General features: G+C 41.0%; 9 protein-coding genes and 4 long non-coding RNA genes across 69 annotated transcripts; 6 read left to right on the plus strand and 7 right to left on the minus strand.

Moving 5' to 3' along the window:
* Window positions 1-4270: 4270 nt before the first annotated feature.
* SQLE (squalene epoxidase) lies at window positions 4271-21704 on the minus strand. The gene is made up of 12 exons (XM_086875444.1): window positions 21404-21704; window positions 20645-20979; window positions 18357-18609; window positions 17887-18067; window positions 15208-15304; window positions 12056-12169; window positions 10276-10447; window positions 9401-9496; window positions 8720-8862; window positions 7490-7586; window positions 6886-6973; window positions 4271-6125 (listed from the first exon to the last, which is right to left on the minus strand). The coding sequence occupies exons 2-12, from the start codon at window positions 20930-20932 to the stop codon at window positions 5933-5935; spliced, it is 1722 nt and encodes a 573-aa protein (XP_086731570.1). The 5' UTR covers window positions 20933-20979; window positions 21404-21704; the 3' UTR covers window positions 4271-5932.
* A 20-nt stretch (window positions 21705-21724) lies between these two features.
* On the plus strand, window positions 21725-42860 carry LOC111925119 (uncharacterized). The gene is made up of 8 exons (XR_015282678.1): window positions 21725-23803; window positions 23929-24026; window positions 31598-31777; window positions 36050-36157; window positions 37232-37428; window positions 39120-39248; window positions 42051-42152; window positions 42565-42860. It is a non-coding gene; the product is annotated as an uncharacterized LOC111925119 (long non-coding RNA).
* A 41052-nt stretch (window positions 42861-83912) lies between these two features.
* Window positions 83913-95638, minus strand: LOC147655305 (uncharacterized). Its single transcript, XR_015282656.1, has 3 exons — window positions 94233-95638; window positions 84994-86343; window positions 83913-84103 (listed from the first exon to the last, which is right to left on the minus strand). It is a non-coding gene; the product is annotated as an uncharacterized LOC147655305 (long non-coding RNA).
* Window positions 95639-95695: 57 nt separating this feature from the next.
* On the plus strand, window positions 95696-221510 carry MTSS1 (MTSS I-BAR domain containing 1). 33 transcript variants are annotated; one of them, XM_086876071.1, is made up of 17 exons: window positions 95708-96155; window positions 96307-96443; window positions 112468-112529; window positions 115230-115303; window positions 186798-186882; window positions 188316-188407; window positions 190118-190192; window positions 195978-195989; window positions 201112-201269; window positions 202513-202620; window positions 203585-203682; window positions 205668-205878; window positions 213425-213544; window positions 214536-214730; window positions 216750-216914; window positions 217265-217427; window positions 218569-221510. In XM_086876071.1, exons 2-17 carry the CDS (start codon window positions 96372-96374, stop codon window positions 219258-219260), a joined length of 2382 nt encoding a protein of 793 aa, XP_086732197.1. In that variant the 5' UTR covers window positions 95708-96155; window positions 96307-96371; the 3' UTR covers window positions 219261-221510. The 33 variants fall into 33 exon arrangements, with proteins under 33 accessions (XP_086732320.1, XP_086733303.1, XP_086732844.1 ...); XM_086876144.1 differs by having other exon boundaries at window positions 205671-205878; XM_086876317.1 differs by having other exon boundaries at window positions 205752-205878.
* A 2480-nt stretch (window positions 221511-223990) lies between these two features.
* Window positions 223991-227638, minus strand: NDUFB9 (NADH:ubiquinone oxidoreductase subunit B9). 2 transcript variants are annotated; one of them, XM_086879958.1, is made up of 4 exons: window positions 227480-227637; window positions 227159-227351; window positions 225173-225286; window positions 223991-224238 (listed from the first exon to the last, which is right to left on the minus strand). In XM_086879958.1, the coding sequence occupies exons 1-4, from the start codon at window positions 227563-227565 to the stop codon at window positions 224107-224109; spliced, it is 525 nt and encodes a 174-aa protein (XP_086736084.1). In that variant the 5' UTR covers window positions 227566-227637; the 3' UTR covers window positions 223991-224106. The 2 variants fall into 2 exon arrangements, with proteins under 2 accessions (XP_086736084.1, XP_086736146.1); XM_086880020.1 differs by lacking the exon at window positions 223991-224238 and having other exon boundaries at window positions 225173-226834; window positions 226910-227351; window positions 227480-227638.
* TATDN1 (TatD DNase domain containing 1) lies at window positions 227604-243696 on the plus strand. 6 transcript variants are annotated; one of them, XM_023948802.2, is made up of 12 exons: window positions 227604-227687; window positions 228932-228997; window positions 229598-229647; window positions 231974-232037; window positions 233216-233359; window positions 233464-233506; window positions 237255-237340; window positions 237446-237486; window positions 238866-238942; window positions 239621-239691; window positions 240560-240686; window positions 243440-243696. In XM_023948802.2, exons 1-12 carry the CDS (start codon window positions 227666-227668, stop codon window positions 243540-243542), a joined length of 894 nt encoding a protein of 297 aa, XP_023804570.2. In that variant the 5' UTR covers window positions 227604-227665; the 3' UTR covers window positions 243543-243696. The 6 variants fall into 6 exon arrangements, with proteins under 6 accessions (XP_023804570.2, XP_086735782.1, XP_086735864.1 ...); XM_086879656.1 differs by having other exon boundaries at window positions 227637-227793; XM_086879738.1 differs by having other exon boundaries at window positions 227645-227679.
* Window positions 243162-284105, minus strand: RNF139 (ring finger protein 139). Of its 5 annotated transcripts, XM_086878338.1 has the most exons (6): window positions 283924-284094; window positions 280216-280313; window positions 274526-274636; window positions 271862-272062; window positions 264935-265078; window positions 243162-246271 (listed from the first exon to the last, which is right to left on the minus strand). In XM_086878338.1, the coding sequence occupies exon 6, from the start codon at window positions 246210-246212 to the stop codon at window positions 244461-244463; it is 1752 nt and encodes a 583-aa protein (XP_086734464.1). In that variant the 5' UTR covers window positions 246213-246271; window positions 264935-265078; window positions 271862-272062; window positions 274526-274636; window positions 280216-280313; window positions 283924-284094; the 3' UTR covers window positions 243162-244460. The 5 variants fall into 5 exon arrangements, with proteins under 5 accessions (XP_086734464.1, XP_086734576.1, XP_086734396.1 ...); XM_086878450.1 differs by lacking the exon at window positions 271862-272062 and having other exon boundaries at window positions 264935-265059; window positions 283924-284105; XM_086878270.1 differs by lacking the exon at window positions 271862-272062 and having other exon boundaries at window positions 283924-284095.
* LOC147655306 (uncharacterized) lies at window positions 249184-250427 on the plus strand. The gene is made up of 2 exons (XR_015284211.1): window positions 249184-249365; window positions 249906-250427. It is a non-coding gene; the product is annotated as an uncharacterized LOC147655306 (long non-coding RNA).
* A 136-nt stretch (window positions 284106-284241) lies between the features above and the next one.
* Window positions 284242-388754, plus strand: TMEM65 (transmembrane protein 65). Of its 11 annotated transcripts, none has more exons than XM_086878984.1 (10): window positions 284242-284674; window positions 287366-287605; window positions 291664-291744; window positions 305277-305321; window positions 307399-307466; window positions 308224-308278; window positions 309458-309500; window positions 310156-310261; window positions 336213-336332; window positions 347430-347618. In XM_086878984.1, exons 1-10 carry the CDS (start codon window positions 284356-284358, stop codon window positions 347493-347495), a joined length of 1143 nt encoding a protein of 380 aa, XP_086735110.1. In that variant the 5' UTR covers window positions 284242-284355; the 3' UTR covers window positions 347496-347618. The 11 variants fall into 11 exon arrangements, with proteins under 11 accessions (XP_086735110.1, XP_086734756.1, XP_086734839.1 ...); XM_086878630.1 differs by lacking the exons at window positions 336213-336332; window positions 347430-347618 and adding exons at window positions 387691-387771; window positions 388624-388754 and having other exon boundaries at window positions 284254-284674; XM_086878713.1 differs by lacking the exons at window positions 336213-336332; window positions 347430-347618 and adding exons at window positions 387691-387771; window positions 388627-388754 and having other exon boundaries at window positions 284254-284674.
* Window positions 388755-412671: 23917 nt separating this feature from the next.
* FER1L6 (fer-1 like family member 6) lies at window positions 412672-487960 on the minus strand. Of its 2 annotated transcripts, none has more exons than XM_023921482.2 (41): window positions 487826-487960; window positions 469750-469832; window positions 468935-469061; window positions 468274-468328; window positions 468049-468180; window positions 467267-467329; window positions 464331-464409; window positions 462685-462841; window positions 461448-461634; window positions 459661-459853; window positions 458356-458696; window positions 455545-455653; window positions 453627-453807; window positions 450552-450672; window positions 449185-449285; window positions 448422-448512; window positions 447494-447613; window positions 446277-446429; window positions 444771-444957; window positions 444101-444225; window positions 442015-442149; window positions 441326-441475; window positions 437861-437971; window positions 437083-437244; window positions 435808-435991; window positions 435437-435621; window positions 434752-434874; window positions 434581-434620; window positions 432734-432849; window positions 431486-431617; window positions 430417-430542; window positions 429254-429381; window positions 427799-427969; window positions 426846-427006; window positions 423888-424030; window positions 423224-423312; window positions 421272-421370; window positions 419333-419574; window positions 418848-419011; window positions 417520-417620; window positions 412672-413395 (listed from the first exon to the last, which is right to left on the minus strand). In XM_023921482.2, exons 1-41 carry the CDS (start codon window positions 487843-487845, stop codon window positions 413209-413211), a joined length of 5574 nt encoding a protein of 1857 aa, XP_023777250.2. In that variant the 5' UTR covers window positions 487846-487960; the 3' UTR covers window positions 412672-413208. The 2 variants fall into 2 exon arrangements, with proteins under 2 accessions (XP_023777250.2, XP_086731787.1); XM_086875661.1 differs by lacking the exon at window positions 487826-487960 and adding an exon at window positions 477393-477495.
* A 4410-nt stretch (window positions 487961-492370) lies between these two features.
* LOC111925218 (uncharacterized) lies at window positions 492371-510920 on the minus strand. The gene is made up of 3 exons (XR_002862116.2): window positions 510847-510920; window positions 494492-494580; window positions 492371-492527 (listed from the first exon to the last, which is right to left on the minus strand). It is a non-coding gene; the product is annotated as an uncharacterized LOC111925218 (long non-coding RNA).
* Window positions 510921-517302: 6382 nt separating this feature from the next.
* Window positions 517303-545144, minus strand: FAM91A1 (family with sequence similarity 91 member A1). 3 transcript variants are annotated; one of them, XM_086875891.1, is made up of 24 exons: window positions 544660-545144; window positions 542524-542608; window positions 541706-541857; window positions 540830-540887; window positions 539186-539253; window positions 537863-537976; window positions 536727-536817; window positions 534382-534444; window positions 533209-533315; window positions 532433-532471; window positions 532217-532329; window positions 531201-531319; window positions 530663-530775; window positions 530372-530458; window positions 529817-529949; window positions 529016-529164; window positions 528466-528600; window positions 526213-526326; window positions 525229-525301; window positions 523851-524000; window positions 523230-523337; window positions 522844-522967; window positions 521766-521835; window positions 517303-520396 (listed from the first exon to the last, which is right to left on the minus strand). In XM_086875891.1, exons 3-24 carry the CDS (start codon window positions 541787-541789, stop codon window positions 520220-520222), a joined length of 2289 nt encoding a protein of 762 aa, XP_086732017.1. In that variant the 5' UTR covers window positions 541790-541857; window positions 542524-542608; window positions 544660-545144; the 3' UTR covers window positions 517303-520219. The 3 variants fall into 3 exon arrangements, 2 of the variants coding, with proteins under 2 accessions (XP_086732017.1, XP_023777249.1); XM_023921481.2 differs by lacking the exon at window positions 544660-545144 and adding an exon at window positions 544365-544565; XR_015282796.1 differs by lacking the exon at window positions 517303-520396 and adding an exon at window positions 520747-520826 and having other exon boundaries at window positions 520929-521835; window positions 544660-544754.
* A 6165-nt stretch (window positions 545145-551309) lies between these two features.
* On the plus strand, window positions 551310-574743 carry ANXA13 (annexin A13). Of its 2 annotated transcripts, XM_086879434.1 has the most exons (12): window positions 551325-551389; window positions 553051-553125; window positions 563852-563930; window positions 566102-566196; window positions 567816-567986; window positions 568545-568578; window positions 568660-568739; window positions 569962-570030; window positions 570248-570349; window positions 572264-572339; window positions 573138-573250; window positions 574401-574743. In XM_086879434.1, the coding sequence occupies exons 1-12, from the start codon at window positions 551375-551377 to the stop codon at window positions 574518-574520; spliced, it is 1029 nt and encodes a 342-aa protein (XP_086735560.1). In that variant the 5' UTR covers window positions 551325-551374; the 3' UTR covers window positions 574521-574743. The 2 variants fall into 2 exon arrangements, with proteins under 2 accessions (XP_086735571.1, XP_086735560.1); XM_086879445.1 differs by lacking the exon at window positions 553051-553125 and having other exon boundaries at window positions 551310-551389.
* Window positions 574744-576716: the final 1973 nt, after the last annotated feature.

Below are 576716 nucleotides of genomic sequence, written 5' to 3' on the forward strand. Positions count from 1 at the left end.
CAATCCAAGGGTCATCCAGAGAGACTTCAGCACCTTGGCTTGGTTGGTAAGGGAATGGGGAGCACATAATTTTTTCCTCTATCCTTCCAGTTGCTGGCAAAAACAAGAGGTAAGAAACAGATGGATCCAGTCTAATTCATGGCTCTGTGGCTACTGTCACTGTCAGAATTTTGGTTTCTTTGACAATGGGATGATCTACACAGCACCAGGTTTGCTGCCATCAGATGAGATTCACCTTTCTCAAAAGGTGAAAGGGTTCTTTGTCTCAGGACCCAGGTGGGCTCATTGATAGAGCTTTAAACTAGACGTGCCAGGGAAGAGGGATAATACCAGGCTTGCCCATGACAAGCTGTGGAGGATGCACCAAGGTTAAAGGGACAGAGTGGTAGTGAGGGCCCTCAGACAGGTGGCCCTAGAGAAACAAGGTTTGGTTGTGTAGGCATGGGGTGAGGAAGGCCAAGGCACAGCTGGAAGTGAACCTGGCAAGACTCAAAGAATAACAAGGACTTTTACAGGTTTGTTGATCAGAAAAGGAAGGTCAAAGAAAGAAGCAAGGTCATGAAGCTGGTAACAAGGGACGAGGAGAATGCTGAGGTACTCAACATTTTGCCTCAGTCGTCAATTAAAATCTCTCTTCCATGCTTTTCAAGTGGATGAGCAGCAGTGGATGAGCGGATGAAACTGAGGGAACAAAGTGATTCCCACTATAAGAAAAGATCAGATTTGTGATGAACATGAGGAGCCTGAACATACATAAGTCTATGGGACCCAACAAGATGCCTGCCAGAGTGCTGAGGGAATTAGCTGATGTAGTTTCCAAGCTACTCTCCATGATACCAAAAAAGTCATGGCAGGTCCGTACATTAGGAAAAGGGGGAAAATACCCATATTTAGAAAGGGTAGGAGGACCTGTCAGCCTGGGAACACATTGAGCAGATCCTCCTGGAAGCTGTGCTAAAGCACACAGAGAACAGGGAGGTGATTCAGGACAGCCAGAATGGCTTCCCCAAGGACAATCCTGATGGACCAAGCCAGTGGCCTTCTGTGATGGGGTGCGTTCATCTGTGGACAAGGGAAGGGCTACAGATGTCAGCTCTCTGTAAGGCCTTTGAAAAGATACCCCACTACATCCTTTCTAAATTGGAGACATATGGATTTGGTGGGTGGACTGTTCTGTGAATAGGGAATTAGCTCAGTGATCACATCCAGGGGGGTAGTGGTCAATGGCTCAATGTCCAGAGATAGTGATGAGTGGTTTCTCTCAGGGGTCTGTATTGGCACCAATACCGTTTAATATCTGTATCAGTGACACAGACACTGGAATCGAGTGCACCCTCAACAAGTTTGCAGATGAGCCAAGTTGAGTTTTGCAGTTGACATACCTGAGGGACAGGATCCCATCCAGAGGGACCTTGACAGACTTGAGGACTGGGCCCATGGAAACCTTATGAGGTTCAACAAGGCCAAATGCAAGGTCCTGCATATGTATTGAGGAAATTCCCAATATGTATAAAGGCTGGGGAACAAATGGCTCAAGAGCAGCCCTGCCAAGGACTTGGGGTGCTGGTACATGGGAGTCTGGCCATGACCCAGCAGTGTGCACTCACAGCCAGAAAGCCAGTTGTATCCTGGGTTGCATCAAAAGCAGGCAGGGCCAGCAGGGCAAGGGAGGTGATTGCCCTGCTTTGCTCTGCTCTTGTGAGACCCTCCCTGGAGAACTGCATCCAGCTCTGGGATGCCCAGAGCAGGAAGGACAACACAGACCCGTTAAAGCAGGGCCAGAGGAGGGCCTGGAACATGATTAGAGGATGAAGTCAGTCTGATGAAAACAGGCTAAGAAAGTTGTTCAGCCTGGAAAAGAGAAGGCTCCAGGGAGACCTTATTGAGGCCTTCCAGTACTTGATGGTATTCTATAAGAAGGATGGGGACAAATTTCAGCAGGACCTGTTGCAATAGGACAAGGGAATATGGTTTTAAACTGAAAAAGGATTGATTTATACTAGCAATAGGAAGTGTTTACAATGAGGGTGTTGAAACACTCCACAGAGAGAGCAGATACCCAACCCTGCACACATTCAGGTATGGACAGGGTTCTGGTTAACCTCATCTAGCTGAAAATGTCCTTGCTCATTGCAGTGGCCTTGGAGTGATATTTAAACATCCCTTCCAAAATAAATTATTCTATGATCAGGATTATTTTTCTTATTTATGTTACTTTGCATATATTAACAGTGGATTTCAGTTATCATTTAAAGTACCTTGTCAGCTTTTAGTGTCAGTACCTTGAACAATTTTGTCTCAGCAAACTGTGTCATGCCTCTGTTCAGTCTGCACAGCACAGGAGCTTGTGCAGCTCTTTGGAGTTTCACAGGGAACAATTCAGGAACTGCTGACACTATTTTCCATGTAGTACATGCTGAGCAAGCCAGAATTTCAGGATGAATAATTTATTAACTGCCCATATTTATTCTGGATTGGATGGATTTCACTTTTGTCCAGAATACACAAGCTGGTTTCAGAGAGCAGTTTGTACAAGGACTATGACCCAGCAGTAAATTAATCCCCTACTGACACAAATCAACCCATGAGCATCAACAGTATTACAGCAAACACCAACACATAGGTTTTAGGGGATGTAAGCAGCCTTTGAAGTAGCAAAGGTCACAGTTTATACATGGAAAGCCAGTACAGGTAGCATGCTCCACACACCTTTCCCATCTACCCCTTCTGCAGTGCAGCAGCTGAATCCTGTGTCCAGTCTCTGGCCCCTCAATACAAGGACATCGAGGTGCTGGAGCAGGCCCAGAGAAAGGCAATGGAGCAGGGTAAAGGTCTGGAGCACAGAGGGTGCAGCTGAGGGAGCTGGGGATGTTCAGCCTGGAGAAAAGGAGGCTCAGGAGGATCCTTATCATTCTCTACAACTGCCTGAAAGGAGGTTGTAGCCAGGTCAGGGTCTGTCTCCTCTCCCAGGCAATCAGCGATAGGACAAGAGGAAATGGATTCAGGCTGTGCCAGGTGCAGTTCATGCTGTGTATGAGGAAGAGTTTCTTCACTGGAAGGGTGGTTACACATTGGAATGGGCTGCTCAGGCAAGTGTGGACTAACCACCCCTGGAAGTGCTCAAGAAACAAGTGGACATGGCAGTTAGTGCTATGGTTTAGATGACATGGGGGTGTTCAGTCAAAGCTTGGGCTTGATGTTGGCAGTCTTTTCCAGAGTTATGTTCTCTGGATTCTATGATTCCATGATACTGTCTCCTCTCTCCACTACAAGCACGTTTTCATACTCCTGCACCATGTGAACATCACAAACTCACCACTATGTAGCTACTTCTTTTCCTCCCTCTACTCTCTCCAGCAGCAGCAGCTGCACCAGTCCTGAAACAGAGGGATAACCACACAACCTTGTGCCCAAACACTCATTTAACAGCACATTATTGCCATTAAATGTTGCAGTGTAGAAATCCTTTGAATCAACCTCTTCAGAATTAGAAAATAAATAGACAACTCGGAAGTTGCATAAAATATGCCTGCATTCTGCTCCCCTCAGATTCTGAACCATGCCTGTAACAAAACCATCCTCACATGTTGATTTATTTGTGGCATATAGGTGTAGAGAATGAAAATCAGGATTCTTACAGACCACTTCTGCATACTTAACACTAGGTGCTGTTGGATTCCATTTTTGGCCATTTTACCTATGGACATTACTGCCAGCTTTACTCTTCTTAGTCTCAGCTGACTCAAGAACTGCTTTTTTCATGACTTATCCTTCACCCCTCTGCATCCATGAGAAAATAACTGTAGACAGGGACTACAGAAAGCAGCTGGAAATTCTGCCCTGCAGCTCTTTTCTGGGGCAGAGCTGGTGGGCCACCACCAGTTGCAGTAGGCACCCAGCCAACACTACTAAAGACCAGCTCATCAGTAACCGCAGCCAGAAGCCCAATCCTGTTTTGCCCTGTGTCCCAACAATCCCACTCTGTTTGATATTTCAAAGCAAGCCCTCCTCTTGTCCTGAGGACAAGGCACGTAGCCATTTCATGGTCATATTTTTAGGCTGACCCCTCTTACACACATGTACATACAACATTTGTCTCTTCCCCAGCAATTTCCAGTAAGTGATTGCTACCCTGGTCATCAAGACACTTAACCAGGTACTGAATTCAGGACAAGAAAGGAAAAAACTCCTTACATATATATATAAATTTAAGCATATAAATCAGAATTTAACAAAACTCTTTAACCAGAAACACACAACAAAAATAATCTACAGATATAACTTTTTATTTACGTAAGCTGAGGATGCGCATTTGGCTCAGGACTCTTTATCCACGATTTTAAAGAGACTGACTGCAAATAATATAAAAAAATAAAAAATGTAAAATTAATCAATATTTTCAAAATTGTCACAAATTTTGAAAACACTTGTATAAATTCTGCAAACTTTGTGTACCCTTAAAGGGGCATAATTTAGTTACCATATATAATGATAATTGAAAATATTAGTACTTTACCCTAAAGTTTCAACATAGACATATTCATGATGGTGTAATTTCAAGAGGGTATCAAAAGTGATCATGGTTAGAAAAATATACATACTTTTGCTTCTGGAAAAGAAAAGGTCATTTGAAATATCCATCAAATAAACACTAAATAAAGTCTCTCCACAGATTTTTTTTCACAGTCCAAGATAAAATTAATGTTTATACACAGCTTATGCAATCTGTCATTTTCAAGGTAGAGTCACAGTTTCACCAGTACAGAAGAACAAAACCTGTTACTACTCTCCAGACTGTTGGTTACACCCACATGTGATTGTTTAGGCAAGCCAAAAGAGCAGAGCCATACAGTGATACCCAAACCAATCATAGGAAAGGTAGAGAAAATGCAGATGCACAAGAGCAAAGGAAATCACACTGATACCAAGAACACTGAGAGGAATAGTGACCAACAGGAATAGATATGAACTCCTTAGTAGCATGCAGTAATTCCTACAGGAAAAATAATCCCACCACACTCCAAGTATTAAAAGGACACTTTCATGGTGCTTTTCATTAATTTTTGAAGGAATATTAAAGATTGCTGTCTACTGGGAATAGCCTGGACTTAATTTGTTTCAGTGGATACAGTTTGTTGCTGTGCTTCAGTTCATGGCAGTGCTAAACCTCAGTTGCACACACACCAAGCAAAACAACCCCATATTTTCAAAGTTTTAAAAGAAAATGAGACAGGAAGGAATTTTCAAAAACATGTGCTTTCACTACCTGAGTGCATTGCAGTAGCCAACAAAGAAAAGATGTGGTCATTACTTGTTAAAATGAATTCTGGTGTAAGGAAGGAATTCAGAAGAGCAACATGGCACTTGCAACAGTTACTGAAATTAAAGATATAGTGACACATCAAGATCTGACATCGTTTACAGTGTCCTTTTAAGAGTCAACAGACCTGTATCTTAGATGCAACTGAAACAGAAATGATGCAAATTCTAATGAAATAAGCAAATCAAGAATGTTATAGTATTTCACAGTAATAAAGTCTATGGAACTATTGAACAGAAAAAAGCATGAAGGATAATAGCAGCATATGGTTTACAGTTTTCACTTCTCAGTTTATTAATATTAGTGGTGCACTCAGCAATGCATAAAGCAAGGAAAGAAATTCTGTCAAAACTGGCAATTATCTACCACATCAACACTTAATTATGGTCCTTGTAAACAGCTAACTCCTTTTTGAACTTAAATTGCAAAGAAAAAAAATATTTACATATAATATATATGTATATAACCACAAAACCAAAATTAAGTTAAAACCTTATCAAGGAAATTGCATTTTGAGGAGAACATAATACAATATTAAATAGTACACGTCCAAAGATTTTGAAGGCATTGTGATTTTCATGCTTTCTTCCTCCAGTCATTTTCCCCTGGGTTTTAGTAGACTAAATACTTCATTTCAGAGTAAATAAGTGGAAATATTATAGAGCAGCTCCGGTAAAGAACAGCTCCACTACTGAAAACTGCTCGAGGCGTGGTGATCCAGGACTCTGATTTAAAGCAAAAATAAACAGCATACAAGGCCACAGCAAAGAAGTGGCCAATAAGTACCATTGGTTTAGGAGATAACCTGCATTAAAAATAAACAGATAAAACTAGTAAATAAACAGAATCAGAAAGAACTGAAAATTTTCCATTTTACAAATACAGAGCTCCACTCAGGAACACACACCCTCAACTGATTTAGGCAATCTGGCCATGCCAACTCAACTCAAAAATACAAACTTGGTTCTCTTGAGCTGCTCCACACTCTGCATTCCCTTCTGCAGCACAGCCAACATATACTGCTGCTTTCTCCTCCTTTGTCTACCTTATCTACCCCCAGAGGAATATTTTAAATACCCTTTGAGTTTTAGCTCTCTGTCCAAAAGGAGAGAAATATAAAAGCATGCATTCTCCTATGTTCAGAGTAGTAGGATTTACTGTGCATTCACAAGTTTCTGAGGGGTAATTCAAATACCTTCATTGCTAGAGATTTTCCTGCTCCTTACAGCTTTTCATGGGAGGCCTCACCCAATACTACTCTCAGCTTCTCAAGGAGGAAACACCTCCACCAGCTGCTCTGCTGGTCTGGACTCCTCTACCTTATTCAAATTCCTCTGCCACCTACACTATGAGCCACCAGCTTTAAGTGGCCTTTGTTACACAGAAAAAACCCCAATGAGTCAGGACTTAAAGAGACACAGTTTCTAATAAACCCCCAACCTTTAGTATAATCTTAAAATCTAGGCTGATGTGTGGACCATCCTCCCTGTGTTGAGCCTCCTGATGGGGAGCAAACAAGATCCCTCAGGGGCACACAATAACCACTGCCAGCACAGTGAACTTACACTGAGAGCAATCCAACGGGACCTGAGACACATTCTCCTCCAAGTCTGAAGTAATGGAAACAGGCTTTCTTTAGCTGATGCAAGGAATCTAAAAAAATTAATTAAAATTAATAAAACAAATATAATCAACACATACTGAAACATTTTTCTGCATGCACAATAATGACATTAAATACAGGACTTTGGTAGCTGTCATTCTGTTCAATTCAGCTGGATTTTAAGCTTTTTTTTTATACAAAGGATAGTCTTACATAATATCTACATATTTTTGCATTAATTGACTATTGTTTTCTTTGTTTTGGAGTTTTTCTTTGGTTAGTTATTTAGTCCTAACTCCAGAGTTGCCTTCACACATTGCTAAAATTCTGTCTAAAAAACTAAGCAGAGAACACATGAAAACTTACTAAAATTCTTTGATTGATGTATTTTTAATATGTAACAATATCCATACATATATATATATATATATATACATATATATATATATATATATATATATATATATATATATGTACACACATACAGGGACATGGACATCCCCTTCCCAGTCATATTTATTTACCAAGTTATAATTAATCAGAGGTTATCTTTAAGATATATTTACCATCTGTGGCAGCAAAGAGTTCATAAAGTGCCTGGGCAAGAACATTCACTACAAAAGAATGAGATTTTTTTCTTGACCAATAAAATGTTCTTTTTGCCTGAAAAAAATAAAATATAAAAAAATATAAAATAAAAATATAAATTAAAAAAAAAAATAAATACAAAGGAACATTCAGAAGATTCCCAACAAGGTGACATGGCAAGAGTCATGCTCATGGGACATGTAGAAGGGATTTAGTAATATGCTAGATTGATTCCAAGCTAGGTTATTAAGGGATTTTAGAAACTTGCTGAACCAGTTATGCAAGCTCCCCTTACCTTAAATATAAGGGGAAAAGGGTAGTTCTAGAGCATGTTTCATCTCATCCTACAGTAGATGTCTGGGATACAGCTGAAACTTGAAGGATAATGCTCAGCTAGTTCCCTCAACTGACTGGTAATAAATAGGAAATGACTGGAGTCTGAGGCGGCTAGCTGCCCTAAAAGTATCTGCATGTGGTCAGGTAAGTCTTGAACTACTCTGACATTCAGGGTTCTTCCTAGTGCTTCTCAATTTTCAAATACACTTTTTGAATCATCTACTTGTAGTCTACAATTATACTACCTGTAATTTAGCCAAGACAATATGCCTAACCCCATTAAAAGCAGTAAAGAAATAAATAAGAAATCTTACTATCTACTCATCAGAATTTTTGGACTATCACTGAAAAAATAAAGCTTGCATGAACACTGATGGAGCAGATCCTGGGAAAGAAGGATCCCTTCTAACTTACTACTCAGATTAACGCAGCAGGCAAGAGGCAAGTGGAGGCCGAGATGTCTCTTGAAAGACTGAGTACACAAGCTCATTATTGTCCAAGTTCCACTCACATAAGAGTAATGGTTCAAACCCACCACATTTAGGATCACTCTGGTTAAAAATACCCTATTAAAATGGGAATATCAGGTTATCCTAGCAAAACATCCCGGCTAGACACAGCACATCAATCTCCTTAAGTAAAACACAGCAGGTCAGTGTGAAAAGTTTTGAAACTGCCTCTTGCCAACAGCACAGCAGTTACAGACCACAGCTCCACTGGTCAATGCCTGATATCTGATTATTCTAGCCAAAACTTTGAAAACTGCTATGCCTCACCAATAACTTACTTGTCCCTGAGTTGCATAAAACTTAGAAGTGTGTCACCAAATTGCAGCAGAAGCTGTCTAAAGTAAGTCCAAAATAAAGAATCACCTTAAGAACCTCAGAATCTTCATAAAGGTCTGGAATATCCTGGAGCAAACTTCTCCATATTTTAACATCATTTAAAATAACACTCATTCCTCCACCAGTAAGAGGGTGTCTTATATTATATGCATCTCCTAAAAGAAGAACACCTAGGCAGAAGAGAAAAAACAATAGGATACTGCACAACCGTTAAGAAATCTTAAAATTCAAATCCTCTAAAAAACCATGGAAATTACTTAGAATTCATTCCCACCAGAAAATAAGATGTATAATAACTAGAAATTAAAAACAAAAAACTGCAAAGTATGTCTTTAAGTTAAAAGGCTAAAAACAGCCTTAAGATAATCAAGGTCAAACTATTTTTTCTGGATAGGTATGCATGTTAATGTGCCAAAGTTAATTTCTTTCATTTTTAATGTTTTTTTCTTTGAAAGGCCACACTTGTATAAGCTGGAGCAACTGAGTAAATTAAACTTACAGATAAAGCAGGCATTGATATAACATCTGGTAATGTAAACATTCCAGTTATATTTTGCCCAAGGTACACATTTTCAAAATAATATTTTTTATAGAAGATTTATGAGACAGCTGTATTGAACAACAAATATACATCTAAGACAATAAAATCCTATGCCCCAGAAGATGCTTATAATACTTTTTTTCTTCCTTTTATTTCATAATACCCACCTTTCTTGTTTACAGCTGAAGGAGGCAAGAAGCTGGCTGGCATAGTCCTTAAACGATCATTCTGAACTGCTATTAAGAATGGTTCCTTTAAGTGATCTGCAACAAATATTTTAGTTAGAGTATTTAGACAAAGACACAATTTGTGCACAATCCATTTTAATCTCTTTTTAGAGATATTACAGAGTCATAAAATGGTGGGGGTTGGAATGGGACCTTGAAGATCATGTAGTGCCAACCTCCCTGCTATGGGGAGAGACATTTCCCCTAGACCAGACTGCTCAGAGCCCTATCCAACCTGGCTTTGGACATCTCCAGGGATGTGACACCTCAGGTTCCCTAAACAATCTGTTTTAGTGCCTCATCACCCTCCCAGAAAATAATTTGTTCCTAATATCTAATCTAAACCTCATCTCTATTTGAATCCATTTCTCCTTGTCCGGTCACCGATGCTCTTGTCAATAGTCCTGCCCAAAAGCCTTATTTTTTTCCAGACTGAACAAAGCCAACTCTCTCAACTTCTCCTCACAGAAGAGCCGTCCATCCCTCTGGTCAACTTGGTGGCCTCCTCTGGACTCATTCCAACAAGTCAAGGTCCTTCCTGTGCTGGGTGCCCCAGAGCTTTATACAATCCTTCTGAATTGCTGACCCCACAGATGTGAGCAGAACAAACTTGTGTGTGTTGTGTGGCATGGAACCAAAGAAGGGTGGAATGGCTCCTGAAACAGTGCCCATGCACTGTATATTATGCAAGTATGTATATTATATATGGAAAAAGCCACACATTTCACTGAATTTTATGAATTCAGTGAAATGTGTCTTTTTTTTTTTTGACATATTTAAATGTGACAATTCTCTACAAGTCTTTCCAGACTTACCAGGTAGTTGTGGATGAATGGTCTCAATCATGTACTCTTTTAAATTTTTTGGCATTTCCCCTCGAATATCAACAAGGACCCGTGTTTCAGTTGAAGAAATCTTATAGATTAGCACTGGACTCGTTTTAGCTAAAACAAGTTCGGCATAATTAGGTTTAAACTGTGATGCATCCTTAAAAAAGAAGGAAGGGGAAGAAAGATTGAGACCGATTAATGAAAGGATATTAAACATCAGACAGACAAAGTAATTTTCTAAAACACTTTTAAATAAAATCCTATATCATATTAAGCTTGTGTTATTCTTCTCTTAAATGGAGAAGTTCTTTCAAAAAGAAAGTTCTGAATTTAGTGTAGCAACAATTCTTTTGCCAATACATTTTAGTATTTATTAGAATCACTAACTTATCCATTTCATTTGAATACCTCACCAATATTTAATATATACCATTGAAAACCAATAACATAATCAATGTAGTAGTTTTCAGTAAGATCATTTTGTTTTGTTTTCATAAAGAAAGAGGTGGGAGGGAAAGAAATCAACTAATCTAAATATAATTACTTGGAGACATCAACAGAAGTAGAATCATAGGGTCTTGTGAGGTCTTAAAGGAGATTCCAAAAGTAGACAAACTTGGGCAGCGCTAACTGGATTAGAGACTCAAAAAGAAGTACTTAAGTTGCTACCAGTCAGTGTTCCCAGTCTAGTGAAAATTCTGTTAGCTTTGGTTCATTCTCCCTTAATTATTTTTGCTGTTAATGCATCAGTTAATGCAGCAGACATAGAGTGAAAGATCCAGACAGGATTTCTACTTGGATTCTCCACCCAGCTACCAACCCAGATTCCCAGTCCAAAACCAGGACACCGCCTTCTCTCTTGAAGTTCATAGGTCCTGAAGGCAAATATGTACCTGGTTACAAGGTACCCCACCTTCAGGCAGGAGCACAGTTTTGGAACCCTTCTGGAGTAAAAAACATAGGTGGTTTGGCTCACAGCTTCTAGGATGATCTAAAATCTAAGATTTTTTACTCCCTGAACAAATACTGTAACTATTGGGGAAAAAAAAAAGTCACCATCATAGGTATCACTATCTCAACATCAGGCTTTCAAAACATCTATGTCCAGGGAGACAATTTTACCAATTGGGTTCCAGGTTTACAATGGTGCCTACTTCTGATCCAGAATGTAGTGCTAAATAAGATATAGCACTAATATAAAGCAGTGGTATGTGTGCTGTAAGATCCTGAAACACTTTTTCTTACCAAAAAAATATAAATTATTCTATGAACTGGTTTAGTGAGTCCAGAGCTCAGTTTAACTTAGCTAAGCAGCCATTTTCTTAAACACTCCCTTGTTCAACTATATGCTTAAGGTTAACCCTGTACTCTTAAAATCAGAAATCTAACTTTTAACAACAATATCCACTTTAAAAAACAAAAAAACAAAGCCAAATCAGGCTCAGAGATACATGAAAGTGTTTAAAAATTGAAAATCTGATCTGTAACTGTACCTAATATGTTGTCTGACACAGTAAGAAGTTCAACTATCCTAAAGCTGGGACCAAATATACATCCACACTTTAAGAGTTAAAAACAGAACAAAATTTCCAAGCACTTCAAAGGGACACAGAAACTGACAGAACAGCTGGATAAATACCTAAAAGAACAATTCTAATTGATTCTGTTGGAAAAGGAAATGAACAGCAACATATTTAGTGGAATTCAGACCCACATTACAAAGCAGAAACATAGTGGTTTATATAGTATCATACATAAAAGTTACCTTCAAAATGCAACCAACAAAATGGGATGAAACAGTAACTTTGTTGGATACCAAGTTTTTCCTGAATTTGGAGAAAAGTCCATCAGCTACAACTGTAAGTGGAGCATGAAGTTCCTGTAGTGTAAATTAAAAATAAAGATGTGACACTTAATTTTGCTTCAGAACAATGAGAAGCAATTCCCAAGATCTCCTTTCCAATTGTAAATTAGATGCTTTAGAACACAATAAACATCTAAGAGGATCACAGGCCATATTAACAATATATGTATTAAGAAACACTGTGGGGCTTACCTTCCCTGTATTCACACTTATCTGTTTGCTACACAAGCTGATCTAACAATACACTCCATCTTTTTTAGATGTGCATTCAGAAAACACAGCTATGGGAACTGTGTAGAAACTTGGATTAAAAAAAATACAATAAAGAAGAATATTTGCTCCCTTCAGGCTGTAATGCTCTTCAGAAGAAAAAAAGAAAATAAAGAATTTCAAATTAAAGAACTATGCATAAGCAGCTAAAGAAAACCAAACCAAAGTATGACAAACTGACAAGCTGTAAGCACATAGGCTCTTCTTTAAAAGACCAAGCAGGAAACTCTGAGCAGCTTCAAGTTTGCTTAGGAACTATTAACTAATAGTATATATATGGACAAAATACAAATCTGAGTAAACTGTTCAGGTTCAGCCTGAAGGCCTGTATAAATTCTTAATGTTTAACACATACATCGTTCTCAAACATAAGCAAATAATTCCAATTACTAAAATATATTTTTATGCCTTTACTTTTATTGTCATATAACAACATTATTATACTAGGAAGCATTTAAAGGCAGGTGTTTCCTTCTTCCTACAGCTTTCTCAGTGTCAATATATTCAGTGATTGAACTTCAAACGGCAATAGATTTACAACAAGCATTAGTCCTTAGTTTTCAGTGATTTCATGTGCTTGCATAAGCAGTAAAAAGTATTTCTCCTTTTAAGATTTCAGTTTGTAAGTAAGGCAAAAAAAACACACTATGTTTCATTGGTACTCCTAGGAAATATTTTACTACTGTATGGGTGAGTCACTCTGTGAGCTCCTCTGTGAGCAGTTGCCACCAACACTGTGGCAACTCATAAAATACTCATAAAATCATAGAATATTCTGAATTGGGGGGGAATAACAAGAATCATCAGGTCTGACTCAACTTGGTCACACCAACTTTAACATCTTTTGATGTGTGAAGGGAAGCTGGACAAAATCAGATGAGAGTAGATTAAGTAAGGTAAAGTATGTTTTATGGTGTCTGTGCTTATAGAAGTGAGTTCCTGAGTAGAGTTAACAAAACCCCTTTCCTATGGATTCCTAGCTTGGATGATTGCAAGCTCTAATTATTCCTGCAATTAGACCAAAGTCACCTGTCCATATCAGTTTCCGGCTGTCTAATGAGTGGAATATTCATGCTACAACTTTTCCACAGTCAACACAATAAATTTTGAGTCTACTCAGTTGCCTAGTTTCAAAAAATGTTATAAGTTGACCTTTAGCATACTGGCTAATTTGAACCTCATTTAAAAGAATAAAAATCTCAGAGGTAATGTGGTGGAGAATGTAGGATGGAAAGAACAGAAAACACACAACACAGACCAGTGTCCTTTCTTTATAAATGCAGGCCAAGGGATGTAAACAGGCTTGAGTTTGGGGTTTTTATTCAGCTAAGAGCTTCCTAGCTGTAAAAACTAACATGTAAGGGAGACATAGTAAATAGAAATGTTTAAAGGAAATTTCTTATATACTAGATTTCTAAAATCAAAGGAGATCTAAGCCAGCAAATGAAACAGCTCTTTCCAGCCACAGAACTCCAGCATCCAGAGCAAAACATGACTTTGATTATATTTAAGTATACAGACAGGAAACTTAAGGCCTTAAGAACAATATCCAGACTTTCAGGAAAGATGCAGGCTATAACATCCTGCTGGTCAAGTAAGTCACACTTAAAATTAGGACAACATCCATAGATGTGTGTGAAGCTTAGAGTGTGAAGGTTAAAAACAGAACTCAAGACAAAATATGCATGTTCCCCTTCTACCCCTCAAACAAAATAAAACAAAACCACCCTTCTACGTTGCTGGATGATAAAGCAAATTGAATTTGGGAAATAAACCCCAACAAACACCCTTCACCCTGCAAAAAATCCTCCTCCTCCTCTCCAAACTCCCTGTCCTTCCCATACCTGTGATTCAGTGGCTTATTCTCCTAGAGTGGATTTCCTAATAGTTTAATTCATATTACAGGAGAGGCAAGACAGACCAAGGAACAGGACTTGGAATTCACTCCTCCTCCAGCTAACCTCAAGAGGGGTCAAGAATGTTGTTACTTCTCTGCTCTCTTGCAGCACTTAGTTGTCAAGTGGGCTGAAATGACACTTGCCTGAGGACAGTTTAAAACCAGGTTGCTCCCCTACAGCTTTGGCAAGTACTTTTAAAAGGCTCTCTCCTATATGGTTTTATGCCACCAGTCCCATTTCTAAATGACTTAGAGATGGAAAGATGTTAATAATCCTCAGAGCAGGATGTTCCAGCTACTCAGGAACTTTCTCCATCTAGAGGGGAGCAGGGCATAGGCAGGAGATTCCCGTCCGAGTACATCTACATAACTTTAGGCAACAAAGGAACTTCAAAGTCCAAAAAGATTACAAATTTGGTTTTCCTGGAGAATATGCAGCATATCCAGAACTTCAATACAGGGGTTCTACCCAGACTGGCCTTTCCTAAACTTTTTAAGTTTTTCAGTTTTTCACTAGATGTGGAATATGTGGAAATGCAGACCACTACACACAGCTGAAGCACAAATCTTAATATGGTGTTTTTTTCACCAGGAACTCTTGAAAGATTTTAAACTCCAGACATATGAATAATGAAATAAATAATGAACTGAATTCTCCAGAGAAACTGGAAGCAAAAGCTTTGTAAGAAATTATAACAAGTATTCCCATATTCCCAGATTGTATGCCCTAGAAAATAACCTCCCTTTGTTAAATCTTTTGCTTTCTTGATAACTACATTATTTCTGTACTAGTGCTCTGAAATATAAGCTTTTAAAAAATTACAAATATAAAGCAATACTTAATTTTCTCAACAGTTTAGCAAAGATTGTAACAGAAAACTCTTACCTTAGTGTCTCCAGTTTCTTTGTCCTTGTACTGAACACCCACAACACAGTCATCTTCCTCAAGTAACTGTAACACAGTCCCTTCAATGAATTTTGCACTGAAATGAAACAGAAGGGTTAAAATAAAAGAGAATTAATGATACCACCATTTCAAGGCACTAGACACAGAAAAAACCCAAAATTTTCAACAATGTTATCTCTGTCAACACAGTTTAAATTTTGAAAAAAAAAAAGCGTTCTGGAATACTTTCTGAAGCCACATTAACTGTCAAAAAGTGTTGGTCATAAATTTCACTTTGACACTACCTTTGGTTTGATAACTGAATATTCTAAAAACTGTACTATTTATCATAAACACCCTGCCACTTAGTAGAGTCCCCAACTGTGTCCCATGGCTCTGTAAAAGATGCTGAGAGGAGTTTCACACCTAGCATCGGTCAGAAATCAGGGAGCTGACTGAGTCATCCCTGCTAAAAGTTAGGAATCGCTGACAGTGCAGGTGAGACCTAACTCCAAGGAAAATTAAAGAACAGGATCAGCAGCACTTAAACCCTTAACATGAACACTAGATAAAAGTCAGGCACATAATTCTCAGAGCAGTCCAAATTAACCTAAACTGTTTAGGACACACATACCTAGCTTGTTACCTCAGAAATTCAGGGTAGAGTTTTGGTTTTTTTCTGTTTATGCTTTTAAAGTTCTGCTAACACTTATGTTCAGGTGGAGCATCCCTTGCTTCTATCTCCCAACCAGAGCCATTTTGAGTTCAGAAATGAAATCTCTGTAAACCTATATTCTTTGTTGGGTCTGAGCTGTTAGACCTGATCACAACACTTCAGCTGCTCAAAATGGGACACTCTGTCTGTCTCAGAAAAATTCATATCCAGATGGAATTCCACAGCTTTAAGAACTGAGCTAAAGGTGCATGTGGGAATACAACAGCTTGTTATTTTAGGCTCTTAGAAGGAATACAAGCAGTTCAATTAATGTTTTTTTCCCTTGGGATCCAGCACAGACATTTCAGAGCAGATCATGACTGCCTTAATTTGCCAGGCAACAGGCACATTGGCTGTATCAAAATATGAATGGTTATGAGCGAGCACACAACAAAAACCTCAACAGCAAGGGACTGCAGCAGCATGCCAGGGAATCAGAGTCCTGCAAATCCTACCAGTTCTAAGTTTCTGTTATAGTTGTCATTTCAGTTACCTGCCTGAATGCTCACTTTTTCTTCTTATTCTCATCCACTGTGAGTTTATAATTCTATATAATTAGTTTATTATTATAAACCAATGATGCCCTACCTCTTTCTGCTGCAAAAATAACTTACCTGAAATACATTCATATTGCCTAGGGCTTATGAAGAAGATACACTAATCAGTAATAACTATCCTCTATATCTTCAAAAGCTTTGTGATAAAACCCAAAATCTCCTGGCACTACCACTTTCACTACACATAAACATGCCTTTTACTATGCCACAAATTAAATGGCAAGCAAGCATACGCAAAACAAACATTCAAAAATGTGCGGAAAATGGGAAAGAATTTAATTGGTTACAAACATGATTTTTGCTTCAAAGACTGTACAGCTACTGGAGTTTTTCCCACAAGTGGTGCACTTAGATACCCAAATTTAATTCAACTTAAACAAGGCTTTAGCTTTGAGAGCTAGTGAACACTGTCACCACTAATTTTAACCGTACTACACAGCTGCTATCTTTAGTGACACTTTTAGTAATTTCATATGATATAACAAATACGAAAGGAGAAAGCTCAGAATAAAGTTGTTAGGTAAAAGTATGGTAATGCCATATGTCTCTTGGGATATATGGCATTATGGTATTTTTAGGGGAAAAAATTATTTAGGGAGGGGAAAAAGACAATACAAAAAAAAATATCACACAGAAAGCAGCACCTAGAATCTATTCCATTTCAATAAAAGTTCACTTCTCATCTCTTTTATAGAAGAAAACAGTTAAGAGAAAACACCCATTTTTTCTTTTCATTATGAAAAGAAGTTGTATTCAAGATTCTGAAACATACGAATTATTAACTGGAAAGAACTATTTCCATCTAAAGCTCCTTTTTAGTTACTTTGGCTCACTTCTTGTCCAAAAAGAAAGCAAAACAACATACAAATGTAAATGCTTTATTTCTATCATCACTGATAACATCAGTGGAAAAGCTACATGCTACTGCCCAGTGCAGGAGGGTTGGACTACATGACCTTTAAAGGTAATCCCTTCTAACCCAAACCATTCTGTGATCTAAGAAATCGTGCCAGATTTGCCACTTATGCCTTGTCCAAAGAAGTTCTGTGTACTGCTCACCAAGATCACTACTTCTGGTAAAATGGCAAACCCAAGAATCGGCAGAAGAGAATCAATGCTTCACCTGTGAACTGTTCTCTCACACAGATGGGCAAATACCTTGCCTAATATTTAAAGCCCATAGTCTCTTAAAGATTAAGTTGTCACAAATGTTGATATATATGATGTGTATGTAACATATGAACTTATCTACAGAGAGCAGAATGAGTAATTACAGCTGCTAGTTTCTCTCACTCTTGTTCAACACAGCCCTCCATGTTGGGAATGGTTAAGGAATCTCATGGAAATGATGGGAACAATACTTCTGAATCTCTGGATCCCAACTGTGCTGTCCACAACATGACTCACTTGGGCTCTGCCATAGCTGCCCTTCGGAGACCCATGATAAACTGGCCATGATGAAAAGATCTTCCACTGGCCACACGTCCATCTTCAGATGTTGGATAAGGAATCTCAACCTCCAACTTGGTCTCTAGGTCATGAATTATGTAACCATTTACTATTTGTGAATCAATACCTTCTACCGAATCTGCAAGACATAAGCAAAGAAATGAGTCAAAACAAGTCTTTAAAAAGCTTAATTATTTATTACAGGCATTTCTTTATATAGGGTCCAATTTTCATAAGTAAAATATACATGTTGAAAGAAGAGTATTTTCAAAATAGCAAACTGGAAATACACAAGCAATTTTAACTCAAATGTTAAATGCAGATAATATATTTCTGAATTTTTCCTGTAGGCATGCTTTTACTAAATACATTGCTTAGTGTAGTAACTCTTGTGTTACAGATCTATTTACATCTTGAAATGCACCCACCTTCAAGACCCAAGTCTCGAAGAGCATTAAATCCTCCAGGCTGCAGCAGTTCTCCAACTATCCTGTCAGGTTCTTTCAGATCCCTCTCTATTACAGTCACCTTCCTTCCATCTCTTGAAAGCACCGTGGCCAAGGAAGAACCAAGGACACCTGATCCCACAATGATAATTTCTGGATCATATTGGGGTGACAATGTAGAATTTGGAGTGGTCTCTGTCAGATACACATCTGAGAAGTTCACTTCTCTTTTACCCTTTAGAAAACAAAGGCAACAAAGTTACACATGCCAATGGATCTGTACCATAACTTTGTCAAGAAGGCTGACTTTGGAGTAGCTCTACTCTGAGCCAGGGTACTGAGGGTGCATTGGTAGTTGGAAGGCATCTTGCAGTTTAGTTTTGTCCAAAATTGAATCTGTCATACTCTAAAAGGCAACAAAAGCACAACAAGCAGAGAAAAGAACCAACACCACTGCAAACAACATCACAACCCTGGCTTAAACCTGCCCTACTGCCTGAAGACAAACCACAAACAAAACTGCCAGAGGGACTGAAAGCTGCTATAAAAGGAAGTAAAAAAAGGCTGTCCCATAAAGTAAGACTAGTATCTTCATGCCAGTAAACCACTCCAGCATGGAGGCCTTAGCACTTTACAATGGAAAAAGTATTAGATATTCTGGAAAATTTATTTCTCTTGTAAACATACTCCTTTTCAATTATACTCTAAGTGAACCTACCTAACTAACAAAACAGCAACTTATGGTAATATTCAGAATGGAAAAGTGTCAGCAGAAGCAGCTGCCTGGGAAATGCTTCTTAGAAGTGGACCTGAAATGAAAACTCATCTAACATCTAAAAGTGTAAGCAAAATCACCATTCATCTACATTTAAAGCTGTTAAGAATCTACATATATTGGACTGGACATCAATTAATACAGAAACTGGTATCTTAAACCAGCTCTGTTATAGAACCTTCCCAACAGCACTTAATCACATACACTTTGAAGTGAAAAATAATTTTAAGGGCAAATCCAGTGCAAAGCTGCAAATCATTTCTCCAGCTGGTAGATCAGAGTTCAATTCAGTCTTTCACAAATGCCTCAGCACTACATTGCTGACATTGGTAAAAACACGACTGCATCAGTGAAACACACTGACACCATAGTTTCTAGTGGCCTAGTGTCATGTTTTTATCTACAATACAGCAAAAGAATGCTAAACTAACTGTCTGAATTCAGGTAACAAAAGAAATTGGTAAGTGCAGGCTTTAAGAGGAAAACAAAAATAAAAAACCTTTGACTTGCAGCCAAAACCAGTTTCATGTTATTCTGTGCATGGAGTCAGTGCTCATGTGAAAACGCCCAGAAGTACACAGGAAAGTAGCCAAATAGTACTGACCACAGATGTTCCAGATATCTATGTCCAGTTCATAGTCTTGGATGGCAGGACTCCAGCTAAGCTCCAGACACTTCCTACACCACCTACAGCTCTCCACTTGTCCCATAGCAAGGGTCATGCAGGGCTCAAGGGAACAACCTGACTATCTCAGCAAGTCCTGTACCTATTGTACAAGCAATAGGTCAGCAACCATTTCCCAGTAACTCCAGGAGTATACAATATCTGCAGTTGTATAAAAAAAGTGTTTTATCCATAAATATTAGTAAGCTCATCAGAGAGTTAGAGAATGGCAGTGGCTGGAAAGTTTCTGGACATCATGGGATCCAAAGCCCCTGTTCAAGCAGGCTCAGAGCAGACTGGGCCCTCTTTTGGACACCTTCAAGGATGGAGACTCTTCCAACTCTCTGGTAAATGTTGCATTGCTCAGTCACCCTGACAGTAAACAGTGCTTCCTGTGCTCAGAGCAAACGTCCTCTGTTTCATTCTGTGCTCACCACTTCTCCTTCTGTCACCAGGCATTGACAGAAAACACCTTGGCGCAGCCTTCTTTGAACCCTCCCTTCAGGTATTTACATACAGCCTTCTCTCTTTCCTCACAGTCCTTCATCTCTACAACAGACTGGCAACTGAAGATATTTTTCTGCTACTATAATAACCCTTTACTCCAAATCTTTCTTAAAACACACTTGTTTTGATGCTAGAAAGCCCCTGGTCTACCACTTTTCCTTTGCCAACCAAAAATAACACAAAATATGACAAATCAAACATCCAGCACCTAAAGACAAACCCTGTCCAACCCTTTCTTAGCTCTTTTCCCTCACCAGGGCAGACGGCCTAGCCATAGGGAAAAGCAGCAGAATCTTGCATTCCACGTGCCACGTCTCAACTTACCTTTCTGGATTTGGGCTGTTCAACTTGTTGAGAGCCCGGGGTGGGTTTGGCCCAGAAGAAGCCAACCAGGGGCAAAGCTGAGAGCACATCAGAGAGCATCCCCAGGTGTGACTTCTGCTTCTGCCGCTGCCTGGGCCCCCTGAAGTGGTACCTGTACGACAGCACCAAGCCGAGCGAGAAAAACACCAGCACGGAGAGCAGCACCTCCTTATTAGCGTAAGTCATGAGGTCTCCACACTTTTTATACACGTAAATGAAGGAGGCGATACCCAGAAAGGTCCACATCATGAGGGTCACTGATCCCTGTTGCTCCAAAGCTTCACCGCAGATGGATGCTGCCGCAAATCGGGTTTCGTGAAAAGGATGAAAAAATGTATTTACAGAAAAGGAACGATTTCCGCTCCAATGGAAGGTGGGGAGATTTCAGTGGAAAAACAAGAAGCCCCAGAAGAGGACCAAGCCCCACCTCGCCAGGCTGCCACAGGAGCCTGGACAGAGGTTCAGAAACCGGAAAAAAAGAATATATAAAATGTCTTCTCCAGAACCCCCTCCCGGACACGCGATGCTGGAGGAGCTCGTCCCACCGCCCCCCGGGTCACCCCTCCGCCGCACCCAGCCCCGCTCGGTGCCGGGACTCTCCTCCGCTGGCGGCGGCGATGCAGCCGGAGCCCTCACGCCCGCGGATGAGGCGGCGGCGCCGCGCAGGGCGGGGGGCGGACGGTGCACGCCCAGGGGGGCGCGGCTGATGCTCTGCTCTACCTGCCCGCGCCAGGGCACGCCGCAGCTGCCTCACGGAGAGAAGATGCGGTGCCGCTGCCTCCCTCCTTGACCCAGTCCCGGCGCCCCGCGGCGCCTCGCGGCAGGAATGGAGAGTGTGGGGAGAACGAGGGGCAATAGGCGCGAATGGAGAGGGCGGCCCGCGGGAGGGGCGGCCCCGCGGCCATGCTAATGAGTAACGGCCGCCACCGCCCCGCGGGCACCGCGCGCCCGTGCCTCAGCGGCGCCGGCCAATCGGCGGCGCTATGCCGAGATGGCGCTATGACCGCTGACCAATCGGAGCGCGGGGAGGGCGGGGCTTGCGCTCGCCGGGCGATGTGACGCGAAGAGCGGGGCGGGATTGCCGTGGTGACGAGTGAAGGGCGGTGCAGCTGAGGGGCGCTGGTAGGCCCAGGGCACCGGGCGGCGACACCCTCGGGTCCCTCGCTCGGGGAATACGAAAGAAAACAACGCCCATCGGAAAAATCAGAGAATCATGGAAGGGTTTGGGTTGGGAGCGACGTTGGAAGATTGGGCAGCGACACCTTTCACTAGACCAGGTCGCTCAAAGCCCCATCCTGCCCAGCCTTGAGCAGTCTCAGGAATCGGGCATCCACAGCTTCTCTGGGCAGCATGTCCCGGTGCCTCACCACTCTCACAGTAAAGAATTTCTTACTCATATCTAATCTACATCTACTTCCCTTCAGTTTGAAGCCATCCCTCCTTGTCCTGTCACTCCATGCCCTTGTGAAAGGTCACTCTCTGGCTCTCTTGTGCCCCTTTACATAGTGGGAGCTGCTGTAAGGTCTCCACGGAGTCTTCTCCGGGTTGAACAACCTCATCACTCTTCGCTTGTCTTCATAAGAGAGGTGCTGCATCTCCTCTGATCAACTTTGTGCCCCTCGTCTGGACTCGTTTGAATAGATCTATGTGTTTCCTGTGTTGGGGTCCCCACAGCACTCCGGGTGAGGTCTCACCAGAGCAGAGCAGAAGAGCAGAATCCCTTCCCTCATCCTGCTGGCCCCACTACCTTTGATGCAGCCCAAGATTAACCTGAGCTGTCTCTTTTAGCGTTGAACTCCTCAAGGGCACTAACGTGTTTCTCCCAGAGGGACTTTTCTTGCACTGTGTTCTTGTTGCGATGCAACAATATGAGTATGTCTGTCTAGCACAGCATAACAATATTTAAAAGTGAGGAATGTATGAAACATGACAGGACTTCAGCATGGTGAAAGAATAACCAAAACAAATCACATCCACATGGAGCTAAAGGAGATGAGATCTTTGCAGTGGTAAAATGGAGTAGATTTTAAAGAGGGGAGAAACATCTGATAGCTTCTCAGTAATATGAAATTAAACCAGTTTGACACTTTTGAATAAATGCAGGTGAAATTGGAAGCTATTAAAAGATGGGGCTTTGGTTCATCATCAGTCAGTTCAGGCTAAAAATAAAGACCCTGTGAGCTAAAGAGATGAAACAGGTTTTTCTACTTGGTAATAACATGGGTCTCATCCAACAATGATGGTTGTTCCCTCAAAAATGAAATTAGTTCTGGTGCAACAGTAGCATCCAAAAATCATAGACATCTATCTATAAAAACCTGTTCACAGCAGGAGCTTCTTTTCCCCAGTATGAACAAGGGCTGTCAACAAGTTTTAAACCACTGGAGACTGAACTTCTTAAGTACATCTGCACTCGATTTCCTACGTTCAGTTTATAAATATTCCTTGTTTCTGCTAAAAATGCCTTTTCCTTATGGTCCAATCTCCACAGATCAAGTGTGTTTAACTCTTCTGGGTATTTCATGCTAGAGACCAAACACAAAAAGAGTCTTCAAGTTACTGGAACCAACACCAACCTTCTGAAGAGTAATTAATGTAAATTGATATACATGAACCAACAATTGCTGAAAATTAATACCAGATTAATGCAAGTGCATAGTCAGAACTATACCAAGGAGAAGAACAAGCTGAAATGGTTAATAGAAAGAAGGTAGATAAGGAAACAGATGAAAGCAGAATCTTGTGAATGAAGATACTGGTATGATGATTTTAAGACTAGAGTAGAATTTCTTTTTCCCCTTTAGTGTGAACTACACAAAACCCTTCACCTTTTGAGGATTCTGCTTGGTGCAGCTTTAAGGTTATTTTGGTCACAACAGATGACTGCAGACCATAAATGTTTTGTCTTGTCCAACTTGCCCTGTAGCCACTGTGCCTGAGCCAGAGTAGAGAGCAGCTATCCATGGAAGATATGAGAAACAGTGTGTGTTTCTCTGGCTGCAGGCTATAATTAGTTCTTAGTAGGTAATCAACAAAACTGCATGCTTATTCTCCTTCCACCCCATGAGATTGTCTTCTCTACATGAAATATTCACGCAAAATTTCAAGATTATATCATTTGTGAGTCATTTTTCCTGATACTTCTATTTGGAGTGGTTAGAGCTGGGAATTGAAGCAATTACAGAATTCTGACAGATGCATCTGTTCAAGGTTCAGATGCTATCAGAACATTTCTGTATTTCCAGCCAAGACGTTGACAATGGGTGGCTCCCTGCTCCTTCTTCATTTACCCTCACTCTCCTGGTTGTGGTGAAGAGCTTGGCATATTTGCATTTCTTGAAATGTAAGTTCACTGTAAGAACTACATTTTTTTGCTTGTGTTATTGTAAATTAGGTAGACAGCTGGATAGAGTTACTGATTTTATTGTTGTTAAATGCCATAACTGCATTTTCCAACTTTGCAATTTTTGTGCATTCCTGAATATTTTAAATTTTCTTTTTCTAGAATGAGTGACTTCTTGTTTCATTTGCATTGCCCTTGTCAAAATGACTACTGTGAAACATCTTTTAATGATTTAAATCTCACAGTGGCAAATATGAAAAGGCTGAAGCAGGAATTTCTAAAATTTTATGACAACTTTTTTTACAACCAGGAAATAAAGGCTCCAAAGAAGAGGTTGGAATTGAGTAGTCTTTTCTTTTAACCCTTCTCAAGATGCAGCTTCCTTCAGCAAAATGCTGTTTTCAGACTTGGATAATCAACAATTGGAAGGGACGGGCTGTGGTGATGGAATAACCAGAATTGGTTGGCTGTACTCCAGGGTATAAAAAATAAATCACTTGATGAAGCCTGTCTTTTACGCAGAAGCAGGCATCATTCTGAGCCATCTTAAGCTGCAGAGCCATAAAACACATATCCCTGGTTCCTGATCACAACTGCCCCAGGAGCACAGGTATCAGGACCAATGTCTGCAGTGTCAGTGACAGCGTGTGCAGCGTGAGACTGACTCTTGCTGTCCATAAATGGGCTACATGTGACAAAGAGCCTGGTCTCACTCTGCATCCTTGGCATTAATTAATTAGTAACTGTCTTCTGCCTGCACAGGTAGATAGATGGAGCAAGTCTGGTGTGTAGACTGAAAGATTAAAAAAAAGATCTGTTCTTGTGTATCACTCATCATCATGAGAAGTGGCAGAGCCTGGTAAATGTTTGGATGAGGTGTGGTAGGGATCCTGAAGAACTTGAAGGATAGTTATGTGAAACTGCAGTTACTCAGAATCAGAGGTGCTTCAAGCTCTGAAGCAAGAGGCCACTTAAATAAAAACCCTTAATAATTGTGTTTATATCAGTGGGTGTGTGATGGAATAAAAAACCTGCTGTCCTTTATGTGGGCATTTTATTGAGAAGCTGGGTGGCTAAATTAATTTTTTTAAAATTAATTTAATCCAGTAGTGCAGCTACTAGGATGTTTTCAAGACTGATCACAATGAACTCTGCAAGTGTTTTCAGAATTATTTTAATGAATGTCAAAAAAAAAGCTTGGTGTCTGAACAATAATAAAAACATTATCAAATATATATGTAAAGTATGAACTGGAATTATATTAAGAAGTTTAAAATATTATGCAACACATCACAAAAGTTCATCCTGATGATATATTGTATTTTTAAAGTGTACCAAGGGATGTTTAGCAATATTTGCTCTCTGTTCCAGCAGGACTATTGTGAAACAATTTGTCTCTTATTAATGCATAGTTAGGGAATTAAAGCCACTAGCTATTATGTTCTTTGCAGTTAGAAAGTACAGGATTTAAAAAATATTTATATATTATAAATATATTTATAAAAATATTATATAAATATATAATATTTTAAATGGTACCTATTTGGGGGAAAAGCTGTAATTCCTGGGGAATCCAGGCAGTAATTTAAAGTTATTTGGGTTTGAGGGACACAGGCAACACGCAGGCTGTGGTGTAGCCAGTGGCTACATATGCTGTGGCAGCCCCAACAGCTACACTGGTGCAAATACATAAGCATTTGTCACCTTCTCGGTTCTGTTTTGGGATTATGCTGTCCATTTTTCTATAATTTTATCTCAGATTTCACATGGTGATCAACATGTTGCTTACTCTATAGAATCAGTGGGTGCTAAGCCAATGATACCCATAATCGTAAGTCAGATGACTAGAATGGAAGGATGGAAAGGGAGAGGCTAACTCATTATTTTAAAAATTACAATCCTCACACCAGTTTGTGACAGTGTTTTGTGTTTTTCTCTGATTTTGATGATATGTTTCACAGATATTTCCTAGTTGTTCCTTGCTGAAGACAGCAAAATGTTTTCACAAGGCACTACAATCTTCTTATGGTGAGAAGATGGTGTTTGTAGGAGTAGGGTTAATAGATATCAGATAGGCTACAGATCATGAGAAAGGAAAAAAGGGTTGAAGAACCAGAAGACAGAGTAAGGGTGGAGAATCATTTCAGCATTGCAGCAGCATTTTTAAAAACATTTTCCTTTTGAGCAGTTCCGCAGCACTGAACAGAAATGCAGCCTCTGTACTGCTTTATCTCCACATGCAATCCAAACACATTCTCTTTATGGATCCCAGAGGCTGCTTCACTCCACCATTTGCTTGGTAAGGAGTTTATTTCTACATAGCTGGAGCTCAGGTTCACCCAGAAGACAATCTCATCTACAAGTTCAATATGCACCAGTGCTGAAGAAAGGGGTGCACTAGCTCTGTGAACAGAAGAGCTGGGCGTATTTGTGAATTCCTATGAGGTGGAATTGCAAATTACACACCTACAGTAATCCGTCCATGCTCTAGAAATTCAGAACAGGTGAGCTCTGGAAGGCAGATAGAAAGGACAAGCCAGAAAACTAGAAAGGAACAGGAGAGAGGACTTAGAAAATACTAAAAAAAAAAATCCCAAATCAATCAAACAAACTTGTGGGAATTAATCCACATCAGTAATTTTGAGTAACTTTATTCTGCTGCTGAGCAAACTTAGTGGAGCACAAGTCTGATAAGGGAGCTGAGGGAGTTTAGCCTAAAAAAAAGGAGGCTCAGGGGAGACCTTATGGCTCTCTACAACTCCCTGAAAGGAGGTTTTAACTAGATGGGGGTTGGTCTCTTCTCCCAGGTAACAAGGGACAGGATGAAAGGAAATGATCTCAAGTTTACTAGAGGGGGTTTGGATTGATTATTATGAAAAAATTTCTTCATGGAAAGGGTTGTCAGGCTGGAACAGGCTGCCCAGGGAAGTGGTGGAGTCACCAAACGTGGAAGTAGGTAAAAGAAGAGTAGATGTGGTGCCAAGAGACATGGTTTAGTGGTGGACTTTGCAGTGTTGTGTTAATGGTTGGATTTGATGATCTTAAAGGTATTTTTCAATCTCAATTATTCTATTCCATGAATTCCAAGAGGGTTAATTGCCACACACCAAATTTCACGACTTCATAACAAAAAATACTTCTTGCCAATAAAAGCCAAAATCATTTGGCATCTAAGATAGCTGAAATTTATGACTGAATATTATATGTTGAAAATGTCAGTAAGAATGAGGACAGCCTGTAATTATAGACTGTAGAGGAGCACATTACAGCAAGATGTCTGACCTACAAAACAGGGAGAGGATCCACACAACTAGCAAATTCCATTTAGCAGGGTTTTTGGTTGATTCGTTGCTTGCTTTGTAAACTAAAGATTGTCTCTTTAGACTGTAGGGGCATGTGATAAAGCCTTCTGAAAATACATAATTTCAAGATGCAGATAAGTTCTTCTACTCAGTTATGTATATTTTCTCTGTCATCTATCTTCCCCCTTTCTTTTCAGTCTCTTCTGCATCTACTCTAATTTCTAATTAGGGGCTGCAATTGCTTCTTAATCTTCAAAAACTGGAAAAAGTACTCCTAAACAAAATGCACTTTTGGATTTACCTCAAAAGTCCAAGCCTAATTTAGTGGAACCTAGCATCCTTTCTTTCATCTCCTTGAAGATACTGATCTCTACAATGATTCACCCTGACCAGATGAGGTGGTGAAGCAAAGAAGCCGCTTTGTTCAGGTAACTTTTATTTTCTAAGCAAAAACTCTTAAGGCAGGATAAACACTGTTGAAGAGCCAACTGCCAAACCCAAAGATTTTTTTAATGAAAATACATAACAAATGCAGAGCTAGAACTAATAAGCTACTGGGCTTACTTGCCATGGTAAGATGTCCTAAGGCTCTTTGCTTGTCAGAAGAGAGCATGAGTCAGATGGGGAGGGGCTGATGTCCATGGCTCTGTGGAGCAGAGACATCCTCAGTACTGCTGAATTGCTCTCTTCTGATCTTCTGATTTGTTTTTTGTCTTTCATATCAGAATTCTCCTAAGTGTTAGAATTTCAACTGCCTCATGCTACTTATTTGTCTTACCTGGCGAGGCTTTCATGTATTTTTTCACACCTTAATAATTCTCTCAATAAAAGTGACTGAAATTCACTCACCTATATCAAACTTGGCTTTGAATTAGAGGCAGTGGAGCCCCTGGGTGAAAGGCTGCTCTGCCTTCTCACATGCTGTTCTTTCCCCAAAGGAATATAACCTGTAGCTCAAATGAAGTTCACTTAATCTCTTTACTCAGGTTGCCAGAACTGTGTCTCAAGCCCACTTCATTCCTGCAATTACTCAGCTTCCCAAACTGCTGCCTGTCTCCACCCTTCATCTCTAGATGGTGACTGCTGAATGTCCTTCTCTAATTCTGCCCCAGCTCAAGCATCTTCAACATGATTTTGTTAATTCCAAGTCCATGTCCCATTAATTCTGCTTTCCCTTGCTTACAGCAGATCCCTGGCTCCCAATTTTGTCCTTTTGCATATAAAATTGGGCTGTTTTCAAGAATGCTGATAAGAAGACTCAGGTTTGCTGATGGTCATTCCTGGCTTCCTTTCTTCCTCTGGGGAGCAGCTGGGTTCCTCACAAGTGATGTCCAGGACAGGTGATGGACATCATCCATACAGCCATTGAAGAAGTCAGGCTTTGTAGAGCTGCTGCCTACTATGACCAGCCACAAGTGCTTCCTGGTGGAAGGCCAAGAGGACTCACACTTAGCTTGGGTAATTTCCCTTCCCCGACTTAGTCACTGAGAGTGAGGGAAAAACATGGACGTTGGCAGGTACACAGCAAGGACTGGTGGGATAAGTGCTGTCTTCAAGAGTGCTCTACCCATGGTAGAGTGTGGTCACTCTTTAGATGCTCTGGAGCCTTGCTGTCAAAATGTAGATGAATATTCCTACATGAAACCCTTGTAGGAAGTGCTTTAATAGTAGTTACAGCCTCCTACAGGACTCTGTACTTGTGTGTAATGAGCTAATAGTCACCTACTGGGTGAGGCCACATCCCTTTCCTCCAGACCTGGAGTTTCAGGAGCTACAATTACATTGCATTTCCATTGCACCCTCTTGTAATAGATCTAAGTTGCAAGAGCTGTCAGGTGCTCAAATCTCCAGAGTGACAGCAGATGTTACCAGCAATCCTCTACCTTTCAAAAGAAGAAAGCAGTGCATAATGAGTACAAATGCATTTCAGAGAAAGGTAAAGGTCAGGAAACATAAAGACTGGATTTACCTGAAATTACACACATTTACCTAAAGTTACCTACATTTTCTTAGCTAAAACTGATTTTCAAGAACACTTATTGTCTTCAGCTTTCTTCAAGGCTGGAGAAATTCATGCTGTATGGTTTGGAAATGTCAGGATCCTCAGGCTGAGTTTTTGATTCTTCAGGCAAACAGCTATCACAGTGTCCTATTTGCAGAAGTACTTCTCTACCTAACATTCAGCATTGAGGAAAAGAGAATGCAGCTGCATTGAAAATCAATATCTAAAACAAATTTTATTAAACTTGCGCTTTAGACTTTCATGTTTCAAGCTTTCAAGATTGGGGAAAAAAAACACACAAAGTATCTAGGGCCAAAATATAAGAAAAAGGGTTAAATGGGGATTTAGGTACTGCTTTGTATGGTGCAGTCATGTATGAGCAGTGCTGGCCTGCAGTTTTGACTCAGTAACCTCCCCTGTAAAAAAGGGATATCTTGGGTTTTTACCTTTCCTATCAAGGCATGGGAACAAATTCTATTGTTAGGTGCTCCTGTATTTCTTTCTAGAACAAGATGTTTCCTATTATCTCAAAAGTTGAAGTAACTGATAGGATATTTTTAATTGTTTACTTCAAAACACGTTATGATCAACTATTTTATTTAGAAACTATTTCAGTTAGCTTAGAAAACCGAGGTCGGGCTGTCTAAGTAAAAACCATACTGGGGCTGAGTGCCCATCTCCAAAGGGTCTGCAGAAGCTCTGCCATGTAAGCGAAACATTACTGCAAAACCCTCTGCAGACCTACCCAGGCAGATCCCATTTCCAGAGCAGGCTTTGCTTGTGGCTGGTACCCCCCTCTTGTGGACTTTTGCTAAATTGCACACCAGGACTCCTGTATTTTATCTCCGAATCTGTCTCTCAGTCGCGCTTCTGCCATGTCCGCTAGTTTGCAATAGAAACGGACCAAAGCTAGATGGGAGGATTTCGGTAGAGAAGTTTAACTTATTTTAAACTTAATCACTAATTTCGGTTTATTTGGACTTCTCAATCTGTGCCTTCAGCTTTTTCTGCTTTCCAGTTTTATTTTGTCAGGCGGTTGATGCAGCATTTTTTGATAAACTTACAGATACTTGAGGCTCAACTCAAGTTGAGCATATATACACTTTATATAATACACTTTATATATTTATATATATATATATATATATATATGAGCCTATATACACTTTATGTATTTTTAGCATCACAGATCTTCAAAGCTCTCTTGTAACTCCAGTCAATAGAAAATCAGGGACTGGTATGGAAAACAGCAACTGTGAAATTCACTAAACACGTATATCCTTGAAAGTGTTGTAGCAAGAGGTATTAAAGCAGTAATTTTGGGATGTATAAATGAGCACAGCAAATAGAAGTAAAATTATTTCACTGTGGTATATGGTATTGCTGATGATGATGCCAGAATGGCCTGTGGGAATTTGTGTTCTCAAGTCCAAAAATCAACCTTTATAATTGGAAAAAAAAAAAAAAAAAAAGGAAAAGAAGTCTATACCTGATTTCTTAGACTTGAGAAAATTCATTTCACTGCAATATTTAAGATATTAATTGTGTTGAATTTGTCAAATAAACAACTGAGAAGTGACTGGATTGTAGCAAAGAAACACCTCTGGAAAAAAAAGTTCTGTGTGCCAATGAGTTTCTTAACTCAAACAGCAGTTGTTCAAAAGCAGTGGCTGCCAAAAGATCCAGAGTCATTCAAATGAAGAATAAGGCCCAAATATTTAGTGCTGAGTGTGATTAATGCCTGGAACCGACCTCTGGTGAGATGATAGAGACATGATTTTACGTCTGTAAATCAGATGTCATGTACATATTTTAGTCAACCACAAGCTATGCTTTTGTTCAACACAAGTAATTGGGTTAAATACAGAGGTAACTGGTTGACATAAAATGGTTTGTATTACGTGTGACAGTTTAAATTACTGTGTCCCCTCCTGGCACTCAGTTCTATGAATTTGTATTCTCTCGTGGCTTCAAAACCAGCTGTTTATCAGCTGGAAAACTGTGCAAGGAAAGTAGAGCTAATGAATGAAGTAGTTTTCTTGCACTCCTGAGATACCCTGTGAGCATCTATAAAATGCCAACGGAAGCTATTGAATGAAACATTAGGAAAAATCCCAAACACAAAACCAAAGTACTTGACTGTAGCAGAGTCAACTGTAGATGTCTGATTTGATGGTAAAAGCAGATTAGCACGAGTGTTACAACAGCCTATTGGAAAATGAAATATAGCTGGAAACCTTTAAGCAGTTTGCATCTCTGTCTTGCAGAGGGAAAAAATAAGCCTGTTACTTCTTGATAGCTGACATAATGCAATGAAGATGAATATGACTCTACCAGTGGAATGACTGGGAAAGGGGAGAGACTGCTTCCTCCATGAACAAGTAGCTGAGCTGAGCTTGTAAAGAGAATTCCCAAAAGTACAGTGACTATAAGAAGATGAAAAAAAGGCAAGTCTGAAGTGTCTGAAGGAAATGCATGATGAGTATGATGGTGCATCCCAGTTTCTCTCTCACAATCTCAGTATCATCTGAGAAACATTCCTTAGGCCTTGACCTTGGTGGAGCAGCATCTGGGCTGAGCTTGTCAGAAACACTGTCTGCTCCCAGGAACTAGTGCTGTCTAATGAGCTCCTGCTTTTTTATCAAACAGCATTGAGAATTTATTTTCCTTGCCTGGAAAACAACCCAACGGAAATAATATTTTCATTATCAAATTTTCAAAGAAAGTTACTGACCCAAATGGCAGTCAGGATGGAAAATTACTCTGACTGAAGTCAACTCTCTTGCAACCCTATATACAGCAGTCCAAAGTGAGACCCTTGGAGCCCTCCTGAACTGCAGCAGCTGCAAACAGCAAAATCCCTCTGAGTGGGGCCTCTAAGAGCCAGCAAACTCTGAAGTTTGCTAAACCTGAAGTTTGCTAAACTCAGAGGATAGCTGAAGGATGTGGCTGATATCCCCACATGTGAAGGCTCAACCCTTCACCCATTGAGAAGATGCAAAGGCAGACATGAGTAATTCACTGAATTCAAGGGGAATTTTTCACAGCTATACATTGTTCTTCATGTCTGTGTACATGCAAGTGTGAATATGCTATAGCAAATGTACTAGGAATGTTGCTCTCTTAGATTCTTAAGTACTTCAGATTTGTAAGCAAGTGAGGCCTATAAGTTACTGTTGTGGTATCATAAATTTTATATGAATCCTTTGTCAAGTTGTTTAACTTAAAGTTATCGATTAAGTGATGTTAGGTGCTGTTAAGGGCTGTTAAGGTTAAGTGCTAAATGCTGTTAAGTGCTCTTAAGATTAAGTGCTGCTGGGCCCTTAGGCAATACCTGTTGGTCAAGTTCAGGCTCAGTTGAGCTCTGGAATAGGAAGGTCTTCCGTATTCCTTTTTATCCTTACCCTTCCTCATCCTTTTCTCACCACCCTCACCCCTCCCTCAGCCTGTACATAGATCATTTTGGGTTTATTTCAGTTTGGATTGATTGATTTTGTATTTTTGTTTGCTGTTTCTCTGTGTGCTTTAACCACCTGGTAAATAATAGAGTGAAAACTTGCCAACAAACTTTGTCATTGTTTTGCTTTTATATTAGACCTGGTTTTGCCAATATTTCTCTTTTGAAGGTGATTCTTTCAGTAATTTTAAAACAGTTATTTGCAACACAGAGGGACAACGAAGAGCCAGGAAAAGGAGGCCTCTTCTGTTTTATCATCTACAGCAACCTTTCCATCTGTTCTCTATTTCAACAGTCTGAGTTTTGATGTGAAGAATCGTAAAATCATTAAATGGTTTGTGTTGTAAGGGACTTTGAAAGATCACCTAGGTTCAGCATCTCATCTTGCACTGGGTCAGCTTGATCAAAGCCCCATCCAACCTGACTTTAAACACTTCCAGTGATGGAGCATTCACAGCTTCTCTGGATAACTTGTTCCAGCATCTCACCATCACTGTAAAATAATTTCTTCTTTATGTCTAATTTAAATTTACCCTTTTTTAGTTTCAAACCCTTGCCTTTTGTCCTGTCACTAAACTCCTAGTAAAAAGCCCATCTCTGTTTTTCAAATAAACCCCCTTTAAGTATGGAAATGCAGTGAGGTCTCCCCAAAATCTTCTTTAGGCTGAATAATCTCAACTTTCTCAGCCTTTCTTTACAGTAGAGGTGGTCCAGCCCCCTGATCACCCTTGCTGCCCTCCTCCTGACCTGTTCCAGCAGTTTCATGTCTTTCTTGTATGTTCTTGTACATCCAAAGCTGGATGCAGCTGGAGGTGGGACCTCACCAGAGCAGAGGTAGAAAAAACCCTCCTCTATCACAACCTGCAGGACACACTTCCTTTGATACAGACCAGGATACTGTTGGCTTTCTGGGCTGCAAGTGTGCTGATTCATTCAGAATTTTTTGTCTACCAGTATCCCCAAGTGCTTCTCCATAGGGCTGCTCTCAATCCTTTTACCTCCAGCCTGTGTTGATGTTGGGGATTGCCCCAACCCAGGTGAGGGACCTTGCTCTTGGCCTTGTTGAACTTCATGGCTGCCAAAGTCAAGAAGATCTTCAGACTCAGCTGGACCAGATGATATATTCTATTTTTTGTTTTCATTATTTTGTTATGCACGCTACCTCTATTCTTATTGGCTGGTGGCTGGGATGGTTCAAGAGTGAAAGCAAGCAATGTGTTGCTGGATAACAGTTTCTGTGCCAAAGCTGAAGTGCTTCTGCTAAAATTGATTGTCACTGACATGAGCCTAATTCTTCACTATTTACCAGAGAGCCAGACACAGACATCAGGAGGGACTGAGAGATGAGCTTAGTGTGCTCTGACAGAAGAGCCAGTGGTAGCAGAACTGGACAAATACCCTGCTCCTCAGAGAGCTGGACACAGAATGATCCCTGCTGCCCAAGAAGCCCTCCCTTTTCAGCCTACTGTACTGCTGACTGAGCTTTCCCCATCGTCTTGGTTGTTCCTTGGTCTTGCCAGACCTAGATAAGCCTGAACACAAACTATGTTCTGGTATTTGAGGAATCCTGATCTGTAACTACCTAATGGGCTGTAGCAATTCAAATATTCCTGGGAGATCTGGTCTGAGAAAACAGTGCCGGGACTTCACTGAGAGTAACAAAGACAAAACATATTCATTAGAATCGTGTCAAGTGAGGTCTGTCTACTAACTTTCTCTGGGTGGGATGCCAGAAGGCATTCTTATTATTTGGAGCCAGATCCAAAGTGTAGATCCCAGAGAAGTCCTAATTTCACGTTCAAAACCATGCAAGAATTGTTATGATAAGTAGACCGTGCAAGGAGCATTTGAATTAGTGGGCAGTTCTGCTGTGAAAGAAGTCATTAGCTAAGGTTGAAGTAGTTTGGGGCATACTCATGCTACTGTGCTATAAAGAAAAAGAGTTGACTACATGAATAAGGCTATTTTTTGTCTCTTCTACATCCTGTTCCCAAATACAGTTGATGAGCTAAATATTTAAAGATCAGCTAATAACTTTAATAGAACTGATCTCACCCACAAAACTTCAGTTTCTCTTGCTTTCAGTATGTTTTTTTCTCACAGATCAGACTGAACAATTTTGCTCAAGTTTGTCTTGTCCAATGACATTTCTTGGCTAAAGTTTCCTCTTCTCTGGCAGCAGCAGAACTGTATTTAATGCTTAAACACAGTGTGATGGCAGATTAAAATTGATGGCAGATTCCACCCAACCCATATATGTGCCTCACCCTTACACGGAATAAGTACTGTGATAACGCAAGTTGTGTTTAGGGTCAGTCCATTTTTGGATTTTTGACTTAAAACACTCTGGCATTAGCTCTGCCTTAAAGGTTTGGTGAATAGCCAGAGTCAGAACAGTTTCAACCAACCAGATTTAATCTGTCACTGCATATGCATCAAGGACCTAAAGGTAAATCTGCAGCTTCAGGAAAGTTCTGTTTTAATCTGATTTATTGTCATCTATGAAAACTTGGTATCACTCCCGTTTTTCCTGAAGTAAATTGATGTTCTGTTTTGTTAGCTTCTCACTGTTTGAATTTTTCCATCTAAAATAAACCATACAAATATATATTTTCCTCAAAAAAAAAAAAACCAACAAAAAAACTCTCATCTCACAAATGTCAAGTATTCCTGTTTGTCAAGAATTCTGAATATTTTTTTTTCTAACATTTTCTTTTGCATTTCCAAATAGCTCTGTAAAAGTTTCCATTATGTGAAATTTCCTGCCTTTGCTGTAGCAGTACCAAACATGTTTGAGATTTCTGGTCCATTTCAGACCTTTTACTGATTTGCATTTATTTCTTTTCTGAACCTGAACCTGTTCAGTTTCCTTACATGTCTGTTATGTCCAGATTTGCCTGCTCTGAAGATCAGTTTGATCAGTTCTCCTTTTAATTTTGTTTTATACAGCAGAATCACACACACTGTTCTTCAGTACTTAAGAAAAACCAGAAATACAATGTGATGTGTTAGTTTATTTTGTAACCTACCCCAGAGTCAAATGCTAACGAAAAGTAAACTCTTCAAAGGCTTTCAAGGTTCATTGAAGAGCTTCGTATTTGAAATTCTATTGACTAGTGTTACCCTTCCCACTGAAGTAGATCATCAAACTGCAAGGCCTTGCCAGGATTCTTTTTCTACTGGAATAAAAATTGCTGATACAAATTGGATATGCTCTTAGTATAGTCTTGTTTATTTGTAAACAATGTACATTTCTACATAGGCAGAAGCAGCAGACTCTGGTGAGATGTTTCATTGTCTGTAAAAGAGGGTGACTCCAAGGCCTGATCACAGGAAGACCAGCTCTCAGCTTCTCCTCAAGGTCACATCTGTAAGTCTTTCCTCTGCCTTTCTGTTGTTCACATTCACAGCTTGCAGGCTATACCACGTGTCACCGTCAGACACAAAATGATTCACACAGATGCAGCTCAAGTGAGATGAAAGAAGCACATTTATTTGTTCTTTCAGTATTTATAGGTTTTTGACAACGACCAGGGATTGGATAGTGAGGTTACCACCTTCCCAACCACACTGGCCGTGAGAGATGTCCATCAAAATGGATATCTTTAATGGAATGTATAAACACCTATGTTTATAGTTACTTTCCTGGGAAAGTGGCTAGAAATTATGAAAACAATATCAAAAGGCCTGATTCTCAGGGCAACAACCACAGCCTGCCTTTTTCAACCACTTAAACCTTTCTGAATTTATCTTCCTTAGCTCTGTGTATGCATTCCTGTGAAATGCAGGTCTTAACTGACAGTCTGTTGCCCTGATCTTCTCAGGGAGATAGTCAGGAATTTCTGATGCTTTAAATTCAAAACAGCATGGCAAAAACACTGTTTGAACTTATCTTAGGAATTTTATAATCACAAATTAATATTATTCAGAATTTTTCCTTTGTACCCACTGTCTTTTGATAAAACTTAAGTTGGAGATGTCAAACTACCAAAATAATCATTGTACACTTTGGTAAACATCTCAGAAAGGTCAGAAAAATTCAGTCTCTGGCTCTTACATAAATCCAAAAGCTACCAAAAGCTACCACTGGAAAGACAATCTTTTATTCTGATTTTCACTTGCTTTTCTGACTAGCAGTCTTTGATCCTTAGATGAAAAATTAAAGCTTTATAACCCTTCATGAGACAATAGAATAGCTGTCAGAACCTAGAAATTTAATCACCAGTGCATCACACCCAAGTAATGAAACATGCACAGTCAGTAAGGCTGTGGTTCAAAACAGAAAACAAACATTAGGAAGAAAAATAACAAGAAAATGTAAGAAGAAATCAGGTATCCACAAAGTTTCACATCATTAAGTAACAGTCATGATTTTTTTAAATTTTACAAGTTATAGGGAAAAATACAAATTGTTCCATAGAAATCTTTATAATTTTTTCCCCAGCTGTCAAGCTATCCCAATCTCAGCTGCAAAAATAGCAACATTCTCAGCATGGAAACAGTAGAAGCAAATTCCAATTTTAAAAGTTCCTGGAAATATTGAGTGCCCTTTTTTCCATCATAACATCTGAGGTAGCCTTTTCTTGCTGTATAGAGGCAACCTGAAAATTGTCTGAAGATGGCAAAGCTCTGCTGAACAAGGTCAGCTCCCACAAGAACTTCACTTGCCCTTGATTCTCACCCTCAACATGAGTCATGAACAGCAGTGGGCAGAGCTGTAACAACGTTGAATGCTTCCTGGATAAAATCCCTAGGTAATGACCCTTCCTAGGAGTGGGAATAAATTAATACTGCCTGGCTTTAATAAATGTGATGGAGAGCAGTGTAAGTATGGGCCAGGAGGCAAGCAGGAAGTGCTGCACTTCACTACCATGGGGTGTTTGTGCCTGTAGTGCTGCTGCTCAGCCCAGCCAGCTCTCAGGACCACACTGGCACAGCTTGGCTGCTCTTCCTACACCTTTGTGCCTACCCCCAGCAGCCTGCAGCAGGTGTCTCCTGTGAGCCACTTCTGCAGTGGTCCGTAAGTGGAGAGGGGAGAAGATACATCAGAAACCAATTGTTAGATGAGAAGACCTAGCTGCTACTTAGTACATTCATGGCTGTCCGGAATCACTGTCTATTTATTTAATTTTTTGTTTGTTTGTTTATTTTTAGTTTTTAAGAAGTCTGAGGTTTATTTTAGCAACACTTAAGAGACCTTCCCTTGTGATCAGAATGAAACCTCTCATTTTAAATATGGTTTCAGCATTTTATCTTGCTTACTTTTAACTCTGCTTGACCAAAGAGGACAGCTTGATGACTTCAAAAACCATTTTTCTCTGGATGAAACTGCAAAGAACCACCCTTAACTTTTTCTTTTATACCTAATTACATCTACCTCCCTTTCTCTAGCATTTCCTGCTTTGTGTTTTGTAAACACTGCAGTGTCCCCTGCAGGCACTGTGGAAGGTAACTTTGAATTTGGCCCAGGTTTGTTGGGGTAGTTGGACCAACCTACCTCCAGAGGTCCTTCCAAACTGAATTATCATATGACTTTAGATTTCTTACCTGCTGAAAAATCACTGTTGCATCAGTTTTGCTTCAGCAGTTATTATCTCACCAGGATGATTATCCTCTTGTTCTTAACCTTGCACTTGCTCATTGACACAAATTTTAGTCAACAAGGTTAACTTAGGAAAAATATGTCAGTGTTTTCTCTGCTAATCAGCAAATAAGATCACTATGACTTTCCCAGCTAATTAGGATCCTTATGAATATTAATATGCATTCAATAATTAATGTCAAGCAGTTGTGTCACACTGAAACTTTCCTGCTTGTATTTTTGCAGAGCTTTTTAAAGACCATGAGAAGGACTCTCCAGCTGAGTGACAGAGACAACAACACAGTTCCCACTATTTAATAGGCTTTTTATTATATTGTGAACAAAAACTGTGTAAGAAAAATATTAAATACAGAACAGGCCATAGGTAATTTCACAGATACATACTACACTCAGGCTGATGCTGGCAGAACCAATGAATTTTTATATCTGCCAGATTTACTACTAAAATTAGTATAATTTGCATGTTTAAGTATCCCCCCCTAAAGTCGTTGCTGGATAGTTCTAAGGAGCTAAAAGGAGCAGATCTTCTCTGCAGCTTAATATAAGGGTTTCATGAATAAAAAGGCTAAGGAGCAAAACAGAACGGGAGGGTTTTGAAGTTATCTATGAAGGATGATTATCTATTTACAAGATTTTATTAATCTTGTATCAATTTTGTAATCAAAAAAATGACAGCTTTACAGTATTAGCTGCTTTCAAACCATTTGCATTTGGGGTTCTGATTCTGCAGTTGCTGAGTTGTAATTGTCCTCTTAAGAAGAAAAATAGGATGATGGTCAACAGCCCCTTCAAAGGATAGCCAGGGTTTCACCTTTTATCTAAATGTCCAAGGCAATTGTTTGGATGCCCAGGTAAGGAGGTAAGGCACCCAGAATGTGGGAAAATAAAATTCAAGTGCCATTACGCTGGAAACGGTGTTAGTCCAGAGCTCCTTCCTCTTTGCTATCACTCTATCCATCTGCTGCAGGATATTCTGGGAAGTTCTGCTTTGTATGGCACACTCAAATATTCAGTAGGACAAGGACATATGTCATACAATATGGTCATTAAAGCATTCAAGTAGTGGGTGCTTTACACAGCTCTTCCAGGTATTTAATCATTCTATGGAATACACAGTTTAGAACTTCTCCCCTGAACAGCTGGATGACTATAGCACTTACCTAGACAATTCCAATGTTCTGAGATAAAAACTGGAGGTGTTTTAGATCCAGGTGAATGCCTCTCTTCTGAGCTATTATGGATAAAAAAAGCAGACACCTCCATCCATGACTGTATAGAAATACATATCAACATATACATTGTATCAAATCCTGCAGATGAAATAGGAGGGGCAAAAAAAAATTATCCCCTGAATCTGGGATTTCTGTCTAAATTCAAAGTATCTGGGTCCTGTAAAGATATAGATGTTAGTATCATCAGGTTATGGCAAAATCTAAGTAACTCTCGCTTATTTCTTCTTTAAAAAATGTATTTACTGATTTATTGCAACAAATACCACCTATATTTTGGTCAAAACCACCTAAAATGTCATAGAATCATTTGAATCCTTGTTTTGTAACTTCATTCTGTAATGCTTTAAAATTGTACAGATTTTAATACTAATAAGCCCAGAATACTCAGCAGTCCCTCTCAAAAGAGAAACTAGGAACCTCAAGGAAGAAGAATTCATGAATTAGGAAATACACGAAGGTAATTCTTGCACAACTCGGAAGTGCTGAAGTTTTCTTAAAAAACCTATGAACTAATATAGTTGAAGGATCCTTCTGAGTCTAGCTTCCAGGCAACTTAATTCCTTTCTCTTGTTAAACCAAGACATTCAAGGTGTGAAAAGCCCTAGTCTGAGTACTACCTTGCACAACTATGTCAAATCTGGGATCTAGAAGTACAACACTGAGTCAGATAATACATTTGCCTCTGATATCACATATCAGCATTGCAGCTCTGTAGTCATACTGTACCATTACTAAACTATTGTTTACTGCCTTGCAATTCTGTAAAAAAAAAAACCCAAACTTGTAAAAACACATATTAATTTTCCAAGAAACCTTAAGGTATGTCACAAACAATTAAAGACATTTCTTGGCTAGAGGATTTGGTACAGTATACAAACATACAGAGAGCAGAAAGAAGAGAGTGAAAACAAGAAACTCATCCCGTTAGCCAATTAGTATAGCATTGATAATTTACTCATTCCTACATTTTTCCTACTCATTTCCTACAATTTGAATTCCTGGGAAGTTTTGAGTGTAGCACAGTGATGTCTGGTGAATAGCTTTGGGAATAATATCGTAAGCACACCTTCTGCCAAATGGTATCAGCAGCAAGCGGGAGCTAAATTTAAATATCAAAGACATTTAAATTGACACACACATTGGCTGCTGGCCAGAGACCCAAGGAAAGCTGTGTTGTTGGGTTGGTTTTTTAATGAGTTCCTTTTTTGGATCTCAGGGAGCTTGGTAGCAAGCTGTCTGTCAGGATGTAGCACTATGGAGGCAGTGAGATGCGAAACCGATTTGTGGAAGATCAACAGTAGATAAGTATTTTAAAGGTAGTTGGATAGAGGTAATAATTACATACACATCAGCAGGAGAGGTCACCCAAGGACAGAAGGACTGAGGATGGGGGGGGAAGCAATACCTTTTGAGAAGGCTACACCTTGAGGTGGGAGAAAAAGCTTTCGGGAAAGATGCTTGAGGGAAAGTCTAGACTGAAACAAAAAGAGCATAGAGAAGTCCTTATGCCCAATGCTACAAGGTATCAAAGGACAGATATTTAATAGTGGTGTCAAGGGCAACAAATACATCGGAGAGGATGAGAATCATCCAAGATGTGCAGGCTTGCACCTTGGTTAGGAAGTAGGCTTTCAGTGATGGTACAAGGAGGATGTCTGCGAAGAGGAGCCATCAGGAACAGACTGAAAGTGGTCTAAGACTCAGATCACAGCTATTTATTTCCTTATTGCCACCACTGTCACTTTGTTCATCTACTTTGCCTTTTGTAACAGTTGTAAACATCAAGAGCTGTAGAAACAAGTGTTCTGTTTCTATTAATTTGGACAGCACCAAAGTCAGATGTGCAGAGATGCACAATGGGCCAGGAAGATTTGATTTCCCAGGAAACAATAAATCAACAGGGTAACTGAAGGATTAATGCACTGAACAGAGGAATATGGAAGAAATGGCAGAGGCAGCAAAACAAGAATGGAAATAACAAAAGCTTTATTAATTATCGTATTACATTGTGGTTAGTGGATCCAATTAACATTTGTTACCTTTGCTGTGTGTGTTTACGAAACCTGCAACTAGTACAGAAAGTTGCACATTAATTTAAAATAAATCAAGAAACACAGATAATATTGTCTATTGCTAAAGTCAAAGTTGTCACTTAGTAGCTTATCTTGATAAGGCCTTGCTGAAATGGAGTGGCATCTTCTCCACAGACATCAAGCTGAAGAAACCTCTCAGGAGCCACTTCCTTAAGCAGACCTTCTGCTGCCTTATTTTATTTAGTTTGCATATAATTTTCTAAGCACTTCTTAATTTATTAACATATTTTTAAGTACATTAGGGTATAGCTAATACTGGCTATGCAAATTTGGTAAATCAAAGTACAACCCACAGCTCATCTGCAATACATTTTGAATTTGCATTGTGTTTTTCAGGCCATCCTTTCCCTGCTTGCATTCTGCAAAGCAAAATTCACCTGTAGGGAAGGACAGAGGGTGAAAAGATTTCCAGGGACTCCTTCTGTACCTTTCAACAAGGTGCAGTAGATCTTATTTCCAAGTCTCTCCTTCCTTGGGACCAGCATTTCAAGAAACCCCAGCAAGTATCAAACTGTGCAGACAGGAATGGTCAGACAAGGGTCCCTACCAAGGTCTCAGAGACCTTGAGCTTCACCTGGCTTAATTCTCAGTACTCTCTGCTGCAAAATGGGTATAATTATACCCATCTTCCATGCAAAACTGTTATGTTTCCATTAGCTAAGATGTGCTAAATGTGTGGAAGAAACTTGGCTCATGTAAAATGATTAAAAGAGAGCACAAAGGCAGTAGAAGTTCTCAACAGGAGTGTTCAGAACGAGGAGCTATGCTCAGATTAAATAGGTGATATTTGTTTAAAAGGATATCGGTGCTATGAAATACTGACACCCCATCTTCTCCTTATGCCTTACAGGAGCTTGTGCAGAACATTCAGGATGCAGGGATGAGCCAGCAGGTGGCTGTAGATGGCAGCGGCTGCCTGGAATGGGGCAGGTCCCAGGATGCCAGAGGAAACCCGGGGTGGGCTCACCAGGTACCTTTACAAGCAGTTTTTCGGCAGTGTCCGGTCCTTAGTTATTCATGCCCCAAATAGGCTCAGCCAAAATCAATTTCCCCCGTGTTTTGAAGTCAAACCATTCACACTAGGGAATTTCTGCTTCAGAAGTTCCTAGTACTGAATAAATGGTTGCTTTGTACTACATAAAAAAAGTAGTGGAAAATCATAAATATATTTATCAAAGCATTTCCCAAATCAACAAGCCAGTATACCTCAATTCTGAACTCACCCGAACACGTTCACTTACACCACTCCTTGATACTTTAATTTTGTCAGGCTCTTTATCAGAAATTTGGATCCTGCAGCCTATCAACTACACTCATCTCATTCATTATGGCAAGTGGGACTTCAAGGAGAAGGGAAGTGGCTTGCAAAATATTCTCTCTAGTCTCAGCAAGAGGGTATAAAAAGGCAGGAATATTTCAGATTTTTATTGGAAAGAGATTGGGAAAGATTTTGTATTTGTCTTCCTGCTGGACTCCCATATTATGCAATTTCAAAACACAGTGCTTTTGGGGGGATCTGTCTGTCAGAACGTTCCCATGTCAAAGGATGAAGAAATCACCAGGGCCGGTGGAGGCATTCGAGAAGGGAACAGTCTGGAGCCTATGGTAGCTTCACAAACCAGCTCTAAACCAAGAGAATTACACAAGCATTGCACAAGGGAGGCTTCACTGGAAGTGTTGCCTCTGGCTCGCATTCCTTTTAAGCTGTTATAAAATTTTAAATATAATTAATAAATAACCAGGCCTCTCAAGCAGAGATGAGTCCAAAGCTCTGCCCCCTGCGTGAACCGAGGTTGTTATTTCAGCTCTGGATACGCGAGTCCAGCGCTGCTCCCGGCTGCGGGGCCGCCTGCTGAGGTCAGCCAGACTGGCCCGGCTGCATCGCCGCTGCCAAGGAAACAAACCCGGCGGCTTCAAAAGGTGGGGCAGGCTAAATCACAGCCCTCCTTTCAGGGCAGGATGGAGGCAGGTCCTTCAAGCCGCCGTTCGGATGGAAGGCGAGGAAGGTTATCGGGGGGTTTCCTGCTCCTCCTCCCCTTCCCGTGCAGTATCAGCAGTGGCCTGAGCATCTCCGCTCACAGGGCTGGGAGCTCAGGACTGCGTCTGCTGCCTTCATTGCGGTGCTCCTTCAGGCAGGAGGGGCAGGGTGCAGGAGAGGGCAAGGAGTCGCTGGATTGAAGAAAGAAATCTCTGCCTTTTAGCTGCCTGACGGGAAGGAATCTTCACCTCTCCCACCGTGTCCTCACCGCAATTTTCTAAGGGAAAACTCTGACAGTAGTCCTGTCCCTCTTTCTTTTGTTTATCAGCCTTTGCAGAGCTATTGATTAGATCTGGAATTAAAACATTCTCAAATTCTTGAAGTATGTAAAGACAAGTTTTTAGACCTTGATGTTACACTTCATTATTTTTATCCACTCACAGTAATTTCTAAACCATTACAAATCTGTTCTCTGAGACACCAGTTGCAATTAATGTATTGGTATCACCTGTGTTATGGGAAGGGCCTTTGTGCCACAGCCACTGCTGGGAAACATTAATATCAAATTTAGGAACTACTTTTCTAATATAACAGCTGTTTAATGGGAGTGTCTGGGCTAAAGAAGTAAAAGAGGTATGACTAGACAAACACATGAGAGTCAATGTAGACTATTGCTAATCAGAAATACTAATAATTACACTTCATTGATTTCAGCTGGGGTTTCAATGGAGTTTTTATGTTTCTAAAAATCTGATCACTTTTATCTAAGGGTATAAAAAAATTAGTGCAGCTTCTGACAGCTTTGAAAATGTTAGCTGTTGTTGCTGGTCTTGATTTCTAGAGCTGAGAAAATCTCTATGCATGTCAAATTCCACACAGAAGTTTAAAAATTGAATACCATCATCTCATGCTTTATACTGTAGTATTTTTCCTAGTAGGTGCAAATTCAATGCATGAAACAAAATAAGCACTGAGTACCAAATACTCAGCAGCCAGATGCTTGTAGGTAGAGATTAAGAACAGGAATATTACTGCAGCTTTATAAAATGTTCAGCTACTGTGAAGCAGTAATTAATATCAGCTCTTGTTTAGACTTTTAAATTAATGATGCATGACAAATTGCAGCTCAAAATTGACCTAAAGAGGGCATTAAAATTCACCATAAAATATTTTCCAGGGTTGTCACAGAAGATAAAGCCCAGAGTACATTAGATGGCTAATTTGTCCTCTGGTTGATGATCCACGATTTCAAGACTAACTCTTGTAGCAATATATTATTACAATAAATCAATTTAATATTTTACCATGTGTAAAATGGTGAAAAACACCTTATAATCTGCTAAGGACTTACTCACAAACTCTGGCTTTGAGTTTGGACACATGAGTATACTAAAAGAATCCATGCATTTTCAGATTTTTTCTAAGAATAAAATACAGTAAAAGTAAAGAGTATTACATAAAGAGGAGTCGGGATCAACAAGCAGGTTTATGCCAAGGATGATGGTATATTCAGGTAATGCATTTACATATAAGACAATAGGCTGGTTGGTTGCTGCAGATTTCCCTTCTCTTCAAGTGTCATTTGTGACTCATATCCTGGGACATACAAGGAGAACTGAGACAGAGGCTGGAAAAGGGACAAAGACAGAAAGCTGGTTTAGGAGCTTCATGTACTTCTTGCAATTTTAAAAGTATTGTTTTATCAAAAATAGAGCACTTAAAAAAAATTTGCTGTGTATCTATGTCCTATGGATGATATGCAATTGCCTTCTCTGTTATTCTCTCTATTTAATAAGCAGCTCTGTGAAGTTTGGATGACTCCAGGTTTTGTAACATGGTTGATAATCCCTATTGCATTATTGTGCCCAGGAAAAATGAAAAGATTCAGGAAGGAAGGAAGGAAGGACACAATGTACTTTAGGGGAGACAGGAAATGGTTGACCCTTTCTCCATGTGTGTTAGCAAGTCCTTGCTGTATTACCCTGAGAACACTTAAGCTACAAGACAAGCTGTATGATCTCTGGGAGATTTCTCCTAGCCATATTTCCAAAAGTGGTAGTTGTCATAGGAGGAAAAGGATGTTATAGGTGTTCACTGAGCACAACGGGATGAGGCCCTTCAGGCAATTTGGGTAGGGGATGACCTGGCTGTGGAGCTTGACTGGTGCTTCTGAGCAGGCCTAAAAGCAGACTTGTAGGTTGCTGGAAAAATTTATGCGGGAAAGTTTAGATCTCTACAGACATCATGTAATGCTATGTGAAATTTTTGAGATTTGCATATTTTAAAGTGAATACCTAAACACCACCGAAGCTTAACCTCAGTCATTCATGGCCCTTCACAGATCCAACCCAGTGGGCTCAGAGAGTTATAGAGGAAAGATCATAAACCAAGTAAATTTCAACATTTGTAATAAAAAGATACTGTGTATGTCAAAGTATGTCAAGAAACTCAATCTTTCCAATTCTGGATCAGTTCCCTCACATTATCACAACTGATTTTATTTGGGCTTACAAAAGGCAGGAGACTAAAGTGGACTTTTATACATTTTCATCTACCAAACTATCAGCTTCTGTTTAAAATATCCATTATAGAGAAAGGAGGAAGAGATTTTCTTAGAGAGATGGAAAATAAATAAAACTAATTCTTCCAATACTTCCTAAAAATTATTTGTATAGAAGAAGACAAGATATATATTTTGTGCTTCTAAAAAACAGCAAAACATAATCCTGATAATTATTTTTAAGGGGTTATACGCTGAAAAGTGACTGTAAAAAATTTAAGGTATAGTTCTTTTTTTTTTTCCACGTATTATTTGAACATCATAAAACACTGTTCTCCCATGTGTTCTGGATGTCTGACCTGGTGATATGGAGGGTGTTGCATTTCAGTGCACAAATTCCCATTACAGTATTGTAATAATTTGAAAGAGCACTTAAGGTGGTTTTGGCTGGGATAGAGTTAATCTTCTTCATAGTAGCTGCATGGGGCTGTGTTTTGGATTTGTGCTGGAAACAGTGTGGTTTCATTACTCCTGAGCAGGGCTTACACAGAGCCAAGGCCTTTTCTGCTCCTCACCCCACCAGCAAGGAGCTGGGGGTGCACAAGGAACTGGGAGGGGACACAGCCAGGACAGCTGACCCCAGCTGACCCAAGGGACATCCCACACCATATGGTGTCATGCTCAGCTCATCAAGCTGGGAAAGAAGGAGGAAGGGAGTACATTCCAAGTGATGGCATTTGTTTTCCAAAGTCTCTGTTATGTGTGATGGAGCCCTGCTTTCCTGGGGGTGGCTGAACACCTGCTTGCCCATGGGAAGTGGTGAATGAATTCCTTGTTTTGCTTTGCTTGTGTACACAGCTTTTGCTTTTCCTATTAAACTGTCTCTATCTCAGCCTACAAGTTTTCTCACTTTTACCATTTCAATTCTCTCCCCCGTCCCACCAGAGGGGTGTGAGTGGCTGTGTAGGGTTGAGTTGCCAGCTGGGGTTAAATTACAATAATGGTTCACAAAGACTGTTTTTCTCTTGGTCTTTTTGCATACATCTTTATAACGTGTATCTTAAAATAACACAACAGCAGTCTGCAGGGAAACGAGCCTGAGCATGGAATAGACAGGCAAGGACTTTCTTCCCACTGCTCCTACTGTCCTCTTGGCTGGCAGAATTTGTCCCTCATTCACTCTGCCAGCCTCCCAGTATGTTTTCCAGTAGTATTGATTTCTCTTTAAGTATGCTTTACACCCTGAACCTACCAGCTAAAAACACTTCATAAGAGTAAGATCTTATCACTTGATGACTTGTGATATCATTCATGTGTTTTAACTTTGGTGTCTATCCAAGCAGGTGTTTTATCTTTCTTATGAACAGCTTTCATGATTAGAATTCATGCCCTGTTTTCATGTCAGTAATAATAAAAAAAAGCCCCTTCTTCTACTTAATAGCTGAATACTCTTCACTGGAGAGTGAATATTATAGATACCATTACCAAACCAAAGAATTTTTTTTCCTTTTAAATCATCACAGGCATCAACACTGAGTTGTACTACAAGTATTCTATCTGCTCAGACATAGAAATGTATTGAATGACAAAATCTTTATCACAACCATAAAAAAATCAAAATAATTAAATAGGACACGAAGCAATTTGTCCACCTTATGTTATACCTGGTGTCAGGAAAGCAGATGATGTAACCTCAGGCATTTTCACTCACACCTTCATTGTTCATCACTACTAAACACAGAAGACTGGCTTTAATAAACCAAGAAGCTGATCTAACACTGCAGCACCTAATGTCACTGGCTAATTAGAAACACTTGAAATTGACTCTTTCTGAGGTCCAGCAACAGCTGGTACATTCAAATTGGCAGAAGCAGATCTGGTGTATTAACTGCTATAACTGAGAACTGTCAACCCCCCCATAGAAAAATGAGTCTTTAGGTGTTAGTTCTTTCTGAACTGGTGCAGTATGGTGCTGTTTTAGGGGAGCCTCTAAGTGTTACTGGGAATAGTGAAAAAAAGCAATTTATGCAGAAAACAACCATAGCTGCCCTAATGAGGCTTCACTGCTTAGAAGGGTATGTTTTGCTTGGCTAATCAGTTTTCCTTCTGCCTTGTACTTAGGTTGGGGCAAATTGTCAGCCTGCCCTTTGTACAAGAGTGCCTTTAACAAAAACTAAGAAAAAAATATTTTTTCATTCCTTCCACCCTCCTTCAGTGTTTGTTCTGCCTGTGCTGTGTTACTGTGTAATCTTGCCTACTGCTGGTTATTTGGGTAATGTAGACATTTACAGTTTGCCATTACAGAAATATAAGATTAGATATTGTAAAGACTTAGCTTTTCTTATATTATCCAATACTGATTTGTATTTGATAGCCTTATTGCTCTCCATTCCTGTTAGTCTTTGATGAGGTCTGGTAGCAGTGCTGGCTTACATAACCTACCTGAAACTTCTTGCCTTTGCATTGAGAATTGCCTGTTTGTTGACAGAAGAATTAGGCCTGTGTAGCTTCTCTTCTCTTAGAACTGAAAGAAACAGCACAAGAAGATGTGAGATTTCTAAATCATTAGAATTCACTCAAAGGCCAATTTTAATTTTATTTTGGCCTGAGTTTGGCTTGGGTTATTACTTCTGTTGTTTGTACTAGCCCAAAACACTGACTACTCCTGTGGTACCCTGTCTCTGTCAATGAAAAGGCAAAAAAAATTACTAGCATAACTGTGCTTTAACATATTAAGTAATTTACCTCAAAACATATTTTAAAAAAATTTACATCTATCTTAAAATGCAGCTGGTTTAACTATTAAGATATATTTGATTCACAGTGAAAAACTGTGTGAAGAGTATAATTATGTGTTCATCCTTAACCCAGATCTTAACTCTAAGGGAAAAAAGATTCTTATATAAGAAATAGAGGAACAAAAAAGACTATTGGGTCTATTCTATTAAAGCTCACTACATTCAGAAAACATTTCCCTGCGGCCAGAATCTAATTGCTTTCTGAATAACCATTATGTATTTGCCTTTGCCCACTGGGCCATTCCAAACGTGACATTCCTTAGAGGGGAAAAATGACATCCAGCTGTTGTGTTTGAATTTCTTTTGTGCTAGCAAATACCAATATTTCATCCAAGAAGCTGTATTAGGAAAAAATTAGTTACAAATGCAGTAATTCTGATGATAAGTGCTAAAATCAGTATTTATCACGCTCCTTTGTTTATTACCTGTCTTGTGTTATGATACAGGTTCTCATGGCATCACTCTGTGCCATGTGTTCCATATGATGCTTGCTTTGCTTAGTGCTAAGGAGGGGTGATGTCTGCTGAATGATTTGCTTCAACAGTTTCACTGTGTGGCTTCAGTTCTATTTAATACTACACCCAAGTCACAAATGTTAATTTCCTCACAGGCTCCTCTGTGGTTCTTGGAACTACCATCAATATTGAATTCATTTTCATACCTTTCTGGAGATGAATGTAATTCCTTGTTTTACTAAGGCAGAGCTGAAGCCCGGTTAAGCAAATATCAAAGATACCCTGTTGTTTTGGATTTCCATTTTTGAGGTCATGAGAATACTAAGTGCATTTGGAATATTTTACATGTGCTCTAGATACGAACATATTATTACCACAGAGAGAAAACACAGATGAGCTGAAAAGCAGTAAATTGTCCATCCAGTACAGCCCCATCACAACTGCTTTTCTTTACGTAGTCCCATTCTTTTGGAACCCTTCCATCCACTGTACTAGTCACCTAAATACTATTTTCCTTGACTGTCAAGGTCAAGTCATACCACTGGTGTTCTGCTCTTCTTTCTGCTCAGTCTCCTCTAATTCAACATCACAGGATATGTCTGAAGTAATTGCCAGGAAAAACTACGCTACTAACAGCGTGGGAAAGGAAAGTATCCCAGTATTAAGGCTGTAGTTGTGGCAGTCTTTGAAGATCCTGACTTTTTCATGGTTGCTAGTGTCATTTGTATGGGAGGCATGAGAGGGACATATAGTTCCAGCAGAAATAGCAAATAAAAAGTGAAGAGGTGACTGGTGGATGAGTCCAACCAGGAGTGGGACTGGAAGAAAGCAATGTTTGGTTTTATTTGGGTTTATACTAATGAAACAGCAATGGAGGAGCACAAACAGGCAGGCAATAGCAGCAGTCCCAAATGTAAGCAGATATGGCTAAGCCATCAGTAACTGTGATGACACCTGGGAGCCACACATGGATTTTCAGCAGTTCCTGTGTAACTCCTGTTCCACAGCACCTCGGGCCAGCATAGCCTTGCTGTGGGATCAAGCAAGTCTTCAGCTGCCAAGGTTGATGTCAGCAGATCATCCTGAGGCCAGCTGGATACCTAAGACAGGTTTTACTGGAAAGGAAGGAATGACATCCTTTGAATCACCGATTTCTTTTCCTGGCAAAATCTGTTGGGAGTTCGCCATCCGTCATCTCTCTGTAGGATCCTCATACTCTTGATGGAGACAATTCCCCAGGAGATACCTGAACTGGAAGAGAGGCTGTGGGATAGCTGGAGATTTCTTAAAGGAAAGTTGATCTGTATGTTAAGCTTGATTGGTATTTTCCATGAATCTTGTGGTCTGGGACCTGTGAGATGAGGGGTTGTCTTAGCATTTCTAGTCCTGAATATCTGAGCACTGTATGCACTGACAGCTGCTGAGATCAGTTGGTTTTCATCTCCATGTACCTCCTAAGGCTGTGGTTCCCCACTTGAAAGCAGAACCTGTGTCCTATTGGATGAAATTAGTGTGTGAGCTGCAAGTGTGCTTTTGTTCAGCTCACAAAGACTCCTGAGAAGAGGTTTGTATTGGTTCTGGCCAGCTACAGGAGAACAGACAGCACACAACGCAGCTACAATTCAGCAATACAATTCTGGTTACCCTGCCTAACCTACAAAAATGGCTTTAGTAAAAAAGAGCTAGCAAATGTAATGAAGGTATTAATTGAACCAGTCCTTGTGTGCATGATGTGTGAGATGCAGTACAAGAACTTCGAACACAGACTTTAGCATCTCATTAAATTGTTGTCTGGGTTGGACTAGAGCAGTCCCACTGATCTAATCTGAGAAGTAAAGGTAAATAAAGGCCTACATTTTATGACAGAAGTTAGTGACCTCTTTTTCTTTCTCTTTAAACATATATTTCTTTATAATGTAGAGGATTTTTTCATCTGAAATATAGTCAGCTACAAAAATAATGTATGTAAAAATGTCAGCAGGAGATTGACCTTTTTGAAACTTCTAAATAGCCATTCTAACTTGTAATCTATTTTTTTTCTGAAAATACAGGTCTAAGTTTAAATGCTGGCTGCAGGCAAAATGTTTGAATTGTTCAACTGTCTAAAAATATACTTAAAAGCTGCATATGAGGAGACAAGATGCTGATGTAGAAGCAAAGGAAAAGACAGTAAGTCAGAGCCTTCAGGAAGCTGTAGCACAAAGACTCCACAGAAGTTCCTTTCAAATCATCCCTCATCTGCCTGCTCATAGTGCAGATATTCATGTGGAAGGAGCATGCTGAAATCTTCCATGGAAGTTACATGAAAAGAAGTAATACAAAAATAATTTTTTTGACCAGGAGGCCTAGAGGCAAGGAAGAACAGAAAGATACAAAATATTAGAATTAAAGAAGGTAATTTGCTTCAGACAATTTTTCTAGTAAGCAACCAGGCACAAAAAAAAGTAATGCTGTTTGACATAGCCTCTAAACACAGAAGACCTTGCAAGCTCCTTATATTTTTTCCTTGCTAACATGACATAGCAAGGCTTTTTTCTTGGGCACAGGGTCTACCAGATCAGGAACTGAGGAGTATAAAAGCAGAAGATTTCAACAGTGACCAAAGGAGCAAGGCTGATGAAATGGGCTCTTGGATTTTATTCTCTGAGGCAAAGAAAATTTTGCAAGGCAGATCACCTGATTCCTTGCTCCATGTAATCTCTTTTCATTCAGTCACCGGAGGTTGGAGATAGTATGTTTCTTTACAAACAGCTTTGAAAGATTTCTGATCTGCCTTTAATTGGGTTACCATCCTGTCTTTCCCTGCTGTTCTCTGTGAAATGCTGCTTTGTGACATACATTTCCTCTTCCTTTTTGTACAAAAGCAAAAGATGAAGATCAAGTTATTTCTGAATAACAATGTCTAGACACTATTGCTGGACTCCATCCAAAAATGTTTAAACAGGTCATAGCTTAAGCTGGTGTAAACTGGCACAGCTGCACTGGCTTTGTTCTAGTTATCCTGACTAAGGCAGGTGGGGATGCAGCAGATGTTAACCATGCCCTTCTTGTTCCCCGTGCTCTGACAAAGATTTTTCTGAGCTTTACTCAGGCTTATTCATTTTTGGGTACTCTGAGTGATGGTTTAATGTTAGAAATTATGAATGGGATTTAAGTGCATGACCCAGTGTCTAGACTATTGCTGGCACTTAATCTTCTGCCTTCCACGTAGGCATTGCTTTTGTACATTGTTTAATGTTTTACTGCTGTTCCTGCCTGTTTGTTGGACTGTGTGCCCATTTGTGTGTGCAGCTTAAGGAATGCACAGAGGGGTGGCTGAGGATTGCAGAGCAATTGCTCTAAGTGCATATATTACTTCTTTGTGTCTTTCTTCCTTCCCTCACCATCCTCAACCTTTGGTTGACAACAGCTTCAACAAGTAATTATGAATCATCCAATCTGGGAAGAAATACTTCAATTGCTTTTCATAATCACCTCCCTGTCATCACTAACTACAGAAAAACAAAATACTGTCAACACTGACCTCCACACTCTTGTAAACAATTTGGTCTTGCTATTTGCCTGCTGTTGAAACAATGAGGTAGACAATGGCCTGTAGAGAGATGGGCCCAACCCCTCTGCCCAGAGTTTTACAATGACTCATCTCAATACATGTTCATTGCTGGCATCATTCAGGTCTCAGCACGCTATGCTTCATGACAATCGTACTAACTCAACTTCAATCAGAGGAAGAAATCCTTTCCTTGTTAGCTTTGGAAAGATCTGGGTTCTGTTTCAATGCACTTCATATTAAAACAAAAAAAATATAGAGAAGCGAGACAAAATTGTTGCTGACACAGAGCGGGAAATGAGTGTGTTATCTCACCTAGAGGCACTTTGTTCAGAAAGACTCAAAATGCAAATTTCGTAATCTTGATTGTGTTCCAGGGGATGGCCCTGGTTAAGCAAATGAGTATGTTTTAACTTTGCAAACTGCTGAAAATGCAGGAAATAGAGAAAACAGCGTGAGCCAGCAGTTGCCTTGTTGCATGGGGTACGAAGGAGGAAAGGCCCCCCGTGGCCTCACTGCTTGGGAGCTGGAAGCGGAACGCAGCACGTTGGCAGGTGCAGACTGCAGGGGTCACAGAAGTGGCTGTGCTGTCCTGGTGGCAGGGGGTTGCTGCTGCTGGTCAGCACAGGTGTGAGGCACAGAAGGAGACAGCCATGTTACCATTGTCTGGGCAGTTTTAGTTTTGCAGGTTTCTCTTTCATATTAATGTCTAATTTAGCAAAACAGCTGAGGGCCAAGGCACCCCCTGAAAGGCTTGCTTCTATATTAATGGATTTCAGGGGTTTGCCACTTGATTACATAACTTTTAATGGAGGGAGAAATATTCTTTAGAGACGCAAGGATCATTAGACAGGTTGAGTTCTGCTCACAGGCAAGCCTTGTGTAGGCAGGGAAATGATAGATCCCTCTCTGTGCTTCCTTATAGTCTAATAGATAATGTAATGGAACTTAAGGGTATTTTTTTTTAATTGTCTATAAATGATAATGCCTGGGAAGAGGCATCTGAGACATGGTCTGTAGTTAAACTGCTGATACTTTTATAGCAAGATATAAAAAAAGATGTCTAGTCTACTCTGCTCCACATCAACCACCTCAACTGCCAGATCACCCTCCTCTTGTCAAAGCACAAACTTTTACAATGTATTTGCTCTCATTCGATTTGTCTTTTCTCCCTCTGCTGTATCTCAGGAGGCCTCACTCTTCACTGGTGCCACCACAGTGTGTATAGGAGACCAGAACCTGCACCTCTCTGTTCATCACCATACTTGAACTTCACACCCCTACTGCAGTGGGGCCTGTCCTGTCTTGCTGCTGCCAGACTCCTCACCCGGCCTTTGTTCCAGTCCTCCCCTTCCCTGTCTCAGAGCTTCCTTCTCCTGTCACACATACCCCCACTCAGGTGTGCTGAATGCCTCAGTCCCCATTTTATAGTCAGGAGGTTGAGGCATGGGTTTCTTCAGGCCTTTCCTGCCTCACAAAGGGGACAGGAAAAAATGATTGCACGGGACTTCCTGGTGACATGGGAGGTGGAGGAAGAAATGCCTGGACCTTCTCCAGCAGGCAGAAGCCCTCTGCATCCTGGCTTTCAGGGGAGGGCAACTTGTGGGGCTCCAGTTCAGTGGCTGCTGCATTTCCCTTTGAGCCCAGCAGCTTGCAGATGGACAGGGAGGAAATGAACCAAAACTTTGAATTCTCTGCTTCTGTTGCAGTCTCTAATTTTTTTTTCATGGTACAGGTCACTTCTACCTACAGAGCACCCCCATATCTCTTTGCATGAAAGGACCAGGGAGGGCTTTGCTGTAGCTGAGATAAAAAAATCAAGAATTTGAGGGCATGTTTGGCATAATTCAAGCAATGGCTCTGGCTAAAAATTTTACAGAGCAACTTCACTTCTTGTAAGTTGTTCATGAGTAGACTACATTTTTATGCACTTGGTTTCTTGGTTGTTTTTGGGCAGTTGGGGTTGTTTTGGTTTTTTTACATTTTGGTTTGTGTATTTTCTGCCAAATGTCTCCTTGATGTTTGTGAAAGATTGATTACAAACATTTAGCAGCTAACATTTGAGCTGCTTCTACTGAATATATAGAGATACATGAGATTTAAATTTCACCTAGTCATGGTTTGAGACACTTAATTTGACTCTTTATTAAGGCTGATCATATGGCCTAAGCAGTTTAAGAAAACCTTAAAATCAATTGATGGTTGAAAATAGAGGCATTAAGTTGCCTGGGAGCCTAGGTCAATGCTCCTGTTTAATTCCCAGAGGTATTGATCAAAAGCCAAATACATTCAAATCTATGAACCTGGGCAGCAATGAGATCTAGAGAGAGGAGGAAGATTCTCCCCTTTAGCCTAATGGCAACCTGAGAGGGTATGAGACCATTGTTTCCACTTCCTCAAAGAGTATCTTAATTATCCCCGTGTATATTCAGAGAACAATGTTTTTTGGTGTCTGCTTTGGCAGGATGTTGTCTTTTGGTTTTGTAGTGCCCTGCAATATATGCAGGAAACTTTTTGTGCATGTTCCTGACAAACAAATCCATGACCAAGAATATTCTTAGCAAGTAAGTTGCAGTTATTTGTACTCTTCGTGCAGCCTGGCATGATGGGGTGCGGGGCTGTAATCAATACTTCAAGTCAATATACCACTGGGTGTGTACCAGTGATCTATCTTCTCATCATCCTGCAACAGGAATTGCTGGTACTGCGCTGACGTGCTGTGTCTGTTGAAGAAAGAGAGAGCTGGGTCAGGGAAATATTTCTGTTGGATGTTAAATGAAATTATATAAGAATTTTATAGCCAGGTCTTTAAAGTATAGCCAAAAAAAAAATAAAGCTGATAATTTGAACTATAGTCACAGTATTACCATAAGTTTTATATAGAATTTTATATGATAGGTTCAAAGTGTAATTGTTTTTGCTTCAGTTTCTTAAGTTTCATTTCTCCCTGTACTGTCTCAGCAAATTAATTGCCTCAACACTCTTCTCCCAGTGACAGGAAACATGGTTTTATAGGCACTCTCCTTCAGTTACTAAGAGCCAAGGGTATGAGGCAGTGGTATTTAGTAGGTTTTTAGAAAGGTGACTAACAAGGCATTGCCATGGAAATCAGTGGGATTTAACCAACTGGAAAGTCTCTCCCCAAGACCCATCTACCTCTGCAGTGATCTCAATGCTTTGTAAAACTTGGCCAGTCACCTCTGCTCAGGGCTGTCATATCGTTCTGTAAGGGTATTTCAGTTTGGGCACAGGGCAAGTTTCTGGCCACATCAGAAAAGCACTGCAGTGAGAGGGAGCTGCACTGGATTATGTTATTTCCAAGCTTCCAGTTAGGAAGCACAGGCAGGATGAAAGGCACTGAAGCCTCTCCCTGGTGCTGGCTCTCTGATTGTAATGATAAGGTTTCAGATTGCAAGGGAAGTGGGATGGTTTCACAGGGGGAAACTGCCGTGCTTAAGGTGCCTCCAAGCCCTCTGCTCTCTGCAAGTTTGGGACCTCCTACAGTAGGAAGACAATGATCACATTCCCTCCAACGTTAGCCATCGCAGTGAGCAGCACATGGGAGTAGAAGGTGTAGTTTTGGCTGGTGTCCTTCAGCTAGTCCCTCTAGGAGACCTCCCACTGCAGCAGGCAAAGGCTGGAAACAACCCATTAGCCTCTTGCTAATGCTGGAGTGCAAATTCCTTTTGCCCTGACCCAGGATAAACACACCTGCATTCCCTTACTGCCTTAGCATTTTATTTTGCCCTAGTGAATAACAGCAAAACAGAAGAGAGAGCTTTGTAGTTCAGGAAGCTGACAGTTATTAAAAGTAAATTTTACAAGATGGAAAGATGGAGGAAGGGGAATTCTGACAAATCCCTGATATGTGTGGAATGTTTGCTTTTTTTTACATGGGAATAAAGCAGAGTTCAGAGTTTCTTCAATTACATTTTGGGAGTTTTGTTATTTGAAAATAATTGTTTGTAGTTGCTTTATTTTTCCTGAGCCAGGGCAACTTTGATTGATGTAACTGGAACAAACAGGATTGCATAAGTCTGCAGAGGTTTCCTGGTATGCTGGCCAGGCTTTGTAGTGATTTTTATCATAGCTGTGAAGTTCTCACCTGACATCTGTACTAGCACATCATGTCATTTGCAGTAATGCTAACATAAGGCATTCCCACAGAACGGTCTCCAGCATGTCACTGTGGAGGGACGGGATGCAGATGCTGCAGGTTTCTGCTGGACATGGACACAGCAGCAATAAAAACAACATCCCTGTTTTGGCAAAAGAAACCACAAAGGCCAGGTCAGCTTTGCATCTACTAAAAATGGTCCAATGTGCTGACAGTTTTTTATATCACTTTTGTATTTAATTCTACAAGTCATGTAATCTGGAAGAGCATGGGCAGGTGCAAGTGAATGAAATGACAGCTCTGGGGGATTTTCCTAATTTATATTTATTAATATTACCTACCATTTGTATATATAACTAATTCAAGAATTTCTGGTTTTATAGTCAATGCCTTTTGGATGGTTCTGGGATTTCATATCTAAAGAGCTCTTTGAAGGACAAAATGCAGTATTCTACTGGATAAGATAAGGTTATTACCAGAAATGTAATAATAAATGCATGTGATAATAAATGTAATAAATGCATGTGAGAGAAAAACAGGTTTATAGAAACACAAAATAAACTAACACCTTGAATGCTGACAGTAAGAAGAGAAAGGACATTTGTGCTTCAGATATCCTGAGACTGTGGTGGCATTAATTCATTACAAACAATTGAGAGCTGCAGAAAATCACCTGAGGACAGTCTGTGATGACCAAAATCTCCTGACATTGATGCTGGAGTGATTCCCCTGCAGGTAATATAAAAGTCCTTTGGAACACCAGCTTATAAATCTACAAGACAGATTTACAAAACCTAGAAGGCTGTTTTTCATCATCCATCTGACATACTCTTATTTCTGACTGCACTGATATTTAGTACTGGTCACACAGTAATGGAGAGGGGTGAGCCCACATGGTTATGCAGGACTGCCCCTATGCAACCTCACTTCATCCCATGCCCTACTGGCCTGAGGGAGGCATCCAGCCACCACAGTGATGTCCAGGTCATCTGCAGGGTAGAACTGACAGCAGATATTTCTCAAGAACGGTTGAGCTTTTAGACAGGTGGGAAAGTAGCTTTGGGGTTTAGGTAAACTTTTCAAAAGCAGCAAAAGCCAGACAAAAAAGGGTTCTTAAATGTTCTTTGGTCCTGCTGATGTGTCTCATAAGGCCATATTAGGACAGCTAAGGACTCCAAAAACCCAGCACTTTGGAGTCTTTGTTCCATTTCTTGTTTGTGAAACTCAAGCTCCTGGCGCAGAGTCCCAAAAGTATTTGGGCATGTTGAATCCTACAGATTCCTGTGATCAGGTAACTCGGCTGCAGCTGCCTCGGGGACTTGAGCTCAAGGGCTTCCTATCACTTCTGAGAAGAAGATTTGCACTTTTAAGAATTTTATCCATTATTTATGGAAACAAAGAACCCTTTCAAAAGAGGAGCTTCTAACTCCACAGCATGAGGCCAGCTGTGCCATCATTCCCTGGGGTGAGGGCTGTTCTTGCTTCGCTGGGAGCAGCACCAAGCTCCATTCAACAGGGTGCTGAATTAAAGTTGGACTTTGGCACTAGAGTAGCCCTGTTGAGGGATATACCTGCCTGAGGTAACAACTGATGTTTTTGTTCCTCATTCCTGCTTATTTAGAAAGCAAGCAAATAGCAATAAGCTTTAAAACAATTCCAAAAAGCTTGTAATCACAAACATACTGTGGGAACTCTGATTTAAATACAATTTATTTTTTTTTACACAGAAGATATATCTTTTTACATCAGGAAACTAATAAACATAATGTCAACAAGAGGCATCAGATTAATTCTTTAGGATTTGAAGGGCAGTTTGTTCATTGAGTGACTGTCTTCATTCCCTCCCCCTTCTGTGTAAATCTGAGAAACAAAGGGCTCTGAAACAGCTAGTGGGACCTGTGTCTGCATTTGGAGTCGTAGGGATTTTAATTTCATTCTTCTTTATGAGCTTTGTATAAGCCTGTCACTGGCCTTCAGTAAAGAACAAATAAGCAGCAATAGCTTGTGTGGTGCCAAATCTATAAAACAACTGTCATTAGTGGGAGCTTCTAGTGCTTATGAGATACTTAGGAATGTGAGCTCCAATGTGAAGGACCCAAGGAATGATATTTCGTATTTTCCCTGGTAGTACAAAATCATTAAGTTCATACATTATTTTTGAGAGGCTGTAGCTAAGTTAAAATTCTTGAGGAAAGTACAGGCAATGATAGGACTGAATAATGACTTTGTGATCTGGATTCCTGCTGTGTAAGAATGATCTCACATAGAATGTCCTATGATGTACCTGTTCTTTTCTTCTGAGAATAACATCAAGATTTTTTTCTATTTTAGAAGGTCCAAAGCCTTGCAATAAAAATACTTGCCTCTATAAAAAATACAGAATTTCTTGTATACAGTAGAAATAATGTAGTTTGACTTTCCCCTTTATTTGAGTCCTATAACTGAATTTCCATTGTCTAAGAAGGGTTGAGTAGTTCCTGCATGCCATTCTCCTGTCATGTCACTCTGCTCCCCTCATGGAGACATTTTTCCATGAAAAATATAGTAGGAACTTTGCATGCTCGAGATAGATATTTATCTGAAATCAACCAGAAGATTCAGAAGAGAGCTTCATGTGAAAGAGCAGTGGCATTGCCTGTAGCTTTGCGTAGGGGTGATGAGCAAGCTGGGGCTCATGGGTGGGGATTAAATGGCAGACCAGTGTGAGTAACTGTGGTGAGTGCTGGCTACAAATCATCTGATTGGGAAGAAGCAGCAGGAAACTGGGAGAAGTGTCATGTTTGCAGGTCTGGTTCTTGAACCACCCTGGTAGCTGCTGGGAGAACAACACAGCAGGGCACAAGAAACCAAGGCTGTTTCTGGAGTGCATTGGGGATAACTCCTTTCCAGAAGCAGGTGACGGAGAAGTCTGCAAAAAAAATCTGCTCTGCTTGATACTTAACAGTGTGGAAAAACTGGTCAGCAGTAGGGAAGTCAGGGGCAGCCTTGGTTGCAATGTTGATGAGATGAGAATGGAGCAGGGAAATTGGTGACAAAGGACATGGAAAAGATCAAATTCAGTGTCTTCTTTCCCTTGTTTTTTAGGTAAGATTTGCCTATGGGAATCCCAGGTGCCTGAAACCAGTAGGAAAGTTTGAAACAAGGAAGACTTGCTCTTGATGTATAAGGATTAATTTAAGGAACATTTAGCCAGACTAGACATGTAATACAAGTCCCTGGAAACTGATGGGATGTGCCCATTAGTACTGAGGGATCTGGTCAATGTCATTTTGAGACCACTCTCAGTTATTTTTGAAAGATTGTGGTAACTTGAGGAAGTTCCTGAGGCCTGGTAGAAAGTAAATGTTGGTTCTGTCTTCAACACAGGCAAGGAAAATTTCAGGAACTACAGGCTGATTAGCCTCACCACGATCCCTTGAAAATGGAGGAAATAATCCCAATTGCACAAATTTACAAAAGTCAAATCATACTCCAGTAACCCAACAGCTTTTCACAGTGAATGGAGAACAGTGGACGCTGTTTATTTTGCAAGGCTCTTGACATTGTCTCCTGTAACACCCTCAAGACAAAATGTTGAAGTACAGATTAGATAAGTGGACAGTGAGATGGACTGAAAACTAGCTAAACTGCTGAGCTTAGAGGATGAAGATCAGCAGCTCGAAGTCCAGCTGGAGGCCAGTTGCCACTGGGGTTGATACTGGGCCAGTACTGTTAATTCTCTTCATCAGTCATCTGGAAAATGGGGCCAAATGCACCCTCAGCATGTTTGCAGATGATAAAGAACTGGGAGGAGTGATGCAAGAGCTATGATGTCCTTGTGGCAGAGGTGGCCAGCAGCCTCCTGGGCTGCATCAGGCTGAGTGTTGCCAGCAGGTCAGGGCAGGTGACTCTGTCCCTCTGTTCAACCCTGGCAAGAGACCTCTGGAGTGCCGTACTCAGCTCTGGGCTCCCCAGTGCAAGACAGACATGGACCTGCTGAAAGAAGTCCTAGAAAAAGGTCACAAAGATGGTTCAGGGCTATATAAGCAGAGGCTGAGTTGTGATTATTCAGCCTGTGGAAGAAAAGGCTGCAGGGGACTTTATCAATGTTTTTAAATATCTGACAGGAGGGGAGAGGGGAGTGAGGAAATTGGGCCAGAAGTTTCCCATGGTGGTGCCCAGTGACACCACCAGACAGGCAATATGCATAGAGAAATACAGGAAATTCTGTGTGCACCAGAGAAATAACTTTTTTACTGTTCAGTGGTCAAACACTGGAGTTTTTTTCCCAAAGAGGCTGTGGAGACTCCATCCTTGGAGATATTAAAAGCCTGACTGGATGCAGCTGTGAGCAAGCTGATCTAACTGCCCTTGCTTTGACCAGGGATCAGACCAAATGAACTGTTTTGTGATTCTGTGGGATGGGCACATCTATACATTTACACATGTGTGAATGCACAGTATGACTGAAAAAACTCATCAGAAAATGAAGTTTACAAAGATAACAGAAATTCTGTGAGGTTTGTTTCAGGAGAAGTTAAGAAGTTTGGTGCTCATATGCAGAGCATCATTTTAATCAGTCTGTGTTTAGTTTTGGCTCTTTTGTGCAATACAGGCCTTTTTAACATATAATATCCAGAAGTGTATTTACTGTATTTTGATGAAAATCCTTCAAAACTAATAGAAGATGCATATTAAATGCAGTACCTTGTGTGTCAGCTGGGCATGTTGGACCAAGTTTTTGTTGCCTTACAATGTCCCTCACCAAGTCATGGTGTTCTAGCTCAGTGGGGTCTTGGGCTGCCCAGTCTGCCTCTCATGTTTATTCAGTATAGGGAACCACACATCTGGGACCACCCAAAACTGCCACAGAAGCACTGGGAAGGACCTTCCTTCTTAATATCTATCCAGTGCTATAATTAAAAACACACAATAAACTTCCACATTTTGTTCCTTCCTCAGGTGACCAGGCACCAGCATCTTGCTTCCATCACTTCTCGCTGACAGTGTTTAAGCCCTACTGAACAGCAGCCCATGGAAGGCAATGAGTGGGCAGATTATCTACTAATAATAGGTATTATTACACAGGTAAGCTATTTATTGTGCAATAAATAATTCAGCAAAAATCATAAAGTCTAGCTAGTCTGTTACTTCAAATGTCTTTAAATCAACACATTCTATATTTTATTTTCCAATCAGCTGCAAAGATGATGCAGAACACAAACAAAGCAAGATCAAAGTCTGCATATTATTACACTGTGTAAGTCTATAATGGAGGTACAAAGGAAAACAATTTCTCCTCTTCAGTCTATCACGTCATTGTATGTCAAGGATAGTAAATCAAGGCTCTTCTCTGATGCTGAGTAAAGGATTTAACAGGAAATCCTTAAGCTGAGGACAAGGCAGAACAGTTCTGGGGAAGTGCTCTTACTCTCCATCATCTGCTAGAGTCTGCTGTCAATCTCCAGGAGGAGCTTGGATCTTGAATCCAGTCTTGTTTTGAACCAGGTAGTGCAGCTAAGCCAGATAAGCCTAGTCAGTCAGGGGAAACATGGATGTTATAATTGCTCTCTTGAGGAGTTCCTGTTATGTGTAGTATGTTAGTTAGGGTCTGAGTCAAGAAAACATATGACCTTGAGCTTTGTTCACTCAAATTCAGATAGGCATTTTGGAGCTTTGTGCACCTAAATATTCTTCTGGAGTGAGATAGTTTTCTAAGGTAATGTCTATAGCCATCTCAGTGGAGCTAATGGAGAAAGATACTATTGACTCTTGGAATCAACTTTCTCTTTAGTAATGTTGACAATGCTGAAAAAAACAGGGATCATCCATATTATGTAGCCCTGGAAGGGGATAGGTTGAGTTAAGCCACTGCTATTGTTTTAACTTGGATTGTCCTGGAGCTGCAGGGACAATCCTGAGGACAGACAGTGAAGATTCAACAAATTCAGACACTTGTGGAGACTCTCTTTTTCTCTGCCCTCTAGCTGAGAGGGAGCGAATATTACAGTGCTCTGGGTGACTTTATGTGACTGTGGAGATTAAACCAATGAGACTGGAAGAGATGAGACCCCCAGAACAAACTCTCATTTCTTCACCCCTGTTTCCCTCTAGCTGGTAGCTACCAGAGTGTAACAGAGCAAGGTCTTTGCTGAGGAAATGGAATATCCTGGCTAGAGGTCTAGAACCTACCCAAGGGGTGGCAGTGCCAGGCACAGGCTCTTTGCAGAAACACCATCCCTGCTACCACATGCCCTGCTTCTCAGAAAGCAGCTGTAAAGATGGTCCACAGGAGTCCTGCCCTACCTAGGAACAAAGCTTTCAATCCCCCCTGACACCACTCTGGCCTTTCTGTGCTCTATGAAGTGCTGTGACTTCACATCTCTCCTGTGTGTGTATTGCTGCTCAAACCAAGAAACCCCGTTAGCAACACGCAGCCAGGCCCAGCCGTGGTAACAGCGGATGTACAGTGACCTACTTTTAACACAGCTTATGTAGCCTTTCTTGCTGCTTTATGCTTGAATGGCAGAATTTGCAACAAAAGGTCAATTTATGGCAGCCTTTTATTGCAAGGTTCTTTTTCTGTAGTCCAAACTTATAATGACAAAATGCTCTGTTGAGTACAATGAGGACTGCAAAAATCAGCCCCACTTTTTATGTAAGGCTTTAAACTTTACCTGTTTTAAACAGCTTTTGATGCTAAGCTTTTTGTTTGTTTGTTTGCTTTCTTATTAAGAGAGCTTTATTACTTGCATGGAGAGAATACAGAAACATGTCTGAATATTAATAGAGAGGTCAGAAATGGTGAGTTTAAGTAAAATCATAAAATGCTTCTGAAGCTCAGCAGCCCACCCCTCTGCACAGAAGGAAAAGAGCCTAAACCACAGCAGCCCAGAAAAGGGAACACTGCATGGCAAAAATTAAATGGGAACCTGTCCCCTGCCAAGGGAAGGCACGAAGTAAATGTGTTGTGACCCAACCACACAGGGTCATAAACCAGCCAGGATAAATATAGGAGGAAGGACACTGTGACAATAGTTAGCCCAGAGGGCTGAGACACATGGCTGAGTTCCTACATGTCAACTCTGCTGCAAGAGCTGACTGATTCATACACTTGGCCTACGGCAGCCAGGAGGTGAAACACATTATGTTAAGCCTCAGTGGAAGAGGGTGAACGTGCTCTCCTTGATTCTTGTAAAGGAGTGAGAGTGTGACCATGAGCTGTTTCTGCAGTTCAGCTAATGTGGGCACCCAACACTGCACTGAGCATCCATGAATCCCATTTGGAAATTACACCAACCCCTTTCTAACGAGGCTTAGCCAGCAGCAAATAGGGGCTGTGGAACATGTTAGCATAAACCTTTTCTGCTGCCTGATCAGGGTAAGCATATGATGGAGAAATAGTCCCTGATACCATGTGGGGTCTCCTTAGAAACTCCCTTCCATGACTGAGCCTTTAGCAGGGCCATGCTCCTGTCAAATGTCGCTCTTGGGGAGATGTCCTAAGGCTGTACTGTCCTTGCTGAGCTGACAGGATGATGGCAGCCTGGGTTACACTCTCCTAGCAGGTATGCCAAGGACTGTGCCCCAGTACAGGCAGAGCCTTGTTTTCTTCTCTACTCAGCTTTCTTCCAGATAGCAAAAGCAGCTTTGCCAAGGTTGCTCTGCAGCTTCTACTGCTGCCAGTAATCTGGGTAATCTCTTATCTCTTCTTACTTTGCTGTTTATAGCCATGACAGCTGAACCCTAGACAATGTGTAATGGGTGAGTTATGTTAGACATTGTTGAGCCAACAATGATCTGGAGCCAGAGCATTGGAAGCTGTGTACTAAAGCTCAAAGCACCAGGGGTGGAAATCAGCAGTGGCAAGTGATTTGAGAAATTGCTATGTCCTGGCTTCAGTTTACTCATTCGGCGCACAGTCTACTCCTTGAGACTGATGGAGAGTTTTGCCTAGAGGCAGTTGAGTGTTACTAGTTTTGAGAGACTCAGCCACAACTTCAAGTGAAAGGCTTGTTAGTCATCTTTCCTTCTATCTCATGTATCATTACGGTAATAAACCTCTCACAGCTGCCGTTCAGGATGCTGGGAAGTTAGGTTCTCTCAGTTTGAGCCTTCACTATCTCTGTGTTCCCCATGCTTTGTTTGTATTTGTGCTGGTTAGGACTCTGACTGAAGTGAATCTCCTACAGCACTTGGAAAAGATACAAAGAAATCGTATCTTTCTTAGCTAGAGTGACTCCTGAGTTTTGGCAGGACTAAAGAACTCTTCCATCAGTACTGAAGCTGCTAATATAATGAGTTACTCCACACAGAGCACCATCTTTTGCATGTAAACATATGTGTACAGTCCTTTTCTGAGTCTTAATGACTAGGTGGATCTAAAGATGAAGGTGATTAAAAAAATTCATCAGTCATGAACTGACATCCTTCTTTGCATCAAAGAATTAGGTCCATATTTCTGTAACATCATGAAACCTTAGCACAAGCCATTACTGTAGAATTGGTGATGCTGATGGTTTTTCTTATAATAAACAGGGAACAAGAATTCTTATAAAGACCTGATCTTAAGATGACCTGAACATCTCATGAATCCTTTCCTGGAAAGAGCTCAGTACATTTCTGAATAAGCTGGTTGAAAGAACAGTGTACCATGAAGACAAAGGTCTGGATGAATTTTCTCAGATACAGCCATAACCACATCCTGAGTTAGGGCACCATGTTTGCAGTCATCTTATCAAGCAGCCCGTGCTATTATCACCCTATCAGTAACAGCAAGGCATGAGTGTTGAAGTAGAGATAAGGAGAAAGGAAAATTCTCTGAGCAGCCATCTGGGAAGACAAATATTCAGTCCCCATAGTTGGGTGTTCTCTCTGTGTAGGAGGGTTTCCCCATCCTAATGTCCCATAATAACCAAACAATTTTAATCAAGAGCTGTTTTGGGGGAATTTGTGCTTTATTCCTGCTCACCATGCTGTTGGGAGAACAGTTTGACCAGGGTGGGTATTGCAGGCCTGCTGGTTGTTAATGCGATTATTTTTGGGTATCTCATTGCAAGATACCCCCAAGAAGAAGAGAAGGGGTGGGCATGAGTCTCACCCCAGTGGGAACACACCTAAAGAGAAGTATAAGGCTGGCAGGTTCAAGGCCATGAGAGTAGCAGCATGGGAACAACAGTACTGGGAACAACTGACAACAGAGGAAACAACCATCCCAGAAGTGGGAAACATTTCTGTGGAATCTTAGAAGAAAGGATACAAAGCTGTAAGTGAAAGGCAGGCTGTGGAATGGCAGCCAGAAGGCCCTGAGGATGACATGGGCTAAAGCACCTCCAGCACTGCCACAGTAAGGGGGCTGGCAGTCCAGAATGAGGCCCACAGTATCAAGGGTTCTGAGCAGGACATAGCTAAAAGAGACTGAAATGTGAAGAAGTCAATCCTGAAAATGCTGTCTTTGACTTAGGTATTTCTCTGAAAGCTCAGATCAGGTGTCAGCTTGGGACATGCAGCTGTGTGGCTGCAGAACTCTGATGATCCACAGTTCACCCCATAGACCTCCATACAGACAAGCCAGGACCTGGCTGGGGCAGGCCATGACTTCCTACCCACACATCCATGTCTTCTTCCCATGAAATCCAAAGAGTGGAAGAGAATGGAAAGTTACAACGCACCTTGGTGTCCCCATGGCACAGTCAGAATATGGCAAGGGCAATCATCCAGGCTGGGGATTTGTAGAGCACTCCCATATATCACCATAATCCTCCCCTTGGCTGGAGATTACTAGGTAGCTTGTTTTTGTAATTTTTTTTTCTTCCTGAGTATACCTGAAACAGGTAATTCCCTCTTTTTGTATTAAAAAACCTGTTAATTCAAGCACTTCCCTAGAAATGGCAAGACCTCTGTTTCAGCCTCAGAGATTTCAGTGCCTCTGTTTCCCTTTCCACTTGAGCATCTTCACAGGTTTCCTGAAAGTGAATGAGATAAGGAAATGTTCTGTATATCCACATCCCTAATTGTAGCTGGTCTATTGTCTATCTTGGTCTTTCTTTGTGCAGGGTTCTGCTCCAACAGAAAGGGTAAGAAAGATTCTGCCTTGTTGTTGGGTTGCTCCCAAAGTTGGCAGCTTTGGACTTTCCATTATAGCCTTCACTCTTCAGCTGTAAATTTTTCTAGACAAAACTCAGATTTTTTGTGATGTGTCTATAAATAAGCTAGATACCACTGGCCAACCACCTTGTTTTTATCTTGTTACTGTCATTAATTGTCTAATTCAAGCCAGTTATGATATGTTAATGATAAACCTCAGCCTGATTTCTGAGGAAAACAGAAAATTGGCTTAGTTTTGCTTGCTCTGGTCTCATTTAATCCTCATGTCATTCTCATTATAATGGGATTTTCATGACTTAATCCATTATTTACTGCAAGGAGAATCTGAAATTTACAGAACATACTTACAATATGAAAAGGCTACTTGAGTGCTGGTCTTTGAACCAGTGGTTTTGTACAAGGAATTGCTTTACAAGTCTGTCTTGTGTCTACTTTTAAAAATAATACTATTTAAAATAGATATTTAAAGGATGAGTAACAAGTCTTGGCTTTGCAAATGCAGACATTAGATCACAGTGACCCTCTGCCTCCTGGGAACAACTTCCCTCTCACTTCTGAGCCATCAGATAATGTGCGTTGAGTAAAGCAAAGTTAGGTCAGAGAGCTACTCACATAGACTGCTAATTGGTGAACTCCTCATTTAGTGTTTTAAGAGATCTGACACCATGTAATGTTTCAGCCTTACTCCCCAGAGGACTCCTTGATCCTGTTGAGCTTGCTTTTTATTATTTTTCATTTCAAATAGCAATGTTTTCTCCACAGAAGTCTTAGTAGCCATAAGCCAAGGTGTTTTTTCTGTTTCATTCAGAACATGGTACCTTGACAAGCACTGTGTTTTCCCCATCTCTGTGATGGGTTCAGTGGTGACTCAGACTGACACGCAAGGAACAGTCAGCGCCGCTCCCTGCAGTGTCTGGCCATTCAGAGAACTCCCTCACCACCCATATGTCTTTGTGGTTTGAGAGGTCTGACAAGTCTGCCATCAAAAGTGGAAAGTTCGGGGAAGCCCAACTCTGTTTTGACATCAGCCGTTGGTTTAAAATGCCAAAGCACAGAGATAGCAAACCCACAAAGACAGAGGAACTGCAACGCAACTGTTGTCAAGGTAAATCAAAAGCACAGAGTTTGCAGGCTTGGTTTGTCCTTACAGTCTGTCACAATGTATTTTCATGAGGATGCCAGAGGGGAAATGGCACAAGAGTTCCCTTCCTTGTGTGTACCCAGTGAATGGGCCACCAAGAGCCATATCTCTTGCTCTCAGGAGGAGACGAGTCTATGGTGCCCAAGAGAGATGGAAGGTGCAGGAACAATGTCAAGCTCTCTGTCAAGCGGGTCCTCCGGGGACAGATGAGCAGGCTTGAAGTCTTTTAACAGTCTTAATGAACTTCCTCACAGCTACTGTGCCCTCCTGCCACCTGGCATCCATGGTTAAATCTGTGGATGTTTGATATGCCCAGAACTGATCAGCAAGAGTTATACAGTCTCATTTCTCCAAAGAAAACAAAAAGTCCCTTATCTTCTAGGCATCACATAGTTTCCAGTGCCTCACTACTTGAATATCAACTCAGAAGTTTTTTTGGTCAGGTGCTTAGTGCCCCTGAACTTCACAGCCATAAAAAGTGTTATGAAGCACCTTGGCTGTTCATGTTTGGGAAGAAGCAGATGCCTGGAGTTGAAACACACCATTTGGGGCAGTCCTTTGAAACACAGTTGAAAGGCAGTCAGCTGTTGTCTTTATATAAAAGGAATAGGAGAGAACAGACTAAATTATATCTGGTCTTTGCCTTCAAATCCAGCCATTCATGATGCCTTCTTTTTATTCAAAATGCAGCATGCCTTTAGCTCTTGCTATCTGCTCTGTTTCTTCAAGGAAAATCTGCTTAATTTTACCTCCCTTAAAAATTAACATTAAAGAGGAATGCACTTTGCTGTACTGGGTTGCAGTACACCAGAAGACAAAATGACCCCCAAGTCTATATCCTTGACCAAATTTGCAGTATCTTGGTATGGATGTATTTATAACCTCGAGAAGGTATCCACACTGAGTGATAAGTGGGCTGGAGCAGCAGTGCCAGAAAGCCACCTCTCTGTGCTGAAGGGTTATCTCTCTTCAGGGAGCTGGTACTGTGCAGCTTGTCATGTGAGAACATTGATAACTGCACAGTGTTATATCTCAAGCCATTGCCTGTACTTGTATTTGGTATCCTAAAGCTGCTTCCCCTTCCTAAAGAGGAAGAAGGCATGACTTCTCTCCAGCCATGGAAATCCCACCAGGTACAGTCCCAGGTGTGCTGAATGCCTGGATGTCCCCATCCGGCCCACAGGTCTGTTGAAGGTTTTAAAGGGGCTGGAGCTTAGTGGTATTTGGGACAGGACCCACAGTATGGTGTAGACTGGCAAATTATAACCACACCTGTTTGGCTGAGGATGACATGAAGTGAAGCATGGAAGCAGGAGAAAGAGGAAAGCAAATGCCAATGTGGAAATAGCCCTTCACCACCTCCTTCCTCACCCAAATTACAGCACCAAGGGGATTTCTGGTAGAAAACAAACCACCTTCAGTGAAGAGGCTAAAAATATAAATTGAAGCAGGGAGGAATGGGGAAAACCAGGATGACACAGTCATAGTGAGATGTAGGCCAGCATATAGAGGTGTTTCTCAAGCTGCTGCCCAGGCAGGACACAGTGGTCAGGAACAAGAGAACCAGGCTAAGATTTCAAGCTGGATTTGAATCTCCGCCAAGTTTTTGTGGCAGAGATGATGGAGACATCATTCTCCAAGTGAACTAGAGAGAACTGAGTTACTTGTATGTGATCATGCCAATTCTCCTGGACGGGACAAGAACACCCCCACTGCCTGCTTTACTGCAGGATGATGAAACCCAGCAGTAAAGAGATGCTAAATGCTCCACACCAGCCTCTGTGGAAGTGAACTGGTTTTTGGTGCAGTAAAATGCAATCAGATGTTAATCCAAATGGAACTTGGGTTTCTTTTTGTAGAGCCTGATCTCATACTGCTTAATATAAAAAAGGGAGATAAAGAAAGAAAAAAGAAAAAGAAATACCGTTTGATTTTCTGATTAAACTGAGCTCAATTTGTTTTGAAAGAAAATTTTGTCTCTACAACAATGACTCATAAGCTGAAAGTCAAGGAGAAAAGAAAAATTAATCACAAGGGAAGGGAAACACGGAAACAAAACAAAAAAACCCCAGAAGTTCTTCAGCTCTATGGGGCTGAAGGAATGAGTGTGTATCTTGTGATACACTTGGCTTTATGCAAGTGGTTTTCCTCCTGCATTTTCATCTCAGTAAAATTAGAGGTTGGAGTGTGGGGGATGTGATCTCAGCTTTTGATCCTCCACAACTCCCTCTGAAGCATTTTCTGAATTTTCAAATCTCTCTGGGTCTCACCTGTAAAACAGTAATAACATTCTTTGTCTATTTAAATTATTTGTTCTTCCTATGAGTTTCTACTAGGCTTAGAGTAACAGGGCCCCAATGTATCATTAGAATCTCCAGCTGCCACTGTGCTATGAATAATAATGTTTATTAATCATAATGAACATGTCAGTGCTGTCAGAGCATGTGCATGGAGCAAATAGAGCAGTGTCTGACAATCACATCCTGCCATGTAAGACTTGGGGTGGAAAATAAGACTTATTTTGCAGGCAATATAAAACCCATGGATGGCCAAATTCTTCCTGCAGGCGATGCTGTAGGAAAAGAGAAAAGATCATGTTTGTTCTTAAAAATAATGCAAGAATATCATGGTGTCCATCTCTAAAGTGCCAAGAGAGCTCCCCACATTTCCAGACTGCAGTAGTGAGAGATCCAAGTAGGATGTCTCCAATCCAAAATATATATAACAGAAAACTCTAACTTATATATTGAAATTACCTAAATCTATTCCTTAAGTCTTCCCCCCGCTTGCTATTCTTCTCTTCCTTCTTTATCCATATCTCTTTTGGTGGAAAGGCAGTGAAGGGCAGAATTCGAGTCATTCTATCCAGTGATCTCAGTTACTGGTCCCTCCACCTGTGTGCCAGCAAGGGACAGACCAGGTCATATTTCTGACTCACCATACTGAGAGAAAGGTGGGATGGCAGCCTACCTAGGAAAACCTCATATTTTGCATGCTCAAGAAGCTGATCTTATGGTAAGGCACAACTCAAAGTGGGTCAGGTTATCCCAAATTAGACCTCACTTGCCAGAGTGGCGTAAAAACCAGAGATCATTCCAAAACCAGCTGGGGTAGGATCCACCCTTGCCCAGATGAAATCACTGCTGCTGCTTGCAGCAGGGAGGTCAGCTCAGATTTTGGATTATTTATATTAAAACAAGATATGTAAAGCCTTTGATGCTCCTGGAGTTCCTTGAGAATCCAGCTGGTGTAAAGAAGGTTAGAACCTGCTTCTAGGTCCTTCGGTTGCATCTTACTGCTTGATCTATGCTGGAGATACTTGCTGCAGGGTTAGTCATCCTTGTGTCCTGAAGAGACCTCACAGCACTTTCTATTACTCAGATATACCTGCTGGGAGGAATTGTCTGGTGAGCTACAGGACTGGAACAAAAAAGAAGGAAATTCTGTATATTGAGAAAGAATCCAGCCAACACAAACTCTGTAAAAATGGTGTGCTGCGCAATGGGGAAACAGTCTCTGTCCTTGCTAGGTTGCCTGTGGGTAATAACAGTGGCTGATTTATTCTCCCCCTGGAGCACTCCTGGTCCCTTGCTCTGGTGTAATCCATCCCTGGCCACTCCTGCCAGCCCCACCATCTGGGAGCCAGACAGGCCACTGCCACCCTGCATCTACCAACATCAACCTTTGACTTTCAGTGACAGCATCTTCTCAACACTGCAGCCCAAGGCAGGAATCACTGGTCTGAACTGAAGAAAGAGCATAATTTCCCATTTTCATATTAAATTTAAATATGAATTGTCTGTTATTTTAAATGCTGAAAGGTGCTGGGCACTCAAAACCCACTGAAAAACTGTAGGATCTGAAGACCCATCTCTCTTCTGTTCTTTCACAAAGAACTTCAGAGGTGTCCCAGTATGTGAACTCAGTCAACACGTCACACGTGACTGCCTTTGTAATTTTCTCATTGTGGCACTGCCAATACCTTTGTGCTTTTCAATCACTTTCTGTTTGTTTTGAAACGAAACAAACATTATTTGCAAAGTGTGTCTGCTTAAAGCAATTCTCTGAACTGTTCACACTGTGGGTCTCACCCATGCCAGAAAAATGTGTGTCTCCATGTAAAAACCAACTATGCACTCTACCTTTGTAAACTTCTCCCATGCTCAGTCTGTGGCCCAACTCCTCTGTTACGCCAGAGGACAGTGATGATTCATTCCTAGTGCTGACAGACAGCAACAACCACAATGAAACAAGAATAGCACTTTTACTTAACCCATGTGCTTGCTGAGAACAGTCCCTGGAATTTCTAGCTGTGGCCACATCATGCCAGGCTCTTGGTACACCTCGCTAATTTTCTAGCACCAGCATTTATGCAAGGCAGGAAATACTGTTTGGTGCAGGCAGGAAAAACAAAGCCTTGCTCTAAACCACCATTCCCAGTCAGTGGTGGAAACTAACAAATGACAGGAGATTCCCAGTCCCTTGTTTCAGCCACGAGGCAAATCCTGTTTTTGCAGAGCCATCAGCAGCTCACTAACACCTATTGACTGTACCATCCAATTTGTTTTTACAACCTTTGTGGCACAATGGTTAGCCAAGGAATCCAGAGTGAACAATCATTTTCATTTGAACCATTTTTCAGCTGTGGATATTAAAGACACAGGTGAATAGAAATAACTCCACATGGAGCATCTGTCATTTTTCCACCTTTTTCATAGTCTTTGGTGTGGGAGCTGCACCACTGTGCCCTCCATGTCACTACATCATCTAATAGATTGTTTAAAGGGTTACTGAAATGTGCATACTAAAGAATGAAAACATGTCAGCTTATGTTTTATTTAGACTGAGAGCATCAATGTTTACCCTGCACTGCCTTTGGGAGAAGTGGCCATGCCCAGGACCAAAGCCATGGTGCCACCCAAACCCCCACTGATCCTGAGATGTCACCCCTGATGTGACATACAGGTTTGGGGATGCTATTTCCCAAATGCATATGTCAAAAGGGTGGCACTTGTTCAAAAATCAGCCCCCTGCTTTTGTTGACTGTATGAAATAGGTGTGAATGCGTTTAGAAGCTGGCCAGATCCTTCACAGCAGGCTGTAAAACAGAAAATCTGGGGTATGGAGGAAACAATTTAGAAAGAGTTGAAGAGGACTGAGATGGGGAGAAGGGCCCTGCCAGCTGTGCCAATATGGTACCATCATGAGATGAACTCTCTTCTTACAGCAGCCTTATGAGTATTAGCTCTGGAACAGCATCATCTGTGCTCAATCCTTTCCAACCTGGCTTAGCTGCCATTTGGCTCCTGCTGCCTCCATGCAAAGGGCACCTGGGAGCCAGGCAGATGGAGTGGGAGCACTAACACTGGCACCTCCTTATAGACCATGCTATAGGGGCAGTCAAGGCCTGACAGCACATAGCAGCAGCCTTGCAGCAACACGGGCCTCTTCCTCTCAGTTCTTCACCACCATGTACCAAGAAAACACCAGACATTCCTGACACCTTTCTAAATAGCATGGAGGGAGGGTCTGTTCCTAAAGCATTTCCAGATCCCAGCTTTCCAACCAAATGAATAATAAGCATGAAGCACTGAGTTAGCCCCCCTCCTCTTGGAAGCATCACCCACTTGGCCAGCAGAATGGGAGGACACAATAAGATATATTATGGATGATCTGTGTGACAATATCAAGTGTTTCTTTTTTCTTTTTCTTTTTCTTTTCAGTTTGGTGCTGGATGAGATTGCTTCTGGGATGCTTCTGTAGCTTTTGGCTCTGGCTAAATAGCAAGAGAGCTCCCAATAGCAGGAGTCATATGACATGCTCTTGTGCACTTGTGAATGGAAAATCATGTGTCTTCACAAGTCACAGGAATATAAAGACCAGATGTGATGTTCTGAGCTCCCACATATTCACATGAGAATGGGCCAACGCTAGCAAAGAAATATGAAAGGAGAATTATCTGCACTATGTGTTTTACTTTGCTTTAATACTGAATGTAAGTGGAGAAGGGAAAAAATATAAATAAAAGAGAATGTCAAGAATAATGAAAAAAATGTGTGTTCCAGGCTCAGAAAATTTTTTTTGACACCAGCTTTCACATTTTTTTATTATCACCCCTTTGGGCAAAGTCATTCAAAAGAACAAACAGAAAATCATACCTCAGACTAAGATATAGAACCTACCTCTCTTAGCAGACTGGATGTGACAGCAGAAATAAGACCCCAGGATCCAAGTATGGTGGAAAATAAAAATGTTATTTTAAAATATAAAGAAGATCCCAGAATCCAAGCATGGTAGAAAATAAAAATGTTATTTTAAATTATTTTAGTAAGTGGGGAAGTGAGGGGTGAACCCTCTGTTATTACAAAGGTGATTGCCTTACCATTACCTTATCCTAATTTTTCCCCAGTTTTAATACAGGCAGACTGAACCACCACCTCCTGAGTGTGATAAGCATCTACAGGATTTGCTCCAGGACTTACTAGGGCTGTCCCTAAAGACCTGATTTGCCCTTGAGTGTGTCTGTCCTCTGTGGATGCTGGAGAGCCACCCACAGTTGGTGCAGAGGGTGCTCCTGTGTCTGGAGCTACGTGTGCTACTTCTCACCTTCGCATGGAGAACCCACCTACCAACCACACCACACTACAGTTAGCAAGGATTAGTTGGACTTCCCTTTGTAGCAGCTCTTTGCAGACGACAGGGTGCATAGCTGGCCTTCCTTGCTCTTGTCCATTCATTCTTTCTGTTTTATAGGGTTTTTATTTTTTTAGCCTTCTCCAGTATATCACTGTCATGGAAGTTGTTTTACTCACCTTTGATTTGTAATATATGAACACACATACAACCAAGACCTTTGGACCATTGAATTAGCATTCCTCTGGCCTATGGGGCTCCTTCTTCTCCCTCGGGATTTGCTTTCTGAATACTTTTGGAGCTATGACTCTGGCCTATATGAATTAAGGTTGCTCCCATGTATTTTACAGAGGGAAAAAATTAAGAGACATAAACATGGAATAGTTTGGGTTGGAAGGGACCTCAAAGATCATCTAGTTCCAACTCACCTAAACATGGGCAGAGACACCTTCCACTAGACCAGGTTGCTCAAAGCCCCATCCAAACTGACCTTGAACACTGCCAAGGATGAAGTATCAACAGCTTCTCTGCACAACCTGGACCAGTGCCTCACCACTCTCACAGAAAAGAATTTCTTACTAATATCTAATCTGGATCTACCCTCTTGCAGTTTAAAGCTATTCCCTCTTGTCCCATGCCTTTATTAAAAGGTCCCTCCCCAGCCCTTTTGTAGCTCCTTTACAGACTGGAAGATGCTCTAAGTTGTCCCTGGAGCCTTCACTTGTCCAGGCCGTGCAACCCCAACTCTCTCAGCCTGTCTTCATACAAGAGGAGCTCAAGCCCACTGATCATCTTCATGACCCTCATCTGAAGTCATTGCAACTGGTCCATGTCCTTCTGGTGCTGAGAGACCCAGAGCTGGATGCAGATACCATGTCACGAGGCCATCACCTCATGAGGTCCCATCACCTATTAAATTTGAGAAAAACGTGCTCCAGTGGCTGCTGAGCTGGCTTGTCTCTTGGAATAGCTGTTTCCCCATCCTGCTCAAACTTTCCTCATGACCTTTAGTGAGCTATTTAGGACCTGATCCTCCAGGCTTTTAAAACTTTGGAAGGCCTGGGACATAGGATGTGTCTATCTTGCAGAAATACCAGCTGGATATGCAGCCTAGTATTCAGCAGGGATTGGTTTATCTTGCTGCAAATAAATAAGGGAAATTGTGGACTATAGTTTATGATTACTTTAAACCAGAGATTTCTGTTGTATCTCTACAATACTGCTGCCACTTTTTAATTGTAGTGAAGATACACACATAGTGCTGCTGCAGATATGCCAAGGGACACATGCACTGAAAACTGAGATACAATAAGGGAAACAGAAATAAGCACCAACCAAACAGGAAAAAAATCCTCCCTGTCTGAAAATATGATATTGCTATACCACAAAGCAAATTGGCACTCATTTGGCATAAAGAGTACTGGGGTGCAGGGTCAAATACTAAACATCAACACTGCAAAAGCTCTGGAGTGGTCTTGGCCAGGACTATGGCCCAGCGTAACCAGCAACGGCTCAGGAGCTAGCCTGGACCAGGGACTAATAGTAACAGGAAGTAAGGAAGTTTGCAAACGTTTTTGGGAAGCAAAATGAAAAGTAGGGAGATGGCCAGATGATGCCAGCTGGCCCCAGGACCCAAGGGTGGGCACTGGCACCAGTTCCTCAGCACAGGTGTAGCCAGGAGAGGCAACAGACCCCACAGCCATCAGTGACTTGGCGCTCCTCACTGCTATTCATCAGTGACTTGGCCCTGCTCTGGGCTGTAATTTTTTTATGCCCTAAAGAGCGGCTGGTAATTCCACAGAGCCAACAGTTTCTGCTCCACCGAATATCTGTTAAGGTGTAAAGGAGATGTATCTGGGCCAAGGATGGAGGGTGAGATACAGAAGGATATCACAAAGCTCTGAATGCTCAGTCTAAGTGTAGGCATATTTCAGGTGAATAAAAAGTGGTGGGTAAAAGCATGTAAACACAGCCCAGTCAACATAACAAGGAAGAATATTAAAGAATCTCAGTAAGTCTTTTTGCCAGGTCCATCATGGTTTCAAAGCGACTGTGTCCTGCACAGACTTAAAGAGTGAAAGATAAGAGGGTTTTTAATCCATCTCATTACATGAACTGTGAGAAGACCAGCCAGGTCAAGCTAACTGCACACGAGTAGAAGAAAACCTCTGTGGAATCTGACAAGGTTTAGACCTGGTTTAAAGAGGCATTTCTGGTCTCACCCCAAGTCACACCTCACCTGCAATAAAAAATTGTGGTTCTAGGTCCTCTCCCCACCCTTTACGTCACTCCCTGCATCCCCCCTATGTCACTATGTTACATTCCTCACCAAAAGGTACTTAAAACAGCAATACACTTGAATTCTCATAGATGAGACCTAATATTTTGACTTAGATTAAAATTTCCTTCATAAAGAGAGCTAATTTTTGCCTTATTTTCCAGCAGACAATTCGCTGAGGTGTATCTTTTAGGCACACCTCTGGGTACAAGGGAGATATGTAATAATCTATGTAATAGAGGAGTTCTGAACTCTCAGCTCTGCCTGAGCATCACCAGAAGTCTTCAGAATGATGTCTCTGATCTGCATGTTGATGATTGCCCAGAGAAAATTGAATGGACTTTGAAACATTTGTCAAGGCCCACAGAAAAGGTTCAACAGAAAGGATGATTCACAGAAAGAATAAATTTTCCCAACCAAATTAACCCTTCCACTAAAAGAGAGTTTTTGGGAACATGAGCTTGAAGTTTAAACAAAATACCTTGTTAAAAACAGTTATGAAAGAACTCACCTAGTGCTTGAAATGTCTGGTCTTGTTGTACTTTCACCAACTGTTGGGCTGTATCGGGTGCAGGTGGATGGTTTTACTTGGTTAAATCAATGTGATTGTCTTTGTAATGGTGGCCTCCATGGAAAGATGCTGCCAACAAACCCACAACAGAGCCGAGCTTTTGTGAGCTGCAGCAAAGTGGCACTTAGGTCTGAAGGGGGACAGGAAAATGGAAAAATAGGAGAAAATGTCATGATAAGCTCGTGTGGCTGTATTCTTAGTTTCAGTCCTGTTTGGGGTTTGTCATTGTTAACTTGAGTCCTGATTTCCCTGTGTAGAAATATGATCCAGAAGAGGAATTCTGGTTTTGAAGTTCAGTCCCATGAGTAATGCATGAACTTTTCAACTTAGCACTAGTTTTCAAACACTAACTGCAAGTTTGCAGCTTTTCATCAGAACCAAGGGAAAAAAGCAGAACATAATTTGCACAAGAAGTGTATTAAGGCTACCACAGTAGAGCACACTAGGATGGAGCCCCTTAGCCCCACACTTGCAATGTGAATGATATTCACATTACTTTAATAGTGAAGGGAAATGAAGAAATAGGGGGAAAAAGAATCTCTGAATCAGTGTGTAACTGTGCTTTACTTTATAGATGAATGATGATGCTTAATGGCTTAGAATGAAGCAAGGAGCTCAGAGTCTCCATTGAATGTCACCATTTAGGGTTGTAGTGCAGTATTTTTGATATAATTCGAATCTGTGAAGGTCTAATTCACCCATGCTTCAGCCCCTGAAGTGAGGAGGAGCATGAGTAGGGTCACAGACAGAGTAAAAGCAAGTCAGTGAATTTAAAAGAAAAATCACATCAGTAGATCAGGACATGGGGTTAGTCCAAGATCCTCATGAACGGTTCTGCTCTCTGCAGCACTCAGGCTCAATGGATTCATAGATGTAAACTGCTTTGAGATTTCAATGGGAGAGGAAAGCAGGTGTCAAACATTGTTATTTACACTAAGTAATTGCATAAAGAAAATCCCAGAATCAGATCTTTGTTCTACATTCACAAATGTATTCCCTTAATGATTTCTTTTCAAGCGTTTCAAGCTATAAATAGGTTTGCAAATTTAAGAGCTGGAAATAAGCCACCAGCAATTGTGACTGGGTATTGTGAGAAGGGTTTATTAATTTTGTTTTGTGGGAAGGGGCCAGGCTAAATCAGAGTGGAGCAGACATGCTGAAACCAGCCTATGCCTGTTGGGAAGGAGACCATGGGCTAGGGTCCACCGAGGAGAGAGGGCAAGGAATAAAGGGAATAGGGAACAAAAGCAACACAAAACAACTGGGACTAATATGATACTAAATGTTAAGGTAGTAAAACCATGTTAAAGTTTTTGAAAATAAGCAGAGATAACAAAGAAAGTCCTTGCTTGCTAAAAATAGTTATAGGTTATGTAAACAGAGGAAAAGCACAAGCACATAGACTTATGCTGTAGGGATTTCTTGATGCAAGTGGCAAGGGATTCTATTTCTCACAGCTAAAAAAATGTTTCACCACCAGACACTGTCTTTGCAACAATGGGTCAGTGTGGCCAAGCAGGAACAGCATGTGAGAAGTGAGTGGCTGTGATGGAAATCAGGGGAAAAGGATCTGCTGATGGATCTCTTCCCTCTCCAAAAATTTGCAAGTGTACTGCCTACTAAGCCAACTCCTCAGACACCAGAAACTAAATTCAGGATATCATCTGCTGGAGATAAGCTGGAGCAAGCCAGCACCCAGAAGGAACACAGCAGAATGCTGTGTTAAATTGAGCAAACAGCACACTACTGGTGCTTCTCCCAGGAGTGGATGCTGGGCTTCAGGCTTTGGACCATTTTTACCCCTATTTGACAAAGCTTTGTAGCTCCTCAAGGTCAAAATTTTGGTCCTACTCATTGTGAATTTAGTAGAGACTAATCAGCCTTTCCCTATGGAGGGAAATGTTTATTCTCATGTTGTAACTCACAGAACAAAGAACTAAGTAACTGTATCACCAAGGACATTTTTTAATGAACTGTGCTAGCAAAAATAACTCAAATAATCTCTAGCATCTTGTATGCATACATTTCTCTGGCCAAAAACTGTCTGAAAGGGACTTCAAAACCATCCCACTCCAGCATTGCTCACAATAGTGGAGGGCTGAGGTCTGCAAAATGTCCCAGGCTCCACACCCAGTGTGACTCCTGTTGAAGACACCAACATAAGTTTAGTGATGTCAGCAGGAGCCCCTCTCTTCTAGCCTTTGGTTCATCATCCACATCCTCTGTCTTTCAGAAGTATTTAACTATCAGCTACATGATAGGATTCCCTGTGCATTGCACCAAGATTTTGTCTATCAGTGGGACAAACAAGTTTGTTGCTTGTGCTAAGAGATATACAAGAGCCCAGGGAGGCAGGCAGAGGCTGTGGGAATTAGACAGCAGTGGGATGAAACAAATGAAAGAGTTTTTTCCCAGTTTATTTTTTTCTCTTCCCCTCTGGCAATGATCAGTTAATAAGATACAGACCAGGCTCTTGAGTTACTTTAAATTCAGTAGGTCAGAGCTGCTTTTATAGCCTTTCAATCCGGAGAATAGAGAAGATACCTGCTCTTATCACCTCATGCAGTGTGAGTCCACAGTAGAGGTGGGGACGTCTCTGAGCATCCTGCTCCTGCACAGCCAGTCTGTTCCCAGTCCCACTGGGGTCTTGTCCTACTGCACACAGCCAAACCAACCTGAGGCTAGGTTTGGGGGTGACATAGCAGTGCAGAGGGCAACCTCACTTCATCACATCATCCTTTTGTATAAAATGTATAAAAGCTACAGTCCCATCTTCTCTCAGGGGCTTCCCAAAGTGCTGCTGTCCCCTACTAGAGCTGAGATCTGCAGAGAGACACAGGTGCCAGGCAAGCTGTGAGATGGGAAAGAGGTAAGCGAGGGATCCTCTGCTGCAGGCTAGGAAAGGATTGCAAGGGGAGATCTGCTCTGGATGCTTGGCTGCTGAGGATGGTGCTGTGTGGGCACACAGGAGAGACTGGCAGCGGAGGCAGATGTTGTGAGAGGAGCGGCTGCCGTCCCCTCTTGCCAAGCCGACGTGTTTGCACACACGGGCTGGTTACTCCCTCTCAGAGTCGCCGTGGGAGGCAGGTTTGGCTGGAAACCACTTCTCACTGCTGAGTCACCCCTTGCTGCTGATACACTTCCTGATCCCAGGCCCCTTGGAGGATGGTGAAACAAACGTTCCAGAAGTGCTTTTGAAAGGTAGTGCAGATGTGAAGAAATCAGTCTGAGTTCTTCTCGGAATGGGAAAGGCAAATATTGGGGTGAGGAAAAAGATAAAACCTTTGGACTTCACAAATTTGGGTGGTTCCTTCTTTGGATCTAGCTTTTGAACTACGAGTGTCTGGTCTCATTTGCTGAAAAGTTGAAGACTACCAGCTTCAGATCCTCAGATATTCAAGTACCTTGGAAAATCAGGCAAATCGCATCAAAATCACAAACACGTGGGCTCTGCACATTACTTTAGAAGCCTGTTGTCAATAGACCCAGACTTGACACTTACCAAAAAGAAAATGCTTGTGCTTTTTCAATCATCAGAATTATATTATAGATTCAGAGCTATATGGCTGTTGGAAAGAGCACAGAAAGTGAAATATAGCATAGATCCCACTGTGTAACACATTCCTTAATGGCATTTTTTAAGCATTTCACACTGGCAATAAAATACAGAGGGAGGGAGAAAAGAGTACAGTCTTCACTGAACATGAAAGACAAAAGAAAAATAATAATCACAGGAGCTTTTCACTGATGTGGGCTGTGGCATCATGCTATCTGCTGCTCAGACAGTGTTTCCAAAATACACACAGCACAAATCCAGCAGAGCAAAACTTGAATAACTAGTCATGATCCCCTGGATTTAAATAGGTTGCCAACTCCCTATGGAAAGGGACACCAAAAATAACTAAATCTGGATCACTGGAATATTCCAGTTGTCTCTTAAATAAACAACTTCTGTAGTAACATGTGATTTTCAACCATTTCCCACTGAAGCTACAAAGGTCTGTTCATGGTATCCAGTGATTTATGAGACTGTTGATCCCATTTTCAGGATGAGTAGGGGGTATTTATTTGTTGTTACCCCTTGAGACAAGAATGTGATTTATCACAAAAGAATGGTGAATTTCACAAGAGGGTACCAGGCTCTGTTCAGCTGTGATAGAGAGGTCAGCATTGAGCAGGCAGTGTTTTTAGTACAACCCTGGAAATGTTTTAGGACAGGATAACAGCAAGGTGAAATTCAGACACCACTGAAGATGATTCCAAAAGTCCTGTTGACTTCACCAGAGCCAAGATTTCCTCAAAAGAATCCCTATGAATATTTTAAGTCCCTGGAGCTTTATTTTAATAGTAATGCTTTCCCAATGGAACTAGAAATAGAGAGGGAAAAAAGGGAAGTGAAGATGTGGGAGAAAGAGGAATCAAAGCTTCCTTCCCCCATCTCTTTCATGGGAAGATGCTCCTTATTACCCTCAGAAATCCACATCTCTCTTCTCTCCTCTTCCTTTTGCTGCTACAGGTCTCATCTCTTCAAAGCAAACGAGCCCATGGGCAGCTTGAGCCTGGTAATGCTCCACTGCTGGCACTTCTTGCTCCATGGGACCAGCCAACAGCTTAACAGCATCCTGATTTCTTGTTCACCTTTATCATAAAAGGTTGACATGACAGAAATGTGATGGCTTCACTGCACCCGTAAGTGCAGTGACAATGACTTCTTTCAAGTGAGTCCTGCTGAAGCTTACAAATGGGCTGAAATGGGGCTTTAGCTGAGGTACCTAAGACTCTTCACCAAATCCCTCAGTGTGTTGTAGGCAGTCAGTGCTGAAGAGGGAAGAAACATGACCAGCTATATATATGACAGTCTGTTTCTCATGAATGCCTTACCTTTAATTACGAATAATCAGAACCTTGCTTAATCCCCAAACAGGAAACTTCTTTCTCTTTTTCAAAATGTTACTGATTACAAACTATGATTAGATGGCCTTGATACCTATAGAATTGTTAAGGTCTCTGATTTGATTCCAGAGTCAACCTACAGCTAAGCTGTCCACAGCAAAACTATATGTGAAATAAAAGCAAATTTTCTTATTTTGGTGAAAGCTATTTGCTATTTCAGTCATCTGAGTGATAGTGCTTTGAGAGAATCTGGTGGCTGGAGTTTCAGAGGATGTTTTGCCAAGAAATCACTCACTGGAGAAAGCTGCTTGCAGCAGTACACCTTGCCTCTCCTCCCTTTTTATCTTTTTTTAATCTATTTTTTTCCCCAGAAAATTATCATTCACCCAGCCTGGGGAAGGAGGGAGTGCTGCATTTGTAAGACCAGCAAAGAGAGCCACTGCTCCCAGTGAGCTCCTGCAAACACATTGCAGCAGGTGAGCAGCAGCACTGTCTGTCACTGTGAGCAGATCCCACCAGCCAGCTGAGAGTGATTTCCTGCTTCTGGGACAGGCTGGAGCAATTGGTTTGTAATCCAATTGAATTTTGGCCAGAACGCAGCCTGGGAGACTCACTGCTGAACCACTTCACTTTGACAGCTGGCAACGATTTGTGGAGCACAGGAACGCCTGCTGAGCTCTGTGCTCAGAGGTGGATGCAGGCTCTCACAGAGCTTGCCAATGTGAGAGACACCTGCTCCTGCCTCCCAGCTCCCACCTGGAGATAAAACCCTCAGTGCCTCTTGAGACAGAAATTCTCCTATCACTTGTGAAATGCAGGAGTCCCTGGCATATAAAGCATCCCTTTTTCTTTTTTCTTTCTCTATTTTGGCCATTGCAGAATATAATTTTGTAAAAGCCTGCTTCAGTTTCAAGAACTACATTAAGTTCTGAGTCTTAATACAGATCAAGGCATGGACATTAAATCGATTAAACAATGCAATGCCACATCTACAAAATCCTCATTATCAGATTTCACATACAATATGCTGTTATCACAATAGACAGTTCCTCCTCCCACCATTTGTAGGTGGGAGACTTGCCTTTAGCACCAATAGAAAGTGCATTGAATACTAAAGAAATAAAATAGCAACCTGGCAAAATAAGGCTCAGGCATTACATAGACTGCAATGGTATAAATAAACCCACAGCTTGAAAAATTAATGCTCCAAAAGTTCTGTTTTATTGGGATATCAGAAAGACAAGCTGACACAGTGTTTCAAAGAGCTTATGCTGCAGCAGCTGTGCACCTACTGTGCCCTCTGTGTTTGGTCCACGTGGGAGCAGAAGGACCAGGTTTCACAACACAGACACAAGCCATTGTTCCTCCTTGGCACATTCAGCTTCTTACCTGGGATGAAGAAGGAAAGCAAGCCCAATGAGTGATCATAGTGGGAGAGAAATAACAAAACCTGGAAGCATATTTCCTGTTTGGTACCACTATCTCAGATTGCATTGGCAATCAATGAGTGATTATTGCAAGGGAATATTATTGTGCTCCTTTTAAAACTACTTCATCTAGCTGCATTAAAGTAAATTCATAAATAAAAATGGGGGAATGGAATATATCTATTGTGCTAGCCCTGATAAATATTTTAAATGCAATGCTTGCCATCTTTGCATTTACTTTATTACTTGGAAAGCCCAGTACCTTTAAGAGTAAAGTTGCTGAATTCAACTGAAAGTTAAACTTGTGGCAGGTGACAGACAAATCAGCTCTCTGACTTCTCATATTACCTTATTTTTAATCCACTGGTGTCTCTGCAATGCTATGTAGTGTATTTTGTATGCAAAAGTAAATCATCTACATTTTTCAATAAGGTACTCAATTCCACAATTTGAATAGAACACCTTCTAGTAACATCCTGTCCCTCAAAAAATAAAAAAAAATAAATTAAAAAAAAATCCTAAATATAGTCTCTACTGTCAAATCATATATGTCTGCTTAAAACAGCCTCCAGACCTACATCTCTGATCACATAACACTGTCTGCCTTTGCAGCCTGGGAAAGATGGGCCTTGCAATGTGCACTGAGAGGTGGGAAAGGCAAGTCAATTCCCAGCTTCAGGAGCCCTTTGTGGGAAAGATGGAAACAAAAGATTCAACTTGTTTGTCCTGGGGCAAGCTTCACCTCAGTTTGGTTCTGCTCAGCTGAAATAAAGTTGGTGGCACTGGTCAACATTAAGCCTTTCCTCAGAGTAGTGGGGTGCCAAACTTTTAGGGTGTTGTGTTCTCTGTCACCTGAGAATCTCCACAGAAGTCAGATGGGCACTGGCTTCCAAGGCTGTCAGTCTTCCTTTGATGAAGTCCAGCCTCTGTCCCTAACAACACGAGTGCTCAGAAGTCCTCAGGGAGTGAGAAAACATCCTGTAAACATTTGTTCCTTGGGGATCTATTCTCAAAACCCAATCCTATTGCCACACAGCTTCTCCATCACTCTCTCCTGCCACCCAGATTTGTTACTCTGACTTCATTCTACATTTGAGGATTTGGCCCTGGCAAGACTGTGAATGTAGAAGAAAGATCAGAGGTTAATCAGAAGTTAGTGAGGTAGGAAAAAGAAGTGGCTTGAGGCAAAAATGAGGCTGACATTTCCCCAGACCAGTCCTTGTCACAGTCCCTCCACTGGCAAGAGTTCTTCAGGAAATATTGCTATTTTCATTGTCTCAAGAAGACAAGCAGCAGACAGTAGGCCAGGGTTCTCAGAACTCATCTCCTTTTGACTTCCTCCTTCTTTAGGAAAATATGTATCCTGAAGTCAGGGAATCCCTCACTTCTCTTGAGATGCTCATCTTTACAGCATGAGGTTTTTTAAATTCTAGGAAATGGTCAGGTTCCAAAGTTGTATTTTTATATAACCTGGAATAAGGCCGCATTGTTTCCCCTGGCTTCTGCATTATTCACCTTGCCCTGCAAATCCTGCTGAGTGGATTACGGTGTTTATTGCTCTGCCTTGCAGAATTTTCTTGCCACTTATCTAAACAACCTAGTCTGCAAGAAAACCTGCCAGTAGTGGTCTCTTCTGTCATATGTGTCGGAACAATGAGCCCATCACTTCATACCACCAAACATGAAGCCAAAACCACATTGTCCATCCCACTGGAAAAACACCACCACATCTCTGGTGCAGCACACAGGGGCAGCTGGAACCTCTGAGGCTGCAGCAGCATTCTAATGAAGATAGAAGACCAAGGGATGGAGCTTGAGTAGTCTGATCTGAATGATTCATTTCAGGACACATGGAAGTGGCAGGAGGAGCAGGGAACAAAGCCTGTGGCCCCACATGGTTCAGAGCAGAAAGGAATGCAGGGATTTTATTCAGAGCACTCAGTAGTGCACCAGGTTCAACCAAGGAATCTGCAGGCCCAGCTCTTCTTGTACTACCAAGGTAGCAAGGGAGTACAACACCGTGCTTCATCCTGCTTCAGGATTCTGTGTCTTCTCAAGATCTTGTGCTGTCACACGAAGCAAACCAGGAGGAGGAAGTTTTCCTTCTGAGATCTTCTACTTTTGTTGCCCTGTAGTCCTCTACAGGAAGACTACAATGATGAACATTCCCCTTTTCTGGTGCTCCCAGATATATCTTTATACCTGTTAAATTTGTTAGAGAAAAAAAATTAGATTCGACAATGTAATTTGATTGTAGTGAAATTTCTGAGGCAATTAAAGGTTTGGTTTTTGGCTTTTTTTCAATTCCTCTCTAGTAGAGACACTTTATATTTATAAAGACACTTTAATATTATCCACTATATTTCTTAAAATTTCAGAAGCACTAAGGTTGGAAAAGACCTCCAAGGTCATCAAGTCCAACCTTTGACCAATCACCACCTTGTCAAATGAATCATAGCACTAAGTGCCATGTCCAGTCATTTCTTGAACACTTCCAGCAATAGTGCCTCCACCACTTCCCTTGGCAGCCCATTCCAATACTTAACAACCCTTTCCATGAAGCTCTTCTTGCTGTCCAACCTGAATGTCCCATGGCACAGCTTGAGACTATGTCCTCATCCTCACTCACTGCCTAGGAGAAGAGCCTAGCCCTCACCTGGCCACTCCTACAGGTAGTTGTAGCAATAAGGTTTCCCCTGAGCCTCCTTTGATCCAGGCTAAACATCCCCAGCTCCCTCAGCTGCTTCTGGTGTGACTTGCTCTCCAAACCCTCAACCAGCTCTGTTGCCCTTCTGTGGACACACTCCAGCACCTCAGTATCTTGAAGCGAGGGGCCCAGAACTGGACACAGGACTCAAGGTGCATCCTCGCATGCTGGACTGAGTGCCCTGTTAACACCACAGCCCTGGAGTGCAATGTCACCATCTCAGGTGGCTGCTGTCAGGGGCCCAGGCTTGTCCTCACTCCAGGCTCCCTTCTTTAGCTCATAAATTGCTCTCCCTACTCTCTGTTGACATACTGTGGCACACATAGAAAAGCAGAGAATGGAGATGGCACATTTCTCTTAAGGACAGTGTATGTTAGAAATGTGTCAGGATTCCTGAGTTAAAGCAGCATAATGAGATGCCAGGGAAGACGAACAGAAGGGGAAAACTAAGGCAACAGATTTCCCTGGGAAACTCTGTTTTGCAGAAAAATCATTGGAGGAAAATGTTATTCTGATTAACATTAATTTGTCCCTTTTTTTTTTTTTTTTAATTTAATCTCCAAGGCAGGATATAGGGCAGAACAGAGATCAGGGAAATGGCAGCCCCGTTGCTGAGCCAGTGCTGCAGCAGAGCTGATGGATATCTGGGTCAGTGTGCAGCAATTCTTCGCAGATGACTGAGATCTACAGAGCCGAAGGCTGGCCTTGGCAGTAGAGCCAAGGGCTCCTTTTTTAACTGAAGGGATGTAAAATCTGCTCCTCCTTTCAAGCAGCATTTGCAGGAGGGAACCCCATACTGCAGCCTCCGTCAGCTGGAACTAACACCCGTCGGCTCTGCTCACCCATCCCTGCTCAGCAGAGCACAGGCTGGGAAACTCAGCGTTGCCATGGGATTCAGCTACAAAAGGCCAAAAGATGTGGATGTCAACCAAGTACCCAGATATACAGGGAGGGTATTTTCTACTCTAAAACTAAACCTGATGTGGAAGCTCTTCTCTAAGAAACAACACTTCACTTTTTCAGTCACGAGAGCAATGTCAAAGGTTACCCGGAGACAAGATTTTCATTTCAAATGTCCTCACTTAGCTTTGAAGTTCTTTGTGTTTCAGGCAGGTTTTTCGGAAAAGCTCATTCATGCATTCAAACATTTGGCTACTTTTTCCAAATATTCTGCTTGGCCTAATGAGAGACATTACCTTTGCTGACAACCGCAGAGCCCTCAGAAGAGATACAGCTTTGGAGACCAGCACACTGCCCACTGGGCATACACAGATCATGTATCATGCGATCTTGCTTCTTTCTGCTTCTATGCCTCAACCCACTGGGACAGGAGCATGAAAGGATCAGTGCTTTCCTTATATATCATCCCTGAGCATCAGTAAGACTGGCAGCTGTCTCTCAAGATTTGTGCTCAGCCCTTTGTTAGAGGTTGATTCATACAGCCACAGCCTTCAAAGTCAAATGGCACTGCTAGATCATCCTGTCGGGTAGCACAGGCCATCAGGATTTGTGCTGATTTGTGTTTTGTTGAAACTTGTCCTTCAGAAAAGGGTAGTCCATTCTTATTTTGACAGCCACAGAAGAGGGAAGATCTGTTATTTCCCTGTACTAACCAAAGTTTAGAAAGTAATTCAGGAGGTTTTTTTCTCAGATGTTGAAAGCACCAGGAGAATTTTTCATATCAATGATCTTGATTCCTGGCAGAATACATCAAGTTTTGTGCTCAGGACCTAAAATTGTAAAATGTGATGCCAACCAGCTAACTAACCTGCCTTGCCACACATTGTTTAAAGACAAAATATGGAAGAAGTGCCTGATTTTTCAGCAGTAATATTGAGGAAAGGTCAAGGCCATAAGAAATGTTTGTGTTTCTAAAACAAATGCAACCACTTCTGCGTATGCTTGAAAGAAGGGTGGATATTAACACAAGGATTTTGAGGAAGTGGCTGTTTACTACTGGAATTTTGGATGACAGCTGCCACAGTATACGTATTTATCTAATAATATTCACACTAATACTGGTATGCATTGTCTGAACTAGTCAGCCTAATGCAGATCACTCCTTTGTTTCTGCCATAGCAGAATTTGCTGGAACAGCATTTTTTATTATAAACATTTCTGCTTAAATCCTTCATGTTCTGGTGCTGGATAATATCCTCTTCAAATTGACAATATAGGACAAAAGACAAAAAGATTTGGAGCAGAAAACACTTAATTTAGTGAGTAAATAGTATTGCACTCTTTTTATGTGGACACATAGAGGTACAGCATTTGACAAGACATAAGGATTCACACCAGTTTCAGATCTGTCCATGCACTTTTGCCTTGGTCCATAGAGATGACCTCATAAATTAAGTGCAGAGATGGTTGTTCACAGTCTGAGTGATAGAGGCACACATTCTGAATAGCACATAATGCACATTTAATTGTATTTATTTAGTGGCCATGGTTACAGAGATGTGACTTTTGTACTTTTTTCACATTGTAGATGTGTGACATTGAAAAACTGTCTGTCCATCACTAGCTCCTGCACAGGTATATACCTGTGAGGGGTTAGCAAAAGTAGGAAGGCAGGAAAGACCTCCTGTAATCTCTGCATTCTGCTGAGGCTTCACACATCTGCTTACTAAGAAAATAAAGGCTATTATGTTCCCAGACATGTTCACTCAGAGTCTTGTGGAGTCAGGAGCTTTGCAATCCACATGGTAAAACTGGTACAAAATGTTGCTAATCAAAGGATTGGAAAAAAGATGAAGGGAAGAGGGAATGAAGCTGTGATTACCCACTATTTTGACTGTTGAATCTGGACTATTCATAGTAACACACTAACTGTATCTATCCAACTGCAGTAACGAGTGATAGCTCACTATTCAACAATTAGGTTTTCCTTCCTCACCTCTGCAATTAAGGTCATAACCTTTTCTATTTACTTTTGGGATGTGGTAAATTAGAGCTTTGGCTTCATTACAAAAATTAATTAAAACTGTCACACAATGGCACCATTCATGGCTGTGCTTGTCCTTCCCTGCAGTATGTCCTCATGTCAGCTCTCATTGGTTTTAGTCCCAAATTCCAGTATGTGCTAGTCTGCCTGTATTATCTGGATCAGTAGACTAGATTTTTCTTTTTGTCCATCTTCTTTGGCTCATTGGAAGGCCTCCTCTTGTTTCTAATTGCTCTGTTTCTTTCTTTTTTCTTTTAAGAAAGTGTACACTAGCAGGCTCTCATCATGATCTGATGTCCCCAAAATGCTTTCTGGCCACAGAGTTTGCAGTAGAATTTTAACTTGGTCTCACAGAAGAGACCTCTGCCTGACAATTTATTCTTATTGACATACCAGGTATCTAGGTCTGGAAAAGAGGATTAGTGCTCTTTTCCTCAGAATTTCAGAAACTATACAGAACTTCAGAGATAGGAGGAAAAAAGCCTAACTATTCCCCAGTTACACAGAGTTGGGAGTCTGCCCATTGAAATAAGGCTGGGTTGTTTTTTTTTTTTTCTAAGCCATTTCTTTATGAATGTAGTGCTTGTTTTAAAAGCTGGATTTATGAACTGGCAAAAAATAATATTTTCTTTTGTAGGAGAAAGTGTTGCATTATGTTTCACATGACCATGTCCTGAGGTGGTTCAACATACCAAGTTCTGTGCATACCAATAAATACAGATCTCAGAGATTTCAGGAGTAGTGATTTACTAAAAATTATTGCTCTATGGGAAGTACAGAAGATCTCAGATTAATTTATATAACACCTAAAAGGAGAAATGGCCAACAAAGGCTTGAACTAATATAGGTGCTGGTGATAGAGCCCAACTGGCAACTTTGATATATATGTGTAATTATACTGAAGTCAAAGTTGATGTTGCTCTGAAGATGAGCACATGAGATATTTGCAAGTGACATCTATTATAGGCTTTATTTCTTCAGAACACTTAAGCATGTGTGTAGCTGCAAGTACAACCAGATTTTTTTAACTTACTGCTTAACTACACAGGTGCACTCAGGAAATTTTATCCAAGTTAATTTAGGGCATGACTTCAAGATGCGTTAGCTTTAAAATGTAAAAGGGAAGCCTGATTTTGTAGGGTGAGTATGTCCATGCCAGAACCTGATATAAGGTAATAAGGCCAGTTTGAAAAAGGCTTCAGATCAACAGTTCCATTTCTAAACCTGTGTTGGCTGCAGATGAGAAACAAGAAGGTAACTACTGCGGAATGAGCATGGTGAAGGGTTATACAAGCTGTCCCTTCTTTGTGAAACACAAAGAGGCAGGGTTCTCCTCTGGCCCAAAATGATCTTTCCTTGTAGGCTTAGTTTTCAGACAAATCATGTCCCTGTGTGTCCCATCCCATGGGTGCCTGAGCTGGTGCTGGTGGCACAGGATGGTGCAGGAAGAAAGCCATGGATAGGAAGGGACTGTGGAAATACAGTCAGTGCTACTGTGGACTTGCATGGGATGAAAGCACTGACATAATCTTGGCCATGGGACCCCCTTGGCCTTTTACTGAGGTTGATGATGGAGAAGATTCAAATGCAATGACAGGCCCACTGCTTGGAAGGAGGTGATGGACCTGAGCTCCTTTTCTGAACCTACCAGCCTCAGATGGCACGTGTGAGCAAGGACATCCCACCTTCCCACTACTCCAAAATGTGGCCTCCCTGTAAAGCCCTTGATATAATACACAAACAATTTTCAAATTTTGTGCCTTGCACAGAGATACCTGGGGGCAGAACTTTTTCCCCCTATTTGTTAGTAAGGGGGAAATGGAAGACAAGCTTAGTCCCTTAAAAATAAGCATCATGTCCTCTATGTGCCCTGAATAAATGGCATCCCGTGTAGAACTTTGCTGAAAATGCTTTTTTTTTTCCCTTCTGAGAAAAGCCGAAAATGAGACTGCATTGATATTTTGCTGCAGAGCTGTTGCCTGTAGGTAGGCTTTAGATGGAGCTGTTCTGTGGAAATCAATCCTGGTAAAGCAATAACAGCTGTTATTTTGCCAGCACGCAGCAAGCAGAAACAATTGCAGAGGTACCCCCACTACAGCAATGCTACTTGGTAATTTAAAAACAATGCATGACATAAAATAGCCCAGATAAGACTGGGGAACCACAGCATTGTGATTTCTCCTGTTCTGAAGCTGCAGACTGTAAACACACACTCATGAAAAAAAGGGAATTATCCTTCACCTCTATGTCTGGCCAGTGAATCATATAATATTTATAATGCTGTTGGGACAGCTGTGTGAAATGGATTCTGTTTGGTTTGCTCTATTTTTTCATCAATTCTTTTTGTCATCCTGCTGGCTGTGTTGCCTGCTATTCTACCTCTCCATCCAATAAGGCACTGCAAAGTGAGCTCATCTGCTTCCACGGACAGAACACGATTGTACCCTTTGAGCACCCTGAGGACTGGAGGGATGTGAGAGACTATTTCTTGGAAGCTCTTGGGCTTCTTTTTTCTTAATCTATAAATAGGAAAACACCATCATCCTTCAAAATATAAATCATTATTAGAAAGCCTCAAAGGGGGACAGAATACACTGGTTTCAGAAAAAACTAAAGTATTCATTTTCTTCTCAAGTTTATTGATATATTTTATGAAGGCTCAAGGATAAAAGATTCTGAGGCAATATAATAAAGTATTATAATATTAATTTGCATCAATTTCTTAAAGAGATAATTCAATTAAATAGTTCAGCCTTTAGCAACCTATTCTTTTAAAATCGTATCTCTTTTTGAACTGTCAACCACTTGAAGGAACAGCCCTTGATTCTTTCTTGATTGTAAACTAGATGAGGCAATTTTTCCTTGGGGAATAACATTAGCTAAATTAGGAACACTGTAATTTAAAGGTGATTAAGTACCTTTTGTGATTATTGTTCTACGACTTCAATCTGATAACACTTAAGTGCATGTGTAATCTAGTCTTCCACAGGGCTACTCTCATTCATAAATGGGTTTAAATCCTCATAGGATCAGGACCTAAATAAGTACCACAGTTAAACCTTTTATGGCACATTGACAGAGCATGTATTTGTTCTGATTGCAATGACATTTCACACTTGTGCTTGGTGCATAAACAGTAGGAATGCTTTTTAAATCTGGGATTTTCATTTTACAGAAGGAGAAAGCAAGGAACAGGATCCATATGAATGGATTCATTATGGTCATAAGACAAGTCTGATGGAACACCTGGGAGCACATTGTGGACTCCTGACCCTCATGCATTTGTGTCCAGCTTCACTCCAGCTGTACTTTGTGCCTTGGTGCTCAGCATGGGAGGAGCAGCAGAAACCATCCAGGCCAGGCAAAGTGACCAAGTCATTGCTCAACCTGCCCACTTATGTCTTCTTGAGGTTTCAGTGGAATTTTTGTCAGCAGAGCACCCAACATGTTGAAGGATGTCAGAACATGGACTACTATTGCACCATTGACAAATTTAGGGTTGACATCTGTTGGGGGCTGCTGAGAAAGATGCACTCAGCTGACCCATTGTCAAAAAGTGGTGCTGGCATTTGTCCATGCACCAGGATATTTTACAGAATGTCATCACTTGGTAATGAAATGCTCCCTGGTAACGATGGCTCACGAACACAAATAGCCTCTGCCCATAATAAAGTTTTGCAAATAATGCTTGCAGGAAGTGATTTGCTACGAATCAATCAAGCAGATCCCAGAAATAATGTGGCAGATGGTAACCCGACATTACTGCAACATCACCAAACTACTTCTTACTCACATTTTAAATAACCATTTGGACTCAGGTCTTTAAAGAAAAATGTTCACTCTCACTCTACAGCTGGTTGAAGCTGAATTGTCCCCCCCCAAAAAATTCTATCCTTAGAAGTCAGTAAAAGGCAGAATAAAATTAAAAGTCTGAAATGCCCTCCAATGCAAAAGAAAAAAAATTAGTTATCAAGACTCTATTTTGATGCCTTCAGGCTATATGCCCTTTCTTTATTTTTAGCTATGTTAGGCTACAAACAAATAAAAATTCTAAATATAAAATGAACACAATCTTTGTTCTAAGTGACATATAAGCAAATAGATTTGAAAAGGAATATGCTGGAAAGAACAAATACATTCCTGTTTGCATTCTGATTCTTTGTCCTATAAATATTAAAGTTTGTTGAAATCATCATGTCTCCATTTTTTACGCCCTAGCACCTTCTGACAGAAAATATATTCCACCTGAACAGTTTTGATTAGGTCTCTCTAGGTTGTGACCAGGTACACTCGAGTTACAGTGGTTTAAAAAGTTAATCATCATAACCAGTGAGATGTACTTTCTCATTTGCAAGGTAAAACCCATTACCCTACATTGTACACCTAACTTACATGTTACAACTGGTTGAGATTGAAAATTATTATTTTTTTTCTCTTTACCTGCATATTCTTTCATCACTGTATGAAGACTTGTTGCATGTCACAGAGCTGGCACCCCTGATTTATTTACTGAAGGATCAATGCATTCCTTAATCAGCTGCTTTACTTTCAGAAGGAGATGTTTCCCCCTCCTCTCGCATGTGCATCGCCGCACTCTGAAACCTTTCCAGAAACGAGGTTAGCCAAGCCACTATTTGCACTAAAACAAGGATTATCCCAGAAATGGGGTGGCTGAAGAAAGCAAAGTAGGCCACAACTTTCCCTGCCGGATTGCTGGCTGTGGCTCTGTCCCACAGGAACGCTGTCATGCTGGTTATGCGACGGCACCCGGAGCTCGGCATGCCATGAGCAGGTGTCATTATCACAAGACACTGGGGACATTTGCTGGGCTCGTCTTTGGGAGTGAGGGGCATGCAGAGCTCCAAATGAATCGCCTGCTCAGACCCATGCGGCTCAAAGCAGAGGGAAATTGCTGCCACAGCTTGTGCTGCCATGGCCCTGCTGGAGACAGGGCACCTGTCCAGCCTTTTCCCTCAGATAAATCAACACAGAGGATGCAATTCCTCATGTGCACCTGTCTAGGTACTAGCTGAAATGAAGCAAAACGCACTGGCACAGACACTGGCTCTTCTCGGGCAGAGTTTGTAGGATAAATTTTAATTACTCGAATTCCTTTATTTCCGCCTCAGCCATGGTTATTCATGCACCACTGTGTGTGTGAACGGAAAGACAGACCCCTTGCACCTCTTTCCAAGTCTAAGGCTTATTCTTCCGTACATCCACGTTCCTGGTTCTACAGCAGTTTATTACTAAAACACGTAGCAGCACAGCCCGTGTCCCTCGGGGAGCAGCAGCTGGCCCTTTGGAGCTCTGCACGCCGAGCCATCCGGGCCGGGCTCCATCGCCCAACGGAGGCTCGCGGCCCCCCGGCGTGCTCGGCCTGCGCTGCCGAGCCGGCCTCACACACGAGCAGGGAGTGAGCCACGGCCGCTCTGCGAGAGGAAACAGAGGGTTTTGACCACGATGTTTCGTTAAATTTGGCAGAGTTAACGTGCAAACTGAATTACTTTAAACCCCCACGTTTCATACAACCCACTCTCACAGTCTTGCCTATCGTCTGGCATTTGTGGGAGAGGATGAATGAGCAGCCTCACAGCTGCTGCCGGCTGCACTCCCCAGGCTGCAGCTTTGCTGAGAGCTCTCAGCTCGGTATCGGGTGCCTCAGGCTGTCGCTTGTCACCAGAAACAGCCGAACTTCGGCCATTTCGGCCAATGTCACCAGAATAAAACAGTTTCTTCGCCGAATGCTAAACATGCAGTCAGCTTCTGCCCAGAAGAACGGGACCGGGACCAGCGGGGTCCTCGGGGCGACCCCGTCGGCAGCGGGGCGCGAACCCGGGGTCCCCGATCCCCGGCCGCGCGGGGCCAATGGGCGGCCGCGCTGGTGACGCGGCGGGGCGGGCGGGGCGCTCTGCGCGGGGCCGGGCCGGGGCGGGCGCTGCCGCCGCGGGAGCAGCACGGGCGGGTGCAGCGGGCTGTTCCCGGAGAGGGCAGGCAGCGGCTCGACTGCTTTGGCTGTAGTCTGCTCCGCTGGGGTTGCTGGAGTCCCTTCCAGGCTGCTCCGCGAGGACCGGCTTGACGCTCGATCCCTTTTTATAGAGACCGATCTTTTCCCCCTTGTTTTTTCGGGGTGCGCTTCGCGCAGCGCCGCGGGCGCCCGCTGCCCTGAGCGCTGCCGTGCCGGGAGGCGCGGGGGGCCGGGGCTGCGATGCGCAGAGATGGGGCCTGTGGCTGCTCCCGCATGGGCTCGTAGTGCCCGCTCGGCGCTGAGTGCCCGGGTGCCGGGGAGGTGCGTGTAGGAGAGAAGCGCCAATAGCGCTGGATTTTATCCCGTTCTAGAGGTGCAGGCAGACAGGGATTCAGGTGTGTTGGGGTGTGGTTTTTCTTTTTGTTAGGGGTTTTTATTTTTTTTTTCCCTCTCATTGCCTATATCAGTTTGTTTGCCCCTTCCCCCCCCCCCCCCCCTTTTTTTTTTTGGGCGAGGTGGGAGCCCGGGGTGTCTGATTTTCTCCAGCTGAGCAGTGCAGTTGCAGCGGTAGCGGTGAAATCCTGCTCCTCCTGTGAGCTCGAGCCAGGAAAATGGAGGCTGTGATAGAGAAGGAATGTAGTGCGCTCGGAGGGCTCTTCCAGACCATCATAAGCGACATGAAGGTAAGAGGCTCAGGAGTGTGGGGGAGCACAGGGGAGGGCCAGCGTCTTCCCTCCTGGCCCGGCGAAACTTCGCCCCGGGCGGTGCAGCCGCATCGGGGGCTGGGGTAGCGCGACCTCCCCGCGGCGCTGGGGGGACCCTGCCCCGGGGCTGGGTCCGTGTCCCCGCCGGCGGGACCAGCCTGGCAGAGGGGCTCCCTGGTTTCACACCCAGGATTTGGGGCTTGCGAGTTGGTTGCAGGACACCACCTCTCCCTTCCTCCACCTTCCCTCTTTTCTGTATTTGTCCTGCTCAAACATGCAAGCTGTTACCTTGCACCAGGGTCAGCGATTTCCAAGCCTGCCTCTTTATTTTGCAAATATTTTTATTCTCCTTTTTTCTCCCCTGGTGTGGGCTGTCAGATCGGTAGCAGAATGAATGCAGCGGGTGCGGAGAGCCGGGCGCGGAGCGTGTCAGCCTGGGGTGGGGCTGGGAAGGGCAGTGCGAGCCTTTCGGTGCCAAGCTGATGGGCGCGACGGAAAAAAAATCTCTGCCTGGAGATGCTCAAAAGTTGATGTGTTCGTGAATTAAAATTGCGGCTCAGTCGGTTATGTGGTATTATTTTCACGCTGTGTATGCTCGTGGAGGTGGCGTTTCCTTCTTTCTGTGAATGGACGCAAAGGTTTCAAGTCGCCGGGTCCACCAGCCACCAAAAACCTGACTGTGCTGATCCCGTCTCTGCCAAAGGGTCCCTTTGAGAGAAGCGCTCCCACTGTATCCTTGGCAGCCAAGGGCGCTTCTGCAGGGTTTTCTTTGGGTGAGCGGGTGCCTCCCACCCTTCTCTCGTGGAGATAAATAGCGTAAAAGCGTTGCTGTGTTCTGCCCGTCATGTCTCCCCCAAAGCCCAGGGCTGGAGGCGCCCAGCCCCCGGCACACGGCCGTACTGCAGAATACTGCAGTGTTCCCCTGGACAAGGGCAGCTTGTCTTCCTGCCAGGGCCGACTGGGAAGGATGCAGTTGTCGGGGGATGTTGAGGGACGTGTCAGATAATGGGGGACTGCCGTAATTTAAAGGCGGCAGCCGTGCACGCTGTGCTTTTCCCAGCCAGGGCGCGGGATTTCTCTGGGTGTTTTAATCCGTGCAGGGCTGGTGAGCAGCGAGGGCTGCGGGGAAAGAGCTGCCAGGTAGTATTGGAGGACAGGGTCTGCTCTGAGAGGGAGCCTGGCAGAGGTGAATGGCTTCTAGTGTATTTTTTTGGGAGGGTGGAGAAGCTGTTTGCACTAGAAGTTATTTTTTGGCAAGTATTCCTACGCACCTTCCTCTCAACAGATCTTGGGAGACATTTAATTAAAAGCGTGGTTTGTCAAGAGCAGGCAGATTGCAGAGAGGAGGGGGGGGAGTCTGTGTCTATCTGTCAAGACAATGCTGCAGACCTGGCAATGCTGGTCCTCAAGCTCTCAACCCCCTGAGATTTTTAATAATGACTGCACTTCAAAATAAACCCTCCCAAAACAGGATGCAATCACAAATCCTGGAATCATTTTAGTGGCCAGTAAAGGGAACAGGCAGGAGATGTTCTGTTCCACGTGAAGTGTGGTTTTGGGTTTCATCACAGAGGGACACTGAGGATGTTTATTCTTTCCTTCTTTTCATAAGTGATACATTTGGTTTTTCTTGCTCTCAAGCCAGTGGCCCTCTGTGTGGATTCATTTTTTTTTTCTTCTACACATTGCTACTTGCATGGGAATGCTGCTCATCAAAAAATATGTTGACATGAGCGTATGGAGATGGGCACAGGTGTGAATATTTTTTTCTTAATGCTCCATAGTAGTGGAACCTGTTTTGTGAACTGGCAATTACTGAAGGGGGAGGTTTGGAAGGAATCGTTGCAGATCTTTACCAGCATGGTAGTTGTTATGGTTAAAAAATCTGCTCATTATTTAGCATGAGTAGAACAAAGAATTTTTACCTGTAGATCAATTTGATGCAGCTGATGCTGTACTACTGATGAGATGCACTAGGATTCTTTGTGAATTGTGCACAAAGGAGCACAATGATTTTTAAGGAAAAGTAGCTATTTTTCTGATAGTTAACCAGAACCTCTCAACTAATCATACCTTTAGTAGTAAAGTGAAAATTACCATTTTAAGTGCTCTTTCACGTAGTCAGATCTGTGTGGGCAGGCTTCTGGCAGGATCGTGGAGATGTTGCGTAGGGGTCTGCCCACGCATACCCAAGTGCACTATCCGTGCCTATTTCTCATTGCAGGCTGTGATCAAGGCCCCACATGCCCTGCAGTGCTGAGGGATTTGATGCAGCATGCGCCTTTTTTTTAACTAAATGGCTCACAGGTTCTTTTATCATATGTATTGCTCTACCTTAAACTTTGTTATAAAGATGGTAGGGTTAATCAACAGCTTAAATTACTCTGAAGTCTTGCCAGTGGATGCAGATGGGTGCTGCAGCTGAGGTGATGAAGATATAGTACACGTGGACTGATTTTTCTCTTTGTTCACAGTAACACAGAACTGGCTCAGGTATACCTGTTGTTAATTTTGAGCTCTGCCTGATCTTGACAAGGTTACAGAAACTGGAATTACAATTCTGAGCAATATGATTGTTGCCATTTGTCTCTGTATACTGTGTTAGGTTTGAAACTTCATATGGGCAATATATGTCAGTGTGACTGACATCACATTTTTTGACAGCAAGATTGTGTCTTGCTGGCTGAGGTCTTCTGAATGGCATTTAATGTTTTTTCCATATACCCCAAATTTTTCTCTGCCCTCTACCAAAAATATTTTTGTGGCTAACAAAACCTGCTCCAAAGCAACTCAGCATAAAGCTAAGTGATTTGGAGAAATGATGTAATGACTAAATGTAAGAACAGTTAATAAACATCCCATTTGTACTGCATGTGTGCAATGCAGAGTCACAGAATATTCTGAGTTGGAAGGAACTCGCAAGGATCATTGAATCCAGCTCTTAGCGCTGCACAGGACACCCCAACAATCCCACCATGTGTCTGAGTGCTTTATCCAAACAGTTCTTAAAATCTGTAAGGTTTGGTGTTGTGGCCACTTCCTGGGGAACCTGTTCTAGTACCCAAACACCCTCTGGGTGAAGAAACTTTTCATCATAGCCAGCCTAAACCTCCCCTGACACAGCTTCATGCTGCTCCCTCGGGTCCTGTCACTGGTCACCAGAGAGATCAGTGCCTGCCCCTCCACTTCCCCTCGTGAGGAAGCTGTAGACTGCAATTAGGTCACCACTCAGTCTCCTCCAGGATGAACAGAACATCTGGAACTTCAACCCCCTAACAAGGGAAGTCCATTTTTTCCATTCCAAACAAGGGTCAGATTTGTTGAGTAATATGGTGGTGTACATGATGACAGGGTTGTTTGTGTAAAGTCCACAGTGGGAACTGTACTTGGCAGTTGTGCTCTAGAATTGGATTTCTGTGCTTTGAGATTACAGGATCTGATTAAAGAATCATAAAGGTGGGAGCATGTGTGCCCATCCCGTCTTTATTTTGATCCATTGTCACAGCCCTGATGTTTCCTACAATACATCACTGAGCATGTGGCACTTATGATTTGTTACGCCTTTATGCAAAATCTTTTTCAAAGCAATCAAAGTTTATAAAAACAAAAATAAAATGTGCATGTCCCCTCAGAGGAGTAGTCCTGTGTGCTACGTGCAGACACTGTGCAACTTGTTTTTGAATGTGGTGAATTTTCCGTAGCTCCTATGGGAAGGGAGTATTTGATCTGAATGGTTTGTAACTCATTTCTTGCAGCTGAAAAATGAGGTACTGCAGTGTGCTGTTAATTTCAATATCTCTTTTAGTGCAAAGCAAATCATTGCAGTTAATTTTTGGGAGGGCTTGTTGTGGATGGGTTTCAAAAGAACTTGTCTTCTCATGCAGAGCAGATTTTCTTTAATGCTTCTTTTCATTTTGAGTTGATTTTACATTCCTTTTAATCACATTGTTCTCCGCTATCCTGAAGAAAAAAAAAACAACTCTGAAAACATTGAAATTGGCTGTGTTTGTAGTTCATCACTTGTATGATGGTGTGTCTTTGGCTTTTAGTATTCTCTTTATTTGTCTTGCCTCTTTCGCCAGCATGTGTTTTGACAGAGCAGGGGCTTGCTGCTGTGTATGTACAGCACCTGACACCTGTGGGGTGGGCATGGGGGGAACACAAGTAATGAGCAGTTGGATGAGCACAGGTTGTCTGTGGCTTAATTTATACCAAGTCAGAGGATTTACTAAATTTTTATGGGTCAGGTGTGTATTACCAGTTAGTCTCATTCATCTCCCTGCATGTGAGGGATGAGCAGGTATTGTCCTGAAACAAGGTTCCCCAATGAGAATGTGAGTTTTTGGAAAAATTTAGAAACTCTTTTATTATGTGTATGTGCCTAATTTATATTTGTTTAGCTGAAAGCTCAATAAAATCAACTTTTTCCTTCTGGCAGTAACCTCTACTTTAATATTCTAGAGGAGATGCTGGGACTCCTGGACCAGGCAGTGGTGCACCTTTTCTTTCAGCCATGCAAAGCTCTTGGTTGAAGCAGAAGAGAGAGACGTGAACATAGGGCATGAGAAACATTTATGTTTTTGCAGCCTTTTATCTGCTTTTAGAAGGTGATCCTTGAGAGGCAGCATTTTAATCTTGCTTTTGTAGAAGTTGGGACCAAGGGTGGCCACATGAAGGGTTGAGAGTTTTTTGTTAAGTAGCCCTGTTTGCTCACAAGCGATGTCCTCATGATATTTGCACAAATAATATAAACTGAGGAAAAAATATTTGGTGGAACAAATAGAACTGCTGAGATAGTTACTACAGCAAGTACAGCTGCAAGTCCTCAGTGTTTATGTTAACCCAAGGAATGGCACACGTACCAGAAAACCTGGGCAGATTTATTTTACTGTGACATGTAGTGCAACAGCTCTTCCCCAACTGTGCTTTATTTGAAGCTCAAGATCTCTGTGGAGATTAGGAATGTTCAGTTGGATGATTTTAAGGGCTAGTTTCAATACAATTGTTAAGGATGATAACTACTGCAAGGAAAAGCAAATGTGTCATGTATTGGGACCGACACTGTTTAACACCTTTTTTGGTGACATTGACAGTGGGATCGAGTGTTCCCTCTGTGGGTTTGGTGATGTCACCCAGCTGGGTGGTGCAGTCACCATGCTGAAGGGGAGCAATACCATCCAGAGGGACTTGGACAGATTTGAGATGTGGGACTGTGTGAACCTTACTGCACCTTGAGTACCTAAAGGGGTCTGCATGAGAATTGGAGAAGGACTTTAGACAAGGTCATGTAGTGACAGGACGAGGGAGAATGGCTTCAATAAAGAAGGCAGGGTTAGATTAGATACAAGTAAGGATTTTTTTTTAATGTATGTTGAGAACATATTTTCCAGAGAAGTTGTGGATGCCCCTCCCTGGAAGAGTTCAAGGGTAGGTTAGATGGAGCCCTGAGCAACATGTTCTAGTGGAAGGTGTCCCTGCCTCTGGCAGGGGGGTTGGAACAGATGATCTATAAGGTCCCTTCCAACCCAAAGCATTCTGTGATTTTCTGTGCAGCAGGCAGGTAGGTACAGGCTTGGAGAGGAAGTACACCTGCCATGTTGCACTGCCATGTCCCTTACACAACAGTCTTTAGGACAGCTATCTATTTCAAACCTAGCAAATTGGTATTTCTTCCCCTTCACAAAAAGTCTGAAATGAGTTAATTTGGAGCTTTTCTTCCCACTTACTTTGTTCCTCAAGGGTTTTACCACCAAGGCATTTGGAGCATAGCTGGCTGCTCTGATTTCTTACCCCTCTACTTCCCAACCACCTGCTTGCTTAGGCAGTTGCTTTGTGTACACTGAAATTCTTGCCTTTTCCAAGCAGCTGCAGTATCTTTCTGTAAACATCTTTGAGGGGGAGGGCTTGACATGTAGCAAAGGCTGAAAGATGGTGCAGGAAGAGAGCCACTGCATGCCTGCCTAGATACTGGGGTTCAAGCACCAGGGCATAGCTGGGAACATACTTAGTCAAGTAATTTATTTTTTAGTGACACATGTTTTCTTGATCCAGATACTTTTGTCTGAGCGTGAACAATTTATAACTGCTGAACATTTGCTACGTAAGTATGTAGGGGGGCGGCTTATCCTATGACGTACCCAGAGCAAGGATTTTTAATATCTCTTAAGAGTACTCCTTTTGGACCTGGCAGGATGCCATGAACTGCACAATAAGGTTTGTGAGGTTCTGAGTGTGGAAGGAGTTGTGCAGTGCTGCATGAAACACAATTGACTGAACAAATGTTGGAGAACAAGAAGTCTGTGTAATTATGGGCTTAGTGCTGGTTAATACCTAACAGGAGGTGATATTCAGTGGAGGTTGCTGCTTCCTTCCTGAGTTCTGAGTGAACTGAACTCAAATATTTGTTACAAAATACCTGAAAAGCTCCAAAAAAGTTTTTTTTTTCTCATTTTGTTTTTTGAAGTACAGAAGTTGCAAGAGTTGGCGGAGTATTCTTGTGAATCTGTGAACAGCATCTTCTGCATAGCAGTCTATATGTTTTCAACTTTTGAAGAACATTTTTGGGGTTCATGGTCTACCTAAAGACGGTGTGGTCCTGAAGATAAGCAGAGAGTAAAGTAGGAACTATATCTAAAAAGGCTTTTTGGTCTGCTTCAAAGCATGCAAAGATGAGAATAGAGAAGTTTGAGTTAGTATCATAAAAAAGACTACTCTTCAGAATAAACTAGTCTCTAGGCTACATATATAGAAATGCATTTTCCTCTTCAATGGTACATTTTCAATTTGAAGATTATGTCTACCTTGATACTTTAAGGTGCCAAGCAGTGCTTTGTTTGCTGGGATCTATGCTGACCTTTAAGAACATTGATTGACTTTTTCCTGCTGGGCTGAGATTGCTTGAATGCCAAGATGTTTGGAAGAATTGGAGACAAAACGTCTCGTAGCTTTGTGGCTAAGACCATAGCAGCTTTCATCTTCAAAGTGCTCTCTGTGTGACTTGGCTCCAAGGAATGGCTCCCATTTCAGAGAAAGGCAAGCTATGGCTGCAGGTTTAGTGAGTTCTACTCCCTCCCCCTAGGACAAGAAGAAATTGGGTGTATCTACAGCATGGAGTTAATGAGGGGATGCTGTTTACCCTCCCGGTATAATAGGTTTCTATCTTCACATGAACACTACTTTGTTTTTACTGATTAAGATGTGGTGCTGTTCACCCCTGCGATAACCCAGTGTTTGCAGGCAGAAGAGATGACATCTAAAAATGATTGATAAATTCTCAACAGAAGTGTCCTGAACTCCTCTCCTGTAACTGAAACTGTAGGACCTCTCTTAGTTTTTAGCAGAGAAGCCTGACTGGAACATCTTAACCATAAGCTGGTTTATCATGAGGAATTTATGGGGTTTTGTTTGAGCTCTGTACTTTTCACTCTTCTGGTCAACAATCATATGTAGTTGATTTGAATTTTAGGATGTTAGCTGGAATACAGTCATTCTTTAACAAAACATTATTGGAGGAATGAGCTTGTGTTGGTGTGTACAATGCTACTGATGAGTGTGTAACTAGAGACACTTGGTTCATGGTACAGAAAGGTTCTCATTTTGTCTTCCACATAAACTCCCACAATGCTTCTCACCTGAGCATGAGACGTTTGGGGTTTTTTTGCCACGGAAGTCACATTTGTGCTTTTTCATGTTTCCGAAGCCCTCTGTGTAGAGTCATAATAAGGATTTTTTTGTTCATCAAGCTGTATTTGTGATGTCTCCTAACAATACCATTCATGAGCAAACCACGTGGATGCTAATTGCCCATAGGCAAACCAAGGGTCTACTTTGGAGCTTGAAAGGGATTATTTATCATCTCATAAGTAAAATGGAAAGAAATTAGCCTGTGATAAGCATTCTTATACTTCACTGTCTGTGAGGCAAAGTTCAATAAGTGTTAAAAATTTGGGTACCTGGCTGCTGCCTTTCCCCGGTAGATACTTTTCTGATTAACTTAAGTGCTTGTTAGTAGTTTGGGTCCTGGAGATGACTGCTCGTGGGATGGAGATTGTTGGGTGGATGGTCAAAAATTAGGGTTTCTGCTTGTTTGGAAAGAAGTGATGAGACCCCAGTCATGTTGGTGACATTACCAGCACAGGGCTGTTGGCTTGAGGCTGTTCTGTGTAGGTATTAACTTGACTGACTGCTTCCTGATATTTTAATTATCTTCTTTTTGATCCAGCTAAAATATTGTGGGTTTAGAAAATAGCTGCTGAGTATGTGCAGTGGCCACTTAATGACTGAGTGGATGAAAGGCCGTATTGATGAGTCTCTGAGGAGAAATCTGCTATTCGGGCTGGCAAACTTGTTCAGACCTGCAGTGAAGAATGTGGAACTAAATGCTTCCTCTGGAAGACTACTTAATGTCCAGCTTTTCATGTGGCATGGGATAAAAGGTCTCTAGAAGCTGTGGCTAGTTGTTTCCCACCGCCCTCCATGTCTTGTGAATAGCTTCCTATGTTTAGAGAAGGAGAGACTATGTTTATGCATGATGTATTTTCTCACAGTATGAGTCTAACTTTTGTTTGCTAATTACTCAATCTTGGATTTAAACCATGAAGTGGCTGCTTTGGAGCTGAGTTTCTTCATCTTATAAACCATGAAACTGAGCTGTGGACAGTACAGATTTGACATGGTCCCTGTTGACATAGAAGGAGGCTCATGAGTTGGATTTGTAAGCCAGGATGAGTTTTCATGGGTCCTTGCTGTGTTACAAATTGTAGTCACAACCATAATGCAACTGGTATCCTCCACTGGGGATGTTTAAGCATGGGCTAAAGCAGTGCAGGTGTTATTATAATACAAATTAAAGACTCCAGAGCTCTGACAGCGGAATGGTACCAGGCTTGGCTTCCCTCCTCCTTTAAATGGTTAGTGAAATCTAATAAATATGTGTGTTCTTGCAAAGTAGTGCTGCATTTCAGTACTGCTGCTAAGGGAACTGGGCATTCTTTAGAGTTCTTCAGGTGGTTTAAGAATGTAAAAAAAAATATTTATTTGTGTGGTTGTTCTTTGGGTTTTTTACCCCAATGGTGTGAATATCCTTTTCTGGACTTTCTTGACTGGATTTTAGTCTTGATTTCTTCCATGTCATTATCTGTTTATCCTTCTAACGCACTACTGAAACTAAAAACTAAACATTTTTGAAAATATTAAACACCTGGTTCTGTGATACACAGAAGAAATACTTGGTTAATAGTTTTTTTAATAGCATCTGAGATGTCTTCAGTTGTGTTCTGTTGCGTAATTTTCAATGTTGTGATAATGTATCACGTTGAAAAGCAAAGCTTGGCATACCTGTTTATACTGTGCATGCTGAGGGAAACTAGTTTTTAATCCTGCCATTCCCTAAACAAGAGGCAGAAATAATGGAAGTAAATATCTGGATACAAGACTGTGGTTTTAATTACCCCTACTTTATTTCCAGGAGGGTAGTTACTGGTTAAATGACATCTTATGCTGATCTTGGATGTGCTTTTACTTTCACCTGCATGCACTATAATTTCTCAGACCCTGAGCCTGTACCTGTCTGCTCCTCTGTTCAGTAATGTGTGTGTTCAGCTCTTGTTGTGAAATCCCCTGAAGTTCATATTATTTGCTGTTGATGCCTTTTCACTCCTGGCCCAGCACAAATTGAGAATCCCTTTTGCTGATGGAGCTAAGCTCAAACTTCCCCTATGCTTGACAATTCTTTTAGCTTAGAAAGACAGATGGGACTTCAAAGCCAGGTGGTCCCTTTCCTTTTCTTGTGGGAATATTTCTGCAGGACCTCTATATGAATGTATTTCTCTTCCTGAAAGAGTTCTAGTGAAAGGAAGCTGCCTGATCTTTCAGAGTTGCCTGTTACCTGGTCTCAGAATTGAATGTGTTGTGCAATCTGAAACTTCCCTGCTGAAGCCAAACTGATTGTTTCTTGTCCCGTACCACTGGAAAATAGATGATGGGCAGCATCAGGCTATAGGATGCTCTTGAAATCAGTATTGGGACCTGGCTGAGTTCTCATTCTGAGTACAAGAAATAGTAGATAGGGTGGATTTAGATTGGACACAAATTGAGTCACACTGGTGAGACAGTAAAAAAGGTCACCCAGAAAAGTTGTGGATTCTCTGTCATAGGAAGTGTTCATATTCAGTTTTGATGGGTCTGAGAACAGCCTGATTTAGAAGATATTCCTGCTCATGACAGGGGGCTTGGACTAGATGGTTGTTAAATGTCCCTTCTAACTTAAGCTGTTCTGTGATTCTGTGCATTTGAAGTGAGGTGGGTAAAACCAAAGGAGTAATGGAATATGTTTTGTGTACAACTGTCATTATAAAGACTGAAGTCTCTCTTGGCAGTAAAATTCCTGTTTCAGTGTGTAGAAGGATTTGAGACTTTAGATGCAGCTTGGAAACATTCATGAGACAGGCTCTTGATGCTTTTCAGAATAGAAAGAGGCAAAGCCAACAAGCAGAGTTTTTTAGATGAAGAAGATCAGTTGTGAACTCCAAGGGAAGATGATGCTGATTCTTTGCAAGAAGACCTTTTGTGACTTGTTAAGGGTCTAGGCAGTCCTATCCATGAGTCATGGACTTGGTTAAATTATTGGATTGTACAGAGGATGTATTAGTGTTTGGTAGCACTTTTTAACTCTTGCAGTTATAGCTGGCCAAGTGCTCTTTTACCCAGTTGGCTATTGGTTCTTCTAGAAAAGAAGAACTTCCAGTGCCAAATGTTACCTGAGAAGAAACTGACTATCAACCATTGTGTCTTCCAATATGTTGAGACATCTATGGCTGGAGCCCTCTCTTTCTTCTTCCCCCTTGCCACCTTTCTTTTTCTTTTAGACTGTTACTATTTTCCTGTCCTCTTCCACTCCACTCCTTACTGGTTTTGGCTGTTAAAGGACTCTGGAAAAGTGGTAGTCTCTATGTGCAAACCATACTTGCTAATTGCCATTTCTTGTAGCATCTGTGTCCTTGTCTGGTGTTTAGCACAATAAATTCTCTTTGCAACTTGGAGGTAGTGTAGTGAATGCCACAGAAATGAGACATTCATAATAATCCTTGTGATTCTGTTATCTGGTAAAAAAAGAAAAAGAAATCTTTTGTTTCCAGCATAATTTACTTTGGAGTGGTAGGAGGACACATGCACAAGCCAAGTTACAATTTTTGTTCCAAAAATAGATTTATGGCATTTGGATGTGTTATTCGGGCGTGGAGCTCTGTAACACTGTTGTGTGTTTGGGACTCAGTTTTTAGCTTATCATAGCTGAACAACAACACTGAGGTGGAGAAGTTCTAACTCCTGTAGCCTGTGTAGTTGTTTTTTTTTTTCCATTTCATTGAAGTCTTGCAGTTAGTCATTGTTAGTTCTTTCCTGGAAGGCATACAGCTCTTGGTTTGATAGCCCTTGAGATAAAACCAAGGCGCTGCTCTCGCCTGGTTCCTCTCTCTGTTACCCCTCTAGCTGAAGCAGCCAAATTTAGATTCTGGATTTGCTTTACTGAAGAGCACCTCCCTGTTTCTTTCCCCCTGCCCCAGAAGTTCAAATGGGTTGTTGCTGTGAACAAGATTCCAGATTGTTACTGCTGCCTTTGTGCTTGATGTCACAGCAAGAGCTGGTAATAGGGCTACAAAGCCTTTCTGATAAGTGAGAGCCCTTAAAACAACACCATCAAGGGTTTTTTGAAGATGGAATGAGTCTTGTCTGTGGGAATTGGGGCTCATGGAAATAAATTAATAAAGTAAGCATATTTTTGCTTAATGGGAAAAGAAGAATCAACTTCTTGGCAGAAAGAGTGACGGAACATTTTAAAACTGTCAAGGCTGCTGATACTCAAGTTGTAATCTTAGATACAACAATCTGGGTTCCTGTTCTTGCCATTAGATGTCACCAATAACAATTTCAGAAGGATATGATCCTTTGCTGTGAGTCTACCCTTCCTTTTTTGAGGAGTCACTGAGTTTCTCATGTCTCTTCTCACTCCTGGTACAGGATCACTGGCCTGAAAGGAAGGGAGAAATGTCTTCCATAAATATTCAATAAATATTCTGTAGAGTTGTGTTTATGTAGGTTGGTTGCACTGGTTCACCAACAAAGTAAAAATCAACACAAGACTTAAATTCTTATTCCAAAGCTGCATCTTGGTGATAATTTCCTGCTCTTCCCTAGTGTGGAGGTCTGACCTTGGCCAGCTGCTTTTCTATCTACTCTTCCTTAATGGGATGGGGGAGAAAATAGTAAGAAAAAGCTCAGTGATTGAGACAATGACACAGAAATCTTGCTAGCTATTGTCACGAGCAAACCAGACCTGAATGGAGAAGATGAAATTTATTGCCAATTAAAATAGATGTGAACGGTAATGAAGGTGTACAAAATTAAGACAGCTGCCCACGTCCATGGGTGTAGGATGGGATTTCACAGGATGATGATGGTCCTCCCTTTTCCCGGTGGCAGTCCAGAAGCTGTGGCTTCGAAGGCCTCCGCCCAGGTCTGGGTGTTGGTGTCTGGCACTCCAGACACACTCGCTGTCCCTGAGGGGAAGCTGTTTCATGTCCCTAATTGCGCACTGGCTACCTGAGTGACAGGCACGAGGCACTGGTTTGTTTCTCAGCCCTGAGGCAGAAAGGTGTTTTCCGTGTTTTCCCTGCCTGTGTTTGGCACAGATTCGCTGGAGCTGGGCTGTGGGATCAGGTGACTAATCACCTATAAGCCCACTAATTAAGCAATGGGGTAGGCTAATGGCATGCTACAGCTGACTGTGACATGCTGGGCGGGCAGCTGAGCCCTGCTCAGGAGCTCCAGCGGCCCTGATGCCGTGGAGTGTCGTGGTAGTGGGAAACACCCATTCCGTGGAGGACAGGTCAAATTTATTCCTTCGATGATGAAGTAGTAATTGGGCACAAAGTTATTTTGGGGAAAATAGTCTTTGGATTAGTCCTTTAACAATTTTTAAGAAATTTTTAAAACAAACTCTCACTGTAATTGATCCCTGGCTTAAACCATGAGGAGCTAAATAGGAATTTGTGACCCAGAATCCTGCCATGGCTCTTCCCTAAGCGTGCTGGACCAGGGGGAGGCCTCCTGCTTTCACAGATAACACCAGGCCTGAGTAACCCTGACATTTGATAGGGGAAAAATAATTTTCTTTATCAGACAGCTGAAATTGGAAATTGCAGGGGGAGCAGAGGAAGTTCTGGGAGAGGTAGCATTAAAAATACTGTGTTATTATTCTTCAGAAGAGGCTTTATGTTGCAAGAGCATGTCTTGGACAAAGACATCGAATTCCACCTGCTGTTTCTTTGTGTTTAAACTGAGAAAGTAATACATGTTGAATCAAGGGTGTATGTGTTTTTCACCATTGCTAGCATTTCTCTTGATGCTGCTTTTGACAACAGCAAGAGCAGTTGCTGGAGGTGAGGCACAGCGGGGCTGCCGTGCTCCAGGTGGCACAGGAAGAGGTCTTGGAGAAGGAGCTGCTGCCCAGGGCACTGGTGCTGTGCAGATTTACAGTACCAGTTTGATTCCTGCGTAGTGGCAATGTTCTTTGGAAAAGCTGAATTGAATGATGCAATTTAGTGCGTGACTTCGGGGACTCTGAGGGAGAGATGAGCTTGTGGATGTGGCTTCTGCAGGGAGAAGCAAGAGCAAATTATTCTGGAACCCAGATGAAGTACATGCCTCTTATTTTCAGCTGAGTTTTAGTGAGATCAAGGTATGGCAAGCTGAGCAGATAATGCAGGATTTCGTATCACTAATGTAAAACTGTTGGAAGGTTTTCTTTAAAAATGTAAAAACAACCAAGAAAAAAAGAACTCCCAACAAAACCCACTAGCAAAGGTATTAATTCAGTGACATTAAAAAATCCCAAAAGTTCAATTTTTCTACTGTCGGAAATGAGATCACATGCTCTTGGCTACTATATAGAGAGCCCAGGTAAACCAAGTGCATTGATTTCAACCAAACAAATGCAAGAAACTGTTAAATAATGTGAGCTGTTACAGCTTACTTGAGCAGGCCTGGTTTGAAGAAAACAGCATTTTTATAGGCAAGAACTAAACATCTAAGGAAATGTTAGACTTTTCCAATTTTGCTTTCCAGGATGACCACAAAATTGAAAAAAAATGGGGGTGGTTTTTCCCTGAGCTGTATTTTGATAGGAGCGTCTTAAGCTTCCCTGGGAGAAGCAGCTAAATGCAGGGCTGGTGTCAATCTCCTGCATGCCATCAGGTGTGTTTATCTGGATAATACACCAGCGAGATGGAAACATAATCAGGCTGCTTTGGTATCCTCTGCTTGCCGGCTTGCATTTTACTGGAGAATCCCGTAAAGCCTTGGGCCCTGCTGGTGATTGTCAGGGCTTTCAGGGCTCCTGGCACCCACATGCATAATGCATGCACGGCGTGCAGGTGACAGAGACGGGGCTCAGAGAAGGGATTGCAGTAAGACTAATAGGTTTAAGGAAATAGCATTTTTTGCTTCTTTTAAATAATTGGGTTTCTTTCGTTTCTAAAATGTCTGACAGTTTTTTGCTTAGCACAAAGCGCTTTATATTCTAGGTCTTGCCTCCCAGATAACTGCTATTCTCTCTTTCCCCTTCTGTATTTACCACTGGCTCTGTCATGTGTAGGGTATAACAAGGTTTTATGAACACCTGCTTTGCATTGTTCAGGGTCTTTTCCCTTTTTTTTTTTTTTTTTTTTCCTTTTAGCAAAAACCCCACAAGCCTTGCTGAAAAATACAGGGAGAGTACCAATAGGCTTTTGAGCAGGTGTCTGGGAGCTGCCTTGCCAGGGTGTACTGAGGAGCTGAAATTTGTCTGACAGTTTTTGGCCAAGGGCCTGTCTTTGCCCTGAAAACTGTCTCTCATGGCATTGTGGACTGTGGATTTTGGTTTACTTACAAAAAGCAGTCCAGTTTATAAGGGTGGATTGAGTTTGCTACAAGCAACTGCACTTGCTTGCAACCTCTTCCAGTCAGAGGTGGAGTAATGTTAGCCTTGAGGATCTGCCTTATCTGGGTTTTATTGTGTTGTTGCTCTGGTAACAGCAAGTCTTATACCTTTATTAAAGGAAGCAGGGATATTTTATTTTACTCTCTAGACTCCAATCAAAGGGAAGTTTTGAGGTTTCCTTCTACCACATTTTTGCTGTTAGTGGAAAATTTGTACTTGCTCTGCAGAGAGCAATTTCAGTCTAAAGAAATAATCTTTTTTGTTTTAACTTTGGCAAATAAAGATCAGGACTTGCAGGAATACTTCATGTCTGTATTCTAAGTAAAACCTTGTTTTTTAATCCAGTTTTTAAAAATGGGGAAAATTCTACAGGAAACTTGAGGTCAGGAAGAATTAAACCTTCTTAAGCACTTTGTATGCACTCAGTGCCATACTGTTTTATCAGCTTCAATTCATAAATCATCTCCAAGGCTTTTGACTGTTTTGGAAACAGGTCTTGCAGTGACAAGGCAGCTGTCAGGAAAGTTTGCTGTCTCGAGCTGTCACTGTGGTTTTCTGTGTCCTGTTATAAAGTTATCTTGAGGCAGTGCTTGAGGTGGTCCCTTGGTCAAGTCACACATTTATTGTACAGGCTCTGAATCGGGAAAAAGCACAGATGATCAATTGGTAAAGAAAAACATCTGTGATGCTGCCATTGGTTTTGGAAGCTTCTCTGTGCATACTGTTGCAATATACTAGTACCCTGCTTTGAATGGGCTTGGTTTTGCTATGTCCATTCAAAGAAAGGCATTTATTTTTGCTGCTTCAGTTGAAATCCCTCTTGCCCAGTGTTTCTATTCAGAAAAATTGTAAAGCCTCATCAGAGGGCTACTGTTTCATCTGAATTCTGAAGCAGTCGATTTTGGTGTTCGTGGATTAGGATTGAGTACAGTTTTAGTTATTGTTTTACTGTAATTTAATTTGATCTATAGTATTAAAACCAGAATTCTCAAATTAAGTGTTCATTGTTGTGTTTTGTTTTTCTTGCAGGGAAGTTACCCAGTGTGGGAAGATTTTATAAATAAAGCTGGGAAACTGCAGTCTCAGCTTCGGTAAGTTTTATGTTACACAGTCAAGATCCCCTACAGTTCCTTGGATGTGCAAACAGTAAGATTAAATGCAGCTTTTGCAAGGGTAGTTTTCTAAGCAGGTCATAGTAAAATTGTGCATATTTCTTAGTCAACACCTGCATGTAATTTTTTAAATACGACTACTGGTATTTTAATGTATTTACATAATTATGTACGTAATAAATGTAAAATGGGCTAAATTTCATGGATTTTGATGAAAAATGGGAAAAATAGTTTATTGTTGTTTAGTGAGCACACATTTGGAGTTAGGTCTACGTTGCCCTTTTTATTAGTGTAGAATACAGAGGGGTTATGTTGGAAGAAGGCTCAAAATATTAAAAAATCTTTGGCAGCCTTAACAGCATTTTTTTCAGACTTAAAAATTAAGGGAATTGCATTGCTGGATTGGTGATTATTAAAACTTAAGGGTTTGCAGTATACTTAGAAAATGGCATTCTGTATGTTTTAATATATGGCAGATGTATCATACTCAGATCAATTCCACCTCTAGAATTTGTTCATTTGTAAAATTTGTTTCTCCTAATACAAACTCCATTTCCTCACAATTCTCTCCAAACCACAGTCTCTTCTCTGCTGTATAAAGCACCAGGATTTTTCCTCAGCAGCTGTAGTGGTAACAGGTTATTGGCAGTCTGGTTTGTGGTTCCATGTTGCATTATGAACCATTCCCAATGAAGCTGGGGTTAGCTTCATTTGCCCTAAACAGCTGGAATATGCTGTTCTGCTACACCATGCCTATCATGCCACACTTCCATGTGTTTTTTTTTTCCTTTTCCAGCAGTCATGTCACAGTGAGTATGGAAGATGTAGAGGAAGTAGAGAAAGAAGATAAATGGAGAACTTTCCTAGCCTTTTGTACTCTTCAATCACAGGCCTTCTGGGATGACATGAGACATAGTTTTGTTTATTTCCCAGTTCTGTGGAGCTGCATTCAATCAGTGCAGTGCTACAGGAACATGCAAGCAGGCAGCTTGAAAGCCTGTGTTCGAGGATTTGCTGTTTGTGTCTAGCAAATGTGAGCCTTTTGCTGCTGTTTCATTTCTGCGTGCTCTGATAAAGAACAGCAGATGTCATTTGAGCTGGAGCCAGGTCTTTCTGGATCTTGTTACTGGGGAAATGGAACTTTGTTATTAGCAATATAATTAATAATTAACAGCATAGTACATGAATAACAGTGTGACCCATGAGTTTGGAAGATGAACATCACAAATAGTGTTAAGGAAAATTCTAGAAAAGATTTTCTGGTTCCAGAGCCCAGTATTGCTAGCTAGCTGTCAGGGTGGGGGGTTTGCCCTCCCTTTAATCCCTGGGCATGTGGAGAGTCCTTTTGCATTTGCTTGGTCCTCTCACACCTGGGGTGTTATTTTCTGTGTGTGTTCAAATCTTTTGTGCTGTCAGCAGGCCATTTACTACACTGCCAGTTATGTGCTCTGTACCTTGAGCATATTTGGAGTGAGACTTGCATAAAATCTGACCTAATTAAGCAGTCCTGTGGTCTTTCTGGCTAAGGATCAGCTTCCCTGCAAGTCTGCTGGGTTTTTTGAGGCTAGCAAGGAGCTGATGAAACAAAGTGAATATGATAGTCCCTGTTCTGGATTTTGCTTGAAAAGGCTGATTGACGCAGTCAGGAGAGAAAATCAGAGTTACTGTTAGAAAAGATGTGCAGAAACAGAACCATGAGGTAACTGTGGAGAGGGCACAATTGGGCTTTACCTGTAGAGCCCTGGCCTACTTTCTCTTTAATTGGGTCAACCAGACTATAAACCTTCAGAAATCAGGACTGACCTGAGGTGTTGAGGGCTCTGGGGCATGCTTATCTAGAACAAATGTGTCTGGAAAATTGTAACTCACGTTTGCTGTCCACTTGAACAGATGTGTGGTCTGTGGGTGCTTTCGAAACATGGAGAGAGATTGGGCTGGTGAGGTTGACACCTTGGATTGTGAAGTCTGAGGTTGCTGGTGTACCTCACAGGAAAGATCCTGTTTGGATGAACACTAGATCAGAAAGGGATTTTGTTTATTTTGGGGGTTTGGGGATTAGTGGGTTTTGTGGATTTGAGTTGTTTTGTGTTTTTCTTGAAATGGAGGGGTTTTTTTCCTTTTCCCATTTTTCCATTTGTCCAGGAACTGCAGACCAGTCTGATTTCCTAGAAATTTCTGTTTCAAGGGATGCTTATGCTCCCCACGTGAAAAATTCAGGGAATTGTTTGGCCAGGATCCCAGATAAAAGAAAGTTCCTGCATGTTTATTCTTAAAATACGCATGTTCCCTGAAAATAGCAGTGGCTGTAATTTGTTCGCTAATGGGTGAAGTATAATGTGTGTTAGATTTGTTTTTCATGTTTGACTGCTTAATATTACTTCATCAGAGGAAATCAGCTAGAAGGAGGGTGGCTGTGCGCTTTTGAAACAGCACCTGTCCTGTGCAATTCTCAGCATGGAATTAGTGTGGCTGCCTACAAGTCCATAGTGCTAACACAAAGCAAGGAAGGGATTAAGAAATGAAGGAGGGAAAAGGCTAAGTTCAGATATAAAAGAGAATACTTTTTGTGGCCTCTGCAAGTTCACAGTGTTATTCTTTATAAGCCTAAATGTTTTTGGCAGTAATTAAATAGGCATCAATGAGACACTGCTAATGTTTTGTTATCTGTATGCATTTCAGGACTACAGTAGTAGCAGCTGCTGCCTTTTTGGATGCCTTTCAGAAAGTGGCTGACATGGCTACTAATACACGTGGTAAGCAGATGTGTCAATATTGAGTTTAACAGAATGCTGTGTGGTTTATGCCATTTGTTGTAATAAAAAGAAGTCTTAACTTGTTACATTGACAAGCAGATCTGTGAGACATCTGTTAGATGGACTTGCACTTTGAAAAAGTGGCACGTGAAAAAGGAAGTTGTCTTTACTGAAAAAAAATGCTGGAAACCTGTAATTTAAATGTGTCATCAATCATGTGAACACTTCTTAATTACCATTTGAATTATACATTGATGAATAATATTTTAGAAAGCAAGATTTACAGAAATCTGTATTCACTCACGCTTCTGTACCTTGTGTAAATGTAAAAGGCTTGATAGTCAGCTGGAATAAATAACTGTAGGGCTTCTGGAGACAGAGCAGATACTGGCTGATGCTATGGCCTTTGGGGTCTACCAGTAATGATGACAGGGACCTGTACTTATATCTTTGAGCAAAGACTTCGCTTGTCCTTACCCCTTAAGTCTGATGTTTTTGGTCAAACTGAATTTTCCTGGGCTGTGGGCTTCTCTAGGTAGCAGTCTCAGCTTATCGGCGTGCTTGGAGAGCCAAAATAGTGCAGCTAGCATTCTTTCCAGACTACTGAGTTGGAAGGAGACAAAAGGCTGCTTCTCTCTGATGCTGGATTCCTGGTGACCAAGGCATCATGTGCAGATGTCCCTGCAGTGGTGTAGGGCATTCCTAGTGACAGCATGGTCACTGTCCTTGGACTGCTGCTGAAGAGTAAATCCAGAGTGCGGATAAATCACTGCTGAGGGAGTAGCTCTTGGTCACCTCTAAGGGTTTTGTACCATTTTTTAAAGTCCTAATGTGCTGTTGACATTTGACTTGGAGAGTAAGAAACTAATATTGCTGATATGAAGAGTGTCCGTTCCCATTAGCAGAGTGCAAGCTCAGTCAGACTTCCCTTACCTCTGGCTGACAGGAGCTGCTGGAGTGAGTACCAAGTCATAGAATGACAAGAGGGAAGAATACATTTTTTTCCTGTCTGAAGCTAATATTTATATTCTGATAAGAAGTTCCTCATTATATGTATACCTACTGTAAATTATAGGTAATCTACTCACACAAAATAATAAATGTGACAGAAAGTGGAATAAACTAAGGATGAGACCCAAGGCAGAACTTAACTTGGGTTTCTAACATGTCCTTCATTCAAGAATGTTCACTTTTCTTTCTTCTGCCTTCCCCAAGGGGAAACAAAGTAAACTACCAAAATCCTTCAGACTCTTCTTCTAGCTATGCTGGCAGGCTTATAGGCCTTTCATTGAGATACCAGCATGACTGGAACTTTCCCACTCTCAAACAAAAATGGCTTGTGTGGGTTTTTGAAGGGTATTTTACACTTTCTGCTGTGTTGTGTCTTGTCTCTTATCTCTTCGAACACATCCTTTACAAAAGGAGCTCTGTGAATCCAGGCATGCCAAATTTGTATAGATCCTCTGTTCTGTCTTCCCTGACTGAAAGGATAGAAGAGAATTTTGGTTTTATTTTTAGAAAGTGATGTTCTGGGCAATGAATCAAAACTCAAAAAAAGGTTAGCTGGTGGTTCTGATCTGCCTCCCAACCCAACTTCCATTTGTGCCCATTCAGGTTTATCTCTGAGGTTTCAACTTGGTCCTTTAATAAATACAGATCATTCTATCTTGCTGTGATCAGGGATAAACACCTGTCTCCATGGAAGGTGATGGAAAAAATCCCTATGACTTAGGAGGGCACAGTTCAATAAAAAATGTGTTTTGCTGTTAGTATAAGGAATTCTATTCCAAAACTGAAACAGAACAAACAGTATTTTTATTCTGTGGTGTGGGAATTCTAACAGGCACTCAGTTTTCCCTTTGAGGGGTTACCTAAAGTGAAAAATTCTTTCTTAAATTTTGCCTGTTACTTATCCAGTTTATAAAATTATGTGTCTGATTGTCTAATCAAACATCTGTCTGTGTTTCACATTGTTTAGAGGGTTAACAGATACACCAAAGTTTACAGTTAACAGATTAACCAAAGTCAGACAAGTTCATGTTCAGTTGCTGAGGATATATGAGACTTGTGTAGCACTTCCCATGACAAAGGCAGAGAGGTTGGTGTGTTTTCTATGGTGAGGCTGGTTTATCATTGCATGAGCCAAATGCTTCTTCTGGAAGCTAACTGTGTATGAAAATGCTGAAGCAGGTGCCTGCTCTGGAGGGACAGTGTTAGTTCCTTGTAGGATGACTGAAGTCTTGTGAAGCTGGGTGCTGCCTTTAATTTGTAATTGCTTGTAGTTCTACAGAAAGTGGCCTGTTATTTTAAGACTCACTGATCTAGTTGATGAAAGTGTTTTGTCAATCAACAGAAGAACTCTGGCTACTCTTTAATCTGTTTGTATCAGCATTAGCTTTTAAAGGAAAAAAAAGTGTTTGCATGGATATATGTGTCCATACACATGCAAGGGGAGACAGTCTCCAGGTGCTCAAGAGTGAGAGCTTACTTCCATCATTGCTAGTCCGTGTTCCAACTGGTATCCTTTCTTTGTGTGCCATTACTGCTTTTCCAAAGCACTGCTTTTTTCCTAAGCACACAATGCACCAAGGGAGTCTTTGCTCTTTTGGTGCATTGCTCTCACCATTCCATTTACTTCCTTCTAATCCTGCAGTGGTAGTGATGTTAATCTTCACATTCTCATCTGGAGCTCAGATAGAAGGCATAATTGGAGCTCTGCCTGTGGTAAAACCTATGATTGGATGAGTCAGATAACCTGTACTTTGCTCTATTTTCTTCCCTTTGTAGCTTCTGAAATAGGAAAAACCCTGAATGTGAAGTAGCTGATGTTTTGTGACTCGATACACAAATTAATTTCCCAACCAGCTCATTTCAGCTTTTGCTTCCTCCTTTGCTGTCTCTCCATTTAGATGTGCATCAACCCAAAGGTGTCTTTTTTGTTTCCTCAGTTCAGTTCCCTCGGTTCAATGCTTTGATTTTAGCCTGACAAGGGAAAACACGGGGAAAGTAGTTCTGATGCGTGTATCTCCAAAATGTTAGATTTCTGTAGGTCTGGTCATCTGAGAATCGTCATTTGAATGGGGGAGATTAAATTAGCAACATAACTTGACAAAGTAATGCTAGCTGTATAGCAGTGTGTGCTGTTTTTGCTGTTACCAGAGATTTTTGAAAACCAAATTCCTTCAGATGTTTTGATTTCTGAGCCCTGACAAAATAGAGACATCTATGTAGCAGTTTTTGTTACTCAAGCTGCATCTGTTTGGCATACAGCCCGGCTGAACTCAGTAGACTGCAGTGGAATCTGTATTCTCTCTCACTATGATTATTAAAGAGAATGCTGACAAAATATTTAATGATTGAGATACTTCAGGGTACCTTTAAGTCTTTAATATACTTTGAATAGTGTACCAGTAACTCTTGAATATCTTAAAAGTGAGGCTGCCTTTTGGGGAGATATGTGCTCATGAGTTTTAGTTCAAGCTTTTCTTACATGACTTATTTTTTTCAATGTTTGAGATTCTGAATGTTTCTACCGGCATCAATTGTAACTGAAGCATGGAAGAAATTTAAATCTAATTCTGTTTACCTGATTATTTGGCAATAAAAATATATTCTGTTATGAAGGCAAGAACTGTGCATCCCAAATACTGTGTGTTTATATGTGATATATGTTTATAAGTTGGCTTTCAACAGTATGTAAAAGGGCATGTGTAAATTACTATGCTTTTCTAGTCTTCTTCTGCCTCTGCTGAATTTGAATGTCCTTTGTAGATAAGTACTAGAGCTCAGGAACCTGAAAAAGTAGGTGTGAAAAGTAACTATCCTCCTTGTGTTATGAAGGAGATTAATGTGAAGATATGCACCCTTCTTCCGTATCCACTTAATACACCATCAACAGCTTCCGTGGATAAAACCCTGCCCCAATCTTGCCTACCTGCATCTGCACAGGTGTAAATTAAAATTTATGGAAAGATGATCTAAAAGCTTTGATTTACCCAAGCTTAAAATTGATCTTCAAAGTGAGATTGTTAATGAGGCAGCTGATCCTCAAGTCTTGTGGTTTTTTGTTTTTCATTCATATTGAAAGGTTTTGCATATACATAGGTGTGTTTGATATTAGCAGATGAGTTAAATGGCTTCAAGAGGGTGTCGGTCTATCACACAGCTTTCTCTGGCCAGTTGGATTCCATGGATTGTAATGCTGTTTGAAGTTCCCTCTTGGCAAGTGCTACTAGAGGTATGTTTTCCCTGCCTTTGGTAATTCTGACATCTAGTATGTTTTCCATCTCTTTCATTTTACAGATGTCTGAGAGGATTTTAAGGCAATGCAGAGTTGCAGGAAATTCCACTTGAGTGGGAGACCCTCTCTGCACACCGAGGGACTTGAGATCAGAGTGGATACTATGGATAGTCAGCCAGCTACCAAGGGGCACTGAGTAGATTTGGAAGCAAAACTCAGCCTGTGTCTGCATGACATGCAGCAGCAGCAGGGTATCAAAATCAGCATAGTAATTTTAATGTTACCCTTTTGAGGGGCTGGATATATCAGTGTGGAAGATGTGCTACATTAAAGCGCCTGTACTTTTTTCAGGCCTCATTGAGTTTCAACAGCACACAAAAATGTTAATATGGTTTAACAGTTTTACTTACAAAATTAAATTTGATTAATATTTCTGAGTGTCTACGTCAGGTAGCTCTTCTGTGACACTACTCATTGACTGCTCTTCACGTTTAATAAGGCTACTTAAAATAGTAACCTTGCTGCAGATCAGTGTTCCTGGGCAGACTCTGCATCCATGTTGCTCCAGGTAGTGTGTAAGTACCCCTTTAGACAGTTCTTAATCTGGCTGGTCCATTTTTATATTAGCCAAGATCTGTATTTTATGTATTGAAGTGGTTTTCCAAGGTGACAAGCTGCACAAAGTTTAGCAGGGCTGAAATTATCTGTGATCTCCCAAGCAAGTGTGCTTTGGCCTCCTGAACCAATATCTCGTTCACTGCAAACATGGCAGTGTGACCCAATGTATGGTAAAGTCTTGGTGCTACAGCAAAATGTAATGGACTGTACTGAAAGGTGTTTTTTATTGATCTATTTATTTTCATGGAGGGTAAAAAAAAAAAAAAAGAAACAGAAGTGAAGCCTGGGGAGCTTCAGAAGGACACCACAATCTTCAGCAGTATACCTAAAAGCTGTACAACATTTTTGAAATAGACTGCTTTGCTCCTGGCTATGTACTAGGGAGATGTGATGGGTATCTGTGCCTAATTTCAGGGTGAAAACAAAGCTGGTCACAAGAGGAAAGGCATTCTCATTGTCCAATTCCTTTGTCTGACTCCTTGAATTTCAGATGTTCATACACAAATAGTAAAACCTTTGTTTGAGCTGCCTGTCAGTTAAGATAAGGCTTTGTAATAAGTACTTATTCCTCCTGTGGAGTCTTTGAAGAAAAATGCTGCAGTCCAGACTTTTTCTTTGTGGATTTTCGTATATAAAATGATGGGGAAGAAAAGTATTTAAATGAACCATTCAGTCTTCCATTATGTTTTCATGAAGATGATGCAAAATACAGGACCAAAATCAGGATCACGAGCAGATAATTTTGAAGATGGAGGTATATTACATATCTGTTGCATTTGGAGAAGTGGGAGTTGGATATTCTGCTTTACAGCAGCTAAAACTACAAATCACAAAGGCCATGCTGTGTTATTTGCTGCTTCTGTGTTTCCTGTCTTTCTCTAGACCAGTTCAAATGTCAGCCCATGTCTGTCAACAAGTGTGTCACCCTGAAAACTCCTCTTCTGATGTGAGCCTGCTTGGCTGGAGCAGTCAAAATGGGGTGAACATCTAAAATGCTCAAACCAAGAGAACTGGGTTGATTGATGACTAGATTTTATACTTAAGGGCTTGAAAGGGCTGCACTGCAGGTACAACCTGGCCATTGTCTTTTCTTTGGGTGAGTGCAGACATTGCAGTATAAAAAATGTTACTTGTTTATGCCTTTTTTTTTTAAGACAAAATCTAGGTCAGGGTCATTGACAACATTTGTTCTGATTTGTCCCTACTTAAGGAGAAATATTCAGGGCAATAGACAAAAATAATTTCTATAATAACTTATACCGTCAGATGCCCCTTGGTACAGTGCAGAGATTCACACAGGAATGGAGTTTGCATTTGCCCAAGTATTTTTTTGAGCTTGCTTAGGTGCTTACTAAGAGTCTGAAATGTTAGGAAGGGGAGTAAAGCCACCAGGTGATTGTGTGTGCTAAATAGAAAAACTGAAAGCAAGACCAGCTTCTATGAGGAAGAAAAAAAAAAAAAGGGCAAGGGAAGAAGAAGCAAACAAAGTACTTTCTTTAGTACTTCATCCAAGGAGTGGGCCAGTGTGCTAAGATAGGAGTGGCTGGACTTTTTTCACATGATTGAATGTAAGTCTGCTCACTATCATCTGAATTGGAAATCTTTGGGAATGTGGGTAGGGGGAACAGCTCAGAGTTAATTTTTCATACACTTGTCGTGGTTCTTACACAGCTGTGTTGCTTTTAGGAGGGTAATATCAGATCCTGGTTTTTCTGAAGGCTTGGGATGGATGGATTGATTGTTGTTTCCAGCTACATGATGAATTTATATCTCTGTGGGCATCTTCACACAGAGCACCTACACTTCAGTAACTAAATACTGGTTTTGTAGCTGTAAAGAATTTTCTGAGTCTTGGCAACAGAACCAAACTTTTAATGTCTTAAACATCCAGTTTGGGAAGTAATGAGGATAAATCATAAGTGGCTCTAGATTTCCTTCAGATAATTTATTAGTTTAGAATCAAAGATGCAAAAGCATCCTTTTGATGATGGGATGTGGATTTGAAAGTGGAGGCTGAGGTTTTGGTTGTTGGTTGGTTTTCCCAGTGTAGCACATGTTTCTGTGGTGGGAGATCCCCTTTCAGGCTAATTCAGGCAGCCTTTTGATGTGATAAATTACTAGTTGGCATGTAGTTACAATACTGTAGTAATCACAACAAGAGAGTTGTTGCAACTCTTATTTATTTTTAATCTGTCACCAGTTGGGTAACAAAGGTAGCTGAAGTTCTGTTCACATTGAGTTTTATTTAGTATCTTTTTTATTAGCCATATGAGAGAAAGGGAAGTTCTGTGTGGTGTGGGAAGAGAATTAGAAAATCAGTTCAGACTAAGCAAGATTTTTTTCTGTGAAAAAGGGTAGTGCTTCTTGCCTCATGGACCTTGCCCATAACAACCTGTGGAGGCTACAGAGCAGTTACTGAGCTTCTGTGGCCTCATGCTTTGTGCCTCACAGCTGTCTGGAAACGCAGGTTTGGGGGTTGCCATTTTGTTGGTCACCTTAATGGTGGCTTCCAAGAGGACATGTGTTGGTGAAGTATCAGATTGGGTGCTGTTAGCTGGCTTCCTGCAAACTTGCCAGACCTCTAGGGGTGTGAGTGTGGATCTAACCAGAATCCTGCAGTTAATGCAACCTCATTACACCCTAATCCATGTCCTTGAACCACTTGTGAAGTTCCTTTGTATCAGCAAGGCAATTTGTGTAAAGGCTGTGATACAAAATGTGTGCTTTCACTTGGGGTGTCTTCTCCAGTTCCTCAGTCTATTCCTACCCTGGCTGGACAAAAACCATGTTTGTTTCTAATGACATAAGAGAGCTATACAAAAAGTGAAATGACAAGCTGCAGCAGACTTAATTGCAAGTGGAGTGTCCATAACAATGGACTCCATCTAAACATTAACAAAAGCAGTAACAAAACTCATTTTCAAAAGCAGCAGTGGCATTTGCATTGTCTAACAGGTTTTGGTTTTTTTTTTTTTTTGCTTTCCATAATTCAGGCTGCCTCGCAGAATGATGCTCTTCCACACATTTTCACAGGTGTCAGGACCATAGATTGTGTATGTTCACTCTGTGTGTGTCCATGCAAACTAGTGTTCTACTGCCAGGTGATTTACTTGGTGATATGATTCATCTCATGTTTGCATACCTGCTGCTTCTCAGGAAGCAGTCTATGTTCATGGTAATAATGAGGTCTTGCTTAAAAATAGACCAGCTTCCTTCATTTTCTTGTCCTTCTGTTTGCTTGATGATTTGTCGGGTGTTGCCAGCACAAATGTTTGTCCCTGTTGCTGTGCAAGCTGTTCACCCCCTCCCTCCTCCCTTCTTAGTTTTCTTCAGTGAAGCAGTTCCCTGCTCTTTTCTTCCCTGGCTGATGTAGTAAAACCTGCCCTATTCAAGCTTATGGGCTCATTTAGAGAGGTGGGGAAGAGTCCCCACTGGTTCTTGAATTTCAGTAGAAAATTAAGCTCTGCTTGGGACAAAAAGTGCATTGTGCTGTGTGTCTTCCCTCTTCCACTCCCACGCATGATGGAGTCCAACCTGTAGAACTACTTCTGAAAAGTTAAAATAATATAATTACCTCACTGTTTAATTTCACGGCTCAGAGTCCTCCCTCTTGTCTTTGTGCTTTCTGCAACAGTTTTTTTCTACAGATTAATCTGTGACCTGCCCTGCATTCATATTGGTGTTTTGGACAGGGTGGAGAAGGAAAGGAAGATGGGCTGTTTCCAAAGGAGCCCTGGGTTGTGACCTGACAGTACTTCCTGTGAAATGTTCGGACTCTCTGTACTTATATACATGTTTAAATCTTCCTACTGCTTTGCAGTTGGTGCTTGTTTTGTTGTTTTCACATGGGCTTCTTGCATGTAAAAACACGTATATTTTGCAGTCTAATGAAGCCATTGAAAAATGCTACCACCTTTCCAGCAGCCATCCCAACTCAAGCTTTGTGGAAACCACTTCAAAACTAGGAACAGTGGCAATTGTGTGCATGGGCACGTTCATTCGCAGTGTCATGGGGTAGAAGAGGTCTGGGTTTGTACAATCAGCCTCTGCAATTGTTGTGAATTTCTCCTCTCCCGCAGCACTTATTACTATGTAAAATTGAAATCTGCATGATTTCCTGCTGTGAGCGCCTGTGCCGAGGGACTGGTTTCTATAGTAACTAATATCAAGGAGCTGGCTGGGGCTTCAGTTTGGAGCGGTATTTGAGCCTGTTTTGCAGTTTGATGCAACCCTGTGTGAGTACTTGATGGATGACAAACAAGCAGTCAGGTTTGTGGCTGCCATTACTACAGTAGTAGTGGTGTGCACCTCGGCATGTACACTGAGGGCTAAAAATAGGCATTTTGCAGAATGGAGTTGGAGGTGAGGAGGGGGTTATCTTTTTCTCCATTACCACTCCCCTCCCTTGCAGAGCTGCCGAATGGAAACACTGAAGAATAAATCAATGAGTATTTGTTCTGGAGTCACTTCAGCTCACCCCAAAGTGAAAGATATGCCTGGGAACTGGGTCCATTTTCTCCCAGGAGTGACAGCCATTGGTATTGCCATTATTCTGTTCTGAAGCTGAGCTGGTATTTGTTCTGCTGAGCAAGATAAACAGCATTGTTAATGTGTTTTCATCTGCAGGACCAGATTCTGCCCTTACTTAGGCCCAGACACACCTGCTTAATGTATTTGGTTTTGCAGGGTTAAGCAGGGGTTGGAGTGTGGAAGCTTGGCTGGTAGAGACTGTAAGCTTTCAGAGTGCTGGGCAATATTCAAAGCCTGGTTTGCACCATTTACAATTAGTCCAGAAAGGCATAATGGGGTCAGGTGCATGAAAATGAAACTGAATCTTCTATTCAGGGTCACTTCAAAAACTTGAATCATGTGATGGAGGTGAGAAAGGAATGCAGAGCAGTACTCACTGTCCAGACAAGTCCTTTACCTGCAGAAACTGGACGTAGGCAGGTAGCAATGGTTTGGTCTCTTTCTTCCTCACCCCAGTAGTTTCCCAGATTTATGAGGAACTGATTTCTGAGGCCAAACCTGGTCTCTAAAGCAAACTTGGGGCATTGATGAAATATAGTCTAAAGTGTGAAGATGTCATTTTGTATGACTGAAGGTTGTTTTTCCTGGCTGTGCTAGAAAAGGAGGTATATATCAGATGTGATTGTCTTCCAAGCCCTCTCCCCCCAGAAGCCAAGCCTCTGAGGAGAGGTTGTGTACCTGTAGACGTGGACACGAGTGTACATACACACAAGGAGTGCCATTTGCCCAGCCAGCTCAGGGGAATCATTGACTTGGCCACCCTCAGAGCAGCCTCTTACTTATTTGGTATTTAGGGATGCTGGAGCAGGCTGAGGAAAGTGAGTGTAGAGAGTAAGAAATGTATGGTGGACAAAGAGGATCTGGATATGTTGTACTGAGAATATTTAGGGGATATCTGCTGCACATCCATGGAAAAGCAAGGAGTTTTATTTTTAAAAAAAAATCTGTTCAGACAGGTCATCTTTTTACGTATTCAAGTCCATAGTAAAAGTATTACAGTGATTTTAAAAAACCCCATAAATTACTGGATTAAACTATTTACGTCAAGAGAGTAATGATGCATTTGAATAATCTGAGATAATTTGGCACTGAGATATGACCAGATTAACAGTTTGAGAAACAGGATTGAAAACTATCTTTAAGAATATAACTCATGTTGCTGAGAAATAGTCTTCACCTTTGTCCTTGTGTAGAAGTAAAAAATATCTCCCTTTCTTTCAAGCAGGTACTAAGCAGAGTGCTGAAATGAGAATCTTAGAGTAAGATTTTTTTTTTATATTTACACAATACAGTGACGGAAGTCCAGAACATTGAGTTGTTATAAATAGATGAAATCCGAAGTGCATTTAGTAAATACTTTGAGTGCATATTGTGATGGATTATCCCTGTTTTTAATGCTTGTTCATTTTCTGCTAGTTTGCAAAGTCACTGGAGTCCAATAGAGCACATTTCCATTGGATGCTATTGTGGCTGTGTATCCATTTTAAATCTAGGTTGTCTTGCATGGAGAATAGCAGCTCTGTGTGAGTGTTAGTCACTTTGGTTCAAAGGTAAAGAGTTCATGTGTAGCTCTTATGGAGCTGCTGCAGAGGCAGGAGCCTGAGCTGTTAATATAGTCAAGGGAATGTTTTAGCTATTAAGCTGAAATGTAGCTTGCTGCTGGGGAAATGAGTGTTGTCACTGAGTGTGTGCTGTGATGCAAAGCCCTCCCCAGACTGTTGGGTTCAAGTGCACAATGTGCGCTCAGGACGGATAATTGATTTAGACGAACGAAAGATTTTAATCTTTCATTGTAAGCTTGAGGCCGGCTTCACTAAGAGCTGTAAACTCCATTTTTCTCAAGCTGCACTTTCGCAAGTGTTGTACCTGTTTTCTCTGAAGTGGCTGCATGTTTTCAGAGACTCTGCTCTTCACAACATGTTTTCTTTGTTGGCAGCCTTACTAATTTAATGCGGCTTTCAAAATTAGGAGTGGGAGAAAAAGCCTTGTTCATGTGTGTTCCCAGCTGGGGTGAAAATACTAAACTTGTGGTGTGCATCTCTAGAGACAATGAAGAAGCTGGTTGAGATGTTACTTTAGGGTGACTTTTATGCACAATGTAATTAAGCTTAAAGTTTAGATCTGAGTATTTTATGTGCTTGTTAGAATGAAGCTTTCTTGTTAAGGTTTTATTTTAGGGTTAATAGGGTCTCTAACAGGAAAAAAACCTAATGCCTTCAGAAGAGCATACAAACACCCATCTGTCCATCATGAACATAGCTAAAAGATTTTTGAGCCTAAGTGACAGGAAGTCTGTCCTGTCCTCTTAGGTCAGTTAATGAAGGCTAAAGCTTGGTCAGTTTAAAAAATTCTCTATTCAATATCATTTCCAAAGCTCCTTGTCTCCAATGTTTTAACTGTTGCCTAATTTGTTTCAATTGGTCTGAATTTCAGCCTCTCTAGAGTTCAGTTTTTGAGGCCATGATCGCCATGGATAAAGCAATGCATGTTTTCTTGTTAATGCATAACTTTTGTTTACTTCAAGTTAGTCACAGTTTGGTTTCAGCTTATTTTCATGTGTGGGGTTTTGGTTTTTTGGAGTTTTTTTTTGTCTAAAAAGGAAGCTGGACTCAAAATTTGTGCCCTCTAGGTGGTACATAAGGTGAAAGATGTATGAATAGCTTTCTTTAAGAGAACAGGTCTCTTAGATGAAACATATTCAGCATGTAAAAAGCTTCTTGTGACCAATGGGAGTAAACATTAAACATTGATGATGCAGCTTTAAGTTGCATGGAAACAAACTGGGGCAAGTCAGTTCATTTTACCCTTGATTCACTGCTTCCAGCCGTTAGGAAAGGTTGAAGGGACACAAGGCAAACAGGAGTCTTTTCCTCCACCTTTTTCTTGTAATGACATATTTTGCCTCAAACAATACTTTAAGTAACTAGATGCACAAAATTTGTAATTCATAAAATTTATAATATTTTTTTGTTTTTTAAAAGAAAGCAATGCAATAACAGCAATTTACATAATTGCAATGATTTCTAGTTAAAGGGAGATCTAGTTCTGTTTAAAGGGAGAATAAAATAAAGACTTCCAAGCAGCGTGCTGGATTGTAGAGGTTTTGACATCCCCCAGGATGGAGGTGTGAAGTGGTAGTTTGACCCCAAGACTTGGATGTCAGGCACATCTATTTTGTATGACCTATCTATAGCAACGAGAATTTATTTTTGGTCTTAAGATCTGCAAAGTTTGTTCAAGTTACTTGGAGATCCAGGGTGAGATGCCGCTTTGGAGATGAGTGTGAGATGCCATGTAATTCCTGCAAAGTGACTACATTAAAAACAGAGGGTCTGTATTTCCTGATACCTAATTCATTTAGTAATGTTATTTAGGATCCTAGCTATGCTGCTTTGCATGCCCAGAACTATCCCGAAGCATTACTGGACAGGTGGATACAGATGGATAACTGTTCACAGGATCCAGGGGGCAGCTAGAGTTTCACACTCCCCTCACTTCCTTTTTCTTTTCCCTCTTTTAAAAGAAATCTGGGGTAACTTTTTTTCTGGTGTTTCGTGGCTCTGTCTGGATTTCCCTCTCTGGTTCACTTAGTTCTTCTTTGCAGCGGGCATTGTTTGTTTTTATTGGAAAGAGGCTTACCTGTGGTTTTTCGTTTTCAACTTTTGTGGGTTTCTGTGCTTTTTCCTTTCTCACTGTGGCCCTGCATATTTCCTGCAGCATTTTCAGCATATATGCATTAAGATGGATGACTTGGAAATACATATGTAGAACAGCCTCATTTTACAAGAGGATTGGTAATAAAAAGAGATGACCAAGATGCAGTATTGATTGGTTGAATGGGATTAGGCCTAGCTGAAGTTATGTTACTCTTTTCTTGATCCCTGAAAACTTCAAGTGCTTGTCTTGCAGCACATACAGACCTTTCTCAGTGGTTGTAGAGGAAGGATTAAGGCAGACAAACTTGTTTCTGCCATATAAAGAAGGTGTCAAACTAGACAATCCTGAAAGCCTTGTTTTTAAGGCTCCACTTCCCTGGCCATATTAGTTTAGGGTTTAATTACACAATAATAAGATTTCTTACATGCAATATATTTGAACAAAGACCTCTCCATGCAGCAATGAAGACTTTGTAATAACTTACCTTCTCTTTTGTTTTCTGTTAACTAGTTTTTGATTTCAGTTCCGTAGGTAGAGCTGCAACTCTTTCTAGGATATTTAAAAAGGGTCTACAGGGAGTTTGCTTTATGGGAATAGTTGTCAAAGTCTTCTCACTAGTTTAAGCTATTATGGAACTCATTTTAATATTCGTATAAGGCTATTTTTAAACTCATTTATGCTGATGGAAGAGTAGGAGTAGAGTTGCTTTGGCACAAACATAAGGAACAGCATCCCTTGGTTTGATGGATATGTTCTCAATATAATTTATCAGCTAATTAATTCTGTTTGAGAGGCTTTCTGTGAAAGCACTAGAAAGTGATGGCCTTGCATGATTTAAGTATCTGTGAGCTGTTTTAGTATGGACAACTGGACAAATCAGTCTTGGAGGAAAAGTAGCTTCTAAGCTTAGAAAAAAGCCTCTTGGGTTATCCTTGTTAATAGCCATCTAGTGCATAATTCAAAGTTTTTTTTGTTTTTTTTTTAAATATTTTTAAATTATTAGGGTGAGGCAAGACTAGAAGATTATTTGGTTACCTGTGCAAGAGGCAAAGTTTTGCCCAGCTGATGTGAAAACTGTTCTTTGATAAGAATGACTGAGAGAATGAATGGTGGAGACCAGTGGCTGCCATTTTAGGATTTACTTATGGAAAACATCTGCCCAGAAAGCCTCTCAGGCTCTTTGTCGCCCTACCCTTTTGTTTCTTAGCACTGAATGCCTCCCTGTCCCACAGACAGAGAGAAGACTGTCTGGCTTCACCTTTCTTCTCTGGTCATCTGTTTTGCCTTGGTTTTGAAATATGTCTGTGCTGCTGACCACAGAAGTAGAACTTGGCTTCAATTTGAGTTTCATCTTGCAGTGGCTGGTCTCTGTCTGTGGGAGAAACTGGACCAGGGCTTCAAAGCATCAAAGTGATTCACAGCTAATTTTCTTTTTAAGGACCAGGAGGACCATTAGATCATCTAACCTGATTATCTCTGGAGGGCTGGTCAGGGCTTAGTCTGCTGCAAGCCTTCTGCTGGACACAGCCATGGCTGGGGCCCTCCAGCACAGAGAGGCGTGGGAACAGGCAGTGTTTCTGGAGTGCAGGTGTGCTGGAAAATGCTCTAGGTGCATCTTCTTTGTATAAATATATATGTAGAAAAAAAAATAATCAAACTAGTACCCATAAGAAGTCTTGCTTGGATTTCTGAAGGAAATACAGACTTTTGGGTTTGGTTGTGTCTGTCATCTCTGGTTTTGCATAAAATTCACAGGTGGAGAGATTGTCCTGCCACAATTCAGATTGTGCAAGAAAACATAGCACCTATAACGTGACTGTCCTGGTGCTCATGGACTGTGTCAAGCCACAGACTGGAGTGGAATGTCATGGCCAGGAGAGAGTAAGGTGTTGTGGAGAGAGAGGTGACCCCCATTTGGGGGTGGTTACTGCAAGAGTTCAGGTGAAACTGCTGTGAAGAGATCTGCCTTTGCCCTCGCAGGGCTTATGACCTGTTCAGCACAGAGCTCCCATGGGTCACGCTGTTCCTGACAGTTCCTCTTCAGAACTGTCAGTTTTGTTTGCTTTTATTTTTCTTCCTCTTCTGGATTGGAATTTCCCAATGCAAATGGTCCTATGCCCAAATTGCCCGAAGGTTACCCCTTTCTGTGAAATAAGCAGAGCTGTGTTGGTGGGAGCAGAGCCAAGAGTAGAGGCTTGCATCTTGATTTCCTATGGACTTAGTTCATTAATGAAATGGATGGTGGTAGTGGGTCACTTAACACTTGAGTTTTTTGCAGTTTTTGTCAGTGAGAGGAGACAAAAAGCCCAGCTGCAGCAGCGGTCATGGAAGCTGCAGGTGTGAGCTTGGCTGGAGAATGCCAAACTGCCATCTGTGGTGAGGCTTTGTGGAGATTTCTTTCGCAGGCTATTTGCCTAGAAATGAGACCAAGAATACAAAATAACAGGAGTAACTGAAGATAGCTTTCCTCCAGTTTCTGCCACCTTTCTGGTTAGCCAGAAGTCTGTGAAAGTGTAAGAGTTGAAACTGCATCAGGCTTAAGGGATGAATGTAGGTGGTTCCCTGCCAGCATGTTCAGTCTTTTAGGTACTTTCTTCCTGTAGGTTTTAAGTAGGTTTGTTTTCTGCTGCCTAGAAGATGTGGAAAAACAGAAGTAAAGTTGCAGGTGTTATTTGCATAAAATATATAAAGACAAGAAAAGCAGCAGCATATTGATTGCCTGCTTATGTGGTTAATACCCATTTTTGTGCCTGTGCTCTGACATTTTAAAGCTAGATAAATACAGTAAGTAACCATAAGCATTTAAAAAAAAGAAAAAGAAAATGTGATGGTTGTCATAATTAAGTCAGTGATGTCCTTCCTGTATGCATTTTAAATTCCTATATTTAAATTCCCACTATGCTGTTGAACACTTCTGTCTCTTATGCAGCATGTCTGCTTGTTTACAAAATGCCTTGGAGCTGCATGGATTCCCTCGCACTGTGTGCAGAGTGGTGTGTAACAGCTAGGCATGTGTTGTTCTGACCGGGGAGATGTGCTTGGAGCTGTGCTTTGGATTGCACAAATAACAGTTTCCAGGAATGGTCATGAGAATCAGCAGGAGGAGCTTTGAAGAGTGCGTGGGTGCAGCATGATCTTTGGCTGAGGGGAAGCCCTTCGCTGGTGGCTGGGGGAGCTGAAGATACTCTGAAATGCAGAGCCTGAGCAGTTACTTTCCCAAACAGCTTCCTGGAATAAGAGAGAAGGAATCTAAGCATGCTGTGTCTCCTCCCTTTTCCTCCTGATTTGCACTACAAGGAGTTAGGCAGTGAGGAAAGTGGTTTTCTTTTAAAGTTGAAAACATTTGCATAGGTTACGTTCACAGCTGCCTACTTCTGAGACTTTTTTTTTTTTTGGAAGTGGAGGCTTTAAGCAGCTGGAAGACCAGAAATGCAGCACAATGCATTAGCAACTGTATTTGTCATTCTCATCTAGAGAGAAAATGTGCTGATTACATTAATTTCTTTTTTTAGCTGGAGAGAAATGAGATGCTGGTCTTTATTCAGCTAGCTTTGTGTATTTGCAAATGGCAATTTCAACTATCTGGGCAAAAGTGATGGGCACTTAACAATAAAAAGAAGTTAATATCTCACTATCTCTTCATAGAGTTGATTGACTAGTCTTTTCATAACAATGAAATTTACATATTTATGAGCTGGTCTTAGAGTTTGGGTAATTTTTTTATTGCATTAAATTTATTTATATCAACTACTGCTAGATGATTTTTCTTTTGGTAGAGGCTGAGAGATCTTCTATTTGACAAGACTTGAAAGAATTAACAGATGATTTTGCAACATCTATCCAGCAGCTTGTTACTTGGAATTTTGATTTGCAATCTAGAGCACTTCAACTGGATGTGTCCACTACATCAGGAGTAAACAGTTTTATCTTTTACAGATTTGCTAGTGCTTCTATGCAGCTGCCAGACTGCCAGAGAATACTTCTGTTATATCACATTTACAATAATATCTTAAGGTGACTTATTTTTCCTGCATACCAGTCTCCTAGTTATTCTCTTTAGAGCCTGTCTTTGTGTGGTAAGCGTCATATTTTCGGTGTTAAAGTGATAATAGCTTCAGTGGTAGATCTCTGGTTTATATCCAATTCCTGTGACCTGAGCAATTAGTCTGTACCACAGGCTGCTACCTTCAAGTGTCTTCCATCAAACATTCCCAAGGGGTCATAAATCTACAGGTGGTCTGACCTGGCATCTGCTGTAAAGGGACTGAAAATGAGCTATTCTGAGGCTTCATTGAAAACTTGCTCCTGCAAGTTAGCTGATGGAAATGACCAGTGTGGTGCCTTCATGGATCTGCTGGATTAATTACTATAATAGGCAGAAAAAAGTGGTAGACCAAGACAGTGCGTAAAACGGGGAGGATTGCAACACACTCATTATCCAGCTGTTGTCTTTCTCTATGTGCAGGGTTGAGGAGACAAGTAGGAAGTATGATCCCCCTCCATAATAAGCTGCTTCTGGCATTCAGGGATCTCTTTGGCAGTAAAATGTGGCCATCCTAGTGATTAGAGGAGCTGGTTGGTAAAAGATGGAATTGCACAGGTCTACAGAGGTTTATGTCTCTGGACTGAGGCTCAGTGTTTTACTTCAAAATGGCATGTTCTACAGAAAGTGTTAGTGCTAGACCCATACATCTTCCCTGCTTTGAGCTTTGTCAAGGCACTGATCTTGTCAGTTGCTAAATGTCCTGAAAACAAGATGAGGCTTACACTATTCAGAGCTGGATGAGTGCCATGGAAGCTGAGTGACAATGCAATTGCAGGTGAGTAGCTGCAGGTTAATAGTTAACAGTATGTTTAATGAACTTTCTGATTGCAAGACCTGTGAAACATTGGAATTGCATTCTCAGCATTGTGTGTTGCTGGGCTTGTCTTGGAGGAAGGAAAAACTCATGTGCCTGGTACCATCAAAATAACAGCTTGAGAACCTTTCACTCTTCCAATTCCTGAGACATTTACACCACTGAAGTAATCAAAAGCATAAGAATTTAGTCCAGAACATTATTTCCTTTAATCCATGACTTCTAAAGCATTACTGTTTTGTTTCTGTTAGTGCAATGCAGAGCACATGTCTTGCAGTTTTTGAGTAGTTCTTACTGGTACGACCATCTCTAATAGCTCAGACATACTTCATTCAAATCAGAATATACAGGGGCCTGTTTATAAACCCTCAGAGCCAGGTTTATGCCATAGACACTGACTGAGGCTACTTGTTAATTGTGAGAGTGGACTGGATATTTAGCTCTTAATTTCTATGAATAGGGTTTTTCTTAGCTAACCTCATTTGAGTGGAAGTGGGAGATTGGGGGAGGAAAAAGGAATTGGGAGAGTGTTCATATTTATTGGACAAATATTTTTCAAAACCCTTAAAGTTATGTGCTTTAAATTATACACTAGAATGCACATATATAAGGTGCATTTTTGTATTTGCTGGAATAAACATGGATGGCTGTGACCCTTTGAGATGAATATTGCTATCCTAAATTTAGCACTTCTTAATTAAGGAACCTCCCTTGCTAATTTTTACCACTGAGTGGAATAAGGGCTGTGCATTGAAAATGTATTCCTTAAAATTTTTCATATCTGTTTGTGACGTTATGATGCTATGTGATATTCTATAAAAGACTCAAGTGAATCAGGAGGGTTTCTGGGGCAGCATCCTGGTGTTCAGGGACATCCCAGTGCAAATTCTTGAATTCATCATACATTTTGATCTTTGTCCTTGGATGTTGTATGTTTTTCAGTTGGTGGAAAATAGAATTTTCATGTATGCAAAGGAGATAGTAATGTGGTATGTAAATGAAAAATTACAGGAAGGGAAACTTTTGGTTGCTTTATAATGTATTTTCCCCATAAACATTATTGGCAGAAGGTATTGCAAATTTATAGCTACAAGAAGGAATTTTACTACACCCTCTTTGGCATATGTGCAAGTTGTTTTATGGCACAGCAAGTCAATTTCCTGGACCTACTAATATCTTCACTCTTATAGAGGACAGAATCATACAATCATTTAAGCAGGAAATTACCTAGGATAATCTAGTCTAACCATAATGTTCAGGTTTTGTTTAAATTTTTATCTCTCTTGAGTTCTGAAGATAGGATGTGTTGTTTAAAAGTGACATTGCTTGGTTTAAAAATAAAACAAACCTTCAACAAAATAACATACAGATAACATATAACATACAAGTCAAAATCAAGGCACTTTGCTAATTCAGACAGGATTTGTTCCTGCATATTAAACAAGCTGAGAACAGGGGAAAGATAACTTGTTTTTCAGCTTGTTTATTTTATTGTTGTTGGCTTCAGAATCTCCTCAGACAAATGATGGTCAGACAAAATATAATGTAAGTATTTAAGTGAATAAACAATCTGCCCCAGTAATAACAAAGCATAGCCCATCACTTCCATATTTGTAGTGCTGTAACTTGAGGTGCAAAAAGAGATTTTTTTCCCCTTACACTCATTCTACACTTCTTTTTCCAAATCTATGAACTGATAGAGCACATCTGTGCTACTTGAGAACAAAAAACTATGAAGTCATAGTCCCATAAATAGCTTGTAGGATGAAAATGCTGAAGACAGCCTTCTTTTCATCTCCTGTGGGTCTCTTGTACGGGACTCTGGAATCTTGGCTTTGATTCTTCATGCAGAGTCTTCACAATATCCCCATCTGGGCTATGAATGTAGCTGAGAACAGATCTGCTTTAGATCTTCGTGGCTAATAATAACTTCAAGAAACAAATGCTTCTAGCAGAAGAATGTTTGTGTGGTCTCTAAAACAGACCAAGTTAAGACAAAAAGGAGAATCCAGAGCATCCAAATAGCATTGAACTGGTATCAGATACCAGAGTTGTACAAACAATTCTCTCAATTGACAAAAAATTTATTTTTTAACTTCTTGATAAATCCTGTGTCACAGTGAAAATGCCTCTCATCTTTCTTCTGTGATATTTGCATATTCTCCCAGATAATCTGCATTGTATTCAGTAGAGTGTCTATTTAAAACACAGCATTTTGCATAGCTTATTGTTTCATTTTTTGTAATAACATACTAGGTCCTTTTCACTAGCATATGTTTTTAATCATATTTTCTTGGGAGCAGGATGTTATGTATTTAAATATCGCTGTTCAGTCTTTCTTAATAACTGGTAAAAGATCAATCTGGTTTTAACTGCTGATTACTTTGACTACACCTGCATCTTGTAAAAATACCTGCAATACCTTAGATATGACTACATCAGGCACAGGAAAGACATCATAATTTAAATATTTGAGTAAACATATCAAACACATTTTGGATGGGAGGAAGAGAAAATTGATGGTTGGACATCTTTATTTTTAAATGTCATGAGGGTTGTGCTTTGTTGTGAAATAGTGTCTAAAAATGAGAGGAAGAAAAGAGATTGGCAACGTTTCCTCATTCTTCTGAAAGGAAGCAGCATCACACAGCTGACCTGGGAACGTGTGCCAAGAGATGACATGAGCGTCTCGGATTCATGCGAATGTTACTGTGGTCTTTGCAGTGTCTGAGGAGGTAGGGTGAGGCTGGGAGGAGGATCTCAGGATTTCCAGTGTTTGAATAGAATAGGAAACAAGATTCAAGTGAACTTTTGAATGAAAGTTGAAAGAAGTCAAGAAGTCAAGGTGACAGCAACCTCACTGCAGGTTTCAAAACTGACTTGCCTTGAGTGTGAAGTTCATCCTGGGTGCCTGAAAGAAGCAAAAAAAGATCTGGTTGGATTTGAATGTTTTACACTTCCACAGTTGTGGGGTAGGGGTTGTTTTTTGGTTTTTGGTTTTTTTTTTTGTTTGGTTTGGTTTTTTTAATTGCAAGAGAAGGAACACTGGAATAGGCAATGCTTACAATGGCCTGAGGTATTTAAAATCACACAGTCCCATCAACACTGAAAGCAGGCGAGTTTGACAGTAAATTCATAGCTTCAAATTTGTGGAAGTTCATGTGCATCGTTAGAGGCTTGGGGAAGGGTGGCTTGAGAGCAGAACAGGACCTGGGGTGCTGGTTGGCAGCAGCTAAACATGAGGCAGTGTGTGCCCAGCTGGCCAAGAAGGCCAGTGGCATCCTGGCCTGGATCAGGAACAGTGTGGCCAGCAGGACCATGGCAGAGATTGTCCCCCTGTGCTCAGCACTGGTGAGGCCACACCTCGAGTGCTGTGTCCAGTTCTGGGCCCCTCAGGTCAGAAAGAATATGAAGCTGCTGCCGTGTGCCCAGAGAAGGGCTATGGAGCTGGTGAAGGGTCTGGAGAACAAGTCTTATGAGAAGTGGCTGAGGGAGCTGGTAGTGTTTAGTCTGGACAAAAGGAGGCTCAGGGGACCTCACTGTCTCTGTAGATGGAAGGAAGTTGTAGTGAGATGGGGGTTGGTCTCTTCTGCCATGTCTCAGGTGAAAGGATATGGGGAAATGGCCTTAAATTTTGACAGGAATGGTTCAGATTCCATTTTTTCTCTCTAAGAGTGGTCAGACATTGGAATAAATAACCCAGGGAGGATGTGAAGTCATCATCTGGAAGTACTCAAGAGCCATCAGGGTGTGACACCTGGGGTTGGTTTAGGGGTGGTTGTGGTGGTGCTGGTTGGCAGTTGGAGCACATGATCTTGAAGGTCTCTCCAACTTTGATGATTCTGTGAAAATCAAGCCTGGCTCAGTTGGTTCACATGTGTTTTTAAAAAGCCTAATAAGTAAAGATTTAAAATTCAAGCCTTGACGTGCCTTTTCCTGGGTTATGCATGAGTGGATGTAGTTCACTGCACAGGAGATCTGGCCTTACTAAGTCCCTCTTTGCGAGCATGCCTTGGTGCTGCACCTATGTTTGCTGGTGCCATTTTTAGCAATAAATGACAATCCAAAAAGCAGCATGAGTTCCCTGTATAACATCTTGTATCTTTAGTCTTTGGAGGAAATGCTGTAATTTAGTCTTTGTGGAAGTAAAATGTAAATATGTAATTGTGTAATTAAAACTACGCAAATTTTTTTGACTTCTCATTCCCCACATCCACACAACGGTAAAAGCTCAAAACTATCAACATTTTAAACAGGAGGAAGAGAGGGATTCAAAAGTTTCATATAACCTCATGTGGGGATGGAAGAAGTAAGAGTTAAAAAATTATGTGAATTTAGTGGTAACAGGTTTTTTAAAGAATTAAATGGCTTGTTTGTTCTGCCTTACTCATTTAATTACAGCAGTGTATTAAACTTATTTGCAGTGAAATAACCAGTAACAGACATGTTTAGGTTACATTTTTTCCAGAGACAAGTCCCTGCAAAAAAGTGCATTTGCTATATTTGCACACCCATGTAGGTATAATAGGTGTCTGCTTTTAGTTTTGAATATTTGTTGAACAACCAAAAATAGGTTTCTGGAGTCTCTGACGCATCTGAAAACCAGAGTTTGAAGGGCAGGCCAAGGTTCACATCAGCCATGCACAGCAGTGTATTTGTTACCATACTGTATGACAAAGAATAAAAATTTTGGGGATTACTTTGGATGCTTCCCAGACATGTAAAATGAATGTTCAATCCTTCTACTTAGATGTAAATGCAATTTATAAGTCCCCATAGAACTTGGTCTCTTCCCAGCCTCCCCCTCAATATTCTGTTGTGTCTGAAAGCCTTGGTATTTCAGTGAAGGGGAACTTTGGCATTTGAGGTAGCTGATTTTCAGCTTCATATACATTTTATCCAAACTAAGGTAATGCTGAGGTGGCACAGTTAGTATTAAGAAGCGGGGGATTAGGGTGCAGTTGAGATTTCGCTGTCATTATCCATTTTCACATGTTGCAGCCAGAAATGTTTTTGCTTTCTCTGCCAAGAAGCAGATTAGTTTATGTTGCTCCAATTATGGAATTAAATTTTCCATTTTAAATACTGCATAAGAAAGTTGTTTCACAGTCAGGAAAACTTTCTTCCAAAGTATTTCAAATCTCTTTCCCACAGAAAGAGAATGGGAATCAAGTAGATATTAAAACAAGCAGCATCTAAATAATTATTCAGGCATAATTAGTCACCCAAGCCTCAAATAGAAAGCCACTTGGAAGCTTACATTTTCTTATTTAATTCTCAAGCCAAACAAGTGTCTACAACTAGCATTAGTTACGGAATTTAGAACTGTTTTTTCACTGCCATAAAAAGGTACACTTGATAACCATTGATACAGTTGTAACTATTCCAGTAGTAGTTTACTAAAAAAAACCACCCAGGCCTTCCCCCCCGCCCCCGCTTTTTTTTTTTTCTACCCAGTTAGTTAATTTGTGAAAGGAAAGGAACTATTTTCAGAAACTGAAAAGGGAGGGTTCAAGTAAGTCTCCTGTTTTATGAATTAATTGCTGAATATCCCTTCAGTTCAGAAAGAGCAATTTATTTTCCTCTGACTATTTCCAAGAGGAAAATTAACTCCTGGGAAGGAAGCTGTGGAGAAACAATGGGACACACGGAATACATTAATCTAAATGTGAGTGCATAAATGGCATAAAACGTGTTCTGGAAGATATCCTTTGTATAGAAGTAACCTGCACTTGCTAGCAGAAAGCTGCATCCTGTTGATGTCAACCAACTGTAAGGAAATACTGTTAGATTCTTAAAATAGGATTAAAATAGGCTGTATGGCTTCCATGAAAGTGTATCTTCCTTGACTTGCTGAGACTGACCACTTCATGAAGAATCCAGTGAAAATCCTTGCCTCTCTCCAAGAAGCTCAGCTTCGGTTCCCCCAAATGCCTAAGTGCAGTTGCCAAGTGGCTGATGCCAGCTGTCTGCAGCCTGACTTGTCCCCTCCTGGGAGGCTCTTAGCTGGTGAAACAGTTCCCAGTTCCTTTAAATATAGCAACACCATGAGTACTGAGAGAGTATGAACTCGCAGCATTTTAGCAAGAGTAAAGCTTTGGTATCTATCTTACTTGCTTCTTAGAGACTAGCAGTGTTTGAGTTACATGGATTAATGTATCCCAGTATTCTCTCTTGCACTACCTAACCTGCTTGCTGGAGATAATTGTCTGCTCTTTAAGGGGTAGTGAGTGTGTCTGGTGCATGCACTTACAGCAGTTAATTTCATTACTTTTAACTTTCAAAAAGATAAGATAAACAGATACGGTGTCATAGCTTTATTGACAGTCCAGTTTTGTCAAAATGGTTTGTGCTAAGTACCCATAACCTCAGAGGGACAGGAAAAAGGCTTAGAAAGCTGGATAGGTCTCATGTGATTATATTATCATGGGTGTATTTATGTCCAAAATAGAGAGAGCACCAGAATAAATAGCACCAGTGTTTATTGCAGAACTTTGTGTTCTATTTGTTGTGCTAACACAGCAAGTAGTGTGGAACGGCAGTGACAGGGAAGTATTTATGTAATTAGGTGATTTCTGCAATATTATCCTTGTTCTTCTCCAGCTTCTGCACTTGCTGCATGAGAATCCCACCTCATGCTATACTATGTGTTTTCTTTCATTTATTTATTTATTTGCATTCTGCGATTAATTCTGGGACTGAAAGTTGTGTTGTAGTCACACTTAAGAATGACGTAGTTTGTCTTGACCAGATTTAACAAATGGTTTCTCTGTACCAGAGAAATCTCCCATACAGTACTTGAAAAATAGAAGCTTGCTTGTCTTCTTCCTGGAGAATCACCATTTTGGTTTCTCTGGTCTTCGACATTATGACTACACCTTGTCATAAGAAATGACAATATATGATGTTCCTGATGTAGCCCAAAGAAGTAAATGAGATCTCTTCACAGAGGTGAATTCGTTGGAGTAAATAGAAAAATCCTAGCCAAATTCCAGCCATCACATGTGTCATTTTCTTGTGGCCTCTCACAGGACCATCACAGTGCTATTTACCATTCTTTTTTTTTCTTTTTTTTTAACAGGAGTTTTGGCCCACATACCAGAGTTTATGTTAAGCTGGGGTAATAAACAGAGAGAACAGACTTTTCGCCTGGTCATTCAGGGTGCTTCTTTGCATGGTGTTTTATCCTTAAGATTTTCACTGCAGCTGAAGTTGCATGTAAGGGAATGTTAGGATGGAGTTGCTTTACTCGGGTGTAAATCTATGGTACGATGCCCATTGGCCCTGCAAGCCCCTAAACTCTGCTTCCCTGGGTTTCTTCTGTGCTCTCTGTGTCTTAGCCCTGGTGGGGATGCTACTGGCTTGGTGAGATCAGTAACTGCAGAGGTTACAAATGTGCTGCAGATTCTCTATATAAACATCTTGGTCTTGTTTTTGTACTAGTCCTGGTACTACTGCCAAATACTATTACTGTAATTGGCCAAAGGAAACAGGGGGCCCAGGCTTGTACCAGAAATAGCAGCTCTTGTTAATGTACAGTGGTTTGTGTTGTCCGTGCGTCTTGCTCCAGCGCTCTGGGAGGCAGCTGGTTGTATTGCTTTTCTTTTTTAACGTTTGTGTCAGAACTGGTTTTGGAAGAAGCAGAGTTCACTCATGGTCTATGCTCCAGGAAAGTGGTACTTAGTTAACTGGTAAGAGTTTGTATCAGAGGAGGGCATTTGTATGATTGCACTTGATGGGGAAAAGGGAGACACTGGGAGTTCAAATAAGTCATCCCTTTCTTTCAGTCACTTCTTTTCAGATGTGGTATGTGTCTTCATTAAATGTTGCATGAGTGCTGTGATGAGAGAAGCGAGTTCCTGGCATTAGAGGCAGAATGCAAACTATTTGGGATGGTAAGTGATCACATTTGGATGTGGGGTGCTGTGGCCAGCAGCTAAGTCTGCCCTATTCCAGCCCCATGGGAACAGCAAAGCTCAGGAAGTTCCTTCAACAAACAACAGCACATAAGCTATCCTTGCAACAGGGTTGGAAGGACTTGAGAATTATTAAAGTTCACAGTTTAAAAACTACTCCAGGCTCCATTCTGCCCCTGTGTAATACTCCATACAGTGCTACAATTGTGTACCCAGTGGGTCAGTCTGTCTCATCCCAGTCTGAGAGGATTCCCCCAAAATACTTCTTTCCTTGTGCTTGTGGCTGACAGGAAGAGCAGGCTGAGACTGTGTTTTAGATTTTGTTGTAAAGCTGCAGTTTGTGGTTAGTCTCAACTCCTCTTGAGTAGCTTGTTTCCAAAAAGAGCTGCTGCCTTTGTGTGCCCCAGTCAGGAGATTGTTTCCACCAAAACTGGAGTGTTGTGGACAGTGGTGGGAGGCAGAGGAAGGTCATTGCCAGCCCCCCAAAAGGAGAAGTGTGCCAAGCAAAACTCAAACCTCTCTAGGGAACTGGTAACTGAGCCTGTAAGGCTCAGTTGTGTGCTGTAAACATGCAGTGGAGCAGCAAACTGCTCTGGGATTTGGAGCTGCTTCCAGCTGTGCAGTGATAGGCAGCAAGAAGTGTCTCTTGTATTTGAAGATGACTCTCACCATGCACTGAAATGCACTTGAATTTGTTGGTCTGAAATAGTACTGGTGCAAGCAGCATTGCATCAGTGCCTTCACGTGACAAACGGCACGGAGCAATGGCTAATAGCTTTCACTTCCCTCAGAGGTTTGCCTTTGTCTTCAAAATAAAATATTAAGAAATTGAGAGATAGTGTTTTTCTTTCTCATTCCCCCACCCATACACCAAAGAGTGGAAGCAGTGCTCCTGAGGCAGGGGTATTGCTTTGGGCCTGTGTGCTTCTGCATGGTGACAGAGTTTAACCCTTTGGACCCCATTGAGCATATGGCCAAACAGCTGTTGCCTATTTATGTCCTACAGCAGCTGCCCTCAGCCCTCCCTTCCACAGCACCAGCTGGTGGGGAAGCCACAGAGAAAAGCCTCTGCACCCACACATTCCTGTTCCTCTGAACTGCCTGTGGGTTGCTGGCTGGCTGGGAGTCTTCTGCTGGAAGTTATTAAAAGAGCACCCAAGTCTGGTGTGCCTGAGAAATGCATTTCTGTGAGTGGTTGCTTTAAAAGCGAGGGGAAAATACAGATGCTTTATTTATTATAGCCAGCTTTTTTGTGAGTGAAAGGGCTTAGTTTGCAGGTGACCATTCACATTAGTGGAAAAGTTGGTTTTCACTCTGTTTCATATCAGTTTGTCAGATTCTCCATGTCTTAGATTTTTTTAGATTTTGATTTTAGATTTTTGATTTTTTAGACTTTGATTGACCTTTAATCCCTGGAACCCTGACAGGCACAGGAACTTTAATATTGTTTTTTTAAAGTTCATTTTAGCCCCCATCCATCCTAAACACTGCATTTTTTTTAACCAGATGAGAATTAAGTAGCTGAATCTAGTTGATGAGGGCTGTTCCAAATAGATCCTCGTATTCCCTAGCTCAGTGTTGAGGTTTTATGGCTTGGTTCCTGTGTCTGCAGGGAGTTTCTTTCCATGTTAAAGACTGAACAAATACTTTCCACTGCAGAGTCTTCTGACAAACTGGTGAGAGGAAGCCTGGTTTCACAAAATCACAGGAGAATGACCCACAGTGGCAGAGCTTTGATGTGGTGGTGCACTGGCACAAGGAAGCCATTGAACATTAAATTATGCCACTGCTGATTGGGATCAGTGAGCTGCCTCTTAATACTCTGGTTTGGTCATGGGACAAAACTCAGCAGTAGAGATCTGTGTTTCTTCACTGCCATTTTAAAATAACCTAAATGAAAGAGTTTGAGCTTACTTGATGTGCAGATCCCTTTGAGCCGGAAAAGCAGGGCTGCGGCTCAACTGAGCAGTGACTGGTGCTCTCAGCAGGGCCACAGTCCTGTGACTAACACAAGTTTGGGATATTTTTAGTGTTCTTCCTTGAGTTGTTTGCTTGGTCCTCTCTGCACTTGGTTAGTGCTGCGAAGGTCACTCAAAGATAATAGACAGTTGTAAAGAGTGCTGAGGGGGGCAGCTGGTCGAGATGGCACTCCACCAGCAGTGCTCTGCTTTTGGGATAGAGGGATCAAGAAGGGCTGAGAAGTACTGGCATGCTGCTTTCAAGATATCAAACCCAGCTTTCTTCACACCTCTTAGCTAGGGAATAGGAATGTGTCAGGAAACAAATCCAGGCATCAGAAAATCAGCGACCTGGTCAGTTTGTCTGAAAGGATTAGGGAATAATATACAACCTGCAACCCAATAGTGAGGATCTCTTACCTTGCACACTTCCCATTCAGCAGGGAGTAGCAGTAGCCTCTCTGTGGAGGGATCTGCCATCACTGAATATATTGACAAAGGGAAATGGCAGGAGACTCCCTTTACTGCTGGACTCTCCTGTAATCAGGTTCTCCCAAGTGTTTGTTTTTCTGCTTCTTATCTTTCATCTTGCATTGTGAGTATTACAATTGCTGTTGGTGGAGGGTGAAATTAATCCATCCCAAGGAGTGCTGCTGTCCTTTCACAATGCTGCTGTTCAGGGAACTTAATTGTGTGGCAACATCTCATGAAGAAGCCCTAAAACTCTCTGAGATGATCAGGACTGAAGGGAAAATATGCAGCTGAAGCCATCTCAGACTGTCTCTCAGGAAAAGGCTCTGGGAAAAGTGGGGAAGAAATGAATAAAATAAGTCACCAGAACAACACAGTGGTGTGTTAGCAACAGCTTTCTAGCTACCAGTGTAAAGCACAGCATAACTGGAAGGAAAGGACATTCTTGGGAGCAAATAAGAATACATATAATAAAATTACTTTTTCTGTGTGTATCAGATATTGAATGAAATACATTGGACTGCCTTAAATGCAAGAACCATAAGTGAATTGTTCCAATTTACCTTGAAAAGCAGATTTGTTTTTCTCTATATCCTCCACATGGAACTGCCTCATTCAAGGGACATTCAGCAGAAGCAGGCCTTGACTCCCAACTATTCCCTCTGCTTCTCCTCCTTGTTTGTTCTTCCCTCCATTTACCCAGGTTCTTTTGAGGGATGAGAGATGCTTTTCATTTTTTGGAAACTGTTGTGTCTGTGGTTTCCTGAGGAATGGTTGTGTGGGGTTTCTGAACAGCTGCTCAGGGCAGACCCGGGCTGATGACATCAGCCTTGGAACTCTTTCCATTACATTATTGGCATTCCCCCTGAGGCAGGACAGCTATCTGTCTAATGGAATGACACGTTTTTCAGTGCTGTCAGTCCTTAAATATCAAGTAAGTGAATTAATAGAGAGCAGGTGAATGTTTCTTCAGAAGAAAGTTTAATGTCATGTAGCTGTTTGATGCATTGCCTCTGGTGCAACTGTCTTGTCATAAAACTTGACATCATTTGTTCAGTTGTCTTTCAGAATTATTTGCTGATTTTCAGGTTTGTTAATTATAAGTGACGTTATACATAGTCTGATATGATCTAGAATTACAACTTTCAGATTGACTGCACAGAAAGAAAGCACTTTTCACTAGAAGACAGTGCAACCTTCATCAATGTACCCGTGTGTTGATTGACAAATATCTGAAGGAATGACTTATTAGGATTGCTCTGGCTCCAGTGTTCAGTACAAATAGGTCTTTTTGAGTAGCACAGCACTGCTGCAGAAGCCTTTCATCAAATTATTTGAATGGGCTTTCTGCTCTGTAGTCACTGCCTTAATCCAGTGATGCAGGTGTGAAACCATGCTGCAGACTGAGCTGCCATAGTGTTGTGAAGAGGCTGATGGTGCTAAGCTGCTGTTGCTTAGCACAGTTGTGCAGTTGTGGAGCATGAACTTGTAACCTTTATATGAGCACTGTCTCTCCCAGTGAAGCTTTTTATTCCAAAACCAAAAAAGGCAGCAATGAAAGCCCCACACCTTTCCCCCACAGTAACAAACAGTTTGTAGTAGTGGTCGATGTGAATCAGCTGGCCATAAAGTATATCCCCAAAATGCTGTCAGTTGAACAGGAAAAAGTGGGTTAGAGAATTAGATATCCAGTAAATTGATCTCTAGACAGAAGCAGGGGCTGTTAGGAGCACATGCAGCGGAATAACTGCGGACTGCAGCTGAGGGTGAATGCAGATAAACTTCTGCTGTAGCTTGCTGCAGGTTAAATGTCTTATTCGGGCATAGATGCAGCAGTGTGAAATGCTGGCTTGTTCATGTGGTTGTCTGAGAGAGCTACCATGGAAAAGGCAGTTGTAGCAATTTCTTCCTGTCTGCTCATTAAGCCATAAACTTTGGAGAGGGCTCAAAAAATCCAAAAGGGATATCTTGATCATTGAGCTGCCCCTTTTGGGAAGATACCAGTGTGTTGAGCAGATAGCTTTTAATATATCATAGAGAACCTTTGTCCTGCTGCTTCTCCCCCAAGACTGCAAACATCAAATAAATGCATCAATATAAAATTGAGTCCTTTGCCTCCCATTGAGCCTCGTGTTCTTCAAGTACTGTGTGTGTCCTTCACCTTCAGCATGCTTTATCTGGACTGCCTGAGTGTGTTTATATGGTGATGCTCTATTGCATTCTGTTTTCCAGAAAATAACTATCAAATACTTTTCCCTATCTTTAAGTAGGTCAACCGTTAATCTAATTGATTAACTTTGTAGGCAGTCAATTAAATTGATTTACTCATATATGGGGGGGCATATTTACCCACCGTATCAGTGTAAGTCACTATGTAGTTTTGTATGGAGGAGTTGTGAAAAGCTTTGCTGGACAGAACCTCAGGGGAAAACCCCTAAACCTAATAGGGAAGGCATTGCAAAAACCAGTTGGAACACTGAAGTGTCTTTTAAAAACTAGTTCGAAGATGGTTTTGGCCGAAATTTCAGACTGTCAGCTCACAGGTATCTTCATTGAATGGTGAAAGTTTGAGGGTATTACAAGGCAGTACTTAGCTGGAAACTAACCCATGAAATGCTGCTCTGTTTTGACAGAGGAGTCACTGAAAGATAGTATTTTAAAGATTAGCTCCTTTGGGGAGTTCAGCAGCCACTACACTTTCATACTCGAAGCCTGAAGTAGCTGTAACAGCTTGCTCGTGTTGTTGAGGAATGGACCATCATTCAAAAGCTGCCATGAATTATCCACGGAAAACAGCCCTTAGATAGGAGCCCCTTGGTGGTTGGTTAGTATAATTAATATAAGCATCTTGCTGCAGCTTTACATTTTGGTTTAGCAACTTCTCAATTTGAGAAGAGTCTTGGGATTGCTTAGATTTCAATTATCTCCCTGATGCTGGAGGTGGGGCTTTAACTTGATGTTAATTACATGTCTCAAGGGAAATGCAGACAGCAGGCAATGGTTAGGGTTGTGCAGACAACACAGCTTGCACCAAACATCTGAACCCAAAGCAAATGTACCATTTTAGGAGTTAAAAGTGCTGTGCTACTTGCTTTTTATTTTAGAAAGCCCCTTTTTTTTAAGGTGGCCTTTGGGGAATGTAGTAAATATGGAGTGTTACCAGACTTACATTCAAGTCATGTTTTCCATGTTTTTTCAAATTTTTTTTGTGAAACTTACTAAATACTTGATTAAAAGAATTCCAGTACAGGATAATGTGAAGACATGAACTGAATGTGCTGTAAATGCTGATAAGCTAGAAGACAGCTCAATTTCTTTACTTGTGGTACCTTTTTATTATTGATGTTGGCTGTGCTGCTGTCATGGTAGACAGGTAAGCCTTTGCTGTAAAAGTGATGGATTAAGCAAGGTTGGGCCATCAGCTCAGTGCTCTCTCTTTGGGCAGATGCAGCATGCAGGGATTGCCATGGAACAAATCCTTTGGGAAATGCCTTAGGCATTGCTGTCCAGAAGGAATTGTGTTGGCTTTGGGGAAAGATGAGCTAGAAGGTGGAAGGGAATTTGAGAACTGAGCAGACAGAGACCATTCCTCTAATAATCAGAGGCAGCAGCTTCAGGCAGACCCATGGTCACAGATGAGATTGTGAGGGTCTTGTGAACTCTGTAGCACTCCCAGTCTCACAAAGAGTCCAACATACCCCAGCGTTCTATTCAGTGATTGTGTGAATTGCTGCTATTTTCTTTTCTTGGGAAAGAAGTGATGCTGGACTGATGACCTCAAGGATACAAACACCCTTGGTACTGCTATGAGGGGAGGCACAGAGGGATGGCTGCATGGGGGCTACTCTTTCATAGTGTAGAGCTTGTCAGGGTGGAAAAAGGGAGGCAAGCAGTGCTTGGCATTGGGAGTTAATTCAAAGAATGCTTGGATTTTGTTTTTCCCTGTTGTCTGACAACACAGCCTCCTCCCAGTTTTCCCACACAATTTCACAAAAATGTTCTCAGCACTGGCTTCTGTTTCTGAATTCTGTTGCTAGTTTTTTGCATTAACATGGCCCGTGGTCCTTCATGCTGTATAGCTTCTCAGTATTCAAAACATGGGGCATTGGGATAAGGCTCAGCTCTCTTTATATGAAGAAATCTATCTATCACACAAAACATACACCCTTCTGAGAAACATCTTTGCTCTGTAAATGTCTTTGCTCCCACTACCTGTTAGAATATGGGTGGATATTGATGTACTTTTATGGATAGAACAAGTCAGCTTAGTGTGCTGGGTTTATGGCTGTTCCTTTGAGAGTGGGAATTGAGTTAGTGTTACCATGATCAGGCTTTCATGCAAAGCTTCCATCTGCAAAACTCCTTCTCACTTGTTTTATCAGCTGCAACAGATCTTATTTAAACCCAAACAGTAGCCAGCTCTGACTGTTAGCTTAAGGGTTTAATATCACCTTCTCCATAAAGTAGAAGCAACAGGTTATTTAAAATATGTAGGTCAGATTGGTCTGGTGTTTTCCAGCGAGATTATGTAAACACATTATTATTGCTATCAAAACTCTCCAATGCAGGAGATGCAACTAGCGCAGGATGTTTTTTGTGTGTGTTCCTCTTTGCTTCTCAAAATTCTATTGCAAACTATACTCTAAGCAGATTTTTTTCTTTACTTCCAAACTTGATATTAACACCAGAGTATTTCTGCTGACTCTTTTGCAATGGTATTCTTAATGTAAATGTTGCATTGCAGGTTTAGGCTTAGGTTCAAAATGAAAATGAAAATGTTTTCCTATGGGAGAAATCCCATCCTCCTTCTGCAAGAGTGCTGCAGAGTAAAACAAAAAGTAAGATGAATGCTAGGTAGCCAGCCCATCCCTGTTTTTTTGCTATCAAAGCTAATAGCTGCAGAAATTTGTTTAAAAGATTTTAAATTCTGCTAGAGTATTGCTTACAATTTAAAGTCCTGAGGTTTTTTTGTTTATTGGTGTAAGGACAGATAATTATGTAATATAACTTCTGCATTATGGGAAAATTAGACTTGTTAGATATACAAATAGATATTTATGAACATTTAGGGCTATTTGCCTAAATATTGTATTCTATAAATATTTAGGGCAGCCTTTTTCCTGAGACAGTAAAATCCATAGGTGCCTTTTGTAGGAAGTGAGGAAAAGGGCAATATTTACATGCAGAAAGGAGGCAGATGCTTATCTGCTGGAATCTCAGCACTGCAGAAATGGTACCATTTGCAATCTGTTTTAAACTCTGGTGTTCAAAGGGCAGCAATAAGATTCCCACACAGCACTGAAATTCAAGCAAATCTTTCTACAAATCTGTCCCTTTGCCTAGTTGTTGTTAATTGGTTTGGTAATTGTTGTGACAGCTTTCTGTGGAAGCAGCAAGCCACTGCATTCTGGAAACAGCTTGGTAAGTTCTTGTCATTTTAACTGGCTGGTTTTAATACTACCAGTCCACAAACAAAGAGTGGGGAAAATAGATTTTGGTGCTGCTCTGAGAAGGTGAAGACAGGCAACCGTGAATTTTACGTATCCAAGCAAATGACACGCTGCACAGGCAGGTTCAAAATTCGTAGCCCTCTTCAACAATAATTATGATTCACAGAAATAAAGACTTTCATGTGTGTGTGAGAGAGAGAGCAGTCATGGAAAACTGCAGCACCCATGGAGGAAGGAAACAGATGGCAGAAAGAGCTTCCAGATACTTGACAGGCTGCAACAGACTTAAATGCAGGCAGTGATAAATGGGCACGAGATTGGGTTTTGCTGTAGCTATTGTTGTTTAGTCTTGTTAAAATGCCTGATGTGCTCTATGTTAGCAGTACCAAAGTTTTATGTTCTCTCTGCTTTGGTGGTCCTTTGTTTAGCTGCTGTGGCCACTGGGGTGCTATGAATGGGAATGAAGATCCTGGCATTTCTATGAAAAATGAAGTTTTACATAGTTCCTACTTAATGTTGAGTAACAGCAAGGGAGAAATGAAACTGAATTTAATTCCTGCATCTGGGTTATTCCAACCTCTCTGGCAGAAATGGCCACGTGAGGCTAATAATGAAAAGAAAAAAAAAGTTTTTGTATGTGTTTGAATGATTCATTCCTCCACCATCCTTGGAGCCTTATCAGGGACGGAAATGGGTAGCAGTTGATATTTTTTACCTTGCTTAGATTGCTGGGAACACTGGCCAGCAGCCTTCTGTGCAGCCAGTGTCTGTCCTGTAAGCGCAGTGCCCAATTTCATGTTGTTGATTATAGCAGACAATAGACCAGTGTATACTGAGGAAATCCTATGGTTTCTGATAGGAGGTACCAATGTGGACTTCTGTGAGGCTGTTTGGACCTGAGTGAGTAAACACAGCACCTCCTCCTTTTATGCACAGATAGACAACAGCTGATTTTCCTTCCCAGGTTCAGCCTGCAGTTGTGCAAGAAGACAGCTATGCTGCAATGTAAGGCTAAAACCATCAAGCCTCAGCATGAGGGTAAAACTCCACAGGGTTATTTAGGCATGTGACTTCTCATTGCTTAAATCCTCTAATACTTAACAGAAGTTTCCTCCTACGAGTTTGCAAAGTGGTTTTATAGGGCAGTTTAGCCTTTTTACCCTGGGTACTCTTTTCCCCTGTACTAAACAGTCTCGTGGTCTGTCATACCTGTATGAGTTTGTTTTCAGCCAGGTGAAGTGTAATGTTACTCAAACTCAGCTTGAGAAGGAGCTGCTTTATTTCCAGGCAAGGCGGAGCGTGGGCAGGGAGCTGCAATCTGTGTACGTGACTGAGGACAGCTAAGTAAGCAGGTACTTAACATGAGCAAGCAGTTGAAGGAATGCAGGCTGGGACAGATGGCTTTGGGGCAATCTGAAGAACAGGGAAGGCAATTAAGTTGAAAAGTGTCTGCCTGGGCTCAGGAACCTGTGTGTTCTTACAGCCCTGGTTTTGACCGCTGTCTGGATGGCTTCTCAGTGATGGTGCAGTGCTGCCTGAAGTGATCAGCTTCACATCCACCACTTAGCTGTGTGCAACCAGAGCTTCTCAGCCAGTAGCATTTGGGCTGAGGCAAAGCCAGGGTATGTATAAAGTTCTGAAAGTTAGTTCTTGAAAATATGACCAGAAGGAACTGAAGCCAGTCTGTTGTGTACTGACTGTTACAGTGAAAACGTCTGGGTGAGATGCTGCTGGTTCCACAGTGAATACCCAGACCCTACTCTGCCCAGGTAGTGTAGAACTGCCCATAGGGAATGTCTTGGAGACAGCCTGGTCCTGGACCACTGAGAGCTCTAAGTGCTTCAGATATTGAAGTGTGAAGATGATGGCCTCCTTTGAGCAGGGAAAAAAAGCCCTGAGGAATTGCTCCTCTTTTGCAAAGTCTCAATTAAAGGAGAAAGTCAAATGTCTGTGTCCTCAGTTGACTTGCTGATGTAATAGTAGACTGGACTGTAGGAATGATCTGATGGAGCAACTCTGATGGTACCAATGATCTGTGACAGAGATAAGTTGCTCTGTAGCATCTGATTGAAAAGGTCATGGAATAAGATTTGGTTATTTGTGATTTGCATTATTGCTTGCTTCTCTATTTGCAGTGGTCAGATATAATGTTAGTCTGAAGTAATGGTATGCTGTAGTAAAATAACTTCAAAAAATTAGCTGTTATATTCAGCATGCTCTTAAAGCAGCCCTTTCTAGAAATGGTTTACTTCAGCCTGAGCTTGCTGTTTCGTGTGGGTTTTTTGAACTTTAATGACAATGCTTCAGGATTGAGGTACTTTTGTTATGGGTGCTTTAATTCTATTGGCTCGTGTTAGGTAACTCACAGGGCTCCCTGCAAAGAGGGCTCCCTTCTGCCTGTATCTGCATCAGCAAATGGAGATGCTTTTTCAGTGCATGGCAGCAGATCACTTAGAGCCGAGGACTACAGAATGTCTTTTGTTGGGAGGAAAATACTAAGGGTGCCTGGTTTGCTTTTAATTAATTTTTTGATAGTTGGATTACTCTTTTTATTAATGTCTTGACAGTTATTTACTTCAGCATCTGTCCAAACAAGGAAAAACAGTAACTGGCTATTGTGAAATAGGGCCTGAATGTATTGCATATTATCTCCAGTCCAGTCTTTGCTGGCCTGGAATAGCGAAAGAGGTAGGGGGTGTCCTTAAATTTTCCTTCATGGGCAATAAAGATGGCAAATAACATATTTAGTCACACCAGGATTATGGTTAATCCTGTAGGTCACATCAGAAGAAAGCTCTATCACTGAAGTTGCATTACCCAGGTTTTTGCCTCCAAGGCTTGTCCACTCATGGAGTCTGTGATCTCTTGGCATAATATTTACTAGGAAAAGCTCCCTCCAGGAACTGCGAGTCTGCCTGGTGTGAAACAATTAAAAAACTGAAAAGATCTGGCGAGTGTTTCCCTGGTGAGTCACTGGGCAGAGGGAGCACAGGGCTCTGCATCATCCTCCCCAGCCTTGCCAGGTGCTTCACTGCCTACCTGAGGGTACAGACACTTCAATTTTAAGAAGTGAAACCGCTCCTTTGTGATCCAGGCACAGAACTGCTGTCACTTGTGCCAAAATGGAATTCCTGCCTGGTTTTGTTTTGTCTCCTTTGGTGTTTGTATTGGCTTGGCATTTTCATATTTTGTATCCAGTGACAGTATTTGTTTCTGGGAAGAAAGTTTTGCTTAAACTTTAATTTCTGCAATTTGTTTGTTTAAACTTGTTGGCAACTTTGAAATGCTGTAGTCTGCTCCATATGCTAGTATCAGTGTTGCTATTAGTGACTGTCTTCCAAAGCAAAAAGCAGCAATTAGACAGGGAATGTTTTTTATGAAATAGTTGGGAGTATTCTCAGTTATAATAATATTTGGAAATATTTTTGAGCTGTTTTGTGGCTAGTTTTTAATAAATGTATGGTTACTTTGTGGCTGGTATTTAGTCCAGATTGTACAGAGCTGAACCCAATGAATTTTTTTTTCCCGCACAGACTTGAAGTGTGTATATATGGTGGAAGTAGTCCATATATATAATATATATATAATCATGATAACATTATGGACATGATAGGCTGCAGCTGACTTGAGCACAGCAAAAGCTTTGAGGACAGACAGACGTGTGTTTGTACTTGACAGATGAATGGTAAATTCATTGGACAAAAATCATGATGTTGTATGTTGTAGCTTACCAGGTTAGCTGTGACTGCTGGACAGGGTGGCCAACCTGAGACTGTAGCTGACATTTCAATAGCTCAGTGTAGTCAGTCTGTGAAGGTTGAAATAGCTTAAGCCTGATGAAAGGAAAGAAGAAGTTGAAAACCAGAATGCAGGCAATGATTTTAAGAGTCGTTGGTAATAATAGATTAGTGGAAGGAAAGCCAGGTCTGAACAACGCAACAGGACACACGTATCAAATAAGGAGATATCAGCATTACCAAACCCCAAGCTGAGTTATGGGCATCAATGCTCAGATGGATGGGAAGAGGCATTATTTGTGCCTTCAGAAGGAAAGCAAGGATCTGGAAAAAGAGTTGAGAAGCAGAAAGCAGCTACCCCATGGATTGGTCTGTCAGTGGGTGGCTGTATCTCCAGTGATCAGGAAATGGGGCTAGAGGGGACATGGTGACCTTTTCTCTGCAGTGGTTCACTTAAAGTAATGCCTGAACCTCATTAAAAAATGGAAGTGATCCAAAATATTAAAGACAGGGAACAAGACTGAAGAGCTAATTTGAGTCATCCACCTGAAGTTGTTTATTTTATGTTTACATTTGAGAATACTGAAAACACAGATACTTTATTCAGTGGTTGAGGATGCTTCACTACAGCTGATCACAACAAAAGTATTTCAGTGGGAGTTTGATCCCCCAGCAGGAGGAAGCTGAGCAGAGTGCAGAGAGCAAAAAGCCTGGGGTATGGAGCCATCAATGACTCCTGGAAACAGCTGGAGTGGGAAGGATGAGTAGAAAAATGGGAGAAGGCTAAACCACAAGAAACAAATGAAAAGACAGTTAAAAGAAGGAGGATTGCTGCTTGAGCTGAAGACAGCTGGTAGGCTGGGGAAGAAAGGAATGGATTGCTGAATGTTGTTCAGAGTAGGTAATTATTTCTGGCTTGGAGTTCTGGCTCCGATTCACATAATATTTAAGGAATATATCTGTATTTTTCATGATAAGCAGCCTGAAAGCAAATGCTGGAAAGTTGCCATCTGTGGAGAAGCTTCTTTGCTGTGGATGTATACCATGAAAGTGAATGGGACTGAAACAAAGTCCGTTAAAAAATTCCTTTTTTAATAGAAGTAAGAGGTGAATGCTCTGGACCAGTTGAAATACCCAGTAAAAAAAAGTGCTGAAGTGCTGAATTTCTTTCCTAAAAAATTAAGTAGCATATGCAGATTTTTCTAGGGTTAGGGTTCAGATGCAAGAAAAATAGCAGTCATACTTTGTGCTGGATTGGCCTACTATTATAATAAATTAAGATGTTTGACCTTTCTGTGAGTATTTAATTTCACAATTTTGCTTTCATCTGGACTTACTCCATGATATCAAGAGCAATCACTGGTTGTATCCATCTGTAGTCCTTAGCAGATATATTAACTTCTACTTCTATTTAGACAGTGTGTGTATTTTGAGGAGGTTTTTGAAAACATAGTCTCTTTATCTTACCTGATCTCTAACTCAGTTCAGACCAGAATTTCACATAGAAATTCCTGTAATGAGATCTCCCTGATTTGACTGAGAGGCTTTCGTGCCCAGAGCATTTGGGCAGGCTGTTCAAATCTCAGATTTGGATGCCTGAGTGGGGATGAATTTATTGCTTTCTTTAGTACACTGGTTAAACTGACCCAGCTCGCTTCTGCTAAATAGAAGCAAGAAAGCAAGAATTTGTAAAACAAACTCAGATACTTGTTTACACAGTCCTTCGGGAAGAGCACCGTTCTAAGAAGCTATTTGAACAAACTCAGATGGGAGGAGGAGATCTGGGGTGGATGTCTTCAGTCTGCACCGCACGGCGATGAGGACACACAGAGTCACGTACCACGGCACGGTGATTCTGGAGAACGAGGAGCAGCCCGGGTTTCCTGCACGCCGCGGCTGCAGGAGCAGCACCTGCGTTAGGCTGTGGTACCTGCAGCTCTGAGAGCAGCTCTGCGGGACAGGGAGACAGGGACTGCCAGCCCTGCAGTGCAGAAGTCTGAAATTCCCCTCTGAGGGCTGCGGTGGTGCTGTCACTGCTCTGATCATGACCCTTAATGTCTGGAGATAATTTTGGCCCAGCTGTTATAAATTAGAAACTACATAAGACTTTATTTCATCTGTCATGTAGTCAGTGATTAAATTTTTCTTTATTAATGACTATCTGCAGGAGGCAATTTTTAACCCTACTTTACTTTTTCAAAATGCTTTAAATTGCATGTTCTGTACAACCTGGGCAACAGGATACAGGATTGTTCAGCTTCCTACAGGGTGACATTTCCAAATCCTGAATACTAACACAGAAAATGAGTCCTGGGGACTATTCAGAATGGCTGAATATACAATAGATTAGTAGTTTGTTGAAAATATCTGGGAGCAGTGTCTCATATTTAAGTGTATATGTGTTTTTAGTGGGTTTCTGTGTTTGACTCTTCAGGATGCCATAATCTTCTGCTAACCTGAAATACTGCATCTGAAACATAACTCCCTCCTCCCCCCCAAACCCAATATTTATCTTCTGTCAAGCATGTCAGTGAGTTGGTTTTTGTATATTCAACTGGTTTGTTTCCATTTCTAAGTTTGGGGTTTGTATAGGTATATATTTAGCCTTGTCTAGGGAAAAGTCCTTAGCTGTATGTTTGCATGGAGTCTCTTAGAAGAGCAGGGATAAAGCTGTGGTGGTACTTGCAGGTTGTGCAGAAGACCTCTCTAAATCATTCATCTTTGAAGGTGCCAGATATGAAATGTGAAGGTGTTGAAAGCTGCCCAGGAGAGCACAGCATAGAAGATAAAAAGAGGGTATAAAGCCTTTCACTGGAGGCTTGCTGCTTTTAATGTCTTTGTGCATGGGAGAGAACTCAGCTGAAGACTCCACCCAAAGGATGAGTGTCAGCAGCAAGGGGAGGGGACATTCAAGGGGCCACTGGAGATAAGCTGCCACCACTCCCCACCCTTTCCCAGTCTGAGGTTACTATTCCAGGTTACGATGGAAGAAACCGTGGTGGGAGAGAATTCTGCTTTTGCAGCGTGGCATGTGAAGAGAGAACTTTCTTTTGCAAAGTTGCTTTTCTGGGTCCCATCTCATGTTTCCTAAATTCTGTGTTTAAAATAATCTCTATGTGAAAAAATCTCTCTTGTTCCTTAACAGCTTCAGGCTGGTTTTTGAACACTGAATTTCTACTTACACCAGATTTAGATGTGTTGCATCAGATGAAGAAACAAGTTAGCGTGTTATTGGCAGGGCAGCCTCTTTGCACATCCAATGCTTGTAGAGGGTGGCAGATACTGTACTTGAGACCTGTGTAATAGGAACAAAGACTTGTCTCACTCAGCTCTGACATCTGGGGAGGTCTGGATCCACGCTGTGTGGTGTGGAGCTGACTCCAGCAGGGATGCTTAGCTTCCTCCTAATCTTTGCCCTGACTTGCAGAACTGTTGCAGCGAAGCTGGGGGGCCCACGCTAGACTGGGGGGTGGTTTTTGTGTGTTTGTTGACTTCACTGCAGTCACCTACTTGAAAGGAAAAGATAATTAAAGAAAATAAATAGGGTGGGTAGGGAGTGTAGGAGACCTTTGGTTTTTCTGTGGCACTAGAATTGACAATTTTCATATTGTTTAGGCCTTGTTAAAAATGTTTTGCTCTGCCTTTGTTTTATATTGAATCCTCTGTGCTTGGTTAGCTTCTTTTCAAATTAAAAAAAAAAACCCTCCATACATGGATTGAAAGCTTTATCTGTTTATCTCCTCATTAAAAAGACTGTCTATGAAATGTGCTGACAGGGCTTTTACTCTCTTGCTTTCTATTCTCATCACATTTTCCACTGAAAGCCTCCCCTCTGCTATTTCTAGTTCCATAGTAAATGGGGCTTTCTGGTGGTGGAGGCTGTGGATGCCATTCCTGGCTCCTCACAGGCTGTGTCCATTGCTCGTGTGAGAAACCTCAGACGTGCAGTTCCAGCAGCAAGGAGGCTGGTGTGGTGCATGGGCTTGATCCCCTGAAAGGCGCTTCTAACAGCCTGGAGGGGTCCTGGTGTCAAACATAGTGAGAAGCACATCACAGTCATCTTCCAGATGGATATTTAAGCAGGAGGCCCATTTTGGGAAGTGTGTGTGAAGTGAGCTGCTGAGGGAAAGCCTCAGTGGAAGCTGAGCTTCTCAGGAGATGGTGTCAGGACTTCTGGAGCCACTTTAAGAAATAGCTGAACAATTTGCTTAAGGGGGAAAAAAGTAGGTACAGCAAGCATTACACCATTTGAACCACTTAGAGGTTTCTAGTGGCTGAGAATCCCTGCAGCCATGGCAAGTTCCGGTTACAGAAGAAATTGTGAAGAATAACTTTTAATATAAGCTGTATTTTTACTAATGTAATTGAAATTCTCACAATAAAAATGGTGATTATTACCCAAGATGTGATAATGCAGATCTGATCTTGACACTGGAGCAGTGATCTCCAGCCTTTGCTGATCTCCACCATTGATATTGATAATCCATTGCTGTTTGCTCTACTTTACCTATAACTTCTGCTGCACCCAAGCATTTTGCCGAGAGTTTTGGAGAGCTTGGTGGGTTGTGAATGACCATGTCATGCAACTTAAAAATACATGCCTTTGTATATATGTCTCTATATCTGAGAGTCTGTTTTGTTTCTGTTTTCAGATCAAGGAGTTACTAGATAAAACCAAATAATATACTTTGTGTTTCACTCGTATCATGTCCCTTGTTCTCCACTGTGACAAAAGAAGTTTAACAAAAAGAACAAAAGGAAAAATATTTTCATTGTAATAAACAGAATTGCAGAATTTTTGGAAAAGACGCTTCACAGTGTTCATTTGCCAAGTCCTGCAAAAGACATAGTCTCCTGTGGGGTGAAAGCATAGTCATGGATGGGCAGAGTAAACACTTCGTTCTGGTTTTTGCACTGCTTTTGCCTGATCATCCCTTATAAAAAAAATAATCCTGTGCAGCAACATGAACTTCATGACATCTCATATGTAGAGCAGACAGCTGCAGGCTCAATTAATTCACCCCTCTGATTTTTTTCATAGTATTTTTTTTTTTCCCAGGAGGCTGTAGTGACTTCCAAACCCTCACGGGTGAGTGGTGTTTATGGCTTGTTGACTTTGATTGAAGTGAAGTACAGAGTGCTGTTCACAGTGAGAGTGAGTTTGCATGTGAAAGTCTTCACTGGATGTCCTTTCGGGTGGATGGCCTGAGCTGCTGGGTACCTACAGCTTCACTGGCACCCATCTTGCCCAAAGCAAATGAAATTTTGGGCACAGGGTGCAGGAGGCTGAGCCTACCTGGAGTTGAAGTGAGCCCTGGGAGGTGAAAGCAAGGAGCTGGCTATGGAAGCAGAGAGGGGAAGCAAAGTATGGTAGCCTGTTGTGCACGTTTGAGCCATGTGTGTGCTGTGAACACACGGAGGAAAAGCTGGCAGCTGCCTCTGCTCCCTCCACCCACCCATGCAACCCCCTCTGCCTGCTCTGGGTGAGCAGGAGCAGCAGCTCCACGGTGTTCCCTGCCAGGGCACACACCTGTAATTCAAACACGGTGTCTGTGACAGCCCCATGTGCCTGGTGCTGTCTGACACTCGGGTGCCGTGGGAGAGAGGTGTGGATGAGGAGCAGAGCCAAGAGCAGAGCTGGGGGAATTTGCTGCTGAGACCTCATCAGCTTGCTGATCGACAGGCAGGAGGGGGCAAATCATGGGGCAGTGTGGCATCTTTGCTGAGAGAAAGGGGGAAGCCACCAGTTTCTGTCCATTTGTCTGCTTTAGAAACTGCTCTCCTTAAATGTGCTTCATCCATGCTAGTTGATCTGCATAGTTTTTGTAGTCAGGAGAATTGTGTTATTTTTGTTACATTGTTTTGTTTGGTTTTTTTTTTTTTTTTTCAATAAAAAGCGATTAAACAACAGGCTGTGCTAGATGGGACTGAGTGCTTCATTTTTTTTAGTTAATGGATTAGATTAGATTTGTCTAAAGCACTGTGTCCCCTTCCCCAGCAGTAAAGCAGCATGATGCTGGATATGTGCCTGCTTTATGGTACCCTTTTTTTAAGCTTCTGGCATAGGTGACTGTGGGATATTCTAATGAAGCTGAAGTTACTAAAAAAAAGAAATTTATTACATTTCAGGGATGTTTGGGCTTCACGCTTCTATAGTGCTAATTAGATATGTGACCCATTTTCATTCTGCTTTAGCTCCTGGGGATGGTGGAGCCTCGTTATAAATAGAAGGACAGAGAATGCCCATGATCCTTACTCTAAATAGCTTCTTCAAAACATGCCCAAAGGGCTTTAGGGTGTTTTCTGTGTGGGCATTAGTTGTGTTTTCTTTAAGTGAGGAAGTGGGACAAGAGAAGATTTCTCTCTCCAGAAATAAATAATTGAATATTTTTTTTTCTTTCATTTGGAAAACCTAGTGGCAAATCAAGGTCCTCTTGAATTTCAAGTTTGCCTTGTTTTTATTGACAAGGGAATAAACTTGAAATTTTTTAAGAACAAAAATGTGTTTAATGTTGCTGTAGCTTCCCATTAACTGGTATTTTTAGCTCACAGAATCAGTGCAGCTTGTGTCTTCGTGGCATGCACTGAGTGGCTGGCTGGATGCTGACGAAAGGTAGCAGTCATAAGAGGTACTTGTTGGGAAACATCCTGACAAAGTGCATGACGTGACGTAAAACTGAGGCTGCAAGCAGCAAACAGCCCATTCCAGAATCTGTCCTTGGAAAGCCCTCGTGTTCCATGCTCTTCTTGGCAGAACTCAGTTGTTTCCAGAAAATCTGTAGTAAAGAGAGACCCCCAATGACTGAAAATGCTGAACTCTCTTTGGAGTGAACTCTGGGTGAGACCTGGGGATAAGTGTATTAAAAATAATATAAATGGATAAAAGATAACAGAGCGTTGCCAGGCAACTGTCAAAGGAGCTCTGGCTCCTGCATCTCTGGGCTTTGCTGAAATGACCTCTTACATTTTGAGCATCTTGCCTGCCCATGGATGAAATGATTGTTCTGAACTTTGCTGATACACCTCACAGGCAGCAGTTGAGCTTGAGTGCTGCTGTATTTACTGTTACAGTGCTGATGTCCTTGCCCTATATATATATATATATATATATATATATATATATATATATATATATATATATATATATATTTCAAGGAATTAGAGTAAAGCTGAGCTGAATACAACTCTCAGCAGAACAGCACTCATGACTAAATAAGTACATTTTTGTGATTTAGCTATGTCAGTGGGGTTAATCTGAAAGCAGGCAGAGGAAGGAACTCTCCTGTCACTACACTGTTAATGACTCCACTAAACAAAAAGATAAGCTGGGTTCTCCCTCTGGATTTACTGGTCTGAGGACTTGTTCATAAACTGTAACTTGGAGGCTTGCTGTTAAAATTGAGTCTACTAAAGAAGCAGGCTGTTGCAGAGGAATTTGAGGCAGGTTAGTATAACATGAGGATGGTTTCCTGGGCATTTTGGCTGGGATCCTTCGAGAGGTTCTTTGGTGCAGAGGAATACAGGGCTGCGCTCTGCAGCTCCTTCCTTTGCATGATGGTTTGACGTGTGTGCAGCAGATGATGAAGTTAACCTTTTCTGTTTGCAGAGGAGGAGGGAAATAACCTTTTCAAAAGCTGTGTTTATCAGTATAAACATAAGTTTTTACATTGTAAACATGAACAGCATGACTAGGTTTTGGGTGTATCACATTCCCATTTGGAGTATGTTAGGTGCTGTCATCTGTCTCCACCATGAGAAAACTGCTGTCTAAAAATTCCCAGTGTACAACAGGATGAGAAAAATCACTCCTACAGGGAGTCTATGATGGAATCTTACAGTCATTTAAGCTTAATTCACTGTAGATATGAAGGACTAGACAGAGTAAAGGTTAATGCATTTACAAGGCTTTGAAGATCAGAAGAAAACTTGATTTAATTTCAAATTTGCGTTACATTGTGTGATGCCTCACTGGTAAGTATTTCTCAGAAGATGCTAGTGGCATGTTACATGGCTGTTTGCTTTGGTCATGGGTTATTTTGCAGTTTTTTGTCACAGATCTATTTCCACATTTTCCCTCATCTTAGCCACTTGTTTTTCTTAATTCTGCTGTTTTAATTTTCTTCCTGTGTATGTTATTTTCAGAAATTTTAGCTCAATTGGCTCACTGAAGATGTAGAAAAGAAAAAAACTGTTACTGAAAATAAAGTCTGAATATTTTCCCTGCACAGAAACATTGAATAGAAGCTAGGTACTGCCAGGGCAGAGCCTTCAGCCTCGATGAACTAACAGCTGATGGCGTCCTGTTAATTAATGTTATACTGCACAAATGTACAGTGCTCCACAGCTGTTGATAAGCAAGCTTTTCCTTGCAAAAAAAATGTGATCACGAGGTGGTGATTTGGCTGGATGTTTTGAGTGCATGTACCCAGACCCAGCTCACTCCCAGGAAGCATCTGAGATAGTGGTGCTGCGGTGGAGGCTGTGTTGTCCGTGTGCTCCCGGAGGAATGCGGCTCCGTGCCGGGCCCTACGTGCCACGCTGGTGTTTTGCATTCCACTGGAGATAGTGCCTAGGACTTTCTCTTGAGAAGAAAACCAGAAAACACCTGTTGCTGTTGGCAGCTGGTGCCTCAACAGCAAACAGACAGACCAGGGCTCCTGCATTCCTGCCTACCGAATGTGTAGGCTGGGAAAGTCCTGCTTGGGAATAAAGAAATGATGTCTTAAAGAAAAAAGGAGTGGTGTGTTTTGAGTCTAAATGGATTAGAGTCGCTATGGATCTCTTATCTAGGAATTTTCAAGGAAGCTGATGGACACATCCCAGAGGTGTTTTTTTTTCCTTTTAAATTAACTCACCAACTAAAGACGTTGAAATGGTGGATATATAATTGATCAAAGTTTTCTTCTTTGGTGGGGCTGAAGTATAAGCAGAGGAGAGAGTTTTTATGAAACTATAGGTAAGTATGCAGAATTTTGCTCTACAGATCACAATGTCCAAGTATGTTCTCAGGCATAAAGACATGTTTCAAGAAAAACCCAAGCTAATTAATTTATGTGTTTAGTCTTTCAGAATAGTGTTTCAGGCTGAATGAAACAATTTTCAAATCTCTTGGATTGAACCCAACACTAAATAGCTATAAATAGCATGTTCCCCTGCAAGCGCTGCATTTTACAACCAGGCATGCAGGGAAGAGATGCAGAATTTAAAGCATCTGAACCAGGTTTTGTTGTTCCACTGGTTGAAAAAGAGCTGAGGGACCACAGTAAACACCTGGGGAAGCTACTGGTGCATGTTAGCAAGTGTTTGTTTTTGGAGACTCGGTGTTGTTACAGGAGGAGCATTTGAAAAGGTTGATCTGTAGAAGATGCTTTGTTCCGCTGTCTGGCTCGATGGCTGGGTGCTTTCCCCAGCATGGGGATCATGATGTGCCCGTAATTGCAGTTAAATGAACATGGCTGGCTCTCAGGCAAATGAAACCTAATTTGTCACAGCTGTCAGAAAGATCATGTCATGTTTGTTGCCTTCAGGAGCAGTTTTAGGCTGCAAATCCTGTTAAGGTCACAGCTTTTTCTTGTTAAATATTGCACAGCATGTTTGCTGACCCTAGGATTTATCTTAGTGGGTTTTTTTAAAGGCAAACACACCAGTTCTTGTCTCTTACATAAGCTGGGGTTGAACTTCTGTGAACCTTAGTCATGTGGGCTAGAGCTTGTTAATTTGGTGGTCTTCAAGGACTTGAGCATAGCAGTAATTTGAGCATTTGCATACAGCAATTGAGAGATTTGCTCATGGATTTGTATGGCCAAGATTTTGGAAATTGTGCTTCAACTTGGCTTTTAAAGAGCAGCCCTCACAGGCTGGATTGAACACAGAGTTACACTGCACATCAGCAGCAGACAAAAGCAGCACAGCAGCTTTGAATTTTACATTTGTGCCAGAAGGAAATACAGTAGTATAGCTGTAAGAGTCTATTCTTAATATCTCTGGAAAACAGAGTGAAGTGTAGGCTTCTTGAAATCCCCCTTAGTCATAATTTCAGTATTTTTATGCTTTTGTTTCTGGATTAACAGACTGGGTCTAAATTGAATAGGGCAAGTCCTGTTCTGTAAAACAAACAAATGCTAATTTTTGGATGTGAAGCCTGAAGAAGCAGAGAGCTTTACTTCTCTATTCTTCTTCTAAAAAATGGAAACAAGGTTTCATGTAATTATTTGGATCCCTAAAATACCTGAGGCTAATTTCTCTGTTCTTTGTGCTGGTGGCTGTAGTAGAACATCAGAGGGAGAGGTGAAGGGTCTGTGCCTGTAGATAGAGTGCAAAGCTGGAAAATGTCAGTGGTGTTCACAAAACTACCCAGAGTGGGAAGAGCTGAGCTTCTAACAGAGAGATCATGCAGGCACACTGCTCTTGATGCAACACTGGCTGCCTCTTGTTTTGGTCACTGCTGAGACTTGGGGACATGGCCCCTTGGGCTGCAGCTGTCCCTCTCTGTGCACCTGCCCCATCCTGTTGGGGAGGACATTGGGCCACAGCTGTCTGCATCTGCCATCAGCTGGTGTCCCAGAGGGATGTCTGCAGGGCCATCCTTTTCCTCCTCCACCCTTCTGTCTGCGTGGCAGTGCCCAGCCCTTGGCTTTCCATCTTCCCAGCTATTCTGGGGCTGGGGAGGGAAAGCAAAGCTGGCTGGGGAATGACCAGTGCTGTGTGCAAGGGAGGGGGGTAGGAAAGCAACTACTGACCCCGAAAAGCTCCTTCTGCTCTTGAAATGAGTCTGCCTTCTTCCCAGTTTTCTGCCTGTCCTCCCCTCTCATGGCAGGAGTTCCACGGCTCACAGGACTTTCCTTCATTGCTGAGGAGCCTTCAGACTGGCTCTGCTGCTGCCTTTACCTTGTTGTATGTATCATATACTTGGAAATATAGGGATGGAGTGTACCAGAAGACTAAATGAGGGAAGATGAAGCAGAATTGGTCAAAATAATCTCACAGAGCTGCCTTGTTAATGAAGTTTTGTGCACATCTAGCTGCTGGCTCGTCAGCAGAAGGTGAACGCCCTCACCCTCAAAACTTTATTTGCGTATATTTTATCTCCATTTCCTTTTTCAAAATACAGATTGGCATTCAAGTATCCATCCCTTCCATGACAAGAAACTGCAGTCCCTAATGCTCAACACTTTAAAAATAAAGGCTTCAATCTTTTGTAATAGCTACATGACAGTTTAACAGTTAATAAAAGAAAACCAAAAAAGTTATGCATCTGCTTTTGTAGGTTGTGAGGACATGACATTGCAGATAAACATTATAAGCTTTAGTTTAATGATTTATTGAAGCTCATTTTTTCATTTTATTGTAGCTTTCAGTCTCTTACTATGTAGCTGTCTGCTTTCCCTAGAGAACAGAAGACTAGCTCAGAGATATACATCTCTGTTAATGATTTTAAATAGCTATCTATCTATATATAATACAATTTATTTTTTTTTATTTTGCCCTGGGCATTCAATCATGGGATTAGGAGAGGATAATCAATAATCCTGAATGCACAGCAGAGCCACTGTTGGTGGTGAGGGCTCAGAGCTGCTGCAAAATCCTGTTGCTGCCTTCCAGCCTCTCACTAAGAGCCCTCTCTCCCTGCTGAGCATTGTGAGATTTCTAGCAAAGATTATGTCTCCAAGATCTTCAGCCTACACTGCATGCCAGAAGAGATCTCTGTTTTCCCAGACAGCTCATGTGAGCTGGTCACCTTAAGTCTCTTGGAGAACAAGAGAAATAAAGGAAGAGCTGTGCCGTAGCTTGTTGGGAACACTGTGGGGTTCCATTAAGTTTTGTTTGTCCTCAGCAAATGAAGGTTGAGTGAGGTTTGTACAAATAGAAGAACCTGTTGTGAAGTAAGAGATACTGTAGGCAGCTGTACTAAGGAGCATGCAGTGAATGTGAGCAGACCCCTGGGCATTAGCCAGGACGTTCCTCATCTCCTGTAGTTTGTGTCTGAACCAGCCCTGGAGGGACCCTTTTCATCATGGAAAAAATATGTAGACCTTGGAACTAACATTCCTTCTATTTGTTTCCCCAGTGATCCCAGGCAAGTTCCTGCAATTGGGATGCAGGACCAGCAAATACCAGGTGTGTTTAAAAGGGCAGGATTATTATGACTTCATATATTTATTTATTTTTTTTATTCACATTAATGATGTATCAGGAAAATAGTGATTTAAGAGATGATGTCTGGCTGCAGGGCCATTTAGCTGTACTTAAACTGGGAGCGCATTGGTTGTGACTGAATGTTGCTTCACCTTCAAAGCTCTCCAAAGGCTTGTGCAAATAAATTTGTTTACTATCCTTTTTGAACTGGAGACATGTTCCCAGCATGCTTCCAGCAGAGAAGCCAGCCCCAAAGTTAGTGTTAGATGGAAGTGTCTGCTTGTGAACTGAAGGTGTTCATATCATTTTAGGTCAAATGATGTGGTAGTGTTGATTCAGATGAGCAATACAGGGGCTTGTGGACCGTAGCAAACAAGCTTATGCTACTGCCTGTATTTAGCCTTGAAAATGAGGAAGTGGTTATGAACAGAACTTCTTGAACAGAAGGATGTGAGGTAGTGGTTATGGGACATCCTTAGAAGGTCACTGTCCCCGTACTGAATATACAGAGCACTAGAGGCTCCTATGTGCTCTGTAAGATGGGAAAGTCTTCTGTAGCCTCAAGAGGTGGTGATTCTGCCATGCAGAGGAGTCTGATTGTGATGGCAGATGTATAGTTATTTAATGTGGAAAACAGGAGGAAGAACAAACCTGCTGTTGGTGGCTTTGTACTCAGAAGGCTCTTTGTTCCCCTCTTTCACTTCCCCTTCTGCTCTGTGTTGTTTCCTTTGGCCACCACCAGTGGTGACAGTCCTGCCCTTCATGGTATCATCTCTGTGGGCTTCTTTGATGGCCCTTTTGGCTGGACTGCCTGGAACAGCCCATGCTCCCCTCCAAGGCACCTTGTCCAGCAGCATTTGCAGGCTGGCTGTAACAGCAACATGAGCATCCATTTCTGTAATGCCTTGACTTTTCAGGGTTCAGATCACAGGTTCCAAATAAAAAGGAATCTATCCTTGGAGTTAAATTACTTGTTAGTGTTCATGATCACTGTCTAACTCACATGTCTAATGTCCAGTCTGAGCTTACTGGTCGTAATACAGCAGTCCCAGCCTGGTGAATTGCTTGGCAACTCTACGTGCACACCAGCTTGTAGACACTGCGGGACTTCTCCATTTTTTCCCACCAGTTTCTGGCTTAACACTAGTGAATTGGGAAGGGCTGAAAGTAAACCACTGAAAGTGAAACTCTTCATGATATGTTACTGTGCCAAGTGACCTTTTATTATTGATTTAAAGGCATACACGGATAACAAATAGGGCACCATTAGGATTCGTGGTGCTGTTATGGCGTGAGACCTAATAAATCTTACGTGTGCCTTGTACTTAATTCATGTACTTCTTCTGACCCCTGGGATTTATTCTTAGCCCTGCTTTTTTTCAGGAATTGCTGTTCCTTCATCAAACAGGAGCAGACTGTTGGCTATGTCAGACTTGTCTCAACTAGGCACAGATAGGGATAGGAAATGCCTTGGAAAATGGGAGAGAGGGTAGAGTCAGTTTGGAAGTTGGAAAGGGCTGGATCTGATCTCCTTTTACTTGTGGTGTTATTTCTCTTCTTGAACCACTTTTTACTTCCTTAGTTAATGCCCATTTGCCGTTTTCAGAAAGTCAAGAAATACCCGTCAAGAAGACCTATCCACCTCCTACTTGATCTGTCCATAACTCTGTATTTAACTCTTGTATGAATCTGCTTATGTTGTTGTACTTATTGAAGTCTAAGGAATATGAGTATTTAAATCATTTACATAAGGTAAATTAATAATTTTTATAGTTTCTATGCTTTTGAGTTTGCAGTGGTTGTGTATACTATGAGACCGACGTTCACAAATTCAAATCCAGGAGTAGGAACATATTAGGAGCAACTGGGGGAGTGTGTGTTGGAATTGACACTGTTGGTGCTGCTTTTTGTCTGTCACTGAAATGTCAGTAACAGGTTCTTACTGACTTGAAAAAACGATGTGTAGCTCCTGAGAATAGAGAGGAGCACAAATAAACCAACCCTTCCTACAGAAACTTGTTTGACGTGTTCTCTACTCACTTTTCACATGAGAGGCAACCTATGAGTTTTGCTGCTGTGGTTCAATTTTGTATCAAAAGAACCCAGAAGGAGCTGCACTGCCTGATGATTCCTGGCCCTCCTCTCAACTGGGTTTTGTTTTTGAGCTTAGTTATATCTTTTTAACTTTTTCTAGTGATCTGTTTTGTTTTCATGTTGAGATGGAAATGATGATGCTGAGTTCTGTAAAAATGGTGGCTGGAGTTTCCTATGCTGGCTTTTTGCAGGAGTGGTTTAGAGGGTAGTGGGGTTAAATCCAGCTGGTACAACAGGAGCTCTTCCATCTGCTCCGCTCTGGTGTGCAGTTGCGCAGTAACAAGCCTGATCAAGCTGGTGGCATGTTTAAGTTAAGGCGCTTGCTGACTCATTAGCAGAAATACAGTGGTGAGGAAATGCTCTGTTTGCCAACTGACCGTGTACTGTTACAGTCACTGTGGCAACACGGTGGTGCTTCCTGTCAGGGATACCCATGGCCTGCCCCATTTGTTTTTAACATTAAAAAAATAGATAAATACAAAATTTATAAAGCTCTGAAATGGGAAGGAGGAAATGTTGTAAAGCTTATTAAGGCTTCTCAAGGTGGTCTGTGGGAAGTAGTTTTGGAATGCAGATCCCCCTTGTTTCATCCTTTTCTGCCTTTCTTCCATGAGACGCCCTGAAGTTTGGAAAAGCCACCCGTGTTGACACAGACTGAATTATTCTTCTCAATCACTTCTCCACCGTCTCCTGTGCTAATTACTGCTCTGCAAATCTACCCTCTGGTCTGATTTCTAAATTCATCCAGGAGGCTGAGCAGCTCGGAGGATCTGCTGTAAACATGACTTATCCGGCAGGCAGTAAAGCTGCTCTCTGAACCCTCCAAGGAGAATTAAGCCTGTCTGTAGGGCAGCTGCTTTTATCAGTCTGTGTTGAAGATTAAAACATGTTTCAATGTCTTTTTCTGTCAAATCGGGAAGAAAAAAAAAATGTTCTTGTTACCATGTCCCTGGCTACATGTTAATAGAGAACTAATAACTGACTGAATGTCAATCACTTGCTCCTTGAAGGGAAGGACCATCTCCCCTGTGCTCAGCATACATGAGCACAACCCGTGCCTGTTCTCAGGCTGATGGTGATTTTTATGTTTTACCCACTAGAGACAGGAGCTGCTGAAGTTACATTGTGTGGAGCCTAGACTCCCAGGCCAAGGATAAATCTGCTCCCACGCTCCTGGGGCATGAGATGGGGTGTAGAGATTGCGCTGCTTTTAAAATGGAAAGGTTTAGGGCCTCTCCTAGCCTAGCTGTCAAACATGATTTATTCAGACTTTTTCCCCCTTAAACCTTCACTTGTGATACTTGTGGCATGCCTCGTTTCAGCAGAAAGCTCTGTAAGTCACCAGTTCAAGTTTTGAAGACACTTATACCATCTCAGAATTTGCCATCTTGTGGGGAGATGAAATCTTGTAGGTAGAGGAGCTTCACAGATCTATGCAGGTCACAGGTATTTGGGCATTTTGTAGTGACCAGGTTTTTCTTGTAGGAGTATTGAGGGATTGAAGCACTGAAAGTGATTTTAGTTGAAAGCAAAGATCATAGTGCCTTACATACTGCACCTTTACAGTTACTGTGCAAACAAAAGTACAAGATTTTAATGGCACATAAGAGACAAGGTTCAAGGCCTTCTTAGAAAGAAATATGAGATTTTGGATTTAAGTATAAGCCAGGCACATTTCATCTTTCTTGCTTTCTAGTCATGAGGTTGACACAGGACTTCACTCTTCACCTGCTTTTTTTTTTGGCCAGCTTATCTTCTTGCTGTGTAAGATGAATTTTTTTTCCTCTTGATTCACTTTCTGGTGCAGGGGCAAAGTGTTGATTTTTTACCCATGTAAAACAAAACATCTCCCATTCAAATAGGTATAGATACCTCAGACATAAATCTTTCTGCCATAACTGGTTCTGGAGCCCTTTTGCAATAGTATGTTGCAAAACTCTCATTAGGGCTTCCCTGTGTCACAGTAATATTATGCCCATTAAGCAGTAACCCTGCTTTGACACCTCTCTGAATAGCAGTGCAATGCCTAATGAAAATGCAGTTTTACTGGGATGAAAGTATTTATGCTAATGAAGCTATGTTCATACATGCTGGAGCTTACAGTATAGATATTTTCCTTGCAAACCCCTGAGTGATATGCTGATAAGAGTCTTGGTGAGTCTAATCTGGATTAAAAAAATATATCATATTCAACGTGGCCTTAAAATACAACCAGGGTAGGTGTGAGGTAAGATTAAGCTTTTCCATAATGCAGAACACTTGGTTTAAGAAGTGGAAGAATATATAATAACAGGCTTTGATCTAGCTACTTGCTGTGGAAAAAAATGTTTCATTGCTTGCTCTCTGGGAAAGCTTGCTACTTGTTTTTTCCTAATTGTTGCAACTGCACAACCCAAGTGAACGGACCATAGCAGTGGAGTTTGTACCCAAGATTTCTGGATCAAAACCCATGAGCAAATGTTTTGTAAGGTTAAGCACTTATCTATTAGCTTGCAGCCAGTAAGAGATTCCTAAACCTTTTGAAATGGTAATAGGTGACCAAAGGTAATTTTTAAATAAAAACTTGACCTGTGTGCCCACTGGTACAGGCTTGGAACAGGAAATACAGTGTGTAGTTCAGTTCTCAGTAAGCATGTTCAACAGTGGGTTGGTGGAAGAAACATGTACTCTTCCCACTAATTTTATTTGTGTTTTGGTAACCCTCTGGACTGTGATCAGAAAAAGGGGCTGTTCCTGCAAGCATGAGTGCAACTTGAGTACACTGTACTATGCCTGGGCTTGATGAACTCAAGTGCTGAGGGAAAGTGAAACAATTCTAGGGGTCCAGAGGCCATCAGGGTGCATGCATGCTTCAGGAATTTGCTGTTGCTGACTCAGTTATGGGGAGGAGGGATGTATGTTTTTCATTTTCAGAATTGCTTATCGAGCTGTTGGGGAAAAAGAAACTGCCCTGAAGAAGTGGAAAAAGCTTTGTCTGTCAAGAAGGCAGTTCGAGCCTGTAGATCCTTTCCTGTATAACTTCTGAAATCTAGGTGTGGTTGAAAGACAGTGAAGTCATGTGTTACATATTACATGGGAAACTTTCTTTCAGTTTCTCCAGCAATTTCCTGACATAGGAATGGATCAGGTAGGGTGAGGGTGGGTAGGTGTTCCTACACTGCCCCATTGAAGCCATTTCTGGAGATGTGAGAGAGCTCCTTAAGGATATATTTGCAGCAGCTACAGCAGAAAGTGAAGAATGGTGTGTCCAGTGTAGCTGAAGGATAGAGGATAGCCTGAGTGAGTGAAGTATGTGCATCCTGAGACCACTGAGAAGGAGAGGTCAGGCTCTCCGTTGTAGCTTGCTAAAAGTTTGCAGCTTGCATCCAGGCACAAGCTCCAGACCTTCTCCCAGATTCCCAGTGCCTGCTCCGGAAACAGGCCCATTTCTTGGAGCATCTGGGGTTTTCTGCGAGGCATCTCCTTCAGTCCAGCACTGACCTGGACTGACCCTGCGTAGCTTGTGAGGCAAAACAAAATCGTAGCTAGGGGACGACGGCTTTAGTAATCAGATCCCAAACAAAATTGAAGGCTGTTAAAATGTCTCATTGAATTATGGTGCTACAGGAGCATAGTGACTCATAGTGAAGCTAATCACCTGCTGCTTTGTCTTGACTGCAAAAAACAGATTGCTAGTTAAACATTTAAAGGTCATAATCTTAGTTGTATTAGTGTTGCTTTCCTCCTTCCCTCCTCCAACCCCTTTATGCCTGAAGTTACTAGTGGAAATCAAACAGATACTACTCTGGAGGTCTGTCTTCTGAAGGTAAAACTCGGCATGTTTGTCTTTCAGGCTCACACTGTGGACCTCTATGTTTTCATTTATGAGAGAGACCATGCTGAAAAACATTGCATTGGCTTGGCACAAATTTCCCCAAAACATCGTCAGTTTGACATTGGTGTTCTGTGTAGAGTCAAATTTTAAGTCATAGGTATTTTTGGGTTGATTGTGTTCCTCACAGGAAATTCCAGGAGTGAAACCAGAGCTCAGGTCCCTATTTCCACAGCCAAGCAAGTTCAGTATTTTTAAATTAATAGTGCTTTGTTGTTCATTGGGCCAAGAGCATCCTAAAGGAAACAGAGTTTTCTTGGTTCTGCCTAAAGGGGCAATAGACCTCTCTAGCTGGCTGGGAAAAGAACACTCTTTCTTTCTGGCATTAACTTGTCTGGGTGGGTGAAGAGAGGAACTGTGTTGCTTCAACAGAACTGTCATTAATGTCCTTGCGGTTGTCCCCATTTTCAGCAGCCATGGTGAGGAAGGTTCTGTAGAGAGAGGATGTGGCTCTTTGCCTGATGGATCTTCCCATACTCTGCTGTAAAAGAGCCTTCCAGGTTGATGAAAGTGATCCACTCTTCCATCAAAATGCTGGTCTAGCTCTTCTAAGTGATTCATGCTCCTTACATCCAGTTCATTGCTGTGAGTCACCAGGACAGGTGGTGTCTGCCTTCGTGGCTCTCCTGGAGAAGCATTCAGATGGTGGTAGAGGAAAACTTGCAGATAAAATAACAGCAAGCCATGCTAAAGCATCTAAACCTCTAGGTTACTTCAAAAGTCAGTGAGTGCAGTGGATATCACCAGCAATATTAGAGTGTTAGTACTCCAATTTAAATATAGATTTTGAAGGAAGTTTATAATATTTTCTGCATATGTATGTTTTATGGCAGGAAGCATATCCTGCTATAAATTACTGTTTGAGAGGCTGTATTAAAGACTGTGTGTGACTTAAGCCTGGAAGTTTTTCCCTTCAGAAGTGTTTGCTGTACTAAACTGATAGATCACTGGCATGTTTTAAGCTTGACCACTGCCTTACTTTGGACTGGGCTGGAGAGAGCATGGTGTTAGAACAACATGTTTCCTTATCACCTGCCAAGTTTTTGTTCTTGTAGAATGATCTGGACAAGCTGAATCAATGGGCCAAGGCCAGTGGTATGAGGTTCAACAAGGTGAAGTGCTGGGTCTTGTACTTTGGTCACAACAACCCCCTGCAATCCTACAGGCTTGGGGAAGAGTGGCTGGAAAGCTGCCCAGCAGAAATGGACTTGGGGATTGTGGACTAGGACAGTGATTGTCCACTTGCACTCAGCTCTTGTGAGGCCACCCCTTGAGTCTGGTATCCTGTTTTGGGCCCCTCACTACAAGGACAGAGGTGCTGGAACATGTCCAGAGCAGGGCAGCAGAGCTGGGGAAGGGGCTGGAGCACAAGTGGTAAGAGGAGCAGCTGAGGGAGCTGGGGGTGTTTAGTCTGGAGGAAAGGAGACTCAGAGAGACTTTATAGCTCTCTACAGCTCACTGAAATGTGGCTGTAGCCAAGTGGGGTTTGGTTTCTTCTCCCAGGAAACAAGTGAAAGGACAAGAGGAAATGGCCTCCAACTGCACTAGGGAGGTTCAGGTTAGACATCAAGAAGAATTTCTTCACTGAAAGGTTGGTTAGGCAGGCTGCCCAGGAGGAGTTACCATCCCTGGAAATGTTCAGGAAATTACTAGATATGGCATTTAGTACTATGGTTTAGTTGACAAGTTGATGTTCTATCAAAGGTTGGACTCTATGGTCTTGGAGGTCTGTGCCAACCTAAGATTCTGTGATACCTTGGTGGCTAACAACCACGTGATGAAATCTTGTGAACTGAGGGAAGATGGACCTTGGTCTGGCATGTGGTGAGGTGTTGGGAGATGCCCTGTGTTGGTTCCTGTCTTTATGCCCAACTTTCTAGTGGGTGTCCTCATCTATAGTGGTTGTTCCTTTTAGGAGGGATCTTTGGATGCCCTAGTGGCCTTTTGCAGGGTTATAGAACTGCTGTTGGGAGATACTGATGTAAGTAACATAGAGACAGAGGGACCCAAAAAGGGATAAAGGAATAGGGTGGAAAACAGCATTCTGCTGTACATCCAGACATCCCCATTTGTGCCTGGGTTTGCAGTGTGCCTGGAGCTGTCCCAGGCCAGCCTCGCTCGAAGTGCACTACGTCACTTTGGCCAAGGAGCCAAAGAGCTGGCTTAGATCCTGAGCCCATCAAACATGTGCTGCTGGCTGTAGGGAAAAGAGCCCCTCACTTGTGAGGGCTGCTGGCTTGTGCAGATTTTGGATTGCCCTTTGACCTCACTAGCAGATGGCAGAATAAATTGATGGCGGATGTATTTTTAAATGAGCAGATTGCACTTTCGGTCTTTAAACCTTAACACAAAGGTGCATTTTTAATAGTCAACATCTAAATTTGGCTAAGGAGCACCTGTCCATGCTACTCTGTGGAGGTGAACCCTGACAGGGAACAGGCTGAAGGAAAGGGGGTGCCCTCTTGGAAAATAGCTTCTGCTGAAAAGTCTCTTCATGGTTTTTTTTTTTTTTTGCAAGCTGATTTCTTTTGATGTTTATTCTTCCTTTTGCAAAAGGCAGTCAAACTTCAAAGGGAGCTGTATCATACCATGTTCTCCATGCACTTCAGGTTTAAAGTGGAGTCTTCACACATTCAGTTATGGGTAGAAAAAGGTGTCCATGGGGATCCTCTCCCTCTTCCTGCCCATTGTGACTGCTGATTTGACTTGCAAGAACTGCCTCTAGTTAGGGGCAGTCATTGGATTGGTAATTGCTGATGCTGATTTATACCTGTTTTCTCTTAAGTCACATACTTAAGTGCTTTAAAATAGTATCAGGTTTACTTTTGTTTTCATAGCAGATAAATTGCCATGTCACTCTTTGGAGCTCAATACCTTTTTTAATTGCTTCATGCCTAAATCTGCCCTTAGCCCACCTGCATTTTAGAAGTCCAGGTCTAAAGCTTTGTTAATAGATAAACTGGATCTCCTTCATTGTGATTCCATTCTTACTAATGTTTACAATTTAGAAGTCTGCCACAGGACTTTTTAGTGCTTCACACCTCTGCTGCCATAGGGATTTGCCTATATCTTCCATAGAGGAAAACAATGCCCTGTGAATACTGGGTTGACAACTGAGGTATCTTTTTCTTTTATTATCATCTGACCTGCAAGCCATGCCTTTCATAGCCTTTTGATCCTGTTGGGAATGCCAGATTAATGAGGCTAACTACGTTCTTTGGACAGATTTTTTTCATAAGCAGAGAAATACTCCTTACATCAAGACCTAATTATACCGTCCTTTCTCCCATTTCAAAAACCAGTTCTTCGGGGGCTATCTTATTAATTGAATCATTTATTTTACCTAGTTTAAACAAACTGTTCAAAAAACCTAGGCTAACGCCTATTGCAAGCAGTTGTATCTGAAATGGCTTGCAGCTGGACAGATTAAATGTGGCAATTACTTCTGTGGAAGGCATGCCCTTGAGTTCACTCGGGATGAGTGGCAGTGCTGCTGCTGAAAAGGAATTCAGAGATGCTCATGGCCCGTGCGAGTGCTGCATTGCAGTTACTGTCAGCTTACGTCACAAGCAGATACTCCAGCAGCCCAAGGGCTCGTCGGGAGCCTGAGGAGAGCAGGGCTTTCGTACCATGGAACAACAGATATCATGGTCTGCATTTTCTGTGCTTCTTGGTGCATATCTCGTGCCTTCTGTGCAGGGAAGCCTCTATCAGGCGGTTCTCTGTTCTGTTTAATGCAGTGTAAAAAGCTGTGAGTGCTTATCCATTTACAGCATTTGGGTTGGAGGGCTTTTTAGTCTCATTTTTTAATATATATTTAGAGATTTACACATGTCATACTGTAATTACAGCATTGCACCATTTGAACCTGTCTGTTTTAATTAGCAGTTGGCATTGCCCTATTTATAGATAGATGGAAAAAGCACAAGCTATCCAGTTTGCAGTGCAGAGCGTATTTTGTTCTGTTGGCAAGTAGTTTGTATCCATTTTTCCATAGCTAAACTGGCTTGGCAACCTACAGATGTTGCAGGCATTGGGTACTGATGCTTGAAATAGAAATGGACTCTGAAGAAGATGTGGGATGGGGAGGAATAAATGAGAAACTGGTGTTCCATTGGAAGTCTGTTATGACTGATGATACGACATGCTTACCAGAGCATAACTGCAGAAGCTGACCACATGAAAAAAGAGCACACTAAAAAAATATATATATATTTTAAATCTTGCTTCTGTCACATTATTAAGGTTGCTATCCACTTTGGCATGTTGTGGTAACAAAACCGGTTACCAGTACAAGTGTTTGGCTATCCAGCATGGTTAACTTGGTTGGTGGGTATTTGTACAAGCAGAAGAAACCGATTGATTCTTTCTGGAACAAGTTATTTCTAGTCTATAAATGATGTGAAAAGTATATGTGTTTTTCATTTTAACTGCAGCTTTAAATTTTCAAAAGTTTTGGCCTGCATTGACCCTGCAATGCCCAGGAGACTGTCAAGAAACCAGAACAGCACTGTGTTGTTAAACACCCAGGTGTTAGCTGCTCCTCAGGAACTGTCTGCTAATGCACTTTACTCTGGGGAAAACAATTTGAGGCACCTTTGCCCCCCTCAAGAAGCTCTCTTTAAATAAAACCATAAATTACTTCTCAATGCAGATGCTAAATACAGGGATAGGAGTGTTGTTGAGCAGCTCACATGGAGGTTGCTGGGTACAAGGTGAAAAATGCTTTGCTCTGTACAACATTTGGTTGCTACAATTTCAACACTGTTGTGTTGCATCCTGAGCTTTGCAGGGCCTGTAGACTTGTGGTAGGTTACACACCATTGTCTTGAAAAACACTGCTCATGAGTCAGTGCCTTAAAGCATTACTGCCTACCCATGAGGGGAAGGTAGGCACTTCGATAACTCCCTCTTTCCTGCACAGCTTTTCAGAGCAGCTGCATCCTTATTCTGCGGCCTGTATTTTTCATTGTCTTGCAAGATTTCAACCTTTCAGTCTAGGACTGAGCTAGGTAGAAGCAGGTGGATTTCAGTCAAGCTTACACTTGGTGATCTGGGACTAGAGCTCAGGACTGAAAGCTTCCAAAACCTGGGGGTTCTCACTTCAGTTATCAGCCTAAAATGTCATCATCTCTGTTGGCTCTTCATGTTACAAACTGCATTTTGTAACATGAAGGGCCAACATGGCAGTAGTTGAGTGCTCCAAGACTTTTCTCAGCATGTCCAGCACAGTAATACAAATTTGAGTTTTCTCAGACACACTGACTGTGTGTGCACATTTGTGTGTGTAATTTCTGAGTGACCTGTCCTCAGGCTGACTGTCTTTGGGAGAAGAGCTGGTGGAATTGATCCGGCTTCACATGGCTGAGCAGGGTGCAAGTAAGGGGAAACCATCCATGTAGCACTGTGAAATATTTGAATGTGGGTTACATGGTGCTAAATCAGGGTAGTCTCTAGGGGAACACAGTTAATAAATTCTAAATAGGAGGTGACCCTTTCTGAGCACTTTCTCTACACTTGTGATTTATATGCTAGTTCTGTGCATTACAATGCTTAAAGCCTAAGTCAGAAATCCTCCATCCAAATTTGGCACCTACTCTTGTCTTTAATGGCCAAATTAATAGCAGTAGGTCACAGCCAGCTGTTTTGTAGGTGCAGGTTGATGAGATCTGTTAGAAGAACAAGGGAGCATCAGAGTGTGCAAGGAGTTGTGAGGTTCAGATGGATTTCCTGCATTACCAAAGATGTCAAATGACCAGATGAGCATTTCTCTGCTAAAATCAACTTAATTGTAAAGCACTGTTAGGTTTTTGTTTTGTTTTGTTTTTTGAGAAACCTGAAGAAATGAAGCAAGTTAGCAATTGGACCAGCTGCTTTTTGTGGGTAAACTTTAATTGGTTTTGTGTAATTTTCAAAATGCCACAGACTTCATTTTTTAATAGACTGGGTTGTGACAGTGCTGGTTTGTGTACTTATGGTGGGTGTTCACATTCCTTTGATATCAAAGATTTTACTTGCATAAAACAAATAAACACTTTCCACATATATTTGCTGTGTTATGTTGACAAAGCAGTGCCAGGGATGCTTGGAAAACTGTATGTTTGAACTGCTGGGACAGTGGACTCTGTGTTTTAGATAAGGAAAATAATTTTCACAGTAGCACTAATCAGCAAATGGAAGAGAAGTCCAGGAATCTCCACCCCTGGAAGCACTCAAAACCTGGGCTGGACAGACCCTCAGAAACCTCATGGAAGTTGAGCCTGCCTTTAGTGGGCAGTGAGCAGACCAGACAGCCTCCCCAGGTCACTCCCAGTCTTGTGTCTCTGGTTTTTGCTGAATGAGATACTGAAAGGAAGGACGAATAACCAAAGGTGTTACATCAGTCTTCGGAGGGGAGCAGGGACTTCCCTCCTCTGGAAAGTGGGGCATCCCCTAGGAAGAGTGTTAACATAGGTTTATATGCTACTGCTAAAGCCTTAGCAGCACTTTGTATGTGGATTGCAGCCTTCTTTAAAGCTGCACAGCCCCAGCTGGTCTAGTCATCAAGGACTGTAAGCTGAGCAGGATTTGGCTAGAGTAGTAATAGTGCTCTGAATGTTTGTCCTGTGTAAGGTGTGAATACCCTCCTGCCCCTCTCCCTGGGGGCTGTTCAGTGGCAGGGGGTTGTAAAGGTGTTCTGCACTGAAGGAGAGAATGGATAAAGTGATGGAGAAGGCTAGCTTCTGCTCCCCTTTTAAGGTTTATATTTCAGGATTTATAAAGCCCTGTTCTTAATTAATCTTTGCTTTTCTTGTGCCTTTTGATTTCTAGTCTGTCATTGATTCAGGTCCTGGCTTTCTGAAGCTTCTTGCAGTTGTTCTCACTACTAAGGATGATGGAGTGGTATTTCAAAGTTTGGCCTTCCTGGCCAGGTCTTACAAACCTGGTGTGTGGGTCACAGCAGGCAAGTCCAGCCAGATTAGGTGCATCTGTGTTCATTAGAGTTCAATAGAGCTTGTTTGCAAGAAGAAATGCAGTTACTCTGCCCTTGCAGAAGAAGATAAGCACGCCCTTGATGTTTGCATGCCAGTCAGCATTGCTGAGTGTCCTGCTGTATGCTGTGCTTGTCATGCTGTACACCAAGGGAGCTTCATTCGAGCTTTTCTGCAAAGATGTGCCTTTTTCTTTTTGTGACTCAGAGAATCAAAGCTTTTCCCCTGCTGCACTCGTCAGGGTTTAAGCAGGCACACTTCAAATGCAGCCCAACAGCATAGATTGTTTGGAAGGATTCACGGGGTAAGCAGGAGTTTGCCTGCAGAGCATGTGAATCTTTGTATTCAAAGCAGCCAAAGATCTGGTGAGCGCAGCCCTGTGCTCGTGAGATGTCTCACCTCTGCATGCAGCCTTCTGTGAACTTCACTTGCTGCTTACAAGGAGAAAATGTACTTTTTCTAAATTCAAAAGTTCAGTTTGCCATGTTTTTAAGAACATGTGCTTACTGAGCTTCAGGCCAAAAGCACAAGGACCTCTAGTTCCTCTGCTTGGAGATGGCTGCCCTCATTTCACTTTCTGTAACAGGTAGAATATACCTTTTTTTTTTAAGCTGGGTTCACTGTTGTGTATCAAATTCCTTTGTACGTCAGGCTCAAACAGCCAGCTGGTGTCAAACCCATGTGGTGACATTCTCCTTTGCCTTTGTGAAAATTCAGTATATTTTGGTAAGGCTGAGGAAGCTGAAGTTGAAAACTAGTGGGATGCAGCCAAATTTAAAATAAAAGCAGCCTATAAGTGAGGACAAAGCAGGTTAACTGTTAGAGACCTGACCTGATAAACAGTACAATAGTCTTTATGAGCAATATGACCTTTGAGGCAATCTTGATAACTAAACACTAGGGCCCTGGATTCCTGCTACCCTTTTGCTATCTGTCTCTTGATTAAAGAGGTGTACAGGTTCTCCATGTGCCTACTGCAGTTAGGGATTATTAACCCTGAGCAAAAGCATGAGATTGTCCCAGGAGAGGAAACCATACCCCTGAGTACCTGGGGCAGGGACAGAACTTTCCCTTGCACCCAGTACCTGAAATGTTACACTCAATGCTTATGTGTGCATTGAGCCTTTTGATGGGTTGATGATGATGTATCTCCATATAACTAATGGAAAAATAACACACATTCTCCAAAGTGTCTTGAACTGATAATTTCTTAAGGTGGTTTGAATGATTTTTACCTGCCTTTGTACTCTCATAATCTTGCCCCCAGTTCACTAAGGAAGTATGCTCTGCTGGAAGAAGTGACAGCATGTAAAAATAGCACTGCCTTATTTTGCAGATCTGCTTGCTGTGGGGTTTCAGTTAGATCTGCTGACTTGGATTTAAAAATAAACTTTTCTTCTGCTATTTGCACCTGCTTGTCGTGGCGGTGCTTGATTTTGTGTTTCAGAGGCAGCAGCCTTTTTGTGGTATCTGAAATCCTTGCTGGATTTGGATCAGCAGCACAGGTGATTGGGATACCTCAGTTAAGGGGCTTTTGGGGCCAGGGGTGTTTGTGAGGCCACTAACTAAACATAAAGAGGAGAAAGACCTTGAGGCTTTTTAGAGCCTCTGTGGAAGTTGTCAGTTCAAAATAAGCAGTATGTGTTTTGCCAAGCGTGCAGTGGAATTGCAGTTGGTGTTCCAAGCCATTTGCTGTAAGTGTATTATCCCTTCCCCTCATTGAATATTGCTGTAATCTAATCAGATTACATCGCAGTTCATTGCTGGGCCCAGGCAAAATAAAGAGCTGTACTTCTAAAGAACATAAGTATCTTGAATTACTGCCTTCTTCACACATTGGACTGACAATTAGTGTTCATGTAGAGCCAGATTAATGGAGGTATGGAGATCAGTGAGTCTGGCTATCTGAATAGGCCTCAACCAGATCTCTACTTTCCACTGTCTGGAGCATGCAGTGGAGTGTGGTCCTCAGAGCACGAGTGGCCCTGGCTGGTGGAGCTGGCCTTTACGTGCCCTTTGGCTGCCAGCTTGGCTCTGGGATTCTGCACAGGTGAGGGGTTACTCCAGATTAGCACACAGGCTTGGCCTGGTGTTCTTCAACTTCAGGAACTGTTTTTCTTACAGAGTTCTTTTTATTAGCATGTTCCAGTTTTTATTGAGAGCACCAGCTTGGTGCTCATATTGCTTGCTTTCCTTGAGCTATCGATGAGTGTAGCAGCTGGAGTAAAGCAGTTGGATCTACTCAGATTAAGACTGTTAAATTTACTGAGCTATGCATAGACTGTTTCTGGAAATACATTTTACTATAAATCTGAAAAGAAATGGGGAAAAGGTATGGGCAATATTAGTGGACAGCTTGATTGTGAGTACAGATATTTAGCAGACCCTGTATGTTTTCAGTACTGAAACTATTTGTATTCTAAAGAATAAAATGTAAATAATGGAAAACACTATTGTGGCATTTGGTCTTCTAAGCAAATATGGTTTTAATCATGCTTTGGTTTTGTGGCATTAAAAACTTGATGCAGAATTCTAGGTTCATAAAAATGAGCAACAGGCACCTGTAAGGAGGGATGAATATGAATTCTTGGAAGAAATCACCAGAAGCAAAATTCTGTCTGTGCTGGAAACACCATTTGTGAAAGAGAGAGGAGGAGGGAGCAAGCCAGCTTGCACTCCCGACACAAACATCTCAAACTTGAGCATTTTGTTCCTGGGAAACACTTCTGCCTGAATATCTGCTGCTCTCTGGCAGGATGTCATGGTTCAGTGATGCATTTTGTGTGCCTCTTTACAAGTTTGTGAATCAATGACAGACTTAGTTTCTCAGTTTCAGAAACTGAACTGATGCATCCTATAACTTAAGCCTTCCCAAAGCACTTTTATCCACGTGTGTGTGGCATCCTCTTTCAAAGCAGAGAACCATGGGTGAGCTTTGCATTCATGCACTGAAGGCTGACTAAACGCAAACTGTCCAGAGATCACAGCAGGGCTGGTTCATGCCCATGTTTATATGTTGGATGGACTGTGTAGTGATCTCTGTGTGTGTGGGTGAAATTCTGACCCTGCTTCTTTAATGGCAGTGCTTGTGTTGACTCCCACGGGGCAAGGATTTTGCCCAGTGCTAAGCTAGATGAACAGCTAAAGCAGGCAAAAATGCTGCTCACTGAATGAATGAGCATGATCAGAAGTCACAAGAGCTTCCTTGCACATTCTTTAACAAAGTGACTGGAACATGGTCATAGTCTGTTACAAGGACTTCCAAAAGCTGGTGGTTACCAGGGCAGGCTGTGGGCTCCTGTTCCTTTGGCTTCTTTGCTGCTTTAACTAGCTGCCACTGCCACTCTTCTCAACGCCTTTGTCCTCTAAGATCAATGACAATGCAATTTGAGATCCTGCTAGTCCCATCCATGAACAAGTGCTAGTTTCTTCTGCAAATGAGAAAATAAGCCACCCACTACATTTTCCTCTCAGCTGGACTGTGTGGGGCTCTGGCAAATGTGACAGAGAACTTCATAGCAGGCCTCTGTAAATATTTTCCAAGTAATTTGCCCAAAAGGGCACTCAACCAAACTGCATACAATCTGTTCCTTTGCAATGACAACTGCAGATGTGTGGTATATGAAAATGGCCTGCCACAGCTGTTGTATTAAATTGGTTAACCTGAAATTCATATGTGAGTTTGACCTTGAATCTGCATTGTCCAGTCTTCACTGAGAGATGTCTAAATTAATTTTTTTTTAAAAAAAAACTTCAGGAATTTTTTTTTTTTTTTCTGATTTTGAGCAGCTGCCTTCAGAGACTTTACCAAGTGCTGCTCAGAAAGGCTCGCAGCTGTAGGAATAAGGGTGTCCTGTTTTCTTTTCCTGCTTGGTGGATGCCGAACAACATCCTGCTGTTGTCTGCAGTTTTGGATGTTTTTTCCCAACTTACAGGCCTTACCTGGAGACTGTTGACACCATGAACACTGAGAGCTGCCATAGCTCCACTTTCTGTCCCAGCAGTAATACCTGTGCTAGTCAGTTTTAAGCAAAAGCTGTCCTTTTTTCTCTGTTTGCTGCAGCCCTGGAGCTCATCCTATCATCCTTGAGTTTCATGGAGGCATAGAAAAGTTTGGCAAGATCAAGGTCTGTGCCCCATGTAATCAATGATGGAAACTGCTTGCTCTTCTAGCAGCATGAGTTTAGAAAAGGGTTGAGTAAATGGCCATTAGCTTAAAATGTCCTACTGGTAGTCATTTGTCATAGCCTCCATGTTCAGAACTGCATTTAATAATCCAGTCTCCATTCTGCTGCTGCTTTAATCTTTACTCAAAAATGGAAGCCTCTTCTGATAACTGTGAAATTGCAAAAATATTACACCCATTTTTCATCATTTTCTCCTTTTTGGGAAAGAGGGAAGCGGCTGACACGTTTAGACTTTGGTCTTGAAGATAAAGGTGAGATCATTAGTAAGCAGGAACCTTAAAGGCACTTCCTGAAAGGCAGCATCTTCGGAGCCTGCTGGAGTTGCTCAACAGTGAAGTGAGAAGAGGAATATAAGAGGTCGATTGTAGCAAGTTGTTTGGAGTATACAGAGGCCATGCAGTTGTACAGCTGCACATTTCATCAAATAATAATTTCATTGATATATGATCATCATTAAATACAACCATAATGACTCCCATAAAACAATTGAGTCTCTTTCCTACAATCTCGCCCTTTTGTCTCTCTGTGATACTGAATGACAAGCAAGGATCGAAAGAAATAATTTATGCCTTTATAGTGGACTCACTGTAGTGTCATGGTCCACAGACTTCTGGTTAATTATCTCACATGAAAAAAGTTTGCAGTTTTCTACGGGCTTAGGCAGGAAAGGGGAAAGCAGGGAAGGTGAGAGTGAAGGCACGTATTGCCTTGCAGAGTTGCCTTTTACTTACGAGAAATAAGGCTGATGTTATCACCCACTTTCTAATCAAATTTGACAGTAGCATTTTGTTAAGCCACTTTCTGTGAGTGGGAATTCTGATGAATACAGCTCTCATCTCCGGTTTTGAAGTATTACTTTACGCTGTTCCCAGGCATTGTTTGCCATACTGGATGAATTATTATAGTATGTCAGAGAAGCAGATAATTCATGGCCTCATTTTATAAACCGAGAGCCCAAGGCACAGCACTTTTACTTGAAGAGCTGCAGGGCAGTGAATGGAGCCCAGGTCACCCACCCAACACATTCATAGTTTGGTAAAAAGTTTGTTAGTGTGACCTCAGTATTTTTGTTTGGGCAATTACAGCTGCTGGAGGATGTCATGAGTTTCTCTCAGGGATCTGCTTATGAGTATAGATGGATAGTGCATTTGGCATATTCCTGACACACTCCTCTGTCAGATGCTCTTCTTTCTACCACATCTGTGGGCTGATAGCACTGAAAAAGAAGTTATCTCCACAGGTCTTTTGTCTACCTGGCTCATGGCAACATACTTGAGCCAGTAGGCAACTGGTCACCTATGGAGCAGGTTTTGAAAAGATAAACTATAAATCAGTTTGGAAGCTGCAGCAGGTTTTGTGTGGCATTGGCCACTGCAATAAACTCAATACCAGATTTTGATTGCTCAGGTGCATAGCCAGTACCAGGACCAGCATACACACTAATGCTGCTTGTAAGGGCCATCTCTGTGTGCAGAGTGCACACATTGACTGCCCGCACCAGCTGTGAGCAAACTACTCACCAAACTGTAATTTATATAAAGCATATTTGAGTCTACTGCAGCTGGTATTGGATAAAAGAAACAAATTCAAGTTACCATCCCTTGTTACATTTGATATTTTCAAACCACTGTAGTAGTACAAGGTGATTCCCTCCTGCCAGTTCGTGTAGCCAGATGATCCCAGACCTTTGGAGCCAGGAGCATCAGTGCAGTTCTGCTGGTGGGAGCCAGCCCTCACAATAACCTTCTGAAAGCTGAGATAAACCCTATGCACTGCGGGTGTTCCTGGAAGAACAGCTGAATGCATTGGTGATGGCCATGGTCTTCCAGCTCAATAAATCAAGGGGTGGTGAGAGGCTTGTATTTAACTTTTTTGAAACTTTCTTAGGAAGCATTTGTATCCTTGACAGTTAATATAATTTGGAACAGGGAAGTAAAGCTCTGTTTAACCTGGTGCTGTCGGGGTTGTTCATATGTTGAGGAGAAGCAGTGGGATTCAGCTGTGGGACAGGATGGGCTGGTACTGTCCTCTGTTCAGTTGAGTGACCCTTGCCAGCCCCAACCCACTCCCTGCACCCCTCCCTGGGTCCGTGCTAACCAAGCAGAGGTGCTGGCTCAGCTCTCCCAAACTTTTCAGCAGCACCCCTCATTCTTCTTTCCAAGCAGAATCCTCAACCCATCTTCAGCAACACCTTGTTTCCAGAAGGGACATCAAAGATTTCTCAAAATTCTTTTCCTCTTACCTTCACTTCATTAGAAAGTCTTCATTCACAGAATAAAATTAACACCTCATCCTTTGATGTTCTTGTGAACACTTATGGATAAAACAAAGTTTCAAAAGGTGGGAAGAACCAGTAGCCCACTCATCACCAACCACATTTGGTTTTTCCTCTGTGGAAAAACCTCATTATATCAGGTTTAATTTATTTTGTTGTGGCTTTTTTTTCTTTTTTTTTTTTTCACTCTGAACTTCATTGGCTGTTCTACTGACCTTGCTCATCCATCTGCACTATGTGTTGAGGGGATGGATTTGTACTTTGGTTGATTGTGTTTCAGTTGAAATTTTGTTACCTTGGAATTTAATATTAATAGTAACTGACCCTTGTTTCCTAGCCTCCCCAAACATATGGTGCCTTATTTCCTTTTTATTGTTCTGATATGACCTTTCTTTTTTTCATATAACAGGCTTAGGAAAACAGAGTCACTTAACAATTGATGGTCCTAAATATTCCAGTATTCTAGTCAGTTTTCAACCTTAAAAACCTAACTTTTGTTTAAACTCAATGCTAGTAGCCAGTGAAATTTTTTGGTTCATTTGTTCTCTGCTGATGCAGTTGTGTACCACATTAGTCTCCAAAATAAAATTACTTTTATTTGGAAGCGGATCCAGAGAAAAATGCCCATGTTTTGGGACAGAGATACACTCTTTGTTGTGGATGCTGTCCTCTCTCTCCACTTGCTTTCTCTGTTAGACCTCTCCCCATCTTCTGTATTGCTTTTTGAGTTACTGGTGTCTGTCTCACTTGTGCAAGTGTAGCATCACTGAAAGAGATGGGTACAGATCCAGCCTGGAGTCTGCGTGCTTTTCCTACCTGTATGCAATGAGACTACAGCTCTTTGATGTTACCAAATAATATTATTGCAGAAGCTCCTTATAAAAACATGAGTAATCAGGCAAGTGTCAGAGGAGTTTCTGTTTATCTTTTTGAACAATACCAAATAGCCATAATTTGTTCCAGTTATTTGATGTCTGTTCCAGAGCCATTTCATGGGCATGGAATTTAATTCTGCAAGGATGCAGGAAGATGGTGACTTGATTTTCGTGTTTAAAATAATCAAAATTATCAAAAACGTTTAAGTTTCTTAGGAAGATTTTCTTTTATTTTTTACTTGAGTTTTACTATTTTTAAAGCCTAGGGAAGATTTTACTCTATGATACAAGTCTAAGGTTCTTTTAATAATCAAACAAGACTTCTAAATAGGTGCTGATATATGCACTGTTCCAGAGAGCGCTGCAGTTTGGAAACAGTTCGTAAGAAGGTTGATGTTTGTCTCCTGAAGTAGTAGATTTGACTTGCAAATGAAAACTAAGCAAGTACCAAAGCTAACGCTAAACAAAACAAAGTTACACGGAGATTTAGTTGGCTGATGGGAGCCGGTGTAGCTGATGGCAGCGGGGCGGGAAGGGCTGCGCTCTGCGGGCGGGGAGCTCGGGAGGAGCCCCAGGGGGAGCCCCCCTCCCAAGCGCTCGCTCCGTGTCGCCTGTGGGGTGGGGAGCCCCGGAAGGAGTGACCCCCCGAGCGCTCGCTCCGTGCCGCCTGTGGGGTGGGGAGCCCCGGAAGGAGTGACCCCCCGAGCGCTCGGTCCGTGCCGCCTGTGGGGTGGGCAGGCTCGGGGGGAGCCCCGGGCGCTCGTTGTGTGCCGCCTGTGGGGCAGGAAGGGCTGCGGACGGGGAGCCCCGGAAGGAGTGACCCCCAAGCGCCCGCTCCGTGCCGCCTGTGGGGCGGGGAGCCCCGGAAGGAGTGACCCCCCGAGCGCTCGGTCCGTGCCGCCTGTGGGCCGGGCAGGTTCATGAGGAGCCCCGGGAGGAGCCCCCTTCCCGAGCGCCCGCTCCGTGCCGCCTGTGGGGCGGGCAGGTTCATGAGGAGCTCCCTTCCCGAGCGCCCGCTCAGTGCCGCCTGTGGGGCGGGCAGGTTCATGAGGAGCTCCCCTCCCGAGCGCCCGCTCCGTGCCGCCTGTGGGGCGGAGGCGAACCGCGCCACCTGCTGGCGATGCCGGGAGGGCGCCGGGCCGGGCTCTGGAGCGGCCAAACCCCTTTGGGGCGTTGGGTCTGAAGAATCTAGGGATGGGAAAATTGCATCGAATCCCCTCGGTCTGTTTCTAAAATGTGGAAATAATTTGTTCACGGATGCCCACTCCCTTGACAGCTGTGCTACTTGGCTTTTGACATCTCAAACCCTTTTATTTCAAGTCTTCTGCTACAGGGTTGAGCCTCGTGGCACAGAAAGCTGCCTGGAAGAACTGTGGTTTAGTTGTGTTTGATTGCTTGGTTCTGGTCTCTACATGAAAAGGAATTAGTCTCTTCCTGGTGTGGCAGATAGCACTGAGATCTGCCCCGTTAATAGCTTAGTCGAGTCTACACTTAATAACTTTAATATTAAAGTATGGTAAAATATTAATCAATTAGTGTTCTACAGTCTCTCTGGAAGACTTGGCACTGACCTTCTCGTTGTTATGACTCTACACCACAGGCAGGAATCCCATCAGGAATCTCACCTGCTTTTTGGTTTTTGTTTTTCAGGTGGTACCAGAGAGATTGGGTCTGCTCTCACCAGGATGTGTATGAGGCACAGAAGTATAGAGTCCAAACTCCGGCAGTTCTCAAGGTGAGTGGCTCCGTATCTGGAGCACTGGAGGTTCCTCTTTCATGTGCTGCTGGGGAACATCGAAAGCTGTTCATCAGCATTGGCTTCTCAGCTGACCTCTGCCCATGTCACTGGGAGCAGCAGTTGTTTTCTCCCTGCAGCACATTAGGTGCTGTGAACATGCAGGGTTTCACTGCACATTATGAGGCTGGGCCAGTTCACCTCAAATCACCTCTAAATTCTGCAAATTCCCACTGTCAGTTCCTGTTGCTCAGCACTGAGCAGGCAGCTGCTGATGTGACCAACTGACCTGTCTTTGTTTCAGGACTTTAAGCTTTGTCACTAAGTTTTAAATGAGCAGCACCAAGTGTTGTGCTGGTTCCTCAGCTTACTGCAGGGCCCAAATAGCTTGCAGCCAAGAGAAAAACCTTCAGCAGAGCAGTATAGGAAATGCAAATTCTCTCATCCTGTTTTTGCAGTTGGACTGCAGAGGTAATAAGGTAACTCATGTGCAACCTAGGCTGTACAAAACCAACCAACTTCTGTAGCCAGTACTAGTTTGCATGTGTTCCTTTTTTAACCAGACAAGTTAACTTATACGTGACAAAAATGATGCTTCACCATTTGCCTGATGACCTGCCATGTTTTTTTCCCCTTTTTCCCCATCCTTGAAAGAGATCAAAGGCAGGCTGGATGGTATAAGCAGCCCAGTCTAGTGGAAGGTGTCCTTGACCGTGACAGGGTGGTTGGAACCAGATGACCTTTAAGGTCCCTTCCGATCCAAGACATTCTGTGATTATTCTGTGATTACTTTAAAATAAAGTTAGTTATGAAATTTGCCATGAATTTTAGTCTCCAGTTTCCACAGTTAGCTGTTTAAATGGTTTGATCCCAGTCTCATTAATCAGTGGAGCATTACTGGTTCTGTATCATGGACTCCACCAGTGTGAGGTGAGGTGAGGCACATCAGTCAGCAGGATATTGTTCTTTTGTACAGCTGCTCTGTCTTCTTGTGTATATACATGTGCTATTTAAGTTTATAATCTCCATGGCTGCATGAACCTTTCTGGTCTTCAGAGTTTCCATTTAAATTGTGTGACTGTTGAGTAGGGTCTGTTTACACTAAACTGCTTTGGGTCACTCCTCTGCTTTACGCTGTTCCTCACTGTCTGGAGCTTTTGTATTTCTGGTTATCTTGTGATGTCAATCTTAGGGGTTTTTTATTGTGGGGGTTTTTTTGGTTTTTTTTTTTTCATTTTGTTTGCTTTTTTAATCTACTTTTTTCTTTAGCTTTCTCTAGTGTAAACATTTTTATATTCTGATATTTACATTGTGACACTGGTAGCTGTCACAGCAAAAAGTAAAAATAATTCAATATTGACCTTGGTTCTCTCTGTAAGAATAGGGGCATCTGCAGGATTTGATTGCTCTTTGTGTTTTTTCAACAAAATTAGTGCTTTAATTGACTGTCTGATAAACCCACTTCAAGAACAGATGGAAGAGTGGAAGAAAGTGGCCAATCAGCTGGATAAAGACCATGCAAAAGGTAGTTACAGAGGAAGAATGCTTTAATAGGAGTAAGATTGTAATACCAGTTTTGCTTCCTCTTTTTATGTTTTACTGGGGAAATGAATGACATGCTTAAATCTGTGAAGTGGTTTTTCTCTTCTAAAACACTCCTCTCCCAAAGTGCCTAACAAAATTTGAACCCTTGCTGTACACATTTTGAAAGTTTAGTTTGCTGGACCCCCGGGGCTGGGTTATTTTTCCAGACTGGTAAGCATTGACTTGGTCTAACTCTGTTAGCCCACTCTCCCTGTATGAACTGAGGATTGGAGATGCCACATCTATCCCTGCAAAGCCTTGGGGTGTCATTAAAAGCAGCTTGTAAGATCATGCCTCAGCTAGAGCATCCTCCAGAGAATGCACAGCCCTGCAAAACACTGAGCCTCGTTAATTTATACCTGATGCCAGACAGAAAGTGCACCTGGGGAGCAGGAGAGCTCTGCTATGGCACATGGGATGCCCAGGCTGTAGTGGGGGTGATGGCTCTAGAGGCTTTCCTGGGGGACTGAGCAGCAGGCAGCCAAGTCTTGCACAGCAAGCACATGTTGGTAGATGCCTTTGGCTTTGCAAAACTTATCCTGGGAATGGTGGCCCTGTAGCACAGGTGCTGAAAGCAGATTGCAGTTCACCACTGACTAACCCTTGAAAATTTAATACTTTTGTTATGTCTGAAAGAAGCAGCAGCACCATGGGAACTGATGGGAAGGAGTGGGCTTGACCTCCAAAAGAAGATTTCCTTCTTGTCCTGTTATTACTGTGGTCAGATAGAAGCAGTTGAATCAGCAGCTCTTGAAAAACTTCCTGCCTTGTGCTGCAGAGGGTGTCAAGCATGTAGTGAGCAGCAGAGAGGAATAACATGGGGTCATGCCAATAGGGGTGACCCAGGCCAAAGTGGCAGTGAGATTTAGAGTTTACTGGGCACACTTGGGTGTTGGGAGTACAGTTGTCTTCAGTACAATTCCTATGCATACCATCAATCTGCTTCTGTTTTTCCATCTACAGAAGAGTAGTAACACTGATCTCATTTGTTCAGGTGTATGTGTACATGTATATATATGCATACATACCTTTAATATATTTCTTTTTTTAAGGATCAGTTTTCATATCTGTACCTTTAGTGTTCCTGCACTGGAGGTTGAAAATTTTGTTCTGGGATTTTAATTCTCCTGGGATGTGCAGCTCATCTGAGAATGAGGACAAGTGCAGTGTGCTCCACTTAATCAGAAGGAGCTGGCAATGTGACCCTTCCTTGGGCAGAGTGGTAGCACCCTCTTCCTCTGCCTGACTCTCATGCTGGAGAGAGATCACAGGATATTCTCTGCCTTGCCATTTCTGGATAGCTGTTTTTTGAACACAGATGTTTTGAGAAACCTGTCATCTCTGTTTTCCATTCCTGAGAGTGGATGAAATGAAAAGCGCTCTAATTTTGTACTGTGTTCTCAGTTGTTATTTCTGTAAAGACTTTGTTTACTTAGGAAAGATTTTGGTATGTGAATGTGCTCACACCCTAAAATGTTATATTAAGCCAAATCTATAGGCTTTACAAAATGTGAGCTCTAAGCTGCTTTGTTTAACAGTAGCTGTTCTCTAAAAGTTTGTAGTCTAATGTCTTTAAATGTAGCCTTTTCTGTGAAAAACATTCATTTTGACATTGATTATATTGATAATGGGGATTGTGTGTGTTTTTTAGAATACAAAAAAGCCCGCCAAGAGATAAAAAAGAAATCGTCTGATACACTGAAGCTACAGAAGAAAGCAAAGAAAGGTAACTTGCTTCATACTGTACTGTAAAGAGCCTTCTGAGCTGTGCTCACTGACAAAGATTGAACAGCTATAGGACTTTCTACTGTAATAATCTGTCCCTCTGATCTATTCCTGGTACCTACTTGACTACGAGGATACAATTACTATGTGTCATTTAAATCATATTCTGAAGCTGCTGTCTAATGTTCTTATACAAAAGCCTTAAAGCTGTTTGTGCAAAGTCAATCATGTTTTAAAATAGAGCCCTTACTGCTAACTTTTTCTTTTTAGCAACACTGATACTTTTAACGGTATTTTTTAACTTGTGCAGATACCCATAAAATTTTCTAGAATCTCTTGGAATAATATAAAAAAGCCATTATGTAAATGTTCCCTAACTATTAACATTTCTCACTGTTCTTCCTTTCTTCTACTTTTCCTCTTCTTTTTTTTTTAACAGCCAGTAATTTCCTAAACCTTATTTTATTGATCAGACTGTGAGATGGTGGCATGGGTTGTTTTCAGGGGGGAAGGGCACTTGGCAATCATAGAAAACTAAGGATGAGTGAGGAGAAAAAGAGAATTTTCCTGAATGGTAGTTTGTCTTTTTTAGCAGCTGTATCTCATGCTGCTGTTGCTCTCCCACCACCACCTTGTCACAGGGGTTTCATCACTCTTTTCATGGAAACAAGCAGCACTGCTAGCTGCAGCATTACCATCACTAAGGGTTTTTCTTGGCCAAGTGCAAACCCCACCAGGCTTTGGAGCAATGATAGGGGCTTGTACAGAAGATTTCCTGGTTCCTTTTCCTGCACTGAGATCTTCTTAGCTGGGTCTGAAATGTGCTTTCAGCAGCTCTCAGTCTGCAGGTTGAAACTTGTCCTTCCCCTCCTGCCTAAAAACTGTGAACCTAGGGACAAGCAAAATAAATGCTGGGGTGGGGAGTTTCTTGAAATTTTAAAATTTTGTGTTACCCAGAACAGGTGAGCTGTCTCTTAACTGTCCTTCCATATAGGTGAGTCAATAATTACACTGGTAGAAAGCCAGATGACTGGAAGACTGCTCTTGAATGTTAACTGACTTTATATAAGAGATAAGGAAAGGAGAGATGAAAGCCAGCAAAAGGGAGCTTAGCTCAGTGGGTTCTGTGTGTCTGTTTGTCAGTGTTCCAAATCAGAATGGTGATTGTTAGGGGAACATGACTTTTTGACATGAGATCTTATTTTTGGGTGATGCCAAAACATGTTTCTCGTTTTGTGTGATGGAATGTCCGACTTGAGACCAACAGCTTTAGAGACTTTGTGATATTCCTTCCATGTCTCCTCCTGTCTTCTCCCTGCCTTTCTAGTCTTATTTCTTCTTGTCCTTGTGTGGTTCAAACAACCCATCAGTGTATGGTTGGTAGGCACTGACAAAAACATAAAAGCCTGGGATGGTTGGGTGAATGTCTGGGATCTGTGAAGAAGGAGCCATTTTTTGAGCCTGTTTCTGTGGATTGGCAGCTGTCTGGCTCCATCTCCACTTCATCCTGCTTTTGAGTGTTCAATAAATCAGTGTGCGGTATTGAAGGAGACATTGTTTTCTGTAAAGTGTGAAGAGGAAGGAGAAGTACTTAAAAGCTGCTGGAAAAAAACCAACCCACTGTTCTCATACTGCATCTGTCAGCAGTGGTTAAAGCAAGCAGACTTAGTCCTTGTATTTTCTGGTTTCATATTCCCCTCCTCAAATATGAGCCAAGTCTTATGATGAGAGTCAGGAAACTGGTGTTTTGTACTCCTTCAGGATTGAACATCTTTGAGCAAGGAGTCAAACAGGCCTCATTTTGCCATTTTTGTTATAGCAGCCATGATGTGATTGAAGTTTCGGTTTTGGGTTTTTTTGTTTGGTTGGTTTTTTTGGTTTTTTGTTTGGTTGTTTTTTTTTTTAATTAATCTAATGCCCTTGCTTAATTTTCCTGTTGTGATGTTCTTTTGGAGTTGTGGTGAAGGTGCTGTATTTCTTTGCTGTTGCCCTTGGAACTGCTGTCAGATTCATGGTGTTTGCTCCAGAGTACAAAACCAACAGGAGTCAGGAGATGTTTGAGTGTATGGAGCAGGTGGAAGAGCTGAGGACTCACAGGTAGCCAATACAGAGAAAAGGAGGAGCTGCAATATTTTTGAGAATGAGAGTTGTTCCTGTGGCCCCTAGAGAGATGTAGGGAGGCCTTGGCTCATATGGCTGTGAGTGTAAATGCCCAAAGCTGTTGGCCCCAGCACAAGTAGACAAGATTAGAGGAAGTTCTCCCTGCCTTCTTGCAAGTTATCTACAACGCTTAAATGCAGAAGAAAAAAAACAGGAGAAGATGCCTTTTCCCCTCTTCTTTGTTTCGATCCCTGTCATGAGGAAATAAAGCTTTGGTCTGATTGCAGTGTCAAATGTTTGGTCTGACTGCAGTGTCAAATGTTGATGTGAACATGTTTTTGTATGTACCCACCTTTACATATCTGTTCAATGTTCTGTGTGGTGAAGTGTATTGCTCTTGCTACTACCGAGGGATAAAAAAATCAAGAAGGGGCTTCTTGTGTAACATGATAAAGCTGCAGAAGTGATTCTGCTTTAGGACACAAATGAGGTTTGAACTATGGCAAACCTATGCTGGCAGGCATGTGGCTGAGTGCATGAATGTCTTCCTGTGTCTTCAACTCTCCTGTTTCTCTGTTTTTCAGACTTACTTTTTTTTGTTGTGTTCTTCCTCAACCAGGACCGGTCCCTTTGATTTTTCTGTAAAGTTACTGACTCACCTATGGGAACTCTAAAACAACCAATTTATTCCCTTCCTAGCACTTGTAAGAATACTTTTGAATTAACTTTATGATCACCTGTGGGCAAGCAGGATGTTTGCTGAATTCTGGATTTGCTTTAATACTGCGCATGCTACTAAAATGGTCCTTTAAGCTTACTCTGCTATTTCCCATCTGACATTATGGGAAAGTGTTTTTCTTCTGCTTTGGGCAGCTCCAGATGGAGGAGCTCAAATATAACCCTCTCCTGTCCTCATTCATGTCATGGCAGTGGTGTCCCCTGGCCCTGACATGCTGGGCTGCAGAGGTTCTCTCACAGCTGATGCTGCAGCATGCACAGCAGCTCCTTGCTCCTTGTCTGCACCCCAAGGACGTTTAGGAAGGAGGGTCATGGGCTTTGTGGCTTGTCCTGGCAGGAATGCTGCAGGTTGAGCTCCCTGCAGTAGCTCTGAGGGGCCGAATCCACGGGGGTTTGCCTGTTCCACGGCTTGTGCATGGTTTGTTCTCCTTCCACGTGGTCGAGTTGAAAGTTCAGGCTGGGCCTGAAGATCATGTATTAGAAACTATGTTTGCAGAGTAAGTCTGTTAATTGCAATAAGGGTGTTTCCAAAGCTTGAAGTGATGGGGAAAACACCAGGCTTTCCAAACAAAACAAAAGGAAGTCCAGGGTCCTTTCTGGAAGTTTGCTAGGATATTCTTAGTAAAGTTATACAATGGCAAAATGAAGGTATTGCATTTCAGATGACCTCACAGAGAAAATTTTCACTCTATTTGTTATCTTTACACAAAAAAAAATATCCACCTGAAGCTAAATCTGTGTATTCTTAAATAGGATCCTGGTGCACCTCTGAGATCCATGCAAGTCCCCAAGGGTGTCAAGGTGATCTTCAAGGTTCATTGTTTTCCTTACACCCTTGTTCCCATGGGGAAGAGGCCCCTAGGGCTTGTTGCCCACCCCAGTGTTGACATGTAGCTCTTGCCTGAACAGATGAAGTTTTGTAGTGCATGGAATTGCAGACATCTTCTAAATTGCTCTTCGTTTTCAGAAAAACATTGGCCATCAGTCTGCCCAGCTGACCTGAGTCAGCAGAATAATTATGCATATACTTAAAATAAATTTCATGCTTAGGTTTCTGCTGAGTCAGGGCCTTGTAAGTGGATCCATAGCTGCTAGAAGCTGTTGATGCTATATTGAATCAAGAGAGTCAGCAGCTGTGGCTCTGCATGTAACTGTTTGGGTAGGTTAACAAAATGCATGATTTTTAAAAAAAAATGATCAAGTGATTAAATTAAAATATATCTGAATGTATGTGTAAAATCTGGAGTGCATGTTTGGTCTATTTTCAGTATTTCAGCTTGGCTATTAATGAATAAATAGACAGGTTTCCTTTCTGCCCATAACATGACTGGTAGGTTTCGTTTGCAGGTTCTTCATGTCACAGTCTGTGTGAGTTTTGAGGAAAATGTTTAAATCCAAGTGGATATGTAAAAAGATGTTGGATGTAATACTCCCACTAATATAACACATGTTAATAAGAAAACTGAGTTTTATCTGCAAGATACATAGAAGTTTCTGCAGAATTCCCATAACATTGAGTACAACATTTCTTCTTGTATCCCATCAATGCTGAGTATCCAAATTGATAGTCTCTCCTTTTGAGTATGCAGCAGTTTTGGAAAGTATCCTGTGATTCTAATGAAATTCAGTGACTAGAACATGATTTTTAATTTACTGTACATGATTATTAATTTCCTGTAATACTGCCAAAAGTGCTTTTTTTTCTCCTTCTGGTTAGGAAAGATGACCTGTTTTTGTTTTAGAGCCTTTTCAGCTATTTTTGTGTTATCCTCTGGTCTTAGTAAAATTGTTACACTGCTCTTAAGGATGGTTGTGCAAAGCCTGTCACTCTAAACTAAAAAGCATAAAGCTCTTCAATGCAATTATAACTGAAAAATGTCTCAGTTCTTAAAGCAAGCGCTGACCTTCTCATTCAAGTACTTTGTACTCTTTCTGTACATGGCACTTGCCCCATCTGGAGTGGCAGGCTGGGGAGGGAGAATCCCTGGACAGAGCCTTCCTCCCCCAGGAGGGAGCCTCATTCTTCTAAATTGATCAAGTGTGGCACCATGACTGGAGAGCCAAAACTCTGGAGTCAATAAGATGCGGCTCAGAAGGAGGGAAGCTAATGAGCAAATTATCCTTATCTGTTGCAGGAAAAAAAATCCTGTGTGGATGAGACCATGGTGCCTTCAGGGTTTTTTGGTGTGTTTTGATGTTTTGGGGATTTTTTCCCTGCCAGCTTATAATGTGAGCTCTCCTTTACAAAAATGCAGTGAAGACATGTTGCTAAATCAGTGACTGAAGACATTTCTTCAATTTACTTTGGTTCCTTGAGTTTTGAAGGCCTCTTGATAGTTCCCCTCTTTTTGATAGCAAGCCAATTTTATTACAAAATTTTATTATATAAACTTTTTAATTAAAATACACATACCATAGTTAATCTTTTTGATGTTCTTCCACATTGCATCAGCAATTAGGTTTTCATTTAACTAACAATCTGTTAGTGTAATTGCAGTAGAGAACATCAAAAAGTGCTGTGGTTACTCACGCAGTGCTTGCCCAGAGCTCTGCAGGTATGAGTTCCCTCTTCCCTGCAATGGGATGAGCTTTGTGCCACTTGACCAGGGTCTGGTTATCCATGTGGTTCACTTTCTCTGAAGCACAGGTTTACATGTTCTCGGTGAAGAGCCTAAACTGGTTTAAGTATCGTAAAATAAAACTGTGTGGTAAATAACCTGGGGTTTAATTTGCAGCAGCTCACCGGGATGCAAAACTGATGCATTTGTCTTTGCCAGCAGTGGAAGAAGTCAAAATAGTATAGTCCAAACTGCTCACTCTCTTGTCTTGGCACTTATGATAATGTCTAAACTCTAGGAATGCTGGAATACCAGTTTGACTTTTTTTATTTTCCTTTCTGTGTCAATTTTGTGTCCTGCAATTTCTCACCATGCGCACCTGCCTGACAGCTGAGGCTCTGGGTAAGTCTGTGCCATGCTGTGACCCTGGTGGCTGGTTATTGTAGCCCTTGCTGTGGCCTCTTTATGGTGTCTGGTCTCCACTAACTGCCTAGACTTTAATTTCTAATGCAACTAAAATATTGCCTAATCTTAATGAACAAATGATCTTTTGATTTATTTTCTTTTGGCATCTAATTGGAACACTGTAAAAGAAGAAAACCTCTGGTTTATTTTAGAAAGGGATTAACATGGACAGATAAATCTTGTCACAGCTGGGAGAGAAGTTAAATGGAATAGACATGTCATCAAGGTGATCAAGTAATTGAGTATCTGGTTGTTAATATGACTTTTAAAGTCTAGAGCCTAAAGTCCTTAATGTTGGTCTTTGTAACCTGTGATCCAAATTCCCTTTTTTCTGAAAATCGCATGCATCTTTCTTACCCGATAGATAAGAAATCACTATATTTAATTCATGCTCGGGAAAGGGTTGGAATTCAGCATCACAATTGTCTCCTGTTGCCTGATCACATCTCAAATATGTTTAAATCGGGTTGCTGTTTCAGCTGTTTTGCATATTTAAAGTAGCTGCCTTGAGATTGTGAATGAAGCATGGGGTTTCTGAATCTGAGCAAAGTACTCATACCTGCACTTGTAAGTGTAGTGTGATGTAGGTGTTGCCTTTGGGAGAAGCCTGGGTTGATTAAATCAGCAAGCTCTCAAACAAGACGCCTCCACTCCTGGAGCTGGGCCTTGTTGAGCCTGCTGCTTGTCCCCATTTTTGAAACCACACATTGTGGTTTTCCTGGTTTGTAATTCAATCTAGAAATGTTATTTGGCAACTTGTAGCTTTTCCGTTAAGGCAAAACTTTGCACTTTTGAACATGAGCAGCTGACTCATATCTCCAGTAGCCGACAGAAAGACTCGGATTTGATTTCTGAAGGAGTCTGAGGTTAATCCCAGTCATGAGGTTTTTCACCTTTCCATAAATGATGGCAGAATTCTTCTGTTCTCAGCACTGTATTAGTTAATTTGTTGGCTTTACTGTGCAGAACTTAAAGGAGGTGTTCATTCTGGCAGCTGGAGCAGGTGTGCTCTTGTAAAGAAGGTGGTTTGGGAATGACTGACTTTGGCTTGTACAAGTAGAGGTGTACTCAGCATTACCTCACACCATGTAAATTCTGCCGCTCTGTCAAAGTGTCCAATATTGAATATTCAAGTTCTGTGCAGATGCTTAAAAAAGTGGAAGGGAACAGTCTTTACATGAAGACATGGAAAATAGTAATTTCACCAATATTTGCTGCATTGCATTGTCAATAATGGCATTAAAATTTAGCAGTCCAACTTGCACATAGAGAATTTAAAAATTGTTCTATTTGGGTGTTGCTGAGAGTTTTGCTAGTTTAAATTGTCTTACAAAATGTAGGCATGAAACTGGGTTGAAAATTAGATTTGCCTTTTCCTTTTTCCCTAATATTTTTCCTTCATTAAAGTTCTTTTTGTACAATAGTTTTTTTAGAAATTGCATGAGGCTTTCAGCCAGAATTCACATAAAACACTGTAAAATGCAAGTTCTGTTGCATGTTGGTCCTTTAAAGCCCTTGCATGTTGTGATAATGATGTAAAGCACCTGCTGTGAGGGTAGCATATTGAGACTGTCCTTGAAGTAGCAGCAGAGCCATGTTACTTTTGATAAGAAGCAGTTCAGCTCCCTGCATATGATTAGCTGTCACTTGCCTGTGTCCAGACACAGGTCACCAGGCTGTTGGAGCATGGTGTTGTTGGAGAATTCAGTCCACAACTTCTGGTCTTGCATTTCTGCTCCTCTCTCCACTTTGAGAAAGGCTGGATTTGAATTCCTCCTCAGTGTTCAAGTTGTTGACTTGTTCTTCTGGGTGCAGCGGGATATGCTCTTCAGAACCATCCCTCCCTCCCGTTCGTGTCAGGCTGGTTGCAGACCAGCAACCTGTGCCTACATTGGATGCTTTTGACCATTGCTGTCGCTGATTGCTGTGGTGGGTCACTCAAACCTGCCTGCAGCTGGGGTAGGAGTGTCCTTCCAGGTGCACTTTTACAGCTACTGCATGATAAGACTGTTCTGGAATTATCTTATATCATTGTGGTAGTTGTGTTGGTTGGAAGTGTTTTGGAATGCATAACCTAAAGGCCAGAGAATGTGGGCTGAAGGAAATAATCACTTGCTGGTGTTCCTTATGAAAGCGTGCCTTGTGACCACAACAAAAATACTGCAATCATCAAAAATACTGCCTTGGCCAGTTAACCTTCTCCTTGTCATTCAAGGGGGAAAAGAACTGCATTGCTCTCCAGTGGTCAATACTCCCTTCTGGGATAAGTAGCAGACTGAAATCAGTGGAGACCCAAGGTGTCTGAGGAGCAGAGGTGGTCAGCAGTTGGCCCTCACACCTTTGGTGTTCTCTGGGTGTAGAGTGCTGCTGTGGGATGTGCTCTGCTCTGCTTAGCAAAGGAAACTGGTTCAATTAAGCAGAGATCTCACCCCTCAATTTTCCTAAGCTGAGTGCAGCTGGCGATTCAGGGAGTGGGAAGAGCTATGCCTGCTCTCAAAAGACTGCTAGATTGATGTCTGCATTGTGGAGCTTTCAAAGGATGTTGATAAAGCTTTCCTCCTCCTAAAAGATGAGTTATGAGAAGTCACCAGGAAAGAGCTGTATTCATCTGTAAACATCTGGCTTCAGAGCCTCATCTGAATGATTCACCTAAGCATGTTTTCTGCTCTGGATTATACCTGAGAGCTTCTGTGTTTTCATAGACTGCCCAAATGCCCCTGAGCATAAAAATGTGTCTGTGAAAATGCTGGTGAGAACTGGTGTGTTTGTTACTGTACTGACTCACTGGAAGTAATAAAATGGGAATTTTGTAGAGGTACAGAGGAAGTTGGAGAATGGTGCAGTTTTACACATGCTTTGACCAAAGGGTTAAAATACCAGCCTGAGCATTATCCTAACAACTTCATTCACTTGAGTGAATTACACAGGTGCAAGTGAGGTTTATTCTTGCCCCAGGTTTTGGCTGCTCTTGTTTCTCTGGTCCACAATGTCCTACTCTGAGGTCCACAGAAAGTACCAAAATTCACTATAATTGAACTCACTTTGTCAATGGTGTCCATTTGCTTTTTAAGTGTGTGTGTTCTTACTGCATAGGCAAATGCATTTAACAAGGATTTGTATTATGTGCATGATTATGATGGTGCAGCTGAATGTTTATAGCAGCTCTGCAGAGCTGAACTACTGAATGTTTGATTTAGTTTGCAGCTAATATATTTTACATTTGGTGCCTCCATGGTAGTGAGCCAGTATCTAGGCTTGAACAAGAGGTGGTTATTTTACCCACTGTAATTCCAGGCAGCACTCAAAAAGGGCCTGAGCAATGATGCAAGTTTCTGTTTCCTAAAGAAACAATTCCAGAGAAGTATGAAATGTTTAACCACTGCATCTGATGGCAGAATATGAGGGGGACTAAAATGTACAGAATGGTCTTGAAGCAGGAAGGCCCAGTTTGTCTCTTGAGTGTGACAGACAAAAAGGCACAGGACCTTCAGGGAGGTACCCAAAACTGTGCTATAGCTTGTATCTGGTAGATGCTGATTTTGATGGAGGGAGCAGAGAAACATTAGACTCTGTTCTTAAAGTTTATTTACTTCCAAAACAGTTTTACACCACATCAGAGCAGCCAGACTGATCTGCAGGATCAGACAGTGCTGAAAGTTTGGTACCAGGTGGCCTTGGTGGTGGCCGTGTCCATGTTGCACAGCATGTGATTCTTCCAGGATCCATTGCAGAGCTCTGCATGTGGGTGTCAGTGCATTTTATCTGGACTATGTCTAACTCTGTACAGAGGAGATTTGGATATATCCAGCCTGTAATTCCCCTAAGCCAGTGTGATTCTCTTTGCTTCCATTGCTGCTCTCTTTTCCTGCAGCTCTGGCTGTGTATCAGTGCAAGGAGGCTGATGGTTTTGCCTTGCTCTGGAGTATAAAGGAAAAACATGTAATATTAAGGCAAAGGTTTTTCCTTTGTAAGCCTGACACTCAGTCATCTGCATTGTGTGCTACACACATAAAGAGACTTTTTTCCTCTTGGTCCTAGCTTTAAATCCTCTGTACAGAAAAGTTATCACCCAAAAAATTGATTTTGGGTAGCTGTTTGTAACTCACCCACCATCTTTTCAGTGTTACCTTCCTGGTAGTTAAATTGCATGTGATGACATTTCTGGAAGATTTACAACAAATTTATACAACTGAGGTCCTTTAAAATATTTAGGTGTGTAAGCTGCATGAAAACATCTTGCAAAAGCAACCTTATTAGTTATAATATATCTAAGCAATAGCTCTTAATTCCTAGAGGAATATTTTTTGGCATGATGCAGTGTAAGCAGTCAGCACAGAATAAGGTACTTACTGTCACAGAAAGTTTTGGTATTATTAGTTGACTAATTAACATGGTGCAGCTTTTAAATTGGAAAACATTGGAATTTTATTATATCCATTGACATATATTGGACATATATGTCAAATATAACCTATAACCTATAACCTATGTTGAAAGGTTTGGTTTAGTTTGGACTCAGGAATGAAGAAAATGGTTTCAGCAGTTGGTTTGTGCAGAGTACTTGAACCCAGTGGTCAAATGATGATGTCCATAGTAGCATTTTGTGTAGGAGACTGATTGATTCCTTTAGTGGCTCCACAAAATTCTCACTAGGACCTTATTAAGCACAAATGCAAGAAGGAGGAGGAGTACATCTGGTCTAGTGATTTATACTCTCCCAGGCAGTAAGATGTTGGTTCTCAGTGAGGATGATGTGAAGAGTTTCTACAGCTAATGCTCTGATAAAGTCCTTATTTAAAATGCTGTCTTTGGCTTGTGAAACCTTTTGAATTGAGCTGGACTTCTATTCTGTGCAAACGGGGAAAAATAAATGCTTTGAAATGCTTGGTTTAATTGGGGGAGGGATATATCCTTACTAATCAGAATTAAAGAAAAATGCTGGTTGATACTTGAATTACAAAAGCACAATCCAGCAGCAGTGCTGGCTGAAAATAATGTTATCTTCTCTGGAGAGGCACAGTTTTGACAATATGTGCTCTTGATTGTTTCCTGCATACAGGACGGGGTGACATTCAGCCCCAGCTGGATAGTGCTTTACAAGATGTCAATGATAAGTACCTGCTGCTTGAGGAGACCGAGAAGCAAGCTGTCAGAAAGGCTCTGATCGAGGAGCGCGGTCGATTCTGTGCTTTCATCTCGATGCTGCGCCCTGTGATCGTAAGAGCTCTTCGTTTTCAGTCAGTACAATTCACAGATTAGATAAGTGGCCAGAAGCCTCTGAAGAGAGTATCTCATTATGTCTTGGAAATTAATTTCTAGAGCCAAAATCCAGCCTATATCTCTGTCTAGCAAGTGGTGAGAGTAGGGACCTTTCTTGTAGGCGTTTGGAGTAATTCAGCAATGGAATACACTGAATATCTTCAAGGTGACTGGTGGGTAAATGACGAGCACAAAGACTGAAGTCGGTTTGTGTTCTTTATGCATTCCAGCCTGAGACATTACAAATGCATTTTTTCCACTGCTTTTCTTCTTAACATCACATTTTAATAAAAATCCTCCTTACTCCTACTCCAGTGCTAGGACTGATAAATGTTTCAAGACCTCCCCTGTGTATATAATGACATTATCTGACAAATTGCAGGCTGCTTCCATGCAGTTTTCTGATAGCTCCTTTTCTTCTACATGACAGTTTTTCAGTTCATTGGAAAGGTTTGAGTAAATGTTCATTCTCTCAGGTAGTCTGAAGCCTGACAAGGAATTGTTCATGGCTTTGTGCAAGTGAGGCGCATTTCTGAAGGGTCACCAGCGTACTGGGAAAATGTTCCCAGTGCTTGTTTACAAAGAACATCAGTCTCAACAGAAAACCTCATAGTTAGAGAATTAGGAAAGTCATGGCTGAGCAGGAGGAGATGGATTCCAGACTCAGAGGACCTGGAAGAAACGGTAGCTAAGGAATTAATGTAGTAGTTTACAGTGCAGGAATCATCCTCTGAGTTAGCTGTTGATGTAATTTGAGCCAGAATCAATCACAGATGTATTAATGCTCTGTAGCTGTATAATGTCTTTAACTTAACTATCAAAAGCTATGAATTTAACCCCTGTTTACACCTAAGCTTAAAATTTTTAGGGCACATTCGTGAGTGTACATAGAACAGTTAGGTGTTTGTCAAGTGCAGCAAAACTGACATTTTTTCTGAAGATGTCACAAAAAGAAGGCTGAGGCTTTTTTATCTTGATGAGAGAAAAGATTTCTGGGCCTTAGAATTTATAGAAATCCTAAGTTAGTTACAAAACTCTAAATTAATATTTTCAACCTTTCATAGTTACTTAATGTGGAAAGAAAATGCAGCTCCACTGGGCATCCCCACAGTTAAGCAAAATGATAAAGGTCATATACTGTGTTACAGGTCTGATTTTTAAAACCAAGGCTGTGGTTAGCCTGCATTGTTTTTCTTTTCAGGAAGAAGAAATATCAATGCTAGGAGAAATAACCCATTTACAAACCATATCAGATGACCTGAAAAGTCTCACCATGGATCCACACAAATTGCCATCCTCAAGTGAACAGGTTAGCTCTTATTACCTGGAAAACATTTTATTTGTGGCTTACACCACTTTTTCTTTTGTGTTGTGAGGAATATTGACTACTAATGTTCAGTGGCTTAATGTGATGTTTTGTAGAAGCTTTGTGGCAGCAAGTTCATTTTTAACATGAGCAATTAAAAAAACACCATCTTTTTTGTTGTGAAAATTTGTTTTCAGGGGCTGAGTACCCCTAAAATATTTGGTGAGATCAGAGTGAAGTGGTAGCACTAACACTTTGAAGGGAATGAAGATGCCCCATTTCTGCTGAGAGTGTTTGAGAAATGAGTGTCATCTCCTTGCCCTACATTTGAGCATCCCTGTCTTTTTGTAGTCCCAAAATTTCTGGGGTTATGTATCTTGATGGAGTCTAACATGTAAGCATTTTTCCATGCTGTCCTTGAAATGCATAGGAAAATGTGTGTCATTAAATGAATCCAAATGGGACATTTTTCTGCAGCCCTGCTGTGTGAACTCAGTTTTGTTTGTTGTCATACTTCATAATCACCTTATCATTGACCTAGAAGTGTAAAGCTCTGTTGTGGCTGAATACTGAATCTTCAGTTAATTGTTTAAAATGTTACAGTACTTCAACTCAAAGGCTGTAATAATTTTTTAAGTCAAACCAAGCAAAACAAAAGAAACAAAAACCAGAAAAGCTTCCTTAATGCCAAAAATAAATCTCCAATTTACTTTTTTTAAAAGTTTTTTCCATTCAGATCTGAACTTTCTTTCTATGGTGGCAGCATTAGTGTTTAAGTATGGTAGTACAAAGAAAGCCGAGGATGAAACCAACTCTCCTGTGTGGTACAGGAATTTAGGAAGAGAACTGAGACTCAGTTGGCACTGAAAGTTTGTAGTAGGGATGAATGTTGTATGACAAGCAGATGCTTTATTTAATAGGCCAAAAATTTTCCACATCCTTGATGCTATTGATTATCTTCCATCAGGTAATTTTAGATTTGAAAGGTTCTGATTACAGCTGGTCTTACCAGACTCCTCCATCCTCTCCCAGTACTACCATGTCCAGAAAATCTAGTGTTTGCAGGTAAGTCAATTGGTAATATTTATTTTTAACATTTTTGGGGGCAAAGGGAGGCAAGTTCAGACTGTGAAATGGATTTGTACACATTCTTAAATCTTAAGTAACAAGTCTTACTGAAACAGTCCCTCATGGTCTTTACTCACTTAAGTGTGTGCTGGGGATATTAAAAAGGATGGACATGACTGAACAGCTTTTGAACTCAACACAACTTGAAGATACTTTTGATTCAGTTCTCTTGAATCCATATTGGATCAAAGAGCAGACTGTACTGATCTAAACTCTGAGATTGTCCATTCATAATTTCCTTTTCTGTTTTTCATGTGATGACTTTTTAGATTATTCTAAGTAGCTGTTACTAATCAGTAAGTTAAACTGTTTGAAAAGGGAAAGAACATCCTTGACAATTGCCCTATCAGTCTGGTAGATGGAAATGCTTTTTTGATACAAGTTTTTTGACTGTTTAATGCTGTCTAATGCTGTCCTGAAATATGTTGAAACACTGGATTCTGTCTATGCTTTCTCTGTAAAAACTGTTTTCTCTCATGAAACAGTTTATTAGCATGTTGCCCCCATATCCTGGTGTCTACATTTACTCTTTCCTTTTACTGAAAAGGAAGTTACCCTGTTGTGTATTCTGCTCAACACCTCTCTAGCTGCTCTCAAATGATTACCTTTCAGTTTGCTTTATGAACTGTGTACTACAGGTTCCCTGTGTATGAGCAAAGCTACCTACGGCATGTCAGAGCAAGTGAACACAACTTCTATGTACCTACTTGTCTCTGCATGCAGATATATATAAAAAAAAAGTCAGTACTTTTATATATATATATGTGAAAACGTGCATATTTAGAGCAATGAGCACAGGCTTAAAGATGCAATATCCTGAAGCTATAAAAGAAAATGGCAAAAAAACCCACAAAAATTCATCATCTCTTCCTAATCAATTTCATCTTCTTGTACGGTAAAACCTGTATGGCACAGACTGATGTGTGTGGGTAAAATAAAGCAGAGCTCCTCTTCCTCTGCTCCAAGCTGACTTGCACATCTTCTTTGTACGTGGCATTGGTGTACAGGAGGGGCAGGCCACACCTGTGTATCCTTTAGAGCCATCCCTAAGGCCAGGCTCCTGCCAATGGAGCAGGAAGCCCCATCAGGTTGGTCCATCCTGTTCGTCCTGCTCAGCCACCCCAGCAGGAGATTCTGAAAGCTCCCACGTTGTGGCTGGCATGTCCTTACTGTCGTGCATGGATTCTGAGGATTAAAAATCAATCTCTTTGAAAAATCACTTTGGTTTGTTTTCATGGATATTAACTTGGGGGCTTAATTCTCTGGTTGTCCTTGTTACTAACTAAAGCTCCATACCCAGTGGCTTGGCTTTACTCCATGTGCTGTCACGTGTTTTATTTGGTAGGAAGCCTTCAAGTGAGCAAAACGTGTCCCAGGTACTCTGAAGCATCACTTCAGAGTTTGGTGATGCTTTCAAAAGTCTCACACATTGTCCTGTTGGCTATCTTACAGCAGCATGCCTAGAGACAGACTTAGATGAACTCCAATGTCTTTGGTCCCCCTGCTAGAAATCCTGTTGAAAATTTGGGCCAAATGTAAGTCAGAAATAGGAGAGAACCATCAGCAGGCACTTTCTGAGCAAGTGCTGTACAAATCCCAGGGAGGGCATATAGCAATTCCTTCATCCTTAACCTGAATTTGAAGTCTGAGTGATTAGGATTTGATCATTGAATAACACTCAAGATAAAATGCCATTTTCTCTCTGGTCGCCAGGGATACTGCAGCTGCTTATGGTTCTTTACTGATATATATGTGCATATATATATATATTTAATTTTTCAACATTTTTCTTTTCCGGTTTATGCTGCCTGTTGCTAGAGACATGTGGAATGTTAATTGTACTGTATATGGGTCTCTCCCCACCCCGCCCTTGTGTCTTTTCCTCTCCCCTTTCCTTTCTCTGTTCCTTTTGTCTCTCACAGCAGTCTGAACAGCGTTAACAGTAGTGATTCCCGGTCCAGTGGCTCGCACTCGCACTCACCTAGTTCACACTATCGCTATCGCAGCTCCAATCTGCCTCAGCAGGCACCCATGAGGCTGTCCAGTGTGTCCTCCCATGATTCTGGATTCATGTCCCAGGATGCTTTCCAGTCCAAATCGCCATCCCCCATGCCACCAGAAGCACCTAACCAGGTACGTGCAAGCATGAGAACAAAAACCTGAGTGTGAGCTGTACTCTGTAACTTAGCTCACCTTCCAGAAAAAGGATCTGATGTGGTTTTGGGGTACCTTGGAGTCAGTTTAAACATTGAGGGTAAGGGTTGTCTCAGTGCATTTCATTTATCCAAAAGTTGGGCCTCTAGCTAGAGTGATTTATGCTGCTTTTACATAAAAAGGATGAGTTGCTCTTGGGCAATACAGTTTTCCCTCTGTTCCTTGAGGGAGCCTAGATGCCTGACTTTGAGATAAATACAGACTTAGAGATAAATACAGAGGACAAAGAGCAAGAAGTCCCACCTTATAGGAGGGAATAATACTCACCTTACCCATTGAGGTTACAGTTAATATCCTGCACAGGTTGCAAGTGTTTTATAACTGGTGGCTTTTTGCTGTTTAATGGGCAAATACTGATGCCAGAACATCCTTTTGACATAGCACTAATACTGGTGGCTTTGGCATTAGAGAGACTTCTTTTATTCCTCCTCTTCAAAGGGTCTGGAATACTCTAAATGCTACCAGCATTATCATACAGAATTGGTTTTGCCCTTTTTTTATGACACCCATTTCTGTGGATAGGCTTGAATTTTGGACTCTCAGTTGAGCACCTTGCAGAAATAAGGTTTCTGCATGAAAATGGCAGGCATTATTAATTCTTTATGGAACTCATAAGAAATGAGTGTTTGTGTAGTCATATATAATGACATCCTGAAGCCAGTCAGACAAAGAGGATTTCAATACAAATATAAGCAAACTTTCACTGAGCATTTTTGGGTCTGCAGAAGGAAGCTGCTACTCTCTTTGTTCATTCCTCTAAAAACTCAGTGGCCATCTGCAGGCGAAGGTTTGCAATGCTCCATGGCCTGTATCTTTCAACACCTGAATTCTCTTTGCTGCTTTTTTTTTTTTTTAAGAAATCACACAGCAACTGTAACATTTTTAAACAAGCCTAAATTGCCTGCTCACATTATAAATACCATTGAAATTCTTAGCTACAAAGTGAAAAGGATCTAATGTCCTGTTGTTGCATATTACGTACTTTAATGCACCCTCAGGTCACTGGAGAAAATTGTCTTTTACTTCAAAAATGTAGTTGCACTCCTTTTTACATGTTGGGGAGTAGGTAGTTTTGTAGGCATGGTTGGAGAGTGTTAATGCTCATAGTCAGCAAGTATTAGTAGTTATCAAGTGTCACCTGCCCATGTAAACAACCCTAGACCACCTTTGATAGCACAAAGACCCTTGCCTTTTGCAGAGCATTTAGTAAGTAGTACCTTTAGAGAAATTTTTTAAGGATCATCCAAAAAACCATTGGTTATTTAGGCTTGGAACACATTCTCAAGGGAAGCTCAATAGTTTTTAAATGTATTTCCTTCTTTCATTTTAATAGAAATGATTTCTTTTCAAATGATACCTCTTCTGTCCCCAGTCTGGACACATCAGCTTTTTTTTTATAGATGACATCCTGAAGAACTTTGTGCACACTAATAAAATGAATGTTTTGTTTAGATTGGCTATGGCTAACCTAAGTGAAATGCAAAAAAGTAAATGAGCAATAATAAAGTAAACTGGAATAGTAACAAGGTAAGGAAGTTGACTTTTAAGATACATACATCAGTTACACATGCTAGCATCATCTTTGGTTTTCATAGTATCCACTGCACCTACATAAAAGGGCAGTAATCCACATGATGATGCTGTGTTTGCAGACAAGGATGCAATTGCTCTTAGCATGAAAAAAACCAACACCTCTCTTTGCAAATTCCCCTGTTAAGCAGAGGAGAGAACTTACGCTGGTATCAGGTGGCAGAACATCCTGGAAGTCAATGGGCGTCACACTGATTTACACCAGCTAAGTTCATATGCTTTCACTTCATTTTAGAAACTTTCCATAAGGTTGCAAACTGATCCAAGCATCACTTGAGCTTTTCATGAGCTGTAGAAGGCTGCAGCAGTGTGACAAGTGTAGTGTGTTGGTATAACAAATAGGTATGTGCTCTGTATGTCTCTGGTTCTGTTTACCTTTACGCAGAGGAAAAGGTAACAGATCATTGCCTGGCCGCTTCATCTTTGCTTAAGTGTCTTGCTTTGTATGTTCAGCACTAAGTAAATTGTGTGTGTTGTGCTGACAGATAACTGTGACTGTGAGCTGAGCAGAAGCTGTTCAGTGGGCAGCGTTACCCTGTGTTGTGTGTCTCTAACCAACTGACAGATCTCCCTGTGGGGCTGTGCTTGGAGCATCCGTGCTGGGTGGGAGGGGGCTGCTGCTCTGTCTCAAACACTGATGACATTGTTTCTGGTAGTGACACTGAGAAGGCAGAAAAGCAAGCTTTGTAACCAACAAAGGAAATTAAAAGCTGTATATCTTGTGCAGGTGAACGCTGATATTTGCTAGCTACACACTGTGGCATATGTTGGATCAACAAAGCCCTTTTTATTTTAATAATGAGTTTTAGAAAAAAAAAGTATAAGGGGGCCATGTAAAATTCCCATATTATAGAAATGTGAATATATGAGTTATGTGAAGCTGTTATGTATAAAAGCTTGCCTGTATTTTAGACAGGCCAGTGTCACTGAAAACTAAACTGAATTTCCTCAAAATCACAGATGGGGGGTAGGGAGTTGATGGGAATCTCAAATAAAGAGTAGCTGGAGATTGAAACAAGACAGACAGAGGAGAGATGGCTGACAAAATGAAGATTGCTTTCCAGCCTGTAGTTGTTAGTAAGAGTAGTAAGTCTTTGCCGTTATCACACTTCGCATAGAAGATAGGAAAAAGAGCAATTATAAAAACAGACTGCTCTTTCACTGGTGTCTGAGGATCACCTTTCTGCATCATCGCTGAGAGTAAAAGTGTTAGCCTGTAGCACTTGGGTGTACGTGTGGGAAGGTCACTGTAAAAGGCTTTAATAATAATTATTAAAGGGGTGCATTTGGATGTAGCTGAACAGCTGGAAAAGCATCACAGGTCTCTTTCTTGAGTGAAGCAGTTTCTTTAAATGCCAGGTGTAAGGTCAGTCATGGCCAGCATTGGCCATGACACACATCGACCTCGTAAAAAGCTCTTCTGACAGACCTGCTGGAAGCAGAGAGTGGCTCTTGGAAGGACATTGGATGTGGCTGGTGCTGCTAAACCCACACATTGGCCTGTGTGGTAGGCAGACTGAGGCCTGGGAGTATCTGTGATGACATGATGTGATAGTAGTATAGTGATGTCTGATTCTGGGAATGATAATAGTAGGATCCACTAGATTTGAAGTGAACATGAGAGGGGAATCAGTTATACAGTTGGATTTTACAGGCTGCTTGTCACTTCATGGAGATGAAAGCAAAGGGAGTGAAAGAAGCAGGTGAAGATAAAAATGTTGATGAGCTGTCAACAGAGAGATAAGTCTTTATTATTAGAATGCTCTGGAAAGCACTTTCCCTAAACAATGGAGTAGAGGGAAACTGAATGTGAAGTTGTTTCTGCACGTACAGGTTATAAAGTTGGAAAGAGACTGCTTTTAGTTAGATTCCATTGCTTGAAATAGCTGCAAGTTAAAATAGGGGAAATACATTGTTACAGCTATTCAGTTTTCCATTTAAATTAAGAAATGCTTCCAAATCAGATCTTAAAAAAACCTCCAAAACAGAACAAAAAAACCCACCAAAAGCAAACAAGTGAAACAAAAAACATAAATCAAGTCCAAACTGAAACATATCTGTAAGTTATCACCAGATATTGTTTCTCCTAAAATTCCTTTTCTAAGTTGCTTTGTAATAGTTTGTCCCTCACTAGAAAGAAGTGTCAGTAGAGGCAGATTCCTGGAAATTACACAAATTGAGGAGGTGACCTTGAGTCAGTATCCAGGGTTTTCTAAAAGTAGCTGAGACCATCTTCCACTGATTCTAGAGGGACATTGGACCACGCTCATCATTAGGATTTGGTCTCCTGGGAGACTCTTGTCCAGGAAGCTCTTGTCCAGGAAGCTCCATCTTCTATCTGAGAAAGGGAGAGGGTTAAGAAAGCAATGCTCTATATGAATAGCACTGAATAGCAAACAAAGGCTACAAATAATCAAAGATAACCATGGTCCTTTTATAGGTTAGTCTGACAGCAGATGGAAAATGTAATTGTACTGTCCAGTAGCTCAAAAAATCTTTGTTTTTATATCCCTGTTGGCATACCACACCAAACAGCAGGACACTGTCCAAGAACAAGCCATGGCTCATCTGAGGGACCAGACACCAAGCTACACTTGTACAAATGTACATTTGGGGCACTGCTTGTCACTGCAGAGCATAGTTTTAGCTTTATACTGTTAATTTTAAACTTTTTCTCAGAAGAGATGGTTTTAGAACAGAGAAGAACTGTCATTATCACAGCTGTGGAAAAAAAGTAGCTAAAGTGGAAGAACTAATTTTAAAAATTATTCAAATGAAACAGACATTTTAAAAAAGGAATCTACTAAAACAAGGTGAAGAAATCTGATAGTCAAATTTCTCACACCATGGGGTGGGGAGTAGAAATTGCTCTGTCCTGTGTGTGTGCTCCCAGGAGAGGGTGTGCCAAGGCTTGTGCATCTAGAACAAGCACTCCAAAGTCTGGACATTATTTGACCAAGCAGTTTCTGTGCAGTTGCTGTTTCCAGTCCTTTGTATACTTTATGCTAAGAAGGGAGGTCTGTGCTTCCCACACCCAGGTGCAGCCATTCAGGACTACCTCTGCAGTCTGATCCTTTGACCTGCTCCAGTCATGTTTTCCTTATGCTTTTCCTTCAGCAGTTCAGTATTCTTCTGCCTCCCTCTCCTTTGGAATCCTTTTTTAGCAAGACCAGAGATTCCCTTTCTCTGTGCCTTGCAGGTTTCTGAAGACGAGGAGACTCTGTTTCTGTACCACCACCTCTTGCATTTCTGTCAGCTTCCAGGATGTTTTCCCCATGGCATCTTGGTTCAGCCTCTGTCTAGCTTTTCTTGCTGAAAAGGAACAGACTGAATTAGTGAGAGAGTCCTTTTTGTCATCTTTTTTTTCACTTTGGAGGAGTCATTTTATTGCAAAAATAAGTTCACCAATTATGTTTTCCCCCTATACTTTGCATCTTCAGAATCTGCATTTTTGACCTTTTTAATGCATCTTTGTTGGTAATAAACTTCATCTGTGAGCTCTCTCTACCATTACTTGACATAACCTAGTGAAATTTCTGTCTTGTAGACACAAATAGTGTATTAGATGTAAACTCCAAAGTTCTTACTTGTCACCCTTGTGGCATCTATAGAAAACATACTATCATGGGAGATGCCATGCTTGGAGCTCAGGACCCTTCACTGTCTCTCCTGCCATGTGCAGAGTATGCAGACACAAAAGGGTCATTCAGGCCATAAGTGGGAGGTTTCAGAAAGTATTTTCTGTAATTGCATTTTTCTGTCTGTTTTTTTCCTGGCTAAACCATAACAGTAGTGTGAGTATTCTCAGGAGGCTTTTGCTGAGGTTCCTGTCAGGCAGAACTCTGGAGTTTAGTGTAAAAGCTAGTTTTCTAGAAAGTATTTTTCCCTAGGGATAGAGGCAATAGTCTCATCTGCATATAGTGCACCATGGTAATGACAGATGGCAGAGTCAACTGCAGCTCATTTTTTTCAGTATTCTTATTTTTAGAAGCTTTTCTCCAATAAAAGAAGCATTAAATCAAGAATGTGACAAGTTCCATTAAATATCATGCCATTGCATCATCAGGTATGCCACTTTCACTGGTGACCATAACAGCTGTGTGTCATTTGTTGCTTCCCTCTGATTGGACCTTCACCTCAACTCCTACTGCGCTTTGAATACAGGCCTTGTTAGCTGAACATACTTGTACCCTAACCACATTTGACAGGTCACCTGCAGACCATCTCATGCCAGCATAGGGTGGGATGAGTGTTATTTCTATAAAATACTCCATCACTCTACGTGCTTTTTAAAATTTTAACAGCCTTTGCAAAAATTTACTTAAATCACAGTTTTCCGGTAAACTCAAGATGCTGATACTGTGTTGACTTCTCAGCTACCCCAGCAATCTTCACTCATGGTGGCAGTGTTCCATTCTGGGAGACCTACATTTCCTTCTACCCAGGCATCTGGCTGTACATTACCCATCTGTAGCTCCTGGTGAGCAGTGAGACAACTTGTGGGTTTTAGGAGTAATTGCTCCTCTACAGTACCTGATATCCAGCTGTCCTTTTATTGCAGACTCACCCCAGGTATTACCTAAGGTTAACCTAAGGTGAAATTTTATTTCTGATGAGATTTCCCTTCCTCTTCAACATGTCATTCCTTGAAAGCTCTGTCTTTGCTACACAAACTGGATACAAGAGCATATTCTCTCTGCTGTCATAAAACACCGTAGATAGACTTGTTTCACAGGTCCTTGGCTACTAAAGGGTGAATTGGTCTTGCTAGTGTTGAATTTCTGAGAGTGAATAGAGCTCAGTAGTGCCCTGACAACTCCACCATATTCTTGACCATGTCCAGGTTCTCGGTTGGACCTGGACACACACCCCTACAGAGTGGGATGCCACTTCCAAGGGGGTTATGTGGAAGAGCATTATAGCTGGTAAAATGGTTCATGTGGTTATTCCCCTTAGCCTTTGAGTAGTTGAATTAGATGCAGTTGTAGAGGTCTGACAGCAGCAAAGGTACATAAAGGTGTGCACTGAAAATCGGAGAAGTTCCTAGGTAGGAGGAAAGTGTTTGATGTGCTCGGTGGACATTTTGTATCCTGCATTTTCCTTTACTTTCCATCCAAGCCCCTGGTATTTTCTGCCTCTGCTGTTAGGAGAAGGCAGGTGGCAAGCACAGGCCATCACTTCTGCACTCAGCAGAGTGCATGTACCTTCCTGCTGGCTGCTGGGCAGGAGGGTTGGAGTCAGAGTGCTTTTGGTGTATGCATCCTACCTGCAGAGGCACATGCATACAGGTCATGCACTTTGGAAACCTCCGGTTTTGGTAAGTATCACTTCTTTCTCTGTTCCATAATACTTGAATTCAGATGAGCTTTTCACAAGCACTTTTGCAGATCAGAATGTAAAAGAACTTGTAAATATAAGTGACATTTGCTACTCTATGCTTTAAATCTAATCTTGGTGTCTTCAAAGTACTGATGATCTGCTTTTCTGTATAAATCAGTTGTCTCAGTATATTGCATGTTTGGACTACAGGTGCCCTCAGCTTCTTGCTCTGAGCAGCAGCAGAATTGAGATGCTGAAATTGCAATGAGGAGTTGAGATTGCTGCCTCAATTCCCTCATTCCTAAGCAGTGTGGCAAGTTCTCGCATTAAGCAAGTGGCTTATTTATTTTTTTTCATAGATTTCCTGAACATTAGTAATAGTTTTGAGCAGTTTCTAATTGATTTTTAAAATCCTAACCCTTTGCTTCTCTCATCCTTCCCTCTCTTCTGTGTGTCTCTGTGTATGTGCTTCTTGTCTTTTTGTTTGTGATTTTTTTCTTTTCTGGTGGCTTGTGTATCCTTTCCCTGCGTTGCGGTGCTGTTTTATTTGCTGCAGAATTCGTCCAGCTCTGCCTCTTCAGAAGCCTCTGAAACCTGCCAGTCAGTGAGCGAGTGCAGTTCCCCCACCTCAGTCAGCTCAGGCTCCACCATGGGGGCTTGGGCCTCCACAGATAAGGTGAAAAACTTCATCTCCAAGACATACAAACCTACTAGCTCATTATCTAAACCCTGCAACATTTGGACAAAACCCCCATGCATGGCATGCAGCCAGGATTCCTCATTGTGAGGATGAGATTAGGAACTGCTACACACTCCCTTAGAAATTGGTATGTTTGAATAAAAAACACAATTTCCTTTAAACTAGCTACTAGGAGAAGCTACAGATTGGGCGTTTTACAGAGGTAGTTTTGTAAGAAAAGGTAATTTCCTGGCTTTTCTACTCAAATTGTGGAATGCTGCCCAAATCCAGCTGGTTGCCTGACAAAAAGCACCTTGCCCAGGCTGTGCTGTTTGTGGCTTCTCCCATCTCTCCCATTAGGTAGCATACATTACACTGAGTAATGGGGGTTATTTTTTTGACCAAAAAGGAGAGCAGAATACACATGGTTGTAATAAATTACATGGGATACACCCACAATCAGGGGAGGAAGTGCTAGCAGTCTCCTTTCTCATCTGGTAAATCCTTGCTGTTGGTTTTTTTTTTTTGTTTTTCTTCCATTCACACAGCCAGAACACATCATGTTTGAAGGCTTTATGCTTGTCCTCTCTGTCCAGCTACACAGACTAAATGCCACCAAAGCAAATGCCTTCAGGATTGGAAAAGTTCTGTTTCTGCGTCCACAGTCTGCAGGGTACCTAAATTGCAAAGGCTTTATCACATTGTGCTGCTTTCGTGGACAGAAGGGAAAGCTGCTCAGCCTGGAGACAATGACTGCTAGATTGATGCCTGAAATTTGTTAGAGATAACAATTTTCAGGTGATCTCACTTGTGAACCAAGCATCGTATCAATTTTCTGGTTTTTTATTTGCAGTGAATTGAAGAATTTCCTTTCTTTTGTTTTAAGATAGAGATTTTCTCCGTAGATCATCAGTCACAGTGTATTTTCGTATTCATTCTGTTTATATTAATTTCTCTGTTTTTGTTTTTTTATTTGTTTCATTTCCAGTTGTCTAATGGGTTTTATCACTGTAGTTTATCAAGTGACCCATCCGTAGCTTCAGTTGGTGCAGGTCCTTTCCCTCATTTCCCGCCTGTCTCCCGCGCGTGGACTCGGGCTCCCTCAGCCCTCCTTCCAGACTACGTTCATTATTACACCATTGGGCCAGGCATGTTACCATCATCTAAGATCCCTAGCTGGAAGGTTTGTGTTCCTTTTGTTGTGGCAGTCCTCACCTCCTCATACCAACAGCATGCACACGGCAGTTGTTGCTCCCTTTTGGTCCATGTAATTACTGGTTGATTTGCTCTGTTTGGTATCACACTGAATGGGCACTGCATGGTGAAAATCAGACCTAAAATCCAGTTGTGGGTTTTTCCAAATGACCTTGTGTGTTCTGGCACCAACTGAAACATACCAAAGCTGACAACACTTAGGTAGGAAGGAATACTTTAGCTCTGAAAACACTCTGGGCTCTATTCAGGGAGAAAAGAGCTTCTTTAGCACTGTCAGAGTGCTCACTTGAGCAGGGAAGGGCATCCAGTTCTCTTAGTGGGACCATACACTGGACACCCTGTGGCTGGGCCCGTGGCTGTGGGCAGGCACACTCTCCTAGATCCAGCTGGAGTGGTTTAAAAAGGTGCTCAGCACCAGGTAAACCCAAGTGGTGACTGAAGCTTTACTGCCACAGACTGGAAGCGCTCACCCAGCTCGTTTTGCTCTCTTGGGGAGACCACCAAAGAAGAGTGCAGTAACATCTCTCAGTTGCTTCAGCTGGATCTGCAGGGATCTTACTTGGCATCAAAACATGTCTGCTCTGCTACAGCCTGAAAGTTCATCCCTGCCAGATGTTTCCCCTGGGAGACTCTGCCCTAGAGCAAAGGGAAAAGGTCTCTTTTTAGTTGCTCTGGATCCTCAGCAAGGCTGATGTGCAATCAATAGTAGCTGTGCAGATTTTAAGTGCCTGTGGATGGTTATATAATACTGCATATGCACCACAGGACTGAGTATATACATGTAAATTGAGATCACTTGTTGCAGATGCCCCTACTCTCTGTCCAGCAGCTGGAGACTGTTGGGATACATACAGGGTGGCCACAGTGGTCCTGGGCTTTCAGGGTCATTTGTTGTGTTTCTGCTAGAAGCACTTTGGCAATATATTTCACAGCAAAACTCTTGGAGCAGATACAGAGCTGTCAAGGCAAAGCAGAGTTCCATCGGAGTTAACAAAACCAAAATACCTGTCTGTACAAGGGGGTGTGTCAGTAGCTGCCTTGTGCTTCTCATTCCTTGGACTGAGACACCTCAGAAATCCCACAGTGTGGTCTTAGTCCATCATTAATTGTCTATCAGAAGGCTGTGGGAGTTTGCCCAGCAGGCAGCTGTGAGGGTGTGGGGCCCATTCTCATGCACAAGTTGTTTCTTTCATTTTTAAAGCAGCCTTTGTCTCAGTGAAAGAAAATTTAGGATTGGGATTGTCCCTGCAGCAGCTGGTGTTGGGGGTGCTGCTGTTTAGCACTGGTTCTCCATCCCAGCACAGGTCCTGGATGAGTCAAGCTCTTTGTGTGTAGCATGTGGGTTCTGGACACCCTCAGGTGCCCCCAGTGAATACAGCCCTCATGGCCTGAGGAATTTCTCTTTCAAATTTAGTGCAAATAATTCAGAGTGAGCTTAGTCTTTCTTCAGTACAGACTGTCATTATAAACTAGGTTTTAGTTAGTAAGTAAACTGAGAGATAACTCAGAGTAACTTGCTCCACTGTGTTTGAAAAATCTGTTCAAGCCTAATTTTTCAGAACTGAAGACATCTGTAACAGCACGTAATACTAGAACCTGTGTATATCTGGAACAGTTACATCACTGATTGGACATTTATCTGTATCTTTTGCTGTGTGACAATGATTTTTGTGCTCGAAATTCTGAAAATGTAGGCTTTAACACCATGAAATTTCATTTACACAAAACTGTAGTATCAAAATGTTAAACACTTTCATATAAGAAGGTTTAGGTAGAATGGGAAATTTAGATTCCCTTTAATAAATGAAATAAGTTTAATAAATGAAGATTTCTAATATCCTCAAATTTTATTTCTCACCTTATTCAGAAAGGCATATCCAATTTGATACACAATCTGTTGCATTAAAATTGCCCTTCTGCATAGTTTTGCTTGTAATTAAAGCACAGTTCCTGCTGAAAGCTGTGCCTAACGAGCTTGTTTCCTTAGGACTGGGCCAAGCCAGGCCCGTACGATCAGCCCGTGGTGAACACCTTGCAACGCCGCAAAGAAAAGCGTGAGCCAGATCTCAATGGAGCAGCTCAGAGCGGAGCCCCTGCGCCCCCCGAGGAGGCCCAGAGACCTCGGAGCATGACGGTGTCAGCTGCCACAAGGGTGAAGCTCTCATTTCAAATACACTGTTTAAAGTGTAAAGGTGTAAAGGAAATGGCTGTGCTGGCTCCTGCCAGTACCTAGGATGTGCTTCATGTTGTGTTTATCTGGGAAGTGGTGCTGGTGTGGTCGGTGGGCATCACACGGGCAGGAGGGAATGCGCTGTTGGGTATTGACTTTTATAGAGCACTGTACTCCAAAAAAACATCTGTTCCTAAGCCCAAGAAAATGGCTGGGCACAGTCCTGTTGGATTGTGATGGTGACAAGCTCTGATGGGGAGGAGAGATAGCTAAAAGTGGGTGAAGGTGACAGATCCTTCCAGGTGTAACAAGTCTCTCCTGTGTGTAAGCAGCAGGGTGAGGAGATGGAGGCCTGTGAGGAGCTGGCACTCGCTCTGTCCAGAGGGCTGCAGTTGGACACCCAGAGGAGCAGTCGGGATTCCTTGCAGTGCTCCAGTGGCTACAGCACCCAGACAACAACTCCGTGCTGTTCAGAGGACACGATCCCATCTCAAGGTACCCATTCAGGAGATGTTCCTTTTTAGAGCATTCCCACCCTGGCCATCACACACTCAGCCCATGGTGCCAAGGAGCAGCTATCACTTGCTAGCTTTGTAGTCAGCTAGGGATGAAGGCTGGCATTGTGGTTAGGAAGATTTTTCCAGCTTGAAATGCAGCCTGGATTTATTAACTGTAGAAGCCTGCACTGCTGCATAGTGTACTGAACAACTGTATTTTCTTGTGCACTACTTCAGTGAGTTTCAGCCTAAGGACACCACGATTTTAAAGAGGATCCTGGAATTATAAATGACACTGATACTGCATCCAGTATTTCTTGGGTTCTTTCTGAGCTATTGTCTAAGCAAATACACACTCATGAGCTTTGCCATGTTCCACCAGCACTGTCAATCTGCTCTTTGTTCCCCTTGGTGACTTTTTATTTTCCTGCCTAAGCAGAAATTTTGTAATTGGAAAAAGAATCCATTGGAGACCTTAACTTAGGCATAGCTAGGAAGCTGCAGTAAAGTATTGGGTTTTGTACCCTGTTTCAGAACCAGCAGCAAACTGAGAGAGACCAGGCTTGATGTTTGCAGTTCAAGCCTTGTTTGCCCAGCTAAGGTGGTTGTGCTGTGCAGTCACAGGAGGCCGAAGGGCTTGTAGAGGGCCAAGCTTGGCTCAGCACTTAGTGGAAAGCAAGGAACCCAGTGCAATTATTAAAGCTGAAGCTGAGTTTTCAGAGCTGACAGCTGGTATTTACTTTGTTTGCAAAATAAACAAATTTGCTGCTGAAGTCACTGGTACACAGTCCCCTGAACCCACCTGCCGAATCTAAAGTACATTTTTCAAGTATTTCTATTTACACGTGGTGGCATGTGGCTTGTACGATGCTGGTTTTGGTATCTTCCTGTTGGTGACAGAGCTCGTTCTCTTTCACAAGAACTATGGGCCCCCTGCAGCTGTAGGATTGATCTGCTGTGATGCCTTCAGGCATCAAACCTTGGTCACAGAACCTTGGACTTTCTTCCTTCTAAAGGTGGAAACTCCCTTAATTCTTACTGACTCCAGGCTTTTTTGGTTATTTATACATACTTCAGACTTACTGATGTGACTCAGCTGTCTGCTCCAGCTTGATCCTAACTCTGTCTTTTGGCATCAGTTTCAGATTATGATTATTTCTCTGTGAGTGGTGACCAGGAGGCAGAACAACAAGAGTTTGACAAATCTTCCACCATCCCAAGAAACAGTGACATTAGCCAGTCCTATCGCAGAATGTTTCAAACCAAGCGTCCTGCTTCCACCGCAGGTCTGCCAACCACGCTGGGACCGGTCATCGTCACCCCCGGCGTCGCCACCATCCGACGGACACCTTCCACCAAGCCTTCGGTCAGGCGCGGGACCATCGGCGGAGGCCCCATTCCCATCAAGACTCCGGTGATTCCTGTCAAAACACCGACCGTTCCCGATATCCCAGGAGGGCTGCCCGGTGCCCTCGCGGGGACAGAAGAGTGCCCCGAGCAAAGTCTGGAGTCTCCAGCAGCAGGAGATGGTGGGCAAGCTGTCACCAGCCTGCCCTCGTGGAGCGGGCAAGCGGCCGTCAACCCTCCGGTGTCGGGCCAGAAACTGGGCGCTGCCGAGGAGCAGAGGCAGGCGGTCCCCGAGAGCGAGGGGGAGGAGAGCGAGCGGGATGGGGTCGGCAGCCTGGCGCCCGCGGGGCAGCCGGAGCTGGAGCCCGGCGAGCTGAGCCCCGGCGATGTCCCGCAGGGGGAGGATATGCTCAACGCCATTCGGCGCGGCGTCAAGCTGAAGAAGACGACCACGAATGATCGCTCAGCACCTCGTATTTCCTAGAAGTGGAGAATCTGCCAGACTACTGAACGCCGAGAAGGAACTGTGAGAAAACTAATTTGTCTCTATCCATTCCAATCTGTAATCAATGGTTTTTTTAAGATACTCGGTAACAGACAGTCTGAAAGTACTCTAAATGAGAAAACAAATGAAAGAGCATAGTAAGACATAATCTTCAGTGGTGTTTTAATTTGTAAATATCAATGATTTTGTTTCTGCATTTTTTTGATCTAAGTTACACTTTTAATTTTTTCTGAAGGTGCCAAATCCCATTTACCTTTTTTATAACTCTCTTTGTAAAGTTTTAAATCATAGAAGAAAAAAAAATTGTCGAGTAGTTAACTTCAGCAAAGGGATTTAATGAAAATTTGGCTTTTTTGCAAGCTTTTGTAGAGCGCCTTGTAATAGTGAGGTTAAAAAACAGAACAATGGGACTTACTACAGTTTAAGTCAAGCTATATGGAAAGGATCTTCATTTAAGTATTTAAAAAAGTTTGAAAAGCAGGAATAAAAATTGACAATAAAGCAATATATAATGCAAGGAAGAAACCTGCAGTTGGTAGAATTATTGGGGGGTAGTGGGGGGAGGGAGATGCCATCAAAATAGCAGATGCTGTTGCACAAAAGTAGCCTAGTAGGATGAATTACTAGTAGCTTCATGGTAAATGCATCAGAATAAGCCATATTGGATTGCAGTGTTTTGTTTCTGTAGGGTGTTTTAAAAACTGGGTTTTTCCACATTTCTTTTTTGACTGCACAGCAGCAACTCTCAGTCACATGCATGCAGCCTTAACTGTGTAGGCTTGGTTCTTCCACCTTCACGTTTTGTTCCACTCATCCTTCCGCTGAATACAAACAAGGACAACAGGCTTAAGGCAGTTATAAATGTGAAAACATTTTTAAAATGCAAGCAGGGAGTTCTTAGATGTTATCAAAATGCCTTTTTCTGACTGTGCCCAGCAGGCTGGGCACCTTAGAAAGCCCAACTATTTTGAGAAAACACTTAAAAATTTGACAGGTGAAACCAGCTTGTGATCTAATAAACTGCGAATGTTTCTTTCCAATACAGGGGCTTGTTTTTCTTAACTTCTTTTAAATAGCAGTTGATTGGCTTTTCTTAAATACCGAAAAGGGTTGAGGGGTGGGGGGTGGGGGGGTGCTACTGGTTTTTTGATAATACTGGGAGTCTGACCAATATAATCTCTTTTTTTGTACTTTTAAGTATTTTGGAACGCTGTTGATAGAATCATTAAGAGTTGGATTTTTTCCTTGAAGTAAAAGTAAGTTATTGCTGCAATACCCGTCTCCTAAAGCTGACAGAAATGTGCAGACCCCTTGGCATGACACCTGTTCCAGTCAGACAATCCAGAAGGATGCTGTCTGCCCGCCCACAGCAGACCCACATGTGGAGGGACACCAGACTTGCGGATCCGGGATTGTTTAAAAATGCACCAAATAACAAACGTAAGGGGCTGGTTTCCACCACACGCTGCAGATTTCTGTTGGCTCTAGACTTGCCTACATGACCTTTTATGCTTTAATACATAACTGCATTGGATGTGAAACTTCTAGTAACTGTGTAGTCACTGTGTTCTATATGACATTTTACACTGCTGTGCTTGCTAAACTTTTTTTTTTTGTTATGGCTTAAAAGCAAAAAGAAAAAAAAGCATGATTCTTAGAAAATATTAAACCTTCCTTTCTTTGAAAAACAAGCTCCTTATTACAGAATATAATAAAAAGTAGTGCCTGTGGTGTAGCCCACCAATCTTGATACAGTAGCTGATGCATTGTGCAAATGAGGCTTTGAGATGGTTTTTGCATAAACAAAAACTGTTAGAAGATAATCTCAATAGTTAAAAGTGTTATTTAAACCTTTGAAATAAATGGATGTAACTGTACCCAAGTACAGCTTTTCACTTGTTTAGTTCTTAAACGTTAGTATAATCAGTAAAATTTAATATAAAATGTTGCCAAATTCAATGTAGAAAGAATGTGACAAAACACTTTGGATAGTTCTATTGTTTGTGTTTTTGCATATTGTAAAAGCAGTGTCACAGCTGAAAAATAAATTGTTTCTAATGGTAAATTATTGTGGTTTAGTTGCTAGTTTGTACTGAGAGTTGACCTCTCCCTGTGCAGTTTTTTGTTCTAAACTGGTATAAATAATTGCTGTAAGTGTGTCTCCCTTCTACATTGTAATGATTGCTTAAGCCTACATTATAAATAAAGATCTGCTGAAAAACTCCCGTATTTTGCTTCTTAAAGACTTTCTGCTTCCAGAACATTGCATATCAGTGATGGCCTTCATCAGACATCTCAAGATCATGCAGGTTCCTTCCATCTGTGTATAATAGAAGCAAGAGAGAATTAAAAACCAAGTAAATAAAAATGCATATAGGTGTGTTTTACTGATGGGTATCAGTGGAGCAGAAGTGCAGTGCTAACAATGGAAATTCCCATGAAATAGTAGCAGATGACATTTCCTTGCACCTCCCTGTTGTTACCTGGCCAGGAAGCACAGATGACTCTGCATTTTTGTGCATCCACCTCAGTGCTGGACTGCAGTTCCTTAGGGTAGAGGAGGAAAACTGCTGTCAACACTGCCTGTGCTACAGCCAGAATTTATCAAGCACAACACCAGTACCATCTCCCACAGCTCCCCGAGGGACTGAAAACTTTTTTTGTTCAGCTTTCTCTCCACTGAAGGCAGAGTGGGGAGGATGTTGCTCCCTCTTGGAGCTGCCACACAATAGCCCATTGTTTCTTTGCCACTGCAATGATATATTTTTATCTAAAGGTATCAATTTGTCACTGCACTGGGCTTATGAGGCAGGTTTAGGTAGCAGGAGGCTACAGGAGTGGCTTCTGTGAGAAGCTGCCAGAAGCTTCCCCCATGTCTGAAAGAGCCAATGCCAGCCTGCTCCAGGATGGACCCACCACTGGCCATGGCCAAGCCCAACAGTGACAGTGGTAATGCCTCAGGGATAAAAGATTTAAGAAGGAGAAAAGGTTACTGTGGGACAGCAATAGCAGGTGGGGAGAGTATGAGGGAAACAGCCCTGCATACACCCAGGTCAATGAGGAAGGAGGGGCAGGAGGTGCTCCAGGGGCTAGAGCAGAGATTCCCCTGCAGGGGATGGAGCTGTGCCTCTGCAGCCCGTGGAGGTCCATGGGGAAGCAGAGATCCACCTGCTGCCCATGCTGGAATCGGTGCTCAAAGGAGGCTGAGAGCCCGTGGAAGCATGTGCTGGAGCAGGCTCCTGGCAGAACCCCTGGACCCCTGCAGAGGAGCCCATGCCTTTAGGTCACTTTGGGTCAGCTATCCTGAGGCCTGACTGCCCCCTCCCAAGATCTTTCCCAGCCCCAGCCAATGGGTGAGGGGGATGCCAAGTGGACACCCTGGACACTGTGGAGCACTGCTTAGCAGTAGCAGAGCACTGGTGTGCTCTTGGGACTAGGAGGGCTGCCCTATAGAAAGTTAACCCATCCCATCCCAATACAGTCAGGAAGATGTTAAAGGAAAAACCAGTGTGGTTTGGATGGAAATGTCTCCAAAAGGATCAACACTTCCCCATCCCTCTATGGCTGTATTTAAAGTACTGCTGAGCATCTTGTCTTGCTCAGGTGTCAGTGCTTTGCTCAGCTGTTTCAATACTGAAGGCACTTGTTCCAAGTGACAGCTCCAGCCTGAGGTGTGGCACGTACCGAACAGCTGTGCTGGAAGAGGGCACACCTCAATTCCATCACTGCATTTGGACTGAGCACAGGAAACAGATCCTGCTTCCTGGTGGGAATGAAAATTGCACCTGTGGAATATGTAAAGCTGGTTTTTTGGAGTTTTTTCAAAATTCATACCTATTTTATCATGCAGACTTATTGGAAATGAGTTTCTAAAACTCAACCAGATTAAAGCCTTATTCATAAGCTACATGTTTAGTTCTTAGAAGAGCTGAATTTCATGCTTTGGCATCTTTTGTTCAATTTGGGTTCACAGAAATACTAAGCCTTAGGCTTAAACATGGGCATAGTCAAGTAACTTCTGTAGAACGAAGATTAGGCAACCTAAAGCTCCTAGCCCTAAAAACAGGAAAACAGCTGAAGGGCCAGGTTCTCCCTAAGAGCTTTTGCTCAGTGGCTGTATCCCATCTGTTCTCTCAGAGGGCAATTAATGAAAGTGTTAGCACAGCATCCCCTGTCTCCTACCAATGCTGGTGACCAGGAGCAAACAGCTTTTTGTCCTCAGTTTAGTGTCACACTGGCAGAACCTTTTGTGACCTGTGAATGGGCACACAAGAGCCACAATCCTCAGCAGCCCACACATGTTAACTGATATAACTCAGTGGTTATCTGGGATTCAGTTTATATGGGGATCAGCTTTCCTCTGATCCATGGATGATGGATCAGAGGATCAACTGGATCCATGCCGTGAGGAAAGCACCATGTTGGAAGGAAAGTCTGTGTCTTGTGAGATTTGATATCAAAGTGAAAAATGCAGGAAAGAATCTGACGAGGAGGGAAGGAAGGAAAAGATCCTGCAGCAAGGTCAAAAATACCCTCATTACAAGAACACCCAAAGCCCGTGTCTGCCACTGTCCGCATCTTTAACTGCAGCTTTAACACCTTGTCTGCATTAATACCACATTCCAAGTTATGGGGTTGATATGAACTGCCTGCACAAGCTGGCAGTGAAATGTCAGTGTGCTAGAGAAGAGCAATGGGCCAGAAAAAAACACCTTTTCTGTTACTTTATTTGGCTTTATTCTATATTACTTTGAAGAGCAAGTGGTCACTGAGGTGGCACCTGCCTGCAGCACAGACTGCTGCCATTCACACCCATTCACAGCTCTCACATGGGCTGTTCACGAGGTCGAGTGACATGATGCCACCACAGGGGGGGCAGATGCCCTTCCTTACGAGCGGGAGGCAAAGCTTCAGTTCTTGGACCATCAGCTGGAGTTTCTTCTTGTAACTGCTTAATCTAGAAGACAAGACACAGAACTGCTTTAGCACATTAACACACATTCCCATTTTCAGTGCCCAGGCAATGAGCAAAAACGAGCCCCTACTTCCACAGGGAAGTAGTGGTAACACCTTCAGCTGACAGGTTTCATGTTTCCCAACATTAACTTCCACTCAGTAATCACTGCAAGCTCATGCTACCTATTAAGAAGGAATTTCTAGGAGCAAGAAGTGATTTACATGAGAAATTTTACTTAAAGGTCATTGTTTCCATGTAATTCACATCTACCATTACTGTATCAAATAGGCTGAACTGTGCTACTTTGGAAGCTGACAGATAATTCCAGACCAAGTTTCCCTGCAGTCAGGAGACTTCTGTTCCTGCATGTCACCAACAGCCCCTCACATGCTTTCAATACCTGTTTCTTGAGGCAGCACAAGTGCTGGCTGCCTCTGTGTCAATTCTGCACAGAGTGCCAGGTTCCATGCAATCCAGCTGAATCAAAAGAACTGTTCCAAGAACACCTTCTTCCAATCAGCTTTCAGTTTAGGATGGCCAGAAATAATGCCCAACTAATGACCACTGCAGAAAATCAGTTTCAAAGGTGTAACCAGAAAGCGTCAGAGCTCCACAGCAGCAGAAGAGGAATTCTCTGGTTGTTAGTATCCTTTCATTCCACTTTAGATTCTTTTTTCACAAACTGCTGTAACAGCTCTCACTAACTGACACAAGGCTGCAGGTTCAGCTTTAACTTCAAATTCCCTTCACAACCCTTCAGAAGCTGTAACAAATGTGTGGGTATTTTAGGTTGTTTCACACTGACAAGGGCTCCAGCACTGAAGAGTCTAACTGAGATTGCAGTAGACATTCAGAATTTTTTCCAACAACACACCTGTGTCACACAAGATACCTGGAAAAAAGAGACTTTCCTTTACATAGGGCAAGCACTAACCTCTCTTTCCCAGCTTTCCCGCTGCAGCTTCTTCCACTGCTCTCGTTTGGCAAAGTAATCAGGATACATTGCCTTCTCAGAAGGGTGCCAGAAATCCAAGGCCCATTCAGGAATCTGTTGAAGAAAAATACTATTTAAAATACTACTTTTATATATTGTATTACATTTGTACACATATGCAGAAGAATGAAATGCAAAGGCTGAAGCCAGTCTTACTCCCTAGTTGTTTTTTTTTTCCATTTTGAAGTACTACATAAAAAAAAACACTTAAAAGCTGCCTGACTATCTTAAGGCATGGGACAGAGGTCAGAACTTTTCATACACTATCCTAACCCACAGGAAGACATCACAGTGACTTGCTTAAATCATAGCATTCCAAAACAAGGCCCCATGTCATCTCAGTTTATCAAAACTTATCAAAATAATTCCATGCAGTGGAGGAGATCTAATTTCTTCCCTTCCTTCTCTCAAAGGCAGCAGGTTCGAGGAATCCTTCTCTCCAACTACTGATTTATTTTACTTGACAGAGACAGAACATTACAACTCATTTCTGCTTCTCTACAACTACTAAGAAATAAGCAGTTTCTTAGGCCTTTCAGATCTTCAGAATGGTCTGACCTCTAAGAGCTTCTGACAAGGGAAAACAACAAAATTTAAAATTTTGCAGTGATTAAAAAAAACCTGATGGTTTACATTTTTAAGAGAGGATCACCGATTAAAAAAAATCTCACCAAAACTCCCAATTAAACAAAAAAAGAAAATTAAGAAGTTGCTTCAGAACTATCATATATTCAGTGATATTCACACTTTTCATTTCCTGCTGTGATTCTCATCACAGAACAAACCTCTGACTGAATTAAAATAGCACAGCTGCTGAAGTAAATATCCACACACAGCAAACTCCAATTAAAACCATCCATCAGCCCGAGTTCTAAAAGTACATTTTGGAGCAGCATCCACAATGGACAGTAACTGATATACAAAACAGAAAAAGCCTTCTGACAGCCATTTTGTTAAGAAGTTTTAGCCCATCAAACTAGGAAAAGAGAGCATAACCCAGTTTGTGTTTCTGTATGAAGAGTAATATTGACCATTTATTGCTCAGCTGCCCTTTCTTCTGAGCACAGTCTCTGTCCCCATTATCTCTACTACTACTCAAGCCCTTGACCTTTGCATAACTTAAGCAAGTCCTTCTCTTTTCACTCATATAGTCTTTATTCTGCCCTGATAAATCATATTTTCCTTTTTCTGTAGCTTAGTATGCAAAAAAAACTCTGATCAGATCCAGTCTTATGCCATTTTTATCAAATTCATGAGGAAATGGATGCACGCAGTCCCTAGATCAGCATTAACTTCTAATGATTAAAAAGATGACAATAAAGCAAAGTCCCTATGTTTTTCTATGGAACTTTTGCTCCTAAATAAAACAAAATATTTTGATGGTCAATGCCTGTAGAAGTGCTTTAAAGAGTCTAAAAATAAAGATTCTATTTCCAAGCAGTGCCTCTCTCACACAGTAGCACACAAACTGCACAATCTGGCAATGCAGCATATGAAGGGAAATGGTAACTTGTACCTCTACTCAAAATGCTGGAAGAACCATAGGACTGAGTGAAGCCCCGACAGCCAAGGTGACACCTGACCTCAGCAGAGGAACCAAGGCTGTGTTCGGGAGCTCCCTCGGCGCTGTTCAGCTCCAGCCCTTCCTGCGCCAGCCTGACCCGCCACGGGGCGGACTGTGCTTGGCAAAAGTGCATATGATTATCCCCGGGGAAAAAAAAAAACCCGAAAGAACAAGTAGCGGTGTTCAAACTGATCGAGACGCTCCATTTTCGAGGACCAGAGCAGCTCCTCCCACATAAGCACCAAGATGTTCAGCGAGCAATGAAGTGACACTGCTGAGCCAAGCTGCGGCCCTGTCCAAGCCAAGTTCTGTAAAAGCAGGGCAAAGCAAGCGCAGCAATCCGCAGCACTACCGGCACTCACCTTGTATAACTCGTATCTCTCGTAGGAAGTGCCCCCAGGGGAGTCGGGGAAGATGTACGGCTGCGGGTGCTGGCTGGCCCAGAACTCCTCCTCACCGGCCTTCAGCAGCTCGGTGGCTTTCACCATGTCCTTCAAATCCTTGTTCTTATCGAACCGGTCCCTCAGGAGTACGGCGAAGTAGCGGTACTTGTCTCTACGGACAGAGGTCACGGTGAGGAAGAAAACAACAACCCCTCACCCCGAGCCCAGCCAAGCGCGGGGCTGAGCACCTCGATGTGAGGGTGCCCAGCGCTCCCCCCTGCCAGCTCCCCTCGCCCTCACCGATGGATGCACCAGGACTCGAGGTGCCGCAGGGATTTCTTGTACAGCCGCAGCACCTTCTGCTGGTGCGTCAGGTACGCGGCCATGGCGCCCGGCGCTGCGCGGCCCCGACCCCTCCGCGCGGGGGATGCCGGGAGGGCGGCGCGGCCCCGCCCGCGCTGCCGCCGGAGCGCGCTCGGAGCCGCCATGAGCCGCGCCAAGTTCGTCGGTGAGGGGGCGGCGGGGGGCGCGAGGTTTCTGTCCCCGTGTCTTCGACCCAGGCCCCCCGCTCGTCGCCCGGTGCCGGGCCGAGGCGGCCGCCGCTACCCCACTCCGTGAGGGGCCGTGCGCAGCAGATGGGAGTTCGGGCTGTGCTGTGGGAGGGCTTGTCCCAGCCCTTCATCCATGTCGCCTCCTGCTCCAGCCCCTTATCCGGGGTTTGTCCCGGTCCCTCAGGCTTGTTACAGTCTCTTAGGCTTGTCCTGGCCCCTCTGCCAGAGCTTGTCACCTCCCGCCCCAATCCCTCGGGCAGGGCTTGTCGCCTCCTGCGGTCCCTCTCGGTGGCCTAGGAAGCTCCTAGGAAGGTTTGGGAATGTTTGTGCTGGGGCTGGGTGCTGGGGCTGCTGCTCCTTGGTGACCCCAGCTCCGGGGTTTCGGCCGCCCTTCGTTCCCTGTCCTGCATTGGCACGTTAGTCGTGATTCTGATTGTATGGGACTGGCTTGGGTGAAACTGTTAGTATTTTTAGAAAATTCGACGGAAAGCGTGTAAATAACTAAAAAAGGTTGGTTCATGTGGAAGCCCTACGTGTTGCAGAGCACCTTAATATTTTCTTGGGAATTTTCGCTTCCCGCTAGAATCCCCGCTGGAAGCGCGGGCGCTGGCAGCTGCAGAGGCGGCAGTTCTGGAGCCGGTGCTTCAGGCCTTGGCTGCGAGGCTGCAGCGCAGGGACAGCCGTGGGAGCCGGGCTGCGCTGGGCAGCTCCAGCCGCTGCCTGCATTGCGGCTGTCCCGTCAGTGCTGCCGGGCGGCTGGCACGGCCCAGGGCTGGCACTAGGAGGGAGAACAGGCAGCTTAAGGGAGGCATTCCGCTCTGCTGCTCCCATCCCTGGAAGGCTGTATGGGAGATGCTGCATTTTCCCTTCCTTTACGTTTGTTTGCGTAAAATTGTGTTTTCGTGTGAGAAGCAGATTTGTTTGCAATAAAAAACGTGTGTATTCGCTTTGGTGTTTATGAGGGCATGCATAATACACTCACAAAGTCTGAAGTTGCACAGAGGCAAAAGTTAATTTTTTCTGTCACCTCTAGTAAGGAGTAAGTTTTCAAGTTATGCAAGAAAGATTATGCTTAAGCATTTTATGACTTACCAATGTGTTGGGTAATCAGGGTTTAGATAGGGTTTCCATACCTCATTAATGCTCAGAGTAAAATGTAGAACAACTGTAACTTCTAATTTCTATTTTTGGTTTTCCATAGATATTGGTATCAACCTGACAGATCCTATGTTCAGAGGAATCTACAGGGGAACACAGAAACATCAAGGTAAATGTTTCTTTGTATCTGCTGGAAATAGGATCCCTTTTGCTAAACTAGAAACCTCTTGCAGGTCAGAAAATGATGGTAGGGTTTCTTTCTTCTCCTCCATATGTACTTGGGCTTAAAAAAGAAAGCCTGACTAAATAAGTTGGATACCCTAGCCAAAATGCTTTGTCTTAATTGCTGTTTAAATACAGGTAACTCTGCTTCTGGAGCAAAATGAACAATTGCTAATTTATTTAGGATTGCATTGAAAAACTGATATGAGAGTTATGAACTGTGGTCTGTCAGAGTATTGCATTGCTGAATCACAGTTACTTATAATCACAGTTACTAATTATAATGTGGGGCTTTTTGCTCTTGTGGCTTTTAGATACGGATATAAAACTGGAGAACCTTCTAAAGTATATGGAAAAACTTCCACTGACTTCTTAGATTTAAATTGTATCTCCAGTTATTGCACTTTGTTATTGTCTTATAAAGATTAATTAAGTATGGTTTAAAGATTCAATGATAAGAAATTTGACTGCATGAAAATTGAAAAGTAGTTAAATTATGCTGTAAAACCTCAAGTTCAATTTATGACATTTTTATGAACTTCTGCAGATGACTTTCTGGATGTAATAGAGAGAGCAGTCAAAGTTGGCATTAAAAAGGTAATTTCTTATTGTTACACAGCTTTAAAATTTTAAGCTGCTTTCTAATATTTTGGTTTTTTAGTGCTCTTCCATTAAAACAATGTTTCTGAAACTCAAATGGAAAACACAGTAACTTCCTTCGATAGCACAGAACAAAAGTGTTCTGTACAGAACATTGTCTTTCCGTTTGCACAGGTCATTATTGAAGCTGATTATTGAATTTCAGTGATACTGTAGGTGATGTTGATGTAGAAGTTATTTTGTACAATTTCAACAGATATTCTCCTCTGACCTGCTGCAATGAAGTGCACATAGAAAGAAAAGATAATTTTCCATGTTGTATTATAGGCAACCATTCTTTTTTTCTTGTATCCTGTGTGGCTCTTAGAGCATAAATCCTATGAGGAGCAGCTGTGGGAGCTGGGAATTGTTTAACCTGGAGAAAGGGAGGCTCAGAGGAGACCTTATCATTGCAACTGAAAGAAGGTTGTAGCCTGGGGGAGGTCAGTCTCTTTTTTCCAGGCAAGATGTGACAGGACAAGAGGAAATTACCTCTGGCTCTGCCAGGGGAGGTTCAGGTTGGGTGTCAAGGAAGAATTTCTTCATGGAAAGGGTGGCCAGGCGCTGGAACAGGCTGCTCAGGAAAGTGGTGGTCATCATCCCATGGAGGTGTTCAAGAAAGGACTGGATGTGGCACTCAGTGCTATGGTTTTGTTTACAAGGTGGTGGTGATCAGTCAGAGGTGCAACTCAGTCATCTTGGAGGTCTTTTCCAACCTTGATGACTCTATGGTTCTTAATTAACAATTACTGCTGAAGAGCAAACTCTTCTGATTAAGGTTTTCAGATATTTCTATATGTAAAGGAAATTGGAAACTGCAGAAGAGTTGGGAGTGCCCACAAACTCTTGGAGTTGAGACATCTGCATGTTTGCTGGTAAATACTGGCTTACAGGTATTAAAACAGCATCATTGAGAGAATTTGTAACTCTGAACCTGAAATTGCTGTTTTCAGCAGTGCAACACATTCCGTAGTTAAGCCTTCCTCTCTTTCTCTCTAAGCTGAATAAATTTTGGACAAAAATATGAATTACCATAGAATATAATGCATACTGCCACAAACTGCACTGATAAGGCTATCAGATTAAAAATAAAGAAGTAAATGCTCTTCTAGCAGAGGCATCTTGGGAGTTTGTTGAAAAGCTCTCATCTGAAAAGAGTGGGAAATGCACTGGGAGACAAAAATAGAAAACTAGTGATGGAGAAATTACCTCACTGCAGCAAATACAGGGGTGAGGTCACAGTTATATGTGCTGTATAAGTGCTATTTAATTTTTATACCACACTCTAAAAATAAGTGGCTTTTTTTTTTATCATAAAAAATTGATTGTGTAACTTTTTCAAGATGCCTGGTGGATTGAGAAATGTTATTCAGGAATTCCTGCCGTTAGCTGTTCTCAGTCTTGCTACTGGCCTGTACCGTGTAAGAGGCCTATACCATCACAGTTCGTTCTTGATTGCCTAGAACCTTAATCTGCTTATTATAAAATACTTACATTTTTCTGTATAGCTGATGCTTTATGGTAATTTTTTGTGAAGTTTTGCTCTGTGTCATGTATGCACTGAGCCGTTTTCAGCTTAACATTTCTCAGTGATGTCATTGGGGTGTGTCCGTCTGTCCTGAGCGCACTGCGGGAATGTCTGAGCTGGTGCTGACAGAGCCTGCTGGATAGCACGTGCAAGAAGTGTTGTCCAAATGCACTGTAGACATGGGTGTTGCAACCTAGGGTGAAATATTCTGGAAGTGGTGATTAAAAAAGTACACTGTAGGCAACAATTCTCATGTGATAACTTTAAGGTAAAAATAAAAGATCAGAGATGGAGGTTCTTACGTTTATAATCCCAACTCTGAATCAGACTCATTTTTTTGTTTAACTAATTACTCATGTTTTGGGTCTTTGGGAGTCTATACTTTCCCCAGCTGTAAGACAGAGACAATATTTCTAAATGTCATTTCTTGTGTGCAAATACAGTCTTCAGTCATTGTGTAAAGAAGCTAATATTGTTGCAAATAGAAGTATTATTTTTTAGTGATTTAAATGCTTAGCATACAAGATACTTGATGAAGGGGGAAAAAATCATATTTTGCTGCCTACTGTATTTACTAGCTCCTGTGGACCATTGAGGTTTATTGCTGATTTATGAAATCTTGTTTTATATATATATATTATTAATTGTATTCTGATGTTCTCTGTCAAGATCCTTCCTTGTATCTGAGTGTTTTCTTAAACATTCTGTCTGATGTTCAAAGAACATCCACACTGACAGTAGTTTTCTTGTTTCAAGTTTTTGATTACAGGTGGGAGTCTAGAAGATAGTAAAGATGCCTTGCAGCTGGCACAGACAAATGGTATTTTCACTTTAAATTTATTGTCAGTCAAAAGTACAACCTTCTCTGCTCTCAAAATTGAGTTTAAAAAGACCTGCTCCAGAGAGGTTTACAGAATCTCAGATTAAAAAGAGAAATTACATTTCAGAATGGGATGAATACATTGTATATGAGTTTGTGTGTTGCTCTTTAGATCCCTGATCTTGGAAGGAACCACTCTTTTTCCGTGTGTTCTATTTCTAAATAAAAATAGAAATTATAGGAAATTTCTGGAATAAAAGTATTGATACAAGTTTCTGTTCTAGAAATAAGGTAAAATGCTTACATGTTGTGAAATATATGGGGTTTCTTGGCTTTTTGTTTGTTTTTTACTCACCAGTCTGTTATGATGAGCTTGATCAAGAGAGGTATCTTTCTTTTGAAAATTCCCTGGATTTTCCTTTCTTTCTGTGAAAGGAGAATAGTTCTTCTTTCTTTAAGCAAATTTCATTCTACTAATTACTTTAATATGTATTTGAACTAAGACACATGATAAGTACTGTTTACTAACAGAAATATAATTTTGGTTTGAATGAACTGAAGGAGATAATTTGGTCCAACCCAGTCCACCTCCCCACTTCCCATCAGGAAGGCAGAACTGGCATGAACATTAGGGCAAGTTGCTCAGGGCCTTGTCTGTTTTTTTTCGTTTCCTCAATGCTTTTACACTTAGCAGAAACATAAGTTTTGGCAAGGTAATCTAGATCACATACTTGGGTAAATCAAGCAGATGTGACCTCTGAAATGCTCTAACAGCTTATGCAGGAGCACATGACGGAAATGCTCTCTTGCAGTTCTTACAGCTGGGATAACCTGATGCTCTTTGAACAAGATGTACTTCTAAATAATCTCAAGAGGTCTCGTTCAGCCTCAACAATTGTATGATTTATTGAGGGCTGCTCCACCAGAACAGTTCAGCTCTAAGCTGCAGTTTTGGAGTACTAAAAAATGACACATGAAAACACCCCCACTGGAGATACTGTATTTTTAAGGCAGAAAATGTCTGTTTATTGAAATTATCACTAAGATAAATATGGTCAAAGGGAGTTTTCTTTTAGAATTGTGGCCAATAAAAAAAACCCTCCAGAGGCAGATGTTGTCTATACCTTAAATAATTTATTTTTTTTTCCTTAAAACCTTCTAATACTGTCTTGCTTTAGACATGTTTTTCAGTACAGTTGGCTGTCATCCTACGCGCTGTGGAGAATTTGAGCAGAGTAGCCCTGAACAGTATCTATCTGAATTAAAAAATCTGATTGAAAAAAATAGGACAAAGGTAATAGCAGTTGGAGAATGTGGCTTAGGTAAGTGTTCTCTTACAACTTCAGTATTTATTTTTTCCAGATGTATACTAGAAAAAAAAAAATCCTAAAATACTAAATGGGTTTCTTTTTCTTTCTGTTTGTAGATTTCGATAGATTAGAATTTTGCCCAAAGGACATCCAACTCAAGTAAGAAACTTTTGATGACTGTTAGTTGACTTGTAGCAGTTTACAGGAGTGTTTTCTCTCTTGTGTTCTGCCACATAACATAGTGTCACATCTAAAATTTTACTGTCTAAAATTTGCAGGGTTGGGCCCAGAGTTCTTGGCAGAATGGGAATTTAAAGAAATATGCCTACATGCAAGTAGTGCAATCTGCTAAATTTTGATACCTGCCTGGTGTTGACTTATGTCAACATGTCTTATGTCAGCATGTCTTGTTCTGTAAAACTGATCAGAATTTGTAGATTTCTGGGTGCGATAGATGTTCATTCTTGCTAATAGTTAAGTGCTCTAAGAGACTCATGGGGAAAAAAACAAACATAAATGTAGTATGTGAAAAAATTGAGTTGTTGAGTGAAAGGCATGAGGAAGGGAGCAGAACTATCAAAAGCATAAGTCAGCAGTGGGGGAAAAAAGAGCTTTTAGGGAGGAAGGTGTTAGCTGGGAGCAGATAATGGAGTCTGATAGTAATTTAAGGAGGTAGAGAAGTACCACATGCAGCATAGATGCTGAATGGAAAGAAGCTAGCATAACCCCTAAAATCAGCTGCATTCTTGTATTGAGAACTTCTCTCTGCAGAGGGAACTGATTGAAAGATACAGATGATAAATTCAAATAAGATGAGTGATTAATGAATTACATTTGCATGTTACTATTTTGAGTAAATTAGTCACTGGGGGGCAGTGGTTGGTTGTGTTTCTAATTGCCGCATGTTAGCAGTAGGAGGAGTTAATTTCTTCATAATGCTTTAGACTTATAGTGAAATACTCAACAAAGGGGACAGGACTTTTTTTCCTCGTAGAATTCAGTGTACATGAAGTTCAGCAAAGCACATCTTAAAGTATAACCTGTTTCTTTTCTATGGCAAACTAAAATACTGATGGAGTATGAGATTTTAAGATCCTTAACTGCCTTGATGTTATAGAGAGAAAAAATACTTATCTCACTTCCTTGTCCAGTGGACTGCAGCTGAAGAACTGTAGTGAATTCTAATTGGGTGCACTGAAATGGAATTGTAAGGAAAGAGATGACAGGCCTGAGCAGTGAACTAAACAGAGGAAGGCAGAGTGTGAAATACCGAGACAGTTCACTGGTTTTCAGCTGCTCCAGAGTTCAGGTGCAGCAGTCACAGGGAGAGCTGGCATGCAGCTCACAATTCTCCTGCGTAAGAACACTATGTTTGTTTCCCAGGAAGCATCAGAGCGTGACCTCTGTTTCATTTAGTACGTAATCAATATTTTTCTGGTTGGTTATGTTGTGGTTTTGTTTGGGTAATTTTCATCTGTAAAAAATGAACATTATTTTTGATCCCCTTTTTCAGTTTAAGTTAATAAAGATAAGAATCTAATAAAGATGAAATTTCTTTGTTGTAGTATTGCTAAGAACTTTTTATTTCAAAAATCTTTCCCATTCTCAGAACTTTTCCAAGAGAAAGTGGTGATTTGAATGGTAGTAAGATGAAGGTACTGCCTTCATTTTATGGTGAAAGTCATGTTATAAATGGATTGATAAGGATATAGAAGTTCCACATCTTCTGTACTAATGGGAGGGGTCTGTGGGTGTAGCAACATAAAGCCAGGAGTTCTCCCAACCTGGAAGTGAACAGTATCACATGCACCATTACTCAAATTAATTCAGAAGTGTCTGGAGATCTACATCAGCAAGGCCAGTTTGCTTTAGCTCCTTTAGTGTCTCAATCCTGTAGCATTTGAACGTGATGGTCAGAACTAAGCTTGCTCGAAGGAGCAGGTTGTTCCTTAAGCACTGAAACTCATCAGGGTTAGTTTCCTACTGTGTTATTTTGTTATCATTCCAATCACTGTATGTCTGGTTTCTTTGTGTTTTTCCAGGGCTCAGGTTTTTAAAATTTTTTTAAAAATTATAATTTTTGTGTCTTCAGTAACTTTGCCATTCACCTCCCCTTTCTCTTTGATAGGCCGAGGAACAACATGTGTTGGGCTTTGTTGTTGCTAGTCATGAAAGAAGCCTGAGTTGCATTTCCATTTGTAGGGGTACTAAACTTTACTTTCAAGAGCTCTGCCCTTCTCAAAATCAGATTGAAATTGGCCATTAGGTTACTTAGGGAGCTTATTTGCAGTTCTGTCTCCAAAACTTCTTTCCCATGCGAAAAAATAGTCTGTAAAAAGAAAACCTATACCAAAAATCGAGCAATTATAGCTATTTAACCACAAGAGCAATCAGAGTTGCAATTAATTTATATTTAGTCAAACAAGCTAAACTAAGCATGATACCTAGACAAAGAAGATTCAAAGTAGGTGTAATGCATTCTCATGAATTTTCATGTCAGTTTTCAAGGTTACAGCTGATTTGTTTAACCTGTTTTATGTCAAAGATTTGCACTGATTAACAGGGGAGGTAACTTTGATCTGAGAAATACCAATTTGTAATATACCAAAAATAGTGAAAATGATATTAAATGACTGGCTGCATATTTGTTTAGGGTCTTTTGTTTTGTTTGTTTGGGTTTTTTTAGGAAAATGTAAATCAAACTGGTGGTTTGCTGCCACTTTCCCTTGCTTTTTAAGGGACTCATACACAGCAGTGTGTGATTACTGGAGTTTCCCTTTGAAATGGGTATGATAACTGATGGTGGGAACTTCCTGGTGCCCTGGACTGTGTTTTAACAGCAACACCTCAAGAAATCCAGTATGTGCATAGAGCCCCATCCTGCTGGGACTGGAAATGTTGTTCTGCTTTGCACAAATAACGTCATCTTTCAAACAGCATGTAGACACTGAGTCACCCATGCAGTGCTGGCCTTCTGCCGTGCTTAAGTTCCTCTGCTGTGGTCCCTGAGCATGGGTGATTTCCCTGCCTGGGTGGAGCAGGGCAGCAGAGATGTGGAATGGTAATTGCAGAGTTAGATGCTAATGACAAGCACAAGTTAGTTCAGTGCTAAGTAGTTTCCTTTGGCGATTGCATTGGGGAACCTGTCTACCTCCTTACCTTCCTTCTGCCCACATTCCAGTGTCTCTTCACAGGGTGGGGCCTCGCTGTTACTGCCCCATCAAAGGCAACTCCAGGAGTACAAAGTTGGAGAGCAGTAAAAAGTAGTGAAAAGGAAAGGATGCAGGAACACAGAGGAGGGGAGGGAAATCAGGTAAAGACAACAGGCAGAATGGGGCAAAAGTATGATGTCTAATCTGATATTTGTTTCACCCTAAGAGAGGAAAGCCTCACCTCCATGGATTGTTACTCACAGGTCAGCAGCTCTGATGCAGTTTGGCCACTGGAGGCTGTAGAAGCCTGCACAGTGCTCCCCTGCTCACACTCACTGTGTTTATGAGTTTTCTTGAAATAGTGGCCTCTGTGTCATCCACACTTTCCCATTCCTGATATTTCAGAACTTTGTGGAAAGAACAGTCAGTTCCTCTTCCATTAAAAATAAATAAATAATGAAAAAAAGAACTCCAGCACCCACTACACAAGAGTACGTGCTCAGCATATCCACATATACATTCTGCAGTACTGAGGCTCTTGGCCACTTACCTGTCTTCAAGCACAGATCACAGCTGTGGCAATACATATGGGAAAGAGGTTCTTTTAAATCCTTGCACAAATAAGAACTTTTGCATGGCAAATCCATTAATTCTGTCTTTAGCTCTGGCAGACAGAAGCTTGGCAAAAAAATCTTTTACTGTCTTTATTTGTTCTTACACTGAGATTCTCTTTAATGGTGACTTTTACTTTACAGGTATTTTGAAAAACAGTTTGACTTGTCAGAACAGATGCAGCTGCCCATGTTTCTGCACTGTAGAAACTCACATGCTGAATTTTTAGGTGGGTTTTGTTTGAGAATTTCATATTTAGAGCAAATTCTGAATATGAGAATCTTCTATATTCATCTGTTATAAAGTTGTCTTACATTTTTATTTCATTTCATAGACATAATGAGAAGAAACCGAGATAGAGTTGTGGGAGGGGTGGTAAGTATGGACTTCAGTATAGTATTCATTTTTCCATACATGTGTGTGAATAATTGCTTAATATGCAATTTCTTGTTTGTCATGGAATCTGGGTAAGCTTCCTGTTACATGATTTAAGCTGTTATTAATTAGTAAGTTTTCCAGTCCCTTTTACTATTTTTATTTTCATTGCTTATTTGACAGGATTTTTGCAAGGTAAGAAGATAGGCTGAGAAAAGCTCTGCAGCTGATGTGAATGGTTTTTCTTGGCCTGCCAGAAGGACAGTTTAAGCACCTCATAATTGACATTGGCCCTTTCCCAATTCCTCAGTGTCTGTAACTGCAATGCATTCAGACCACAGATAATTTAGATGCATGTTCCCAGTGGAAGCCATAACCTCAGACATTTGCTTCTGACATTAGACATCATTTTCAAATTAGATCCAGATGGAACTTTTGATTACTTCATGTCTTTAGATATTCAGATCATGTTTTTTAATTCAAAAGTCTAACAGGAAAAGCTTTGGGTGAAACGATCAGGGAAGTCCAGCAATGCTATTTCAGGTTTCCATTATGACTGCATTTTTCAAAAGTAATAAATGCTCATGATTCTAACATGAGACACCTCCTACAAGAATATCACAGTCCCCAGGTTTGTCCTTTGCTACCACAAAACCCTTCTCCATGTTCAGTGCTTTGCATGTTCTACTCCTATGTAACGCTGTGAAGGCTCTCCTTCCTTCCTCTCTTTTTTTTTTCCTGCACAGCCAGGAAAGAGAGAAGAAATGAGCAGGCACCTTCTGCAACTGCCTGTCCCTGTCACAGCACAGGGTAGCAGAGCAGACAGTGTCTTTACTCCACTCAGGCTGAGAAGATGCAGTTCCCAGCTGCATTACACTTTGTTAACTTCTGACCCTCCATTTTCCTCTCTGGAATGACCAAGTCCCTGGAATGACCAAGCAGACTGTCTCGCTGCTTCCAGTGGACTAGCATCTGTGGAGAACAGAATGCTCTTTTATGGTGGCACTGACAATGCCCTGAAGGGAATACCAAGGAAAGAATCTAAGAATTTGGCATGCACAGGATTACTTCCTGAGTCTGATCTCCCAGTTACAGGGAGTTCCAGGGCCAAAAGAGTATCACTGGGTAGGCCTTTTCTACACATATTTATCACTGTTAAAGTGTGGTAACCACTTCTAGCGCAGCATTCAGGTGACTTCAGCCTGAACTGTGCTCAACTTCAGAATCAACTGAGCCATGTCCCATCTTGATGTTTGTAATGATGTGTAATGCATGCTGTTGAAGGTACTTGAAGCTAATAAAAGGTAATGCATACTTTTGGAATTTTAATAAAAGTATGTTTGTATTTTTTTATGTCTGTGTATCTATATGTGTTCTAGGTACATTCTTTCGATGGCACAAAGGAACAAGCAGCTGCTCTAATAGATTTGGATCTTTATATTGGAATAAATGGCTGGTAAGTTCTTTACATTAAATACAACTGCTTTAAAATGGCAGGTGTAGTGAAGTCATTGCTTTCTTTTAAACAATGAGGTCAAGTTTTCAAAGCTCACTAGACCCTTAATCATCTGACAGATTTAGAATTGCTCTCATTAGTCTGTTAGCCATCAAAGTTCTTGCCGTGCAGGTCAGTGAGCTAATCCATATCCACTCTACTACCCTCAGGACAGTCCTTGTTTGTAATGAAATAAGGTTGTTGTGTGTGGAAAGATTCATCCTGAGGAGCATTTAAAAAGCAGCCTGACTTTAAGCTGCTTGTCAAATGCTGGAGTAATGCAAATGTAACCCGAGTCCCTCATCTCCTGGTTATGCAGTTTGGGTTCTCAGCAGTCACCTGGCCAAATGCCAGCCAGCAGCACTTTGTAAGGCACAGAAGCTGTCACCAGGCAAGCAAGGGCAGCCAGAGGGGTTCTGCAGCTTACTGGGGTGAGATGGCTTCTCCCACTAAATCTAAATTTGCTGTTTTCTGCACAGTGTTAATTTACAGGCATATTGTTTAAAAATAAAGCAAATTTTATTTATGAACAAAATTATTTAGGAAGCTGCTTTTGCTACAAAACACTTTAACAGGCACAGTAATTACTTTTCTATGCTTTTTATGGACTTTTTTTTAACCAAACTCTCAATTTTCTAGTTCACTGAAAACAGAAGCCAACTTGGAAACACTGAAATCAATTCCTAGTGAACGATTAATGATAGAGACTGGTAAGATTTTATATCTTGGTCAGTTTGTGGCAAGGGGCAATGAGATATACTGGTGTAGCAATCATAAAGCAGAATTAAGACTGAAAGAATTCAGAACAATGGCCATTTTCTCTACTTGAGAAAGCAGTTTACAAACTTACTCCTTTCCAGTCTTCTGCTGGAAGGAATAAGCTGCTGTGTCAGTTCCTGACATTGCAGGGGAAGATAAAAAGGACAAATTGACAACTCGGATTTTTAAATGTACCAGAAACCTGCTTGAGTATCTTTTAAGATGCAGCTTGCTGGAGATTTGCCAAGCACAGGGCAGTGGCTCTGTGTTAGGCACTGGCAGCAGTAATGGCATTTGGAAACAACTGCTCTTTAAACGGAATACGTGATGAATGCTTGAATTCCCCTTAGCCCACTAAGCAGTCGTTTTAATGGACTAACTAGGGATGTCATGTTTTCTTTTTTCACATTCAGTTTTTAATAACTGACAGTTAAAAATACAGTAATTATTTTAATTTCTGACTCTGAAAAAGGAAAATTGCAAACTGCTAAATCCTTAAATTTATTTGAACATGAAGTACAGACCTGTCATACAGGAAGTTTCTTTGGAATGCATGCAGTGTATCTGGCTGTTTTTATGTCAGAGGAAATTAGTGTAATGTATTATTACTGCTGATTTTTTCAAGTATAAAATTCTGAAGATAATGGTATAAAAATCCAAAATGTTAAATTTCATAGATTTCTTACATTTCCTTTTGAGTTGGAGGTTGCTGCTAGAAAGAGATTGCAGGAACTTTTGTCTGTAGAAGTAGTTGATGAAATTATCTCATGCTGTTCTCAAACAATTGCACTCCTAATCCTTTTATTCAAATTAAATTAGATGCACCTTGGTGCGGAGTGAAAAATACTCACGCTGGATCAAAATACATTAAAACTACATTTCCTACAAAAAAGAAATGGGAAAAAGGGCACTGCTTGAAGGACAGAAATGAACCCTGCCATATAATGTAAGTGTACCACTGTACTCTTATTTTAAATACTTCAACTCTGACATGAAAAAAAAAAAATAGAAAAATCAATAGTTCACTAGTGATGGAGAAAATATAAAATAATTCTAAATGTACTGAAATGTGTGCAAGGTTTTGCTTTATAGGCTGTGGAAAAAACTGTAAGTCTTAATTTTCCTACTTAAGCAATTCTGGATGTAAAATGCTCCCTGAAAGTGAAACCAGTAGTTTTTATTTTTCCATTTGATACATTGTAGAAGAGGCTAAACCCTCAAAAGGAACCTGAACTTGAATATTCATTTCACTCACTTGTTGTTCAGGTAATTTTTAAAACTGATCCAGCCCTGGGGGTCAGGGGACAGTCCCACAGGTGGGACGGTGCTGAGGCACCAGCAGTGCCTGACACTGCTCCTGTCACAGGCCTGTGACATGAACTGCCACAACATGCATTTTGTCAGGGATGTTTCTTCCTTCTGCTGTTGTGCTTCAAAAGAACCTGATCCTGTGAAATTTAGATATGAATGACAGCAGCCAAAATACAGAGTAGTGAAAGATAACTCCAGGGGCTTACAGACAGAACTGGTAAGCACAGACACTGTTTTCTGCTTCTTTCCACACAGTTCCTCACAGAAGTATGAAAAGCAGGAAAATGTAATTGTTTTAGTGAAAATGTTTAGTTATCTGCATTAAATACCATTAATATATGATTAATAGATGAAAGTAGATGCTGAATTTTCAGAATTCCCTGTCTAGATTTTGAAATATTGCTCAGGATAGTTCTAAAGATCCAGGTATGTAGCAAGGTGAATAAACAAGAATTTTTTATAAGTGAAGAAAATTCTGCTGCTTTTTGAGACATGAAGGAACTTGGAAAACCACGGATGATGTAAAAGCACAGTTTAAGCTTACATGATGACGTCTCCTAGTGTTCAGATACATTTAATGCAATTAGGTTAATTGTAATATTTGGTTTGTAGGGGTTTTTTTTTTGCATTTTAAATGTGAAGAGGACACATTAGCATGGAAGGGTTTCTTCAGTATTTTAAGACTTTCTAGGGTCAGTGCATGATTTGGGACTGGGGGAAGACATCAACTGGAAACACCCCTGATGACAAGTAAAGGGCCTCTACTGTTACTATTTCAACCAGCCCTTATGTCAACAACACCCCCTCATATTTGTCTGCTGCCTTAGTTGTGGTTTACAGAAATGTTTCAGAAACCTCCAAACTTGAAATGCATGGCCTGTCCTGCACAGATGCACAGCGCACAAATGCACTCAAGATCATTACACAAATGCTGTTCTTTGGCTGTTGCTCTTTTTTATGAAAAAAAAATTTGGTTCAACCTTATTTTGAAATTATTATCCCAGTAATGTTCATTATAACCAGTTGAATTTCAAGAACCTCTTAATCCTTAAGAAAAATGAAGAATGGTAACTGATAAAATCTGGTGTGAGGGAATGTTAGTCAGTCCACAGTGTTCTTAATGTGTAAGGTATATATACTGTTTAATACAGCTCAGTTGGCAGGAGGAATTTTCCATTTGTCTGGTTTTGGTGGTGCTGGACACCTTTCCGTTTTGATGGTGATATTTCTGCTTCATATATATATTTAGAACTACTCCCCTTGGAAGCTTTTTTTTAAAAAAATTCAGCCACAAGAGACTTCTCCTTTCTCCTCCAGCAGTTTTACACACACAGTGTTACAATAACATACAGCCTTCTGCATCCAAGTGAGAAGAGATAAAGGCCTAAGTTGTCTTGGATGAAATTCTTTGGAATTTTTTACTTATTTCTGTGTAGGCCTGATCTCACTCCATCTCATTTGGATTATCCTCTTAAATCAAGAAGCTATTTGGCTAAATCTCTTATAGGAAAATATTTGAAAAAAATTATTAAGAGCAACTTTTCCTACTCTCTCTTTTCACCAAAATAAGTTTAGCTATTGCCTCAGCTTAGAGGCGAAATCCAAAGCCTACCTACCACCCAAGCTTAAGCTTCTTACTCTTCACAATGAAGTTTGAAGTTTTTTGCTGCTACTGGAAAAATCAAAGTATGACACATATCAGGAAGGGTACAGGATAGTACTCCTTTTTTTGTTGTTTTGTTTTTAAGAATGACTGATACAAAATCAAGAAAGCAATTGCAGAGAAAAGGTTGTGGCTTGGTTTTAATCATGTTCATCCCATTTCTTTTCCCTTCTCTTCCTGGCTTGTATGAAGGCCCTGGGCCTTTTGCAATTGCTCATTTAATATTTACTGCAAATACCTGACTACATTAATCACAATTAAGCTAAAGAATGGGGAAGTAGGACTAAATTACTTTGGCAGCACTGTGCTCTGATAAATCTGTATCTGGAATTTAAGCTTTACCATAGACCAGTCTAGTCATAGTGCAGCTTTAGCTTTGACAGGCTGATGAGTTTTTGTTTGAAAAATGAAGATCATTGATAAAAACACCCACAAAATGACACTTCCTTCAAAACAGAAAGCTGTTTAATTACCTCCAAACAAGAGTCAAAAGACCAAAGATGAATCTGTACCAGTGAGCAAACCAGTGTTCAGTGTAAAGGAAATGGCAGTTAGTAACTTAAAAGTGAAGCTATTTGCATATCTGAGCACCCTGCCCTATTGCTCTTAGTGTAGGTTTTTATTCCAGCTTAATCTTAGTGACTTGTACATACACATGCAGCAATTTGAAGTACATTCTGAAGTACTGGGTTGCAGTCTTCTAATATAAATCTTTCTTTTTTTAGTCAAATACTGGAAATAATGGCGGCAGTAAGAGACGATGACCCACTTGAGTTGGCCAATACTCTATATAACAACACCATTAAAGTCTTCTTTCCAAATATGTAAAGTTGTTTTTCTTACATTTATTCAGCATGACTTCAGTAAATATATTGCAAAAACTTAAAAGTCATCATACCTGCAAGTTCTAATCAATGGAAGCCAATATGTACTGGGTTTGGGGTTTTTTATGGTACAAGATTAAAGCTGCTTTTGAAAAGGTGGTCTGCATTTGTGCAGTTTCTCAGCCCTGTTCCCCTTTTATCAAGATTCAGGATTGACTTCAAGGCCATCCCATGCCTGTAACTCCAGTTAGCAGTGGAGCCACAGGATGAGCACCAGGCTGCTGCATTCACATGTAAAGCACTTCAAGCTAGTGCCGGCAGTTCAGGAGGTCCGGTCACATCCATGGCATGCGCTTTGCTGCTTCATCAGAAAGCTGAGCAGTGTCGCCTTTTGTTCCATATACGCAAATGCTATAGCATTAAGTCTACCAACCTAAATTTTTATTTATTTTTTAAAAACATGACTCACTAGTTTTTTTGCGATAAAGCTCTGCTAATACTGAATTTGTAAGTAAAGCTGCTTTGGCTCAGGCTTTCATTTCAGTTGACCAGCTGAACAGTCTGTTTTCACCAGTATTTTTCATTTGCATCAAGAAGACATTGATTGGGGATTACTGGTATACAGTCTTTGGCACAGCATTATCACTACATCAATTAAAGAGTGTTTTTCCAACCATCTTAAAAACGTGAAAACATTTTATTCCATGTACAATAATGTACATAATTTTAAGGTGGTCATGAAAAAGACCAGCAAAAATTAGAGGTATATTTACAGTAGCACACACCACAGTAAACAACCACCATTCACAGACTCAACATTGAGATACTGCTGTTGTGCTTAAGTACAATAACTACAAAGTGATACTTTTATTCTGTTGAAGTCAATCTTGAACAAATACCTCACGGCTTAGTAAAGGACATCCTAATCACCAAGAGAGTTAGAATCAACATTAAGAGTCTCATTCAAGTGCTGTGCCACACAGTCACCATCTTCGTCATCACTATCAGAACTGTCATTATCTTCATTTAATTCATTTTCAGCATCAGCAGCTTCTTCTGCAACCCGTACAGGATTTTCGTTTGGTGCTACAAACCCATTGTTGTTAGATATATTGGCATTTTCTTTGTCCTCAATATACACTTTCTGATGGCACATCGGGCACGTGTCCTGAATGTACAGCCACTTCCGAAGACAAAGTGCGTGAAAATAATGGTTGCATGGAGTAATTCGCGCAGAGGTGGTGAACTCGTGGTAGCAGATTGCACAGACATCATCAATTTCATGTAACCGAGCTCCTTTTACCTCTGGAAGTGAGTTGATTTTCTTCACAGCAGTTCGGCGGTTTATAAAAGTCTTCCAGCCATTCTTGGCTTGCAGGTAGATGTTGAAGTATGCATGGAGACACATCATGCAAGCACGAATCTTGCTTCCCGATTCAAAAACCATTGTGTAAGCTCCATTTCCAAACATGATTACTCCAAATATAAACTCAATAATATTGCCAGTTGAGCGAACATAATAGACATAATCATCAAGTTTTTCCCATAGCACATTATAGTAGCCATCAATCATAAACAATATATATACAGTGATAGAAACTATTACTTTTAGGCAAAGCTCTACACAGAATGCTGTGACTGCAAAAAGCCAAGTATTTAGTGCATAGTGGTGCCAGAGGATGTAACTGAGCAGAACTGGAAGAATGAAAAGGCAAGCGGAGACAAACAGTACAGGGAAGTGTCTGCGGAACGATGACACATGGGAGGCACTCAGAGACATCAGCACGGGGTCTGTCATTCCATGGATAAAATGCAGGACTGCGGTCAACAAAAGGCACATGTTTCGACTCAGGCGAACTAATCGTTCCTCTGGTTTCAGTCCACTTAAACCAGTCTGCAGAGCCAGAATGAAAAACAAGACAGGTGCTACAAACCCAAGCCTTTTGTCATCCTCGTCAGTTGATCCAATGAAGGCCAGGATACCAAGTCCCAAATAATGCGCTATTGAGGAAATGACGGCACTCATGCCCAATACAGTTAAAGTAGAGTCACATCCACTTATGATCAGGCTGCAAATCAGTTCCCAACAGCTATCCCATGAAATCAAGAAGAATTTTTCTTCCGTGTTGGTTTCAGCCATCTTTACAACATATGTTAATACCACAGCTTGTGCTGTAAGTCTTGTTAGCCAAAAGACACGCAGTACAGCTGGAAAACGAATCCTTTTCCATGTATCTTCCATCAATAGCTGTAATCCATAAATACGATACATGTGCCTCACCAGCAGATAGACATAACGTACCGAATAATAGAACCACTTCATTTTTGTAACTAAAATGGCTGTGGTATTTAGTGTCAGAACTAGGCCTGAAATAAAAACAAGTACTTGCCGGACATTTAAAGGTAATTCAACAACCAAGCCTATTACAGGAATCAGTATATCCAGGATGATGAGTTGAGAGTATATGGACTGCATGTTTAGCAGTGTAACATATCCAATTCCAAAGGTAAGCTGAAGGATGGAAAGTGCCATCCATAGCGAAGGTCCTTTATGTGGGAAGATCTGAATTCCAAATGCAGCTGTGTAGTAGGCACTGTAGAAGTTTATGTGCAAAGCAGCATAATAATTCACCAACACTGAAGTTGCAGCTAGCAGAAACGCTGAGGCGATCATGTAGAACTTGAAAAGTGCTCGCTGTTGTAAAACCAGAACAACGCTGGATACAAAGACACCTAAAACCAGATTGAAATAATTTAGTTCTCAGCAGAAGTTCCACAACAGATTTTACTCTATCAGCTTTGGAGCTACGTTTATTTAATGTATCACTACCCCATTAGTCACTTGTAACTTTGCATTACCAATGTTGCCCTTGTCAGAGAACGGGCAAGGGGATGACTTAATCTCCGCATTTAACATCTGTCCACTACAGCTGTGATGCAAAGCCACTGCAAGCCCTAAATCACCATTACTAAGAAGTTTGTTGCAGTTTTAGACTAAAACAGTGACAACTCGCAGCCTTTCAGCCTTAGTCCTGAAATCCAAGGGTAGACAAGTTCTAAAAATAAACAAAAAACCTCCAACAGATAGAGCATCACCTTTATAAGCAAAGCTAAAAAGAATAAATGAGTAAAATTTAGTAAGTCCCCCAATTCACTTGTTCAAGGCACTCAACTACAGCTGTCCAAGCTGCAGTACTAAAGATAAGTAACCAAAACACTTTAGTTAAACTCTTTAATGGGAAAATTGTGAAAAATTGTTGTAGTCTGCTGTAGGGAAGGCACTCCTATTTCCCTTCAGTTTGCTTTTATTTCTGGTGACAGTGGTGACAAAAGCCACAGTATACAGTTTTTGTGCACAGAATTCAAAACTGCACCAATTGCCTCACTGCCAATGCAAACTTGTGTCTTGTTAGAAGTCAGATTTAGGCCTTGAAATTCCTGTTTCTAACCTCTCCCTCATATTGACCATGATCACATCTTGACCATGCCCAGGAAGTCTGCACCTTCCTATGAGAAAAGCTATCAGAGAAACTGCAGTATTGGGAGTTTGGGATTACATGTCCCTGCAGTAAACTTCTGTAGTGTAATTTATGAATTTCAACACTCTGCACTGCATAGGTAAGGGCTCTGCCCTAAGAGGTGTTAAAATAAATGGCATTTGGCACTAGATTCATTTCCTTAAACAGTTTTTTTTTCAGGAAACACACTGCCTTTGTTTTGGACCTCTCAATCAGCTTCCACTCTATGCAACTGCTTTCTCATCCAAACCAGTTTGAGAGATTTTGATCTCTATCACTTATATTTAAGTTGCTTTCAATCTCTGTACTAAAACCAATGAAATCACCAGTAATCCTCTTTCTGCTGGTGGACAGCATCAGTCTTTTCTGACAATTGTAGTTTATGTTGTTCTAAATCTGCCATAAACAAGTGTTTAAAAAAAAATTAAGCTACAGTCTCTTGATCATGAGAATAAAATCTTTGAAATAGTATTTGATTCTACCAAAAGTGTGGCTAATGCTTGTATAAAGAAAAACAACAACAACAAAACATACACAAACACACACACAAAAAAAAACAACCTCCAAAGCCTGGAGGATTGAGAAGGGAGAGGATCAACATGAAACAATTGCAAAGGGCAGGCTACAAATAAAGTTATTGATACACCTGAACAATATTCCTTGCCAGTAGCACTGATTGATATAAACACTTTCTCCTTAATTAATCATTAACCTGGTAACCTTGTGAAGTGGACTGAGGAAAAGCCTCTATCAATCTTCAGAAAGCCCCTTGCACTGTAGCTCAGTTCTTCCAGGAAAAGCTGAATATTGGTTACATGCAGCACTTTTTACAAAATAAGCTTGACAGTTGCCTTGTCATTTTAACCACCACAAACATCTTTAGGAAAGGCAATACATATGACAAATTTGTAGCATTTGTCTTTTCTCAGAAGTCACAGGAAAGGCTCACATGCCTGTACAAGGTCGTTATTTATGTAATTCCGATCATTTGAGCCAAAGGAGATGCATTTTGCAGTAAGCAGGCTGCTCTGAAACACGCCTTAACAAAACCTATTTTTGTGCCTTGCAGTGGCAGTAACAGGCCTGTATTTAGATACTGCAGGTCATCTTAAAACACTGACGTTTCACATGCAAGACACATCTCTAAAAACAGTACAACACTGAGTCAATAGAGCTTGTCCTACTGGTTCCTCTGAAGAGAGACTAACAAAAAGTACAGCATATCTCTATTAACACTTAGGGGGAAAAGTCAAGACTCACTGAAGGAGTTTCAAAAGACCCTAAGAGGTAACAGATCTCAGAAGGGGCAGTGAGCACTCCATTCCCACATCTCCATTTATGTCACTCAGTTCATCTCAACATGAGAAGACTTTGCCTTGCCCTGTGCCCAACCCCCTTTGCCCTCCAAAATACTAAGTCTTTTTCCATTTTCCCTCTGCTAGGAAATGCTGCAGTTCCTCCTTTGATAAGGTTTTTCTCTCTATTCATATTTACTGTTTCTACCTGTGCCACCCCATTGTCAGCTGTCCCTGTATGGCCTCCAAACACAGCATTGAACCAAAACACACTGCACTTAACTTTTAAAATAATTTCTTGTGTTACAATGAATGTCTGAGTCTCATTTTCTTTGCTTTAATTCCTGAAATTTGTCAGCATCTTTATAGCAGCCCACTACTTAGGATTTGCTTTCAGTCTTGTGCAGGGGACAATCAGTCTTACACATCAGCATTTCATTCATGTGGAACTGCCAAACTATTTTTCCCTAGCTCCAGTCATTCCATTTACTTCCACATCTTTCTGCAGACTCAAGTATTTATAGTACCCTTCTCAAAACTCAGTGTCCTCACTGAGGAGGGACTGGTGTCTGAGGTGACAGTCACACACTCCTGGGGGTGGTGGTTCTGCTGGAATTGAGATACTTAAACCCAGTGCAGAGATATGATAGGTAAACATTGTGTTGGGGACAAAGCAAGGTTAGTCAAAAACGTGAAAGAGAAAATGTGCTCCAGCTGTGGAATTTGGTTCTGTGCCAACTGTGTTCTACAGTATAACTCTATTTACTTGCATAGAAAGTGATGGAAGAATCAGACCAAGGAATCTTGTTATAAAACCTTATAACCCACATAGATCTCTATTAGCATTCCTGGAGAACTGTACTCAGAAGATTTCAGAACTGTTTAACATCACCCCCAAAGATCATCAGTCTCTTCAGAGCTTCAGTCTTTGTATCTGGTGGACAGGCTGTCCGTTTATCCTGTACTACTGTGCTACAGGAAAAGCTTGGATCAGTACTGCAAAGTCTGCAAATGGTAAGTAAAAGGACATTTTCTCACTATTAAAATACAAAATGATCCAAAATAACTCTATCACTTTCCTAACAGCAGCAAAATCCTGCAATCCTTAAATTCAGATGAGAAAAAAAAGATGCAAAAGCATTCGGTTGTCTGAACCACATGGAAAGTGTTTAAGATCATCTTTAGATCCCTACATTCAATTCTGGAAAGCAAAAAACCACAGACCCCTTTTCTAAACGTTCAAGATAGGTTGAGACATAAAATATTCCCAAAGCTTTTTTTGCAGAAAGCAAAAAATTACCCGCTTCTTCCCCCAACCCCTTCCAGAAAAGTGTTCATACAAATGCAAATCTCAAAAGTGGCTCAATCTGTTAATCCCAGTACCACACTCAAGGGACATTATTGAACAATACATCCACCACTCTCATTTACACAGGTGGGGTTAATTTCAATGCTCTTCTTATAGCACCTGGATCATATGATGAAGGGCTCCTCAAATTAAATTGGTGAAGCATTGCAATGTCATTTTTTTAAAAAAGGAATTATCACTCTTAGCAATTCTATAAGAATTCAACAAAAGGTCGAGAAAATGGGAAGTAGGGAGGAAGAACCCCTGCTCCCCATCCCGGAGCTGCCAATACCCGTGGCACAGCAGGCAAAGGAGCAACTCAGGACCTCCTCAGCATCATTTCTCATGTGAGCAGAGACTTGCCCTGGAACCCTTAACCAAAGCAATAATAATAAAAAAACATTAAAAAATAGAACAAATGTAAAAAAACAGAACAAAACACCTGCTGCATTTTGTAACCTCCTCCCTTTGCTCTCTTCTCACCTGCTGTCTTGCTGTAGGTTATTTTTTACTTTTCCCTCCTCTGCTCCTCAACTTGTGTGATGCAGTCACACCACACTTCTCCCTGTGCACATTTCCTTTAACCCTCTCTTCTCTGCTTCCTGCCCCAAAAGCTGTACCACCTATTTCCTTCCTGTTTTTCTTCTACTATAAATGTCAAATAAAACTTGAAAACCATCTTTCTCAAGTCTGCAAAAAACCCAAATAAAATCTAAACAACAGCTTGATTCGTTTTGTGTTCTCCTTCCTGCCTCGGGATTGCCAGCTCTAAAATGTGATACACAGCACAGTACCACCTGTACAGTAGTTCACTGAACGGGACTCCCACCAAGCTGAGGCTATGTAAGAACCCAAGTTAACAATACTGAAAACACCATCACCTAGTTATACCAGTGACTTTCACCCTTCATGCAGGGGAAGAAAAAAAAAAACCAACTTGAAAATAACCATTGGCAAGTTTCAAGAGGCTTCTCTTTCCTCTGGGAACCAAATACCGGGCATTTCTGAAGTGCTGTTGCTAAAATAAGGCTTTAATAGCGTATTTCAGGAAAAATTCACATTATCCAAAGAGTTTTTCAAAAACCACATGAAAACCTTGTAGCCACTAAGTCCTTCCGCCTTGGAAGCCCCCAGAGTAGGGGGGAGGCGGGTCACAGCCCCGAGCCCTCGCCAGGCACTCGCACCGCTACGGGGACAGGAGGAGGCGGAAGGAGCCGGGGATAGATCGGGGGGGGGGGGTGGTGAACCGGGACCGGAGCGGGGCAGGAGGGGCCGAGGTGATGATCCAGCCCCGGCGGCCGAGCAGGGGCTTGGGGGGGCAGAGAGGAGCCGGTGAGGACGGGAATCAGGGGCGGGGGAAGGGGCGAGACGGGCCGCAACAGTAGCAGCAGCCAGGCGGCGGGTGAGGGGCGGGGAGCAGCGGCGGCCGCGCCGTGCCCGCGGCTGTGAGCGGGGCTGGCGGGGCACGGTCCGTGTCTCTCGGGAGGGGGAGGAAGGGAAGGTGTCTCACCCAGCAGCCGCAGCAGCGCGCCCAGCAGCGCGGCGCTCACGGAGCCGCCCGGCAGCGGGGCCGAGTTGAAGATGGCGTCGATGAGGAACAGGCTCGGCACCCGCAGCGCGACCTCCAGCCCGGCCCGCAACCGCGGGCCCAGCCGCAGCTGGGGCAGCCGCGGAGGGCCCGGGGCCGCCATGCCCTGCGCGGGGGGGCAGGCGGGCCGCCTCTCCTGCCGCTGGATGAGCGGAGGGGGCGGGAGTGAAGGAAGGGAGGGCTGAAGGGAGGGAGGGCGGCCAGGAGCCGCTACCGCCCCGCGCCCGCCGCCCGGCGCGCCCGGCTCTCCCGCGCCGCCGCCTCCATGTTCCTGCCCGCCGGCCCGGGGGCGGGACCGCGCCGAGGGGGCGCATGCGCAGCCCCGCCCCTGGGACTGCCGGGGTCGATTGGGTTGGGAAAAGCGCGGAGCCGCCGGAGCCGGGCCGTGACCGGGCAGCGCCCTCAGGGCCACAGTGACCGGTCTAGTCAAACACCTCCGGGGACCGTGACCCCTCCACTTCCCGGGGCAACCCATTCCGACGTCTAATCAGCTATTCTCTGAAAAATTGCCTGACGTCCCCCCTAAACCTCTCCTGGCGCAGTTTAGGACCGTTTCCTCTCGTCCTGTCGCTGGTTTCCTGGGAGAAAAGACTGATCCGCACCTGGCTACAACCACCTTTCACGGAGTTGTAGAAAGCTATACCCTTGGTATAGATCCCCCTTGGCTCTCCTTTTCTCCAGGCTGAACACACAGAGCTGCTCCTGCTGCTCCAGATCCAGGTGCCCCAGCTCTGCTGCCTTCTCTGGACCCACTGCAGCCCCTCAAAGTCCTTCTGGAGGGGCCCAGAACTGGACACAGCACTGGACACAGCCGTGAGGTTGTGGCTGAACCACTGAGTACCACAGGACAGTCCCTGCCCTGGTCCTGCTGGTCACACTGTTCCTGACACAATCCGGGCCTCCTTGCCCAGCTGGGCACACGCTGGCTCAAATGGCAGGATGGCAGCGGGCCTGTCCATGGAATGCGCGCTTCGGCCCCTCGCATCCCTCAAGTTCCCCTAAAGCCCAATCTCATGAAAACCTCTGCCAGCCGTAAAGAGGTGTGTTCCTGCTGCAGCCCCTTGTCCCCCATCCCACACGCTTCTCATGCCTTCAGCTTTGCCCTGCCCTGTCCAGGGATGTTGGAGCATTTGGTATCATCCAGGGCTATCAGGGAGTTTTGCAGCCTGAAGGACTAATGGCCTTTAATCAGAATTCCCAGTTCTCTTGAGTCGGGTGCACAAGACCTGTCTTAGCCAATGCATAACCATAGGGAAGGGTCAGAGGAAAAAAGGCATTTTCCTTTCAAATCCTTTCTCCTTCCTCATGCATTATCACAGAAGCCACAGATACAAGGACAACTGGAAACTTCAAGCTGACTTGATTTTTCATTGAGAGCTGTAGTGATAGTCCAAGGTGTAATGGGTATGAATTAAAAGAAGAAAAATTTAGGATAGACATTAAGACGAAAGTTTTCACTGTGAGGGTGGTGAGGCACTCAAACAGGTTCCCTAGGGAGGTTGTGGCTGCCCCAACCCTGTCAGTGTTCAAAGCCAGGTTGGATGGGGCTCTGAGCAACCTGGTGTAGTGGGAGGTGTCCCATGGTAGGGCAGGTTGGGACTAGATGATCTTTAAGGTCCATACCTTAACATTCTGTGATTGTACGATTTTTACTAAATAAAGAAATAATTGCTAAATTGGAAATGTGTAACAATGTTAGCCCGTCTGAAACTGGGACATTTCCTACCCCATCCCTTGTGGGAATTAAAAACAGGCTCCAGGACACAACCGAGATGAGCTTGTGAGCCTGTTGGCATCTGCCATGCTGCAATTTCCCACCAGTGTCAGCCTCCTGCTTCACCTGCTGGGGCTCAGCCTTTGCATGAACCTCATTTGTTCATGTCTTAAGCCCTTGGAAGCCTTTCTATTGTTTGCAAAGGGGTTTGGATTAGACCACAACAGTATTGCACAGGAATTTTCCTAAGCAATGCCCCAGCTAACAAAGCCAGAAATGTTGCCAGATTGCTAAAGGATTGTATTACAAAATCCATGAACATGGACAAAGTGCTTGCTTTAATCACATGCTGAAAGGCGTAACTCTGACCTAGTGAGTCTCCCCACACCAAATAATAATAGAGGTCAGGGTTTAAAATGTGAAAACGTTTGAAGATGGCTGAATCACAGTGATTTGGACTTGCCTGAATCATTTTACTCCTCAACTAAGTATAAAGTTGCTGAATGCAAATAACAGTATTTGATTTGAAATTAAAAACAATGTAAATCAAGCACATCAGAGTACTCGATAATTTCCAGTAATCCACATGAAAATATTAATTTATATGAGGTCTAATTTCAAGAAATGAACAACTCAAAGCACTATTTATGGAAATGGCATTCCCTGACCTCCCAAAGCCCTTTCAACTTCATTTAATATTCTCATCTGTAAAGAGGATCTTAAGTCTATTTTTGAAGTACAGGCTTCAGGATCAGAGGGTATGCTGTAGTACATATTTATATTTCTTTAAGGACATGTGGATTAAATGGAACCCAGTAAATGGATTTTCAGGTTTAAATGCATTTACTGGCATATTTTACAGATGTTATTTGGGCATGTAAGTACAGTCACAGATATCTGCAAATTACTTTGTGCATGAACACTTCCAGAAAAGAAGTTGCAAACATTCCAGAAATCCTAGTAGGGTGTATCACATCAAATGAGTATGTTTTTCACAAGTTTTTCAGAAAACTTATTTGTGTTAGGACTCCTACTTTTGATTTCAGTTCAATTAAAAAAAAAAAGGTAAATCTAAACTGGATTATCAGGCACATGGGATGCAGGATGATGACATCTACTGGATATATTTCATTTTGCAATTTGTACTACCTAGATTCAAATGTGGAATAATAAACCAAATTCAGCATTGTTACACAAGCAAATCTCTACTGAATTCACTTCAGACATAGACACAAGTGCAGGAAAATTTGGCATATCTTTTTGAGAGTAAATTGCAGTCTCAACTTCTTTGTATATTTTGGGGGCTACATACTGTTCCCAGTACATTTCTATTAATACACACAAAAAAAGTTTCCATGGTTGAGTAATTCTTCTACTTTTCATTCATAAGTAACCTACAAATTAAGAAGAAAGCTGCTTTATTTGTCTGTATAGATGAATTGTTAAGGGAAAACAGTCCTGGCTCCAGATAAAGGTTGTTCACCAGAGTATTGCTGGGACTGGGTGTACTTGCCCTGGTATCAGGTGTCAGGCCCACACCCAGGACACGGCAGCATAAAAAAGGACAGGCCCTAGAGAACTGTTTTATAATAAATAAGGATGTAATATTCAAAATATTTTCAGAATAACCTAATATACCTCCTGTATGAGGCTGAGTCAGACAGATGCAGATCAGTCTATTTCCATAACAAGTCACTGGAATTCTTTGATGTTCTTTACAGTATGTGGCAGAAGGCTGGCCTTTACTCTGTTGTGTAAAAACTATTTTTGATGTATTTTTGATAGTTTGGAGTGGTCAAAATTCATATTATTTTTTTCAAAAACTGTTAATATTTTTCCATCTGATAATTTTAGAAAAAGAGGAACTGCATAAGTACAAATTATCAGCTGTATTACTCACATGCCTTGAATTAACTGGACATAAGGGAATTTTTATTATCTTCTGGAATGGTAGAACAGTCTGTTTTCTTTATCAGTCTGCTGAGACCATGCTTAGAGGCTGTGCCTATATATTATGACCAAATTTAAACCCACTTTTTAGCAAAACAACTTTAGATTTCTTGAAACTCCCCCATTTACTTAAATGCTCTCATGACCCTTTGAGGCAAAGGCTTTATTGGATTAATGCAAGTGCTCACATCAGATAGCAATGTGAGCACTTGTGAAAAAATCACATAGTCTTGCAAAAATCACATTTTTATAATTAAAAATGAATAAAAATGTAGGGAAGGTTTTAAGATTAGGTCTGGGTTTTTTTTTCTGAACTACAAGATCTTGAAAAACTAAATGCACATAATACATTTGCCTTGAAACACCCTGTGTACATTTAGCATGATTCAGTAACAGTAATTTTTGTAAGAATGAAAACAGTTGTCTCCTAAGAAAAACAGTGAAAACACACATGTCAAAATTGTGTTTTAGTTTGCAATGCATGTAGCAATCCATTAACTATTCCCAAATTTCATTTTTCCTTTCCAGAGACCTTTTGCAGTGGATTCCCTGATATCCTATTGCATTCCTCATATAAGAATAAAGCTCTGTACAATGTATCTTTCTTTTTGTTGTAGCAGTTTTTCATAATGATCACTAAGGATCTGTACAATCTGTATTTTGGACTGAAACAAAAACCAAAGACTCATGAAAGGAACCTAATGTTTTTCTTCTCCTGGGATGATCTTACATTAAATAGACTGATCTGCATTTTTAAAAAGCCAAATATCAATGTTTTATTAATGTGGGCTTTGGTGGCTTGAGCAGGCAGCTGTGCCCTGGTGAAGCAGCTTTGTGCTTCCTGCAGAGAACAGCCTGTGGCCCAGCCCTGCCTGGCTGCAGCAGCAGCCTGGAGCTGTTGATGTGAGCACTGCTGGGACAGCAAAGTGCCTCCCCAGGCACAAAGATGCACAGGCTCTCCTACATCTCTTGTGTTCAGTGCAGACAGACTTGCATATGGGGACTGCCAATGCAGTAATGGCAAAATATTTAAAGATGAATGAACATATTGCTCATGTGTGTATTTTTAATATTATTATTATTATTAAAGACACCAGTAGTCTTTATCCAAGAGTAGTTTATATCTGTGTCTTCTGAAGAGAAAAAAGCAAATCAAAATAACATTTTAAAAGCTAATTTAATTAATTTAAGGTAAAACCTGTAAATATAGTGATTGACCTAGGGATCTTCTGGATATATTAAAAATTTCCCTACAAAAATTAATGTGGTTGAGATTTGTTATTAAGTTTTGGTTTTACTCCTTCTCTACAGCTAAATCCCATGGGCTTAGATAGCATGTCTTAAAAGGTGCAAACAAAGCAGAAAGAGATTTACTTATAATTAACATGTAGCAAACCAAATTGTAATAACTTGTTTGTGTGAAGGATTGATTTTGATTTCTCATCTTAATGATGTGACAGTGTCTGTAACATGAGCACTGCATCAGGCAGTCTTCAATACATGGAACTGTTGGAGCAAGTCCGGAGGAGGCCACCAAGATGATCCAAAGGATGGAGCACGTCTCCTATGAGGAAAGCTTGAGGGAGTTTGTTTTGTTCAGTCTGGAAAAGAGAAGGTTTTGGGGTGGCCTGATTGTGGCTTTCCAGTACTTGAAGGGAATTACAGAAAAGATGGAGAGGGTCTTCTTGAAAGGGCATCCAGTGACAGGACAAAGGGGAATGGCTTCAATCTGAAAGATGATAGGTTTAGATTAGATAGCAGGAAGAAATTCTCTGCTATGAGGGTGGTGAGGCACTGGCACAGGTTGCCCAGAGAAATTGTGGATGCCCTGTCCCTGGAAGTGTTTAAGGCAATGTTGGCTGGGGGTCTGAGCAACCTGGTCTAGTGAAGGGTATCCCTGTCTGCAGCAGGGGGATTGGAATTTGTGTGAGCTTTAAAGGTCCCTTCCAACTCAGGCCATTCTGTGATTGCATGGTTCTATGACTCTGTTCCCTTTAGTGGAGCATGGTGTTATTATGCGTTATTATTTGAAGGGAATGCTTACTTGAAAAGTTTGAAGCGCCCAAAGATTTTTCTGTCTTGACAAAGCAAGGCAAGTGCTGGAGAGTCAAAGCACATGGACAAGCCTTGGGTCATCTCTGGCAGGAGACAAGAATAACCTACAAGTGCATCATCTGTATGAGGAGAACTTCTTAATTCTGTAATTTTCCCATTGTCCTTTAATGACAAATTTTTCATTTTCTTTAAAATAAATGATTGCTAAGAAATGTGTTAGACCTTGCTGGTCATGGCTTTACAGTTTTCTACTGAACAAAACCATGCAGATAAAAAGCCTTTGGTCTTTGCCTTCTGTGAAAATAAAAAGGGGCTAAGAGAACAAAGTATATTAATAGTTGCCCGTTGGCCCAATTGTCTCATTTGCTATCTCTGGCCAGCATGCTTAGCGAGGAAACAAGAAAGAGGGACACAAGGGATGTGTCTCAGGACTGCAGCCCCCTTCCTGCATCTCTCCTGCTGTGGAAGGAATGTACTGGTGGACAGCTCCATGTGGCTGCCAGCCAGGGCCCTGGCCAGCTCCTGCCCGAGGCACCATGCCCAGGGCAGCCCTCCCCTCTGGCTTCCTCAGCTCCACATCCCCTCTCTGCCGGGGCTGTGGGAAATGCACCACTTAAGATCGCTTCTCCCGGATCCCTCCTGATCCTCGCTGCTGTTGTTTTGTTTTCCAAGCACTACATGGAGAAATGTCTGTCTTTTCCACGTCTCCACTCACATATTGCAGCTCCTGCTGCAGCGATCTGCCTTCTTTCCCAGAGCTGCTGACCCTGTATTCCAGACCTGATCTGAAGACATAACTAAGTAAGCAGAAACCAAAAGAATTAATAAAGATCCTTTTCTTTTTTTCATTATTGCCATATAATCCTTTGTCTCCTGCCATTGTTTTTGAGTGTTTGAGTGCATCTTGCTTGAGACAGGCAGTATTATGAGCTTGCCTGTTGTGTATCATCCCCTTTCTTAGTGGTTTTCCCAGCCCCCTAATCCTGTTATTAATCCACAGTGAAAAAAACAGTACAAATTGCATACTCAATAAAAACAGGTCTAGAATGTCAAAATAGTAAAATATATTAAATATATATAAATATATATATAAATATATTAAAATATATATTAAAATAATATAATATATTAAAAGTATCTCAGACCAGATGCTAGAAAATTGTCCTAAGAATTAATATTAATTTTATTTCTAATATTTCTGTATTTTAATATTAGTTTAGTTAATTAGTTAGGTTCTGTTCTGTAGCTGTTCCTGGCTATTTCTTCTTGTAATAAAGGTTCAGTATCTATTTGTTCAAAGGAAAATGTCTCTGCTAAAACAGGCAGGAAGCTGCAACACTCTGACAGCTGGTGCAGCACATTTTTTCAATTGCCAGACAACAGCTCAGAAATGGTGTGCCTGAGAGGGAGAAATTGAAATGATTGTGATACTTTGTGTGGAGCACATGAAAAAGCACATGCTGCCCTCACAGCAGTTTTTCTGACCTCAGCCATGCTTTGTGTTAGGCAGCTGTAAATGTAAGAAATAAAATGCAGATCTAGTGTTTATTTTTAGACTAATTAATGAAAATTTTCCCTGTGAAACAACAAATTAAATAACAGCTGTACATATAGAACCTTTCACTATATGTTGTTTTTTGTAGCTAAGGAGATGAATTATGCATTGCACTCAGTATTTTTTCCCCTTACAAGGTGATGCGTGGCTGCATGTGGGGCATTTGTATCACTGAAAGGCAAGATCTGCCTATTCTAATTCAATATTTGCTCAGATATTTAGTAACATCTGGAATGCATTTACAGAACTCCTGATTTACAAAGCAAAGTAACAGAGGGCAAGGCACGTTCCTTGAGTTTGGGGCTCAATATTCATTTTACCATTTGTGCTATTTGTTTTGTGAAAGACAGAAGCGGAGAGAATCAGAATTTTACTGGAAACTGGCCATGTCACAGCAGAAAATGTGGTCTTCCTGAAAAACCCTGCCTTGTAAAGGAAGTCTTGTTTGTGAAACACCAGTCTCCCTGTCACCCCTGAGCTGAGCCTTGCTGCCAGGCCTTGCCTCTGCCTTGAGCTTCACGCTGCAATTCCCAGTCTCACTGAACTCCACTGGCAGTACAAAGCCTCAGTGGAAAAAATTCACAGTGGAAAACCTCAACTTTCTGAAGTCACATAGGGCACAACCCTGCCCCTAGATCCCCTGTCCTCTGCCTACACAATTGCAAACAGGAACTGGTTGCTAATCTGTGGGCTACTAAATTTAGCTGGTGACTGATAGCTGAAAACAGCTCACAGTCAGGATTGTACTGCTGGTCACCAGCACCTGTAGCTAGATAACACCAGCTAGCTGATACAAAACTAGGTGAAAATAATTGACTGTGTCAGCAGCTCTCTATAGTAGCACTGAAATAATAATAATAGTAACAATAACAATAATAACTATTATTATTGTTATTGTAATTGTGCCTACATACTGAAAAGAATATTTTTTATACTTTTTACTGAAATTATGCATCTCTCAGGATGATTTCAGTCTTCAGAAGAGTTGATCTGGGAGATACATGTTCACAGACAACATGAGTGAGACAAAAGTAGAAAGAATGCAGAATTATACAGGAAACTAGATCTGCCATGGCAGAAGATGTGATTTTCCTGAAAGATCCTCCCTGGCTGAGGAGGATATCAAGGTGAATATCAAACTCTAGTACTGGCTTTAATTACAGCCACATCAAATATTTATGTTGGAACCTAATACCATATGGACTTTGTTCAGCCTCACCTTCCACTGCAAGGTTAGTGTTTAATAACTATTTATAAAAACTGTAATTCCAGTTTTGATCAACACTAGATTCCTATAAAGGCCACTGAAACATGTGGTTTAAATGTAAAAGCAGCATAATAATACAGGCTTTAAGCCAAATGTTTATTTTGAATAAATGAATTTTGGGATATTTGCAGGTATGAAGACAGAAACAAAAACTCATGAAAATCTTTGTGAATCAAGAAAGATGAATTTTGCACAGTTTGAAAGCTAAATTCTTCTTGATAGGGGAACTTCCCAAAGCAAAATTTCACTTCAAACTGCTTCCTTGGGTTGTTGTGTTAACAGCTGGGAAAGCCTGGGTGGTATAGACACTTGAGAGTGCATTTCCAGCCAGCCCTGTGATGCTTGGTGGCCTGGCCAGAAGATGGCAAGCTTGTTTTGTGGGAGAAGAGAACCGTGCCAGGCAGACAGGTGTTCTGGTGGTGTAAGAATCAAAAACTTCACAGTCAAGATTACAAATGCTAACATTATTTACACGATCCTTGTAGTGCTTGAACTGAGATAAGGAAAGAGACAAAACCTTTGATAATTTACAGCTGCACATGCACGGGGGGAGGGAGGAAGCACTTGAGGAGGCAAATCCCTCCAATCCCACTGACATGGGATGTGCTCCAGAGGAATGCAGCAGGTGCCAGCCTTGCACCTCTGCTGGCCCACATTTAGTGTCTGTCTCTGTAAGAGCAGTTCTTGAACAGCCACGGAAGATCACACACAGGTAACAAATAGTACCCAGCATCTTCTTCCAGATCTGGGCTTTCTGACCCAGCACCCACCCTCACAATGGGCAGGAGATGTCTTTTCATGCCTTATGAAGTGACAGTGAATTACAATCTTCAGTTAATTATTTGCTTTGTTCTGCTATTTCTTTATTTCCTTCCATACCTTTGGCATGGGGAGGAGCAAGGACAGGCATGCAGTGAATTTAGATACTGCTTTACAGCCTGGCACTTCTCTCTCTCAGCTATCAAAGACTGGCAGTTCCTGATTGCTTTCCAGAATGGCACACAGTCCTTTTACTTCCTTAGAAGTAGAATAATTCTGTCTAGTGTTCCAGCCACTGGTAACTGAATAAAGCTCTTTGTTTATCAACTCATTTTTGAGTTGGCTGGAAGTGCAGATTGGAGAAAGCAAAATGCCTGCTTCCCAGTAGGGCCTGAACATTCAGATTCTGCGAAGCTCCTATTCACTGACCTGGCATTCCCCACTGTGCAAATAGTCTCTGTAGGGAAGACTAAATTGAAGGGATACATTTACCCCTTAGGGCAAAGTGTCGTGATGCTCATAATGCCTCTGAACTTACTGGAGATCATGTCATAGTTTTGGACCATGACTACAAGAAGTGTGACTTTCTAGACGAGGGAGCTTTAGTGTAGCTGTAAGATACTCTGCTCTAGTAGAAATCTGAATTGCTGACACTGATTTTCATTTGTAGCCTTTAGCTGATCTATCAGATATCCTGGGCACAGGTCCCTGGTTCCCCTAAGGATGAGGACAGAGGTCTTGAACTTAATTACACTTTGTAATATGAACTGTCAGAGGGAGCAAAGGACTGGGCTGTGAAGAGATTAGGCAGTATTACATAGACTTTTGTCAAAGGTTTTAGGCCAGATGTGTTGTATCACTGTGATTCAGCTGATTCAAAGGTACAAAATGTTTCCCACTGCTGTGGACTGTTTTAGGGGAGCTGTTGGGGGCCTCAGACAACATTTTAGTCCACAGAAGTGGCTCAACATGATGGCTCAGATGGGTGGGGTTTGAGTGTTGATAATGCTTGAATTGGATTCCTCAGACAAGGTCATGAAGGGCTACATTTATTTATGGACCAGAGAGACAACGGATCCTCTGTAAAATGTTCAGTTTTCTGTCATTGCACAGGGCGGGCTCAAACACTAATGCTGTCCAAACACTTCAGTCACTTTGGACACAGATGGACTCAATGATCCAACCTTTACAATTCTATGATTCTATGACTTTGCTTGCAGTGGAGCTAAGGAGTGGAACAGAATTTTTGGAAAAGAAGGTTGATGCAAACAAAATAGAACATACCACAAAGAGGAGAAATGCTTTTTTTTCCCATGCATTTTCACTATGGTTGACTTTTGCTAAGATAATTTTCATATGCATGTTCTGAGCAGCTAGGAATGTCAAGAACAAGGAATTAAACAGAAATTTCAGATGTTTCAGTGATCAAAAGTGTGTGTGGAAATGATACAGGATGGAGAGATTTCTTCTGCTAATTTGAAAATACTGTAGCTTTTCCAGAAATTTCAAATATTCCTGACAAGGATGATGTTATAGTGAGGTTGAGGAAGAAGAAGTTATCCTCTCATCTCCATTTTTTAATTTAAGATAAGATGTATTTCTTCTAGTTGAAAGCATTGTAGCCTTCAAAAGAAAACATATCCATACACCAGTCGATTTTTTGAGGATAAAATGACCAGATCACGTTTCTGCATTCCTTCTGAGGGCAGAAAAAAAGTGGATGACATAATATGCACCAAAAGATTATTATTCAATTAAGTATTACAGAAGTCTTTCCATCTCCAAAGGCAACTCAACACAGTGATGAGCTTCCTAGTAAGATGTGGAAATTCTACTATTGATGGGTTTTATAACAGGAGGACAGAGAAGTATCTATGAGGATTTATTTTTATGCCTCCTATCAGTGTATTGATTTACAGAACATTCATAATTAATTTCTATATAGTAAATGATGGAGTGTTTCCAATGTTTGTATTGTGCCTCTGTGATGTGCTCTGTTCTGCTCTGTTCTGTTCTATTCTATTCTGTTTAGCTGCACAGTATCTCTTCAAGGTGCATTGAACTTTGAAAGGCATCATGCTGGGAAAAAAAAATCTAGAAGGAAAAAATACTTCTCTTCTACTGGCTTGGCAGTTCTTCTGTCCAGCTCAGTGTTTCCACACAAGCCATGTGCCAGGACTGCTTTTGAAGAAATGTTCATGGAATTTCACCTTTAGTTTTCCCCAGTCTGTCATGACAATTCTTACAAAAGGATTTATTTGCACTGTCAGAAAAAAAAAATGGTGCATTCTCCTTTCTGAGAGTCAGATTCTTGGTCCCCACACAGGATCTTATTAAACAGGATTCACTCCTTACAGCTCAGTGCTGGGAGAAACCTTTGCAAAATTGCAGTGGATGATTCCCAGATGTTTTGGCCAGGCTGTCCAGAGTGCTACTGTAAGTCATTCTGCTCACCCATCTCTGAAATCCTACGAAGAAGAGATAATGTGGAGGGCTCACAGTGGCTTTAGCAGGATTTGGATCAGGCCATCTGGCTAAATTTTCTTGATCTGTTTGAACCAATGGACTTCTGTGTCGCTGGTGAAATGGGTGGTCCCTGGTTTAATCCTTGTCCTCCCTTCATCCCATCATGGAGCTTTATGTGGCTTCACAATGAACCAGACTATGGAGTGAGCATCTTTTCCCAGCCCCAGATTAGTTCCCTGATTTGCATTATCCCATGAACATGTGATTGCAATTCTGGCCTGAGGAAGCAGATGGGATCACACACAAAAGCAGGGATAAAGACAGATCCAACTGTTCCAGATCCACTGCATTGAATATGAGCGAACATCCTTTGAAGACCTGTTTATACCCTTTTTCATTATCAGTGTCCCAAAACCTTGCAGTTCACATATGGCAAAGACTGTAACTATAGGTGCAAGGAGTTTTAGTAGCTTTTCCATTATCTTTCCTTGACTGAAAGGACTATCTCTTGGGAGTCAGAATTGGCCTTTTGAAAAAAGACATTATCTAAATAAATTCAAAACAAAACAATACAAAACCCCAAAACAAAAAAAACCCAAACCAAAACAAAAAACCCAACCAAACAAAAAACTGCAAAAAACCCCAAACAAACAAAAAAAACCTGCCAAAAACAAACAACTCTGAAAACTCCCAGTAATCCCTTTTGGTGAGGCTCTTCACAGGAAGAATACGTGTCATATTGTCAGACTGGCTCATACACCTAACCAAACAGGCCTGTGCTAATTGTGGGAGGGAGGAGAAAGCAATGGAAAGAGCTTAGTACATTAGACCTCAGAGTAATGCTTCTGACTATCCAGGGCTAAGTGGTCCATCCCATTATTCTCTCTCTTGCTGCAGATTTTTGTAGCACTTTGTTTTTTGGTTTTTTTTCCCCTAAGCCATTTTAAAAATAGAAACTGTCATAACAGGAATGCTTTTCTTCTTGTGTTGGAAGGCAACAAATTACAAATGTGCCACTGGAAAATGATGCATAGGTATGTGTGTTTATGAACTTCATATTTTTCAAAGCAAAATTAGTCTCAAGAAAAAAACCAAAATAATTCTGGTTGTTGCCCAAAGTCAGTTATACAGGGACCACTTATAGCGTTGGTATCATTCCATCTTTGTTAAATGTTCTTAGAGACATTTTGAACCACCCATTCCTGTTCCCACCAAGTCATGTTGCCAGATTCAATCAATATTTCATTTCTGTCTGGATTTTTGTCTCAGCAACCAGCCTAATACACTGGTTTTACCTTTTCTTCTTTTAGATTTTGTGTATTAAAGTAACATCCAGGATTTATATGATGGAATAACATTTAGCCATTAGAACAATTTGTCAGCTATTCTCAGATTTTTGAGCTCAGTGGAATGAAGAAAACCAGCTGAGTCTGTGACAAATGAGGAACGTTTTTCCAGAATCAGCATTATTTTTGTCTAATGACACAAAAATCAAGCAGAGCTGTCTAAATCTAAATATTTTTCTTCAACTCTTAAGAGAAAAATGATTAGGACTACAGCCATTTACCTCGTTTCTTCTACTGTAACAGCTGGCATTGCATTAATAACAGTGATTTGTATAAATTCCAGCAATACTGTGGCATGTACTGCATGGTCTGCAATCAGTGCAAATTCAGTTCATTTCAGATGGAAGGTACCTGGGGGTGATTTCTCCTTAGTTGATGAAAATTGAATGATCTGAGGGATAGGATTTGAAGCTCTATTATTTGAAATGAAGCCTGACAGGACTTTATGTTTCTAATATAAACATTATAGAGACAGATGACAACCATTACTTAAGCAAGATACAAATATGTGCATAACAGAAGCTGTTTTTCTTACCTGTGGCAGTTCTGAGCCCTCAACGCTTGTGCTGTCGAATGGAAACTCCACAGTTTTCAACAGTTTTCAACAGTTTTCTCCCACTACAAGCCCTCTTTCTCTTGTTGCATTTGTCATTCCAGTCACTATCAAATATTAACAGCTCTTTTAAAGGAAGGAATAAAAAATATACACGTATTATACCATATAATATAATCAGATTTGAAAGCATTTTCTTTTGTAGCTCCTATATTTCCCTGTGTTCTTTCTCATTATACTTAATATAACTACACTTTTAAAACATATTGTGTGCAGCATGTCTTTCTGTGAGATCCAAGACGCACATTGTAAGTTCTCTGATGGTTACAGAAGGCAGCAGAGTGGGGAATTACAGGTCACCTAAACCTGGCTGGGATAAAAGTGTTAACCAGTAATGCATAGAGAACATTCCTGGGTTGGACTAGGGGGATTAAAAACCATGAGCTGATTATGCTAATTTTCTTCATCTCCTGATGTCTTTGGATTTCTTCATGGAAGTTCAAAGGAAAATTTCCAGTGATTTGTGTATAGACATATTTCACCCTTAATTTCCCAGAAAGATATCTGCTTTATATGATAAATACAAGATAACTATGAATTTGTTCTCTACTGAGCCAAACACTTTGTTTGCAAGAATTCAGAATACAGCACTAAACGTTGTGTCACACAGACCTGGTTTTAGCTCTAATATACTTTTTAATATACTTTTGCTAGCACCAAATACCTGGCAGCTGTTAACTATGATGTGAGAGCAGCAAAGCGAGTAATTTACTTTCCTTGGCTGCACATTTTCTCATCAGGCTGTTTTCAAACTCATCTAGTTTTCACATTACTTAAGCAATTAACCATATGAAACCTCCTGTTCTCACTTCTCTGTCCCCAGAATGTAATACTCCACCAGACAAGCCCATTAAGTCCCCATTCTGGGACACATTATCACCTCTGCTGCCCTGTACACAGAGAGGTGGTGGGAGCAAGGACCAATTTGCTGTTTTCTAAATGTTCTCCATTTCCATATGTGCTTAGACATCAACAAAGATGGCAAATAAGGAATGAAATAAGCTGAACTGTAACTGGGAAGAGAAAGAAAGCCTCCTTCCTTTCCTATTAGCTGCTTTTTACCATCATCTTCAATGTAAATGTAAAGCTGGAAGATTAGCTTAACCAAGCAGTTAGAGCAAGATATGGGAGACAGCAGATTTTTAGGATTAATTTATCCCATGATGGACTCAAAGCAAATGCTGAGCCTCTCCTAATCACTTTAAGAAGACATGGTCCCATACCCAAGTGCAATGTATGACATCTTGGTCCCTTGAAGTAATGAAAATTTTACAACTGAATTCACTGGGGCAGGATCTTGTGTTAATGGCTCCATTTCTACTGCTTGTTTTGCCTGCTGGAGCCATTTCCAGGATGGCATGTATTTTCTGGGAATGTGGTTCTCCTGCAGCTCTGATTCTTGCTGGTGCAGTGTGTTTCCATGCCACTTGATGAATGTGAGCCTTCAGAGCCTTGCTCCTCTTCTCCATAGAACAATGGCTGCTCACAGATCTCTGTCAAGGTAGGTTTTGGTTGGACATCAGGAAAAGGCTCTTCACCCAGAGGGTGACTGGGCACTGGAATAGGCTCTCCTTGGTCACAAAACCAATCTTGTCTGAGTTCAAGAAGCCTTTGGACAATACCCTTGGGCACATGGTGGGACTCTTCAGGTTGTCCTGGAGCTGGACACAATTCCAGCTCAGGATAATCTATGATTCTAATGCCTCTCATCCATTGTCTCTAACAAGTCTTGTTAACTTGTCAGGTGTTGCAAAACCTGTGATGGCTGAGGATTAGAGAAAACCAAGCTCCTATTGAGGCTTTACTTGCTTTTAAAGCTAAGAAAAGGCATGGGAACATGCCCAGTGGCTCCCAAGTAGGGGTACTGAGGCTGCAAGGCGCTGTCTCCAGCTGCTAATGGGTGCAGGTACAGGCACAGCGCTCTGCAGCCGTGTGGGCTGTGGATGTTGGGGAGAGAAGCACAGGTGAGAGTTGTGTCATGAGCTGTGTCCTCACTGGTCTGTTGAATGGCTTCTGAAGAGCAAAGTCACCTGCCTCCACTGGTCACCTTTAGATATGTCCCACACAAGCATCTGCATCTTCTTAGTCCTTGCCCAGCCTCTTTATCTCATCTACTGCAGGCTTGGACTGGGATAGGAAAGGTCTCCAGCTGGAATGCTCCTTGCTCCTGTTTCTCCAGTGCCCATCCAGGATCAGAACTGGAGTAAAAACTCAGCCTCCTGAGATGACTGAACAGAGAAGGTTGGTCTTTCTCCCCTGTAATACATGTCTGACCTTAACACCGTGGATAAAATTATTACAGAAAATCACCTGACAGCTTCACCCGTGCCACAGATATTATCCACTTTAATGAAACATATTTCAGTTCTTCTGTAGCTTTCCCAGAAACAACTAGAAACCCCTTTACACAGTGAGAATAAATTTGTATAAAATCCCATGTTTTCAGATTGCTTTTAAACCATCTGAGTTGCTTAGACACAAACTTCATTGCTGACAATAGAGAAGAAACAAGCGGGAGAACATCCCACCAATTTATAATTTATAAAACTGAATGTCTATAGCAAAGGCTGAGAAAACTGCTTTTTTCTTTCTCCACAAGGGTGTCCTAAAAACTAATAGAACTATGATAAAAAGTAATAGACTAATTTTTATGTATAACCAAAATTCCTCTTCTGGGATTGAATTCAGCTGAGGTGCTAATGAATTCCTCCATAACATCAAAAATTAAGTCTGAAAAACTGCATTTTAGTGGAATCTTTCTGACTCTGATGGGAGAACATGAAAAATAATTAAAAAAAAAAATCAACAGTGTCAGTCCAAGGTTAAAATATATTCCAGAGCAAGAAAATTCAGAAAGTAGCAAGTCTGAGTCCACCACACAGTACAAAAACTTCAGAGATTCATAATAATTAATCAAATATGCATAAAGTTTTATGATTCCTTTCAGCCTACTATGTAAAGTGATTATTTTAAAATTAAGAATATTTTAAGACAGTTAATGGTAAGGATACCATGTATCTTCACAGGAAAAATATTGACAGTAGGTTTCACTCCCTCTCACCATTTTCCCTCCTCCAGAACTGGCAAAAATAACATTAAATGTCAAGCACAACATCAAAATAATTCAAGGGTGATCTGCTGTTCCAAAAATATTTGTAGCCACATAACCCATCAATTTATATATTAGTGCCTGCTCGTGTGTCTGGCTGACTGTGAATGTAAGGCAAAGCATATTCCTGAATCCAGCTGTTTCTCTTGATGCTGCTGGTCAGAAGTGTGAGTGGAGGGGGTCATCAGAGAAATGCCCTGGTGTGCTAGTGGAGTTGCTTTGTTAAGATTCAATACTGAGGCTTGAATTGTGAGAATGAAAAGACACAAAATAATTGGCAAAGTCAATGAATGCAGGAAGAAAGGGAAAAGGAAGCTAATGGGGCTTCCTGCAAGGCTGTGAAGCTGAGAATGAGAAATGTTATATTAATGAAGTTGATGGCAAAAAGGAAGTGCTCAAAAAAGGAAAAAAACAAGTGACACCCAGTTTAGAAAATGTGGGTGGCAGGAAGAACAGTGACACCATTAGTCACAGATAAAAGAAGTGAGGGGACAGGGATGTTAAGAAAGATACTGAGTTCAAACACTACTGCACTGCGACTATGCAGTTGTGTAAAAACCAGCCAGAGAATGGATCTTCTTGTATGGCAAAGAGAGGTAACTGTCTTCATTCATGAACTTCAGAGATTTTGGAAAAAAAGTTTTCCTATTGCTTACACATGCAAGATGGAGTTAAGTAGGAGGAACAGATGAATCTGGGATAAGGTCAAAGAAAAGTGAGTATCAATAACTTCTACATTATATTGTATTGAAGAATAGAGTAGAATATAGCAGAGTAAAATAGACTATAGACAGTTTTAGTTGGAAGGGACCTACTGTGTTCATCTAGTCTAACTGCCTGACCACTTCAGGGCTGACCAAGAGTTAAGGACTGCTGTTAAGGGCTTTGTCCAGATACCTCTTGGTATACCAATACCTGGGGCATTGGCTACCTCCCCAGGAAGCCTGTTCCAGTGCTTGAACACTTTCTTGGTATAGAAGTGTTTCCTAATATCCAGTCTATTCCTACCATGAGGCAGCTTTGAACCATTCCCATGCACTCTTCCACTGGATCCCAGGGAGAGGAGCTCAGCACCTTCCTCTCCCCTTTTCCTCCTCAGGGAGCTGTTAGGAAGCAATGAGGTTGCCCCTCAGCCTCCACTTCTCCAAACCAGACAAACCCAGGGTCCTCAGCCACTCATCACAGGACATGCCCTCCAGCCCTTCCACCAGATTTTTTGCCCTCCCCTGGATGCATTCAAGAACATTCACATCTTTCTTCACTGGTGGATCCCAGCACTGCACACAGAGCTCCAGCTGAGGCTGCACCAAGGCCGAACACAGCAGGATAATCACCTCTTTTTCGTGGCTGGTCATGCTGAGTGTGTGACTGGCTGGGCTTTGCCCTCTTGGCAGCCAGGGCACACTGCTGGCTCCCTTTGAGCTGCTGCTGACCAGCACCCCTGGATCCCTCTCTTCAGGGCTGATCTCTCAGTCTATACTTGTGCCTGGTTATTCTATCCCAGGTGCAGAATCTTGCATTTGGATATGTTAGTTTCCATCCCACTGCAATTATAGTATATTATATGATATCAATGTATTTTTTTTTGCTGGACAAGATAATCAAATATCTGACTGGTATAGACTAATCTGGTATGATAATTCTCTTGGGATCTAGAAGAAATTTTTTAAATTGATGTAACTGATTTTTCATTGAAATTACTTCTAATTTTGCAAGTGTATCAAGTAATGTAAACTTTCAAGTTTGCTATTTTGAATGATTGCGTAAATGTGTAGATGCTTAATGGTCAAATGTTGATTTAATTTGAAATTAAAGAGCAATAGAGAGACAAATTTTGGAAACAAAATTTAAGAAAATTCTGAGCTTGTGTTTCTTTAGCTAGTGAAATACTAGTATCAGCATGTAGAAGCATTTTCTCCTTGTAAAACCATGCAGATTTCTCCCTCATTTGTTGAGGATATGATCTTCTGAGCCTCATGGTCTACAAATAACATCATGTGACTACAGTATAATAACCCAGTGGAAAATTGCTATGAAGAGTTAAGAACATACGTTCTTTGTCCCAAAATCTCCCTCATTATTATCACAGGCATAACATAGGACAAATAAAGAAAAGATTTTTTAAGTAAATGGGGAAAAGAAGAGGGGATTTTCCCAACCTTCATCAAAGGGCATGGCAGTGCATGTCACTGTTAGGCATGTTGCACCCTTTTTGTTTGTGTTTGTGAACACGTATTTTCTTTGGACAGGGCTGACAGCTTTTAAGATCTTGATTTTTCTGTGCTGAAAAACACAGAAGGTGCTCCTCCTTTGCCTATATCTGCCTTGCATGGCGTTAATTTTGTGTACTCCACAATGGAACTTCATAAGAGCTCCACATAAGAACTTCAAAAATTAATAAAATCACTAAAACACATTCTTCTCTGTCACCCTTTCCCCTAAACTAGGCTCTTCGTGAGAGCTGCCCTTTACTGCCTCCAGAAGGAGCTGTGCTGTAACCTGACACACTTTTGAGGAAAGCCTCACTGAGTTGTAGTTGGGGACTTCAGTCTTTCAGTGCCTGAAGATGGGGCTTAGAACTAAATTTGCTACAGGATTCTGAATAACCAGGTGAGAGGGGTGATTTCTGGGTGATTTCAGCAAAGAGGTAGAGATCACATTGCTAATGAGACCACTCTTAGCATACACAGACAATGTCAGCATGACCAGAAAAAATTGTCCTTCTCTAAGGGTGGTGAAAAAGATTTTATGTGAATTGATCATTGTCTTACAAATAAGTTTAATTGGTAAATATATAAAATATATAACTTAATATATATAAATAAGATAAAGGAAGATGTGCATAGTGTAGCAATATTCATTACTAACCTACATAGTTTATATTGATACATAACTTCAATCAGAAATAATGGAAATTTTTTTGAAATCTACTCACAACAAGATACTGTATGTGTGCTCAACATCTTTATTTGCTATTACAGAGAGATGATGGAACTCTGTATAGGACTACAGCAAAGCTGAGGCTTCAGGGTAGATATAATTGCTGCTATTAACTTTTTAAAACCTATTTCACACTGGGAAGGTGCTCTGTCAATTTTAAACTCAGTTGGGGGTATTGGATGGACAAAGCTTTAGTGCCTTGGACTCTTTTTACTGAATTTTTAATAGCCATTTTTAGAAGGCTTTAAAGCCAATTCAGGCTGCTTGGCACATGACCTACAGTGGGACTTCAACAGCTTGAAAGCAGGATTAACCTCTCCCAGTCTGGGCTGTATGCCTGTGTGTCAGATCACACAAGTTTAAGTCTGCATCACAGATCACGGTGAAAATCTACAGCTGAGGGCTTTGGCTTCTGCTAGGGCTGGATGGCATTGGACACTGCTGGGTACAGCCCTCAGCTGCAGACAGCAGCTCACCTGCCCCTTGCAGCAGCTGCAGCAGGGAAAGGGCTCTAGGATGCTGCTGGCAAACAGACCACAGCACCCAGCATGGAGAGCAGGAGCTAGCAATGGAGCTGCACAGTAAGCTCCTGACTCAGAAGTGCCACAGCAGAGTATGATGAAAGGGAAGCAAATGAGTCAAGCCTCACATGAAGTGGATGCAAATGGGTAGGTCTTATATCACTGATTCATTGTGTTGTGTTTTCACTGCTTGTAAAATAAAGTGGAAGTACCTTCTTCCAGAGAGAAGTATAAAGTGCTATACAAATATGTTGTCAGAATGGCAGGAGAAAAATTTACCTGTGGCTCCTTGATTGCTGTGTGTTCTTGTCACTACCATTTCATAATGGTTTGGTATCGAGCTTATCGATAGGATGGTCAGTGCCAGACTCCTTTGGCACAAAGCTCTCTTAAATCAGGGCCCTATTCTCTTATTTCCTCGCAGTGTTTGCAGCAGCTGCAGCAATGAGACTGTGAGCATGAGTCTGTGGAGACTCTGAACTAGTAAAGCAAACAAAAAACCACTGCTTTTAATTTAATCCACAGAGAGGATTATGGATTAAATACTCATTAATATGTGTATGTTCTCCCATATTACAGCCTACAGAGTTTTACCTATTTGGCATTAATTCTATACTTCTGTGTAATTGGATCCTTATAGAACATCCTTCTATATACTGAGCCAAGTTTTTCCTCTTTCATTTTATGATTATAAAGGAATCGTACATAGGCTGTATTCTTTTTTCTATTATTATTATTAAGTATGCTATTGGGCAATTCACTTCCTGATTATTTGCTGAGAACACGATGGAAAAAGAGAAGTTTCAGTCAGATCTTCCAAAACAAGACAGAACATGCCCAAAGGTAAACTGCATGCACAAATAGAACTTGAAACAAGTTCTGTAACATACTTTAGGCATAATTTCATATTCTATATAAGAAATGAAGATTTCTAGATAATCTTGGCTGTTTGTGCTTCACTTGCACAGAGTTCTTGTAGGAGCTCATGGAGATTTCATTAGATCTGTCTTAGATCTGTGATTTATTTTAGATTAAATGCACCCAGAAATCCATTAATATGGAAAGTTTCATTATAAAGGCAGTTTGGAAATATGGCACAGTTTGTTCAAAACACTCCTCGAAATCCTAATTTATTCATTTGACTATAAACAATATTTACAAATAGAGACGTAAAGTCAAAATTGGCACATGGCACCAGGCTACTCTTTAAGTACCTCTGACCTTCAAATTGGAGTGCACTTAAATTTCCAGTGTCTCACTTGCTAATCTTATAATGTGCTGAGGACCCCACTAATGTAATTTCATTTGATTGAGGTAAGCAAACCTAAAAGCTATGTGCAAGCAGTTTCAATCACCCTTCCACAGAGTAAAACTCTGATCTGGGCAATCATTAATAGTTTTAATGATTCTCATGATAACAAGTGGGGCTTTTGAGAGCTCAAGTCTAAAGTTTGCACAATAGTTCATTATATTGTTTTTGTTGCTTCATGTAAATTTCTTGTCATTGTGACTATTATAAAAACCTTGAGGACATTGACAGAATGTAGTTTAAAAGCCCCAAATTCCCCAAGAATTATAACAGTGGGAGCATAACCTAAATGGTGTTTTGTAAAGATGAAGCAATACAATGTTGTATGGGAACTTATGACTTAGGTGCATTTATAGTCTCATTTTAATGTGACCAGTGTCTTCCATTTAGTGAATGTAAGCAAGAGCTATAGGGAAGCAGAAAATGAGACAGGATTGGAATAAAAAAACATAGAACTATTTTGATACTAGTTCTCTGAAGCAATTCCCAGTTTACAGATGTGTTTAAAAATTGTTTTTCTGGTATTCTACCCCCAAAATCAAGTATCTGTGTTTATAGCTCTCTGGCCAACCACACTATGGTAATAAAAATACACAATCAGGGAAGTAATAACTTCAAGTTTTTGTGCTGTGGAAAACCAAAGGCAATTTCCACTGTTGGGAAACTAGCATTCTCCTGTTTTGAAACTCTCCACATGCATTTTGTGGTGTCTGACATACACTGTCAATTCAACAAAAAACAATGATTTCTATTACTAGATCTCAGATTGCATATTCTAAAAAATTCATCTCATACCCTGGTTTTATGGGTTATGTGCAATATTAAACCACAAAGTTTCAAATTGCAAGTTCATTTGTTTCTGTGTCTTGGGAAGTATTTACTTAAAATCAAGTATAGTAAGCTCATAGAACTGAAAAGAGGAAGAGGTAATATACACAAAGAACACAAGTGAAGACAGTGCATTTTTGTCATACATTTTGAAGAGTTTGTTCTTTCTTCTCATATAATCACACAATTATCTCACATTGGGAAGGACAGAAATCAGGAAAAATTGTGTTGCAGTGACTGGTATAATCACTGCTGTGTAACTGACCACTTACTTGACTTGTAGCAATATCAAGAGCAAAACTTCTGCTCATGATTCCACTTGTGCTTTTAAGTGGCATTTCAATCTTCAGTTTGGAGGCTGCTTCTCTGGAGGACACCATATCCCCAGTACACTTATAGATGAACATTTGCCTCCATTCCTTAACACTATGTCTAATTACCTATATTTGTCAAACACAATGTGCTTTGGAGCCCTCCATAGCAATAATTTTGTAAACCAGTTAAAAATCACATTTCTGAGTGGCAATACAACAGAATGCAATGCTTGGTATCAACAAATTGTTCCTCTGGTGCATCATGACTAGAAACTTCTAGAAAAGTAGTTGTTTCTCCCTCAGTTTCAGTTCATGTGCAAAGATTATTGTTTCTTTTTCTCTCCAAAATACATAGTTTTGAGAATATACCAGTTGTTCAGATAATTATTTGTACTGGCAAGACCAGTTCATATTCCAGAATAATTTGAGACTGAAGAGTGTAAAAGAATGGGATAAATAATGGATTGAGTTACTGCAGACTGTGGGATTTACCTTCTGACACCTCTGGTAGAAAATGCAGGTTCCCTGGTTCTGCACAAATCAGCTGACCAGTTGGGAGTCCATGCATTGAGCTCATGTCCTGTTGTTCCTTGGGTTTATTTCCTGAAGAGCAAGCATGCTGATGAGCAGGTTTAAAATCCTACCCAGGGTTTGCAGTTGAAAAAGCAGAGTCAATAAAAGTAAAGTAGCATCTGAGGACAAGTAGTATCTATGCTTTAAATGTGGTTTTGAGTAAGCCTACCTGCTAAAGTTTATACATCTAGAAGATAAGCATTTAAGTCATAGTCATTCCCAGTTCCCTTTGCAGTCTGTGCAGATACCTAGGCACCAGAGAATGGTTAAGCTACTCACTGGACAAGCCTCTAAGCTAAATCAAGTGAATTAATTGTCTTCCAGAGGTGTCTGCATCCCTCCCTGGCAATACTGGGAGTCCAGACACCTACACACAGACACCTGCACTTAGATGCTACCATGGATATCTGCAAAGTTAGGTGTGTGAATCTGATCTGGTTGCTCTACTCTCTCTTGATAGTCCATGGAAAACCAAAGTCCAGGCAGTAAAGCCCAGAAGGAAAACTGCAGATGAGCCAGACTAAGGAGACTGATAGAAAATATACAAGCATGACACAGGGTCAAAACTGTAAAAATTTGTGTCACTGCTCCAGATCACGTAGGCTGCAGGGAGTAAGAAGTGAGGCAGCACAGAGCTGAAATGCAAGAGACAGATGCCTGGAGATCACTGAGGTTAGGCAATACTGAAGCAGAGTAATAAAATAAAATTAATAGCTTCTTGTATTACACAGCTGTGAAAAAAACAGGCAGGACCAACTCTATCCTTCCTATGGGCAAGCAGTCTTAGACATTGAGTAGCATTGTTGGGGGAAAACATTTTTTAACATAAGAGCTTTATTTCTTGTAGTTGTGCAAGCATATAAAAAGACAGTGGAATAAGGCAAATAAATAAAATAAATAAAATAGAAATAATAAACTTGCAGTTCATTTTGCTGTTAAAACTATACTATAAACTGAATGGGTTATGGAGTGTTACACTGAGCAATAGAAATGTCATAGCTCCACTGAGCCTCTTTACCTCCAGGCACCTAAAAGTTTGGCTCAAATCCTGTTTGTTTATCAAATACAAATATATAAGTAATACACAAATCCCCATAAAGGCAATTTATTCCCTCCCCATCTGTTATTTCTTTTAGAAGAAAAATCTCCTTGAAAAGAATTCCTGTATAGTGTTAAAGTACTTGATGAAAACAGGTCAATAAATCAAAAAACATATTTTCAGTTGTTGTAGCACCTTTTAAGCCCAAATTCCGATTTTGTACATTTATTCATCCCCTATATGTAAAGAAGGTAATTCTAGGACACTTTGCTGTAGCAAAAGAGAAAACTTTGACTTCTTGTTTTTCCTCTTTTGACTGAGAGCAAAAGAGAAAAAACAAGAGTACAATAATTGTCTACTGTGTTGGTAATGAATGGACACAAGACTGATCTGTCTTTTGTTTTATTTAAAAAGGTCAGAGCAATGAACAATTCAGCCACTCTTAAGAGTGGCACTGCTCTGAGATAACATGGGTCAATGTATTTCAGCACGACATTGCTCCATGGGTTACAAAGGTGCTGGAAAATTCAAGGTAAATATAAGTAGTTTAAAAGCAAGGTAAATCCTTTGATTTCACAAGTGAGATTCAGTGGCAGCAAGCATTCTCCTTTATTAACAGGACTTGCTTGTGTACTCCAGAAGCATTGGTTCTGACACTGTTCATGTGGCCTGTTGTCTCTCTAGTTCACAAATCTCACCTCTGACAGTGATTTCTACCTGACCTTTGCATGAATGCAAGAAAACCACAGCGGTTAGGTATGGAATAACCTGCTTTCCATAGAAAGTTTCCATAGAAAGGCTCATAACTAGGGTTTGGGTTCACTCCTGACTCATAATGTTCATTCTCTTTTCCAACATTTTCACATTTAATTTTGATAACCATTCCGCTAAATGTCTCATCTTGTTCTGACTCTTCTTTAGCTTCAGAGAAATTTCTTAAGGGCTTAAACAGGACAAATTTAATACCCTGTATCTTGTTTTATAACAATTTTCCCGACAACAGCCCAGGAAAAAAGGGGTGAGGACATTAAGAGAACACAAGTAATGGAGCCAAGACACAGTGTCCAGAACCTTGTATTTCATTGCAATGAATATTGACAGTTTTCTGCCTGTGAGATTAGAAGAATTCCTTCTCTCAACTCCTTGTCCAGGTCTCCTGGATAAGGCTGTGTATCCAAAATTCGCGAAGGAAACCAGGTTCTCTCTTTATTTTGCTTTAAAAATATGCTAAAATTTGTTACAATTATCATCTAAAGTACTAAAACATCTTAGATACTAACTTGCACAGAATGCATGCTAATATTATTACATACATGCAATAGTCATTCCTTACCTGTAACAGCTGGATATCAGCTTCACTGGGTCATTTGGAATTTAGTGCCAAGGCAAGACTTCTTTCCATGTGCTACTGCTCTGTTCATGCACAGGTACAGCGAGTGCTCTCAGAGACTGCCAGCTCTGAACCCTCAGTAACAGTGAAGCAGCACATCAGGCAGCGCCTTGTACCCAGCCAGCTGCCCCTGACAATTAAGATTGTTTCTTTTGACACAAAATGCTGTTGTTCAGGAAGGAGCTCAGGGTGTTGTACTGCCCCAGACACTGCAAAGCAGTGGCTTTTGGTCATTACTGATTCATTTTACATTTGCATCTGGTTTTCTGGGGGTGAAGAAGTTTCTCTTTATGAACAAATTCTTTGCTTCCTCTCATATGCAATTTGATATTAGGTTGAACACAATACTAGAAACAGTTGGCTGGAGTAACTCATCAGTTTTTACCTGCACAGGAGTCAGTCATGCAAGCATAACATACATATTCCAATTCTTTGCTGTGAATGACCAGTTACTATAAAAGTTCTCTACCTTGTAACTATTATCCTTAGGAAATTATTTTCTTTTTCCTAAAGGAAAGAGGAATCAAGGCTTTCAAAATTTTGATCCTTATTAATCCATACAGAAATTAAGTGGTTAATTAAAACCAAAACCACCATGACATAAAACATATTAAAAATGCCATTTGATTTAATGGTGGATTTAGCATCTCTCAGTTACTTGCACATTTGGAGATTATTATGTCTCCGTGGTTATTATGAACTACCTATAGCTTTTTCTTCCCATTGCTGAATGAAATACTAGTGCAAACTATCATCATGATCTTACACACTGTCTGCTTCTGCTTCTTTTCTCATCTTTCTGTGATCATACATCTCTCTATTTTAAATAGATTTATATGTCCTCTCTAAACAATTAAATACATCTTGTAAGCAATAGAACTTTTGATGATCTCACTGAAATAGTGGAAGTAGTCTGAAATTTAAACAGACAGTAATTAAAAATTCATTGCAGGTCTCAGAATGAATTAAGCCAGCAGTTAAATCTGCACAGCATCTATTCAACGGTAAACATCTAAATGTGGATTTTAATATATTCTGAGTATTGATAATTTTTTTGAGGGGATATGCACATGTGACCCTATTCAGGAAAAAGTTGATTCACTGGTTTAGATGACCCTCAAGCTTCCAGACAATGAGGATATAAATAATCTTACAGTAAGACTTTGAATTTTTTGGTGCCTCACACATGTTTATTTTCTTTTTTAAAACTGTCTAAGTGATAGAATCAGTTAATTGATTGGCATCCTAACTTGAATTCATAGAACTCATGTGATTTTTTAAATGGAATTTTCATGAAAGAGTTTAAGCTATGAAATTTTACAATTATTGGCAGGGGCCATCACATTATCACGGTGTATAATCATATTTGCTTTTGTATAACAAGACAGCTTCAAATAGCAACTTAGTTATCAAGAATTTAGGGAACGGAGATTGAAAACTGCACTGAAGAGTTCAACACAAGTTGTCATGGTTACTTCTGGAAAAAGAGGGGACCAGCAAGTAGCAACTGGACTGGGGAAAGCCTGCAGAAACCAGCCATGGGTCCTTGTAAAGTAACGGATCAGGCTGAGTATATTAACAGGGTAGTGTGGGTGGAAGACTCCTGGAGTAGAAAGTGACAGAGCAAAAGAAAGAGGCTGATGAAAATGAAAAACTAGGAAAACAGAGAAATCTGTGATGTCAAACTGCCTTAAAACCTCTGGGGGGATGTAACAAAGCTTTTGTTCATGACCTCCTTCATTGTATGTGTAAACAGGCCGAACAACAGCTTTGGCTGCCCTTTCGGTGGTATTTAATTCCTATCTCCTGTGACTAATTAGCTTTGCTCATTAGAAGTAAACGGGATCAATGGACAACATGGATAATGGTGATGGTGATGTTCTATAAAGGATGAGGGAGCAGCAGTCTCAGACACAGAGACACATTATCAAGATGGGGTCACTATAGATCATCTCATCCATTTTACATGGTGCATGTCTCCTAGGCCTTAACCCAACTTGTTGTAAGGCTTTGAGACCTTTATCTTTCCTTCCTGCTTCAAAGAAGGGCAATGGTATAATATCCTTGGTGTGATACACCACCCCAGAACTTAGCAGCCAGGTGCTGGGCAAAGGTGCTTTACCAGAGCTGGACAGGAGCTGTTCCTTCCTCACAGTGAGGAAGTAGTCTAAGTACCCCCTGCTGACAGTCACAGCTTTACATTGATGTTGGAGACCCTCTGCACAGCAGAAATTATCAGAGAGAATTTTGGACCACGTAGTCTTTTCCTGGGAGAAATAAAATAGAAAACAGCTAAGTTGGTTCAACAAATGTAAGCTGTATATGTTGCTTTCCTTTGACATTCCTGAGAAATATTTTGTAATATTTCTCTTCATACATTCCCCCGACACATTTTAATGCAGTTTACTAACTGAAACAGTTCAGTGCTCCCACCTTACCCAATTTACTAACACACTCATTTATTTGATCTCAGAGGAAGTAGTGATCTTCATCTTTTCCAAGTAGAAAACAAATACTGCAGAACAAAGGGAAAAATTTTCCATTATGTTTAGTGTGAAAAGCTCCAGGACGCATTAGAAGAGATGTTGTGAACCATATATTATAATTGTGGGAGGATTATAGTAAACAGCTATATTTGGGTCTTCAAAGTCTAAAGAAAAACTAAGAGATTGTCTAAGCAGAATTAAGAGCTTGACTAAGATATAATTATTATATGAAACAGATCCCATCCTGTAGAAAATTACCCTTCAGAAAGTTATTCCAGTTGTTATTATTTTCACTGCTAAAATAAAGCTTTAATTCTGACTAGTTTTGGCTTCAAGATTTGCCATACATCAGTATACCTGAATAGCTGTGACTGTACTGTATAATTTTATTTTGTGCTGAAAATGTTTTATAAAGAAAGTCTCTTAAAGACTATATCTATGTAAAACTCACAAACTCCCAATGAATAAAGTGAATATATTGATCTTTGAAATCTCTTATTAACCAGCATTTTTCCAAATCTTTACTAATTTTCCCAATTTTTTTTTAACTATGTGCAATTTATCTTAGACTGAGGACGCTGTAGCTGAATACAATATTCTGAAAGCATTTACCCTGAAAGACAGACTAGACAGAATATGTGTAACTTCACATTTTGTATTTGACAACCTCATATTTATAATTCAATAAACGCACTATCCCTTTCAGGCACAGTGTTCCAGAGGGAGCTTCTTCACTGGTTTTCTACCACGATCTTCAGGTTTGTTCAAACCTCACATTGTGCCTTCTGCGTCCTGAATTTTAAAAGCATGGAGTAAGTTACATGAGAAAGATGTAAAGAAGAGGAGAAGAAAAGATCTTGACACTGTGTAAGCAATGTTCAGTAGTAATGAAACATCCCTGTGTTATCAACAGTTTTCAGCACAAATCACAAACACAGCCCCATACCAGTTACTGTAAAGAACTTTAACTCTGTTCCTGACAAAGCCAGTAGAGTCTAAGCCAAAAATTGTCTTCAAATAATTTATAAGTGTTTATCAATATTATGATGCATGTGATTGTACAAAGCTCTAGAAAGAGGGAAGTGGTGATGGCTGCACTTGATCTCCTCTAAGTTCTTAAGCTGGGAGAGCAACTTTTTACACAGAGAGATCATGACAGGAAAAGGGGCAGTGCTTTTAAACTTTTAAAACAGGAAAGATTTAGATTAGAAGACAGGAAGGAGCTCTTTACTCAGAGGGTGGTGGGGCACTGGTACAAGTTGCCCAGTGAAATTCTGGATGCCCCATCCCTGGAAGTGTTCAATGCCAGGTTGGATGGGGCCTTGAGCAGCCAGGTCTAGTGAATGACATCCATGCCCATGACATGGGAGTTGGAATGAGATGTCCTTCAGATCCCTTCAACCCGAGATATTCTGTGATTCTATGATGATTATTTTAAGAATAATGCAAATTCTTCTTTTATTCCTAAATGATATTGCTCATTTTTTGCATTATTGCAATAAATAATGGTAATTTAACCTCCTGAACTTGTCTTACACTCATATTTTAGACTGTAGATAGAATTTTGAATTTTAGAAAATAATGTATTTCAGGGTTTCTTTTCTGAGTGAGCATTTGTGTTTCATACTCTGTGGATTCCTCCACATGCCAGCATACAAAGGACTACAGGGTCAGCCCCTAGCTAGGCTAGCAGGACCAGAGGAGCCACTTGTTTTTCAGAAATGTGAGGCAAAATAGAAGTAGTTTGTACTCTCTGGGGCTATTTATCTGCAAGTTACCTATAAGTTTTGAGATGCATAGGTCAAAATATAGTACTTTATATAAAACTTACAAAACTTGTAAAACACAAACTGTGTGTAGTTACAATTTATGTTGTCGATTATCAGCCTTTAAATATTGCTCTCACCTTAGCTAACAATATTCACCTTTACACTGGGCAGAGAAATCATCCTTAATAGAAAGTTCCTTCATTAATATTCTATTACTTGACCACAGAAGAATATAATTATTAAATGTACACCCATTATTTATATAGGATGAGGGCTGCAAAGTATTTCCTGCCAATATCCACAAAAATACTTGTCTCTCAGCTCTGCAGTCCCTAGAAGACCTTGCAGAAATTCTCTTAAAGATGGTTGGCATTTTTCTGCTGCTATCTACATAAAGTTCCTTCCAGTTTTTAAGGCTGAACTTATCTAACTTTCTGTTTAACGATTTCCTTCTAGTTCTGACAGTTGGTGTATATCTCAATTAGTTTGGTCACTCATAATATAAATAATATTAGGAAAAAATTAGGTTATCAACAAAAACCCTAAGAAAATATGGGGAAACTTCTGCCTTTTTCAGAAGATTGTGAGAAATATGAATTTCAGCAGGTTCTCAAGCTCTGCTGGAGTGTCATGGACTAATGATAGTTACTGTACACCACCCACTGAACTGAGTTAAATGGACAGTCTGATTAATTAAAGTGTCAGTTCAGCCAATGGTTTCAACTTCCCTTTTTCACAAAATAAAAGCTCCAACAAAAAAATATGGAAAAAACATATTAGGTTATTTAGGTAATTTCCTGTCCTTGCAGAATAGTCCCTCAAATGACATTTTTATTCCAATTTGTTCAATGCAGTTTAAAGCCTTGGAAAGGTGTAAACCACAGCTGATGGCCACAGAAGAATTTACTGTCTGCTAATCCCTGATCTCAATCCTGACACACAAGTAATGACCTTTATATTCAAAACAGTATTGTATATTGTCTACTTAAATAACGTCCTTGCACCTCTCTATTGAGTGAATATTCCTATACAACAAATACCTAAAGGCTATGCTAGAAACTTCCTGCTCATTGTCCTTTGGTGTCTGAAAAGACCTGCAATGTTCTGAGTCCTGTCAAAACACCCCAAGAATAATCCAGATGCAAAAACCTTCTGTAATATCTGTACAGTGTGACATGGGCTGCAGGGGTGGGAAAGATAAAGTCTCTTTTCTTGCCAGAGGCCAGTGTTCCTTCTTTGCTCTGTCTCTATACTCTGGTGCAATTCAGCTGGGTGAACGTAAAATCAAATATAACACATAACACAATCAGAAATATGTCAAATTAAAGTATCAAAGGTTTGGCCTCTGAAAAGTTTGGTTTTTCCTTAATTTTCATGTGGCATTTTTTTCAGGTGTTTGTAGCCCTATTACATGTCCTGCCTTTCCATGTACAAGCATGCTTTTATTCTGTAAAAGCTATCTGGTTACTAAAATTTTAACAGCATTTTTTAACGGATTTATGAATATTGTTGTTACAGTTCTCTGGGATTGAAAAGTTTCACTATTTTCCATATTTCCCCCAAAGAACAGCAGAAGATTCCATTTTTTCAACAAAACAATTGGGAAGATAAACACAGTTCTGAACACCATCAAAGGCTTAGTGGCTCTGAATGCAGACAAACAGTATTGAAAAAAGTCTCTCCTCTCATAGGCAGGCTCTATAGAAATAATAATGGGAAAAATGCATTTAAATGAAAATACTAGCCTGTACTCATCTACCTCTGCTATTTCGCTAACAGGTTGATAACTAAAATATATATCCAGGCCTTTACAACTTATTTTTTACATTTCTGCACTCACTTTCTGCTCCCTCTGTACTGTACATGTAGTATATGTAAATACCCATAGTTTCGAATGCAGAGTCTAAGTAAGACATCTCTGTTTATCATGAGATCTTTGTCTTTTATACCATATGTTAACTCTGCAGCCATGGAAATGTAAAGAAAACGCTGCTTTTTCATGCAAAGTTAAAACTTTCGTTTGCCTTCCCCCAAGAAGGCAGCAGATGCCCGTGGCTGAAGAAGGCCTGTGGCAACAGATGCCTGTGGCTGATGTACATCAGTAGGTCTGCTGCCTTTGGTGTCAAAGAGCTAGAGATATAGCAGTGAATTCTGAGTGCCTTCTGAAGTCACCTTCCTATTAAACGAGCTAGGCATAAAATGTGTGATTCCCTTGTGGTTGTCTAAGGTTCTTTGCAGTCTAATTACAATATCTAATACAATTTGAATACAGGGTTTTGACAAAACAGTGAACAATTGCAGATTAACCCACATGGATGGTATTTGTAGTGGTGAAACTGAGACAGGTTTAAAACCAAGCCTGATTTTAAAGCAACCTCTGTTCCCTCAAGACATAAATTGTCCTGAATGTGTTTGATTTTTGTTTGGTTGGGGTTTTGTGGTTTTTTGGTTGTTTTTGTTTGTTTGTTTGTTTTAAATAACTGTTCCGGGTGTGTCAGGCAGAATACCTCCCAATTAATTTAAAAGAATACAACCGGTAAATGTAAGCGAAGCGTACTAAACCTAAAACTGGATGATGCAACAACACAATACTCTAAGGCAAGGGCCTGGAAAACGGGCGAGACAAGCCAAACCTCATTTCTGTTGCCCTGCTAAGCTGCTGGAGCCTGGCACTGCGTGAAGCCTGTGAGCATTCAGACACTGTAACAGCGGCTGTAACACGAAGGGTTTGGGAGCGGGCGCTGCCCAGGGCCAGCGCCCGGAGGTCGCCAGGAGCCGCCGCCTCACTCCCCTCAGAGCGGCCGGGCGGGCGCCTGCGCGGGGCCGCCCCTCGGGCCCCTCCGTCCCGCCCTGCGGCCGAGGCTCCCCGAGCGGAGCAGGGCTGGGGCCGGGCCCTGGGCCGGGCCGGGGCGGGGCGGCGCTGCCGCTGCTGGCGGGAGCTCCTTGGGGCGGTGCCTGGCGCGGACCGCCCGGCCCCACCGGCGGAGCAGCCGCGGGAGCGCGGCCCGGGCGACTCGGCCGCGGGCGGTTCTGGCGGCCCGAGCGCCGCGCCCTTCCCCGGCTCCATGTCGGCGTGGCTCGGCCGGGCGGCGCTGCTGCTGGGGCGGCCGGGGGGCCCCGCCGCCGTCCCCTCGTCCTGCTTGGGCTCGCTGCGGGGCCCGCGGTGCTGCTGCCGCCGCCGCCTGGGCAGCCTGCGGGGCGGCGCCCAGGGGCTGCTCCTCCCGCGGGGGTCGCGGGCGCTCGGCACCCACCCCAAGAAGGAGCCGATGGAGGCGCTGAACACAGCGCAGGGCGCCCGCGACTTCATCTACAGCCTGCACTCCACCGAGCGGAGCTGCCTGCTGCGGGAGCTCCACCGCTTCGAGTCCATCGCCATCGCCCAAGGTGAGCCGCGACCCACCCCGAGCCCGCTGAGGGCGGGAGGGCCGGGCCGGAGCGGGGCTGAGCCTCCAAAGTTTGGGGGTCCTCCCGCCCTCGCCCAAGCGACTCCTTCGGGCGAGTAGGAAACTCCAGCAGGAGGAGGCATCGAGAGGCGCTCGCTCCTGTGTGTTCGCGTAATAGGGTATAAATGAGGCACACGACCTGAAATTTAGTTTCCAGAAGCATCCGCAGCACCTTTGGAACTTAAATCGGCCCAGTGTGCCAAATCCTCGGTGGGTCTTTCATCTCACCGGGTGTTTCAGAGAGCCACGGGTGGCCATTTTTCGGAATGGGAGTAGGAAAGTGTCTCATCAAATCCTCCTGACACCAGGGCAGCAGTAAATTGATTTCAGAGCTCTTAAGAGACGCCGGGCTGCTGCTGCTCTGGGAGCTCATTCATGAGTTACACTTTCCTGCACGGTGGGCTGCCGGCGCTGCTTCTTGGAAGTATCGGTTCTCATTCGGGAAGGTGTGTATGTGCTGGGGAGGTTTACAGATGTACCTCTGAATATAGGGCTATGCAACGCCAATTAAAGTCATTCACAGTGATTTTTCTCGTCCAATCCAACTGTTCTTGCCAACTTGACACTGTTTTCCTCAAACAAATCAAAACCTGACAAAAGTAAATCCTCTTAATTGCAGCCTCCTTCTAGTTCTGATCCTCAGCTGTAATTTACAATCCCTATTGCAGTGAAGATGATAGCGGGTACTTAAGAGATCAGTGTGCATTTGATCTAGGCCTCTGTGACTTTGATAGTAGCATGCCCTTGGAAAGGGCATTTCTGTGCCTTGTGTCTCCTCTGTAGATGTCTGGAAAAAAATTTGGGTGGGCAGAGAACGGGTCTGGGGGTCATCTGTAATAGTGTTGCTTTTGAGAAGAGACAGAACCCTTTCAGGTATCTCTTTTGTTTTGTTTGTAGCACACTTCCATATAAACACTACTGTTTCTAGTCAGAGTGAGAGTAGTTCACTTAAATGCCTCATTTTGGGAGCAGCAGCACTTCTGTTTTGCAGACAGTGAATCAGTTTTATTTGTTTTACAGCACAGAGGGTAGAATGCTTTGAACTGTAAGTTGACACTAACTTTTGAATACTAACAACTAATACTCTTCCCAAGTAAATCCTTCTTAGCTTCTGAAGGGTTCTTGCCATGAGGTTTTTGCATGAGTTTCTGTCTCATCGGCTATTGCTCAGGTTAAACAGAACGGAGCCATCTACGTGCAGGATCGTGTGGTGGATATCAAAATGAGACTTTAAAATTTCAGTATAGTGTCTCAACGTTTATACAGATATAAATCAACAGATGGCCATATTTAATATCTTGTTGCTCAGATGCTGTTAGTTATAATATGAAGGTCTGTTGTGTAAAATCCTGTGACTTTCTGATGATTCAAGATTTAGAAGCAAAGTAATAAGAGCATTAGTTTGAATTTAGGCATTTTACTGCATGCAAGATTATTAGTTGGTTTTAAGTTTATTCCACTAGTGGAAATTACAGTTCACTTGTGCCTGAAACTGTAGTCATTAATCTTGCAGGAAAGATTGTTTCAGCAAAATCTCAGTTGTGGGCTTAGTCTCATAGGTAAGGTCTGCATAAAGTGTTGTAGTGCCATCGGACCTCAACCTTGGAGTCAGATTCTTGATCTGCCTATCTATCTTGATAAGACTTCTTTTGTAGATAGCCTTTTCCTTTAGCCACCTCTGTTCATGGGATATTTTGACAGACTGCAGCATGATTAACTGCTGTCAGCTTTTACCTGTAAGAAATTCTGTTTCTTCATATATTATGAAAAAGAAAAATCATAACTGAAAAGGGCTTCTAGTAAGTCTGTTAAATAGAAATTGGAGGGAAAAACCTATCTTGAATTTATTGCCCATAGCTATTTTCTGTAGAGTATTGATATTGAAAGAATTCAGATTTTGTATGAGGAACAGCAGAGAGGTGTAGGATATGGATCATCACTCCGAATGCTGTGGAGTGCCAGAAGAAGACAAGGTGCATAGAAAGGCTACACTTGAAAGAAAATTAGAGACTTTTCTGAGATGTTTGTATTCTGTATTTAAAATGCTTTATTATGTTTGGAAAATATTTTGTATGATTGTTCCTTTCCTGCTGTTGAAATTATGACTGTGTAGCAATGACCTGACCTGAATAGGTACGCAGGTTGTGAGTAGCAGATCAGGGGAGACCTATGTGTGCCTTGCTTTCTAGGTACTTTCTCTGATTGACTAGTGTCACTTTTGATCTTTACAAATCATGAGTTCAGTCAAGACAAAACTGTTTTAGAGATGTTGGGTTTTTTATCAATTTTCTCATTTGTTGGCATCATGCTGTAGCTCCCAGCAGCTGATTCTTTAGCTGAGGTCACCGATTGTACTTTCGTGTTGATTTCCAATGAAAGTGATCCAAATGCAGACTTCAAATTCTCTTCTTTACTGCTTGCATAAATTCCCGTGTTCTGTTTGAGCCTGAAAAATCGTTCTCTCCTTAATCGTAAAATGCCTGTGCAGTTTTGCTACTATGCTTAAGCTTGTTTTATGCCTGTGATAAATCTTTATTGAAAGGGAGGTGTTAGTTCTTACCCTTCTTAACACAGTCCTTATTGGGTTAAGTTTTGACCTTCTTCCTTCACTACCTCTTCTGTGCCCTAACAGACCCCATATCAGCTAGGGGAGGCTGTCAGCAATATGGGGAGACCTGGGCACATCAAGAACCAAATGGGGCAAGTTCCTCAGCCCATTCCCAGGCCTACCACCAGAAGGATGCAGTTCCACCAGCTAATTGCCCTAGCACGAAATATGACAGGACACACTATCTGTGGCCTCCGCTAATGGCAGAGGCTGCGGGGAAACCCATCCTTTGCTGCAGCTGCTACGCTGAAGGACGGTCCTCAGGTAGGTGAGTTGTAGCTGTTACCTGTAAGTTAGGTGAGTCTCTGAAGCCTTTTTGAAACTTAAAACATCTGTTTGTGCTGTAGTCATGAAGACTGTAGGTGGGGAGAGGTTTGTGGATATGTTCCTGCCTGCCATCACCTTGTCACCTGTATTACCTGGAGCTTCCAGATACTGAGCACTAGAGATTGGTTAAGCAGTCTAGCTTATGAATAAACACTTATGAATAAAATTCTGCTGTTTTAGTGCTTCAGTAGACAGAGCTCTATCTGTGAGCATGTGATGGCTGAGAGCTGAAAGCCCGAGTTTAAATTCATAGATGCATTTTGCATAGTAGAAACTGGGGGAAGACTATGAAACTGTATCTTGATAGAATAGTTCTCAGAAAATATTTTGAAAACTATCCTGATTTAGACTGTATCTATATCTTACTATCTTAAAATTTAGTCAAAACATCACTGAGCTGTTGTTTCTGAAGACAACTGCAAATCCTTTCTTGTCTGGATTTAGTTTTCCTTCTGCATTGAAGGCTTTAAGTCTTTTTTTTTTTTTTTCCCCCCTTTTGAACCTTGGAAAGATGAATAAGGTGTCCCATTTTCCCAGGAGGAGCTTTGAAACAAAGTTTTTAAATTTTAGCTTGTGTTTCTTATAAGCCTGTCAGTCACACCCAGCTGCACTACATGGAGATAATAAATGTGGATTTGAATACAAGTAATTTGTATATTTCTATTTCCATAGTTACAGGAACACTGAAGTAGCAAGTAGGTCGGTTGATTTCAAATGTAACAGTCCTGCTTTCTGTTGCTAGAACTGGTGCCCCCTAATCAAGACTTACTTTTGTTTGCTTCAGATAGTCAAATTTCTGTTGTTTCTTTCTTGGATGATGGAGATGACTTTCAGAAAATATGGAGAATGATTTAATGTTTCTGACCTTCTCTAGCAATAATCCACTGACAAAAGTGGCATTAGAAAGAAGATGTAACTTTTTTCTTATGGAGATTATATTCAGGGTTTCTACCTTTAGTTTCCAATGTGATATACGATATGTGATGATTCATGAAAGATGCAGTTGTAAGCAGTGCAGCAAGCCTGGTAACGAAGAGGGAAAATACTAAAGAGTGTGACTTTTTAAAGTAAGAAATACTAAGCTTGACATTTTTGCAGTGTCTTTATTGCTTCCTAGGCTAATGTCGGTCTTTTGTGTGCTGCTTTGCAATATTCCTGAACCCAGATTTAACTACTTTTCATTAATATTACTAACACTGATTATCTAGGGCCTCTACGAAATCAGATCTTGAGAGTGAGAGAATCCTTTATTTTCCCATCTTTTGTTGCAAAGATGGGAAAACAATTCCTGTTTTCCCATATCTATCCCATGTATCTTTGTGAACATACACATAAAATATGTGTGTGTGTATATAATACATAAAATAGATGCTTCTGGTATATAATGTATGTACATTGATCACAATTCCTTGAAAGCACCCAGTTGCATTTTATATTTTTAGTGGAAGACTTTTGTGATATGATCACTAAATAAAAGGTCTTTAGAAGTGAAATTTCTTCTTCCTCTGCCTGTTGAGGTTGTGTATTGAGGTTGTGTACCTGGAAAATATGCAAAAACACCATAGCAATGAGTCTTGACAGCTGGTTTTGTCATTTAATTTGCAGGCTTTGGAGAATGCAGTTTCTAACTAGTTTCTCTTTGAAAGCACTGGGATGTCATAGCATACACAGTAATCTGAGATACATAAATAATCTGAACAAAACAGTGCATTCTGATAGAAAACTGTTCATAAGTCCAAGTTACTGCATTTTTTTCTACTTAAAAAAAAAAACAACAAAAACATAGCATGCAGGTAAAGGGTTCCACCTTCTTGCATTCAGTTGGGCTGACAGCTGGTGCGGAATCTCTGAGGGAATTTGCAAGGTTTTAGCTATTGTTGGGTGAAATCTTACTTTGGTATCAGAAGAAATCTCACTGGCTTATGCTCTGGTGTAAAATTTATGAGCTCCCCATTTTACTGGAATAGCTTAGGGAGTGTTTGAGCCTGTGCGCCTCTACTTCTATGGCTTTACAAAGAAACATTAATTGAAAAGATGCAATGTCATCAAAGACAAGTGGATTTCACTGAAGTTTTTTAGACATTTTAAACAAGTCTCCTGTGAAAAAGATTCTCTCTGTTGCGTGAATCAGATGCTTCTTGCTAATATGAATGAACTGGTTCATCTGCCATGGTGTTTTAGAACCACTTGGATTTTAGTGCATCTTTCTGTTAGAACTGAATCGGTGTTAACACGACAAAGTGTAATTCCATTCTTCTGGAAGTACTTGTTTGAAGAGCGATTTCACAGTGCAAGTGTGAGGCTTGTGGTGAGGACTGCCCTCAGCCTGCTGAGCTGGGAGAAGAGGAACTGTTCATGCTGTTGTGCTTTGACAGGTACCATGGCACCTGGTGGGGACAGTTCTCTCTTCTTTTCTTCACAGACCCAGCATATGCAGGTGAATGCCATGCTGTGTGTGAAGCAATGTCATTACTCTCCCCCTTGATGTGACCTAGGTCAATAAATTTTTTAACTCTAGTGTTTGATTGCTATTCTAGGAAAAGGTCTTCTGGCAGATTGCTGGCAAGTGTCTAACTCACAAGTTTGAAGTGCCCTGTCAAGCTGGTAAAATGACAAACTCTTGCCAGCCTGAGTTCCTTTATGCTCTTGGACCATTGCAGCCTACACCAGAACCGTTACTAATCTCACTGCTGAGTCAAAAATACTAGGTGTGGAAAGAAATATTGTGTTTCAGATGAAAGGATGTGCTACATTTTGCTTTTGGAACTTTTTTTTTAATATACCACCCAACATCCTGCCCCGAGTCTTGGAGCCCTCTCATGAGGTCAGAGTGCAGAAGGAAGAGTGCTGCTGAGGCTCTACTGATCATTAACATCTGAACCTCACGAATCACAGAATCATAGAATATCCAGAGTTTAAAGGGACCCACAAGACTTGTCAAGTCTAGGTCCTGGCCTTGCACAGGACACCCCCAAAAATCACACCATGTGCCTGAGAGCATTGTCCAAATGCTTCTTGAGCTCTGTGAGGATTGGTGCTATGACCACTTCCATGGGGAGCCTCTTCCAGGATCCAGCCACCTTCTGGATGTGAAACCTCCTCGTGATCTCCAACTTCAGTGTCCCCTGACACAACCTCAGGCCTTTCTCTTGAGTGTGCCACAGACAAGAGATCAGTGTCTGTCCCTCTGCTTCTCCATATTGATTAAATTTGTGCTGTTCAGCCTGGAGTAGAGAATGGTCTGGGGACGCCTTGTAGCACATTCCAGCACATAAATGGGGTTTACAAGTGTCCTGAAGAGGACTTTTCACGAAGATAGACAGTGATAGGGCAAGAGGGAATAGCTTTAAAGTGGAGGAGGGTAGGTTTAAATTAGCTATTAGGAAGAATAGCTAATTTACTGTGGGGGTGGTGAGACTCTGGCATAAGTTGTCCAGAGGAGCTGTGGGTGCCCCTTTCCTACAAGTCCAGGTTGGATGGGGCTTGAAGCAATTGGGTCTAGTGGAAGGTGTCTCATGGGGTTGGAACTAGATGATCATTAAATCCCTTCAAACCCGGACTATTAGGTAATTTAGGGGCTGAGGTTTTATGTCATAAACAAGAAAATTGGTGCATGGTCACTCATGGTGAAACTATTCTGAAACTGCTTTCTGAAAATGTCAGCTGTTACTGTCTTACCTTTGAACCATCTGCAGCAAGGTAATGTTTTCTGAAGTTCATGCTTTTGCTGTTGTGGTTTGGTTTGCTTCCATATTCTGAATTTTTACTTGCTCACATAACTTAAAGCAGGTTCTTGTCTATTCTTAAATGCAGAAACTTTGTCTTATTTTTTTACAGAGAAAACCCTTCAAACAATCAAGTGGAATTGGTGTAAAACCCCTAGAATTCCAGTCTTAATATTTATAAGGGATCTTTTGCTGGCAGATGCTCCAGTATTGATTGGAAGATTTTAAGTAATGACTGATTGCTGTTTTGCTTTTGAAAATTCGTTGTAGCATTCAGGTATCCTAAACCACTGGTACCACTTGAGAAGCCAGCAGAGGAGATAGAGTCACCAGAGTCGACCAGTGCATTTGGTACAGTAGAAAAAAACCCAAATGGAAAATTGTGTTTGCTGATGTGTGCATTGCATAAGGCCAGCAGGCTGCTGGTTTGACAGACTTCCTGCATGCTTGTTTTGATGCATTTGGCATGTATTGCTGCAAGAAATAAAAGTACACAGTTTTTGTTTGTACTCATATAAAGCCTTCAGTCTCAGTTTCAGCAATCCACATCTTCAGGTGGATTACGCTTAATTTGACCACGATGTTTCAAGCATAGGTCTTTTGGAAACTGCTGCACTATACTATAGATTCTTAGTTAATTAGTTAATTAGCTAATTAGATTCTATTAGTTAATACTTGAGCAGAGATTTCAGGCAATGTAACAACTTCAATTTTTTGAAGCAGCTCAGTGTCAGCTACTTTATGCTTTTTTCTTGGAAAGTGATGTGCATTAAATTACATGGTCCAAATATAATGCAAAAATACTACTATTATGAAAAAGTATTATTTAGTTAGCTGCCTTTGTCCTTTCCTGCCAAAGGTAAAATGAGATTGCTTCAACTAAAATAAAAGATTGCTCAAATTAAAATTTATTTTGTCCTTTGCATGTGTTTAAGCATGTGATGACTACAAAATAGGTGTCATGCACAAATATATTTTAAATCACGAATCAGAAAAAATATGTGAATCTTAAGCCATTGTTTTTCAGCTGTGTCTTTTGTAAGACAGTGCATTTTAGAGCTACAAGGAAGATCTGTGTCCCAATAACTCTCTTGTCCAGTACAAAAGCTGCTTTTGATTCTGGGCTTTTTACAGATCATTTGAAATGTAGCTTTTACTTAGAGTGCAACTTAAACCCTTGAGAATGATAGATTCAAAACATTTAGATCTCCCAACAACAAACATGAATGAAATAGATCATGTTTATTCTGTGAACACAGAGGTTCCAGTGTGTAACCTCAATTAAAAGAAGACGAAGTCTTCCAGTTTCTCTAAGAAAGAAGTTATTTAAAGCTGGCTCATTCAATTGAAAACTCTTAGCTTTAGTCAGCCTTATTTATTATTTAATCAATCCAGATATGAAACTACAGAGACATCTGTTGTCTCCAGAAAAAAATCCTTTTTAGAAACAGCAAGTAAATGGAAAAGTAAGAAAGTAAGTATGTCATGCAAGCAAAGTACTTAAGAAGCTGTCTTGGATTCCTGTGCAGTTGTTTAAATTTTTTTACAAAAATGGCTCATTTTGGGGAAAGCTGGACATGAATATATCAGCTGCCTTGTGCCCCCCTTCTACTTTATTCTTAAATTAGCATAGTGATATTTCAGATAGTCTGGAAGCATGCCTTTTTGTTTCTGTTTTGTTGCTGTGTGTGAGAATTTCCTTTAACAGTGAATGAACATGGAATTTTTTGAGACATGACTGACTCATGCCTGAAACACATGCTTCTTCTGAAACATTGGGAGCATTTTAAGGCAGAGCCCACAAAATACTTTTTTCAACCCAGAAAAGAGCATGTTTCTTTCAAAACTATGGAATATAAAGCAGTAGCTGTTTTTTTCCAGTGTTCATTTACTTAGGGCTCTTGGATATTTATATGCTAATTATTAATAAAATACCTTCCCCAGCAGCCATAATACATAGTCATACTTGATACTAGCTATACTTTTTTCCTGTGTCAGTTGCCACTTTCCTTTTGTATGTGATGGGCTCATCATGTTCATTCATTTTTGGTGCATCTTTTTTGAGTTTTTATTTAATTTTATTTAGACTGAGATACTTTTGGCAAATACCAACAGGTTATTTAAAAAAAAAATCACATTGTTTTCTCTAGATAATAAAAAGGACAGATAGGAACATATTTAAGATTCTGTATTTTGAGATAGGAGAGTTGATACAGAATATGATCTATCAGCTTAAAGCAATCATAAGAAGCAGGTAGTTTGTTTTATTATCTCCTACTGCTAGTGTGTAGGGATAAATGCTTTCCTCAGTTCCCCTAAATACTTCATGGCTTTTAGGCATTTCCAGAATTAAAACATGCCTTACCATTTGGCAGTGATCCTGGTGAAAGAGTCCTGCATGACCTGGGGGAAGGACACAGCTTTGAAAAATCTTTCTGATTTCAGGAAAAATGGAAAAGTTTGAGACAAAAAGGTTTCTACAGTGAGACCAACTTCAGCTGAGAGGAGCCAGAGACAGTATCCACAGTGGCCTGGCCTTAAGTTCCCAAAGCTCACTTCTTGGAGATAGTCTGGGACCTGTTGTCTGAGCATGAGCTTTCAAAACATTCTGGGAAGCCTTTGGGGGAGGCTTAAGGGATAGTCCTTGGTATGTGACTCTGGTCCATACCATGGACAGAGGTCTGTGCTTTGGGTTGTGTTGTTGTATGTAAAGTTGTATTGCCATAACGCTCATGTCCAAATGCTTACTGGGAGCCAACAAGTAATTGCTGCACTTTGACCTGCTCAATTTTTTTTTTAGGCATTATCACTTTCTGGTTATTGTACTGTTACAGTAACTTTTAAAATTATTTGCACTTGATAGTGTTTGACTTTGTGCAGTGATCTATCCCATAGTTCTGGCTGATTTACTGTAACTTATCTTACGCTAAGGGTATGAATCATCAGTCTCCATGAGGCTATTATCCCATCTTTCATAACAATCTGAATTGGTAGAAACTGTGTTTTATTTGCTTTATTTTATTTTGTGGAAGACTGGAGAAAAATGTGAATGGAACAAACCAATTTCTTAAGCCAGCTGCCCTTTCAAATACCATCAGTTTGTATTTTCAGATTGCAGATAACCTTTTGATCCAGTTGTTTCTTTGCTTTAGTTCTGGCAACAGACTGATTTTCACAAAGTGCAAGTAAAGCTGTGATATTACAAATGTAAAATGAACTGTTTTGCTCAAAATTGAGATTTAAGAATTTCCAGCTAGATTACAGCCGTCTTGTCTAATAAAGCTTTTTGCCATAAAGAGGAGATGGGAAAACAGCTTGAAATCCACTACTCCTTCCCCAATTTCATTATCTATTTGTATTATTTTATGGAGTAAAGTAAATCAAGTAAATAGGTAGCTGCAAAAGTGACACTGCTGTTATAAATAATCAGCCCGGTGACCTTTTCCTCTTGCAAATATCCAACAGACTTCTTCTGATTGAATATCCCTTTCCCAGAACAGAAGAAATGTAACAATGTGCAGTTTAATTCTGATAAATCACAAATGACCCAGGCTGAAAAAGACTGTTCTCATTGGGAATTGTATGTGACCTTTTAGAAGTTTTTTACTTGTTTATTTGATCTGGTTTACGAAAACAAAAGAAAAAAAAAAGTCTTTGGATTTGTAAAGTTTTCACTGTTGGGTTACATCTCAGGGTTGGTGCTGGAAACCTATTGTATCTACCTTTTTTCCATGCTTACAGCAGTTTTTGCAGTTACACATTACTATGGCTGAGTTTTACTGTGATTTATATCTGATGCTGTGTTAAAAGCTCAGTTAAAAAAAAAAGAAAAAAGCTCACTTTAATTACTTTGCCCAGCCATAGAGGAAAAGCTTTCTCCTGGGTTTCCCACAGTGGGAAAGAGGAGGCCTGGATGAGCTGTGCATGGGGTGATGTGTAGTAGATGTGACTTGGCCATATAGGTGTGGATTTACTGCTGGCTTCACCTGTTGTTTTTGTGCTGCTCTTTCCCTGTCTCAAAAACCTCTGGGTATGAAAGTCTCAGTTCTGCTTCCTATCCTAGCACTGCTGTTCTTCTCTGGGCCTGGCTGTGTACCTAAGAACGAGTGCCAGAAGAAAGGAGAAATCCCAAATACATGTTCAGGGAATTTAGGAACAGGAGGAAAAGCATCAAATCACCTCTTGCAGTAACAATGTGGTTTTAGATCACTTCAGGGTGCAGTTTTGTATTTGACTAAGGTTCTGCCTTTCTGTTTTCTCATGGGAAGCTTCATGAGGGTTTTTGTGCCTCAGGCAGGAGTGTGTTCTGGGATCTCTACGCTGCTAACAGCATATGGTGACTTGCACTACTGGGCATTGTTAGTTTGATCTTTCAGGTTACCTGTGCAGTTTTAGCAACTACTTGCAGTTATACTTTTTACCTCAACATTTGTTTTGTGGCTAGGAAGGGATCCATCTCCCCTCTCCTCTCGGTCTGAGTGGCTGCCCCGCACATCACACAGTACTTTGCTTTAGCACTGCAAAAAAGCAGCGTCAGCCTGAATCTATCCCTGTCCTTGCTGCTGGAAAAGGGGCTGTGTAAACACTGCACACGCACACACATGTTAGAGAAGCAGAGGGAGGAGAGAATGAGGGAGGGAAGAGGGTGCTGGAGGCACACCATGATCAGTCTCCATTGCACAGTGTGAAAAACTAAAGGGGTGCATATTGCATTAAGATCTGCAGTAAATAGTGGCATTGCAGTATGTCACTGATGCAGGCAGTGCCACAGCATGCTTTCATTGCCACAGGGAGAAGCGGTAAATGCATTAGATTCCATATTTCCTCCCCTGTGGAAAACAAAACAGGCTTATGCATGCAGAAAACTCTGAGCCGAGGATTTGTGTTTGTACTTCACAAACTCTCAAGCTGATTAGCAGAACTGGAGGTGAAGGGTGTAATTTCAGCATTCACAGGATTTTGCTGCCTGCTTACAGTGAAGCTGTGACAAAAGAACAGGTTAAGAAAGCCTGTCGGTGGAAAAAGGGAAATGCGTAAAGTTGAAAAACAAAAGCTGTCCTAAGTAGCAGAACCATGTGTTTCATAAACTAACACTGGGTACTTTCTGGGAAAGTTAAGAAGCATTGGGATTAAATAGATGGACCAGATGTGCAGCTCTTGATAGAGCAGAGGTCCTGAGGCGGCTTTAGAGGGAGTGTGTGCACAGCTGGCACTTGCAGGGGTGTGAGGGGAACTGAAGCTTGCATTGGCTCTGCAGCTGGAAGCAGCAGGGATACACTTGCAATTAAATCCTCCTGAAAGAGGCCTCGTGCTTGCCAGAGGCTTGAGAAGCACTGATCAGGAGAAGGATGTTCTTTTTTTGTTTTGCAGAATAAAGAATAAATTTCAAAATTGGTTGAAAGAATAAAAAGTGAGCTTAATCAGAATTGTTCACTTTTAGGAAGAGTAGAGCATGGTAGCCTTTTTCTTCTGCTTCTTCCTTCTGTATGACTTTATTTACAAAATCAGCAATCTTAATATTTCAGATAATTTTTGTGAACAGAGTGAGTTTTTTATTAGAACTTAAAATTCACATACAGAATAAATTATTACATAATGCAGTTGCATAACAACCCAGTAGATATTCCATACTCTTATAACATAAAAGCTAAAAGAAAATATTTTAAGGTGAAGTTCCATTTTATGGAAAGTGAAATGATTTTATCTGTTTTTATATTATAATTCCTTCAGCTTTTTGCCAGAGAAAGTGGTCATTGCAGCTTGAATTTGACTATGCAGGGAGTCAGACTGGTTTCACAAATGAGGCTTTGCTAAGTTACATGGGGAAGGAAAGAGGGTTTCAAAGTGATGCATCTACTGCACTATCTCTAGCAGCCAGTGAAGAGTTAAGAATAACTTCATTGCTACTGCATTCTGTATTCATTAGGCATTTATATAGAGAGGCACAAATTACTGGAGTGTAATTTATGGCTGGAACTTAAATTGTCAGTAGCTTCTTAAGGTGTTCCTTTTGCTGACAGGAATAAATAGATTCTTAAGGACTTCAAGGCAGCTCATACTTTTATCTTTAATGCCCCAATGCAATGAAAAATTGGGAGGAATGTCATTACACTTAGAATGAGTCTAAATGTCAAAAACAAAATGTTTGGCGATCATTCGGTTTTTCTGTCCTCTCTGTCTCATTTTGGGTACCTATATTAAGTATGAGACAGATGAAAAGCAATAAACTCTACATGCATTTAAAGTTATGTCAGACAGAAGCTTATTTCTGCAGACATACTTGTTTCCAAGGTCATCCTCAGGCAGGGAATGAAACTTTCTGCTTTCAAGAGGGGTGGTACTTAGTGGTGTTTGATTTGGTGGCAGTTTGTCTTCAGCTCTCTGTAAAGATTGTAGCCGAGTTTTCTTAAAAGAAAAGAAAATCCCACCAGACACATTTAATGTGCCAGGCTCCTGCCTGATGCTGCTGCAGCTGCCTGCGGGTGGTGATGGCTGTGGGAAGGGTTGTTGCTGTCCGAGTGCAGGTACTGCTGGTGCTGTTGCTGAGGCACAAGCCCCTTGTGTTGTTTTACTCTGTTTTGTGCCAGGGCAGCGGAGGAGGGAGTGCCCTGGTTCCCCTGCGTTCTGCACAGGTTGTTGTCAGTGAGCTGAGTTTGCTGCTGCTGGCTGCAGGAACCAGATCTGGGATGGAAAGCCAGTGCTGCTCCCTGTTTTAAAACCATTTTCCCACTTGCTCTCTTGCCTGGGGAAACAAGAGTAGTTTTGTGCTGGAGGGGAAGGGGCACAAGGGAGAGGAGGGGCAGGAATAAACAAGCTTGTCTCTCACCAGCTTTTCACATTTCTTGTTAAAACAGGGCCTGGAGGAACATAAATGAATAAAGGATATTATAATTGTACCTATAACTCCCTAGATATTTCATGAAGTCTCATGCTTAGACATCAGTATTGCCTAACACAGCTCTATTTAAAGGTGATGAAAGTCCTCTAATAGATCAGATCTCTGATAGTGCACAGAGTGCTGATAATTTTTGTTAACAGATCTACTGTGGTGTCCCGCAGAATTGTTTTGCTTGTCCTTTCACAGAAATGTATCACACTCTGATAATGCACAGATACCATGGTCTTGTTTCCAGTTCATCACTGTTGCTGTCCTGCTGCTCTGCTCGACTGCAAAGCCATTAAATGATGGATAGATCCCTGCCTCAAACAAGAGGGGCTCAAGAAAAAACCGTGCTGACAGAGAAATGCCAAAACTTCACCTTACTGCAAGAGTTATCTGAATAGTATGAATATATTTGGATGAAATTAATTTCACTCTGTTAGTTAAAAGAACTCATCCAGTCTTTTACCAAATCTAGTGGAGAGGTTGTTAGTAATCCCAGGCAAAGATTCATTCATCCAAAGATGGAAGGGTTTGCTATGCCATTGGGAGGTGTCCCTCCTCTGGCTCCCAGAAACTCCTTGAAGTCCTCAAGCACTGAAATGGAGTGTGAGGAGGGAAGGCAGAGCCAGCCTCCTCTTGGGAGGATGAGTATTTGGGTTTCTGAGGCAGAGAATTTTAACTCTGAAGATGGTTCTTTCCAGGCAGGGAGTTGCTATAGCAAGTTTTTTTCTCCACAGCTCTCAAGTACTTTCTTATTTTTCTTTTTTTTTCATAAATAATAATATAACCATTTACTTCTGGAACACAGATTATAATATCTCATTATTTTTCCTGTTTGCTCTCCTATCAGCGATACTATGTTGCTGTCACTTTTATGCACCTTTTTCTTACATTTTCATTTTCTATCTGAAGGAGGGAGCTCAAACTCCCTATTTCTATCCTTACGCTGCAACTCTATTACAAGCTGCAAGTCCTTTCTGTGTTGTCATCATTTTAGCTGATTAACCCCCTTGAATCCCAAGGCAAGCATCTTAAGTCTAACTTTTTTATTTTTTTTTATTTTTTTTTTCTAGCTGTGGTTTTAGACCTTTTTAAGGAAACCACTGCAAATACTATTTTGCCATGAACCTACTTAAGTGGAAATGCTGACCTTCACATTTATAAGGCACTGATGGAGATTGGGATCAGGTCAAGATTAAACCCTCTCAGTAATGAGGACAGTGATTTGAACCTCTGGATACCTGTATGCATTTTATGTTTTCTCCTACATTTCCAGTTGGGATTTCCACCTTAGGTCTCTCTGTTTTGTCAAGCATCTTTAAAAGGATATGAATGCTGTGCCACATTTTTGGAAGGGATAATAGGATAAGTGTATTGTATACTTACTACAGGGGATCACAGGAGTGAATCCTGAAGGAAGCCTGAAGTCACTACTGGGGTTTGTTCTGAAGGGAATTGATTGGCCAGGGAGCACACTGCATTCTTGCAAAATTTGTTCAGCTATTTGTCCAGTAGATGTAACAGAAGTTTCAAATATCATTTGCTACTTCAAGGTTTTTCAGGAAGGGTGATGCAACATGATCGCTGTGTAATTCTCTAGGATGTTACAGGGAGTATTAAAAAAATACTCTCCTATTTGTATTTATGCAGAATATTTGGTTGGACATAATTACCTTCTCCAGAGTAGTAGAGATATTTTCTATCACCTCCTCTGTCTGTTTGTACCAGAGCTCCGCCCAGCTTTCCCTCTGCTGGGCATGTGACTGAAGGGGCTGACAGCCAGGTTTATATTTAGCACTGCACAAGTCAGCATCCTTTTGTGCCTTAATTGCTGTAGTAACAGGAATCCATTTGTGTGTTATAACAAATGATACAGAATTTTTCTTTACTGTCAACTCATGGATTGTTGTTTCCCCATCTGGAATACTAAGGGAACCGAACTGAAGATGAATGGGACAAGGTTTTTAAATTTTTCTTCACTGTGGTTTTGGTGAAAACATTGAGGAAGAGCAGACGAGGAAAAAAGGATAATGAGGAGGTGCCTTATGAGCTTATTCCATGAATGAACTCATACATCAGAGTCAGAAATTGCTTTTTAGGATCCACCTCTGAACAGAGCAATAACACATCTCAATTTAAGGCTCCAATACAGAATTTTGGTTGTAAAGATCCTCTCATGAATTGAGGTGCAAAGGTGTACTCTTTTTCATAGACACAACAATTGCTCTGACTTCTTGTTCTAAGTGATGTTTTTGCTGTTTCAGTGATGTGTATCTGAATGATTGGCTGAAATTATCTGGATGGGCTTTTTGGAGGAAACAGATTGATGAATTCAAGATAACACCCTCTGCAACTTCTAGATTAGATGCATTTAAAGCCTAAAATGATGTTATAGTAGATCTAGATTATTAAGATTTTTTATATTCCTCTTCTTGATACTCATGGTTTAATAATTAATTTAAACAATCCAGTCACTATTTAAAAATCTATAAAACACTGCTCGTATTTTTGTCTCAGATATGGCAGTACTCAGCAGTAGCAAGTATTTTCCTAGGGTAGCTCTTGCAGTAGTACCTACATTCAGTGTTAGTGTTTCCTGCCTCTGGGTGACAGTAACAGATTCAGCTATAAAATTTTATGGTGGTGTTAGCTGCAATTCAAGTAAAACATGATACATGCCTTTAGGCTCACAAGTTCTCTTGTATGTCAGTTCTTAAAAAATTAATAATTCAGAAACTGGTGATGACAATTTGCTGCATTTTTCTTGGTTGGTTTTTTTTTTTTTAAATAAATGCACTCCCATTATCCATTAGTCACTTGTGATTAGTTTTTCAGCTAAGAATAATAATTCTAAAACTAACTTGCAAGTACTTGGCTTCAATTAGCAGAGTAACTTTAACTTGCTGAGTTTGGACCAAGTTATGTTGATGGTTTTATATTTCATTCCTTCACCTCCTGTACTTCACCCTGGGTTCTAACTCTTTTTTAAAATAGATAGAGAAAAAGAAGATACTATAAATTTAAAAAATATCAAGAATAGATTTAAGAAGCAGTAAATGTTTTTCTGCTTCCCAGACGTTGCTAATTCAGGACTCCTGACATATATTGCACTGGAACCTTGGTTTATAATCTTGTTTATGGTAATGAATGTCAATTAGAAAATTGCAATTCCTCACTCTACTGTTTCATTTTATTCTTTCTGCAATAAGATGAATTCTGTGTCTTATTGAATGCTGTGGCACAGGATGAGCTGGTGAATGGCCATCATGAAATGCATTTCTGGAGTACTTTAGAGTTGTTTTCTTTTTCTTCCAGACATTTAAACTCCGAATTGTTTGATTCTGACTGAATTGAGCTCTTTAAATAGGGTTTTGCAAATTCGATTTTTGTTTTCCCTCTGGTAAAACAAACAAAGGGAACATTTCCTTTGCTGTACTCTCTGAACATTTTTATTCTTGTTTTTTGCTGAGTTTTGAAAACTCAAATAGTCAGAACAACTTCCTATAAATAAATATCGTATTCTGAAATATATTTTGCTATCTAGGGTTTTTAAAAATCTGTTTAAAGATTTTTTTTGGCTCACAGTGCTTTCATATCTTGCAGAATTTTAAAGTATGTTATTCTTTAAAGAGGTCATATTGGAAGTGATTCTGTAAAAAGGTTTTTGACTTTCATGCCACAGTGGTTGGGGTCTTTTGTCTGCTTTAGTTATTTTCTCTTCCCCGTGTCGCAGCTTTAAACCAACCTTTGGCCTCTGCAAGTAGAGCTGAGCTGGAGCAGCCCTTTCCTGCAGCGGGCAGTGCTCTGCACCTGGCAGAGGCAGAGCACCAGTTCTCAGGGAAGCTGCCTTTGTGCTTTAAAGCCTTGTTTTGATGCTCCAGAGGGGACAGCTTTTCCCATGCGCCTGCTCCTGCAGGTACCATGTGACAAGGTCCTGACTCCCCTGCTCTGACTTGGCCCTGCTTTGTGCTGGGGTGGGATGAGATGCTCTCTCAGGCATTGTCCTGGCTCAGATGGAGAGGGAGCTGCCCTGTCCGGAGCATGTGCAGGGTTCACCAGCACCAGTGATCTGAACTTCATCTGGCAGACTTCCCTATCCCTGTCTCATTAATATGTGTAATCACAGATTTTTTTCACAGATTAATTTTTATCTTGATGATGAGGGAAGATGCAAGCCAAGCATGCTTCCACATGAGTTTACAAGACTCATTTTTATAAAACAGAGTTCTTGCAAGTGCAGAAGGAAGATGCCATTACTGGCATGAGCTCGCTGTGGCTGATCAGGAGCAGTCTGGTCTCTGGAGCAGAGCGTGGTGCCACCATGCTGTTCCCAGTGACCTCTCTCTCAGCTTCTGCCCTGATAGTGGTGAAGGACTGCTTGATAAAATGCCTATTTAGCAGGAATCCCATGCTACTGAAACAGATTATGTCAATGATTAAGTAATTTTTGTTTATATTTGATCCCCTGGTATTTCCCTCTATCTTGCACTAACTTGTCTTTCCCCTAACCTCAAAGTAGTGTCCCCCAGCCTCCCTTCTTTTAGAAACATCCCAAGGTAGTCCTTGATGTATGTTCTGAAGGAGGAGCTGATGTTCTTTTTAGTTATTGTAACTTGGAACTCTTGTTATTCCTAGACATAAGACATTTTCATTTTTTTTTCCTTCTACCAAACACTTTGATTTTTCCTTTTGGTACTAAGTTTCTAAAATCAATTATGCACTGATTTTTTTAGCTTTTTTTAATAGCTGTCTAGCTAGACTGAGTAGAATGTAATTGTGTAGAATGACAGGTGCTATCAAACTTGGTTGTACTTAAATCCAGAGAACTGATATTCTAGATCTTTGTGGTATTTTGTGACAAGCTGAATAGTCTTTTGTATTCTGTATTGATACTCAAAATAGATTGAAATTATCTAATCTAACTGGCTGTCATAATCAAGAAAAACTCTGAAAATATGTTTTCCTCAGAGGTAGAGTATTTCCTGGGAATTAATTTATGTTGTTACAGTTTCTTATCACAAAATCCCTTATATGGAGACCTAGATCTGGAAACTAGATGGGCACTGCAGCAGGGGTGGTTTCAGTGGCAGTGCCACAGGAAGCCCAGGAACCACAGTGGTTGGTGTGAGAGCTTCCCATCAGAGCAGAAAGCAACAGAGGGCAGCACTCTGTGACCTCCTGTGCTTGTCTTCGGTTTGGGGTTTCTGTTCTCTCCTTGGTGTTCACCAGGATGGAGCAAATGAGTTTAGGGAAGCTTCATCAGAAATGTGACAGTGTTGCCTTAGGTTGCTTGGATACCCTCAGGGCATCTGGATGGAGCTTTTGGAAACAGTGGCCTCAAGTAATCTCTCTGTTTCAAGGTGCCTCCGATTTCCTCAGTGTTGTGGAAATTTACTGTCTCTGAGAAAAGCTGCCCAAAGGGCAGTACTGGTGTATATAGATAGTTCCTTCTTTGTCCGTGCTTATGTAAAAGGTTTGCTTAACCTGTGAGGAGACCATATAAAAAAGAGTCCCATCCCCAATCCCAGCCTTCCTGAACACAAGCTGAAAATTTTGGTCTGATGTTTTCTTGCTGTTGATACTCAAGGCTTCAGAAGATTGACTCTCACAGGGCCCCCCTCTGTTTACCATGTTCCTCTTCCAGCCTGAGCTTTGAATTCCTTGACATTTTGTAGGGAAGAGCAAAATAATCTTTATTTCTGTAGTATTGGGGCTGTACTTGTCCCATTTGCATGGTGAGTACATCTGTTGTTCATAGAGCTTAGGTAGTGTTTATATTGGGCAGAGGGATGAAGCACCTCTTCAGTAACTGCTAGAGCTTGAAAGATGTTGAAGACCTTCAGTTGGTCAAATTATTTTGCAAGTCAATGTCCTGGTTGGCTGAATACTGGTATTATGATCTAACTTTTATTCCTCAAAGGCACCTTAAGCGAATATTTTCATTTCTTCTTTACAATAGCTTTGAATCTAAGAGTGATTTGGATGCAAGAATACTCAGTCTGCAGTGCTCAGACATAGGCTAAAATTAATCATAGTCTGTGTTTGCAGCATTGTCTTTCTATGCACTTTGGCTGCCTTAAGTAAAATTTGAATACTTGAGTGTTGTAGGTTCCATGTTTTACCATTTTTAACCTTTGTCTGTAGAACTTGCCTCAGCAGAAGTATGGAAGCAACTTGTCAAAACCTCAGGGTTCATAATATTGGAAAATACTGGGGGAATGATTTTTTCTGCTTTAAAAAGGAGGTCTTGTTGTCAATGTCTACATTAAAAAATACACAAGAGAAACAAAAAAAGTAGCTAGGTTTTTTCCCTTGCTGCTGTTAAATGAGTAACTTGCTGCTGCATTCTGCACGGCATCTCTGATCTCAACTGCATTTGTTTTCTGTAGAGAAAGTACTCTGTTAGGTTCAGAAATGATGTCCTGGTCCTTGCTAACTCTTACTGGTTTGAGTCCAGGATACCTGAAACATGCACCAAATGACCAAACTTAATCTGCTGCTACCGAAATCAGTGGTCTGTATTTTATTTTTATTCTTATGTGGCTCTGAAAAATACCTTTTGTGAGAATATGAAAGGTAGGATTTGTTTTGCAGACTCTCTGAGGGAAAGAACGTTGTGTGTTGCATGTGTAGAGGACCTCTAAAAAAATAACATACAATAGTCTCTAGAAGATTTGATTTTTCAAATTTTAGTGTGGTTTTGTAATTTTCAAATTAAGATGGCTGTTGGACTGCTTTTGAAGTATGCTGTTACTTTGCATAATCACTTATACTAGTGTAAGCTTGTAATAGTCTAAGACTTTTTGGCTTTTAATAGTTTTTAATGCTGTCTTTTGTAAAAATAATAAAAATGTAGGTGTGAAGTATTTTTCTTTCCCATTTGAAAGCTGTTAAATAACATGACTGCTTTTTTGCCTGCTAGTAATTTGGTAAAGACTTGATAATAAACCAAATTTGTGATGAAGCAGCTAACTTTCTCATTTCATTTTGACTTCTCTAGAGAAGTTGGAGGTTGCACCACCATCTCCAGGACAACTGAGACATGGTAAAAGAAGAATGTTTGTTGAATGTGGTTCAGTATTTGTGCAGTCTCTCTCTGAATTGGCTTCATCTTTGTTCCGCAAATGCTGGTCTGTCCTCATCCCTGTTGTATGGAGTAAGAGAAAACCAAAGCAAGCACCAACACTCACCCTGCTGCCTTTGTTTCATAACACCTCGGCTGGAGAATGTGCAACATTTAGTGAAAGTAGGACAGAGAGCCCAAATGAGAGCATGCTGTTCAAAGCCAGCAGCAAAGATTGTTTTTCTAAGCCAAGCAGTGTTGGTGCTGCAGTGCCTTGTGGAGGTTTTGTGTTTTAAAAGGACTGAGAAGTGGTATAAAATTGCAGAGAAATTGGAAACAGATTGTGTATTTATAATACCATGATTCAAATTCTGATTTCGTTTCCAAATTAGTGTATTTTGTGGTTTTGTACTCTGCAGTGAGCAAATTTGTTTAGGCAAACATTTTCCTTTTCTAATTATCTACATTTTTTTCTAATTTGGTTTCCCCCCACCCACGTTTGTCCCTGGGGTTCTGTTTGTTTGATGAATTCCAAAATTCTGTCCATTTCACTGAGAATTTGAGGTCCTAGTTTAGCTCCAGTACACACATTTTGAAAACACTTGGCATATCTGTGTGCTTTTTATGTTATTTATGTTTTGGTGGGTTTGTCCTGTGATAGTTTAAAAATAATTGGAAAGTTTCATAGGTTTTGTGCTGTACTCTTTCACCTGTGCAGTTCAAAAGATAAGTGTATCTCACAAAGTAGTTACAGATGTCCATTCATGTTCTAGTTCCTAAGCATGAAAGATCTTGAATGTGGCTTTGGTTTTTTTATGTGGTCATGGGTTCATACTGTCTGCACAAAGGAAACACAAAATGTACTTCTACCAGTTTTTTTCTACATGACTGTGAGGTTCACACGCTCTTCTTTCATCCCTCTTCCTAGGTTTGCATCTCTTTAAGTTTATAAACTGTAGAAAATATAGTCCAGTATGAAGTGAAAAAAAACCAAGAACAAACTCCAACCAAATCCAAACTGAATACCTGCTGCATTTCAAATGTTAAAAAAATGAAAATTTTCAACTTTCAGCTGTATTTTTGTCATGTAGTCTGTCCTCACACTGTATTTAGTCTTATTAAGTGAGCACCTTGAAACTCAGCTGGAGACAACACTGTGCAAATTCAATCCCACCCCCATCAAAAGCTTACAGACTAAAACCTGAGAGAGAAAATGAAGCAGGGCAAAAAGGAATGATACAGTAGCACTGTGCTCATTCTTAGAAATTACTCAGACGAGAATGTTCCAAGCTTCTGCAACAGAAAATATTTTCAGAAAGGATTTAATGGGTTTCAGAAGTAAAAAAGAAGAAAATGCATGAAACAAAAGGTGTACCTTGGCTTCTTAAGCAATGTATTATGGAGCAGCTACAAGTCTAACTTGCACTGAAGATAATGCACAAACAAAATCAAGGTAGAGAAGTTTCGTTTGAAATGGTGAGACAATTAACAGTATATGGCACTCTAGTGAAACCCACCTTAGTAGATTTGGCTGAAGGAGTTTTGACAAGAATTGTCTAGCTCCAGACAGTGCTTTTAAAATATAAAATTTTAGGAATGCGTGAAGAAGATGGAACTTCTGCACAGAAATAGTGAGGGACTTGCAGAGAAAGAGCCTTTATTTCAAGCAAGAGAAGAATGCAGGGAGTCTGGTGAGACAGTTTGGTCATCTTCAGTGATAATGGATCATTGCTGTAAGGTCTGTAAATAATACCAGAGTTTGTGTAGTTTTAAGTATTTCTCTTGTGCACTAATAGGCATAAGTCACTTCCACCTGAAATTGTACAAGTATTTGCAAAGTAGGTTGTTTAGCTGGTTCTTCACAAGCCATCAGTAACATTTCTGTGTAGCAAAGGGTTTCACCATACCTGACAGCAACAAAAAGGTGACCAGTAGGAAAGGAATTTTGTGTATTTTGCTTTTGTTTCTCTTAAAACCAGTGTTAGACTTTTCAGTTGTTCCTGTGCACTAGAGAATTCTTATAAATATTTATTTTTTCTTTGTTACTTATTTCTTTTAGTGTTCTTCCACAATGCATTACCTTTTGTAGGGTTTGGATTTTTGGATAACGCAATTATGATTGCTGCGGTAAGTTCACTGTTTAATTCCTTGATCAAGTCTGTAAGATTCATATTTTTTCAACAGACTAGAATGGCCTATGAGGTCTAGTCTAGAAAGTCCCCCTAATCAGGACCTTCTCAGGGTCTCTAGTCTAACCTCCTGCTCAAAGCAGAACCAGCTGTAAGATGAGACCAAGTTGTTCATGGCTTTATCCTGAGGGACTTGAGAAATCCAAGGGCAGCCTGTCTGAGCAACCTGTTCCAGTGCTCAGCTGTCCTCACAATGGAAAATGTTTTGCTATATCCAACTGGAACACGTCTTGTTTTAGTTCATGCACATTGTCTCTCATCTTTTGACCATGTACTGGTGTTTCATAAATGCAGGCCATGTGGTTTTGTTTCTTCAGCTGAAAACATAAGGAGCTGTGATACTGTGTTTTATTTGTTTGCTTGGTATTTGTAGAAGTTTTTGTTCAGAGCTGTACATTCAGCTAAGAATTGCAGTGGGGAAGATGGTATGCAGGGATAGAGGTTGCAGATTTGTCTACCAGCTTCCTGCTACAAGAGTATGAAATATTGAAAGATTTTCAGAAGTAGGCCCTTGCCTTAGGGGGAAATACATATGCCAGGAAGATAGGATTTCTGTGATCTAAAAGGAGAAATGTCCATTTATCCTTTCACTTTTAACATAGATAAGCAATAAACAATACTTCTGTCAGTTGTATCAATATAATTTATTTTAACTCCAAATCCCGCAAATAATGAGAAAACTGTTTATTTTTCAGGGAACCCAGATAGAATTGTCAATTGGAGTTGTCTTAGGAATTTCAACTATGGCAGGCAAGTATTAAAATTGCAGCACATTTAGAATAGTATGGCACATTCCCATATTTTAGGCTGAAAGTAGCACACAGGGCTGGAAATGGTTCTTCCTCAATCTTGCAGCTGCCTTTCCTAATAAAGAAACAACCTCTGGGTGAAGCAAGGACATATTCCATTTGCAGAAATGGAATTTCAGTTCAAATAGCTTTTGAAATGCTTTTTGTTGATTTCAGCCTAATAATTCAAATCCTGGGTTAGTTTGGAAAGTGTATTTGCATTTCTGTAATGGGACTGCCCTAAATTCCCCAGGGCCCAGTATCAATGTGTGTAGATATATGTGTTTGTACGTTGCTGTTGGCTTGCACTGCTAAGTGGAGATCAGTGTTGGTGTCTTTTTACTGCAGTTCTTGGTGGCTTCTCTGCCTGGGTGAGATAGCCCAGGAAGGCCAAGCAGCCACCCTGTTCCTGCACTGGGCCAAAACTGATAAGCTGTGCTCAACAGCTTTGATGCCTCTGCAGTGTCAGGGCACTCATGGATCCAGCAGGTGCAGCATTGCTCAAAAGCATGAGGAGAGAGAGCTTAACTGAAAATGTTGCAGCTGAGCAAGTTAAAGATTTGGGAATTTGCAGGCCTTGGTTCAATATGAGACAGTCACAGGAAGGCTTATCTTAGTAAGGTCTGCTGTGAAATCATGTATTGTGTGTAACTTTGTTCACTTGTGTACAGTATTTCTTCTTAATTTGACACAGTTCATGGATATGTTGACATGTTTATCAAAGCTGCATACCTAAGTGACAGCTCCCTCTATTTCCAGTGCTCCTGAGCCTCTTCAGGCAGTGGAGGGCCTTGCTTGGTGTCTAGCATTAGCTGCATGGAGCTGATAACCATGCACAGCTGTTCTTAACTCCGATCTCAAAAGTTATGTTGTTTTCCAGGTGTTAGTGTTTTTTTTGTATTTGTCAAGTTTTCACCATGTAAATTGAGAAAAATAGTTGCACCTCTTACTAATTCTAGTCTGCTGCTGTTATGAAACTGTAATAAGGTCAGAATAAAAACACTAAAATATAAAGAACTTAGGTCCAGTCTTTAGATCTATATAAATTAAGAGTAAGCAAGGGTTACTGAAGGGTGGGAGCTGGTTGGTTCTGTTCATAGCTAAAATAATACCTTTTTCTCTTCCTTCTTCCTCCCTCCAGCTGCAGCTTTGGGAAACCTTGTTTCAGATTTAGCTGGACTGGGGTATGTATGAACTTGTGTTAAGAATATTAAGTGCATTCATTGAGATGCAAAGTGGAAAAATATTTTTTTTGTAATATAATATAGTTCTGTCTAATATACCTTCTCAGGTTGTTATCTCCAGGTCTGAAGAGATTTCCTTCTCCTTAGCTAAAACAATATCTCTGAAATGTCTTCAGGTCTAGGCATACCTATTTCTGATAAAAACAGATACAGCTTATTTTTGTTTTCAAAGGAAATTTCTGCATAACTGCTGAAAGTAAAGCTGTTTGTTATGCTTGTTTTTCCCACTTTCCCTCTGTTTTGTTTTCTGCAAATTACAAGGCTTGCCACTAACTAGTCTGCGTATAACCTTTCCTTCAGTAAATGTTACTTAAAAAGCTCTGCATAAATGCATTGACATTCACACCAGTTGTGTTGTGCTGCATAAAGTTTTTTGGAAATATTGTATATTAAAGCAGTGAGATAATTAACTTACATTGTAAAATGTGACCTTTAGAAGTCTGAACTCTTTCCCATAGTTTTCTCTCAATCACTTCATTGGTATGCTGAAGGAAAAGCTCTGGTTTTTAAGTGCTACAATTTCAACTAGAAAGAAACTTCACTAGAAGATATGTGACATTCAAAATCGTTTGTTCTTCTTTTCTTGTTCTTCCAGTCTTGCAGGTTATGTAGAAGCTTTGGCTTCACGACTGGGTCTGTCAATCCCTGACCTGACACCCAAACAAGCTGACATGTGGCAGACCCGTCTCAGTGCACACTTGGTGAGTATCCTGCAGGCAGCACTGCTGGCGTGGAGCTTTTTGTCTTTAAACTAGCTGATAAATGTTTTTTGTCACTTTTTCCATTTATTCCTAAATGACTACCAACATTGTGCATGTTCTCCAGAGTCTTGAGCCTGAGTCAGGGAGAACCAAGAGACTGGGTTTTTTTGGAGCTTGAGTTTATTTCTATGCAGCAAACCCCAAGTGACAAGTGACATGGATAGTCTCTGCAATGACTGTGTATGCTTTGCAGATACCTGGGTTGAGCTCTGGCTATGGTGATAAGATAATTTACTTGGAAGTAATGACCCCTTCGTAGTTTACTCTATACAGTCTTTGTCAAGTGCTTGCTATTCATATGCCTGTACGGGTTTGTACTAATTTCTGATATTCTATAATTAGCTTGGATATGAAATTAGCTTTTCTCTGGCCAAACTTTTAGCATTTGAGTAATATTCACTGCCTGTGTTTACAGTTACAGGCCACTCACCTTGCAGATGCATTTTCAGGGTGATTACTTAACATTTAAACATTTGAAGTGGTCCCACTTCAGCAGTGACACCAATGATTATAGAAACAGATTATCAGAAACAGAGTAAAGAAACAGATACTTCACTTTGCCAGAATGAGCCTTCATTGGGAAAAATACTTTTGCAGATTTACGGGAAGATAAATAGCACTTACTGAGGAAAAGTTGTAATAGAAAAAGTCAGGTTTTAGCAGTGATAGATCAAAGCACAGAGCAGTGAAGAACTGACAAGTTGTCAGGGATCTGTCCATAGTCTAAGAGTCTTCTCAGTGAAAGCTGAGCCTATGGCAAAACCCTGTCATTGCACTCAGTTTGTTCATATTCCTTTTCTGTGAAAAGACTTCTGTGTACCTTTGCCTGCATGGTAGCATTTTTTCTTTTTTACATGCTGTCTCAAGTTTTTCAACACTATCCACCTTCTGCTATTGATGTGATTTGGAAGTTGCTTGTCTTTCTTATTTCCTCTCCTCTTGACTTATACATTCAGGTCAACTGAAATGTTTTCCAGTTTTTGTTGGTTTTGCCTTGTGCCTTTGAAAGCCATCATGTTTGCAAGGAGCCACTCATTCCTTTGGTGATTTGCAGTACCAGATACAAGCAGATGCATTTATAATTGCACCTAAAATGTCTGTAGGTGTTGTTTGGTGGTTTGTTGTTTTGTTTAGTTTTTTTTTCCTTTTCTCTCTTCCTGGCCATTCTGCTAATCCTTTGAATGTCTGTTTCCTCCCTTACCACTTGTCGTGATCATTGCCCTCGTCCTTCTTCAGAATTGTCTTTTATCATAGCAAACACTGTTTCTAACCTTGTCACATCTGTCTCACTCTCATAGACTGTGTTTGTAGTCTGCATGCAAAGAAAAACGTGACTCCCAGCTGAAAACTAGAACAAGGGGTGTTTGTTCCTGGTTGTGGTAGTACATGGGAAATGAGTAATGACTGATCAGTGAAAAATTTGATTTTTTTCCCCCTTTCTTTAGGGTAAAGCTATTGGAGTGACCATTGGCTGCATTTTAGGAATGTTTCCCTTGTTGTTCTTTGGCGAGGAGGAAGAAAAACTGGAAGAAAAATAATGATCTTTTTACAAGACATATACAAATGTAAACTACTGTACCTCAATTATTCAATTATACTGTCAATATTTAGGAATTAACAGACAGTAAAAAAATGTATAGACTTGGGAACAAAACCTTCAGCATGTCATTTTATGGAAACACTAATTTATTGTGGCCTTGTTGTGTTCAGTACTTCTTTTTATGAGATATCATCTAACTTTTTATTTAATTGTAAATTTTTGAAGTGTTTTCACTTATGGCAAGATGTTTACCACTTTCCCCTTTGAACTTATTCTTTAATGGATTATTACTTCAATAATCCACCATGGATGACAGTATCACTCTTGAGTTGCATATTGGTTGCTTAACAGTTGTAATCACATGACAGAAATATCACTGGTGGTCCTTCAGTGCAGATTATTAAGAAGGTTAGTGATGAGTAATTTGAAGTCCCTCACTTTTCAAGGTCACTGGTTGCCCCTCACCAGCCATCATTTAGCACTGCCTTAGATTAGATATTTCAGTGATCTTTGACAGTATAGGTTCATTTTTTTTCACAATTCTGACTTAAGTGTCTCTGAATTGTCTTTTGAGATGATCATGTTGATACTTTGACAAGGTAAGTGTTTCCAGTGTAGGCTCTCTACCAAGTCCATTTTTAAAGTGGTGTTTTAACACCTTCTATAGTTCCATATTCATGCCTTTTTTTGCCTTTCTAAACATATTTTGCTAATTGAGTTGAAATATCCTTGTATTTGTCTTCCTGTGGTTTGAGTGTGATATTAAAGAATTCAAACCAACTGTTTCAAAACCACAAAGAACTTTTTTAATTGTTCTGCTTAAAATAAGGTGTGAATAGTTGATTGGGTAGATGAGGCCAGGGAACAGTTCAGGCTATGAATGAATGCTCGCATTACAAGTTTGTACTGAGTGGTTCAGTTGAAATGGTAAGTGTACCATCAGTCTGGATTAGAGGATTTGATGATAATATCTTTGTGTTTAAGATTAAGCCTTTGCCACATTTTTTTTTTACTGAGACAATTACTTATAAAAGCTAGGCAAGAAAAATAGGAGAATCCAGACCTTTTTACTTTTTTTACATTTATTTTTGCAGTCTTACTTGACATAATATAGACCTGACAGTGCAGTATCATGTAACTGCTTTTTTCTATATGGTTATGAATAAAATTATGACAACTATTGAATAGTCATAATATTTCAGGATCTTACTTGCTAATAGCATAATGCTAAATTGCCAATTGTCTCCTAGTTTTTTTACTTGTTTGAATACCATTTGAAAAATCCACTGAAAATTGGCACAGCCAGGGCACTTTGAAAGTTTTATTGCTGAAATTGCTAGCACTTCTGAAACCTAGAAAGAAATGCTAAAAAAAAATAAATAAGTCCCTTGATGATTTTTATTTGCTGTAGGAAAAGTCTTAATGTAACGTGTGTATTTTACAAAGCTTGTTGCTTATCTCATTGTTATAAATCTGACTTCTCTGTTCTGATTTCTAAAAGCCCTTTAACAGCAATACTGAAACTAACTTTAATGAAGGTGACACTTGTATCTGTTTCTTAAGAAAACAGATGTTGACAGTTTGGAGTGAGTAGTCATAATAGTATGTGCTGTACTTTGCACATTAAACCATGAAAATCTGGACCAAGATGTAAAACTGAACGAAGGCTCAGCCAAGCATCAAACACAAATGCAGAGGAATTTTGGCTTGCACTTCAAAGGTGGAAGCTTTGTTAAAATAAAATTAAATAAAACAATAAAAAACAACAACAAAACCCACAACTCTTAACAAAAAACCAAAAAACCCCAAAAACCCCAACCCACAAAAACAATCCAGAAAGGCAGTTATGTGCTCTTTCACCAACAGATTGCTTCAGTACTTCAGTGTTCAGAAGTATTTTTACTCATTTATCACACATTTATCTTGCCTTAAACTTCTAACTTTTCTGCCTCTCCATGCATTTTTGTTTCTATACAAAGCAGTATTTCCAACGTTTTTCTTAAACTGAAGTACCAGTCAAAGCAATTTTGCATAGCTTCTTTTGTCACTGTTTTTACAAATATTTCAACACTATTTCCCATTACGATACTGGCATCTTGATTGGAATCTTCTAGCAGTGGTCAAATCACTGTTCTTTGGCATTGTTCCATCAGAACACTCTTTTCATCACTCTATTACAGCTCATGAGAACAATTGGAAGGTTGTGCCAGCTGTCACAGTAATATTTGTTTTTTATAATGGCAATAGGAAAGGCTGTGTACTATTGTTAAATAGCTTGTGCATGTAAATTTAGTACCTTTTGTTGCTGTATGTCAAACTATTGTACTGCAACCAGTGCTATTATTGAGAATCAATGAACTAAAATATCTTGAAAGAAGTTAATCATGTGTTGTCTTGTTAAACTGTTTAGTTGACCACAAAAATGTGGAGGGCAAGTGACACATGGTAAGAAATATTGGGTATTTCAGTCTGATACCATAAAGAAGAAGGTGACTTCTGGGGGTTCAGTATTTTATAAAGGTGAAGAATAACTTGTGGTGTGAGAGGATTAGTGGTGCTGCTGGAAGCTCAGAGAAAGTGCTTGTTGGGGCCAAGCTGCCCTCCTGAGAACCAGGTTGTTTCCTTTGGCTACAGGATCCATGCCTGTGTGAACGTGAGACTGCTTTGTGTGGAAGGGAAGATCTGTGCCTGATCTGTGCCCTGTCTCTCCACAAGGAGAGTGGCTTTTTCTGGGGTATATGGATGAAAGTAATCCCTGATGCTCTGATCACTTTTACTAAAAACCTGAGAAGACAGAGTCCCCTTTATTTTCTGGTATCTTCTCCCTCCTTGATAAAAGGAAAAATTAAACACTTCAGGCTTGTTCAGAGACTTCAGTATTGCTCTGTTTTTTTTTATTCTATCAGTTTGTCCTGTATTAACAGGAATTGTTTTTGCCTTGAAGGGCTGGTAGACCTGAAATTGTGTTTGAAATACTGTCTTGTATTGTAACTTAAATTATAAATGTATCTTTGACTGTATGTTATCTCTAGGAACAAAGAACATGCATCTGATAATAGGGTTACTCAAATCTTCTTGCCAGTGTTTTCTCATGCATGTACTTTTACATAAATTATTTGAATTCAGACAACATATTTTGTATTGTCTTTAATTAAATTGTTGAACTTTCTGTAAACTTTTGTACTACAGCAAAGCTGTTCTGTGTTTCTTTAATAGACCAGATGCTGGAGGGAAAATGTTAATAATATCCTGTGGGTATTCAGCCTCAGTTATACAAAATAAGAATTTATTATATTTAAGTTATAAGCAAGTGGTCCTTTGTCACTGTCATAGGAAATACCACCGTGGAGTGGTACTTCTGTCTCTTCGTGCTCGGAAGAGAGCAATTTAAACAATTAAAATGTTTGCATGGTTAAACTCGTGGTGTTTGTGATTAATATTAATTAGAAGTTCACTTGCACTTGAACTTTGGGAACTGAGGTTTTCTGTATGTAAACTAAACCATTTTGAACTTTCCTGGACTTTGGATCTCCTCAATTTTTTTTTTACTCGTTGATCAGTCCTTTTGTGGATGTCTGTGCAAGAAGTGCTGTGAGTAAAAGATCTGTACTGTAAGGATGGTCTAATTTAATTTTGAGAACCTGTACAGGCTGGCTGTTGTTTGACTCCATTGTGATTGTATTTTGTAGTAGAACTTCATTCATGTTGTTCAGAAAGTCTTTCACACTTCTACCTTCTACCATTTCCCTCTTCTTGGTCTGATGTTTTATATGGTCTAATGACAAGCTGACAGAGCAAGCAGCAGTATATAAACTGAAGGCCTTAATTAAGTATAGAGGAATTATCACCGTGCTCAGAGTCTTATGCCTCTGGATTTTTTTTATCTAAATTATTAAGAAAATAGTTAGACCTCATAACATAATTTTAAGCTCCCATTTTAAAGTATTTATTAGATGCTTGTTAAGTCTTTTCCCTTGTCTCAGTGTTCAAGACCCTTGGCATCCCGAGTGTTGCTTCAAAATAGGGTTGGGGCAGGGTGCAGGCTGTGGGCCAAGGATTTGGGCAAACTAGAGATTTTGAAGCCAAGCAAGATAAATGCAGAAGGATTTTTTTTTATTTTGTGTTGGAAGACAGATGTGTGTTAGAGTGCTGATGTAGTACTTCTGTAAGGAGATGATGCCAAGTTATGGCCTTTTAAAGGCAGGAAACAGTTCTGACTTAACAGTCTTCAACTTAGTAGTGGATGAAATGCTGCTTCACAGTCATCAGTTACTCCTTCTGCATATGTGTGCAAAGATTAAGTTGCTGTGAAATACCAAAATTGAGACCTTAAATTAATGCATTTTGCGTCCATTTTGTGTTCTGTTCTTGATACTGTGCTCAGAGTGTCTTGGTTTTGTCTGTCAGTAAGAAAAGGATCTTATGCTTTTACCTGGAGAGCTTAAGCACTCCCAAACATGTGAGTATTGATTTATCTGTTAGAAAATAGAGTGTCTTGTTATGGAATACCAAGTGTCCTGAATGGGACCATTCACTGTTTAGAAAACATGGATCCAAAGGGTAAAATTTGCCATATGGGACCTACTGCTGCCATTTCTGTTGAGAACAGGATTCCACTGACCAGTACCATGTATTGGTAGAACAATAACAGAGAATGCTACCTTGCCTTTGTACAGCACTGCTGCTTGGGTTTGGCGGGATCTGTTTGCGCTGTGGTGTTTCTTTGTAGTTTTGCTGAAAATTGTCTGTTACTTCCAGCTAGTAACAAGAAGGAAAGTGAAGAGAATGAGATTCTTCTCAGTCGTTTTCCCTACAATGGAATACATAGGGGTCTTATTAAAAGAGGAAAAAAAGTCTATGATTTTTATTCACGGTACCTGCTGTTTTATTCACGGTGTTTTATTCACGGTGTTTTATTCACGGTGCCTGCTGTTCTCTGTGCCTTGAGAGCACTTTTGACTTGCTGGAACATTGGAAGAGTCCAAAGGGCTGTGAGGTTTCCCTTCCCCAGACTGGCTTCTCTGCACATCTCAGCTATTGAATCATAGCAGGAACCATCAAAGGAAAAGGGATACAAATGGACAGGGGTCCCTGAACAGGAAGAGAAGAATGTTTACAGGTGATTTACCTTTGCAATACAAGTGCTAAGCTGAGACCACACCGAAAGCCAGTTGGATATTAAAGGTGGAATAGCCTCTTTTGGTGAAATTTCAGGTAGGCTTTCATGAAGATCTGTGACTGTTTTTTTTCTCTGCATGGTTTCCACTATTAATTACTTCCCCCTTTTTGTGTAGGAACACTGAAGGCTATCAATTTCCTTCTACACACTTTGCTCCCTGGGAGCTCCACAACCTCTAAGGAATGTCAGGACTGCTGCAGGGCAAGTCATAGGTGTCTTCTAACATACCAGGGATGTCCTCTGATGAGCTCTCAGTATGAACTGTGGTTTTTGCAGACTTTATCTCACATCCTCATCTAGTCTTATTCTGGGTAAAGTTTGCAGGTAGTGTCCTTTAGTTGGTGATGTGGTCATTTCTTTTATTTCCTCCACATTGTAAGAAGGTGCAGAGGGAGTGGTAGTGTCACAGATGGTTAGAACAAAAGGTTGGGGAAGTTTCTGCATTTCCTAAACATGCTTTTTTCTTTGCATGGATGCTGTGGAGGTGTGTGAATATTAGAAAAAATTAAGCATCCATAGCTGCTGTTGTCCATAAATGACTGTTCTGCCTGTACCTGGCAACATTGTATCAGGTGTTGCAGGCATGGTATTGCAATAGATTTTTAACAAACCATGGTCTACAGCTTTGATATATTTTGCTTTCAATTGTGTGGAAGTTTCCTTCTAACCTTCATTTTTAACTGTTCTCAGTTTACTGCTTTGAATTAGTACTCCTCAGTGTGTCATACAGAGTAATTCCTCCCCATGGTAAGTGTATATGCATACTGAAAACTCATCTATTGGAAATATATCCATTCTTTTAGTTACATTTAGTCAGTCTTGGAACATAATCACTCTTTTCTGTACATCCCATTAATCCCCTGTAGCACTATTATTTCTGCAAGTAAATAAGTTCCATTTTCCAGTGCTTTAAAACACAGAATGAGGTATTTTAGAGATTTTCACAAGATAGCTATAACAAATAGGAAAATCTGCTGGAGTTACTTTCCCTTCCTCTTGATAATCTTGTCTGTGCAGTCAAAAAACAGTGTCAGCCTTTATGACTGCGCAGAGGAAGTGTCCTTCATTTTCACTCACCTTTGGCTCTCCAACCCTGATGACTCCTAAAACACACTGGTTGTTCCCAATTTCTGCATGTGCAACTAGGTTTTATTTTTCTTTAAAATGTTTGAATTTTCTCCTAACTTCTTTGAATTCTTCTGACAGCATCCTGCCACTAGCAGAGTGTAAGCAGTATTTAAGGGGAAAGTGTATTTAGTTATTTATTAACATTAATATTTTGCTTCCTGTCTTCTAAATGCTAGTTATGTCAGTGTGCTTATTCTCAGCATTACTTATCACCCAGGCAAAACCAATATTTTTGCTGGTTTTCCCCACAATCTGTCTTTTTTTTTTCTCCCATAATTTTGAAGAACTATTAAATGCTCAACACACAGGAGGAAACTCTGGTTTTGCTGATCTTAGTGAATCAATTTATAGAAACTGGCAGTTTTGTCACTTAATAATACTGCTGGAGGAATCTACAGCATGTCAGCTTGTCATTCCGTTTGCAGGGTAGTATTTGTCTCACTCACACTTTTCCCTCTGAGCCATGCAAGGAGTCAGAGAGGCACTCTGGAGGGTGTTGCGTCCCCTGGCTTCCAAAGAGGAAGAATAGCTGACTAACTTTAAGTTACGCCCCAAACTTTAGACTTTAGTGGGTAAGCTGAGGTAAATCCAGTGCCAGCACTTCATGGCTTTTGAACTGTGTGTAGTTTATGGCTCCTTGGAACCAGATCCTGTGCTCATGGCATTTCAGACTGTGGGACTGAGTTTGAAGATTTGCTGCCCAGTCTGACTTCTGGGAGAAGATGAACCAGCAAAGTCTTTTGCACATCTGAATCATGGGGTGACCCAGCCCAGTGAAATGGGCATTTGCAGATATGATGGATACATCCTGGGGTTGTCCCACATTAATTTCTCTGACTCCTGGGACTCTTGACTGTATGATGATTTTGATACATGGCTTGTAGGGTCTATAAGATGAGTGACTTTTGCAATCAGTGTAACTGTAGAGAGGAATAATAGTGGTGGATGAGAATTTTTTTCAACATGGCTGTACTCAAAACTTGGAGTGAACTCAAAGATATAATAAAGTATTTCACCTTTAGGACTAAACACTACTAAATTCAAAATAAAGGCGTTGGTTTTGGTTGTGGTGTGGGATTGGCAGAGTGGTATTTCTGTTGGCAGGCAACAAAAGGGCTACTGTCACTGGATAAAGAGGGAGGCTCTTAGGTTCTTGGCCTGAAAGAAATATAGTGCCTCATCCCCATTGGAGACTTGCCTTAATGTCCTAAGTGACTTTTGGAAAAGCAGCTCAGAATCTTTGCTAAAATGCATTCACAGCCTCTAGTTCCTTATTCAGCTCTGGAAACTTGGCAGAGCAGATTCTGGCAGTGGTATATGAGGTCTTCTAGACAGTTTGAAGCAAATTTGTGTATCCAGAACACAACAGTAAATGGAAAATATGCAGAGACTTCTGTGAAATTCAGTGAACAGAAAGCAGGGCCTCCATCCAGTGGCTGCTGGTCTGATTCACAGATCGCCGTGGGTGTTGTTTGTCTGTGTAGGGCCCACGATGGTCATCTGGCAAATTGGGGAGGCTCCTTTTCCAGGAGCATAAGCTCTAGTTAAATTTGAGCAATTGCCACAGGATGAGCACCCGTTGTGTGCATAAGACCTGGGGTAATCTCATGCTGTGCTGAAGCCACGCCAGTTTACTTCTTGTAAACTTCTAGCCCTTTAGTTAAAGTTTAGTTTGGCCTGTAAGACCTGTACAGAGCATCTAACCATAGATATGGTGCATTCCTGCTCTCTGTAATGCTTTATGTGCATTATTTGCCAATTTACTTGGGCTTTTAACAACAAAGTACACATGTAACTACTAAGGATCCAGTCTGGTGAAGCTGGAGTCACTCAGGTGTGGAAAGTTAGAGTTCACTGTCTCCCTGAAGACTGTCCTGGGTAAAAGGTTCATTGTATCTGACGTACAGCACCACCAACAAGAAAGGTATGAATGTCCCTACAGTCTAGAAGATAAGGACTAACTGTAGGCACAGGATTATTTTGACCAAATGATAATAAAGATTTCTCCTTAGAATGTGGAAAAATTGGGGGTTTTTTTTGTCACAAGTGTGGCAGATTTTGTCACAACATTGAAAGAGGTTTTCCAGTCCTGTTTCCTCCGTGTGTCCTCCGCCTGAGACACTCACTCGTCCTGTCATAGCTTCAGCCCCCATTGCTGACCTAATGTTTGGTCTCTAGTAATGTGGCTGAAGAAATCTGCTGAAGAAACTCCTTCAATGAGGAGCAGCTAGTATCAGTGACAGCAAAGTCTGGCACCAGGAGGGATTGGGTTCGTACCAGCAGCAGGGAGATGTTGATACACTTAAAAAACAATTCGGCACTGGACACAAAACCAGCTGTCATAGCAGCACAGTGTTAAGTCCAGATACTCATACTGAATGCTTGGTCCTGTGGAAGTAAAGGATTGCTAGAAGCTCACAACTGGTGACAAAAAAACCAAACAGAATCAGTGAGGAAGGAAAGACAAGAGGAAAAGTAGCACTGAAATCATGGTAGTTTAAATGGGATGTAAACTTATTTGAACAGGGATGTGACATATGTGAGGGATGCCTGATGCTGTGGAGCTTTACTCAGAGTGCACAGAATGGATGGGTCAAATAGGGAGGTGCGAGAGAAAACAGTATTTGCGTATTAAGATTGGCCTGATGGAGAGGTGGTGAGTCAGTAGGACAGAGGGCAGGCAAGTGAAAGAGGGATGAGAATTCACTTCTAAGAAATTGTTAGAAGGAAAAAATGCTTCAGAATGTTGTCATATTAACCAACATATTAAAACCTCATGGGGATGTATGGATTGTTAGGGATATTAAGGCAGGCAGCAGGAATATACTTTGCCAGCATTCTTTGGGCTCAAATAGTGGGTGTTGAAAATCAGAGATGCTTTGGTTGAAGAGCTTGAGAGACTGCATTTTGTTGCTCTGACTAACCTGCTTGAAAGGTTTGGTCTCTCCATGGTTTTCCTTGTGATCTCAGGGTTGTGTTAGAAATGTTTGGCATTTTGTTGGAATTTGGCAGAGATGTGCAGTTTTTTTGCATTTCAAAATGGAAATTGAGTAAATTGGTGGGGGGAGTAATTATGTAGCTCAATAGCAGATAGAAGTCAAGACATTTTCCTCTCAACTGGCTTCAAGTGAAGCCATCTTCATTAGCATGCATATTTCAGAACACATACTTAGTCTTTATCATTAATCTTAATATAGATCATGTATTTAAGTCAAGAGGCAAAAAAAACAAGGCAGCCTATGAATGGCTGTGGCAGATTATTTTCACTCAAGAACACATTTATCTTGATGGCATCTCTGCTGGAGCTCTAGCAAATGTGTTTTTCCAGGGGAGATATGGGAATAAATAGCTACTAACCTGACTGTAATACAAACCTCACTCTGATGTTATAAATTGGTTATTCTTAAAATAAGCAGGAATGTGTGTTGTTCTAGATAAGCATAAAAACTGAATCACAATTCAAGGATCATTGTGATTTATACTTTAAAATAATGTAGTTTGTCCTGTGTGTCAATTCTCTCTAGTTCTAGCTGAATTTGGGTACCCTTCTACAGGGATGATGGGCAGAGTGGTCAAGCAAATGGCAGTGATGGATGTGGTTTATCCTGCCTTTAGCACATGGACAGTCAAATGTGCTGAAAACTGCCTGAATGTCTGGGCACAGAGCCATGTCCAGCCAGGGGACAGTCACTACTGGTGGTGCAGGGCTTGATACTGGGGTCAGAACTGTTTAATCTCATTGTTAGTGAACCTGTTTGATTGTGCTGGTGTGTCAGCACATTTGCAGATGATATGAAACTGGGAGGAGTGGCCGAGGCACCAGAGTTGTGTCGCCATCCAGAGAGACCTGGACAGGCTGGAGGAATGTGACAGGATCCTCATGATGTCCAACCATGGGATATGGCAGGTGCTGGCCCTGGGCAGGAGCAGCCTATGTGCTGCTACAGGCTGGGGCTGACCCCGGAAGGGCCCTTGGGGTCCTGGTGTACCCCAAGGTGACCATAAGCCATCAATTGCCCCTGTGACAGAGGTGACCACCTACATCTGGGACCTGTGCCAGTAGGTGTGCTCCTTGTTACAGGAGAGACATGGACATACTGGAGCAAATCCAGTAAAGGGCCACAAAGATGGGTAAAGAATGGAGCATGTGTCATATGAGAAGGCTTCAGAGAGCTGGGATTATTTAGTCTGGAGAAGGGAAGGTTCAAGGGGGCCTTACCCATGTGTGAATACTTAAATGGGGGGAAGGGTAAAGAAGAGAGATCTGGTTCTCAGTGGTTCCCAAGGAAATTCTCACAGTGGGACAGGAAATTCTATTTAAGCATAGTAAAACACCCAGCATTTTATTGTGAGAGTGATGGAGCACTGGATTGGGTTGTCCAGAGAGATTGTGGAGTCTCCATCCTTGGAGATACTGAAAACCTGACTGGACATAGCACTGAGCAATATATGCTGTAGGTGACCCTATTTTGTGGAGGAGCTTGGATTAAGCCATCTATAGAGGTCTCTTCCCACCCCAGTCATGATGTGATTCTGTGGGTAGGATATATTTTTGTTATCACAGGAAAAAAAAGTAAATTCACTGGAATGAAATTGGAATTGTTCAGATGGTTTCAGGAGAAAACAGGAGTAAAAAGCACTGTGTAGCTAAAAGTTCATTGGTAGTTAAAACTTGAAAACATTACTGTATTCAAGTCCATGTTTTACCTTTTACAGGATTGTCAGTTCTTGTCAGAGGATCACAGAATCACAGAATGGTTTGGGTTGGAAGGAATGTTAAAAATCCTCTAATCCCACCCATGACACCATGGGCAGGAGATGTCACCAACCATGAAGTCAGGTTGCTCAGGACCTCATCTGGCCTGGCCTTGGAAGAGAATGAAGGACACTTGTTTTGAATTATACTAAGAGAGTTTTGGTGGTGGAAGCCTGGCTTGGAAAAAGTGACTTTGAATTTCCTAGCAGGATGTGCTCCTCAAGCAGCATATCATGTACATGGTATTACCTTTGTGTATGATGTACCACAGCTGGGGAGAGCTCCTAGAAGAGCTTGTCTGCTTCTGTGCCTCCCTGCCAGCAGTAAACAGTACCAGGATCTCTATTGCTTTTTAAATGCATCTGATTTGTTGATCACCTCCCTTTTTGTGTGTTTATTCCCAAAGGTGTTGGCTTTCTAAGTTGGTTTGCTCTGAAAAAGCTGGGAGTGTAACAGCTGCAGGCTCTGATCTCTCTGGAATGAGTTTCTCGGAACACATGTGAGAAATGCAGTCTCAGCCTTCAGTAGCTTGCAGGGCTTGGCATAAAATTGCTCTTGTGGGTCCCTTCCAGCCCAAGGTATTCTGTGATTCTCTTGTGGGCCAAGTTAATCTCTGTGCAATCACTGAGCATTTTCCATGTCCTCTGGGCCATTCTCTTCCTGAAAGCCATTATTTTGTAATCAAACCTGGAGAGTATTGATCACTGGAAGAGGTTAACTTGGCAGGTTTTGAGGGCTCTGTGAATTGGAAGTACAGCAGTGGGAGTAGGCATTTCTTTTTGTTTGTAGGGGAGAGTACAAAACCGAAGAATTTGACTCTAAACTATCTTTGGTATTAATGTATGTATTAAACAGTGGCTGGGGAGGGGTTATAATCTGCAGCTGACTGGTGGTGGGCATGAGGAAAAGACTGGTTGTAGTGTAGGTGAAAAAGATGTTAGCAGCAAGAGCTTCTGAAGTGCTATCTGCTGAACAGTAATTCTGGTTACATGCACCCCCAGTGTAATTAGTGTGTGAGTGGGCTGTGGGGCTGCAGTTGGAGTAGAGAATTTTCTTCTAAATGTATTTACCATTGTGAATAAAAAAGTGGAGAGGAAGTGGCTTTTTTATTAATAAAAACTGTTGCAAAACATCAGCTTTATGCAAATACTAAATAAGAGACATGTCTGTGCACAATGAGATGTAAAAGGTGCTGGAATAAAACTTGGAAAATATAAAGGCTGCTATTTAATCAACCCTCATTTTCCCTGTTTCATTCCTTTTCTGCTTTATGTTTTTGTGCAGCATGGGGAAGGTCTTCAGACAGCTGTACTGACAAATTCTAGTTAAACTGTTGTACCCGAGCCACAGGGTGGCCTTGGGCAACGCATGAGCCTGACATGATGAAAACATGTTTCTTTCAGCTGTCTGTGTTAGATTCCTGGATCTCAGGTTTCTTTTACAGTCAAGATTTTTGGGCCCATCTGGAAGTATTGTGAATTCACTATACCAAAGCCTGCACGCAGACAGAGATCCTACAGTAACCCTGGGAGTATATATGTATATCTATAGGAAGTATATAAAATGATGCTTGTTCTGCAGGATTTTCTGGGTAAGCCATAGAAAGTTAATGCTGATCCCTCTCCCTGGGTATGCAGGGCTGGATTTCTCTGCCAAGAAAAATCCTGCTACTCCTGCATGGACAAGAAGTAGGTAGAACCCTTTTTCTTTACCCTTTCTTCCCTGACTTCCACAGCAGTCATGGCAGAGTCAGGGCCTTGGCCTTTCCCTACCCAACAGCTCTAGGAGTGAATGATGAGGAGTCATTTCCAGTGGGATGGAAAACAGTTCAGGATGGGCTAATTTCCCTGTGTTTCCTCAAACTGTGCTGATGCTCAACCCTATGGCACTATCTCAGTGCTCAGATAACATTGAGGCTGGTGCAGAGCTGGTGAGAGTTGTTGTCTCTGGACTCAGGCTAGACACTGGAGGAAGCTTTCACCAAGCGCTGGGGCAAGAGGTAGGGAAGAGTAAGGGTCAAAAATACACAAGAACAGAGTGTAACAAGACAGTGATTGCTATGAATCATAGTCAGCCTGGTGGAAGGCATGCTTAGGATGGGCCAGGGCTGGATCTGGAGTACTTATGTTTACCTGCAAGGACCTAAACATAAAGTTTAGAGGAAAACTGAAGATTTTCAGAAATTCTGAAATTCAGAGGAACTGCAGCTAACAAATCCTTGTGTGTTTATCCTTAGAGTTTCCCAGGGGGCAGCTGCATCAGCAAGAGCCTCCTTCAGCAGCCACAGCAAGAGCTGATACTTGCTGTTGGTGAGCTTGGTCCCATCTTATGGGAGCTGAACTACTGGAGAGTGCTCCTTTCCCTTGGTGTCTGAGGGTGCCTTGGACTCTGAACACTTTAAATCCAGTATTAAATGAGGCTGGTCTTTTGAAATGCAGGAAAGTTGTTGCTAACAAGTGTTTGCGACAATGTGTAAATAAACAAGAGATGATAGGGAACATGGAACACATCTGTGGTTATAAAAACAAATGTAAATATTAGGCTTACAGAGAACCAGAATTCTGTTGCAATCAGTTTTCCAGGCTGTTGGTGCCTACCATTTCATGAGACTTTCCCATTTGGGGCAGTCATTTGCTGTGCCTTTGTATAGAGGCTTTTCAGATTGAACCTGACCCTAATATTGGTCAAGACCATGTAAAAACACAAAGACCAGAGATGAGCAGATACCAGAAGTGAGCCTATGAGACTAGCAGCATTACAGAGAAACTACAAGCAGGATTTACCCGTTCAGACCCTCTCTGTCTAATAAGGATGCTGATAGAAAAAGTATTTAACTCTGTGGTAATTAGAAAAGAAAATGGTGAGACTTAGTTGCCATCTGAGAGAAAACTGGCAGCCAGGGCAGAGAAGTGTGCTGGTACTTGTCTGCTGGGACTTGGGCACAGCCTGGGCTTGAAATCTGGGAGGAGGAAAAGGAGCCAGGTCAAGGGAGACTTTCAGAGATTGCTTCAGAACAGTCTTGGACAGAGAGAATGTCTTCAGTGCACTGTAAGACCAAGCACAGACATGCTGCTGAGTTAAACCTGCAACAGGGGTGCCCATGATGTCATTTGTCTTTTACGTAGAATGGACATGAGAACAGATATAACTTGCAGGTAGGATGAGAACTATGCAGCTTGGTGAGCAATTAAATTTTATTTCTATTTTTTGAAACCTCTGTAAGGACAGCTGTAAAATCTTGGGTATCTCCTTGGAGTTTTTGGTGTAAACATGAATAAATGAATAGCAAACAAGAGGGCAAAATGACAATCTGTGGACTATTAAGATAGCTTTGGAAGAGAGAGCTGTCTCCTGGGTCTCACTAGTAGTTTCTCCTGGAGTACAAGGCTATTTGCACCAGGGCTACTCAGTAGCTGAGCTCTCAGGACAGACCCACAGATATCACAGTGCACCTGCATATCTGATGTGGAGAGTCTCTTCTATGTTTTTGAGAATAACAGGCTGCTTGCATTGGTATGATCCAGGTGTTTCCTGCATTTGCACTGCAAACCAGTCATTCCTTACAGGTGAATGACCAGAACTAAATGGTCATCACCTGCATGTTGGCATTTAAAATGTTTTGTGTCTTGCAGTATTTCACATGAGTCAGAATAAGTTCAATCTTCAGGTGGATTATTTTCCCAGCAAAGAGTGTAGTTTCATCAAAATGGAAATGTTTGCATGATATCTGCTGCTTTTTATGGGTCTCTAGCTGGAAGATTTATTTTCTTCCATTGAAATGCCTAAGAGTTTCCTTTAGACTTAGGTCTGCAAAGAGGGTATTGTATTCCCTTTGGTGTAATACAATATTCAGACTTGAGTGAGTGGAAAAGATGCAAATGAAAAGTGCCAGAAGGAGCAGAGAGAGACTTTGTTTTGTAAGAAAGGTATTGAAGTTTCTTGTCAGAGGCACTACTGGCAATGTTTGTGCTGATTAATAATACATTTTTTTAGGAGAATTTATTATAAATAAAATGTACCTCATCTGTGATAATGTTTGATATTAAGGTATGGTGTATTTAAGGACTTTATCAATAAGGATTTGGAACAATTGTTAGATTAGTCTGATCTCATAGACTCCTGGAATTTTCTAAATTCTGCATCTTATTCCCTTAAACTGACACTTGATGCATTGTGTTGGAACTTGAATAGAGGTGGACTGTAACCCTGGGTGCAGAGGAAGTGAATGAATGAATGCAAGAGGTGAGCAAGGTGTTGCATTTGGAGGCTGGTGCTTTTCTAAGGCATGGGGAAGGGATCTGGCACACTTCCCAGAGCTCCATCTACCTCCCTCTTCCTTCCCGTGGTGTAAAGGGGATGAGTGGAGGGCCCCAGACCTCCTGCCATGGAGGTGTGGTGCAGAAGGTGCCATTGCTGGTGACTGTCATTCCACAGCTTCCAGCTCTGAGGCGAGGCAACATTTCTCTGAACCACCAGCAGGCGTGGCCTGGATGTGTGGGACCTGACATGCCAAAGGGACAATATTCTGTAATCAGCCCCAGGCAATTAGTTTTGAAGAGACATTGTTCTTTTGTAAAGGTGCCAGGCTCTGGCAGTCATGATGTCAGTCAGATGGAGTCAGGATGTGGATTTATTTATTTATTCAAATTAATTCACTTGCTGACAAGCAGGAGAATTTCCTTTCCGGGTGCTGCTGTAGGCACTGATCATGGTGCCACTGTTCAGCACTAAGGTAAACCAAACCCCTCCAGGGCCCAAAAATCTCACTCAGTGAGACACTTCAAAGGACTTAGTTGTTCATGTTCTCTGAGTTAGATGCACGTGAGAAATACTGATAGTATTCTCAAGAGGTCAGAACAACAAAAAGAACTTTATTGGCCACTTTAGAAAATCAAAGAACTTCGACAAAAGATTTAGAGCTGCATTCAGTCAACATAAAGCACTTCTCAAAGCATTAACTTAGCCCATTCAACTAGCAAATGCTAAGCCTGTCTGATTTTAAGATTCTCAAAATCCCAAGAAGAAGGAATTAGAAGAAGAGGAAAGTGAGAAAGACAGAAAAGATATAGAAAAGGACAAACATAACTACACTCCCAGCAGTGTTCAGCTGATAGAAATTCTAAGAAAAGGTAGGATCAAGACACATGCTTGCCTCATGTCTCAGATTAAATGGCCTTTGACTTTCCTGGGCCCTTCCCCTAGGTGGAACTCTCGGTCATTTGGCCTCTCAGGAGCTGGGCTAGGGGCTCCAGAGATGAGTCTGGAGTGTTGCCTCTGGTGTGCCAGGGATTGCAGCCACTGCAGAGCTGGGATATAGGCTTGGGGTGTGGGGTGTGCAGGGCAGGGCATCACCTCACCAGAGCCAAGGCCTGACCTGCCCCTTCCCTACAAGTTTTCAAGCCTGAAATGTTTTGAGCCAGCAACACTTCCAACCTCTCACACCCTGAGGTGCTGCCCTCCCCTTGGCAGGCACATGTGAACACCTGTGTAGAGCAGGGCTGCAGAGATGTGGCCCTGGACTGTCCCACCACAGCACAAGGGCTACATGTGGGATGTGTCAAGCCCCAGTTGTGTCACAAGTAGATAGTATAAGGCTGGGACAAAAGCTGCCTCCTTTTCCAGCTGTATATATTCACATGCAATCTTCTTACTGCTCATAATTTTTCTATACCTTGACTTAGCAATTTCTGTGTAACTTTATCTAAAAAAATATTTTTTATTTCTTTTTTCTCTTTCTTGATTCTGCTGCACTTCTTCTGTATTTCATCTTTCTCCAAAATTCAGTTCTTTTGACTTGAATGAAGCAGAGGAATGAATAACCTGAGGAAGGATGGAATGATTTTATGGCCAAGGCAGCTGAGTGCTTTGTTCAGTATATTCATAGCTGCCTAAAAAGGGGAATGATCAATAGCACTAAGCTTCTGGGAGAAGTAAAAAAAATCAGACCATGTGAAGAATTCAAGCAGGATCTTGGGAGGCATGGTGACTGGGCAGAAAACCATGAGATTCCACTATTTGTGATTGTACAGGGATATATGTGGTGAAAACCAGTCCTAACATCATGTATAAAATAATGTTCAGCTGACTATTGCCATTCAGGAGTGGTTTACCTGGGCTGTGATAGCTTGTGTGATGAAGACATTATCTTGGTTGCTTAACAATGGTCAAAAAAATAAGTCAAGGTGTCCAGGAATTAGTAGGAAGAGGACAGAGCAGCAAATTTTGTGACTCTTGAGCAGTCTCAGGCAATCAGGCTAACAACCGTCTCAGGATATGGAAAACTCCAGACAAATGTGTCATGGGAGCATTTAAGTAAAGATAAGGAGGTGTTATTCATAAGGGTATGGCTATATTGGAGTACAGGCAAGACAAATTTATACCCAAAACCCACTAGACATTTGTCTGTAAGAAACATCACTGCTGCTGTTGAGCCTCGCAAAAAATTCAGTGATGCAATGTAAGTTTTTATTGGCTCAAATTCAAGACTGAGTGCATTATTCATAAGAAACAAAGGTACCACTGAATTGTTCAGGGCTTGCTGAATAAGTGTTGAAAACCAGCAATACCACACTAATTTAAGTGTTTTTTTCTTTAATTATACTACAGCCTATGAAGCCAGGGCCCTCTAGCAGTTGCACCTCTTCCTCTACAGGCTTGGTAGTGTAAAACAAATATTTGATGCATAAAAATATGCATATGGGACATCAATGTTTTTTCTTGATCAATGACTTCATGATAATGTATTGCAGCTTGTTTGCTGCATTTCCAGCAGTTTGGGGAGGATATCTCAAGTGGTGTGGCAGGTGCTAGTAGCTGAGATGGCAGCAGGACCACCCTGCTCTGGCTGTTCAGTATATTTGTGGAGGAAAAAATGTCTCAATCCTCTCCTCCTGAGAAGGCTATGACACCAAGACAATCTTCCTCCTCAAACACAAGGTGCTCCCTCCTCTTTACATCCTGGGCAGAGGATCCTCTTTACATCCCAGTGGCTGCTGCTGGCAGATGCAGGAGCTGCTGTAGAACAGTAAGGAACTCTCATTTCCAGAGACTAAGATATGTCTGGTGTTTGTTAAAGGCTGAACATTATTTACCCTGCAAATGAGATTTATAGAATTTTAAAGAGAAACTCTATGTCTTTTGGGGGAAAAAAAGATTTTATGTGTTATTTTCAGGATTACTGAATTTTTAAAGCTTTCCTTAGAGAGTGGGTCACATTTTCATCTGGTATAAATATTGTACAATTAATGTGAAGCATATACTGGCCTTTTGCCAGGTGAGCATCTGACTTTTTATGTAATTTTCTAAAATCCATCCTTTTTTTCACAGTGCAAGGATTTTCTTGCAAGGGGGGAAGGTAACCGTCCAATTGTGCACAGAACATTGGCTAAAAGACAACATAAATAATGAAAACAGGTTAAAATGTGTATCTTCTTTCTCCAAAGCCTTGGCATGTTCTCTAACTGCATAGATACACAACTTTGGGTCAGGTTTCTGGCTGTTTGAACTGGTGGTTGATGTAGAAGGTGTTGCCTTTCCCAATATTTAGAGGAATTAGAGAGCAAGCTGTCAAACTTGGAGCTAGTGGGAAAAGAGCTGGCGAGATGGCCAGAAGTAGATGGTTTCTTTGGGAAAATCACTGCTGGCTGAGAAAATATCATTTGTAGAACAAGACAAAACATTGTATCTTAATAATTTAACTGAACAGGGAAATAAAAGTGCCCTTTTGATGCTTTTTTGCTTCTCTTTTTTGTGTGATACAGTGATAGCACTACAGGCTTCTGACTCTACTAGTTCTGCTTCCCAGAATGAAGCCCACCCTGCTATTAATGGGTGCCATCCAACTTGCTGAAAAAAGCCACAGAAAAAGTCTGAATAAATTTTGTTGATTTCATTAGAGACCTTTGCATACCTTCAGTGTCCTGTTCCTGATAGGTGATGGGCATCATGCAGGAAGACTCCTGCACCTGCAGAAGCCCCAGGGATTTGTGTGTCACTGGCAGCTGGGCTAAGGCCAGCACAGGTAATTGGACTTTCTTATGCTGACACGGTGCTGCACTTATCTCTGGCATGGTCTGAATGAACAGGGCTAGGTCTCTACTTCTTAACTGAATCTCCAATGGCTCTGTTAACAGCAATCTTTCAAGACTCCTCAACATATTGCTCACATCCACCTGACAGCTCTTAGACATTCACTTAAGGATCTCATTGCTCAGTTTTTCAGGGGCCTCTTGCCCAGCAGGATCTTGGCCATTTTGGGAGGACATTCTCAAAAGGGCCTGTAATTTCATAATTTTATTTTCCTTCTGGTGAAGATGACCTTAAATGCCCTTATAGTCATTGATCCAAATCTTCAACTCTGAGCTAAGTGCCCTATACCCTAAAACCATTTCAAATAGCCAGAATAATATTCTCTATTTCGTTATAAGTTTCCCTGGCTATCTTTGTCATGTCGGTTCTAAACTGGTTGTTAAATAGCAAAGCAAAAACTATTTTTATGCCTGTAGGTTAAATGCAGGTTAAAGACATCTCACAAATGAAATTTCCAAATTAAGCATGGATATACCTAATCCATTTTAATCTGGCTTTACTATGGTTTCCCATACAGATAAAAATTCCTATTCAGTAGTCTGATTTATCTCTCTTTCCAATCCTTTCAGATTAAATAATAATATTTTTTTCTATTATGACTTATTATTATGCCATTGAAAATTATGAGCAAGCATTAGATTTAGTCACCTAAATGTTTCAGAGGCAAAGTTTGCTTGATGGACTCCCAGGACAGCTTTTCAAAATACTAAGTTCTTAATCTATTTTAACATAACATATTGTCATGATGCTTTTTTTATTAAGCAGGTAGCAGTTATTTGGAACAAAAAAAAGTGCTCTTGAGCATCTTATCTTCAGCTTTAATTTCTAGGTCTGAGTCTGGATGTCCAGTTTTTTACTTGTCAAAGCAATTAAGTCTATCATCCTGATACATCCTATTTGCTTTGGTTTAGCATTTTGCTTTTGGTAGTTCAGTCTGCATAACTTATATAAGTAGAAACCATCCTTCTTGTTGGTGATCTAATCAACTGATCTAATGCTTGAACCATGTCTTTTATAAATTATTTCCTTAAATTTCACTTTTTCATTCCCTAGCCTGTTAAAAGTCATCTGGTTGGTTGAGATGAACAGTAGTGAGTTTAGAATGTTTTTTGGGTATGAATCATCATTACATCAGTAGTATTACAGGAAAGTAATACTGCCTATAATTTAAAACTTGAGAACAATTGTAATTTCTGCTATTTTACACTGGAAGCCACACTGACCTATTAAATTTGTCAAAGCTGCAGGACTGGCTGAGGCAGACAAAGCAATAAATGAGCCAATAACACCTTTGATCAATGCTTTGTGCTTTTTCAAGGAAGATACTTTTCAAGCTCATTTTGCTTTTACTAAAAAATGTTTGCCTTTCTGTTTTTTGATTTTTAAAACTTGAGGGTAGAATTAGACTCGTGGTGTCTAGCCACATCAAAACCCCTGACCCCCATATTTAGTTGAGGGAGACCTCTCTAAAGATGAGCTATTACAGCCACACAAATCCTTGTGTTAGCATGGGCTCATACTTGTCTTTTGGAACAGCTAAATGCTTAGAATCACATAGAAAAGCATTTTTCTGATGCCCTTTTCAAATGGATTCACTTATAATTTGAATTGAATTCTGTTAAATTTAAGAAGTCTAGATTTTCAGGTGTGTATCTGGCATGAATATTTTAGTGACTTCAGTTATATGGGCTCCCTTTAAAAAATGTCTCCATTTTATTTCTGCCAGAATTTCACAGGAAAATGAATGGACTTGAAAATTTCATACCAGTGCTTTCTCTTATATATTTTTGCTGTGAAGTTAGTTTGCTTATTTGCATAAACCCAGCTGCTCAGATTGCGAAATATGTATCTGTGAGTCCTAGGAGGCTCTAAAAATATTAAAACTAATACTTAACTCCCTAATGATCTGCTTTAGGGTCTGATTTGCTAGGCAAGGATGTAAATCCTGCATCTCTCTGGGTAAGTTGCCAATGTTTACCCTGGATGGAGGATAGAGCCTTTGCTTTTTCATAAACATGGGCTGCCAGAACTTGTCAGTTCAGCACCAGGAACCAGCCACTAGGGACAGGTGAAGGAGACTAATTAATGTGTGGCTTACCTTTCACTTGATGAAAAATCATCAGCTTTATTAATGTGATGGCAACTCACATTTGTCACCTAAATGGGTTTGTGCCCTTGTCAGTGCTGGGGCAGCAGACAGATATCTGATGAGCCACAGCTGCTGTGCTTGAAATAGGAATAGCAGAAGGCAGGAATTGTCATCTGTACAGAGGGGATGTGACACAGTGAGGGGGCCCAAGCACAACACAGATATGAACAAGCACCTGGTACCTCAGGTGCTGTCTTTCCTAGGGGAGCTCTTCCACTCTTTCCTTGTGCAGAGCATTAACATTGTAGTGCAGGTGGTGAAGCATCACAGAAGAGCTTTTAGGAAGGAACTGAGATGAGGTCCTGTAAATATAGGTGTTTTTTTCTGGGCTTATGGACTGTGGTTAATGACAGTCTGAGTCCTTCTGTGAGCTAAAACTTTATATCTGAAAATGAAATGGCAAAAAAAGAAAAAAACATGCTAAAGTGGCTGTAGAAACCTTGTGCTGGTGTTGAGCACTGGAGTTATTTTCATCACATGTCCTGTGGTGGCAGAGGGAAGCCAGTTGTTTGCTGCGGGAGTAGCAAGTATCAGCTACTCTCAACAACCCAAATGCCTGCCAAGTGTCCTGATATGCTGTTCCAGAAGCCAGAAGGAGCAGTGCACTGGAAAAATGAATAGAAAGATGGAAAGGGCTTCTGATGGGGCAGTGAACAAATATCATAAGGCATCATTCCATCCTAGTATAAGAAAGAATTTTTTTACAGTGAGAACAATCAATCACTGGAACAACCTCCTTAGGATATGACAAAGTCCCCATCACTGGAAGTTTTCAAGGTGTGATAGGATATGGTGCCAGCTAATTTTATTCAGGCTTCCCTTTCCACAAATGGTTGCCCCACATGACCCTTTAAGGTTCCTTCCTGGCCTGGTCTATGATTCTCAAAGTGGTAGCCCTAGTGACACAGGCCTGTATGTGGGTATATAAGAGCCATGAATTTGTTCTTGGGATCCAACTACATGTTATACAACTTATCTGAGGAACTGGCAGTAAACTTTCTTTGGGCATAGTTGCGACTGAAAGATGCCAGCAAGAGACCTTCTGCTTCAACATTCGGTTGCCCATAGCAGAATGTGCCAGAGCAACTCTACTTGGGCAGGGCAAGGTGAGTCAAGAGTAAATACATTGTTGTTGCTCCTGTGCAGGAGTAATTTCTACCTTACTTGATAGAAGCCAAGCAGCACTAATCTTATCTGCTTCCATCACTTTCCACACTTGGGTTTTTCACTCTTGAAATTAAATTTTTTTTTTGGTTGCTTCACACCACCAGGGTAACACATCATTAATGAAATCAGAAGAATTTTTCCCTCTGAAGCCCTCATGCATTGATTAGTTGGGAGGTGTCAGAAGAAGAAACAAATGTTTGTATATCCCATTCCAAGCAGCTAAAGCACTGAAGGTTGCTGGTTCTCATTCCCAACATGTCCTAGCGATGCATCCCACATCTTCACACAGCATGAAGGAGAGGTGCTCAGGATAAAGATCAGCAGTGCTATCATCAATTTTGTATTTGTGAGCTATTGAGACTGCAGTCATCACTACAAAATTCCACTTGGTGCACCAGTGTCACTGAAAATGTGTTGCTGCAATCTACTTAGGGAAGTGGCAAACAGTGGAAGAAGCTTTAACCAGTTCCAGGGTGTTGTGATTCTCCTTGCTGAGCCCTTCCTCACTAGGTCTCACAGCAGCCACTCTAAGTACAGATTCTCTGCAGCACCAAGGCACTGCTAGGAAAGAGCCAGGGGAAGCTCAAGAGCTCATTGGAGACCTGAAGAATAAAGTGATTTCCTGAGCTCACCCGGCCCAAGAGACGCTTCTAAGAACACCCAAGCCTAGGAATATCCTCATTCCCATAAACACTTGTACAGGATTTACTCAACACTTCACCTGATGTCGAAGTTGCATCCCTCATAATTTTCCACCATTGACTCCCTTCCTTCCTCCCTTTATATTTTCCATTCCCTGTAATGTACTCAGCTCCTCCTTTTTTCTTCTTATTTATAAATATTTTGATAACAAAATCAAGCCTGGAGCACAAGCTAGGATGCAGATATTTTTCCTTTTGTTAATAAAGATCCAGGCAATCCTAAACCATTTTGGGGCAGACTCATTTGTTACCGTTTGATGGACTGCCAGGTATCCATGGCATCCAATTTCCAATTGTTGAGTTTGTAAGCATGTTTAATGTGGAAAATCTGCCAGCTCCAGACTGCTAAGGGCACATGGGTTGTAGTTTGAAAACTACTGTACTGCAAAATAAGACCATTAACAGTGTGACACTGTTTAGAGGATTGTGACATTGTCATTAGTTGTGGCAGAAATAGAGCCTGCCATGTTCATCAGTATTGTCCTCTTGTAGGTTGGTTGAGATAGGGAAAGAAGTGAACTTGCCAGTGCAAGGCTGATGTAGAAGTGCTTCTTCTCCGTGTGTATTGGGACTGGAGTTACCTCCCTTGAGCCTGAACTATGTCCTAGTGACCCCAGCACTGTGTTCCACCAAGAAAACTGGAGATACTTGCTTTAAAAGCGGGGAAAGTTTTCCCAAGACAGATCCACGTCTCTTTATCCCACTGAAACATGCAACTCTAGGAGCAGGCTGGGCAAGGATTCTCACTTTCCTCCAAAATGCAAGGATTTGATCTAGTCTAGGAGAGGGGAAAACGTCCTCCATTCCTTCATCAGGCTTTGTGAGTGACCTTCAACAGCCATTTCAGCTCTGTGCCTCAAGTGCCCACTTCTAAAAAGAGGTAATGGCACCAACTTGCTTGTCTCATGTGGGTCAGAAATATCCAGAGAGGCTGGATAAGCACCAACAATGCTTGTGGATGGAAAAGTTTCCAGTCACTGGTTTCTGGTGGCCTCTGTGCCAAGCCCAGTAGCAGAAGGACGGCTCTTGTGTGTGTCCGATGGAGAATTGAGATTCTGTCTAATGGAGAATAATGGCAACTTCTGACAGCTTTGTTCAAAATCATGCTGATCTGGTTTATGATTGCTTTTATGGGCTTGGTTAAGAGATGAGGAGAGCTATGGCTTCGTCTCCTCCTTTACAGAGCAATGACAAAGCATCAAATGACTGTGAGAAATGTCAGTGCAGGCTGGAAGTAATGAGCTGCATCAGCAGGATGCAATTGGAATTGGCAGGAGCCAAGAAACCTTTGCAAGGTTGGCAGGTGAGTAGCAGTTGTCTCCATATAGATACTACTGTTTTTCTCACAAAAATGCCTAAGATGCTTAAGAGGTTAATCAGAAATTTGTGAAGGGATGCATGGCAGCTGGCCAATGCTTTATGAAAGACAACAGCTTCCTTAAAATAAATGAGGCTGTTAATTAACCATTGGGTTCTTGGCATATAGTTAACCAACATACATAGGCAAATCAACAAATGAATAATTTCATTAGCTTATTCACAGTGGTTTATGCCCAGTGAATGCTAATTTAAGTATCAGTAAAAACGTGAGGTTAATTCTGGCATATCTAATTATAACATAAGTAGATTTTACTTCACACTATTGAGATAGTTAAAATCTAAAGTGAATAAAATTACTGTGAAAGCCTTCAGTACCCTGCAGTCTGCAGAAGAAACCTCACACTTGCTCATGGACTCATACTTGAGGCTGAGGGCACTGTTTTATGCCCCACCAGCCCTGCAGAGGCAAGCAGAAGCAGATATGGGGTGGGAGGTGACCTGGCAGCTCAGGAATGAATTTCCTCCCTGGTTTGCATCAGGGATTTGGTGCCAGTGCAGCTCCGTGCATGCGGCCGAGCTGTGCTGGCACGGTATGAAAACACACCAAAGGGGAGGTGCAGCTGCAGAGCTCAAAATGAGTAAGTGGGATAGGAGGAAGAGGAGGAGTGGAAAGCTGCTGATATTTCCAGGTTACAAATGAGATTTGAAGAGGGATAAAATTGCTTTGCTTGAGTCACACAAAGCAGTAGCATTGAAGCACTCAGTTTCTTCAGGCTACTTCAGGCAACAACTGACAGAATGAGAGGACAGTCTAAAGCTGCGCCAAGAGAAATATAGGTTGGATGGTAGGAAAAAGTTTTTTACAGAAAAGGTGATAAAGTATTGGAATGGTCTGCTCGGGGAGGTGGTGGAGTCACTGACCCTGGATGTATTTTAAAAAACAGACTGAATGTGGCACTCGGTGCCCTGGTTTAGCTGAGGTGTTAGGACTGGGTTGGACTCAATGATCTTGGAAGGTCTCTTCCAACCCAGTGATTCTGTAATTCTGTGTGATTCTGCCCCCTGGATCCCAGCCCAGCATCTCACATGGCTCCTGCCTCTTAACTTGCTTCCCCTGGCTTGCTGCAATGGCAGGGGAAGTAAGTTTTCCTCCTCTTTTTTTCCCTTTTTTTTTATATGGGGATATTTTTGTATGGGCATATTTCCCCATATGATCGCATCCAAAAGGAGTGGTGGAAGGTTGGTTTTTTCTTTTTCCCTGTGGTTACTCATGAATAAAGAGCTGCAGAAAACCAAATACAGTAAATAAATGCTGATTGCAATGTCAGAGTGAAGTGATGAATTGTGAGGGTAACAGTTAACTCTGATTCATCTGCTTTATTTTTACTTTATGAATATTTTAAAAAATCCATAGCTCATCAGTAGGAATCTGTGAGTCAGGACCCAAGGCTTTTCCACAGAACATGATGCAGTGAAGAAGTTGCAAGCAGAAGTCAGTGGGTGAAACTCGTCACCTCCTCTAGTCCCATGGAGATCCTCAGAGGCTACTGTTGGATGGGGTCCATGCCACATAAGAGCAATGCTGCAGGCCTACAGCCTGTTATTAGAAGTAAGTCTGTAGCTGGAGTTCAAGAATTTTTTAACAAAATGCAACTTCTCCTTTGCATTCATATGAGAGAATGAGCATAAGCACATAGGGGCTGTCCTTCAGGAAGAGCCTGCTTGAGAAATTTAGTTTGTGGATGCTTTTACTGAAATCTTCCTCTGCCTTGCCCCCACAAATCAGGATTTCAGCCTTCCTTCAGCTCCAAAATCTGCGTTAGTATTGCAAGAGTACCATGAAGAGTTTGGTCCTTAACAGCAAATATCACAAATTAAATGCTCAGTACTATGCCAAAAATTTTTATTTCCATAAATGAAGAAATGTTCCAAGATTGACTGGAAATAAATAAAAGCAGCAAATAGTAAAACAGCGAATAGTAGAACAGAAAAATGTCTTGTCAGCTTTGTGCAGAAGGCAAGATACTGTTAAAAAAAAACATCTAGATGACTATACTGGTTGTTTTTTTACCATAAGAGGTGCATGTGAGGAAGAGGTACAAAGAAAATGCTTTTTACAAACCCACTGTCTGCAGCATCAAATCAATCAATGTTGTTAAAAGGAAAAATGGACTGGAATGTTTGAAAGGCAGCAAATGTCTGAGTGTGAAAAGGACAGAGGCAGCTGGTCTGTTTATTAGAATCTCTGAGGCAACAGTGATTTTACAGTTGGATATTTCTTTTGATTTGTATTTGTTCTGTCTCAAATGAGTCATATCATGGTTATCTATTCTCTTTGCTGTGTTTTATGGTGGTAGCCTGTTCCTTAACTCTGAGACTCAGATTTATGGAATGTTCTACAAGTAATGCCTCCTAAATCTGGAAGAGGATGAGCAAAATCTGTCAGGTAGAGATTGGAAAAATAATTGAATTTTACCAAGTTGAAATGAGCCTCTCTGGAGCAGGGCTTTGGCCTTCATTGAGCCAACTCCGACTTCTTTGAACTCAATGGGAGTACAAAGCCTGTGTAGGGCACTTTTGAGAGTCTCACTGACTTTATTTTCATAGTTATCTTGAGAATACTGCTGTAGTCAGATGCCTCTGGCCTGATTTAATGATTTTTCAAATGCTTTTATGTGGCTCAAGGTAAGGTGTCTGACATTGTTGGAGAGGAGATGGTGAATTGGTAGATGTCAATTCTTTGCAGACTGTGGTGCCTGAGGCCTTGGGGTAGGGAACTGCTCACCCAGAACCTAGCAGAGAGCAATGGAAAAGCTGCCATCAGCAGAAAACTTTAAGCAACAAAAGTATTCCAGAGTTGTTAGATGTCCTATGTCATTCAGCATTAATCAGCACCACAGAAATGCACACACCTACTTACATGCTTGCTGGCAAAACTGAATTTGCTTAATGTGATTCAGCCTTAGGCATGTGATTCTTCTTAGGGCATAGAAACCTTGAAAGCCAAATGAAAAATCCTGTTTGCACCTTAGTTCAAGAAATATTATACCTGTACATAAACTGTTCCTGTGTTTTTCTGCCTACACTTCACTCGCAACTCGTTGTTTACCTCCAACCTCTACTTTCTGCTCCCTATAGACAGCTCCATAGGATACCAAAAGGTTGGGTTTTTTTTCTGTACATTCATTTAACACATCACTGGAAACCCTCTCACTGGCTGAAATGTGTTTTGATTTGGGTTGTAGGCAAATGATAGAGAAGATACAAAGTCAGGTTGTTGGAAAACAACAGCATGTTTTGTATCTTTGCTACTGTGCAGTTGTATGGGATTTGTTTCAAGTCAGCAGTGAAAACATCAGTTTTCAGAACAGTTTCAGGAAAGAGTGAACTTTCACAGCTGACCTGTTACTACTTGTTTCAGAACAGTAAAGTAGCCAAATTCCTCAAAGGACACTTGCATATAAATACTACTTTAGTACAGGTTTGCTTGCGATCTCTTGAAAATGAAATAATATGCAGTGTCTGCCTCTACCGAGAGGGGAAATTTATGTCTGATATTTACAGTAAATCAGTAATCTTCTATTTTGTTTATTGAACTGTAAAACAATTTAAAAATTCTTTCCCAGTGAGCCTATTTTAAACATAATATCTTCAGAAATGTATTTTGAACTCCAAGCAGAAAGTATTTCATATGCTAAGTGAAGAGAAACACTAAATTTCAACTTTGGGTTTCATTTTTCCAGCAATTCATCACAGTAGGAACATTTGATAGTCTTACATATACAAATTTTCTTATTGGATTTAAATAATTCTGATTACTCCATGAAAATAATTGCTAAAGAAACAAATAATTGCTACACTGTTTCCTTGCACTATACAGAAAATCTTGAGTAAAATTGTGATGGAAGAAATTGCTTTTCTGATGGCAAATGGTATTAATAAGGAATACACATTCTTAATGAGAAACTCATTGGAGGTGATGGGGAGAGCATGTGCAGTCCCTTTACATGGGGGAAAATTGACAATCTCAGAATTTCATTCATGTCATTCTGTAGTTTTAAACTACATTTACAAATACTTAGAATGAAGCATTTTTAGAATATATTGTTTAGATAAAGTGGCCTATTTTCCTCCATTTAACATAAAGCCAGTCCATGATAACCAGATAGGAAAGAGAGATAAAATCTCAGTGAAGTGACTCTCATGTTGTGCTGATTTTGGCTGGGGTAGTTAATTCTCTCCATAGTAGCTGTATGGGGCTGTGCTTTGGATTTATGCTGGAAATAGTTGATAAAGCACTGATGTTTCCATTACTCCTGAGCAGGGCTTACACAGAGTCAAAGCCTTTTCTGCTCCTCACCCCACCAGCAAAGAGGCTGGAGGTGGGTAAGGAGCTGGGAGGGGACACAGCCAGGACAGCTGACCTGAGCACTGGTGCCTCCTTTCTGCCATGCAGATCCAGACAGGGCATGAGCTCCTGGGCCTGGTGCCACAGGGAGGCCAATTTGTATTTGGTAAACTGAGATGAAAGAAAATTGTATACTAAAGGCTTGCCCTCCATTCTCACCATGGATTCATGGGGATTCAGTAGTTAGGAAAACCAGAAAATTGTCATGTCCACTGCCAATAACTCATTCAGAAAGGATATATGCTTCCTTGAAACATATATTTTAAAATACTGTCTGGAATAGTTTACTTTTTTCCCAGTCATTTACCTGTAAGATAAATATTCATGATTTCATTGCATGTTATTGATGATGTAATTTGCTGATGCAGGCTACATTATCAGTCTTGGGAAACTTCCATTAGGAAAAGAAACAATAAATAGATCAAATCACGATTAGGCAGAAAATGTTGCGGGTTTAAGACCATTCTTGTCAGTTTAATGTCATTCTTTTGAGACCTTCACAAATCAAAACATTGATACCATGCTCTTAATAGTCAGAATGCCTTTTCTGACTGGCATGTGCACTTTTGCTCTTCTGACATCTCTTATTCTTTTAATTCTCTACATTACTTAATCACATTTGTCAAAAACTCCCCACAAGCCTTTTGGTGTGGTGTATGTCCAAGGCCATGTATTTCCTGGAAATGTTGGGGCAGTTACGATGGTGAGAGCTGAGACAGGGCTGCACTCTGCTCCTTCCGGCTGTCTCAGGAACGTCACAGAGAACTATTCAGTGGAGCGTGTTGCCTCTGCAGATCTCAGCCTTCAGACTAAAGTTTACAACATGCTGAGGAGTATTTCTAACAGCTGTAACTTTTGTTCTCTGACACCCAACAGATGTCAGCAGATTTTAATGCTTTGCTGTCAAAGAACCATCAATCTCACTCTGCCATGCTTAAAAATGTGCTTTCTTTATCCAGTGTAAAGAGACTGGTTTTTTAATGAAGTTTCCCATATTCAAATGCATTCTTTTAAATTCTGGAAATTTTACCAAGTAGTCCAGATCACTTTGCAAAGCAAGACGTTCTCTTACTTGCTTGCTAGTTGCCTGATCTTGTCACATGCTGCATATTTTCACAGCAAAAAGCATTTGTCGCAGTCAAGGCATTAAATAAGTGCTGGCTGAGAGTCTGATCTCTGCTGGAGTCTGCACCAAACAAGTCTCCTCTGGCACTGTTGATGCCTGGGCACACTTGAAGACCTATATGTGTCCCAGCCTTGAATGTACCTAATCATTCGTAATCACAGAATCGTAGAATATGCTGAGTTGGAAGGAGCTCATTAGGATCATTGAGTCCAACTCCAGGCCCTGCACAGGACACCTCAAGAATCACACCATGTGCCTGAAAGTATTGTCCAAATGCTTCATGAGGTCAGACAGGCTTGGTGCTGTGACCACTTCCCTGGTGTGTACACCTCTGTCATGCATGTTGATTGATGAACACAGTTGTTGTGGTTTAACCCCAGCCAGCAACTCAGCCCCACACAGCTGCTCACTCACTCCCCCAGTGAGGTGGGGGATGGAACAAGAAGAGTTAAAATGAGAAAACTCGTGGGTTCAGGTAAGGATGGTTTAACAGGTGAAGCAAAATCCACATGCTTAAGGAAAGCAAAACAAGGAATTAATTCACCACATCCCATGGGCAGTCAGATGTTCAGCCACCCCCTGAAAAGCAGAGCTCCATCACACATAACTGTGACTTGAGACGACAAATGCCATCTCTCCAAACATGTTCCCCTCTTCCTCCTTCATCAGCTTTATGAACTGAGCATGATGCTATGTGGTGTGGGATGTCCCTTGGGTCAGTTGGGGTCAGCTGTCCTGTCTGTGTCCCCTCCCAGCTCCTTCTGCACCCCCAGCTCCTCACAGGTGGGGTGAGGAGCAGAAAAGACCTTGACTCTGTATAAGCCCTGCTCAGGAGTAATGAAACATCCCTGTATTACCACACTGTTTCCAGCACAAATCCAAAACACAGCCCCATGCAGCTACTATGAAGAAAATTAACTGAATCTCAGCCAAAACCAGCATGGTATTGCATAACACTCAAGAGTCTCAGGAATGGCTTAGAATATTATATAGTGTATAGATCTGTGATCTTGTTGGGAAAATGTCCAAGCCTTCATTTTTCACAAGCCTATGCTGAATTATAGGGTGGTCCCTCAGATCTGCTGATCTAGACCCTAAATTAAGTGCTTGTTTTACTGTTCTGGGATAGCCTTTCTACAGTGTACATTATCTGGGGTTACCGTGTTTTTCCTTGGGAGCTTTAGCAGCATTTCAGCCCCAAGGTGCTTCCCCTAGTTTCTGTAGAGATGTTGAAACATCTCTGCTTCCTCCCTCTAGGGGTCTTGTCTGCAAATTTTAGCAGATGACACCTCACCTCCTCCTCTGTTCCTCCTGTGGGTTGAACACCACCAACATCATATGGTTAAATATATTCCTCTGCTTCAGTCCCAGTTTGGCATGGGCAAGTCAAAGCCCAGAGTGGGCTCCACACGAGGCACAGGGTGCCTGCTCAAGCAGCAGTAGTGGCTGGACTGCAGCTGCCAGCCCAGACAGGCAGGAAGCCTTGCCCTGCCACAGCTTGTTGGGACAGTGTGCAGGAGGGGCACAGCACAGTCTGTACCTACTTGGCATAAAACAGTACTACCATGTACTATATATTTCACAGTAATCTGGGAATTGAAAAGCTAAACAGTTTCACAACAAGCTTGGCAGCTGTCTAAACCTACACATCAAAACCTGATGGGAGCTTAAGATTTTCATATTAAAATGTTGCCAAAATCAACATGCTTTAGTGCAAAAAGCTGCAGTATGGCTGTACGTAGGATTTTCTCTCTGACAACACGACTCTTGACTGTAGGCACAGCCCAAAACAAAGCTTGTGGTAAGGACACAGTTGGCCCTTTTGGCTGCCAGCTCATGCTCCTGGCTCAATTCAACTTATCATCAACCCAAGTCAAATTTAGAACTCTTGGCTGTCTAAGTGGGCAGTTTAGTCAGAAAAGCTCTCTGTAAGTCAGCTGGTGTTTCCAGGATCACTTCTGGTGTCAATAAGCACAAGGAAAGTGGTGGCTCCTCTCCTGCAGAGTGCCACATGTGAGCCATCAGCAGAGCCAGGACATTGTCCCTGGCAGTGACCAGAGCTGGTGCCACACAGGCAGGGCAGCAGGTGCTGACTGGTGCAGGCTGGTGCTTAGGCTGGCTCTGGCATCTATGCAACACCTGGACCAAGAGTGGGACCTTCTCATTTCAAGGCTGTTTCATGGAGAAGGTGCTGTATCAGGAGTTCAGTCACCAGGCACGGCTACAGACCAGACTTGAGTTATGATCTGAAATCAAAGGCAACAAGGTTACAGAGGATGGTATTCAAGGTTTTCCTTTATTGCTTCTGTCTCTTGCCTCTCTCAGGGACTCACCTAGGAAAAGGTGATTCATATAAGAAAGCATGAATTTTTCAGGGTGCCTCTTTGCAAATGTTTTGGCAATATTTTGATACACTTGCAAAATAAGTTATGGTGAGTTTTTGCCCATTCCTTTCTCTTAGACAAATATTTTGGAAATCTGAGGCTTTTACAGATTCAGCAGTTCCAAGGGAGACAGCCAAGATAATGGGTCACATTTTGCTCTTTAGTGCAGATCTACTTGTTTTCCTGGTACAGAAGAGGGACTTCAGGCAACAGCCATGACTTCAGGGAAATTGGGGCAAATATTTTGGGGGAGGTTCCAAGGTGCTGCCTACTTGGTACCTGACCCAGAAAATATCCTTTTAAGCAAAAAGATTAAACTCAGAAAATAATTTTTGTGATCTGAGCTGTACCACAGGCTGCTGCCTGTACCTGAGCACAGAGTCTAACTCCCTGCACATAAACCTCTGTGCTTTGGGTTACTACTGGAAAATGTCCCTGGAAGACAAGATGATGGGTGTCCCGTGCTGCCATAAAGTTTCTGTATACTGGAAGGAGTTTCCTTTAATATGATTACTTATTTGAGGTGTGAAGGTCACCAGTAACTCTCACCAATTTGATGGGAGTTGTAAGTATTCAGTCCATAAAATGTGGAGAATGCTGTGTAGAGGTGGATAAACACACATAATCACATAAATTCAATAGAAAGCTGCAGTGCATTTTCCCCCTAGTCTGACACACACATCAAAGCCTGTATACATATTTTTCAGCAGCATTTCATTTTTTATAAGGCAATCACATTACTGGGAAATTAAAATTAGCCATAAAGAGACAGATTCTGCAAATTCTTTGCAGTGGAGGGAGAGAAAATGGATAGAGTTTTATCAGGATATGAAAATCAGGCCAGCTTTATTGCCACATCAGGTGTTACTTGTTGCAATGAGCTTGTTTTAACTCTAGGACTCACTTAAAGAAAAGCCTCCAGTACTCATTTAAAGAAAAGCCCCAAACCAGCCATCTGTCCTGAATGGAGAAATTGGCTTCCTAATGCAAAGCCATTCACAGAGTGTGCAGCAGAGTTTGCTCAGTAGCTCACTTTGTGCTGCAGAATGAATGGGAAGGTTTTGCCAAGAAGTTCACCAGTCTTTTGCCATTATTACAGGCAGAGGTACTGATAGGAATGTAGCTGTATCCGTGAATCTCCTGCCTTCTTTCCTGAGGTGGCTGTGGAGACACTGAACACCAAGATGCTGCTTTGTGTGTGTGTGTGTGTGTAGCTGCAAAATGATAAAGACTGTACCTGATTGTGCCTGTTTGCTGGCCCCATTTTCTTCTTTCCAGCTGAACAGTGAGCATTGTTAATTCTCCCTGTGGGAATTCCAAGCACAGAAAATTCTCAAAATTTTGTGCATGCAGGCTCAAACACAGAAATTAATACAGGGTTCAGCCTGACACCTTGGAAAAGGCTTCATAAATCCAGAAGGATTTAAAGACCATGAGCAAGAATGTGGGTTTGTAGTTTAGATAGAAGGACATTAAGCTAAGTAGTGGAAAGTTTTAAGGTTTAAAGTTAAGCTATAGAAGTAGTTATAAAGAAGTAGTTATAAAGGTAATAAGAAATTTTAAAGTATAGCAAATAGTTTTGTGTGTCATTATACGATTGGTTAAGAAAATCCTCACTGTGGCAAAGACATATAAGACAAAATAATTAACCATTGGTGTGAAAGTAGAAACATTATTTTGTGGCAATAGATTATTGACTATTAATCTTTAAGAGACCTTGTAACCTGTGATCTTGTGACCACTGACCATGGACATCTAGCAAACATGGTGAAGACATTCTCACTCCTTCATGAGACTGTAGAAGAAGAAGAATGAATCAGGCTTTAAGATGTCTCCCAGTGGTCCTGTCTCTCTCAAAAATCCCAATACTCCCCACTTTTCCTTTGGTAAAACATGTAGGATAACCTTAAATACTAAACCTGACCCCATTTTTTTACCAGGCTTGAAACTAGTCCACCTATAAAATGACTGCTTCTACAGTCAGGTTTGATTATTATCAATCAGATGCTAATAAAAAAATTACATGTTATATAAGCAGACTGCTACCACCCCCAGCCTCAAAAATTACTTTCTGAAAGATATTTTTGCATAGAGTTATAATACTTCTGTTAATAGATTTTCACTCTGCCTCCTCTACACTTCACAGATAACAGTGGAGTTATATATAGTGGTGGAGTCTGGCAGCAGGGAGGAAGTATTTCCCTAGGAGTCTGTTACTGGTGTGTGTTAGGTAAGAGCTGCAGACGTAATCCTGGCCCATCAGCACGGGCAGTGAGAGTCTCAGTGGCCTGGGAATACCATGACAGTGTGCACCTTTATCTGCTTGCATCGCTTAAGACAAATGGTGTCTGGCCAACACTTGAGTGGGAAAGAAGTCATCATTTTTCATGTGTGGGAGCACTGCAATCAAGGCAAGGTGCACAAATTGTTGCTAATTCTGCTATTTTTTATAGGATCATGGCTATATAAATATTGAGCAGACAGTAAATTGCTATGAGCTTTTAAGAGCAAGGGAGCTTTTACATGGTTTTACAAATTGTCTATCAGAGTGGAAGTATCAGCTTGGCAGGAAGCTATACAGGATGAAGTCTTTATATTATAACACAACTACAGTGGACTAGGGAGAAAAGATTGGCAAGAGCAGAGCCTCATGCTAATTCAGGGCTCTTGTTCCTCCAGGCCAGCATGTGGTAGAAGGAGATGTGGGAGTGAAATCCCACCGAGGACAAATAAGAAAACAGAAGATGAAAGTTGGAGCAAAGTGGTGATACAAAGGTCAGACAGGTCATTTCCATGAGAGCCATGGGGGGCTGTGAAGAGACTGTTCCCATCAAACTAATACCGTCTGTTCTCACATTACATTGCATTTCAGCCACCCTGAATCCAAACTGTTTGAACAGAATAACTCAGCCTGGTTTCTCTAGGTGAACCATGAGGAGAAATCCTAGTCAGTGATTCCAGCATCAGATCTGGAATTGAGACTTGCTGCTTCACTTCCACACCTCCCTACCCCTGCCCTTGCCTGTGCTGTACTCCACTGAGAGGGTGAAGTGGGACAAGTCACAGCTATTGCTGCAAGAACTGCTCTGGGCTAGGGCTCAGCTAAGTGAGCACATGGATATGAATTCTTCTTCTATTTCCTTTATGCCTTGTGTCATTCAGGACTCAAAACTCAATGTGCAGAACAAGCAGACCAACATGGCTGAAGCCAGAAGAGCATCATCCTGAGGCCCTGCTCAGGGCAAAGGGCTCCCCCACGTGTGTATTCCATCTGCAGAAGAGAAAGTGCATTTACAAAGCATTTTGATTCATCCTAATAATGAAGTTATAAATAAAGCAGTGTGAAGCATCTACCTTTTCATTTGTGCTTGATTAGGGCATATTCAGCTTCTACTTTGGAATGGCAGCAAAGAGTTAGTATCAAATAGTCCAGGTCTCCTGTTGAAGCTCTGGAACTGAGGACTGGAGATACTGGGGTACCACACAAGTCTGGCTTTGGCTCCATGATGGGAAGAACTGCCTGTAGCAAGGGCCCCAAACATAACGTTTCCTCTCCACAGATTTTTGTGGCCCTGGCCAGTTGCTTGATGCCCATGGCTGGATGAGGATAAATGCCCATGCCTGTACTTGTTACCTGATGCTGAGCCCAGCTGCTGAGGGGTGGCTCATGTCTTCCAGGCAAACTTCAGATGGTGCCGCCTGACCACATCCAGTTTGTCTGTTGACAATGGTGTCAGCTCCATGTGCAAGCCTGTGCTATGGCTGGGGATTATCAGACTGTGCTTGCCAGCACTATGAACAATTTAACAATATGTAAAATTGAGAACCTTGCCAGGGAATATTCCTTGGGGTTTCCAGGCTGAGGAACATAGTTACACCACCAGAGGTAAAATTGCAAAGTTGCACACACATGTATATGCATAAATTATGTATAACTTATATAGTTATATATAGTTATGAGATTAAATATGGGAAAAATTTTAGGTGCTTGGATTTATTGCAAAGATATTTAAGCCCTAATGGTCAAAGAAATATCAGTGGGAATTCAATATATCTGCATATTTGCAGATCTATGCCACAGTCCCTGTCCCAGAGGGGTTTTAGTCCCACTAGATACTTCTCTGCTATCAGGAATGAAGGACCAGCATAAATGATGATGTGCATTTTCCTTTAATAATTTCCCTGCTTGACATTCTCATCCTTTGATAAGGTGCCAGTCACTCCTACCCCCCTCCCCCTGTTCCTTGTTTTTGCCAGACCACACAGAGGAAACTCAAAGGTATTTGCAGTGGTTTAAGTGGGCTGATCAGCCTTCACCTCAGTGCCCCAGGTACGGAGCTGAAGGCCATAAATCTCATTCAAATTGCCATCTTAATGTGGTTTCTTGAGGCTCTTTAGGCTGGGGTTTGGATGAAGCTGCTCACTGTGTTCATTCATTTTTCTTACTCTGTTGCAGATTTCACCAGCTTACTGATCTATATCTAGGTCAGCTTCATAAAGCATCATTTCTGTTCTAGGGCTTCCTAAAGCATCATTTCTATTCTAGTCTTCAGCTGGGAAGATGGTTGTAAGGGGCTGGATGAGAAATGGTGAGACTGCATGGATCTCCAAGTGAGTGTTAGTCTTTATCTCTTACTTAGTGCCTTATAACTATTTGCAAAGACTTGTGAATTGAAGTAAGTCATGTGTAAGAGAATGAAATTGTTAATGGCTTAAACCTTTTAAAATGATTGAAGGACTTCTGCCCACCATGGCAAGCTGCAAAGACACAGCTGAACATCTGGGAGAACTCAAGCCCACCCCTCCCCAAATATGCCTAATACCTGGAATTTGGATTGTGATGGGAACTTGAGATAAGATAAAGGAGGTATTATTGTCCAATCATCCCAGGATTCCATCTAGGGAGGAGGAGAATGTATCCACAAGTGATGCAGGAAGAGAGACTGGAATGCCAATGGTTCAGATATTCAAGGGGAAGCTGCCATGTGCTGCCATCAGTGCAGAGGGTGAGCACAGCCCTCCTCAGGCTACACTGGTGTTGAATGAGGTAAGGAAAGAGGCAAACCCTGTGCGGCAGGGAATTGTCTCTGTCCTTACTCCAGAGAACACAGCTGTATTAATTCCCCTGTCAGGGGAGTACCAGAACACTCACAGGTAGCCTGGAGGTGTCTGTCTCTGCTGAAGGGCCACCATGGGCCATAATGGACTCAGCTGCACTGGTGTGATAGGCAGCTGTATCTTCTTTAAGTGTCAAAGACTCCCAAAATATCCTGAAATCCACAACATTACATAACCCAGTTGAAACTCCATGCTGCAGGGGAGGTATCTGGGCATTCCTATTTGAGCCTGAGTGAATATAAACCAAACAGAGTTTGTATTCTGGAGGTTTCCTCATCACCTGATGGATCCAGTCTGCAACTCTCACTTTGACTAAGACTGTGACCATCCCTTTGACCAACAACATTGACAACATTGAAATGGCAACAGCTGAGCCTCTTCACAAGGCCTGTGGGTGGTGAAATTTTTCTACTCTTATCCATTCCTTCTCTTTCTTAGATGTTTTCTGAAATGATATTTCATCCTTTTATATTATCATATTACTGTAGATAACAGCAATCAAAATGGCTACATACCTGTTTTCCTGTGCAACCAAACTGTTCTACAAGAAACCCTACATATGTATAATTGCAAACACTGATCATTCAGTGTTGTTTCACTCTAATCCACCCCCAGTGAGTTGAACTCTGAGGTATACTGATGACATGGGCTAAAAGCATTCAAAATGGGGTGATCGATCCAAGGCTTGCTCTAAGGGGTGTGCTGTCCTTTAAAGGTAGCACAGTGGGGGCTTGGCTGCTGCTGGGGAAGGGTAGAAAGGAAAGAAAAGCAGGTAGAGTCTAATGGAAAATGTTTTTCTGCTCTATTAATCTTGAAATAAGAAATTAAAATGGAAGTCTCAGCAGCTGTGAGGTCAGACTTGGCTGCAATACACTCAACCTCTGCTATGAGGGTGACAAGGAGGGAGATGGAGTTGGGTGAAGAAGAAGAAGAAGAAGAAGAAGAAGAAGAAGAAGAAGAAGAAGAAGAAGAAGAAGAAGAAGAAAAGGAAGGCAAAGCAGGCAAAGAAGAAAAGAGATTTAAAGGCTGAGTTGGAGAAAGAGAGAATTAAATTATCATCATCCCTGATTTACATTTGATGTAGAAGATGTATGGTTTTTACAGACTCTCAGAAGAGAGAAAATCTGCTCAGAAACAGCTTTATCTATTACTTTGCAAAGCAAAGTTCTTTTTCACACTAGAAGGAAAAAAACCATAAAATAGCACTTTGCAGAAGTGAACTGAGTTCCCATGATGAGCTAGACTGTTAAACCTGTCCTCACCAGGCTCTTTTTCTGTACCATGGTCCTGTTTCATGTCAGTTTTTGAATCAAGCAGTCAATGTGTTGACAATTCAGTGAATTGGAAGGGGCAAAAAATAGAGGTCAGAACAATCTTATTATACATGAGGAAGGAGGCTTATGTTTTCTCTGGATCCATAATCTGATTTTTCTATTGTATCATTTTTCCATACATGAAATCTCCAAGCAAAAGAATTTAGTTGAATGACTATATAGTAATTACCCAGATGGTATCTATTAAATTGGAAGGAGATAAATATCTCAGTTAAATAAAAAAAAAAAAAAGCCATTCCTAATAAATTTCAGCAGACATCTGCCAATGAGGCCAATCTTATGCAAGGCAAGTGTTTGAGATGCAGGAATATTGAAAATAGAGGGAAAGTCTATATGCACGCACATAAATAGCAACAGATGTGAACATGTAGGAAACTATTCTTTGGGGTGTTTGCCAATTAAACCAGCTCCAAATCTGCCTATATTCCCAGCATGCTGAGAAGGGATTCAGCTTGTAGTAAAGATTTCAAAGTGTTACTTAATCCTGTCAGCCTGTCCTGTTGTCAGGGCTAGTCAGTCTTCACAAAGCTCCTTGGTGTGGGAAAGCTATGTCATGAACCTCAACAAGTAAGAAGGAGACATGAGCTTTTTTCCCCATGTACAACGAATTCTGGTGTGTCTGCTGCAATTGGGTATTTGGGAGGAAGCCTCATTTCTATAATAGTTCAAAAATCCTGGTACAAGCCCCAAACAAGTATTCAATTTCCTTTCAACAATGCTAACTTGCCTTATAAAGTCCCAGCAGGTGTTTTGCCATTGTAATTTTTGTGTGTTTTGAACTTTGTCTTTTTCTAACTTCCATTTTAATTTTCTTCTGGAGTTCCCCCTCTTCAAGGCCATTTTCTTGTTCTTGGCTTTGCTGGGATGAGAGACAAGTGCAGGGGCCAGCTTTCCCATGCTGTGTCTGGTCTGTCCATCTGCAGCAGCCCCACTGCAGAGGGAATCCCTCTGCCAGGAGCCTGGAGCTTGTGCAGGATCCCTGGGGAGTGCCTCTGCTTTCCTTCCACACACTGCTACCTGCTTGCTCAATTCCCCGAGCTGTAATGCTAGACAGGAAAACAAGCACAGTGTTTAGAGCTAGAGCACTGCTCTCATTTAGGAGCTGTGGAGATATTTTAGGAACTCAGGATGTCTGAGATGATTTGCCTCTCTAAAATGTGAATGTTCAGGGCCTCGTTGCCTCATTAAATAATAAAGTTACTGTCAAGTGCACTGAAGACCTGGGATGAAAACTTAAGCAACCTCTGATTTTAGTGTGATGGTGGTAGGCTGCTGGCTAATTACATGGCTGTCTTGAAACTGGTAACTCAGCTCCCCATGGGGACCTACTATGACTCCAGACACGTGGTTTCTTAATTCTCTGAGAGCAGCAAGTAGATCAGTCAACAGCTTGCAAATCAGAGAATAATGCTGCAGCAAGCAGGAGCTGGGACTTCAGGGTATTGTTCAATAAAAAACAAGCCCAGCTAACTTGTTTTCTGTACAGGACACAATCTGGTTCTTAATGATTTACTTATTCTGCAGCTACATAGCAGTGTGGGGTTTGGGTTTGCTCCTGAAGAGGTGCTGAGTGCTGCAAGGTCAGGTCATGGCACAGAAGCACCTGTAGTGCTGGGGAAGACTACAGGGATGTAGAAGCATTTGAGTCTAAGGACTTCTTCTTTTGGTAGAGTACAGTTTCCTTTCCAAATCTATTTCCAGAAAGCAAAAGCTGTAGGTCACTGCCCCAAAAGCTTCCTGCTGGAGGAGGGAGTTATCTAAACAGAAGCAATGCTCAAACAGAACTGTGAGGACCAAAACAGAGTATTGGTGTCTCTGAGATCTCACAGCAAAGCTGAAAACTCCCACCTTCAGGTGCCAGTCTGTGCCTTTCCCCCTCTTTCAGGTGTCTTCTCATGCTTCATCTGTCACCCTGGGCAGATGAAAGAAAAATGTTGCTGATGAGATTTTCTCTCCACTGTTGCTGACAAGCAATCTGTCAGTTCCTTATCTCTAACACTGTGGTATAGAGCCTCGCTCATCTACGTGTACTGTTAAAGGTCTTGCAGCTGACGTGTCTGCATTCCCTGGACCTCACATTACAGTGGGGACTGACATTTCCTTTAGACTTGAGGTCAAAAGCCATATAAAAATAAAAACCCTTCATAAGATGATATAAATGAACTTACTCTGTAGCTGGCCTGAACCTCCTTAGTATCCACAGCAATCAAGTCAGTAATATTTTATAAGATAATAAGGTTCCAGAATAAAAACTTCTCTGTTCCCAGAGCCCTTTTGGAAAATAAAAGCATCCCCTTTTATCCATTAGAGATCCAGTGCTTTGTTCCTGCCCTGTGAGCAGTATCAGCATCTTCCCTACAAGTCAGTCCAGCTGTGAGATCCTAATGAGTGTTACACTACAGATTTGTCAGCACTAAGCATTGTTTGTGTTCTAGGCTCTGTTGTCTGTTTTAGGTGGCAAAATCTGACCCAAGGATGATGAGAACATCCAGAGGAACTTGGGATAAAAGCTAGGTGGAACAGTCTTGTCCCAGAAGTATCCTACCTGCCAAAGACTCTTCTCCCAAAGCCTTCTCAGTGTACTGTTGTCTATTCTCATCTTTATCATCACGATTATTAATAATTTGAACCACTGTACTGCTTTGAGTACATGTCTATTCTAGGAAGAGGATCTCCCTGAAGCAGACAGAGTGCTCCCGTGTGTAGCAGGAGATGGTCCATGCAATACAGAGCTCAGAACATAAATATATGAGATCAGAGGCTGGGAGAAAGCAGGTGGCAGATTCTCCACTCAAGGCTCCTCTCCCTATATTAAGCTCTACTCTACTTATGAAACCCAGAAAGATTTTTGGCGACCATATGCTGTTAGTAGGAAAGCTCAATTGTTCTTAAATCCTTACAGGATGTTATCTTCCCCTGTTACTTAGCTAGTGGGAGTGTATCCATCCATCTCCAGTTATCTAACAGTTAGCCATCTCCTCTAAACTAGTTTTCCATGGTCCCAGTATAACTTTGAGAAAGATATAGGAACATATTGACTCTGCATTCCTTGGCTGCTCTCTTCAAAGTGTAGTGAGTGCTTCCACCACCTGCTAACAGAAGGTGCTTAGGTGCATCTTGGACTAGAACTTGACATCCATGTGATCAGATTAATTGAGATTATAAACAAGCATGTAGAAAAAGTGACAGAGGAAAATGTTGAGCTGCTGCTGAACAAATAATCACTGAGAATTTTCAGGTACTCTGGCTGTATTATTTTAGGATGGCATTAGATGAGTGAATTGCACCTCAACTACATGCTATGGAAAAAGGGGTGTTTCTTCCCATGTCTTTATGGAGGTTGCAGGTCTCACCCAGCATAAGATATAACTGGAGCTTTGGACCTCTTCCCCAGGACAAAGCCTGAAGGTTTAAACTGCCTAAAGCCCCACTGATGAGTGGTGAGTGGTGGTGGCGAGAGACAACATTAAAAGTCTCCAAGAAAAAGGATGAGAAAAACTGCAAAAAGGGGCAAGAGCAAATATTAAAATGACCTCAACCCTTTAATCCCCATCCCATTTTAATCTATGACTGCACTCTATTAGCATGAAATTACCAATTACATTTATTTTGTTAAGGCTTTTCTGAGTAGACTGACCCCTAGTTTAATGCAGTTATTAGGTATATTTCTGTTCTATACAGAGGTGAACAGATGGGTTTTTTGTGTGTGACTGTGTAAGAAAACCCATTTCTGCAAACAGGGGATGCCAGGCGAGTTAGTGGAACAAACTTCTACTTCTGTAGTAAGTTAATTGTGCAGCAAAATTAACAAAAAGTTAATTGTGTCAGGTTGGTTTCCACTCAGCTCAGGTAAATTAATTAACTTTCCAGTGTGTTACTGGAGAACTGAAGGCTATGCTTGTGTTTCTGGATGTGCATGACATCAGAGCACACACTGCAAGTGGAACCAGGAGCCTTTTCCACCTTGCTGATATCAACAGGAGCTGGTTTGATCGAGCCCATGGTAATCCCTGTCATAGCTCAGTCTGGCTTGGATGACAGTGAATCAATGATGAATACTTAAAAAAGGTAGCTGTGAAATCTCATGAGAGAGAAAAAATATTTGAGGCTAGGAAAAGCTGTTAATGTCCATCTCAACCTTCAGTAAGGCAAAGATTTTCAGTTGGTTCAGATGCATTGCATTGTATCTGATTGTACTGGTAAAACAATAAAATACTATTTTATTGTTGATTGCTAATAAAAATATATTTGTATAAAAACATTTAATCTCATTACCTTGAATTAGGAATAAATATATATCTATGTGTTTAAAATGAATATGTACTGCTGAATATGAGCAAAGCTATTATGATACTCCCATTTGGCTGCACACATCTTTGATGAAGACTCTGTCTAAGCTTTTGGAGAGAAAAAGGGACTTCACGGGCTCATCTGACTAATTTTAGGCATTTGTGTTATAATGAGATGGCCAAAATCCTGAAAGCCTCTATACCTCTGTGCTGATTGAAATGAAGAGGTAATGATTAACACAAAGGTAAAAGGCATCCATATTTCCTTAATAAATCTAACTGGATTTTTACTGGAAAACTTTTAGTATTAAAATGAAAAAAAAAAAAAAAGCATTCCTTAGAAATTGCCAACTGATGGCATAATAGAAGAGCAAAAACTCAGTTCATGAAAACTGTCCTGGAAGAGTTTGTAAATTGGCCAGATCGTTAAGGTGAAATTCCCAGGCTCATTTGTCATGTACCAGAAATTACAATGGGAAAGAACTCAACTTTGAGTGCTCTGTGCTCCTGGGATTTTACTAAACAAGGCCGTGCAACTGCCAAGTGAAGACTGACATAGAAGCTGCATTTGAACTACAGTTCATAGGGATTAACATTTTACTGAGTTAATCAGAATCAATATAAATTTAGGTTGCTTTTTTTTTTGCAGATATGGAAGAGATGGTGAACCAAGTGAAAGCAATAGAGACTGTGAATAATCATAAATATAGATTACATGTCTTTGTTATTGTAAATAAGATTATTTCTGCCAAAATCAGTGCTCTGTTTTAAGTTGAATATTCAGCCAGGCCTATTATTATACTGCAGAAATTATGTGGTTTAAAACTTCTAGTTTGTTTGATGCTTCTCTTAAAGGGCAAGAAAATTCAGTGAGAGAATGGCATGAACCACAAGCAGAACAGTTTTTCCTCTCACTCACGATAGCCATGTATCACCAGTGTTCCCAAATCAGCTTACTAATCTTCAGTGTGCAAAGATATTTTAAAAAAGGGTTGAAGAGGAAAAAAAGAAATAAAAATTGAATAGTTGGTGAGATGCTGAAATGTAACATTTGCAAGCTACTGCTTAGAACATTTCACACACAGCATGCATTTTGAGAAAATAGTGCTTTTTCCAGTGCTACCTTCTCAGAAAAAGCAGAATGACCTCTTCATGAAGCAAAGGTTTCAGTTTCATCTGCAGTGTTGAGCTTTTGTTCTCCCCTACACCGGGGCTTCAGGAGCTCATTACACAGCAGGAAGTCAGGAATATCTTCTGTCCTGCTATGAGTCAAGTGTGCTGACCACAGGGGAACTGGTGTGCTGACATCTGGAAAGAGATGCTCAAACCTGACATGATTTCTCCTACAGGCACTGGGTATAAACTAACATGAGTCTTCTCATCAGTGGGAGCCCCAAGAGGTGTCCCATGGACCTCAGAGCCAGGGGAGGAGGAGACATGGCTTGCCCTGGACTCTGCTGCTCAGTGTGGAGCTGGCTCTCGAGGACATGGGCCTCTTTCACCCTGCTGTGCCCTGGCCTTCCCTCACCCTGGGCTGGGAGTGGTGTGTGTGCAGCATCCCTGCAGGAACACCTTACAGATCCATCCCAGCCGGAGTCATATCCCTGCTCCGCAGATCATGGATGCTTTTCCTCATCTCCTCCTGCTGCACAGGAAGGGTAATGATGCCAAGTAACTTGTAAAACTTCCGTTTGGCCTCTGTCTGTTTTCATAAAAAGCCAAGTGTGTCTGACCAATTTCTCTGTTTATGGGCAGGACATTAAAAAAAAAAAAAAAAAAAAAAAATAAATAAAAATATCAGGGACATGTATTGTGATTGTTCCAGAAGCTGTGCAGCTCACATTGCAAAATAAACCAGCAAGCACCAGCACACAGAGCTACATATGGCAAAGGTCCACAGCCCCACACAGTAAAGTCTGTGTGATATAATGATGCCAAGTCCTATAGCTCCCTCTGGAATCTTTGTGTATGTCTTTCTGAGCACCCAGGAGTGCTTAACCTCATGTGCTTCTCCTTTGTGCCTTCTGCTTACTGCTGATGATGAATTACTGTCTGACGTAGAGAAATAACTGGGCCAAAGTACACTCAGGCAGGAGGGAAAAAAGGAAAATGTGTGTTATATCTCTGTACCTTTTACAGCTGCTACAAGCTTTGAAGTGAAGTATTTTCAGGAGTGCAAACCCTAGTAATAATTGTGACATGAGTGGTATTTACCATGTACATGTTTTCCTCAAGAGAGATAATGTGAAATCATCACTGCCATCCAGACTGGCATTTTTGGAAAAGGGCACCCTCTGTCACAGAAAATCCCTTGTGCCTTATGTACCCCCTCCCTCGTGCTGGTGGCAGCAGCTCAGCTATCACCAGTGTTCCCAAATAGGTTAGCTGCTGAGTCACTGGAACCAAAGCATCCAAACAGTGACTTACTTGAAAGCTACTTGTTAGGAATGGTGATTCACTGATTTGAGATCTCTTTCATGTGAATTTGAGAGCAATTTGATTACCCCTCTTTCCTGAAAGATTTTTTTCCATTTCATACTTTTCCAGGAACAGGAGCAGCAGAGCAGCCATACAATGCTGGATGCTCATCTTGGCAATTTCCAAAATGCTGTAAGCAGAGAATGCCAGGAATCTTGTTTCTAAACAACCACTGAAGGTCTTCTGCCTCTGTTAAAGCTTCCAGCCCCCTTATTCTGAAAGCTGGAAGACTTTTCCTATGCATAAATACATGAAACCTCCCTGTCCAAACTTGGGCTTTTTAACATATCTGAGGAAGCTGCCCTAGTGCTTCCTTAGACTGAATCTGCTTTTCCCTGCTCTTGCTTCACAGACCTTCAGTTACCAAGTCAGGCATCCTGTCTGCTGTTAAAGGTTGAAATTCATTCCCTATTTGTTATTTTGGCAGCATCCTCATTAGACTATGTCCTTTCTGACATGGATTTCAGCTGGGAGAGAATCAGCTTTATCTGAGCTAAGAACTGCCTGGAGAAACTCAGTGTGGGCTCTCACAGTATTCACACACAGTGGATAAGCATGGTTGATAAGCATGCCTTGGTAACTCACAAGTGACTGAGTTATTTAGTAGAAGAAGCAGAAACAGAATTGCCACTTCCTAATTAGCAGAACTTGACACGACTTAGCAGAGACCAAAATTCCACTTATTGGTTTACCCAGGCCCAGATGTGCTGTACAGTGAAAGGTAATTATTGGGGCATGATTGTTTACAGGATGTGACAACAGTCTCTCTAAGGTCTTGGGGTTCAGACTCCTTTTTTCATTTAATATCTGTCTGGTGCCTAGCACACTTGTTTTGTCCTATCAAAGAGATTCCAGTGATAACAATGTCATCATAATTCATGACAGCCCCTGCATTTTCTGACCTGTATTTCTCTTGCAGATTAAATGTCTAGCTGTTCAAAAAATATATAAATACATAGTCTCATGGAGCAAAGGTGCAGTCTGGGCTATCAGCCTTGGATGGAAGAAGAGAATTATGCTCTACTCTTTTGGTTTTCTGAATTACAATCCTGCTGAGCACAGCTGGGAATTGCAGTAAATCCAAACATTCAGGACAGAGCTGAAGACTTAAATGTGCAGTGTCAAACACTGCCTCACAAGAGAGAAATTTTTCCTAACTTAGTTGCAAGAAATAGTATCCTGACTGTATCTTTTATTTTTCAACTCAGGGAAATGTAAATAGCCTAGGCCAGAGGTTCCAAGTACCTGGAGCTACAGAGCAAATGAATTAACTGTAACAAAAGCAGAGAAAAAGTCTATTTCTTGCAGCATCAGATTGCAAGTTACAGACTATAGATTTTGTGTCCAATAGAGTTGAGAAGTGCCTGCAGATATGTTGAGCAGGATCTGACTGATCCTGAATCATCAGAATTCCCTGACATGGGCTCAGGGAAGTTCCTTTATATTCAACCAAGTGAAACAAGAATTTCTCCACATTGACTAGAAAGAGATTTACGGGTGACCAACACGACTGTACTTGCATTTGGGATTTCATAGCTGCGCATAATAAAGAGTCAAAAAACCCTCAACTTTTCCCTCCAGGCAGTCACTCAGAGGACTTTACAAGGAGAGTCATGACCAGCTGGTTTGTCAGTACAGATCCTGCTTCACACTTGCCTTGGCTGCATAAACTGTCTTATAGATCAAGAGGTGCTATCCTGATGTGGAAATTCTGTCTGTATTTATTTTACTATTTTGATTGTATTTTCTGATCTTGCTCCATGCATTAAATTAGATTGAATGTGTCTGTTCAGGCTAACAAGAGAGATTACTTGGACTACATGAAGATTTGGACAGTGAACAAACTATCTTTGTAAGTAGGGTAAATATGTGCTTCCCATTCAAGACACAAGCCCTTTGGGAAAAAAAATTAAAAGGGAAAAAAAGCAGTTTTGAATCTATTTTCTCCTTCATCCTCATCAAAGTAGCTAGGAACACTATTTACCGCTTATTTATGAATTGAACTTGATTTAGTGATTTTGTAATCATCCTTGAAATGAAAGTGGTTAGAAATTAATCCAGGTAGTTTACACTTCAGGAACTGGCAACCCATCTTAAACAAGCTTTCAAACACTGGGATCTTCTAGTGTTATTGGCCACTCAGAAATGGCAGAATTATTCTGGAAATGATCTCTTAAAACAGAATTGAATTTTCTGCATTAACTCAACTGTTGAGTTGCCCGTGGCAGCTTGAGTCAAATGTCATCTACGTCTGAAACTTCAGAGCATCTGACACTTATGTGCCTGATGGGAGGTATTTTGGAGCTGTGAATTGATGTGAGTTTGGACTCCCTGAACTCAGTGAACTGAGTAAAGGAGAGTGTGATGGTAACAGGTGCCAACATCCTTGCTTCACAGAGGCTGGAGCAGCAAGTGAGCATCACGAGGGCCTGAGGAAAGAGCTTTGTGGTGCTTTTAGGTGTGACTGAGAAGGGATTTTCCTAATAAGAAAAGTAAATCTCTGCAGTGTCAGCCAGACCTACTATCACTGTTTTTACTCTCTTTGCAGCTGCTGCCATGGTGGCACAAACCCCACTGCAGCAATGGAGCAATTCTGTCTCTGCCTTACAGGAGAGACAACCTCTTCCAACAGTCACATAAACCTGCTGGCCTTTTGTGAAGGAATGCACTCTTTCAAATAATAATAGGGGAGCCATAGCAGTCCTTACTGCTCTCAGGGAGACATCAGATGTAATATTTAACACTTTTAATGTACAAGTGCAACTCTCTTTTTGTTATATAGCTTAGTAATGAGAACCTTTTTTGCCAAAATACCTACAAAAAACACTTTCTACTAGTCTGCCCTGACCTTCCTGTTTCTCCTCTCTGAATATAATGCTCAGAAGCTGGGAGAGCTGTCAGAAGGCAGGGAAAAATAAACAATCAGTGCTTTTCTGTTGTTTGGATTTCTGTGTGATTTATGCACAGGGTTATCTGCTGGAGCTTAAGGGAGCTGCAATTACAGATCTCAGGCCATCAGATTACTTCTCAAGGGGCCAGAAGCTCCCCTTAGGAGTGGTGACAGATTCAACTACCAAGCACTGTCTTTCACGGAGCATATGCACTCACTTCAAAAGGCCAAAGGTTTTATTGCAAATGGGATTTTTTTTCTTTTTTAATCTGCTGCAGAGCAAAGGATCAGAAAACAGCAGGACCTGCCCCAGGGAGCATTCATTGCTGGGAGGGGATGAAGGAATTGTGTTGCTGCAGAGCCAGTGGGGCTGGTCCCACCCAAGCACTGGTGGCTGCCCTCACAGGGGGTGTTTGCACAAGTGCAGCACAATCCAGTCTCTCCCCTGCCATGCTCCATGCTGGGCCACTTCCAGCTGGCAGATCTTCAAGGACCTTGAGGACTTCTGCTGCATCCCATGGGGAATAAGCAGTGCCTTACATCTGAGTGTGCTCAGATCTCGTGGTCTTCTCCAGCACCAGTGCAGCCAAGATTTATCCCATGTACAGGACAAGACCTCTCTGCTGTGCCTTTGCTGTTTGGGAATTAAGATAGTGCAGCTATGTCTGTGTGACCTCATTGTGTAACTGATTGAAAGGGCAGCAAGAGGCTGATAGAAATTATTATTTATACTAGTGAAATGAACTGAGTTAAACCCAACAGCAGTGATGCTGCAAGCAATAATGGGCAGTATTTTCCTTGAAATTGCATTGAAGTTTTACCACTGCTGCTGTTGAGTTTAAGAGACCCATTCAAGCAATGGGCTGGCTGGTAAACGTGAGCCACCATGGCCCAAAGCTGGTCTCACCAGTGATGGTGCAGACATCAGTGCAAAACAGCTTTGTGTTTTTAAAGCAAGGAAATGGAGCATTTTATTTGAAATAACCAGTTAAAGTAAAAAAAAAAAAAATAAATCAGTTCATAGGCATTGTTTGTTTAGTAGGTAATTAAAAAGAAATGCTGTTCATTAGATAATATCATTAAAAGACAAGGAAATCAAGCAATTTACTGACACCTATGTGGGGTATTAGTTTGTTACTTTCCATTGATTTGTCTCATTTTGCATTTCTGGAATGATATTTACCATCCATTTCCATGAAGTCTATAAATTATGGTATGCACAGTGCAAGCTCTATCAGAGAGTCTCTAACACACAAAATATTCTCTTAGTTCATTAAACAATCTAACATTGCCCTAAGCAAAGACAGTACCTTATGATCTCCTTAATGAAGTCAGGAAAAGTTTTGTAGTACATATGGAATTTCCATAGGCCAAGGAAGTTGAAAAGCTGGCTGTGATTTTGCAATAAAGTACATTATTTTCTTTATAAAGCAGGATAACTTGGGTATTGACTGGACAATGACCATGTCCTATAGAAGTTTTCAAAGAGAAGTAAAACTGATTTCATAGAGTGACTTGGGAATGGCATCTCAGTCTGTCCTGGTCTAACTATTGTTACTTTTGCATTTGAGGTTGAGGCTTCTCAATCTGCTGTTGCAGATTCACTGTCACCATTCAAATGTTGCATCTGAAGGTGACAAAAGCCGCAATGTGTGGACCCAGGGCCATTATGAAAGTTTCCAGCTGCTGTAACTGTTTGATGTAGATCAAGTTTACCAACAGGAAAAGAAGCCCCTGTGCTTTTCTCTGTATGTCTGACTTGCCCTGAATTCTCTCTCAGACATTGTCTCTGGTAGCCCGCAGCCAAAGAAATGCCTTTTCTATTTAAGCATTACTCTGTGATGACTCCAACACATGATACATTTTGTACCTGCTTTAAACTCTTGTAGTACTTTGGATGCACTATTTCTCTCTTTTCTTTTCTTTTTTTTTTTCCCACTTCTTTCTCCCAGTGGGTAGATTGCAGCTGTCCTGCTTGGCAAAGCAGAGAATTTAGATGGTTTCTCTTCATTCAGTCTTGTGATGAGTAACTTCTCAGTCCCATTTTCAATATTGATTTGAGTGATTTATATCCTAACATAGTGAAATATTTCTTGCAATGTGGATCTAACTAATTTGATGAAGGATGTATGATAAGTTATTCTAATGACTAAGTTGTAAACTCAGAAATACCTGGAATCTTTTTTTGGTCTTGCCAAGATTGTGACCTACAAGAGGTTTATGGTGACTGGCAGTACTGTGGAATAATCTTAACACCTTAGGGCTTCTTAGGACTAAAGGAATTGTCTTGAGTAATTCAACTTCACAGCGTATCTGAGGAAGTGAGTGATGATTTCCCAGTCTCTGAGATGAGGAAAACCTGAGCTGTGCTAGTTTACCTCATAATGAAGTTTCAGAGCCCAAACACAGCTCCAGTTTTGTTTGCTAACCTCTGAGGACACTATTCACTTACAAGTGGAGTCCATTCATTTAACTGGCCACGTGAACAATTTTGTTGTTTTTGGTTTTGGTTGGTGGTTGTTTTCATTTTGTCAAATATCTGATCAGAAGCATTTTCCTGCGTCCAATGTAAAACTCTGGAGCTCAGAACCAAACTCTTTCAACTACATTTCCAGAACTGCCTGAAGGAGTTCAGTGGAAACAGAATTGAATTAAAAGAGTTAAGAGTTTAGCTAGAAGGATAGAAGTAATATGTATTGATTAAGAGTATAGCAAAAAGCGATATATAATGATTAAGAAAGAATATAGCCAGAAGAGTAGAAGCAATGTAGAAGGATTAATTATTAGCAGATGGAGCTAGTTAGAGCTAAAAGAATATATCATTTACTTGACTTGGATGTATTTGCAGAATCAGGAGAGGGAGGAAAGGGTATTGTAAAGATGAAGAAACTGTAACTACACCTGGGCCCCAAAACTGGCCAGAATCAGGCTGGGAACTTGGACTATGGCCAAGAGACCAGAGAGCCTACCAGCAAGTGTGAAAGGACTTTGAACTCATTTTAATATGAAGTGGAAGTAGGCAGGGTTTGGTAATGCATGTATGTAGGTGTATTAGATAATTGTATGAATATGTAAGATTTTTGTAGATAAAAGAAGGTAAGAGCTCTGTAAATTTTGCACTTTGTGCCTTTGAGAGATTACTCCCCATGTGCCTGTCATAACAAACATATCACTTTCTAACTTTAATTAGAGTCTTTGTCCACATTTCAGAATAACATTGATATTTCAGCTACTGTAGATTTCAATTAATAGCCAAAGTATTTTAAAAAGAGTGGTTTAAATGCAAATGAAGCTCTGCCTCTATACAGCTATGCATCTTAAGATGCTGAACAACTTCTCTGCTCTAGCCATGAAATAACAATAGAATTGCAGCATTACATACTTGCCTTGCAGTCCCAAAATGTATGTGGAACTCAAGGAAGAGTGGAGAGAAATATGTATCCTTTCTGAATGCCTCATGAGCAAGAATGAAACTTAACACCTCTGACTACAAAACTATCAGTTGTCATATTGGCCTTTTTTAAGGCAGTGGCTTGCTCAAATCTTCTGATCCTAACCAGGGATCAGCATGCTGCTATGTGGTGTGTATACACTTATAAAATAACGTGCTTACTTCTCCAATCCTTGAATGGAAACTAATTAGTCTTTATGAAGTGAACATAAACTGGATAGAAATAGAAGTACTGGCTGCTGGGACTTTTAGAAAATGCACTATATTTTACTTTTTATAAGCACTGAGTAAAATATGATTGATCAAAATGTACAACCACATTATGAAGATAAATGTCTGTGCTATTTGTGCACATTAAATATCTCCAAGCACCTATTGGAAATACAGTAAAACAGATTTTGTTCTGAAATGTTCCCCACATAGCTTTTCTAGGTGCTTTGTTCCTATGTCTGAAGAACAGACAATAAGAACAATTCTTTACAATTGGAGTTCTTTAGTGAAGGTCATTATTGATTTACAGAAGATGAATATATTTAGAATTTGAATAAATAAACAGCTAAAAAAATTAATACTCATCAAAACTGAAGCTCTTCCCAGAATAACATATACCTTGGCAGGTGTTTCAATTTTAAAAGATCTAGTTATATTTTTAACACAAAATTATGGTATCTATGTCTCAATATGGCTTTTAATTATTTAAGCTAATATTTTTGGTAAATGCAATATGACATCAAATCAGAGTACTTTCCACTATCTTCAAACTTTTTTTGACATACAATTTCAAGCCTCCAAGATTTTCAATTATTGTCTTTGTATAAAAATTACTTTTTTATCCCAAAGATGAGAAGAACACTGTATATTTGTTGGTCATGAAAGCATGGCTTGGGGGTTCATTTCCCTTCCAGGCTAATTCTTTCTGGGAACAGTTAAATCTGTTATATGAATATCCTCAGATATCCAGCAGTGGCTGTGGTGCTTGGCCAAAATGTGGCCTTATGTACTTTGACAGTGTTGTGTGGTTTGGGGTTGTTCAGTGTTTTTCATCCTTCCACACTGTTCCTGGAAGCCCCTGGATATCGTTTAGCCTGCCAATGACACAAAGTATATGTTTTCTAATAGTGCTTAATGTGGAAAACAGAGCAGCTGAATTAGACAAATCAGGGTAATGAGGTGGTAAGTAATTCTGTCAAGTGTTGTCTTAGTAGGCATTGGAAGGTAATTACCCCCAAAGGGATTCCCAACTAATTAATTGTTAGCCTGGCAATTCAGCTCAGGAGTTGTTCAGAGAACCCCAAATGGTGTCACACCCTTCTATGGGCTAACTCTCTTAGCCAAGGGCCTCCAGGTGATAAAATCTTGTATGCATTAATAGGATTGATTTAACCATTGGTTCTGCCCATATGGAAAAGTGCAGATTTAGCCATAAAAGGAGCTGGCTGGAATGTCATGTGAGCCATAAATACAAGGTAGACACAGATTCTGGTTATATTAATCACAGAACAGTTAGGGTTGGAAGGGACCTCTGGAGTTTATCTAGTCCAACCCCTGATCTTCTAGTCCCCTTGTGGAAAGGTACTGCAGTAATGTCAGGTTTTTTGTGTGACTTCAAGCTGATGCTGATGAATTTTCATAACCTTGGTGTTGCTACATATCTGTCCCACAGAACTGGAGGGACCAAACTAAACCAATCCTCCAGGGTGACCATGTCCCGCTGGCTAGGGTGCAGGTCTGGTCTACAAGGAGTTGTGAAATGTGAGAGTGAAAATTGAGCTTCCCTTCCTCCTAAGTGACTGAAGAAGCAAAAGCTGCTGGAGCCCTGTGCCTGAGTGAGGCAGAGCTGCTGGTCACTGGCCGCCCATGTTTGTCATGGTTCCCACACACTCCACTGGTATGTGGGTCTGGTGTGTTTGGGGTGTCTAAGGACGAGCTTAGAGAAACAGTGGGGATGCAACTTCTGAATGTTCTCGACTACTAACAGCACCATTGACCTGGCTGGTCTGTTCTCTTTACAATACAATTGAGAGAACAGCCAGGGCTTGGGCCATCTCATGGAAAAGAGACTTCAGCACACTGAAGTGCTGCCAAGGGATATTAAACCCATTTGCTGGGTGAATCATGCCTCCTACTAGCCCCAAGTGTGGTTGTTTGCCTAAGTTTGCCTTCCTCCAGCCACAGTCCATGTGCCCCACATGTTTGTTAACATTTGAACCCTCCTGCCTAGAAGCTTCAGTGCCTGGAAGTGTTTCAGTCCCTCACAGTGGCTCCTGCTCTTTGCAGGTGGTGGCTACCTCACCTTTGCATGCACTCGGGGACAGAACAATGTTTAGTGACACAATCACTTTCCAGGAAGACCAGGCAAAGCCATCAGAATTGGCTGGAAGGAGGTGATGCAAACCATCAGAGAGCCAAGAACTCACTGACAAATTACCTTCAGAGGCAAGGTCAGGGGTTCCTGAAACCACTGATTTTTACTGTTTATCAAAGCCTCCAAAAATTCACTTTCTTTCCTCACTGGGATGGCAGATGCCAGTGTCTTGGCACGGACAAAAGGAATTCTGTTGTTGAAACAGCTCCCTAATTTTAAGAGTGTGACCTGGCAGCACAATGGAGAACTGATGATGTAAAACTAGAAGAGAGCAGCCAAAATGTCCTCCTGCATTAGTACTGTGCAATCAGCTTTGTTACATAAAAAAATAGGCTTTTGTGAGAATGTATTTCAACAAATCCTATTTCAAATTAATAAATCAACTTTCCCTGATGGCAGGTTATGTGCAGTACTGAAGCATTTAATGTAGCTGTGGTGACTGTATCTTCCTGCTACCAAAGAAACAGAAGGATTTGTGACCAACACAAAGTGACTTGGCAACCAGAAAAAAAGAGTTTGTAGACAACTGAGTTGCAAAATTCTTGGACACAAGTTTTGTGTATTTGGGTGTTGCAGTTTGATTTTGAAAAGAGTGAAACCAGTACAAGACTGGTTTGCTGAAGGGGCGTAATTTGGCCAGGATTACAGCTTTTTGTCATTTGTTAAAGTTGTGGCTTTTATCTCTGCTTTGACAATTTTCAGCTCCTTTGGAAAAAGTCTCCTGGACTGGACTTTTCGCTCACAGCCTGGATCACAGAGCTGCTCTGTTCCTGTCATGGCCCAAGTGACTTTTCCTACACAAACCTCTAGGCATCTCAGAGAGAAAGGGTTGTTGAGGGATAGTAATTACAACATTGTGGTGGTGGGCAGACACAGGTTGTCTCCCATATCTGTTTGCCAGGTTGTACACCTGGTATGTAAGGCATATATCCATCATACTTTCCATTGCACATCAGAAGATTCATAACTGTGCTGTGTTTCTCTGAGGTCACTCAGCCCATTCTGGCACAGTTCAGCAGCGGTGCTGGACTGTGTGGTACAGGCTGTTGTGGTACAGGCTGTTGTGGTACAGGCTGTTGTGGTACTCCCAGCACCTCTGATGGTTCTTGTGCCTTCCCCTCAGGTGGCTGTTGGGGGTCAGCAGATGGCTCATCCCCACATCCCCAACAATGTCACATTTCTCTTAGCTGCTCAAACAGCATGTGAAACACAATGCACATTGATAACAGAAATGTTTGCTGGGCAGTTTTCATCCTGTTTGTACAACCTTTCTGCTGGTCATTTAGATAGCCAGAGGCTCACAATGTAATCACCCAGCATCTGCTCCTTTAATATCATATTCTTTCTCTGCTGTAGGGCAGTTGTTATATTTGATATATTTCTTCATTTTCCAAATAAGTGTCAGTATGGAAGATTTTAGGAAACACATGCAGCACAGCAATACTTCCAGAATGTGTATGTCAGCTTGCCAAAAGCTTTAAAAAACACTTTGTTATGCCTGTGGTCACTAGGACATAGACATCACTGGTGTCTGTGTCTCATCCCTGATTATCTGTGCCTCTGCTGTTGTGTGACAGAAGCCTAAAATCATTGGTCAAACAGAGGAGGTAAAAAAGAAACAGAAGGTGAGTTGTCTTCACAGCACAAATGAGGAGAATTACATAGAGGGTTCAAAAGAAACAAGAGAGATTACTGTTTGCAACACACAGCTGAAGAGTGGGACTTTCACTGCAGAGGATTATCTCTGGGACTGGATCCTTGAGGATGGTGAAGAAGTGGGAATAACAAGCCTTACTCTCAGCTCCTAAACAGCATTTCCCTGGAGTTCTCCAGGACTGTGTTACATTTTGGTTGCCTGGCCTTTGTCTTACAACACCTGCTGGCTATTATCAGAGCTGGAATAACAAGTTTTCTTAGACCTTAGCTTCACACACTGTGCTTGTTCTCACCTGTCAGTGCTGCACTGCCATGGTAATGTGCACTGAGAGCCTGAGATGGAGGAGGAGGAAGGGCTAGGAGATATTTTATCTTTTACTCTGCAATGGAAAGAGAAACCCAATTCATGGACCTGGTCCATTATCTCTGCCAAAAATAATGATGCAGTGCAGCCAGGCACAGCACATGGCTCTGCCTGCCTGTTGGTGGCTGCACTCACTGGGAAGTTGTCCAACACCAAGCAAAAGCCCCTAAATCAGCAAACCAGTGTGGCTGAGTTCAGGAGCAGAACTATGTCATTTGTTTGCCTGGGGGCCAGTGGGGTGAGCTGGGCACACTGTTGTATCAGCATAGCTTCTCCAGGATGAAGAGCTGAGGAATCATACATTTTCTCCACTGTTCCAGGAGACCCCTCACCCTGGGAATTCCCACGGCAGTCATGTCTCAGGAAGGTGGGTTCCCCATACAAAAGGGATCCAAGTGGGAAACATGGCATCAGAAAAAAGGATTTTAAATACTCTCTTTGGGCAGCATTTCACCAGTTTACTGCAGACAAGCTCTTTGGTTTGGTGCTGCCCACTGCTCTTGATACCAGCTGGGGGGACCATGCCTCAGTGGCATGAGCTGGCTGAGCCCATTTTTCTTCTGCGTTTGCTGGGCCTTGTAGGATGGTACTTAGCACTTTTCCTCTGTGTCTCACTGCGAGTGGTTAGATTGTGGTTATTATTAGCACACATTCAGGCTCTTAGCAGCTGTAGAACACAAGCAGTAGCACATGTAAGAGGATTGGGTAATGTGACCTTTTGTTTGTGCCAGGGTATGGGCATGAGTTCAGAGATACAGAAATTACCTTGGACCTTTCTTCCCTCCCTTGTTCTATTTACAACCTGAGTGTATTTAGGGTATAGGGAAATGAATCAAAACTGCCCTAAACTTTATTTAGCACTGTAATTGCAGTTCTTACTTTGACCCCGATAAATATTTTCTTGGAAGATTGATTTCCTTTGGCTCTTTTGTTGATCATTCTACATGAGAAGTATCCAGGAATTTTACTGATGTTTTTTACTTTGCCTCTGCAGTTAATTTTATGAACTAGTTCTTCAAAGAAGTAGGTGGACAGCCAGTATTTTAACACAGCTGATACATAAAGGTGTATACCTGGTGTTATCATAAGATGCTATGAGGAGTGAATCAACCAGTATCTACCATATCTCATTAAACAGCCTTTTCATGCTTTTTCTTTCTCAGATAGGAAGTGATGATGTAAAAGATGATCATAAAAGAATATGAAAGTAAACAAAGCAGTAATAATATTTATGAAGTGTATATCACCTTTCACCTCAAGATTTACAAGTGTTTTATAAACTACTAAGACTCAAACCTAGCAGAGTGTTCTTGTAATGAGTATTGAGGCATCCTACTTCACCCTGAGCTGAAAACAGTCTTGAGCAAGCTAATAAGTTTTATACATTTCCTGTGGTCAGTGTTAACAGGGGTTGAGATGTTATGAACAGGATGGGAAGTCCAATATTAAGGTCAAAGGAAAAAATGTTGTGGTTTACAAGGACAACAAAAGTACTTTCTTTTCCAAATGCCTCTGAGAAAAATAAGATTTTTGTTTTATTTTTATTAATTCAAATGTTTATTTACCTAGCATGGGAAAGGATCCCATTCTTAAAATTTCAATTATAAATCAAGTTCCAAAATCCATCACATGAATGTTTTCATCATTTTATTTGCTTAAATTTGTAGGGGAGAAGCTTTTTTTTTTAAGCAGAAGAGTTCACATCATCGTGTGATTTCAGAAGGTCTAGTTTTAAGTAAAACACCAGATATTAAGAGTTTAATGATAAAATGTTAAGAAGTAGCAAAAATTACAAGGGAAATATTTATTGAACCTAAATCAAGTCTTGTTCATTATTTTTTTAATGGATCAATATGAGTTTCAAAGGAATATTAATTGTTATAAAACACTGTGAGTGGGGGCATAGGGAAGACGATACAAAATTCTTTTATAGAAAAGAATGAAACCAGGAGCATTTTAAATTTATGAATGGGATGTGACACCAACTATGTTGTAAAGAGCAAAGGTGTTATGAATAAGTTTTTAGGAAAGATTGCATTTTTTGTCTCACTTTAAGCAAGACTTTAGTATTTCTAACTTTGCTATAAATGTCTCATCCCAAAGGTACTGAACTTCAACAATTGAAAATATGAATAAAGTCACAGAATGATGTTTCTGTCATGATTTATTAGTAAACTCAGAAGGAGAATGAAACTCTGTTAGGAAAGAGTTTAAAAGTGCCTTCAATGATCACATGGTATCCTTCAGGAGTTTATTTAGGCCCAGTAGTTGCTGGGTTAATCTCAAATTAAACTAAAGTGATAACCCATCAAAGACACTAATGATTTTTATTAATGGGTTTAGTACAGAATTATTAGATACTGTTCTCATACATATGGTGGGTTTTTCACCCACTTAGGATGTATATTCATTTAGAATTTGCTGTATGAAAACTGTGGCTCTTCTACCCATATAAACCCTTGAAGTTTCTAGCTAGCCATGGGCTTTTTGTATTCTAGTTTGATATATTTTTTCTGGCTTGGTCTATCTAATCATGCTACTATTCTGCCTTTCCTGTTACACAGCAGAAAGATCAAGGAATGAGTTTCAAAACAATAAGGTCCCTTCTGTCTCTTGATTCAACAACAGAAGTAGACAGCTTGAAAAACCTGGAGGCTGATGCCTGCTATTTTATTTTATGCTTTTTGCTCAGCTGGGAACATTTCTCTTATGCTACTTGACCAAACAAGTATGGTCCCCCCAGTATTCAGTACTTGTCTATTTTATGTGTAAGCATAAAGGCTTCAAACTTCAAGTCATTAGCTTTGAAGCACACACTGCATTGCCCATTTCTTGGTAAGACGTGACTCATCCTCAAAGATTACAAAAACCACACTCCCTGAAATGATTTGTGCTACCTTTCCTCTTTCTGTGGCACTGCTGGGACAAGTCCTGTGTACGTGACCATTGTTGGCACCACGTGCCGCTCAGGACAGTCAGGAGTGCAGCACCAACCATAGCTCTAACAGATGAAATGAGCTGTGTAAACCTGCAGTGAGCCTTTCCGGTTTATTAGAAATCCTTAATATCTGTGTCAGGTGGCACAGACAGAAATATATATTTCACAGGAAGAGGCCTCCATTCAAGAGTTCCTCTTCCCATATAACTAGGTGGCAGATCTTCATGGTGCTGGGTGACAGACATGTGGTACATGAAGAAGGTTGTCCTTCTCCCTGTCATAGACATGTGACAGAACTCTTGATTCAGCTCTGAAATGTCTGTATTTTTCATATGGAAATGAATGAACCCAGCCACAACATTCCTGTTTGTAAAGGTTGGCTGAACTTTTTACCTGTAAAGAAAAAGCCCGGTAGCCAGTGATACAGGGAGCAGCTGAAGAGACGCAGAGGTTGGATACCAGTGCAAGAGGCAGTTCCAGTGTGCTGCCCTACAGGCTACATTCTGACTTCAGAATTATAGCAGAATTATATTCATTTCTTAAAATACTTCTCTTGGCACATGCTTGTGTTCCAGCTTGGGAATCCACCAGCTGTATGGTAATGTCCTGATGGATTTAGCTCTGCCTGTTTCTTGGGGAAAGTTCACCATGGGTAGCACAAGGAGCTTGAAGGAGCACACCAGGAATAACCTCCTTAGTTACAGCCACCCAGCTCGAAGGAGAGTGGGAGTCTGTCCTGATGGATGGAGGTCAGAGGGGCTTCAGGCAGCCTCCCATCATGAGTATTGGATTTAGCATTTTTTCTAGAGCAGATGCAATTTAATTTCCTTTCAGTCGATACACGGCCATTTGTTTTGTGCTTAAGTCAGGTATATACCTCAGAAAGATATATAGAGCTGTTATTCTAAAGGTATTTGGTCACTTTTCCTTGCACAGACAAAAAAGAGTCAGGAACAAAATATGCTTGGAAGTTTTGGTGGGTACATTTTTGAGGAATGCTGTGGAAACTTAAGGTAGCTGGCAGGAAAACACACCAATTCTGTGCTGCCTTCAAAATCTTCATTTTTGACTCTTTTGTTTATGTCTCTTTTATTTATGTTTAAATAAACCACAGATACTGATTCTGTAAATTCTGATTTACAATTTTTTTACAGATTTTAAAATCTGCATGTGGGAGAAAAGTGAGATCTGAGTAGATGGTTGACATGAAATGAACAGCAAAGAGCTGCACAGCTGTAGGAAGTCCAGCACATTCTGCAATGCTCTAATTCTACATGTAATACAGATGCCAAAGCAATCAGACTTGAGGGACACTCAAAAATTTAGGAATAGATGTAAAGTATACAGTCTAAAGACTGAAATCCTTGATCCTATGATTAGAATAATTTCTATGAATAGAAATGCTTTATTAAAATTTATATAGATTGGACTTCTTGTTCCTCTCATAATAAAGCAATATTGACAGCATATGTTGAGGGAATATGTAGAAATCAAATTTTTACTTGTCTCTGCAGTGAAGCTTTCTTCAGAGGAACATACCAGATATCCCAAGGCACAGGGCTTGATTGTTTTAAATGACTGAACAGGACATAGGAAAAGATTAGACAATTGTCTTGATAACAGCAGTACCTGCAACCAGAATAAACAGAGTCCAAGTGCTGGAACAGCAGATGTGCCTCCACTGCTGTTGTGCCATAAATTTCTAGTTTGTAGTTTCAGGTCACAAGTTAGTCAATACCTAAAAGGATATCAAAGGAAAGCATTTTTCAGGGCAAATCATTGCATGACAACCCTGGGGACAACTCTTCAACTTCTGTATCCTCTGGAGAGGGATTTTCTCAGAGATAGAGGACCAGGCTTCAAGCATGGATGGGGTGAAGCTGACCTGGTAGTTCCTTGTTTGCTCTATGTCCTACCTAAATTCCTGTTGAAAAAAGACATTAAAAATTGTGTGTGCTTATCATGAGAATGTGTTGAGGCTAGCATCTAGCTTGAGTGGCTCCATCCCACCAATGTGTACCCCTCTGTGCTTCTGGGCAGGAAGAGAGAGAGCACAGTGTATGGTAGCCTGCTTTTATGTCTCTATACAACACACCACCTGATATCAGTCATATGTGAAATGTTCTCTGAGCCAAAGTTATCCCAGCAGTTGCTGACTTGCAAAATATTATGAAACCAAAAAGATGAAACATACTAAATGAGTGTGGAATTTTCTTATTAAGTTGAAAATAAAGTAGTTCTTGGATGATCTGGCAGTGCTAAATCCTAACAGTATTTTTTCTGGCCTGAAATGTTTCTTCCCCAATTTATCTAGGTCACAGAAAAAGGTAATTCAATATTATAGCCATGAGTACTCTGCCTGGGAGGATTAATGGACTATACTGAGATTCTACCTCTTCCCCCACAATACTGTGTCAAAGACCTTTGTCAGTAATTATTAATACTATTGGCCTACATTCCTGTCTACTTGCATATATATATATATAGATATAGATATATACATATAATTATTTTTTTTCTGTAAAATTATCTTCTTCAGTTTTAGCCTGGTGAAAGGAGCTTTTTGATGTTTTCATTCACAGTCAGACAGCTGGATCACAGGCTGCCACATAGAACTAAGGCTCCTAGGCTGAACACAGCACTGGCTGTCTCCTCTAAATTTTAGCCTGATAGGCAGCAAAGCATTTCCTCCATCCTGAGCTTTTGAAAGGCAGGCAGAGAAATCTGGACCTGAAAATCTGGATGTCAGCTTTAACACCCTTTAGATTTGCAGTCTTAGAGGCTGGCATAATGTTAAGCCCAGGGAGAGCTGGCATAATGTTGGCCTAGGGAGAGCTGGAGAACTGGAAATGTTTCAGTGCTGACCACAAGAATAATCAGTGAGGCTTTCTCTGTCCTTTCCTTCCAGTTCTGTTTTCCAGCATGATTCTTGCCTTTTTCCTGCAGAAAAAGGGGCTGATCTGCTTTGTTTGCCAAAGCTGTTCCAGGACATGAGCATATGCCATATGAGCATTTCAAACAGCCACACTGGATGGAATAGAGGATTCCTCAGGATGGAACCAGGTCTTCAAAACAGGCACACAGCTAATATTAAATTTTCATTTTCATTAGTGCTGTAATATCCAGTGCTCTGTAGGGAAATAAGGCCAAACTTTACAGATGCCATTTGGTAACAATGAAGGAGGTCAACTTACTAAGTACTAATCTTCATGACAATTTACCTTTTCACATACTGCAGCTTCAAAAATGGAGAAGACATGGGACCAATTTCCATGTTTCCTTGACTCTGACAATTATTTTACTTCTGGAGGGCCTACACATATCAGGAAGTTTTCAGTAGGGATTGGGGAGAAGCTAAACAGAGAAATTTTGGATAATACTGGAGGTTTTAGCAGGGTGTCAAATTGCTTTATTTTTGTGTCATTCACTTTGAAAGGTATTTGCACTAGTTGTTTATGTATTTTAAAGGACTGAACAATTAAATGCAGTCCTTGTGACACAGAAATATAATCAGGTTTAATTTGATGAGGAAACAGGTGCTTTCTAGCACTCTTACTTCTTTCACCAGGGACATTATTTAGATACATTGAAACTATGTTGAAGTATATAATTCATGACTGTTGTAGCTCACAATTAACCCCACAAATAAACGCTCAAATGTCTGTAAATAGGAAGATGATTTATCATGAGATCAAAAGACCTATGAAGAGCTTTGATATAGTTCTTGTATGAAAGAATCATCATTATCAAAATGCATGTTTGGCTGCTACTGTTTAGGGCAGGTAAATTTTCACAATCTAGATGGAGAATTGATGCATTTTCCAATATTACTCATAGTTTTCATCACCAGACAGAACCATGTTTTCTCTGCTCTTGGGAGGGCAGCCTAAACATCCTAATAAATACATTTTCTTGTAAACTGGACAGATTTTTGTCACTTGGAATACAGAAACATCTAGAATAACTTCTTCAGAATCTTTTGCTTTATCTTTATTTTTTATCTTGGAATAAAAGATTCCATATATACCAATAATTGTTTTGGAATTACCTTGGTAATAACAAGTATGTTAGGAGACAGGATTTCTTAAGCCCTATGTCAAATATGGCAGTTTATGGAACTGCATTTCTGTCTGTTTGTCAGTGAGTTATTTCCTCCCAATACTTCTAAAATTCACCTTTTTGTCACTTTTGACAAAGATAAGGAGCCTGAAATTTAGTAAGTGTGGGTAGGTTTCAGAGATGTAGAGGAGAGAGAAATCAGTCTGTCTCACCTTGGCAATAAAGTTCTCTGTGAGAGCTCCTTGGTTGCGTGCTTGGTTTGACTCAAGCTTTCTGCAAGAGTGGGGACATGGGGCAGCAGGAGTGTGCTGCCTAGGGCTTCTCTTCTGGTAGATTTGGTTTTCTTTACCCCTGGAGCAAGCCAAAAAATGATGTTTCTATCTTGTATTCTGGATGGGCACAGCCAGCTTCAAAGAAGTTTCTTGTGCGTGGAAGGTTCTGTTAAAGTGGGATACCAGTGGGATCAAGCATTTACAGCATTCAGCTAAGAGGTAACTCGTCCAACAAGCAAGAAGTGATGTGTCAGAATAATTCCCTGGTAACACAGGTTGATTTTGTTGACTATCCCAGACTTTTTCATTCTGCTCACAGACTGACAATTTAGTATGACATGAACAGCAACATGAGTGAGCTGAACATGGACATATCTGTGACAGCCCTGCCTCCCTGATAACAAATGAGATCATCACCCTTGGTCTGTGAGATACTGGACTACACTGAATACCCTGCTATCTCCCCATTCACCTTTCCAGGCCTTTCTTCCATAAGCACAAGGCCCCCCTTTATCCCAGAATTCTGTAAGCCCCTAAAAGGTCACAAACAACAAGAAAAGCCACCAAAAAGACCAAGAAATGGTATTTAAGTATCTCCAAATTGGTTTAATATCTCTTTTGTCCATATTTTTCTCCCTCAAGTTTGCAGGTTGCCAGGTCTCCAAATTATGTCTGTGCAAAGGAGTTTGGGTGCCACAGCTGCAGTTGTCATCATATAATTCAGCTGAGCCTGGTTACTGGATTAGGGTACCAGAGGTCATGTCCCAGTGTGATTTGTAGAAAAGGAGCTCTGCATTCCCTTCATCCTTTGATCATCCTCCAGCCTTAGAAGTTTTTCTCCAAGAACTAAGGGAAGTCAGAAAAAAGTCCTCTATTTCCTAGATCTGCAATGGAAAAGGGCAGCCTTTCCCTCCCTGTTTACTCTCAGCATTATGTGTTCAGAGATAGAGCATAAGTTCACAGAAAAAGCTCATGCTTTTTCCCTAGGAGAAGAGGAAAGGATCAGAGCTCTTCCATGACACTGGGCTCTCTCTCTTCTTTGCTGTAGTCTGAGTCAGCTGCTCTTCCAAATTTTCTGTCCCAGTATCATGGCACAATTGCTAAAGCAAAGCTCTATTAAAATGGCTGTGTTAGGTCTTGCCAGGGCACACAGCTCTGGTGGGGAGATCTGCAGGAGAGTTACGAAGCTGAAGCATTTTGATTTCACTTATAATGCCTTTTTCCAAGGATGAGTTTTCCAAGGCTATATTCCTTCCCTGCTTTCATCTTTCCTAATGGGATGTGCAACCTGCAATTAGGACTCACCCTAATTGTGGCCCATATCCATCAGGTCCCTGGATCTGCTGCAAGTAACACCACCAACATGGGGAAGCTGTAAGTCTGCAAAGCTATTTCCAGGAAAATAAATTTCCCTCTGCTCTTCTGCCCTCTGAAAATATCCTCCCCAGAGCTCCTTCGAGTGGGGTGGCAGAGCACCGGGGCAGGCAGCCAGGAATGCTGTCAGCCCTGCAGCTCTGCTCTCTGCCAAAAACAAACCAGGAAACCTGCAGTGAGTTCAGGAGCTCAGAGCTGACATGGAGAGCTGAAAGGACTTAGCAAAGCAGAGATTAATTTCTGGCAGAGGAAGTCTGACATTCATGAGCTATTAAAGGTTTTGGATATAAAAAGCACTGGCCTGTTTTAGGGTTTAAGGGTGAGCCCAGCTAGATGGGTTTCTTTGCTGTGGGAACTGAAATGCTGCTGCTTTCTGAGCCCATGAGTCAGTTTTATAACTGCTTAATTTTCATTTCTTTGCTTACTCTTCACTGGATGTGCTTGGGTCAGAGCTGAGTAACATGAACTGATGTTTGTTCCACATCTGGATCCTGTCACCAGAAATGAAGATATTCTTAGCCTGAGTTGAATCATTGCTATTCTTAGATTTTTGGCTGGAGCTTCTGATGAATTCTCCCTTCTTTTCTATCTTATGTCGCCTGAAGGTTTTTTTCTTTGTTACTCCCAAAGCTTACTAATGAGGATATATTGCTGCTAGTAGAGGAGGGAGTCTTGGGATTTCTCTGAATTTTAAAAGACAAGAATAATAATGTTCAAGCCTCCCTGTTAGAAACCATCATCACTGGATTACTGGGTGGGGGGCGGGGAGGGATGTTACTCTTAAAATCTGTCCCCAGATTTTTTCTTACAGGTAGGGTCTGGTCTTGACTTGCTTGGACTAGGAAAAGCATAAAGGCAAGATACACATAGCTCCTGACCTCTTAAATGGTGAAAAATGAAACACAGTAGAGGTGAAATGATCAGAGATCCCTAAATGCATCAGCACCATCAGCTGCTCTCAGCTGGGAGTGAGGTTGTCTTTGCCCTGTGTCTACAATTGTTCTCACTCCCATTTTGCACACCACTGTGCAACCTTCTGAGAGAGCTGGTAGTTTGAGATTGTGCTGTAGGGGGAAACAAAGAAACTGATAACATCTTTTATTTCCCATTTTTTTTACAAGCAGATATCTTAAATTAATGTCAAAATTGTTACTTAAAGTATTTTTTTGATGATAAGATGTTAAGCATCCTCTAAATTGTCTAATTTTAATTAGTTGGGGGGAGATAATTTTACTGTAACTGACTATAATAATATGTAATAATAAAATCGATGATAATAGTAATATACACTGCTCAGGCATTAACAGAACAGGAATTTTCTTGAGATATTGCCATTCCATGAAGCTGCCAGCTGGGGTCCATTCCCTGGGTTTATGGCAACCAAACACTAACAAGGAAGCACGTGGGTGCTGTACTGAGGTAGTTTTAATGCTCCTTCCTTTTAGCAGCTCAGCTGAGTGTCTGTCTCTGAGCTGGTGGTTACTCAGGCTGGAAGGCAAGAGAGTTCAGCCAGCCCAGGCTTGGCATTCGGAGACTGTTGAATAATTATGCTGATCCCCATAAAATAGGGATTGAGCAGCATGGTGACCCTCAGAGCTGCCCATTTCCTACACTCTGTCCATTCATCAGGAGATACATCTGCCCTTACCAGGAGTTCTGAGCAGCTTGTATTAGCAGCTACAGCTGCAGGAATAGCAACTTACCCAGATAAACATCTTCTTTCTCTAGCTTCCCCAGTTTATGTTCAACTGAGATGCAGTGGAGTTCAGTCCTTCCCTGTGCCTACGGTATGATTTCTCACAAAATCCTCAGAACAGAAATGGGGAAATTATCCTTGTGGAAAAGTTAATTTTCCTTCAGAAATGGGGAAATTATCCTTGTGGAAAAGTTAATTTTCCTTCAGAAATTAGGAAGCAAAGAGTTTGCTGAAGACACAGGTGTGTGCAAGTATGTTTGTCTATGTAGAACAAGAGTTTTCAGAGCATTATAAAGAAGACAGAACATTGAAGATGAGAGATGGTCTCTCTTGGCCTCACAGGAGGCTGTCTGAGAGCCCCTTATGGCTTCTTCAGCCTCTGCATCTGCAGGCCCATATCTGTCAAGGCTGCAAATTGTACAGGCCAGCAGAGCTGTGTCCTGGCTGTAAGAGTCTGTAATGCTTTATCCTGCTTCTCACAAGCAGCGCTGTGGTGGCTGCCTCCGACTCAATGAACCTCCCTGCAAAGGCTCCAGGGTGTGCTGGATGTGGGTCACTCAAACTTCATCAGCATCCCAATACATCACCCATACTCTCAGAGCATCCACTCCTCTGAGCACAGGGTTATGGTCTCCCCTTGACTTGTTTCAGTCTGATACTCAGATTGAAATTGCTCTTCATAGGAAGTGATGAAGAATGGCACCCCAAAAACAGTCTAAGATACGATCATCCTTTTCAAAAGGCTATTACAAGGAGAAAAAATGGTAGCACATGAGAACAGACCTGTTACTGACCGTCACACGCTTTTGAATGTCTATGTTTGCAAAATTCAAAGGTAAGATTAATTAGATTAACAAGGACATAGTTTTAAGCAGTGTGCTTGCCTCTGTGTAGATGTAGCTTGTGCATGTTTGTTTTCATGTTTCTAAAATGTAAAAGTAGCAGAAAATAAAAAAAACCCTTACAAATCTTTGGGTTTACAACAAGGCAAATGCAAATACTTTTCTTCAATTCACGTTTCTGCTTCTTTTATTACCCTAAATAGATTTTTATTCCTTTAAACTGTAATAGAGGTCTATAATCCTACCATCTACCTGGACCAGAGAGGAAAGCACATTTGCTGCCATTCCTTATCAAATCCCAGTGGCAAACCATGGAAGTAGACTGTGTTCTTGTGCCACAGTAGTTTTTTCAAACAAAATCTTTCAGAAGGAGAACACAATAGTGCATTACATGAAATTGCTTTCAAGGTAGGAAGAGCAAGATGTGCTGCTAAACATAATAATAGATTTGATGCTGTTAGGTCACCTGACATGCCACTGCAATAACACAACAGTGCATCACTGCTTCCCTAACTGGCCAGCCTGAAAGACAGATGTAGCTGTATCCTCTGTAAGACAGCTACACAAAAATAGATCACTTAATTTCATTTTAATGTGTCTAAAATTATAAAGAGCTGAGCTTCAGGAGGGAGGCTTCAGTTCCATTTCTCTGTGTTGGAGGTGATCAGACTTCCTTGTCTCTGAAGGTTTTCTGCCCACTTATGACCCTTACCAATTTCTCATACCCTACCCCAATCAGCTGTAGTATTTCTATGTGTGAAGGTTTATGAAAGTTTGGGATTTTTAGCTGGTATTTGATTATTCAGCCACTTACACAAGAAAGCAGCTGGAGAGTTGAGAGAAGCCTGAGGGCATTTGGGACTGAGCTGTGACCTGACAGATTTCAGACGCTTACACACAAATGCATCATCTTAATGTAGGTCTTGGTTTGATAGAGCAGGGAGAGCAGGCTTCACCCAGAGCTGCAGCATGGGAATAAAAGGAGAGGCAGTTTCCATGTTGAGTTAGTGCTGAGCTAATCCTGCACACAGCTAGAGAAAGCAGGTTTAATGACTTGTCTCAAAAACTTTGTTTCCACATAGAAAAACAACAGAAAAAATTCAGCCAGTCTTGAAAAGAAAATATGTCTTTGTAGTGCTACTGTCTATCCCTCTGTCCTCCCAGAGAACCCACTGGGAAGGCAACAGGCTTTTGTATGTATCTCACCTCTCAGTGTGGGGAGCCTTGGGTAGCCCCGTTTTGGATCTCAACTCTCCAGTGAGCTGATGACCGTATTAAACATGAGCAGGGACACACCAGCTCCTGGCCCTTCTCTAGTCACAGCAAGCCCTGGCTGGTGGCCTTGAAAGGCCACCCAGTCTAACCAAGGAGCCTCGATGCACCTGGCCTCATCGCAGCTTGAAACCCCTCGGTGATGGGGCTCCCACCACACCCCTGCAGAGGTTGTTGCAGTGTGTGATCATCTCACTCTAAAAAATGTCTTTGTTATATGGACATGAAACCTCTTGTGCAACTTGTACTTGCTGACCTCTTCTCCTTGTGGTGCCTTTGTGAAGACATTCCTATCCTCTTTGTAGCTTCCCTTTAACTATTCAAATAATCTTATGAGTCTCCCTCAGAAGACTGAGCCTTCTCTTCTTCAGGATGAAAAGAACTATCTCTTTCCACCTTCCTTCTCAGGGCAGGTTCTCCAGCCCTTTGAACATCTCTAAGGCTCTCCTTTGGACCCTATCCAGTCTGTTCATGTCTTTTTTGAATTGTAGGAACCAGAACTGGACATAGTAGATGGTCTCCATGCACAGGTTCATCTTTATTGTCCTGGTTTTTGTTGTTATCCCTCTTATGACATTATCATCCATGTACAGCTTTTCATACATAAGAACTGCAAATGAAGATGAGAATTTGAAAAAAGGTCCACTTGAAGGAATTTTGAAAGTCTGCAGAATGTGGGAAATATTCAGTACATAATCCCTCAGAAAGTTTTTGTGAAAGGTTATTATTCTTAGCTGTGAAATGGCACTTCACAATTAGAGCTGTAATAGCTGAAATTTTAACCTTAATGTGTAGCTTTAAAAGATGCACATAAACATTTGCTTATAGTCAGCATCGAGTAATAACTTCTGAAGCAGCTTCAGGGTGGTCTTGATAATGCTTAAAAATATACCCATCTCCACTGCAGAAGAAGGGTGAGTTACTTGTGACAAAGCAGGAGAAAGCATAGAAACGCATTTTGAACTTGTCGTATACCTGAATTATAAATACCTTTTCCATAAGAAGTTAGGATTTGAAAATGTTCCCAGAGAAAATATTTTTAACTGATGTGGTATATGTCTCTTCCTCATCCAACAGCAGAAATTTGAAGGGTCACATACAAGTATTCACTGATTAACTGACTGTTTAATTGACTGAGGATTAGATCCAGGCTTAGGAATTCCCTCCTTTTAAAACAATGCAGCACAAAAAAGTTTCCTTGCTTTGATTCATCAGAAAAAGAGAAACAAAACAAAAGAATGGTGAAATTCTGAAATTTGATCCTATTTGATATGAAGATAGTGTTGCTGTTCACAGTTAGTTTACCCCACATGTTCTTGGAGCATATAAAAAAGTGTTTGAATTTTAGAACTCAGAATATAGTTGGAAAATTTGTTTTTCTCAGTTGACTGGATTCTAATCTCACAGTGACAGTGCAGGAAAAAACTAGACATTTTTCCTACCTTGTGAGTTCTGTTTTTCTGGGTTTTTAGTGGACTCCAGTGACATCTATAAGTTAATGAACAGTTAATTCTGTCTGAGCATCACTCTCTTTCTAGTGAGAGTAAATCTCATAGTTAGAGATATCAAAAATTTGTTGATTCTTCTGACCTTGAACCTTATGGTCTTGATCCTAGTTTCTAGTTGGTGTTATTTAGGAAACTTTATTTATTGTATATTTTTAATAGCTTATCCTTCTTTCTGTTTTTAAAAGTCTCTCCTCCTTACAGGAGAAATTGAAAATACAGCCAGAACAAAATGTACAGGCTCATGCAGCAGAAAGCAAGCAAAGAGATTTTAAAATATTCACATGAAGTCTTGAAAGGATTATATCTATATCAGATGCTGATTTTTTTTTTTTTTTAAATTTTTATTTTTTGGCTGGAAAAAAGATTTTTTAAATGCAGCCATTCACTTCCATCTCATCTTGGAATGTTCTTGGCAACATGCATTTCTAAGAAACATGAATCCTTACAGAAGTCTCACTGGATTTTCTCTTAATTTGCTGATTGGTTAACATGAAAATATGTAAGTAGTGAGCTAACATTTTTCAGTTGATTATTATACATAATTTTACATTAAATTCATAGTGTTTCTATAGAAATGTTAGGAAGTGGGCACAACATAGTGGGAACAGCTAGATTAAAAATAATCAAAGAAAACCATTTTAAGCTTCAGAATTATAATTTAAGCATCCATCTTGGTATAATTAAATGGTAAATAAAAGTAAATGAGAACAGACCACAAGGCAGACGTGCAAGCCTCCAGCCTGCTTCTTAGTAAGCAATCAGTCAAAAAAGCATATTAAAGATTGCTGAAGAGAAGCAGTATTCAGCAGAATAACTGGTTTGCCAGAATTATTTCTGTTTTGTACTTTTGTCAAAACTAATCACAAATGTTATTGTAGCCAGGAAGGAGAGAGAGCATGAGCATTAATTTCATGGGGACACAGCTGTTTAGATCCACAGGTCATGTCAGTTCTCTTCAGTCTCTGGGAGTCAGTAAATCTATTTAGTTTTTCAAGCTTTTTCGCAGAGACAGATCAATTCAAAGCTTAGTACATATCCCAGCTGAATTCTGTAATAGCTCCTTCAAAGCACCAGGTACATCCAGTGGTTCTTATTAATTTGTTTTATGAGCACTATCAGGGAAATAACTATTCTCACTGTTATATTGCAGGTGGGTGGCAGTGCCATAGCCAGGGGAAGGACTAAGACACACAATCCAGTCACTGTTTCAGCAGATCCATGGTCCTTTTTCTTACTTTAGAGACTGTGGCAAATGTAATTCAATTGGATTTTCTTTGATCCTGACTCAAGCACTGCCCCATTTGGAATGGTTTCACCAGAATAGCTATCTTGAAAAGATGTATAATTTTACATAATGAAACTTAGGCAAAATTGTTCAGCAGCTGATTAATGCTGGAAATAATTCTTCAGGTAAATTCAGCAACCAGTCACAACAGTAATGCTCTTTTCAGTCTGCCTGGTAGGTCACTGTTGGAACAACAGCAAATATTTTTGCAAGCCCTTTTCTGCACCTTTTGGTAGTACTGTGATGGGAAAGGCCAGAGGTAGCAGCCTGCTCTTGCAGGAGTGTCCCTGTTCTTGGTGGTCTTGTAGACTTCAGTGAAAGCTGCATGCCTTAGATCCTTGAAAATGTGGGTCCTGGCTTTTTGCAACAAGAATCTATAGTTTCAGTTGAATTAAATTAAAAAGACACATCTAGTTATATTCCTTTCCTTTTCTCTGTTTTCCCATCTGTGTAAGACACATATACACCTTTTAATGCCTTTTTAGTTGTGAAGCCCTGTGTCTAAGTAAAGTAGATTGGTTCCACCACTGGAGACATGGAGGGAGAAAATTATCTGGCCTCTGTGCTGCCCCTTAGCTGCTTCTCTATCCTCCATTCTCTTCCTGTAAGATTGTTCAGAAGTACAAATGAGAAATATGGCTAGGAAAAACAGGACATGTTTTCATGGGTGATTGATAGAACTGCTTTGCCTAAATGAACTATTCACAGGAGTTGGTTGTTTTCTGAGTCGTGATGGCTGCTGAGATGCATAAAGAACTTCAAACTATTAATTACTGAAGAATCAGTCAACCTGAGAACTGAAGTTCCCACAAGAGAGATGGCAAAGGGAAAATAATAAAGGAGCTGAATGACCCCTGTTGGTACGTGTGTTTCAAAGGAAGATGTGAATGGGTTTTATATTAAGAATAATTCAAAATTTCCACCACTTCATGTTTGATCAGAGGGACTGCTCCAGCTCTTGGAAATTTGATTCTTTTGTCATCTGAGTACATTCAGCCCTACAAATACACAAAATTGCCCCAAACAGAGGCAACACGCAGAGTGACCCTGTCTTTCTACCATTTTGACTTTATGTAGGAGAAAGGACCTCTTTCTAAACTGTCAGCATGATATTGTAATTCACTGTCTGAATAAATACATCCTCTGCTGGATATTCAACATTTCTAAGAAGGAGCTGAGGGAAATAATTTTCCCATGATTAAAGGATTCTGAGATGTTATTGAGCATCCACTCCCACAGTTACTGCAGTGTAACTTGTCAGGCAGACTGTAAACAAAGACTTAATTGTTGTCGACTAAGTCGAATTTTTTTTGAACATCCATATGGGATGAACTTTTTCCATGCTGAAAAAGCTAAAAACCAGCAAAAAGTAGGCAGCCCCATCATCCAAAATCCAGTGTACGTAATTCATCCATTTAAAACCATGCTTAAGAGGTATTTAAAACCAGTGCCTCTGCCAATTAATCCAACATCCTGCACCCTGCACCTCTAACCTGAAGCACAGGCTTATTTTTGAGCTCTGTGGAACATTTCTATGTATCTAAAATACACCAAGGGCTGATCATGGAGGTTCATGGGACAGTTTTATCTGTCTCAGTAAGAATTTTTTGGGAGCTTTAACACCTATAGGTTTCTCGCTCTTGCTAGAACAGGATAGCTGGGAATGTAGTGTACCCGCCACAGGCCATTAATTTAATAAGTTTCTCTTGACAAAACACAATACAATTTTTTAAAATAAAGCAATAACATTTTTAAAATCATTATTCCATATGACATTTCATAGCAGCTATAAAACATAGAGTGATAAAGTTTAAAACTCTAGTTAGAGTTTCATATTTCTTGGGAAATGTATATCATCACATCCTAGGTTAATAAAACTAATCCTTGTTGTTGATGGGTTGTGGATTGCTATAAACCTTTCATTTCCTGATAGTCTAAAACTGGATGTTGCCATGATTTATGTAATGTGGGTAAAATGCAGGAAAAAGGGAATGTAATGTTAGCATATTTAAATTCATTTACATTTTGATTCCATTCATATATTTATCCCTGGTGAATGGTGTCTAATAGTAAAAACAACCACTCTCATGGTGTTGATTTGAGTCTTGAACAGACAAGTGATAACAAAGTGGCTGAAGATACTAGAAAAAGCCAAAGGAGAACTATGTCTCAAAAACAAGTGTAAAATTTTCAGTTTGTTTTCAGTTATTATTCAGAAAGATGCCTGAAATGTTTGACTAGTTCTACCTCTTCTCTTCTGGTGGCTGTTTTCACATATCTCTAGTTCCTAACTTGGATGGTCGTATTTGACACAGACCAAGCTCCTGATTCCTTGTGCTTGCACTAAAACTTAGAAAATAAATGTCATGACTCAAATATCAGACAGAATGCAAATTAAAAGTATGTCATAGCTTAAAGACACCATTTGTGCATATGATTCTTGGGGTTTTGGGTTTGGTTTTTTTTGTTGTTGTTTGTTTTTTTAAAAGTTTTGGGATTACCATTCAGAAAGATGGTCCCAGAGTTAATATGGAAACCATTTGGATGAGAGCTCTTTATCCAGCGACCAGCGTATCCAGTGGTTATAAGCTCTGATCAGTTTTTAATTCTATGGAGAATTCATCTTGCTGCCTAGAAAAGACCACAGAGTGCACTGCTGGTAGTGCCAAATCCTCTCCTCCCAGTCTTGGGGCAGCTCTGGAGTGCTCCTGCAGACAGCCCATGGGGTGAGACTGCCACTGAAGCCGTTCTGCATTCCCGCCTGTGCTCTCACATCCTGCTGCTTCCCAGGGAAGGACTCATAAACAGGCAGACAGTAGGGATATATCAGAGACTGGGGAGACCCTTGTTCCTTTTTCCTTAACTAAGTTTTTGGCAGAGGGAGAGCTTCGTGTCAGTTTACAGCCTGGTTTTTTTCCAAAGAGAAATCTAACCCCCTTCAAAATGATGAAACCACCTGTTTGTCCAAAGGTTGTATGGGACATTTTTTGTATAAATGGCAACCTCTTAGTGAAATAAGGCAGGGCACCAGCAATATGAGGGACTGCAAAGCCCCTGTGAATGATGACAGGTAAATTGCTCCTGATACTGACATGGCACACATGAGCTCAGTGCAACCCTTTTTAGAGCATGTGGAAGGACAGAGGATTGTGGAAGAGGTCTGCTTGGGGAGCTGGGGTAACACAACCAACAGAGACTAGGGGTCCAGGGGACCAGGTGGAAACTCATCAGAATTGCACCCCTTCTGCTGACACCACACAGCACAGAGGGAGAAACCTCAGCACCAAAATATCTGATCCTCCAAATGGCTTACTACTGCAGTTGTTGGTAACAGGGGCTGTGAAATGGCCTCATATATCTTTATTTTTACAACCACATCAATTCCCAGCTGTATGTAAGGCTGAAGTACCGTAATGATTTTACCTTCTTAGTACCTTTTTTCCCCATCTGTAAATCAAAATTAGTAACACTAAGCCTAACAGCAGATGTTTTAAGGATAAATGAACTTCTGGCTCTCATCAAAGGATACGGTTTAGGGTCATTGATAATGCTATGCTTATACTCTTCACTAGATTTATCCCACTGGCTGTTTTATCTGATCTCTTTGCATTGTCGGCATTAGATAGAAAATAAATGGAAAAATATTTTCAGGCTGAAGAGTAAAGACATTATCAATTTTTTCAACCATTTAATAAACAAGATAACCCCCCAAAAGATTATTTAAAAAATAATAACAAAAGCTAATGGGATTATTTTCACTTGCCATCTCTTTTTTTATTCTTTAAATGCATAAATATTAAATCCAGCAAGGACTGTTAAATAATTCGTTATAACAGTCTGAATGGAAGGAGCTTAGACTTCCTCCTTTGGACTCTTGGATGAAACCTAACAGTGTGTGTTTGAGTAAAACAATCCTTCCAGATACACATCTTGTTCTGTGGAGATTTCCAGAGAGGGAGAAGAGTCTCAGCTCCACTCTAAGGTTTAGAATGGGAACAGCTTACAGGTAAATATGAGATTTTTTCATTGCCAAATATGACCCACCTCAGCATCAGGGACTTTCAGATAAAGATGTTGTGAAGCCACAAGAGTTGGCACCTAGAGGAATTTTAAACAACTGATGCTTACTTCTGTGTTGCTTCTGAACTATTAAGTAGGTGTTTGCACCTCTAGTTTCATGAAGACTTTCCACTTTTGCTCCTGACCATTCACACAAATGCTCTCTCTGACAGGGAGTGTATAACCCAGATATTTTGCTTGGAGGAATACCAAGGATTCATCCACTGCCAATTTCTAGCCCTGTGTCAAAGCAGGTTAGTTTTATTTTGTCCTTATTTTATGAAAATAATTGTCTTCAACAAGGGATGTGTATGACAGATGAATAAAACAGGTTTTGAGACCTCATGAGAGATACATCCTAACAGAAATTAAAAATGCACCCACAAATTTTCTAACTTTTGACGTTTTGGTACAGATGGAAAAGATAATGGGCCATGACTCTCCTGCCTCATTCCCATCTCTGGTACAGCTGCAGTGTAAGGGCAGTGGGACCATCCAGCTTGCAAAAAAGTGCTTTGACACAGAGAGACTCCACTCAAATCAGAGGTCCCCTGATTTGGAGGCAAGGTCATGACTCCTGTTTCTACTTCTCAACTCTGGTCTATTTTTCAAAGCTAACAAAGCATCACTTTATGGTTTACTGCAGCTGTTTGAAGATAGCTGTGTGAGCAGGACATCTTGAGCTATTGCATGGCAGGCCCTGCTTCAGCACTTGAGAGCAGAGAAGGCAGGAAGTACCTACACAGTTTCTCCCTCTGGATTGGGTGACCACATGATTTTGGTGTCAGATTTTGGGCATGGACTGGAATGTCACATGACAGATATTAGGTCCCATGCAAACAGAATGAAAAGACATCACTGGATGGGGGGGGAATTGTTAATACTGTCTTATTTTGCTCTTTGTGGTCAGTGCTGCAGACTGCAAACATATCTGTGTGAGAAACTCACTTCAGCTGTTACTGAAACCACATTTTCTGTTATTTTCATATTTAGTGGTCTGGCTTAGACCACACACAGGTTACAAAATGTGTTGTGACACATGGCTGTTGCTGCTGATTGATCTTTGGTTTACCAGTGCCACAAAATTTTTCCCCAACTTCCTTCAGCAGATTTATAGTGTGAAAGAACAACTTGAACAACACTGGAAATGAATTCTCATCTCATTGCTCAAGTAGATTTTCAAGATCACAGTCCTCTGCTTCCTCCACATCCGGCAAGAACAGGAATGGCTCTTTTTTTTCAAATATGTGTATTTGTCTCTGGTCAAGCCGTCCATTGAGGATCCACATGGTCCTTCAATCAGTTATAACCTGTGCTAGAAGTAGCTTTTTGAATGAGTCTTCTATGTTAAGCTGTATAATTGATAATATGGTGATGAGACAGAAAAGAAAGGAAAATAAATGTAAGCCTGTTTAGGAATCTATGTTCCGTACAGACTTTGCCTAATTTTCTGAATGTAGGGTAGAGTAAATATTTCTGTCTGTAGATGCAGAAAATAATTAGCACATATGCAAATGATTGTTGTAGGTGAAGGTTGGGTTTTTCCGAATGACTGTCTGGCTCAGATAGTAACCAAACAGTGGAGATGGAGCAAGTCACCTCTGATCTGTTGAACTGTCCAAGTTACTACACTACAAAGCAAATCCCCAAAAGGGAGGCAGTACATCAAAATACAGTGGAAGACAATACAAACCAACTTTAGGCACCAGATAAAAAATCTTGTCCCATTACTTTCTGACTGATAAGACACAGTTATTAATAGCCAAGTTTACTAAGGTTTGTCAAAATCACTTTGAATGCCCACAGAACATTCTTGAATATTAACTGTTAGTCAACTGTGGGGAGTAATTATTCTTATTTAAAAACCATTCCAAATAGAAACAAACTGAATATTAAATCTTTCTAGTCTACTTTGCAGACTTCTGTGGGTGTCTAGATGATGCAGTCCAGGTGGAGGCATGGATACATAGAAGCCAGAATTTAATTAGAAGAATCCTGGCTGTTAATCCTCCCAGTTAAAGCTCCTTAACACACTATGTATCTGGAGCATGAGCTCCTTAGGATCATTTCAGATCATCCTGTCTATAAAAATAAGAAAAGATTGAGTGATTTTTCAAATACCTGTCCAAAGGCTGGAGATATGAACACAGATGTGCATGAGAAATCCCGCACTCTCAAAATTCTAGAGTTAAGTCTATAAAACTATTGCCAAAAATTCATGCTGATTTTCATTAGTACAGTTTCTCATGTTGGAAAGCACTTAGAGGATAAAAGTAATTTAGTAGTAACCATGCTCTGAAACAGAATTAAATTACTTGAGAACCTTAAAGCTTTTCTTTAAGTTTAACTCTTCTTCCAGATCATGCACATTAGTTTTCCTTTTGGAAACATGCACAACAACATAGCCCTGACTTAAATGCACAGCCAATACAGTCACATGCATGGGCTGTATATTTTCTTGTGCAAGTGGGGTCTGATCTTGTAACCAGTGAATGTGAATTAAAGCATCTATTAACTCAGGTGTGCAGGACCATGATCATGGCTACATGTGAATGTGACTTTAGATATTCCCCTACCACTATCACTCAGCTTCTAAGACTTGCAGGACAGAACTACACCATTTTTTCCACTGTACAAGTTCCAGTCAATTGGTGTGAAAGGCATTCCTTTCATCAGTGGAATAATGTGGTAAGAAAACAGACTGCACATTGTGGTTTAGGTTTTTTAACTATGTCAGGAGAATTCACACAGTCTGGACACACCATTGTAAATCATTGTTTCCTTCCCCTCACAACCTGTGTACAGAAGAGACAGATACTTCAAAAAGGAGGAAACTGTTATAATCAAATGACTGAATAGAGAGGATTTCCCCATCCTCTTTGCCCCCATGCTGCTCTTCCTGTCTCTGGGACTCTGAGAGCTAGCAAACACCAGCCTCTTCCTTTCCCTGGCAGCATGTTTCAGAGAGGCTCCTGGTATTTGCAGGTTTCAGGCAGTTCCATCTGACTTGGGGAAAAAGGACTTAAGCACCTGACATCAGTGGAGGATGGAGTACCACAGAACTTGCCTGGCTCTATTTGTGCTCCTCCTGCTGCTCCCGTTGGATTTGGCTTGTGCATTCCTCTCTGTGCTGTGCAAGCAGAAAGCAGCATATTCCCAAGTGTCCTTGAACATTTCCCAACACATTGCACAATCCTCGTGTCCGTGTGAGCTGGGAGGTACGTGACCTCCACGCGTCTTGGGAGAACATTTGATACTTCCCACACACCCTCACTGGCAGAGTAAGTGCTGCCAATTTGCGATCAAAGAGTACTTTGAGCTTCCTGGGAGCTGTGGGCTGAGGTGAAGTGCCAAGGGGGAAGTTCTTCTCCACCCACCTTGGTGCAGACCCAAGGGAACCACACAGCTGATGTGTGGCAGCCTCCAGAAAATACTTTTGAGGATGGGGAAGTCCAATCACAGAGGCTGGGCCATTGTTCATTGGCTTCTAAGAAAACCCAAATCAAACAATTATACAGTAAATACAAGTCATCTTCCAGATGGCATCATGTGGGCTCTGGGGCTGGGTTTGGCTTGCCATGAAGACAAGGATGCCCAATGCTTTTGTGAAGCCAAGACCCTTGTACACAAACTGGATGTGTTAGAGCTTTTTCCAAGATAAAAACTGGTGTTTAATATGCAAAATATAAACCACGTCTGAGGTGATGAAATGGGTTGACAGCTGGTAAGAAAATCTTCTCTTGAGGACTATTAAAGTAGGAACATTTAGGTACATAAAGGCCATTGGGTAAAGGCCAACAAAAGCTCATCCCCTGACAAGCTGCTCCCTAATTCTGCTATAATTTTTGTTTCTCTGTGCCGTGCTCCTGGACTCTGAGCACTGCCCATGCACTGAACACTGGAAACTTGGTCTGTCACTTTACTGTTGCAAACAGAGTGATTTGGTACTAAAATTAGCTGATGTTGCAGGGTGGTTGTGGACCTGCAGAGCAACTGGACCCTGCAGGAGTGTGGGACCAGGCCATGTGCATTCTGGGGACACTGACAGCCAGCTGAATATGAGCCAGCCTGTGCCCAGGTGGCCCAGAACGCCAGTGGCACCTGGCCTGTATCAGTAAATGTGTCCAGCAGGACCAAGGCAGTGACTGTCCCCTGTCCTTGGCACTGGTGAGGTGACACCTCAAATCCTGCCTTCAGTTCTGGGCACCTCACTATAAGGAGGACACTGAGGTGCTGGAGAATGTCCAAAGAGGGCAACAAAGGTGGGGAAGGGTTTGGGGAAGTTTGATTAGAAACAGCTAAGGGATCTGGGGTTATTTAGCCTCGAGAAAAGGAGGCTCAGAAAAGACTTTATCATCTCTTCAAGTACCTGAAAGGAGGCTGTAGTGAAGTGGAGGTTGGTCTCTTCTCCCAGGTAAGAAGTGACAAGACTAGAGGAAATGGCCACAAGTTGTGCCAGGGGAGTTTTAGATTGGCTATTAGGAAAAATTTCTTCACTGAAAGGGTTGTCAAGCACTGGAACAGGCTGCCCAGAGAGGTGTCTGAGTCACCATCCCTTGAATTGTTAAAAAAACATGTGGATGCAGCATTTGGGGATATGGTTTAGTGGTGAGCATGACAGTGTTAGGTTAGTGTTTGGAGCTGATAATCTTAAAAGTCTTTTCCAACCTCAATGACTCTATGGTCTCAGTGTTGAATCAGGACAGTTAATACTATTATGAATCAAATTCCTATCTTTAGGTTTATTCTTTTTTTCATAGGGTGACATGCTTCTGTATCTAATGAATTGTGAAGGACACATTTTATGATAAAGGATCTCTTTTGCCCTTATAATTGCCTAAAAGACTAAACTAAAGTAGGGTAGAGCAAATTTTCCTTTAAGCAAAGGCTAAACAGTAATGAGAGACTGAAAAGAATTTGAATGCTGTAGTGAACATTAAGTTCCTTCTTCTGTTCTTTAATTAGAATATAGGTAAGCATGTAGCCAGATAGATGATTAAAGATATGAAAATCATAGACTTTGGGGAAATGATGGATTAGGGCTTGACTTGACCTGAACTCATGTGACAAATTTCCTTTCAACATTTATTATTGTCTTGAACACTGGGATTGGGCTCTGCTAAACACTTAGTAAAAAAAACCCAAACCAAACAACACAAAACTAAACAAAATCCCTGCTGGTATGAATTTACTGCCTGGATGCAAATGACACTGCACACAGACCACATGCAGGCTCTCTCATGCCTGTGCTCAGAGCTGAGGTTTTGGTCCTGACCTATCTACCCACAGATTTTCACCTGGATTCCCAAAGCTATTGTTTCTCACCACATTTGTAGAATCATAGGAAAATTTAGTGGCAGGGGTTCTTGATTCTGAAAAGTGGACCACAAATGTGTGAATGAATGGGATGCATTAGAAAGGAATTACATTAAAACCAGGTTTAAAATGTCTTAAAGAAAGAAGGGAGGTAGTGTTTTGTAAGAGTTATGTACACTGCAGTTATACACAGCACTTGAAATCCCATTATGCTCCACATTTTGTGTGCTGTGTGAGGAGATCTGCAGCAGAGCATGGTGCCCTGTCCTGGCTGAATACTCAGATTGATCCTGACTGAGCCCTCACTCACATAGAGAAAACTTGCATAATAATTGAGAAAAAGCACATTAGTAAAAAAATTCAGAGGAGAAACAAATCAGTTGTTGACTTGTGCTAAAAATACTTTCATGGTTAGCACACAGGACCATGAGATTCTGGATCACACATGTGCCACACAAGGCCTAGGATCATGTGAATGAATGAGCAATAATACTCAAATGACCTTTTTCCAGTGTATTAGGGGAGTATGGCTAGAGGTATAAATCACTGTGAAAGCTTTCAGCATTTTCAAGCCAACACACTGAACAGCTGTGGTTTTTTCCACTATTAAGTCAAGCGCAATTACAAACTACAGTAATCAAATGTGAAGATAATGTTTAAATAAGAACAGCGGTAGGAAGTGGGAAGAAAATAGGAAGCAGAAAAATCCAGTGTGTTCTGTAGCCTGGAGGAAGGCAAAAGGAATTGGGACATATTTCTGGATTTTGTTCTTTTATGTCAGTTCCACAGAACATGTGCTGTGGAAGAGCCAGAGAAACAGGCATAAAATAGCAACAAGACCACAATGTATGAGGAAATGTAATCCTCAGTCCAGATCAGGGTAGAACTGGGGGGTGTGACTGGAAGGGGTGTCAGTGGCTGTGGCAATTCCTTACAGGGAGGAATTCAGCCAGTTTAAAAATAGAAGTTGTCAGGCAAAACAGAAAGTCCTGGAGACAAGCAGGTGGCTGCAGCAGATTTTTGTTTGAAATGATAAGGTGGAGGAAAATTACCATTTTCATCCAACCTTTCTCGAGATTGAAGAGAAGCAAGAAAAGCTCATGGAAATCTCTTGCCTTCCCACTGAACACCGCTTTTAATGGAAAAATTAAGATAATGTGCAATATGAACCATTGCCTCTTCTCCAGTTAGTGTGTTGATGTTCTTTTTACTCCCACAGTTTGCAAGGTCACTTAGAGGCCAGATAGTCTTCCAAATGTAAAATGTAATTTACTGCCTGTGTCAAAGTTGTTTTTAGTTTTCCATGGCTCTGAACTACTCATCCTCATCCCTGCTAGCATGTGGAAACAGTTGCCTCTGGCAAGGAAGGAAGGAAGGGATCTATTCCTAAAGTAACCAGATTATGTCAGAAATGGGAACAGGCAGAAGCAGACTTACAACAGCCAGAGCAATCTATCAGTGATTCCCAGGGGATCTTAGCAAACAGCCTTGACATACTCTGTGCAGGAATTTACCATCAGTGTAACCAAATAAAGCTCCACGCACTGCAAGAACAAAGCAATTTCATTGATTAGATGCTACATACCAACCAATAAACATATTGTCAAAGTACATGTTTTTGCAGATAATTTTAAAAATAGTGGACATAGGCGTTTTTTGTGTCAAAAGTACCTCTGCTGTACAGGGAAATATACATACTTCCTAAGTTTGGATGACAATAGTGCTTGTTTCTCTATCTGAGCTCCTGACACTGCCAATGGAAAGAAACGTAGGCAGTTTTAAATATGATTTATATAGTGTGTTTTAGACATTGAGTGACATAATGGACAGTTGTAACCACTATTAAGAAAGGCCAGGTGGATGTCTCTGACATACTGTTCTACACATCTGGTCACATGGAAAGGAGTAGTTTATCCTAAGAGACCTTGGCCTGTGTAGACCAGCACTGCCCAGTAGCTATAACCTCCTGTCCCATGTGGATATGCTGGCTTATTTAACCTGTAGTGTTTTACAGTCATCTAGGGCAACCTCAGTGATCTGTTTGAGCTAGCAATAGGAGGATTATGGCCCATGTCTTTGGGGCTGCACTGCCTGAACCAGGTCTCTTTTCTGGACTATTTTTGTATCTTTGTATTTTCAGGGATACCTGAACACTCCACATTTCACTCCCCAAACAGCAATAGGGACTGCCAGAGCTCTACTTTGCAGTGTATCTCCAGGAGGATGAGCAGTCTAGTCTTTTCCTGTTCCACTGGAAAAGGTATTGACAGCAGTATATGAGCCTACGAAGTTCTGAGGCATAGATAAGTTCCCCTCAAACCCTTTGGTTTTCAGCTGCACACTCTGATATACTCTGGTATGTAGATGACTAATATCCACTTGGTTTCTTCTGTAGAACTACCCTGCTCTCTCTTTCACCTGAAGCTTTTTGCCATTTCTGTTATTTATTTTTCCACAAAATGTGTTAATGTTGCAAATTTATAACTGTTCAAGGGGGGTATGAAAGGCATGCTGTAGGCCTGGAATCAGAGTCTGGGCAGGACATTTCCAATTCATTTCCATCCTTTGAGTTCCTTAGAAATGGCAGTTTCCACCATTGGGAAGCTCTAGCATTTCTGACCTTGTATTCCAAACTGAAAAAACCCAAGCCAACCATGAAATCTGAAATCTTATACCAGTACAGGCATTTTCACCTGTGGCCATGTGATAAGGAATTAAGAGAGAAGTTTGAATTCTGTAAAACAAATACTTTTTAAAGGAAAAATTTTAGTCATGATATTTTCAGCCGCAGCTACATGAAGTTTATCTCTTTATTCAGATCTAAATGTGTTCACTAAATTCACTTGGCAGGATACTGGTTTAAGAGAGATTATTTTGTCAGCATGCTGTTCTGCAGCATTTTCCAATTTTGCTCAAATAGGTTTTCCCCAGATAGCCCATGGGTAGGTGGTATAAACAGTAGCATATATATTGTGACTACCTTTCCAATTTCAAAGAAAGTTCAAGTTCATTTGCTATTGCAGTGCCTATCTGGCAAATGACTTCTAGTCATAATCTATGAAGCTACCTTCTGTGTTTGTGCAATTAAAAAGAGATGATCAGTCTTAAAAATGTCATGTTGCAATGCCAGTAATGACCTTGTGTGCACTTTCAGGGGGAAGAACACTTTCCCTGTGTTTCCTCTTACAGTAAAGAAGTGTCTTTGCTCTTGCTACTGCCTTTTCTGTGGCAAAGGCAGGAAATATTAGATACATCTCTGGTGTAAACCATTGCAGCTTATGAAGAGACATATTTGATTAAATGATTTTGAAGATATTTTCTCCAACTCATAGAAAATATGGATATGAAGCCTCAAAAGTGCAAGACAGGATACAAAAGGATTTTGCTCAGTGCATCTGTTAGAGAAAGCAATATGTGTGCATATATTTCCATACTCAGGATGCAGAAGGGAGGGGTGCTAAGATACAGTTATTAAAATTGTTAGAGTTATGCCTCTGCCCTGATGAAGGTGCAAATGAGACCATATGTCAAAGCCAACAGTATGAATTGTATTTAACAGTAAATGTGTGAGAGAGAAAGAAATAGAAAAAGGGAGTGGGGGAAAGAGAAAGACAGTGACAGAGAGATATATTCATTAGAAAATATCACCACTCCCTGGATCCCAACAGCATCCTGTTGATCCTGTTCTGGTCTCAGTGCTGGGTGTCCTGCTAAACACAGAGTTCAATGGATTAGTGTATGTTCAGACTGGATGGGAATACTCAGGTTAGGTATTCCACCTTGTTAGGGGGAAGTTTGAAACAGTCTCTTGTAACAGACTGGATCTGTTGTATCATTTGGCATCACATGCAGCCCTCTGGTGCACGGCCTCAGGAATGAGTCTGGGGGTGCTTTGGGTGTCTCTGGTGGTTTATGACACCTCGTCAGCTGCCTCTCACATAAATGTCTGGTATGTATGTGGCCTTCCCATGGTGGGGGGTTTTACACTGGAGACAGTTTGTGTAAGGCAGGATGGGTGTTCGCTCCCTCTGACCAGAGGTTCACACACCACACCAAAAAACACACACCAAAAAACTCCTTCTCTTGTGGGGAAGGGGGAGTGTGTGCAACCCTGACATCAGCAAATGAGTTTATGGGCTGTGGTCCCTCCCACCCGGAACCCAGCCAGGGCTGATTGTCAGGACAGCTGCTGGGTTTGGCTTTCCTTGTGGATGCATTCTTCTCCTTAGACCTGGGAGAGCTTGACTCACAGTCCAGTTCCAATCAGCAGGCCTATCTGAGTGGGGAGTGGACTTTGGTGGTTGCAGCTTCTTTAACAATGTTTCAGCCAATTACCATAACATTTCAGTCTCTCACAGGGGGTTTTATATTTTGGGCACTAGAACAAGAAATTCTTCAGTATCTTCTGGGTCTTACCTAGAGCAGAGCACTGCCAAGCAACAGTCCCATGGGGACTGTTCAGCCATTACCTCACTTCACCTCTGTCCTGGCCTTCTAATATTTCCTCTGTGAGAAACAGCTGCGTGTCAGGGTAAGCTCTATTCAGGACAAGGCTTGACTGGCACCTTCCTCCTGCACCATCCTGCAGAGGGATTCCATTGATTCATCTTTGACCTCTGCTCCTCTTCCCTTACTTTCTTTCTCAGTCTTTTTACTCTATGTTCAGTGCTCAGGGGAGAAAAATGTCATTATGACACCTGTAAGTAAAATGAAAACAGTAACTCCTTTTATCTGGGTTTTTTTGTGCTTCTCAAAATACTTCAGTGAAGTCTGTAATTTGGCATCTCGTTTTTCTTTGGCAGAGGTCTCTGAGGCAGAAGGGCAAAACAAGGACTGTGGGGCAGTGTCTGTGCCAGTCTTTAGACATCGGATGGGATAGGAAAAGAATAGCATAGAAGAGATCAGAATGGAACAGAATATTTTGGTTGGAAGGGACCTAGAGGGATCCTCTAGTGCAACTACCTAATAAATCCCAGGGCTGACCAAGTTAAAACATTTTGTTAAGGGCATTATCCAAATGCCTCTTGAAGACAGACGGGCTTGAGGCTTTTTGCCAGCTTTGTTGACCTTCTCTGAACATGCTCAAGGAGTTTCACTTCCTTCTTAGTTGTTGGGGCCAAGAACTGCACCTCATGCTCAGGGTGAGGCTACACTAAGAACCTCAACAGCAGGATAATCACTGCTTTAGATATCTTCATTTGAGCTAGACACCTTAGCTTCCCTTTCCAGTTAGCAGGCAGAAGTAGACTGATTGGTCATGCCTGGGGTAGATGAGATGAACAGTGCCCATTCCTCCTTATTGATCACAAAGGCAATGCAGTGATGACAAGCTTGGCAGCAGATGTCGATGTTTTAGAAACTGATGTGCAGTGAGTTGCATTTTCTTCATTGTGATAAATGTCAGCATTCTCTGGCATTACTTTTGATACACCATCAAGATTACCTGCTGTCCTGTGATAAATGTCATGCTCAGACACAGCTCCAAGGTATGGATGAAACTGATGTTGTTTGGAGTGGGGTGTAGCTTCTAGGTCTTATCTAATGTCTTTGACAAACTCTGTGATTGAAAAGTTCCCCAAGGTAGTTGACTACAAAGGACATTTGCCAGCCATAACTTGTGTAAAAGAGAAAACAAGATGAAAGGACTGGGTTTTTGTCTTGATATCACTCAGAGAGCTTTAGAACCAGTTAGCCTTGATTAAGGTGCATAAACAGGAAAACAGAAAAAATGAAAAGGAAACTACTTTGTAGAGTGTTGTAACTTCCGAAAGCTCCTACCCATCACATTCCAGTGTACATCTCTCAAGAGACAGAGTTTTTTCCAAGTGTGGGCCATTGCCAATCCCAGGTAAAAAAATGTCCTGTTCTGAATTACCACAGATTATTAAATTTATTCATTTTTAGCTGCTTCACCAAAATGTTTTGGAAAACAGCATTTGTAGGACTGGAATTTTGCAGAGCCAAGATCTCTAGGTAGTTAGAAAATGTCATTCCTTTTCACTTTATTTTCAGTTTTACAATCTCGCATGATAAACATAAAACAAATCACTTCTCACTCATTAATCTTCCAGTAGAGAAGACCCAAGCCATATCTCCAGAGTAAACAGTGTAAAAAGAGCCTCATAAGATTGTGAGACACCTTGTCTCAGCACAGCCAGCAGTCTTTGGCTGGGAGAAATTACAGTCGTTCTGTCTTTGCCTGTACAGCCACTGGGATATACATCTTCTTGAAGCAGTTACACCCAAATCCCATTTGAGTCCCTTGTGATAGTTGTAGTACCACAGAAACCATATATCAATGCCTTAAAGGGCCATTTTGATTAAAGTAGAGGAAACGGGGAGATAAAATATTATTATTTTTTCCTGATTCAAGAAACCCCAAATCTTAGATTTAATTTTAACGGAGTGGGAGGAGGGGTGTGCTTAAAGAATCATATCCATTTGGTTAAATTTATTATTGAGATTAAAAGCTCTGACATAAGCAGGAAAAATGAACTCATAATGGGAAGCAAATACTGTATTTGGAAATAAGGATACTTATTTGCATATATGCCATGAGAGGAAGGTAAAGGACAGATGGTTTCTTGATCATCAATTCAGTTTTCTTCTTGTCAAGTCTTACACAGATGCCAGCTTTGCAGGCCAGGTCAAAACAAACCTAGAACAGTAAACTGAAGTGTAAAGAAGGATTGTGTTTGTTTTTTGTATCAATCTTGTGATTCTCTGTGCAGAACAGAATCAGCTCTCCCTGGGCCATGCTGGGTTTGAAATCTGTTAATTGTGTAAGCACAATTTCTGGCTATTCCAATCTCATCTTCTTCAGAGGAGCTCAAACATAAATTCATATCTGAATGTGAAAACAAACAAATATACAGGCAAAAACACAACATAAAAAAACATTGAGAGGAAGTACAAAGCCCAGAGGAAAAGGATTTTTATGTCTTCTGTTCAACCAAGTCTGAAAGCCACGTGCTGAGTGTTCCAGTGGACCAACATTATGTTACAAGGCACATAAGCCTCTCTTAGCAGGAGTAGCCAGATCTGATTGATCTCTCATCTCACAGTGCTCATGAACTGGCTCAGCTGTATTACAGGATCATGCTTGCTCTTCATAAAAACACAAGCAGAACAAGCAGTTTTAGAGTTCAGGCTTTCCTTGTTGTCCAAAGGTCAGCTAGCTAGCTGATTGATTTAATCCTTTGTCATCCAGAGAGATGACTTCTTTAGACCTTACCTGCTGGCCAAATATGGAAGGAAAGACTGAGCATGAGCCTGGAAATAACTGAAATAACTGTATTGGGTATTTTCAGAAACAGGTTTCTGAAAAGATGGACATGCCTTAAAGTTCTGGATACTGTGTTGAATCTTGCTGAGGAGTCTTTGGGGAGATGTGCTGACTTCAGCAGCAGCTGAATTGTGCCTAATTTCCCAAAAGAATTATGATGGAGTATCCAATGCTGTCTCATTTTATATATATAGGCCTGTAATCATTTAAAAATGGACATGATGAGAATATGAAGGAGAACAGGGATGTCCTGTGCTTTTATATTCACTTCCTATGTCCCTGTACAGAGGAGAGATTGCCTAGACAAACCAGTGTGTGTGGGCATGTTGGTCAGTCAGCACAGGAGTAGGTGCCCACAAAGATGGAAAATCTCTGTCCTTGGAGAGTTCCAAAAATCAGCTATGCAAGGTGCTGAGAATCCTGATCTAACTTTGAAGATATCCATACTTTGAGCAGGAAGCTGGACTAGATGACTTCCAGAGGAGCCTTCCAAGATAAAAGTACCCAAATCAGGAGACTCTCTGAAACTGCTGAGAAGTTTGAAAATGCAGTAAGAATAGAAGAAACCTACCTGATGTTCTGAAAAGAAACAGAGTGGAAAGTTAAAAACCCAAAACTACAAACCAGATGTATAACTTTCTCTTTTTCCTGGGATAATCGACCTTTTTTCTCTGCTCCCTTTTTGAACATTTCATTTCCCTTCACCTAAATTTTTGAACTTCTGCTGATTTCCTTCCTCTTATCCTAAAAGCAAGGGAAAAGAAGGAAAAAAAAAAAAAAAGAAGAGGTTGATATTTTTAATAGCTGAATTTTCTTGCTAAAGACTGCAATGCTGCAAACTCAGAATAAAAAGTAAATTTCTCAAATTTTGGCCTCTCAAGGAATGCCAGATATTGCTCACTGAAATAAATTAGATATAAGAAACTTGGTGCTGTGAGGGAGGCTTTTTTGGCATTCTGTCCCTCCTAAATCTTCAGCACTGGAAAATTCTGAGCTCTTTTGTCCATGGTGATACATGAGGGATTAATTTTGGTCTTCCCTGCTGCTTTATGATGCAGGCAGGCATCATAAAGCTGTGGGCAGCGGGTGCTGTACGACTCAGTCTGAAGCTCAGTTTGGCTGAGCTGTGGGCTGTCTCAGAGGGGTGGCCCCTCAGTGCACACCTGCAGGGAAGAACCACAGCCTCCTCTTTTCTCACAAGCTCACAGGGGCACAAAGATATCAGCACTGAAGCTCCATAAAATGGGCTGTAAGAGGAGCAAGGAGGGAAGAGGAAGGAGGGAAAAGATTAGCTCTAGAGTTGAGCATTTCTCCAAGTAGTGCCTGAGAAAACACAAGGGCACCATTCTTTTTTACACCTGTACCATTTGTGGAATATGATTTATGCATCACACTGAGAGTTGAGGTGTTGAGCTCAGGACTGGAGTTGGAGAGATGGGGCCCCTGCTCGAGTCCTGGTTCTGGGATAATGTGTGCCACCAGTTCCCTTCATGGTCTTCAGTCAGCCATCTATTAAGACTCTTCTGTGGTGGGTCACTCCCAGGGCTTGCTTAATGCAATAACACACTTTTTTCTTAAAAATCCTTTGTGGATAATTCTTTAAATGTGAATTAACATGTAGCTATATCCTTTTATTATCCACTTACAATTTCCCTGTAGAAAATGTAACATTAATTTCACAACCAGTATATTAATTTCTTCCACTAGTAGAAACCAGTTTCTCTTACATATTTCCTCTGTCCCAGCCTTGGAATATTTTCATGCTGCATTGAATAGATAAAAACCCCATAGCACTCTGTAGAAAATGTGGTAAAATATTAATCTTATTAAATCAAAAAATACATTAAAACATAAACAGTTCAAAAGAGCTTCACTGGCTATGGTTAGTCAAGGTGCAACCTCTCACAGTGGAATGCTGGTACCATTTTACTGACTTTAATAGAAATAAAAAGAACTGAGTAAATTTTAAATGGACTCAAAAATCTTTCACCATCCATTTTTGCTGCAGAACTGCATTTAATTAAGTCCTTCATTTCTTTTCATTCACCACTCTCTGCATAGCTGAATCACTTCCTTTTATTGCACCAGAAGAGGGGTCATGAAATAATTAATAATGATAATCAATCTTCTGCCCAGCCTGTCACAAGTAATCCACCACCAACAGAAGTGGGAGGCTGAGTTTGCACTGGAGACAGCCATTGGGGGATACTCTAATGTGGTACAGTTTTTGTCTGATCTGCAAAGTTCAATTAATAATTGCTATCTGCCCTGAGGTCAGGATAAGTCATAGAATTTAGATGACCTGCAAATAAATCACATCTACCCCTTTCTTGGTCTTTGAAGTTCTCTCTGGGTGCAGTTTTTTTCCTTACTATCTCCTCTTCTGAGGTTCTGCATATAATAGTCCATGATGTCAATCTGCATTTAGGTAATAATGATACGTAAAAGAGCAAAAGAGATGTAGAAGTGTCCTGATATGATATCTTCCCCTCTTCAGTGTATTGTGCACTCCCAAAGTACCTTTCAACTGGACAGCTTTAAGAACAGCCTTATAGATCCACTGTGATTAACAACTGAGAAAATAAACTGATTTCTTTGACCATTTTGTTCCTTCTCCATGGCTGGATGCAGTACTTGGCTAAGAAACAGGGACAACAGAGCAAGTGCCTGGATCTGCCTGACTCCCCCAGCTTTCCCCAAGCAATACAGCTCAGCAGGTCACACCAGAATAATTATTAAGGTGACTTTTGCAGTTAGACTACATGGCCCCTGAGGTTACCCTGCTGCCCTGTTCAGCAGGAATGAGGTCTCAGCTGATGCATTTGGATACATTCAGAGTCAATGACTCAGAAACAATAAAAAGGTCTTGAAATATGCCAGGTTTCTATGAGGGAGCAAGCAGTAATACCCACTTCCATCCCAGGATGGGTAGGATAAGAAGCAATCAAGGAAACAAGGAAGAAATTACATATTGAAAAGCAGAAAATACTTTCTATGAGAACAACAGATGTTCTACTACCTATTCATCTGCTCTGAAGATAGAATCCTTCTAAACCCAAATTTTGCTTTATAAGCACTTGTAAGTTTGCTCAGTTGTAACTGTTTGAGATAAAATTTTCCAGCCTGGGAAATCGCCCTGTGCCTGAGCTTTAGTGAAACTTTTAGCCCAAGTTTCAACAAAATTTTATGTTCTACCACTTCTCTTGGCTCCATTGCTAAGATGGACTGGAAGAATTTGGTTTGGGAAAACTGCAGTCTTTGCTCTTCCCAGTCATCCAATCCAAACTTTTTAAAGGAGCAACTTTAAAAAAAAACAAAAACAAACTTCAGAATATGCTCAACAGAATTTGTATTTTGTGGTTATCAAACTAAAGACACTGCTTTCAGGGAATTGAGCTCAGGCCCTAATAGCTCTTCAAATAAGTGATGTTTGAGCAGGTACTGAAGAAGTTCCTTCTATTGATACCTTTAACAGTATGTGACAGGCTCAGAAGATCTTTAAAGATTCACATGTGTCTTTTCTTCCCTTGTAAATTAAGTGAAAAAGTGATGCAAGTGTGGCTACATCTCCAATAATTGGTATAGAACCTATCTCAGGCCCTTACCTCTGCTTACTTCAAACACTCTTCTTGAATTTGGAAACTGAGATGAAGCACAAACCTTTGCCATCTATTTGATGCCAGTCTGCCAGGGTCACTAAACCAGCTGTTCCTATTGCCAGAGTGCTGTAGAAAGCTTCTGCACCTTCAACTGTGCTCAGATTGTTGTTATATTGTGAAATACATAAACAAAAGCCAGGCTCTGAAACTCAGTCTTGGAGAGATGGTGTGCAAATGTATCAGGGGCAATCTTGTCCTCCTAGGCAGCCCCTCAGTTCTAGAGTCTTCTTAGGCTGAGGCTTCCTTTTGAATTCCTCTGACTCACGCCTTGTAAGATGCATTTATTGTACCGACACCATGGGAAGCTTTATCTCTCAACAGAGACTGAGAGCTGTATCACTAATGCAGAGGTTGGAGTTGTGCAAACTGCCCATTCCCACACCTGCCCACACACCTCTCAAAGAGAGCCTGCTGGGAAGTCAATACCTATTTATTTATTTATTGTGCTGTGGGGTACAGAGGAAGAAGCTGAAAGGTTTTTCATTACCCTGGTCACTACCAGAGACCAAACTTTTTCCTTGATTTTTTTTTTTTTTTTAAATTTTTATTTGTTTGATGGTGTGCTTCCCTCTCCTCTTTTCCTGCTTATGCAATAGCCACTGGTGGTGGTCATGAAGGCCACGTCTGCCTTACAGAGAACAACAAAATAATTAAGGGCCATAAATATTGTTCAACAGCTAAGGACTAGTTGAGCATGTGCCAACCCAAAATAAAGCGGGTGTGTAAATATGACTAAGTCAATCACCCTACTCCATAAATAGCAGGCAGCCCAGGGTCCATTGAATTCTTCTGCAGGGCAGCAGGCTGCATGGCACCATCTCCCCTTGTGTAGGGATGCTTCTCAAGGTTACTCCTCGAGCCTGACAGATGCTTGAATGCTAAACTTTGAAATCTTACCTAAGGGATATAAAGAATTGATTGTGCCTATGTAACCCTCTAGATATAAATGGTTGACTGAGTCTGGGACTAAACTTGGACCTAGCTGCACCTATATTCCTATCTCATAACCATGAAGGTTTGATTGATAGGTTTGTTCAAATAGCTTGTTCTGGGTCAGTGCTGCTGCACAATCTGAACTCAGGACTCTCTCTCCTCTCACTCTGAATTGCTCTGCTGTGTACTGTTTGTTCCTTCTTCCAGCATTGAAATGTTCTTGACTAGGGGGGTTCAATTCTGCAGCCACTGACTGCTGAAAAAGCTTTGTGGCATCTCCTGCCCCATCTCAGTATGTTGCATAAGGTGTCATTTGCAGCCAGGGCTCATATCCAGGCTTGGATAAGCATCTGCAGATCTGGTGAGGGTGGGCTGGTGAGGTCCTTGCATCAGGTGTTGCAGGAGGGGTGGTGGGGTGAACACAGGCAGCTGATTCTGCTGCTCTGCCTCCAGTGCCTGCCCCACCCTACCTGTGCAAACGGGGCATCTCATGGGAGCCCTGCCCTCATGTCCCCAAGCCACCCACTGCTTCAGAATTGCACCCTGAGAGAGCCTGATGGGAGAAACTGATCTCCAGAGCTGCAGTCACACTGCAGGAGTTTAGAGAAGGTTTTTGGCTTTTTTTCCAAGAGGTTTTTTTGTGGGCTTTTTTTCCCCCAGCCCTCATGTTGAGTCCTGCACTACAAAAGTCTGAAAATGTGAAATACTGAAGCTACTTACAGCTTTTTTTATAGTGGAGCATTTGATCACAGTGGCTCTCTCTTTACTGTGTTCTGTTTCCTCTAACATACAAAACTATGAGAAGCACATATATTTGATGAGAGCCAAGAGAAGATTTTTTCCAAAGCCTTCTGCAGCAAAGTTACACTCAGTCTGCTGAATGTTTGAAGTCCAGCAATCTCAAGCCTCACACACCAGAAACACAATTCCCACTGTGTTCAACAAGTGCAGTACTGCTTTCCTGTGTGATGCTTTGACACGGAGTCCTTTCAGTTTAATATTTAAGATGTGCCAGGGATGATTGACCACACAAACCATATTGTCTGCTAATGAGTTAATTGAGCATGAATCCTATGGCATCCCAGTGTTTCAGGGGTTCTTCTCTGATTGTGGGGCTCATCATCAGGGCTTTGCAAGATGTGAGCAGGATGCATTCCAGCTGCACACAGCAGATGCCTTGCAAATGCAGACATGCCCCTTTTCAGTGAGGTATGTAAAGTAAAACCAACTCACAAGGATTCTTGAATAAAAGACTTTATTGCCCTGCAATGACAGGTATTTTGATGGATTAAAAGAAAGGAGATCACAGTCATGCACATTCATAAATCAAAGCCTGGTAAAAGCTTTGAGTTAATGTAATTATAAGCAGTACAATCAAAGAGCTATCCCATATGAAGTACTTGCCAGCTGCCCTAGGTTAAAAGAACATCTTTTGTTGACAAGTTTTCCTTGCTCTCTCAAAAGCACTAAAAACCCCCATACTGCGTGTTTTTCTGATACAGGGATCATCATTTATTTAATTCAGTTACAAGAGAAACTGCCAGTGGTTTTGAATCAAATATAGCCTTTGAAAAACTTGTTAAATACACTGAACTGCCTACAGATCCATGGAGCTGAGATGAGACCAGGTCATGTAGGATTGAGCTACTGCTGTCAGACACTGACCCTGATCAATGCTGAGGAGCATCATCAGAGCCTGCCCTCAACCACACATCCCACAGGGCAGCCTGCTCCACTTGATAAGCCTGCTCCTGTCAGGATCAAGCTGCTCTGAAACCTGGAGGTAGAAAGATCACCTGTGAAATTTGGAGCTGGTTCCTTCTTTATGCTTCTGCTGTGGGTTGGAATGCACAGGAGCTGGGTTCCAAGTCTGGGTCTGATTTGTGCTGCCAAATCTGCTCATAAAATGAATTTTCTGAAACTAAATTTCACTTTTTCCCAAGCAGACAAGTTTTCCAGTCCCTAGGACTTCAAAGATGTGAACCACCCAATTTTATATTTTAATTTACAGCCAATACCTGAAGAAAGTAAAAAATACAGGCTCAGTAATTAACATGCTGTGGGTACTTGGCCTCACAGGAAGCAGTGATGAGCACAGATAAACCAGGTGTGCATCTGCTTTTCATTGCTTGTGGAAGAAGAGCTTGTTCCATCAGTAAAATGAAAGAAGAACCCAAGAGGTTGCTTTCTTCCAAAGAGGGAATGACTTATCTGCTCTTGCAGTAGTGGGAACAGGTGGCACAGGGGAGAAGAAACAGGAGTTTTAGAAGGCCACTTGGCAATGGTGAGTGTTTAATTTTAGTAGTGAGTGAGAGCTGATTTGGAAACCTTGTCTTGTGCTCAGGGACTGCAAGAAAAACTTTGTGCCCTTGAAGGATGCAGAGGAGAGGTCTGAAGGCAAGGAGCCACCCAAAGGTAATTAACAGGTAGGATTCATATCTCTTGCTCTGCTTGTCCTTCAGCCCCATTGGATGGGTCAATTAACAAAGCAAGGTGTGATCAGCAGGGCTTGTTAAATATTGCAGCCATTATAAGACTGGACTCAAACAGAGAACTGATATTTCTCTCACAAGGTGTCATTCCCCAAACCTGTCTGGGACTCCTCAGGATGCTCATGGGGACTCATGAGGAACTTCCTTGCAGGATAGCAAAAAGAATGGGAGTAAATCCAAAGTCAAACCTGACACTTTTTTGTGAAGCTAATGAAATGTAAGTGATTGCAGCAACCAGGGTTTAGTTTTGTGTGTAGCAAGATCATTTTCTTCCCATGAATAAATTAGCATATCTGAATAGTAACCAAGTGGAACAAGCTTTCAGGCATTTATCAGATCTCTTTTATTCTGTGCCTAAAAAGGTTTTGTGTATGGCATAAGCAATGGACTACCTGGGGTCTGACACAGACTGAGATGCTACAGGGAATTAAATTAGCACCCCAGTGACCACAGGGGCAAGAGATCCTCTTTGGCTCCAATGGGAAGACCACCTTGAACAACCTAACATCTGCCAGGAGATAATTTGCCCAATGTAGTAATAAAGGCTTTGGCAGCAGGGAGTTCAGCTACACAGATCTCACACTTTGGAGTGTGTTTATGATGCAGGCTCCCAAAGATTGATGGAAGAGCTCAGCTGCTTCTGGGTGGGCAGATGACTTTGATGGCTCACAGTCCAGCCAGAGACATTAAAACCAAGTTCTCATCAGTCTCTGCTTCCCTTTCCATAAATCCAGCTGACTTCTCAAACCACAAATGGAAATAGAACCACTAAAGCTGATCTATAAAATTTCAGCTCCCAAACTAGAGCTATTGTGTGGGAAAGTGAGGTTTCTGGAAATAAAGATGTTTTGGCTCTTGACTTGAGGGTCTGTATGGGCTCTAAAGTCACTTGAATTTTAGAGAACTGTAATAGGATTTGAACTACAAATATAATTCTTCCCAAGCTTTCCCTTTTTATCTGCCTGCACAACCTTTGGTTTTACAAACTAAAAATGACCTGACCATCTCCCCATCACAGATGTTACAAAAAAAGAAACAAATATGCCAACAAAACATCCCAGCTTCACCTTCAAGGCTGAAAAGTCTTTCCTGTTCAAAACTCCAACAACTATTTTTACAGCACATGTGTTGACTGCACACTGCAAAGGTCTGTGGTGGGCATGTCCTTAAAGGACATATCTGTCACCAGTGACAGATATTGACTTAGGATCACACAGACAGCACTGGTTAAGGCAGATATTCAACTTTATTAGGGTTCTATCATGGCCCTGGGAGGGAAAAATCAGAATGCCTGGCTTTGAAACCCATCCTCTGTATTGTCACATTTTAAATACCCAGTCCTTAAGTGCTCCTCACAAATGGCTACTGCAGCTCCTTGTGCCAAGAACAGTAAGACCTGGCCATGGTACATCAAAATCCAGTTTCCAGAGCCATGAACAAATCCACTTTATGGTCATAGGTGCTGGTGGAATATCTGTGTGAGCTGCATACCATCAGCATTCAGTCAAAGTACAGCTTGGGACAGCAATCCATCTCCAAATGAAGATAATGAAGGGGAAGAAATGCACTAACTGAGCAGAACAAATCTTCCTAAAGGATTGCTCTTATTAACGCTCTTTTCTTAACATATTGACTTTTCTGTACTGTATTCATCACAGTTGTGTACCACACACTAAAACAGCCTTTGAAGCTGCTGTAGTGTAGCACTTTTGCACAGGCTGTGTGCATCCATCTGCATGGTGGGTACCAGCCCCAGGGAGCTGTCGGTCGAAGGCAAAGCTGCTCTCTTGGGTGAAACTATTCACACACCAAGAGCCAAGGGCATAATGATAGTGTCAAGAAGCTTTTGAAAAGTGTTTTGTTAAGTGCTTTGGTGAGGTTTTATTGCTATGGCTAATTAAAAGTTCATCACAAGTGCTAAATGCAGCCAATGTTTATTTGCAGTATGGTCATATTGACAGGCTAGTGCTTTGTCAGTATATTAGAATTGTGTGCTGGTTTCTGGAGAGGATTAACTATTGCTTATCTGTCAGGAAAAAGAAACTAACAAATAAATTAACAAACAAATAAATCCTTGTTTCTTGTGTCGCATCAGCCTTTGTATTTGGCTCTTTTCCTAATATTTTTCTAAAATCTGGCATTTAAGTAGCAGTGCAAAGATAAACAGTGTGTGCCAGCATGCTTTGGGCATGACAAACCTACCTGGACATTCTTGTGCCTGAAATATGTCCCTTGGCCTAGCAGGGGCTTGCTGCTCATGGGTACAAGATGCCTTGATCCAGGATGAAGAATGGAGAAGTAGGGTTTCCAAACTAGGCTGCAGGACCAGCTGTAGCCACTTAGGCTGGAGGTAGAAAAATGGGTGAAGGATGCCTCTGAGATGTGGTGTCTCAGGGAAGCTGATTTCTCTAGTTCAGGGATTGAGGGCACACAGAGACCCTCAATGAATGAGAACTTCAGAGAATGACAAAGAACTAAAGGTAAAGGAATCCACTGGAAGAAGGTGGTGACAGTATATCTATATTGCTTGACCATCCCACCTCGAAGTGTAGACATCTGACAGGTTTCTGGTCTGTATTTGTTATATTTTGTTATATATATATATATCTTACAGTATTTCCTAATTTTCAGTAATTCTCAGTTTTGCCCACTAGTGGATACAAAATTTCTGTATGTGCCTGTCTTAAAAGACATTTGAGAAAGAAGTCTTACAGCCCCTGTTGATATCACCTCCAGGTCTGCTGTGTTTTCAGTATCTGAATGGTGAGGGAAAATGCAGGCTGAACATGGACATGTAAATTGGAGGTGATTTCCCTCCCCTCTGTCAGTCTCTCCCTTCACTCCAACTTCTGAGGCAGCAGCTGCCTGCAGTGCACTTGCAGCTTTCCAGCTGCTCCCTGGCAGGAGCCAGCTGCTGGGAAAAGAGCAAAAGGAGGAGGCACTGCTGGGAGCAGCGTTTTCTTGTGCTGGTGGGCCAAGCACAGCCCTTTAGAGGAGCTGCCATATGAAAAAAGCTCTAAGCTGTGGTGGGCAGGTGACTCTGGAAGAGCAGCGTGTTGGAATTAGGCAGTAATGAACTGTCACTGTCATCTGAGAGCTCAGCCAGGGCCACTCTCCAGTCAGAGGGAGGGAAGGAACATCCATAAATCTTTCTGACTTGTTCCTAAAGAAGGCGGCCTCTGTTCCTGATGTGGAGTCCTGGAGCCAAGGCAGAGCATCCAGGAAGCAGACACAGAGTTTCTGCTAATCGGTGTAGCTCTGATTAGTCTTCATAGCTGCTTACAGAAGGGCTTAAAAGAGAGGCTGTCTGGAAGAGTTTTATAAATTATCCTTTCTCCATCGAAAATACATGAAAATTTATTTGTTTGCTTTTGAGAAAGAGATTAATTAGAAAATGGAAAAAAGAGGCGGCTGTCATATACAAAATATCTGGTAGGCTGGAACCAGATCTTGGGACTGAGCTCTTCCCCAGTCACAAATAGCTGATAAAAAAAGTATAAATCAGTCTTGAAGGAGACAGTGCTCTGAACTTTGGAGCTGATGGCAGGCAGGCTATTCAGCCAAGATGATAAAAATCCCTTTGGAGCTGGCACACAGAGCAATGAGGAGCTCTGCCTGGTGACCAAAAACCTTTCTGTGACTAATACATGAAGAAAGCAAATTCTTATATCACTTTGTCAAGGGCTTTCTTTCTTCCAAATATAAAAGTCATTTTAACACAGTCATTAGTCACTATGAGACCGATCTGCTGGGTCCAGTGCAGTTTGCAGACTGGGAACAAGGCACAGAATATTCTTCAAGAATCAGGGCAGAGCAGACCACAGTCCAGCGCCTGACACGGTCCAAGGCAGCAAGAACAAACAAGCAGAGTAAGGACAGATGAGCACAACAGCTGCCATGCAGCATCAGGACCTCTGACCTGACACAATGGAAAAAATTCAGATTCATTGCCTTTTTGGCTGTCTCAACATACTCCAGTCATAAATATTTAGCTCTCATCTTTTGCACCAGAATAGTGCATTATCTGGTCTCACTGGAGCCTTTCAATTTCATTTCCAAAATTCATGGTATGATGAAACATGTTAGGAGAAACAACTTTTTTTTTTTCTGTTTCATACAGGCTCAGTTGCAAAATAGCACAAAACTGAAAAATGTGTTTTCAGAGGGGTATGTCACACATGATGTGTGAACAGAGAGTGCACCAGACAATGGGCTGGTGCAGAGGGATATGAGATGAAGAGGTACTCAAGGGTGATCAGCACCTTTCCACATCACTGTCTTGCTACATTCAACTGGGGCAGATTTAACCATGTAATTGTGTTTTAATTTCTTGGTCAAAATAATAACTTCTAAAGGAAAATAGAACAGAAAAACTCATCCACTGTGGTCCTTTGCCACAAGTCTAGTTGTAATAAAGTCACTCACATATCTGAATAATTTAGTTATATTTATTGTATACTTAGAAGATGAAATTTAGAAGAAAATGGAGTCATGATCTGCTGAATGGAATGGGGATGGGATGCTTTCAGCTTGCCAGATGGATAAAGCCATCTGCCTCTGTCATCAATGGAATGGGGAAGAGGCACTTTTAGAGCAAGTTGTCCCTTCCGAAAGAAGCCTCTAAAATGCTTTCCAAAAGTGAGGTGTCTTGTCTGTGGAAGTTTCACTGATATTCATTTTCCAGACTAATAACTGTGTTGTAGGCCAGAGAGCACAAAGGCTCATTGCACAGCCTTAGCAGGCCAGGTACAAGCAGTACCAAACAAACTTCCCTTAGAAGTGGCTTCTGAGAATTATCAAGGTGCCTGCTTTTCTGTTCCTGCACCCTGAGCTTGGCAGAATCATCAGCATTTATAAAATCTCTTTGTCTTGCGTTTTGATATTTTGAAATGTGCAAAGGGTGCTCACACTTTGTGTGAGGGGTGTGTGGTGAAAAGCATTTTCACAAAGGTTGTCTTTACAACAGGTCTAACTGTGGGTGACACTGGAGGAGATTTGGATGGCTATTTCAAATTCATAACCACTCATCTGAAGGCCAGGTGGAATCACTGAATTATCAAGCCTTGCCTTGTGCATGACACATTTTATGTATTCTTAAGTAGGATTTTCACACTGATAACTGTGTAAGGTTTTATTCCTTGTTTTCTTTAATACTCCATGGTTTGTTCCATTCTGCAGCCCTTGTCTTTTCCATTGCTCTTTGCCTTTGCTTTTCAAGCAGCAGGATTTTCCCTGTTCCCTATAAGAATCATCAGTTTCCACAATGCTCATGGATGAGTCTTCACCTTCCTGATCCCTCTCCTCCAGAGACCACCAGCACTTTCAAATCGCAGCTGGAAAAAGTTATTTCAATCTCTGCTACTACATCCCTGTCACTGGCATTTTGCTCATTTATGAGTGTGTGAGATGTTTTCGTAGAGCACAGCATTTTTACTGAGAGGTGCAGAATGAATTCTACATGACACCAAATGAGACAACTTAACCTTAGAGTTCTTTTAATAATACCTTTTATGTAAAAATAATCATGCCAGTATAAGGTTATTGAAAAACAATTAAAAGAACTACTTACACAACTATGCAAAGAATGTACTATACATTTATCTTTGTGTAAAGATTTTGACCTTAATATTTAATCATTCATCTGTAATAATAAATACTTGACTGAGGAATTAATTTCTGCATGGCATTGAAGAATTTACTCTTAAGTTCAGTTTTAGATGCATAACAACACTTCAATAATAATGTCAATAAAGCTGCAGCTTCATTAATATATATCATTAATGTACATTAATGTACATGAATGATAATGCACATTAAGGATAGGTCTGAATGAGCATTCAAAGAAGACATTTCAATATTCTGAGAATATTCTGAGAGCTCCAATTTCTGATGTGAATTGTTACTTTTCTTTTTACAAGGAATGAGAAGTATTTCAGGTTAATGAATTCTTTTTGCCTGACTTATTTTTAGCAGAAGTTTTCTTTTTGATTGACTGAGAGACATGATCTACCCTTTTCCTGTAACTATCCTTTCACTGATTGCACCTGGCAGTGTGTAGATAAAGAGAACCAGGAAGATAACAAGAATAAGCAGAATTATTCCAATGATGATGTACTTCTTGTAATTCCTCCAGATCAGGTGATACAAACACTTGAAAGGGTTTACAAACCAAGAGAAGGACGTGTCTGGTCGGCTAAAGGGGAAGAAAGAAAAAGAAAATCTTTTTAAGGCAGATCCATCTCTTTCCAAAATTATCCCACTGCAAAGTCCCACTGCAAAATATATATTTGAGACTAAAAAGTTCCTTTAACTCCTTGGAACCCACTACAGTGATTAGAGGGAACGTCCACAAGCTGTTGGGTTCCTTTTCTTCCACCCATTCCTGAACCAAGCTCCACACACAACTTGTAATGAAATTCCAGCTCACACATCATAAATACTTCAATTATAGGGTTCAAAATTGAAAACAAGGTAACGATAAACCCTAAAGAAGAAATGCATTCATCATGAACTTGAGTACAAAAGTTTTCTAATAATTTCAAGGAATTTAGCATCACAATAGTGGTAATGAGCCACTACAAAAAGTCTGATTGAACAGTGATAGTCACGGTGCCATAATAATCAGAACCAGCTCAGGTTGGGCATGTGGCCCAAAATGGTGTAGTTGCAGAATGAAATTTAAAACAGGCCTCATGAAAACAGGAGATGATTAAATGAAACCCAGATGGTTTGTCTGTGTACATAAAGAAGAACCACCCTCTTCCAGTGAAAATATCTGCAACCCACAATCCAAGTTTTTTTCCACGTTGCCTCATGTCGTGTTCTCCTCCATACCCAGAAGTTTCTTCACACTGAACAAGAGAGCTAACTGCATAAAGAGAGGGAAACGATGTTCTGTTTAGGAAAAATGTAGGCCTGGTCCCTCCTCTGGCATCACCCCCAGACTGGGAGGGCACTCTGCTGCTGCTCCAACAGCCTTACCACGACAGCTTTCTCAGTGGGATGAATGCAGTGGTGTTGGGCAACATTAACACCTGCAGAACTGGGGCAGGTTGTCTTTCTAATCCAATGTCACTGTAATTGTGCAGGTGGCGCAGTAATAAGGAGAATGAAATTAACTGAGGGTCACAAAAAGCTGTGACCATGTCTCAGTCCAGAAAGGTGTTCCAGGAATTTAAACATTGTCTCAGTTATCTGGTGAACTCAGCATTCAGCCAGTGGAAGTGAATGCTGATGTAGCAGAAAGTCTGTAAATGTAAAAGGCCAACTGAATACCTCTTAATAAAAGACTGGGTTTTTTATTGAGGAAGAAATGATTTAGAAATACACCATCAAATTAGCCCTCCAGGTTAAAAGGAATTATTAAAAAACTGGACACTGGCTAGGTGAGTAGCAAGACCCTTAGTCTGCATGTACCAACTGCTGAGGACTTTTCATAACCTTTAAGGGCTGGGGAAAAAAAAAAAAAAAAAAGCCAGACTGTTGCTTATTTAATTTGTTTCCTTTGCAACATAGGCAATAGAACTCATTATCAGTTATAGTGGTGTATTTATTACAATAGACTGCATCCGGAAAGGCATCATGTCTTGATCAGCAGAATTGAAGAGATGAATAACCTCAGAGTGCTTTGGCCAGCCGGAAATTACACTCATTGAGCCTTATTCTTTGTTTGCATGTTTCTCTCTGTACTTCACAGACATTTAATCTTTGTCCACCTTTGCTCTGGTACATTAAGGAGTCTTCTACTGTCTATAGCTCCTAGTAAATATTTTTTTGTTTTGAAATTATTTTGTTTCTTAATTAAAAAGAATAATATCACAAAACAATCTAAAAATTTCTCTGCTTCTCTGGGTGTTCCTACATGATGAGCAAAAAAACTAGAGTGAATCTACAGTACTGGCATAGAGATCTGGAGGTCCTGAGAAAAGAGGTCCTTGAGATCCACTCTGTCCTGAAGAGAACTCACTTGAAGAGTCAAATAAATTATTTTTTATGTCCCAGCTGATTGTAAGTACTCTGCATGTATGAACCACATATTGCATCACCTGGGGGCACTGAGCTGGCAAACTTCAGTATTTTTAAACATTAATGAAACTGAGGCATGCTATGTCTTCAACTGTTATTTTCTTTCCAGTGAGTGAGTATCTAGCTAAAATAATTTTTACTATTTACATGCTAATATTGCTTTGCAACCTTAGGATTTATTCTGCCCAACTTTAAAGCCTAGGTGCTCAGTCTGGTCCTTCATGGGCTGTCTGCATGGGGAGAGGAAGGACCTTAAGGAGGCCAAGTCATCTCTTTCCCCAGTTCATATCTTAGCATATGTGTGCTAGGTAAATTGGATGACTCTCCCACCATGAGCAGCTACAAAAGGAGCCTGAATGTTTTGCTTCTGAGATGGGTATTGTCAAATGACACTATTCCCACCCTACTTTTGATTTACTTGAGGCATATATGTCAATTGAGAGTAGAATTATGTTGAGCCATATGTTGGCTGTGTATTCACACCACAAAAACCACTGATTACTCAGTGCAAGATCTGAAGGAAGACTCTGGTTTTGAGGCTTCTGGGTCAAAACACCTCCAGGCTGTGCAGCAGAAAAGAGGCCACCAGGCTGGTAACAACTTTTTTTCCCAGCAGCACATTTGCAGATAAAATTCCCTTGAGCTGAAAACACAGGGAGCCCTAGGCAGCCATGGGTGCGTGGGCTGGGTCTCAAAAAAATGAGAGGAAAATGACACAGTGCCTTGTGCATCCTGTTGACAACCTTCTGGACATGTAATCATTCCATTACTCTTGACACTCCTTCTTAAAACTCCCTAGGCTGATTGCTTTCCACCACATGTATTTCAGAACTATCCCAGTCCTTTCTCCTCTGAAAGAGGTACTTTAGTTTCAATTACTGTGAATCCTCCAAGCAGACACCTGTCAGGCAGAGCTCATCCTGCCTTTGGGTAAAAGTGCTGAGTGAAGTGATTGATTCAAGTCTTTCCAAGTTCATAGTTTTAAACAATGCTCTGATACCTCTGATCTGATAATTCCTTTAGGTTCCTTCCTCCTTTCTCGTGTTTATCCTGAGATGTATCTCAAATGAACAAAATTAAACGGAATGTGTAATGATTACCATTATGAGTAGCAACTGAATTTTAGAAGCTTTGGTAGTAGAAAACATAACATCAATTTCTCTCACTCTTTTTTTTTTTTTGTCCAACTCATAAAAAGCTGCTCAAGTGTTTTAGCAGAACAAAGCACTTGAGCCAAAATAGATTAAAAGTACTTTTTTTCTAAATGCAAAAAACTCAGCTGATACATTTTTAATGTGGCAAATACTGAAATATAAACTGCTCTTTCTAGATCATTTGCCTTTATTAAAACACTTAAATGTCCTAGTTAAAAAGTCTTATGATGAAAAATAAGTGTCTTCATTCTTTGAGTGTGAAGTACAATAAAATTAGAAGTCACATCCTTCGTGTGTCTAAGGAAGGGCAATGACGCTGGTGAAAGGTCTGGAGCATAAGTCTTGTGAGGAGCAGCTGAGGGAACTAGAGCTGTTCATCCTGGAGAAAAGAAGGCTTCAGAGGAGACTTTATTACTCTTTACAACCACCTGAAAGGAGGCTGCAGCCAGGCGGGAATTGGTCTCTTCTCCCAACTACCAAATGACAGGATGAGAGGAAATAACCTCAAGTTGCTCCAAGGAGGGTTTAGACCATGTATTAGTGAAAAATTTACTAACCAAAAGAGCTGTCAAGCATTGGAACAGGCTTCCCAGGGAAGTGGTGGAGTCACCATTCCTGGAGGTATTTAAAAGATGTAATGCTTAGAAACAGGAGTTAGTGATGGACTTGGAAGTGCTGGATTAATGGTTGGACTCAATGATTTTAAAGATAATTTCCAACCTAAATTATTCTATTATTAATATAATAAATATAATCCATCTAATCTTTACAGGTGACCAAACTGATATGTTGACAGTATGTGTAAGCAATGGTGATTTAAGATGTTATCACATGCCAGGTCAGCCATGAAATGAGCTCATGTGTGAATTCCAGCTGAGGACAAATGCTCAGCAATGCAATTTATTTGGGCTTCTAGAGGAAGACATTTCAGCAAACCTGGAAGGTGCTGCCAGCAGCAGTGCCAGCCACCAGGCTATGCACAAGCTGGACAAATTACCTGCTGAAGGTTGCAGCAGGAAAGAGAAGAAAATCCAGGAGACAAGCGAGGAGGTGCCCTGCAAGGTCAGGTGGTTGCCCTTCCCCATCTGCTGCTGAGTGCCCCTGCCCCAACATGTTTAATGAGTATTCTCCTACTCACTTGGGTTTTTCCAAGGGCTCAGGCTCCTTTCGAGCTTTGCCTACTGGATTCTTCTCAGCTTCTTCTGCAGTGACCAAGTGAAACTCTGCTTCCACCTTCCCCTGGATCAGAGAGAGAATACATAAGCATCCAGTCCTGGGTTATTATCACTAATTCACAGCAGGATTTGTCTTATGGAGAAATGATGGAACCAATTGAGTGCAAAGGAAATTGATTGAAGAAAATAAGATAGTCTTTGCAGTTGAAAAGAAAGAAAGGAAAACCCAGGTACAGATTGCTGACTTATGCTCAAGGACTGAAGGAAAGAGAGGTCAGATACTTTCTTCCACACCCATAGATATATTTTCTGCTTCTTAAATTGTAATGTAATTCATCTGAGAAGACATGTCTTCTATCTATCACACATCCTGGCAGAGCTGAATGTCTGAGCTGGAAGCTGTGTTGCTGACATGGACCAGATGTAATCCATCATCAGGGGAAATTCAGCCATGAATTTCAGTCACAAGTGCTGGAGACATTGAGCTGTAGGGTCTCAGCTCACAAAAGGAAGATGGAATTTGAGGATTCCAGTTACAATTCAGAGTGGATAAATCAAATCAGCTTTATAGAATCTGTGATGGATGAAAACCAGACAAATGACTTTACATGTGTTTGTGATTTTCCTACCCTATTTTGTGGGTGGTATTAATCTGAAGTGTTGGTCTATGCCCACTGGCTGTGATTCAGCACAGAACTGTGCTGAAAGGAGGATGCCAATAAAAGTCATGAATGTGGAAGCAAGGGAGAGAACAAATTATACTGTGAGAAAGGGAATCAATTGTACTAGAGTTGAGAATAGGGAAATAAATCTGGGATTTGGAAGTGGAGTTCATTCACTAAGTCCATGGAAAGTACAGAGTCAGCTTCAAGCTGAGTAAGGCAATGAACTTGAAGATGGCACTTTTTATTAAAACATTATTTTTGCTGGAAAATGACAGAAATGTGAAGGAATGGTGAGCTTTAGGAACCCTTGGAGAATCAATGAAAGTCTAGAGACAAGGGAAGAAACCACTAAAAAAGAAGGTGAATTTATAGAGGGCTAAACTACTGGAAATGAGTAACTGAGAGCTCTTGGTCTTTGTCCCCCTAGGGAACTGAAAGGGAACACCTGAAAAGGAAATTTAGTGCTCAGTTAGAACCCAGTTACCTGGGTTCTTCTGAACCAAATATATGGAGAACCACTAAAGCATTTGGAGGAATGTTATGGATTGCCAGTGGTGGTTGTTAAAAATCCAAGATTAGCATGTTAGTCCCAGAGAAAAGCTGTTCAGCTGTAGTGGGCTGCTTACCGTCAGTTCCCCAGCCTTGATGAAAGGCCACCAGCCTCTGATGCGCTTCTGCTGAAATATGGAGATCTTGTTTTCTTCACTTGCTGCCACAACTGTGCCTAGGTCACAGCTCTTGGCTGTCTTTGCTGCTCGAGAAAACCCATTCAGGTCCAATTCAAGAGTGCCTGGAGAAAGAAATAATGTGACAACACTCAGGGACCAGACAGACACAAAGATATTCAAATAGCAGCTTCCAGATGAGATCCATGGAGGAATTCAGCAGCTGAGGGTCTCTCTATACTGTCAGTCATTCATTTGTATTGCCCTAGAATTCTCATCTGATTCCTAATTATTGACTTTACAAGAAATGTGTAGGTTTGCAATGTGGTGCTTCAGAAAGAGGAAAGCAAAAGTTGGGGCTCAGACACCACTTTGTGCATACCTCTGCAAAATAGAGGTCTGGTGAGACCTCAGATGAAATTCAAGCAGATCCATGGCATACTTACCCAAGAAATCATCTGAAGAGAGTCTTTCAAAATCCCACACCTGAAGCACCAGCTCAGCAGGTATTTTGCGTTCTGTCTTTTCTAAGGAAAATATGTTTTCTCTTTTAGTAACCACCATTTGTTTCTCTGCTGGGAGATAGTGGAACGGGAACACAAAGCGCCAGTTGAAGTTGCCCTCTCCTGTCAAGGAATTGTAATGTACATCTGTCTCCTGTTTGTCCTCTTCCAGGCCCTTTATCCACCTACAGCAAGCACACAGTGGAAAGCATCGCTGTCACCAGGGGATCCTGAATTGTAATTGTTATTTGGTTACAGGCCTGACCATTTACTAATTCCTTCCTAACCAGTAAGAGACCACACAGTATTTGGGACTGTGACAGGCAGCAACAGCCCTGGCTTGGGGATCTTTGGACACAGGTGCCGTAATGACCAGTGGTGACCAAAAGCTGAGAATATGTTTTTTATTTCAATCAGACCCCAAAGTACCACTTGGACAGTACCAGTTTGCTATTGGCAAGGTCACCTCTCTTCTTTGGGACAGGCAGTGGTGACAGCATCAGTCATTTATCCTGCACTAATCACCCTGTATTGATGTTTTGCTACACTGTCTCAAGACTGATAACAGTGCTCAGTATTAGAGCCTAAATTTTTTTGCAATTTTTATTTACAGGTATAAACCTGGTGTTAGTATGGCTGGAGAAGTCTCTCTTGGTTTTTTTTGTGATTTCTTCTTGGTTTCTGCTACAATGGATGTGTTGTGGTATAAAGGACAACGCTTTCTTAAACATAATTTTCTCACCTGAAGAAAGGTAGTGACCCAGCTAGGTATGGTTTAGTTCTGTAGATGATTTATCACACCTTGAATAAAGATTAGTGTTTTTGTGCTGTATCCAAAGAGCAGCTATTCCCCTGAAACCCCAATATTTCAAGAAAGCATTGTGAAAAATGGTAACAATCTGGAACATGACACTGCCCCAAGTGCAAATCCATGGCTGTGACAGATACAGTGCCACATGCACTGTTTGAACATAATGAGATTTGTGTCTTCATCATTAAGGCACAGAAGCAAAAAGTTTCCCACTCCTGGCTTCTCTGTCAGACCACTCTGACACTGATGGTGATGTTCTCATCACACAGCTGAGCACACAGGCTGGCTCCCTATTTAATTCCTGAAATTCATGTTCTCAAAGCTCCTATTCTATTGCTCTGAACACACAATTCATATTGGCATATTTAACTTACTCGCTAGAAGTGGAAAAATGGCAAGAAATCCAAGTCTGGCACCTGGGATTTTTGGTACTTTGGACTACCACTTATGGCCATTATTTCCTCCAAGCCCTCCCTGGTACCTGCATCCAAATCCTGCTCAGAAGCAGAAAGTGCAAAGCAGTATTCCAAAGCCGGCAAGGAATTAAGAAATAACTCACTGCAATCTCAGGAAAGGAAGATAAAGAGCAGAAAGTGCCCATGTGATGTTCTCCTCATCATGACCATGATCATTCACCCACATACACTCCCCTCATGAGGCTAGAAAATATTTCCAGTAGAAACAGCCTGGCAAACACCTGCTTTCTTATTTCTGATGTGGTTATAATGCTCTCTTCTCTGATTTTGTCAAACCTCTCTGCATCTATGTAAGCTATTATAGCTCAAGTTCTTTAACTGATCCCTCTGTGCTTGTGAGGCTGGTGCTTGTGTGCCATCGCTGCCTGAGTAGGAACTAACGATTAATGTCATCTTAGTTACTTGAATTTCAGAGGAAATAAAACAGGGAAAAAAGGGAGCAGTATCCAACATGGGTGAGTAATTTTGGCAGGCATTTAGAGCAAAGTGCCAAGGTCACTGAATAGTTAATCAAATATTCTCACAGCATAATTTTTTCCTTTGATTTCCTCTCAAATATTGCATGTTATTTTGAAGACAAGTGTGAAGAACTTACCCTTTTACATAGATGTCACTTGATTTTTGCCCTGTAAAGATATTTTCATCTTCTAGAATTACATCCTCTGTATTCCAGATTATTACCCTCAGTTCATATCTGAAAAAGAAAAAAGGATTGTGTGTAAAGCTCTGGTCAGGCACTAATGCCAACCTCTATCAAATCATACTTTTATAAAATGAGAAATACTGTATTTGTGCATCAGTCTCAGGCCTCTTCTGTTTACAAGAGTCTGGTGATGGAGTGGGGATGTCAGCTCATGGAGTATAATAGCAATAGGGTCACTGCCAGCTTTGGAGGGATGGAAAATTCCTTGCTTTCTATATGCCTGTTCATCTTCAACTCTTTTCACAAAAATACTGCAGTGGAACCAGGCAAAGTTGATATGAAAAACTTCATTGGAGCAGTGTCCAAAACAGTGACCAGCTTGCTAATAAAGAATAGAGTTCTCTGAGCTAACATTGCATTTTGTGCAATCTAGGGCATTAGAAGGGAAGAGAACTGCTTGGAGATATTTGCATTTAAGCAGGTACAATAATCTTTAGAAACAACAGTAAAAGGAATTAAAGTTTCTCTGTCCTTTCCACTCCTATATGCAAACTTTTTTGCTGGTCATCTGAAAAAAAAAAAACTTGAGCTGAAATACAGATATTGCAGGTGACATAAACATTTAATACTGAAAAATTTAGGTATTCCTTGAATCATTGTATAAACTGAAAAATACATAATAAAGACAAACAATATTTGATAACACCAACATACAATTTCCCTGATATGACATGTTTTGTTTTGGAAATAGCCTCAACCTCAGGGTGTGGAACGATTTGCCTCAGAAGTTACCAGAGACTATATCATGGACCTCTTAAGGAGCTCCATGAAAACCAAGCCTCTGTAATGGCTAGAGAAACTTGAATCTGCAGTGCCCCACCTGAGCCTTGTTCAATCAAAGTGTTTTCATGAAATGTTTGAAGTTTTATAGAGGCTGGAACCTGTTTTGCTGCAGCAAATATGCATTCATCAGCAAGATGTGTAACTTGTGTCTATGTGCACTGGTTTTTTTCTTGTAATTGATGTTCAGCAGTATATTCCCCTGCTATAGTAGACTACAAAATCTGGAAGCAACAATTTGGTTTTATGGGCTTGATTAATTTTAAATATTTTTGGATTGAAAAATGCTTGTTGTTAAGGGGTTTTATAGAAAGTTCTGGTCTGAAAGAAGCAATTGCTGCATGGATTCTTTGTTTGTTTGTGAAATCAAATAATATAGAAATAGTACCTGATGATGTTCCAGATATGGAATTCTCAGGAAAGGCATTGCTAAAATACAAGATGGGCTGAGAATTCTGATTCTCATTTTTGTGTTTTCTTTACAATATTCAATTAGCTTGAACAACTATGTGCAGTATTGCATGAAAAGCAGCATAAGGAAATGGGAGAAGGCTACTTCAAACAGATTTCTACTATCTGTTGCTGCTCTATGTGTTTCTTGATCTTATCCTTGAAATAGCTGGCAATCCAATACATGTAATGCTATTGCAGCAGATTAAAGAGCTCAACCAGGGTTGAGTAAGTTATCTCAGTGAAAAAGCTAGTGAAACTAGAATTAATTCCTGCAGCTCAACAAGTAGATGATAACATCAGAATTACTTGCCTCTAGCCACCTGCAATCTCTTTTTTATAAAGGATAATGGGATAAAGGATAAAAAATGATTTTTTTGTAAGAGGTGTGTGATAGCTCTTGCTGAAAAATCACCAACAGCTTTTTGAGTTCTTTAATGGAGGAAACCAAACTAGATCCTCTTTGACTTGAAGTCATGTGAAAGAAAACTTTCCTCAGGACTGGAGTGGTTTGTTTTAGTAGTTCATTTTCTATTTCTTTTCAGACACTTAAGAAAGACTCAGTCTGTGAAGAATTATTGCCACTGTGGTGAGAGGAAAGCACAGAGTATTACCCTTTGGGTTTTCTTGGTGAAATGTCCACAGGGGGTCCAGGCAGAGGCATATCATTAGGAAACATGTCAACCCACATCTGTACACGACCCTTGAAAACAAAGAGATAAACATCTCTGTAACCCTGTTTTACAGAGGCTTTAAAAGGCTTTAAATGTAGTTCTTACATCCAAAATCAGCACTTCCTCTACAAGCACCAACCATCTCAATATCCTGTAAATATGATTTAATCTAGGAACTTTCTATACAGTATCTTTCTCATCCATATATTCTTTCACTCTTTTAGGTATTTGGTGAAGTTGAACTAGAACTCAAACACTATCAGCTTCAAGGTAAAATCCATGCAAAAATAGTATGTGATGAACAGAAAAAAATGATAAACAAGGTTTAGATACAAGCAGAGGTTTTGTTAACTCAATAAAGTAAAGCATTTAAAAGAATGAAGATTTGCAGTTACACCTTGTGTGATCACTGTGTGTTTGGGTAAGTGGCTGTGTACACACACGGGTGACAATTTCCAGGTTGATGCTGTACAAAGTCTTGTGTTTGGCACAACACTGGGTGCTGACTCTGTAGGTTTGCAGTTACAAATAGAAATCACAATAACTAGAGGAAATGAAAACTTCTCCTGGGTCTACCATCACCACCACTTCTGAGCTGCTCTACCTGTTCCATGCCTGGCTTATCCTTATGATATAGAGGCCGAGTCTCAATGTGCTCTGGGACCAGTTTGTAGCCAGCTCCAGGGATTTCTTCCCAAGCACGTAAAACCTTTAAGGAGAGATGTTCATATGATTCAACCGGCTCCTCTATAGGAAAGAATAAAACAAAAAGAACAATGAGAGCTGAACTATAATATTGAACCCCTTGGTAATATGTTTCATTACTTATTAGAGGTACTCATTAAAAAATTGCTTGAGTTAAGAGAAAGGTTTTATGTATTCCAGTTAAATAAAGAAGGGCCTTGAAATGCTTCTAATTTACATAAATAAGGGGACCCACTGGGTTAATTAGAAGATTAGCACTCTGGCAGCAGTTTTCCTGTAAAATACAGCAAATCATTCCACTACTATAGCAGCAGTTTTTAACAGGAAGATGGAAGAAACATATCAGCTATCTTTTTGACAGAAAATTGAAAATTTTTAAAGCCTGTGAAAGACAAGGAGACTTGGATTTGACAGAGCTGAGAGTAAATAGGCACTTGGACTTAACTATGCCTCCTTTTAATCTGTGATGGCAGCAGCAAAGACTGCCTTAGAGAACTGAATCACAGCTCAGTGGAAGAGAGTTAAAGTCCATGAGCAAGAACATTTCACCTCCTGACTGTCTCACCTTGGCCACTGAAAGGGATATACAGAGAATCCCAGAGAATGGCACCTCAAGGAAGGACCAGTGCTAATATTGAAAATAGTGTGGATGTTAGACAGAAGACAAAGCCCTTTGAGCTCTTGAGCTTCTTTCCTCCCTTTCTCTGCGGGCTCCACATAAAAGGAGCTCAGACTTTTGACAAGTGATATCTTCTAGATTAGAAGTCCCTAAGTGAGAAAAAGATTAAGATTTATTTGTGTCAACAAATTGTTATCACTTCTCCTACGCATGTTTCAATGTCTGAATTTCTGATTGTTGGCAAAAGACTCATTTGGAATTTAAACAGCAGGTATTAAACCCTCCCTAATGGCTCAGAGAGTGAGGAAGGATGATGATCCTGTGGTTATGAGTCTTGGTTCCCTCTTGTGCACCAACGTCTAATTTTAGCCAGCTAAAATCAATTCTCTAGCTGCTATTCAGTCAGGGAGCCTCAGTAATAATGACACAGATTATCCTACAATATCCTGTATCCTGCATCACCTTTCTAAAGATTTTTTTTTACCTTTGAAGATTCATTTTTCTTCCCTTTGGCTACAGGTAGTCCTATTCTTCCTGGGAGTAGTGGACAGGCAGTTGGACTAGACCTACAGTTGTAGGTCTGTTCCAACTGGACTATTCTTATCCTATCCTAACTTCTTGGTTCCTAGAGCAAAGTCAAATTTTTCCTTCCCTTGCAAGTTAAAGCTGGATGGATAATTAAAATTTTCTCTGCCTGTACAGTGGAAATGGAACTGCTTTCCCTTTTCAGTTTGCCTCTAGAGCTCAAATCTGTGGCCTTTGTTAGTTTTACAGATGCAAATGATGGCCACCACAGAAATCCAGCAGGAAGTAAGGACCCACATGTACTTGTCAGAACAGCAATTTGGATAGAAATTACATAAAGACTGCATGCAATAAACTATTTCTGTACAATACTGAAAATCTAGTGTACATAAGTCCTTTGGTCTTTGCCATCTACTTCTATATTTCCTTGCCTCTCATTTCCATCACCTTATCTGACACTGGTTTGTCTGAATCTCATTTTAGTGAACCAGAATTTTGATTGAGACATCTTGTTGCTGGTAGTCACATTCAGTCATCTGCTAGTTAGGAAAACAAACAGCAATACTGCAAAAAAAATCTCTTTCAGGCCAAGAAACCAAAAATGGATCAACTCTTCACCCTTCAACAGTGCTTCCTTGGCAACCTTCCATTCAAGGTGTGAGTTATGTTTTGTAGTTGCCAAGAAGAGTGTGGTCAAAGATAAACCAATGCTGATAAGGGACTGGAGGTTCTTCGTACACTTCCACAGTGTCCACTACTGTCTCTGAGACCAGCTCCTTCCACTCCCCTGGAAAGGTTCCATCCTCACATCTCTTTTCCTTATTCTAAGTACCAAACTGAGTCATAATGTTCAAAGACAATCTTGTCCATCCCCCCTGCCATTGGCAGGGGCACCTTTGACAGGCGACTCTGTCCCACTCCACCCCAATGTGATACGGACACTCAAGGTCCCAATTTTTTTGACCTCTTCTTAACCTGGAAGCTCTGGCAGTAAGTTCTGTCCAGCCATCTGGATTCATGGACTCCACAGGTTTACAGTGTGCTATGTCAATGCTTCAGAAAGGGAATCAGAGTGGCAGTGACCAAGAAGAAGAAAAAAACAACAGAGAGAAAAGACAAGTAGGTAAGGTAGGAATGGCTGGTAAGTGGCCTGGAATATAATTGTGGTCAGAGATTTGTCTGACCTTGAGGAACTCCCTTCAAAACAGTATTTCCCTTCCTTCTACTTCTCGCTTCTTGGGTCTGTCTATTCCAGTGTTCAAATTTAGACAGAGAATACATTTTTTGAAAGGTTCTTCCTAACTTCTCATGCTTTGATATTCTGTGGGGAAGGATTTCAGAGCATGCACAGACCAACACTAAGCCAGAAGACATGTTCCAAGGTGTCCCCCACACTCCAACCAATCCTGGACATCCCATCCTTGGGATCAGGTAGGAGCTAGTCCAAGGTATTCCCCAACAGCCACCATGGGGATGTCAAGTTATCAGCAGCAACTGTTTCACTCTACAGATTCTTTGCAATTAAGCAGCAGCAAAAGCTAATACAGACACAGCCTTCATTGCCAGAGTTACATGAGTGTTTAAGAGCAGACACAGGTTCCAATAATCTGACTTCATAGAGAGTTCATAGCTCTCAATAGGGCTCCAGCTGCACCTTGGCAGGTTCCTGGTAGTGGTACAATGCAAAGAAAGGATGCTGAACTGCTTTGTTACCGTTCTCATCTTCTGTGAAGACTGTCTGTCCCTTGAAGACTTTTGTTCCTACTTGTATCTCTCCTGGCCTCATGAAGGGTCCACTTATTCTGTAGTCCTTGCACAGCTTAGTGAGGATCTCACTTGGCTTGGCTGAGTCTCGCCATGCATTGTACCCTTCTCTGCAAGGAGGGAACACAGTGAGGCAAAATGGGTGAGGTTTTCCTTCAGAATAGTGCACTGACAGATCAGGAATTTCCACGCAGAGATTTGTTTTGTGGTCAGTGGCCCTGATATCTGCTCAGTCAAACTTCTCCTTTGTCCATCACTGCTTCTTACTTGAGACACTGCCTCTCTCTGGTCAGGTCCTTGGAGATCAACCACTCATTTCTCTTAAAACACAGGAGAAGCTGAGGCAGCCTTGCCTACATAAAGTAATAGCATGGGCATGCTTCCCATGAGGAAAAGGAACAGAGCTTTTTCCCTGTTGTACCTAAAAGACTTGAGTTTACATGTGCGGCCTCCATTCAAGGAGAATTATTCTGGAGAGGTCGTGTCAGCAGCCTCTGCTCCTGCTCCCCCAGTGCCACCAGCCTTGCTGCAATCACTCCAGCTGCAGCTGAATAGCACAGCAAAGACAGAGCCCTGCCACTATTTCTTTGAGAGATTTTTCCCATTTGCCCTTTATGCCTGTCCAAAGGCAGTTTTTCAAGCAGGTATGTTGTAAACATCAGCTGTTTACTATCTAAAATACTTCTTGAACTAACAGTGCTTTTAATTTAAAAATAGCCACTTCCCACTGAGGCTGGCAGCTACCCAAAGCTACCACTAAGCTCTTTGGTGAGTTTTAATTAAAATACCCTTTGTGACACTTTTGTGCTGGAGGAGGCATAATATCTGGAACACATCTGTAATTTCTCCTTCAAGTCACGTCACTCACTGTGAGCTGTGTTGCTGCCTGAAGAAGTACTTACATTTCATATTGACTCTGTAACCCACAGGTAGCTCGATGTCTGCTGTAGAAACGATTTTCCAAATCAATTTTAGTCTCTCCAATAAGATCATCTGTCCCAATGAAGTCGTGGTCATAGATCAAGACTGTGAGCAATGAATCCTTGGGGAATGTAGCTTGGATTTCAAATGATCTACAGGAAAAATTGAGACCTACATGAAATCAAGTCAATTTTGAAGCCTAAAAGGCTACACTAATTAATATCATGAAAACACTGTGTGAATAGTGTCTCTTCCAATATGCAGGGAGCTTTTTTGGTAGTGCTTTTTGCTTCAATTAAATATTTGAACATGCTGGAAACATACAGTGAAAAAGTATATTCCTTCTCCTGCTTCCCTAGCACCCTGTGTAATGTCTTAAGATTGTTCTTACAATCCTGAATCCAGTAAGGCTAACACAGCTGTATGTAAGAGTTCTCACACGTTTTTCAGAACCCTCAAAAGGGACATCTAAGTCTTTTCTGTTTTCTTGCAAAAGCTGCAAGTTAAATATTGAATATATGAATCTGGGGGCACCCAACAAAATGATCAGGCAAAAGTTCTAAGTAAATCTCAAAAGAGCAATTATAAAAGCTCCCTTTTTACTTGGTGCATTTTTTCAGGAATCATTATTGCTGAGATGTTATGGGAAAGTGAAAATATAAACATGAATAGAAAAGAGATTTGACAAATTAGTGAAAGACAGGACATCCTGATCACCACAACACTGGCTCCAGGTTTCTCCAAAGCACAGAAAAAACTGAGCTTTGTCTCCTGAAGCATGAGTTTTTTATCCCCCCCCTCCCCCCCACTCTAGGGGTCTTTCAATCCAAAATAGTATAGTTTTTCTGTCTTAATGATCTTCCATCCCAATTCAAAATATTTTCAACCTTCTTAAAATAGGGAAATTTACAGAAAAAAAAAAAAATTACAGCTGTTAGCATTAAAAATATAAATAAATATAAAGCATTGATAATACAAAATGGATAATTACTGACAGCTTGCCCCTGGCTCCCCCATTCAGAAGGCTTTCTGAGTTCAAAGAACTCATATCCTAGAATTATGAGATTTATTTAGCACTCTATCCAGCCTGAAACAGCAACAAAGGTTGTGAAACCACACTTTACTGTTCTGATGTTTATTTTGCATTAAACTAAATGATTATATTAATTTTAACAGACAATTATCATTTGTTGCCTCATTTCCTCTCACACATCATTTTGCAAAACCTCTGACAGATTGCAATACTTGGCATGTTTTGATGGGTATGAAAATGAAATATTTTATTATCATACAGTGTGACACCAATTCCCAACGTTTTAACCATCAGGATTACAAAACATCCAAACAGGCAGAAGTCTGCATATAACAAACAGCATCAGTGGTAGCAAGAGATAAAGCACAAATTACACTGAATGCAAAAATAAGTCATGACAGACCTTCCAAATATGGGGTTTAGCTGCTTGGGTATGTAGTTTTCCCTGTCTTTAATTTCTGTGTTGCCCAGCCTCAGCACGATGTAGGGATCTGACTTGCCATCTGGATCAGCTGGGCTGAGGTTAAATGCCTGTTAAGAAGAAAAATTGTGTCCTCAAGAAGTTTGCTTAAATACAGCAGGGTCCCTACACAGGAGTATGATTTTCCTGCCCAGTCCTGGGTGTTCTGGAATTTGAGGGGCTTTGCCTGCCTCATGTAATGTAAAATTTGGCCTGTAATTTTATAGGCTATTAGGAAAATAAAATCTGGAGGAGACTCTTCTCTTTGCAAAGCTGGAAGTGTTGTTCCATCACTAAGATAGAAAAAGCTGAGCAGGAGAGGCAATGCTAAGGAAGAAGCCGGCTGCACAAGTGCAGGTAGGATTCAGAAAAGATTTACCCACAAATATAGTTCCAGATCCTTGAACAGGGCAAACCAACGCTTTATAGAATCACAGAATTGTTAAGGATGGAAAAGACTTCTAAGTCCTTATATTCATTCAGGAAGTAAAACAATCTCTTCAAATTTTGTTGCCATAGTCTCTCCTCACACCAAATTTCTGTCTTAGATTACCTGCAACTCTCTTGTTTCTCTGAAATACCAGTTTCTTCTACCCAATTTACCTCTCACACCATTCTTCCTCATCTTGTGCTCTGTATTTTTACCTTTATTGAACCCAAAAAATATTCACATGTAGAGCTTTCATAGAATGCTATTCACAGCCCCTAAAAATAAGTTACCATTTCCTCTTTACTGAGATTTTGTTTAAATGTGTGTCATTTTGAGCAGCTCTACTCATTAAAACTGGCTGCATTTGCATATTGTGGCTGGAACAGGTTGTCTGTACTATGTTAGTTATGTATCCAGAGCTTTTAATTTGAACAAGTAAAGTGATTCTCCAGTCTTGCAGGAATCTCCAGCTTTATTGTGAAGAATATATGTAATATTTTCTACTCTGAACACCCATTTCTACAGTATGAAACATTGTCCGAAATATGACCAGAAAAATCCCAAACCCCATGGATGAGGATTTTCAGAAGTTTTGCTGCAAAGACACTTAAAATAAACTGAGTTGAAAAGAAAAATCCAAGTTATTTCAAGGTTAAAAGAGCATCTGTCTACTTACTGCCACAATATAAACCCTGATGAGCACTTTGACAGAGTGGTTTGGGGGTATCCCTTGCAGGATGCGGGGCTGGCCTCCGTCCAACAAGCTGCCATCCTCAGGACTTGGGTAAATGCAGAAGGAGCCCTGGAAATACATTGATTTTTGTCTCCCTTGAAAACAGATCAAATGCAATAAAAACCCAACCCTTTGAATGAAAAAAGCATGATTCATGCAACTTATTTTGTAGTAGCCCTCACAAAATCACCCAAAATGCATTGCACTAAACATGACTTTTTAAAATGCATTTTCCCTACAATATGGTGCTATCATACCTAGATATTTACAAGGAATGCCTCCATACCTATTGACTATTTAAAACTAATACCTGTAGATATTCTAAATCCAGTTTTCTAACCATAAATATTTTTAAAATAATATTTTGACCTTAACCGTATATTGGAAATTAATAATTCCATTGAGTAGGTTTCATGACAGTGTGACATGAATCCAACTGTGTTTTTGCAGTTATCATATAAATCAATATTGACTCATGTTTCTGAGTAGCTCATACTGCCTGAAAGCAACTAACAAGTCATTTGGACAGAAATCTGCATCACAAGCTAATTGAGATACCAGTGATTTTAATCAGTTCCTCTAAACTACAAACAAATCCTAATAACATTACTCAGCCTTTGAACTTTTCAGATTGCCTGATGGAGCCCTGGATGAGGCTGTGAGGGTCTACATTAAAATTACACAAAATTACATACAAGGTTCTGTAATAGTGTAGAAACCAAGTTGCATTAGTGAAATCTGGACACCATAATATATCTCCTCTCCCCATTCTGTAATTTTAAACTTCTTGTAATTCCTTATTTCAAAACAGAAGGGAACACCTGGTGTTGGATGATGCTTTTTTTCTATCAGATAATGGGAGAGGAAAAAAATTTACTCTAGATATAATAAAACTATTTCTATTTACAACAGACTATAAATGTCTATTCCTTTCGTCCCTGGCATACCTAAAATATGTATTAAAACCTAAAATCTCTAAATTATTACCCATTTAATCAACATTAAATCTTACCTTAAATTTTCCTATTATTCTGTCTTCAGCATCAGCATGAACTTCATCATTCGATTTTCCTCTTAAGAGCTGGAAAGTTTTCACCCAGTCCTCAAAGTTATTAAATTCACTCTCCAAGTCTCCTTCATAAATCTTTGAAAACAGAAGAATGCTTATATTTTGTGGCACAGTGAATTTATTTATAGCAACTTTTTTTTATTAGAGAATGAATAGAAATTCATTTTGACCCAAAATGCAGACTTTAATAAAAACCAAGGTTTTGCAAAAGTCCTTGAGGAAAAAAGTTAATTCCCCATTTAAAACAGGACCAGTTCTGTTCTCAAAGGAAGTCTTTCCCCAAGTATTGAAATAACACATTAATGCAGCAAGTGAAAGTGAATCTGAAGGGGCCAAAATGAACTTTTGCAAGCACTGGTGTGAGTGAAAAATTGTAGATGTGCTGCTCTTTGCTTCTGTTTCCTTGTTGCATTGTGCCTTTGTTGAACTGACCCGTTCTATTGTGTTAATTTCTCAAAACTTGAAAGCAAAGCAGACAATAATAAAATGCTTTGGGGACAGAGCTTTAGGATAGCCCAAAAGACCAAATAATTTTTCAAAGAACACATTTTTTCAATACTCTCCAGCAGTAATTTATCAAGCATGAAATAGAAGGGCCTATATTGCTGCCACCTCTTAAAAAATGGAAACAGCAGTTTCAAGTTCCCATTTATTCAGCTACAATCTAATCCAGACTGTCTTTATCTTTTCAAACCTCTCATTTCTCTAGACATTTTGTACAACCCATACAGTTTTCTTTGAATTCCTTCTATCATTACCCAACCAAATCTAATGTGAGCTGAGTATTATTTCCCATCGGGGAGGATGCACTAGCCATCACAGCAATGCTTTCCATCTCTTTTTTAAGGCATTCTTAATAGGTTTCAATATTTCTAGCATGAATTTTGGGATTTCCAACTACAGTATTTTACATGCAAATAACAAAACTGAATTTCACTGAAGTCTCTCTGGGTTTGTCTACACCAACAAATTCTATGTCTAAGACCAAGTGGGCCACATCCTCTGTCTGAGACCCTGGTTTCCTCTGTGTCCCATGTGCTGAAGGGCATCATCACTATAATTTAGTGTGTTTTATTAATTTTAAAGTGTCTGAAATATATGTAAGGAGGGCTTACCAAACTCAGCTGCTGATGTTCAGACTTTGGAGAGAGAGTGAACAACAGCCTTACCTCAGCTTTGCTTTTCTCTTACCTGCAATGTTGCTAGGTTTGGAGTTTCCTTCTGTGTCCTTTTCAATGTCTTATCCTTCTTCTTTTTGTCTGGCTCATCCTCTATGATCAATGCTATGTGGTCAGAAGTCTGCTTATCTGCAAAAAATTAATGACATCATGTATGTTTTAGTAAGCAAAGCACATAAAATGCTTCAGGACAGCAAAGATTTTTCAGAGAGTCCACCTTGCTTTTTCTCTATTTATTCCTCTACTGAATACAGGGGTCCTCTCTTTTACCACTGCTTCTCCCAGGCAGAGGTGGCAATTTATGCTCTCTGTGGCTACCAGTCTTCATCATGAGCTTGTTGGACCAAGTGTGATGATGTCCTGTGTGACCCCCTCCCTGGTGGCCACCTCCCAGACCACCCTTTTCCTCCCTCTCTGACTCCTCCCCACTGCAAATAAACAGAGCTTTAACAGATCTTAACAGCTTTCACATAAAATTTAAGGTTTATTTAAGATTGAAAGCTGTTGTTTAGGCTGACAATTACTTCAGATATCAGGATGACCCAAGTCCTTCTCTGCTTAAAGATATTACAAAATAGGATATATCTCACCTGGTGAAAGCTACAAGTGTGAGAAATGGGAAGAGGTACACCAGACTAAAGTCAGATTCCAAACATTGAGAGGGGATTTCCCAGCAAAAAGAGGTGTAACTCTCAAAAGTTACACTGAGATGGTTCAGTTCTTTGAGTGAAATCTGGCTTTTGAGTTCATTTTACTGTAATTCCTGTGTGTTTAACAGTACTAAATATCTAGAGATACATATTTCATGTCAGAGATGTCTTGTATGTATAATTCTTATCATCACAGGTGAAAAATTGTAACAAAAATGATCAGAAGAGAATTTACAAGGTCTGAAATCACCAGAATCAATATGCCAAAACTGCCTGAATAGCCTGTGGGTGGATGTCACAACTGTAAATGAACATCACATTTTTGTAGAACATTTTCTGTGTAAATATTTCTTCCATTTGGACAAGTGAGCTTCACTCAGAAACTGATCTCCTCCTCATCTCTCAGCAGCAATGATGATGACTGAAGCACCAATATCTGCTATTCCCAAGATGATGTCATGTGATATTTAGGTCATGTCTTCCATTCAGAGCAACCTCAACACCCCTTTAAATCATCTCAGTCACTCAGTGGGAGTGTGGTCAGCTCTGCCATGAAAAGGTCACTAATTTCATTCTGAATAACAGCTCTGTGTAAACAGTAAATATTTATTTTTTTCTTAGCATTCTCAAGCAGTCATATTTGTCCAAAAATAAAATTTTACAGAGTTCAGTTTGATTGTGGCAGGACCTGTTGAGCCATGGAATATATGTGTATGGAGACATACATATATATGCACACAGAGCCTGTTTCTGGCCAATTATTTTAGGTTCTTGGGGAAAAAAAAATTCCTAAAATCTGAGCTAGATAAAGCTTTCCCACTATGGAAATAACACATGACTAGAAGTGTCCTAGCAGAAGCTGTTCCTGCATCGCTGATTCTGAACTGGGTTCAAAATTGAGAGGACTTTTTTTTCCAGAGCCTGTTACAAATGCAGCCTAAGATCAGGACAATGTCTATCTTATATCCTCCAGGACTTTGACTTTGCTAATCTTTGTGCATGATATTTGAATGGCAGGAAATTCATGTTAACCCAACACTGGCTGTGAAGTTTTAACCTATCCATCATCTGATCAGCTGTAGAGAAAGAGCTCAGTACATCAGCAGTACTCTGTTACCAGACATTAATTGTTGCTAGTAAAACAGTAGAGAAGCGATAGTAGAGTAAGTATTAGTGCAAAATAATAGAAAAATGCAAATAATTTACTTACTGTCTTCATGTTTTCCTTCACTGGAAAAAATTCCTTTTGCCTTTCAAAAGAAAAACGCAATGGACAAACTAATCATTATGAGTGTAATAGCAAAAAGGAATCATTCAGCAGTAAATCTACTTTTACAACATTGCTTATCCATGAGAGTTTTGGGCATGATGTGTGACTCACCTTTTGCATTTTGAGCACAGAAGCATAGTATTTTGACCACCAGTCAATAACATTTTCAGCTGATTCATCTGCAATGGTTCTTTTTCTCCTCTTTGTTGACCGTCGGATGGATTTTTTCATCTCCTACCAAATGATGGGAAAAGCACTAGAACTGATTAAAACTAATCACCTGACTCATGACATTAAGCATGGACAGCTGTATACATGGAAAATTTCAGCCTCCAGGAGTTAAATAAAATGCAATATGAATTCCTGTCTCTGTCTTTTATTCCAAGACACTTCATTGTGATCATCATATTATTAAAGTTGTCTCTTTATTTTCTACTGACTATGCCATGACTTTAAACATTGGAGACATTGCCACAGGAACAACCCATACAATAGGCAAATCTACACAGATAATAAATAATGATGTTTCAAAGGATGCAAAAATTCAGATACAAATTGGCTTCTCCCACATGAGTCTGCAAGTATTTTAAGAATCTATTAGTGGAAGTAATGAAATTCTGTGGGGTCAAAGCTGTATTATTAACTAGTTCTCTTGAGGGCCAGCAAGATAGTGTGGGTGTCAACATCAACACCCAAAATGTCTAAACCTGGGGTCAACAGATTCCCACTTTATCAGGAAGGGCTGAAGTCTTCAAGACTGCAGGAGGAAGTTAGCTACAGCTTCAGCTGTACCCACCTTTTGTTTCTTCTCTTTCCTTGGCTCAGAGGCACAGTGCTCTGGTTCAGTGGCAGGAAGTGCTGTGAGGGCTGGGTCTGGCTCTACCACTGTCCATTTACCCTGCTCCACCTCAGCGTAGATGTCATCAGCTAAAAATGGTTCTGCTTGGGATAGCACAGCAGGCTGGGATGATTCAGGTAAAGCTGAGATTGAAACTTCGCAAGTTAGATAAGATTTTGCCAGAAATACTGTCATAGCATTTGATGATCATCAAATAATCATGTGATTAAGGGTTTGATCCTATGCTCAACACAATAAAGCACACTTCTAAGTGTAAACCTCTAAGAAGGTCCTTTGGCTTTTATTTGGGGTCAGAATTGAACACTTGCCTTTCTCAGTTTCTGCAATGTCTACTCTGTGAGGTGCAGCTTGAGGACCTAATGGGGTTTTGCATAGGAATTGCTTCAGGCAATTGATGGTATGTGTTCCAACAAGAGTACTTCTCCCAAATGCTCTCCAGTCAACCACACAGATGCTTAGTGGTGGATGCAAGAGTTCATTTTCAGGCAGCTCCTAGTGCAGGAGACAGACAGCAGCATGAGAGAATGGCTAGAGAACATAGAACACATACAGAATATTTATTGTGCACACAGTAAGGCTTCTACTCTTCCCTCCCTCCTTCCCTTCTCCTCCTTAGCTATGAACATATTCATAATGCAAAATGCATTCAGCATAGGCAATATGATTTTGGTTTTCTGCAAAATCTAGAGAAAGCTTTGCTCTTTAAAATACAGAGTAGACTGTACAGACTGTGCTGCTTAGATGAATCCCATGCTCTCATATTGAAGCATCTCTTGTTAGAATAAACTGGGAGAATCAGGAGCATTCAGAAGGATGGAATGCAACATTGGAAGTTGTGAGCATTAATTCCAATGCTGCTGGGCTGAAGGCTATTAATCCTATCTGCCTCAGTTTTCCCAAAAATAAGATCTGGACCCTGGGTGATATAGGATGAACTTCCAAGAGGAAAACAGCTCTTAGGAAAATACAGTAGGAGCTAAAAATACTGTAGAAGCTGTACTTCAGTATCCATGTTATTGTTTTGATATACTTTTCTCAAGAGCAAATGGAACAGACTGTTTTATTCTGATGGTGACTGATTCGGAAAGTGCCAGCTCTCATAACCCAACCAACAGGAGGTACATTGCTTTGCAGGTCATAAAATCTGAGAAGGTCTTGAGCTCATAAACCAGAAATTATCAATCCCCTTAATAGCCCAGTAACACACAAAGGAAAGTTGCAAGGATGGAAAGAAAACAAAGGAAACAACACTACCCATCAAAATTGGAAAGGAGGAGGAAAAATACTAAATATATTTCTGTTAGCTACAACAAGTTCCAACCTATCAGTAAAAATCTGGTTGCAACGTATTTTCTTATCTACTTGGGACTTAACATGAAGAACATCATCTTCTTGTATCATATGGTTGTAGCAAAAGTCTCTTAAAGCATTTTCAAATCAGTAGCTTTTGCACGAGAACTGACATCCCTTAGTATTTAATCAAGACACAGAAGAAATTATTTGACAAGAAAGGAAGGATAATGGTAATTAACACCTTGTCTGACCAGAGAACAGACAGGCAAGGGGCAGCATGCTGTACACACCACTTCAAACCAATCTGCAAGGCCAGTGAAATTGGGATTTTTCTTGTAGCTCTGTATGACAGAGGATTTGACTCCTTTCCCTGCACACTCGATGAGAACCTGGGGCCGATCTACCGAGAGGAGCTGGACTTTCTTCAGCTCTCGAACACCCCAGAACAGGACCTGTTGTGTGCAGAGAAAAACACAGTTAGCCTGCAGAAGCCCTGGCTTGGCATGGGGAAATGGGCTAATAAGCAGGTGGTGTGAAGGCTGCAGAATGAGTGGCAGTGAACAGTGAGGCTGGGCAGCATCAGGCATTGCAGTGATAAGAAAATCTGCCACTTTTCCCAGCTTTTTACTATAAGGCTACTTTGGACACAAATCATACAAAAGAGAAGATGGGGAAGGTGTAGACATTTGTACATATGCAGAAGGCATTGTTTGGCTTTGTTTTCCCCTGAAGTCAAGGACCCAGAAAAAGCCTGTGAGATGGCTGATGCCAAACTTCAGCTCCAGTGATGCCATTTGCAAGGAGAAGCTCTCCATCTCCTGAGGACACTTCCTTGGCTGTGTGGATCCACCAGCCATGCTCTGCCACAAGAGAAGTCCTTTCCCAAAAGGTCAGGATTGATACACAGCCCCACTGTTCCCAGTGAAAGCACAGCCTTGCATGCCCTTATATGCTATTTTCATGTGAATCCTGTTGATCAAGATTGTAAAATCATCAGTTACTCTTACAGCTCAACAAGAGAATAAAAGATGATGAGATTAGGAAACAGGAATAGTCAAAGTATCTCACCTCCACTCTGTATTTGCTTAAAACAGGCCGTATGTTAGCTGGGACTGGGTAAATCTGGCCAATATCTGGTGGATCCAGTGGGGGAAGTCTGTCTGGATCTGACTCAGGAATCTGAAAAATGAAGCAGTTTTGAAAAATGAAGCCTGAAAAACTCAGGTTGGTTTTTGGAAGAATAAAACCAGTAACGGAAGTATCTGTTGATAATGACACATAGAGCACACCAATTTAATCAGTTTTATAAGATAAGTTACAGAGCAGAACAGTTGTACTGTGAAAAGGATGTTGAAATGGTCTCTCTCATGCTGTGATGCTAAAATATATGGCAGAAAAAGCATCAAATACATTTGGCTTATGTGCATTTCTGAAAGAAAGGCTTCTTTTACCTAATAGGACAGAGTTTGCCCTAAAGACATGTATGTACTGAAGCACGGTAATTCTATTTACTAAAAATGGAAAGCATGGTAATTCTATTTAACAAAAATCTTGAGCAAAACTGCTTAGAAGGCTTCCACAGGAAGATTCTAAATGTGACTCTAGTTAAAAAGAGCTGGTTAACAGACTGCACATCAGCAAAAATTTGCTGGAGAGACATAATATTCCCCAGCTGCTATGGAATAGTGTTCCTGCATTATTGCATGCTCTCACTTTTTGAGAACCTCCAAACCACCTCTCTAAAACCAGGGCTGAATCTTTGTGCAGCTACTAAACTCTTGGGGCAGGCAGCACTTCTGTTCTTTGTGTGTGACTGCACATGACCCTGCCCCACGTTCAGGAGCATATTTGGGTGTACATGACTGTTCCAGCTGGGTGGGAGGAGAGCAGACTCCACAGCAGCTCTGAGGCATGACCATCTCTGCCTCTTGCTGTCCTTCAGGCTTTGCTGCCTGCTTGGTGCACCTTCTGTGACAAAGCTCTTTAGCTCCAAATGCCTTCCTAATTTTTAACTGTGTATTTATAACCTTCTCAGTCCACAACAGGACAGATGTGCAGTTTAACCTGATTCAGAAAATTCCTACATAAAACAGCAGAAGCCAGCACGTGGTGATGAGTCCTGACAGAAGCTCAGGGAGTGGCGGCAGGGAACAACCTACAGGCAGAGCTCTTCTCAGCTTTCACTTGAAGCATGGCACCTAAGGAGTATTGTGTATGCAGCTTCTGGGAAAAGAATCACGACTTCTGGAGTGCAGCAGTGTTCCCAAGCTAACTTGTCACTATTGAGAGGTGAAGTAGGTGAGATACAGCTCTCAAAGGGTCTGTGAAGTTGAAGTATTCTGCTTCATTTAACCAGGCTCTCTGTCTAAGTACAGTTGTGTGGGAATCTAATTACTAAAAGGAAGAAAGGATGTGTTCCTTAGTACCTTGTAGGTGGAGGAAGAGATGGGTGGAAAACATAAGATCTAGAAAAGCACCTGCAGGAGAGGTGAGTATTCAGGTAATTACCAGCAATCATTCACACGCACATGTAATCTACATTTTATCAGTAAAAATCCAAAGCAATTAATATAATAACTGCAGAGAACAGGAGGTGAAAAACTATACAGTACTCAAATGAGAGTAGAGCAAAATGCCTGGATAAAGGTTTACAAAGGAATTTTGCTTTTTTAATTAAAAAAAAGCAAACAATAAACCCTGGATTCATTTTGAACAAACACAAGACTCTCAGTATCCATTAGTCTGTATTTTTTTAGTGTACTCTTTCTCTGAATGCCAGGATGCTTCATTTTAAGACTTTTTCCCTCCAGCAAGCATTCATTTAGAAAGGAGAAAGGAGCATTCACTTTGTACACAACACTCCTCAGCTAAACCAAACAGTACCTGCTGATCAGTGTTATCAAGAATTCTATGTCATAGGAAAAGTTATGGGTTCAGAATGAGAATAAATCAGTGATGAGAGAGTTTTTTTTCATTCCTCACACAGAGCACCATCAGGAATCCCTTGATATTGGAAAAAGCCAGCAGCACTTCAGCTCTTGGAGTGCTTTGAGGCCTGGCAGTTTCATTTCATGAAAGGAAATGAAATCTTGAAATCAGAGAACAAAGCGTAACAAACCCTCTGGAATGGAGATAGGATAAAATAAAATTCAATGGGAAAAAAAAGGAAATTTGGAAAAGAAGTGAATACAACAAAATGGATTGGGATGAAATGAAGTGCACTGAAAAGAACCAAAAGTGGCCATAATCATACTGACATCTTGAAATGAGGGAGCAAAGTGAAACTAAGAGAGAGAAGAAAATGATGAAATTAAGTGCTTGGGGAAAATATATATATATATATAATTCTGAAATGAAGTGAAAATATTAAAATGGAATGGGATGACAAGAAGTATTGGAAAATAGACCAAAACTTGCCAAATGGGTAATTGCAAGATTTCATTTCCGTTCCTGAAATGAAGTTGCCAAATTTCTACAGAATTCTTAGGAGTATATTTGAATATATCCCCTAAATCATGTTGCTTCTTTATCCCAAAAGATAATAAACCAAAATATAATATATAACTCTTCTGCTTACCAAAAAGTGAAATCATAGAAAGGTTCCCTCACACCTCTATAATTCTTTAGATTTAAACCATTGACAATCTGTGACTAAGATTTGGCCCAGCCACACTCAGGCTCCTCTCTCAGAAGGAGTTTAGAAAGCAAAAAGATCCTCTCTGCATCTCATGACACAATAGGACAGCTTCTCTAATGAACTTTGTCTGAAGCTCTCACTCTCTCCTGTGACACAACCATAATGAGGAAATATTCCACATGTTGTTATATTTCAGGCTTTCACCAAAAACATAAATAGCTATCATTATTAAAAGCCTGTTTTAGCTGCAAAACATGTTATGAAATTCCACATTTTTCCCATTTCAGATTTCAGAAGAAACTGTTGTAGGTTTTCAGCAGATGGAAGTCACCTTTAACTGGTGGCTCTGCAAATTCCAGTGAAATTGCCTGAAATCCCAGCATGATCAACCCCAGTCCTGCATCTATCAGAACTGAATTTTCCTTTTGTCCTGCAGCTGGAAATCATGTAATGTTTCTTTTAATGTAGTAGGGGTATCTAAAAACTCTGCCTTCCTAATCCACTCCTTATTATTCACCATTTCATTTTTCTAAGAGTGAAAGCAGTATTGGGAGCTTCAAGGCTGGTAGTCAGGGCCATGTGCTACTCCAAGCAGCAGGTCATTGCAATGGCAGTGGGATTTTCAGAGTTTCTCAGGCCAGAGCACAGTTTAGGGCAGGGTCAGTGACAGGCAAAGGAGGCTTACAGCGTGTGAAGGGCTGTCAGTGGTGTGTTTGCGTGCGGGCAGTGGCCCCTGACAAGGTGGAAGGGGTGACAGGAATGGAATGGGAACTATGAGGCCCAATGGCTCCAGCTGCTGCTCCTACTAATTCAATATGGTCATGGACCCTGATGCCATGGCAGCTTTTGTGTGCCCCAGGGTGTAAAAGTGAAATTGTTGAGAAAGTCAAATTTACCTCCAGAAGCTCAAATGCAGCAAGAAGGTCTCCTCCTGAAAGACTTCCACAGTGCACTGGGTGGTAACAAAGTTTTGGTGGTTCATAGTTTTGATGAGCAAGTCTCACCACGGGGGCAGCCACTGTAGACCCAATATATTCTGCCTTACCCTAAATAAAGGAGAGTACAGGGGTCAAATGTATTTGGGTTTCACAATGGTTATAGGAGCCAAGATGATGCAGAGCTTGGTATTTATGAGGAAAAAGCCTTCAGAAGGAAAGGCCAAGGTATGAAGGCAGTGAGGTGTTAGGCAGCTATGAAGAGGAAGAGCTATGAAGAGTATGAAGATACTCTTCAGAGTATCCAGAATTTCTGAGGTCTATATTTAGTCAATGACACTGTATCAGAGTGTGCATGGTCTTCACCCAGACCTAACTACAATATTTACAGCGGCGTTCAAGGCACCTGGGGCAAGATGTTTCTGATTTCTTTGGAAGATTCACTGGGGAAAATACAAGGCCACATCTTTGCAAGGCCATCTAGTGAATCTCAGGGCTGTTCTGAGATGTTAAACTGCAAACCACAGTAACACTGAGCTCTGTTCAGCAAGGTGATCCATTTAAAGCCTATTCAGTGACTAAGCTTTGCTTTCATGCTTGCAATAGGATGTAAGAGCCCAGGTTTTTAGTGAGAAGCATTTTGAGTTTACCACTGCGTCATCATCATACAGCTCGACGACAATCTCCGGTGGGAACTGGGCAATCTCCTCTTTGTCACCATGAAGCACAATGCTGTTGAAAAGCAGTGTCTGGTTCCAGGTAGGGGATAATGTCTGAGAAATGATCTAATGGAAGAGAGGAAATTTTTAATGAGCTGTTTGGTTGAGCGTCCTTCAGCAGGACATGCTCATCTGCTGGTGACCCCCTTTTCCACACCCTGAGCAATGCCATGTCTGAGACACCACATTTTTCAGCAGCTTCTCCCAGCCAGAAGAATATGAATCTTTTGCTTTAAGGGTGGTACCTCCAATTTCTCCATTTCCCTGTTTGTCTCACAAATCCCTAACAAGCATATCATGACAACCAGTCTGTGTAGACAAACTCCAGTATTAGAGGAAAGCTGTTGATTTAGGAAAGCAGGCACATTCCAGTTTTATTTTGCTATTAAAATAAAACTTTTGCCCTAACTGTGGCCAGTTTTCATTTCCCCAGGGCACATTTTTTTAATCTTATTTTTAGTTCTATGTAATGACACTTAACACTTTATGAAAAAAAAGAAGATATTTTCATGAACTGCTCATTAGAAATCAAAAATTTTTAATTAGTTGTAATTTGAATTAGGCAGATGCTTATAGCATTTCATCATAGAGAATGTTTTAACTGTCTAGGCAGAAAATATATTTAACAAAGATAACAGTTAAAGAGGAAAAATGTGCCAACTGCAAAATTACTCAGAACCTGCCATCATTCTTTTGAATGGAAATAAGGTTCTTTACTACCATTTATTGGCACTTGGCTGACAGTCTCAAGAAAATATGCAAGTTATCAGCTGCAGTATTTTGTGCAGGCAGTGAATAAACTCAACACTTCTATGCCTATAAACACCTATTTTTCCTGGGCAAAATTCTACTTTCCAGAATCTTGTGCACCTAGACACTAATTTAATTGGATTCATTCACCACCTTCTATTAGAAGCTAAAATCACATTACAGGAAAAAATCAATTAATAACCCTGAGGCAAAAGTAGCAAAAGCAGGCATTTACAATTTAGAGAAAAAATTTAATTTTTGTCTGCTTTGGCACATGCAACAGAACTTGCCTTATAATAGAATAAAATGTCAAAGAAATTTTAGAATTAATTAAATTAAACCAATCTTCTGCGAAGTTTTAGGGGGAGGGGCTGGATGGGAGGGTTAAATATTTTTTCTGAAGAAAGACTGTATTTGTTGTGAACCACATTTGGCACAGCAAATTCTGTTTGTGGAATGATTGTCAGGATTCCTGCCCAATTTTAACTCCAGGGTAGTTGTAAAGGGCTCAGGTCCCTTGAAAGTCAATCTCCATGTTCTGTGAGGGACTCTCTTCCTTTTCACTTATCCAGGCTGTACTTCAGCTCTTCTTGCTGAAACTCAGTAGAAGTTCCCACTTCTCTCTAGAGGCCTCACAGGAGCCCATTTGATCCCTGGAGTTTCCTGAGGGAGATGCGAGACCATTCCCTCTTGGGCATATTTTAGCAGCCTTTAACTCTCCCACCTCTTTTTTCAGCTCATTTCCATTTTAGCAGTCTAAAACCACCAGTGTGCATTGCCATATTCCATCACAAAGGGCCATGCTGGCTCACATGGCTACAGAAGCCATAGAAAAGTCTCCAATTTGCTCAGTGACTGAATGCATAGGTTAGGGGAAAAGAGAACCACAAGGGTTCATCTTCATACCCACATTTATACCTAGTAATGACAACAGTCCAAATTTAAAACACATAAAGATATGAAGAAAGGTACACTTGCTAGTGTCCCAGTAGTCCCAAATAATCTCATATCTAAGCTAAAAACTAGGACTGCTGCATCTCTTATCAGAGTAGTGGGTAACATGTAAACTTGTTTGCAGTGGACTCTCAGGATCTGCTCCTTAACATCTAACATCTAACTTTTCTTGCTAGGTACCTCCTTGCAAAACCAAGCTTTTCCCTTTTCATAGCTTAATTGTTAAAAAAAAACAAAAAAACAAACCCAGAAAATAGGAGTTTTCAAGTTTTCACTGACCAAAAGAGTCTTTACCTTTAAAAAAAGAACTTACCTTTGTGGTCTGGCAGCGTGATGTGAAAGTAACTTTTGCAAAGGGATCAGAAAGCCCAGTGCTGTCAGCGGCAATGAGACCCCTGGCCTGATACATGTGGGCTCTCAGCTGGAAGAGGTGCGGGGCTACATCATGGCAGAGAAAACAGCAACATCAGCTCCATGGAAACAGAGCAGCACACGGGTAGGAGGGGAGGATTCATCAGCTGCTCTCCAACCAGGATCTGACAAGGGGAACTGTTGCTAGTGCTGTCTCACTAAAGAAACATCTGAGACACTCAGAAGTTGTGCAAGGCATCTGAATTCACTTAAAATCAATCATGTAGGTCTCTACTTCAAGGCTATTAAGTGCCATTTTTTATCTCCCATCACTCTTTTATCTACGACATGTTCTATGCATCATCAGGAGAACTGAGGGATGCTTCCCCTAAAAGGAGGCAGATCCATGGGACTGGGAATAGAAAATGCAAGCTAACAAGTTTTTCTTTCCCTTACATTTACAAAGTGTCAGCGGCAAAACTGATGGCTGGCAAAGAAACCAGCCTTTTCTGATGAGAAGAAGCAAAGCCATTATGATCTTAGAACAGTTACTTTATATAGCCACACTCTGAACTGGAGTTTTTGGGGCCATTTCTCTTAATTGTTAATAGAGAGAAGAAAGAGTGCCTTACTTTTATACAGCAGGCAAGCAGGTGAGGGTAGCACACTGTGCCCTGAGTTGCTGTTAGATGGTAATTCAATCTCATATCCTACAGGCAAATTCTCCATGGCACTGTGGGCATAGCTGATAGGTCCAAGCCATAGGTAGATGTCCACCTTTGCCTGCACAGTCCAGCCAAGAGGGCGCTTGCCTGGGAGCTGAAAAAAAACCACATCACCAACAAGCTCAAGAGACATGGCTGGGTGCTGAGTCTTACCAAGCCAGAGTAAAATAAAGAGGCATTCTCTCAGCTGGTATACTGATAAATGAAATTTCTCCTTAGTGAGTGGCCCCGAGACCCATTTAGCGCAAGAAATTTCTGTGACTCTTTGGGAAGGAATTAGCAGTTTGCTCAACTAACAGTCTATGTAAACTGTATATTGCCTAATATGCAGATATTTGTGCAGGTTATCTTACAGCTGCATAAGTGCTATCTTATACCCTACTTTGCCCAGACTTCAACCCACTTTCCATTTCATGCAGTTTTGCTGGTCTCCAGTAGTTAGTCCCATGTATTACTAAAAATATTACTTCATTGGGCAGTTCAGAAAAAATTTCCACTATAAAATGTTACTAGTCTTGACCTATTACTTCTTTTTCTTCCATCCACTTCATCTAGATCTGCGAAGTTCAGAGTTTAATATTGTCTGTTCCTAAGATAAGTCTTGATACTGAGGGGGCTGGGTAGTTGATTGTGGAATACTTTATTTCATGCATGCAAACAGTACTTTGCTTAACAAGTACCTATGGCAAGTATCTCGGGATCTTAGATGTTTTTATCTGCTCTTTAGCTGTGCTTTATGGGAATATTCCCAGAAATCCAAGGTGAAAAACCACTGAAAAGTCATTATATGAAATTACTGTTGTCTGGAATATTTGGGTTTTTCCTGATGGTCACAGTAATAATTACATTGCACTATTTCCCACTGTAGGTACTACTGGTCACACTGCCTTTGTAGGAGTACATCCACTAGGGCTTTCCTGCAATATGAATAATCCCGTAACAGTATTTTGGACATATATTGTGCAAACTTAAGCATGTTTTAAATAGAAAGTATAAATAATTCCTGTATTACCCCTGAACACCTAGGTTTCCTTGCTGAGTTGCTGAGTGATGATCTCTCATCATTCTCCACCCAGACCTTCATGTGCTGCATTCTGATATTTTTTCCAGCAAAGAGGCTGTACTTTTTTTCTATTTGTTTATGCATACAGGCATTGATAAACAATGTTCTATACTTGCCAGAACAAATAGTGAGGGAATTAATTACTCATACATCAAAAGTCTGCCAATGATAGAGTGCTTAAAGAATGACAAGTCTAAATGTAAGAAGCAAATATTAATAAATGGGGGATACAAATCTGTACGTATTTTCATATTACAAAAATTAATCTGTAAAATACTATCCCTGGAAGAAATCTGAATACCAAATGCTCCCCAGGCATTACCTGTGTTTGTAGTGTGCCACAGACTTACTTTCAGGAAATGAGTTTTAATCTTCCCACAGTCCTTGCCTCTCTGTTCTTTCGCTGGGGAGTAGAGTATGTTTTTTGCTGGCACTCTTGCATATGCAACTCTTTTGTTGTTGCTGATCATCCAGATGAACACATCAGGCACTGTATTCTGTGGCTGTTAAATGAGGCATATATTGAAGTAAAACTGAGTTCCTTCTATGAACCACCACTATCATATTTTTTTGAAACACTCTTACTAAGAGCTGATGCCCTCACAGCTCCTGTAGAGCAGCAGATGTGCCCCTGAACCAAACGAGGCTGTCACTTCATGCTTTGCAGTCCACACCTCAATTTCTAATTACAGCTGAAGGTATAGACCTTTGTAGAGTGATTGAGGAGCACCCACTTCATAAGTAATTTTAGGAGAAACTAAAGGATCTGGGTATGGCTCTGTCCCAGGGAATAAGTTAACCACAGACCACATAAGTAACTACCATGGAAATACCATCAATTTCATCTATACCAGCAAATCAAAAAGGACCAGGAGCAACTCAAACGCTGGAATATGATCATCTTTTCTTCTTGTGATGAAGCTCAGTGAGACTGCCTTGCCTTGTTCCAGATAATGTTTCTCCAAGCAAAGCTTCAGTGTGGTTTGAAAAAAGACCAGCCCAGGGGCTGTTCCCTGAAGGAACTGTTAGCAGGGTCACTCAGTTTTAGGAAGAAAGAGAATTTGTGTGTAGGATGCAAACCATGCCACTGTACCACTTGCTCTCTTAGCCAGGGAATAGCCATGGGTTGCTAGCACAGGCAGCTCTCAGAGGCACAGCTTTCCAGTGGCTGGATTTTGGCCCAACAAAATATATCAATTATTCTGTTATTCTCAGGCTGAATAATATAGGCATCCCAAGGTCATACCAGTCCAAATCCATACAGGTGTCCATACGGGTGGAGGCATGAGTTCATATCAGAAAGTTGGCTTCTTCAAGCCACCAGGTATGGGATGAACTTATTGAAAAAAATATATCTGTGGTACATCCTCTCCATACCACACAGCCCAACCTGTTTTTTCTTACCCTGGTTTAATAACAGCTCCATTTAATGCAAAAGAGAATAAGGTCCAGATATCTAAAGGAGAACTCTTTGGATAACCAAGCCAGAAGTTATTCTTCACATGGGATTATGAAAATCAAAGACAAGTCTTGGATTTTAAATTTTTCTGAATTCTGTGTGGATTACCTCATCAACTAAGAATCGAATTTTATCTATAAAACTCTGAGTTTCACGAATCATTTCATCCAGTGGCATCTTCTTTTTCTGCTGCTCAACGATTCCCTTGGCATCACTGGACATTGCTTCCTGTAGTGAGGAAAGACAATATATTATTTTCATCTGTTATCAAGTAGTTTGAACTGGAAGAGAAACAGTCTTTGATTCAAGTTGAAAAGAGAAGATGGGAGATATTTTGTTCAATGTTTCTTTGTCACAACAGAAACTGATTAACTCTTTGGAGCTGGACAACATAAAAATTGAATGTCCCCCATTTTGTCTTTGTTTGTCTGTATACTGCATGAATGGAAGTCCCAAAAAACATGTGATTGCCAGCATGTGATTGTCGCCTTGTGATTGCCAAGGAACTACCAGTCCTTGATCTTGACAGAAGGCACAATCTTTTGTGGTACAAACAGTAAAAAAAGGTAATAAATATTCAGATGACTTCCACCCAGTTTGGTATCTTCTCACTGGTTCTCTGGAGGAGATTATTAGATCCATGAATATCAAAGGCCAGACTTTACTAGTCCTGAAGTTCAGCACCACCACAGTCATTAGACGCCTGGCAGCAGTGTTAATTTGGTGCTTTTCCACTGAATTCAGCATCATTCCATTTTAAGATGCATGGACAAGAAAAATAATCTCATTATTGTAATGCTTTATTGGTATTTAAAAACATCATCTGCTTCATTTTAGCATATCTGACAACTCTTTATTAAGCACAGTGAGATTTATTAAAATAAATGCTCATGGGTGCTATATTAATATGAATTACAAAGAATTCCCAGATGATGCAATCAAATAGAAAAAAAAAAATAGAAAAAAACCCAAACAAGCAGTGTGCTTTCAGTAATCATCACTGCATCAGTACTTATAGGAAAAGAACAGCACATACCAGCTCTTGCTTGAACAGCATGAGCCTCTTTTTGTCCAAAGCAGTGTAGTTCAACCCTTTGGGCTTCTTTTCAGCAATGACCATGAATGCCCTAGGACACAGGAATAACAGGGGTTTTGAATCTGTTATTTTTTTAATGTGAGAACACTAATGTGCTAAAATACATTGGAATGTTCTGTGTCTGCTGCGATACCTAACCAGAAGACAAAGACACTGAAAATTTCTAAAATATTATGTACCTATAAGATTCAAGGAATAGAGTCCAAAACCTCTGCACCATGCTTCACAGAAATGGGTTCATAATATCTAGAAATAAGGGGTTATATCTATTTTGAGCCAAATCATGTCATTTGAAACAGAGCCCACTGGATCTATACCAATATGTGGCATCCTTTGTTTTTACATTAACCTTCGTTGGTTTTTGGTTTTTTTCTTTACAGTGTATCTATTGCTCACTTTGTTTAATCCTATGTATCACATATACAACATCTTTTTGGAGTTCTGAGAGCCAACATAATATGGCAATGATTAGCAGTCATCTATTGTCAATACTGGATATAGAAATTAACAATAAATATTTTCTCTGTCTAAATTGAAACTGCAATTTGGAAAGGTCTTTGCTTTTACAGCAAAATAAATAAAATATATATCTCTGTAGGTTTACTATACTTTTTTAAAATTATCACCAGTTTCCTTGTCTAGTCTTGAATTTGTAGCCAACATTAAATTTGATTTTCTGTATGCATCTAATAAATGTTATTACCTGCTTTGATTGATAAAACCATTTAGGGTCTTCTTCATTTTCTCCTCAGCTGCAGTCTCTGAAACCTTGATCAAGTCCTTTACTTGCTCTAATGATTCTTCCTATGAAAAACACATGAGAAAGCCATTATGCACAGGAGAGCACTTTGTCATTCTGTCTGTGTAACAGTACCATTTATGACTAGCAGGAATGAGGGAGGCGATTTTATGGCCTGACAGAAAGAACCTTTGATATATCATTATACTTGAAGTGCACAGAGAAAAGACTTCAGCAGCATGATATATTTTGACCTTTTCCCAGTCTTTCTAATTACTTTTTCAAGCTATTACTTCTTGAAGCAACTTTGTATTCTTACTTCTTTGAGGAAGATCAATAATTTGGAAACATTAGCCACTAGGTAGGAGTAAAAAAAATAGTTCTTGGTTATGTTTCTAAGCCTCCTGCTTAACTTCAGCAAGTTTCTGGAGTTAACATCTTAAACTTCAGTGGTCACTTGAATCATATGTAAGGTCCATCACAAAACCTACTGTTATCCATGAGGAATGGAGTCTGTTCTTAAAAACTAAAATAAATATCTGGATTTTCAGCAAAGCCTGTGACTGTTTGGGTGTGCTGACAAACATCTCTCCACATACATATGTTCAGATGTTTAATATTCAAATACCCGAATTCAAAATGTTTGGTTATAAGTCAGTCTTCTCCTGATACAGCCTTGCATCTGTATGACTTCAGCGTTGTTGCTCATGAGATATATAGGGATAAATGAGGGATGAATCAGACTCTTAATCCAAGTGCCCCACATTAAAATATTCAACACTAGGAGTCACTTTAAAAAAAACAAACAACAAAACCTACTTTCTTGGGACCACTGATAGTCACCTTTAAACAAAGGTAGAAAAAACAGTCATTATGGGAAAACACTGTGACTAGGACATTGGAGTGACTGCCCATGAGATGATAAATCATTCTGTGTCTATCAATGATTTAGGAAAACTAAGAGCAAATATTGTCCTTTAATGAGTGCCCAGTATAAACATATGGCAAGAAGGCATTAGAGGAAGAGCCGTAGGAGACAAAATTACTCTGTATCGCATAATTTAATTGTTTGAATGTTTTTACAAAGAATAAAACATTGCTGAGGAAGGAAGGCAGACCTATGGCAAAAAAAAATAGTTGTGGTTGGGAATACTTGAGCAGCTCTAACAGTTCAAAGCAATTTGGTGGAAAGAAAAAGGAAAATATTTTTATCAACTGCTTTCTCACAAAATGAACAAGGAATGCAGCTGGGGGAAATATTGAAGGTCTGATGGCCTCTCACTGCTATATTTTGCCGAATACATGAGCGTGGGAGGATGGCTGCCCCTTACCAGGTGATCTGCCATTTTCTCAAGGGTGTTGGAAGAGTACAGCCGAAAGGTTTGGTTGCCCCAGTAGCTCCTTACACAGATACAGGGCTTCCTCTCATCATATGGCAGGTACTGGTAGTTCCTGTGAAAACAAGGTAGGGAGCAGATCATGAAGGTGACAGAGCAGTTCAAGAGGGGGAAGAGCAAAGACAAGTTGTTTGGGGCTCTCACAGCATAGAAAACTGTAGACACAACAGGATGTGTTCTCATGTGCTAACAAGTAAATCTTGGAAAGGACAAACACAAAAATCACTTATTCTTGCAGTGAGATCCCTGAAGAGAAAAAACAGTCAGTGGATCTAATTTCAGTGCTTTCCAGGGTGGGAGAAAAGCCAGATAAAAAGGCTTGCAGAGAAGCTCTGAAATACTATTAACGGTGGTAAACTACAAGGAAAAAAGAAGCAAAGATTAATACCTGATCACATCTTCAAAAGCAATGGTTCCACACACTGCACAGTGGGAGAGGCATGGCAGAGTCTTAATACCACATTAATTTCACAAGAAGCCCTTTCTCAGAGTTTGTGGAGACTGAGATTCCCTGGCAGAAACTGATCTGCAAAGCCTGCTTAGTAGAAGTAATATCAAACTCATAATAACTCAGTGATAAAATGCATCCACCGCTCTTGCTTATAGCACTTCTGAGCTTAAGTCCAAGTTTTCATATTGAACCTTCTTGTAACTCTGCTTTCTTTGTGTGTTCAGCTGCATGAGTGACTTGCACTGAAAAAAGTGAGCAGGAGGCCAGCATAACTGGAGTCTGCAGACCTGCCCCAAAGCTGATGTTTTGATTTGATCTGTAATAGGTACTATGTGAAGTCCATGTACCTGATAAGCACATTGTCCTCCTTTAAATACTACAGCCTTATGAAACTTAATTGCTCAGCCACACTGGATTTAAAAATAGAGGTCTCCTCATTTTCCTTATCAGTGGTGGGACAGTGGAGATCTTTTTAATGTGTATGAACCACTGCAAAGCACTTCATGTTCTTCTGGCCATGGCTCTAATGGCCTTAGATAGTCTCAGTGATTTCAGAACTGGCCACAGGTGGTAGATCACCAAGCCAAGACCATGGAAACCAAATCACTTTTTGCTCTTGAGTGCCATATCAATGACTCCAAACTTCCACACATCCCTAAGAGGGGATCATCATAAACCTTTATGAGTTTATTTTTCCATTTAAAAAGATTAATAGCTTCTCTATAACTTCATTTTACTGCCCTATGTGATATCAAAAGAGAGAGAATTTTCCGTTTACTTTCTCCTCCATAACCTACAACAAGGTGAGGATTACCCATTGAATTTGGTGCACAGCAGAACTACCTTGGGTGTCACTAATTTTGGTGCTTTCAGAAGAGAAAAAAATAATTTAACCATCTCCCAGGGCCTGAACATCTTAATCTGAAATTCATAGAGCTTATGAGCCTTTTAATTGGATTTACTAAGAAGAGTATATAGCCGCAAAAAAATTCAAAATGGAAAACTGAATTCTGTTATTCTCACTATTACAATTTTGAGGAATCACTTTTTCAGTTTTAGCTTAGCCTTAGTTTAAGTTCTGACATAAATGTGGAAAATTCCTGGCAGTTTCATGGTGTCTGCTTTAGAAGTCTTATTGCTCTGCCTGTTCCTTTAATTAGTTAGTAGTTTTAATCTCCAAAATATATGCTTCGTTTTGTTTTCCATTGTTCATTTATGAATCTAAAATGCAGTTTATCTAAACTACTGGATATCTCAGTAAGTACTTATTCATACTAAAAATATCCAGTGGTGAGACCAACCAAGATGCCATTATGAGAAAACAGTGCAAAACTCATCAATTGTTATCTGTGGCTGACCAAATTGTTTTAAATAGCACAGGAGGGAACAAAAGATGCAGCTTTCTACATAAATTTGAGGAAAAGGGATCTTTAATGAGAGAAAACTTTATTAATACTGGACACATCCAAGAAGAAAATAGCTGATTTGAAGAATGATTAATTCTTTTAAAATGGTTCTTTAAATCTTAATTCTTGTTAAGGAAAAACAAAAAAATCCCAGCTTCTCTCACATAAGATAATAACTCTCTGCATGTACCCAAATTTGCCGTTCTGGTAACAAAGAAAGGCAACTGTCTTTCTATCAGTCATTGGGGGGTTTTCCCCCTCTTTTTTTATTTGCTGCAAAACCAGAATTTTTACCATGATATTTTCATTCTTTTTTTCTTTCTCTAGCTCTCATTCAATCTAAGTGAGCCATTGAGTGCAGAAATGAATAGAAGTGCTTTTTAAATTTAGCAACATCCAGAAACCAAACAGATCCAGGTTGATATTTTCCTCCTGGTCCTTATACTGTAGACTGCTTGGCCTTCTAAAGCAAGAAGTACCATCTAGTCTTGGCAGTCACCAATATTGGGGATTGTTCTACCTACCAAAACAACAAAGAAAATATTTCCTTTTAATAGCATCTTTCAAATGAATTAAACCTTTAGAATTCTGTTTATAAGCAAAGTTATTTCAAAGAACTATCCTGCATATTTTCATCCATTGCTCTATTTTTTACTCAATGACTATTTCCTCCTACCTCTGTTACTACTTGCTATTTAAGTCTGTATCTGCCATTATTAGCTCTAGAAAGTGTTCTGGAAGGTGTCTGCCTTGACCAGATTTCAACACTTCATGTGTGACATCGTGCTTTTGGAGCTGGACTGGCTGGGTGTTACTTGTGATCACAGAGTGGGACCCTAAACCAGGGATGGCACTGGAGAAATTGCATTTTGCTGTAGCTTTCCAATGTGTAGCTGGTGTAACACACAACATTTTCAGAAAGAGTTCAAGAGCCCATGAGGCCAAGATCACATGTATTTAAAATAGCTCAGAGCTTGTTTTCTTCAGCAAAGACGAGAAAATTTACTGTTGTGAAAGGTGTAATTGAGAACCTGAAAGCCTCCATTTCACACAAACTCTTTAATGCTGCCAGGGTTCATCAATGAGTCCCACAGGATTATAAAATAAGAACCAGAGTCCTACATAATAAGGTTTTGAAAAACAGATCCTCACCTGTTCCCACCTGTGATCAGTGGCTTCTCAGGGGGTGTGGTAGATATCAGGGGTACTCCAAGGTCATGAGAAATGTCACCTTCCCCCTCATGCAGAAGGCTTTCTTCTGCTTCTCCATTATGTGTCTTCTTTTTCCCTCCAGCTCCTCCTGACACCCCATCAGTAATACTTCCAAAGTTACCTGGAGACCCAGGGTTACAGGAGATGTCTAACTTGGAGGTGGTAAACATGAATGAGGTTTTAAGAAAAGAAAATGGCCAGTCATACCAGTGGGAAAATTTGTAAATTTAGTTGTTTTAGCCACAGAATCATTCATAAAGGTTGTGACAGGTTATGTTTGTCCCTGGAATGGACAACCTTCAGGTTCTAGAGGAGTGATGTGAACATCACTTACTGATGTGATCCTCTGATTTCTGGCCCAAGGACCTTCAGTTTTGCTAAAGAAATTCAGAAACCAAAGCAATACTGTTGTTGATATTTCTATACTCAGGAGCCCTGATATGGGATTGATTCACACAGAAAATGTGTGTCTTCTTCACAACATATGGATGACCATTTCAAAGTCTGATCTCAGAAGTGATAAACTCTTTTTCAGACAAGTAAATTTTGCATATTGGGGTTGCAGAGTTAGTAATAACAATGCTTTGAGGCTCCAGCTTCAAGGCTAATGCCAGACAATTCTGCTAATGATATAATCATATTCCCTAAAAGGATTTTGCCTTAAAGGGCAGTTATCAGCTCTGGGAAAGAGGTACATCCATCAAACTGATAATTACAGATTTTAAAAAAGACAGAGAGAAAACATTCTCTGCAGGAGAAGAATGTGCTGAATCACCCCATATAACATCCTGATCCGCATTTTTGGTTCATCCTTTCCTGTAAATAATGACAGCTTGCCAATTTTGCATCCAAATTTCGGCTACACAGGTGGCTAATAGATATCTAGGTCCAGAATTCAGAGCCAGATTAATCTTTAGTATTAATTCTGACGAGAATCACTACCATTTCCTGCCCATCTATTTAAATTAGTTTCTTGTCATTCTCAGCTCAGCTTCCTGCTAAGTTTCAGCAGGAATCAGCATCACTCATTGATTCCCTGTTTTTCACAGCACCTCTCTCTGCACACAAGGCCTTACAGCTGAGCACAGCCATGGACATGAGCACAGAGACTGGAAGTGCCAGGATGCTACTGTGCACCTGGACCCTTGGTGGGTCTGGTAAGGAGATAATCAAATCCCTGCAAGGGAAATGAGACCAATTCAGGCTTCTCTCTTAAGAGAAAATAGTTCTGCTTTGAAAATATGCATTCAATGTTCATGCAAATATCCTCATTTTCTCTTTGGTCTGCTTCCAGGGATGATTTAGCTGCACAATGTGGAGCTCATGGGGTATGGTCCTGCTTTCCCCTGGAAGAGGAAAGGACTTACCAGGAGGATGTTAGGACAAGGTGGTGCCTGCAATTTGTGTCCTGGCTGTACATCACCCCCTGCCACACTCACAGACCCACAGGTAACTCAGTGGAGTTGGCCAAGACAGTGGACAGGGATCATCCCCCACAAAGGGCTCCCTCACAGCCAGGGACAGACTGCAATGGACATCACAGAATGAACTCTGCCTGAAGTAAATTATCTGAGTTTGATCTCTCAAGTGATGAAGAGGGTAAATACTGACTAAGTTGCTGTACGTACAGGAGGAGAGAATTTGTATTAAAATTGGGCATTTGGGGAGTAAGAGAGATAGGGATCATTATGCCCAGCTTGACTGTTACCCAGAGAAATGATAATCAGGGTTTAACTCAAATGTAAGCTCTACTCTGAAGCTGATTCCTGAGCCCTGAGACACCCCGGTCAGGAACATCTATCATCCCCTTGCTCCTGAGGCTCCCTCTCTCCTTTGGATAAGACCTTAACACACTTACCAACAGAAACCTCAAAGGTTATTGGCTTGTCCCCAAACTTCCTATCAATCATTGTGGCTTCAAAAAATGTCCCGAAGAGAAGGAATTCCTCCATTTTCTCTTCATAGATCTATTGGAGAAGAAGGAGGAAAATGTCAACATATGTTTTGCCTTCTACTACTTTTTGCAGCACAAAGGGAAAGTGGAATGGTCTTTTGTTGAATTTTAAGGCTCTTTTAGGCTCTGTTTACATCTGTTGGAGACCTAGCATCTGCTTCTGCCTGGCATGGATCTCAGTCAAGGAGGGCCAGCTAACACTTCTGATGCTCTTGGTCATTAACAAAACAAGATACTAACACCAGGCCAAAGTTATTAACAAGCTATTAACCCCAAGCCAAGACTAAACTCGAAGGAGATATACTTTATAGTTTGAGTTCTCCCCAAATTTACACCCCAACTGTCCCAATCCTCCCATCCAAACCCTTCTCATTTCACACCTGCAAACTGAGTCCCATTAGGCAAGATCAGCACTAGTTCTGCAATGTGAGTGAGGCAATGAATAAAACATCAGCTCTACATGAATATTTGTTTCCTTGAGTTCTGCAAAGCAGAAACAGTTTTTGACACAGCCTATGATCTCTTCATTTTGAAAAACCTCTGCTATACACAGCAAAAGATCATAAGTCTTCAGTGAAATGATTAGCACCATAATATATCAAAGTCAACAACTCAAACAGATTGCAGCTCCAGAGTAACTTTAGCTTTTTATACTTTCCCAGTATGAAGCCCAGAGAAAAGAGTATCTAATAAAGCCAAGGCTCAGAGACTATGACACATGCATCTATCTCCTATTATAAAGAAAACAAATTTTAATATCTTCTTGCTGTTGGAATAGGCCAGTTAAGTTGTGCTGTGGGGATGGATATTTGCCTCTGTTGTCTCAGAGGCTCTATGAAACACTTTTTGCATTATTGGGAATGTCTCCAGTTCCCGCTTTTCCTTTCAGAGAGTTGTAATACAATTACTGCCTACTGTAGCATGAAGTATTGCTGAATGTCAAAACTGAAAGAATATCAATTATCACTGTACCATGCTGTTGCCTTTTATTCATTCTCTATTTGAAACTGAGAAACAGAAGCTGGAAATAAATCCTTATTATTACTATTAATGTTTGTTGGTGGGTGTTACAGCAGGGTTTGTTTCTCTGCCTGGGGTATTTAGCCAGGCCCAAGACCATAGTGTCTGAACTACTCATAACAATGGATTTCCTGCATATAAAGAAAAATTTATATGGAAATAAATGTCTTTGAATATCACCTCTATTTGTCGTCAGAGAAGAACTGAAGGACAGGGGTAATTTACAACTATATGAGTAAATAAAGTAAAAGCAGAGTACAAGTTCACACAACTGGCTTGCAATTACCCATGCCAGTTCTCTGCTGACACGCTCCTTGACCCTCTCCAGCCAGCCCTCAGGCCAGAAATGCCAGGGCACAGGCCAAGGAAGTTGGTACTTCTCAAGGCTAGGCCTCAAGACCAAAGAACAATTGCTCCTCTCCTACTTACTTGTAGAGATGGAGTGGAAAGACCAAGAATCAGAACTAATAAAGGACACAAATATCTTAAGAAGTGCATTGGAACTCCCACTACTACAAAACAAAGTTTTGATCAATGACACAGTCACAGAATCATCAAGGCTGAAAAAGATTTCCAAGATCATCAAGTCTAAATTTGACTGAACATGCCCACTAAACTATGTCACAAAACACCACAGCTACTCATTTTCTGAACACTTCCTGCGATGATGATTCCACCACTTCCTTGGGGAACCTGTTCCAAAGCTTAACCACTCTCCCAGTGAAGACATTTTTCCTAATATCCAGCCTGAACCTCCCCTGGCACAACTCTTGGCCATTCCCCCTTGTCCTATTTCAAGTTGACTGGAAGATGAGGCCAACCCCTGCCTTGCCACAACATCCTGTAAGGTAGTTGTAGTAAATATAGTGAAGTGGGAGGAAAATTGGTTATGAGAATATTTTTTCCTATTTATTGGGTTAAAAAATGAGCTTGCGTATGAAGCAATTGCTGTTGCTCCCAGTGAGTGATGTGGTGGAGCTGAGAACCACAGCTCAAACATTGGCTCAGCTCCCAAGTCCACACACCCTGCCACAACTGCCCAACCTTCTCAAAGCACCACAGTGCAGATTTTCCCATGATGTAATCCTACACAACAGGTGGAATTAGGCAAACAACATCAGTTAACACTGGTTGAAACTGAGCACATGATTTTCAGCTCTTCTTCTAAAGGGATTATCAGCCTAACACTAACACCACATTGGGAATGCAGCATTAAAGGAAGAGACTAAATCAGGCTAAACTGTATCTATCTCTCAACATTTGCACAGATTTTATGTCAATGATTCTCTATTAATTTCAATTGAAAACTGTGCATTCTCTTGAATGAATGCAGGAAGTCAGGCTTTATAATTCCCAGCTGTCCACACCGGTTCTCTGTCCATTTATAGATATTATGTCAGCTAAGTTTCTAGTAGGAACATGTGGATGCAGCTAGTGCAAAAGGGGTAATATGACAGGAGACTAAGTTTTATGAATACCAAATCCTACTCAAGAGTTTTTTGAGTTACAGGTACACATTCATGCTCTATTCATGCTGTATTATTGTGGGGAGGTCCCAAGAGTGTGAAAGCATGGAGAAACTGTAGGGAGAACAAAAAGCAGTATTATATGGCCTGACCCCAAACACACACACACCTGTGCCATTCTTAGAGGTTTAGAGACACATGACAACCAATCTCTTAATATCATACTGACCTCTAAAGGTACATCAAATGGCTCAACTTCCACTTCAGTTGAGTTCATTTTGTCTGAAGGAGAAGCTGACTTTCGGTCCTCTCCCGCTTTATCAGTTTTGTCTTTTCCTTTGAGTGCTTTGAAGTCTTTATCTTTAGATGGCAATTTGATAATGCTTGAAAACTTCGACTCACGGGCTCCTCCTGAAAGTATCTCCACAGCAATCTCAAGGAAGAGACGTCCCCTGAAGGAGACCCCTTCTCCAAAACCTTCATTAAGCTCCTGGTGGTCATCAATGAGGCTGTGGTTCCTGGGTGAGCCATAGAGATTGATCCAGGCAGGCCCAAAAGTAGGCAAAAACCCTGAAGATAAAGTAACTTTTGTGGCTTTTCTGTTAGGTGTTAGCGTGTTCTCCTCACTGGCTATTCCAAGAAATCTTGCCTCTAACACCCCAAATGCAACACCTGGACCCATTTCTGGGCAGTGGGGAATCACTTCACACGGAGTGCTGCGTTGCAGGGCTGTTCTTAGACACCAAGGAACCTCTGCCAATACCCAACCAACTCTGCTGGGCTGGAGCTTTTTCTCAGAAGATGATGGTACCACATGTGCTGGGCAGGAGGTCTATTTCATCTTGTGAAACAAGAGCTTGCTGCTGCAGACTAGAGACTGGGACATGACAGGAGTCAAACAGCCTCAGCCACTCAATTTATACAAAATTTTCTTCCATTTCCTGATTAAGGACTGAGATACACATTTGAATTGGCAGGTTTAAGGAGTTACTGTGCCTTCACTGAACTGTGATTACTGACCATGTCTCACATGTAGGTCACACAACATAAACAAGGCTACCAGATAGTGAGCCTCTCCTCACACAGAGGATAACACACTAGTCCATGGTGCCTCCCTGGGCTGTGATAGCACCCAGCTGAGCCTTACCTAAACACTTTGCTTCCAGTAGGTAGATCAAAAACACAAGCCTGCTCTGCCTTTGATTTTTAGTGATTTTCAGTTTGTGGCTTCATTGTTTAACAGAAACTTACATGAACTGTAAACTTACATCTGTCAACACAACAGATTAGTGTAGACTATTGCCACAGTCACAAAAATGGTACCAAAATACGCAACAGCCCCTTAGCAAGAACAACAATGTCAGACCCACCATGCACAGAGCACAATGTAATAAATGTGAAATTAAACAAAAGGTGCACAGAACCAGCACTTGAACTCTGGACATCCCTAAATTAGGATTAGCCAGTGCCAAGATCCCATGCAAGTAGATTTTACCTTCAAGTTATATCCTGGAACAGAAATTTTCCCCATTACCTTTGTCACCATCTTGTTCATTTGATATTTTCTTCAAATCAATGAAGTGGGTGGCTAAGGCCACGTCATTCATGCTGCCTTCATCCCAGACCTGGATTTTGACTCTTCGACAGAGTGGAGGGAACATTTCTTTGAAGATAATCTGTTCATGCCACACTGGATCTGCACAGTTCTTTTGCACTGTTGTCCGGCCCTGAAATGAAAGTCCAGCAAATTTAATTCCAGAGGGGTCGAACTCTGGAGAATGGCAACGACTACAGCAGAAATTGCACTTAACAGCATCTCTCTGGCCATTTTTAAAGTACAAATATCCTATCTTGGAAGTACTTTGGCTTTTCTAATAGCTTGTTCATTTTGCCCTCCATATCTAAGAAAAGACTGCACTATGGCTAAAGAGTTCTCACCTGCACACAGCACCCCCACATAGCAGTAATATAATCTAATTCTTCAGGACCCTTATCCACAAAATGTATTTGTAAAGCCAGACTTTGGCATTTCTGCTACAAACTGCACATCTTCAAATGTTTTTTGAAACATCTGGGTACTGGTGATGCAATTTTTCTCATAAAAAACTAAATTCATTACAGATGCCAGGCTGTGTGTACCAATGGGATTACCTCAAATGAGGCAATTTATTCAGCATAAAAAATTATTATTGTGTGTCATATTCTGGACATATGAATGTGTGCAAGAGGGGTAGGTCCTGGAGCTAGTCCTCCAAACCTAAGGAGATGGCAGGACTGTATCACAGTCTGTACAGTCACTTACTGTGGCAGGACTTACACTTTCACATTAAGTGGAGAGAACTGAGTCAGAAAACCCACCAACCTTCTCTATAAAACCATATTTTGCACACCAATGTGCAAACTCACATTAGTGACCCATTCTTGTCTTCTTCAGCCCTCCATTGAATCTGAAGGTGCTGCATGTGTTTGGCTGTTTTAACCCACAGTAGTACTTTGCAATTTGGATTCATGACAAAACCTGCAATCAGCACCAAGAGCCTCATTCTCATGCCTGAAATATCTAAGAAGTACTAATTGGAGCTGTCCCTAAGGCTTCCTTGCACACAGAAAGTGTTGCTGGCTTAAAATAGTTTCCATTTTGACCCTTTGTTTATGTTTACACCAATAATCAAGACAGGCTCCCTGACACTGTTTCATGGTGCACCCCAGGGGAACCAGACCCTGGACCTCCTCTAGATGCCTCTTCCACCAGAGGCAGAAGCCTCTCTAAGCAGCAATCTGTCACACCGTGTTTGATGCTCAAGTTGCTCTAGGAGCAATGAAGCCAGGCAACACTGACGGGTTGCTGAAAGTCTTACTCCACCCACAGGAAAGCTGAGAGGGTCCTGAATTTCAGCAGAGTAATTCAGAAATCAATACAATTGTCCCTAAACCCCTGATTGAACCACATTCACTGATTTCAGCCCTGCTTCCTTATTTCACTCAAGGGAGTCCAGAACATAGCACTTACCTAATACAGCGCTGGGTAAATCACTGCCTTGTAACTCTGTGTTTTAGCAACAGTGCTACAGAATTCTCTTTCCCCTCCTGCTTCCTGCCTCTAACCTACTGCTGTGAGTCTGATGTTAGATCTGCTGGCCTTAGGTGTCTCAATGACTTTATTTCTGCATAATTTAAGAACTGAACATTTTTTGATGATTGAGATACATGCTTTACCTAATTTATGTAACCATAAATTAAAGGACACCAGCATAATCACCGCCTGTAGCAAAGCTAATAGGAAAGAAGGCCTACTTTTGTGATCAAGAGGATCCCAATTACCATTTGACCTGCAAACATGACCACCACATAGGGATCCACAAGGTCCTTACTGTCGCCTATGAATGCTTTGGTGACATTGGCCATGATGCTAGAGTTCATCTTCGGAAGTCCTTCTGCTTTGTAAATTCTCACATAAAATCTGGCCCATGGTCTTTCAGATGGAAAGCCTTTGGGGATCAAGAGATTCCTGAAAGGAAAAGAGAAGGTGTTTTCTTAAAATTGAAAACTTGTACAATAAAGTGATATTTTTTCCAACAGCATTGTGAACTTGGGTTAGCGTGCACCTAAAGGTGTATGAATTTGCTTTTTCATCTGAATCAAAAAAAAATATTTTTGCCACAAGAAAATGATATGGCATTACTCAGCAAATTTGTATATGTGATATAGAATCAGGTCCAGTTAGATGAGATTCTCAGGACCTTGTTCAGTAAATTCTGAATATCTTCAAGGACAGAGATTTCCCATCATCTTTGGGCCCCTGTTTCGTTTGACCATGTCCATGTTAAAAAAAATCTGTTCTGAAATTTCATTATTATTACCTGCCTCCAAAGCCTCTCATCCTTGTATTGGAAAGAGTCACTCATCTGATAAAAGCCTGTCTCTGCCCTCCTCATGTATGATACCTCTTTGAGTGCTCTTCTTTAGGCTCAAAAACCAACACCCACCACCCTTCCCCACAGACCATGTGCTCCAGTCCTCCATCAACTTGGTGACTTTCCACAGACTTGGTCCAGGATGTCAGTACTGACCAGAAACATTGCTTCAGTAAAATTTAAAGCATGCTGGTAGCATATTTACAAACTTGGACGTCTGTATTTTACAAGAAGAATGATAATGTGCTTGAGTTTATCTAAGGATATGGAAATATCCATGCACTCACATCTGAGAGAGGAGAAGGAATAGGCTTTCCTCATATTTTTTTTCTTCTTGCTTCCCTGCTTTAAGAAATAATTAATTGGTTTCAGATCAATGAACGTTCTGTCAGGGGTAATTTGGCTTAGCCAACAGGACTTGGTCAATTCTATCAGCTGCAGAGAAGTGACCCTAATGTGCCCTTCAGTTTAGATGAGGGGATTGTAGAAACTCTCTTTGAGCATGTGAGAACAGCCAGGTGTACAATGCTATCCTGCTATTAACCCCAAGTTAACAAGGAAAGGACTGAAAGGAGGACAGAGATTTATTGAGGCACCTAGCAAGAAAAAAAAAAAAAAAAACCCCAAACAAATTATTGCAGTACTTTTCAATCTGTTCCTCAGTATCAGCTGTTTTCTGTGTAGCTTGTATTGCATCACCTTTCCCCGTCACACTGAGGTCACACTTCAGGTACCCCTTGGCTCCTGTCCTAATGTCAGCAGGGTCTGTGAGAAGTGCCCACTTGTCACAAAACTGATGACCTGTAAGAAGGACAAGCTTAAACACTCAAATAGAGGATATAAAAACATACAAGTATTTTTCTCTTCCTTCCCAGAGAAAGTACATCAAACAACGTCTGTGCTGTTGGGAGGATTGTGCTGACTCTTCTAGGGGGTCCAAAATATTTTGTGGTCACAAAGGCAAGCACAGGATTGATCCAGGGCTTGTCAGAAATGAGCTCATTTTTAACAGTGTTTACTGAGATCAATGACTAAAGACCAGTAGAAGCCTGGGTGAGATTTCAGCAACTGAACTACAGCTGAGTCTTTATGAGGAAAGGCCCCCTCTGTGACGAGAACTGTCTGAAGATCTCAGAATTCTGGCAGCAAAACCCTTGCTGGGTGCTGTGGCCACTGTAATGCCAGCAGACAGCTGAGAAAGGGACAAGAGTGAACAGACATCAGAGGAAGAAGAATTAGCCAGAAGCACATTCAGCTCCATCTTTCAAGGGGGAAAAGACAATTCACCCACAACAGCCCTTGCTGTAACCCTGTTTCAACAGCCCTGTCAAGAAAGGTCCTAAATCTTATGTTAAGTCTTTGGACATCACCTTGTGTGGGTAAAGGAGTGGGAAGGAAAGACCACAGTGTAGCACAGATACAAGCTCAAGATCAACCCTCAGACACCACCCTCCTGTTAAAGTGTGAGCAGGAGATTTGGGACAGAATTCAGGACTAACACAGCCTGAGGATGAATGTAAACTGCTCACTCCTCTCTACTGACTCTTACAGCAACCCTGTAACTTACAGGGCTCCTTACAGCAACCAAGAACTGATATCTGATCCTCTGGATAGGCCATTCCTCTCTGCTGTCTCTTACAGCAACCCTGCAGAGGGTGGTCCCAATGACTCTACACTCTTGCTATAACTGTGTGACATCTACAGCAAGTGGCCTAAATATGTTATTTCCTAAAGACCAAGAGACCGTGTTCCTGAGTAGTTATGGAAGAGAAAAAGAGTGGTAGGTGATCTTTTCTTAGCTTCAGATTTCAGAAAGCACTGAACAGCTCTGAAGATGACAGGTCAAGTGGACCCATGGTGACCTCTTTGTCATCTTCTCTCTCCTGTTATGGTCTGCTTCTCCTCTTGTCTTGTGTTCTCACCATTCCTTCCACTCTCCATCCTGGTCTCCCTCCCTCTGCTCCTACCCCAACACAGGTGACAGAGCTTTGGATGCTCTGTAACAAATTAGTGTAGTTAGGTTTTGTAGATCATTCAGCTGCCCACTCTGACCACTTAAAGAAATGCCATCCTTGAAAAATGCTGTCCATCAATGGGCAGATTGACAAGGTGTTTTCCAAGAGTTTGGCTTGTACTCTGCTATCCGAATAGGAAAACAACTCTCCCAAAAACTTTAAGTTGGTGTAAACCACAACCATCTAAGTGGAAAAGCAGCACATCTCCCTCTCCTCTCCTTCCCTGCCTCAAATCTCTCTTAACAGACAAAAAGGGCAGAAAATGCACCACTCACCTGGCTGAATGTACACTGTCCCCAGATCCACTTTAAAGGAGCCTATCAGCACACTCCCAATCAGTTTATTGTGCATAACCTGCCAGAAAAATGCTGATTAAAGAATGTCACTATGTCTCTTCCCACTCAGTCTAAGAAAGACCATCCAAAGAACACATTAGGTTCAGAGGCAATAAGCAGCAAAATCCAGCACCACCCAAAACTGGGGGCACAGTCACAGTAGATACAGCAAGTATTTGAAACACATTCTTTACCCAACATTGTGCCATTTTAGGAAACAATATATTTGCATCTGAGTGGAATCGCACAGGTGCATCCCAGGTCCCTGGGATATAAAGAACAGGAATTAGATTGGTGTTCCTTCAGAACAGGTGCAGTTATATTACTTATCCTGGTAATTTAAAATAAATTATAATGAATATTAACACATGGGATGTAACTGGTTTCACATTAGGCTGCAGAAATCCTATCACTTTCTGTGCAATAGCTGAATTGCCATAAGAACTGAGCACACTCGGAGGAGAAAGAATTTAAATGTTTCTTGGCAACATTTTAATGTACACATAAACCAAGAGACTCAGTTCTAATCTACCCCCCACAATATTAAATCAGAGAAGCGATATAGATGTAAATTAGATGGCAAGCAGGCCCCAGTGAGTCTGTCTCTGTATTCTTCCTGCCAAGTGATGACTTTAATTTAATTTTAATTTAATTAATAATTTTCAATTGCCATGATTCCCAGACCTGTGTATTTCTGTGTCTTGTTTTCAAATATTTGCATGTGGTTCACTTTACTAGGCAGAGGCTTCTTCTAAGGGAAGATTTGCTCTAGAATTGTATTTCTCAAAAAATGTATCTCACCTGGTTTCAGAATAGCTTAAAAGGTTGAAACCTATTCCTTGGTTGTGGAAAAGCCACTCACAGCCATGCTAAGCAATTGCTGTGAAACTTTCCATCCCTCAGGATTTCCTTCACTCCCAGCACACATATTTCCTCTTTGTTTCTATTCCCCTGATAGATTGCATTCTCCAAAAGTATGTTGCAAGGTAATGAATCTCTGTTATCAGTAGCATACATGAGCATTGCCCAAGGTTAGTTCATTGTTACTGAGCTTTTTCCTAAAGTCATTTTTACCTAGAAGGCCTTTAATGTCTTTGTGTTTCACCTTCATCAGCTATAAATAAAAAGTTTTCTGAGCCTGATTAAACTGTGCAGATATACAGCAGGTAATAGTTACACATTTTCTCACACCCCCAGTGCAGTCAGAGGACTGGAACTTTCCCCTCCACCACTCAAAATATGGAATCTTTATCCAAAGAATGTGAGATTGGAAAGACTGACCATATCTGAGAAAAAAATAACTATACATCCCCAACAGCATCAGCAGCACACAGGAGTCAGCCATTGTCAGCCTGCAGTAAATTCTGTCCTCTCAGATAAAAGAAGATCAGATATACAGATAACATGTAATTATGAACTTCATATATTTGAGCTCTGAGTGTGATACAGTGGATTTTAATAGAACTTTAGGATTCTGACTCTCAGTTTACTCCCAGCATTGAAAACCTAGTTGTCCAGTTGTCTGTGTGTAAATGAACACATTTTATTCTGTAGCTGGCAAAAATTACTCTATTAGCAGCTCAGAAAAGGAAGTAGACAGTGCTGTGTCCTGTAGCTCCTGAGCACTGCTTGTTTCTGTCAAGCTCAACCAGCACAGATCCTTTCTCAGTGTACATTTTTGAAATAGACAAAGCACTTCAGAAAAATAGAACTTTTCTATCTAATAAAATGGATGGACTTTTAGAAAAAAAGTTTATGAAGTACACAGTTTGTGATATTTCCAAATAATACAAATACAGCACTGTCCAGAGTCTCATGAGATCTTTAATTTCTTAGCAGCTTTGCTACATGTGGTGATGAGTTTCAGACAAGATAATTAACATGGCTCCTTCTGAACTGCACATCATTATCTAATGCTCCAAGTCCAAGAGCGTGCATGTCTTCCATCAGGGCAGTTCTGAGATTTCACAGAATCATTTAGGTTGGAAAAGATCTTTAAGATGGAGCCCAACCATTAACCCAGTACTGACAAGTTCACCACTAAACTATTTCCCCACCTGCTATATCCACGTGCCTTTTAAATCCCTCCAGGGGTGGTGATTCCACCACTTCTGGGCAGCCTATCCCAATGCCTGTCAACCTTTTCAGTGAAGAATTTTTTCCTAATATCCAGTCTAAATTTCTCCTGGTCCAACTTGAGTCCATTTGCTTTTGTCCTGTCACTTGTTGCCTGGGAGAAGAGACCAACCCACACCTGTCTCTAACCTTGTTTCATTTGTAGAGAGCAATAAGGTCCCCCTATAGTTTAGTATATACAGTATATATAGTTTAGTTGCAGTGAGCAGTGAGCAATGGAAGCAGCACTGAACTCTTGGAGACCACTCCCCTGCTAATAGCAACCAAGCAGTAACACTCACAGACAGCCCAAGAGCTGAGGAAAAGTGTCTGCATTAGTTTAATTAATTTAGTTAGAAACAATTATATCTGAGGAACTGATGTAAACAAGGAGTTTCAACTCAATCATTTGAATCAAGTGGTAGCTTGAAAATTAGATGGATGAAGACAGTGAGGAGAAGAGAGAATTTTCTCATAAGCTGAATTTTCTCATTCTACCTTGCAGTTTGCCACACCAGCAATCAGTGTCCCTGAAAATACAGACTAAATCTTCCTTTTGGGTATGTTCCTTCAAATCTCTGCCAGCTGACTCTCCTCCTTATACTCTCTGCTATCCTCTTTCCTATACTTCATGTTGACTTTTTAGCACTCTTGGTACCTAAAATTAATTATTTTTAACTATGTGAAGAATCATTTAGAGTTGAAGTGACACAAACAGCAATGACCTTTTCTTACTGTGCTAAGCTTTCCCAAGTACTTACAGAGATGTTGATTATTTTGTCAAACAGCAACACCTGAGGTCCAACGAAATCAAACACGAAGTACTGTGGGAAGAGGGGACAGAAGATGAGAATCATCCCTGGGCAGGCAGGGATGAGCTGTCAGCTGCATGGTTCAGCAATTTGTGTTATTGCACAGAGCCCCAGTGAGATGCTGGGGGTGCTGGGGGGAAGTGGTGGATAAAGCAAAACTCTTTCCTCGGCCCTGACATATTTCTGCCATGGCCCAAGCTTGTTTTCTACTCTATTCCTTGCATGGCTGCACAAGATTTGCTTCACAAATGCCCATGGGGCTCAGTCTGCATCAGAAGGTATTGTCAAAAGGGACAGGAGGCACAAGAAAACCCAGAGGACCTGTTGGTTTGGGGTGGGTTTTTTTTGGTATTGTTTGTCATCAATTGGAACAAACATATGTCAAGGAAAGGCTGAAATCATGAAATAGTAGAAAAGGGAGTGGAGGTGTGGGGGTTGCAGTGCAGACAAAGCTATCATCCCAAATGGATGATTTAAAAAACTGCAGTGGCAGTGGGGGTAAGGCAGAATGTGTCAGAGAGGATGGGGAACAGGTTGGACAGACCTTGAGAAGAGAAAGAGCAAACAGATCTAAAATCCAAGGGAGCTATTTCTGGTGCTTTGTCTCCTGAAGAGACCTCCCTGCTCAGTTGTGGAAATGCTGCAAACTTAATTCAACCCCTTATGAGCTACCAAATGGCAGAGTCTACCCAGAACCATTGAAGGTGTCTTCTTTAAGAGAAAGCACCTACTTCATTGTAGAAAGGGGCATTTGTGCCTTCCTTTACTGTTGTTTGCTTCTTCTCATCACCTATCTCGATGATCACCACAGGATCGATGTTGTCGCCCACCAGCTGCCTGGCCTCGATGATGGTGATGGCAATCTGTGGGGCACAAGGACACCGTGGACACTCCTGGGCTCCTGGAGCCTGCCTGGGGAATTCACAGGCACATAGAGGCTGTCACCCCCTGCTCACCTGGTAGTTCTGGGATTTCATCTCCTCTTCATGAATTCTGGCCACCAGCTTTGCCCTGTTTAAATGACAAAAGAAGTCATTAGACATCTCTAGGCAAGAGCTGGTACTTGGACACACATTGGAAAGACTTCTCAACAGTAAATGAGTATTATTTATGGCAGACAGCTTTGTTGTGAACTGTTAGGCTTGATTTCATTAGCAGAGACCATCTCTGTCTTTCTCATATAGTTTTTGATAGGGAAATGTTTTGCATCCACACAAACCAGTGCTACCTTTCATGCACAACAATGATTTCACTTATTGACCCCATCAAACCTGACTCCATTCCTCTCCAGTATGAAAAACACAACTACACAAGCTCTTTGCTACAGAGATCGCTGTTGCCTTGGCTTGTTTCGTTTAGCAGAGCTCCTTAGCACAGCTGAGACACTCTCAGGATCCATTTCAATCTCTCCCTGCAAAGGATAGCATCTGATATCTCTGATATCACTGAGCTGACAAGTACATTCCACTCTGTCATGTGGGAGAGTGGGAGTGAAAGGATCACTGCTGTCAGCAAATAGATTTTCTGTCAGATGTTTTGTTCAAGGGTAATGCCCTACCCAGGAAGGGTGGAAAAGGTGTTTTAGGGGCATGTTAGGTAAGATACATGAAGGAGCACCTTTTTCTATTTGGGCTTAAGGATTCAAAAGCACTGGACAGAGCATCACTGTTTATTAGGTCTTCCTCTACTTCTTCCCGTCTTCCAAGAGTGTCATGGAGAAAATTTGCAGCTTCATCATGATCACCTGATGAAGAAAACAGACAAAGAAGTAAAACCCACATCTGATTTCTAGTAGCAAGAAGCTCGCTTGGAGCAGAGCAGTGAATCTATCATCATGAACTAAATATTTTACTTATTTGGATGTCCCAGGTAGGGATACTCTTGTGGTCTGCATCGAGCAGCATTGATTACAGCAGCAGCTCCCTGCCAGTGCAAAACCATTAGCCATGTCTCTGTGACTGTAGCCACTCTCCTCCCCCTGTGTGCACTCACAACAGGCACCAGCTGAGTAAAGCTGCCAGCTTTATTGAGCCAGCCCACCCAGCCATCACAGCCTATGCAGGTTGTGCAGTTACGGTTTCTAAAAGCAGAACTTCCAGAGGAATTGCACACTTGAAGTAAATTACCTACCTGTAAAGTAGGAAAAAGCCCTCAAAAATGTGCCATCTCTTTTTGGTACAAGGCAGGCCGAAATTTTTAGTTTACCATATAGAGCAGTATGAACTCACACAATCTGAATGTGAATTTCATGAAACAGTTAATGCAAAAAGAATTAGCTCTCTGTTTATTTGGGAGTGATAAGAAGTTTACTGCCTGTTTTTTCAATGCTAAGCCTGGAGACACAATTCAAATGAGTTCACATGAAATCAGATCTCATATAATCCCCCACAACCTGCTCATCCCTGTTGCAATATTGATTTATGAGGCCTTACCCAATGCATCTTTGTTTGCAATTGTCAGCCCTTTCTCGCCTTTTTTTTTTTTCTTCAGCTTCATGCCAGCAAACAGCCCCTTTCTGAAAAAGTAAAGAAAATTGATCAGTGCAGTATCTTCAAACCTTTTTTTTTGTACTGGACTGTAATTTAACTCAAGGAGTTGTTAAGAGGGAGTTTTGATTTCCAAGCAAGATCATTATATTCTGAAGTTCCTTTTATCGACAGCAAACAAGAGAAAGCTCTGACTTTTTGCTTCATCTAGTTTCTTTTAAAATTTGGCCATGTACAGGCAAACATAATGTGACAAGAGCCAAAACTTTTCTTCAAACCAAGATGGCAAGATGCAAAGAAAGGAAATCAAAGATAAATTTCCAATCCACTAATTTCCCACATTTGTAGCTCACGCCTGTGACAAGACCAGAGATAAAAGGCAGATTAGAGGATCCAGAACAAAAGCAGTTTTCCACTGAATTGAGATAAAGTCAGTTGTGTAAATACCTTGGGCACAGTACCCAGGACACCCATGCTATCAGTGGCACATACACCACATAATTTAGGTAGTTCTCATTCCCCTTGATCAGCAAAGCAATGAACAAGCCTGAACAAGGATTATTCCTCAAGCTGTGTTAGAGATACCTCTGCCCAGCTTCAGTTCTTCCAAGACAATAAATATGCCACATGCTTCAGAGGGAGAAACAGTCTATGGTGCTTGAGAATTTTATGCTGTACTGACAAACAAACCAAATGGTGAGAGCCAGACACAAAGGATTTAATACAATAGCAGTATTTTTCAGGGTTTTTTTTGGCCACAAGTATGCAGTGACAAACATTCAGCAATTTTTTTTCCCTCCATCATTAGAGGATTTTTGTTTGCCTCAATTATTGTAGGTATAAAAATTTACCTGGAGAAACACAGCCCAACTAGCCAAAACAAGCAGGCAGCTACAAGCTGAGTAAATCTGATAGTGACCAGTGCTCAAACATCTGAAATCATCTGCAAACTCTAGCTGTGGAGGAAAAGAAACTGCAAACTAGAAGGAGAAGTTAGTAACGTTTAAAGGTTGTATTCAGAGCAAGCAGATTAAGTTTACTGGCCAGCCCAAGAGGAATGTCAGCAATGCAGGGTACAATAGCAGAAAATGCACATCTTTGTGCTAAAGAATGCTAAAATCTGCTCATCACGAGTCATTTCCACTCGCATCCAGATAAAAGCGTGTTTCAAGCAAAGCAAGAGTCAGAGAGTGACTGGAGGAAATGGCCATTAATAAAGCCTGATGTGTTACCTGGGTTGTCTTCCATGATTCTTATGTTTACATAACACTTGAAACTGCTTAAAGACAGAGCTGAAGAAGGTGCCACAGGGTAACAGAAAGAGAACTAGCCAAGATTTGGATAACTGCATGGTGCCAAGAGCAAAATCCATCTTTGAAGTAAACCAGAATTCAGTCTCAGGTTTGGGCACAAAACAGCATCAGGCTGTATCTGAGCTCTCCTGCACCCTGACCCCAGAGGTTACCCTAGCCAAGAAAACCATGCAGAGATGTGTCCCCCAGCACTGGGGAGGCAGCAAGCTCAGGTCACTTGCAAGGCTCAGCCACGGGAACAAAGAGTGTGGGTTTGTTCAGCAAGAGAGAAGGGCAGCATTCTCTGTACATGGGATTTGCCAGAGAGAATCTTCTCTGTAAGGGTCTAAACTAAGGAAATTAAGTCTTCAGGGAATGGAATGAATCAGTCCCTCACAACAGGCTCCATCACTTTGATATGTAAACCACTTGTCAGCCAGTGTCTGTGTGCACACGCTAATATTGAGCACATGGCTAACATCCATACTGCTTAATATAACCAGTTAGGCTTCTTGAAAGTGATCTGTGGGTATTCTTTTTGTGGTAGGCAGTTTGTTCTCATGAAAGGAATAAAAAAATTAAACATTTTTCCAATTTCCACAAAGTGTTTTTTGCTGCAGTCTTGACATACATTCAATTAACTGCTGAAAACCGGAAAATTATTCCATGGCTTCTTCCCCAATATGCTGTAAATTTTAACAAAAGAAAGTTTGGACTTTCTATGCAGTTATACCAGATTTGATAATGCCCCCAAAGTTATCCATACCTGTCTGTATCCCTAAGCCAGGCATAAAACTGTGTGCCTCCTCTAGGTAAACCCCAATGGTATCATGAGGAAATGTTTCCCATGTTCCTCACAGGGCCTCCTGGCTGTCAGCAAGGCACAAACTTGGGACATCAGGAGAGACAGGGGTGCACAAAAACTGCTTCATCTGTCATGGACCTGTGAGGAGGCTGGAGGTTGTCAGTGTTATAGGTATTGCTCACAAACTTCAGCAAAATAAATAAATAAATAAATAGAGGTTTTGCTCCTTCATGGGTCTTACAAATTAATTTGAGACAGAGTAAAGAAATTTCATGTCCAAAGAAAAGGCAGATGAAAGAATTCTCACAGGCTACCAAGAGGTTTCCTGTTTTAAGTGCTTTGATGAGAAGCAATTAAAAATCAGCCATCTCAGCTAATCAAGAATATTTCTTAGTTCAAAGAGGACTGAGGGTCCCAGCTCCTTTCACATGGAGATTGTAAAAAAATCTAAAGTTAGGAGACTTTTTCTTTTCTGCATATGCACAGTAGAATGTGGACCTTACTTTATGACTGTAATTCATTGAGTTTTCCTTGATATAAATAGTAAATAAGAGTGGGACATCAACCATACCACAGCATTTGACTACATTCAGACCATATTGAATTTAGATCTCTATAAACATAAGTATTCATTTCCTGTTATCTGTGTCACAGGTCCAATGGGTGTATGAATTAATTTTCATACCTTGAAAAAAAGACTCACAAAGTTCATTCTCTTCTTGTCAAGGTTCATCCATGGCAGCGTCCAGCTTTCAAAAAATTGCTTTCATGCTCTTTCTTTTCATCTAAGCTGTCCCAACATCACAGAGACTTTGTGATCACTTCTTTTACAGTATAATGTTCTCTTAGATAGCAAATAATTGCAATTTTCAGTCTAATTTAAAGGGATGTTGGCAAAAAAATATTCACTTCAGAGCTGTCAGCATGACAGTTCAAATGATCTTACTAATATTGAACCTCAGAGTTCCTTCTCATTGATTAAACTTGGTATTTTCTTCCAGCAAAATCTTTTCAGAAGTCTGTATGCTTGAAGGGTTGATGTAAGAGGAGACTGGCTTCCTGCTGTGGGAATGGTTACAAACCATCCAGAGACAGACACTTCTAGGGTGCAGGTTATCGACCTCACTCTAAGCACTCGCTGTAGGATGCTATAAAACACTTCTCCATCGCTTATAAAGTCAGAAGAATAAACTGAGCCTCTAAGGACAGGCATGTGTAGCTCCAGGAGGGACCTTCTGTCCCCTTCCACAGAGCCCCTTCTCCGTGCAGTTTTCTAGAACTTGGTCAAGCAAAACCCAGCCTTGGGCTTAGCTACATTAGGCCAAGATATTTGTCAAGTTCCATCTTTGTAGCCTTGAGATGCCCCTCCCTTGTGCTGGTGTGTGAGCTGCACTCCTGGTGGGCACAGAGGACAGAAACCAGGGAGTGAGATCTGGAAACACAGAGGACAGACACGGATATGAAGCCTGTTTTATTCAACACAACTCCCTATGAGACCATCCAGTTCTCAGATGGACAGGCTGAGAGCACTGCCAGCGTGCTCCTGCCAGCAGAAAGTCCTTATGGGAGCAGCTGCCCCGCTTTTTCCCCCTCAAGTCCCTTCCTCCCTGGAAGCAGCAGTCTCAGCAAACCTTTTGGAACCATCAAAATGATTTAGTTCAGGGATGATCAGAGGTTTGTGCACCTCAGCTCTGAGCGAGCTCCAGTGCCTCAAGATTGTAAGCCATGAGTAGAGTGATTGCCTTGGCAAGGAAGTAGAAACTGAAGAAAGAGGAAAAAAGCCTTCTGCCTTCCTACACACGAACATAAAATTTGATAGGTGGGGTTTTATCTTTGCATTTTGCTATTTGCATTTTGTAAGATGTCTTGGTGGAGTTTTTATTCAGCTCCTTAAAATTCCACTTCTGTCAATGTAACTTAATTTTCAAGAGTTTTTAGTAGATCAAACAGTACTGCACTAGCTGAATAATTATCAACACGAGTAGTTCTAATTTCCATGAAATAAACACAAGCAAAAGGAACCTAATTCTCTAAGTTATAAAAATGTTTCTTCTTTTCTTTTCAAATGACGAAAAAAAGAATCTAAAACTTAGGAATGACTCTTGGCTCATTTTATCACTTCCACAATATGTACTAGCCAAGGAAATTATCTCATAACTTATATCCCTTTTTCTAAAGAATAAAATATAATTACAAGACAAAGGTGGGATTTCAAAATGAAAAGTCTAATAAATTTAAAACAGTCACATAAGCACAGTTGGTTAATTCAGAACCATTTTTTATTAAGACAGTATGTCATTTGTGATTATAAATGAAGTCCCAGAGAAGAAATTTATTGAACTACATTTAATTAGCAAGGAGGGCTGAATAAAATAAATTCTGTGATCTTGGGCATATCGAAAGCAAAAAAAAATCTTAAGGAGTGGTTACTGATGTATTCATTTCATGCCTTCTTTTCTCAGGATTATAGAAGTTAAGGGAAGACTATACCAATTTATTCATTTAATTCACTCTGCTTCTCAGTGCAGGGTTGCTTTGTTCGGTGTGCTGTCAGATCTTTCATCCTTTGCTTCAGCAAAGAACCTCCCTTTATTCCCAAATCCATTATTTCTGCTGTGGTTCTTTCAAAGCTTGGAGCTTTTACGAGCTGCCTTAACCTGTTTACACTTTTCCTGATTTCCCCCTGGTTCTGCTGTTTTGACAGGTCCGAGGATTTTCAATGGGAAAGCTTCAACTCTTCAAGAAGGTGAATACAGAATCCTGCATGACAAACTGCAATTGAAATAACAGTGTTGGCACACCCAGAGGTATCAGTTCTGAATCTCAGGGTTTTTCATATCTATGTGACACTCTGACTTGACATGTCTCATCTCAGCTATTAATAGCTCATCGATAAGAAAACAAAATTACAAGTTGACGATACAGTGGTGAGGGTTAGTTACACACTGGCTCTGTGCATTCAAGAACAGTTTTAACATAGCTATTAAATTCTGCTGTCTTTGTGGATAATTCTGCATAAAACTTCTGTTTCTTGCACTGTGGCAGCCAAAATGTGAAATCAGCCATTAGAAAGCTTAATAAATTAAAAAAAATATGACAGGGAACATCTTTTGCCACCAAATTAGTGCATTTTGGCTACAGCTTGCTGCATTGTCTTCCCATCTCAAAAGCAAAACTCAGCAATGCTGAGAAAACACCGAAGTGTGATCAAAAGAGGGTCCTGGCAGAGTCTGTTCAGCCTGAGAAAGGGATGATAGCTTGTGTTTTTCATGTTTTTCATCATGCAGTGAGGTAAAAATAATGAAGCAAGCCTGAGAAGCGCTGAACTGGCAACAAAACACTTGAAGATGGTCCTGGAGTCATCCCTGGTGGTCTCTGAATCAGCAGTTCAGTGTGCAGCATCAGTTAAAGACATCCACACTGTGCTGGGTGTTGTTAGGATGGGTGTCAGAAGGAATGGAGCGAGGGCCAGTTTGCCTCTAAAGCACTGTGAGCCACAAGTACACAAGGTCAACACAAGATCACAGAATAAATCAGTTTAATTTCTCACATTCTGTGTATGGCTTTGGTCTCCACATCTCAAATAAGGCAACAGAGTTAGAGAAGGCACAGCAAAAGGGTGGGAAAAGTCAGTTTATGACAGACTGAAACAGCTGTAACTCTTCATTTGGAGAGGAGATGATTGAGTGGGATGGATGAATAGGATGAAATAGGATGAAATTTTATAAATTTAAACTGGCAAAGAGGGTGAAAGCAGAGCTGCTTCTTACTCAGTATAACACAGAACACTAGAATGAGGATGCACTTGATGAAACAAGACTGAAAATGCTAAAAGAACTGGATGGGGAGGTATCCACTAACACTCGTGAAAAAAAATGTTCTGGATCCTAAGGAGAATGGACCACAGAAGGTGCCCAGGCTCATGTGCTCTCCCTGAATATCCCCCTCTTTTGCCACTGCTGTAGAAGAGCACCCTGCCAAATGGATATGGGATCTGACCTCATAGGATGTTTCTCCTGTTCTGGTCATTCCCTGATCATAAATACCAAATCTGTGCATGGCTGGGTCACCTGGCATGGATTTGAATCAGGTATGGGTTCATTATCATGTTTCTGTCTGAAAGATCAAAGCACACAGCACAAGCTTTTGCCAAACTTATATCTAATCCAGCATAAAGCCTGATAGTGAACAAACTAATCCATTCTTGGAGCATTCTTGAGCAGGAAGGTGAATTCATTCCTAATTATCACAGTCTCATGTGATCACCATGTCTTTGAGAGGCACCTGGGTTTACTGTATTGTTTAACCACACCTGAAGTGTTCTTTGGAAGTGAGCCATAAAATAATGAGTGACATGGAAAGATGGATAGAAAAGGAGTGTCTCAGTTTTACTCCCCAGACCTCAAAACCACAGTGCTCAATGATATTATCAGGCAACAAGTTTAAAACAAATGAGGGTGTGAACAGATGAGGTGTTCTCCAGTGAGACATATAAATCACACATTGCAAAGGAGGTTGTTGAGTTAGAGAATTCAAAGAGATTTCAAGCACATTTATGGAGTTTGTGGACAGAGGGTCTGATATCCATCCAGCTCATAAACTTTCTTTGCTGAGGGCCGTGCTCATACCTGTTTCACAAACTGTGTTTCCAACTATGCACCTTTGACCCTTCTTGGGAGGCAGAAACTGGCTTGACATGGCTGCTTCCATGTTTTTCAGCATTTTAATTAAAAAAAATCACTTCCCTAGACGCAGAAGAAGAAATACCAGGTATATTGATATGGACTCTGAGGAACCTGTAGTTTGAACCATTGAATTGTGCACAGTTCTGCCATAAATTATCTAAAACTCCAAATTCTGAGAAGGCTTCAGGAACAGCAGCACCACAGCACGGTATATCTGCAAACACTGGCCATTTACCCTGGCACATACAGCCAGGTTTCTTCCAAGCCCTGTCCCTTCTGCAGAAAACCAATGACTTATTATTTAGCATCCTTATGCATCATGAGTCATGACAACAAGGAAGTCACATCCTGAGCAGATGCAAATTAGTGGTCATACTCAATAACTTTTCTCATGTCAATACACAAGAGCTGGGTAACAGATCTAACTGAATTAGATCTAGCTAAATTAAGTTAGCTGCTAAATGCTAACACAGGCATACAAAATAAAGAATGCAGTTATTACATGCAGAGATATCCCTTTTCTTGTTCCTGCACCTCTTAGAGTTTTTTACTCCTCTACAGGGATCTTGAATCCTCACTTGCTGAACTGTAAAGGATTTCCCATGACTTTGTGCAGTTAGAAATAATTAAAGACAGCACAAGACATTATAGACTAGATCTTACCAGAAATAATTATCACACCCACCAGGAGCAGCTAAACAAGCATTAAAGGACTTGTTGATTTTCTTTTCCCTTAAGAAAAAGCCTTTTAATATAATTAGCTGAATTTAATTTAAATGGAAGATTTCCTGAGAGTATTAGGCATACCTGTGGGCCTGAGGTATCACTGTTGAGGGCTCCATCCTGCTGTTTTTCTTTCAGTCTCTACCTCTTACATTGTGAATGGGCTTTCCGAGCTTATAGAACCAATCAGGTTGGAAAAGACCTCTAAGACCATCAAGTCCAACCATTAAGCTGAGACTGCCAAGTCCACCACTAAGCCATGTCCCTGAGTGCCACATCTACATGTCTTTTAAATACCTCCAGGATGGTGACTCAGCCACTTTCCTGGGCTGCCTGTTTCGTTGCTTGATAACGCTTTCAGTGAAGAATTCTTTTGAAATATCCTATCTAAAACCTCCCCTGGCCACATTTGTGGCTGTGTCCTCTTGTTCTATTTGCATTTAAGTTTGCTTCTTGCTGGTAGCAAATGTGTTGCCTGGTTAGTCAATCTGGTAAACACTGAACAAGAACAAAGATTTATCTCAGTGCAAACATTAACTCCTCTTGCTCTGCAGAGATCTGCAGGAGCCAGTGTGTTGTGGAAGTCACGCACTGCTCTTGAACAGCAGCTCCAAAAAAAAGGACACCAGGTTTATCACATTCACCAAGATACATTGAAAAGGTTTAGATTTCAGATAGTCTTAGCAATCAGTCTCTGGAAAAATAGGCCTATCTAGAGTATTCTTGTATTTGCACTCACTTCTTTTTTAATAAGGACATAATTTCTTTTGGTCTATTTTCATTTTCCACACATAGCTTGCCTAACTTCTCTCTATTGCAGCTCAGTGTACAAGGCTCTGGCTTGTGACTCCCCATTCTACTTCTCCAACCTCCCCAGTTCAAAGGCTTAATATCTGTTATTCTTAGTAAATAAAGCATTATACTAGTCACAGCTCTTGACTCCAGTCTTGTAAGTACAGCTGCTTCCTTGACATTTCCTCTTGGACATACTTCAGTCCTTACTGAGAACAAATTAGAGCCACAAGATCACTTGTTCTGCACTTCTCAAAGGCCATTTTCACATTGTTCCTAACTTTGTCTGATGGGAGCTGGCCTTTAAAGAGGACACCATATCACTCTGAGGTGAACATCTCTTTTAAGGACACCTTTGGAATTAAGCATTTGAACCCCAGCAGGAGGATTCATTACTCCCAAATTAATACATAATTAAGTTCCCTGCAGTGATGAAGTACCCATAGCATGTGAAGTATCAGTAATTTTGCTGAAGTGAAAAATTGCAGAGAAATTAAACTACAATAGGCAGCTTAACCCAAGCAATCAATCAGGGTCAAAATTCTCTATCCTTTTGTTTCTTTCAGTGGAATTTAGGGAGATGGGTGCCTCTGCAGGTCAGGCTTATTTGCTCTTCTTCTGTTCAAGAAGATTCCAGCCTAGCTGTCCAGAAGTTGCCCTGCCTCCACCAGCATTCATCACAATCTTGTTTGACTTGAGAGATTGGGCACAGCTCTGCTCAGAGGAGAAATGGTAATTAAATCAGATATCTCATATGCTCCTATATCTGTAAAAACCATATGCAAAATTCCTTTTTCTCCAATGGAGCAGAAAATTAATGCTTTTATTTTTTTTTATTCATTCATCCTTCTGAATTTTGCAATTAGCCCCAAGTTCTTGTACTGGCATTTACTGGGGATACTCTTCTTCAATTTATTTTCTTAATCTTTCTATCTACTTTGTCTTTCCCAGTTTTGGGTAATAATGTGCCTATGCCACAGGCAGCTACTATCTACTTCCCTTAAAAGGCTTAATAACTTTCTCCTTAAAAAGCATGAACTATGCTAAGGAAGGAACTGGAACATGGATAAAAGCACATAACAGTACAGCCAGCCCAGGCAGACTGGGCTGACAGCAGAATGGTGTGGTCCCCTGGGACGTCCCACACAGCACAGCCATTCCTAAGCACTTTCACCAAAAAAAAAGGTTTTAAAACACCCTGCTCCTAGATGAAATCCTAAACATCAGGAGCAGTCAGTGAGCCCTTTTAGTGGAAGGGTTGCTCAGTCTGCTAAAATTAAAAAAAATAATTAATTAATAATTAAAAAAAAATATATCTTGCAGGGATGAATTTAAAAATGATTCATGACCTGCACAGAATGGTTTCACTACCCTGTCCTAGAAATTGCAACCAAGTTGTGCAGAACTGGCAGCTCTGCAGAAAAAAGCTGTCAAGGAGAGTCCTGAGCACACCAGAGGATGATCAGTTTTGTTCAGCAACATCCTGTTAGGCAACCAAATCCTGTTTACCTCTCCAGAGAGCTTCTCTGTCAGCCTGCAAGCCCCCTACACCATCCAGGTCTCAAACAGCTATTTTTCAAACTAGGCAAAGCTTCCCATAAGACCTGAAGCAATCCAGTAATATCCCTTTTGCTCAGCTGGACATGGTGGCTCTGCTTTGAGGACTCAATTAGCATTTGAATGGCAAAAGCTGAGGTGACCATTCATCAGCTGCCCTGTCCTAATTAATTTAATTTCTTTCTTTTCTTTTCTTTTCTTTTCTTTTCTTTTCTTTTCTTTTCTTTTCTTTTCTTTTCTTTTCTTCTTTTCTTTTCTTTTCTTTTCTTTTCTTTTCTTTTCTTTTCTTTTCTTTTCTTTTCTTTTCTTTTCTTTTCTTTTCTTTTCTTTTCTCTTTGTTGAAGGAGAAAGTAGAAAGTAAGTTTGTCTTGACTGCTTAATCTGTAGGAAATGTTCTCAGACTTAAGAAATGTAACAGTTAAGATTCAGTGTGTAAAGAGGTGTAAATCAGCCTTCAGGCCATATGGGATGCCTGCCTTGAGCTGCCAACAGGGCTTTTTTAAGTGGATGTAAACATGTACACTGCTCCTCAGTCCATGTGCCTCCAGACTGGCAAGGCTGGCAAGAAATCTCACAGACTGTTTTATAACTGAGTGCTATTACAGCAAGGAAAGGCTGTGAGGGTGGGATCTCCTGTTCTTGTTGCTGTGAAGGACCACGTTCCAGGTGCAACTTCAGCCCGTGTTTTCTGAAGTTTGTTTCCAGAACTGCTGTGCCACAAGTAGGGCAGAAGCAGACTCCATGTGTGTTTCCATACATACTGAAATCAAGTCATGTTTCCAGAGCACATAGTACAGCGAGAGTGTTCTTCCAGGAACTACCCTTACATTTATTACTACTCACTAGAAAATCCATGGGTGCCATGTAGAAGCTGGACATTAAATTAGTAAAATCAGACCATGTGATATTTCCTATGTGCATGACTAGAGCATTGACAATTCCATTCTTCTCGCTCTTTGATAGTGAAACTAAAAACTCTTCAATACTTTCTCAGAGACTTTGAGAGACTCTGTGAGGCTTTCTGTGAACATACCATGACCCACACACAGTGGGGTCCTGGTCTTTGCCTTCCATTGCATCAAAGACAGTGAAAAATGTCACCATAATAATCCTGGTGATTGCTGTGGCACACAGTAAGGGCTGGGTGAGGGGCACAGTCCCTGTGTTGGGAGAACAGGCTTCAGGGTGGTGGTAGCCAAAAGTGAAACTTTTGTCAGCAGGATTAACAGCATTCTATTAAAACTGGTGGAAAACAAGGGAAAACACAGTTTCCAGCTGTGCAGCAGCAAAGAGCCCCACAGGAACCCTTCCTTCACCAGTTGCCCATCACAGACCACAAAACACAGATCACTGCCTCAGGGGGAACACTCTACCAAGCTTTGCCCCTCTTCTCCCCAACCTCAGCAATATTTGTTAAATATTTGTTTAAATCATTTTTGTCCCACCATGCTCAGCTTTGTTCAGCTTTGCAGCTCCTGCTCTCACCCAGCAGGAACAGCCCTGCACCAGCTGTGAGCCTCAGCCAGGCGCCACGGGACAGAAGTCCCTCTGCCTGATGGATTGCTCTGTGCCACAGCAACAGAAGGACAGAAAGTGCTGGCATGTTCATTTTATGAATCTGAGACTGAACAGAAACTCCCTTCTATTTACAGAGTGGGTGTTTCTCTGAGCTGCCTGATAAATCAAGGTGGGAGCTGTGCCCAACACCAAGTTATAGGATGCTTAGGAACTTAGGAGTGTCAAGAAATAGAAAGTTTGCATAAGGAGAGGTTTTCAATAGTCAATATGTTAAAAAAGTGACTCAGCCCCTCTCCTGTCATAAAAAGGTAGACCAGACCTGGGCTAAGTCCAGCCTCCAGTGGAAGGCCAGAGATGAGAAGAAAGTCAAGATACAGAGTCTATTTCCAGCCTCGCTCCTGACATATCAATAAAGTTGTGTAGCTTTGAGTGTTCTCTTCAGTTAATGGATTTAAAATATTTACCTGTCCCTTGGGAAGAGCATCAGACTTCAGTGGTTTTAAAAGAGCTCTGATCAAAACCATAGCATTTACAGAGATGGGCTGGTGCATGTGAGGGCAAAATGGTTCCTCCCAACTACCCCAGGCACATGTTTTGTGTTCAGTTTCTTTAATGGGTACAGAATATTGTTCTCAAGCACCTTTGAGACCCTGAGGGACCATGCCATTTGTTCCTCTGGGACAGGTGGTCTGCATTTTACATTCAAGGACAGACTGGACAGGTCCCTGAGCAATCAGATCTAGTTGAAGGTGTCCCTGCCTATGGCAGGGCATTGGGAGCAGATGACCATTAAAGATCTCTTTCAACCCAAACCATTCTATGATTCCAGATGGTACCAAACTGGGCGTGTTGCTGCCAGCTACAAGCAGCTATAAACAGTTGTGACTTCATTTTGCAGGAAGTCAGAGAACAAGAAGCATAAATCATCTGCTGACAGGGAGTCCTCAAAGCATTGGAACAACACCTTTTGGAGAAAGTGAAGTGATACCTGGTTAGAAAAAGACATTAAATAGGCTGTCCACTCAGCAGGTACAAATTGGTGTGTTCTCTCACTGACCAGGTAGCCCTTTATGGACCTTAATGAGATTTCTCTAATTTTTCAGAGAATAATACATAGGTCAAAAACAATGCAGAGGCATCTAACTAATGATCCAGGTGAAAATAAATAAAGAAGTTTGATAAAGCCAAGTATAAAGAGCAGAATTTGGCTCATCTAAGTGATGCTGCAAAGCTGACCAAGGGCCAAGAGACGTGCAGATATGCAAGGGCTGTACAGGGCCATAGCAAGAGCATTTTTCCAATGCTTCCTACAGCTTTGGGGAGCAGGTTGCAAGGTGGTCACACAGGGATGGAGAGACAGAACCTGCTGATCTCTGCAAAACCAGGATAGCATGGGACAATGCTGTTGGATTACCTCAGTGAACGTATTTCTTCCTGAATATTGAACAGATGGATGCTCTGATGTAAAGAAAAATATTTCAGATTTGAGAAATATAATATGTGCTTATGGAAGTGAAGTATTACTTTCAGTGCCCTGCCCAGGGGCACCTCAGTGTTCTGATAACATCCCTAACTCAGTCTTTTAACACCTCCTTTATTAAAATTTTTATTTCAGGGAGATAAAGACATACAAAAGGGTGGAGGGAGTGGTACTCAAGAACCCTGAACTGTAATCCCAGCTTTGCTCAAAGCAGGTGAGCAGCTGCTGGCAGGTCTCCGTGCCCCTGCTTCCCCTTCCATCTCCCTGCTTGTACAGCAGGTGTTGCAGTGTGGCTCAGGCAGCACAAAGTGACTCAGACCCCACTAATGCCTTTGGTTCTACTTGTGCAGTCATAAAAACTACTGCATCTGCAGAAGTAATGAAGCATCAGTGACAGACTTGGGGCTGTGCTGGTCTGCAAAAGAAACCTGCTCAGCTGCCAAGTCACAGAGCAGTCTCACTTCCAGGTCAGCCTGGAGGGGTCTGTAATCTGCCTATAGTCAGTGATGATCCCTGATTTAGTGCCCTGTGAGTGTTAAAACAAGCCTGGGGCAGGAACTGTTCCTGACCAAGCCTTGCCCTGTGAAGCCAGGCAGACAGGCATCCCTTGCTGAGCCATTTCTCACAGGCAGTGCCAGACCTCAGTATTCAGCCCTGCTTTGCAGCTCAGCTGTGCAATCTTCCTCCCCCCAAGGGGCTTGTTATTTTACAGTACTCACAATATACTTGGTCTTTGACTTCCCCAAGTCCACTAGCAAGATTTGTCAGCAAATTATTGTGGGGCTAGGAAATGAGAGGAACCATAAATCCCATCCAGGTGCACTTGGCCCACAGTATAATGTATATTTTGGATGTGGTGGTCAATCCCAAGTCAGAGGTTAGTCTCTTGTCAAGGTATGTGTTAAATCACAGTGGTTTAATTCCTCTCCCTCCCTTACATCTCTAGTTGTAGAAGGCTGCCTGGGCCATGGATATGAAACACATTTAGAGCTGCCCTGTTTTGTACCAAACCCTGTCAGTGCCAAGAGCAGGGTCAGTGCCTCACATGCTCTGATGGGGAAGAAGGCTCTGCCTTCTGCCCAGTACAGGTGTCAGGCAGGACTCATGACCAAAAATACAGCCCAACAATATAGCCCCAAGACTGCTGGCTGGGTCATCACCCTCCAGTGATGGCATAAAATATACTGTGAATGTCAATTAAGCAGTGACATTTGCAAAGATGCTTCTGTTTTATCAGTAGATTGTTTGCACTGGAGTCTAACCATTGACTGGTGGGCAGGGAAGTATTAATCCCAAATAAATCCTTCCTGACACAGGAAGAAAACCAGGCTGTTTGCTGAGGGAAGTGCTCAGCATCTCAGTTTATCCCCCCAACACACTGAGATTCTGTACCAAGTAGACGTGAAGTTCAAACATTGCTCAGGAGAACAATCAGGTTGGTTTCGATAAACAAAAAGCTGTGAGCACAAAGCAGCTCAGAAGTCACTACACCTGGCACAGAGCTGCTTTTTCATTCCAGCCTCAAAAAGGTTGTAGCTCACCTTACCAAGACAAGTACAGACATCCAGTAACACAGGTCCTGGTAGGAAAACGTGGAGGATAAGGAACATACATTGCCCTCCAAGTGTTTTACCAAAAGCTACTGACAGTTCTTGAGCACATAATATAGTTGTCTATTTACAAATGCCTATGTATGTGGTTAAAGTTATGATTTTTGCAATGCCCACAGACTGACAACACTTCTTCACTGTGATCCCACATGGCCAACATTACATGTCTTTTCTTTTTAGATCTATTCTTCCATTATAAATCTGTTCTTATTGTCCCTACTTCAGTTCAGTCCAAATAAGTGAAAAGAACATCATTAATCAATGTAAAAGATGCTCCTAGATAAAGAGGCAAGCAGCTTGTTACTTCTGACATTTCTTGAAATATGATGAATATCATACCTATCTTAAAGTGCAAAAGACTCTTATTTCTGGCTCAGTGGGGCTGTAAAGTGCTAAAGCTTACCAGTCACATATTCCAGAATAAATTCCTGTTCTGCAAAACTTTCAAATCAGTCCTCTGCATGATTTTAGAAGATTAGCTTCATAGCAGACATATCTTTTGAAAACCAGAAGAGCAGATGCTGTCCTCAGCATTTCTGTAGATACCAAATTTAACAGGAGTATTCTATGGAATAGCTGCTGCAGTAATTGTGTTCTGGTGCAGACAGCAATCACTGCAAGGTGACTTGGTTTTCTGTATGGATAGCCTGTACCCTGCCAGGCCAAATAAACTCCTTTATTCTCCAGTCCTGAGCCAGTCATAAGAGAGAGAGAAAAATAATAGCACCTTGAACAATGACTTATAGAGAGTGAGGATAATTGCCTGAGCCAAAGGCTGAGAGCAGGACACACAGGGCTGCTGCCACTCAGCACCAAGTGACCAAGTGACCCTCTGGAAGTGCTGATCAGTGCCACACTACACATGTCTTCTGGGTTACCTTGGCAGGCTGCTAAACACCACACAGCCATTCACTCACTCCCCCTCAGTGGGGTGGGGGGGAGATAAGGAAAAATAAAGAAAAAACTCTTTCATTGAGATGAAGAATTTTAATAGGACAAAAATTAAGGGGAAGAAATAATAATAATAATAATAATAATAATAATAATAATAATAATAATAATAATAATAATAATAATAATAATAATAATAATACACAAAACAAATTATGCACAATGCAGTTTGGTTATCACCCACAGACTGATGCCCAGCCGGTCCCCAGCCAGTTACCACCTGCAGACAATTCCCTCAGTTCATTGTTCAGCATGATGCCATATGGTATGGAATATCCCTTGGATCAGCTGGGGTCAGCTGTCCCACCTGTGTTCACTCACAACCTTTTGTGCACCTCCAGACTCCTCACTCTCAGGGCAGTGTGAGAAGCTGAAAAGTCCTTGACAGAGAGTAAGTACTTCTCAAGAACAACTAAAACATGTATTACCAACATTATTCTCAACCCTAAATCCTAATCTTGCAGCTCTGTACCAGATACTAACTGTACCCCAGCTGAAACCAGGACTATGTGCTTCACACTCATGCTGCCAAATGCCTTTAAACAGCACTCTCCTCTGGTGCTGCAGCAACTCAGTTTCCATTTCCTACCAGAAAATCCAAACTTGTAAAAAGAAGGTGTGTGACCAGTCCAGATTTTCCACAAAATCACCCTTTAATTCAAAGATAGTTTTATGATTCAAAGGAGAGGGCCTGAAAGTTCTGGACAAATATCTTCTCTCTCACCTTTTACCACAGCCATCAACATAACATTGTTTATCAATATTGCTCCTTTGTTTCGCTGTTGCTAGAGGAAAGCTGCTCAAATAAAGGCTGTATAAAATGTCTAGAACACTACTAATGACTACAGTAAACATCTTTATGTCTCAGTATTTGTGTCTCATCAGTGTCCTTGAGAGCATCCTCCCATCACAGGGTGGAAGTCAAAGGAGTTTGCTGTTTGGGGGTATGATTCACACTTTTTCAGCAATAAGCACATTTGGTTGAAACAAGTTATTTCGGATATTGCAGTATTTCTCAAGATGCTTGGAAGCAGCCGAGCAACTGCAATTGCCACAAGTCTTGCTAGTGTCAGAGATAGAAATGGCTAGTCAAAAATACCTGACTGCAGTCTAGCAAGAAGCCTGTCTCCACATAAAATTTGGTCCTCTTGTGAGGAATTAGTTCTAGATCAAATTTCATTCATATTTTACCAGGACTATTTAATAAGGAAGAAAAGCAAACAAACATGAAAAGAGATACAGATTATTATTTGAAGAAAGATTGCTGGAAGAATTACTAATATGTCAAATAAATTATTTTTATATAAACATAAAGAGGAATAATTAATCTTCTATTCACAGAATAGTAGATTAGCTTGGGTTGAAAGGGACCTTTGAACATTTTTAAGCCCAACCCCCCCACCACAGACAGGGACACCTTTCACGAGACCAGGTTGCTCCAAGCCCTATCCAACCTGGTCTTGAGCACTTCCCAGGCTGGAGTGTCTACAACTCCTCTGAACATTCTGCTCCAGTGTCTCACTGCCCTCATCAAAAAATTCTTCCTTATGTCCAATTTAAACCCACTGATTTTCAGTTTATAACTATTGCCCCTTGTCCTGCCACTACAAGCCCTGGTAAAAAGACTTTCTCTGTTATTCTGTAAGGGCCATCTGTATATTGAGAGGCTGCAGTAAGGTCTCCCTTGACCTTTCTCTTCTCCAGGCTAAATAATCTCAACTCTTTCATCTTCTCTTCACAGGAGAGGTGCTCCAGCCCCTCACCATTGTTGTGGCCTCCTGTGGACCCATTCCAAGGGTCTTTCCTTATGAAAAATAAGCACTTCACAAACTAGAGCTGATCCCCAGCTCATGAATGTGATCAATTTCAGGAAAATAAGATTATTTCCAGCTGCTACACCTGAGTATTAAAAGATTTAAGTGTCAAATTTTGCCTTTAAGCGCATCCTATTGAAATCAAAATACATTCTCAATGGATAAACTGATGGATATATGTATCTACCTTTACCTATGAAACACAGCGATGCTGTTTCTAAGTACTTCTTCAGAATAGAATCACAAAATTACAGGGAGAGATAGTAGTTATGTTAAGCCAACTGATGCAGACACAGAAACCACTCTTACACACTCAAGCCCCACAGCCCTGGGCCAGGGTGCTCCAAGGGATTTCTGTTCTCTTATCGTGCACTGCTGGGTCAATGAACACCAAGTGTGAACCAGAGTGGTCCTGAAGACACTAAAATTGTAGAAAACACTTGACAAGAAAAGAAAGACCTAAAGACACAAGAAAATATGCTTGCCAGAGACATTAATCTCCTCCTACTTGTAGTTCAGTAGAATTCATGATATTCTCTTGAAGACTTTCAAACAAAAAACAAACAAACAAAACCCCCCAAATAAACAACAAAAAACCTCAAAAAAACCCAAAAAACCCCCCAAAAAAAAACAAAAACCAAAAAATAACCCAAACTTCCTGACTTCAATGAAACCATCGTGCAAGCACCTTAATGTTAAAATTCTAAGTCTCTAAGTATTCTTAAAATTATTTTTTTTAAGTGCAGATGTCTTGCATTTTCACTACCAAAAAAAATAAATGAAAAGAGACATTACCTGGGCTTTTTTTCCTCCATCTTCTACACCTTCCTGTTGTCTGGTGTCAAGCAGGCCTCCAGCAGCTCATCCCACACATGCCAGACACTCCAGTCTTCTTCCTTTGGCTGCCATCGGGATTCTGCCTGTGTTTATGATTAACCACCGAGAGATCCGCCACAGTGGGGTGAGGCTGTTTAAACACTTTGTTATATCCATGACGGTTATTGTAGATAAGGTTTCCCAAAGCACTCAAGTGTACAAGTGCAGCCAGCTGCTTACTGAAGCCTAGCAAAAGTCTGTGGTTTTGGCTCATAGTGCTCCTTCACAGAGACCTGTTTTCCTCCTCCTGCCATGTTTCTGCAGTCAGGTGTGATCAGCTCACGGCTCAGCTAGTGTTTAGGCTCATAAAACAGCTCCAGAGCACAATAGCCTGATGTTCTTGGGGGCAAGGATTCTAAAATGGGGTATGCTGGGGATTTTTGGGTTATGAGGTATATATCCTTTCACAGGGCTTCATGTGGTCCAGGTACTTGCTGCACTAACAAAACTTCTGCTCCTTCTCCACATGCATAGACCCTCTTTCCAGATTTACCAATCCAGACTTTTCTCCCCAGTATACAAATATCCCAACAAAATCAACAGAATCTTGGGAGTTTGGCCAAGATATCAGAGACTGGTAGAGTGGATAAGCGCAAGAAATATTTTTTTTAGTTTATGTCCTCCCAGGGTTCAGAGTTATTGCTCCTAGATATAAAAAATATGTCTCAAATATAAAAAAAAACCTTCACAATTATGAAGACAGTCCAACATTACCAACACGCTCAGAGACTCTGTGCAATCTCTGTCCTGGCAGATTTTCAAAACCTGGTTGGACCAAGGCCTGAGCAACCTGGCCTGCAGTCCTGGATCACTCTGAGCAGGAGGTTGAACTGGGGCCCACCCAAGGGCCCTGTGATCCCATCCTGTGATCCTATATTCTGACACTGGGTGTGGTGTGTGCAGGGAGGATAAAATCTACTCCGTAGAGATGTTGGTCATACATCTTCTCTGAATTACAGCTTATGTAGCTTCTGTATGGGAATCACTCTAGTTTCTTATTTAGCTGGGGCATATTTTAAAACTATTCGTATGCCAAATGATGTTCTACCATCTCACAGCAATACAACCAATATAATATTACCATTAATCCTTGAGGTGATACAAGTGTAGACTTTGGGACAAATCACAGGAATAGTTTAGGCAGTCTTGCTTAACCTAATTAAACTAACTGAACCTGCTGACCAAATACAGCGCGTTAATTAGCTCATCATTTCGTGTCTCAAATAAAAACATACCTATGCTACGCTGTGCTCCATGGTTTTGCAAAAGTAAACATCTTCCATGCATTAAAAAATGCATGAAATTAATAAATAAACTGCTTTAATTAATAAAATTAGCAGAAAAACAGGGGACCTGTCTCACTGAGCAGTCCATTGCACATGCAGTCATTTTTCTACTCAGCGCAGTAGCTTGGCAATTCATGTCTAAGTGTTGCCAAAGAATGGTATTAAGGAGTAAATGAGGAAGAAAAGAAAAGCCTGACTACTTGGCAAGAGGAATGTCTTACACCATGAAGGTTAATTCAGGTCTCTCCAAACAGGAACTGCTCTGTATCTTAGTTAAAAACAGATTATTATAGAAGGAAAGAGTAAAGGGTTTCAACATTTGTTAGTGTTTTCTTAACTGATTTTTTTAGGGCTTATGGCTGTTTTAGCACTTGGCTACTCACACAGATGCTCTGAGTGCTAAGGAAAACTCACAGGGACATATTCATACCCTGTAGTGTAGACATTTATCCTTGATGGGTTCTCATATGGCAATCTGAGTCAATTTAACAGCTCTTTGCTGCTGTGAAGGAATGAGGGCATTATTCCCATTTACCAGTCCCCTTTTTGGTCTCAACCATCTTTCTGATGCATATGTTATGCCTACTATAGCAACACTCCTCTGAGACATTTATCCACCAGGAAGGAGTGGACAATTTGGAGCTGTGTTCCAGGAGGAACCAGAGAGTCTGGAGCCAGGAGGAAGGGAGGGAGAGCCATCATGCGGTTGGGAACAGGAGAAAGGACACCAGGGAAGATAGAGCCATCAAGGTGGCTCAGATCTGGATGAAACCACAATCTTTAGCACCTTTTCTCCACTTGCATGTTCGCCTGTGTGGCCTATGAGGTGTCAGGTGAACAGTTTCTTCATTTCTTTACCCAATTATATGTTTATCCTGACAAAGTAGTTCTAGAAGCTTTCTGAGGAAGGCTCTAGGTGAATGGTCATCAGGACAGCAATTGGAAACAGGACTCAAATAAGAATGCAAAGGAAGCAGTGCAGCTCAACAGGGGCAACCAGTGCCATCTGTGGTGTTTCAGGATGCTCTTTGGTCTCCCTTCACTGCTCCAAAGGTGAAAGGTAGGTGTCATGGTTCCTGTGTTATACCTACCCCCCTTGTGGGTGGCTGGCCTCCATGGCAGCTCCAATGGCACAAGATGCCTGTGTTTATATAGTTCCAACCTGGCTTGTGATGCAGCACTTTAGGAGGACTGAGTGTGACCCACTAGTTTTTGGTAGGTAGTGCTGCAGGGCTCAGTTTTGAAAACTGAATGAAATAAAAGATGGAAACTCATTTTTTTAAAAAGTCATTCCAAGCTATTCTGATCTCAGTCAGTCCAGCTCCCAGTTCAAGAAAGTTTGTCTTTCATGGAGCACAGGTCTTCCACATCATAATTATTTTGGGCATTTTTCTGGGGCACAGTTAGTTCAGTGGGTATTACAGCTGCCATTACTGCTGTTCATTACCTTACAGAATTGATGTTGTTTCCTTCCCATTTAGGATACTGACCTATCCTAAGGTGGGAGAATCATCTTTGATGTTGACAGACATCCATCAGCTATCAGCCATCCTCAATTCAGCACTCCAGGGAGCTTTCTAATGTGCCTGTCCAGAGGCCAGCAGAGCTGTGCCTCACTGCTCAGCATGAACTGGTGAGGGCCTTTATGAGGTTAAGTGACATTAATCTCATCCTAGGTATTTTTATTTCTCTAATTCCCTGAAAGATGCCAGTCTCTTGGCTCTGTGGAAGACCTCTGATTGGCTCTACTGCACAGGGAGCACAGGGGGAGTTACACTGAATTAATATTTAAAGTGGACAAATTCAACCACATTCATCTCTGTGTAGAGACACGTGCCCAGAATTATTATGACAGTAATTTAATTTGGTTTCCTTAAGTTTGGAAATTAAATGAATGAAAGTGAAATGAGGCATGCTTTGGTGCCCTGGAGGAGGTCATGCAGGAGTCCAGTGAGGTCTCTCTGATTCACTTGAACACCACAGGGGCAGAGGAGGCTGCAAAACATAACTGTGACCTGAAAAGCAGTGACTGTAGTGAAGGTCTGCTGTCTGCAGGAAGGAGAGGAAGAGAAAAAGTGTGTCAGTACCAGGCTTTTAGTCTGCTGATATCTTAGGGATAATGTATCCTCACAGAAATAACATAGTATCTTGTGTTATAAATGTATAAATGGTCTTTACATTGAGAAATAATGATTGACAGCATTGGAAATCCACAGTGGGGCTCCTGCTGTCCTCAGACAGTGGGATTTGGGTTGGTATTAATTGACACTAATAACTCAAGAAGAACACATTAACTTTTTTTTCCCCCAACAGCTACTCAGTGGAAAATTTTACTATGTTTTGGTAGTGGGGGGAAAGATGAAAGCAGATCTGTCTGGACCCACCTGCAGCAATGCACTGCTTTTTGGGGAGACCTCCCTGGCTGAGGGATTACATAAACCTGGGCACTCTCCTGCTTCCCAGGCAGCTAAATTCTAGAAGCACTGTGACTCATAAATGTTTACTCACCAATATCCCAAACCTCTGACGAGGCAATTTGGTTGAAAGTTTAGCTGAGAGCAACCACAGGGTGTGGCTGGTTCTCATTGTATGATTATCATTATTAGCTTGAACAGTGCCATTATACCTGCAAGGGAGGGTTTGGGTAATGCAATGTAGTTCATTAAAACTGGGTAAAGCACATTGCTGGACAGAAATGAGAAAACAGGCAATGAGAAAAAGGGCTCCACCCAGGCAGATGCAAAGCTAGTGAAAGAGGGAGAGGAGAGAAAGAGGGAGAGGAGAGAAAGAGGGAGAGGAGAGAAAGAGGGAGAGGAGAGAAAGAGGGAGAGGAGAGAAAGAGGGAGAGGAGAGAAAGAGGGAGAGGAGAGAAAGAGGGAGAGGAGAGAAAGAGGGAGAGGAGAGAAAGAGGGAGAGGAGAGAAAGAGGGAGAGGAGAGAAAGAGGGAGAGGAGAGAAAGAGGGAGAGGAGAGAAAGAGGGAGAGGAGAGAAAGAGGGAGAGGAGAGAAAGAGGGAGAGGAGAGAAAGAGGGAGAGGAGAGAAAGAGGGAGAGGAGAGAAAGAGGGAGAGGAGAGAAAGAGGGAGAGGAGAGAAAGAGGGAGAGGAGAGAAAGAGGGAGAGGAGAGAAAGAGGGAGAGGAGGAGAGATTAAGAGGTTCATGAGAATATTCACTCAGAGATTTAATTACAAGGACATTTTATTTATGCAGTGGCCACATCCAAGAGTCACTTTTGTGGATGAAGCATCCATAATTTCTTCATTTTGTGAAAAAAAGGATTATGCTGCTCTAAACACACAGTTTATGCTGCAGTTTTCCCAACAGAAGACAATAGAACCTGTCAGGGAACAGAGGAGAGTGACTGAGGTCACCAAGGGCATGGGTGCCTTCCAGACAAGTTATAGCTTGGACACTGATGCTTGAAAAAGACAAATGAATGGAATACATTAGGGACTCTAAAATCATTAGTGGAATGGCAAAGATGAGCAGGAAACACTTGTTCAGTTTGTCACTGAAGAAGTGTTTTGCATGAAAGACATAGCTACAGTGTGGAAGAGATGAAGCCATTCGGCTGCTGCTACTTAGCCCTGTCCATGTAACATTGAGATACCACAAGAAATTAAGGGTAAAGCAACTCCATTCAGAGCACAGAGTACAATGTTCTCAAATACAGCTGTTTTTTTAAAAATGGGGCTTTTAAAATTCACAATTAATAGATCATCATCTGCTTCTCCAACAGTTCATGCTTATTGAAAATATTTGCTGAGTTTTGAATTAATAAATTCAGTCCTGAAAAGATGGTTATTGATGTAGAAGAATTGGAACAGACATCATGCACAGCTACTATAAAAACATTTTCCATGCTCTGAAATGGAAGAAGAGTTCTCATGTAAATTAACTACAACCTGCCATAAAAGTTTGATGAAAAATTTCTCTTTGCTTTCAGAATAGGAACCCCTCGAGGCACACAGATAAAATTTTATGCTGCCTAACCAAAGCTGGTGTGAAGTCTGGAGCATACCAGGGAGGCTGCAGCCCATCCCTGGCCAACCACAGCCTGGACAAAGCGTAAGCCTGTGACAGCCTCTCCTGGAACAGCTTGTGCTGGAAGTTGCTCAGGCATGAGGTCTCCCAGAGATCCAAGCCTTCCCTATTTTTCTCTGAATTATTTAGTAGAGAAGCGGCAAGAGGAATATCTGCTGGGAAATGGAGGCAGGGCACACTCCTGAGAAACTCTGATAAGGGGGCCAAACCCCCCCAGAGATTGATTTTCTTTGTCTGTAGCAGCTCTGGAGCTGGGAGGAGGCTCTCTTTCATTTTACTTCATTTATCTGCTTACCCCATCTTAAAACAATCCATTTCCCCTCTTACCCCCTAGCCTAATAGAAAAGCTGCAAAGTGAAGACAGTCAGGCACAGGCCAACCCTAACATAAAAGAAGGAGCTTGAACCTGCTGTCAGATTTCTTACTTCTGCTGTTTCCTCTCCTCTTTCCTCTCAGAAGGGAGTTGTGCTGGAAGTCACACAGTTTCCTAGGTCATAATCCACCTGATGTGGATGACAGAGGTGAGATTCATCTCTCCTAACTCCACGTGTCTGCAGACTAAATGTTGCATGATGCATGAAATGGTCACCTAGAACCTCTTGGACAGTGGAAGTAAAGGAGCATTTTGAGACTTAGCTGGCCTAACACATTTTAGAGAGCTCGTGCTGTTGGCTCATCCAGCTAGGGAACCACCTGAGTTCTCCTGTCAGGTTCAGACTTAACATTTGCAGGCCCAGTAAAGGAGGTGGAATAAAAGACCCAAAAGTCCCTCCCAGTCATGCAGTGCAGAGATTACACTCAATGGCATAGCAGACATAGCTGACACCATGAAGGGAGTAGTTCCTGTTCAATATCCCCCTCAAGCTCAAAAGTCTTACTACCAACAGGATCCCTACACCATATTAGCTGGCACTTCCCAAGAACTCTGCAATGTTTGATTCTGGTCAAGTAGAAAGGACATCAGACAAATACACACCAGACTGACCCGTCCTGCAGTGTGATCACTGACACCTTATCCACCTGCTTCACAGCCATGTCCTTCACTTAATTTTACATAACAAAATCAAAAGCACCTCCAAAAGGCTTGTACCAGGATTCCCCAATGCTTTAAATGAGCACTTTCTACTGAAAGTAACATACAAAGAGACATCTCTCTTTCATATGCATCCCATTCTCACTTTTATATATAGTATGAAGAGACTGGAATTTATTTCTCCCATGGGAATCTAATAAAAATCTCCTCATTTCTATACTTACAGCTTCCCCTGAAGGTCAGTTATAGATGTTTTGAGTTCCCTCTGTGAAACAATTCTGTATAAACCATTCCAAGAGTTGTATGTTCACAGCTGTAATTAAAAATGTGGTACAGTTGGTTTGTTTCCTTTCTCAGATATGTTGCATTAGAAAAGAAAAAAAAAAATTAATATGTGCAATTATTAGTATTTCATACAGATATGCTCTGTTGGTTTATTTAATCCACAACAAGCTCATTCATTTAAATTGAGTCTGAAATCCTGCAGGTGACATTTTCATGCCCATATGTTAGCAGATGTCTGGTTTGGGTTTGTTTTTTTCACTTCAACAGAAACAACTTTATACAGAATTTTGTCAGCAGCGTCCATAATTCAAATCCCACCTCTAGGCAAGCTTCCAAGCCTCAGTGGCTTGGTCATATGCATGAGGATGTTCTGTGCTTTAAAACCTCACACAGCATTACCCACAGTATCTTCCATTCCCCCTTCCAAAATTTATCATGTCACTGTCCTCTGTTGATCCTGAACCTAATTTTCTACAAGAAAGTTGCTTCAAAGCTAACATTGCCCATAGAACTATTTGCATACATTCTCACCTTAGGTATACAAATAGTAACTACCTGCTCTAAATACCTTTGACCAGGTAGTTACTGCATCTATAACATCACATGCTTCTTTATTTGTTCAGACCCTATTCTATAGCACAGGGTTGAGAAGACAAAGACAGGCATACCTTTGAAATGCTTTTCACTTGGCTGTGATTCAGACCAAGCTCTGATTATATCTGATAATATTATAAATATTATATTATATCTGATTATATCCCACAATTTTTTCATTTCCCAATTTCTGCATTAGAAAATTAATTAAATAAATTAATTAAATTAATTAATTAAACAGACTTAATTTCTTCTATAGGCATTTGTGAGACATCACTTCTTGTAAAGTTAGATTGCCATTAATTCTCATTTCACCAGCTTTGTATTTCTCTCTCCTTGTGTATAGCTATGGAGAATAGTTATTGCCAATGCCTTGCATAGCTTCTCCATTACTGTTCCAGCCTCAGTTTTGTGAGCATTGCTTAGAGAATGCATTTTTATCAATTTATGGACACCTGCCGACAAATTTCCATAACAGGCATGGGGTTTCTAAGCACATCCGCCGCTAATGGATTTGGAATTGCTCCATGTATTTTATCTGCATTGCTTTGCCTTCAAAATACTCGTGGTAAAATTTGTAAAGCAGTTTTCGTATTATCTCCTTATTTAATTTTCTTCTGTGATGTCTCATACCAGGATGAGACCAGAATGATAATGTCTTCATATGGCTTGTCTTTGAAGCTGCATGCAGGTCCTAAGCAAGGGATCACAGCAGCAAAAGGTAGCAATCTCTCCTCCTGAATCCTTGCAGACCAGCTCCAGAAACCAAAATATAGCAGAGGATCTGCAGCTGTAGACAGGGATTGTCTGAAGAACAGCCTCCAGTGCAGGCACTGCAGTCCCTAAAATGCCCAGTCACCCAAATACTGCAATTCAGAGCCCCAAAAGTATTTCCCAGTACTGCTGATAAAGACTTCTCATGTTTGGCCCCACTTAGCAATATGAGGTGCCACTCTCCCCACATTTGATTTTATAAGGAGGTGAAGACATTGAAAAGCTCTGCCCAGATACTGACTGTCCTTCTGAGCATCTCTTCAAACAAGCTTTCCAAATTATTGTGTAAACTTTTGGGCATGGCAAACACCTTCACAAATAGCCACACTGGAACTTCTGAATATCTGATAACCTGGCCCTGGTTTAGACATCCCAGATGGTGTTCAGCTCTCATTAGTTCTTGCAAACCACTCGGTCAGTACTAGCTTAATTCAGTTAAAGAAAATGACAAACAAATGCCACATTTTCTGATATCAAATAAACAAGCTTTTTACCTAGTGGATAGGGCACAAAATCATTACATGGACAGGATCAGAACTACACATTTTTCACAAATATTTCCATGACTGTGTTTATCTTGATTTGGTAATTATTTTCTCATTCAAGGTCTAACAAAGTATTGTAGTCTCATATTGTAGTTGCATTTTTAATTTGGTTTGGGTTTTTTTAAATAGCCTGAGCTGTTGGAATAATATCACCCAAGAATCTCAGCCTTTTCTGAAATACTCTCCATCTCTAGTATGATTTGGCTGCAAAGCAAAACCCATCCACATGTCCAAACCACCAGGCTGAGAAATCAAGGAATAACTCCAAATCTTATCCATTGGGGGACTCCATTCCAGGTGGTCTGCAGTTTTTAATGTTCCCACATGTCATGCAAATCAGTCCTAATATGACAGAGAATATGACACAATTATCGTAAATTATTCAGGCATACTAGTATCAAGTGGCAGGCCAGATAAAAATATAAAATTGGGCTATAACATGGAACTCTGCCAAGTTGTCTGGTGTATCAACACCCCTGTACACTGTGTGTTGTGACACAGGTGAGTCAATATTGAATAAGGAGCTAAATTTGAGGAAGTATCTTGTTATTTCAGTTCCACTGCTATGAGAATTTTCCTTGTGCTTTTGTCAAATGTATATTTACACAGTCATGATTTCAGGTGCAAAATCAGAATGGAATATGCAAAGCCAGGATGGTGGTTTCTCTGAGAATCCACTTTCCTTATCAGGACACAGAGGAGATGGCAAGGCTGGCAAACATCACCCAGCAGAGTCATCCTTGTGGATCTCATCAGCCTTGCCCCGGTAGGTACTTCCTGGCTCCATGTTTGCACTTCATACCTTTTCCCTTGGTCACACAAACCTCTTTCTCAGAAAGATGCTGCTGTTGGCCAAACACAAGCATTTTACATCTCCCTGAACAGCCTCAACAACTGCTAAGTGCTTGAGAGTATCTCAGTTTTAGCAAGAGTGACAACTCCTTAAAGACCCTCCTCGAACTTTGGGTGCCACCATCTTGACACCAATTCAGACCAATGCAGAAGAATAGTTCCTGCCCCCAAAAACTTATAAACCTGAGAAAATAGGGCCTGCTTCAGTAAGTGCACTGCCATATAAATAGACCCTAAGGCATGGCCTTCTCTTCATTTACTTTGCTTTTCATATCACTTTTATATCACTCAAGTATAAAACTGATTGACAAAACAACAAACTGGGAAAAAAATGACCTCAAGAAAACAGGAGGTGGGTATGGTAACACAGATTGAGCCCAGAGCACTCAACTCCCACTTTGGAGATTGAACAAGGCAGCTCAGAGCTCCACACTGAGGTGTAGAAGAAAGCAGATCATGTAGAAATGCCAGAGCATCAGTGTGCCCCCAAGGCAGGAACTTCATCAGGGCTGAAGCCCTTGGAGGTCCCAGCAAGGGAGCCCAGGCTGTGATCCATGGATGGATCACAGTGAGGCCATGGCCCACGGTGAGGCAGAGACTGCCCCTTTGCTTTGCATTACCCAGAACCTGCCCCAAGGGACCCTGAGCCTCAATAGGGATAATTGCAATAACCAGACTCCTGTTCATTTACACCCTGCATGATTTTGGTCTCTCAGCTGCTGATGGTGATCTTTAACCATCTAAACAGAGCTGGCTGAAATGTGGGTCCAAGCTCTCTCTGTGGCAGCATCTTCTCCCTACTGAGAGTTCAAAGAATGGACAAAAGCATTTTGGTTCCAGGACTCTTAATTAAGAGTTTTAAACCCAAACCAAGGGCTAGAAGGACCTTGAATAGGTATACACTATTCCATCCCTCTCCAAACACAAAGTACACATTCTGATTGCATGATGAAGTGATTTCACAGTGCAAGTTTGGCAACTTCATTAATGACTGCCTCATATTCTGCTAAATATATGGTAAAAATGAAATGTAAAGATGAAAGTAGATTATGCTTTTTATACAAACCACTTCTGTGCTCATTTTATATCACCCTGTGAGATGTTCAAGCCAACATTCCACTGAGCTCCATCTGACAGAGACAGGGAAACGTAGCTGCTGCCTCAAATTACCCATGACCCAGCAAAGAGAAAATTATATGAGAGATAAGGCATCTCCCTAAGCTCCCTGTGATTTGACTCATTGTTTATTGGGAGGGTTTGATTTGTAAATGGGAGGAAATATGTCTCCATTAAATTGTCTTCCCACACCAAACACATGCTGCAAAAATTATAGCCCTGGTTAAACAAGGAGGCACACAAAAAGTTGCATCACTTTGTGATAGTTATATGCAGAAAATTAAGTTAGGGATAATATTTGATATTCTGAACTGCCATAAGTCACAGCAGAAATGCCCAGTTACTGAACACAGCAACACTGCCAAGATCAACACAAAAACAGCCCAACCTCCTCACATCACCAGTAAATGTGAGTAAGGCACAAAAAGCCAAATACTTATCTTTCTCATTTGGAAAAACATTTGTTTGCCTGCAGAGGGATTGCTCTATTTTAAACCGGAAAAATCCGCTACACTGGGGACCTGAAAGCCAGATAAAATAAGCATCTAGGAATATAAATAAGAAAAAGCAGAGAGAGGGCAGATAAGCTCTTTTGTCGTTCATCTCAATAAACGTGAATTAAATTTTTTTTCCAAGACATTTAATTCAGTTTTGTGAAAAGTACTGTGTAGGCTGATAAGCCACACTTTTCAATATGAATTTAGATATTAATATAATTAAAAGATAACAGAAATTTCAGATGTAATACAATTTAAATGGTAAAAAACAAATCCAAGCAGCACTGTGAAACCCGTAAAATTGGAAATGCAGGTCTGTCACCTGCAATATAACTTACACCAGCATTTGAGCACATACGGTTTTTTCTTTTTTGCAAAATCTCTAAAACACAGGCCTGGATTGCTCTCACACAGGGTTTCATATCCAGGGGTAGTTTATCAAACCACTCATACCCAAGAAATGGGAATATTTAAGAAATTTTTAGCTGTACCTAAAAACCTGCTTCTTCTCTTTGTGTGGTTCCTTTTAAAATAACTAGCTGATCCTTTATGAAAAGAGCTGTGCACCTGATAATACTGTTACATCTACACCAAAAAAAGGAATTCCACATTTTTTTAAAGATGGAGAAAATTTAACAAAATGAATTTCAAATGGAACTGATTTGGGTGAAAATTACCGCAGATGGAATAGAGGAAAATTCAGGATCTGTGAGATTTCTCTGAAAAGAGCCACTTGCAGGAATTTCTGAGTATAAAAATGAGCAACTGCATTTAGGAGTCACAGACTTGCAGACCTTGGTATCTGTAGGAGTCTCTGCAAGAAAGTCTGCAGGGAAAACACTAGACTTTATTTTAACTCCTCTGCTTTCTCCACAGCTAGTGTGGTTTATGAAAGATTTAGCAAAGCTCATTTAACTGCCATTATATTTTCATCCAAACACAGAACAGAATTGGAGGGAAGAAAGCTCGATGCTTTTTTGCAAAGGATAACCAAAATTCTTTGTCACTTAATTTCTCCCTTTCCTGGTTAAATTCCCTTGGCAAGCAGGGCCTGAAGCCCTCCTGCTCTCTTCCTTTCCCCTCAAAAGCTGCCCCGTCCTATTTCTTAGAGATCCATTTCCACCACAGCTACAGAAACTCAGCTGCGGCATCGGGAACACACAGAGTTCTGACCACATGCTGCAAATAATGTCATGTCTATGTCTTTTCAATATATATATATATTCGGGAGCCAAATGTCCACATATCAGAGGCTTGATAAAGCCAGTTACTGGTCATAGAATCATTTGGGTTGGAAGGGAACTCACAGATCATCAGCTCCCCTGCCATTGATTGTGATAGCGTTCACTAGAAAAGGTTGCTCAAAGCCCCATCCAACTTGGCCTTAAACACTTCCAGGGATGGGCCAGCCCCAGCTTCTCTGGGCAATCTGTTCCAGTGCCTCACAGTAAACATGAAACATGAGTCTTGGTCTCTCCTGACCTTGTTCTTCTGCCTTATATAAAGAATCTCCTGATGTGGCAGCAGGGAGCCTGCAACTGCTCCAGCTGTGGGTTCCCTGCCCTTGGCTGTGCTGAGTCCGGGCGGGGTCTCGGAGCCAGCAGACAAACATGTTCTCCAAATAGACCAAAACAGAAAATAAACAGACCTCTGATCTCTGCCAAACCCATCCCCCAGGTGCTAGGCAGCAGGATGGCCCTGCCCTGGGGCAGCCCAGGAAGACACCATGGCAGCAGAGCACGCACAGGCGAGTGCAGAGAAAATGCAAGACTTTGAGGGATGGTGTTAGTGTTTCATATTTTAGTTTCAAATCAGCTACCTTCAAAACCAATTTGTCTGTAAGAATGATAAAACCATCTTTACTTATGCTGATTGCAGTTCCCAGGTTGCTGGAGCTTTCCCACTGCATGATTCTAGTCCCCCTTCACCAGCACAATTCTGCAGATGTGTTTAACTACAGGCTGTTCCCATATAGCAAACCCTTGTCTTGGAAAACCTTGAGCCATTGCCTGTCCAGTTCTTTTTCCAGATTTACTTCAACCTCTGTTACCTGGTATCTTGCAGTTTTAAAGGCTTCAGCAGATTTATAGGACATATTTAGGCTTGTATCTTGGCAGCAGATTCCTAAATAACTCAGGACTACAAAAGGTAGTCCTACAACAGGTCAGAGGAGCTAAAGCCAGACCTCGTGTTTCTGTTGTCTGTCTGGTTACACTGCAATGACTGCAGCAGCAAATTCAACAACATTTGCTGGGGGTTTTACCCTAATTCAAGTATACAGCAGCAATAAAATTCCCATTTTGGCTGACAGTGGGATAAAACTACTTCAACCAGCACTAGGGACAGGTATGTGGATCTTGGTAGTGTCCTTGCCTGTGCCAGAGGTCTGGAACTACATGATCTTTAAGGTCCCTTCCAACCCAAACCACTCAGTGATCCTATGATTTCAAACCATCCCATCATTCTGTCCTCTAAATTGCAATGACAAATCCTTAGTGTCAACAACAGCAGTACAGAGCACATTCCCAAAACATCCAATTTAACCAAATATTTGCCATAAAGGCTGGACATTGTGCATTTAATCTGTTTAGAAATGCTGTCTGCCAAAAAGCCATTCCAAAAGTGCACAAAACCAGCTGTATTTGAAACTACACAACAAAGGAATTTGCATGACATTTTCAGAACTAATCTGCTGCATTAAAAGCTAAGACACTTTGGACACTTCACCGCTTTTACTGTCACAGATCAGATTAGGTGGGCTGCTCCTGGGTGAACTCACTGTTGTGGTAACCATACTGGCTTTGGAGTGTTTCAGCAATCTTGCATTAGGCACAATTAGGAAATAAACAAGTTTTTCACTTTACTCCATTTTAATGATACAGGTCTCTGCTCTTTTCCTGTGAACAAAAAGAACTTTTGACCACCACAATGCCATCCATAACACTGATGTGATGGTGGAGCTGATGAGTCAGTCCTGAGAGGCTGGTGGGGGCCACTGTAATTAGGACATCCCTTCATTTCTATTTTCATCCAGCTCTTCACTTCTTATTCTGAAGTATTGTTGTTTCAGGTATCAGCCACACAGACAGCTGCTCAGAAAAGCAAGAAAACTGAGGCATTAAGCAGAGTTAAAACCTCATTGTCCTTTACATCTCTCCAACAGATAAACCTGTTGACTTAGTTACAGCCTCAGCACAGCACTTTGCCATCCAGAGGGTACACACAGCAGCCTCACAGCTGTCTCCTGCTGTGTCACTGACCAAAAGGAGAGGGGAAGCTTGGTTCTGCTAGTGAAGAACATAACCTTGGTCAGTTTGGAATTTAATCAAACACCTGTTTTAGCATGGTTTTGTTGGGGTTTTTTCCCCCAAAATTTAAACATAGGCAAAGTATCTCACAATGGCATATATTTAGATTAAATCTTCAAATAGTTTAGCAAAAGAAGTCTGTTTCATTTGAATTTCTTCAACAGGCAAACTATCTGTCAACTAAAGTAATTTAAATAGAGAGTCTTAGCTCCAGTCTGCAATTTTAACTGGCTTGCTTCCATCAGGAAAAAAATGAGGTGACCCTTCAGCCTGAAGTTTTAAAAACAACAATGATTCTTTCAGGGATGATCATAAACCATGACATCCCTCTGTAAATACATACTTTGATATTAGTGTAAGCATTTTTTTCCTTAGATATAAATTCTTCATCAATTTTCTGTTTACTTTTGGTTTATATCTGATGCAGGAAAACACCATCTCCATTTCTCTAGAAAATACCACTTATCTGTATTCTTTGAAGCAAGTGATAATAATAAATTAGAGCTTGGTGCAGGAATAAATCTTTCTGCGATCCTATTCCTTGCACAGAACTGCAGATTGGTTTGCAAATTTTTTAATCAAGTGAATGTGAAATCTTGAGATAAATTTGAGCACAATAGACAATTAATTTTTTTGTCCTACTGTCTGTATTCATCCCAAGGAAGAGCTGCCAAGAGCCAGGCCTGTGGAGGACACCTGTGAGAGGTATGCAGCACAGCAGATGATGTGTAGGGCATGGCTGCTGGATCTCTTCCTTAGTATCTGGCCAGGAATTTGCAAAAACTATTCCAGTCTTCGGAGTTTGAGATGACAGGCTGCAGAAGTGAAACTCTACCTATTTCTGAATAAATAAAATATGATCAAAGGAAGACCTTCAAGTGATTTTTGTTTCCCAGGGCTCACAGCACACTGAAATGAAATTTCTGATACTCCTAAGCACGAGCTGTCTACTGAATTTTTCCTAAAAAATTTTGTCAGCCATAAATCCCAAGGTAGGAAGCTTTGCAGAGAGGAATCTTAGTTAAAAACATAGACCAGAAAATGTATGTATGAAATGCTGTCCCATCCACTGCTCTTTCTCACCCGAAGATGCTAAAAAAACCCCAAAGGGCATCAAACACAACACCAGCAAGAAGCCAAAACCATCTTGGCCAATGAACTGTGTGTTTTGCTCCAAAACCCACCAGAGAAGTTGGTTTCCCCTTGGCTTTGCCTAAGGCAGGCAGCAGTCCAGGCTCACTGCAGATTTGCTGCAGTTTGTAGAAGAGCCAGAAAACAGCACATGGCACCCCCCTGAGAGGAATACCCAAACCAGGACATTATATCTTACAGAGGAGCAATCTCAGTCCCTGCCTGTACTGAGGAAGAGAAAGAACAGCCCCATCCCAGTGGGAAAGGCTCCTGGCTGCCTGTGTTCCCTGCCTGACACCCTTCCATCCCCTACACCTCACTGCTGATGGCATTTGAATCTGGAAAGCTGCTGCTTTCCTCTCTGGCCACAGCATGGAACACCCTACATCAGCCCAGCAGCCCGGTGTGGGGATGTGTTAATCACAGTTTCCCAGGGCTGAGCGCTCAGAGACAGAGCTCAGCTGCCACAGCTCAGCTCACACAGTGAGGGGGCTTTAGCAGAACCATCATGAAGGATTTCAGTTCCAACATCACTGCTCAAGACACGACATTCACATAGTAAAATACATGCAGAAAGCCTCTGTGCTGAAAATTGCCTTTCTCACCTGAGCTCTGAGTGGCAGCAAATTAAAATGCATCACTGTTGCCAACAGACTGCAACTCAGGTTCACAAACACATTACAGCACTGATTATCTGCTTCAAACATGTAAGAAAGCACAGTTCACAATCACAAATGAATAAATTTCTAAAGATTGAAAGGTTTGTGCCTAACTTAAAACTTGGATTTTTTTAAATTTTCTTTGCTTGAAATACAAAAGCTGCATTATTCTATCAATTTTCATCTTCCCCTTCCTTTTTGGAAGAAGCGAGTGTCACGCTCAAATGATCTGTAAAACTAGGAACAGCTCTTCCAGAGTTTGATTCAGTGACTTTTCAACCTCCTCAGAACAGATAACTAAAACCCATTTACAGGAATCCCAGCACCCTGTACAAATATTGAACACTTTGCAGAGAACTACAATACCAGCATCAGGGCAGCAGGTGTTAGGCAGGGATTAAATGCCAGGGAAGATATTATTTATTCACTTAAATAAAACTCTTTTAGCAGGCACATGCTAAACCCTCCAATCCTTTCTGCATAACATTCTCAGAGGTGCAACTCCATCCAGAGCTGCTAAAACAACTAATACCAGTTAATGTTCCTGTGCATAAAACAAACATTTGAGCCATACTAAGTCCCTGTCTACAACAGTCTAATAGGTTTTAAATACATAAATTGTTGTAATAGGACTATGCTTCATACATATTTGGGTTGAGTTTTATTTCCCATTCGTCTTCTACCAGGATGGTCTGATAAAAATATCAAACTGAGTGAAGGGCAGCTGGTTCACAAAATCACACAAGGAAGGTAAAAAAATTATGGTAAAAAAGTAAATATTATATATGACAGCAAAATGCCATGAAGCACAGTTGCAATCTGCAGACACTATAGTAAACTTTCAAAGTACAGTGACAAAACACTGTTCATCAATGTAGCATCAGTCCCATGTTCAGACAAGTTTCAGATCTGCTTCATGCTTTGAGCACTCACGCAGCTCCTCATCCTGGACAGCCCCAGCTCAGTTTTGGTAATCACCTTGCTACCTTCCTAAGTGCTTTCAACCAAATCCATTCAAAAACTCAGAGATGTCTCCCTGACCTGACATTTTAGGAATATTAAACAGACATATTTGCAAACTTTCATTTGTTTCTTCCAAGCACAATCACATGCTTCATGCTTTTACAATTCAACTTGGTAAAATGCCCACTTGTGCATCTTGCTGCTGAACCATAATAAATTGTTATAATAATAATTTCAATTAACTGTGCGAAGTATTTAAAGAATTTGTGAGAGAAAGTTGTGGGGAAGAAAAGGTTACCTTCAAAAGTCAATTCTCCTTTCCTTAAAACAATTTGTATTCTTTGAAGTTAAGAAAAAGAAGGATCTGGACTGTGAATTGATGTTTTATAGTCTTTGCTGTTTGCAGTACAATGAACCATTTTTATTGCTGAAATTTTCAGAAAGTTTTCTTGCGGCATAACTGATGCCACAAGTGAAAATGACTTTGGTGTTTCCTCCTGGAGCCATGTAACTATGCTTGATTCTCATCTTTGTGTTTTAGAAAACCTACTTGTTGCCCATGATGCGAGCATATACTGCTGATTCTACAGTCAAAGACAAAAATCCCTTAACATACAGGTTTTTTAAAATATTTTACAACATTTTTCAGGTTGGGGAGATTCATGCTGGCTGCATATCTGATAGCATGTGGAACAATGACCACTTTGGCCAATTTCAGCCACTTCATGAGAATCATCTGCCTTGAAACAAGAACAGAAAGTTGTGCTTTTTCCACAGAGTTACCAGATTTAGACTTTAATTAGCTCCAAATTATTCATTAACACCTTTTTTTTTTACTCCTCAGCATTTCAGTGTAGGAGTTTTAATCAGCTTATCATGTGGGACAAAGATGACTTTTTGCTGTGAATTTATATACTTGAGATCTCTCTTAATGGCATCAGGCAGAAACAGACAATGTGGATCCATCCCTTGGGAGGGTCCCTGGCAGGGTGATAAGGCAGGAGGTTTTTCTGCATTTCACACACAGACTCACCTGAGAGCATTTTCTCCTGAGGCACTTGGCAGGGGGACACACCAGAGGAGGGAAAGAGGGCACAGAAGAAAGGAACACATGTGGCACTGTATACACACACTGCACAGATACACAGCTTCCCTACCAGCTCCCCAGAACTATCCATCAGACTCCTAGGCTTCAGAAGCAGCAGGCAACATTACATGAGAGCTCTTTACACCAAAGACAAGGCTGTGTCTGCCATGCAGGATGCAGAAGAACCTTCCAACAGATTTCTGGGCAATTAAAGTTCAGTCAAGTCTGCAAATCTACAGCAAATTCATTCCTTTGAGGCTTGGTGCTTTTTAGACACAGCCCAGCACAGAGGCAGGACAAAGCTTGAACACCTCCTGACTCATCTCCCTCCATTCACCCACAGCTGACCTCCTGCTGACTCAAACCCTGGCAAGAGCTCTGGCAGCAAGCCAGGGATAAGGGGCAAGTCCGGGGGAAAATGTCTCCATCAATCCTAGAACTGCAATGCTCTGCTCTGCAGGTACCATGCAAACATTACACTGGCAGCTGGAAGATCTCTCTTCACATTTGTGAGTGAAGATTTTTTTTTAAATTATTAGTAAGATGGTATATATTGCTTATAGCAAAATCGCTGGTGGCCTATTTTTATTTAAAAATAAAAAGGCACAATGCAGTCACATTGCATTGTCTTCTGTTCCATTTAGAGCAAAGATAAGCCTGCAGCAAAATTACTTGATACACAGCATTTTTCTACAGCTAGGAGCTCTATTTCTAAATATTAATAAGATATCCCAAACCACAGAAGGCCTTCATCCATTTTCATTTGGTTTAAGTATCCTTTCCTTCCCTGAACACTGCAGGCCCTGTCCTGAGCCTGCTCCCCACATCACCCATTCACAGACAGCTTCATGCAGCCTGAGAAGCCCCAAGCCCATGTGTGACAGACACAGCAGAACAATGAGTTAACAGAGGGTGTCTGTGCTGTTTAATAATAAAGCCTAGAACTGCTAATGTGACCAAATACAGTGACATTAATTCTTCCCAAGCCTGACCTGTGCCTCAGCCATAGGGATGAACTGTTGGCAGATAGGGACAACCTTTTCCCACAGCTCTAATTAGCATGATGGCTTCATAATTACATGGGAATCTAGATGTGTTTGGAGAAGGAGATAAAAAGCCTGCTGGGATCCTGGTTACTGTACTCGTTACCTACAGAAATGTTAACATCTAGATCAGGGCTGGGCACAGACAGCTACAGGTGGTGCTATGAAATTCCAGAGCATATTTCCTGCTCTGACCTTGTGAGACTGGGGACATCCCAGGGACAGGCATTAACAAACTCCTCCAATTTCTAAATGTCCAAAGCCAACTATTTGGTTCTTTTCTTTCATGCCACTGTAGCTCACGGTTAACATGATAGAGATGCAGAAAAATGAGGTAGTGAATGGTAGCTTGAGCACCAAGATTTCTGCATTCCCTTCCACAATCACAACTGGGGTGCAATGAGAACGCACCTGCAAAGGGCTATGCTTGCTTATCACATCCACAGTGTCAGGATGGTTTATCAGTCAGGCAACACAAGAGCAGCTGAACAACAGGATGCAAGATCACTGCAGTGACAGGCTGGCTGGTCCTAACAGAATCACTGGAAGAAACCTTCAAGATCATTGAGTCCAGCCCAGTCCTAACACCTCAACTAAACCATGGCACAGAGTGCCAAATTCAGTCTTTCTTTAAACACATCCAAGGATGCTGACTCCACCACCTCCCCGGGCAGACCATTTCAGTACTTTATCACTCTTTCCATAAAAAACTTTTTTCCATTGTGTATTTCTCTTGGTGCAACTTAAGACTGTGTCCTCTCATTCTGTCAGTTGCTGCCTAGAGAAAGAGACCAACCCCCACCTCTCAGGAGGTTGTAAGGTCTCCTCTGAGTCTCCTTTTCTCCAGGCTAAACAACCCCAGCTCCCTCTATCGTTCCTCACAGGGCTTGTGTTCCAAACCCCTCATCAGCCTCATTGCCTCCTCTGAACATGCTCCAGTGTCTCAAAGTCCTTCCCAAACTGAGGGACCAGATCTGGACACAGCACTCAGGTATGACCTCACCAGTGCTGAGTACAGAGGAAGAATGACCTCCCTGCTCCTGCTGGCCACACTATTCCTGACACAGGCCAGGGGCCATTGGCCTTCTTGACCACCAGGGCACTCTGCTGGCTCGTGTTCAGCTTCTGTCACCAGTGCCCCCAGGTCCCTTTCTGCTTGGGCACCGTCCAGCCACACCATCACACAGCCTGCAGTGCTGCAGGGGGTTGTTGTGGCCAAAATGCATTGGACTTGTTAAACTTCATCCCATTGGACTCTGCACATCCATCCAGCCATTCCAGGTCTCTCTGCAGAGCCCTCCTACTTCCAACAGATCAACACACACTCCCATCTTAGTGTTGTCTTCAAATTTACTAATGAAGGACTCAATACCCTCATCCATGTCACCAATAAAAATACTGAACAGGACAGGCCCCAGCACAGACCCCTGAGGGACACCACTGGTGACTGGCCCCCAGCTGGATGCAGCCCCACTCACCACCACTCTGGGCCTGGCCTCCAGCCAGTTCCTAACCCAGCACAGAGTGCTCCTGTCCAAGCCTGGGCTGCAGCTTTTCCAGGGAATGCTGTGGGAGAGCGTCAAAGGTCTTGCTGAAGTCCAAATAGACACATCCACAGTCCTTCCTGCATCCACCAGGCGGGTCACCTGGTCATAAAAGGAGACCAGGTTGGTCAAACACAACCTGCCCCTCCTAAACCTCTGCTGTCTGGGTCTGATGCCCTGGCCATCCTCTACGTGCTGCATGATGACACTCAGCATAAACTGCTCTATTACCTTACTGGGTACTGGGGTCAGGCTCACTGGCCTATAATTACCAGGGTCCTCCTTCCCACCCTTTTTGTGAATGGGTGTCACACTGGCCATTCCGGCCATCTGGAACCTCACCAGTGAGCCAGGACTGTTGGTAAATGATGGAGAGCAGTTTCACAAGCTCATCTGCCATCTCCCTCATCACCCTGGGATGGATCCTATCTGGTCCCATAGATTTATGAACATCCAAGCAGCTCAGCAGCTCTCTGACTGCCTCCTCCTGGATAACAGGGGGACCATTCTGCTCCCTGACACCATCTCCCAACCCAGGAGGACAGTTGTCCTGAAGAGAAGCTGCTTTCCCACTAAAGACTGAGACAAAGAAGGCGTTGAGCACTTCCCCCTTCTCCTCATCTGCAGTCACTAAGTTCCCTCCTGCATCCAGTAGAGAACAAAGGTTGTTCTTACCCTTCCTTTTGCCATTAGTATATTTGTAAAAGCATTTTTTATTATCCTTCACAAAAGTTTCCAAATTAAGTTCTAACCCCAGCTAGTCCTGATGAGCTCTGTTCTAAGTGTATCAGACTGTTTTTAAACAGGGCAGGGTGCTCAGGCATGTTGCTAAGGCCTCCAGCCCAGTCTTGCCAAAGTCCTCTGATGGAAAGAAATTGAACCTGTGATTTCCCCAGCAAAGACCTAGCCTAAATTAAGATAGCAGCTTTCCTGCAGCTTAACCCTGGCAGAAGGGAGCTCAGCACCACTGTGGACCAGCTGTCCTGACCCATTCCCAGGACAGCCAGCACAGAACCAGTCCAGCCAGGCTCCCTCACTTGCAGGATCAGAAATGCTCTTAGAGCACCTCCTCTGTGAGAGCTTCTGCAGAGGTGATGGCAGGATGTCCCCACAGCCTTCAGTGAGGCCAGGGACGCTGCATTCACATCTCTCTGACAAAAAGAGGCAGAGAAATAACTTGCAGAGGGCAGCAGGATCTGGCAGCAGTGCTTATGTCAGGAGCTGAGTTCCTGTGCCCAGTTTAACCCGCTGTTCTTTACCTCTGAGCATGGCAGGGAGCAAAGAGGAGCTGTGAAAGATGTCACTGCTTCTCACTCAGCCCTCCACATTTGCAGACCAAGACAAAGAAGTTCAAATACATTTGGTGATGACATCTCTCCTCCCAAAAATAACAGGCATCAGTTTCCACAGTCTTTTCAAATGATCCAGTGCAAGGCAATTTATTCTTGGATCATTTTCCAGAGTTGCTCCAAAGCATACGTTTCCAAAGGCAGCTTCCCCCTACCCACTACATGAAAAAGTATATCCACTCTGGGGACAATATTTTCATTTTTCTGCAGAGCACTAAGTCAGCAAAGGAATCTATTTCACCCCAGCATAAATCAGGGCAGGTAAAAATTACACAACATTGCCCAAATGCAAATTTTAACCCTTTTGTCAAGGTAAAGTGTGCTAAGGCTGTAATTGCTTTATAGTCCCAGATAATTCAAGAAAGCACTTTCCTGGGACTGACTTTTAAAGCCAGTATTAGGTATCTGGTTACAGGATCACAGCAAGGAGATGATAGATATATATCCTCACAGTTAACTATTTTTTTTTAATTAACTAAGTTAATTATTTTAAATATATCTAAACCGTGCTCAGAATGGGGATACAAAAACTCCTATGGGAGTTTGATGAAACCCAAGAGGAAACCTTTCCATCTCCCTGCTGTATGCACATGTCAGGTGTCAGAGAAGTGAAGACATCCAACTGGCTCACTGGAGCTGCTAAAAAAAGCCAAAACCTCCCAGGAAATATTCCCAAGTGGGATGTGATATCCAGTATTACTTTCAGTGTCATACACCATTCGCTCCCTCCTCTTTTAAACATTTTTTAAGAGTAAAGACTATAAAAACTGAAGGAACAGGAACAAAAACATACTACATCTCAACCCTTGCACATCTCATCCTCAAAAGTTACCTGTGGCCTTGCTATCCATGAAGCCATTGCCTCCCAGCTCCAGATGGCATTTCAGGCTCTCCATTGCTTTGGCTCACAACCAGGTGAGCCCTGAAGATGAAGCTTCATTCTTAATGATCTCTTAAATGAAATCAGCTGAGTTGGGCCAGTCTCTGCATAGAGATGGGTCTCCATGGGGCAGCTTTGCACACTGAGCAAACTGCAGGGTGTCCAAGCTCTGCAGAGATCCCTGGGGCAGGCACTTACTGAGGAACACAGGATGGGAGACAGGAAGAGGTGTCTGTATCCCATGTGTCAATACATTTCATTATGTTTATCTGCAAAAGTCCAAGGAAATAGGAGCCTGGCCCTGCAAAATCTTTTTTTTTTTTTCCTAAGCCAAGCCTGACCCTGGAGGCTACAGTCTTTACCAGACATATATTAGATTAGAAACACCCTTGACAGGTAAGTTCATCTGATGACTTCTTTGAAGCACTTGAACATTTTCTGTCATTTTTCCCTTTATTTGCAGGTAAAGTTGGATTGGCAGTTTGAAGATTGCTATTAATTTAGCTCCACTTTAAAACCTCAGGGACCATAATGTATGACAAAGCAAAATGTAAGCATTTGAAACCTGTAAGAAGACATGAGGACAGAGGAAGGGGCAAGTAATGCTCCAGTAGAGTGACCAGCTGCTCAGGTATGGCAGTGTAACACCCCATGGGGACACCTAATCCCAGGTTAAAAGTAACCCTATTTCAGAACGTGTTCAGAATTTTCTTTCAAGAATTCATTCAAGAATAATTATCCTTTTCCTGAGATGCCACTAAATTCTCTGCTCCAGAAAAATTAAAACGTTGTAGTGATTATGATCAGAAAGATTTATTTCAGAGATGCAAATATAACAATTTAAAAGGGTCCACAGAATTAAAAATAAGCTGGCTGCATGTTTTTTCCATGCATATAATCCCCCTTCTAACACTTTGCAAGGCTTCTGACAACATCAGAATGTAATGGCTACATAAGCTCTGCAGCTCTGAAAGCCTCTGTTCTCAGAGCACACCTTTAGGAAATACCATTTCTTCTTACAGAGACACTACAGTTGAGTCTTTTCTGCTGGTTAATAGACACTCCAGTGGCCACAGCTGCCCAGTGGCCAGCTGTCCCTTCCAACCATGGGTCCCTGCACAGACCTTTCTGAGGCCACAGGACCCCAAGACCCTCAGGAGCAGTTTGGGACACATTTGCTCTCCATCTCTTGTCAAGCATGGTAAAGGCCCTGTGAGTGGGAAAAGGAGGTGAGAAGTGAGGCATAGGCAGGAGCCTCAGCTTACAGCACAGCTCTGTCATGGGGGAAAAACCCTTCCCAAAGAGCTGTTATGTGTTGGAATACCAACACAGAGTTAGTCATGGGTTTGACAGCAGGGACAGAGGAAATGGAGTGGAAAGATCTGTAAAAGTAGCGCTGGTCCAACAGTCCCAGTACAGAATGCAGCAGCAACTGCAATAAAATTCCTGTGGATCTCCTCAGTTGCATTGTACCACCACCTATTTCTACTCTTCCTTTCCTGCAACCCTGCTAAGAGCCCAGAGGTACCCCAGTGTCAGGCTCCTTTTCTTGAATCATCTCACCAGTGCTGCTAATTTATCTCAGTACAGACTAATTGATTGCAGAAGGGGAGATTTTTTTCCATAGTGGCAAAGCTTCAGCAGACCACATAGCATTTAATCAAACTACACTTGTCATCTAAATATTTTAAGAAATCCACCTAAGTTGTTCTCTACTCAAGCAAATGGAAATTTATTAGGAATATTCAGAATTTTTGGGGTTTTTTTCCTAATAAGATCCTTGCACTAAGAATAATTTCTTCCCATGTCTCTCCTTCCCTCCTCCCACAAAATACTACCTGACTGTTAGCCCACAAAAGGGCAAAGCATAACCAGGGGACGCCTGTCTACAAATTACTTATGGTAAATTATCCATCAGGCTATGGCCCCAGCTTGGGTTTGCTACAAGCCAGCCAACCCCCACCCCACTGCCATGAATCCTAGTGTGGGATGGTCCAAAGGGGTTGGACACGGCTGACGTGGTCCAGGGGTCCCTTTTAAGCACAAAGGGAGCGACGGCGTTCACCCCACGGGGCCACAAACACCGACTGCAAGCACACAGCTGTTGGCAGCTGGACTCTGAACACTATGGACATTCCTGAGAGAAGGCATTTGGCCAGGTGGAGATACAGCCCAGGCTGCCTGGCACAGCACAGCAGCACCTGCCGGGGTCCTCGGTGGGCAGTGGGGGACCACGGCTGCAGGCACACACCAGCACACAGCAGGGGACACTTCAGCCCTGGGGCACTTGTAGAAATGAAGGAAAAACAAGACAAAAAAAAAAAAGCCAAGCCAAGAGCTGCGGTCAGAAGTTTAAACTTCCACACCAAGCTCATCCAATCTTTGCAGGTGGCGATTCAGTCATGAATAGAGATAGGAAGACAGAGGGCGTGTTTAGAAAATACAAAATTATTTTTCTAAAAATCAAGAGCTCCGGGGTAGCTGCTCTTGACTTTTACCCTAGGAGAATGAGACACAACAGCACTTCTCTAATAGATTAATCCAATCTTTTTAATGCAAGGCTGCTCTCTGTAGGACTGGAGAGGTCCTGCCTGCTGTTTGCAACATTTTAAAGTCCTATCAGGCAGCAGTTGGTGTTCTTCCAGTATCAGCAGCACATTGGTCCAACTGGCTGGGAGTTAAAAATGTGTTTATGAAAAAAGTAACGGTTTGTTCTGCATCCTAAGAAAGCAGTAGCTAGATTTTCCCTTGATAAACAAAGCAGATGTTCTGCCCAATTCAGAGCCAGGACAATAAACAATTCTCCTACATGGCATGCTGATTTTCTTTTTTTCTTTTTTTTTTCCTAATTGCTGGCTTCAGAATTTTATTCTATAATATGCAGCTATTCATATGAATTATAATAGCTACAGCAAAGAAGATTATATTACTTCAGAGTAATGGCTCACCTGATTCAAAACAGGGACTAAGTCTGATCATCAGTGGATGACCATCAGTCTCAAGGATCCATTTCACACATCCAGGAATGTCAGGCCCATGTAGTTCTTCCCTTTTAGCAAATCAGCATTTTCTGTGCAGCACTGCTTGTAAAAGGTGGCTTGGACACTTCATGTATTTATGCAGCCTCATGGGTCTATTTTGTAGCCAAGACCAAGCTCTTCACTGCTGCTAGCTTTGCACAGGGCTGGTCTTTGCCCAACTCACCTCACTGGAAACAGGGTTAATGACCTACTCAGGGGCTGCTGGCTTCACCAACTCAATCTGCAGGCTTGACACAGATAAATTAATTATTTCAATGCATAAGCTCAAGTAAAAAGATAATCTCCAGACTATCTTATCCAGAGGAACTGGCTCTATTTTATCTTGCTTCACTCACACCTCATGGTACCTCCACCTCCTATACAGGCATCCTAAAGACAAGTGCACAGAACACTTGAATTATAGATCCTGCCATCTGTTCAATAATGGATCTCAGATGCATCTGTGCTGAAGATAAGAGATGAAAATGCAGGGTAATTCCCCCTTCTGAAATATCACATGTACTACTGTGGATAAACCTTCAGTTTTGTCACTGACACCCATTCAGTCCCTTCAGAATATATTCTGCATAGTTGTGACATCAGCTCTCTAGGAAGAGGGCAAGAAGCAAGTGTTGGTCTAATGAAGAATGTGAGTCAACAAAATCACATTCCTTATCCAAAGAAACCAATACTTTAGAAACAGCCACATGGAAATTCAGCTATTAACACTTTCTTGGACTGCCTTGGATACAAGTGTCAGAGAAAAGAGATCTTTAATAATTAATGAGGTCAGAAATAGAGAGACAACCTGGACAAATTGCTAACCAGGCTCAATGTAGAGGAAGAAAAGCATGGAATGCTGTAAAACTGAGCTTCAGCAGGCTTCTAAACACAAATCCCAAATCTCTTTCTGAATCAAATGGCTATGCTAATATCATCAGACTTGCCAAGCTGCTGAGAGTACCAAGTCCAAAAGAGAGGGTGCTCAATGCCTATTTTCTTCCTATGCTTTAAAAAGATGGTTAATATTAACTCTTCCATCTTCCCAACCATGATTATAAAATAAATCTTCTGGAAACTGCACTGGGCTAAACCATGTTCATCCTCCTGCTTCCAAGGTGTCTCAGACCCAAAATCTCCATGTTGCTCAGACCCCTGAGTCACATTTACTCATTGCTGAGTCACCCTTCCAGAGCTGGACTCCGGTGCTCCAGGAAGGCTGGCTTGGAGTAAGCCTGCCCTTGCTGGGTTTACAGCAGATGAACAAACATGAACGTGAACCAGTTTCATGTAAATCCTGCGTCTCATTTGATGTTCATGACTGCTTCAAAAGTCAGAACCTGGAGCTAGTGCTTAACCTCAGAGATGCTGTTGCATATGGCAGAGCACATTACAACTGGTGAGTGTCATTTGTTTCAATATTTGCCAAAGGCTTAGTCCTACTATTTAGACAGTTTTATAAACAGCTATAGGATATTCTGCAAGTAGCATTTTAACCAATTCAATTTTCTGAAGCCTCTTTATCCAGTAAGGAGAGCTCTGCCTGTTAATTGTATAAAAATGTGCTTCAATAGCATTCACTAGCAAAGAATATCCACTTGAATACTTTTAATTAAAAAAAAAACCCAACCAACAACAACAAAAAAATCCAAAAAACCTGTTTTTTCCTGCTACTCCTGCTGCTGCAAGGAAAATAGCAAGAGAAGTGCTGACACCTACAGGACATTTGTGTGTCTAGAAACCCATTCTGGTTAAGTCCTGCATCACTCACACTGTGGTACAGTTAAACAAGCAGATGGCTTCAGAGTACAGCAGCTACTCAACCAGAATTAATTTACAAATGACTTGAGTAATACTTCATACACTTTTTCAACACTTTTTTTTTAGTACATCTCGTGAACATACAATCCGGGCCAATTAATGCTGATTGAAGCTCAGAAAGCTGAAAAAATCAGAGTACTTTCCAGTTCCATTTCTACTCCCTACTTCCCACTCTGCTCACAACCTTGGCACTTCTCATTTCTGTGTCTAGCTTCTTTCCCTTCTTTTTTTGGCAGGGAAGGGTCCCTGAACACCAGTAATTAAGAAATGCATTTCCATTTATTCTGTTAAGAGCAAGCTCAAGGATGTAAGTCAGAAAGATGCTTCTACCCCCTCTCCCAACACTTTTCCTAAACTTTTTCTTTCCCCCTCATCATCATTAGTTTCTTATCATGTCCATTTTTTCCCAGGTGAATATAATAATATATTAAAGCCGTCACAAACCAATGCCTCCATCACCCTGTTCAGTGTGATACTTTTGATTCACTTGTGTACAGCTCTGCAGAATCAAGGACAAAGGAGTGTGCACACGAGGAGTCACATACAGCCCTAAATCCCTAAAGCCTGTGCAGCTGGGGGCAGAGACTCAGGCTGGCACAACCTGAGGCCATTGTGCCCCCTCACTCAGCTCCATGTGTACCAGGCAGAACCCTGAGCTCAGCACCTCACTGCAGATCCACAAGGACTTCATGTTTCCAGGCCCAGCTCCACTCCCAAGTCCTGCCCTGCCCCAAACCGCCCTCACCAAGAGGACCATTTCCAAAAGGAATCTTTTGTACCAAGTAGCCCCTAAGAAAGCAATCTTAGTCACCCCAAGCCATTTCCAAGAAGCATTAAGAAGCTTGGCTTTGTTCCAGGGGACTGGGGGAAGGATTAACATTAGCTTCAAGTGCTGCACAATCAAACCACATCCATTTCTTTGTAGTCCAAAAGAAGCCTTGAGGTCTATGACAAAGACAAAGCTAGAGACACACATTGGGAGTGTTCAAGTGGAACAAATGGTGAAGAGGAAAAACATATAAAAAGGTAGTTACATGATTCTCAAGAAAATCCATGCTAGAATAAAGGAAGGTTTAAACACAGGAGGAGGTTATTTGGTTTCTTTCACCATCCAGGTCCATATTTTTCATACAAACATCAGATTCACTACAGTTATACTGCTAAAACTAATCCCTGGCCTGCTTCACCTTACATAAACAATTTTCTTCTCACTTTTTTCAAGTTCCTAGTCAAAAAATGTCTTTAGCCAAAGCAAACAGGTAAGACTACACATGCTCAAGTGCCTTCAAATACCCAGCATCCAAAACTACAGATTTAGGTGTGGCTGGAGGAGATGCAGCATACATCTCTCAACCTCTGAGAAGGGGAAGGACAAGTACAAGGCCTGGGAAAGACTTAAACCAGAACAGTCTTTCCACTGGTGAAACTGCATTGCTGCAGAACTGCAGCTCTACTGGGAAAAGACACTTAATGACATTTGGTGGGCTTGAGCACCAAGGTGACAGAGAGACATTTTAGTCCTGTGCCCAAGAAAAAAACTACTGCATGAGAAGGATTCTGCACATGGTTTGACCTACACCACAGTTTATTTGTAAACATTTGTTACATGTGTCAATAATTTAATTGAACACAGACTTTGTACAATTCAATGTATAATATTAACAATGCCACACTAGAAAAGCACAACTGTATTCAGTTACAGTTGTACTTAAAACTTCCAAAATACAAACCATTTGAAACAATGAACAAAAAAGTAAGGGAAAATTTGAGAACAATGAAGGAAAAAAGTGCAATAAATCATGATCAAAAAAACCTGAAAACAAACGTAACACACTTCTTAGCTGGCTCCTGAACATCTCCTGGTATATCCATCTAGGTTCAGTACTACTTGGGTTGTGCCAGAGCACAAAGCCAAGCCAAGTTAAAAATCTTGCTGAAACAGAAACTTAAAAGAAGCTTTACAATGTGTAATGCATATGATTTTCCCCACAGTCAATAAAACTACCTGAAGAAATTTATTTTATTTGTCTTTATTTGCAATACAATATAAAATAGAGTCTTTTGGTATGAAGATCTTTGAGAACTGTTGGGTTTTTACACAATATTTAAAACAAAAGTCACATAGTTTGAAGTCTCTTGACCACCCCAAGCACTGGTGCTGTAGTAGAGTTTCAGGAATTTCAACAGACTTCTTTGGTTGTAATTTATTCAGTAAACTTCAGATATGCAAATTTGAATATATAAGCTCCTAAGCTAGTGTTGAAACAGCTAAATTAGAGTGGTTTGAGTTCTAAATAACTGCAACACATCTGGAATTCTCACCATTAATTCTAAGATTTATGGATAGTAACCAACTGTGAGGAGCAGGCTACTTTTATTGAGAAACTTTACTTTAGACAATCTAATAACAAAGGATAATATCCTTCACTTAGCAACACTGAAGAATATGCAGTGAGAACAGAACGTTTTCATCTATTTTCAAACTTTCATAAAATTTGCACTATCATCACTTTACATACTAGTATGGATAGTGCATGGCAAAATTGAATACAATACAGCAAACTAGCTCACCTACTGCAGCTCACAGTAGCACTTGAAGTAACATCTATAGCCCTGAAAGTGTAAGCCACCACTGCTGCTTAATTCCTCTACAGTGCCAGGTATTGGCTTCATCTCCATGTAACAGTTCTCACAGTAAAGGTTTTCTCAGACATTTCTAGCAGACTGACATCCAATTCCTCTTCAATTTACTTTGGAGGAAATAAGGCAACTTAAAAACTGCTATGGAGAGTATGAGAGTATGCATGTCCAGTACAAAAAGTCACAGGAGTGTAAATGATCAACTGCATATGGGTAATGTAACTGTGATATATGCAGAATATATCATATTCATGTTCGGCTGTTGCTGGTAAAATTCAGGAACAAAACTGATGTAAGAAAGCACTGAGCAAACTGAAGCACTACAGACTTCCAGTTGCTTAGAGCACAAGTCCTATGCTTACACTTCAGGAATGTACATAAAGCCAGTGAAAAAGAATGGGATCTTCACAGTTGTAAAGTAAGTGACTGCATTATCCTATACATTTGTACATTTGTCCTCTTCAAGCTTTTGACATGTTTTTTTTTAACGCAGAACAGGATACAAACCCACATGTTGCATTTATTCTCCTTGCTGCTGTTCAGCACCATCCATGACACAGATCCTTGACCCCCTGTGTATTGCAGGATAGTAATGACAGGATGATTAAGTCTCGTTTTTAGTTATGACTATTTAAAACAAGGCAGTTCTAGTAAAGAAGGAAGCTAGCGAAGAAGTCTTAACAAACTACATTGCTCATCCTCCTCATGTGCTAAACAGAACAGACTTTTTTAAGCTGGCAAAAAGTTAATACCTAATATAAACAAAGTAAAGTCATGCTACATAAAGTCATCCCCTACAAATAGACCCAGAACATGATTTTAGATGAAAAAGCTTAATTTTTTCATGATCAACAGCTAATAGTTCAAGGAACACAGATTCACTAAATTTTCTGTCTTCACATCCTCTGTTGTTACCTTCCTTTGCTAACAACTGATGTGAAAAATCAAGAGCTCTGGTTTTTCAAACATTAATCAACAGGAGAGAACTAGTTAACTACCTTAAACTCAATTTATGATGACAGGAGTTTGCCCACAGGAATCATCACCAGCTTCAAATTACAGCAGAAGACTCCCAGTGGGATCAAATCTCAGACATTCCTGGTTTCATACCAAGGGGAGGATGAATCCATTACCAGTAAGAACAGTGTGGACAGAGATAACCACCTCCTATCTTCCACAATTCCATACCTCCACCAAATACTGACAGAGATGGAAGTGCATCACCCATCTTCGAAATGGCCTTAAGTCATCAGCAGGACACCGAGTCTGCACGAACTCAGCCTCCTCCTTCCATTGTACTGATTTGTCAAGGCCCCATCGTTAAGCTGAACTACAGAATTCAACAATCTTTAATGCCCCATATCATCACAATACTTTTATTTAAACAGTTGGTATCACTGAGTTTTCACAGGAAGAGCCAAATCTCTTACCTTTATACAGAAAAATTTTCAGTAATACAGTACAAAACTAAACAGAATTTATGTCTGAGTAACGAACATAGAAAACTACTATTGGAATTTTGTGGTGACAGCATAGAAATTTAACAATCAGAAAGCCTACAAAGGGCATGTTTAGTTATAAAAGAAAGATTGTCTCAAGATAAAAATAGTGCTGACAGCTAAAAAGCTCTCTGTTGCAGCAAGATATGCAGTAATGAGTAACAAGTTCTAGACAGTTTAAGTACTTCCCCAATACTGCAACACAACACATTTTTGTAACACTACTTTTACACGGGCTATGCTGCAGCAGCAGTACACTTCTTAGTGGTTGGCACTAGGAATTAACCATAATAGAAGAAAGGCATTTAGTGATCAATGCACAAGAACCTCTATTTGACCTGTTCCCTAGGTGTGGTTGAAAAAAACTGAGGAAGGGGCCCATCCATTCCATTCAGATAATACACCTTCCTTGAACATGAGATTCTTGGCAGGAAGAGGAACACCCAAATCTGCAGAAATCGGCTGCAGAAGTGAACTTGAAGAACCAGCATCATGGAACTGATCCAGTGTTGAAATACCTTCCTAAAAGCAAAACAAAGAAAAACATGTCTTAAAAAAAAAAAGAATATGATGGGTTAATCTAATCTGCAAATACACTTGAAGTTTCTGAAGTGTGTTACTATAATCCAATGAATGCCAAATAAATATGGAAGTAAAAACAGAACAAACAAAATAAAATAAGCATACAGATGCCTCAGCTGCATCTTTGCATGTATGATTTGGTTTCCAAGAAACCTTCAGGGAAGCTTAAGACTCAAAACTGAAGACCTAGAAAAAATTAATGGAAAGCTCTAAAATCTTCAAAACATCTATCAGACTGCTATTTATCCTGTACCATGCTAAGACAGATACATGTATTTGGAGGCAATTACCTGAACATATGCTGAGGGCATTATTTCCCAGAAGTTTGGTTTTCTCATCTTAAAACTCACAGCACCACCTTTTTTCCTTTCTATGGACATCATATAGAAAAGTATATCTCAGAGATAACATCTAACACATTAGGACTGGAGTCACTTGAGACTGACAGTTGGTTTCAGGGCTTCAAACCTACCAGAAATCTCCAGTATTCTCATCAGGAGACAGTTTCAGGATGACATCATCCATAACACTACCTGGTTAATTATTTTGCAAATTTATTACCTTACTAAAAACAGAGTTTTAGAGGAAAGTATCATAAGACAGAAGCTAAGCATACTCCATGTTACACATGGACATGGCTTACTTCTAGGCAGAATCAGAGCAGGCTGCAGACCTGGAATTCCTCTTTGGTTACTATGCAAGATCCGTATTTCCTGCCTACACTCCTAAAAATCATTCCAGAGTATGCAGTTTTACATATCTCATTGAGCACTAAGGTCTAGAGGGATCTTAGGACAAGTACAAAAGTAACTAGCATGAAATCCATGTTAATATATTTTGGTTTTTTCTAAGGAAACACTGACTTGAGAGGCAGATAAACTTAACATCTCCCTGGTTTGCAGTAAATCTCTCTAACATATCCAAGCAGCTACCACATAACCAGCAGAGTAGGCTGTGTCACTACAGAATGAATGAAAGGACAACTTTGCTGAGCAAGTGCCATAAAAAACAATGAATATAATAACACACTGGAAACAAACACTTGTTGAGATAAGTATTAAATGAGGCTAAAATAGGGATATATATATATATATATATATATATATATATATATATATATATATATATATATAAAATACTTGCTTTGTCCTTCAAGTAGCACTTGAGTGCTTAATACAGTTACCATTTAAAGAAAAGACAAATAAAACAAACCATGTATATTTTCATATGCCCAAGAAAGGCAAATAAGAGGGCAGAAAGGCATGACAGATCATATAGAGCAATTAACATCTGGGTTATTGCTCCTTACCTGGAATGAATGAACAAAATTAAGGACCTGAAGAGACAGCTTTCTACTGGAATGTAGGAGTTTTTGAAGGCTGTAAAAAACAAAAGAAAAGAAGCTATGGTCAAGGTACACAATTTTTTACCAGTAATGTACCTCTGTAGTACCTTGCTCACAAGTAACTCCAGTGGTATCTAACATCATGTGACAAAAGCTTTCACACATAAAGCTTGATAATACTATTGTCACTGAAGAGGTGCTTGACTCACTGCTCATGAGTCTTGTCAGGTAAAAGCTATTTTCCACACCATTTACACTGAATGAAATGAAACTACTGCAACTGGAAAATATTATTTGAAGTAAAATAATATATTAGACTCATTCCTATCTAGGACAGTCTGGTAACATGGCTTTTAAGAACTTTATTAGTGACATATTATTAAAAGCAGGTCAACTATTATAGTAAGGGCCATATGCCTTATTTTCAAGCAGCCTTTTGATTTCCAGAACCATGCCTTAGAGAAAAAAAAAGCCACAAAAAATAATCGTAAAAAAGCCCCACCAACCCCTCTACAAAACAAAAGAAACAAACCCCAAAATTCCACTGTTGAAAGAATCTTTCATAAAGAAAAAAGCTGGATCATAAGCTGTGACTAAACTTATCAAGTATGATACCAACAATAATGAAAATTTCCTTAAGAGCTAAATGTATTTTACGTCAAAGCACTACCAGCAAGCTTTCCTCCCCTACTCCAGAACAGTCAAGAGGAAAAAAAATCCTGTGCTAGGCTAGGAAAGGAAAACAAGTAGGATGGCACCCAAATTTGCTTTTCTCCTGATCTGCTCATAGACAATTTACAACAAAGAACTAATTTTTGCTTTCCAGAAACTATAAAAAATAGCCTAATGTTAATCTTACCACAACTGAGGACTAGTTGTACACATCTATGAGCCAAAAAACAACTCTCTTTCACATCAGAATTAGCTTCTCTATAAACATAGCTCAGTTCTGGTTTGTAGTCATCGAGTTGTAGGTATCTCTTTTTGCAGAATCTCCAGACACACCATCTGTTAAACTTGCAACCATTAAATTATAGCTCACCTTTCTTTTCTACATAATCCATGAGTAGCAATTTTTCTGCAGACCTTCTGATTCAACTCAGAACTGAAAAGTGGAATGCCAAAGCATAACTCCAGGGGAACCCATTCCAGTTCAGTTGTGGGTACTACAGAAAGAAAAACAAGAGATAAGGGAAGTGTAAGAAAAAGAAAGCAAGAAAGCTCATTCTGGGGTCAAAAATCTTAGATTTGGATCCACTAGACAGCTCATGCTCTTTAAAGACAGCTCATTTACTGAACTGCTCAAATATTTAAGGGAATCTGAAGAAGAATTTTACATTGGACTTGTCCCAGAAAATAATCAAACAATGAATTCAGATCCTTAAAAACAAGGTAATTTTTAGTACAAGCCATTTGTCATGTTTTTACCTTCAAGGCTTTGCTTGACTGCAGAATCCATTGAGGGTTCTTCTATTACCATCTCAAATGATTCTGTGCTCCCATTTACATCAGATCCTGATGCTAGTTCAGGCTCTCCTAAAGGCAAAGTAATTCTTACATAAACAGGCACACAAATAGAAGTTTTGTTACCTTTGCCCAAGGACTATGAAGCTACAAAACTGGAAGAAGGGTAACATGGGGCTGGACTCATTTTGGGACTGAAGAGTTATTTAGGGATCCTCAACACTTATGAAAGATTAAGCTCTGGCATATAAAAGCAGCACAATTTATTTTTAATATTTAAAGGAGTATTTTTTCCCCTTTATTGACTGCTCTAGCTCAGTCATATATCAGTCTGTATTCAGTATCTCTGAGCCAAGTCTCAAAGAAGAATTAGGAAGCAAGCCTACTGACAATAGATTTACACTCAAAATGGGTTCCTATCTGTATTAGTACATAGTATTTTGTAGAGTTACCAGTATACAAGAGTATATAGTATTTTTGTAGAGTTACAAATCAAAGAATTTAATCCTTTGCTCACCTTTGCTTAAGGGATCGCATGGGAAATTAAGGGCACACAGATAAAAAAGACAATTACTGGTGACCAACCTCTTCCATCAGAAGCATCACTCAGCTTTCTGTTAGCATGTTGACTTGAGGGATTCAACATTGTGACATAGCCACAAAAATGCTGCAAGTCGACTTTGTTTCTCAGTATTTTTAAAGCAGTATGAATGCCCATGTTCACACGAGAGAAGTCTAAGGAGGAAAGAAAACATATTGCAGCACATTTTAAAAGAGGCCTCCCCATAACCATGTGGGCTCCTCTCAAGGCCAGGGTAAGGTTTTATTTGGATTTTTCCTGCTTGTAATTCTCCATCTTAGTGATCACATTGTTAGATATGGGATAACACCAAGCATGAAGTGGTGTTTTATAATAAAGTAATAGAGTCAAGGAAAAAGAAAAATACCAAAAAAAAGACAACCTCTCTCCTACACAGACACATTCAGAGACAGAAATGGCAAGGTTCAGCTGGGAATCAGGTGTCCAGCTCTTTCAGTGCCAGAATCTTTTACAGCAGATGCAATGGAAGATACATGCTTCACACATCTGAAATTCTGAAGAATTAGAATACAGCCTTAGAACTTAACATGAAATTCAATACCAAGTTGTTCATGCCAGAACTTAAGAGATTCTAACTTCAGGGTTTCTTCCAACTTGATACTAGATGGAAAACCAGACATATCAGAGAGAGCAAATATAATAGTAATGAATTTTGAACCTAGTAAAAACTAAATTAGGAAGTTAGTTTTATTTCTACTTGGTCCAGACTCTTCTAAGCATATTATCTAAAATAATTTTAGATTTCACATCTGGAAATTCATACTTTTATGACAGCTCTCACTTGGAGAGGTTATAGCCTCAACTATGCAAAACTTCTGTACTACTCATCAAGGAGTATTGAGAACTTGTTAATTCCTGCCTTTCAAAATCAGTAGAACTAGGCAGACTTTGAAAGAATAGATTTTGCTAGCTTTTCCTGAGGAAAAAACCTCCATAGTAGGTTTCTGGTGCTAATAATCAAGGTAAGTTTGTTCACTTTTGGTCTCATCTCATCTCATTTGTCAAGTTAAAAAATGCTCAATATAATATATCGAAAATTATTTATGCAGTTAATAAATATGCTAGTTAATAAGCAAGTATGCACAAAGGATTTTGGGGTATTTGTGGAAGTTACTTCTTTACATTTGTGTTAGGAGATAAGAGGCAAGAAAACACATTCTACTTAGAGAAGATAGAAAGGGGAAGGTGGCATCTCTGAGCTCAGAACAGACTTGTGAACCATTTAAAACTTTCCATTTTCTCATACGACTCATAAGATCAACAAAATTTGTTTTAAAAGGATTATTGCAACCTTCTTGCACAAGGTGATGTGCAACAGATGTGTAATGTAAAGTAGAAACTGCATTGAAGATGATCTGTTACCTCCCTGTTGCTCAGCTTCATCAAAAGGGAAAGGTATGTGCATTGTTTCTCCAATTCCATTCATGCCATGACCCTGAACAGCAAGAAATTAAATCAGGAAGAGAAAAAATACTCATCAGCTTAGCTCAGTCCTACTTGTGCTCCCTTTTAAGGAGTACCAGCCAAGCTGATGAAACAAACCAATGGAGGTATTTACACATTAAACATCTTGCTTAGCTGAAATAATTGAAATACCCCACCTTTCTCTTTAAAATGCATGTGGTAAACACAGTGAGGTTCCCTTCGCTGAAGATAAGCAATTTTTCTCTCCAATTACTGGCTATAATGGTATTTTCCTAAAGGTTGAGCAGTTCTGGAGCAAAAGGGACTTCCAAACCCTGCATACAGAACACTTTTCAGCAGTCACAGGCTGCTTACAAACTGGCCTTTGAGAATGCGTAATTTTATGTTTGTTACAATATTAAACACCTATTTATTTAAAGTACTGATTCTGAGAGTTCAGCTGAACCAAAGAAACTGATGAGGAAACAATTTCAATTCTTCCAAATAGAAAAACCCAACCTATTCTGCTATTTGCGATAAAAAGCATGTTTTGTTCATACTTTACTCTAAGAGCTAAATAGCAAGCAGTTTGAAAAGCTGTATTTCTTTAATTAACAATTTGTAATACCGGTTACCTTGTGTCACTGCTGTCTAAAAACCTTGTGGACCCTTCACTTTCATCCCAGTTTACTGTTTCCTCTACTTTAGCTACCAAAACTCGTTATGCCTGCCCATAATACAATAACACATACATAATGTGAATTCAGTTCAGAACCTGTCTTAACAGCCACTGAATCACAGCAGCACTGCCTACAGAAGTTAAACATATTTTTCACCTCTTGACAAAAGTGTAGCTCTTCTACATTGTTAATATCCTCTACCACAGAACAGCTTAACTCAAAAAATTAAGCAGATTTTCATCATTTATACAGAGCACTCTACCTGAATTAAAACAGCAGAATGAGTTAAAGCATCATTCAACATTGTGAGCACATTTGAAGTAGGAACTACTCCTGGGTCGTGACCCCAAGACGTTATTAGTAAGCGATCATAACCCTGGAAGAGAGAAATTATGAGTGTGTGTAGTAGTAATGAATTATCTAAGAACATAAAGTGAAATATTTGAGTTAGGCATTAGCATACCATTGTGACTAGGAAGTTACCATAGGTAACTACAGCTTCACAATGCTATACTTGGAACCAAGGCTCTCTCATGTTCATATTCTTGGTAAAGACAGAAGTTTGCCAACCTCAAAGTGCTATTTTGGACAGGAGGTATCTGTCACCAAATCCTGTAAAGGTATGTGGCTATTGCAGCAGCTTTCTAGCAAATAGGAGGTGGATATAATCCCACATAAATTTAAAAGCAAAATATAAACTGGATAGACTAACACTATCAATAAAGAACAAAGATAAATTAATCCCCAAAACATCTATCAAGGGCATGGTGGGGAACAGGAAGACAAAACCACTAGATTTCTTAGTTTCTCAGTTTTCAAGATTGAATTCCACTGCATCTCCATAAGATTTCTAGAAGTATCTTGACAGTTCCCTAAGAAAATGACATTACGAAACAGCAGCAGGAGAGAAGCACTCATATTCCCATAGAGGAAAAAAAAAGATCCAGACTGGGAGATTGTTTAGTTCAAGAAAATCTGTCCTGTCAGCACACTGAGATCCATCCAGTATGTTTAAGTTATCCAAGTTTTATGTTTTAAGTTTTCCAAGGCTACCACACTGAATGCTTCTTTACTAACAAAAGCACACAACCTGTACATGTACAGGTGGTTTAAACCTAATGACAAACTACAGTTTTAATCACGGTCATCACCAATGGCCTTACAAAATGCCTTCTGCTCTAGAAGACTTGATTCACTTAATCCAATGTGATGATACAGTAGATCTTAGAAATACAGGGATCTACAAAATTTTTGAAATCACAAGGGAAGGAACACATGAAAAGTTTGAGGAATGGAATCTGCAGATCCCAGTGCTAGACAAGACTGCTGATACAGGTACACCAAAGAATGCACTCCCTCTCTGAATGTCTCCAAACCTTTCTAATATATTTAGCTCCTCATGTATCTATAGGATGAAAAAAATGAGACAAAAACTTTAGAGGCCTCTCTCCAATTATAAAATTGCACACTACTATTTTACAAATTCCATTGTGAGTAGCAAGACCCAAACACTGCTAAATGCCCACAGCATTTCAAATCAAAGTCAATATGGGCAAGTTTAGAAGTTGTCATGGCCACTTCCACCTACATTTATCTAGTATTCAGAATACCCAGCAATGCTCCTTTGTGGTACATTTGTCTTTATTAGTATCTCAGAGACAGAATGGAAGAAGGCAGCATCTGAAATCTTTCAGGCAGAAGTTGATCACCTGTGCTGTTTTGTGGGACTTCTTGCCAAAGCACTGTATGAATGCTAAAAAGTTAAGTGGATTCCACGCTGGAAGGAACTGAGGAAATCAACTCATCAGTGCACAGCCAACAATTTGAGTCACAATCTGTGTGTACAGGGAGCTCCTGACCAGAACATGCAGGAGAGTAGAAATGTGTTACAAGGAATTATTGCACAATGTGCTGCTTCTTCCTCCTTCCAGACACTGCTACAAGTCAGGCTACAGGGCAAGGAAGACCTTTTTTCCAACCTAATGCAACCCTTATTATTCTGTCATTTAAACTGCAGGGAGAACTACAGCCAGTAACTCCAAAGGCTCCAGCACAGATCTGGACAAGTTGTAAGTGATCATGTTAGCCACGTTCTAAACCAGGCAGAATTGTATGTAGAAGTGACATTTCTTGCACAATGTTAAAAAAAAAAGCACAATATACTAGGTCTCCATCTTTTCACACAGCTCTTCTCTATCTTTCTAACACTCTCTGTGGATGGGCTAACAAAGCTCAATTCTTAAGACTGCAGTGCCACATTTTACACTAAACTTCAAAGAGGTGGCATTAAATATACTGGAGACAAATTCTGACAAAGGGAGAGTTGTAAGTAGCATTCCTTTTTCAGAACTTTGAAAGAAAACAAATCAAGATGCTACATAAAACTTGCTTCTAGAAAAGGAAGATCATCTACAATGAATTGTACTCTGACTTCAACTGTTATCTCAAAATAGCATACAGCATATCTTTGAAACACTTGGAGAAGGAAAGGAGAGTAAATCCATACACAGACTACCTGAAAAACATCTGGGAGTTTTCGAAGACGTGTTCCTTTAGAGAGCAACAGGGAGGGTGGTCCTTGTCCAGTTATATGGTATATATACAGTTTGAACCAAACTGAACTGACTTCTGGTATTGCAGGCCCAATATGCTGAAGACAGATAATTCAAGAAATTAGAAATAACTTCAGATTGCAACCATCATTCATACAGATTTAATTTAAGAATTTAAGAAGCAACAGTTTTAAAGAAATATAAATCCAGTTTTTGAGCAATGAAGTACAAATGTATTACTCTCCATTAACTATATTCCAGGTAATTAGTCCAGTGACACAGGAGTCTTCACAGAAAGATGACAGTAATGTATTTTCTATTAATCTAAATTCATGAACAAAATATGTGTCACTGGCTAACTTGAACAGAAAAACTGTTAGAAAGTTAAACGAAGTTATTTTATAATTTACTAAATATTCACATTTTTCCTCAACATCTTTTATTAGTTACAGTGATATTCTACATGCTAATACTTTTGTCACTTTAAAAGGGACATCTGACATATTTTTTCACCTGGGGTGTACAGCTGCTAATAGGTCGAATTTCATTGGTGAGAGGTGCCATGGAAACCAGCAGAGTGTAATTTTTGTTGAGAACTCTGCTGCAGGTAGCTGGATCCAAACCAAGCAAACTTTCACATCGTAACAGGTCCAAGGGGAATCCTATGTTCAAAATACAAGATTCTTAAATTATCACTTGAAATGGAAGATACAAACACTAAGTTTGATTTCAGAATTTCCATTCTCTGATAAGCCACGAATACAGTATTTTCCACAAAAACAATTGGGGTGAATTTTAGTAAATCTGTACAAAATTCTAGCAATTCTAGGCATACAGGGCTGTCTGACACCACACTAGTTCCTCACCAACTATTTGAACGCAGGAAATACACACAGAGATACTGAGAAAGTCAACTAAGTTTTAAAAGAAAAACCTAAAAAAATTGTCCCCATTAGAAAAATACATTCCTTTTCATGGCTTGAAAAATATTTCTTTGACAGAACAGTTGATAGCAAACTCTTTTATATGGCTTTCAGAAACATGTGATTTGAAACAATCTTTCTCAAGTTCAGCTTGTCTTGCCTTTATTATGCTTTAATCTCCTGTTCTGGATCTTAAGCGCAAAACTTGGCAACCAAATCTGTCATTCAACAAGCAAGCAGTAACACAGGCTCAAAGGATGATGAAAAATATTTCAAAATATTTTTAATCAAGTAGGATACTGACTGCTACAAGAGCAGTAAGGGCAGAAAGCTGAGTCCATGGCAGATAAGTAAACCAACTTCGAAGGATTTCCAGAAGTGCTCACAGTACCATTATTTGGTTGATCAGGCTGTACAGCTTGCGCCCCCAGGTCTTTATTGTGCCGCAAAAACAGTATCGTGTTTCTCAGTGTAAGGGCATGGTCAAAGTATCGCTGTGCTTCCCCTTCCCCTGTGCTTTGAACCTAAACAAGAAACAAAACCAATGCATACAGTGGCAGGTTGTTTATATAAGGATCAATTACACCAAAGGAAAGATCAACAAATTAGCATTCTAAAGCATTGTTCTTGAGTAATAACCCTGCAGCTTATATGTAAAGGTATCTACAGCAACTATTAAATGAAAGGCAGGTCTTGGCCATGCTAGTGGAATGGTCAAAAAGCACACAAAGACATTATCTATAAATTAGAACTGTGATTCATTCTTTAGGTAAAAGGATAAAAATGTCCAGTCATCCTGACTGGTACAAAATGATACAGCAATTAACAGCGCTTCTCCTACATGATTCTACATATGTACTTAGAGAATTAGCTTTAGAAGGTGGAGTTGGCCCCTTTAACACTTCAAGCGCTGAAAAAGCATTTTGTCAAAATTGTAACAATTTACCTTTTCCAGCTCCACCAAGAAGCTGTCCAGACTCTCATCTGACAGTTTCCCAACTTCAAACATAGTGACTGCATGACTTTTCAAGTTCTGGAACAACAAAACAAAACTATCTTCTTTGAGAAAAGAAAGGGCAAGTAGAAGCTGTATTAAGCAAAACTACTATTTAACAAATAATACAGAAGATTTCCTAGTATTTATTTTTCAAATAAAGCCGTATTATATTGATGGCAAAGTAATTTAAAGCTCTACATATTTATTCTTGGCATAACACATCAAACAATTTTGACATACTGGTGAGAGATTTCCCATCATTAAAAAGGCAGTGAGAGTAGAATCAAACAGGAAGGCAATGCGCTTTGTGTGTCCACTGGACAGGTTCAGGCTGCTCACACTGGCTGTTTCAGCTAACAGGAAACAAAAAGGAAGTAGATGAACACATTTGTTTTATTTTAAAATAGTATCATCAAGTCTAATCAAATCTATTAACAAAAAAAAAAAAGAAAAGGAAAAAGATAGTTATCACCATACCAAGTAAAACAAAATTCCCTTATTACTACGAAACTACTGATTAATTTAATTCAGAAGCTGGTATCTTTGTGTCAAGTTTATATACACAATACATATCAGTCTCATCTTCAGAAAGAAGTTATTTAGCTCAAGACTCTTAAACCAAGAAGTAGACACCACCTCCCCCACTGAGTAGTCCATATGACAAAAGATCTACATAATCTGTGTTTCACTTGTTTCTAGACCTCTTTACAGCCTATGCCACTCTACAAATATAAAAATAATTGATCCTAATGTATTAAAATTTACTGTTAGTGCTAACCTGGATCATCTTGACTGTTGGTATCTGTATCTGTGGCTGATGACCCAGCTTCCTGTATAGGACTTCTGTTTTCCCCACTGTCCCATGAAAGCAGCATCTTTTGAGGATCCAAAGTACTCCTATTAATGTGAATTAAAATCCACATCTATTGGTCACTGTAGCACCAGAGAAGTATCTCTGCCTTCCAGTCCTAAAAGTCCATGCACAGGCATACCCAACACATGCCTTTCAGTATGTCCAAGCCCTAAATCAGTCCAGTTTAATATCCCTCAGGGTCCTGATTTAGCTTCAGCAGAAAGGCTTATTGGGGGGCTGAAAATATCAGACTGTGAAGAGATCTTAAAAATCAAACCACCATCATTGAAGAATCCAATGGAAAAAAATCTAATCCACTTTGTTCTCACAGTCTGAAAAAGCATTAAAGAAACAGGCATAGCAGTAATTTTAAGTGGCTTAGCAGATATTGAACTAAAAGCACCTAACAATTCCTAATTAATACAACTTGCCATTTTGACTTGGAGAATTCTGTTGACTGGTACTAACAGCAATTTCCTGGGAAGTGATATAGATGCACACTTATGTGAGAGTGTCACTGACAACTTCAATGGGCCCTGACAGCAAACAAGCAAACTCTATGCACATATTCACTACCAGCAGTGCCAAGAGCCACAGCCTCTCTAATAGCACACTGACAGCTGTTATTTCTGGCCCCAGGAGTCTAAAACAAACACACATTCATCTGCTGGAAAAGTGAGCAACTAGGTACCTAAAGGTCAAAAAGCCAGCACTAAGTAATAGCACCAAATGGAGTACTCTGAACTTACAGGCTGAATTACCATTCCTCATCCTCAGATTAGCATGAGGATCATGTATTCTTGTCATTATACACATTAGAAAGCCAAGTGAGATTTGTTATTGCAGAAGTCAAAGAAAGCAAGCAGTAGCTTTAAAATCAGATACTCGAAGTTTTCCCTTCAAAAGGAAAAATAAGCCTAAGAAAGAGTAAAAATACTTACTTCAGTCTGTTTACTGAAGGAACATTCTTCCATGATGGATGAAGATTATCCAGGTTTATTACTTGGCCTTTCTTATGAGCGAAGCCCAACCGACAATACATGGACACAGCATTCTGCAGCACACACACACAGAGTAAGGAAATGCTGTATGAAACCATGGTTGCAGGACAGTGAACTTTCTGTATCCAGTTAAACAAATGCATTGTATACACATACCTTTACTAAAGATAAGTCAATCTCTAACACGTTTGCCAGCTTAAAAATAAAAAAAGACAAGTCAGCAAATTAACAGGACAGGTAATCACTATTTGTGGGATTTAGCATCTTTTTATTTGTCTTATTTTTAAACCCAGCCTGTACTGGTAGAAGCAATTTTGTCTGCATCAAAGATGATGAAAAAAGAGCATGAAACCTCTTAGCCTCATATTTCTTCTGCATGCTTTCAAGTGGTAAAGTTATCTTCCATTTTGTATTTCTAGGCTAACCATGTATATATAATTTTAAGTCAGCCAGGTATGTCAGAAGACACACAAAGAGAAAAACAAATCCTGGACATATTTAATGGGTATTTTTCAGATATTTATTCAGCAATTTTGGGAAGACCTTATGAAAACATAAGGTCTCATACTAAAACTATGCTTATCCAGAAGCTACATTCCTGTTTTAAGCCAACACCCTGTGTGCTTTCATTGCCAAAGAAAAAATTACTTGAATTTTTTTCACATTAGCAAAACAGACCTTGTTCCAGTTCTAACTTATATAAAAGCCTACTTTAGTCAACTCTGTATATGCAAATGTAATTGTTTCACTGAACTGAAGGTTCTCCTTCAAGATTGAAGCACTATAAAAGCTACAGGTTGCATCTTAAGTCTGGCACTGTATCTTAACAAAATCACTGTCTTTCTATCAGTACCTTTAAGTATTTTTAGCACTGTGCTTTGGGCCATTTTCAAGTATTCCTATCTCCCTGACATAGGTTAAGTTTTACTTACCTCTGCCACATTAGTATGCTCATCTATTGAAACAAATATCTTGTACAATAGTGTTTCAAAGTAATCACCTTGCACTCTGTTCATCACAAAACCTTCAAGTGGTGGCACTGAAATAAGAATTACTTTCAATATTACAATTTGGTAACTTAGTTTATTGAACTGAAACTATACTAAAACAGAAAAATGAGTTTACACTTTAGTGCTCATGGTACCTGCAATTTGAAGGATTTCCCAGGCACAAAGAACAAAAACCTGAACATAGCATATGAGGTATTTAAAATTCTGCCACCCTTAGGACAGTAATGATTGTCAGTATGTTTTCTTACAGAAAATAAACCGCACTGCCTTCCATCATAGCCTTGCATTTTCCAGCTCATCAACTACAGATAATTTTGTGTCCAGCCCATAAAATGATTTTGTAATGTGGATGGAGATTAAATCATGACTGTGATTGATGCAGGACATGAAAAATCTCACACCACCCACATACTCCAGAACTGAGACTATCAGAGCAATTACCTAAGCAGTAAGTCTCTTGTGTTTAGAGAACTTGCACTTAAACTATCTCTGTACAGCAATGCCAGGTACTTTTTGCAAGACCAAGTTCCAAACAACTTACGCCTTTGAAGATTATAGTGAATTCAGAAACCCCTGAGACCTATCACAGCATAACAAGCTGCTCAAAGGCCAGCCCACATGCTGTGCTAGTTTAAGCTCCTACAGTCCCCAGGCACAGTCTGTGACTAATTCAGGTGACAATACCCATGAAGAATAGAACTGGTATCTATTAGAAACTTACATCTGTCTAAAAAGAAGTCAAAACCCCATGTCTGTTTGGTAAGGTAACTACAATTCTATATGCTCATCTTCCTTTTCATTACAAACTTATAGGAGGGTACTTATTAATTCATGCCATGACTCCCATAAAAGAATCTCATCTTACCTAAATATGTGTTCAATATAACCTAAGAATTCAAGTTGAAACAAATCCTATATACAATAAAATTGATGCTTTAATAGGATTGAAAACATTTAGTCAGTAAAGAGTTTCATAGCTCAAATGTTTTGTTTCAGCACACACATGCACATAGACAAGCAGCTTCCAAGACAGAGAATTACAGGACAAAGGAAACTGAGACAACATAGGTATAATAACATGAAGTATTTACTTACCTGCAATACAGCTGTCATCAGATATTGGTACATCAAGGTAAATAAATCCTTTGTTATACAAACCTTTTTAAACAAAAGGACATTTTAGAAAAAAAGCAAAAAAGCATTTTGCAAAATACTTAAGATGAAAAGCAGACTTCCCCACCAACAAACTCAGATTTTAAAGTAATTTTCCCTAATATCCTCACCAGTATTTCTTTGCAGTGCACAGATTAATAAACCACACCTAATACCAACCAGGTGTCACCCCAAACCAGAGCTCCTCACTTGCAGCCTTATGCAGCACACTTGGACCTCTACAAGTACTTCCAGGACAGCACAGTGAAATGACCACAGATGAAAGCAGCTCCATTTAAAAAACATGATCATATCTCTCCCTAAATGTTAACTTAGTTTTCACCATCACCACTGTACTGTCAAGAAGCAGGGGTTTTATCCTCAATTGGCTTTGTCAGCTGAGGATGCTGGCTTCATCTGGCTACTCAGGCCAGAAGTCACACACCTGGTAGCAAGGATACAAAACACACCAATTCTGGTGGTCCTTACACATCTTTGCCACACATTGTGTTGTTTACACAATTACAAAAAGAAATTCTGGTGCACTTCAGCACAAAGAATCAGCAAAGCTGCAGCAGATATAGACAGACACTGTATACAACAAGGACAACAATATGGTAAACATTTAAATTGCATTTTCCCAGCTCGAAACTGAGCACTATGCATCTCAACTCAGTTCTGCAGAGAAGCCAGTAAGTTCTTAAGAAAAAGAAAAAAATTACAGTATGGTAATCTTTAGAGTCTAAGCTTTTAACAGCTATCACAGAATTATAGAATGTGCTGAGCTGGCAAGGACTCATCACGATCATGGAGTCCAACTCCTGGCCCCAAGAATCACATCATCTGCCTGAAAGCATTATTTAAATGCTTCTTGAACATTAGCTATAGTTTAATGGCAAGGTATAAAGCTGAACTGCACAGCACAAGTAAGCTAAATTTATTATCTGTGGTTTCTTTGGTGTTACCCAAGATCAGTGCATCAACACCGTATTCATTATGGTGGTGGTGAAGTTACCAAGAGCCCTCAGGTGAAGTTGTACTGAACACCTGAAGTGGAACTGTCAGGATGTTTTATACACACAGAGAGCTCAGCTACAGTATGTGCCTGTAGAACTATATTTTATCTAGTTAAATTACCATCATTGTATCTAGTTAAATTACCATCCTCAATCAGATCTTAAATAAAACCCATCAACTGACTTAGATTCACACTGATTCACCATTCAGCTCTGGCAGTAACACAATCAGTTTTACACAATGATGTGTATCAACAAACCAGCTTTTATAGATCAGGGTGACATTACAAGTCATCAACATGTTAATGATGCTTTACACTGTCTCTCCTTTAGGTTCAGCTCTTATGATTGATACATCTTTATCTATACACCTGAAATGTATTGATGGCATCATAGTTTGGATTCAGCAGTCTTCTTTGCCCAGAAAATATGATCCTTCTCACAGTCCCATTACATTAACTGCATGTACATTCTTTTTCCATACATCAGATCCTTCTAAACCTACTAAATCTGTGCTGTAAGATTCTCCAAAAACACTGGGCCATTTATAAAAAAGATTATGAAGTGGTTTTGGAATTTTATTAAGCCTTATACTGTTTTAGATCCCCTCAAGAGTATGAATTTCACCAACCTCACTTTTGTAATTCTTTCGTTCTGCTCAGTAACAGGCATTAAAATTCTGCCTCAGTTTCTCATGAAAAACTACCATGTGCAGGTTTGACTGCTTGTAGTAAGACAAGCCCTTACAGACAAGACTTTTCCAGGGGGATTTTGTCAGTGAATTTTTACTCCCTAATACAATTTGTCTGCACCTTTTACTTGTTACACAGAAATGAGAAGCCAGTAACAGCTGCAGACTTCTGTGAAACAAGACAGCCCCATTTTATGGTATTAAGATAGTAGAAGAACCTAAAAAACTCTCCTTTGAAAAGCAAGGAGTGCACTTTAATTACTCGGGATTACCAGTTCTGACATTTTTAATTTTAGTTTCTATTGTTCTCATCTACACTCTCTTCCCCCCCAGTCTTTACTGACAGCTTCTAATGAAAGAATTTTTTGACTCAAACAACAACAGAGCAATAACAGAGCTGCTAATTGTTCACCAATAAACCATTTACAGGATCTAGACTGCAGTCTGTACAAGCTAGTGAATATTTTCCTCCAACTCTCCTTTATGCCTCAGCTATTTACATCACCTTTACTCCTAATTTCCAGACACTACTAGGATTCACTAAGCAATATCTAAAATCAGAAATGTTCATTAAAACTTACTGTGAACTACATTGAAGTCTAATGAACCAGCAAGTTGAGGACCTGAATCAATTATCTTATCAATAGCAGACTTCTCTGATGTAGTACAAATCTAGGTTAAAAAAAAAAATAATATTAGTTTCTTGCAGAAGTGAGTCTGTGCAACTTAATACCACTCAAAAAACTCCCAAACACTTAAGCCTCAAATCAGTCATAAGTAATGTAATAGTATAGGGAGTAACCCACATTCCTAACCAAAACATTAGCACTGAAGAATTTACTGCAGTTCCTGTTAGAAGTCTCTAAATTTTTTAGCTTGTCCCCACACAAAGTTATGCATGCTCTAGGAAAGGAAATTAATTGCACAAGAATTTGTTCCGTACTGAAGTTCAGTATAACAGATTTGCTCTTTAAAACTTCCCAACTGAGTGTTCAGCCACACAACTGGAATATTCTAGGAAGTGGCCCATTACAATATCAAAGTGATTGGCTTCAAATGAACTACCCTAGGTTGCTGGGATATCTGAACATGAGTAGCCTAAGGTATTTCAAAAAAGAGATTGCATCACTGCTTTAAGTATGTTCTAATCTAAACAAAAAACTTCTCTAGAAGAAAATCAATCTAGATTGAATGACTGCAAAAAAAACACCTGTGAGAAATGAAAGCAGAACGAGGATGAAACACTAAGTCATCTCACAAGCTTTTCACGTGCAAACAGTGAAAAACTAAGCAGACACAAAGAACAGAAACAAAGAAAATATGTATCAAGTCCACCACCATTCTGATACTAATTACAGTGAAGTTAAAGATTCAGTCAAAACTGACCTGTCAGGGCTTAAATGTGAAATTTAAGAAAATATCCTTTGTTGCTTGTTTCCTACAAATCATATGATCATGCACGTAAGTTATCACAGTTTGATTGATGCAAAGCAACCTCTACACTGTATATAGTGCAGAAAGTACAAAGGGGAGAGAAGGCAGAACATGTCAAAGAAAACATCATGATTTCCATTAGTTCCAATCTCTAAGATACTCCTAAGAGAGTTGCTGCAAACCTGTAATATAATCTTTGTGTATTTCACATGAAAGAAAGTCCCTGCTTTCAGGGACTATCAGTATTAACCTGGATTTAGAGAGGCAATCCATACTACACTACCTTGATGTCATCCTCAGTGATGTAACCAGCCTGCACGACCCACCACGCCTCTATAGCAATCTCCACAGGCTTCACGGGTAACAGATCATGGGCAGTTTTCCTTCTGAAAAATTTCTGCAGTGGTACAGTCCATTTGAGATAGTAATAAAGAGCACTTCACATGCACAGACATTCATTTACCTTTATAAAAACTGATCTGTATAAACATCCATTTTTAATTACAATATATTTACAGACTGGAGACACACATGCTATTAGCATTGTCATGTAGGAAAAGTTTCTCTCCTCTCTCAGATCACATGGAGACAGAAAGGAAAAAAAATTTCCATTTGATATTTTTATATCTTCCCATAAGCTCCATATTGTAGGGGTTGCTAATTAAAATCCACACTATTCCATCGTATTAGGATCAAGTCCAAATTTAAACTATTTGTGACATTTTCTGATTTGAATCAATAAGAGATCAAAGTATGGAAACAGTATTTTAAAGAAGTTCAGTGATTTTCAAAAAACACATTTTAGGAATATATTTTATTTACTTTAAGGGACAAAGTACAACATTCTAAATAAGCACAGTGCTAAAAAAATACAGCGAGTGTAAATCCACTAAAGAAAAATTGGAGGTTACTGTTTGTTTATTTATAGAGCTAAGTAACTTCTCTTTCATTGCACAGTCATTGATTTTTGGTTCACTATCAGCTGCATATTTTGGTCAGCTCACTTTCAGTTAAAGGACTATGAAGCTACTGCAAGAGCACTTCTGAGTTCCCTGAAGAAAGGAAGGAATTGTTGCAAACTAAAGCCTCTACTTCTATCAACCATCACAGTGCTTTCCACATGGGCTGTTCACATCCAAGGCTGTCTGTGCACTCATTAGCATTGTCTTAGAGAAAAACTTACACACTGAAAGAATTCACACCCAGAAGGATCACTGTTCCAGAATAAACTGTGATCTCAATGGCACACACAGAAACATGGAATAATTCTTTCAGAACCAGTATTATTGTTCCCTGCTTATAGTGGCCAGGAGATATTCTTTATCTGGTATTATATAGTACAGCTCGAAAAAGAAAAGACTAATAAAAATTAAAAATTTGTAATTAATGTATTTTTCTTTACTATACTTTAATTTTAAACCAAAAAGCTCTATTAACTTGAGGAAACATAATATAATTAATAATACACTACATCACACTCAATTAACCACACTATTAAACTGACCAGAGTCAGAAGATGATTCCGTTCTTAATTTCCTATGAAATAATATGGGAAAGAGGGACAGAAGGGTAAAGGAAAGGGAGAGAAAATTAAAAACAAACTTACTTTTGAAGACCTACATTGGTTCATTAGATCGATATATTGGTTTCTTCCTATGCCAAGAAGTCTTAGACCTGAAAAATAAGTAACGTTTTATCTATCTTAAGATAAGTTTAATCTGAAAATATATCAAACCTTTGTCAAAGCATCAGACCTTCTTCTTAAATAACCTTTTTATTTACTCTTATCCAAAATACAAGGACAGTTATAGGAGCTAAATTCATTCCATAGTCCATCCCCATTCTTTCACTGTGTTTAGGTTAAGGGGGAAAAAAAAAGAAATCCCGTATCACTCAAGTCACAGGGTAGCAGGTAATAATCTAACTCCTCCTATACTCCCATCAACAACTTCAGATTAATCGTGATAGCTTTTCTTTCCCTCAACAACGTCCATACCATGCACTGGATTAGAACTCTAAGAACTAGATACAAAAGGCCACTTAATCATGTAAGGAATATGATTAAGATATATTTGAATTAAACTGAATAAAAATTTAATTCCACAATCTCTAGACTTCAACCATTAAGGTACCACAAACATATGGTAGATGGTACTATCTACAGATAGTAGAAAACTATTCATTAGTTTTAATCCATATTCTGTCTCAGCTTTAACTCCAACTTTCTAGTTCAACACTAGCACTTATGAAAAAAAGCAATGAAGGAAGTTTAAGTCAATTACACTGCAGCCACTAATCTGCAGCTGTGCTAAAATAACGGAATTGTTTGAGGGCAGCAGAAATCAAACAAAAGCAGAAAAACCTTTTATTTCTTTAAACTCCTGACTAACACTAAATTTCCAACAAGCACTAGGGTGCTGAGGAAATTTCTTCCTCATCTGTTCCTCTGCTGTGAACACTACACAGAGGCCAACTAGTAGTTAACCGAGAATATCTTTCTAAAACCAAAACCAACTGTTTTCAAAAGCTGCGGGCTATTCCTCACCTGCCTACGCACTATCCTTAAAAAGAACTTCATGAATGCAAAGGAAAGGCAAGGAAATCAGTGTTAACTGTATCTAACATTTCAGTCGCAGGTTAACAACCTCCCTGTGCCATGAGTTTACATTTTGCTCTGTAAGACTTCTCAGTGGGCTATTGATCTTGCTCTGTTCTCCTCCAGCAGATTCAAGGTTTCTGCTTTCCCATCTCATTCCCAGGTGTAATAGATAAAACTTCTGGCACATCCAGAGTGTAATAAAATACCAGATCATCTTGCCTCTCTCTTCTGGTACATAATCCCTCAATCTGCATTGATGCCAATTCAAGGGAGTGTCAGCAGCCTCTCAGTGCCCTGCTGAAGTCTTCTGCCCAACACATGCCAAAAAACACACACTGGGAAAGGATCAGCAGCTCAGCTTGCTGATGTACAGCAACGGCAAGTGTAGGCAAACAGGAATGCACAGCAAGCAAGGACACAGGCAAGGTTTTGTACCATGCCTCTCTGTACTCAAACCAGTCCAATTCCAGTCCTGCCTGTACAGACAGAACCCTGTACGAAGAGCATACACTTCTTAACATCACTATTTAAATGTTTTTACACCTTCATTCACATGCTCATATTCAAGCAAACAGATGCCCACAAATCCATTTTCAGAAGCTCCTTATTTCTAACTCACTGAAAGCAGTAATTCTTCTAGGTAATACTTACAGTCAGCAGCAGTGAAGTTGGGTAAAGAATCATAACTTTTTTCACTGTTCATTATATCCTCAAAAAGAAAATAAAACTTTTAAGTTGCAAGAAAAAAAGCCATCGTTTCAGAGAAGCAAGTCCAAAATTCTGCCTGTCCTTTCTACTTTAGGAATGAAATGGAATTTAAAGAGATCTATTAAAGTCAGTTACCTTATCAAACTTGACAATTATTTGATTAATCATTACACAGTAAGTTAAATACATAAAATGTGAGACTCCTGTTTAATGTAAGCTTTGCAAATAAAAAAGTTGGCTGAAAGACTAATAATAAACAAAATCCTGTGTCTCTCTTCACAAAAACAAACCAGCACATAGAATTGCTAACAGTAATAACAGAATAAACAAACAACTAATCTATTATGTCTGCAATCACTATATACAAAATAAAATAAAAGTACTTCAAATATCCAATAAAAATAAAAGAAGGTTGTCAGAGTGCTGACAGAAGACAGAACCATCATTGTTCTCATAAAAACAGATCTGCTTCAGGCTTCTCAAAAGGTTTCCATTATGGTTAAAATGAGGTAGTTTTTTTGCAGTTTTAAGTGAAGACTCACAAATCTCAAACATCAAAAGAGAAAGTCTGGTCTCAGAATGAGTCCCACCCCAGCTCCATATGACCGAAGTCCATCTCCTGAAAGGCTAATGGGGCAGAAGGGAAAACACTGCAGGTAAAAGCAGTTCTCAACAAACTTTCCTTACTGTTTCTTTACTTTTTGGCAGGCCTACACAAAACCAAAAAAACTACCTGACACTGCCTCATATGCATTACTGGGCCATTACCAACATCTCCAGACAGAGAATAACACCCTCCCACCACAGTTCTGCACTCACCTCCATGATGCCTGTGTAATAGGAAAATGGTGTTACCCTCAGACCTTTTACCATGATGTCAGACAAATGATACGGATACAACATGAGGTGATCTCTACTGTATTTTAACAAATCTTCATAATATTTTCGTTCATCTTTCTTGACATGCTTAACTAAAGGGGAGAAAAAGTGTTCTATGATCTTCAAATTTTTTAAAAAGTGTTACAACAAAGGATTAAAAATAGCATAATGGCAATTGACAGAAAACTACAAGCAAAATAAAGTAGTGGAATTTAACATCTAAGGATTTCTAAATGTGATACAAGTAGCCTCAGAGAGTTTAAGGAGTAGATTTATCTAAAAGGTCACCAGGAAGTGGCCCATTGAGACAGAACTTATGCAGCCTGTAGAAAATTACCTTTTAATTAGTGGAATTATTATCTGCTTTAGTAGGACAAATAGAGTCAGTCAATGTAAGCAAAATTGAAAGTCTGCAAACAAGTCATAGCCAAAAGCTCCTCTGAGTCAAGGTAACTGCCTGCATCTCACCTGAGAGGCTTAACTAACATCACTTAATTTCTTGGAAAATGGCAGCAGAACTAGAGTAGGAATTCAGTTCCACCTGCCAATTCAGCAACCTTCAAGAGTACTTCGCTAAAAAAGTTGCCAAATGGACTGAAAAGTCAAGATTTTTCATGCTTTTATTATTTAGAAGCATTTATTTTCAAGGAAGGAAGGAACTTTGAACTGGACTTGTTCTTGCAGTTTTGCAGTAGAGGCAAGCTTCCACACAGAAGACTGGGGCAGGAATCAGAAGCAACTTTGCTTTAATAACTCACCTAAGTTATTCCGGTACCGCAACTGATTGCGGATGCTGTAGAGCACAACTTGCCTTTCATATTCCCTCTGGGAGTTTCCAAGACCCTTGAAAACATAAAGGCTTTTTAGCTGACTTGCACAATCTCCCACAGTTTTAGTTAAATGTGTTTGTTAAAACAAAACACACTGTAAAGAGTGTTATGGGGAAACATATGCAGGCAGCTGTCATTGCACAGGGAGTCCTCCAGCTCAATATGACAGCATCTTTATTCTCTGAGTTCAGAAATACCTTTAAATAGGTCTCTACACAGGATGCATATTGAAGCAATCATTTTTCAATTATTTTTTCCTAGTACCACTCTGATAAAGGGAGTATCTGATCTTCAAATCAAAGACATTATATATCACATTTACCAAGTATTCAGTGTCATTCAGCCTTAAGAAATTACCCTGAATTAGTGCAGCACAAACAAACATGGTGAATGATGTGAAACTTTATTTGCTGCACCTAAAGAAACTTTTAACACCAAAAAAAAAAAAAAAGAAAAAAAAAAAAAAGAGTGAAACAGCTCAAGTTTCAGCTTTGCGGAAGTAAAACTATCAAGTGATCCTAGGTCACAGGATTAAGGAACAAGCGCAGCATATTACTTGACTATCACAAAAGAAGATAAAAAGAGAACTTTGGTTCATGCTTCAGATGCTTATTTCAAGAACTGTCCCCCCCCATATTACTCTTCTACTCTGCATTTGCAACAAGTGATCTGGGTTGTTTGGTTTTTCTCTTCCCTCTCCTGGTTCCCTCGCTGAAGCTTATATTAAAAGAGATCCTGTGACAAAAGAGTACTTTACTGCACATATGGCATAAACAAGGAAGTTGCAGACAATCTGCAGAATCAGGTATTAGAAAAGTAGCACCTGGTATCAGAGACAGGTTCTGGAATTGATTAAATATCCAAAGAGGGAGCCAAAATGCTTACTCAAAGGACAAAAATATTAAGGACTGTACTAACACTAAAGTAGACAAAATAGTATTCCAGAAGTTACATTATTAAATAATGCAATAAATACTGGCATATTTTCTATCCTGAATCACAAAGCAAACAATATTGCACTCAGCTGGACAGGTAAAAAAAAACAACATCTTTTATACTCCTCTTACTGCTCCTGGAATCTCAAACTCAAGAAATTGCATTACTTGTGGCCTGCAGCGACTACTCATCCTCTCCACCCTTCCTCTGTGCAAGAGAAGGAACTGTTTAACAGCATCTGCTGTAAAGCAGCCTAAGACTTTGGAACACGAACCTCCTCTCAACTCGACACTCCCTTTTGCTATCAGAGGCCCATTAAATCCAGGCAATCAAAATTGCATGAGGTTTTCTTTCCTATGAGCCACTTGCAGCAAACAATTCCCTGCCTACTGAAACCCGGGGCTGCACAAGCCTCCGAAGGCACCCGTCCTGGTCCGGCTGCCACCACTCAGGGGTGGCAGAAGAGACACCCGACTCAGCTGTTTTACACCTGCACAAGCTGAGCGAGGACCTCACACCTCCCTCTGGGCACTGGGTCCCCAAGGCACCCCGACTCACCCCTCTCCTCACTGAGGCCACACACACAAGCGCACACTCCCCGCTCTCACACACAGAGCACACCCCGTTTCCTCATCCCGTTCTCCCGACACATCACGGGCACACACAGAGCCCGCTTTCCCCACACAGGGGCCGTGCACACCCCATATCCCCCCTGTCCCACAGGGAGCCCCACACCTCCACCGGAGCCCTCCCGCCTTGCCCCGGGGCAGGCAGGGCAGAGTGCCCCGTGTCCCCCCGCAGCTTCCCCGGGCCGGGAGCCCGGCAGCCCGCACCTGCCTGACGCTGGCGGGCAGCCGGGCCCAGGGGTAGTTGTGGCGGATGTGGAACTCCACGTCGATGTTCATGGCGAGCAGGCCGGACGGCGAGCCCCGCCGCCGGGAGGCGCTCCGGCCCGGGAAGGAGCCGCTGCGGCCCGGGGCCGCCCTGCGCTGCCCTGCCCTCCGCCCGCCGCCGCTGCCCCGAACCGCCCCGGAAGCGCCGCGCACGCAGTTCCGCGGGCGGGGCGGGCGCTCGGCGCGGCCGGGACGGGACGGCAGCCTTGGGAGCCTCGGGAACATGGGCACTCACCTTCCTGCGACCTCCGACCGCGGGCTGACACTAACTGGGAACAGAGCCAAGCCTGAAATGCCTCTGCTGCCTGCTTGGTTCGGTTTAACAGCAGTGTCCGCCTAGTGCCGCTCGGGGTACACCGGGCAGACGAGCGGCTGCTCAGAGCAAGGGCGGCTGCAGGGGCGCAAAAGAGCATTCCACGGCAAGGAATCACAACATCAGTTGGTTTGGAAACGACCGCCAAGACCAGCCTGTGGCCGAACGCCACGATGTCAAATAGATCGTGGCACTGAGTGCCACATCCAGATTTTCTTTAAACACCTCGAGGGCCGGTGACCCCCGCCGTGGTCCCTGGGCAGGCCGTCCCGGTGTGGAGTGGAACGGAGTGAACGAGCCCCCATGGCCCGGGGCTGCCCCGCTGTGCTCAGCCCGGAGCTTGCAGGCCGGAGTCCCATCCTGCATGTACCCCCTGTCCGGGGCCCGGGCCGGTGGAGAGTGTCCCCAGAGACCCTGCTGCAAATGAAACAGCAGCAGGTGCCCCCCTGATCTTAGGATCCAAGTGCTTCTGAGTCGTTTAAAATTTTACCTGTGTCGAAATCGCTGCCAAGCATTTTCTTCCTGTTAGCTGTTGGGGAATTACTGATGTGGGAAGGGCTCTCTATCTTTAACGCTAAGCAATGTTAAAGTGAATAATTTTGTGTATAAGAAAAAAAAAAAAAAAAGCACGTGACACCCTGATCCCTTGTGCCATTTATTTTTCAAGGCTGTTTGCTGCATTCTCAGTAATAATCTTGGAGCAGTGGTGACAGCTGAAAGGAGACCAGTAGCAACAGAAGGAAACTCAGTGCTCTGTTATGTTTGAGTAAATTTCTAGAGAACTACAGACCCAGTTCTACTTTAGCATCAATGGCATCTTCAGGATCCCACTGACATGTAACTGCGGAGACACAAAGCCTCAGCCCACGGAGGTGCCCCATGGTGCCAACACGGGGCTCCCTGCAATAAAGAGCAGCTCACACCACCTCCAGAATCTATGATAAGGCCTCCCTGCTCATATCACCGACATGATTCAGTCTAGGCACAGTCACAGCCTACAAATCTGATCTCATTCCTCAATTCTTCTTAATGCCAGTTGTTGGATTTCTTAAGAGCCCTTGTCTGTCACACCCCACAATGGTTTATAAATAAGCTGTGAAAAGACATTAATAAAAAACGTGGTTTATCTTGCCCATTGCCACATAAACCAGATGGTACGGCTGTTGGCTGGTACTGTCTGTTTACTTTTGATATCAGCAGTTAAAGTACACCTTTAAATAAGGCAGGACGATTTTTTTCTCAGATGATTCTCAGGTAAATTTTCTTGTTAGACACACCACCACCTGAATATATTTTCAGTAAGACACAGATGTGAGAATCCACAAGCTAAAAACTCAGATGCTCAGAATAACAGTAATTTAGGGAGTATTCCTATTCTTTTAATATAATTAATATCATATAATAATACTGCTATCATCTGCCTCATAGTTTTCAGTTATAGGGTTGGCAAAAGAGAAGAAAAAGCAAGACAATTACAAAGAAAGTATTGACACAAAAAAGGCAATGTAACTGAGCAGACCTGTGATTAGAAATGAACAATGAAAGTACTTCAGTACTTACAGGATTTTAATTTAGTACCAGAAAGGATACCATACAACAAAATTATTCTGTGTTTATTAATGAGTTTGAGAGTCAATGGTTTGCAGACCATTGATTCAACTTCAACTTCACTTTCTAAATGAAGATCATAGATAAAAGTCTGAACTCCTGGAACTTTAGTTGAGGTCTTTGAAGTTATAATCATATTGGTTTAAATCATGTATGTAAAATAAAGTGAGCACACTGCTCACTAGGGTTTTTTCAAACCCTAGGCTATTATTACACCCATATGCACTCCCTCCCAGCATCCCTCCCAGGATGGAGGTAGATAGATAGATAGATAGGTAGATAGGTAGATAGATAGATAGATAGATAGATAGATAGATAGATAGATAGATAGATAGATAGATAATGATATGTGTAGGATAGATAGATAGATAATGATATGTGTAGGATGTTGTGCAGTTTACAGTTTCTCCAGCTGACCCTTCAGGCAGTTGCAACAATGAGCAGATTTACCCGGGAACACGGGCACTATGTGTAGCCTTCTCCAGTTGTTTATGAGTTTCCGTGATCAGAATTAGTGCTCATATAAAATCAACCCTGGTTCAGATATTTCTGCCCCTAGTTTGATGCTTTACTGACCTGTGTCACTGCCTATATATAATGACTATTCTCTTTTTGTTTGTGTTTTTTTAATCCTAGTCAGGTTGGTGCACACAACTGCTTACTTAAAGGTGTTAATTTCTGGCTGGAATAATCTTATTGACAAAATTTTTCATACTATACTCTTATCTTTTCTTCTTATAGAGAAAATTTGTTTCTTGAGTTTTAATACATTTGCTTCCAGTTATTCTCAGCAGTCTTCATTCTTGAGATTACCATCTCAAAAGACATTACCTTTTTGTTCACTGAGTTTTCTAAAGTCTGCTTTTTTCCTTATTGCAAGTTTTTTGGTTTTTTTCTTGCAACAAAATAATTCCATCACACTTTCAAATAAACTACCTTTACTTTCTGGATTTTCAACCAGTTCCTCTTTATTTAAAAACAGAAGTTGCATTTGGCATCCTCTAGTCACTTCCTCTGTTCTTTGAGACAGAAGTTGATTTCCAGTGTGCTCAGCAAACTTGATGGGCTGGTGGGGACCTGCCAGTAAAACGCAGTGCTCTGGGAGAGCGAGCTGAGCTGAGCTGCTGCAGCTCTCTCTGAACTGAGCATCTGCACTGAAATCTCCTACTCACATTTCTTCTGGCCCTGGCTGGTCTGACCAGCTCATGCTACCTTCACCAACATGTGAAGAACATTTGCTCTCCAAGATGACTTTTGTCTCTTTTTCATAAGTGATTTGTGCAGTACTCCTGAGCCGCTTACTCAAATTTGCAACTGTTGATCAGATCTTAAGATTAAATAGTTCCCAGGGATTTTTTTCCTTGGAAATAGTATATCCAGTGACTTCTTCAAGGACACTGGAGACAGTTTCATTTTAAATGTCTGGTTTTAGCCAAACTTGTTGATAGGCCGAATTTTTTATTTAGGACTTCCACTGCAGTTTTCAAGCCCTTAAATGTCTCTTTAGGGGGAACATATGAAAGCATCAGTCCTTCCAGCAGCTTATCCCTGTTAGTGAATGTCCTGGTAAACCTTTGAGAATCTCTTGGTCCCTGATAGTCTGTGATCAGTCTCTGGTCAACCCTGTGCCCATTTTAACTTATCTGAATAAATCACTAAATACTGTTCAGAATTCTTGTGCTTGTCTTTCTTTCTGAAAATTCTCAGTCTCACACAGGTTCACCAGAGCTCTGCAGAATTGAACAGGAGTGCCAGGCACCAGTTCCACTGTAAAAGCCATTTCACAGCTCATACCAATGCCATGGTCAAGGTTGGTGAAGGTATTCATTCTGTTGACTCTGATGTAAACCACAAGCTGTGTGTCTGTCACAAAGAAATCCAGGTACCACCTCTAGGGAAAGTTCTGCATCTTCTTGGAGACAGACATCCATCCACTGCCCATCGATGAGGGCACACTGTTACCACAAATCCTCTACAAAAAGCTTAGTTTCACTTAGTTCTTACCTGTTGCTGCTTCAGTGCGTCACTGTTTCACTTGCTTCAGTAGACTGAAGATTTTAATTTCCTCTTCCATTTAGCCTCAGTTAAGACCCATCAACTGTAAAAAGTTTTGTGGTTACCTTTAAAATAAAGACTAACTTGGGATGTCACCAACAATGATCTCCAGAGTAGCAGTGTTACCAGTCCAGTTCCACATTGCAGTGTGGTGTTTCCTACTTGGGATAATATTTAATCTCCTTTTCACCTTTCTGAATTCTCGGAGTGCCCCTGTGTCATTGCCTGGGGAATGTCACCCACAGGACTATGATCCTCAGGTCTTCTGCAGGGAGCCAATCCTGTTATTTACAAAGCATAAAAGTACCATACAATCCTTAATTCTTGTTAACTGTACAAACTTTTAACCCCCCAGAACATAAACTAAGTCAACCAAATTGATCAGTGAGAGTAACACATAGTTTTGCTACTGATAGCAAATTTACATGTTTAGGTAGAGCATTTGCCTGCACAGCACCTTATAGTAGGGCTCAATCATCTACTTGTTTGAAATCCTTCATTAGTTGCACCTTCTGGACTGCTGTATTTTACTCACAGTCAGTGAAAGCAGTAGGAATGCCACTCTGTGTTTGAGTTTGTGAGTGCTCCCTGATCTCATGCTCAGTTTCCAAACAAACCCTGCAGTCCCTTTCACTCTAACTATAGTATTTCATTTCATATCAATTGGGATGTCTTTATTCCCAAAAATATTCTGAAAGAAGTGAGTAGTTCCCAGATCATTAAAGGCTTTGATGATGCATTTGAGATAGTATGTTACCACAAATCATTGAATTTTGGATAATTTTTTTCATATTCACATTTGATTTACTTGTGTTTGAACACCATGATCAAAGCTGATTTTATTTTCAGTGTGTTTGAATGGTAGTAAGGTCTTTGCACCTATCAGTCTACTTAAAATCTAGAATCATTACTGCATTTTCAGTAACAGTGTTTTTCTTTTGCTTTTTACAGAATTACATAGGGGTTTTTTTCTCCCCTTAACTGCTATAAATTCAAATGTATTTGTTTTGGCTTCTTATTTTTCTCTGAGTATCTTGCCTAAGGTCTAAAGGAGGACCTTGGCTACCTGCCAGAGGTCCACCAAGCTACCCTCCCACTCCCCATCCTCAAAAGAACAAGGGGAAAGAAAAAGGCAAAAAAGGTCATGGGTTGAGATAAAGATAGGGACGATATTCACCAGTTACTGTCATGGGAAAAATAGGCTTGGCTTTGGGAAATTAGTTTACTTTATTGCCAACTGGAAATGGAGTAGGTAGTGAGAAGCAAAGACAAAACTAAAAATATCTTCTTGACCCCGCCCTTCTTCTTAGGCTCAACCTCACTCCTTCATTCCCAATTAGTAAACTCCTTTCCCTGAGTGGTGCAGGGAATGGGCAGTAGTGGTTTCAGTCAGTCCATAATGCTTTGTCTCTGCTGCTCCTTCCTCCTCAGGGTCTCAGGCCCTGCAGAAAACCTGTGTCTGCGTGGGCTCCACTCCACAGGCTCTCATTCCTGCCAGGAGCCAGCATCAGCTCTCCAAGACTGCAGCTTCCTCCAGGGCACACCCACCTGCTCCCATCTGGAGTCCCCCACGGGCTGCAGGTGGATCTGTGCTCCCCCAGGGACCTCCATGGCCTGCAGGAGCATCTCTGCTCCCCCAGGGACCTCCATGGGCTGCAGGAGCATCTCTGCTCCCCCAGGGACCTCCATGGGCTGCAGGAGCATCTCTGCTCTCCCAGAGACCTCCATGGGCTGCAGGAGCATCTCTGCTCTCCCAGAGACCTCCATGGCCTGCAGGAGCATCTCTGCTCCCTCAGGGACCTCCATGGGCTGCAGGAGCATCTCTGCTCCCCCAGGGACCTCCATGGCCTGCAGGAGCATCTCTGCTCCCTCAGGGACCTCCATGGGCTGCAGGAGCATCTCTGCTCCCTCAGGGACCTCCATGGCCTGCAGGAGCATCTCTGCTCCCCCAGGGACCTCCATGGGCTGCAGGAGCATCTCTGCTCCCCCAGGGACCTCCATGGCCTGCAGGAGCATCTCTGCTCCCCCAGGGACCTCCATGGCCTGCAGGAGCATCTCTGCTCCCCCAGGGACCTCCATGGCCTGCAGGAGCATCTCTGCTCCCTCAGGGACCTCCATGGGCTGCAGGAGCATCTCTGCTCCCCCAGGTACCTCTCCATGGTCTCAGGGGCACAGCTGCCTCACCCTGGGCTGCACCATGGGCTGCAGGGGAGTCCCTGCTAGAGCACCTGGAGCACCTCCTGCCCCTCCTTCTCCACTGACCTGAGTGTCTGCAGGGCTGTTTCCTTCACATTTTTCTTGTTCCTCTCTCACAACTGCTGCCCAGTAATTTTTGCCATTTGTTAAATACATTATCACAGAGGCACCACCAGCATCATTGATGGGGCTCAGCTTTGTTCTGGAGAGGGTTCATTTTAGAGTCAGCTCGCCCTGGCTCTGTCCAGCATAGGGACACCCCTGAAATTCCCTGACTACCAAAACCTGATCACATAAACCAAATTAAAGCAGTAAGATTCTGTTCAAAATGTTTTGTAGGAGCTGAGGGTCCTCAGTGGCATGTTAAATACCACTAAATTCTATGAGATCTGATATAAACCCTTCAGAGGAGGCATCTTTCTCTCTGATATGTTTGGAAAGCTCGTGTTGGATGCTACAATATTTTTCTGTTTAAAATCACTGTAATAAGAATTAGCTAAATCAGTATGTATAATATTGAGGCTTACATTGTGAAATCCTGATTTTCCTTAGAGAAACCAGTCAGCTCCATGACACAACAGGATGTGATATTAGATATCAGGGATAATAAAGCCACCATGCAATAATGAATACACCCCACCTTGCAATGACTAGAACTTAAATAATGTCAGAAGTTATTGATTAACCCAGGGTTAGGTAGTATTTAGCTATTCCAACTGGATGCTTGTTTTATTGAAGAGCAGAAGAGTTGCACCTTCCACATTCAGGCTAACCAAAAATGGGCAGTTCACATGTAAGTAGTTACTTAATTTGGATTGTCAAGAATGCAATGATTTCCTGGGTTTATTTTTGTCAATTTTCACTTTCTGTGGCATTAATACAGCTGCAAGTGAAGATTTAAACTCAAAATCTACTTTGTGGGGGAAACTTGTATGCAGCTGGTAACCTTGCTTCATTACAGTACATGAATAATGAAATTATTGCTGCAACACACAAGTCCTGAGTGCTTTAAAGCTCCTTGTGGCTTAAACAGAGCAGCACTTCCATTTTGAGAAAAAGAAATGATGCACAAGATGTCCTGAAAAAGCTAACTTTAATTAGTTCAGCAAATTTGTATTGGAATATTCTGAACATTAAATAATTCCCTAAAGATATACGAAAAACTTCCTGTTGCAAAGGCCAATACTTTCAAAATTTGTCTGTTTATCACAGAACAATAGGGACAGGAGTAATCTCAAAGTATAGTGTTTACAGAAGGCCCCGATTAAAATCCAGCTGTCAGGATTTGCTGCATCAAATTATTGTATGAGTTTTGACTGAGACCATCTTTGCTAACAATTGTCTGCATGGAGACATATAACCTCAAAATGACCTACCTGATTGTCAAAAACTTTTGTGTGACAGCTCTGAATAATTAGTTCCTCTGCAAATTAAGTAGCTTGTGCTGAGGAAGATGGGGGTCTTGGCTCCAATTTTGAAACTAGTGGATAAAAACAATATTTATTCAGCAGTGCATTTTCTCCTTGAATGCAGAAAAGTACAGTTTTGCAGTATGTATCAATAGAAGACAGCCTGCTTGCTGATACAGGCTAAAGTGAGTTTCTGTAAGGCTTATATTATTGTGTAACTATTTTTTAAATCCAAATTCAGCAAGGCCTGGAGACATACCAAGGTTCTGATGCTTTTGGACCAGCTCCCCAGGACATTTTCTTTGGCAGAGTGAGAAAGATATCCCATACCATTTGCATGAAGCTCCAGCTACAGTTCCAAGGAGCTTTTTGTCTCCCTGTGAATGGGATGATGGTCCCATCTCAAAACCATCTTTTTGCAGACTGGCTGTCTGCAAAAGGGGAGAGGAGTGAGTAGTTCAGCAGCACTACCTATGTCCAGCACTTCCACCTGTGCTCAGGAGACAAGGCCAAGAAGGCTACTGCTGCCAGGACACACACACACAGGTCACAGGGTGTCAACAGGCATCTCCTGGCCCTGGAGAGCCTTTCAGTGGACAGTCCATGGAATGCAGCGCAGGGCAAACATACTCCATTCACGTTTAAACTGTCCAGAGGGGCAGGAGTGATCACAGCACTGCAGCTCAGGCAGGTTTACAGGTGCGTGAGCTCCATTCTGGACTAGGTTGTTTGGGTGTGGGTACAGTACACTGCAGTTGTGCTGTAGGCTACAGTGGGAACAAGGGTGATTCCATGTTGGAAGAGAATACCATCATTCAGTCCAGATTAATCTGGGAATTGCATCTCTCTGTTGCTCCTAGAAAGTTACAGGTAATCTTTGAGAAATGGCTCCATCTGTGTCAGAGAACTGCTTCTGGATGAGCAGAGAACAAAATAGAAGCTTTTGCCACAGCTTTTCTGCTGCAGTTTGCTGTTTCTCCTAATCTCATGTTTTGTAACCACAGGCTTATGAGTGTCTTATACATTGTGTTTTTTAAACCTCCAGAGCCAGTCTTACAAACTCACGGAGGATATACGGAAACCAGCTGTAGGGGCTACCAGTTTGTCAGCAGATGAGCCAGTAAGAACTTCTTTTGTGGAGGTTGAGAGGGACACTGTGGTGCTGCAGCACCTGTTGCTGTGGTTTATGGTGGCTTTGGGAGGCTCTGCAATGCACAGAGGCAGCTTTTCTTTCATGGTCAATACTGGCACTGGAAAGCTGGGTAAAAATGGGTTGTTTCATTCTGTTGAATAATACAACAGAATTTTGTCTGCTTTGAAATTTCAGAAGTTAAACTTTTACTTAATAGCTTCTGCTGGGAGAAATATGAAATGAGTCATCTGTGTCAATGAGGTATTTTATTTGGTTAAATGAGTTTAGGTTTTAAAACATTTTTTTTAACTATCATATTTAAATGGTGTTGTTAACGAAAGCTGAAAGCTCATTGAAATTCTTCAGTGAAAAGCTTCCATTATGTGGATGTTAAAATGGAACTTTTCAGTTCTGTCAGAATGTCTCATTTTTAAATGGAGTTTTCGTCAAAATTCCTATCTTCCTGAATATGTTCGTTTGAACAAAAATGTCAAATTTTACTGAAAAAAATGCTTTCAGCAAAAATTTTCCAACCAACCCGAAAGTGTACCTTTCTCTCAGAAATGGATCTCCCAATTAAGAGCTGCACCTGATGCAACATTACAACTCCAAATCTGCATATTTTCATGTTCTTTTTGCTTTGTCAACTCAGTCCAGAAATTTCTTCCTCCAATCAATGTTTTTGACTGCACATCCTTTGCAATTTAAAGTCTCTTAATTATTTTCTGTGTTTGCAGACTTGTATCAAGCTTATCTGTGCATCTGATCTCCCTAATATTAACACAAATAGAGTCAATCCACCTGGAAATCTAGATAGCTGCTCTGCTATAAGAAAGATGCTTTGGAGACAATTTGGGAATAGCAGAATTGGTTTTCATTCTATTATTTGAAAAGTTTGATGGATTCTTAGTTATGTGAAATTGTTTAAATTTTTTTAAATCTTCTGTCTCTCAAAAATCCATGAAGATTGTTTATGCATGATTCTGTGGTGTTTGTGAGTTTAATTAATCTTGGGGTTGGGGTGAATTCTTTGGTTTTAAATCAAATTTTTTGAGATTCTCTGCAACACCCTTGAGTTTCATCTTGTCATTACAAAGCAGATTAAATCTTCTTCCAGACAGGACTCTGTAGTATAAGGGGATTAAGTATAAGGTTGTTGTGGGCAATATGGTTTGACAACTTGAAAGTCAAAAAGTAAGTATTACCTGGGGAACATATCTGCCTGAGCAGCCCTCTTGGGCATAAGCTCACAAAACTCACAAGGACTTCTCTGTTGCCTATGAACATTACTGTCCTTCTAGAAATGTTTCCCTAGTAGAAGCATTACCATAGCATGATTTTATTATCTCATCATGAAGCTCAACAATTGCTCTTTGTTACTTCCCCTGGCATACCAGTGTTCAGCGACAGGCGATTCTTGTTCTGTCCCTGGCCATAAGCCCACAGTCAGCAGAAGACAGAAATAACTTCTTGTTTAGCTACCCACCACTGGGGAAAAACTGTGGCAGATTCTTTTCATTTCCACAGTCTCTCATTGTCCAGGGTATTTGCTGCTCTTTTTAGATCTGAGGCTGTCCTGTGAGTGCTGCTGTAGTAGGTGCTAACAAACATCTAACCATGAAAAAATTATGATGCATTTGTGGCCAAAAAAAATAGAACTCATCCAAAATATCAGAGTTGATACATTAATGTTTTACATGACGGAAATAGGTCAAATAGTTATGTTTTACAAAAACATTAAAAAATCCAAAGTATCTGGACTCTAATGCTTTTCTTTGTGTACAACAGATTTAATATACTTTGCCAAGTTCTGTTGTTAAAGAATTTTTTTCACTGGACTCTCATCTCCATTAGGTGGGTTATTGGCACAAATCAGTTATGATATCTGGTAGCTCAAATTTAGGAGCCTGAACAAAGAAACCCCTTGGCAACTAAACCCTCACAATCTAAGCTCTCCATTCCTCATGCAACACTCCATACAAATGGTAATATTAGGGGGCTTCTCCCTCTGTATTGGTTCACTGTTTTGTTACCAGATGGTTGCTACCTGGTCATCTTCACATATCCTGAGGCTGGTTTTGGTGGGGGTTTTGGTCAGCTCTGTATTCCATGTTGGAATATGGTTGTTACAGTTCATATACCATAATCAATGGGCTTCCCACTCTAGCCATTCATTTTTAAGTAATATTTAAGCTGCTAGCTTTCTCTATTCTAACTATTACTAATGTTCTAGTTGTTCACATTTCACTACAGTCTATCTATACTATTCTTAATTACCTGACTATTAGCTCCAGATTTCTCTGTAATCCATCTTTGATTTACACAACATATCCATATGGTTTAGATAAAGTTCAATTTGTTGCCCCACCACTCTAACTACTTATGTCAAGCAAGAGTTTAGCTACTTTCAAATAATATAGAATTTTCAACAGTTGCTATCCAGAAAAGGACTCTGCCTTTATTGTTAACTATGGCTAGTGGCTGAAGCAGTGGACAGATTACTGCTGCTTTAGGTGACTCAGCGACGTGGGAATATCTTGAAACTTCCTCCACCTCCTTCTTGTGAGGTAGAAAGGTGTTAGACACACAAACCTCCAAGTTCTGTAGGGACAGTTGGTTTGTTGGACACTAAACAGGCATATCTGTATAGTAATAGCACTTCTGTGTGTCTGTGAATGTATAGATGATGTTTAGATAGAGTGTCTTGCAGAGATGTATTTTAGAAACAATGAAAGAACCAAGGGGTGAAGCATGTCATCTTGAGGCTTCCCTGATGGGGTGCAACATCCTTCAAGTTCTTGTCCCTTTAAATAACTGAGCTTTAAAATACATGCAAGGGTGAACATGATGTTCCCAAAGATTGTGCCTCTGGATTTGAGCCCTCTGTAGGTATTCTTAAGTCATGTTAACTTTTATGCTGGCATACACAATAATTTACTTTAGTTCCTTCAAGGTTAGCTCATCATAAGTCTTAGTGGAGGTAATGATATCTCAGCTGAAAAAAGAGGTAAAATATGCTATTATCCAAGTGTCTTCCAACCAGGTTTTATAGTCAATAAAATAAAAGGAGTCTGCCTCCATCATAACAAAGAATTATTGCCAACTTAGAATACAGATTCATCTGTGGTGAATAAAGCAATTTGTTTGCATTTTGTATGGCTTCCATTTGCGAGATAAGTAATCGAAGGAAGTGATGTGAGGCATGATTCATGTCTAACTACAGGCATGGTGTCTTTGAAGATTTCTGCCATCCTTTCCTGCCTTGGCTTCAGCAGCCCCACCAGACAAATCAGGGCCTTGTCAGCCCTGTGTCCTCTGTGCCAGCCCCGTGCAGGTGCCCTCTAGAAATAAAAGCTGCAGTTAAGCTAACAGGTTTTAAAAGTACTCAGTATTAAAGTGTTCCATCAGCCACAAAAAATTTTGAAAACATTAAAACTGGACAGTATAAAATTCAGCCATGAGAAAACCACCCCAAACTTACATTTTTCTCTTAATTGTGGGTTTCTCTGTCATGATGATGAACATGAATAAATTGGATAAAAAATAATTATAGATAATATATTAATAGCTACTAGAAATAGGAGGGACATTGTAGGAGAAAGATGGTTTTAATTTTGCAGTTTAAATAACTGTCAGAGCAATTGTCTTCACTATTGCCACTTGTTTGTAATAGGAAAAAGTAAATGTGACTGATTCTATGAGGATTTTGTTGCCACTGCAGGTTTTGTCCCAGATGTAGGAAACAAGGTTTGCACCTCTCTGTTTGGAAAGAGTAACAGAGTCATTGCAAAGGCTATTGACTAATCCATAAAACTTACACATATTTTCTTATACAGTATAGAATTCATATAGAAATTGTTTTGATCCTGATAGCACCAAACCATCAGGAACAAGCAAGCTGACAGTGTGTGCTGCTGTCATGCAGCTGTTAGACGCAAAACAGCTGCCAGGATTTGGAAGAATGACAGCCTGGCTGGCAGATGGCAGATGGCATTTGGAGACACTGATCCCATACTCTGAGCAGGCAAGGAGGCACTTGGCAATTTTTCAGCTTCATCTTGTGGTTGACAATGCTCAAGCAAACAAAAATGAGAGGTATATTTTACAAAACAGGTGAAGAAGGAACATTGCCGGCAAAAGGATGTCTTAAGGTTGCACTTTGCCAATTCATTTGTCAAAAATGTCTTTGTCAACCCCACCTTGTTATTACCACAGCACAAACCCAGTGCTTGCTGATACAGCCCTGCTGCCAATATGCCACATCTGTTTACTTCTGTTTGTTTTTAGATGTTAGTGCCCATCTACTCTGACCCTGTGTGAAAAAGCCTTTACATTTCACAGAAATTTCTACCTGAATGATTGAGCCCCATTACTTGAACTTTACTGAAGAAGAGCTTGCAGAAGAATCCCTTACTTTGGTGGAAAGATGATAGGAGATAGTGAATGTATCATCTGCTAATGATGAAATATCCTCACCCTGAGTGGCTTTTCCCTCTAGATGAGACCTGACCCTGCCAACCAGTAATTTCTCTTTGTTTCTTTTGCTTATATTTATGCATTACTTTAATTATATCAAAGAGCTCTAATATTTGGAAGTTTATCTCATGGGAGTACCCACACACTGAAGTGAAATGAGCTTTATCTGCTTTTTTGCCCTTTCTAATTGATGGTCTTAAGCCTTCTCAGCAGGTCAACCTTTTATGACTGGGAATGTCTTAGTAAATCAGACAATGGGTGAAGTACAAATGTAGCATCATGTTTTCAGTCTGTCTTCAGAAGTAGATCAGGATGAAAATACAACAGCCTACTCCTATGTTTGTTTTTGTATTTTATTATTCTCCACAGATGGAAATGCTTGAGATGAGTGATGAGGTTTGGGCTGTCTTAAAGACTACTTTGGGTGGGGGTTCAGAGTTTCTTCTGATAACAGGATGTTATCCTGACAACATGTGATGTACTAGAAGGTTTTAACCACAAGAATCGAAGAACACATGTCCTTTTTTTTCCCTAGTCATTACTGTTAGTGTAGTTAACCCTGGATTCCAGTTACATTAAAGCTCATTAAAGACTTTTGCCAAGATAAATAATTAATCTTGAGTATATGTGTGTTTATAAAAAATTAATCATGTAGGTGCTGATTTGCCAAAAGCTGTCTTCTGTGATCCAAGTGTATTAGATACAATTTAACCAATGAGATGCACACCCTGGTCCTGTTGTTTGTTATGCTAACAAGGTGACTAGATGGTTTGGAATATTTCCTGGTACAGAGAGAAAATAAATTTTCTTCTCCACACAAAAGGTAAAGACAGGAATCATAGAACTGGAAGACACCTTGAGTTGTCAACTCACTTAACCATCGCCTAGAGCAGAAATTAAATATCTGTGAAGAATAAGAAACTCTGCCCAAACCAGTCCTGACAGCTCCCAGTGCTGAGCTGGAGAAATGGTTCATTAGCTGGAGACTGGGCTCCCTGAAGGTCTTTGTGCTGGTAGCTCAGTGACTGTGCATGGTGAGAAATCTCAACAGGTTCTATAGCTTCCTATCTAGGATGGGTTTTCAGTTGCTTTGACTTGACTGTTTATTTTTCTGGTATTCTTGTCCTTACCTTTAGGACATTAAGGGTTGTTTTGGACTTGGCTTCCTGAAGAAACAGGGTGCAAGAGGATGCAAGATGCTGCAATATGTATATATCTGTTATCCTAGCTAAAAACATTTGAACCCACCAGACAATGTTAGATCAATTTACTAGCAATGTACTAATCTCAAAATTAGTAGTGCCTGTTATGTTTTTTGGAAATCTTAAGAACAGAGAGACTGTATTAAAAGTTCCCTGAACAAAACACTGAAGCATGAACTCAACCCTTCTAAGACATTAGAGAATCCACACAGTTGGGCCATTGTGCCCATCACAGGAATTGTTTTAGCTCTAGTAGGCAGTAGAGGAACCAAAATCAGGCAGACAGGAGCTGTAAATCTCTGGGAAAGCAGGCAGAGAGGTTGCTGGTGCTCACCTGCTTGATAAAAAGGAAAGCTCAGATTGATGCATGTGGAACTAGTTTATGTTATTATTTTTAAAACCTCATTTTTTGAACATAATTAAATATATGTGAAGAAGAAAAAAAATGGGTGGAAAAACTCTGGCATGATTGTGTAGCCCATCTCCAGTATCTACAATGTGAGACATTTACATCAGGTTGATGGGTGAAGGCCCACAGGAGACCACTGATGTTTGACAGGCAGCAGACAGCTTACCCTGGGACATCCTAACAGCACCAGAAATCTATGTTTAGAAAACTAAATACTGCCCCAAATTTTTTTCCTGATCCCACTCAAGAATATGAGTTAATGCTGTGAAGAGCATGGCCAGGTCAGTCTGCCCTTTCTATCTGCACCACTTTTAGATTTAATTTTTATTTCTGTAAAGCAGCAGCCAAAGAGAAGCTTGAAGTTAGACATCCTCTAAATGAAGCACATATATTGTACCTGGCAAAAATGAAGACTGGGGTAGGCACTCAGAATACCTGGATCAATCCAGCTCTCTTTAGAGCTTTTCCTACAGTTACTAGAGCTGCATGTCATCTGCTCTGGTCAGCAGCCACACTCCTCCTGGCTCTTCCAGTGATTTTCTTAAAGGGTCTGTGTCTGCATTTATCCAGGTACATCATCAGCAGCAGTCTCTGAGCTGCAGTGAGTGACCAGCAACTTGAGCAGCTGCTCTTTTCATTATTCTGACAGTACTCCCCCATACACCTACTCCTGAGCAGGCCTGTGGCATCTGCATGAGATGATGGAAATGGCAAAATAGCTGATTGCTCAAGCTGGATTATCAGCTGTTTTCAGAGAGGTCTCTCTTTTGCAATACAGGAAACTACCTGACATGTTCATGGTAGCACTTCTGTTCTTGTCTACTGACAGATGAGCAAGATTAATTGTCTTTAGCCTGAGGAAAATACTAGATTTTTAGGAGTGTCTGCAATGTATTGCAGCAACCTACCAATGCTAGCTACTGATGCCTTGAATGCATCAGAACTCTTCTTCCCCCACCCCTACCATGTCCTTTTGGGCTTGCTGACCTTTGTTAAACTGTTTATTTGTGCTCCATAAGGGCTCCACATGCTGAAACATCAAAGAAAAATCTACAAAGATTCTCTAAGCATTGCAGATCATTGTCAACTATAAACTCATCTCCCAAAGTCAGATTAGGAAAAACTACTTGGTGTGCTTTAAAACAAGTTAGAACAAAACAAGTTAGTTTTCGATCTTTTATAAACTGTCTAGTTTAATATAAATAACTCTGTGTCAATTTTAGCCAAAGCTGCAAGGGAAAGAGATTATTGTCTAAAGTACCCTTGAGTGAGACAAAAAACTATTCAGGATAAGAGAAAACAAGTTGACACAGGCCATAAATACAACTATGCTGGAAGTGAAAAGAATATTTTTTACCATCAGAACTCTGATCACATTAATAAATATAGAACTATAGGAAAGAAATGAGAATGAAATTAAATGAGTGGATGGAGCTGGATCAATTTGCGGAAGCAAGTTCCCTTATACTCTATGTCCAACTTCGAAGTTGTTTGCAGACTGTCCACCTGATACTTCAGATTCCACATCTTGCTCTCACCAAATATTCTAGAATACTTCTAAATCAACTAAGTAACTAATCTAATCTAATTTAATCTAAATCCTAACTCTAAAAAAAGAACTATATTAAAGTGGTTCTGCCCATGTTTTTAGAAGAAAAATGACTACAGGTTACAAATGGTATTAAACATCGATCGATTTTGCCATATATCCCCTACAGGAAAATCCACCTGTCAAAATTCAGAGGGTAAGGAGAACACTCTGAAGCAGCTCTCCCTCTCCTGCATTGGGAAGCTGTGTCAGTGGGAAGGTCAAGGATGGGACTCAGCAAGTAGTGAATTTTAGCCAGTGCTTCTCAGATGACCCAGGAGCTGGCTTTGACAGTCGCTTACCACAGTGTCAGATTTCTCTCTATAAAGATGTTGCTAGTATTACACACAGTACTATAAAAATGGTATCCCCCAGGCACATAATTTAATGTTTTGCAGTAATTTTCTTGGAGACAGAGGCTTTAGCTGAGCTGACTCAATAAATTCCTTTGGTGCTTTAAAACGAACATATCCTGAGCATCAAAACAGGCCTTTCTTCCTTCATGATCTTTGCCTTGAAAAGTAATGTTTCTGTATTTATGTCTTTATCAATGATTATAAATCTACAGTGTTATTTCAGTTTCTGGTGGTACCATTTTCCTGCCTGTTGTACCTGTGCTGCACACACACAAAACACCTCCAATGCAAGTTGTACCTAGGAATGAAGGGCTCAGTAAACCTGAGGATAATTGACCAGCCATCACGAGAGAGAAAACCACTCTCTCGAAGTCCTGCCACGACCTTACCATGACCAGGTGCACCTGCAGTAGGGTAGGGGCAGTGGGAGCTGCAGAGGCAGCAGCACCAGCATGATAAGGGCAATTCCCACAGCCCAGCACTTCTGCTGGGCAAGGCATGACAAAGGACAAACCAGCTCCCACCTTTGTGTGTTTCTGCAGGTGTTTCTGTCCAGGCTGAATGTCTGAAAAGTGGGAGACAATTGCAGATGAAGCCTTTTTCTTGTCAATTCTCACCATTGCACTCTCTGTCCCAAGTCAGGAGGCAGTGAATGTGAAGCAACAGTTCTCTACTCTTACTGTTGCAGAGAACCTGAGAGTCCATAAATTAGAATAGCACTTGGACAATTGCAAAGTAGTCAAATATCTACATTTGATATGTTAGCACTTTTCTCTGTATTTTGTGCTACAGAATTTCCCCCTTTTTTTCTGTTTTTTCAGCTGCTTCTTTGGTCCTTTTGGTTTGCTTCGCAAACAACTCTAGAATAATTGCAATACTGCCTGCCTAACACAGACAGCAAGATGTACTAAGCATACTAACAGTAAAGAGCCAAAGTAATGGTATTTCCCTGGAGCCTTCTCCATGCTGAACAGCCTCAGCTCTCTGAGACTGACAGTCCATTTCCTTTATACATGATGCCATCAAAGGAGAAGCATCTACCTGCTATAATAGAAAACTGTGAATGGAATTAATTTTGAATAGTTATCAGTGCATCTGCTTTCTAATTTTGTGTTTTTTCCTTTCCATTTTGACCCAAACTATCAGGAAATTTGAAGACCAGAAAAATATTAGTTATGTATATGCAAGTATTTCCATCTTGTTAGAAAGGTTTAGGAAAACTTGTGTGAGCATACAATAGGATATATCTTTAAAAGCAACATCTGTCAAAATGATGGGACAATCAAAGTGTTACCTTGTGCTGTAGAGATGAAGAGAAATTATTGCATTGTTATTGTACCTTACTAATTGTTATAATTGTAAAAACAACTTTCTGTTTCAGCTACCATTAGCAGTAGGCTGTACCCTAGCTGTAACTGCATTGGAAATGCCAGGTAGCTAAATAGCTTCAGTCAATCACAAAGGCACATTGATAAAGCACTGTAGGGACTGGATTTGAGGTTTCCTCCTTGAGAACTGACCCTCTGCCTTTTGACAGAGGACCCCTTTAGCCAGAGCTGTAGCTCTTTCACCAGAACAAGCAGATGACAGCATGACACTTTTGAAGCATACCAACAAACAGACTTTCAGACTGTATCTATACTTGTAAATAAAACATGTTGTTCTCTGGCCTGATGGGTATGTGGCAAAGCATGGCCCACAGCCATGTGATTAAATTCTCTTTATTCCACGAGCAGAATGATGTTGTGCCTAATGTCTTTCAGGAATGGTCTCTGCCCTGTGCTGCCCCCAGAGACAAGGAGGTTAATCAGCCATTTAACATCTTCTGCTCCTCAGCAGGCTAGTGGCATTTTCAGAAGGGATTAAAAGCAGACTGCCATGCCCTGCAGTATCATAATTTTTAAATAACAGTGGTGGTGCCAGTGCCTGGCAGCCCTGCAAAACAAGCAGCCTGATCCACATGTTGCCATTTAAAAGCAAATGCCAAAGCCCTGCCAGTGCCAGCTTAGACCTCTGAGTGTCTGCATCCTGACTTGTGCTACTTGACTTAGGACCCTGGGACCTATTTTCTACTATTATTTCAGAGTTTGGGCATTTAAAAATCTTTATTAATCATATTAGAGGAGCTGAAATCGTTTCTATCATTGTGGTGTCAGATAATTCTACTATTTTCTGAGAAACAGCAGAATGAAGGGTGTACCAGCATTGCAGCCCCTGTGACTCACAGCTTGTCAGATTAGAAGGAGCAGAAATGGTTTTCTGTTTACTTTGATATGTCAGGCTGTAAACTGCTGCAGTGACTGTGGACTTTGAGTTATTGTCCTGTCCCTATAAATTTAGCTCAAGGTAGCCACATGTATTATTTTGCCAAAATAAAAAACTAAACAAAAAAACCTTCTCAGCAACAACAAAAAACCCAGCTTTATCACATTCCAGATCTCCAATTATCTTGTTTACATGAATGCATCATTTAAGAAAGGTTTTCAGGAACAGTTTTTATCCAGATGATTAAGGTTGTTATCTGACATGAAGATACCTAGTATGAAGTTATTTCAGCAAAGCCCAGCCTGAACTTCAAGGTTTAGATGGTGTGAACAAAGATCAAGCAAGAAGCTGGCCCAAAGTGCTGTCATTCTAATGCAAAATTGTTTGCCATGTGTCTGTTGTGTCTCTATCTTTCCAGTCAACCCACAAGCGCCACCATCACGGCTTTGATGCAGAGCGAGATGCCAAGAAAATACACAGTGCCTGCAAAGGAGTAGGTAAGAAAGACTTTGTAGATTCTTGGATTTTGTACAGAGGGCAGATCAATATTACAAAGATCATATACATGAACTTAGGCAAACCAACTGTTCCAACCAGTTTTAGGTAATCTTTCTGTCACACCCATGAGATAAATGGGAAGGGAAGCCAGCTTGTTCCTCAAAGACTGGTAAGATCTAGCTTGATAATTGCATGCCTCCAGAAGATTAGGGTGAACAAGGTATTTGTTCCCTGTAATAGGAGCATCAAGCTGTCAAGACTAATTTGACAGTCACGGGGTCCAGCTAGTCAGGTCAGATTAAGGTCATGGTTATATATCCTTTCTCAGGCCTCCAGGGACCAGTGAAGAACATCATCGCCTCCATATTTCATCAGAGCCCACTGCAGCTCCATCAGGTGAAACAAATTTACAGTGATTTCAACCTTCATCAGTGATTTTTAACTGAAAACAAAGTAAGCTGCCTGAGTGCACTGATGTGAGTGAGGAATGCATAGTGTTTCATGAGATCCTAAGGTCCATGGAGTGACAATGTTCAGTAAAGGAAGAATATCCACACAGCACACAAGATAAATAAGTTATTAATTCACTCCAGGTATTTGCACAGTTAATATGTGAATTTAAGCATTTCTTCCTGGTATAGCAGTGACATTCAGAATCAGCTGGGTTAGTGTTCAATTTTAGGAACTGTTCCTGTTGTACCAACTGAGCCCTCTCAAGACAGTTATTCAGAGAAGTCCCCTGAGTTTAACCCAAGATTATCAAATAGGAGTGTAATTCCTTCTAAAATTGGATCATGTCTTCTGCCTTGGATCTAAGCAGGAAGAACTGAACTAGATGCCCTAAAGTTGTCCTCCATGTACCTGGTGGTGATATGAGGGATGAAAACATATCAGCTGTTGCTGAATACCAATATAATTTGTATCTTTATCCTTTGGGCTGGTTGCCACTCAGAAACCCTTGTTGGTTCCTGCTCCTACTACAAACATGAGATGAGGCACAGCACAAAGCTCAGAGATGGCCACACAAAGGCATCAGATGGCAGAGCACAAGGAGAGTGTGGGGCAGTGACCACCTGCAGGATGTGTGGGCAGACCTGGCATGTGTTTTGATGCCTTTGGTCTGCCGTCCTAACCCTTGATACACTATGGGCATTTGGGCAGTGCCCATCACAAGCCATCATATGTCTGTCCTGGCTCACATTCTCAATTTCAGTACTTGTCATGAAGAAATAATGCCTGAGTCAATCTGCTGGCCCTTAAAGGGAAGTGCACCAGCATATCTGTGTTAATGCAATAGCTGCCCTGTTGTATTCTTCATACATCCAGGTAATATCACTGTGGTCCTTTCTCTTTTTAGCTGTAATAAATGACTTCCAGCAGCTCTGTTTAGTGCAAACATCTGTTTATATGGCAGAGGGGAACAAAAGTACAAGAGCAAGGTCACTGCCTTTAGTAACCTTCTTCAATCCACTGCATAAGTTAGAGCTCAAAGCTGACTGAGGGCTTTTTCCCTGGAGGGGGCTGCTGCCCTCTGTGATGGGCAGCACAGCAGCTGCATCTCTTTGGGCAACCCAATGCTCCCACTTCACTCTGATTTTTGCCAAGCAAAACAGCATTGGCAGAGACTGAGACCATCCAGGCTGGTTCCAGCTCCTTCTCCTGACTCCATTTAACAAAATTAAGGCCAATTTTTTACTGGCTGTACATCCAGGCTTCAGGTCAATGAGCTAGTTCAAACACATCCTTGCTTGCCCCAGCCTCTTGCCCCACTGCCCTCATTCTGTTGTGCCAGCACAGCATTCACACATGTAATAAACTGGGTCTGGTGGCCCATCACTTGGGACTGCTTAAAGAATCATTGTCACCAAAAACATTTATGTCAGCCTATGGGCACTGGCATAACCCTGATTTTAGGAGCAGTGTCTGCCCTTCCCAAACAAAAGGCTCAATTTCTTTGATATGAACAGCATGAGATGGTGAAATTTTATTTTATCTGAACATTGTAGCTGACTACAGTTTAAATTATCCTCAAAAGAATCTTAGATGCTACAAATCATAAAGGTGGAACCACTGGGGATATATGTACAGGATTTTTTTCTCTTTAGAGGTCACATTTTCTTTCCTCTGCATTAGATTCCATGAGAATCCCTATGCAAATCTTCTTTTTCAGGAACTGATGAAAAAAAAATTATTGAAGTCTTATCAAGTCGAACATCGGAGCAGAGACAACAAATAAAACAGAAGTACAAGGCTTTGTACAGCAAGGTATTCTGAAATAAGTGGCCCTTCTGTTTGATACAGCTGCCTCTGAAAATACAGCCTATATGCCTCTGCTTTTGAAAATATCATGGGAAAAGTGGATTTAAGGAGGAGACCAGTTACTTTCTGATTCAGCAATTTATTTTATCTCATATAATTCTAGGCCTCAGAATCTTCTTAAAGTTAGCCTTAACCAGATCAGAGCATTTTAATCAAAGCTGTGAGAGCTAGAAAATAATTCATAACTGAAATAGAAAATATTTCAGCTTGTATTCATCTTCAGCACAATCAGAAAAATAAGTTAATGTAAAAGGGAAATTTTAAGTCAGAGTCCCACTTAGACCAGATGCAAATTCAGAGAAACTATTTGATTTTGCACAACTATATTTTTATTGAGTTTAATAGAAGTAATATTTATTCAATCTAGTGATGAAGTAGAATATGTTGCAAAACTAAGAAATTTCATTGGGTGCTTGATTTCTGCAGGAGGAGGCATAAACTGCCTTAATGATTTTGTGTGTAATAAAAATAAAGCTTCTAAAATATTATTTCACTAAACAGCTGCATCCTGAAGACCTTATTATTAAACTGGTATTTTCTTAGTGTCTGCTTGCTCACTAATCAGTGTCAATAAGACAATCAGCACTGAAGGTGAATGAAAGCTTTCTATATGTAAAATTTACAGCAAACATGATACAGATTTTGGTTACATAAATACTGTAGATTTTGTTCTATAATGAGGGTTTTATTAATAAAAATAGGCATTAGAAATTATCAAATGCCATGAAACATCACAGTGGCAACAGTTCATAGCAACCCTTTTTGCTCTCTTGGGCAGCCTGAATCGGAATGGGGCACAAGTGGTACCATCTCACTGTTCTGCTGCTCCAGGAACTTGCAGCATTTATGGTGCGTGTGTTGGAGCTGCTCCAACACAGATGGCAGCCTCTGACTCCAGTAGTTGGGTGTTCACGTGTGGTTGTGTAAGCAGGAACCTCAGAATAATAGACTTAGAGCTGGACTTGTCATTCAGTGTTCTGAACTTGTCAAGTACTTCCCATACTGCAGGAAATGTTCACTGCAGATAGGACTTCAAAGACATCCTCAGCATGCACTAGACAGCTCTTCTCTAGGGTCTTACTAAATTTTGGTTTAAGGTTGATGTGGGGGGGTGTGTGTAAAAATGCTGTTTAGTTGGCACAAAAGCACCTTGCAGAAATCTGCATTGGTCAGTTTTAACCAAAATTGACAGAGAAGGTTCTTAATTTGATACCCTGTGTGGCAGCCCTTTCGAAGGCAGAAGCTTCTGCATTTTGTTTCAGAGTAAACTCCTGTTAAGCTTTTCAAAACTCTAGTTTGCATTTGTTTACACAAGTAAGAGTCATAACTAGACTGATATTGGCTGGTATTTGAAGATGGGACAACCATTTCTGTCAATCTGAAACCAAAATTTTTAGGGAACTTATTTTGCAAAAAAAGTCAATGTATTTTAAGGCCTTTTTAAAAATGTTTTGTCACTTTTTGGTGCAGAAGGAGCTTTTCAATCATTAGATTTCCTGAAACAAATAAGAAATCCTCTAATCTCACCTCAGCTTTTGCACTAACCCTCCTGACTGTCCCCACAGGAGATGGAAGAGGACCTGAAGGGAGACCTGAGTGGGAATTTTGAAAAGGCTGTGCTGGCTTTGCTGGACTTGCCCTGCGAGTATGAGGCCCGAGAGCTTCGGAAGGCGATGAAGGGAGCTGGCACAGATGAGTCGCTGCTGATTGAGATTCTCTGCACACGAAACAATAAGGTTGGGGCACCATGTGTGACTTCCCTTAGGCAGCAGGGCAAAGAGCTCACCAAGAGGATCCCTGGGAGAAGGAAGAGGGATCAGTCCAGCTTCTGTGGCTGAAATTCCTCTTGCCAATGTTTGCAACAATAAGATTGCCATCCTGGAGCTGAAACTTTAACAGGAGTAAAGACCAATAAAATTGACATTCTTTCCTTTATCCTACTCCTACCTGGCTTGGATGGTGAGAAGGATCCCCAGATACATGTTAAATGTCAGCTTTGGCACTGTTCTGATGGTTCAGAGGTACAGGAACATGATCCTAGTGAAAAACAAAAGTTAGCTCTTTCCCAAATGCAGGGAAAACCAGAGGAACACCAGCATGAATCAGGCACCCCTCAAAGCATTGTCCTCAACAGGGACTGGGAATTCTTGGCGTCTCCCACCCCCGTGGCTGCTACATCTCACACACTACATGCATGGTGCTGACTTGCTGGTGTTTTGTTTGCTCATTTATTTATTAATTAATAAAATATTGTTTATTTATTCATTTATTACTTTATTTCTTTGTTTTCCTAGGAAATTGTAAACATAAAGGAGGCCTACAAACATTGTGAGTAGTTTTATCTTTCTAACACCTTCATTTAAATCCTTTCTCACTGGTTGAACTCTCACAGATTTTTTTTCTTCCCAGTGTTTGATAGGGATCTAGAGTCTGATGTTAAAAGTGACACCAGTGGCTCCCTACGGAAGATATTAGTCATGCTGCTAGAGGTAAGGCTGGGATTTTCCTCTTATGCAACTGCCTGACAGAGATATTTCCTTTTATCCCTCAGTAATCATAATAAGCATTGGCTGGTCTTTATAATAATGCAGTAATGATAATTAATATAATATTAAGGTAATTACAGTAAACAAAAAGCCTTCTTCAGTATAAGAGCCTTTCATATCTATGTCTTTTTAATAAAAATATTGTAATAATATATAATATTATTATAATATATAATATAATAATAATATATAATATAACAATAAACATATCTAGCTTTTCTAATATGTACACTTTACAAGCCATAGATAATTTTGTAAATATTGATACTTCAAAAATAACAGGATTGTTTTACTGTTATTTATACCATGGTAAAGGCTACTCATTCAAGGTCATGGCCCCATTGTTCTGAAGTTTGCCTCAAAGCACTAAATCTTATTTCCATCTCAGCTAAGGATTTTAGGATTCAGATACAGAACAACTGGGAAAGAGATTGCTGTTACGTTAGTTTTTCATTCATCAAAAAAAGCATATTCTCCAATAGAACACATTTTATTTTAAACCCCTGTCACGAAATAAAGCAAAAAATCAATGCATTCATAAAGACACATTATAACTAAGAAAAATTGGAGCATATCGAGAAATGCAATGTGGTGGTCAATCTGATCTGACAGGCCTGAGAAATGAAAAGACTATTGAATAAATAAAAGAAGCTTTAATGACATAACAGTCACATCACTAAATACATTACAGTTAAGGTTCTCATTCTGGGAAGCATTGATACAGCTCTTTCCAACCTCTTGTATACTTTCAGGAGTAGCATATACATCTATTCCTTTTTTTTTTCTTTTCATCGATCAGTCATTCATAATTTCTCCCAGGGATGACAGTGTTGGTGAATGCTCAGAGTGCACAGGTTAGGCAGGAAAACCTTTGACAGCTACCAGGGCATACCCAGCGCTGTGAGAACCATCAGCGGCTCCCCGCGGCTGCTGGGCCCTGTCCTGCCCCAGGGGATCCGCGAGCAAGGCTCCTGGGGCCCAGCACAGGCTCATGGAGCTGGGGGTGGGCCCCACACGGAGGCTTCTGAAGGCAGCGAGCCCAGAGCCCCACCGTGCCCATCACCGGGCTCGTGTCAGCAGATGGCAGCAAAACTCCAACCAAAATATCTGCCAGGGCCACCAGCGCTCGCTCCGCTGGTTTTTACGGTTTTCTCCTTTTCTGCAGGCGGCCCGAGATGAGACCCAACAGGTCAACGCAGAGCTTGCTGAGCAAGATGCCTCAGATCTGTATAAAGTAAGTGCAGTTGTGTAAAAATCCCTTTTATCCCCGTGCTGAGCAACAAGGGCTGCCTCAGGGGGACAAAACAAACCAAGCACGGGGGCAATGGCAGAGCAAGGAGAGGAGCAAGGGGGACACGGCCTGGAGCTTGGTGGATCAAGGGCTCTGGCTGACCCCATGTCTCTACTGTGTATAAACAAGTGCTTCCAAAAAATAACATGTGATTTTGAAGGCAGGAGAAGGCCGTTGGGGAACAGAGGAACTGGCTTTCAATGTGGTCCTAGCAAAGAGAAGCTATAGCCAGCTGAGAGCTACTTTTCAAGCCTATGAAAAGGTGAGTTTGTCTTCTGCAATGTGGGTTGTATAGGCCCTGACATATAGGTGCAGATCCTACAACAGCTCTGAAGCTCTGAAGAGCCTTTTCCAACCTAAGTGGTTCTACGTAGAGCAGACAAACCTTTATCTGCCATTTTATAACTTCTTGAATATTTTAAGAATCTTGGAAAACATATTTAGACAACTGTATCCTGAGATTACAGAAATAGGTGATTTACAGGAGAAGCTGTATCTTCTGCCGGTGAAGAACCCATTCCCCTTCATAACCTACACAATATTCAACCAAATAAATGTCACAATTTCTTTGTTCCTTCCCACAGCTGCAAGGCAGTGTATCCCCCTTCTGCAGCAAAGGGTCAGGATCACAAACTCCTCCCCTGAGGGAAGGATTTACTTTTCTGATTATTTTACTTCTGAAAGACCTTCTAGGAAGGTCTTTCCTTCTCCTAAACAGAGCCTGACAAGGTGTCTCCTCTGTTCCCCCACTTCACAAGCTCATATTGTCTGAGGAAAAGTTTATCTCCAGCCTTTTCCTCTCTGCCCACAATGGGCAGATGGCCTGTGCAGGTGCTTTGCTGTGCTTTCCCTTGTCTCCAAACATAAGGCAAAGTAGGCAGCAGGATCCTGGTTCTTAATATTTCTCCCTGTGTCACCCAGCAGGAACATTTTACTCATGCCTGGGCCTGAACCTGACCTGATTTGGAGATACCTTGGAAATTACCTCTGAAAGTCAAAGCAATGGGAGATCCAAGGTCCTTCTCCTAGCAGCAAGGTGGAAGCTCAGCAGTGACATGCCCAGGAAAGAGTCTCCCTCCAGCCTCTCGCTCTCAGTACTGAACTTCCCAGGGAAGACTCTGAGTTCATCAGAAAACTGTAGCCTTAGGCACTGAAGATGAAAAGAGCTCGAGTCAAAGCCATATTTCAGTGTCAGCATAATAAGGAACCAATAGCTACAAAAACATTTGCAGCTTAATCCAAGTTTTGGGTTGTTGCTGGCAGGAGAACAAACCCAGTCACAAACTGATACTTTCTCCCTTGGAGTGGCCCAAACCCTGGGGATTCAGTTAAATGCTCCAATAGCCAAGCTACCTTGGCTTTTTGATTCCTAAAGCCGAGCAGATCAGGTTGCCCAAACCAACCCACCACATCCTGCCTGGCTGCACATGGAGTAGAAGTAGGCCAAGACAGGAGCCCAAATCTTGCAAAATTGCCCTTCCCTTCAGCTGGAGAGATACATAGGGAGGGCAAGATCTAAACCAGGTTGGTTGTTTGCAGAGCTTAAGCTCTAAAACCTTACGTGGTGCTCTTGCTGCCTTATACACTGTGTCCCAGCTCTGACCTAAAAGTCAGAGTGTTGAATTATGCAGGGACATCCTGATACGCAAAGCAGAGCAAAGTAAAAGTCTTTGAGGTTCCTGAAGTTCACAAAAGTCAGGATAAACTCTGTTTTGAAGAGACAGTCTGCTCCTTCAATTCCCTACAGAATAATACAAAAACTTTGGGACGACCGCGGTGCTTGTAAACTGCCTGGGAAGCCAAAGACAATAAGTAACAGAACTTCACAGAGTTGGTAAAGCTCCAAAAATTATCTTATTTATGTGGGAGCCTTTGATAGAGGGGCTAGAGAAAGCTCGAACAGTTTCTGCTGACCAGAGGTCACTCAAGAAGAAGCTGCAGCTGTCAGGTACCTGGGGCTGCATGATGTAGATTTTCCATCACTTCTCTTGGTGCCAGTGAATCTATGAGCACTTACACCAGAGGAGAACTTCATTTGCCCTCGAATTACTCCTTTGGAAAGGCTCTAAAGGATCTGGATTGACCTTTTGCCATTGGATCCCGAATCTGATGCTGGTTTGTACAGTGGGAAGACATGTACAGACAGAAGCTCTTATGCTCCTTTTTGTTCTCACAGGTGTGTGGGAAGGACATAGAAGAATCCATTAAAAGTGAAACATCTGGAGATCTGGAGAAGGCTTATCTGACTCTAGGTAAAATGCAATAATTTCAAGACTTGTCTTTTCTAGTTCTTGCCATCACCTGACACTGGTTGTTGGGGGTCTATGTACAGCCTGGTAACAGCCATTGAGTTACCCCTAAGATGAACTAAGACATCTGCTGGGGAAAAGAGAGACAGTTTTCAGGAGAGATTAGGACTCTTCAGTTTTAAAAATGAAACTAGCCAGACACAGCTCCTCTCCACACAGCTGAATGATTTGTCCTCTAACACAGGGTAGCCACCTCCAAGCTTCCCCTGGGACCATGGCTGGTGATAACTTCCAGCAGATGCTTGGGCACCATGAGAAGTGTGCTAGGCAGCCACCACAAAAATGTACAGGGTCCCTGACAGCAGCTTAGCACTAGGGTTGGCTTTGACAGTGTCCTGTCTCCAGTTAGCCCAGTGGTATTGTTGTTACCCATCTGGATTTAGGCCCTCCCAGATCTTTCTCCTGTGATCTGCACAGTGAGCAGCCACCTCAAGAATAGATGGGCAAGAGGAACCCCACAGGGGCAAATGCTCATCCTCATTCATGTCATTCTCACTGTGGAATGGCAGAGTACTCAGTGCTGGTAATCTCTTGTGGAAAAATGGACATCCCCTTTCAGACTCCAAGATTTCTCCTTGCATACTGATAGGAGATCAGTCTCAGAATAAAAGCCCTGACAGTTCAAATGTCTAAGCATAAACACTAGAGTTTCCTTTTCTTTCCTATTTATTGAATTTTGCTTGAAGTTATCACAAACTGTAAATGTACAGGTGTAATGAGGCCTCTTACTGTTTTCTTTAGTCAGCAGTGCCAAAGACTGCCCAGGTTACTTTGCCACACTTTTGCACAAGTCGATGAAAGGAGCTGGGACTGATGAAGAGACCTTGATTCGCATCCTTGTGACCAGGGCTGAGGTAGGGTGCCTTGTGTCCTGTAATGCCTTACATCAGCTCTGGGAGAAATACAAATGTAGAGGGTATGGAGTAAGTCCTGATAGATCATATGCTCAGCAAACCCTTTTCAGCCCAGTGACATCAGTGGTCACACTCTGCTTCTGTACCCGGCACCTCTAGTTTTGATATTGCATCTATTTCTGTTTTCAAAGGACCTAAATGAGAAAGCATGTAGGCAATTTCAAGTGGAGTCAACTGTACCTGGTTAAAACCAACCCATGGGGAGGTCTAGGCCCAGTAGGATGTGTAAAAGTAATTCCTAGTTAATTAATGATAAAGCAGCAATTCCAATTTGAGAATTGCTGATAAACATATGTTGCTAAGTTTCTCTGATTCCAGCTGGGAAAAAACAGATGGGGAGGAGGGAAGAAAAATTAAAAGCCAAAGGAGTTAACTGTCATTTTAAGAAGCACAAAACTTCACAAGGCATTTGAGATGTTTAAGCACAATCTTTAAGTATTCCTTCTAACCCCAGGGCTGTTTCAATCGACACAGAGGAGGTGCCTTTCACAGGCATGAGGAAAGCATATTTCTCAATGATCCACAGTGAGAAAAATTGGGCTCCAGGGTATTCTCTATTAAGACACAGTCATTATAACATGTAAAACCCACAGTGATAAAGATCAGACCTGTGCTGTAGGTGCCTTTTTACAGGAAATCTCAAGACAAGCTTGAGCTTTGTTTCTTCCCCACAAGTAACCAGTAAATTGCTTCTATGGGTGGAAAAGAACTCTTTTAGCCATACTCCTGGGATGTGCCCCTTTCCCTGTCTGCCACAGGGATGGCCTCAGGAGTTCACAGCAAACTGTGAGTTTTTCCAGTACCAAGGCTGTGCTGGCACAGCACCACAGGGCAGATATTCTCCCAGCATAACTTTCCATGCAGGCCCTCTTCACAGTTAGCATCCCCTCACCACCATTTGACACGGGCTTACCTTTATTTCAAGTGCTAAGCTGAAAGTCCTCTGAGATTTTTAGATCTCCTGGGTTCTCCTCTCCTACTCCCACTGGGTGTGGTAGGCCTTGAATCTGAACCAGAGGTGCTGCAGGAGCAGGGCATGTTACTCAAAGCATTCACCAGTCTTCTAAAGAGGCTCTTGGTGTCTCCTCAGAGCGACCTGCCAGCAATAAAGGAGAAATTCCAGCAAATGTACAAGAAGCCATTAGCTGAAGCTGTCCGATCTGACACCTCCGGGGACTTCAGAAAATTGCTGCTGGCAATTTTGCACTAAAAGCCCATCAAGAATGAAGAGGCATGCTGAGCAGCCATCTCTTGATTAGTTTCCAAAAAAGCATCCAAAAAATGTGGCATTAGCACAAAGAAAAAAATCCAATTTATTTTCTTTCCAGCTGGGAAATATGTTGCCAAGTAATGTTGGATGTGAGGTTTATGTTATGGCTATCTTGCCAAATGCCCTTAAGCAATAAAGACATGTTGAAAAAATTGGATATAAATTGACCTCTTTGTGTTTGCATATGTGGAGGAATCTTCTGTCATTGTTTCTTCTGGGTAGATTTTCTGTCTTCTCATTCTGAAGATTATCCCTTCTCTTTCCTAAATTCAATGAATGTCATGTCATGCTGTTACAGTCCTGCCAAGAGAAAATGGATAGTAATTTCTTCTCAGCTCATTATCACAGCTCTTTAAACAACCTGAGGGCTGTGAATTAATGATTTAAGTCAGGCCCTGATTAAAATCCTGCTGTCAACGGGGAAGACCAGAGTGATTTCCCTATCTGTGAGTTGCATTCTCAGCAGTCACCTCCTAAATTATCCCATGAAGGAGATAAAGACTTGCAGTCCCCACCAGCACCACCTCCTGGGATATGGTGCAGGAGCATCACAGGAGAAGAGGAGGGTCTTTTGTGAGGTAGATGTCAGGCAGGAAATGCTGTTCCCAAATAGGAAAACATGGGCCTCAGGACAGCTGCATGGTCTTCATCCTGGGATGTTTCTAAGATGTGACTGAATAAAACTCTGAGCGACCTGGTCTGATCCCATGGCTCACCCTGCTTTGAGCAGAAGTTTGAATTAGAAACCACTGGATGTCCCTTCCTCCCTGAGCCACCCGAAGATCTTATAATCATATGAGAGAAGATGTAGATGAAAAATAATAGAACATGACTACTAAGAAGAAGAGAATGAAGAATTTAGGTCTAGGAGATGGGTTCATGAGTGTTTCTCTTTGTCTGTCCCCTTTTGCCTCTTAAGTGCACCACCACTCTGCATGACGAAGGGTCTTTCAGGCTCCCCCCCAAGGTATGATGACTGATGGCATCATATTCCCATTGAAAAAAGTATTTCTGAAGCACTGGACCTGTTTCTCTTCCCTTGGATCAATGTCACAGCAGTAGCACCTGGTCATCTAGTTATAAGTTGGGGCAGTATAAAGGAGAGATGGGAAAGATGTGTGGCTTTTAAGAACAATGATTGGTGTCTCACACAGGTGTAATATAATGTTATGGCATTTTAAAGGCCTGATCCTTCTTTGGGAACATTTCTAACTACCTAAAAATATCAGGGGCAGATCCTGAATGCCTTTATCACAGGCATTTTAATATTCAGATCCACCAATAACAGAGCAATGTAGGATCTAAGTATCTTCTTGTTGCTGTTGCCATGGGTCTTTTGTAACCAGAGACTATAGAAAGGATAGATGAAGAATCTACTTTGGTGTCCAGTGATAGGGTGATATTTTATCCTCCAGCACACTGTATGTTCAGACCAAGATAAGCTGGCAGGTACCCATTCTCAAATGATGTAGTTTGAAGAAGAAGCCAGCGGGTTGTCTGAAATACACATGAAGTAGCTGGTTTAGGCAAAGGATTTGTTTTAAAATATTCCAACAAAAGTGCCCAAAGCTGTATGAGTGGTTTCTGTGAAACCTCTAGAAGCTTAGCACTCTTTAAACTAGCTACATCCTTATTTAATGTGAAGCACATAACTTTGGCAGCCAAATTTATTTTTGCCTGAAGATTGTTTTAATTAACACTAGTAGGTCATTCTGACTAAAGAAGAGTGCAATTGCTTTCATCTTAATCTTTCACTCCTTAATTACAGATTGGCCTGAAACCAAGCCAGAAGCCCACACATCTTCATACCCACGTATACTGGGCCAAAGTCATTATTGAATTACATGCTGTATCTCTCTATCTGTACACAATGCAAACTGTGACTCTTGGGAAGTTGCTCTGTGACTCCAATGCTGTAAAACTTGTCCCCATGCCTCTGTAAGTTTAGGTCAGGGGTTCAAGACCAGTATCTATGGATGTAGCCTGTTGCCCTTGCCTACAAAATCCAAACTGAACCCAGATTCTTAAAATAAGCCTTAGCTCAGCATTATCTATCATACCAATGTGAATGGCAGCTGTGGCAATAGCACTCAGGGAAATCATGTTTGCTGAGCAGCTAAATAGAAAATTAATAAC

This window comes from Cyanistes caeruleus, chromosome 1 (assembly GCF_971803275.1).
Source record: "Cyanistes caeruleus chromosome 1, bCyaCae1.hap1.1, whole genome shotgun sequence".
In the NCBI taxonomy this organism is placed as follows: Eukaryota; Metazoa; Chordata; class Aves; order Passeriformes; family Paridae; genus Cyanistes; species Cyanistes caeruleus.

Bases quoted from the DNA above. Each gene is read 5' to 3' on its own strand.
- SQLE (XM_086875444.1), bottom strand. From the start codon at position 20,932: ATGATGTGGACCTTTCTGGGTATCGCCTCCTTCATTTACGTGTATAAA. The intron at 15,305-17,886 runs GTGAGTCATGTT...GTTTCATTTCAG, and splicing joins GCAGCTATGGCAGAGCCCAA to TGCAAAATTCATTGAAGGGA. The intron at 6,974-7,489 runs GTAAATATATCT...TAATTTTTTTAG, and splicing joins ACTCTTTGCTGCCACAGATG to ATTCCTTGCATCAGCTAAAG.
- MTSS1 (XM_086875998.1), top strand. From the start codon at position 186,137: ATGAGGAGCTCCCTTCCCGAGCGCCCGCTCAGTGCCGCCTGTGGGGCG. The intron at 186,883-188,315 runs GTGAGTGGCTCC...CAACAAAATTAG, and splicing joins AAACTCCGGCAGTTCTCAAG to TGCTTTAATTGACTGTCTGA. The intron at 190,193-201,111 runs GTAACTTGCTTC...TCCTGCATACAG, and splicing joins ACAGAAGAAAGCAAAGAAAG to GACGGGGTGACATTCAGCCC.
- NDUFB9 (XM_086879958.1), bottom strand. From the start codon at position 227,565: ATGGCCGCGTACCTGACGCACCAGCAGAAGGTGCTGCGGCTGTACAAG. The intron at 227,352-227,479 runs GTGAGGGCGAGG...CTCTGTCCGTAG, and splicing joins GAGTCCTGGTGCATCCATCG to AGACAAGTACCGCTACTTCG. The intron at 225,287-227,158 runs GTGAGTGCCGGT...TTTCTTCAACAG, and splicing joins AGAGATACGAGTTATACAAG to ATTCCTGAATGGGCCTTGGA.
- TATDN1 (XM_023948802.2), top strand. From the start codon at position 227,666: ATGAGCCGCGCCAAGTTCGTCG. The intron at 227,688-228,931 runs GTGAGGGGGCGG...GGTTTTCCATAG, and splicing joins GAGCCGCGCCAAGTTCGTCG to ATATTGGTATCAACCTGACA. The intron at 237,487-238,865 runs GTAAGTATGGAC...TATGTGTTCTAG, and splicing joins ATAGAGTTGTGGGAGGGGTG to GTACATTCTTTCGATGGCAC.
- RNF139 (XM_086878518.1), bottom strand. From the start codon at position 251,390: ATGGCGGCCCCGGGCCCTCCGCGGCTGCCCCAGCTGCGGCTGGGCCCG. The intron at 246,272-251,209 runs GTGAGACACCTT...ATCTGGTTTTAG, and splicing joins CGCGCTGCTGCGGCTGCTGG to GTGTCTTTGTATCCAGCGTT.
- TMEM65 (XM_086878984.1), top strand. From the start codon at position 284,356: ATGTCGGCGTGGCTCGGCCGGGCGGCGCTGCTGCTGGGGCGGCCGGGG. The intron at 307,467-308,223 runs GTAAGTTCACTG...TTTATTTTTCAG, and splicing joins ACGCAATTATGATTGCTGCG to GGAACCCAGATAGAATTGTC. The intron at 310,262-336,212 runs GTGAGTATCCTG...CCTCCTTTACAG, and splicing joins CCCGTCTCAGTGCACACTTG to AGCAATGACAAAGCATCAAA.
- FER1L6 (XM_086875661.1), bottom strand. From the start codon at position 477,427: ATGGAGCCCTCAACAGTGATACCTCAGGCCCACAG. The intron at 462,842-464,330 runs GTGAGTGGTGCA...TCCTTCTTACAG, and splicing joins GACAGTGTACATTCAGCCAG to GTCATCAGTTTTGTGACAAG. The intron at 444,226-444,770 runs GTAAGGCACTCT...GCCATGATGTAG, and splicing joins TGCTTGCCTGCTGTATAAAA to CCCCGCACCTCTTCCAGCTG.
- FAM91A1 (XM_023921481.2), bottom strand. From the start codon at position 544,436: ATGAACATCGACGTGGAGTTCCACATCCGCCACAACTACCCCTGGGCC. The intron at 531,320-532,216 runs GTAAGTATTTTT...TCACATTAATAG, and splicing joins CCTTCAGTAAACAGACTGAA to GAGTACTTTGGATCCTCAAA. The intron at 526,327-528,465 runs GTAGTCTGTGTA...TCTCTCTTCCAG, and splicing joins AACTCCCAGATGTTTTTCAG to GGTTATGATCGCTTACTAAT.
- ANXA13 (XM_086879434.1), top strand. The intron at 567,987-568,544 runs GTTGGGGCACCA...TTGTTTTCCTAG, and splicing joins TCTGCACACGAAACAATAAG to GAAATTGTAAACATAAAGGA. The intron at 573,251-574,400 runs GTAGGGTGCCTT...GTGTCTCCTCAG, and splicing joins TCCTTGTGACCAGGGCTGAG to AGCGACCTGCCAGCAATAAA.